Consider the following 576,716-nt stretch of genomic DNA (forward strand, 5'->3'; position numbering starts at 1 on the left):
CATTTTTGCATGTTCATCTGAACAGCTGTGTTCCAGCAAAATCACTCTCCTAGCACTAACACTGTCTCTAGTTGCACTTAAGCTGGTACCATTTTACATAGTTGGAAATGGTTAGGAAATTTAAAAAACAAATGATTGTAAATTAAAAGACCCTAATCATGATCAGGAGCAAAGCAATACAATCAGAACATCCCGACCTCCATCTATGATCTAACAGTGTTAAAATTCAAAATTCAAAATTCACATCTCAGTTCAACAACAACTAAATTATGCACCTACCTGCGATCAACAAATGATCAACACGGTTTAATTTTTAAACTTTTATTCACTTAAATTCTCAAGTGTTAAAGCAAGAACAAAACATTTATAATGTCCTTTGGTGGGATTTTATTACACTTTTATTAATACTGTATATGTAAACTGATATTCTTTGATGCCAGCACGTTGCCAATACAAAGGAAAATCAACTGCACAACTAAAAGTAATATTAACAAATAAAATAAGTGAATGAAAGAAAAATGAAAAAAAACAAAAGAAAAGAAAAACCCATGAACGATTGCTTCTGCATTTTGGATGTTTTAAATAGGTACATTAAAGGTTGCCTTTTTTCAATCACAGTTCGGCAAAGATACAAAAGGACTACATGACTCTTTTTTTTTGTTTGCTCTGTCGAGAAAAGAACTTGCAAATACACCGATGGTTTTCTATGCACTTCTCGTCTGCTTGGGTGAAAGCTATCCTCGGACCATGATCGGTTAGGGAGCGTGGTGGCTCTAAGATAGGAAAAAAAAAGAATCAGACAGCTTTATTGGAGTATCTTTTTGCAAGAGAGGAAAGGAGGGGGGAGGGGGAAGGGGCTTCTTACACATGTGCATCACTAACATCGGACAAAAGAATCTTTCAACCAACAAGGGTTTACAGAGTAACGTTCACGAAAGCACAGGTCTGTGGCAGCATGGCGAGGGAGGGAGGATAGGAGGCAGGAGAGGGAGGGAGGGGAGGATGAACAGGAGGGAGGATGAGCTCGAAGGAGAGACAGAAAGCTAGAGAGGGATCGACGTGGGCGAGGCTTTTGTGTCACAAAGTGGCAGTCCGGACAGATTTCCTTCTATCCACAATGCACTGACAGCAAAGAATGCTTCCTGTGTTTCCTCCTCCTGTTGTTTGTCGCTGTATTGAAGCATAACGGTTATGTTTCAGAGGCCAGTCACTCAGCCATTCAGCAGGGGACGGTGTCTTTGAGATTTCTTCAGCGTCAGTCCAGCCAACATTAACTCGCAAGAAGCGTCCCGGGGGGATCGGCGGCCACTGCCGGCTCGTTCGAGAGCTGATTGGTCGCAGCTGTTGTTGCCGTGGCAATAAGAGGGGAAGTGAACGAGTCTGTCATCTTCAGTTATCCCTTCTCAAACTGGAAGGAGCTCGAGTACCTGGTATGGCTTAGAAGGGGAGGGGGGGGGCTCTCATTGTTCTTTGCACATTTTACTCTTATTAGGCTCTTTTTTATTTCTTATAATATCTGGCATTTTTAGAAGTATATGTTTTTTTTTTTTTATTTAGATATATTCTTTGAAATTAAATGAAAAGTTTTTGCACTCTGGCACATTCCCTTTATCGCGAGTGTCCATTGAGTCTGGCGGCGGAGAAGCTCAGTACAGTACAGTCCAGAAAGCTCATGGTTGTTCTTGTTTTAATGGTTGTTGATTATTTGAAAGGAGGGTATGTGGGGGGGGGTTAAAGTGGAGGCGGCGGGGAGTTTGTCGCTCCCACCAGGTCACGGGTCTCTTTAGAGCACGGCGGGCCAGCAGGAGGCCTCTCTCAGCAGTGCCGAGCCCAGCAGCAGCAGCAGCAGCAGCCTGGAGGAAGATGGAGGCGTCAGCGAGGCCTGGCCCGAGTCGGGGCCCCCGCATCCCCCCAGCTCCGACTCGCAGCGGGAGTTCTCGCACAGCAGGCCCGAGTAGTCCGAGGGACAGCTGCAGCGGACGTTGTTGACGCACACCCCGCCATTTTGGCAGCGCAGGAGCTCGTTGTCGCACACCCGGGCTGCGGCGGGAGCAATGTAAAGACAGGAGAGAGGAGTGAGAAATCAAGCACGCAACAGAGTTTTGGATAACACTTTACTTGAAGTGTATAAAAGCATATCGTAATCAAATCAAATTAATTATATATCATTACATTATCTATTCAGATGCTCCATTAAAATGAAAATGATCCCTGCGGGGAAATTAGGAATTCTCTCATGCTCTAATTCTAACAAATCAAAAACTCACAAAATGTTTTCTTCAAGTAAAGTGTTACCACATTTCATTCCAGATTTGATTTAGCTGAACTTTTACAGGTATAGTTTGACATTTTAGGAAATAAGCTTATTTGTTTTCTTCCCGCAAGTTAGACGTGAAGAACGCCACCACTCTCACACCTGTACGGTAAACATGGAGACAGCAGCCGGTTAGTTCAGTTTAGTTTATAACTATTCTAGAGTTGCAACTAACGATTATTTTCAGTGTTGATTAATCTGTTGATTATTTTCTCGATTAATCGATTAGTTGTTCGGTCTAGAAAATGTCTAGAAAATAGTGAAAAATGTCGATCTGATTTCCCAAAGGCCAAGATGACGTCCTCAAAAGAAACCAGAAAATATTCCCATTTAACAAGCTGCATTTAGAGAATTTTTACTTTTTTCTAAAAATATGACTCATACCGATTATCAAAATCCATCCATCCATCTGCAACCGCTTATCCCGTTAGGGGTCGCGGGGGGGCTGGAGCCGATCCCAGCCGACATTGGGCGAAGGCAGGGTACACCCTGGACAGGTCGCCAGTCCATCGCAGGGCTGACACATAGAGACATACAACCATTCACGCTCACATTCACACCTACGGGCAATTTTAGAGTCCACAATTAACCTAACCTGCATGTCTTTGGACTGTGGGAGGAAACCGGAGTACCCGGAGAAAACCCACGCTAACACGGGGAGAACATGCAAACTCCACACAGAAGGGTCCCAAGCCGGATTCGAACCTGCAACCCTCTAGCTGTGAGGCGCCAGTGCTAACCACTGCACCACCGTGCAGCCGATTATCAAAATAATTTAATAGTTGACAACTAATCGATTAATCGTTGCAGCTCTAAACTCTTTTGTTTAATCCGTAATTCCGAACTGGAATCTCTGCTGGTTGCTTGGCAACTTCTCGTAGCCAAGAAACAGTCACAAATGGGCTCATAAACCTCTGTAAAACATCAAATCTGCATTTTATACACTAATCCTCTGCTGCCTCCAGCTTCATATTTACTGTACAGATGTAAGGGTGGAATCAATATTCTCATCTTACTCTCTGCAAGAAAGCAGATGAGCTGATTTCCAAAAATATACCACTATTGCTTCAATATTTCATTATGCAATACACTGGATTTTAAATAATAAATCCCTGATATGAAATAAATATTATTCTTAAAGGTTAACTCTGCAGAGCATTCATCCTAATTGCATCAGTAATTTGACTACATCAGGTTAGTAATGTTAGTATAAATCTGAGGGTAAAAGCAATCATGTTAAAGCCACCATGCGTACAATTTGAAAATGTCTACCTGTGGCGCCCCCTGTGGCAGTATAAATAAGAAAATATTTTTTTTGAAGAATTTATTCAAGGATTGTCTAATTTTTCTACAATGAAAAACTCACAATAATTTTAAAGATGGCGTACATACATCAAACATATACACATAGTGGGTTTAAAGGGCTCCTTTTTCACATTTAGTATTCTATTTTAATGTCTATATTTTAAACTTCCCTTCAAGAATTTAATACCAGCTTGCATATTTTCACATTTTTATAGTGCAGATTTTTCCTTGAAACAAAAAAGAAAACCTCTACACAATTCCACATCCTCCTATAAAAAGAGGACAATTGCACATTATGGCACCTTTAAAAGTTATAAAAAAAGAAGAATGATCATCATTTGTAATGTAAACGTCATCATTCTGTCTGCAGTGCGAGCAAATTCCCTTTTAATCATTTACATTTCTTTAATATCAAAGTTGATTAAAGCCCCGTCCCATCAGCCGTGTTACTGCACAGAAATCCTCAAAGGCTGACAGGCTTCCCCCCCGAACAGCACTGTCTTCAGACAAACTGAACGTCAGGTGAAAATTGGTGTATATTTAGAGCTGGGACGCCGAAGCCACTCTATTCCCAGCGGAGGCAAGCTGTCAAGCAAGCTGGAGGCAAACAAAGCAGCGCCGCACAAACTAATAAACCAACAGAGACAAATAAACAGTGATAAACACAGGGGCCACTTCTGCCCATTTCAGTCCTTTATGGGAGTAGAAAACAATGTGGTGAGCAATCTATGAACTCTATGGGACATAAATATCACAATAACAAATATCAGGCCTCTCTCCTAATACTCAGGATTGGATGCATGCTGTCTCCAAGGGAAAAGCCAAATAGGGCTTTGATGGGAGGCTTGTTAAGAAGCATTGACTCTGCGAGTCCTATTTGTGCCACGTCTGTTCTGTAGGAGTAAAGCGACCTGCTGTTTGGCTCTGTAAATTCTGCTTCAGGCCATCGCTCACCAATTACCATGCACAACTAGGTCCAAATAAGACATCTGAACTCTATCTTTCTCCTTTTTTTCTCTCCAGCTGACATATCAATTTCATGACCAATTCAGCCACTCAGCAGAAACTAGAGTAATGTGTCAATATATAAAACTACAATCACCGTTTCTCTCTTTGGAAAGCCATCGTTTCTTTCTCCTGATGATGAGGCAGCTAAACTTGGTAATAAAATGTCTCCTTCAAGATGACAAGGAAGAGCAATGTATTAAAGAATCCTGTTTTTCCCAAAGAGGCCTTGATATGATCAGCACACGGGAGAGACTCCTTTAATTAGACAATGACCTTTCATCTTGTCCATCTTATCTCTCCTTGCTTTCATGATGAAATGTTAACCTGCCGTGTATTTCTAAGGATGTTCAAAGTGGTTTGTATTCTTCCTGTGCTCCAAATGTATCATAAAAACAGTTGAAATGATGTGCAAGGCAGCATTGTCTGTGCTTTTCAAAGTAAAACCAGCCCAAGGTCAACCATGTGCAACAGGCTTGAGCATGAGGGACCTGGAAGCTGTGCAAAAGGTATGCTATATTTTGATAAGAGATGCAAAATGATGGCAGCGTTAAAATGTGCAACTTTCAAGCCGTTTCACACCAAGCACGGACTTTCATCAGAAACATTTGCACGGAAATTTATAAAAACTGATTTTGTGAGCTCTTATGAATGCTTGGGGAAAAGATATTTGGACGGACCTCGATTTCAGCGGATTTACGCCAACGGAAATATATGTTTGACCAATGAAATCCTTTGTTCCAACTGATTGTATTCATTCCGCATAGTAAGTAGCCATGCGCTTATGTTTGTAGCATGGAGAGTGTGTAATTTTGGAATAATGGGCGTTTGTTTTTGGGGTAACGGACTGTCGGACAAATGGGCTTTTAATGGGCTTTATTAACTTATGTATTGTGTAGTTAACGTCAGCCTCTCAGACACTCTCTGTCTGGATAGGTTTGTGTTGTTTGGACTGGACACGGCACTATTTAGGAGGAAAGTCATTGGACCTCATTAATGAAAATGGAACACGGCAGTGCGGATTATTCGCGCCGGATCCGGTATGCATAGTTGTCAAAGCGCAAAATTCGAATGCAGAATTTTCACATTCTTGGAAGACAATTCGACCCTGACTTGTTTATTAAAGTCTACAACAACTTGAAGAGTAGCTTTAAATAATGATACTAGTCCATATTGTTGGGTAATAAATAACAGAAATGTTTAAGTAACTTGGTGATTAGGCTATATTATAGTCATCTCCAAATCAAGTTGATTGTATTATTTAATTGTTTAATTGCAAACTGCTTTCAGCAACAGTCTTTTCACCTACAGTATTGCTATTTTGAGCTGGTAGCCAACAAACAATAGGAATCCAGGGTCAAACAAGCTTTAACTACTTTTAGCAGCAGTCTTACCTAGCTAAAACCAACGTATTGCTAACTAGGGTCGTGTCTAGAAGGTAACCCACAATTTGGGAAACTCTTGCTTGGTAAAGGTTAGGCATTGACCTTGAATAGTTGAGGTTAGGCATTGACCTTGAATGGTTAACGTTAGGATAGGTCGTTGGGCAGTGAGTTTTTGCAAGTTTTCGTGAATTGAGGGAAGGTAACCCACAATTTGGGAAACTTTCAATTCAGTGACAGTGAATTGAGTTAGTTTTTAAATAAATGTTGGCTAACAATAGCTATAATGGCTGACTGCTACTAGCTATCTTCAGCAGCATGGACACTCTCCTCAGGTTGCATTTAGCCTCAATTTAGAACTGGTTCACTGTCTTCCAGAAAGTAGGCTAAGCCCAAATACGGCAACATATGAAGTGGTGAAAATGGCTTATTTCTTTTAGAAGTAGGGAGGTAGTTTTAAAGGCATGGGTCATTCAGGAATGAAAATGTTGTCATTTTTTACTGACTTTCAGCAGTTTCCAGTAAGGGGAAGCAGTCCTTGCTAGCCTGATGTGTATACTGTATAGTGGAGGAATGAGTAGATGCCTGAAATAAGGTCTGTGGTTAACACAAGCTTGAAAGATTTTTAACGTTTTGTTCTACAATATAAAATAAGTCAGTAAATATCCCACTCGTGAATTTTGAAGCTTTTGCATGTCTTCAAAAAGGTGGTTGCTAACAAGTGGCTAAATGAGACTACTAAAGGTCCTCACGCCGACTCGTCCGCCTTCACAGCCTCGTTGCTTGTACTTGCAGTAATGTGACCGTGACCGTGACGCAGTTCGTTTATAGCCTAACATTTTACTTCTGGCGATTGCATCCACACTTCAATACTCATAAAAGCGGTGTTCATTTGTGAAGATTATCTTGATGAACACAACGTGTAAGTATCATAAATGTGTGTTTGACACAGTTTATTTTCTGCAATAATCCAAAACCCAATGGAACAATCCCATTGGCTTTTTGTGGAGTGAACCCAGGGCGATGCTAACTTCCTGGTTGGCCTACAAAAATACGTCATCCCTGTAGCACTCTATTATGTTTTACATATCGATATTGAGAGTGAATTTTCATTCTAAGGCAAACCCAACCACTACTTTAAATATGAATTGTGCATGATGCTCAACACTGCATAGCAAGTTCAGTTGACTTTAAAGCAAAGTTCAGGTAATGGCGGACCCCTGCAGGCAAAGCGCTTCATTTGCTGCCAATTAAGCGATGCTGAAGTCCAAAATGAAACAGAGGTATAGATTTTTAAAAACAACTGTAGCAAGTTTGTCAAAGATGTATAACAGGGTGAATGAGATTAAAGGTATAACACGGTGAGGGGGGAGAGCAGAACCTGAGGGCACAGACAGTACCAGCATTGGGTATTATGTTTTTAATACACTAAAGATGAGCGAAGAATTGATGTTAAGATGAATTCTTCTGAGAGCTCTGCACCTTTATCTCTCTTCAATCTCTCCCATTAACCGTTTCTCGGCATGTCAACAGAGCCGGCGCAGGCAGTAAATGACAAGATTTGTAGCGTTTGCTTTTGATATGAGTGATAATATTTAGAGAGGGGGCCGATGAACTAGGTGTGCCTGTCTGGGACTGCGATGTGTTTGACGAGAGATTTGAGTTTTAATTGCATTCTTCAGTCTGCATGCAGATCGAGTCATGTCCATGCACATAAATACTGCAGCGGCGGGGAAGCAATGGGAGGTCAAGACGGAAAAGTTTTCAAACTATTTCTGTCGAGGAATAACTAGAGCTCCTTGGGGCATTATTTCAGGGGTTTCCCATTTTGTGGAAAACATTTCGTGCAGCCAACGTATGAACAAATTCACCTTAAACACCTGTGTGTATTTACCACTCTGGTCCCAGTTCTTTTCCCTAATTCCCGTGGAAAACTGGCTTTTTAAGTTATTGCCAGAGCAGTGAGGGATTTATTTTAGCTACATCAACAACAATACATGGAAGAATCCATAGCTCGTGCAGAAATATTCATTTCTCCACCGTGGCCTCAGTAGACCAGAATGCAATGCAGTCAGGGCTTTCATCTTTGCAGGTTGTCAGTATAGTAGAGTGCAAAACCCAGAGTACTCTTCACTAGGGCCAAATATAACACTACAGTACGCAGCGATCTCCTTTTTCTCTTTCTGATATGGCGATCACTATCACACATGTGCAGCACAAAGAACACATTTCTTTCCCTGAAAGGCATTCTGGGAAATGTAGTAAAACATGCTAACTGAAATAAAAATAAATTGAGGAATCTCTACTCATGTAAATAAAACGTCCCCATGTTGCATTTCTATATTTTGCACATTATCAAGTTCTGCAGTATTTCTTAAACCTCTTCAGTCTCGTCGTAGGAAGAGTGGGAGTTTGAGGCTTAGAAGTTTTGAGAACATTCAAATACTTCACACAATAATGTTTGTTTGATTTTCTAATCACAGCTTCATAGCTAATCTGACAAATAAAACTACTGATCCACTATGTGCTCTGTGACTTCCCATCTGTTGGACTCGGCCCTGCATAAAAACAACATGTTTTCTTTGCACTTTTTCTTTTTTTCTTTTCTTGTTACCTTGATTATTGCTGTTGCACAGCTCAGCAGTCAGAACGCCACCGAGTAGTGAGTGTGTATATATGCATTTATCGGCAACGCTTTATAATAACCATCATTTATACATGGTAAATTAATAGTTAACTAAACTTAGTTATTAGTTATTTTACTGTTAACAAATAATGAAATTATTAAATTAATGTTTACTCATTTAAACAGTTTTATTGTTGTACACATTATAACATTCCATACTATATACATCAGTATTTGTTAATGCTCATTCAATTATTTGTAAACTTTTAAGAAATAGTTTGTAAAACATCAATAAACATTACATAGATAGATGGACCAGACGTTTGTAACATTTTGTTGATGATTAATAATTGGTTTGTAAACCGTCAATAAACATTATTTAGATTATAAAGTTGCAACTGATGATTATAATATCTTGTTAAATGGTTAATGAATACTCTGTATAGCGACTATAAACATTATTTAGATAAATAGTTAATACTTTGTCAATGGTTAATAATTGGTTTCTAGTCCATCTATCTATGTAATGTTTACTATTTCTTAAAGGTTTATAAAATACAAAAATACATTCGGTAATTATTAGGCAGGTCAGAGTTAACGCAAATTAGTTTTAACGCCACTAATTCCTTTAATGCAATTTGCAATTTTAAGGTTGTAGCCTGCTCAGTTTTAAAGCTACAGCGAAGATACTTCATATGAAACTAGAAAACTAAAACCTAAGGAATCCATTGGTGCCAACTAGCTTGTTGCAAAGGAGGCTAAATAACGCTCCAAACTTATACTACATTTTGGCGAGGAAAAACTGGCATGGCCATTTTCAAAGGGGTCCCTTGACCTCTGACCTCAAGATATGTGAATGTAAATGGGTTCTATGGGTACCCACGAGTCTCCCCTTTACAGACATGCCCACTTTATGATAATCACATGCAGTTTGGGGCAAGTCATAGTCAAGTCAGCACCCTGACACACTGAGAGCTGTTGAGTTTGCCATGTTATAATTTGAGCATATTTTTTATGCTAAATGCAGTACCTGTGAGGGTTTCTGGACAATATTTGTCATTGTTTTGTGTTGTTAATTGATTTCCGATAATAAATATATACATACATAAAGCAGGCATATTGGCCCACTCCCATGTTGATAAGAGTATTAAATATTTGACAAATCACCCTTTAAAGTACATTTAGAACACATAAACAATTTGATTAATCGTGATTAACTATGGGCAACCATGCAGTTAATTGCAATTAAATATTATAATTGATAAGTTATTAACAGATAATTATTAACAAAAACTTAATATAGTATATATATTATATGTGCAACAATAAACTGTTAATTGATAGTGTACTAATGTAATCAGAATGTAATTGTTATCAGCTATGATGCAATACATCATTTATAAAGTAATTATTTCATATTACATAAACTAATGATAAAATAAGAGAAATTATAGCAATACTAATAATTTTTAAATATTATTATCATTTCATTGTTAGTTAAACAGTAAAACAACTCTTAACTTAACATTCATAGGCTAAGTGATGGTTATTATAACGTGTTAGCCATTTATCATATGACAGCACGTGATGTGATGAGCCATACCAACCTATTGTATGCCATCACCTCCACCTTTTGTGTAGAAACAGATGTGTGTGCTGACAGTTCCTACTCACACTATACACAATGAATATATTAGTCAAAAACAGTGCATCTTAATGAATATCCATCTTTGTCAGGATGTGCTAAAATATGCACCTGACTTTAGAGCACTATTTACATGTGGCAGACTAACAAAGGCCAGATAGTTGAGGACTGGTATTATTTCTAAGTATGTTCCTGTCAGGCGGCATATACTGCTTCATATAGTGCATTAGATAAAGTCTTTGTGGTATTGTATTGTTAAAATGGAGAAATCTTCTAACTCAACTATGGAAGCCCTCCTTTTTTTCAATATTCATACAAAAAAAAACTATATTTATAATAATTTTTCCTCAATACCTATCTCTGTATGTTTGAATGATTCATCACAAAACGGATGAAGCCGTCGTTTATCTTTTCTAAGAGTTTATGTTGTGCATTTCTCATGCTGTGCCTGAGTTGGGTGTTTGGGGTGTACCTCTGATTGGATCACATAACATTTCAGGCTCCGTGATTGGATGTATACGTCACAAACTTTTCACCAATTGCTGACATTCTCTGTGATAATATAACACTGGCTATATCCCCTTACATCCATAGGAAGAAATAGAGGCCGCCACTAGAAATGAATCCCTCAAAATCATGTCACCTCACAATGTTGAGGCGCCGTATTTAGGACGCCTTTGTTAGCCCGGACAGAGATTAATGTTGAGCTACAGGAGGGAGGCAAATAGATGTCACCACCTCGTGGAGAAGGTCTATAAATCTGAAGTAACTTAATCACAGTTGACACAACGATGGGTGAGGTTGGTCAAATGCTAATTAGCGGCAATTATTAGCTGGTCTGATGTGAGTTTTGCAACCGGCACAAGACGAGTAAGATTGCTCCAAAGAGGCCAAATCATCTGTGCCCAAACTACACATGCATTAGTTAGAAAATATGCAGCATAAACAGTGTTTGTAATGGTGATTTTGCATCTCAAAGTTCTTTCTTTAACTGCCAAAGAGCTGAAATCCTTCCTCACGAGGTGTGTACTTTATTATGGCTACCTCCTGTAGGTTTGTCACAGAAGTTTGACTTGAAAAAACAATGACAAATTGGTGACATTTGAAAACAAATGACTACACAGGGCATGCATTGCCAAATGGCCGGGGGAAATATAAACGGTGGACAGTAATAAATGGGCAGGAACTCAAAATGACCTGCATTCTCCTTTGAAAAATGTTAGTGTTGGATGACATTGTCCTGCTGTGGACTGGTGAGGGGGCGATGGCTACTCAAACAGATCACAGGCAGCCTGTCAAGCAGTCAATATTTACTCAGCTGTTGTTTTTGTTGGTGGTGCGACATGGCTGGATAACCGAGTTACCGAGCAGCATGCGTTCCGCCATGCCGTTGCTTTTCTCTCTCTATTTGAGCCACACAGGGCACCTGCTGATATTACATCGTGTTAACGCAGCCGCAAGAAAGTGTGAAATGCAGGTGAATCAAACGGCTTGGGTGTATCGAGTTAGCTCGGGTTATGGGCTATAGGTCTGTATTTGTCAGCTGGGCCGTCCTGCGCATGTGCAGCACATTCTTCCAGGCAAAGCAGGAATCACACACAGAGAGAGAAGAAGAGGAAATCAGAGAGAGATAGCAGAGCTGAAGGTGGAGAATAGAGGTGTGCTGCGTGGGGAGGTTTGTGGTTCTACTTACATTTGCAGCCATCGTCCCACAAATAGCCGGGTAGACACTGCTGACACTTAGGCCCTGTAGTGCCCTCCTTACATATACAAAATCCTGTGCCATTACAGCGATCACTGACTGAGCCAGAGGGATTACAATTACACTCTGGAAAAACAAGACACACACACACACACAGAGGCTGGAAACAGGGTGGTGCTTTGACTTCCCGGCACACGGTCTAGGATTTTCACAGCGCGGACCACATTCCTCGAATAAGCTCACAAGAAGGTGCTTGATTATTTATAACTGGCAAAAAAAATTCAAATAGATTTAAAGACTCATACAGGATAAAATGCTACCATTTCAACAGTAATGGAAACAGAATGAGAAAAGAATGACTGACGGCATATTTGTAATATTACGTATATGTATGTCTTATAGAAACTACTTTACTGTTACATACTGTAGCTATACAACGTGCAATGAGCAAATATGCAAAGCATTATCAGTAGCTTTGATTTAAGATGAACAAAGTGGGCTAATCTGCACATGCTTTTTCCAAAATCTGAGTCATTCATATAGGTAGAGATAGAAAAAAGATGGAAAGAGGAGAGAGGAAATGTGATGAGAGGGTATCAGATGGATAATGGCAAGAAATAAAGACAGAGTGAATGTGACGGTTTTAGAGGAATGAGAGTACAGCACATTGAAATGGGCATTGTTGTAATATGTTCTTTAACTCTCTCTTAAACGGATGTGAATATAATCTAAGAATTTGGCATCTTCAAATGCCTCTATCATTAACAGAAGTAGTCACAATTCGATTTGGAATATCCTTAAAAACCTTCTCTTCTTTCTGAAAACAACCTGTCAAGTCTCTGGTGTCCTACGCTCAACTGACCTTCCAGCTCTCCACAGCGGGCCGGAGCACTCTGCAGTCAAAGTGACACCTATTTTGACAGTCCCTGACCATCACATTGCACCTTCTGTGGCTGCGCTGGCTGCACGTGGCTGCACCCGAGTGACATCCGGGGGTCAGGCAAGAGGAGGAGAGGTGACGGCAAGTGACAAACGGGGGGGTCAGTGAGAGAGAGGCAGGGTGACGGCGAGCTTGGCACAAGGTAACGCCTCGGTGACTCTTACCGCCTTGTGACGGCTTTCAGCTGCTACTCTTGAGGCCATTTCATGTATATGACATATGCACTTGCGTGGCACCTCTGACTGGCGGTGTGACTTCCCTGCGACATTTCTCTCAGAACTCTTGTCGCTTGTCAGATTCCCCCCACCCCCCATCAGGACTCACAAATGCACCTGGCACTGAGCACCGAGAACTCACACTCCACATGCTTGCTAAAGAATCCAATAGGGAACCAAACTATCGCCTTAGGAACTATGTGAAATGCAATTTTCACACATTCTTACACATAAGAAAAACAGATGATGCAGTGTATGAATGCCTGCTTAAAGGTCATGGACAAAATAACAGAAACACCAGATGAAAATGGCCTTTTTTAACTTTGACATCACAAAGGTGATCTGTCTTCACAGGTGAGTCATATTAATGAGGTTACAAGATAAATAGTAAAATTACATGTCCCTTGCTCACAAATGATATAGCTACTTAGGATGGCATTTTGGGAAATATTAGCATGAAGATGGGAAACAGAAGGAAACAGCTCTGCCCAATTTGATAAGAATTTGTCCAGGGTCCCCCATTTGAGATGTTTGATAACAGAAAATGTATGAAACCCATGACCAAAATAGTCATACATTTGGCCATTGTGTTACTTGATGGATGGAATTTTTGGTGGGGACCGCTGAAACCCCAGACACTACTTTGGGAACCACTGCCCAAGAGGGAACTGTTTTCTCTACTGGAAGGGAACCCCAGAGGGCAATTCATCATGTTTTCTCTACTGGAAGGGGATCCTAGAGGGCATTTCATCATCTTTTCTCTACTGGAAGGGACCCCTTGAGGGCATTTCATTATGTTTTCTCTACTGGAAGGGGATCCTAGAGGGCATTTCATCATCTTTTCTCTACTAGAAGGGGATCCTAGAGGGCATTTCATCATCTTTTCTCTACTGGAAGGGACCCCTTGAGGGCATTTCATTATGTTTTCTCTACTGGAAGGGAATCCTAGAGGGCACTTCATCATCTTTTCTCCACTAGAAGGCACCCAGAGGGCACTTCATCATGTTTTCTCTACTGAAAGGGCACCCTTGAGGGCATTACATTCTCTTGTCTCTACTGGAAGGGCGCCCTAGAGGGCACTTTATCATGTTTTATCTACCAAAGGGGCCTCCAAGAGGGAACTTTTGCTGCGGTTTGTTCGGACATTGGGGCACCAGTGTTTGGACAGACCCAGGCTAGCTGTTTACCCTTGTTTCCAGTCTTTTGCAAAGCTATCCTGACCTGCCGCTGGCTTTGGCTTCATGTTTAACCTACAAACATGAGACAGTTTTAGGTGTTTCCATTAGTTTGTGCACATGCTTTTATTTTTCTATATCTATCTGCAAATCAGATCATCCTAGCTTTTAATCAATGCTTGGCTCACTTTATGCCCCTTAAATACTAGCTGCTGGAACCATGCAACTGAAACATAATACATCAATAAATACAAGCTAGCAGCTAGAAACCACTTGCAGTGCACTACATCAATAAACACAAGCTAGCATCTAGCTAAACATAATACTGTATCAAGCCCAAATCAGTGTATAGTTATTTAAACCATGCCTGGAAGGAATGACTGAAAATCACTCGAGCATTATGATAGTGCGTGTCTGACTAAAGCTGAATGGCGAGCATCCTCCATAAAACACTCCACCATTGTGCGAAAGCAGAAGAAGACGCAAAACAGGAATATGTGGAGACCACTGAAAGACATGGAGGCAGGAGGGATGATGAAGATGAAGATGAAAGATGACACTTTCTCTGGTGACGAGTCAAAGACAGGAGGTGAGGCAGAAAAGTGTTTGTGTGAAAGCAGTGAAAGGGGCTCGGGAGGGGGACTAACCTATGCACACATTTTCATCGTCCAGTTCTGCCGAGGTATTGCGGTAGTAGCCCAGCTTGCATAGCTGGCAGTGCTGGCCCCTAGTGTTGTGCTTACAGCTCACGCAAATGACGGTGTTTAGCAGCTCGATGTAGCTGCATCGGTTGGAGTGGCCGAAGCATTCGCAGTCTTTCAAAGAGAGTGTGAAGGGAAGAGAGAAAGAAAGAAAGAGAGAGAGAGAGAGACGCGGTAGGGAGTGTTGGCATTGTTGCTGTTGCTGCGAGTGCGACGGCGGTTGGGGTTAGCAAGAATTTGAGCGAGACGCCATTGCATGCAAGGTTAAAAAAATGGACACTGCGTTGTGAGGGGAGGCGATGTCGGGGAAGTGATGGGAGGGAACTCATGATTAGTCTGACATGGGCACAGCCAGAGTTAGAAGACACCACACAAAGAAGCACGGCGTTAGGACTCGAAGAGGTCACATCACGTCAAGCACACCACAACACGAGGCTCCGGAAATGATGACACAGAGACACACGGTCACATCGGGAACACCACACAGCGAAAGGCAACGTCAAACCATGGATGAAATGGATCCTTCAACTCAGGGAATGGTGTTGGGGGAGTTTTTGAAACTGTCATCTGATTGATCTCTTGAATGGTCAATATGGTTTTGGGATGAACCTTTCAATGGCGCTACATATCGCAAACCCTCTGTGATGAAATGCATGATGAATTCCAAAATTTGTCATCCAACGAATATGTCCAAAACTGGCTGGATAGTTGTTTTTAAAGGCTTATTAGGACTTGTACTGAAAGCAGTCAATATGGCAAGTGAGCGTATGCTGAGTAGCGCTGGTAGAGAGTGTGTCATCGCCTGCTAGGCAGTGTTATGTCATGCTAAATTAGATATATCTGGAGTTGGCGCTGGACTGTAAAACCTCATGCTGCAGTCTGTGACTACTCCCTGGCAGCTCTGGCCTAAAGGGGGTGCAGGATGGGAGGGGTGCAGTCCCAGCTCTGCTCTCTCCGAGTGAGGATCAGTCTGCCACGCTGAGTGACCACTGACACCACGTGTCACAGCGCAGACAGATGTGACCCATAAGCCTCACTGGCAGCCGCTTGGACAGAAAGCCCACGGATCCAGAGTAGGGGGGTGGCGGACGGGGCTTTCGTCCAAGGGATTGTGGTTATTAAGGATCTGTATTGAGGTCAGGTCTCTCCGTCCGGCCGCTAACAACCCGACAAGGCTTGGAAATGAAGGAGCAGCGAGTCTACTCCACTCTACCTTTCACCTGAAGCAGAAAGTCTTGTCCGAGTGTAAGCTAAGATCTCCTACATTAGATGCCTCACTCTCGCAAACATACTCTCAGAAGACAAATAATCTCTCCTTTCCAGAAATAGGCTAAGGTCATAAATCATGCACGCACGGGGAATAAAAATTCTTGCGTCTCGGAAACATGTTTTCCCAAAAATAGTTGTTGTCTCAAGCACCCACTTTATTTGCACCGGAACAGGATTCCAAGGGACTTTTATAGTGTTTAGAAACGATTCCATAGACGAATGAATCCTCAATGTATGGTGAAACCCATCAGTCCAGATCTGGGCTGGAGATATGGATACACCGGGCCCTAGCGTTGGGGTTAGTGCTGCAAGGGGTTAGGGGGCTTACAGTTAAACAGAAACATACAGTGAGAAGGCTCGGGTGTCATCTGGGGTTGGGGGTTAGGGGTTGGGGTGGGCAATGTATGAATTCCAGCTCCTACCTCGCTTGCTGTTTGCAACGTGGACAGAAGGGGCAGTGGACAAAGCAACCTGAGGAGCTACTAGACAAATTAAAAGAAGAAACAAACAAAACAAAAAAAACATGATATTGCAATTAAATGTAAAGCATGTAATGTCAGAGAATTAAGAATACTGAGCATCATGCTTAATAATAATAAATGTAACTGTAAAAAAAGGGATGAATGATGGCTTTGGGAAATAAGGAGTGACATTGCCAAAGTGAAGTTGGCTGCGTGTAGCAGCATCTGTTACAAACGCCTAAGATGCCGAACAATTCAAATATTATGGTGCTTCTTTTATGCTTCATTTCATTAACAAGTGCTTTGTATAATTCAAAAGCCTCTGTGGATGTTTCCCCAGACAGAAACTATCCCCTGACAAACTACTCTCCACCTCGGTGGAGGCCAGCCAAGAATTCTCACCCTATAAATTTGTGCACAGGAGCGTGGGCAGGGAAACTGGCTAGCAGTGAACACATCAATCCCTTGATTCCTTTCCGGTCATAAAACAAACAGTAGGGAAAAAAAGAAATAATAGGGCCCAGCCTCTGCCATTGTACTGCGTGACATAAGCCCCTGACACATACACCGTGTGCGCTTGGCTGCAGTCATGGAAACACAGAGCCGAGCGGTTGTGTGCTAGTTGCTCGCGAGGTGGCTGCACATCACATCTGCACGTTGGATTAAGCTGAGATGAGTCTAACATCAATCTGCATAAAAAAAAAAAAAAACCTCACAGTGAAACCTGTCCTGCTTTTCTTCCCGATGCGCTAAGATGGGGACGAGAAACCCTGGAAGCTCCGCACCTAATTAAAATCGAGTGTGTGTATAAATGTACAGTGCACACATTGAGAGGATAATGTACGGCGCTGCAGCGTGTTGCAACATGAGTGCCCCGTGAATGCACAAGCCTCCGCTGAAGGAGCCAAAACCCTTTATCATGAACAAGACAAGCAGGCTGAGGACGTTTTTTTTTTTGTGGTTTGTTAGGAAAATAACCAAGATAGGAAACGGGGGAAGATACTACCCACAAATACTTATCTCTAAGAGTTTTTTTATTTTTTTTGCTTCTATGCAAACAAATGAATCTGTGAAAAAACATAATTGTTGCATATTCTTAGATGCCTACCTTCTTTTCGGTTAGCGACACCTAGGGATGACACATTCGGCCGAACTGCGTGCAATTGAGAGAAACCAGGAGTTATTCATGTGCACTTTGTGTGATGCACTTTACAGATATTCTAGAGGGGGGGTGGTGGGGGACTACGTGGTAGTGTACACACACAACTGGAGACATGGACATGTCCAGCATGACTTGAATCAGTAAAATCAGGGAAACAGCAAATACAATGGGGGCAGGGCTGACATGGACGAGCAAAATGCATCCAAAGACCCGCTAAAGAGACATTGGAGAGACGTTGTATGTAATTCGTGTGACTTCCATGGGCTTGGCTGTGTATGTATGTGTATGTTCATGGCGATGGCGATGATGAGTGAAAAACTGAAGAAGAGAAAAAAGATAAAAAACCCTCTTAAGCTTAGCGTTTAAGTCGTGATTTATGCAAGCGGGTCTAAACTATGTATAGCAAATGGAGAAGTTAGGGGGCATTTTGTTTAATTCATCACATTGACTATGCAATCAATATCTAATTACAGTGTATTTCTGGTGGAGGAATAACAATGAATAAATAATGGCAGGTGTTGGGACTTGGAATGACGGATTGCTGTGGGTAGCATAACCTCATAATTACATACAAGTCCGTATTTCCGTGTCAGGGAAATACTCTGCGGTTGGAAATGGAGAGGAGTCAAGCAAAGGGAGGAATACGGATAAGTTTCCTCGTCGTGCCCCCTTCATCTCTTCACTTGATCTTTCTGTCCTTTCCCTATTGACTCCATGAATCATGCAATCTTGGGTAATTAACATCCAGCGGTGTCTTGGCAAGACGCCTGTTAACCCAACTATGTGTGAGTCGAGTACACGGCTGCTGTTCGGGCCGAATCCTTTAAAACATTTTCGACGTTTTTTCTACTACTGCATTGGAATTAAATGATACATTAGCTTTGAGTTTGGCATGTCTACACACCGTGACAATCACTTTTAACATCATTGATTTCAAAACGCCACGAACAAAAGACTATCATGCACTATCTCCTGTCTCATCCTGTTCTTTCATTTTTTTTTATCTCCCCACAAAATGTTTCACAATGGATCCTGCTGGGGGATTCTGGCATCGGTGACGACTGCGACATCTCCGGCGGGTTAAAGTCACTCGAGTCGCTCCATGAGAGGCTCTTTGAAAATGACAGATTAGCAAATAAAGAGAAAAAGGGCACAAAACATCACCGCTCAAACTCAGGTCTTATCTCTTGTAAATTGTCAAGTCCCCTTGTTCTTTATCTGAATTTAGATCCTCTGTTAAGCGTTTAGCGGTGAAGCTGTTTGCTCAAAAACAAACCTGACTCGCGAGGACGCGAGCAATTAATCTAAGACGACGACACAAAGTATGCCTAATCTGGAGAAAAAAAATTAAAAACACGCATGAGCAAACTGCACTGTCCGGATCCATAACGTCTAATTGGTAAAGTAAGTTCATTTTTAATGATTCTGTGTCGGCTATTGATTGGATGTAACACACATCTGGGTTCCATTAATTATTTTGTTACGGGGAATATTCAGGTAAATGAGTGGTGACGGATTTTAATCAATGCCATACCCGTAATGGAATGCAATCTTGCAGAGCCAGAATTGTTTTTTAAAATATTAATTTCACTTTAATGGTGCGCATTAGGCAATTCTGCCCGGCTTAATCAACTTGAAATAGAATTGAGAAAAGTCAATAAGGAATTCAATTACCTTCAAACAACAACATGAAAAGTGCTGTGCTTTCGTTCTTTTTCCACAACGGCTTTGCTTCCAGTCCATTTAAGAACCTCAAGGACCTCCTAACCTTTTTTTTTTGTCCACTCTATCCTTACTTTATTAATAACGCAGACATCAAATTGGTTTGTGTTTGCACTGAAAATCCTCCTCTTAAGTGTATTAGGTTTTTAGTGTTGTGCCGGTTCTTTGGGAGGCTGCTGCTGTGACAAGACAGCCATTCGTGAGAACTCTAAATCCCTGTGGGCCAATCTGGATGAGAAGTGAAGACTTTGGTTTGTCAGAGTGTCCTCTCTACATCACCCCTCCCCCCTCCCCCAAAACACACGCTCACACACACACACACACACACACACACACACACACACACACACACACACACACACACACACACACGCACACGCACACTTATCGGCATGCACACTCCCCGTGAAGGATTTGAGGTCAGCCTTTGGATGTGGTCCGGCCTGGCGTTTGGATGGGACGGAGAGGACTGAGGTGAATATGTATGCATGTGTATACAGCATGTATGAGGAGCATGCACACACACACTGAGCTCTCGTCAGGCCATGCATGGAGGGGAAGCTCATTTCTGGAGGTGGTGAGGGAGGTAAGCAGTAGAAGATTGGGAGGGAGGGAGGGAGGGGGAGGTTTGGTCTTCTTGGCCATATGTCCATTTCTGACTCATGACATAGCATCAGATTTTACAACCAGTGTTCACTTCCGCTCTAAAGCCTGATTAAAAACCACCTGGGAATAATCTGTGTCTCACACAGCACGTTTTGGGAAACTTGCCCAGCGATCATCTTAGCCCTTAAATGATGAAAACAAGTGTGCATGTGTCGTCCATGTGTCCCTTGGTGCGTAGAACTTGACTTGGTAACACTTAAATGTATATTGAGTGAAAGTAAGCCACTAATATTATATTGAAAATCTGAAAATAAGCACTTATAACAAAGCTTAAAAATAGTTCAACATTTTGAGAATGTTGAACTGACTATTCCTTTAAGTTAAGTGGTAATTAAGTCGAACGTGTATCTTCTTTTTTTCATATATATCTAATCTGTCGGAAATTATGTTACCATCCAATTAACTGCATTCTCAATTTTGGTTTTGTTTGTAAGGAAATGGATTACGTTTGTCTTTGACGCATCACAAATAAGTTTATAACATAGACTGTATATAAGAAGTGGTCGTAGTCATTGTGACGTCACCCACTGGTTTGTGGACTGACGTTTTGAAGCCTTGAATTGGCATTTTGGCCGTTGCCATCTTTGTTTTTTGCAAACAGAAATGAAACGAGAGGGTGGAGCTAAGTACAACCGAATGCTGAATAGAACATTTTTAGTGGATCAAAATGTTATAATTGACTTTCATGAACTGAAAACACACTGTGAAAGGGTTAAAGTTCTACAACAAAAACGCGGACAACTCCCAGACTGGATAACGACGTGGTAGCTACCTGTCAATCACAAGGTAGTCCCGCTCTAAAGCATCCCCTGCTTTATGGTCTATTTGACTCTAAATGGGACCATAATTTACTAAATGAACATCATGCTGTATTGAAGAAGACTTGAAACTAGCGATTGAGACCATAAACTCATGTTTACAATGTTTACTGAGGTAATAAATCAAGAGAGAAGTAGGCTCATTTTCTCATAGACTTCTATACAATGACACTTCTTTTTGCAACCAGAGGAGTCGCCCCCTGCTGGCCGTTAGAAACAATGCAGGTTTAAGGCACTTTTTTATTGGCTTCACTTTTCAGACCCGGAGGTAGCCGCCTGGTTTGTAATGATAGTCCGCGGAACAACACCGTGGACGGCTGCAGCAAGTTATGTAGTAAAACGAACACCACGCAGAGCATGTGACGTAGTACATAGAGTGACCGTTATTGAAAGTTACGTGGAATTATAACGAGTGTAACAAGTGAGAAAGTCCAATACGGAGGCGACCGCTACGTTCACTTGAGTAGTCATTTAGCCAAACCATGATGTTTTTTTTAATAAACCTAATCCTGTAGTTTTGTTGCCGAAACCTAACTTAGTAGGGTTGTTGTGTTTTTTGTTTTGTTTACAACGTTAACCACGTGTTTAAAACTGTTTAAAACTGCAACCATAATGCAGGAGAAAATATGTTCGAGACGTAGTTGAGAACGCAGTTTAATTGTATGGGAATGTAATTTTGTAGGAGACAGGGCTGCTAAATCTACAGACAATTTCATGAAAGCCACTAACAACATCTCACTACTGAAGGTCAATACTTTTAATGAAGATAATAGACTTCATATCTCATTCCAGTGTATGCTAAAGTGTTAGCATGGAGCATCAGAGCCAACAATATTGCAGCTACAGTAGAGATGACTTGTGTCATTGTGTCTTCATCATCATTTAACAGGTAAATTGATCATTGGGGCCAATTTCTCAAAAAACTTGCATGTCTCTTTAACCCTTCAGTCTATGTGGGTCCAGGATCAGACGGGGAGGGGGCAGTTTGCTAATCAATCTGCTACCCCGGGAACAGAGGATACTCACTAAGAACAGAGCAATGAGGAAAAAGATAAAGAGAATTGAGCCAGGCTGTGAATGCACTTTGACTTGTTCAATACAATCCTATGGTTCCTGCATCACACAGCCTTCCAGGCAGCGGTAACTTGAGACATGGCACCTCTCGTCTTCCTCCCCCTCCTAAGGGGCTACTGGTTGACGAAGATAATACCAGCCGAGGCGCTTGCGGCTCATATTAAAATGACCTCCTGTGACATTATACTGCCAGAGAGGTCTTGGCACTTTAATAAAGTCTAGATGCCATTTATTTATAATGCATGGGAGAGAAGGAAAAAAAAAAAAAATGACATTCAGAGAATGCAGAGCCAGGCAAGTGTTATCTGGTTGAGTTGAGTCTGGATAAAGTAAATTAATATGCCCACATCATGACAGTATAGCCCCCAGCTATTGCTTTCCTGTCTTCCCAAAAAAAACAAGGCTAGTCAACAGTTGTTGGGTGATCCTTCGTGGGGAAGATTGGAATCAGAAATGAACACTTGGCACCAAGTTGAGGGTTGTGTGGTGGTTGTAAGGGTGGCACAATAGGCAAAGCAAAGCATCAAGCATTCATATAGTTCCTTTGTAACGTGTACTTACTAACTGGACCAATGTTATTAGGAATACCTGCAAGAGAGAAAGAGAAAACTGAAATTAGGGTATAAAATTGGCTTTTAGGCAACAACTGCAACATTTCTCCTTGAGACGGTATTGTTAGTCCTGCCATCCTCCCTCGCTGTTGATTGAGGTCTCAACCCAATACTCGCCGTTCATCTTGATGAGCTGTATACACTTGGAATGACACACAGTCTGGCATCTAAAGCAATGCTAGCCTTCGCCGTGACTAGAAAGTGTTGTCTGCTGCACATTTAGCTTCACGCTTCTTTGGTTTCTCCTGGTTTCCTCCATTATTTCTGCTTTGATGTCCCTGTTGTTGCCAGAAAAGGTCATTGCTGCCCTCTCCCACAGCAAAAGGTACACGCCTGAGAATGCCCCAACGTCACTGAAAAACCAATTTCAGCCAACACCACAGGCTCACAGACAAACTAATATTTGAGTTATTTTGAAGTTGCATACCGCTTTAAGACACTTCCCGGCACATCGGCCTTTAAAACATGTGTCGACGAAGACGCGAGACATGACCGCAGAAACACAATTACACACATAACATATCAAATTACATCATAGATGGCAAACTCTGCCTCTGATGCCATAGGAGGACATGTCTCATCCTGCTGCCTGCCTGTCCTTCCTTCCATCATGCAATCCCTTGTGCCAGACAGCCACTGAGCAGATAATATAGTCTGTCTCATCCCCATGGTGACCAGATCTCTCCCACACCAGGACGCTGGCTGGCTGCAGATCTGAGGAGATTGAGACGTCCATTGGCTTCTTGCGCCGATCATTACTCCATCTGATCCAACCACCGACGTCTTGGTTTGGGAATTAATTAGGACGGCGGCGGTGGCGGCGTCAGACGCCGTGAAGCGCAGGCGGGCGTCAGAAAGCCATTTCTCTCTGTTTGCATCTGTATGCTTCAAAGGAACGTGAGCACACCGGCGGTGTATTTTTGGTCGCCATTCGTTTTCAGACGAATTTGCTTTTAGGACGTCGACGCCAGCTCCACTTTTTCTAATCATCTGTTTGAACGGAGGCCCTCCCTCCTGTTCGCTCTACCCCTTGCCCTCAATAAGGCAGCCTGCCCACAAAAACAAACAACCCCCTCGCCACGGGAAGGGGAAGCATGCTGGGCAATAGGAGGAATGCGCCCACGTAAACCAGAGAGGAAGAAATTAAATGAAAAGGCTGCTTTCTTCCTCTCTCGCTCCCGTCTCTCTCCCCGTCATCCGCTCACCAGCGCACCTTCGGCTGAGGAAGCCGAGGAGGCAAGGAGGAATCTGTGCAGGGTTTTTTGGTGGGGCCTTTCATCTAATGGAGCCGTCACAAAATATCTCCAAGTACTCAGGGGGGAACATGAGGATTTCCTGAGTGTGTGTTTGCGTACGTGGACTTTGATCAAACTCCTGTCATTCAATCACTCCTCCTCTGATCTCTGCCTGCAAGCTGTATTTAGGAGCCAAATCTGTGACCTGTCTGAGAGCTGTGAAGTGCAGGAGGCTACGCTGACATATGGAGGAGGAGCGTAATGGATGTCAAACCTCAAGGGGGTGGGCAGATGCTAACCAGGAGACAGGAAGGACAAGGGCAAGGACAATCACAATCACCATATTCCCCAAGTACAGTTTGATTTGGCAGCATTGGAGTGTCACAATATTGATACAACAGAACAGAGAAAACTGGAAAGTAAATATCATTCTACCTCAATTTAACATGACATAGTGTTTGATTATTACAGGATGTGAAGGACAATACCAATTTATAATACCAATATTAGCTGGAATGAGTTAGCTGAACCACCTCTGAAAAAGTTGTTGAAAAAACAAGATAATATAAATATTAATATATGTATTTACAGCCCGGTCGCACAAAAAGGCGTGTGAATGACACGATAATAGGCAAAAGCGTGCAATAAGAACGGCGTTCTTGCTTTAGGCGTGTCATTTTCACGCCATGTAGTCTGTACTGACTGTTATGTAATGGGGTAGAATGTAAAGGGGAACACACACACAGGACTTTCAACCAGCAGACCAGTGTTCCAGACCGGTGTTTAAGTTATGTTGGTGACGTTTGTTACGTACGTATTATACCTTTATTATGTTACGTACTTATTTTAAGGCCATCATAACGTTTTGTTGCTCGTAATATTCATGTGAGGTAAAATGTGACACTATCACGCTATCCTCTGGTGGACAGGCGAGTCCATTACAAGCTTTATCTGGTTGGTATTTCTACTAATACTGCTAATTTGGAAGTAACCACATCCATGCCTGTTTCTGTAATCAAGTTAAATTTCTATTTTTAATTAATTTAGATCTAAGTAAGTGCCTTTTGTATGCTTTCCGTGGAAGTACGAGGAGGAAGGAGGTCGGGTGAGGGGGTGGGACAAACAAACACACCCAGGTGACCGCTGTTCATGTCCCGTGTGAAACCAAGTCAACGTTCACTTATTTTAATTTATGTCCGTAGCTGATAAAAAATTGTCATTTTAAGCCAAACCATGATGTTTTTTTTACTTTTGTTGTGTTTTTGTTTTGTTTGAATTCAGGTTAACCACGTGTTTAAAACTGTTTAAAACTGTTTAAAACTGTTTAAAACTGTTTAAAACTGCGACCGTAATCCAGGAGGAAAATACTTTTCTTAAATTAGTAATTGAGAGACAGGGTTGTCCAAGTGGTGAGCATGGAGCAACACAGAGAGAGTTGTGTCTTTCTTGAAGCATTTCTAAAATCAGAAACACAAAACCAAGTGTAATGAATAGATTTAACAGTTTGTTTACCAAATATATATAACGCATGGCTTAGAAGCTGCAAATGTTGGCAGTATCCCTAACCAAGCATTACTTCTCTCTCTTCATTCTAAAAGAGAGAGAGAGAGAGAGAGAGAGAGGTGACTTCCATTAGTGTGCATCACCAGACTGCAAATTCACCGTTTGAGCTGAGAAAATACTTCATAACGGTGTTTATTAAGAGAAAGTACACTGTGTTGCTCTGTACCGACTGTAAATAACTGCTGTTTGCTTTCAGCTAAATGTCAGAGACAGGAAGTGTTGAACCCATCTGTAAGAAAAGTGATGTTACGAAGTCTAATTGACTACTCATTTGACAAATAACCCCTCTGCCAATTGGTCTAGTTCAGGGCCAAATAACCTTTTCTTCCAGGTCATGATTTGGAACACCAGTGGCCTGTCGGTGCAATTATTCGCCGCTTTATGAACAACCTGTGGGGTTCGAGCAGATGTCCAGGATCCCATGTCGGGTCATTCGATTAATTTTCAATCACAGTCATTTCCAATCCCCTTCACCTGCCCGGCCCCCGCCATTATGGACCAATCTAATTTTGTCCTATCGCACAGGAAGAGCATTAGGAGCTGCTTATGTTGACGGTGTGCTCCATTGATTTTTATGAGTTGTGCAGGGATCCACGGTCGCGAGCCACTGGGCGGTGAACATGATCTCCGCGGGGTGTGCGATTCACTGAACACGATCTGCGCGCATGTGGGTTCGGCACATGCAACACACACACAAATGTGGGCATTAAAAAGACAGTAGAGAGTCTGAGTCATGTGGGGCTTCAACTGATTTACAATAAGCCTCACATCAGAGAGTCCCAGTGCTTGATGTTCATCCTTCACTGGTTCAGTTCCAGTTATGTTGTCACCCATCCAAGCCCATCACCGTAACCTTGCTAATGGATTATCAGAAACCAATAATAAAATGTTCTCCCATGGGTCTATGGGCTCTAAATCTTTGGCGTACATCCCATTTCTTTGGTGAACAAGCTAATCTGTCATTTATTCAACCTTGCATGTACAAGATTCTACTGTCAAGAGCACATTTATTTGTTGGCGTGTGTGTGTGTGTGTGTGAGTCATTACATTGTTTCTGTCAGTATCCATTCTGCTTTGACCTTCGATGTGCTTCACCTGTTTGCCTTGGCGCTACCTGGACTTCTCTGGAAAGGGGCTTATCTGCTGAATTTCCACCGCAGGCAAAGTTGGTAATTACTTTCCCTGGCTGCCATCATTTTATAGCAATCCATCATCATCTGTTTGGCTGTATAGAACCCAGTGATGGTGACAGGCATTGCTAACTGGTTAGCAGCGGAAAGCCTGCCAAAACACAAGCGCCGGGCATGCAACCTGATTGAATTCCTCAGGAGCAAAATTACGGCTTGCCTCGGCCGGATCGCCCGGCTCGCTCGCTCCCTCTCAATGTGTAGATCGGAATTGAAGGTGGCAAGTCTTAAAGTGCCCAGGAGCCAAGTTGGAAGAAGAACAGTTTAAGATTTCAGGGAAGGAATGAAGTGTACGTCGGAGGTGGTAGCTATGGGGGAAGGAATAAAAAAAAAAAAAAAAAAAAAAAAAAAAAAATCTGGAGATGGAAGAAACAAATATTTGAAAGAAAGATTACCGTCACAGCTGCACAGAGCCGAGATGTGGAAAAGACAGAGTAAACAAGCTCGGTCTCTGGGGTGGTTGGGGGTGTTGTGGGGGAGAGAGAGAGAGAAAACGCGAGCATGAAACAACACCAAGAGATGGAGCGAGAACAGGCGGAGGCAGAAGAAGAAGAAGAAGAAGGTGGTGGTGGGGAAGAAGGGCAAAAAGAACGAGGGGATGCAAAAACAACAGGCGATGAGTTTTACAGAGGAAAAAAGAAAGCGGACGGGGGTAAAATGGAAATTCAAATAGCTGTGGCAAAAGGAATAAAAGCATAAATGAGTGGGCGTTGCGTGTGCGAGAGAGGCAGAGGATGGAAGTGAAGCTGTGTGTGCGCAGCTAACGTGTTTATGTGTGTGGATGCGTACACGCGTGGCGCTAAATGAATACACAGTAGAGCTGTGAGCCTGATGAAAAAACACAGAGCAGTCGGTCTGCATTTAGATTTAAAGAGCAATGACACTCAAATTAAAAGGAATACTTACATTTTGTATTAAGAAAATAATAAAAAAGATAAAAATCAAACATTAATTTCGTTGAAATTCGACACTGTATTGGCACATGTGACTACATGAATGCTTCATTAGTAAAGTACTGTGATTACACTAATGCATTAGTTAGTAATGTGCAACCCAGGGCTCATTAAACCACTTTAATGCCTATAATAAATATTTAAAAAACTCATTCTTGAATGCAGTTTGCTATGCTTGTGCAAACCACATAATCTTCAGTCCCATATCACATCTGGGAGACCCATATACAGTCATGGTTGTTTGTCTTCACTCACAAAAGAATGAGATTTATTATCAGTCATTGTCATTGAAATATGTATAGAAAGCTACTTCCTATATGCACAAGAGGGAAGATTAATCAGGAAAGTCTAAATGTGTGTATATATGTCTGCGCAAATTAGTGTGTGTGTGTGTGTTTGTGTTTGGTCACATTTCCATGATCAGCACCTCCCAGTTGGACTAGAGGACTGATAATAAGGCTGTAGCATCTGGTAGCTTTAACTACACTAATTAGAGAACAACGGTAGAAAAATGTGTACAGTACGTCATAAAAACAATTGTTATTGTGACTGTCAACTCCAGATATTACGGCGTTTCTTTTCATTTTCATGCGGGACTTAGAGCTGCAGGGTTTTCAGTCAGACGGTGGAGGGCTAATGTGGATCTTCTCTCCAGGGCAGGGGGATGAATCATTACAGTGAAATCCACTGCATGTCCACGCCTTTCACTGCTTTGATCAAAGGAGATCCGTAAACTCCGAGGCTGGCTCCGGCTAAATCTGAACAAGTGTCTCCTAATCCTGTCCTGACAAGGATATCTATTCATGCTATCGAGCTGCAGACGGAACAAATGAAGACTTAATCTCTAAAAAGTTTCTGAAATAATGCATAAAAACACTCAATTTGTGTGTGATCATCAGAAAGGGTTAATAGCTGCGGGTGATTGGTGAGGATCTTTTAGTATAGTCGACATCCAACTCAACTCTTGAACATTTACAGGGCTGTCACCATGCAGCAAGGTCGCCCTCCTCTTACATAACTTAGAACTATAACAGCTTATGTCACCATGTAGAGACGAGTCACAACCTTCAGCAGCTTGTCCTTTCCAACAGTCTCAGCTTGTCTTTCACTGGTGACAATTTTTTTTCCACATATATAAAAACCTTTACCCTGGGTGAGGTCAGCATGCATCTTTAATAGGATGAATAAGTATAAAGTTGGTCATCTGCAGAGGGATTTGAAAATTCTTGATGAATAATGTATATGTTTCTGTGCATTTTTCAAATTAACATTTTCATTAGAAATCAGCAACGCTACGGTTTGGAACTATGAAGCCCCCCTGTTTCTGGATTAGCCTTCTGATGATTCCAGATGTGAAACAGCGCCTCACGTCTTTTGGGGGAATTTTTTACATTTTGGAAAATGTATTTGTTTTGTTGCCAAGCACACATTTCTTTAGGGCCAAAATCTTCAATCACGATATAGGCCATTTCATATCTCAATAATGATATATATCTTCATATAGCCTACTCCTGTGTGAATTAAAGTCTTAACAAATGGAAAGTATTTTCTCATTTTAAGAACTTGAGTACAAAATTAACACAAGTTTTAAGTGGAATTATAGAGAAAAAAACAATTAAATATAGGCCTAGCCTATATCACGATAGAAACAATATAGAAAAATAAATACGCTAGACATTCTTATATTGTTTTGACGATATATATCATCATATTGCCCAGCCCTATCTCTGTATGCTAGATATTAAGCAACATCCAGGAGACGGTCAGCGGTCGGCCAATTTCGGGCCACCGGTGAGCATCTGTCAGCCTAGTTTTTGCGGTGTATCCTGCCCCGTTGGCAATAGTCTGCCCGCGTCGGAGGCTTCTTGGCAGATTCAGCATGTTGAAGCACAACATTATATTACAAGGAGAGTTATTTCCTCTCATGCAGCCGCAGAACGTACGTGGTGGTTAGCTGTTGGCCGTAGTCTTTGCGGTGTGTTCGAGCTAAACTTTTTGGCCAAGACACAGGTGACGTGAGGCAGCGCAACATCTGGCCTTTCGTCGCCGCTAGTTCTCTGATGTGGGTTTGGTGTGTCTGGAACCTTTAGTCTCCAGATAGTCACAGCTCCCAGCCACGAAATAGAACAGCAAATAATCTCCCTTAAGATAACATAACTTGTCCTTTTAACACAAATGAGAAATAACATGTTAATTAGTGAACTTTAGAGGTGCTGGTAGGCATTTCTTTTTACCTTTGGACAGGTCCATGTTATCTGTTATCCCCTATTTCCAGTCTTTGTGATAAATGAACATAGCCGTCACCTTGTTGTAGCTTAATATTAAGCGTACAGACAGTGTGGTGGTATCGTTCTAATGCTATAGGCAAGAAAACAAATGTGTATTTTTCCAAAAATTTTAAGTATTCCAAAAGCAGTTTTATAATCTTCTGCTTTATTACCTCCACCAAGGACCTTCTTTTGAAAGTCCCATTTGTTATCTAATAACTACATAACATATTTCAATAAAATTAGTTAGAAAGAACTGATCAGTTTATGTGACCGTTAACACAACTTGTTTTTTATGCAAATCCAGATTTGCATTTCCTATCATTAACGTGTTTAAATGTAGAGGATTGCAGCATATTAGCCACGTGCCTGTCACTGCTTTCCAGTATCTGTTCTGTTCAGTGGCCATTAGTGTATGTACACATTCTGTATGTGAGTCTGTGTGTGTGCACATGGCTGTACTTGTTTGGATTGAAGCTACTTGAAACCTTAACTTTAAGCAGAGTTGCTGCTGATCCTACAGACATCCAACACTTAAGCTAAGCTAAACTAAGTTAATCTCTTCTTTCAACATACTACATACTGCATGCAGGGAAAAAAAGTACATTTCTCCAAATCCAGTTATCAGTTTAAAGTGCATTTAAGGATTTTCCCTTCAATGTAACATTCAGGATACATTTTTACTACTTGAAATCAACTTTTCAAAGGCCACCCGTTACTGCCCCCCTCCACCGCCGGCTTCTATCTCCCTCAGTATCCTCAGCCCTACAGTGAAATGAACTGCCATGGTTAATTCTCAAACTGATCCCTCTCCTTCTGTCTACACAGAGGGAGAAAGCGAGAAGTGAGAGACGGGTGGGGTGGGGGGTGGGCGAGAGACATAGATGGAGAGAGGGAAAGCGAGAGAGACAGAGCCACCCCAGAAGGCTGAGTTAGCTGTGACAGAGAGTGATGCCCACTTCCCCTCCTTCTATCTCCACCATCCTTTTCTCTCTTCATCACTTTTTAAATCCTGTTCTTCTTCTTCGTGCCATTGTAAGACGAAATATCAGCCCCCCACCCTCCCTGACTCCACACCCCCTCCGGATGATGATTCATCGATCTCCTTATCGCATCAGACGTCTTGATGGGCATAGTAAAAAGAAATTAAATCTTAATTAAATTTTCATCTTTGACAAATTTGTCTCCGAAGAGCTGCCATATGCTCACTGGGTTTGGGGGAAAACATTGAGAGGGAAGGAGACTTTTGGAATTGGAGTTGAATGGACTTGAAAATTACAAAACAGCACAAGGTGCATTTTTCTGTCAGCCTTGTGCATTTTTTTTTCTATTCAGGAGGGATAGCCTTGCATTCCTATAGATTTTTCACTGCGTTATTACATTATGGATTTTTTCCCCTCCAAGACAAAGTATAATAATGCACTTTATACTAAGACTGTTTTTCATCACTTGCAGGGCAAAGGGAATGTGTATGTCCTTGTGTAGTAGTTATGCATGTGTGTGTGAATGCTTTGAGGAGTGGAGGTCTGGATGAGCACCTGTGTGTGTGTGTGTCACCTTTTTTTAATAATGTGCTGTCAATCTGGGCTCTGGGAATGGCCATTTCACTAACCCTCCCTAAGTCTCATAACACAGATCCTCCGGGAGGGAGAATAAGTCATCAGCCTGTGGCCGACAGTCCTCGAGCACCGCAGAGGAAGGCAGAAATCACAGCGGATGCAATAAGGACACAGGGCGGGATAAAACTTGGGCTTTCACATGAATGCTGGCACATTCAAACTTATAGCACTGCTCCTCTTCTCCCTGCTGCTGCTGCTGCTGCAACCCTGTCTCATTACCAACTCGTCACATATGGACGCTTGGTCAGGACCCCTTGGCATCACTTAGGTTTAGGAAAAGATCATGGTTTGGGTGAAAAAAAGTTTGTTACTTAACTTAAGTTACGTACATAAGTTAAGTTTGTTACGTACGTTCCAGAAGTTAAATTAGGTATGTGACAGAAGTTAAGTGTGTTACGTACATGAAGGAAGTTAAAATAGGTACGTGACAGAATTTGAGTGTGTTACATATATCACGGAAGTTAAGTGTCTTACATATGTGATGGAAGTAAAGTGTGTTACATATGTCACGGAAGTTAAGTGTGTTAGGTATGTGACAGAAGTTAAGTGTGTTACGAATGTGACAGAGGTGAAGTGTGTTTCGTATGTGAAGGAAGTTAAGTGTGTTACGTATGTGAAGGAAGTTAAGTGTGTTACGTATGTGACAGAAGTTAAGTGTGTTACGAATGTGACAGAGGTGAAGTGTGTTTCGTATGTGAAGGAAGTTAAGTGTGTTACGTATGTGAAGGAAGTTAAGTGTGTTACGTATGTGACAGAAGTTAAGTGTCTTACATATGTTACAGAAGTTAAGTGTGTTACGTATGTTACAGAAGTTAAGTGTGTTACGTATGTAACAGAAGTTAAGTGTGTTACATATGTGACAGAAGTTAAGTGTGTTACGTATGTGGTGAAAGTTAAGTGTGTTTCGTATGTTACAGAAGTTAAGTGTGTTACATACGTGACAGAAGTTAAGTGTCTTACATATGTTACAGAAGTTAAGTGTGTTACGTATGTAACAGAAGTTAAGTGTGTTACATATGTGGCAAAAGTCAAGTGTGTTACATAAGTAACAGAAGTTAAGTGTGTTACATACGTGACAGAAGTTAAATGCATTACGTATATGACAGAAGTTAAGCATGTTACGTACGTAACTTAAAAATAAGGCAAAGTTGTCTTTTGGTTTCACACAGGACACAAACAACAGTCTCCTGAGTGAAAGTCCTGCGTTTGTTTGACCCATCCATCCAGACACAGAGGGGCGTGACACATCGTCGGTATTTGACGACCCAGGAATGAGATCAGAGTGTCTGTTTTAGCTGATGTATGGCAGGCAAACTGGAGAGGATAACAAGAATGGGATGATGTTGACTGCTATTATGCAAAATGTGAATACTATATCTACTCACAGGTCCATCATCCATTCATTCACTAACAGTTTATCTGCCCCCCCAGTGTCCATTACGTCATTGAAAACGTCTACACATGAGGACCTGGATTATAGCTCAGCTCCTCACTCCAGTGCCACTAAACTACTGTGTGTAGGGAGTACTGTGTGACACTGTGTCCTTGTTTTGTTCGTACACCCCAGGAAGAGCAGCTGTTGCTTTTTCTGTTGGGGATCCAAATAAATAATAAACAGCAAGAGTTTGGGTATGTATTGGAGAGAAAATCTTTAGAAAAAGGAGGAATGGAGATTATAATATATGCCAAAAGTTGCATGGCTTCCTCTAGTCAAGGCAAGTTTATCTGTATAGCTTAATATCACAAAGGAAGGGCCTCATGCAAGAACATTCTTAGATTTTTTTTATCTTAAATCTTCCTTTTTTTCCATGAAGTTTGCTCATACTCAGGATGAGTCAGATTTAGCACTCTCTCTTAACTGTATAAAAGTTAAATTGCTTGTTTCAACTTGACTAAAGCCAACTGTTCATGAGTGGGTGCTGAGATCATTAGCATAACTGCCCCTCTGATAACACATAAGAGTTTCATTCACAAAAAATGTAATAAAGAGTACAAAGAATGAATTCACACTGCAGAGCTTCAAATCAGAAATCAGAACATATTCAGCAGTGTCCAGTAATCATATTAGTGGACCCAAAACAATTACTAATACAGGTTTATGACCCGCATGTACCACTTAAGAACAAATCTGTTCATACGAGTGGTTCTTGCATGAAGCCCGCTGTCTCATTGGGTTTAATAGGCCTGCATGAACACAACCTAAGCTCAAGAAGAAGACAATAACAAATCATCATATGATGTGATGTCGCCACAAAACATTAGACACAAAGGCTAATGTAAAGACGGCCTACTTTCTTCAGCTCAAGCAGGAATAAATAACCGGTTCTATCCTACATTAGCACTGCAGCTGCAGCTGGAGAACATTATTTATTAACCCTAATACAGTTAGTGTATCAGTGTAAAGCAATGCTTGTGTCCCTACATCAACAAGCATTTCATCCTAATAATGATGCGGTCTGCTGAATGAATGGATCATACATTGAAGCATGGTAATCGGCCACTATAGCTGCACATTGATGTAGTGAAGTGTGTTTATTTTAGGTTTATTACGGACTAGAGTGTTCCCAATGATGACGATTGGAAACCTGCTGCACTGTTATTTATAACATCCTGTTTGTCGATGCCATTCTTCCATGAAAAGACCTTGGAGTCAAGAGTGGAAGCCAGAAATTGGGCAACATGGGGAAGCCTTCTGCTAATGTGTTTGTGTTTCTAAGTCATGACTCAGCCACTTTTATCTAAAAGTCATGCACTGGCTGAGTCATCCACCTACATTTCTGAAATACCAAGAAATTTGTCGATGAAAATATGAACAAAAAAACAGCACAACTAAGCACAGTATTTTCCTTAAAAGAAATGAAGACTTAAGATCATTTGAAAGATCTCTTCCTTTACTGTTCCACCTTATAGCTGGCATTCCAAAAAACAACAACGGAAAACAATAATTAAAAATTGGGACAAAAGTGCACCATATCGTTTGCACCACACTGTCCATCACAGTTTACATGCATGTTGGTTGTTCTTCAAACTAAATTTGAGTTAGTTCCACCACAAACGTTCAGGATTGTAATACAGAAGATTGCGTCAGGAGAATAGGGGGAAATCACTAAAACTACAAGTTATTCATATTCAAATGTATTCATATATAATCATTGCTTTGTTTATTATACCTCTTAAAACACTGTTCTCGGTTATTAAAGTTGAGCCAAAAGTCAAATCAATGCTTATTTCTTCTTTCCTTTAAATACAGATAAAAAAAACCTTGTAACTTAAAGTGAACTTAAACCCTGAGCCTTCACACTCAGTTTGTACATACCGAGGAGAGAGCGTGCATGGTCTTTTCAGTCACAGCGCTGACTTGATGTAGTGGGTGTTTTGTAAAGGATAGGAAGACGGTAACGAAGAGTGAAGTCAGACACAGGGCAGCTGCTGCTGCTGCTGCTGCTGCTGGGCAGCCTTTTCTTACATTTGTGTTGACGTGGAGGTCAGGTAGGAGGACTCTGTGTCTTACAGATGCAATACGTGTATTGCACCGACTGTACACTGCAAAATTCACTACTAATAAATTAGCAGTTTTTCTGCATATTAAGTAGCCGATGTGGAGCGGGGATTTCCCTTGTGTTTGACTGCTTCAGAGCACGTTTGAATGATTCTGTGTATAGTTTTGATATATTTAGTGACTCTGCTGTTGTTGTAAGTGAGTTGTTTCCCTATTAGTGACTTACAGTATGACCTGCCAACACTGCTCTCTTTGCCAATGCCCATATTTAGCATAATTTGACATGACATTGTATTTCAGCTACTCTTGAGACAATTTTCACATCAAAATATCCCTGTTTCACAAGGCTAAATCACGACATGGGGCTACAGAACAGAGAAGAACATATAGTATATACTGTATACACGACTAGACTGCATTTACATCTTAGACACATTTGTTTCCACGGGAGTCAAAAAAGTCTTCCCAGTGTCTTCGCTTCTCAACCTTTTATCTCATTAAAACATTGTTAATTGCTTCAGGTTGCTTTGAAACCTCACAATTCAATGTCTCACTATTAACGTGGTGATTGTCAGAAGTCTCGTAGATGACGTACAGGATGCTGCTAATTGGGATTCAACTTTTATCACTCGTCTGTGATGGATGCCTTTTGTTATTTTGATTAAAACATTTCATGAGAAATCTTCATTATTTTGTCTGACGCTTGTAAGACCTATACCAATACCGGCTGTGTCATGTGACCCATCGAACTATAAAGCGAGGAATCTATATGTCTGTCTATCTGTATGTCCTTAACATAATCTGAGTACCGCTCATCCGATCTACTTCACACTTGGCGGGGGTATTGCTGGGGACCCAAGGGAGTGCAGTGTCAAATGTGGTGCAATTTGGCCAGATGGTGGCGCTATAACAATGAATCTGTTGATGTTTTGGTCTTTAACTTATGAACTTTAACTCTCAGAAACTGCTAATTTTCCTGTATTCTGAGTCCAGACCATGGACGTATTAAGAGAAGCGGATAAAGCGTTAGAGGCGGACTCCCGTTCATTCCTATGAGAGTTGCTCAGTGGCGCATGAAGCAAAAATCGCTCGACTGTCGAGTGATTAGGGTACCCAGATCATCCGGCGATCTTCCGCATCCATTGGGCCCATAGAGCAGGCGTAGTAGCGTTTCATTTAACCCCGCCTCCCAGCCCTCGCTTCAGGTCTCATTCACATGAACGGAGGAAGGGAAATAACTCTGGATTCAGCTATTAGTGCATTTTACAACTTTTAGGACCTAATGATTTAAATAAGGGCTATTCAAGTGGTTGAACTGGGAAGTTGATGTACCTCAAAAAAAAAAAAATACCCGCTGATTTAGGGACGTGTGCTTCCCAATAAGTGTATGGGAAAAAGTTTTTTGGGCCCAATGGCATCACGTGACGGACATGGAAGTTGTAGTACTGCTGTTTGGCCAGTACGAAAAATGTGCTTCAAAGCCTGGAGCTCTTCCTGGGGGTTTTATCCAGACGAATCGATCGATATAAGCCACGCCCATTTGCTACTAGATGGGCTTTCCACCATTTTGAATTGTTTCCAAATCAGATTTTTTTTTTGCTACTCCTCCTACAAATTTTGAACAATCGTTACCAAATTTGGTAGAGAACATCTCTGGACCAAGCTGGAAAAAGTTACTCTTTTGGATTGTTGATGTTTCGTACAGTTTTGCTATAGCTGGCCCTCAAAGTTAACTCAAATGCTGTGGACGGGGCTTAAATTACAAAAAATGTCATATCTCCTGAACACTTTGTGCTATTGCGACCACATTTGGTAGACATGTGAAGATATGATGTTTTGAGTGACCATGCCAATTTGGTGCCATTTGGCCAATAGGTGGCACTGTAGCGGCATCATCTAACTATAAAAGAAGTATTATCTGGCAGGTAGAAGCAGATGTTCTTGACAACGCTGCAAGCAGAGGCCAAGAAATCGGCCCATTCCGGACAGGCACACACTCCGGACGGGCACTGCACTAGTCCTTTTAATTACTCAACATGTCTGTGGTGTGTGTGCATGTATGTGTGTGTGTGTGTACTCACAGATATTAGCTGTGCCCTTGGGGATGGGCAGGTAGGAGCCAGCACTCCACGCTCGCCCCTGGTAATTCTTCTTACAGCGGCCACAGTCAGGCCCAGTGGTGTTGTGTTCACACTCGCAGCTCAACTTCTCTTTGTCAAATACGCAGCTGTTGGCGTGAAGGTTGCACTTGCACCTGTCAGAGAGGGAGAAGGGTGGTCGGGAGGAGGGAGGGGGTGGTGGTGGGGTGGAGTTGAAAGAGGACAACCACGTCAACATGAGTGAATTTTCTGGCGCTGAATGAACAACAGACAGCTTTTATTTGATCGGACAATGCGGCTGAAGGGCAGCGCGTCCTTGACTGGCGGTGGCATTGGAACACAGTCAGAACGGCTAAAACAGTTGCTTCTTCAACTTCAAGAGGAGCTAGTTCAAGGGAGGCACGAACAAATCTGGCATCATTATTTCCTCCCTTTTCTTTCTTCCCCTCCACCCCCTCCACTCGGGGAAGGTAGCTCAGTTTTAATTGTCCCACTGGAGGATGCATAATTGTGGTAAGGTCACAGTCGACGGGCGAGGGAAGATCAGGAGGGAGAGGGGGACAAAGAGGTGCGAGGGGAGGCTGAGGAAAACAAGCCAAGTGAAATTGCGGAACAAGCCACCCGACGGCTTGTAGCTCCGTGAGGCAATGAATAGCTCAGAGTTAGCCAGAGGGCGGCATGGAGCAACAGCTATAAGTACGTTCGCTATGACAAATTAATATGAGATGAGACCTCAGAAGCATATTTTCAGTTTTGGAAGAGGGACTCCCTTAAGGTGCACTAAATCCTCACTCACATCCTGCTCACCAGAACCTTCATTTAACAATAAACTCAGCAAATTCATTTTCTGCTGTGGCTAGATGAGCATTGAGGGGCTATATCTGTTGAATTAATTTATGATCCTCATGCAGCATGAAGTACTCGGAGGAATATGGGGAATTGTGAGACCTATTTTTGAAGAACTTTGCAATAGTGAGCAACATGAGTGAGTGTTGTAAAATCTTCTACGTACAGTAAAGGCTGTGATGAAGCTTTGTGACAATGCATTTCAAGATCATCCAATGGGTTTTCAAATGGTTTATTTAACATTAGACATATGATAATATTCTCAGCACAAAAACAGGAGGATTAAATCTAAATTTCTACATCTTGTATGTTCAGTAGGTGTCTTCCTTTGTAACTGTGATTAAGTTACGTCAAAATGTTTCCCATGTAATGTCTACCCCTTGTCTATTTGCTGTTTTGTTGGTGTCCTACTATGAGAGAGTTTAGATAAGGATCGAGCTGGAATCACTGCCTGCTTGACATCTAATGCTGAAATGCGACACGATGCACTTCCAAAACATCAGCCCCATGCCAGGATGCTTGATTCTCAAAGATAACCTTACAGTTTCCAAAGCGCACCGTGAGTCACGGAACAGTGCCGGTGCCAACACTGGCTGTAACTTTAAATAAAAACTGGAAATCTGACTTCCAACACTCAATGACTCATCCTAAAATTATGGAACGGTAGCTGTGTTTGTTTATTTCAGGATAAAATGCTCAGAGGCAGACAAAATACTGTACACAAATACACTGTTGTTGTTACGTAAAAAACTGGCTGCTGTGGTTGCCAGAATTTAACCGTAATAAATAGGACAGAACTTTATTATGTTAGAATGATATTAAAACTGCTGATTTTGCCATATAAGTACAAATTGTTACCATAGAAAGAACCGCTGTTTTGCCATTTAATTAACATGAAATACAGCCTGTCTTCCTCCTTTGAAAGTGTCCTTTCATTCGACTATTTTCAAAAAATTTTTGTTAACTAGGAGTCAGGTGTAAGGCAGGATTCCATCCGTTCCTCAGGCATGAGAGAGAAAAAGAAAAGGTGTCGAGGAGATGACACAGATAGCCCCACTATGTTCGCCAACCTCACCCTGCCCATTCTGCTTCACCACAGCTCAGCTTGATCCTCACAGAAATATAACAATTTGGAGGAAAAGCACAGGCTTAAACCACTCACCACTCCTTCACCATGACCCTCAACATCTCTGTTATTCGCACCAAATTCAACAGTTCAACAGCTCACTCGGGTCTGATACCTGGTTACGTTTTAGATCTTGTTCCAGGTCGACGAAATGAAAAAGTCTTAATACTCTATGATCATGGATGCACCGTGTGCTTTTTGCAATTCAGCAGCACCAACAGAGTAACATCCATTTCAGCAGTCACGATCATTGTAACAGTCATTTCATGCATATCATTTTATTTTTATTAAGCTTATCAGTGCATTAGTTCTGATTTGGGGCATGCAGTATTGGGAGTAAGTAGCTCATGAAATATAAGGTGTGCAAAAGTAAGTAGGCTACACCTGTTATTAATGTCGGATACATTTTTAATCAGCATTTCATATCTCATGCTGCCCATGTCATTTCCAGGCTGTAGCGACAGGATGTGAACAGTAATAAGGCTGACACTCACAGCTGTAGTGTTTCTGTCTTCTCACATACCTCACTATAATCTTTGAGTTTTATTTTTAACTCTGGTTACAAATGTTGAAGGCCGACCCTGAATCAATCAGATGAGGGATTCTAAAGGATTTAGATTTGATAAAATGCAATCCAGACTGCCCTATTTATTTCAATTGTCCATATTTGTCTGGTTGCACTGACCCTCTATAATAAGTGATCATTGTTTGCTCATGTGATGGCATTTCTCTGGCAGCTTTCTGTTGCCTAAATTAGGTACTGAGCATCCCAGGTAAAAACTAGAATCGCTGCCTCGCGGTTGTATGCCTCCGCCAACCAGTCAAGTTTACGTCCATGTCTGTCCAAAATGTCATCACTTCATCATTTAATTGTATTATGCGCGGCACACACTACACAAGAATCAAGATTCCCCCCCCTTCCAATAATGGTCAGATTATCTTTCCAGATATTCCTCTGGTGTGAGTTATGTTAAGATTGTTTTTACATTCCCGATCTGTTAGTTTGTGGTGTTGTTGCTGTTTTGCCTAAATCATTGCTCACCACAAACATGTCGTTATGTGTGGCGTCTCTCACAGTTTCAAAATCTGTTAATATTTGAAAAATCTTTTAGTTCGGGCCAGCGTTTAGACATTCGTGTGAAATTGTCATAATTAGCATATGAACTCTTGAGTTATGGAGAAAAACAAGTGGATGCTTGTGCCAAATTTGAAGAATTTCGCTCCAGGCGTTCCTGAGATATCCCAAGAAGGGAACGGACACAATGACCTTGACCTTTGACCACCAAAATCTAAACAGTTAATTATTGAGTCTGATTGAATGTTTGTGCCAAATTTGAAGAAGTTCGCTTCAGGTGTTCCTGAGATATCGCATTCACAAGAATGGACCGTACATACGTACATACGTACATGACGGACGGACGGAAGGACAACCCGAAAACATAATGCCTCCGGCCATGGCTGTCGCCGGCGTGGCGGTAAAAAAAACCTATACATTTATAGTTATACCATTATAATTTGATTTATCTTTTATTTAACCAGAAAAGTCCCATTGAGATACAATATCTCTTCTGCCAGAGAGTCCTGGTCAAGATGGGCAGCAAGGAAAGAGTTTCATATACGAGTACAAACGGGGACAAATAACATCACAAAGAAAAACATACCAAAGCACAACAGCAGACACGAAGCACACAGGAATCCAAGGCTGAAATAATCAAAACAAAATAATGGCCTTCGTATATACTAGTAGTATTTTTGAAGAAATAAGAGCAGAAACTGTAAATCATTGGAGCCTCTCAAGGAGTCCGCTTTGAGGAGCTCAACTGTGACATCCTTTTATAACACTGGATTAAATGTTCAGCAGCTATCATAGTAATATACAGTGAGACGTACTGTAGTGAGATTGATTGAGAAAAAGTACTTTGAGTTGAGTCAGTGTCCATTAGTTGCTTAAATCAAGCCAAGATCAGAATCCCACACAGCCCTGCTCATTGCTCTTCTCTCCTTCTCTGTTCTAAAAGTCTGCCTAGTTAGTGTGCGTGTGTGTGAGAGGAGTGGGTAGAGGATGCGGCGTGAAACGACTTCACACGGAGCCCTTTGTGGTTTAACCTTCAGCTTCTTTTAACATCGCCAACATTTTAATCAGCGTCCAGGAATGATAGCGCCGTCGGCACAACGACGGAGAGCGCCAGAGAGGGACCTTAGGGTCTCGTACCCACCAGCGTTGTTGTGCTGCCAATCAACAGTGGCTCCTGAATGTGGCTACCAGGGGAGGCCGCGCAAGCGACAGCAGCTTCAAAGAAGGAGCCGAGTAAACGTGTATTTAACAGCATTTTAATAGCACATTTGCTCCAGGGTTCCCCGTGTGCGTACACTGTTGTGTCTTCATTTCCTATTGGGCCCGCTTCACTTTGAAAGCTCTGTGGGTTGTCTCTTCCTGACTTTTATCAGTCTTTGTATCCTCCTCTTCACATCTCTCTTCTCCATCCACCTATTAGTCTGTCATTGTTAACTCCAGCATCTCCTGTTAATAAATATTCATGGAGCTAAGGCATCTTTGTTTTTGTGTGGAGCTCTCAAAGTGATATTGCTTGAGGCATTATTGAGAGTGCCAGCCACCGCCTGTGAGCTAAAGGTCCTGATATGTATTCATAAAATTACCCATGAGGCTATGAGCTCAAATTGCTAGACGGGCGAAAAAAAAAAATAAAGAGGGAAAAAAACTTGACTGAAGTTTTGATTCCATTGTGTCTGAGGGAAAAACAGCAAACATATTCTCATATCTGACAAGAGTTTAAAGTTCTCCTTGAAAATGTGGGAGACAGAAGATATTGTTGTATTATTTTTCTTTATCCTGGTGGAAATGCGAGCCCGTTGAGACTTTAGCTCACCTGGAGCAGTGTGTCTATGACCTCTGCAGTAATGGGATTCTGATTGACACCGTGGGTGCGGACGACATATTGCTGCCGTCCCCACTGATGATGCCGGCAACGACAAACAAAAACAGAGCGACACAATGCCCTGTTTCCGAGGGAAAAATGGCCTTTCCTTTCTCTATCGCTTCAGCCATTATCTACATAATTACATTCAGCCAAGTTCATTCCCCGACACTGCTCCATTTTTTGCTCGTCGCGGCTTCAAAGCCAAAAGTATCAGCCACTAATTGATAGTAATTATCCATAATCCAGGCCTACAACATCCCCGACGCACAAAGCTGCTGATCCCAACAAATTGAGCAGACTCAACTCAACATGGTCCTTAAGTGGGTTAACTAAGTGAAGCAATTAAATTTCAATCTAACGCCCAGGTGTTTTCATACGCGAGCCAATTGGGTCAAACACTTTGTTAATAAACACTTTTTTTAAGCTGTCGGGGGGGGGACGGGCGGTTCAGAGAACACTCCGGCTTAATGATGAAAATGAAATAGAAACACAGGAGTGGCTGTTAAAAAGGCCTTGAGGTGTGTGTGTGTGTGTGTAGGCAATTTGTTGTCATTGGATGGATAATTGCACAACACACACACACACACACACACAAAAAAAAAATTGAATTTACTGTACTATATATTTGTCCCACCTGATCTCCCCAAACACACACACGCCTCTGTAGCGATATAGCAATTGACATATAGCTTGCAGGTGCACGTCTGTATTGGCTTAAAACAGATCAGCCTGTCTGCTAACGTGTTACCTGCTAATTGCCTCCTCTACCTCTTTCCCCCCCGGCCTGCAGTGCATTGTGGGAAGGGGAAGGAGTGAGATATCAGCAGCAGCTCTCCTGGGATGGACCTCAGACCCCAGCCTCCCCCTAATTATATCCTTCGCCAGCCCTCCTTCTCCTCTCACTAGAAAGTGGGCAGTTCGAGAAAAGTGGAGGCTGTGAGAAAAGAAATCATGGCACATTCTCTGCATTACTCCTCTCTTGAATGTTTTGTTCAATTTATTGGCTGGAGAAAAACACATTTACTGAGCCGCTGCCTGAAGAGACATTATAGGCCTGTTCGGTATATACATATGCAGTTTAACCTATCTAACATTACAGATATTGCTGCAGAATGTACACAGGGATGAATACATCTGCTTCATTTATCTGCAGACTAGTGAACAAAGGGGAGAAACTAGGCAACGTAGTCTCATACAACGGTTCATATGATATGTTACGAAAAGTTATTCCTCATTTTTCATGCGTTTTCCTATGAATGTCCCGCAACACGAGAACTCCAGTCTTCTCAAAATAAACTTCCGCCTTCACAGGAAACAACTCGGTTCGGTTAAGGCAACAAAACTACTCAGTTAGGTTTAGGAAAAGATCGACTTGGTTAGGTTTAGGCAACAAAACTAATTAGTTAGGTTTAGGAAAAGATCGACTTGGTTAGGTTTAGGCAACAAAACTAATTAGTTAGGTTTCGGCAACAAAACAACTTAGTTAGGTTTAGGCAACAAAACGACTTAGTTAGGGTTTGGAAAAGATTGACTTGGTGAGGTTTAGGAAACAAAACTACTTAGTTAGGATTAGGAATAGATCGACTTGGTTAAGTTTAGGCAACAAAACTACTTAGGTTTAGGAAAAGATTGACTTGGTAAGGTTTAGCAACAAATGTACTTAGTTAGGTTTAGGAAAAGACCATGGTTTGAGTTAAAATAACATCATAAATGGTGTAACTTAAGTACAGAAGTTACATGACAAAAACTACTTAGGTTTGGGAAAAGATCACCTTGGTTAGGTTTAGGCAATAAAACAACTTAGTTAGATTTAGGAAAAGATAGTTTGCAAACGTGGTTTGGGTTAAAATAACACCGTTGACAAATATCAACGTTGACTTCTGGTTTCACACGGGTTACGAACAGCAGTCTCCTGGGTGAAAGTCTGGTGCTTTCTGACCCACCTATCCACTCCGACCTCCTCCCTACGTAGCGTTTATACTTCCTGGTTCAAAACTACATGGACTACATGTGAATTGATTTTGTGGGATATATGAATTACAGTGCATTACTTTTCGTAGGTATAGCTATACAAACAATGTATGAGAACACTGACCTGGGGGTAATAACAGAAAGAGCTAGAGTTTCTGGTGAGTTCTGAGTTCAGTCAGAGGGTGACCTGAACAGTGAACACACAGACACAGTCAATGCATCTAGCTTACGACTAACGTACAGTTGGTTCGCAAGGCAGAACATTTGCGTTGCGTTCTGTCTGAACACAGTTCATTTTAAGTCCCCAGTACAGAATACACAGCTTTTACACAGAGAGACCATCTTGAGTATTTAGCAATCGTACGAGAACATCTCCATCATTTGTAACTTCCACATTTTGGACTGGTAAGGCTGCTTGTAACAGCTGGAACTGATGGCAGAAAAAAATACTTGAAGTCAAAGAAAAAGCAAGAATGATTATAAGCAGCCAGGCTCTTTTCGAATATAGTTTTAGTCAGGTGCACAGTTTTCATTAGAGTCTGTTTAAATGCAGCATACGTGAACAAATTACTTAACGCAGGGGAATTGAGTCTATACAGAAGCTACAGTCATAACTGCTTAGTTGCACTGTCTGGCCTGTGCTCATATTTACAACAATACATATTGGAAAAGTGATCCGATGCTTAAGTAGCCAATTAAGCGTAAGCCTTGGAGGGACACGCAGAATAGTGACCCAGCTGCTGAACTACGGCAGCTAGCTTCCAAATTGCAGCACTTTAACTTATTTTAATGATGGTTTTGGTGAGCTGATGAGCGGTTCTGTTGTACGTTTCACAAAATAATTCATTATAAATCAAAATATTGCCAAAATAAAATGTCATGAAAATATAAACTATTTATAAGCAGCCAAGATAACAGAACAATTTATTTTGTCATCCTTGCACTGTCAGTTCAGTCCATCTCCGGTTCCCTGCATTGGGGGTAAATGTGCCGTCTGCCTGCATCAATCCGTCCGGGCCATCCATCTATCGAATCCTCAGCATTACTAATGTATGCAGTTGGACATGCTATCCAAGCAGGAGTCAATCAGGAGGTCTTTACTGCCTGTGACATGCCAAGCCAGTTCAATAGAATCGACATGCTGGGCCTCACTGATACTGCTCTCAGCTAAAGACTATTGGCTGTGGACCCGGCGACAGAAGATGCACTGCGGAGGAGGGAGAGAGAGAGCTCCATCGGTGGGAGGACGGTGCCGTGCAGATTCGAGGCGAGGCCAGGTGGAGAAGAGATATTAAGCGATCTTGTCATTTCATAAGCGACATCGCTGACTGGAGCCCTTAAAGGAAGTAACTCCCCAAAGATCCTGCAGCATTGATCCGTTTGGGTCGGTAGCTAGTCCGCAGACTGCGAGAGGTTAGACTGCATTTGACCTCTGCGTGTGTGAGAGTGAGAGAGAAAGAAAGAAAGATGTGTAATGTAGCAGCATAAAACCTTTTCCTCATCCACAGCCACACATTTTCTCATTAATATTCTACCCTTTTTGTACAAATAAATATTAATATTTTTGACCCAGTATCACCAATTTATTCAAAAAAAAATTATTATGTTGTTTTTCAAATTTGTATGGAATAAAACTAGAGTAGAGTAGATTACTGGTGTCACTATTTGACTGACAAGCAATCTCAGGGAGGAGCAGTGAAATAACACCATTAAATTTACTCAATAGTAGGAAAATAATAAAAGTAATTTGTTCTTAATTGTCTTCTGTTATCTCGTTGCTGCTTGCTAATGTCACCAGCCATTAAACTTTGGCAACCTTCTTCCTTGTTACATAATACCGATGTCTGGGGCAGACATTTCCCCATTGCTGCGCCCACCAGGGGCCAGAATCTGAAACCAGGGTAGGACCCAAAGAGCAGGTGTAATTACAGAATATGTTGGCACTTTCCCAGCTAGCAGAGGGGCTAACACTTAGCATCTCTTTTCCCTCTTAAACCCCGGGCGAGGGGTCATTAGTACAGTAGCTGGGGGTGGTGACGGTGTTCACTGTTGTGTTGAAAATAAGAGCCTCTGATAGACCAGAGGGGGCAACGTTTTCCACTAAATTAAATGAGAAACTGCATGGCCTCTGGTGATTAATGAGAACGGCAACGGGATGTCAAGAATAGCTTGACGGAGTGACTGCAGGTGTGTGAGAGAAGACGGGAGAGATCGGGTTTGTGTGTGTTTTAAATCTGGGCCATAGGTTCTGTATTTGTGGCAGTTTTTAGGCTCTAATGAGTCAGTAAGAGTATATATTTAATATGGGGCCACCCAAAACTTTAGTGTAGCCAAAATGACAGAAAAGTGTCACCACTAAAAATTGCATGTTAGATTTAATGTAATCTGTACTGGAGGGTTTTCGTACCAACTGCAAAATATGAGGAAAAAAATTAAAATGTATACAAACGGTCACTAAAACTGATTTATTTTTGCAGATTGACCACTTCAGCAGGGGAAATGTGTTTATGATTTAAAATCCGTGAAAAGTAGGTGCAACATTTGCGGCATAGTTATGTTATTGAGCAACCAGAGAAGACACGAGATAGAGACTAGACTTAGAGGAAGAGAGGAAGAAAACGGACGCATACCAGCTATATTACATTGCAAATGAAATGACAGAAACAGCGAGTATTGTAGCAAAGTAAAAGGAACATACTAAGTGCACTTTACGGGAGCTGTCCGTTCAGCACCACCAAACTGCAACACAAGCCAACAGACCAACAATGCAATCTAATAAAATAGTGAAAAATGAGGATTTTATTTGAGGATAAACCCCCTTGAGATGCATCATCTTGTTTTCAAGAGGGTCCTCAGCCAAGGCTGTAATGAGCATATATATGATATTCAGTATGTGGTCACACTAAACCCTTTAGCTGGCAAAATGACAAAGAAGCAGCGCTGCTAAAAATTGCATGTTTGCATCGATGTAATCCAATATTAGAGGACGTTTTCAAGTATGATTGCAAAATATGAGAGGGGGAAATTTATACTAATGGTGATTGGAATTGTTTTATCATTGCAGATGTATTTGTGATTCAACATCTGGGAAACACAGGTGTAAAATTTGCGGCATATAGTGGTTTTATTGGGCAGAAAGAGAGAGAGAGAGATTAGAGAGTTTCTCATCATCGATGCTTCAGTTATATAAACCAGCTATATTGCAATGAAAACTATCTGAGAGACAGAATATTGCAGTAGAAGATGCAAAGATAAAGTGTAATTTACAGGAGCTGTCCGTTCAGCACCACAAGCCAAAAGACCAGCAAAGCAGTCGGATTTGCCTTTTTGCAGCAGAATTTCGTCAAACCAGCGACACAAACATGTAGTCTAAAAAAATCCAAAAAATGTAGCAATCACAAAAATGTATTTGTTTTGTAATTCAAGGAAGCCTTTTCAACTAAATCACTGACCTTTTTCCTGAGTGCTATTCAACAGTACAGTAGAAAAAGGCTTCCCAAAAACAGGTCAGTGATTTACACAAAGAAAAAAGAGGGGGAGCCGCTGAATATAGAAATGTGAGATGATTTTACATTATAAATATGTGCATAAATACAGGCACTTAATGGCATAAAGAATACAGAAAAAAGGCTTTCCTTCCCACAGCCTTCCTTCTTGCACTAAGCATGTATGATTGAAATTTCACAACATTGTTTTTTTAACCAACATTTCAATGTCCGCAGCAGAAAGCATTATTTTACTCAGCTTCCTCCCAAATATGGACAAAACATTTTAAAATTCAACATGTCCTCATACAACGGTTCGTATGATATCTTACGAAAAGTTATTCCTCATTTTTCGTGCATTTTCCTACGAATGTCCAGCAACACGTGACGCATGTGTCAATTTACGCTCCAGTCTTCTCAAAATAAGCGTCCGTCCTCACAGGAAACAACTTGGTTAGGTTTAGGCAACAAAATGACTTATTTAGGTTGAGGATAAGATCCTGGTTCGAGTTAAAATAATACCGGAAGTGGCGTAACTTAAGTACGGAAGTGACGTGGCAAATAAATCAACGTTGATTTCTGCTTTCACACGGGGTATGAACAGCGGTCTCCTGGGCAAAAGTCTGGTGTTTTTTGACCCACCCATCCACCCCGACCTCCTCCCTACGAGGCGTTTGTCGCTCTTCATACTTCCTTGTTCACAATTACATTGATTATTAACGAATTGATTCCGTTGGTTACAATCCTTAAAACTGTCATTTGATACTACTTATGGTTGGCATTTAATCTGCTATACAGCCATTACATGTAAAAGCATGTATGATCATTAGTAACCTCTGTTTATAGGAGGTTTCATTCATTTTCAGTGGCGGAGTCCGCCATTCACATGCTGGATTCAAATGGCGTGCACATGCACCAGGGATTCACAGAAAATGCAACATGCATTTACTGTATTCTTTGATTACAGTAAGTCACTGAGATTCAGAAGACAAGAGTGACATTGCACATAATTTGTGTGGATTCGTCCCATAATGACGAAACTCTGGGAGTCCTATTTTACCACCATTAACCACTGGTGCCAAATTAACCAAATCTTAAGTATAATAACTTGAAATAGCCCATAAGTTCTTATTTATTGTCTGTACATTCAAATGAACTCACCTGCTGTACAGCAGTGTCAGTTAATACTACAAAACCAGCAGTGACGTTAATATATGCGGCTCTTGTGATAGTTTGTTGACCACTTAGTGAGTCAAACCTATGATTTTTTGCTTAGACCTCCAATCACCATCATCTAGCATCATAATCACCATCATCTCAGTCATCACCACCCAACATCACCACGGAGCCATCGTGCTCCAGTAACTTACATTACTTTGCTAAGAGAGCAAAGGTCTGGAAAATTCAGTACAGCACTTTTTCTTTGTTTGATTGTTATTTTCCCGTCCTTTGTCAGGTGCAGCTCTATTGTATGCTGCTGTTCTGCTTGAAGGCTAAAGCACCGTCGGATGGCCATACATAATGAGCGTCTGCATTCATTGGCCTCCCCAAAAGATAACTCGCTCAGAATCGCTTTTCATGACTCAATGATCCCATTATCAAGCAGTTTTTATTCATCACTCCCCGTCGTCTTCAGATCAGAATCAAATATCTCGCTTGGGGAGGTTTGGGGATCTTAACACGTCGGCGCCGTCACCGTGTGTGTGCACACGAGGCAAATTAGACAAACAGGAACAGTATGATGACGCTGTCAACACTTCTCCCTCTGTTAGAAATATCTGCTTCAGTTTATGAGGGGGAAATACTGCCATATGGTGTTTTCTTCACTGACGTAGCTCTCTTCTAATGTCACCCATGCCGATATGGCTAGCTCAGTGGGATGTCTGACTCATGAGAGGGTGGCCAACTCCTTTTGGCATTTTTGATTATGTACTACTTTACAACTCATCACCACTTTCTTTCCCTTCGGTCAAGGTGAGCCTTTCAAGTACCCTTGACGTTTTGAGTTCATTAGCACATGAGTTATCAGGTCTTACATATGTTATTATCACATCGATAAGTCATTTTAGACACAAGTACCGTTATGTGATCATAGATAAGAACTCATGTCATCTTTTTATGGCCTTTTTAACCTACTCTATTACTTTATTGCAAGGAAAGAGATTGCTTTATGGCACAAAACAGACAACCCTAATGCCAGACAAGAATGCCAATATTATATGATTCGGCAAAATCCTAGATTATTTTCCACAACAACGATTTTCTTTCTCTCTTTCTTTCTTTCTTTTTTTTACATCCAATGCCAAGATGTTAAATTCTTGCTTTCTACAAGATCTAACTTGTAGATATCATAAAAATGATATGGTTAGGGAAAGATTGTGTTTATGGCAAATAAAATATGGTTATGTACATACTTGGTTAACCCCTTAAAACTCAGACGGCCTGCTGGCACGCCCATCCCCTATTCTTTCAGAGTTTGCAGTGGGCTCAATTTTCAAGCTGAAGTGAAGATACTGGTATCATATAAAACTATGGAAACCTAAGGAATCCATCGGTATCAACCACGCTAGCATGTCGGGAAGAACACTAAATAACACTACAGAGTTACGCTAAATTTTGGTGAGGTACGTGGGTCCCTTGACCTCTGACCTCAAGATATGTGAATGAAAATGGGTTCTATGGGTACCCACGAGTCTCCCCTTTACAGACATGCCCACTTTATGATGAGCACATGCAGTTTGGGGTAAAAAAAAATTGTGTTATGTGAATGCATTACAAATATGTTATTTTCTCCTATTCTAAAAATGATATGTTTGAATATGTCTGCATACTTGGGTCCCTAAACACTCTGAAAATTACATAAATGGGGTATGAAAGGAAATCTGAGACTCATGTGGATTTAATGAGTCCAATTGCATGTGTGATGATGTTACCCATAGTAGCCATTACATATAGTTTTTTAAATTTGACCTCAATGTATAAAATGACCTGTGGTGACCTCTAGGATAATCACAGCCTCATGAAACTTTACAGCCACAAACTAGAGACTTAGAGCATTCAGAGGATGGATGGCTTTCCCAGCTAGATTAACAATGAGCAGCTTACTCAACAGAAGTGCTCGCCATCCAATCACCGAAAAATGCAATTTAAAAGTTTTTCAAACCAAATCACAGCATGGCTTATTCTATGATGTTCCTCAAGGTCTTGGTGTCTTAATGTGGTATTTTCGAGGGATTTTTGACAATTTATATCAATTATTGAGTGGTTAAAAATGGTTAAATTGCTGCAACAACTTATAAGACATACTGTAAGTGAGCATGGGAATGGACATCATATACTTCTATCATCATGTTCTCAGCGGAAAAGAGGGCGGAATGGCAAGGGATTCTTTTTTTAGATCTTTTCTGGCCGCTTATTTGGGGGAACTTGTTAGCAGGCAGTTGTGTATTTACACATCCAGCAGTTACAGAGCAATATTAGCATTCATTTGGAGTCGTGTCTCTGGCCACCTGGGGGATGTAAGTCCAATGTTCACTCTCCTTTTAGCTCTGTTTTTCGACCTCAGATGTCTGAGGAAAATATTGGTCTCTTTAGCAACTAAACGCTCCACTATGTTCACCAGCTAGCTGCCAGCTTTGTCTGTGTGCTCTTTGGTGCTGGGCAGGAAGCCTACAGTGGAGTTTTAAGAGCTTTTTCACAGAAAACAACTGCCTGCTGCGGCTGAAAACAACACTATGAGAACAATAATGGTGAACCAAAACAGTGAATTTGCAGGCCTCAAAACCCAAACAATGAGCTGATGGCAGATGGTGGAAGGGTCAATGGAAAAATAACATTTAACAGTGTATAATTTGGAGAAACATTGGCACTGTGGAGGCTCCCACTCATCTCTGTATTTATCACACCTAAAATCATATCTCAATCTGAATTGGTAGATTGTTTTAAAAATGTACTGTAACTTTTCAGATGAAAATATTCCACTGATATAACCGTATTCACAAGCTCACAATACATAATGAGTTAAAAATAGAAGCATGTTTAAAGTGTTTCTGAGTGGAGTGTTTTATGTTTTTTCCAGATGGCATTGACTCTGCGAGTGTTGCCAACATCTCCCCCACTCTCTACCAGTTACCAAATCATCAGTGTGGTGGTGGTGGCTGCGAGTGAAGGAGAGGTCAATGAGGGGATTAGTCATGAAACCCTGACAGGAGGGCCCATTATGAGGGCGGCAGTAGCCGACAAAGATGGGGGGGAAGACACGTCGCAAAAAGGCCTCTCCATTAATGAAATGGGTCACCACATGAATGTTGAATGTGCTCTGTCGACAGCGAGGAAGAGGAAATGCCTCCGATATGGCTGCTTTCGGCGTCCGAGACCCCTTTCTTGCACAATAGAGGAGAATTGGCCACCCTAACTTGGAGATAAAAAGGCTTTATGAGAAATCAGATTGGAAAGTGGTTCATTGTATCCTCTGAGATTGTCATGATTTTAAAGCAACTCCATGGTAAACAGTTTGTAATTAATCATTTGGTTTGTATGGGGGTATTAATGTATGGATCATGACAGGAATCAAAGATGCTGCCTGCGTTATCTTTATATGTGTGTGTGGGGGGATTTTAGATTGAATTCTTGCTGAACTAGATTCGGATTTATGGAACAAATATGGGATGGATATTGCCTGGAGGATATGCACACACACACAGAGACAGCCCATTTACACACACACACTAGCCTTAGTTGTGGAAATACTGTATACAATGCCACCACAGCCCATATATACCAGTGAAGCGTGACTTGTCTCGTCATGCGAGACGCATCGGCAGTGCAGTCTTCCAGTCCACGACATAATTCCAATCTGTTGTCTGCACTGCCGCTAATAATGTTAAACCCATCGGGAGAGAAATCAATGCGCAAAATATAAGATGTGTATTATCAGCAATGCAGCACTCCATGAGAAAACAAGTGTATCAAGTCGAAGAGTAAACTCCGGCTTCTGAGGTGAGAAATGAATGTTGCTTCATCCCTGAGAACGGGGAGAGGGATTTGTCGAGGCGACGCGCCTCCTGTCCTCTGCTCCGCTGATAAAATCTTCATTCTCACTTGTAGCTTTGCTCCTCATATCTTTGGACTCGGTCGATTCCTCTGGCCTGTGATAAATAGCACGGGATTGGCTTGTACACCTTCTGCGGGGTTCAATGTCAGCGACATGGCGGCTCATCACTGGATTTCATTTGTACATAAAGCTCTCCGTGTACTTGATTTTATCTCACAACTGAGCTGTCCTGTGCCATTTACACTGTGGCAAGGATTTGTCTTTCATCTTGATCGTCACTGTGAAATACCGACATGAGCTGTTTCTAGTAAGAGACGGCACCATAAAATCCTCTTTTTGAGTGGACCCTGTGGTTTTTATGAGCGGGTTGCCATTAAGTGTGTTATGATAAACGGTGTCGCGCTATTCCGCCGAACAATAGTTGGTGGCGGTAATGGTCCGAAGAAGCATAGCAATGCGCTGACAAAGGCAATGACGAGAAACCACAGACTGTATATACGACATGACAGCTTCCAAAAAGTGAAGCCAAAACATCTGGATTGCCCCCTGGTGGATGGCTGCAGTATAGGTCATAAATCCCGTCCCCTCCATGTTAGTGGACGTGACATGGCCAAACTGAAAAGTCAAAGTACAGGTCATATATATATTTTCCAAAGATGGTTTCTGTCATTTTAGGTAGTTCTTATCAAGCTGATGTATGTTCAAGTGTTCATTTGTCTGATAAGTTTGGTTTTCATTAGTTATTTGATGCTATAAAAAGGGGCTGAGACGTCAAGATTGACAGCTGCTCTGAGTGAGATACAACTTTAACTTTCCATAACCGTCGCCAGTCTGTGTAATAGAGCATGAGTCCATTTGATCATAAATGTAGTTATAGGGATGTTATGGTTAATTGTTGTGTCTTTCTAGCCAAACAGCTACCGTGGTGCTAATGTAGCAGCTAGGTGGCTCACACTAGCAAGCTGCAGCTGTGCTCGGCTAGGGTGGGTTCGTGGGCGGGATCTCGACATTGCAGCTCCAGCCCTCCGATCACTACTGTGCAGACTCTGGCTCCAAATGACGTCAAAATCTAAAGATGGCAGCTCCGGGATATTTTGGCTTCACCTTTGTACAGTGGGAGGAAGTGGAGACGAGTCGTCCATCTATATACAAAGTCTACATGTGAAACACTATGAGCTTGCAAACATAGATATAAAAAATTGGCTTTGCAAATCTTTTGAGTAACAACATGTTTGTTAGACGTTTGGTAAGAATCACAGAATATAAAAATTGCTTTTATTCGTTTACAAGTAAAGGCTACAGGTTTTCCTTTACTAAGCTTTTAACAAAAATGCACATTTCTATATCATTTAGTGCAACCTTTTGTGATAATGTCATAGTGCTTTTTTCATGTCATATTTAATACTATAATTAATAATTTTACAGTAATGTTATTTGTATTACTTACAAATGACACTGAATGTTTCTTTTATCTGATTCTCCCCCTGAAAATATCAAACAAAAATTAAAAAAATGTAAAGACTTTATTACAAGCATTACCAGCTGTATTTGAATTTTTTTTTATAAAATTGTGATGGTTTAAATAGCTGTTAATTTTAGGCTTTGAGAAGTACTTAATACTGCTGTTATAAGAAATAAGGGTATTTTATAGCACTATATCAAAAGCAAAGCCTGCCAATGTCACCTGGTTGCCTTTCCTCACATAAACCACTGTACGCCTTCAGGGGTTTCTATAGGCGTCTCCTTTATCAATGCATACAGCAACTTCATTCAGACGGGGAAACAGCTCAAAGCAAATACTCCGCTTTTTGTATTATGAATATTAAAAAAATGAAATATCACGGGACTTATGAAAGTACAGTACAATAGGTTTAAGCTGGATTGTCTTTGGAAAAGGAGCAATTCAGCAAACAGAGACTAAGCAGTCAAAATCCATCCTTCTTTCATCCTGCCATTTGTATGTGAGAGTGGTAGTCAGCGTGGGGAAAGACAGAGGAGATTTTAAAAAAGGCAGCCAGAAGGATCTGCGCTTGGAAAAAAGGTAGTTTATACATGGGAATAGTCTGGGACTCAGAAGTCCACCTTAGCACTCGCACTCATATTCACCTTCTAAAGGCACGCAGGGTAAATACAATGTGCTGCTCAGACAGATGGCCTTGAACGATGAGAATAACGTTTTTATTTGCTGCAACAAAACACATTTTTTCTCATAACTGCAGCAACACCCAGAACACTTGTTTTCTTTCACAAAGACCAGGGAGGTATGGATATACGTTTTTCCCATTATTCCACGTTTCTGTCCACATTGTAGTTATCGATATGTGAGATATGAAATGAATCTCAATTGGTGCTCTATGGGACTTTTATCTCTTTAATGCATGTGCATCTTTTAATAATGAGTGGGAACCCCGTGTGAGTTTTCTCCAAATTAAAAGGATTGCAGTACTTAGAAATAGCATATTGATTTTCAACTAAATTCGACAAAAGTGCCTGATTTCATTGCTCCTCCGTGAGACGCGGTACTATCTCGGTGAAGAAAATGAAATGCCTACTTTAACTCGCCTGATTAATTTCGTTATCTGTGCTGTTTACGCCTTGGGTTAGACGAGATTCACTTCTTAAGCTCCATTTTTATTGTGTATGTTACAACAAAAAGTGCACAGATAATGGCATACCACTTTGAAAATCACATCTTAAACAGGCATTTCAATTCAAAGTATACGAACAGGTTGCAGAATACTGTGGCACATTTCAGATGAATTGCCATGTACCTGTCAGCTGCTTTGGCAGGTACATGGCAAACGTCTTTCATGAAATCATGTGCTGCTATTTATATGATATTAAATCACTGTAATTCAACAAGACATTTTTTATGCTAAATGCAGTACCTGTGAGGGTTTCTGGACAATATTTGTCATTGTTTTGTGTTGGTAATTGATTTACAATAATAAATATATATATATATATATACACATTTGTATAAAGCAGCATATTTGCCCACTCCCATGTTGATAAGAGTATTAAATACTTGACAAATCTGCCTTTAAGGTTCATTTTGAACAGATAAAAAATGTGCGATTAATTGCAAATAATCCTGGACAATCATGCGATTAATCCCGATTAAATATTTGAATCAATTGAAAGCCCTAATTATTCTACATATAAAGTTAGTGTAGATTTTGCTAAATGTTGTTCTTTGGTGCCAATTTGGTTCCCTAGGCAAAATAGCTGGTGTCTCTTGCATCGCAGCTAATTCCACCACCAATCCTTAGGAAAAAATAGGTCCTATTTAATAGGCTATGTAGTTATGTTGTTGTTGGGTTTTGGGGTAATATTTCAAAATAATAGTATTAAAATAGTATAAGTAAAACATAGTAAAAGTTGTGAATTTAGAAAAAAAATGTCTCCCCTCATTTGGGCCACCCCTAGCATTCGCCTATACCGCCTATGCCTAGGGCTGGCCCTGTTTTAATTGACTAATCCTGTCAAAGGATGGCTGCGTAAAGACCTTCATATTACCCTCACTATTCATATGGTGGTTGAACATGGTTGTAATAAGCCTGCACCACTGTAGTATCTACAGTCTACAGCCATGCTAGCAGATCTGGGCTGTACTTAGCATGTAGCGCAAAGCACTGCTGTACCTAACATTAGCATACTAACATGCTCACAATGACGATGCTAACATGCTGATGTTGAGCAGGTATAATGCTAACCGTGGCCACTTCAATTCAGCCTGTTAGCATGATAACATTTGGTAATTGGCCGCTGAAGGGAATGTCATTAGTTTTCCATGGATATCTGTACAAAATGTTATGATAATCCATTGAAAAGTGACCAAAGTGGTGGACCAACAGGCTGACAGGCCCCACATTGCCATCCACAGAGCAACGCTGCTGGCACTGCTAAAAATATGGCCCCTCTCCTTAATGAGAGCTAATTAAGCATCTGAACCAAGGCCTGATTGACAGGAAAAACATCATCACGCAGAATATTTTTGTCCCACCATCCAGGAATATGCCCCATTTTTGTCCACTGCCATAGAGGACACAGACGTGGCGGCGATGGCCCGATTATTGCCAGCAGCCTTATGCAGATGAGTGTGCACAGGCAGCTGTGGCCCCTAGATATGGCGCACTACTACGCTCTGCTGCCGCCAACGCCATGAAACTCATATTCTGCCTCCGCCTATCGCATTTTTCAAATCCGCCCTCTCCCCATAGTCTTTCTTTTTTACCTTCACGGTTCACATGTGTACCGCTTGGGGAGGTTTTTGCAGCTGGGAATATCCAATTAATTGGACAGGCGGACCAGCTTCTATATTAATACCGCCTCACACAGGAACACACCCACTACAGCTGCCTCTAGACGGGGGAAATGCTTGAGTAAATGATTGTGACTGGTAAACGCTCAACACAAGTAAACTGCTGGAAACAAATTCCACATTATTGTTCTCATTATCTACATTAAGAATTTCAAAAGGAGAGAGGTCACAGCAGGAGCTGCATGAGGACAAAAAGGGGACTGCAGGTGTTGAGACTGGTTAAAACTCTACAAGGACAAATGGAACTAATACATCATATTAGGATTTATGTTTGCCCCTGCTTCTCTGCAGCTGGAGGTTGGTCCCAAAACTGTCTAACGCTCTGTTGTCCAAACACCCAAGCATACTTCCAGAGGAACAGGGTGAGTAGAAAGTTTCTGCCCCAACTGATAAAAATTTCTTTTGAGCTCCTCAACCTGGCAGACTCAAGCAGGGAGGGCGCCGGCTAGAGACGATCCGAGGGAGGAGGATCAAAGGTGGAGAGGTGGAGAGATGGGCTGGACGGAAGTCAGGAGCGACAGGTGATGTAGGTGTTGATGGAAGAAGGAAGAAGCAGACAAAAGGGAATAGAGGCAGCTGGGACTGCTTGGCAGCCTCTGAGTCAGAGACTGACTGATTGAGCTCTGTCAGGAACAACTATCACAGATGCAAGAAGTGAATTGAAGGTTCATAACAGGTCAAAAAATTACAATAGTTCCAAGTAAATCCGAGTCCAAGTAAAATTCAGAGCTGAATGAAATCTTCAAAAACAAAGATACAAAATCTCGACAGGTAACCGCGAACCTCCAATGAGAGGAGTGATGGTATTTCAGTTGCAAACTAGAGGTCACCAGTTAATAAAACATCCTACGCTTCCTCTCCCGGCGGACTCACGCGTGTAGAAAGGCAGCTCACAGCTTCAAACCCAACCGACTCATACCGCAGCAGAAACAAATAAAAGAGAGAAACATTTCTGTGCACACTTTGAAGTGAGAAGGTGGATAAACAAGAGCATGGAGGGGAGAAGGCAAGCGCGGGTCAGAGGATTTAATTTATTTTTTACAATGTGTGTTTGTTATCTAATCACAAAGTAAATAAGTATCACTACAATACAGTATGAAGTGAAAATAAACGTGATAAAGAAACTATGTTTCATGATGGGGGTGCTAAAAAGCAGATGGAAACAAACGACGTGCACTTTTGAGGTACTTTACTTGAGGATTCCCATTTAATGCTATTCTATACTTCTACTCCACTACTTTTCTGATGGAAATATCTTACTTTACACTTCACTAAATTTATCTGACAGCTATGGCCTCTAGTTATTTTACTCACATCCTCCTATATTTATCTTGTGACACTTTAGACATCGAGGTCAGCCCGCTGCTCCTAAATGCTTAGGATGGGCTAAATGTGTAAAGTGATTGTATATAAAAAGTGGACGTAGTCACCTAGTCAATTTTGGCCGTCGCCATCTTGGATTGTGGTTATTTGCAACCAGAAGTAACACGAGAGGCTGGAGCTAAGTACAACCGAACACTGAATAAGACATTTTTAGGCAAGCAAAAAGGTTATAATTAACTTTCATGAACTGAAAAAACACAACACCTAGACCAGACAACGCCGTGGTAGCGAGCTGTCAATTCCAAGGTAGCCCCGCCCTAAAGCATCCCCTGCTTTATGGTCTATTTGACTCTAAATGGGACCATAATTTACTAAATGAACATCATGCTGTATTGAAGAAGACTTGAAACTAGTGATTGAGACCATAAACTCATGTTTACAATGTTTACTGAGGTAATAAATCAAGTGAGAAGTAGGCTCATTTTCTCATAGACTTCTATACAATCAGACTTCTTTTTGCAACCAGAGGAGTCGCCCCCTGCTGGCTGTTAGAAAGAATGCAAGTTTAAGGCAATTCCACATTGGCTTCACTTTTCAGACCCGGAGTTGACCACTGGTTAAACGAAGAGGTTGTATTTCATGTATGTGATGTAAGTGACGTTAAAAATAAAGTTTAATTTGTGTAAAAAGTTAAAACTAGCTCCACCTCGATCAGCTACGACAGTAAAATGCTATTTGATTATCACACATTCGTCCCATTCACATTCGTTAATGGACAATCTGCTGCAATGCTTTACTGCACAAAGTGACATTACTTTATGGCACAAAACTGTACGCAGAGTGGTCTGGTTCGTAATGGTCTAATAATGGCAATGTCATCTTTGCATGAGCCGGAAGAGTTTTTTGGAAAAAGTGTCAGTGTGGACAGCAAAGTGACAGATTGATGAATGGGGGCAGAATGAATCGGGTGTATGATTACAACCACTTTACATCTCTGGCCTTTGAGTGGCAACCATGAGTCATCCCTGGATGCTCCGCTTCCACTCCCATCATTCTACAGTAAATATGACAGAGACGCATTAGACACTTTTATAGCCTATCTGAAGTTTCTAATACCTGACTTAACTCATTTTTGCTTGTCTAACAAAAGGCTGTGGGGTCATTTGATTACTGCCATAAAGCCAACATGTGGCGTGGATGTTAACAGATGGTCCAAAGATATCCGGACGTCTCGGCTCGGCCCTGTCCAACAAACGCGGCATTCTCCCACACAATGACTAATGCAGACTGCTGATTAAAAAAAAAGGAAATGCAGAGCACAGCGGAAGGTAAATAGATGCTTAAGGTGGCACAGAGAGAGAGAGAGAGAGACTAAGGAGGGTAGACAAGTGAAATGACTTATTCAAGGGAGAAGTGGGCAGGGAGAAACATGAAATTAGCACAAATAGATTATCTGTCGACTACAGGCAGGCCGAAGAGCAAGCCAAGCACTGTGGAGGGAGAGGGAGAGGGAGAGGGGAAAAAAGCAGATTGACTTCTTGTTTGTTCCTCCCTTAGGGGAGATCCGATAGAGCCATCACTCACCAAATTGCTGATCTGTAGTTGAAACAGCTGTATCCAAAGCACACATGCACTGAACTGCACGCCAATTAGAATGCACAATAGTATGACCCATGCGCCGTGGGAGGGAGGAACTGTCTAATCTTTCACATCTGTTATATTTGTGTATTCCTCAGACGAAAGCTTTGCTTTATGGTACTTTTGGATATGATTGGAATAAGTCTACACTAATATAACAGAGCAGTGAGAGTGTTTAAGGAAATAGTTTTGGGGAAACATGCTTATTTGCTTTCTTGCCAAGGGTCGGATGAGGAGATCAATACCACTCTCAAACATGAGAGATGTATCAATCCTCCCATCTGACTCTCGGCAAGTAAGTGAATAAATACTCTCTATTGAACTATTCCTTTAAGTAATGATATCTAATTCCCAATGATGTATAATGTGCTGCATGAATGACTCTTTTGGCCAGAGAAAAAGTCCCAATTACATATCCGTCTGCTACTTCAGCACCACGGACAGCGCTGTGGATGCATCAATACACAGCACAGTCAGGCTGCCGACGTTTCAGAGCCGTGGTCCCGGCCATAGATTGTAACTTGCTCAAACCTCAGTCAGATACAGGATCAATGAGCCAGGCAGGCTAGACTAACATATTCAACTAAACAACCCCTCTGCCTCTGCTCTCTCTCGCTCTGCTACTAGGGGATAGAGAGAGGGGGATGGTAGGTTAACATATCACCTACTGCTAGTGGCAATGATGACTAAAGTGTGATGACATATTTACATTCTGTGGGCGGTGGCATAGCAATATGATTGCAACAGATGGATTCCATACCATTTATAGTACATATTTCTATACATTTTGAGATATTATTTAATACATTTTGAGAATGTTTCTCAAACCAGACAGTGTTTTAAAAATCCAAACAATTTCCTCGATGTAACATCCAAATGGTTTCACATAGTAGCAGATTAGCTTATATGTAGAAATGTCCACATTTGTTGCTTATTAAAAGTCAATGTAAACTTAGAAGAGTCTTTTTCATTCCATGCATTCTTCTTCCTCGTCAAAAACCTGTCACCTAAATTACACATAATGCAACTTGACCGCTAACAGCTCAGTCGTAGATTTAGGTGTGTTATAGTTTGGGCTGGGTATCGGTACTTGATACCTTTAAGGCGGTGGTTCTCAACCTTTGTCATGTCCGGTACCCCTAAATTGATACAGATTAGCTCACGGACCCCCATTTGATAAGATTTCGCTACAGGAGGGACCTCCATCTGAAACGATTTTGGTTGTTAGATATTATAATTCTGTAGTTGTCAACTGCAGTTGAGGAGATAACCATGGCAGAAGTGAAAACTATGATCAGACACTCTTATGACTCATACTCCCATTGGGCTCACTTCTCACGTAACCGTGGGTCGGGGGACGCCGCTATCAACCGCTGTATGAGTGCCGTGCAGTACGGCGGCAATTAGCAAGCCAATGGGTCACACACACAGCTTCCATTCACATGATGGGTATCGAATGAAGTACTGTATTGGTATCAATGTCACTTTTAAGGGTACTGGTATTGCTACTGGCATCGTCATTTTCTAAACGATGCCCAGCCCTAGTTGTAGTAGTGGCTAATGTAGCCTCGAGCGGCTAACCTCAAGCAGAGATGAGCAGTGGCAAACATCTGTTTACTGCAAACCCACTGAAAGAAATAATCTTCTTGACTGTAGAACTTATCTATACAGCCAATTACGTAGAATCAGAAGAATCTGTTCTCCTGATGATGAATTTGAGAATAAAGCCCAAGCGCTGTGCAACCGCTTTATGGAGAAAATATTAGTAATGAATCTGCATTAAAGGGTTGTTTTGACAGAGTGCAATGAAAAAAAAAACCTACAACCACAACTGTGACAGTCTCTACATATTCACCGATATCAGCTGAGTACAAATATGCTATTTCCTGCCATTGGCATTGTGTTGTCAAGTGATTTAAGTTTGAGAAATGTTGTGTGTGTAGTGGACTGTTGCCAATGATTTAATAAAAAGAAAAATGTTTGGGTAACTATTTTTGGTAGCACATTAAAGCATTTCAAGAGACTGAATCTAAATGCAATGAGTTGAGCCCACTCCTCACTTTGTTTAACATCCAAATGATCTTTCCAAGAGTTTTTAAATTGCAAAAGTTACAGTGCATGTGAGCTCAACCATAGCAGACCCGGGGAGAATTAAAACCAGACTGGGAGTTGTCCACGGCAATATCCTGAGATGTTGCGGGCTACACGGTCAGCGTGGGGATTCACAGTCACTGAGCAGGATTCTCTTCCCATGAGGCTGATGGGGAATCCAGACCAGAGAGAGGTTGGTGCATCTAATGACCAATTCGCCCCTTCAAGTGAATTTCCAGTCTACCCCTGCAGTCAAAGTGGCTGTGAACCCTTGAGGTTGTTTCTGACCTTCCCTGATAATGCCCCGCGCCACATATATGCTTTGGAAATGGAATCACAACTCCCACAGGCGCGAGAGTAAATTGGTGAAACAAACTTTCCTTTCCCCATCTTCTTTTTTGTTGTAAGCAAACACGGGTAGAAACAAGTTGGAAATTTAGTTCAAGATATGGGGCTTACATAATTCTTTATGCACTGACAGCGGAGAAACAGGTTTGGAACTAATAGAACAAGTCTGTTGCCAGATTGGAGAGTTATTTAAATCTTTGGCCTATAAAAAGGATTGCAAATTTTGGCAATTAAAAACCACGACGGTGACATTGCATAAAAGTAGCGCCACCTACAGCTCTTACTCTTAGGTGTATTCTTTGGTTTGTGTTTTCCGCAGGTATGTAGCTGCTGTTTATCCCACATTTATAGGAATAGAATGGGGATAGGTCTTCGTATATAATTCAAGGCAAGGACCCAGAGCCCCTTCAGAGACAAGTCTACTCTGCACAGGAGAAACAGAGCGAGACAGGGAGCGGGGGGACAGAGGCCGAACGAGAGAAACCGAGAGCCAGAAAGAGATCCTTTAGTAGCCTGAATCTTCTCCAGCTTTAATTACACCGTATTGATCACAGAAGAGGAGGGGGGGAGATCGAGCGGAGAGGGGGGAGACAGTTGACCAAATTGCAGGCTGTGGCTACTGTAAAGCACGTCAAAAAAACAGAGCAATTATGCCAAAGTCATACAGTAGATAATTAGAAAATCCTCCCAACTCGACCCACTGTCTCTCTCCACACACCCATTTAGCCCCGCTGATACAATACAACAGAGAGGGTGTCAAATTCATTTAAGTCACCGGGCAGTATGCATTGTTCACATCCATCTCACGGCTCCATGCTCCGTTTGATTTGAAATTCTTTACATCGATTTCTTTCCTCCCCAGTGCCTTTGGTGCGGCCCTCCCTCGTAATCAACCATAATCGAATGTCCATGCGTGACACCTCTGGCTTCCCTGGAACAACTTCAGCTGCATGTTACAGATGCAAAGAGGTCTACTTCTGCAGAAGTTGCCTTTCCGTTTCTATCTTTTTTCTAGGTTGACCTACTTTGGCAAAGAGCTTAGGCTCCTTTCTTTGTTTCTCACACTGTTGTGGCAAGGGCAGAAAATCTGCGAGCTCTCCTACTGTATTTCCCTCCGCTCCCCCTCTCGCTCCCGATCCGGGGGGAAGGCAGCCGAGTCCAGCTCAGTGAAATATGCCAGCTTCAACCTCACTGCCCCTGCAAAATCGCTCCCGCCGAGTCTCACAGAACTGTATTCCGGGGGTTAAGGAGCTTATGTCTCGCGTACGACGCATGGAGAAAGGGGCTGAGCAGTGATTCGCCATGGGAAGGGGGGTTGGTGGGGAAAAGAAGAGTGAAGCCTCTCCGTGTAGAGTGTATCTCATTATGGCTGAACTGTGCGTTACCTTTGGTAAACAGTGGGGGACATTTCTCAGGCGAGCGTCACTCTAAAAGCAGCAGGCTGGTAAACGACGGCGGCCCGGCGGTGGCGCTCAGCCATTGCTCAAATCTACAGCCCCACAGGGATGTATGAGTTTGGTCATGATTAGTCAGATAGAATAAATAATCTGCGCTCGTGACAGCCCCTTTCATTCCAGCGAGTGTTGAATGGATGCCCCGTCCAGCTCTTTTGTGTTAGTAAATTCCCTCCAGTTATTTTCGCTGAATGACCTTCTCAATCACGGGAAAAGTCAAAAATTCAATTTCTGAGCGAGGCATTCATTATCATAGTTATTGCGCTCAAGGGTACCTGCCCGGGTTACAGAGCTATGCGTGCTCTGGTGTGGCTCTACTCCATTTTAATGGCATATTAAGGAAATCAACAAATTAGAGATTCATTAAATAGCTTGAAGGCGTTTGACAATGTTAATGTAAATAATGTCACAGCAGCAAACATATTATTACAGCGCGACTATAACCGGCGTAGCATGAGAACTGTGCTCTCTAAAGACATTTAAATCCTCAGCTGAGAAAAACTTCTTTTTTTCACACAACCACATTGGGTAGAGCGACTGTGACTGAGCATGTCATCTCCCCCAACTTCAAATTGTTGCGACGTTCCGCCACTGTACTGCGAGCCTCCTCGTGTGTGAAAAGCAAAACAAGAGTAATTAAATCTTCATCCCTTCACCCCTACAGCCATATTCACATCTGTTAAATTGAAAAACCACACAGTGTAAAACAGATCCACTTAAGTCTTATGCCCCAGTGGCTCCTGTGGTAGCGCCAAGGAGGCTTTTGTTGGCCTTTTCCTCTAACGGCCTAATGGCGTCTTGTTTTCATGTTATATGACCCTCTTGTGGATTCCGTAAATCAAGCGCTAATTACGGCGTGCAGTGACCTGACGGCTGAAATGCTACCTCAGATGTCTTCCACGGGCGAATAGACAGCTGAGTGAATTTGGCGTCCAAAACGGAGTGCTTCAGCAAGCCGTGAGCAGCTCGCTTAATTAAGACATGCTGACAACCGGTGAACTCCGCACATCATTATGGATCCGCTGCCTTATTGGAAAGAATGGTAGCGGTGCACACATTTTTCTTCACTATTGGGTAGCTGTACTGTTGCTGCAATAAAACCACAGAAAAACCACTGAGGTAGTCCTAAACGTGTTCCTTCAGGGGAATCAGCTGGATTAACCTGGCAGGACAACCCAGAGCAAAAATGTCCCACTTTGTCCTACTTTAGTCGATTGATGCAAATTCACTTAACAATTTGGAATTCAAATTACCAAAACCAATTGACATGCACACCTGGGACTTTTGGGGTCCGAAGGTGTCTTTGCACATGACATGTTTGCAGAAGAATTCGGGTCTTACCTGCCCTGGACTTTGATGTCAGAGATGGCATAGAAGTATCTGGACAGGTTGTTCTCGTCCACCATCGTAGCTCCCGTTGCTGGTCGGAGCAGGCGGACTCTCAGGTCTGTGATGGTGAAGAAGTCCCGCAGGTTCTTGGTAGTGTCCAGCTGACCGTAAAGCGAAGCCATATTGTGGAGCCGGGGCCCGGCAAACAGCGCAAAGCGGTCCTTGATCTCAAAGCGCACCGTTTTATCATACTTCCACACGTAACCTCGCGAGTAGTCCTCAGTGCAGATGATGTCCAGCAGGGTGTGCTGAGTCAGGTCCTGCACCGTCTTGGGCTCCATGGTGAAGGCGTCCAAGCAGTCGGTGGCATAGAACTGGTAGGGCTGCCAGCTTCGGCCATAGTCCAGCGACTTTTCCAGCACCATCTGCTCAGGCCGGCCGGACTCAAAGGTGAGGACGATGTCGTCGGTCAGCTCGATGGTCTTGTTCCAAGATAGCGTGATGTTGACCAGGAGGGCCTTGGGGTACTTCTTCCAAGACGTGGACTGCCAGAAGGTCGTGGGGTTGCGGCCCTCGATGTCAAACATGAGCTCCGGAGGGTGGGCGAGTTCCTCTGTGGTGGCGTCACATTCATTATTACACATGTAGGGGTTCTCCTGCACAGAGAGGGGAAATAAACAGAGGAGGAGGAAGACAAAGTAATGGAAGGTTGTTAGTCTTGGCGAGAAATAACGAATCAGGTCATTTTCCAGAGTTGATTATGAAGAGAACTCAATGCAAGAATGGAAATAGGGATCTGTGAAGCTGTAAGATGAATCTCAAATGAGGGCATCGTGTGAATGCACATGCTCTGCTGGGCGTAGTGTGCAGTCGTATATATGAATATTTGAAGCCTGGTCGCTTTATGTTGCACATTTATCTTTTAAGAGTCTCCCAACACCTCTGTTGACTCTTGTCATCTCAGCGCATTTGCTTCCTCTCTGTTGCATTGTTACATCATGTCACTACAACTGTCACGTCATTCCCAGTCCTGGAATTAAGGAGTCTGTTTTTCTCCTGCTCTACAGTGTTGGAATCACAAGACTAGTGCGCTGTATGTATCAAGTGGCCCAGAGGAACACATTTGTAGACTGAGTGAGCTCATTGCTACCTTATTTATACTTCCCAACTTGACTCATTAACACTGAGCGCATTCAAAACACGCCGTGCATCCGACTTCACTCGAATCTTCTGGACCATTTAATCAGTTCGTAATAACTTCACTCGTAGAGATGCTTTATTTTTATCCCTCGTGTCTGAATTTGACTCGTGGTTTTTTAGAATTTCTTCGCAAGCTTTAAATTCATCACGTCCCCTTTGCTTGAAAGAGGTCTTTCCAAAAACATTTGTCCGATTTACCACAAATCATTACCAGGCGATGTTCTCTCCCTGCTCCCTGGGGGCTCCATCTAGCTGTCAGGGGGAGGAGGCACTCCTCCACGGGGACCTTTCAAGTGCTACAAGCTCCAATTTATCAGGACAAGATAATCCACTACTTGATTAGGTGGGAGATGTCACCCTGTGCGTGTAGCCTGTGTGTGTGCGTGTGTGTGTGTGGCGATGTGGTGAGGATACAGGGAGAGGAGCAGGCCTCTGATGTAAGGCAGTCTAATGAAGCGTTGAGGCAAAGATCGAGGGAGAAACAGCTCCATTCGGCTAATAAGCTTCGCAAGTTTTTCCTCGTCCTCCAAGGCAAGGTGACAATGAAACAGGGCTCTGATGTCAGGCCTTCCGTCTGTTGGAGGGCCCCATTAATATCCTGTCTGGGGGACTGTCCCCTACAGGCTTCTCCTAACGCTGGACAACGGCGGCCGTGGCTGAGGAAGACTGGCAGTGGAAAATTCCACTAAGGTTTTAGTGTACCATCTCATGGTGGGAGGTTAGGTGTGCCATTAACTGCAGCATCTGGTGCACCGTGTATCCCACAGACAGATGTGTGATAACTCATATGCGACAGTTATGCCTGCTTAGGGGGTGTGCACAGTCTCTAAAAAACACACTTGGCATGCAGGATGGCTGACTGTGTCGCTGTGGCTTGTTGGAAATGTGCATCCATCGAGGGAGACCTAAAACTGTTATTCAACGACGGTGGAGCGCTCCGCTCGGAGCACAGGTGTAGACCGGGGAGGAGAGAGGAGAACATGTTCCTTTTATTGACCCCATTAATTATTGTTAATTCTACTGTATTTCTGAACAGAAGAAGTACTCTTACTTGCATGCTTTTTTTGTGGTTAGCACTTCCCCACTGCCCTTCTCTGCTTGAAATCCTATTAAATATTGTGAGAGACATTTATATTTTAATTAAATCTCTGCTCAGTTACACACAATATTCTATTTTTATAACCCTCAGACGTTTCTAGTGTAAGTTTGCGTCATTCTTACTTATAAAAAGTGGAGTACTCAGATCCTTTATTTGAGTAAAAATAGGAATACCTCAATGTAAAAATACTCCACTACAAGTTAAAGTCATCGATACAAAATCTTACTTAAGGAGTAACTTAACAGCCCCTGAAAGTCTTGTCTTTGTTGACCTCCAGTGGTTTGACTTCGCACCTTTCCTTGCCAACTGAACCAATCACACCTTTCCAACCACAGAGGAGACGAAACACTGCTTTTCAGCCTGGTGTGAAGTTACTCTTTAGGGACAGTCAGTATTATCAGCAAAAATGACTTAAAGTATTGAAAGTAAAAATACTTAACAGCAGAATGATGCCTGTCAGTTTTATATTGTTGTATCAAATATAATTGAATTGTTCTTACTGATGCATAAATACATATGGAGCATTTTAAAATTGTTGCAAGTTCAGGTGGAGCTCATTTGAATTACTTTATATACTGATAGGGAAGTTAAAGTTTTATCAGTATTAATCATAGATTGTATATAAGAAGTAGACGTAGTCTCCGTGACATCACCCGTTGGTTGGTTGATTGCCGTTTTGAAGCCTCGAGTTCGGCATTTTGGCCGTCGCCATCTTGTTTTTTTGCAACCAGATGTTACACAAGAGGGTGGTGCTAAGTACAACCAAACGCTGATTAAGACATTTTTAGTTGACCAAAAAGGCTGAAAACACACTGTGAAAGGTTTAAAGTTCTAAGATGAAAACACGGACAACTCCCAGACCGGACAACACCGTGGTAGAGACCTGTCAAAGCATCCCCTGCTTTATGGTCTATATGACTCTATATGGGACCATAATTTACTAAATGAACATCATGCTGTATTGAAGAAGACTTGAAACTAGCGATTGAGACCATAAACTCATGTTTACAATGTTTACTGAGGTAATAAATCAAGAGAGAAGTAGACTCATTTTCTCATAGACTTCTATACAATCAGACGTCTTTTTGCAACCAGAGGAGTCGCCCCCTGCTGGCTATTAGAAAGAATGCAAGTTTAATGCACTTCAGCATTGGCTTCACTTTTCAGACCAAGAGGCTAACCACTGGATTAAATGTTCACAGGTTTTGTATGTAAAATATTATTCCATAACTGTAGCTGTCAGATAAATGTAGTAGAGTTGATGTATAAAGTAGCAAAAATGTAAATACTCAAGTAAAGTACAATAACCTCAAAATTTCTTAAGTACTTACTTAAGTAAATACTCTTGGTTACTCTCCACAACAGCTAAAAAATAGGTGATGCATTTACGCCACCATCGACCCATAATACGCCAAAACCTAGGCCACAAAAAGTCGAGCTGTAGCCTTTACCTTTGGCTTGAAGAGTAAAAGTAAGCAAACACTACATAGGGGGTCTTTACGAGGGCAGTTTTATCATATCTGAGATCAAGCTTTTTGTTCCATTATGTCTCAATCAGGCAGATCCAGTGATCAGCTATTAGTGTAACACCCACACACACACAATCTGCCATCCTCACAGCACACCTCTGTAATCAGACAAAGATGTATCCCTATCGATCCCTGTGTGGCCGAGCAGCTGAAAATGTGCTGCGTGTAGCACCTGGCAACCTCGGCCAGTCGTCCAGTGCTCCCCACCGAACACACAGGTTAAAAACCTTTCATTACTGTCTCCTCCGCTTCTCGCTTCATGACAAAATACTGCCTTTATGAAGATCAATAACCTCACCGGTCAGAAGAGAAAGGCGATAAAATGCTGAGTACGGCCTCGTGAAAATCAATGGCAGATATCTGTGTTTTACCGTAGGGCACCGCTGAGGGCTCTGTTAGCCGATTAATGGCTTGGCACACATTAAAATCGTTGACAGCGGCCGGCATGGCAACGCAGCATTTCTGTAATTACAGAAGATGTTTCTATTAATCCCAGCGTGATGATAAGTGGTCAGGATGGAGGGAGACAGCCATTGCAGATCACAAAGCCAGTGCCGAGGTTGGCGGAGCGGATAGGTCACGCTAAATTGGTGCTAATAGAGATGGCGTCGATCCACCCAAAACACAGCGGCTTAATCCGATTATTAGCATTGTGATGCAGTGAGATAGAGTGAGAGGGCTAGCGCGCGCGTGTGTGTGTGTGTGTGTGTGTGTGTGTGTGTGTGTGTGTGCAGGTGGGTGTTCACGTGTACCAACATGTGGGTGGATTTCACAAATCATCAGGAAGCTGCTCTAAATTCCTTTGGTGTTGTCCCCATTATTGTCAAACTGTTCAGGCTAATTTTACCAGCCGACTGGAGTAATAAAAATCAACAATGCAGCAACGCAGAGGATAATAAATTAGACTAATTCCATTCAGCTGCACTCCACAGACCAGCGCTATTTGTGTGGAAGTGGTTTTCCCTTGCTTTACCAACCAAGGCTTTTAGACATGTTGCAGATAGAACAATTTGCCTTCATATCACTTGTCTGAAGCAATCTAACACGTTCAGTGTTGAGATCTTTTATTGTGCCTCTGGACCTGCTACCGTTTAATGAACAATAATTCAATTTAAAGTTAGAAACAGGCTCCTCTGCTGCACCTTCTTTAGTTATCCATTAGAATGAAATAACATAAGGCACCTGGACTTTATCCAGTGAGAAATTCTTCCTACTTTTATGCAAATTCTCACATTTTTATGATTTATAACTAAACTTAAATATGTGAATAACTACTGTACATTCCTGGCAAACATACCATGCTGCATTGATTCTTTTTTTCCATTCATGTGTTTTCTCACAGTGGCTCTATATAGACTCTATGACAAGAGGTGTTTCATCTTATACGATTCAACCTTTACCTTAACAAAAAAAAGAAAACCCTGACAAAGGGGGTGGGGAGTATTTGTGTAATTTTCATCATTGTGTTTGCACCAACAATCAGATGCAGAGGTCAAAGATGTGATCCATGAAAAGCAGATATGAGTCTACATATACAAAGGAGGTGTAGAGCAGATGAGTTGCCGTGTCTAGTTTTAAAATAAGATATGAGCGCGGTGGCTGACAGTCTTGGCCCGGACACACCGTAACCGCTGATGGAGGATGGGACTTGGGGGAATATAAATTTACTAACTGCCGACAAGCCATCTAGATAGATGGGCTCCCACCAATCAAACCAGCCCGTTTGTTTGACAGATGTCTTGGACTTGTAACCCAGATAGCAAATTGAATCCACCCTCCATCTATTCCCCTTTTCTGTTTTTCCTTCTCTTTTCTTCCTCCTCTTTATTTCTTGCAAAAATAGATTTCATTTTAAAAGGGATCAGTGCGCCTAAAGAAGATAAATTAATCTATACATGTGATTCAATCTTGTTTTTGACTGGGGAAAAAAAAACCTACAACATAAAATATAAAAGGGTTGTGAAGTGTTGTTTAAAAAAATAAACTTTAGTTATTTTGTAGCTACTGTTTGCATCAGCTGTTTCTTTTCTGTTTTCTTTTGCATTGGCATCAAGATTCACATTGTAAAAGTACCTAAAATCAATACCGGCCCATTTTACAGTTTGACCACTTTAGAACTTTTAAATCTGTGAATGTAATACAAGAGGCAAACAGACTGAAAATTAATCAAACTTTTAAATTATTTTGAAAAGTGTCACAAAAATGAATGTGACTGCCACGAAAATTACACTTTAAGCTTCAATTAGCAACTCCGGATCTGAAAAGTGAAGTCAATGTTTAGGTGCCTTAAGCCTGCATTCTTTCTAATAGCCAGCAGGGGGCGACTCCTCTGGCTGCCAAAAGAAGTCTGATTGTATAGAAGTCTACAACAACATGAATTTATGGTCTCAATGCTAATTTCAAGTCTTCTTCAATACAGCATGATGTTCATTTAGTAAATTATGGTCCCATTTAGAGTCAAATAGACCATAAAGCAGGGGATGCTTTAGGGCGGGGCTACCTTGTGATTGACAGGTCAATACCACATTGTTGTCCGGTCTGGATGTTGTCTGTGTTTTTGTCTTAGAACTTTAACTCTTTCACAGTGTGTTTTCAGTTCAGGAAGGTTAATTATAACCTTTTTGGTCGACTGAATGTCTTATTCAGCATTCAAGTGTACTTAGCTTCACTCTCTCCTTCTGGTTGCAAAAAAACAAAGATGGCGACGGCCAAAATGCAAACTCAAGGCTTCAAAACGGCAGTCCACAAGCCAATTGGTGATGTCACGGTGAGTACGTACACTTCTTCTTCTTCTGTTCCCAAACTGCTGCCAAAAAGTTGGAAGCACACTATTGTCTAAGATATTATTGTACACTCTCATCATCCCTTATCATCAGATGGCGATGGACAAAAACCAACATGGCGACAGTCAAAATGCTGAACTCAAGGCTTCAAAACGGCAGTCCACAAACTAATGGGTGACATCATGGTGAGTATGTACACTTCTTATATACAGTCTGTGGCTTCAATGAGCTTCTTTGCCCATCTGATTTATAATAATTCTGCACGCACTGACATGTGAAGCAGTTCCCCTGGTGTTGATGAATATTACCAGACTGGGCTCAATAATGTGGATATTTTACAATATAGTTATTTGAAAAACTAATGTTTCCTGCCTTGTTTGCAACCGTGATCCCTTATCGTATACAAGTTATGATACTGACATCAATATTGTCATTTACAATATGAAGTAAATTGTCAATCATGTCAGCTTCAAGCACTGGCTATTGTTAGTAGAACGGCTGGTCTGCCACTAATATTGTTCCTTCTGATTCAAGATATTTCAAAGGGATATTATGTTTTGTTTATTCAAACGCCATCTGGACCCACACAATGCAGGCAGACAAACATCCATCCAGCCAACCAACAACACCCACACGCAACCAACGCACGCACGCAATCCTGTCTTTGCTGTTATTGTAGCACAGAGAGACAAAGACAGATGGAGAGTGATCGGAGGAGTTTATCTCTAAACACATATCAATACCAGAGCCCAGGAACGCCTAATGAGAGCAACAAATTGCTTCCTCACCACATCCTCCAGCCTTCACAGGTTTAGTAAGAAACACTCTCCACGCGACAGTTTATTAGAAATAAATTTCTAAATCACATTCCCACTCTTATTCTTTGCTTTGCATCTTCAACGGCTGTCTTTAAAGATTCAATTGTCTGTTAGGAGGAGTGTTTTTGAATTGTCACAGAGATTAAAAAAGAGATTAAAGATCATGTGCTGCAGTTGGATGATCCATAAATCATTACAACAATCATTTAAAGGAGACTCTCACAAAGGAATAATGCTTCGTGGCACAAAACAGGGAGAGTGTATAAAAGTTTTAAATTATTTTTAGCTTTCAGTTCCTTCCAGTAAAAGATGGAAATATCATTTTTCTGTTAGACTTATTCCTAAGAGAAACGGTCAATAATAATACTGGTATGAGATACTGTATTGTACCCAAATATTGAATGACACCAAAATCTCATTGGTTTACTGTAATTAAACTTCCATCCATCCATCCATCCAGCCATGCATCTTCTATTCTGTCCAAGGTCATAGAGGGCTGGAGTCTATCCCAGCATGCACTGGACAAGACGCACACTCCACCCTGGACAGGTCAGCGGCCTCTTGTAAGGCTACCCATCATTTACCAACATATCAAAATTGATAAATATCAATTCACCAATATAAACTTAGAGTATAGGTAAGTAAAAACTGCTAAAAAGGAATTCACAACACAAGCGAATGCATAAATACTAGGGCTGCCAATCGATTCAAATATTGAATTGCGATTAATCGCATGATTATTCGGGATTAATTACAAATAAATCACACATTTTGTTATCGTTATATCAAAATGTACCTTAAAGGGGGATTTGTAAAGTATTTAATACTCTTATCAACATGGGACTGGGCAAATATGCTGCTTTACGCAAATGTATGTATATATTTATTATTGGAAATCAATTAACAAAACAGAACAATGACAGATATTGTCCAGAAACCCTCACAGGTACTGCATTTAGCATAAAAACATATGCTGAAATCATAACATGGCAAACTGCAGCCCAACAGGCAACAACAGCTGTCAGTGTGTCAGTGTGCTGACTTGACTATGACTTGCCCCAAACTGCATGTGATTATCATAAAGTGGGCATGTCTGTAAAGGGGAGACTCGTTGGTACCCATAGAACCCATTTTCAGTCACATATCTTGATGTGAGAGGTCAAGTGACCCCTTTGAAAATGGCCTTGCCAGTTTTTCCTCGCCAAAATTTAGCGGAAGTTTGGGGCGTTATTTAGCCTCCTTCGCGATAACCTAGAATGACATGGTTGGTATCGACGGATTCCTGAGGTTTTTCTAGTATCTTCACTCTTTAAAAACAAAGCCTAAATTTCTTTTAACGCTTTATTATTGCGTAAACCTTGACAGCCTTATTTTACAGGTAATATTCTCCTAATGATGACAGCTTTCAACACAATTAAATGGAATATAAATATATGTTTTGGTCCATAGCTGCTATACCTGTGTTGTCTTGGTAACGTGCATATCAAGGGTGGGATGACTAATTGCCATGGCAGTTTTTCCTCGCCGAAATGCAGCACACGTTTTGAGTGTCATTTACCCTCCTTTGCGACAAGCTAGTACGCCATGGTTGGTACCAATGAATTCCTGAGGTTCTCTAGTTTCATATGATGCCAGCATCTTCATCTATCTATATATGTTCACGGCTTGAAACCTGAGCCCGCTACAACCTCCGAAAGATCGATTGCATTAATGCGTTAGATAAATTAGTGGCTTTAAAACTTTGACAGCCCTCATAAATACTGTAATTTTTATATTTCTAGCACATATGCTTCTATTAAAACTTTGTACCACGTGTGTGTCGTTGCATCAACAGTATAGATTTTCTCCCGCCTTTTCCCCAGACATTCATAATCTCTTTCCTTACATCTATCCATTTCTCTTCCATGTCTTTACCTCTCTTTCCTCAGCGAGGTGTGTGTGTGTGTGTGTGTGTGTGTGTGTGCATGTGAGTAAGATTGGGGGTGGGGGTTAAAGCTATCCCTGCTGCATTAATGAGACCTTGTGTTCCACAATAGATTTCTTCACCCCGACCCAGGGGCTTGATTGAAGCAGAGCTCTCTCAATTTCAAAACCTCTCTCTCTCTCTCTCTCTCTCTCTCTCTCTCTCTCTCTCCAGTCATGCCAACACCTTTACTGGATTCCCTCTCTCTCTCGCTCTCTCACACATGGTGATGGGTGGTGCAGACAGAAAGAGGGGCTTAACCTGGACGTGGAATGAATATTGGATGCCAGTGTGACAGATTACAGTGGTAATAGACACCCAGGCCAAATCCTCACAAGGATTACAATCATATTTTCAAATGGCTCAGGGTCGGCCGGAGGTCAACCGGCCTGGACCGTGGTCAACAAGGCGACGGGGGACCTGAAATCACACACACACACACGCACACACACAAACGCACACACATGCACACACTAACACACACCAGGCTGCCAACTGTGGCAAGGCATGGTTTTAGCACAGATAGATTAATAGATTTGAATACGCTTTTTGACAAAACTAGTTATTTTTACGGTAAGTTTTAGGTCAAAACAGTCAAAGCACAGAACATAAATTATTATATTATAATGAGCCAAAGAAATGTGTTGAAGATTAATATAAATTACAGCCTTTGAACACACACTCTCTTACCGTACATATTCATCTTTACATTAGGGTGAAACATTGATAATGGATCCTCATCTTTTACATTAATATTGAATTAATTTGGTCGACAATCAACAATTTTGATCATGAATTGTTAAAGTAATTTCCAATGTGAGGATTTGTTATTTTTCTCTTTTTTAAATGGAATAATTGGGCTGTTGGTTAGACTAAACAAAATATAATCAATGATGAAGTTAGAATGAAACCATTTGTTGCACACCTACTGTACTCAAACACACCTAAACAAAGAGTATTGGTGCTCCACCATCCTTTAACAGCTTGAAGTGGTCCGCAGGCCGACAGCTCAAAGGGTCCAGCAAATGAAATATGCTGTTTTGTGGCACCGGTGGGGGAAATCCAATAGTGATCTAAGGCAACACGCTGCACCGTTCAACCACCTTAAGCACCACAGAGCGGGCCGTCCAATCGGCTGAGGGCAGGTTATGAGGCCAGACGATGTGTAAATGTCCTCGCGTTGCGTTCATCACGATCAGTGCTGGCGATTTAGAAGATTCATGAGCCTTAAAACAATGGTGGGGAAAGCCTTCGGTACGCAGCCTCTGCACATTCAGAGGATATAAAAACAATTTTATATTCCATTATCTTTTATATGGCAGTGCAGGACCCACCGGGTGCCACTGCGATATGGTTTGGAGGACAGGACGGTATCCGCTGCTTAAGACATGGTATATTTGTGAGAGCAACGCAAGTACATCGAGATTTACAGCCGAGGGTTGTTTGATGGCTGCAAGTATACCTTTAACACAGGCGGTTAACTTGACCGGTTAATGGTACGGTACAGTACATGGGCACAGCACTTTGTGCTGCGTGAATACGTTTCCTTAACTTCGAGTTAAAGTGCCAACGTGTACGATTCACTGCATCCTTATTTATGCAATCTTACTGTTTTCTTTAGGGTAAAATAAGTTGTGTTGTGTGTGGAAAGACCTCATGATCTCAATGTAAAAAGTACCTCACCATTTCTAGCTAACTATTCCAACTGTTTATTCATTTTCTTTTTAGCTAACTATACTATTTCCACTCTTTATTCATTTTTTAGCTCACTATTTCAACTGTTTATCTATTTCTTTTTAGCTATTTCAACTGTTTATCCATTTATTTATTGACTATTTCAACTGTTTAGGCCTTACTTCTATTCTTCTGTATCTACTACAACCACATATCCATTACTTTTAGCTATTTATTTTGACCAATTATCCATTAGCTAATTTTGTAGACTTCTCTACTCGCTTGCTAAATACATTTCACACACTCTCAATCGCAACATGTACAGTAGTGTTCAGTTGTTACAGCTCAACTGAATCAATATGTGGATATATTCATTAAAAAATAAATAAAAAACTGAATTTAAATGTTTTCCCATTAGTCAAGCGATGCTCTAACTGTTCCACCCGCAGGCAATTTCAAGAGTACCCCCTTGGGGTAGTAGGCCTACCCTTGATTGGGAACCACTGATTTAGAAGATGGTGTCTTAATACAGAAGATCTATAAGAATAGTGAATTATCTGTGACAAGTACTTAAAGAATACCCACTGGTAGCGGCAGCGCATTAAAATAGAAAGAGAAAAAGTATGTACCGCTTCAAATCAAAGCCTAATCATTTATTCCAATCTACAAAAGAAAAACGGATCATTATTAATGTACGAGTGATTTAAACAAGAGAAGTTAGAAAGTACAGTAATAAGTTCTGGTTGAGTGCTGTCTGGAAATGGACATTTGGATTATGCATTATGCTTGTTATATAAAATTGTGACTCATGCGATGAAAACTGCTCAGCTTCCAGATATACAATAGATTTAGTTCTTTGTAGTTTCGGCTACATTGCTGCCCCCCCCCCATCGAATCAGGAATGGATCACTGTTATTTTCCAACATTTTCAAGACAAGTGTCATTCATCGTTTATTTAGATGACATATCTGCAGTGAGCCAATACACCGGGGCATAATCGATCTGCTGGCTGCTGCATTGCTACATCTCTCAATCAAACTGTCTGGTCAGATAACATGGAGAATTTTTCACTCTACATTACGACTTGAAAACAAGCCTGTAGCCATGAGCAGCCCTCATCTTTTAGCTGAGGAGCTGAAATCATGAGGCAGAAAGGCTATATCACACTCTCACTACCGCTCCATCCCCCCCATCGCCATTCCTCTCCCTCTCACACCATCCTTTAATTCACGGGTGTTTTTAGTGGTATAATAACGCTACATATCCTGTACAGAAGCCCTCCAGAGAGACATGGATCACTGTCACCTTGACCGAGCTAAGAGGCTAACCCCAGCGCAGGGAGCTGCCCCGGCTTCTTCCCCATGGATATAAACCCCGACCTGCCTGCAACAATATGGCTCCCTTACAAATTAGTGCTAGATCATTTGCTGTCCTGTTGTCAGTGGGGAAAGAAGTACACCACAAAGGGATATTTGAGCTATAATTGGTATGGCAAAGTGTGGGACTAACCATGCCTTACCCTTAATAAGTACAGTTTTTCTTTTGTCATAAGATATTAGAAACTGTAACATGCTGTGGCAAAAATACAAAACATTAGAATGTTAAAAATGAAGTTGATATGCATCTATCCTTTGATTGTGATGGGGAAATAGCTTTGTTGTAGCTGTAAATGTAGCAGGGTTGAATACTTCTAACTGAAATAAGCAATCATAAACAATAAAAATGTAGTGGAAAAAATAATGGGAGCAATAAAAAAGAAGATACACATGGTGCAATTACACCTCCTGTCCGGTTCCAATTTGTTGTTGCTCGTGTTCAGCGCCTCCTAGTAGCGTAAGGTTATAATTTCTCTAATCATTCTCATATGATCGTCTACTGGAAGTAGGTGTTCAGAGTCCCAGAGAAATTGTCTGTGTTCGAAATTGCATTCTAACATACTCTTCATAATAGGTATGATGTACAATTGAGTACGTAGTGCGTGCACACTGCATGTGTGCACTACATTAGCAATGATTTCTGAGTATGGAGTATGAAAATAGACTGTATATAAGAAGTGGACATTGTCACCTTGACATCACCCATCACTTTGTGAACTGCCGTTTTGAAGCCTAGAGTTTGGCTTCAGTTTATCCAAATAACGCCTGTTTTTAAATTTGCTGCGATGTTTTTGGACACAGGACAGAGCCGCTGGCAGGGAAGCCTTGAGACCGGCCCGGCCATCAAAGGTAATACGTTTTGCCTGAGCACACTTCAGAGTGAATGGTCTGCTGGTAAAATCATACTCAACTGTTCATTTAGTAGGCAGCATGCAGTACATACTGACTGAATATGTAGTATGTAGTATGCAGTACGTTAGTATGCAATTTGAAACAGAGCCATTCAGCCATGTAGATGTCTGTTTACAACCCACGTGCCCTGTGAAAACCTGTGGTGACTTTGTCTGTATATATTGGTTTATTTTCGTCACACCTATTTTTCCATAAGAGTATTTTAGCAAAGTGTGTTAATTTTGTGAATCTTTTATTAAAATTAGCTCATCTGTGTAATGTTATGTTGTTTTTTTTATATTAATATACATTCATTAGGTTACACTTTCTTTGAATTTTTGTTTTCAGTTTCACCCTACAAACTAACAAATATGTAGATCCAAGACCATCTGTCTGTGGAGCTAGTTAAATAATGGTGTAAATCTGACACAATCGGTTTCATATCCTTAGGTAAACATGTTAAGCATGGGGATAAATTGGATTACTAATGTTTGAAATAAACAATTATTGCTAATTATGTATTGTGTTGACCAAAAAAATAAGAATCAGTCAACAGTCATTGCTCTATATTTAACGTTCATTTAACCAGATACCTTTTAGTCACGATAGCAGCGTGGCTTTATTGATGTCAGTGTCGGTCAGTCCGTCCACTACTTTGCTCCGGACTGAAATATATGATGAATCCTAATGACTTTGGTGATTCCCTGACTTTTCTTCTTGTGCCAGGTGGAGGAATGAGGTTGTGGATTTTGTCTCAACAAGTACTGAATGGATTGTCGAGCATTTTGGTGCACACATTCATGTCTCCCTCGGGATAAATTTGAACAAATTCGTTAATCTCTTAATGTTTCATCTAGCGTCACCATCAGCTCAAAACTGTAATTCTCCAATACTTTGGTGTATGACCAACTACCTGCAAAACAAATAACATTCCCATCAGCCTCAGCGGTTCTTTGTGTTTAGTTCTAATTAGCAAGAGGCCTGATGCTGCTGCTGCTGCTCTGCTAAATGTGCTGCAACGCTTCCTGCGTAGACAGTGTTAGTCTTGTTTTCTTCCAGGAACACCCTGTTCACACTCCCAAGTTACAAACTTTCACACAAGTGTATATGAGCAGGTTTGGAACTTTATATAGAGAGGCTTAGCCAGACATTGAGGTTCCTGATGAGAAGAGAAGACTACAAGGATCATGTTTCTATGGGTGGGTTTAATGACTGTAAGGAAAATCAGGCCTATTGAGTGTTTTACTTTAACCATTATTTGATTCCCTCGCTGCTCCGACCTTCAGGCTAATAGAGAGATACAGTATTGTTTTTTGGAGGATTGCCACAGGTTCCGATTTGGAAGAAACAGATACACCTTTTACTGATGAAAATAAATCAGGAGAAATGACTTCTCATCTTGCCTGAAGAATAAGCAGGCTTTTGCGCAACTTTTGCTCCGAACGCTGTAACAGTCATACAGTATAAGTGCCCTCACATTTCACTCCCGGCGATGCTTTTTCAATCAAGCTCCCGTCATCGAACTTCACCCCTCATTAGTGGCTCTGCAGACCGTCGTGAGAACATGGAGAATCTATTCCCGTTAATGAGCGCTTCTGTGACTCGGTCAGCGGCGGCCAGAGCAGGGGGTAAATTTAGCACCTTATAATTATCTCAAAGGGGTCCGCGGGATGAGGTGGGGGAGGTGGGGGAGGTGGGGGAGGTGGGGGAGCTGAGGGTGCGGAGGATGTAAAAAAAAAAAAAAATCCAATCAGTCGTCATCTTCTGGATTCACAGGATTTGTATTTTCTTTACTCCGGTCTTTAGGGTCTCTTATTTATTTATTTATTTTTTTAAAGTCGGCGCTTTTAAGAGATGATTAAAATCAATAGTGTGGTAAAGCGCGGCATTCCCAGTGTGGATATTTAACTGTGCAGAGCGTAGTTGGGATTCAGCTCCAGGCCTCTCTGTCAGATCACTGAAGGTCTATTTAGTCATTCTACAGGGAGACTTTCTTCTTTTTCTCTTTCCCCTTTATTCTTCTTTCTCTGTCTCCTTCCCTCCCCTCCATTCCTTCTTACCGCTGAATCTGAGAGGAAATGATTGGCAGATGACTCCTGGGAAAAAGAGCTCGGGCCTTTTCCTCCCTGCGAGCTCCCAGGATCATGACACTCAAACACACTGACAGGCAAAGAGGGCGCGCACAGACACACACAAATTCATTTCAAAGGCAAGTCACACAGAAGCCTTAAGAAAAATAAGGACAAATACACACACACATACACACACACACACACACACACACACACACACACACACACACACACACACACACACACACACACAGACACACACATCGACTTGGCACTATTCCTACGATCCTTGACTGCTTGGTATATTTTAGGGTTGCCAAAGTTACCTCGATAATAATGCGTACGTCACTCATTTCCTTAACGCATTAAAGCAAGCGATCGGTACCAACCATCCCCCTTGACCTCTGACCTCAAGATATGAGAATGAAAATGGGTTCTATGGGTACCCACCAGTCTCCCCTTTACAGACATGCCCACTTTATGATAATTGCAAGTCATAGTCAAGTCAGCACACTGACACACTGACAGCTGTTGTTGCCTGTTGGGCTGCAGTTTGCCATGTTATGATTTGAGCATATTTGTCATGCTAAATGCAGTACCTGTGAGGGTTTCTGGACAATATTTGTCATTGTTTTGTGTTGTTAATTGTAATAAATATATACATATATTTGCATAAAGCAGCACATTTGCCCACTCCCATGTTGATAAGAGTATTAAATACTTGACAGATCTCCCTTTAAGGTACATTTTGAACATAAAAAATGTGTGATTCATTTGCGACTAATCACTTTTAGCTATGGACAATTAAATATTAAATATTTTAATCGATTGACAGCCCTAGTATATTTACAAAAATTAATGAAACCCCTAAATTTAGCCAAGAATTGATTTTTTAACTCTGCATTATCAGCAGTAACCGCGGTAAATATTTGAGTGCAGTCACCACATCTAACTATTGTCAAGGGATTAAAAAGAGAGAGAGTAGTATCATCATGATAACATGACAAATTTTCTCTTTAGTTTAAAAGCTATAATAGAAAACACTTGTGAACAGTCGCTACAACATTAAATACAAAGGCAGCCATCAAAAAGCCTGTGAATAATTCTGAAATGTGTAAATCTCCGTCATCACGCATCATTACACTCGTCAATACCGCCGGCAACAGAGCACCAAAGCAAAAGACACTTGAAACATTGATCGTCTGAAAGCCCGGCGCAGTCTTCCCCTTCATCATCGGGCTTAAAAAAGGCAGCAGTCCATAAAATAAAAACTAAAAAGGAAGACTCTTAATAGCTCAGCCGGCAACAAGGAAACACAAGTGGATCCACTTGATTCCACGACAATAACTTCAAGCATCTCCGCCGCCATCGTAATCAAAAATCCTCAAAAGGGAGTCAAGGGTGCTCCGCCAGCTGATTGTCTCTGAGCTCTTGATGAGCCGCCATTAGAAAAGATGAGAGAAAAGTGAAGGGTTGGTGTGTGTGGGGGGGGCAGGAAAAAAAATACAGAAAAGGAAATCAAAAACAGGCCAGAGGGAAATACTACACTAATCAACTCCACTCAGCTGAAATTATAGATGAATTAAGCACTCTGTTAGTGATTAATTAAACCAAGAGATTCAAACTAATGAGACCACACAGAGCAGTGTGTGTGTGTGTGTGTGTGTGTGTGTGTGTGTGTGTGTGTGTGTGTGTGTGTGTGTGTGACAGTGGAGTGGCCTGTAAAAACTTTAGTGTACATTTCTGGCTCCAAACACTGTAGAAAACACACCGGTTTCAGGCTGCAACCCACTTTAGAGAGGGATTAGATGCAGTGGTTGATCTTGTGATCGCTGCACGCAGGCTGTGCTCATTAAGCAGTCAACACATAAGCTTAAAATAACTGAAATAAAGGGATATGTGCAATTGGTGGAGGGAGGAGAACCTCTTTGTTTACACTCAGGACTATAACAATATGAAACCATTTTAAAGCAAGATTTCACATTAAATGTTCATATTTTGCCTATAATAAAGGAAGGCTCATTCAGGAAGTTAGTGGTGCAGTTAGCAGCAGCAGGTGCTCATGTGTTCAGTAGGAGGACGAGGAGGAGAAGAAGAAAAAGAAAAACGATGACTGTGTTTCATGAACTTTCATGATTTTATGTTCTATTTTTTTTTCAAGTAAATCTAAATCTAAATATGTATATTAGGGATGTTATGCAATCCTACCATATTTATTTTACAAAAAAGTATTTGTATCTGTATTCAGAGTTATACCAGTAGTGGGCGAAGCACACATCAGAAGTTGCCGATTATAACCTTGACAGCTCATTTTCTGTGTTACATTTTTTTTTTTTACTTCCATTTATATTACATATAACATGTGTTAAAGCTGATCTGACAAAATATACAAAATAACTAGGGCTGTCAATCGATTAAAAATATTTAATCACGATTAATCGCACACTTTTTATCTGTTCAAAATGTATCTTAAAGGGAGATTTAATACTCTTCTCAACATGGGAGTGGACAAATATGCTGCTTTATGCAAATGTATGTTTATATTTATTACTGGATATCAATTAACAACACAAAACAATGACAAATATTGGCCAGAAACCCTCACAGGTACTGCATTTAGCATAGAAAATATGCTGAAATCATAACATGGCAAACTGCAGCCCAACAGGCAACAACAGTTGTCAGTGTGTCAGTGTGCTGACTTGACTATGATTTGCCCCAAACTGCATGTGATTATCATAAAGTGGGCATGTCTGTAAAGGGGAGACTCGTGGGTACCCATAGAACCCATTTTCATTCACATATCTTGAGGTCAGAGGTCAAGGGACCCCTTTGAAAATGGCCATTTCAGTTTTTCCTCGCCAAAATCTAAGGTCATTTTGAGTGTTATTTAGCCTCGTCCGCGACAAGCTAGTAATACCAATGGATTCCTTAATTTTTTTTGTTTCATATGATACCAGTATCTTCACTCTAACTTTAAAACTGAGCCCGCAGCAACCAAAAAATTACAAGTTGCGTTTATGCGTTAAAGAAATGAGTGGCGTTTAAACAAATTTGTGTTAACGCGTTATTAACTTTGACAGCCCTAAAATGAACGTAACATTTAAAGCATGTAACTTAATTAATCAAATAAGAAAGCATAAACGCAACCTTAATAAAAGCTTTGTAACTGTTTATGGTCCAGGTGGTAACAAATAATGGAAATAGAACAGGACAATTTAGTTAGAGGTTAAAAAACTAAGTCAGGATTGCATTGGGCCAGTTAAAGTTATATGAAGAGTCTGAAAAAGACAAAACATATTGATACAAAAATAGCCATAATAGCGTATTGGGTCATATTGCATCATTTTAACAGAGCAGGTTGTACCAGCATGTAATCTCATTTCTCCTGTCAACACCTACACAGTGTCAGGCTCCAATATATGGGGTCATTAAGTAAAAATAACACCTGGGCAACATCATGACTTTTAATCCGTTTTCACCAGATTTGATGAGCGGTGCAGGATAAAGTTGAATGAAGGATGAACCTCGTTAAATGTCTGAATATAAATCTTAACACTAACAATCTACAACTGTGTGTTTTAGCTCCTATTTCTTTACCTTTGGGCAAATCCACATCATGAGAAGTCATGCTGCTTTGGAGTTCCTGTTCACACTTTTGATACATCTGCGTCTGATAAAAGGCTTTTTGCGTGTCTATCCTCGACAGATTATCAGAGATCCTTTCACCGCTGTAAAGAGTGAAGTGTCACTCACTGATTGTAGCGGCGCGCGTGTGTGATGTCTGTGTGTTTTGATTTATGAATCTGACACAATTTGCCTCAGATGTCAAACTGCTATTCCTCAGTCAGGTGACAAGGATGCTGTTTAGAGCACATTATCTCTTCATATCCAAATGTTGTATCTGTATTCATTTGCATATAGACATACTGTATCATTTTAACATGGCTGAATAAAAAGTACCTTTGGGGATCATGAAGTAAAAGTTGAAAGGTGTTTGTTTCATCTGCAGCACAAGTGAACAGTCCATTTTGTTGTTGCTGGGGAGCCACACAAGAGGACAGTCACACTAAGTTAGAGCTGATTGGTAGATTTCAGGCACGTCTAATGTCCTGACAGACACTAGAACAAAATCAGAACGGCTTATTCAAGTGTGTTTTTATAGTGGGTGACTGGGGAAACGACGTGACAAATATCATTTGGCTTTTTTACTATTTCACAGCTAAAAAAACAGGAACATTAAGACTTGCCGCATTCAAGGATATTCTCCCTTTTAAAGATGGATGTCCTGAGAATGTACCATCACCAGCCATTTTTCAGCTTTTATTACATATACAGTAGCTGCACGTTACAGTGTACAGTGTGATCTGGGACAGAGAGTAAAGTAATATCCCCTGGATCTACTTTTCCTTGTTTGTAGAGGTGTTAGAAGTCGAGTTTTTGTAAAATGAACAGTGCTGACTGCAGGTTCCCCGTGTCCTATTTTGGTACTTGACTATTTATGAACTCCTACAGAGATATGTGCAATCAAAACCGAATTTGTGCAAACACAGTGAGATTTCACCTTGCATTTCAAATTCCAAAGGAAGGTTTGCTTATAGAAGAAGATGCTGGGAAATCTTTGTGCAAAGAGGAGCATTTTCTTTAGAGTTTGCCACATTTGTTGGTCTTTAAGGCCCTGACAGACCGAGTCGACGGTCGGCTGCCGAACAGTTCGGGGCCGTCGGTGAGCGTCCGTCGGCCTAGTTTTTATGGTGTGTCCCGCACCGTCGGCTATAGTCTGCCTAATCTGAGTTTTTTCGGACGATTCAGCATGTTGAATCGGCGGCGGAGCCCGTCGGTGAGAGAAATCACTCCGATTGTCGGTTCAGCTTAGATGACTCAGCGCACGAGAACAGAAACAGAAGTGAGAAAAGCGAGCCAACGAGTAAAGTCAAGAGGAAAAACACAGAAGGATCTTCTCCTTTTTGATCTTCCTTCATCATCAGGAATCCATATTTGGAACGCCCTACCAACGGAAATAAAAACACAACCTGACCTGAAAACGTTTAATGAAAAGGTGAAACATTGGCTGAAACTAAACCAAACCTGTGATCACTGATTATTGATTAGGAACATACATTATGTAAATTGATTGTAATGTACGATGTTGTAATATGTGATTTTATGTATGATGTGGCATTATGCATTTTTTTATTTTTTTATTAAAAGCCTAACCAGGGACAAGGTCTGCGAATTAGCTACAGCTAGAAGTCCTATATACACTGCATCGGTTGCACTTAAATTAAGTGTAACAATGCCTACATGTATTGTCCCTGTTAAATATATTAATAAATACAAATAAAATCTTCATCTCATCTGATCGTTCCCACACACTGATATTTTCACATCGACATGGCCGTCTGGAATGAAGCCAAGTGGTGAGTGAGAGCGGTGTGAAAATGGTCGGCAAACGCCGCTTTGTTTCATGTACGTATCATAACAACAGCTTGCATATCCGCAGTCTTCCTGTTTCCCTTTTTGAATGACGAATAGAGATTACAAACACCTGCTGGTGTGGAGAGTTACATCTTGTGAAGGTGTACGTGCACATCTGTGATAAACCGAAACGCTCTTGTTCATACAGGCAGTTCACATTTACACCTTGTTTTACACATGCTTTGCTAAATGAGAGCCCTCTTCTCCAGTTGTTTTCACCATTCAGGATAGTCTGCTGGTCTTCATTCAGGACAGTATATATATATATATGAACACCAAGGTTGTTTAACTCCCAGGCGCTCCATCCAGGAACACAGTTTCACCATTCAATGTGCTATTTCCGTTCAATCTCACCCTTGGCTTCCTGTTCAGCTATTCTGTATCAGCCCCGTGTCCACGCACCACCAGGCGAGGCTTTCTTGCCTGTGACTGACAACAATAACAACGCGTAGTGAAACGAGGGTGCAGCGCCTCTGTTTCCAGCCCCAACAAAGTCTTAAAACCCCTTCTCGCCGAGCAGAAAAAGATCTCTCTCTTACTCCTGTACGTGCCTCTCCCCCGTCTCCCCTCTCTGCCTCCTCTTCCTTTACCTCCCCTCTCTGAAAGTTGATTTCATCTGACGTGACAGAGTTGTGGAAGCCACGGGCGGGAGGTGTTACAAATGCTCTGTCACCACGCTAAACATGGCAGGAAGGCGTACGCCTCGACAGCTCCTCGGATGCAACTCGGGAAATCGGCGACGGTGCTCTGCCTCACCGCCGCCTGTTTGACTTCAGCCTTTATCTCTCATTTCAACTACGCTGGCAAACTGTTGTGTGCCTACCCTGTTCAGCTGGCCTAGTTCTGATGCTGGGGAGGGAGAGCTCGCTGGCGGGGAAGTGGTGGCAAGGAAAAGGGGGAGGAAAGGCGAGCGCTGGATGCCGAAGGGAAACATTCCTGGATCAAATGATGCATAAACAAAGTCAACACGGTTCAGTATTTGGTTAAACAGGCCCCTTTTGTATGTTTGGAGTACAACACTAAAACACCATCTACAAACAAGACACATTGTCAGAACGGAGAGGAAATAAACAGCAGCTTTTTATGATGAACAGCCAGGATCAACAATGTCAATAGCACTCAAACTGCCGTTTCATTTTAATGTAAATACGGAGTCACTGAAGCGGTGGCGGAAAAAAATAAAGTTAGCCTAATGCATATCACTGCGGAGTATCAAACTTCAATCTTTCCTCTGACTCAACAGTATCAGCAGAAATGAGGGCTGGCTGTAATTCAGCCTTCCTAATAGATCTAATCTCTGAGGCATTATCACACCACTGACTGGATTTGTAAAATCACTGTGTGTGTATGCAGATCACGTGTAATTCAAATTTTGGTAAGGACAATGTTTTAGCTCCAGTTGAAGGATTAAATGATGCACTGATAAACAAAAAGAACGTTGATCTTGGATCGGGACAGTTGTGTCCATAAATATTTGCGTTCCTTTGGTTTGGGGCAGTTTTTCACGATTTGGGCTACTGTAGGCCCCTTAGCTTCAATTAAAGGAAATGTTAATGACAAGAGCGTACAATAATATTTTAGACAATAGTGCGCTTCCAACTTTTGGCAGCAGTTTGGGAAAAGAAGAAGAAGAAGAGGACGTAGTCACCGGGACGTCACCAATTGGTTTTGTGGACTGCCGTTTAGAAGCCTCGAGTTTGGCATTTTGGCCGTCACCATCTTGTTTTTTTACAACCAGAAGTGACACGAGACGGTGGAGCTATTTTTAGGCGACCAGAAAGGTTATAATTAACTTTCATGAACTGAAAACACACTGTGAAAGGGTTAAAGTTCTAGGACAAAAACATGGACAACTCCCAGACCAGAAAACGCTGTGGTAGTAACTTGTCAATCACAAGGTAGCCACACCCTAAAGCATCCCCTGCTTTATGGTCTATTTGACTCTAAATGGGAACATAATTTATTAAATGAACATCATGCTGTATTGAAGAAGACTTGAAACTAGTGATTAAGACCATAAACTCATGTTTACAATGTTTACTGAGGTAATAAATCAAGTGAGAAGTAGAGTCATTTTCTCATAGACTTCTATACAATCAGACTTATTTTTGCAACCAGAGGAGTCGCCCCCTGCTGGCTGTTAGAAAGAATGCAGGTGTAAGGCACTTCAGCATTGGCTTCACTTTTCAGGACAGGAGGTAGCCATCTGATTTGGTGCAGAGGAATTTGACTGACATGCACAGATTCAGGCCTAAAGATACGGTCATTTTACGGACGCAATGTCACAGTTCTGAAATAAATGCAGACAGTGAGAGCAATGCTACAGTTTGTAGTCTGACGATGTACAGTCTGCTGGAGCTGAAAGAAGAAATACATGCTTGAATTCATCTGTCGTGTGGGCTTCAGTAGACGTACTGTAAATGGGAAACGAGCAAATATTATAGTATTGTAACTTTATCGTCACTCATGCTCTTGTGACTGAAAGGGAACAAATCCCTGTAGCCAGGTTCCAAAATCTGGTGGAAAGCCCAGAAGAGTGGAGACTGGAATATCTTATTACAAACGATATTATGCTTCTGTATCAATCAAATATGGCTGGTTCCTTTCTGTTTTACTTTTGGCCATGTAATGTAGATTGGCATTTTGGGAATGGCTTTCAACGATTAGAAAGGCACAGACATTCATTCAGACAAATACAAAGCTATGTCAACATAGCTTTGTATTTGTCATTTTTTTTCTCACTTCTTGTGCGTCAACAAATGTTTCCCAGATATTAAAGTGGCAGTAGGCAGTTTATTTTTGGCATCATTGGGCAACAATTCCATAATTACCTTTCAGCATATTGTAATTTAAATGTTCTGAGAGATAACTAGACTTCTGCACCTCCTCATGGCTCTGTTTTCAGGCTTTAAAAAAAATCTATCTTCCTTCACCAGATTTTACAATGGCGGCCGCATCACAAACTTTCTCATTTTACAGCTAAACCGTGCACTACAAGATGATTCTGAAAACATTTGAGGAGAGAAATAGGCATTAACGTAACATAATATTGATTCATATTTGATCAGCGTTGCCTAGTTTGACCGTTTGGTTGGAGTTCGCGAGTGACTGACAGCCTGCTCTCATAGACAGCAGATGGACAGCGGACCTCGGATCAGCTCTTACTGCTTGTTTTCCTCCGGTCTGTGAAATCTTGCAGATGCCGTTAGGAGCACTGGAGGACACCGGAGAACACAGAGGAACATGATTTTTGTCAGGTTACCTGTTTCATGCACTACTGTCACGATATAACGACTGTTTTATAAAAATACCTTTTTTTTAATCATATTTGGTCCGGTCTCGCCTACTTCAGCTTTAAGACTAGAAAATATGGATTATTGAATCATTCGTCTTTTAGCAGTAAGTGATACAAAATAGCTAAATGGACATTCATTGACGATTCACTGACAATGTTGGGTTGTAATATTACTCCACTAATTCACAAAACAATGCCTGAGCACATGAGGCTACGTGCACAGACACACAGTGAAAGCAGTCTCGTTTCACTGACTCTACACCGTGGCACTGCAGGCACACACACACACACACACACACACACACACACACACACACACACACACTTAGACTGAAATCCTTGGAGGGAGTCTGTTGGCAGCGATATGGAACAGCATTGCCAAACCTCCTCCCAGTTTTAACTTCTTAATGGGCATATGACAGCCAATCTACCTGAATTAATAAACCTCCTAAATATCAATAAACCCCTGAAAACACGCCGTGGAAATGTGTGGAAATGTGACAGAATTGGAAGCTGTCAGTAGGTTCTACTGCCATACAGTAAGTGCCACAGTACAGTTCTAGTAGTACTGTCAATGTAAACAAGTCTGACCAAATGTGTTTAATGTGTAATTATTTTTTAGTTGTGTTCCAAGTACTGGCAAAATGCTCAGACCTCCAAGCTTTCCAAGTATGTCAGCATGCCATTTATCAAGTATTTCCTCTTACAATTAAACCATTAAGGCAGAGTAAACAAACAGTAAACAACCAATCCATTAGGTTGAAGCTTTGCAGGCTTAACAATTGTTAAGCTGAGTTTTGCACTCTGCGGTTCCAAGCGAGAGGGCATTTGGTAAGCTCCCATTGTGGAGTTTCTTCTGAAGCTTTCTTGAATAGAGGATGAGAAGTATGCTGTGCATTGACCTTGGGCCTGAGCTCTGTAGAAGAACTTGAATGGCTTCAAACGCAGCCGAGCACTTTCATGTGGAAGGAATACAGGCTACTATATACAGGTGGTGTATCGGCCATTTTCAATTTAGTGTCAAGGCCTTGAAGTCAAATAACAAATACTTGCTCATCATATATATATATATATATAGGCGACCATTGACTGACTGACTGAACAGTCAATTGAAATGCAACTGGGGAAGCTCAACAGTTAGACCACAATGAAGCAGTTCTTTCAGATGACAATTAAACTGGGCATTTAGCAGACGCCTTTTTAAGAGCGAATAAGTACATTTTTTAACTTAATAAGCAACCAATTGAACGAGTGCAAAAGACAAAAAACGGTATCATTGCAGCAGAGTATGATACAGTACAAAATAGTAGAAGAGAAAGAACAGCATCCACCTGCCCTTCCCAATACCAACAACAATCTAAAAAATAAAGTATTCTCCTTTTTGTACCCCCTAACACTGCAGTCCAGGGGAACGCAAATGAAATACGGTAGTTCACAATGAGCGCGTTGCTGGACCCGACAGGACATGTCACACAATATTAACAAGTATGTTTTATTTAGTGTATGAATGGATCCTCTTCATGGAGCCGGCCGCCATGTTTCTACAGTTTCCCAGAAGGGACCGACCAAACACTGTTAACATGTCCTGCTTGTGTCAGAGTCGATAATGTAATTCGCTCCTGACGCCGCCGCTCTCTCTCTCTCTTGCTTCACCACTCACTTCCCACGTACACACACACTCTAAGCACTGGCTCTGCTCCAGATGACCTATGCTACTCTTACAACAATTGGTTCTGGAGAGGGCCATTCGCCATACATGGGAGAGGCTTCAGATGGTTTCAATCTGCAACCTCACCACTAGATACCGCCAGATCCTTCACACTGCTCCTTTAAACCTATAACGAAAGGATGGGGAAAGTGAACGCTGAGCAGAGGCATGTTTTTGTAGAGTGGTATATCGTCAGCATAAAGCATTATATACCATTATAGCTGCTCTGGAACAAATGTGGTCAGCACAACTACAACTGTAAGGCTGCCTCCAATCACATTCTCCAAGCTGAACCAGGATTACAAATCCTGCTCTCTGACTATGAGCCTTTGTAGTACAATTATGTCCAATAAATACAGCCTATTTAAGTCTAAAAATATAAGGTTCATCCTTTACAAACATATACAATATGGTAGGATTTCTTCCAAATTACAAAAGATAATATAGTACACTCTTCTCTTTCAATTTGCCTTGTAGTGCTGAAACAGGTCGAAGAGACGACCTGATTGGATTCCGAGGGCTTAGCTCTCCAGCGAGAGGCGGTGTGTTGTTCAGCTTGGTAACAAAAGGTTGCGTGTTTGTGCTCTGGAGGAATTCAGATGTGGAGGAAAGAAAGACAGATAAAAGGTGGGAAAGAGCAAGGATAGACTGAGAGGGGAGCTTCAGAGCTGTGTACGCTTATTTAGAAATGCATGTGTGAGCCTGGATATACAAGTGGGGGTCGAAGCACTGCTACTTCCCTAAAATTCTGCTGAAATAGAAGCTCGATTGTGTAAAGGCTGAATAAAACTGAATAAAAATCAAAAGAAGTAATAGCTCTCTATGAGCAACAACAACAAAAGAGATGCAGAGAAAGAGAGAGTCGGACAGGAGCGCTACTGAGAAATCCTGGTGTGTTTACTTCTCGTCACAGCGGGATCTCTCAACCAGGGGAGGAGGAAGGGTGTGATCAGCAGCCAGGCTGGATCTAAATAATTCAGGCCGGTCTGCTCCTCACCTCCGCCTGCTTCACGCAAGCCAGAACACTTCCAAATGCCCAGCTTGGGCTCGTGTACTGCACCATCGCCAGGCGAGGTGACACACTGTACATCCAGTTAGCCTTTACACCGTGCACGGGAACAACCAACGACACAGGTCACGGCTGCTGTTGCAGCTCGAATACTGCAGGCCTGGTTGGGGGTAATCGGAGAGGTGAGTGATTGTGGGTTGGCACCGCCTCAGCCCTCCAGCTCTGTCAGCCGATTAAATATTATTGTTTGCTGCTTTCAGAACATTAGCTGATTACTCCACAGGCTCCACTCACGCAGTGTTTTATGGCCGACAATGAGCTTAAATCATTGCCATAATGCTGGCGTAATTCAACGTAATGATTGTTTTGCATTTTTACGTGCAGCTGAGGTATGATACTTCCCTGCGAGTATTGTGATGCTAAACAGATGCTGATATGACGACTCAACTTGGTTCCAAATACTGCAGGGGGATGCAAAACTACACCTGTCTTACTGACCTAAATCAAAGTAAGCCTTCTGATCAGACCTTGTAAAATTCACGCTTTTTGCCCAATTTCAGTTCTGGTATCAGAGGAGGACATTTTCATGAAGTTGTTTCGCAGAAACCCAGAAATAAAACTTTGTCTCTGAGAACTTTGTGCTCTCTGGACTTTCCCAGCACTATCTTGTCAACATCTCACTGGGTGGTGTTTCACAATGACTTTGGGAGCTTTATAGTTTCTATAATGAAATGGATGAATTCAGATATGGCAGCAGGCAGTTTGTACTGTACAGTGTACAACAAAAGCACACCAGACAAATCCAAACTGAAACGCTCAGAACTTCAATAATTGCAGCAGCAAACTGCAGCAAATGTCAAATCAAACCGCCCGTCAATTCTCAGCAACATGAACAAAACTCGCTCTATGCCTGGTTGCATTCCCTGAGGGTGTATTCTTCCTCTTTCAGAAGAGGAAAAACAAAGACCATTGTGAGAATATCCACTCGCTAATTTGAAAAGCAAACTAAACAGCGAACACGGCTGACTTGATGACAGCTGTCAGTGTGACAAGGAGGTATTATCAGGTGGGATTTAAATTGTTATGCTGGAGGCAGCCAGGCGGTGTCCAGAAGGGATTTGAAAAGACAAGGTTTGGGAGGAGGGAGGATGTTTAGTGGCTGTCACTCAAACATATATCGTATTTCTACCAGGCCTTTATGTAAAAGTGTCTGTGCTGAATATTCATGAGGTGGAACTTAAAACGGCCCCGAAAAAATGGTAAAAACAAGAAGTACGCCACGAGCAATTATATAACAAAGGTAAACACTGGTTCAGCGTACAGTAGCTGCAAACAGGGCAAGTTTTAATTTTCACAGTTACTATAATTGCTTCAGGGTGGCAGCTGCGGCGGTAAGAGAGGAAACACTGGGTCTGTTATGACTAAATACTTTAAGCTTAACACAAGGGCAAGGGTACCATAGATATCATGGCAGCATGAAGGACTGTTTAGAACAACATTCACATTACTCTTTCCAACAGAAAGTTGCAGTATGACAAAATCAAACGCCTAAAATATCCATCCTTCAAACACCACCAAGAGAACACTTTCCAAATCAACTGAAGAGGAAGTAATGAATTTGAAATGTGATAGCCTATAAGTAAGCTTTTAACCAGGACTGGAGCGAGGGAGTTAAAGCAATCGGATAATGAGCTTCGCCAATGAACCAAAGTGAGAAGCCTGTTTGTTTGTGGTCTCACAGTCTGCTCCTTCAACCACAGATACCAATCCACAGAGGTCAGACAGCTGTTGTGTCTGGAGGAAACACAAGGTCTAACAGAACTGTTAGATTTGCCAATTAGTCATCTCACCCTTGATATGCACGTTACCAAGACAACACAGGTAAAGCAGCAATGGACCAAAACAGATTGGACCTGCACCCTCCTACTTTAAATGTGGTAAACACTGCACATGCAAAGACACTTTGGGTTTCACACATTATCGTGAAATTAAACGTTATCGCAATAAATCGGAATATTGAATCGCAATACATATCGAATCGGCACCCAAGTACCGTGATAGTATCGAATCGTGAGATCGTGTATCGTCCCAGCCCTACCCAATAACCATCTGAGAGGTGACAATCGGGGCAAAAAAAAGTCCTTGCAAATGCTAATAGCTTTGAGCACACAGTAATAACTGAAGGCGACTCAGGTGAGTATCAGCATCTTTATCAACTTGAATCTTCTCTTGTCTGGAATTTGGCAGCAGGACAAGTAAGACATTAAGAGGACACTGTTCTGTGTCATGACACTGTGTGGTCACTGACCCCTTTTCTTCCAACAATATAAGACGCTGAAATACCACTAAGGGGATTGAAATCTCTCATTTCTGCACACTTGAAACAAGCTAAAAAGGCAGCCTAACAAGGGTAAACACTGATGAGGCAAAAGCCTGTGAGCACCGTCAGCCATATGCCAGCCTCCGCCTACACTTCCCAGCAGGCTCTGCCCTCTTCTTGCAGACCTGTTTGCTGACTGCTGCCAACGCTTCACTGGCAGGAATCTTCTGCAAGACGTGCATCCAGTCAGCACAACAGTCCGACACCTTTATTTCACTGTGCACTCATCTGCAATAGCACAGCGGATTAAACGGCATCTCTCACATAATCTTTGTGGCGCTATGATAATATAAAGTGCTTAAGATTAGAGTACTTACATAATCAAAACAATTAGACCAGCCTATTACATGGTAATATCCCCTAATCACCATGTGAAACCATCTCCGTGAACAAGGTTTCCAGCCCTTGCAGGATTTAACTCTTTTTTTTTTTTTATTCTCTCTCAAGTGCTTTGCCATTGATAATCTATTTCAAATAGGTTCTCACATTCAGCATGTACAGCATATAAAGTCAATATGGCGCTCTGCAAGAATTGTCACTTTAGAAATAGAGCAGCCCTACAACTTCCAACAAAGACGATTCAGAGGTGAAATCCAGTAGGCTGGCGCAGCGAGCGGCTTACCCTGTGTTCTTATCTCTTGGCAGAGCAAAGCCGAGTCGCTCGGTGCCACATGGCACCCGGATACACAGCGAGACACAGTCACACACACACACACACACACACACACACACACACACACACACACACACACACCAACACACATATAGACACACGTTGGCTCTTATGATCTGTTCCCCAAAAGCACTTCCGCAGGTTCAAAGGAGTCAGTAGCAATGAATCAGGGGCTGGAGCCAGGTTTCGCTCCGTTATATCATGGTACAAGATGCAAGTGTGGTTGTTTCCTCTCGCTTTTTGTTATCTGATCTAAATCTGGCTGTGTTGTCTCTTTGTAAACTCATAGATAATCTGCATCATTGTGAACAAAGATGTTTGTTTTTTTTATTATTCAAAAATGATGGGGGCAGCTGAGCAAGAAGCTCAGTGACAGGTAGAAGAACTGGTTGAAATGGGCAACTTTCACATCCTGCATGAAGACCAAATATCCAACTAGCATGACGTATGAAATGCTGATTACAAAACGTACAGAAGCGAAAGCAGAGAGGCAGTGTGGTAAAAATCATCTCTAGTGTTTGGATGGCTGCTCTGTTGACCTTCCATGGATGAAAAAACTAAACTAAAGCCTCCAACAGTAACGCCGGTTTCACCTTCCATAGTGGCGGCTGAGCGGTAGTGGCAGGGCTGAATGGGCTCCAACCTCACACCAGAGGGAGTATTTAGAGGAGGAGGGGGGAGTACATTAGCGGAGCTAATTAGGATTATTAGCAGGACGTATTTTATTCAGCTGGGACTAAAGCAAATTGCTGTAAATGAGTTCAGAATTACTGACAGCCAAAGTGCACTTGCACTTCTTTTTTAGAGCCAGTATGTAGATATGTATGTGAGAAGTTGCTACATGCCTGACCTCGGAGGGATTCAGCGACGCCAGTGATGTCATGTATCAGCCCGTTCTCATTACCAAGGTGTCAAATACTGAGGCTTTGCCACGGCCGTCGGCGTTAGATACCGACACTTAAGGCACCCTTTAGCGTGGGTATGAGATGCACCAAGCTTTCCATTAACTACATTGACTACTCATCCACACGAATATTAAACGCTCTGGGAAAGTGCAACGAGAGTGCTGTGACATAGTTTAAAGGGCAAAAGAGACACACAGGAAGCAATGGCCTCGAAGCGTACCCAGCCGGTGTGCGCGGTGCAGCGGCTCAGGGTGGAAACCTGCGGTCTCACAGCGAAAGCTGGACAGGAGAGACCAGACACACAGCCGTCGACGGCGCCCTACAGATATAGAGCGCCGTCTTTTCTTGTAAAATGTCCGGTGTAATCGGGACCATCGGTGTTGTCACAGGTTTATTAACCGGTGTGAAGATTTCCTCACAGTGACCCCCCTACACCTTACGCAGCATGAAGTTAGTGCTGGCATACAGTCACTATTAAAGTGCAAAGTCACATAAGAAAGATGGAAAAACTCTGATATGATGACATGACATTCTAAAAGGGCAGGTCAAAGAGAAATCTATCAACCATATAAAACCAGGTGTTCATATATATATAATCCTCAACTGATGTGTAATTGTCTGCTGCTCAGTGTTTCTCTCATATTCTCCAAAGCAGTAAGGGTGATGGCAAGAAAGCCAGCCAGCTAATAATACGTGTAGAAGAAAGCCCTTGATGAGATCCAAGGGAATTGAGGCGAGGAGAGGGGTAGCAGACTCATATCAAACGCCAACGCTCCCTGCCACACCGTGTCTGCAGCTTGGCGTATCTCCCCCGTGTTTACGGTGGGGGAATAGTCTGAAGCCGTGCTGAATGTCGTTGAAAGAGAGCCTTCAACGTGACAACAATGCGCGTCCCGCAGCAACAGCTAATGCCTGGCACCTCTAACTAAATCATTTCATTTAGAGCAGTGGTCTCAAACTCAATTTACCTGGGGGCCGCTGGAGGCAGAGTCTGGGTGAGGCTGGGCCGCATCAGGTATTCCACAAAAAAAGCTTTGTTAAAAAAAAAAACAATCTTCTCAAACGTCATTATTAACAGTTCTTTAACTTGAATGGGTTCTTCTGAACATGAACTGTCCTGAACATTAATGGAACATTGAAGAACATGAACGGTTCTTCTGAACATGGCCTCTATTGCGTCTCCCACTTTTCCTGAAATTGTCTGTGCTCGTCACCAACCTTTCTCTTCACTGCAGGCTTTGAAAAAGACATGATTGGGGCTGTGTGACAAGATATATATTCATTCCACTTGGTGTCACTCCGCAATAAAGTTGTGCCTGCTGTGTTTGTGTTGCTCTGCAATTACACCACCAAACCGCTAGTTGGCGGCGGCGTCTCTATGAGTTTCCTTCTTCTTCTTGTACTACAAACAGAAACTGAGGGAGTTGGAGCTAATAACTGTTGAACCACAGAACTTTTACTGACATTACTGCAACGCCGAAAAGAGAAAATATATCTGAGTGGATTTGTGTGAACAAACATTGAAAAGATGGAGGCAGAGAGAAGTAGAACTTGGTCCTGGCCGCTCAGCATCGCTGAGAGACTGGACCAATCACAGCTGTTGCGGTCTGCGTCGCCGCGACGTGTAGTTACATTTCTGGAGAGGTGCACGTCAGGCTACGGCGTCGATTCAACGCAGAAGTATAAATCAAGCTTTAATCGAGTTTATGCGATGTTACACGGGCGCCGCCACAGTTGTTGTGAAATGTTTCTCTGCTTGCATCAAGCCCGGCCGATTGCCCGTCCCCGGGAGCCATATACCCCACTGTGATTGGTAGGTTCGTTCAGCTCGGGCTCGCGCAACAAAGGGACCTTCCACGGCAAACTGCCATTCACATAAAACTCGCGGGCCGAGGGCGCCTGGTTAGCTCAGTTGGTAGAGCGGGCGCCCATGTAACAAGACTTGGTCCTGACCGCGGCGGCCCGGGTTCGAATCCGGCCTGTGGCCCTTTCCGCATCCACTCTCTCTCTCCCCCCTTTCCAAGACTCTATCCACTGTCCTGTCAATAAAAATGAAAAAATGCCCCCAAAAAAAACTTTATAAAAAACTTTATAAAAAAAAAAAAAATTTGCGGGCCGCACTAACATTAAACTTTCATATCAAGGTGGGGGCCACAAAATATCGTCTTGCGGGCCGCAATTGGCCCGCGGGCCGCGAGTTTGAGACCCCTGATTTAGAGCCTCTGATGTGCAGACAGAGGGGGGATGTAAAATGCATTTCCACGCCAAGCCTCTCAATCGCTCGCTGTCCTTGCGAACATAATGAACAGATTACCGTTTGCACCCTTGTCACATGATACGTCTCTGACAAGTGGCTGGCACCTTGCGAGAGATGCTTTCACTGCATGTCCTCTCGTTGCAGACTGACTGAAAGTAGTTTAGCAGCCACAGGAAATAAAACAACTTGGTAATTAGGGGAGCAATGGGCCGAGGCAGACAGTACTGCCTGAGTGGATGGCTCGGGAGATGGAGAGGTTGAAATGCCAAGTGTCTATATGCCAGCACCCTTAGGCCAACGTCCTGCAGACACCGCAAGTCTACACCCAATTTACCAATTACTCTCCCTGTCCTGACTGGGGTTAATAAAATGCTAACAATCTCAATATCCGTGACGGCACTTTGCTAACTACCTCCCCTCTAGTTAGATTCAGCTTCTCTTGTCCTTTTTCTCTCCCACAGAAAGAGACCGTAACTCCTGCCTAGGGTTAATCAGGAGGATTGCTTATTAAGGAGAAGCTCTCGGGTGCTTCCTAAATTGGGGGGAGAGGACAGTCTCGCCAGTGCGATAACTGCAGATTTATGTCAGAATTAGGTGTAAATAGCTGCACTCCCCTTCTTTAATTAAGCGAGCACATTTTCCAAGGCCTTCGTCTCGCTCGCTGACCGCTCCGGTTCCCTCGGCTGAGCAGATGTTAGCTTACAAAGCAACTCGGCCATGTGTGGGACGGCGCACGGAGGAGCCATTTCAGTGCTCTCCCAAATGTTCACACGGCTGAAAATCCCACTTCCTATATTTCTGTATGGGTTTGATAGGAGAGCAGAAATGTCACTTTACTCTACATGTTTTGTTCTCCACTGCCTTTTTTGAACTAGTAATTCAGCCTGTTTGCAACTGTCAATGAGTAGTCATCCAAAATGATACATGGCAGCAAATGTCAAATTACCTCTCAGTGTCAGATCAAGCCGAGCGCACAGGCAAATGGAACTGTTCTACGAGAGCGTAATATCACTTTAAAAGACTGCCGACTCTGTACTTTGAAGACAATTCCATCCGTGGCCTCTCATCTCCCCGCGTTCTATTTCTGATGCTCCAAAAAAAGGTGCACGTCCCAACAAACTTTACACTTTCTCTCAGCTGTGCGGCTGTACTCGTATCTGCCAGGGAGAGAGAGAAATACCTGAGACGAGCAATGGAAAAAAAAAAAAATGCTCTTATGCAGTTCATGAGCTGGTACTCAGCGTTCACATTCAGCATTCAATTTCCATCACTGATAGCGTTGCTATTGATTCAGAGTTTGCCCTATGCTCGGTGTGGGCCAGACACAACAGATCCTGAGGTTTGGGAGCTGTCAGTCAAGGTAATCCAGGAGTCTTCGTCGGAGCCTGTCAGGGTGAAGAGTACAGCTTCACATTTCCCTCAAACAAGCAGGACGACAGAACGGCCCTAAAAGCTGTCTGAGAGGAGAGGAACACTCCTCAGAGGAAACACAGCCAGACCAAACAGACAAGAAAAACAAACTCCTGTGAAAGTGGCTTCCACTTTATTTCCCTTTGCTTATCCGAGTTAAATGGGCACTAATTAATGCTTTGGGCCAACAACAACAAATATAGCATTTAATATGAGGTCATACCGCATTTTAAAACAGTCGATTATTTGCAGCCTGTTCAGAGAAAAATGCGTATGAATGACACGATAATGCGAGAGGCATTTAGCATGCAATAACAGCGCCTTTCTTGATTTTCACGTGTCTTGTGTACACCGTGTAGTCTGTACTGAATGCAATGTAAACGCATCCGCGTAAATATGCTACGCTCAGAGCTAGTGTCGAAGAATAAAAAGCGAGACAGACTGCTTAGGGCGGGTGGGAGACTAGTGGATGGGTCCAACAAACACAGGACTTTCAACCAGGAGACTGGTGTTTTGTAAGTTATGTTTAGTATTGTTTTTTAGTGACAAGTTTGTGACGTGCTTTCCGTACTTCTGTAACGTTGTTTCCATGCATATTTTACTTAGTTTACATCCTTATTTTAAGGCCAACAGTGACGTTTTCCCTAAACCTAACTAAGTTTTTTTTGTTGCCTAAACCTAACTGCGAACGTTACCGTAGTTTTGTTGCGTGGCTGTACAAATGACAAGCTTTTGAAAAGCCTAAAATGCGTTGTCATGACTCACAGAATGTCCTTCTAATGTCGTGCTATTTATACACCTTCCCATGAGGCTGAGTTGTTATTTGAGGTTTCCTCAGCAGGTTTTCTCTACCTCTGTTTGCAAATGGTCTAGTTTTGACTTGAAGAAATTATGCATTAAATCTCTTACCCTGCACTTTCAAAAGGTTGTGTTGATACTGCAGCTGAGGGTGTAACACTTCTTAATGTTTCCCTTTCTTCTGATACAGAACTGATGATGTCGATACGAAATACAAAAAAGCTGCAATTTTCAATCATACAAAACTGATCCCAGGGGCATGCGGCCAATATGTTGCTCACCTGAGACAACTATTAGAACATTGGTACAATGGCAGTTTGGCTGAACCCGATGGATTTAAAGAAACAAGATAGGTGAAAATAAGCAGGCAGAATTTGAAGGCACATTTTGTTATTGTGAACATCCTTGTTTTCTCCACATCATAGCGGTTCACGTTAGTACGGCGTATACAGTAGGTTACATCCTGAAATAGATGCGAACAGTCATCTGAAAGAGCACGGTGTGTGCTGCAGTTCAGAATTCATGAAAGCCTGTGGTGTGGCTGTAGATACAGACACAAATAGAAACAGACACGCATGCATGCCGCATACACCAGCCACTCCACAAAATAAAGGGCTTTATTGTGCTGATAAGGGACAGGATGGTCTGCCAGGGCTGTGAGAGCATTTAACTCCCACCACCACCACCACCATGGATATAAATGAGAGATGGGATCACTGGGATGGCTCCATTCACAACACTCCCACTTATCTGCTGCAATTAACATTAAAAGCCCCCCCAACACAAATAAATGAAAACATGAGTGCCTCTAAATATGAATGCCACCGTATGTCATGCTTTGGGCTCCGTAAGCTTGTCTGTGTTGGCCCGCGTGTGTGTGTGAGCTTGCCATTTGTTATCCGCGTCCCACAGAGAGAATGGGGGTGTTGTGAAAATCAGTGTTCTAGCAAGTGAGCTCAGAGGGGAAATCCACCCCAGAGGTTCAAAGAGCAATTAAAAGTCAACGGATCTCTCCGGCAGCCGAGTACTGAGTTTCTCCACCTATTCTCAGAGCCTCGTGCATCGCGGTGGAAGGAGTACGGGGGGGTGGATGACACAGGGGGTTCCACACCATAATTTTCCATGAGTGATGAACTGTGAAATGCAACAAAAGCCCCCATTACTGGAAGAGGGATTTGAAGCCCACAGAGCAATCGAAGAGAAAAGGCGGAGTAAAAATGCTTTCGTCAAATAAAATACACGAGAGAAAGAAAAAAAAAATGCCTGTGTCATATAATTCACACTGTGAAGTCCCGTATGCTCGGTTCATATTATGCACCGGTCTTCAAATCCAGTGAGCGCAGTGAGCGTTTAACAATGAGACAATGTGATATTTCTGGGTGACTAGTAGTCAATAGCGAGAGCCTTTAAGATATTCAGAGGCTAAATCTGAGCTATGAGAGATCATTCCTCCCTTGACTTATATTCAATACTGATTTTCTGGGAATTCATCATGTCAGTATCTGGAAACCGAAGCTGAATGACAGTGAAATACAATGTTTTTGTTTCCCAAAATGAAACGTTAGCCCTTCTCCTATTGACGTCATTCTCATACGTGCGAGAGAATATTTTTTCACTTTCACAGTCTAGAGTTTTACATCTAAATACAGGGGGGGAAAAACATCTATTCTTCAGCTTCTCCAAGCTCTCCTCTCCATACTTTATGGCAAAGGAGGAAATGTTTTGCTCCAAACTTTGAAAAAAAAGAGTCAACAGAAAACCCTGCGGGATGCTGGAGTCAAGGAGGCCCCCTGTTATCTTGTTATGGCAGTGTAAACGGTGAGGCAACACTGAACGCCTTGATGGAGCCCAGATAGACGAGTCACACACACACTCACACAACACCTGATGTTGTCTACTTTCCAACTTTACTTTTTGCAAACTTTTCTCCCTGGAAATAAACATTTCCTCCTGTTTGCACTTTAAAAAAAACAATACTTTCTCATTTCCATTCATACTTAAAGGTGCAGTGTGTAGGATTTGGTGGCATCTAGTGGTGAGGTGAGGAGATGGCAACCAACCAGCGAGCTACGGCGGCCGACACAAAAACGTGAATGGCCCTCTCTAGATCAATTTGGAGCAGAGCCAGTGCGTGTGTATGTGGGAAGTGAGTGATGAAGCAAGAGAGAGAGATAGCGGCGGCGAAGGGAGCGAGTAACGTTATCCACTCCGGCCCAAGCAGGAAAAGGTAACAGTGTTTGGTTTGTCCGTTCTGGGCTACTGTAGAAACATTGCGGTGTAATATGGCGTACTACGCGAAGACGACTCGCTCCCATTGTAGATATAAACGGCTCATTCTAAGGTAACGAAAACACAACGATTCATATTATCAGGTGATTATACACTAAAGAAAACATACTTATTAATAGTATAATCCATTTCCGACAATAGATGCCCCCTAATTGTTACACACTGTTCCTTTAAACCATGAACATCACAAAATATTCATGTGGTGGTTGTGTTAAAGGTGATAATGCTGCTGTCGATGATGGTGATAATAGCATAGAAAATAGAGAACAAGGCAGGTAAAAGCAATATGCACTACAGCAATGCTAAACCTCACCCGCCTTAGTTACTGTTGCTACACCATTAATGAAGTAGATGAAAACAAAACCCTCCTAGAATACGTTCAACCTCAAAAACAGATGAATGTGGTATGAGAATACTGTTTCCTCACTCAGTCTTACCCAAACTAGACTATGCAAGGCTGGGCCACAACATGCCCATAACAGGAAGTGTGGTTTTCTTTTGCCAACACCTGTTTAATGGACTTCTCTTGAGCTTCGCCTGGGCAGGCTGACAACTCTGTGTTAGCGCCTGAAGACCGGGAAGAACGAGCGGTTGGAGGAAATAAGAAAATGATAAAAATTCAGACAGCGCCCCGACGCTCATGCAAAGTTTATGGCACAGGATGGGTCGGGGAGAATGTGATGAGATCCTCCCGTGACCGGCGGTGTGTATAACCTTCACATTGGGCGGAGAGATACAGTCTGACAGTTCTCTGCTGTGTTAGACAATATCCGACCTATTCTCACTGTACTGGTCGTGTTTCAGCTGAACGTATCAAGCTACAAGATAAAAGCTTGTTATGGGTTCAGATTAGGGGAACCGCATGGAGGGGGGATAAAATTATATATTCATGTTTCAGTTACAAAGTTAGGAAAATCAGCATGAGGGCATCATTTAAAGCTGAAGTAGGTGAGATTGGAGCAAATATGATTTAAAAAGTTATTTTTATAAAACGGTCGTTATATCGTGACAGTAGTACATGAAACAGGTAACCTGAAAATCATGTGCCTCTGTGTTCTCCGGTGCTCCTAACGGCATCTGCAAGATTTCACAGACTGAAGGAAAACAAGCAGTAAGAGCTGATCTGAGGTCTGCTGTTCATCTGCTGTCTATGAGAGCCGGCTGTCAATCACTCGCAAACTCCGACCAAACGGTCAAACTAGGCAGCGCTGATCAAATATGAATCAATATTATGTTACGTTAATGCCTATTTCTCTCCTCAAATGTTTTCAGGATCATCTTGTAGTGCACGGTTTAGCTGTAAAATGAGAACGTTTGTGACCCGGCAGCCATGTTAAAATCTCTTGAAGGAACGCCAAGCACCGGTCACATGACCGGAGCACAGCCAATAGGAACGCTCTCTCTCTGAAATGACCTGTGATTGGCCAAAGTCTCCCTTCACGGGTTAGATTTGTTAAAGCCTGAAAATAAAGCCATGAGGAGGTGCAGAAGTCTAGTTATCTCTCAGAACATTTGAATAACAATATGCTGAAAGGTTATTATGGAATTTTTGCCCAAAAATATACTGCCTACTGCCACTTTAATATTACTGCATTGCATGATATTTTCCTTTGGACTACGATGAATGGCATTGGGGTGCAATGCCTGCCCGCAATGCATCCATCACACGCATTGAGGAACGTTTTCACTGACCAGTGTTGATTGATGCACCATCAATCACTTCTGTGTGGAATCCTGTGGAGAGTCCACGCAGACACATCGCCCTAATTATCACGAGCAGCGTGAGCTTTCCAGATGGTTTCCTAATAGTATTTTGTTTAGTGTCCTGTAGTAATTTGTCTGTATGCCCATTGATCTGTTGCAGCAGGAAGGTTTGGACCGGTTTCACACAGCCTCTCTAGCAAGAATAAATTAAAGTTCAAATGCAGCTTTCAACCAACAGCAGCAGTTCTGTCATGAGTGAAGACTCTCAGTGTAGTTATACTGAGGACTAAACCAGCCTACATTTCTTAACTAACGTAAAACTGCAATTAATAGCCCGGGCTTTTATTTGCTTCAATCACTTAACTCAACCGGTGTATATTTGGGAAAGCTGTCTATATGGGACAGGCCTTAGTTCCTTTCACACAAAACTCAGTCTCAGCAAATATGGGAAATACTATCACATTGTTTATTTAGCAGTATGAGAATCGCATCTATAATGAAATAGGCTTTCGAATCAAATATCAATTACGAATCATTCATTTGTAAAATTAACTCAACGATTGAATTGTGGAGAATCTAGGTCAAATAAACGCATCTAATTGAGACATGCAATTATTTGTCAAAATGTGTAGCCACACCCAGTGAGTAAAAGGTATGCTGTTTTCATACTGTCACATTATTTGCTGACCAAACATCAAATGTTGCTGGCAAGGTCTGATGTCGATGCTGGATTGAATCTAAATTGTATCGTTGTCCAAACAATATGTATAGTATCGTATTCAAACTTTTACACCCCTAGAGACAGGTGTTCAAGACTGGTGTTGTGTTTTGTAAGTTACATTAGTGACATTTGTCACGTGTTTTTTTGTGACGTTTGTGACATATGTTCGGTGCTTATGTTATGCTGTTTCTATACATATTTTATTTAGTTTAAGTACATATTTAAAGGCCAACCTTGACGTTTTTCCAAAACCTTACTAAGTGGTTTTGTTGCTTCAACCTAACTGCGGACATTACCATAGTTTTGTTGCGTGGTATACAAAAGGCTAAAATGCTTCCTCATGACACGTGTAATGTCAGTGAAATGTCATGCTTTCATACACCTTCCCGTGAGACCAGGTTGAAGAGGCTAACGTTAACTACACAATATATAAACTAATTGGACCCTAAATTTGATGCTAACCCAAGACCATAACATAACATTAGCAAGGGCATATCAGCTACATTACCAAGCCATACATTGTCCTTTATTTGGTTGCTGAGGTTCCGTGTGAATTTTTCGGACAAAAACCAGCTTTTGGTCTTGTTGAAATACTACAGTGTATTTTATGGCTCCCTCAGATGATGAAAAGTGCTCTATCCATAAAGGAGCTTGTTATCCGTCAAGTGCAATAATGAAACAGTGTAGTGTTTGCTACATCAACTTCAAATTGAAATTGTTTGTTGAGGGTTGATTAGACTAATTAAATCACATAAAAAGAGGCAGAATTCCCTTGAGCCCAGATTAAGATCATGTGTGAACAATTCAGTCAAGTCTCAAACGCTGCCTGTTGGTGAATTATGCAGAAACAAGAACTCCAGCCTTGTTTTGCACTCCAGATAGCCATCTCTAATCAAACAAAGAACAATGACTTATGCTGCAAGAATTAGTGAATTACACACATCTTTCCTTTCAGCTTGTTTTGGTCCTTATCCTGTGCCGCAAATTTCAATAAACCTTTGATTTGGTTTGGTCTGGTAAAGATGAAAGACGACACATAAAATGAATCGAGTTGACTCAATCCTCTAATGGTAAGCAGTTCTATTGAATGAATAATTCGTTTTTCACTGCTGGTTACTTTGCTACAACATTCCTGACTCTGACCTTTTTTTTTTAAAGTCAGCCAGAAGGTCTGAAAAGCCACCTTTGTGCTTGTGTTTGCAGTTTCGTCTTCTTAATAGCCAAACAGGTGTATGAGACAGAATGTCACAGACAACACTGTAGGACTGCAAAAAAGCCACCGTCTCTTTTCTCTCACTCTTGCACCTCCTCTAACCCTTGCACTGACTGTTACAATATGAAATGAGACATATTGCTGCTGACAGCGCACTCGTTTCTCAAGGAAATGTCAGCGCGGAGCCTATTGAGAGTGCGGGGCGGGCGGAGCACAGGGGGGAGTTCAGACGCTTTATCTGTCTGAATCCTCTAATCAGGATCAGCTTAGGAAAAGGTCCGATTTGTATATCGCAATGTAAATCCACGGGAGCCCACGGCACCCCACGTCTTGCATTTATTGGACAAAACCACTAGAAAATCCCCTGTATGGTGCTCGGATGGCTTCTCCGATATTATGCTGATCATGGAGACAGCATATTGAACATGTTGTGGCTCTAATTAATTACAATCAGGAGTGTTGCTTATCTATATTGAAGCATACAAGCCCTTGCGAGCTACAATCGTTTTCATTGGACTTTATCAACAGTTACATGCAACACCCCATATAAAGGTTTGGGGTTTCCTTTGGGCATCGGGAATCTTTGAAAGGGCTCATGAACAATGCAATATCTAATGACTTCTGCAAAAAAAGGGGGGAGTTTTATAATAAAAATGAAACTAGACAAAGGGCAAAAAATGAAACCCTGGCCAAGTTCAACACTTTAAAGCCGATAAAACAACAAACTAACAAACAAAACCTAGAGTTCTACATATAGCTGCAACCTTCCACCCTACTTCAGAGAAGCCAGTAGCACTGTTAGCATCTCAGCCTATACTCAGAATATACCATCTGCTCAGGTAAGCACGGGGGTGAGTTAAACAGGTAGTATTCAAAAACTGTAAAATAACTAATAACTAAATAAAGACTTAAGATATTTAAATAGTTCTGACATCTATCGTTAGCTATAAGCACACACAATGGGACACAAGAGTGTCATCTATTGTTTAACAGTTTTACCATTCCTACACTTGACAGAGCCCAGCCCCTGCTGAGGGACTAGAACGATACACACCTGTTTCCAACATCACTAGATGAGCAGATGACAAAAAACACACCTCACACCTGATCTTCATCACAGTATTTTTAACTTTTTTAGCACCTCACTGAAGAAACTACACCACTTGAACGACACTGTGTTCTTTTTTATCACTGATAAATTAACTGGTTTACCTGACAAAACACAATGCTAAAATTAATCATGTAACACTTAAAAAAAACCTGATAATGTTGGACCTAAAGAAATCATTACTGAGCCAGGGTGAGGGGGTAATATTCAGAAAAATTCTGAGAATATGAAGTCATAAATTTCCAAGAAAGAATGTTTAAAAATAGTGGAGTGCAAATCCGTGGTAACTCCAGCCACCATCTATGAGAAAATGACCCTAGTTGTCTTATTCAGCATTCAGTTGTACTTAGCTCCACCCTCTCGTGTCACTTGATGGCCAAAAGTATTGTAGAAATTACAGGAAAGTAGAGACAAACTTTTATTTCAGCACAGTTACAGTAAAAACCAACTGTTGATGGGACTCTGAACACACTTACCGCGGTAATGGAATTTTCCCGAATTCTTTTCTTGTAAATTTACGACTTAATAATCTTGTGAGTTTTTTCTTGTAAATGTGCCACGTTAATATCAGAGAATATCCAAGTTTTTCTCGTAAATTTACGACTTTAAACTAAAAAATTCCACGTCTTTTTCTCGGAATGTTAACCCCCTCCGTCGGCTCCGTAATTATAATTTTTTTACCTACAATGGACCTAATACTCCGTCGTACAAAACAGCCGTTTTAAAAAATCGGAATACATTTTTGAACTTTATCTTCTTGCAGTACTTGTGTGCTGTATTTTATTTAGCTCACAGGTATACTGCACCATCCATCAACCATATATACTACACTATAGCATTTTCTGCATCAGCAAATGGTATACAGATATGACCCAAAACATTCCCAACATCAGTAAATGGCAGTGTAAGTCAAACTCAGGGATTCAAACACGTACACACAGACACAATGTGCACAGTTACCATGCTCGCCACAAGCTCCAAAGCTTAAATCAGTGCATCATGTTACTGATCTCAATAGCTAAGCATAATAATTAAGACACTATATGTGAGCTACCTTCTCTTATCATGGCACAGATTTAATGACCTTTCATCGGGGCTGAAAAAGAAACACTACTGTGCTCCACCACCTTTTTAATAATCTCCTTGGTTTCCTCATTTAGATTTGATTGGCTATGAAATGCACCGGCCTGCCGGGACTCAGGTTTCAGCATTCATCAGCATTTCCTGGTTGTAAATTGATGGCACAAATAGAGACACACAGTGCTTTCACAGGAATGCATGAGGACATCCACACGCACACAAGCATAGTTAGTATAAATTATGGAGTTAAACCTAGAAAGGAGCTTCTTCTATGCTTAATGCCATGTGCATCAAAGAAGAACCAACACATGCAAGGTTATGCTGGTTGATAAATTGTGTGTTGGAGTGTTGGGATAACTGAGTGGATGTTACTTCAGTTCAAACCTCGGCAGTAGAATAAATGAACCACTGATAATTCCCTTGAGAGTCCTTCTATATATGGTACAGGAGCTAGACATGAAGAACGCACGGCTACTACTCGATTTAATCAACCTGTACTAGCCAGCAAAGACTAGTCTTAATGTACAGCACAGTCGCACAGCGGTGCGTGGAATAGTCACTCAATATGATGTATTGATTCGTGCACATAGACAAGAATTTCAAATTTTTTTGTGATGGTCAGCACAAAATCAATTTGTATGTAATCCACGTAATTGTGAACCAGGAAGTATAAAGAGCGGTGAATGCTGCGTAGGGAGGTCGGGATGGATGGGTGGGTCAAAAAATATTGGACTTTCGCCCAGGAGACCGGTGTTGGTGTCACTACGAAACCAGAAGTCAAAGTTGATTTATTTGTCAGGTAACATCCGTACTTAAGTTCTGGCACTTTAGGAGTTATTTCAAACCAAACCACGATCTTTTCCTAAAGCTGTCCAAGTAGTTTTTGTCACGTAACTTCCGTACTTAAGTTACGGCACTTCCAGTGTTATTTAAATCGAAACCGCAATCTTTTCCAAAGCTTAACTAAGTACTTTTATTTTGAAAAGACTTGAGCAGAAATTGCCGCAAGCGTCGCTGGACATTCGTAGGAAAAAGCCTGAAAAGGTTGTTGAAAGTCGTGCTGAGCGTCACCAAAAAAAAAAAAGGGAAATTCGTGTCTATCTACACGAATCAAATAGATTACATTTTGTTTCTATTTCACGAACTGCCGCGAGACTGTGTTGGAATGTAACACAAGTATTTTCATTTACTATTTTGTAACTTTTCAAGTATGGAGGTTTTGAGAACACAATAATCGGTCAATTTGTGTTTTTTTGGACGAGTTGGTTTCACGAGAATCATTCTGCAACAGGACATGATTTTTGTATGAAGTCAGATCTGCTCTCCTGAATCCGGCACAAAGTCAATCATCAACTGGTCGAGGCTCTGCGACCTGTCCAGGCTTTTAAAGGCCAGCCTGAGTCAAACTGGAGGGGACAGTGAAATCTCATATGATGGCAGATTTGTGTGCCAGAGTTCAGTGAATGCCAGCTTATTGCTATCGAAAAGGTCACCGGGCTAGAAGCAGAATAAAAAGCCTTTGCTGGGGAGCGTGGTGTGTGTATGAGTGAACGTACGTGTGTGTGTGTGTGTGTGTGTGTGTGTGTGTGTGTGTGGGGGGGGGGATGAAGGCCGCAACCTGAGGTAACCATGCTCATATAAGCACCACACCCTCGAGCTGCATCTCTCAATGTCTCCCTCTCCTCTCGTCAGGCTTCGGTGTCTGTTACCTTCAGCGCTCCAGGAAGCAGACGCGAGGCTTTAAAATACACCCGCCTCTACGAGCGCCGAATCAATTACCAGAGAGATGAAATTCTCCGATAACGCGGCCTAATGATAATTGCCCCGAATCTGCAATGATCTGACTTACGATACAAACCACTATTGGCATTGCAGCAGCGTATTGGCAGCCGGAGTAGCTGGAATATCAATGATAATTGTTCTGATGTTGATTCGGAGCCACGTTACTGCCCGGGGGTAAACATAAACCAATTGCAGAGAATTGGACTCTATGGCAAGCGGCAGGGGTCATATTTCACTGATGTCTGTGTGATTTGCGATGAGTACAGTACAACAGAGAGAGGAAATGGTTATGTGGGAGCTAACCACTGCCTGTTTAATTGAAGCCCTCCTATCACACTGACTGGCGGAGACACGAGGGCGACAGCGCGGCGAAAACTCCCCCACTAATTCAATAAGCGCTCATCAGACTGTTAAAAGGCTGGCAATAATAATAATAAACTCTGTTTCAACTGTGCGTCCAGAAATAGAACGGCTCCACTGGAGCGTCACACACGGATGACCGCTGTTCATCATCCAGTTTATCCACAACACGGCTGCCGAGCAGCAAATACCAGACACACTTCGGGTTCAATCGCGGATCAATCGGAGGTCACGGGGCCGCCCAGAGGGAGATCGGAGGGTGATCCCATTTTGACGATGACCTCCCAGATATGGCTTCCTACTCCCCCCTTCCAACCTCCTTCGCCTTCAACCAACCTTGGCCGATCACGGGGAGTCAGCATTTTTCAAAAGTGCCTGAGAGATGTCGGGCTGAATAATGTGTCCTATGAATAAAACACATTAGCTACAAAACATGTTGAATTATTCACATTTCAGAGCCTCCATCCCGCCCCACGCAGGAGATATTAGTTCTTCAGTCGCCGTATGCTTTGCACATAGTCCTCTGAGTCTCTGTCTCCCCCATGTTCGCTCCGTCTCGCTTCCCTCTTGATCATTCTCTCGCTGTCTCTGTCATCTGTATTTTGTTAATCCCTCTCTGTTCCTCTGTGTCTCCTCTCAGCTGACTTTGCGCTGATGGCGACTGTCTATTTATACTCCTCAAGTTACTACTTTTTCCTGGAACATCTTGCTATTTATCTAAAGAGCTCTTGAAGCTGTTGAGGAGTGCATTTGTTCTGAGAGAATCTTTGATGACTTGGTAACACACGACGGCCCAAAATGGATTCATCATTTAGCGTTAATCTGAGGCGACCAGCTGTGAGCTTCAAAGTGAAAAGGACCCGGAATAAGGAGGAGGGCGGTTTGCTAATTAAATACTTGACCTAATATGCATCTTTTGCTCATTTTATTTTCAGCTCCACTGGGGAATTTGTGATTTTCATGATTGCGATGTAATTTGCAGAATCAACAGCACCACATGAACTTCAAAGGGTAAAGCAATCAACCAATCACTGCTTTTTATAGTGCCGTTTCAATGCGAACTCTCTCTCGTCCTCCAAAACATCACTTTTGAGTCGTTACCATGAAACTAGTGTGCAGCAATGTGGAACCCCTTCATCAACAGGTCGATCATGGCAAATTTGTTCAGTGACTCAACAACCCCTTTGGGATGTGGACTAAGAGTCTATACAGCCACGCTACCGGCTCTGTGAGGCTCAACTCACTCACAGTTTGAGCTAAAAGATAACGTCAGCAAGCTAACATGCTCACAGTGACAATGCTAAACTGCACGTACAACCATGTTCACCATCTCAGTTTGACGTGTTAGGATGCTAACATTTTCTAATTAGCACTAAACACAAAGTAGATCTGAGTTGACAGCAGGGGCACTGACAACCACTGAGGCTGAAGAGATAATCCTCCTACTTTATGTCAAAGTACAACACCATACTAGAAAGTCTGACATAGACAGACATAGTCATTTCTCACATCAAGGCAAATATGCCGAAAGCAACAGTCAAAAGGTGGCACTGCATCCCCCAAATAAACATTTTAAAGGGATAGTTCAGGTGTTTTCAAGTGGGGTTGTATGAGGTACTTCTCCATAGTCGGTGTATTACCTACAGTAGATGACGGTCGGCACACCCCTAGCTTGGAGAAACAGAGAAGAGTTACTGAACAGAACCAAAGCAATGAACTGCTGTGGACGGGGGCAGCAGCAAAACGTATTTTAGCCACCTAAAAGAAAGGCCTACTTAAAAAAATCTATAGCAGTTTAAGTGCATGCTATATTTAGAATATTTTCACCGCTTTACCTTGCCATCAGACAGCCCTTTCCAACGAGGAACTGAATCCGTTGTATCCATCTATGCTCTCACCAAAGCTCCACCAGACTCCATTGAAAAAAACTGTAATTTTACCTCAAATAACACAGGGGTCGCTGGTCTACCGCTGCCTCGATCGGTTAGTTTGTTTGTGCTATTGTGTGACTTTGGTGAATCCGGACTAACCAATGTCACAAAATAACAAACAAACTAACCTATTGAGTCAGCGGTAGACCAGCAACCCCCGTGTTCTGCGAGGTAAAATTACTGTGTTTCGACGGAGTCTGGTTGATTTGGCGAGAGCATAGATAACGGCTTCGGTTCCCGGTCGGAAAGGGCTGTCTGACGGCAAGGTAAAGCGCTGAAAATATTCTAAACACTTAAACTGATATAAATATTTTTTAGGTGAGTCTTTCTTTTAGGTGTCCAAAATAGGTTTTGCTGCTGGCCCCTTCCACAGCACTACATTACTTTGCTCCCGTGCTGGTATTCCTGTTTCTCCAAACTGGAGGCGTGCTGACCGTCATCTACTGTAGGTAAGTACCTCATACAACCCCACTTCAAGACATCCGAACTATCCCTTTAAAGGTGAAAAATGACCATACCATGACCATACCATGACCAATAATGAATGCTGACGGTGAATGCTGGGCCGGTGGGTTTGAGTAAAATAAAAAACAATGGAATGAACACTTATAGCTCTGCATGTGCAAAGGTGCTGCTAAATGTAAGAAAAACAAAAAACATTGTGTACTGGAGCTTAAAATAGTGCTCCACTTAAGTTCTCATACATGCTGTTGTATTTTTAGTCCACCTGTGCACTATTTCACCCAGAGACTGTTTGAATTTTTAGGCCACCCACTCATCCAGCTCGGCGAAAACACACACGCACTGACGCTAACAGAGAAGCCGAAATCACGAAGAACTGAGGTGAACTGTGTTTTTATGTGACTCTGATGTGTGTGTTCATTGGTAGAGTCACATTATGCTGTGTTTTCGGCAAGTGAACAGCCCATGAGACAGTGTTTGCAGTGCACACTCGGAAGCAGCTTTCTAAACAGCAGAACATGACGTCAATGGGCACAAGCCTCTATTTCTACAGCCCCGGCAACGTATCTGAGTCACACAGGCTTTCAAAGTGTCTGTCACGGCTGTGGGGTCAGAACAAGCCGAGGAGATACACAGATAAGAGAGCTGCCTTGGGATTGCGTGTGTGTGTGTGTGTGTACAATTAAAGCGAACATTTGGGGGGTTTCTTCACTTTTGCATGTACTCACCAGGGCACAGTATGTCTCCGGAGGGTCTCCACAGGTGATGTTGGGAGGATCCAGAGTAACCTTCAGGTACTGGGTCATGTCTGCCGCTTCTGGCTGGCAGGCCATGTAGTCCCAGGTTAAGCCTTCGTCTGAGTAAATCTGGGACTTACACACGTCGTAGTGGCCCCACGCTGCGGGATAGTGCTGAATGCCCGCCTGGCAAATACTGGTCCACAGCGCCTGCAGCGCCAACGCCAAATGGAAATGCATGGCTGGTCCTCTCTCTGCTCCTTCTCAAGAAGGAGAAGGGGTGCTAACAAGGGATCCCTCTTCTACTTCTTCCGCTTACTGCAACTCAACTGGAGTGAGGAGGCATGCCAAACTCCCCTCAGTTGGAGCGAGAGTTTGTTTTTTTCGAAGTATTTTTTCTTTAGTATTTCTGTCTCTCTCAGGTTTCTGGAGTGGTGGATAACTACGAGGGATGGCGAGGTTACCAGCCCATTGAGAAGATAAGAGGAGAGGACTGAGGGAGGGAGGAGAAGGAAGGAGGAGGAAGAGGGGGGGGAAGGCGAGAAGGAGATAGCCCTCTGACACGCTGATAGGAAGATGAGTGGCAGGTCTTCTCAGCTAGCCCGGCTGTCAATCATGGTCCTCTTCCTGCGTGGCGATCTGGTGCTGCGGAGAAACAGAAGAAGAGAGGGGTGGGGGGTGAATATACCTCCCTTAAGGGAGCAGAATTTGACACTGAGAGAACATTAGCCGGCGCCGTGGCACCGGTGAGAGGTGTATGTGTGAACAGAAAGTTGGATGGGTGCAAGATAGGGGTGCCATGTTGGCGTTTGTTGTCCATCAAAACACAGGAAATCAGTCAGCGAGGCCATCAGGGTAAATTGGATCCTGCTGCTTTCACGCCGAACCCTCATCTCACTCAGCCGTATCAAGCCTACAGGGTTACATACAGCTGCCCCCCACCCCTACACACATCCCCCCCTCCACACCCCACACTGTATGAGCTGCAATGATAAAGAGTAGAGATCAAGATCACAAAAGATGAAGAAACTTTTTGTTTTATGCCATCCTGGTCATCTAAGATCTGACGGTGCCGTCTTGATCATGAGTAGTACTTTGAGGTGCTCCACTTAAAAGGGCAGTGTGTAGGATTTGGTGTTATCTAGCGGTGTGGTTGCAGATTGCAACCAACTGAAGTCAGACGGCAGCTGGCAGTACCACGGTTTTGCACTCACTCGCCGCTCACGTTACCGCAGTTTCGCAAGCGCGTCGGAGAACTACGGTGGCCTTCAGGTAACGTAGAAATGTTAAAGTGTTTAGGTTTGTCCGTTCTGGGCTACAGCAGAAACATGGCGGAGCAGCATGGCGGACTCCCTGATGAGGACCCGCTCCCTATGTAGCTATGAAGGGCTCCTTCTAAGCGAACGAAAACACAACAATTCTTATTTTGTAGGGATTATACACTAATGAAAACATAGTTATGAATAGTATATTCCATTTCTGCTAATAGTTTCCCGAAAAATTTTACACACTGTTCCTTTAATGTTGTAAATTGAATGCCAAATTGAATTTCAATCTACTAGTTCTATGACAAAACTTAAAGAATATTATTACTATTAAATATTATTGTTTATAACCAAAGGAGTTCTGTGGAAAGGGAGACTATATAGCAGTGAATGGAAATGAATGTGTCTGAAATGGTTCACAAAATAAAACTTGGCGACACCACCAGCAATAGCAGATCATGATCATTTAGTGGACTACCATCACTCAGATCAAGTGCTATAATGGAGCACTGGAGTCAGCGGTCCACCAGAGACTCCTGGATGACTTATAATTATGACTGTGTTGTCATCAATGGGTGTGGGATGTTAATGGCATTGAATTTTTATCTCAGTATAAAAACAACCTGTTGCTGTGGAGTAATTAGTACGTCATAAATAAAGTGTCAAAAAATGAAAATATCAGGTCATTGATATTTTTATATTTCAGCTCATGAACTTGACTAAATGTACTTCAACCTGCATTCTGTTTCCACTGAGCAAATTTGTCAGAGAGTTTGTCACTATGAGCAACACCTTTCACATTACACACAGTCAACTGATCAACACAGTCTCACATCAGTTTGTGAAATAGTCATGAAATTGAATCTATTTTATTTGTGTACATAGATGCACACAGCACGACTTTTAATAACGTATTTTTCGTGCCTTTTCCTACGAATGTCCAGCAACACGTGACGCACATGTCAATTTCCAGTCTTTACAAAATAAAAACTACTTAGTTAGGTTTAGGAAAAGACCGACTTGGTAAGGTTTAGGCAACAAAACTACTTAGTTAGGTTGAGAAAAAGATCACAGTTTGGGTTTAAATAACACCGGAAGTGGCGTAATGTAAGTACGGAAGTTACGTGACAAATAAATCAAAATTGATTTCTTCTGGTTTCACACGGGACACAAAGTGTGGAGCGGTCTCCTGGGCAAAAGTCCTGAGATTTTTGACCCTGACTCTTTATACTTCCCGGTTCGCAATTACATGGATTACGTAAAAAACTGATTTCATGCCGACCATCACAAAAAAAATGTGAAATTCATGTTTTTGTACATGAATCAATACATTCGATTTCGTGACTATTTCATGAACCGCTGTGCGACTGGGCTGATCTGATCCATAGTTCATGTACAAACATTGATTATAGCAGCTTTAATTTACTTTTTGACAAGAGTGAACAAATGAAAACACCATCATCAGACTTTCATTTAAACAGGATAAAGTGTCCACTCTTAGTCCCATTTTGCAGCCTAGGATAAAACGGTCATATGTTAACATCTTGTGACTATAGTGCTGCTTTCAAGTCTCTTCTCTTAAGTGGTGGAGCTGCCCGTAGCAGGAGCCACTGCACTCTATCACATACAGTGATTTACTGTACTTCCCAGGCTACATAGCACCCATTTATATCTGCCAACCGCTGTGAGCGGTGGCCTCACTTTTCCTTTTGTCTCAAGTTTTTGTAGCTGAGCATCAGGCTTGCAAACATATACCTCTGCTGTCTGTTTTTGTTTCCCTCCTACTGCTCCTTCCATTGACTACAGTGTGTGTAAATATAATCAGATATATGGCTATTTTTAGAAAACATTCTTCCTTTTCTTTATTCTGCTTTTGAATTGACCTTAAAAAGTCTTTTAAATGAGGCTGTCTGCAACCTGCGTGTACCTTGATGTCTCTCTAGCCAGAAACGCAGCAGTGAGCCAGTTGGCCGAGCCCGCGGATACGGGTATGTGGTATGTTTCCTGCCTTCAAACAGCAGGTGACTGATGGAGAGCAGAGTCGATGGACAGACCGGTAGACATTTTAGTGCTGCTTAATCAGTCGGCTGAGTCAGTGTGTGTGTGTGTGTGTGTGTGTGTGTGTGTGTGTGTGTGTGTGTGCTGACCAATACACCCTCCAGTCAGTCATCAGCGATCAATTAGAAGCTACAGAGGGTTTGTTTATTGAAAGATGCTGTTACACATTGCTAATTAATTCCAATTTTAATTTAACATTAGATTAGATTAGACACTAAGTCACAGCAGCATTAAATTAAAAAAAGAATAGTGTATTAGTAGAAAAAAGGGGGGGCAAATTGGATTATATTAGCATACTAAAAACAGATTACTGTTTATAGAGATGTATAAAATATCTGTATTTCAGCACGTACAAAATGTGCAAAAAGAAAAGCACTATCAGTCGAGTACAAGCTGTGACAGAATGGCGAGGAGGTGACCTGTGTAACGTGAGAGTGTGAGAAAGACAATAAGTGAAAAATAATATACTGTATGTACAGTACAGGAGTTGTGTTCACATTTAATGGTCTACCCGAAGCCTGAAGACACACCTTCCAGATGATTCACTTGATTCTGGAGACGGTGATAAGAGGGAAAGATGTGGGTATTTGACATGCAGAAGAAAAACAACAATATGAAGGATCATTTTGCAGTACTGCAGTTCCATGTGTGTAGCCTCTATATAGGGATGTGATGATAGTAATAATTGCATTTGCCTCTTCAAAGTGTACATTTGTGTTGTACCAAGTAGATCAAGAGCTGAGTCTGTGTCCGAAACTGTGTGCCATTCAGAGCCGTTTCAATCTGATGGGATGTGAATCATCATTTTAAGGAAGGGGCCGAGGCTCAGAAGCAGACGAACTAGGGCTGGCAAAGATAACGCCATAATAACGCGGTAATGCAAATTTGTTTTAACGCCACTAATTTCTTTAACATATTAATGAAAATTTCAGTTTTAAAGCTAAATAGAAGATATCATATGAAACTACAAAACCCAAGGAATCCATTGGTACCAACCATGTCATGCTAGCTTCTCCTGAAGGAGGCTAAATAATACTCCAAACTTATGCTACATTTTGGTGAGGAAAAACTGTCATGGCCATTTTCAAAGGGGTCCCTTGACCTTTGACCTCAATATATGTGAATGTAAATGGGTTCTATGGGTACCCACGAGTCTCCCCTTTACAGACATGCCCACTTTATGATAATCACATGCAGTTTGGGGCAAGTCATAGTCAAAGTCAGCACACTGACACACTGACAGCTGTTGTTGCCTGTTGGGCTGCAGTTTGCCATGTTATGATTTGAGCATATTTTGAATTAATAATTTGTCATTGTTTTGTGTTGTTAACTGATTTCCAATAATAAATATAAACAGACATTTTCATAAAGCAGCATATTTGCACACTCCCATGTTGATAAGAGTATTAAATACTTGACAAATCTCCCTTTACGGTACATTTTTAACAGATAAAAAATGTGCGATTAATTTGCAATTAATCGCGATTAACTATCGACAATGATGCTATTAAACGCGATTAAATATTTTAATCGATTGGCAGCCCTAATACAAATATGTCATATGCAAAGCAGCAAGTGCACACAAAGGGAAAACATCCTTTGATACTACTGGAAACAAGATGGTGTCGGCGGAAAAACTTGGTAAAGGTGAGGTATTCAAGACATGGCACGATAAGATGAAAAAGATTCTCTTAAAAAGAAATCTTGCAAATTCCCCCGTATTGCATTTGTTCTGTTTTTAAAAAAAAAAACATTCTAGTGAAAATAACGATCCGTCGCATCGATAGAAATAAGCATTATTTCTATCGATGTGGCAGATATGGCTGGAAACTGGGATTCAATTTGTCACAAGAGGATCGAGAAAGACTGTAAAATCAGTACAAAAAAAATAAAAAATACAAGAGCCGGTATTGCAAGTCAGAGGACGGAGGAAGGAGGAAGAAGAAGAAGTTAAGGGGGGAAAGAAATGAAGCACCTTAAATGTAAAATGCAAGAATGTCAATGGGGGAGATGTCAGCAGGTGAGGAAGCAGCCAATTATCCAGAGGAACTCTGGCACCGAGCTCCCTGTTCCCATTAAGAGACATAATATTACCGTGTTACGGAGGAGACTAAAGAGATGGACGCAAAGTGTCTGCGTGTGTGTAAAAGTGTGTGCGCCCTACGTGCAACCCCCGGATGAAGAGGGGTTCAAGTCCTGGGTAATGAGACAACAAGCGGTGGCGAAGCTTCGGTAACAAGCAACAGAGATCACAAAAGCAGGGGTCATTATCACTCCACGGCGTCCCGGACACCGCGGCGGCCCCTTCCTCTCATTACTCCCTGCTTATAACCCTCCGTCGCCCCGAGGAGAAGAGGTGAGGGAGAGGAAAGGAGAGCAGATGGAAGAAGTGCGGATGTGCATTTTAAGTGAGAAAAGGGTTTATTTTAGGGGCAGGTCGCTTCCCCCAACCATCGATCAAGGTCCGAGGACATCAGAGGAGGCACGCTCACAGGAAGTCTGAGATTCTTCCATGTACAGGAATATATACGCACCGTAGGCACGGAGCGGTAAACACTTACAGTAACAGTGGGAGGTCGCCCGGTGTGACCGCCACACAAAACTATTTTTGTAATAAATAAAATGATTATAATGTACATTAATGAAGCCGATCACAACTTATTTATCCAGCACATTTTATCGACGGCATTACCTGTCGTGTTTTAGGAACAACATAAAATATGTGAGAAAGGCCCATATGACAAATGGAGGTATAAAATATTTAAATATATAAAAATAAAAGCTGAAAATTTGTGTGTAGCAAAAAGGGAAATATGGGTTGAGTAAACCAAAATGTTATTCACATTCAAATGTAAAAATGTATGAGGGTGTTAAACCATGAGAACCACTAAAGATCCCCTCTAGACACGTTTTAAGACCAATAAAAACACTCTGCTTTAAATAATAATGTGTGTTGAAATGATTTTTCCATAATAACCTTGCATAAAAAATCTTAAAATTACAGCTACTCCTTCTCCCTTGTTGGAAATGCAGAATCTATGAATATGAAAATATTTTTTTTTCCATTTCAAAAGTTCGAATACTGGACACATGACTAATTTAACTCCTCTCAAGTTTCCACATCACATTTGTATAAGTTGCATACTGGACCATAACAGTAACATACATAACATGTACATACAGTACAGTACAGTACATGTTAAACTCTGAGAAACTTTAACAGCCTTCTCGTGTCAGACTGCACATACATCAGTCTGCACAGTGAAGCTCAAACATCACCGTGAAGGAACAATACGCATTTTTGAGTGGAGGGGGGACTTATGAATAAAATATGAAAAAGATATGAAAAATGTAAATATAAAAAAACATGAAATATAAAAAAGTTAAAGCAGGAATTTTAAGGTGTAACAAAGAGGGAAGTAAAAGTGGTTTCAACTAAAGATATTCACAAAAAGGAGGGTTTTAACACTATGAAGGGAAGTTAAAGTAGCCAAAATGTTATCCTCCTATGCAGGTCATAAACCATTAAAATATTCTAAATAATAAATTCAGTGGGGAGTTAAGTGTCTCATTCATCTAAATAATATGTATGGTGGAAAAACTGCATATTTGCATGTTTTTCTGCTTGAAAATGATCAAATTTAACATCCAAATAGGGTAAAAAAATGATTGTCAGCTTCAGGCCAAATATATCAACTTTAGCCTCCACTGTGCACGGTGCTAGTAAACCACATACGGTAGACCAGTTTGCAATCACAGCCTGCCGACACGACAGGGGGGACTGAAGGTACCAAACCGCCAGCGCTGCAAACAGCAAGCTCAATTTTATATCTAAATATATGAATCTTTCACAAGGGAGAGGATTTGTTCGGCCGTTGGGTTCATGCCACCCACCCATGCACCCAAACAGCCCCCCATCCCCCACCATGAACCCGACCACTCCCCCGTCTCTGGGGCTGAGAAACAGCCCTTTGGTGTCCGCTTCTATTCCATCCCCGGGGCCACTCGAGCATGACGGAGTGTTTCTCCAAATCACAGGGGAAAAGTTACACGCATGCACGTCCCCAGAGCCGCTCTTTACTACTGGTGGGAGTCACTATAGTAAATCATGCATATCATCAAATGAACAGCCGAAGGAGCACGTCCCTCATTCCTGCCCTTTTTCCAGCTCTTACTCGCTTTATCCCTAAAACGTCTGCAAGTGTCAACCAGGTAATTAACTTCTCACTCGGAGGATATTTGGAACCCTTTCGGTGGCAATTTGATCAAACTGCAAAATCAGACTTTTACATTTCAAATAGGCAAATAAGCACAGCAACAGTTTGTTGATTTGGACCAACAGCGTTTTCCTCCTCCTGTCCCCCGACCACTTCATCTCCCATCCCTCCACTTTTCAATTATTGATCATTTTATTCTTTATTGACCAGCGGTTTGTGTGGGTTCAGCATTTCCTCCTGCTGCTGGCTGTGCGGTGCCAACATTGTAAACTGCTCCAGACTGCATTCAAGAAGGCCCATTTTGTCCTCACCCCGGACACACTGGAATAAACTGTCAGGTCATAATCTCACAGGAATCACCTACGGTGGCCCACAGGGGGCAGTACTTACACACCTGCCTGTCTATTTAATAATTCGACAAATTACGTGATAATAAATGTTCCAAAATTGACAAAAACGTCCACTTTAGCTCTAAAGGGTGTGCTCGGCTCAGACTAAGGTGGAATAATTACAAGGTTACCACTGATATCCTCGCTATTCCCCCCCTTTCATTTTTAATTTCACGCATTTTATGCACTTTCAAGGGCAATTTCTGACCCTGCTTCTGTCCTGTCTCTACCTACTTTCATCTTTCCTGACTGTACCTGTTTCATATTCCCCACCAGTGCCTCTCTAAAAGGGAAACAAGAGTGCAGGAGAGAGAAGGGCAGGAAGACAGGAGGGCAGACAGTCAGAAACAGATGAAAGAAAGGTAGAAGCTGGCCCGGCTTCAGAAAAAAACCCTAAAAAAACCCAACCTCCTGCCTGCTCTCTGTGCTCCACTCACCAGATTTCTCTGCCTGCCTTTCCAGAATCCCTAATCTTGCCTGTTAACAACCTGCCAATAGGGCCGCTGCCCTCATGAATAAACATATGGAGAGTGGAGCATGGCCCCGCAAACATGACAGCCAGCCTTAGCGTGGAACAGCGAGCACGCCTATAATGCATCCCCGGGGCTCGCCTCCGAGTCAGCCCATCACTTAGCGCTTCTCTTCCACTTCTTAAAATGTCGCCGCCTTCAATCGGCAGGCTTATGATCTTTTAATAATGACGGCAGGTATAGCGAATGGCTGGAGTGCTGACAGCTGGTTAAGTGACTGCGCTTTGGGGATGGGTGGGCAGCAGCTTCAGGAGGAATCAAAGCTGTGTGGCTCTGCTCTGGGGGTTACACAAACAGCCAGCTTGTATTCAGGCTTGTTTTCTACCTCTGATATGATAAACTACGACCTGTCTGTGCAATACAAATAGGAGCCATAACAAGAGAAAGAATTTCATTAGTTTGGAGTTTTTATTTTGAGAGGCTTTTCCCTTCCCTCACAAGACAGATTTGGGAGAGTGACTGAAAGGGCTTTATTAGTGCTAGCGATCAAAAAGCCTTGCTTGAACCCTGCTGAGGTAATCATTCCTTTAACAGGATGTGGCTGCAGCTTCTGCTCAAATCCAGCGTCTGCTGGAGCCAGACAGGTCAGGCCTCTGAAGGCCAAGGCAAGTCCCTGACTGGCGAAGACGTGCTCCACTCGGCCTCCACCAGCTGCCTCCGCCTCCGTCACTCCCTCTGTCCCTTCTAACGCCATCCTCCACCACCACCACCACCACCACCACCGCCACCCCCTCCCCTGAGCTGCCTGCCACATGCACTCCGTGTGTGCGAGAGCAGCACTTCTGACAGGGTGACTGTGCCGATGCTGACCCAAGTGGAGCTTGAACACCCTCGGGCGTCAGTTACTCCAGCGCCACATATACAGCAGTGAGTGCACGGGGCGCCCAATGAGACAGTGAGACAAGATCACGCCTCCCTCATCTCCATCTCCATCTCCATCTCCATCTCCATCTCCATCTCCATCTCCATCTCCATCTCCATCTCCACCCCTCCTCTCTCTCCCTCTCCTCTCCTTGCCACCAAGCATGCCTCTCTTTGCGACACAGGAGCACCTTATGCATTATTAAAGACACTTTTCCTAAAAGGCTGCTAGCACATTATTCTGCAACCACAGTGACATGTCTGGATACTCAAAATGTCCACTTTAGCTCGAGAACAAATGTGCTCGCCCTCCCAGGTAGCTCTCCTCTCTCATGCTGGAAATATATATATATATATACAGCAGGGGGGACAGCCACGGCGTTTAAAGAGACAGCTGCTAACAGCCACGCAGAAGATGACTCATTATTACCTGTCATTATTTCACAGGATGAGTCAAATAATAATCAAACAAATGAGAGTTGCAACAGTTTTCTGAATGCTGAAACTTCAAAATGCACAGTGTTCACATCCAGTCAGTATGTGCCTCAAGACAGCATGTTTTATGATATGAGCAAGTAATAATTGGTGTTATCCAATACAAAACCAAGGTAAAGTCAAGTGCAGATTATAACTATTATGAATAATATCATAACTGAAGACTTTTGGGCATTAATATCAGCCTTAAGTCATACCAACATACCTACTTTATCCCAATAGTCTTTATATATTCTTGGATATATTTCTTTAGTGTTGACATGTACTGATCCTGTGCATTGCTTGGATAACCTGCTGCTGTAACACAATAATTTCCCAATTTGGGATCAATAAAGTACATCTATCTATCTATCTATCTATCTAAAGCACAAAAGAGCATTGGCACTAAATGAGAAGCTAAAGAGTGAAAGCATGTACCAGAGCAGATCTGTAACAGGCTGCTCATATAGTGACGTATTAGCAGGTAGGCCAACTGGCTGCAGCATGACACAATAATGTAATTACGCGTGATGGATAGATAGATAGATAGATAGGCAACGATCATGTAATAAGTTCCACAAGGGGGCGCCTCTAAAAAAAAAAAAAAAAATGACCTGCTGTTAAGTTTTGGATGCGTTCAAGGTCGCCTCGTTTGTAAATATGAATAAGTCTTCCTTTGTTTTTGTTTGTTTTAAAAAGTTGTTTATGCTGTTAAGAAAGGAAAACACCCACAACTCTATGCCCACTCCTTACCAACTTCCAACACCAATAAGCAGCTATACTTCAACAGCTCCAACGCACAACAAGTAAAGTTTACAAGCAAAAGGAATAAAGAACTTACTTATTTCTCGTACGAGGTAACTCCTTGTTCCCCCCTGCCCATTAAAACACCACTCAACAAGTTCAGAGCATCGGAATGAACATGAATGAAGAACAAGAAGCTCTTTAAGACGCGCTCCTTAACGGGAATGTGATGAGTGCGCACGTCAGTCTCTGAGGAATCGCTGTGCGCACCATCTCTCCATCTCTCACTCTGGTTTCTTGTTGTAAAGGGGGGGGAGGAGAGAGAGGGGGTGTGGGGGGGGGAAGAAAACGATCAAGAGGAGGATTTTCCTGCCACTTCAAAACAAATGAGTGATCGTCGTCCTGAGGGCTCGGTCAGCACCGCGCCGGCTGGAAACGGAGCTCCGGTGCCAAAGTGTCCATCATCATCATCATCCTCTCTCTCTCTCTCTCGCTCTCTCTCCAAGTGTCATTCCATCACAGCGTCAATCTGGTGATGTCCGCAGAAAAAAAGGAAGAAAAAAAACACACTTCTGCAAAAAGAAACTTTCACCCTCCTGTTTTTATAATTCCTTCATTTCCAAACAGTCCGGATCTCTCTCTGCGCGCATCTCTCTCCTCGCTGTGAAGAGGTTTCAGCCACTCAACGGGGACATGGATCACACCAATTAGACTCGGCGGCTGAGAGAATATCCGCTCGCATCTTTCTTCTGCTCCTCGGCACGGCACTGCACCGACCGCCCAGACAGACTGGAGCTGACGGTGGGATGATGATGATGATGCGCTCCGAGGCTCTATTAGAGGAGACGCACACTCAGCTGGTTTCACCCCCCACACACGCACACCTATGGTTTCTCTCCCTCCACCCTTCTAGCCCCGTCTCCTCCACCTCGCCTCCAGCTCCACCCACCCACACCCATCACACATCCACACACACGCGCACCATCCTCTGTGGGGACCCGTGTGAGACTCCGGAGGATCAGCTGGAGTTGAACCTCTCTCTGGTGGAGTTAAATTATCCAACAAATGCGCGCGTTATAATGGTCTCTACGGAATTATTGCATCCGGGTAAAATAAGAGGGAGGATAAAAATCTCTGACTCTCAGTATAGGCGATTATTATTATTATTGTTATTACTGGGCAGCCAACCAACAGCGTGCACAAAAATCTAAGATATTTATTAACAGCATTTGTGTTTCTGTCTCCTCAGATGCACAATCTGTTCTGCACGGCTCCAAATGGCACACCCTACTGCTTTATTACTAATCATTATATGTATATTATAAAGTAAATGTCATATTTGACGTGTAACACTTCAGAATGGTGCGTAATTGTCTCCAAAAAAGTGGTTTAACTCTATTATGTGAATAGAAAAAAGGAGCGTACCCAGCTGGGTTTATGTAGTTTTACTGTCCTCGCCTCATTCAATAAGTTGTTTAAACTCCAAATAAATGGTCTGAATGAAATAACTCTATAAAAAGGAGGTGTTACTCCAGCGCTGAGGTGCCATTCTAAAAAATAAATAAGCCGCAGATGATTGGGTAATAAATAAGTAAATCTTGCAATTATTATAATGTCACATCACAGACCTGCTGTTATGTGTTTTCTAACTGACTATAGAGGCGACATTTTTTTTTGCTTCACTCTACAATAAAATTGCTAAGGAGAATAACTTGATCAATCCTGGAGGAGTGCACCTTCTTCTTCTTCTCAAACCTTAACTGACTAGCACAAAGAGTGTGAGAGAGAGAGAGGAGTGTTATCAGGAGTCAGGTCATGACACTGGGTGCACAGGTTAACCTCCTACACAGCTCAATGTGTCTGCATGCAGCCTCTATAGGCCCGGAGAGGCCCTAATCACACATCACCATCACCATCACCTGTGCTGCTGCTGCTGCTTTTAACATTCATCAGAAAGAAAGCCACAGAAAACGTGCGTCAAAGTCTCCGTGTATAACCAGACACAGATTGTTCTTAAAAGATGAGATAACGATAAAAAAGGTGGTGATCCAGCGTGACAGAAAAACAGTCAATTGGATGACAGGAGCGCGTTGTCTCCGTGTTATCTCCAAATGACTGTGAATCATGTGAGTTATTATCTGCACAGAGCATGACTGATTCATCTCTAATGACTCGCTCACTGTGTCAATATAGCCTCACATATATATATACATACATACAGGTGAGGAGTTATAATAGTAAGAGTGCAGGAGTTTAGTCTGAGAAACAAAACCAGCTCGTTCCTTCACAGAGTGGAGACTATATTTAAGCTTCACCTGATTTCTTTTTTTTTGTTATCGCACCAAACGCTGATTAGTGGGGACATTCCCACGCACAGAAAAAAAAAAAAGGCAGAATACTGAATGAAAGCAGATAAAAGATAACCAGAAAAAAAATTAGCATCTGTTCCCAAAATAGTCGGCTTATACTTTCTCTCTCTAATCACGACGCACATTTTTTTTGGCCACCCACTCGGCGCGCGTCGCTGCTGGAGCTTCAAAAGTTTACGCGCTCCGGAGCTCCGGTTGGAGATGAATGAATTGGAGGAAAAGAAATGAGTCTCTCACCTTGCTGCTCTTCAGTGCTTCTTCATACCGCCGAGGACAGCCGCTCCGTGTCGCCTGTTGCAGCCCAATAAATCCGCTTTAAACCGGGACATGTTATCTTCTCTCCGTGGAGGAAGAAGCGACCAGCTCGTCTCCGCCGCTCCCGGTGAATGGAGGAGAGCTCCCGGTGTACCGGCAGCAACGTCACTTCTAGAGCCGGACAAACTGAGGAGGAGACGACGGGAGAAAAATCCTCCACGCTGATTGTAACGATTTAAAATAAGAAAAAAGAAAAAAAAGTGAAATGATATAAAATCAGACTCCTGGTGTGTCCTCAGAAAGAGCCTGAGAGGCAACAGTGAGCAGACTCTCTGCTCTCACACACAATGAGCCTCTGAGCCTCTGACAGCTGACTTTCACCTCAACTTTACTCCTTTTGCTGAAGCCTGATGATGTTGAGCCAGCCAGCTGAGTGTGTGAACAGAAACATCTGGATCTGGAGGAGCACCTATATTTTTTTATAAATCCTTCAGTTATATTTTTATATTTTTTTTTTTACCACTGAAACATATTTTTATTGTGACAACAAGTCACTGAGAGAGCACTGCAGGCAGATCTGATCATCAGCATTAGTGGGCAGGAATTTGTGGGATTGCTTTATGGCATAAAGGGGAAATTGCTTTATTGCACAAACCAGAGAAAGCTTTCAGGAAAACCTAATAACTTCCTAATGATGGACTGAAACCACATACACAGAGAGCAGAGGGGGTTATGATGGTAACATTTTGAGCAACCGCTGCCATATACTGTGGACTGCCACTCTCCTGGATTATAGGACTGCTGTTTAGAGTCACTATTCAGAGCTGTAACAGTTGATTTAACAGCAATATTTTAAAACTGCTACACATCATGCTGCAAACAGTCACATGAGGATATTTATGATCGACATCTAGATCAGCGATTCTCAATGTGGGGTGAGCGAAGTAATTAGCTACAAATAATAAAATTGTGCTGTACCAGTAAACAGTGCAGATGGGGACCATTTACTCCATTCATACAAGCACATTGTGTCCATTACTCCCACCCATGTTAGCTTTGGGCCAATAGAAACTCTGATATGATTGTGACACATGCACAGCAATAAGTTCATTAGTATAAAGTTGAAGCACTTATTGAAATTCAGCTTTAAACTGGTGAGGTATTAGGAATATGCCAGTCTTGGTATATACTGTTCATTTTCTTAAAGATTTTAAGATCAATTACTTGAAATGTAGCCTATAAATGCTATAAAAGTTGAGTCCAAATGCAATTTGAACAAAATCAGCCTTTGTTTAAATGTATAGAAGTGGTATTAATGTTGAACAATATTGCTAATTTCCCCACTGGGGACTAATAAAGGATGATCTCATCTTTATCTAATCATGATTCAAATTGATAGATGTTTCTGTTTCACTATGAAACAGGTCTGGAGTATTAAGGTTGGAAAGTTTTATAATACAAATAGTTCAATAGAGTTCAAATGGTAGTAAGCATATAATTACAATTAAAGTTTCAGTAGTCAGTATATTTCTGGCATCATTGGGCAAAAAATCCATAATAGCCTTTGAGCATATTGTAATTCAAGTGTTCTGAGAGATAACTAGACTTCTGCTCCTCCTCATGGCTCTGTTTTCAGGCTTTAAGAAATCTAGCCTGTGACGGGAGACTTTGACCAATCACAGGTCATTTCAGAGAGAGAGAGAGCGTTCCTATTGGCTGTGCTCCGGCTGGTGGGCGGTGCTTAGTATTTCCTTGACTGATCTCATTTTACAGCGAAACAGTACACTACTAAGATGTTTAATAAAGGATGATCTCATCTTATCTTATCATGAATCAAATTGAAATGTGTTTCTGTTTCACTATGAAACAGCTCTGAAGTATTTAGGTTGAAAAGTTTTATAATACAAATAGTTCCAATTACATCTAAGAGTACAAATGGTAGTGAGGATATAATCTGATTAAGAGGGGGTCCGTGGAAAATGTTCTCCCCTGTAAGGGGTCTGAAAAGTTGGCGAACCCCGGTCTAGATAATGAAACATTGGCAGATCTCTGGTAAAGTGTACAGCAGTCTGTAAAGGACAAAACATCACCACAATAGAGGGTTTAAAGCAGAAAATCAGACCTGTTGGAGAAATTCAATAGAAATATCAACAACAAGCCAAATTGAGTTGAGTCACTGGCATATTAATCCATAAAGCCAAGCAACCCCCCACAGATATAAAGTACAGGGACACGGTCCTCCTGGTCTATGGGGCTGTTCAGGTCTACCTAGACTTTGTTAGTGAAACAGGACAGGTTAAGGCTATATCAGCTGTGGAGGCAGCTCATCTTCACACAGCTGCCTCCCTCCTCCTCCTCCTCCTCCTCCTCCTCCTCCTCTCTCCTCTCTCTGAGAGCCCAAGGGCAACTTGCCTTTACATGAACTTCTTTTTCTAATTCACTCAGCGACCAGAAAGAGGAGAGCACAGTGGAAAGCTACCACATTTATTCCCTCTTATTGACTCAAGACAATGACACAGTATAATGTGTTCACTCACAATACATTTTTGAAGCTCATGTGCAGACTGTTAAGCAGTTCTTCTTCAAGGCCTAAAAACTCTGAGCTCAGGCACAGTGGCTCTCTTTGTAAATGAAGCCGGCACCAACAAAAGGTCAAGGTGCTCAAACACCAATAGATATCTTGTATATAATAACGCATTATGACAGATGTGCTAGAGGTTAGGATGAAAGGATGTTTGAATGTGGAGGATTATTCACAGACACACACACAAGAGCCATGTGTCTTCAAATCCATCAGTGGGTTCAATAGATGGCTCTTTACTTGAGGCCGATAATCACGTGGCCCCCGGGTTCCAGTGTCTCACCTCCACCCTTGTGTGTTGTTAACTTTCTTTTCTTTTTTTTTTTATTCTTGTCATATTTCACGATGGTTATTAGAAAATTGATGGGTAAAGCTGTTTTGTGCACATCCCTGTCTGGCGGACGCCAGGCACAGAGCTATTGGATTTTTACGCCTGTTCAATGAAGGGTAATGTTGCCTTCATCCGGAGGAGTGTGTTGGGGTGGAGGGAGGAGGAGGAGGGGAGGGCGGGTTATTCATAAAGGAATATTGTGTTTAAGCTTGTGCTCGATACACTTTTATGTGGTGAGATACAGCTGTGTCATCAACCTAAATCGGAGAGTGCAAGGGAGCAGACAAATGCAAGTTCAGGCAAATCTGCAGAACACACAGCGGTGACCTCCAGTAGTGAAAGAAGTATACAAGTATCAATACAACAATGGAAATACTCGATTACATGTCTTGCATTCAGAAATTAAATTTAATAAAGAGTGTGGGAAACGTACTGCAAGTATTATGGAGTATTTACTGATGTATATGTTTGAGCAATATGATGAAGATGCCAGACTGTCGCATTTATGCAATTATCTTTATTAAACCATTGCAAGCAATGTTGCAAATGATTCAGTGGGACTGGCGTTACTAGATTTATGGAGTTTTTGGCACCCATCCATTGAAGTCTCTTGATCATTCATGTTTAAAGGCAGGGTTGACGATGTTATCCTGTCTACACTATTTGTTATATTGGTTGAAAATGGTCTTTACACCCTTACAGCGATCCATTACTGATGAGCTCTGAAAAAAGGACTGGAAAGGAGCCGTCATCTGTAGCTGCTGTAATCCTGTAAAAACGTCTACCAATCACTACCTCGCAGTCCGCTTGGAAAGAACCAATCACATGCCTCCCTGCTTGTGCTCTTTAAAATGATGCTAGCTTTCCAACATCGTCGACCCTATTTTTAATTGACTGGATTAGCCAGTGAGATGGACACTCTGATCTGGCCATTGTATCTATATACGTTTTTTCAATGTAATCTCAATTAAAAGATTCACTACATTGTGATAGATAGTACATATATCATGATATACAATTAGTGAAAGAATATTTTATTCATATCGCTCCCCTACTGATGCATACATGTGTAAGAAGTAGGGCTGTCAAAGTTAACGCACTAACAACGCATTAACGCAAATTCATTTTAACGCCATTCATTTATTTAACGCATTAACGCAACTTGCAATTTTTAGGTTGTAGTGGGCTCAGTTTTAAAGCTAGAGTGAAGATACTGGCATCATATGAAACTATAAAACCGAAGGGATCCATTGGTACCAACCATGTCATAGCTTGTAATGAAGGAGGATAAATAACGCTCCAAACTTGTGCTAAATTTTGGTGAGGAAAATCTGCCATGGTAATTTTCAAAGGGGTTCCTTGACCTCTGACTTCAAGATATGTGAATGAAAATGGGTTCTATGGGTACCCACGAGTCTCCTCTTTACAGACATGCCCACTTTATGATAATCACATGCAGTTTGGGGCAAGTCATAGTCAAGTCAGCACACTGACACACTGACAGCTGTTGTTGCCTGTTGGGCTGCAGTTTGCCATGTTATGATTTGAGCATATTTTTAATACTAAATGCAGTACCTGTGAGGGTTTCTGGACAATATTTGTCATTGATTTGTGTTGTTAATTGATTTCCAATAATAAATATATACATACATTTGCATAAAGCAGCATATTTGACCACTCCCATGTTGATAAGAGAATAAAATACTTGACAAATTTCCCTTTAAGGTACATTTTGAACAGATAAAAAATGTGTGATTAATTTGCGATTAATCGCGATTCAATATATGAATCGATTGACAGCCCTAGTAAGAAGTTTAATGTTATAACTGGTCTAATTTTAGCTAGTTTAATCTACTAATACTGATTGTACAATCTGCATGTTAAATTAAGCTGTATTAACTGCTCACTGATGACTTCTGACCTGGACAAATATATCAGCTGGTACAAACTTCTCATATGCAATAATGGCGGTAATAACAAAATAGCTAAATTATAAAGTATATATACTGTATATATAGAATAAAGTTTGAGTCAAAAATATTGGATTGCATTTAAGAGTTTGAATCTCCACAGTTTAGAGAAGAGTTTTCAGTCTTGTGTAGATTTAGTGAGGCTATATTTTGTGGACAGAGTGAAACCTGTGGAGAGCTGAGGAGACAAATGGAAGGGATGTGTTTTCTTTGTAATCACCTCGATGCAACTTTGACTGTGTGAGCTTTTGAATTCCTGCTTATCTGATGTGGACACTAGGGATGCACCGATACCGATACCGGATCAAATATCGGGCCGATACTGACTCAAATAGCTGGATCAGGTATCGGTGACAAATGGGGCCGATCCATTCAACTCAATTATACACTATATATACATTATATACTGTCATTTTAATTCCTCTTTAAGTTTTGACCAATTAGCTGCTGCATTAAAAAGGTTTACACTTGAATTGTAATAACCAAGTTGCTGGTGTACGATTTATTATTTGAATAATAAATAACAATTCAGTAAATTTATATCTATGTATTTATTTGTTACATTTTGTTTTACAAAGTTAAGAAAGCGATGTCAAGCCTGATGTTGCCTTACACATAAAAGAGTGATCCCAGTCTTTTCCACACAGTGACGAATACAGCTTATTAATTAAGCAAGCCCAGGTATCGCTACTGGTATTAAAAAAGTGTGATCGATGCATCCCGACATGGACACGGTGAATTGAGATAATGGTTTCAGAGCTGATATTTGCTTCTTTCATAACCTGCCTGACTATGCAAAGCATCCTAACTTCTCTCGGGAGGTGAGACATTTAGTAAGAGTCGGGACAGATACAGGGTTCACGTTGCAATATGCCTCGGAAGGACTGAATGAGGTCAGTCTCAGCACCTTTGTGCACCTGCTCCATTTGGACATTGTGTCAAAGGTTTATCGCGCTTCTATCAGCCTCCAATCTGCTGCCTGCAGACCTCTGCTGCTTATCCAATCCTGCACAGTGTCCTAAACCCATAACCCAACTCACCAACATTGAAATATCATATTAAGTTATAAAACAATACCTGAGAAGAATTACATAGAGGCATAATCCAAAAAGTGCATGATTGAAAAAGGATTAGCGGGGAGGAGAGGGGGAGGGTTGGATGTGGGCACACGGTTTGGTGGATTTGTACTTTGCTCACAGGCTGAGAGCCGTCTGCCTCTGGCTGATTGTGAATCGGGGCCATCCCGTTCAGATTTACGTGCCCCTGCGAGTGATTTGGGATTTACTTTCTTAACAGGCGCCGTCCAGATCTGTCCTTGTTGTGCGGTGTGTGTCCGTCCATGAAGTCACGCCTCGGTGCCTTCAGCTGGATGCATTCATGATAGGCAGTGGTGTTTTTTTTTGTTTTTTTCTGGGCCGAGATTTGCAGCTCAGGGCTAGAATAAACATTGCTCCTCATTTAAATAAGTGTACTGTTTTATTACTGTTGAGCAGAAATATAGGAACATACAGTGCGACAGAGTTATTTTAGGGTTTAGCAGCAGGCACAAGGGTCAGCTCCTGTTGCTAACGATAATGATGACAAATGGTCTGGCCTGCTGGGGCCGCAGAAAAATGAGGTCCATCTCTCTGGGGGTTGGTCACCAAATTAGCTTTTGTCAATAGCACGTTCCCAAATTGTCCTCACAGGATATGCTGACAGAAATATTGGTTACTGTAACCGAGTGTGGGAATTGAATCCTATTGGCTTATTCACGGTGTCATTAGCATACAAGGATGAATGAGCGGCCGTGATTAGATACTGTGCACCACCGGAGTCCAGTCGGGTTTCAGCAGCGATCGAAAATGAGCTCTGTAGACACACGTTCAATGAGTTCCTACCAGCTTTTAATGTGAAGAGTGAAGCTTAGGAATCATACTGTATGAACTGTAGAGTTTTTATATGCATGGTAAAGGGGAAATTCGCCACATTTTATGTGGACGTCCAATCAGCGTTGATGGTAAATGTAGCAAATTGGAGCAATAAATTCCTCAGTGCGTGCTATATTGACCGAGAAAGCTGAGTTCTCCAGCTCGCCGAGCCGTGCCGACAGCGCCTACATGCACCAGGGTTCCCGCCGGTCATATCCTCTTCCACGGCTAATGCCGCCTCGGCCTCTCTCCGCCGCATTTCTTAGGCCGTATACTCTGGCCTGAATAAATGTGGCTTAATATCCGAGTCAGCCAAAATACTGTAAAATGTATCCTCATCCATAACGTCCTCTGCACTCATATTTAGGGATGCTATCTTTGCTGTCGGAAACGTAGCTAGTTTGAAATACAAGCAAAGAGAATAAGGAAGTTCTGAGTTTAGAGCATCTAGAGCTCACCCCTCGGCTACCCAGAGAATTCAGCTACGCATCCAACTACGTCACCGCCACGCAGTGCTCGAAGTGGTGTTTTGATTTATAGAATATGATTTTACAGGGAAAACATTTCCAGAAGAATTGAATGTTCAGAGGAAGGTTGTGATGAATAATAAAATAGACATTTAACTTGCAATAGTAATGGTCCAAAAAGATGTCAAATGCAGAGTTTTAAGTAAAAAAAAAATCTTTGGGAAGGATCCACAAACCCAATATCTCCTCGTACCTTTTATTCACTGTAGACATCGAGAATGCGTCTCTTTATCCTGCTGCATAATATGTAGGAACATCCTGACTGAGACTGAATAATACTCTACTATAGGCTACAAATAACAGGAATATATAAATAAACACACCACCACAACCCTATAATGTTCCAGTGTGAATATTATTGGAGTATTATAGGCCAACTATAGAAGTTACATAGCCCAAGTATAATAAAAAATATAGCAATAACATCACAGCTGATTATGACTGACACAGTTTAACATGCTTAAAGAAATAATGAATAAATAGGAATAAGTCACAAGAGATTGCTGATACCGGCCGATAAACACGCAGGGGAGTACTGGCACTTATTTTTTTCCACTTCAAGCACAATTTGTCACATGAAATGACGGCGCTGGATGCAGGAAGAACAACAGATTTCCAGCTTTCTCTGTCAATAAAAGGTTGTAAATTTCCCCTTTAATCTGGTCACTACAAAAAGCAAAAGGAAGAAATTACTGCAGGAATTTAATGGGCTTCCAACACTACTGACAATGGTCTCAAATCAAACCAAAAATACATTATGGAGATTTACATGTTTCCTATTTTAACTTTAGAATACATAATTCATAACTCTTGTCACAGAGGGCACTATTTGATTTGAGCAAGGAGACAGTGAGTTATTGAATGTGGAGGTGAAAGACTCTGAGATCCATCACCTTAAGGCACCAGTGATGTGTGAACTGGTTTACATATTTCCATTTTTGTAATATAGTAAAAAGCTCAATAATGTACTTTTTACTATAGTCAGGTTGTTGGTGTGTTACAGTGACGTCAGTGCTGTTATTATGTTTTCACCGGCGTTGTTTTTTTTGTTTATTTGTTTGTCTGTTATCAGAATTACTCCAAAAGTTTGCGATGGATTTTTAATTAATTTCTTTGGAGGGGTGAGGTGTGGCACAATGAACAATCCATTCGATTTTGGTGGCAATCCGGATCATGATCCCGATTCAGGAATTCTTTTACGGATTCTGATCAGCCACAACATTATGACCACAGGGTATAACACATGCGCAACCATAACTGATGACGCGTTGATGACGCGTTGATGACGCGTGACCCCGCCTCCTTCTTCGAGCAGAGAGATACGTGTGTGGACGTGTGTGCAGGAGCTGCTGGCCATCGACGGTGAGAAAGAAAAAAACAGTAGATGATGGGATGAGAGACAATGTAGTGTAACGTTATACAGACATAACAAGGCTGCTGAATGAGAGAGGCATCCGCCGATACGTTACACGGAAACACACCGTGTTAATAACAAGCCGACCACCTCACGGTACCGCCAGCTGTGAGCTGTGATCTGTTTTTAAAGGCAGGCACCTTAGCGGAGGTCTGTGCTCTCCGAGTGCCATTCTAGTTTGTGAATGTAGTGCTGTTAAGACAGACATTGAACAAAATATTCTAATTTCCAGGGCAATACGGTGGGATGCTTGTAAAACAAGCTGAACGGCTGTGGTCAACAAAACACAGATGTGAGGAGCTGTACTCTGTGTTCCCATCTTTCTAGAGGCTGACTATATCTCTTGGACTTGTGACTTGAGTATTACATTGTCACTTACGTCTTTAGTGAGTTACTTCATTCCTGGGCGGCTGTGGCTCAGTGGGTAGAGCGGGTCATCCTCTAACCGCTGTGGTGGTTTGATCCCCGGTTCCGACTGTCTGCATGTCGAGGTGTCCTTGAGCGAGACACTGAACCACAAGTTGCTCCCCGGGCGCTTTACAACAGCTCACTGTTCCTAAGGATGGGTTAAATGCAGAGGTTAAATTTCATGGATGTACCTGTATGTAAATGACGAAACCCTATTAGCAGCTCTCTTCTTCATTCCTGCTCTGCTCTATATGAATGTAGCTGCACAGTGTCTACACACGTTGGACACTGTGTACTACTGTGCTTCGCCTTTTGTTACTGCTATGGTTATATTGTACACTATTGTATTTGTATGCTTCAGCTGAGTGACTAACGCTGTGTGTGCTTAGATGCTCTCAGTGGTTGTTATAGATGAATCTCTCCTTGGGCTGGTTCCTCCTCAGCTGTGTACATAAAATATGAAATAAAAGCCAATGGCCTGCGTTCTCACAGTGTTCTGCAGACGTCACTTATGATGGAAACATTGGGCCTCACTCACAGTGTGTGCGCACAAATCTGTGCTTAAACTGTGTGTACGAACGCTTTATGCACAAATCTGGGATTCATCAATAGTTTCCTACCTGAATTTGTTCGTACTCCACGAACAAATTTAGAACTGCCTCGGACCATGTGCACGCACAAATGATGCCCGGCCCGGCTGTCTTAAAACGTAAACATACACCTTTCAACTAAATGCATAGCATAATAAATAAAAATAAAGTAGACAAATACTTAAAAAATAATAATAATAATAAGAGCCTTTAGAACGGTGCCGATTAAAAATATGGCTTTTCCTGAAAAAAATAAATATTATGATTGTGAATTAATCTTTTTAGAAATTTTGGCGGGTCCAAAATGAATGTTTTGTTAAGATATCTGATGTTTGGTTCTCACTTCTAACAAGGCTTGTGAGCCAATAGTAAAACGATGTTGGTATCGTGTAGTATCTCTGTGTCGTCAGTTAGCGTGGAGGAAAAAAAGGATAAATGAGTGAGATTGACGTTTAGTGCCTGGCAATGACTTGTTGTGAAGTAAATATACGATGGAACGGGAGAATGAGATATCTAATAGCTGAATGTTATCAATGTTATCAATAATACCTTTAAATAACTATGAAATTGACACCCTTTCATCCCCATCAATTATTGTCATCATTAAAATATCTAACTATAAAAAGTGAGTGTCCCAGACCTAGCTTACAACGGCATACACTGTATACAGTATGAAAAGCTAGTTTTTCATTGTTTTATTGAATTGGCCTATAATGATCAGCTACTCACACCAATTTCTAGTGCCATGAAATTGCGCATATTTACAGTAGCTAATGTTCAGTCGTGAAATTCTTTAGTTTTTTTTGCTTCAGGGGCCATGCTACAACTTCACCGCTTTCTCCATGATAAAACTCTAGGCAATTGTATTTCGTTATATAGAGATATGGGGGCGTGGCTGTATGCTGATTGAAAATGGAGGGCAAGCGCCTGCCAATTTAGAATGCACTTTGTATGTCAGGAAGTAGATCAGGAAGATTGTGATCATGGACCACTCAGACTGAACTTCCTTGGATATGAGAAGGAGATTTTGACAGAAGGGAAACAGTCTATTAAAAGACACACGTACGTAAATATGACGCTGTCGTCTCATTTTGTGGTCGGATGAAACCAAAACTGAACTTCAGGCATAATGCAAAGTGCTCAGCATCAAAGCAGCAGAGGAAACAATAAATAGAAGCTGCCGCAGAATGCCAAAGACCTCAGACTGGGTGTTCCAACGAGACCTCAGGCATAAAGGCTGGCCAAGTCAACAGTGGAAGAGCTGCAAAACGGATCAACGGGAAAAAAGGATGTGGAGGGTCTTTGAGCAAAAAGTGAAAATGTGTGTTCTAATTTAAAGTGGTTCAAAGATGTTTTCTGTCCAATTTAAATGAGTTTGAACAAATCTAAAAGGAAGAAAAGTGCTTGGCTGACACAATCTGTATCCAGTAAAGCTCCAAATAGAACCAGAACATGATAGAATAAATATGATTCTACGGTAAATTAAACACATCACTTTATTTCTACCCACTAATCATGACTTCCATAGTCCAAAAGTTGAAACACAGCCTCTAAAGACAGCTACACATATTGTGACTCCAGTCCACCGAGTCCAGGACTGTGCTGTCTCTCGGTCTCGTTCGCCAGTCCCGCATTGAACGATGAGTCTTGAAATCAGTTAGATTAAGCACATTGTCTATTGATTGGCTCCTAAATTGCTGCGCGATACAAGACAAATAATCCCATTTCAAGTTTCTACACTTGTTTCTAATGGTTTCCAAACCATTCCAGGCAGGAATGGATCACAATTAGTTTAGCATTTAGCAGCCGAGAGTGGCCACGCATGCATGAGCGTGATTCGGGGCTTAACAGTGGCCGCCTGCGTTGCATTTGACATTTCCATTCTCCGGACACCTTCCTTTGTGCTGTCTGCGGGTGTTTTTTTTTTTTTGCCGGCACCTGTAGAAGGAGACATTTCAGCCACTGTACGTGCACATTAAGCCAGCTGCAAGTGTAGAATTTCATTTATTTCTGCCTCTCTGACACCAAAGTGCTTCTTGGGCAACAATGAGACTGAAAGACCCACCTCATACTGTACAGCCCTTTCACAACAGAGCAATGACCCAGGAGAAAAATCCTGTTTGACATCTGACAACAAGGATCTGACCTTGGTCAGACGTGGTCACAACCAGGGCTTTAAGTCACTCTGACTGCTTGACTTTTGAAAGAAAGAGTCAGTACACATCTGTTACACACTTTAGAACAGCTGTGACTAAAACATCTCTCAGCTCTGGATATGAAACATGCTTCAACGTGATTTTAGAACACTTAGTTTCATTAAAATGTCCAAAAGAATTTTTTTAGATACTGCAAGTTTTACCAGCAATCACATCTATTGCAATGACACCGAAAGCAGCGGTGGAATATAACTAAGTACATTTACTCAAGTACTGTACTTGAGTACAATTTTGAGGTACTTTACAGAAGGAAATATTGTACTTTTTACTCCACTAGACTACATTTATCTGACAGCTTTAGTTACTTCAGATTAATATTACAATAAAAAAATCGACCAATAAATGATGATATATCACTATTGATTAAAGTATATTATACATACATATATATATATATTATTCTCGACCCAAATTCGTCCCAAAATTAATTTCCATCCTCTCCGATCATCTTATTTTCGGCCCTGGGACGACAGGACGTCCTTAGTGTTTTCCCTGCCTGCCAAAGTGGCGGGTGGCCTGATGATTTTATCTGCCACCACCAACAATTTACCGAATTTGGCAGGTGCTAATTTCAGACCCTGCTCGTGGGTACCCGCAGAACCCCTTTTCATTCACATACCTTGAGGTCAGAGGTCAAGGGACCCCTTTGAAAATGGCCATGCCAGTTTGTCCTCACCAAAATGTAACGTAAGTTTGGAGCGTTATTTAGCCTCCTTTACGAAGAGCTACTATGACATGGTTGGTACCGATGGATTCCTTAGGTTTCTTCTAGGTTCAAATGATGCCAATAAGCCCCCTACAACCTAAAAGTTGTAAGTTGCTTTAATGCATAAAAACAAATTTGCATTAACATTTTATTATCATGTTAACTTTGACAACCCTACATCTCGCACAAAGCGAAGATTTGAAATCTGGTATTCCGTAGACGTCCTAACACACAGTGCTTTTATTGACCATCAAAAGTACTTGATTTACACAAAATGTGCTCCGAAGGCTTGAGTGATGCCTGCTAGTTACATGAGAAGCAATATGTAACTAAATGTCTAGTCCGTTAGCTCCATACAGGGAGCTGAAGCTCACTACAGAAACACTCGTCTTCAGCGTGCTGTGACAGGAGAGACTTCACAGAGAACTGCTCTCCTCTTGACAACTTCCTACTTCTACTTTGTAGCTGTACTGTTTATCATGTGCCGTTGCAGCTGCTGTCACTTTATACTTATGTAACTGAGGATCTCCTGTCGAAAGTTAAACAGCTTCTTTTTTTTTTTTTCAATCAGTCATCAGCGTTGAGGCAGTGATGATTGATTTCCCCCATAAAACTTTTTGAGCATGTCTCCATGTTTTGAGTGTCTTTGCTTCACGTTTCAGTATGGAACTATAACGTCTCACACAAACATCACCATCGTATCAGATGGAGGATTAATGGAGTTAAAGTGTCGAATCGTCCACGTTAAGAAAAAGATAAGGGTCAAGAAAACCAGCTGAAGGCCAGGTTTGAACTTCAGATTGTTCCAAGAGGGTTTGATTTGGGGTTTGGATAAGTTTAGTTTCCTTTTCCCTCTTCTTTATGACCATAACTAATAGTTAATCAGCTTGTTTTATGTCATCCTGAAAAGGCAGATTTCTGCTGATTCACACACAATCTTTAGAGGTGTTTTTTTTTTTTTTTCCCTGAGCTTCAGATCTTGCAATATAGTTCATCCAAGTGGAAACCAGAGGCTAGATGTCTGCAGTTCAACATGTGATTCAGCCATTGTTCACTCTTTCCCAAACAGACAGACAATGCCCTTGATTTGTAGACACTACACTACTGTATAGCTTGTGATTAATTCCCAATGTGTTCATTACATAGTGGCTTCACAAGTACTGATGACACGGAAACAAATGAACACCATATTTCAAATGATGATGGGGTGTGAAAGATGTATTATCATCTAACGTTTTCAGGGATCTATGTGTATTTATTAACAGCTGTATAATTAAAATGCAGTAAATGTGCTTCAGGCTTTAAGACTCATTCACATCTTATGGCTTGAACTCAATGCACACTGAGGCAGACTTAATCAGCACAGTCCACAGTGTCTACTTTAGTTACATAAAGGTTTAATCAACACATTGTCCTTGGGTTGACCTGGGAGTAACACGATATTCAAAGAAATAAAATAATAATGCAGAAATAGCGATTGTTGGAAAAAGTAGCAAGCAATTTTAGTTAGAAATACTGCTAAAGAGCAGTAGAGTTTAGCAGGTCAATGCCAATACTGAAATGCTAATCATATTAATGTAAAAAATATATTAATTCGTATAAATATAACGAGTACTATTCATTCCTTTTAATGTAATGTCACTGTTTTTTTTACATAAATGTTTCTAACATTACAGTTATGACTTTTACTTAATAGGTAGAAATCTTATAATAGTTTATAATATTTATATTTTGTTGTTTGTTTAAATGTATTTATATTCATTTAGCAGTAAAGTTGTCATGGTGGCCCTTCACATTTCACACATTTTTATAATCACTATCAGTATTTATAATAATGCCACATAAAAATATATGTATTGGTATCTTGTTCCGAAATTAAAACACTATATCTCACAGATATAGATGCTAAAAACTGTGCTTTTTTTAAAGTAATAATTAACCTATATATAAAATATATAATAATTAAGTAATAATTAATGTGTTCTCCTGAAAGATGACTCTCAGTGCAGTCATTTAATATGGATGTTTAAACCTGCAGTGTCCAGTAGTTCTAGATGTATGAATGAAGCTGTACTAAATAGTGATGTTGACACATGCTCAGGCTTCTTTCTGTAGCTCGCTGCGATGTTTTCAGTCAGGACTCGTCACACATGAAACAGTCAAACTGTTTATTAAGAGTCTAGTTCCCATTTGTTCAATAATGAACTGGTAAACAATTCTCCTTGAAACACAGTTGTCAGTTCATCAAACTCCCTGCAATATCACCCGCCAAAATCCAAACCCACTTATTGTCCACCGACTCTTAAAGAGCATACAAAGTGAATCAATGACTGATCAGTGACCAGATAACATTTCTTTGATCAATAAAAGACGAGTGACAAATTAAAGTCAGTGGTTTCAGGCAACAGATGACAGTGTGTGTGTGTGTGTGTGTGTGTGTGTGTGTGTGTGTGTGTGCTAGCTTTAAACCAAAAATAATGAGCCAATTTAGTTTGTTATTAAAAACTGAAAGCCAGCCAATGTGAAACACCTCCTGCCTGACTGCAGCCAGTCCAAGTCAATATATCAGTCTAATCCTCATTTGAATGCAGCGTTTTGATCAGATTCCACACAACATGCATGATTAAATGTATTAGAGTATCAGATGTCTGCAGCGTGGTGTGGAATTTATTCAACAATTTGTAAAACCTCAGATGCCCCACAGAGACCCACCTAAAACTATTCATTAGTGAAGAGGAGAGTTTCTTTTGATGGTTGAATATTGTTTCATATGATTTTCCAATCTGATAATAATAAAACTGTCAAAACCTAAATAATAGAGCTGAAATGATTTGTCAATTAATTCAAATCAGAAAATCAATCAGCAACTAATTTGACTGTTTTAATCAGAACTATAGTTACAGCTTCTACTGTAAGGATTTGCTGTCTGTAATAGTAAAGTAGTAAGTACAGTATTAGTGATAGTAAATCAACAATCTTTGGGTTTTGGGCTGTTAGTTCGTTAAAACTTTTTTTTTCTATGTTATGACATTTTATAGACCAAATGAATGGTTAGTTACATCTGTACTCAGAACCACTGCAAAAAATCGGTCATAAAAGCTGTAAAGTGAATATACAGATATGCACTACAAAACATATCAGTGTTGGCTTTCACAAACACATATTGATTTGGTTGAGGGAGGTTAATAAAAAAAAATATTTAAAAAAAGGTGTTGAGGACATGCATTTTTTCTGTTCTAATTTAGGTGTCAAATTATTTATTAGGTGTAAAAACAAGCATGAGCACAACACAACTCCAAAATAAGAGCATGCACTGCAGTTGACACACTGATTAGTAGTAACCATTGTGTGTGCTCAAAAAAAGAAAAAGAAAAATCTGTCTGGAGCCACAAAACATTTGAGCATTGTGATGAAGGTAACACAGCCTATATATTTTAAGTATATAGTATAGAAGTCTAATGCTGTGAGGGCCCAAGAGCAAATGTACAACGGAGTATTAGGGCCACATTGAGGGATAAAACATCTGAGATTTCCAGAATAAAAGGCATAACTTTACGAGAAAAAAAGTCGTAATATAACGAGAATTAAGTCACAAATTTACGAGAAAAAAGAAAATAACACGTAAAATTACGATTTTATATTATGACTTTATTCTCATACTACTTTTTTTCTCTTAAACCTATGACTTTATTTTCATAATATGACTTTATTCTCATATGATGAATTTATTCTCATAATACTTTTTTTCTCTTAAACCTATGACTTTATTCTCATAATATTATGACTTTATTCTCAAAATATTATGACTTTATTCTCAAAATATTATGACTTTATTCTCAAAATATTATGACTTTATTCTCATAATATTATGACTTTATTCTCAAAATATGACTTTATTCTCATAATATTATGACTTTATTCTCAAAATATGACTTTATTCTCATAATATTATGACTTTATTCTCAAAATATGACTTTATTCTCATAATATTATGACTTTATTCTCAAAATCGCAGATTTATTTCCCCCCTCTATGTGGCCCTAATACTCCATCGTATCGCTGTACCATAGAGCTACAACAATGATAAATAAAAATGAAAATGTAAACAAAAAACATTTATTCATTTCCATTTTTAAAAATCCACAGGGAGCCACTGGAGAGGGAGTAAAAAGAGCCGCAAGTGGCTCCGGAGCTGCAGGTCTCTGACCTCTGACCTAGAGAGATGGGTCCAAACCTAACTTTGTATGAGCATGTATGTATGTTTAGATCTGGATTATTTACCACACTGGTCACAAATACAGTCATTGCTCCACTCCCTCCAGACCTCACAGTGAGCAGGTTTGGGATTCATTGTGACAGATCATAATAACACAAGGGGATTTTAGGCCTTTGAGTGTGTTTTCATGGTGATTAAGACTATGAGTGAGCTTCACTGCTCCAGTCAGGGATGGAGAAAGTCTTGGACTGTCTCTTGTGCTCTCCTATCGTGTAGTCCACATGAATACATATATGTCTGGCGCTCTGCTCCGAGGGGAACATGCTGATCTCTCCGGTAACCACCGTGTCTTGCACCACGTCCACCGGGGAGTCGAGGTACAGCACCGCCTGCTTCCAGTGCGTCTCCGGCTTGAACGGGGACGTGGACAGCACCACCGGGGACTGCGGCTGCGGCTGCGGCTTGTCCCCAGGAGGACACGGGAAGGTGACCGTGAAGTAGACACAAAACGCGTTCACGGCCGCACAGCCGAACGACTCGCACCGGAACTTCCCCTTCACGGACCGCAGCTCCTCCACGGTGACCGAGTAGAGGTCGAGCTCTGCGAAGCGGGCCGGGTGTGAGAGCACGTCCTCCACGGTCACCGAGTTCACCGTGATGTCCGAGTTCATGATGCACCTTCTGGCAAAATCGGACATGCAGGACATGTCCACACCGTACTGGTCTTTGACAGTGTACCAGAAGTTTAAGCGGTCCTCCACCACCGGGTCGCTGATGGGAGCGACGTACAGCTCGGCTTTGCTTGGCAGGATAACACCGCCGGGCTTCAGCCACTTGTCCCGGGCGTAGAGCACCGAGTTGAGCATGGACTCATGGAGCAGAGCGTAGCCCATCCACTCGCTCACTATCACCTCCACCATCTCCGGTAGGTCCACCGTCTCCACCGTGCCTCTAATCACCTCTATCCGGTCCTCCATGTCGTTGTGCTTCACTATGCTCACCGCCTGCTCCGCTATGGAACAAGCCTCCACGGCGTACACCTTCTTCGCTCCGGCTTGAACACAGAACATGCTCAGCACGCCGGTTCCGGCTCCGACGTCCAGCACCACTTTACCCCGTATGGACTCGCTGTTCCGGAGTATGGCCATCCGGTACGCGTTGGTGCGCACCTGGTCCGCTATCATCTCCTCATGGATGGTCACATCGGTGTAGCTGTCGAAGTACAGTCGCTCCTGTCGGGTTTTATCCAGTTTTCTTTTCTTAAGGACATGAGACATCTTCTCGGCTCTCTCTTGGTGCTGCTGCTGCAAGCCTCACTGTGTTTTTGTTGCGCTACTTCCTTCCGCATTGTGGGAATCTGGGACTTGTAGTTTCACACCGCACACAATACGAGAGATATCTGGTTAAATAGACTACAACTCCCACAATCAAACGACAATGACGCAGAGGTCGGAGTGCTGCATTCACTGTCAGGGGGGGATATGGTAAATATAGCTTCTCCTTGGCGAGCGCCTCTCTCTTCTTTCTCTAGCTTGCAATCTCAGTTTAAGAAAAGCCCAAACCAAGCGACTTTTAGCTTTTAACTTTACATTTTTTCTTGTCAACTAACAAGTTGAACATTTAGTTTAAAGGGACTGTTTGTAAGAATCAGCATTGCTTGTTAACAGCGACACCTGTGGCCGTTAAGTCAACGAAAGTCAGTGTCGGGCTTGGCTTGCTTGCTTTACATATTCATGAATGAGCATCGCTCAAAACAGTGAGGCGACACACGTCAGCTAAAACCACAATATCACTCTATATTTCAGCTGCTTGGCAGTAATGTTAGCTGACCAGATGAAGGTCTCTCCATGAATCACTGCTGATCCTAGTGTTGGCTTTTCCTGCTTCAACGATAACGTTTCTCGCTGTGGAGCCCCGTCGCTTCACAAGACCTCTGTTGGTCTGGAGGAGCTGCAGCATTTATTTCTGCACAATCGTCCACTGTATATTTACTAGATATTCTCAGAGCTACCAACTCTCCTGCAGTGTGTAGGAAAACGCTTGCGGTTTTGGTGCTTCTGTGTAGTTTGTGTTGGTGTCCGAGTCTGAACAGCGTAGCCACACGCAAGCGCGCATGGGACACCGACCCGGATTGATTTATACGTGTAAGAAGTTACAAACAGTCCCTTTAATTTTTTGCATTTCGTTTCATTTTTGTATTTTTGCAGAGACTGTGAAGCCAATGTCAGTAAGCCTCATTAAAGAGAATGGTGCTGTTTTTTTGGTGTGTTTTTCAGTTCTAACATGTTGAAACAGATCGGCCTGATGTGCTTGTATATCAATCTTACAATTTCGGCAAACTGCCTTCGAATCGTCAGAGAGAGACAGGAGGAGCGAACCCAAATAAGCAACTACACTTTAGAAACGACCAAAAAAACACAACCCGCGACTACCAATATTTATAATGTATTAAGCCCAAAGTCGCTTATAATAAGCGGACTTGGTAACTCTGGCCTGCTCCTAAACTGCATGAAACGCCTTGCTTGAAGTCCCGCCTTTTCTTCTGTAACGTGGCGATGTCACCAAGTAACAGATTTGTATAATACCTGCCTAGCGGCTAGTTTGGCACGCCCTCAAACAAACAAACAAACAAACACCTGAAAATAAGCATGATAGGTCATCTTTAATTAGGTTTTTCTGGGGGTGAATAAAGCCACCTGAAACATCCTCATAGTACAACAATTATTGGCACAAATAACTCCGGTAGTGTTGCTTTTTCTTAGAGAACAATAGGCCTATGTTGAAATTCCTCAACACTAATTGGACATTGAGAAAGTCCCTTTATGTATGTGTTTGTTTCATTATTATAAGCCTTTATTAATGTTATATTCATCATTGTCCCTCTGTGTTTACTTTCATGAGGCTACTGTTTATTATTGGACAGAATATGACAGTGATAGAAACAATATGCACTCCCTATAAAGAGCTGTGCTTGTCCCTCAGAGGAGGAGAGGGATGAAAGGAATGGCTTGAATTACCATCGCTACCTGAAGTTCAGGTGATATCCACCTGAAACTGAATTAAATAATATTCACCTGAGAATTAATATACCTCCACTTTTATGTATTTTTTAAAAATGAATAATTTAATACTTTATATTTAGTTTTTTAGAAATTATTCTTATTCAAGTGTTAATAAGTAATTTGCCTCAGTTAAGCATTCACTGCTGTTTGGAACGTGAGAGAGGGGGATGACAGAATAATATTTGGTTGTGCAGTATCAACTATTTTCAGAGATATGACTATTTTAAAACAGTATATAATTATCATACTTTCTGCTACAATTGGTCAAATTTAAGGCGGCTGTTTTTTGGTACTTTTAGCTCCAGTGTGTCTGATGATTTACGCTAAAAAGACCATTTTGAGGGTTTCCTGAGAAACTCTGAAAGGTTTTCTTTCTGACAAGTACCTGTTAAGAGTCAGGGTGGTTCAGGAGCTATAGCCATTTCAATGTGTACATACCATAATACATATAAGCAATTTTAGAGTCATAAAGCAGACCTGTGAATATGCAAAAACTGACTTTCACCATCTCATATCTTGTTGTTTATAATGACTGAGATGTTACTTACAAGCCTACAAGTAAGTGCTCCATCACCTGAACCTCTTCATCACCACATGCTAAAAAGAAGATATTTTAGTTTTGACTTCCATTTGGGCTTGCCAATATGCAAAATCATTTCATGTTAATAGCACTGTATAGTGCAACTTCAACATTAAGAAGCCAGATTTAATTTCCAGGCAATAATTTGCACAACAGAAGCACTGCATTCTCTTCAGCACTTCACTCTCTATAATGAATATAGGCTCCAATCATCTGTAGTACATCTATTGTGTGTCTATCTCCTAACAAGCTGCACAACACAGCATGGCCATTACCGGCTCTGAGCTCTCCCCAAAGTTCTGGCTAGGAGAACACAGCTGCTCATGGCTCAGCTCTCCTCTCTTCTAGACGGTCCTAAGGGACCCGCTGCACTCTGTTTCAGAGATCTTTGGCAAAAGATGCTGGACAAATGAGCGGGAGCTGTATCCCATTTCATAAAGATGAGAAAAAGCGAGAAGGAAGCAGCAGTTTGAGAGGAGAAATACAGCGGGACGCTAGGTATTTTTTGTTGTTTTCAAGACTTTTTTTAAAGCAAGAAGACAGATCAGTGTAGTGCAGGAAATGGGAAATAATAGCGTTACTAAATAAGAAGAAAACATTGCTGGGTAGGTGGGTGTATGTGTGTGCATTCACATTTGCATGATTCTTCTAAATTTGGATCCAATGCTGCCTTTCAAGCACAGACACTCCTGGGAAAATGTGTGCATTTAATAATTCAGTCTTTTCAAAAATTATATAGAGAATAAAGCAGGGGAATAATTCTCCATGAACTGATATGTTTTCAGCTTGAGTAATGGAAACAGCAACCATCAAGGGGAAATGAGCCATACCTTTGTAGTAAACACCGACTTGATATTCAAAGCTCTAGTTTTCCCTTTTGGATATATTTGATTTATGTTAAACCAGAAACACAATAACGCCAAACATTATCTAAAGATGCAGTGTAATCCTAAAGTGAGCTAAATATCAGAGCTGAACACTCACCGCCGACCGGTCAAAAGCAAAATTGGACCAAGTGCAAAGGAGGAAGGGCAATATACAATAGTGTAGATTACTGAACCGTGGAATGCAGACAGTGGAATTCAGATTGTGAGTCTATGCACTTGGCAAGAGGCGATGTAGCCGGTAGACATAACAGACAGACAAGCAGCTGTTGGCCATGTTGTCCTCTCCTCCTCTCAAGCTTCAGGTAGAAGTGCTGCCAGGCCCAGACACAGCCAACACCCAGCTCCCACTGAGATGCCTGGCACGCTTTACCTTCATCCTTAAAGTAAGTAATGCGTCTGTATTCATGCAGAGAAAAGTCTGCTATCCAACGAGCTGTTACAGCTGACCCTGGTTTAGGTCAGCACGTCGGGTCGGAATAACCCGGTGAGATCATACTCTGATTATGGGAAACCAGGTTAAGACGTCTTTCTCATATTAAACATTTCACAATGGCACAGCATCCCTCTCTGCACGAAAAGGCTGCAGTGAATCGGTGCACCTTGTATGCTGAGGTCAACTAGCTATCCTTGACCAATCGTACATTGATTTTTTTAGTACAGTTTTACTTATGAGACTACATTATTGGCGTTTTGCCCTCCTCCTTACAGTATATCCCTTTTTAATTTTCAACATGCAGCCTAGTTAGTTGCTTCAGTTTCTAGAACTCACAGACCTTGTGAAGGATGTTTTCATGTATGCTGCCACAAGAGCTTGAAATGAACTCCGGAAAATGTTGAAATTCCTATCTTTAATTCAGTGTGGTTTTTATTTGCACTTCATTGATAAGCTAGGGTTGGTAGTGTTCTTCAAAAACATTTTTGGTTACATTTGTTGAAATTCTCGTTACATCCCGACAGCAATTAATAAATCAAAGGCACAGACACAGATATTGGAATTGTTTTCTTTATTATTTGTCAGTTACAAAGTAATCTATGAGAAACGTACGCTTGCACGTATTTGATTGGCCAGCGTAGAGCTATGGCGGATTAGTTGCATTGCAGTATGGCAAAAGTTGAGCCAGGTTCAACAAAGTAAATCCTTAAAATTCTCAGTATCTATATTCTAATGTGTCTACAACATCTGCACATGGCAAATACGGTAAGGTGAAGGTTAGGGGAAGATCCTGGTTATGGCATATAGACTATGTTTACGGTATGGTAAAGGCTGTGTAAGTAAAACACTTGGTTAGGAAAACATAATGGTTATAGTTCATAAAAATGGGAATGTTAATCGCAAGTCTGTGAAGAGACGTGAACTCAAATCTTTTACATGGAAGTTAGACTTGCTACACCTCATCCACCACCTCAACCACCACACACTCACTTTCTGCCTCACTATATGAAGACCACACTACTTTCTGTATTGGTACGGCCCATTTGTATAACACGTAAATCGGTATAATCGGTATCAATAAGGTGTGGAATTGTCCAGCACAGTATATTGACTGTTTCTTGCAAAGTTCTGTTGGACAGTATGTCTTCCTTCATGTATATGAAAGGAAACAAAAATGGACACACATGCATTCACACATGTACACACACACCTCCTAACCTTATACTACCATCATGTCCCAAACACCGCCTGTAAAATCTGAATAGCTCCCCATTCTCAAATGAGTGGGAGATTTAAAAAAAGCCACATATTTGCACTGCTCATCCTCTTTAATTAAACTTGGGCCAATTCCTGTTTGCACATCCAAATCATAGTCCCACATACAACTGATGGGGATTACGATGAGGTCTAAGGAAGGGCAGAGGAGTGCTTGAGCGTGGATGTGTGTCGGTGCCCTATTTGTGCATGAAACACGTTGTGTACTGTATATCCAGAGATAAAGCTGAAGGCGGGGGAGATGACGGAGAAAGCGGCGCAGGAAAGGGTTGGTCAAGCATGGCGGGACGGGCGGAAGCCCAATCGCTTTGGTCAATGAGGGGTGTCGTGGAAAAATCGATAACCAGCTTTCATTTTTTTCCCATCTTCCTCCTCCCTCAAGCTCCAAAAGCTGTGTGAAGAATTCATGCCATGTGTGTGTGTATATCAGTACTAAAACAAAGAAACTGAAATAAACAATAAGTGAGTAGATGTCTAAAGAGAGGAGGGAGATAAAGAGAAGCGCAGTATGGGCTCTTTGTACTAGAAGCCCATCAGCAGCTGCTCTTCTTCTTGGCCAGCTGCTGTCAGCATGCACAGCCTCATGGGAACTGCCTGCGTCCTGTCAGTATTACTGGACCTGTCAGCTGCTGCAACAAACACACACCCACAATAACCCAACCTCGCATACTCAGATATGTATACACGCATGCATAGCAACCTGCACAAACAGCATGCAGAGGCCACCTAGACACGTCAACCCGCAGTGGCATGATTCTCGAATGCACATACTGTACATAATGTATACGTGCACACACAGCCACCAGTTTTTGGTGTCATGATCACCCGTTTCAGAGGAAGGCAGACTGCTGAGCAACAAATACAAAGGTGCAATGGCTTCATATTGATTGTTCCCGGGGATCGATACCGGGCTACTTTGATATCTCACTCCCAGAGAGAGAGAGAGCCCACATCTGTGAATGCTGGTGTGTCATAACACACTTCCCATCTCTTATGCGCCTCCTTATTCACCTGTTTCTTACTGCAAACATAATTCTTCTCACCCAAAAGACTGTTTCACGCATGGATCCATCTGGATGCCTTTTTCCAAGTGTGTGTTATCTAGTTTCATGCTTTGACATCTCCCTATATGGACACAGTGTGTGCCAGTACTTATCAGTGGGAAAGTTATAACAACGGCCAGAGCAAAGATTTCCTGCCCCAGGCGTTTTCATTCCCCTTGTTTGTACAGTCCACGAACCACCACCACCACACACACACGCACGCACACACACGCACAAACACCACTCCCAAGCCTACCTCCTTTCAATTGCCCCAACCAATCACTTTACAGGATCTTGGCCCGTCAATCCAGAGCCCCGGTAATCAATTCATTAATTACATCCCTTTCCCTGCAGACTCACTTCCCTCATGCCACCCCAGTATCAGTTACATTACACTGCAATTAGATTAAATTACTAAGAACAACCTGCATGTGACAGCCGTTATGGCAGCGTCAGGGGGGTATTATGCTGACTCCACGACAAACCCACTGCGCAATTTGTAAAATGGAAATATTGTCTGCTTGTTAATGGAGGTTATTTGATAAGTACAGACATGAGGAGATACTGTAATAGTCCCATCAGGATTCTGCAAATAACATTCCCAAAGTCTGCGGTAATTGTGCCGCTTGCTTACAGACATGAAACAAGGTTTATTATCACCAAATTACATGAAAATATACGTTAACTTATTTCCAGTAAAGGATGAAAAAGGTCTGTAAAACACTTTACGTCCTTAAAGGAATAGTTTGACACTTTGGGAATTATACTTATTTGCTTTCTTGCAGAGAGTTCAATCCCAGTCTCATGTCTGTATGCTAATATGAAGCTAATCAGCAGGGGATTATTTTAGTTTAGCATAAAGACAGGAAACAGGGGGAAACAGCTACCGTACCTTGGCTCTGTCCAAAAGTAAAAACAATCCATCCAGCATCGCCTCTAAATTTGGTTTAGCAGAGGTGCTGGTAGGTTGATTTTTTTAAACTTTGGAGACAGGTAGGGTAGCTATTTGCCCCTGTTTCCAATTTTCATGCTAAACTAATCAGCCAGCATCTAGCTCTCTGCAAGAAACGCAATAAACGTATTTCCCAAAATGTCAAACTATTTCTACCAAAACAATGTTGTAGCAAAATAAAACTCCATCAGGCTTCATTCATGTTGTATATTTGCTTTTATAAAAGTTTCTAAGCTGATTTATCATCATCATTACCAAGAGTCTACAGATCTTAGATAAGTCAAAGTATTGGAAAATCAAAGTATTGGAAATTCTGACCTGATGATGGTGCTATAGATGAAATTAACGGCATTACCTAAATCCCAGGACTTCTTCCTCAGGGCATCATAAATGTCTGTACAAAATTTCACTTTCAGCAATCCATCTAATAGTTGTTGAGATATTTCAGTCTGGTCCAAAGTGGTTGACCGTCTGACCACGCAACATTGCTATCCTCAGAGTCATGCCCCTAGCTTGGCTACAAGAGTCCAAAGGCTAGACCCTCACCTACACAGACAGTAATCCACTGAAATATATGAATTAAGTAGAATATGATTGTAATACCAAACAGCAATAAAGTTATCCTTGAAGTCGCAGTTTGTATTACAAAACCCGTTCACAAAACATTCCTGCTTGCTTTCTGCAAGTTCTCCACTTATCAGACAACCTGCTACATCAAAACCGCAACCAGTTGTATTGGTAAATTGGTCATAATTCCACAGCAGATCCAGCCCTCTACTGTAAATTTCTAATAATGGATAAGTGAAATCCTGGCACCCGCTTCAAATGTTATCAGTCGATTGAATGGCCATTATCAGTGGTTATCAGCATCATAGATATGGGTGAGAGAGGGGCCTGCTACAGCTACTAGTAGGTTCAGAAGGCCGTTATTATCTATTCACATGGTTGATACTATCGATACCGATACAATTACAAGAAGGCGAAGTTACGTGGCGACCCTTAGTGGCCGTAGTAATTATGACAGGGGCAAAGGTGGAAGTCAGGTGACGTAGTATAAAGAGGGGGGAGGTCTAGATGGATGGGTCAAACAAACAAAGAACTTTCACCCAGGAGACAGCTTATAACTTACATATCATACATAATGTAACCTAACTTACATACGTAACGAAACAAACGTAAATGATGCGTAAACATAACCAAATAGTTTTGTTTCAATACAAAACGTTAAACACATGTTTAAAACTGTGACAGTTTCACTTTCACAGCGTGCAGGTAAGTGCAGTTTGCCCCATCTGAAAACGGCCATTTAATGGTCTGGTAACATTCAAAATGGGTGAATCCTGGTGGGACTAATATACTGTATGCAGACACAAGTCTGTATTTTGGTATCTGGGACTTTCTGCTCTGGAACCAGTTGTCCTCTGTACAAAGCAGGATTACCTGATAATCCTGTTTCGTACGTGAGACTTTGACTCTTCTTCTACTTCTACAATAACATCAGGACGAGGACTATGGATCACCAGCGAGCCAAACCTACTGCAGACGACTAAGAAATCAATTCCGCATCCATTTTTTTTCTATGAGAAGCAAGTAATTCACCGGCGGTGCAAAGCAAGCACGCAACCTGAGGGAAAAGGCAAGAGATGAGTTGAACATTAAGTCAACTTCATGCAAATGCATGCTGTGTTTGCCATGAGAGGATCAATCCATTTGGCAAAAGAGGATGACATTTTGTGTAATGCTTCTTGCAGCTTTCACACACTTGCTCATGACGAGGAAGTTACAGCTATAAGAGCTCTTTCTCCCTCGCTGTGGGGATAGCGAAGGAAGGAGTCAAGTGTTGCCAACGGATTAACACGAGCTATTAGGACATATTTACCAGTAAACTCGATTAAAGGAATAGTTCAACACTTTGGGGAAAAAGGCTTATTCATATTCTTTCCAATAGTTCCATGATAAGATTGATATGCTAAATACGAAGCTACAGCCAGCAGCCGGTTAGCTTAGCTTAGCATAAAGACTGGAGATAGGGGGAAACAGCTAGCCTGGCTCTATCCAAATATAAAGAAATCCACCTGCCAGTACCTCTTTTATGTGATGTCATTACATCTGTTCCAATATATCAGATTTAGACAAAATTTTGAAAAATTATGCATTTCATTTCTATTTTTCTTTTTAGCAGGACAGGTGGTACAAATTATTTATTTTTTCACAAACTATTTAATTCCAGTTATCATTGGATTCAATACGGCTTTTTAAGGCTTGTGCTGATATATGTATTAGGGCTGTCAATCGATTCAAATATTTAATGGCGATTGATTAATCACATGATTGTCCATAGTTAATCGCGATCAATCGCAAATTAATAACACATGTTTTATCCGTTCAAAATGTACCTTAAAGGGAGATTTGTCAAGTATTTAATACCCTTATCAACATGGGAGTGGGACAATATGCTTGCTTAATGCAAATGTTTGTATATATTTATTATTGGAAATCAATTAACAACACAAAACAATGACAAGAAACCCTCACAGGTACTGCATTTAGCATAACAAATATGCTCAAATCATAACATGGCAAACTGCAGCCCAACAGGCAACAACAGCTGTCAGTGTGTCAGTGTGCTGACTTGTCTATGACTTGCGCCAATCTGCATGTGATTATCATAAAGTAGGCATGTCTGTAAAGAGGAGACTCGTGGGTACCTATAGAACCCATTTTCATTTACATATCTTGAGGTCAGAGGTCAAGGGACCCCTTTGAAAATGGCCAATTTTTCTTTTCCAAAATGTAGCTTAAGTTTGGAGCGTTATTTAGACTCCTTTGAGACAAGCTAGTATGACATGGTTGATATGAACCTGCTGCAACCTCCGAAAGATCAGCGGCCCGTGTTTTTTTAAGAGGTACATTAAAAATCGTGTTGCGTGAATGCGTTAAAACAAATTTGTGTTAACAGGTTATTATCGCGTTATCTTTTACAGCCCTAGATTTAAAACATGTAGCCTTAAAAGTTCTGTTTTTACAGCGATCAAATGTGATCATACGTTTATTAAATTATGAAAAATACTATATACAGTATGTATTCTATGCAACATTGACAATTGACTGTCAACTGTCAAATGACAAAATGCAAAGAATCATATTCATTGTGAGTGAAAAAAACAACGTGTAATAATTTGTGGAATCCATCGTGAGCATGTTATTCATGATTTTACTACAAAAAAGATTAAGTAAATCAGGTGGTTTTCAAAATGTGATCCATTACATAGTGGTACTGTATGTGTCAGGGGGATTTCCATAATAACAACAGCACAATCATGTAATGAGTAATGTTTGTGTTCGGAAAATTTGCACAGTCTTCATTCCCTCTTTGATGCAACGTTACCTCCTGTGTTCTGCTGTCAGTTTGAATTCTGCTCATGTACTTTGGGCCAAGTTAAAGTCATTCACTGGGAAAGAATTAATTTGGAAACGCTGTCACCTGCCATGATCAGTCCCATTACTTGTTTACTGCCTCCGAGGCAGTGTGTGTTGCCTTTTGTAGCCTAAGTATGATATCACAAACAGCCAAGGAAACGCTAAGTCTGAGGTTATGAGGTACATTTTTAACAGAGAAAGAGTAGATAAACAGCCAGAGAGAAATTTGAAAACATAGCTTACAGCAGAAGCCATAAAATGAAAAGATATGTAACACCATAACGCATTGTTCAATTTTCTATTAATTTGAAAAGCCTCACAGTTTAGCCGTTTGTCGCTTTTCCATTATGCAAGGTCACAATAAGTCAGCTGTGTTCTCAACTTCATTTGTGTTTATTTTCCCTTCAATAAATAGACTGAGAGAGAGGCCTGTAATTCTGAGGTGATAAGATCCTCCCGGCTTGTTCTTCGCGCTGACCTTGGGTGCTGCAAAGTAAAAATCAATGCTCTTTCAGGAGGACAGAAGGCAGTATTCACTTTCTGTTAAGGTACCGTGCATCTTCCACAGAAGGCAAGACAGGGGAAGAGAAAACCTGAGGTGTTAGTTAGTGCGTGTCAGCGGAGGGTTTATCTGAACAGATAGACACAGACACATACACACAGAGACACTGGCATAGACATTAAAGGATAGGGTTAGAGGATAGCTCACCAATAGTGGCATTCAGTTTAAAGTCAGGTATTAGGCAGTTAGCTTCATCTATCTCAAATAAAAGCTGCCTCCCTCTGCCTTATGGAGCTGCTAATGCACACAAAAGAACCGCAATAGCTGCCTTAAATGTCTTCAAAGCTGAAGGTTTAAATACTAAAAGAGACTTTTGGCATCCCATAATGCTGTGAATACAAAAAAATATTAGGGCTGTCAAAGTTAAAGCAATAATAGCGCGATAATAGTACGATAATAGCGCGATAACGGAAATTTGTTTTTACGCAACTAATTTCTTTAAGGTATTAACGCAACTTGCGATTTTTATTCAACCTCTTAAAAATCCGACGACAGATCCGGTCACTATTTTGTTTTTTGGAGGTTGTAGCGGGCTCAGTTTTAAAGCTAGAGTGAATTTGCATCATGTAAAACTAAAAAATCTAAGGAATCCATCGGAACCAACCATGTCATACTAGCTTATCGTGAATGAGGCTAAATAACGCTCCAAACTGGCCAGGAAAAACTGGCATGGCCATTTTCAAAAGGGTTCTATGATGTCTGACCTCATGATATGTGAATGAAAATGGGTTCTATGGGTACCCATGAGTCTCCTCTTTACAGACATGCCCACTTTATGATAATCACATGCAGTTTGGGGCAAGTCATAGTCAAGTCAGCACACTGACACACTGACAGCTGTTGTTGCCTGTTGCGCTGCAGTTTGCCATGTTATTATTTGAGCATATTGTTTTATGCTAAATGCAGTACCTGTGAGGGTTTCTGGACAATATTTGTCATTGTTTTGTGTTGTTAATTGATCTCCAATAATAAATATATACATATATTTGCATAAAGCAGCATATTTGCCCACTCCCATGTTGATAAGAGTAATAAATACTTGACAAATCTTCCTTTTAAGGTACATTTTGAACAGATAAAAAAATGTGTGATTAATTTGCGATTAATCACATTAACTATGGACAATCATGCAATTAATGGTGATTAAATATTTTAATTGATTAACAGCCCTAAAAATATATATCAGCACATGCCTTAAAAAGCCATAGTGAAAACACTGATAACAGGGATGCAGTACTAATTCAAAAGAATTGGGTGAAGAGGAGAAGAGGTGGGCTGTAAAAACAGGTTTCTCAAATGTGACATAAATATAAATACATGTTTGATATTGTTAGCCGTCTCCGTTCAAAAGCTGTTACGGCGTTAATTTAAGTGAACTACTGTATTGGCTCTAAATCATAATTTGGGGCATCCTGTGCACAGTAATTTGATCCCACTTATTGTCTCTATTAGCTCAAATTAAATTCTATTGACGGGTATCACCACTTCTCTGCCTGCAGGAAATAATGCGTCAAAACAAACTCCCTAACTCAGCAGTTTTTTTTCTCTCCCGTGCCTTTTGTGTGCTTTGGAAATCTTTTTTTTTTTAATTGAACATTTCATATTTTTAAGCTATCTAATTAATTTGCACTGAGCTAAAGACAGATTGGTAATACAGAAGAAACGTTGAGTTCAGCATTTCTCAAGCCTTCATTGCCAAAAAATGTTTCTCCAGTATATTTAGGCTACACTGTAAAAAACAACAACAAACAAGTGAGCTTTGAAAAACTGCAAAATGATTTACATGCCAGTTTAAATATACACTGCTGCTGTACCTCTGCAGGAACAATCAAACGTGCTTAAAGGTGTACTACTGTAGTGAGGCAAAGGTGCTCTGACTGTACTGTCATGGAGACGCTGACTGAGGACAGGTGGCGAGAGATTTAGCTCTACAGTATTGCTTTCCTCCAACCAAATCAGAAAATCCATTCAAGCACATTAGCACAACTGCTAATTGCTAGGCTCTGTGTGTCTTATTGCACACATTGATCTGTCCACAACCTCCTCCAGTTGAAATGGAATTGTGAAATTAAAGACCCTAAGTGGACAGATAAAGGATTTTGTGCCACGTTCAGCCACATGATTCAGATATGATGAACAGAAATAGTCGCAATAAAGCCTGAATGTAAAGGCCAGTAGTGGGTTTTATTCAGATTTTAAACTCAGCATAATGAAATCACTCCTGCACTATGCATGTGTAATTTAAAACCTTCCTGTTCTCTAACCTTATTAGAAAAAGTCAAATCCACCGTCCAACTGCAGCCAAAAACTTCTCTGGAACTAATTTGTTAATCCAGCCTCACTGATCTCATTTTCATTTTTAATTCAAAGGTTTGGAACTATGTGGTCCGACGCTGCTGTTCCACTGTACTGTCAACAGTATTGTGAAGTTTGAGCTGCTTGTGCTCACCTTAAACTGTAACTGCAACATTACATAACATCTGTGGAATCGCCCATCATGCATTTAAAGCTTGTGAAAATTTACCGTGAAACAAACGGTTCCATTGTTTGGAGCCAGAAAAATCCCAATGTCTGCATCGGGTTAACACCTGGAAGAGGCTGAGGTGTGACGACGGGAGTCAAACAAAAATACTTGAATTTGACAGGAAGAGAGCTGTCAATCAAGGCAGACAAACCCCAAACATCGTATCTTATGGTGTGGTCAGGCCACATTTCGCCTCCCATTCATTGCTATACAGAAAAGGTTGAGACCGTAGACTGTATATAAAGATGGACGACATGACAGCTCCCCAAAAGTGAAGCCAGAACATCTCAATCGCCCCCTGGTGGCTGGCTGCAGTATAGGTCATAAATCCCGCCCCCTCCATGTTAGTGGATGGGACAAATTAAAATGTCAAAAAACACGTCAAATACATTTTCTCAAAGATGGTTTCTGTCATTTTAGGTAGTTCTTATCACACAGATGTATGTTCAAGGGTTCATTTTTCTGATTAGTTTGGTTTTCATTAGTTATTTGAAAGGGATATAGACGTCATGATTGACAGCTGCTCTGAGTGAAGTAGTTGTGGAGCCGGAGGCTCGGAAATTGTACGTGAGATGAGATGTTAACTTTAACTTTCCATAACCGTCACGGGTCTGTGTCATAGAGCATGAGTCCATTTGATCATAAATGTAGTTATAGAGATATCATGGTTAATTGTTGTGTCTTTCTAGCCAAACAGCTACCGTGGTGCTAACGTAGCAGCTAGGTGGCTCACGTTTGCATGCTGCGGCCGTGCTCGGCTCATGATTGGCTCATGCGGGTGTGTGGGTGGGACATCAATTCCGCGGCTCCAGCCCCCCCGATCACTAATGCACAGACCCTGGCTCCAAATGACGTCAAAATCTCAAGATGGCAGCTCCCGTACCGTTGGGAAACTCTTGGTTAAGGTTAGTCATTTACCTTGAATAGTTAAGGTTAGGCATTTACCTTGAATAGTTAAGGTTAGGCATTTACCTTGAATAGTTAAGGTTAGGCATTTACCTTGAATAGTTAAGGTTAGGCATTGACCTTGAATAGTTAAGGTTAGGCATTTACCTTGAATAGTTAAGGTTAGGCATTGACCTTGAATAGTTAAGGTTAGGCATTTACCTTGAATAGTTAAGGTTAGGCATTGACCTTGAATAGTTAAGGTTAGGCATTTACCTTGAATAGTTAAGGTTAGGCATTTACCTTGAATAGTTAAGGTTAGGTATTGACCTTGAATAGTTAAGGTTAGGAAAGGCAGCAAGTCTCGTGAGACTTTTTGCACATTTTTGCAAGTTTTCACAATTTGCGGATGACCTTCTAGACACAGCCCTTTGGTACAGTCTATGGATGAGACATAGGGTGTTTTCACACTCGGCCCTTTCAGCCCTCCGAAAGAACTCAGAGCGATTAGTCAGCATTTTTTGCGTACATGTGAACACCCCCAAAAGAACTGAATCTGCATCAGTCCTGCTCCCAAATGCTTGTTATGATTGTAATAATTAATGACGAAACACATAAATAATTGCATTGATTTCACAAGCAGGACATCCTAAAACACCGCAAAACACCGGTGGCAGCAACTCGACCAAAGCGCTGCATTTTCCATATACACCACTCAGATGTTTATGGGCTTCATGAATTTATTTCATATGAGACTGCAAGTATAAGGTCCGAGCTCCAGAGGAACTATAGTATGAACAGAGAGAGGACTGAGGCCCCATTAGAGCTGAAGTGAACCAGAAAGTGAACTGAGTCGTCTTTCAAATGAACTGACAATGTGAACGCAAAAATAACTGAGCCCCTTTTCTGTCGGTCCCCTTTTTGGTCCACTTTAAGAGGACTGAGTTTGGTTCGTTTAAAGAGGACTACATGCGAAAACACCCATATTCACTTCCAGTTGCAAACTGACTTTAGTTAGGTGATGGCACAAAAAAGACGTGTTCAGATTTAGGGAAAGATCATGATGGAAAGTACTGAGAGTTAAGTGTTAATAAGATAAGAAGCTGAATAATTTACAACTTTGTGCAATGATATTGTAGCTGTTTATGATTACAACCCTACACACGCTATGTGTTGCCCCACCGATTCTTTGCAACACCACGCAAGTCCAGTGGCAGTCACACCACACTGCGTCTTTCCAGACTGCTGCAATGACACATAAAAGTCAAATTTCCAAATTAAATTTTGTAGCAAAAAAAAAATCAATTTGTGTTGATGGAGACAGGTATTGTGAAGTGGTTAAATTAAAATGACATCAAATTAGAAAGTGATTTCAAACCTTAAGTCAGGCAATTAACCTATACTGTGCTTTGAAATATTAACTGAACCACCTGGACCTTTTTTCCCTGTTTAATAATGAAAGAGGTCTATGAAAACATTCACACAGTGCTGTGACCCTTTAGTAATATTCTTAAAGAACTCTAATCGGAGTGCATCACTCAGTCTAATGAAATGTTAGCATTATCAGTGACAAGTCGTATTAATATAGAGCCTAAACCTTCCCTTTTCCTCTGCAGTGTGGTGTGTGTGCTGCAGTGAGGTTAACCCGGCATGTGGGCTTTTTGTTACACAAAAGCTGACCCAAAGTAAAATGTAGTCTTGCCTTGGGTGCTTTTGATGTCCTTATTTGAACCTGTCACGGTGACTATGTGGGCCCCGGGCAAATATAGCCAGTGTCCTCAGGCAGAGTAAACAACGCGCTACTGTCCACCCCCAAACACACTTGTTTTCACATATAAAGAAACCTCACGGCGTCTGTCTGTTTGGTTTAAAGCCACATATTAAATGTAATGTTTCTTATTTGTGTGGCATGTGAACACGGCGTGCGCTGTGTCCCAGCAGGGGAATCGCCTGGTTTCCTTCCTCAAAGTTCGACTTGTCTGTAGCTGCCTAATAACAACACTTTGGGTGTGATGTAGCGCTTCTAAAAGTGAACTGTTGGAAAAAAGCATTTGGCTTTACTTTGAGCTCTCTAAAAAAAGTTGCACTTGGGGATCCAGTGAGCCATGACTCTTCATTTTGCTTTGTGTTCATCCCCCCCCAAACAATGACATCGTCTATCTAAAGCGCTGCTCTGCACAAGTACCTCCATTCTGACCTCTAATTGGCGAGGCAGTATGCGCCAGAGGGGACATTACACTGCATTCCTAAATGACTACTCTGGGCCACTGCACAGGACATTTAGTTAAAGTTGGTCATTCTGCCGTTCCCTGGAGAGCCGGTAAAGAGTTTGCCACATTGCCGGGGAAGAAAGTGCAAAGACGTACAATGTGCTGTAGATGACAGGATTCCGCTGTGAGGTCCCTGGATGCAGTCAAGATGGCATGCCGCACAGCATGGAGCCAAGTAATGCCCCACTGCATCTGGCTAATAAGCTGTAAATAATCGTCTGCGCTTCGCCCTCTTCTCTTTTTCTCGCTATTCTTTCTGGCATAATAAGAAAATATTCAGTTGGATCAAGCTTTTTTTTTTAACAGCATGGGGAATGGGTCCCTCCTGGAGCATCCCTTGTTTTGCAGCATTACCTTAACATAACATGGTTGTAAATTACAGACAACAGGACTTCAGCACACTCTCAGTGAACCTTTGTTTTTGCAATAAATCAATATGAATTCATGCTGGCTCTTTCCTTTTCAAAAATATCGTAACAGGGACGAGGGAAGTCAGAATCGTCTGCCATACCTGTGATGTGGTATTTTGAAGGCTTTGAAGGTTATTTCTGTTAATGTTTGGTATTCTGTGGAAAACAATAGTTGTCGAATGTTTTTATTTTCGCTATTTTTCAAGTATCACAACTATAATCATAACCATTGCTTGGTAGATTCAGTAAAACCAAATTTACAATCAGTAAAAAGACGCATCAATAGCACTTTATAATAACCATCATTTATAATTGGTAAATGAAGGTATAGCTAATTAAACTTAGTTAATAATTATTTGACTGTTAAACAATTAAATGATAATTAATGATGTTTACTAATTAATGCTATAATAACCTTATCAGTATTTTGTGTAATATGAAATAATTAGTATATAAATTCTATATTGTATCATAGCTGATAGGAGACGATAACAATTACAATCTAATTACATTAGTAAATTATATATTATCAGTTTATTGTTGTACACATTACAACATTTTACATAATTTATTAAGTATTTGTTAGTGATTACCAAATGATTTGTAAACTTTTAAGAATTTGTTTGTAAAACATCTATAAACATTCCATAGACAGATGGACCAGAAACCAATTATTAACCACTGACAAATGATTAACTATCTATCTAGATAATGTTTATAGATGCTTTACAAACAATTTCTCAAAAGTTTACAAATACTTTCATAATCATAGACAAAATACTCAATATTATTAAACATTATTAATTATAATTTCATGGTTTGTTAACAGTAAAATAACTTAACTAAATTTGAATGAACTATCATTTTACCATTTATGAATTATGGTTATTAGAAAGTGTTACTGATGCATCTTGTCTTCAAATTTTGTCAGAGTGGCACAAATGGTTTCTCGGGTATAACGTTTGAGTTTGCAGTTTGGATATTTACATCTCCAATAATCCATTTTTGTATCAACAATGGATCAAATGATTATATGTAATGTGACAGGAGTTGCTTGAACACGAACCCACAGATAATTATCATCCGACTCTGCGCTTTCCCTCAGCGCTACGGAGCAATTTAGTGTCCTTCAGCTCACTGTTTTGGTTTTATGTGCTGCAACTTTATTGTTTTGGTTCACTCTCACCGCTCTCATTGGTGTCATTGTCAGCAGCAGTCTGATAAACGACTGTTCACTACCTGCCCAGCACCAAACGGCAAACACACAAAGTTCGCTACTAGCTGGTGAACATAGTGGAGCATTTAGCCAATACAGAGCTAAAAGGAGAGTGAATATTGGACTGTCAGGTGTCCAGGAACACAACTCCAAATGATTGCTAATGTTGTTCGGCATCTGCTGGACGTAAAAATACACAATTGTTTGCTAACACATTAACACGACAGCTTTATGACGTGATAATATATCAGCGTTGTGTTTACAGCTTGTTGCCCCCAAGCAGCCAAATAAAATCAATTAATACAGCTTCAATAATAGTTTCCTAATCTTATTAGGATCTAATTAATCTAATTAAAGGAAAGCTGGATGTGTGCTGTGTTTAACTACAGCACCCCAATCAGCAGTGTAGTCAAGACCACGTAAACCCAGACCAAGATCAGAGAGTATCAAGACCGAGTCAAGACAAAGACAAGGCCAGTGCGAGTCCCGCACTGCATGACACACTTGTGATAAAATTTGGAACATGCTAACCATAGCATTCCTCAGATTGATCTGAAAGATCCACATTCCCATGAAACACATAACAGAAAACAAATGAAGAGTCCTCTTCATTCGCCTCTTTTATTGTCATATATACTGTATACACCGATCAGCCATAACATTATGACCTCCTGCCTAATATTGAGTAGATCCCCCTTTTACCGCCAAAACAGCCATGACCCGTCGAGGCTTGGACTCCACTAGACCTCTGAAGGTATGCTGTGGTATCTGGCACCAAGCCGTCAGTAGCAGATCCTTTAAGTCCTGTATGTTGCGAGGTGGGGCCTCCGTGGATCGGACTTGTTTGTCCAGCACATCCCACAGATGCTCGATTGGATTGAGATCTGGAGAATATGGAGGCCGAGTCAACACCTCGAACTCGTTGCCATCCACATGATGTAAAAGAAAACGTGATTCATCAGACCGGGCCGCCTTCTTCCATTGCTCCGTGGTCCAGTTCTGATGCTCACGTGCCCATTGTAGGCGCTTTTGGCGGTGGACACGGGTCAACACGGGCACCCTGACCGGTCTGCGGCTACGCAGCCCCATACGCAACAAACTGCGATGCACTGTGTGTTCTGACACCTTTCTATCAGAACCAGCATTAACTTTTTCAGCAATTTGAGCTACAGTAGCTCTTCTATTGGATCGGACAACACGGGCCAGCCTTCGCTCCCCACGTGCATCAATGAGCCTGGGGTCTGACCCTGTCTCCGGTTCACTGGTTTTCCTTCCTTGGACCACTTTTGGTAGGTCCTGACCACTGCAGACTGAAACTGAAAACATGATGCAGCGTGCGTATGCGTCTTTGTGTAGCGTAACTGTCGGAAAGCATCAGTAAGAGGAATCGATAGTCACGGAGGCATGAGATGAAAGCGGACAACTACGGTTCACTATTCCCATCACTAGCGTTTTCCCTGCCTGCCAAAGTGGTAGATGTCCTGATGATTTCAGACCCTGAATACAACCTATTGCTTTATGGCACAAAACAGTTTCTGCTTTACTTTAGATAATAACCAACTTTATTGCAATTACACTATGTTAACTGCGTGGTTTCCACTTGAGATCAGTTTATCTGGTCAAATGCATCTTGTCTCTTATCTTACCCTTCCTCTGGCTCTTGAAATCAAACAGAGTGATGCTTCGGAGCAGGAGGCGGACGAGTAGCAACACCCTCCTTTAACAAGAGGCGACTGGAATGTGGTTTTAGTTTTTAAGAAACACAAAGTGCTGCACTTAGCACCTTTAAATGTTTAAATTGTTATGTAAAATTGGTTCAGACCAATTGAATTTAATTTCATACTCTGGGTCATATGCAGCTGTCAGCACCAGCATTCATAAAAACACCATCACATCCAGCATCACAACTGGCTTTTAATACATAGTGATGATTTAGCACTTGGGAATCATTTATTTTGAAATAAGAAAAGCTCATGTATTCTCTCCAATACAGCAGACTTGCTGAAATCCAAATGTAAAAGCGGACTCCCATGTGAAGTCATTAGATCCAATTTAATCCTGGGAAATAATGTAATCATATTGTCCTCTTGTGTTTGACCCACCTATAATAAACATCATATTCACAAACTGCATCATTTAAAACCAATTAACTAACATATGGGTTTTATCTATGGAGTGTTAAACTCTTAATAAATAAGAACAATGACTGTTTTGCATTCAGTGTGGAGTATTTGATATTATAGAAAAATAGCTGACCACATTTTCAATAAAGTTTAGTGTAAATTCTCCAGTGCTCCACTATGCATGTGAGTTATTTCATACCTCCTGTGGTGTACGACAAGTGCAAACATGCCTGATGACTCTATGAATACAGCCGCAGCCTTTGTGCATCTGACATAATGAGACGTCGCTAACAACCAAATTAATTGCTCGTCTAACGAACCCCCCTCTCTGAAAAGAGCCAGCAGCTCCTCTGTGTCTCCCACAATAGGAACAAATTTGACAGTCGCGACCTTTTCAACCTTTCCTCATATTTCCCTGCGATAGCATGAACAAGACCTTTCTGGAAGATGAGATTGCACACTGTTGTCGGTAAATTAAATGCATCTGCTATTAAAAGATATCGCCCATGCTAAGTCTTTGCAGCCTTCAGCTCCGAGCAGCTCATTTGGCATCACCTTCTCTTCGGAGCCGATGTGAAAAAAATTAGGGATGTCAAAGTTAACGCGATAATAATGCGTTAACGTAAGTCAACGCAATCGATCTTCGGAAGTTGTAGCGGGCTCAGTTTTAAAGCTCGAGTGAAGATACTGGCAACATATGAAATAAGAAAACCATATCATACTAGCTTGTTGCTCCAAATTTATGCTAAATCTTGGCAAGGTAAAAGGAGTCATAGTCAAGTCAGTACACTGACACACTTACAGCTGTTGGGCTTGAGTTTGCCATGTTATGATTTGAGCATATTTTTTATGCTAAATGAAGTGTTATGTGAGGGTTTCTGGACAATATTTTTCATTGTTTTGTGTTGTAAATTGATTTCCAATAATAAATATATACATACATTTGCATATAGCAATCATAATTGCCCACTCCAGTGTTAATTAGAGCATTAAATACTTGACAAAGCTCCCTTTAAGGTACATTTTGAATGGATAAAAGAATGTGCAATTAATTTGTCATTAATTAAACATTTTAATCAATTGACAGCCCTAAAAAATATGTATATAACGCTTTGCTAGAAAAGAGCATACTCAAAAAAAAGCTGTAGAAATTCCTGCAGTGCTTAATAGTGATGTGTGTAATGCAACAAAAGTGTAGATGGGTTGATTTGTCTTTTTTATCTACTTCCGAATGTAGGCTATCAACCGTATTTAATCATTTTAATCCCTTTTTAGTGTCATGTTAATTAACAAATGGGGATGGCCCAATTACACACCTTAATTAGCAAGTAAACACACACACACACACACACACTCAGCCACAAACAAATCCATTCCATCATGTAGAGTTTACCGCTCGTCGCCGCCTCCCTGTCCTATCCTCCACATCTGTTACAGGGTCTCTGCTTTTCTTCAAGGTGACTAATTTAATTTCCCTGATTTGACTGACCTTTGCCAGAGTTGTTTTGATGCCAATGATTTCCTGTCCCTTTGCCTCAGCAGTCGCAGCAAACAGAGCAAGTGTAGCGGTCTGGTTTATGTTCCCGACTCTCAGATGAAATGTGAAGTGAGCTGTAAAGAGATCCTCGTGTGACTGAGAGTCACTGTGCACAAACAGGTTCTGAGACAATACATTGAAGTGCTGTAAAATGCTTGTGCAGATGGGTTCGGTGCGACCCCTGGAATTTTAAAACCGATTTTAACAACATTATCCACTATATTCAATAGTAATTCGGATTTATTCAAGGTGCCTAGACCAGTATCAGTCCTGTTACAGTATGTGTGGCAGTTACGATAAGAACATGTGTGCATGTGACCAGAATGTGTCCATCAGAGCTCAAGAAATTACACGCTCAAATGAAAATGTAACACTGCAGTACTGCATGTACTGCACTGTGCTGTACATCTCATCTTATCTTCCCTACATGCATTACCGCACTTTCAGCATTCTCTGTTTGAAAAGAGACAAAATATGAGGTGGCAGTTAGTCAAATCCAAACTGAGGTCACGGAGAAGTGAACAGCTCAGAGTTTTCTGGTAAACAAAGTTTCTGTTTACGTTCACTTTTTCTCACCGAAGGCATTGTGTGTCTCGTTGATGCCGAACAAACACGTTGAGTGTATTTCCTTCTTCATAAAACATTTGCAAAGCTGATTTTATTTTGATGAATTTTAAATCCTGCATTGTTTATGTCCATGTTTCATTTGCCTCCTTGTGCATGTGCATCAGAACAAACTAAATGGGAGCCCACTCATAAAAACATTGCTCAATAGCACTACTAGTGGTCCAAAACTCCAAACGGTACCTTTAAGAGGTGTACACATACATCAAATTGGATGCGAGCAGCTTTAATAACTACTATTGTATTCATTTCAAGCTGCCATGTAGTGTAGAATGATGCAAAATATGTGTGATTAATATTCACCTTTGTTGTATGTCCAAGCGGCAAACTCTGGTACTGAGAAGGGAAGCCAATGCTGAAGTGCTTTAAACTTGCATTCTTTCTAACCTCGACTCCTCTGGTTGCAAAAGAAGTCAGGTTTTATAGAAGTCTATGAGAAAATGAGCCTACTTCTCACTTAATTTATTACCTCAGTAAACATGGTAAACATGAGTTTATGGTCTCAATCACTAGTTTCAAGTATTGTTCAATACAGCACGATGTTTGTTTAGTAAATTATGGACCCATATAGAGTCAAATAGACCATAAAGCAGGGGATGCTTTAGGACGGGGCTACCTTGTGATTGACAGGTCGCTACCACGGCGTTGGGAGTTGTCTGTGTTTGCGTCTTACAACTTTAACCCTTCCACAGTGTGTTTTCGGTTCGTGAAAGGTCCCCTAAAAGTGTCTTATTCAGCATTCAGTTGTACGTAGCTCCACCCTCTCCTGTCACTTCTGGTTGCAAAAAAACAAGATGGCGACGGCCAAAAACCAAGATGGCGGTGGCCAAAATGCCAAAATCGAGGCTTCAAAACAGTAGTCCACAAACCAATGGGTGACGTCACGGTGACTGTATATCATAAAAGCCAATTAATATTTTTTAAAATGACTAACCACCTATAATTCATTTTAAAGATGTTTCAAATGGTTAAAAAAACAACTTCAATAGTCACGACTGCAAATTTGTAATAGAACAAATGTAATATTAAATTCCCCAAAGCAGTTCATTTTTTGCTGCCGGGCCAATAAAGAGCCTTATTAACAAATGAAAATGCCAGCTTACAGTTCTTTGTCCCACTCTCCTCTGCATTCAGGGAGATTCCTGTGAGCCACGCATAGTGTGCTCCCCATGGGAAACAGAGGGTCCGTGGTCTGTGGTAATGACCTGCATGGCAAGCAAGCAAATCTTTTTTATCTTTGCATTTGAAAAGCACTGGGAGTTTCATGTCTGGCAGCTTTCATTCTTAGTGCTGAGCCACGTCCCAAATACATTTTAATCATTCTGTTTTACTGATGTCGATTCACTGATAAAATGAATGTTACAAGATACCGGCTGCACTGTAGATCATCGGTGTCAGTTAGCTTCAGTGCTACCTTTTCATTCATTCATGCTCATCCTTTCAAATGCCTTGTCTATGGTCTTGTATATAGGTTAAGTACATTGCAGGTAACATTTTGAAGGCTACAATTCTATGAGCGTTGAGCTAACAGATAATTGCTTATATTGAACTTTGAGATTGCATGGATTTGCCTCGCATGACCCTGTAGGAATAAGTATAAAGTTGTCGGAGTCGTGGATGTTTGAGATGATCTAAAATACTTTATATGCTACGGGGTGCCACTTGTTTCCTCTGCTGTATTAATAGACAATGATATTAAATGGCTAGGAAGCATTATTTCTGTATTTCATTATTCATGTCAACTTAACTCTCACAGTCAGCAAATCCTCTGCAAGGATGATTTGTTAGTTTTATGTCAAAAACTAAAATCCCATTTTGTGATAAGGTGGTGTATCATAGCTAATTGGACATTTGTTTTGACAGTGTATAGCTTATTTGGATAATTATTTGGACCCAGTGTTTCTGCATGATTTGTGCAAAGAGGAGAGGTAAAGTGCTCTCCGTATTAGATGCTCCAGTGGGGTGTTTAAATCGTTTCACTTACTGTATCAGCCAAATTGTGGCTACCGGTAATTACAGTTCTCCAGAACCAGCTTGGCTGAGCTGGCAAGCTACTTAATTGGGTGAATGCCATTGTTTACTGTCGGGGAATCTAACTTGAACTAAAACCAAGCAGGAAGACACTTATGTCTTAGTTTGAAACACATGATGTCTTCATTATTGTAATGTACTGTTCCCTAGGTTTTAGGCTTTCACAACACTCTTTCTCCAAAGTACTTTTTTGTCCTTCTAGTGTTCTTTTTAGTATCAGATAGTCTCCCCCTTGTAAGCTTTAAATGTAGCTGTAACAGTGATCCAGCTGACATGACTTCAAGCTGACCACAGCTGCTGTTCTCTAAGAAGAATGAAACTGCCAACTTTCTACAGCCACCTTCTTAAACCTTCAGGGCCGAGTATTTGATGTTAAAAGATTGATTTTGGGTGGCGTGGTACTTTAAAATTTGACAGAGAATGTTCCAGTTTCTCATACCTGACAAAAGCTCTGGGTGATGAAAAGATCTGAATGAGAATGCTAGCTACAGTAGCCTACTGTAGGTCGCCAGCCTTTGAACCACCAAACGCAGTCAAAAGTATTTTGTATTAAACATCCTGAGAAGTATCAGGTCATCTGAGTGAAATAACTACACATATTATACTATATATAGAGAGGAAAAGTTGGATTCTTAAGAAGCACCATTCGCTACATAAGCTATATTGAGGTAATGGTATCTCAGTTTTATAATTGGTATATCCACAGGCCATAATGCATAAGGAGCACTTGATAAGGATACTTAAAGGTCAGTCATCTTATGTAAAACAACTGCCTAGCATTATTCAACATAGTGTATGCAAAAGTGTGGAGAAAAAAAACCTCAAGCAAAGGTCGCTGAAATAAAATGAAGGGTACCTGCACACTGAAATTCCCTCAAAGAATTCAGGTTTTATAGACGATTTAAAGGGTGTTATCAGTGGTTATTATCACTACCATTCTAATGCTTCAGACGGGCCGAACTGCACCTACTGTACCACGTTGCAAGAGTGAAAGTTAACATTGTGAATTGAAACAAAACAACTTTTTTGTTAAGCAACAAAACCACATGTTTAGGTTTGAGAAAAGATCGTGGCTTGCGTTAAAATAACTTTTGTTACTTAACTTACGTAGCCTTTGTGGCGTTAGTTACGTAGCCCGTACGTTGTGTAACAAAAGCACGGTGAAATAAGTCAGTATAGACTTTTGGTTTCACGCGGGACACAAACAGCCGTCTCCTGGGTCGAAATCCTGTGTTTGTTTGATCCATCCATTCACCCTACCACCCACCCTTCGTGGACTTTTGTGACTCTTTATACTATGCCACTTGACTTCCTCCTTTGCTACCGTCATACTTATACTTAGTACACAGTACTTATACTATGGCCACTAGACGTCGCCGTTTTGTTCTTGTATTCATATCAGTGATCAACCAAAGGAATAAATGATAACAGCCTTCTGAACTTACTAGTAGGTGCACAGGCCCCTTCTAACCCATATCTATGAGGCTGATAACCACTGATAACGCCCAATCAATTGGCTGATAACATTCAAAGTAGGTGATATTTTGACCAAGGTTGATCTTCCTCTTCTTCCTCTTTGGCTTTGGTCAAAATGTCACTAATAGAGCTTGTCTTTAAGGGAGGTCTGATTTCAGTGTGGGTACTTTAATTTGAAATCCCTACACACCCATAGTCTGCTCACACCTCTCCTCAGGACTGTGTTGGTTGGCTACTCAGAGAATTCAGGTTATGCACGTAATCTGACGAGTTTGTCTGTTTACATGCCGTGTAACCTGGTTACTGTAAATCTGCGTATACATGTAGTAGTCAAATTTCTCCTCGACCTTATTTTGGAAGCATGGCTTACTCATTTTAAACCTGCAATAACCAATTTGTGTTTTCTTTTGTAGTGAAAATTTGTCAACACAACACTGACATATTACCTTTTAAGTTGATATGGCAAAGGAGTCGTGTGTTTCTGGCCACCTGATAAATTTAAGTCCAATATTTACTCTCTTTTAGCTGTTTTTGGTCTCTACCACTAATGTATTTTGTGATTTATATATAAATGACTCTCTCCACAAAAATATTTTTCAATGCACACAAAAATAGTTATGGTTGTATATAAATGTAAAAAAAAGTCCACGTATAAAAAAACAAGGTATTAAGTAATGTATATGGATAATGGAGAACGACTTGTCTCTTGTTATCCCTCAAAACTTCTGCAGTCCAGTTAGATCATGTTCAACGCTGGAGACATCCTTTACAAGGGACAGCTTTGCCACACATTTTCCAACACCTGCTACTGAAGGGGCCACACACCTGCAATATTACAGCTTGCTTATCTCTCTGCCTTAAAACTGCCAGTTCCATATTCTCTTAGCAGGATGTAGCCTGTGAGTGACAGCTCGGTATATTACATTTTATTACCCTGCAATGGAAACGCAGTGCGATAGGGCTCTAATCGGGGACAGGCGGTGGCATTCTTTTACATGGCGAGGAGCTCAGTCAATGCACGGATGGCTGATAGGATGAGGATAGGATGATAATCTTTAAACGGGGGTCATTTATTTCCGAGCTCCGCGGGCCAGTGCTGCAACAGTTGTTCATCTGGAGGGGATAAAGAGGCAGCAGCCGGGGGAAGCGAGTCAATTCGAGAGTGTCGCATATAGGCAACTTTTTAAACACGGAGGTGAGGAAGGGCGAGCTTGAAACAATATCTGTGCTCCAGTTACAGCTCTGCAGACCATTAGGTCACTGTGCACGGCAGGACAGGAAGTCTCAGGACACCGCTCGCCTGGAGACCCAACATATCAGACTGCTTACCAGCATATTTACAAATTTGATGCAGTAGCACTTGCATTTTTCATTGATGTACAGGAGATTCACTCCGGCGCCCTGAGGAAAGAGCCTCGGTAATAACAATCCAGAATGGAAATGGGCTGTAAAAGTCTGATGAATAAGAGCAGTTGTTGATAAACCTTGGATCATTGGAATACTCTCTCTCTTCAGGGAGAGGATATTAAATATGTCCTGCTCATGAGATGCATACAGCCAGGTAATTCCCTGGCAGGATTTACAGTCCTCGCAGCCTCTCCCGCTTGCAATTAGGAAAGCCTCGCCTTGATTTGTTCCATTTCTCTTCATGTTCGTCGCAGAGACTGTAATAGTTCTGCATTCTTATCGCCCCGACTCAAGTAATAAAGGGCTTCCTGATACTTGCAAGTGACTTGAATGTAGATCTACTATTTTATTTATCCCCCCATCATGGGATTAGTTTCGCTTGAGGCTATGATCACTGTGTATGACACACCATTGTAAAATGGGGAGGTAATACTGAAGTAAACTACTTTAAGATGTATCACAATGCTTGATCATTCACAATGTCAAACAATTGTTATTCAGAATTCTGCAATTATTGTGTGTAACTACACTATTACACGTCTGTTACTCTCAGACTCATCTGCATGACTCTTGACGTCTCATTTAAAATCTTATGATTTCACCTCGTCCAGCATGTTTCTGCAGCGCTTTTCATAACCACGCGACGAGGTGTCGTTCCCAGAGAGAGCGCTGGAGTTCCTCTGCCTCAGTCTAAAGTGTCAGCCCGCAGCTTATTAAAGCACCGTCAGGCTGGAGGTTTCAGCCAGAGAGCTCATGCCATTATGAGTTGCCCGTGGCCCTGTGAGCGGCTTCAAGCGCTGGCTACAGAACGCCAGGTGATTTAATATAGCCTGAAGAAAAGCGGGTCTATATGGATAATCCTCCACGGCCTCTCGGCACTCTTTATGCTCCTGTTCCCTATTCACTCAGCCGTGAGGGGATGGAGGCCTGTTGGAACCAGCGGTGTGGTGGGAACTGGGAATATTTCTCTATTAATGATGGGATGTTGGAGCAGATATTTCATCAGTGGTGTTTGAGGAAAAAGAAAATATACTCAATACCCTATGAATAGAATATTGTATACTGGCGTGTGAGGTGGTTTAGCATTGAGAGAGAAAATGTTTGCTGATGTTGACCTTTAAATACAAACTATACAGTAAATCAATGATCAGCCAATATGGTGAGGGGGAGATCACCGCATCACCAAATGGTGGGCCGCCGTCCAGACCCGGACGGAATGACGGTTCTATCCATACCTGTGACCAATTTCTGATTAATGGATGCAAATAAATAATAATCTTCACGGAGCGTTTTTTGTTTTTTTTCCAGACAGTCGTGGCTATAGACCGCGGGTGCAGCTAATCCAGTGAATACTTCAATAGCTTCACTCAGTTGAGCCCAATCAAATCAATTGTTTACCGTGCATATACAGTTCACTGGAGAGAACAACGGCGTAAGAGAGAGTTGACAGCATGAAGCAACTGACCTGCTACTCTCTGGCTACAGACTGTGTCTCTATTGCAGGGGTGCCCAAACCTTTTCCCTTGGAGGGCCCAAACTGGAACTTAATGGTGGGCCATGGGCTAAAGGCAAACACCTATTGTAATGTATTGTTAAGTGCAAAATGGTACTAGGATCCCAAGTTCCCCTAATTGAATATTCTTTTAGCTTTTACATATCTAACCCCTTAAATTAATTGGGTTCGGTTCCCAAGCTACAGCCTCAGAAAGACAGTAGAGTCGGCTGGCGATCCCGCAGGTCTTATAATTAAAAAAGAAAAACTCGGTAACATCTGGCGGGGCCAAATCGAACCATACTTTGGGAAGCCCTGCTCTATTGTATTCCATACAAGTTCAACATGTCTGCATGTTAAAGTATTCTACTTTTGTTGAAATGATATGGTAATGCACGTTGCTGATTTCATTAGATAGATGTAGGGTATAACTATAGGACGCAATTTAGACATTATGAGGTTCAAAACTTTTGCTGGAATGATTTTTTTGCAACTAGACCTCTTTGAATTTTAATTGAATACCCCTGTCCTAGTGTGTCCCCCTTGGACAGTGCTGTGATCACAGGGAAAAGGTTGGAGCCACAGCATGAACGGGGGCTTCCAGCTGAGTCGGGTCACATGGAGAGCCCGGATCGCTCAGATGCTACTCTGATGCTGTCCTTTACAGTACCAAAAAAAAATCAGTGAGTCAAGATCCCAGAAGTGATTTTATTTCTTTATCAAAAACGTACTTATGCCTCATGAAGACTGTAATTATTCTCTATTCAACAAGACTTTCAATGCCATGCCCCCTTCTCACCCTCAACAAGGTTATTTTCATATAATTTGACACTGGCACTCTAAACTTCCTCTGCCTTAGACTTGTGATGGAGGATTTTCTCTACCTGCTGTATTGTGGGCTGCAATAAATTTAAATGAAATACCTGCAAAACTAAAACATCTTCACACTTGAGATTTCATTTAGGCACAGTCCCAAAAAAAAGGTGCTCATTTTACTTTAAAATTGCCAGGTTTAAATCCTAGATGCCAACTGCCACCGACGGGGAACATGTCAAATTAGTGTCCAGCCAAAGCTGCTATTGTGATCTGATCCTGCTGGAGACGGCAATTCTGTCTCTGGGACTGAGTCAAACTTTTGGCCTATGATCACAGTTTCTCCCTGAAGGGGGAAGAGGAAGATTTTATTACTGAAAATGAACAGACCTGCCCCTTAAAGAGCATCCAAAGTCGAACTTAATTAGTTTCAATGGAGGGTTTGACTGTCTCGTGTCTTGGTCTCAGAGGCTTATTCACACTGACAAGAATACAGGTTTGGGAGAGAGCATCCTTGTCTGTTGTGTTTTTTTGTCTTTAAATGTATTATATTCAAATGCAACGAGCTTCAATCCAAAACCAGCTTCTGATATTCAAACCTGAACTTGCAGAATGCAATTGTTTTGGTTTTTGTGCACAAATCTGAAACTGCTCGTAGTTCCCTACATATGGGACTCTCCCTCTCTTAGCCCCAGTAATTACTGCTGCTCATGCTGTCAGATGTAAAGCAAGAAGAGATGGATGTGAGAAAACAAGCCACTGTAAGAAACTCCTTGTTAGAGCTCTGTGCACCCCGGACTCGCTGCGAGTCTCACGACGTTCCTGCCGTTGTTTTCTCATCAAATCTGCTAAAAAAACAAACTGGTACTTTACTGAACTAATCTGTTTGTCCTTGTTTAGGAACATTCAGAATATAGATCACTTTACTTATGCATGTGCATACTGTGACACATTTTGTGGTGATCCCAAAGGGATAGTCTCAAATACAGTATCTTACAGTAAATAGTCGAGACACCCTTGCTGTTGCAGAAACCTCTCGGCTACTTGACAGCCTCCCTAACCAAAGTTTCACACTGCCAACCCATATGACTGACATTGTAGAAAAGCTTTTAGGCCCTGAGTGTGACCGCGAATCTAAATCATGAACACGCTTACATGTAGTCAGTCTCACGCTGCTGAATAATAGCAGGCTGTTGGTGCGTGCCTTATTAGATTGACGTGGTGCGTGGACATGGGCAGGTGCTGCCAGCGGGACAGCGGTGTATAAATAAGGATGAGAAGCCATTTAGAAAGGCAAAAAGGTCTCAGGAACATGACTTTGCATCACATTAAATTCTCTTGCTAGGACTCTACATCTTAACAGAGAGTAGCAGCAGGGGATGCCAGGCACTGGCGTGAGTGTATAGGCATGACAACGCATAGGGATTCATACAAGTGCACACAGGAGTAGAACCTTGAAGTATAGACACATATGTCAGCTTCTTTTCATACAGTACGTTAGCATATATCATTGGTCGACAATTTTTTGTAATTTATTTCAATCTACTTTTAAAAGCCTGTCCCAATCATGCCCATGCATATATGACCTTGTTAAATAAACCCAATGGTAACACTACATACACCTGATTTTTAGAGGAGTCTATTCGCAGACTATATGTGGACACTCTACTGGAGGATGACACTCGCTGTCATATGATTACTTGAAATTGCTGGCTGTTGCATATTTTGTGATCCATACAGTTTATTTGCTCTCACCGCTGCGTAAGATTCAGAAACATGAATAATCAAATCAGGCTACTATTGTTCCATACAAACATTATATTCTTAAAATAATCAAAACCTGAATAAGACTCATAATCAGGATAATGTACGAACTGTACCGTACATGTTTGCAGGTGTGACCTCAACTCAAGTCATTAATCAGTTAACCAAAAAATACAAGGCAGAAGTGAGCATGGCTCACATACCCCCGCTCACTGCTTGACCCCTACTAAAGTAGGGTTAACGGTTTTGCCCTTGTGGAAAGGTTTCTGAAATTTGTGGGTACCCTGGACTTCTAACCCCCGAAAGGCAAAACTAGACCACACTGTCAACCATCATACCAAATTTGAAGTTCCTAAGTTAAATAGTTTTCGAGTTCTGATCCGGAAACTAAAGTGTGACACGTGAACGGACTGAAGGACTGAAGGACGGAAGGACCGACGGAAGGACGGACAGATGGACTCGCGGAGCACTATATACCCCCAACTACGTTGTCGCAGGGGTATAATTATGATGAAAGTTGTAATGATCTACACCCTAAAATTGAAACCTAAGTATTGGCTACAAAGCCAGATGTTTGCTCTGCAGGGAGTCTGCTGCATCTCGTCCAGATCGGACGTCCTCTAGGGATATTATGCAACATATTTTACATATCACATTATGCAAAATTATATAGGAAACCATAAAAAAAAAGATGTGGTGCAGGTTAAATTTTCTTCATGCAGAGCTTTGCAGCCCACATATATAAATTGCATTATTCATTTTAATGCAGGCCTATTGTAGGCTAAGTGTGTACTGTAAGTTGTGCAATGTAAAGAGAAAGATTCTAAAACAATGATGTCAGATAATGAGGAGCAGGTACCTCAGTACAGAAAGAAGTTAAAGAGGAAGTGTTGAGAAGTCACAGACGGTCAGTAACCTTGATAAGGAATATGAATAACAAGGTTTCTCATGTTCCATACCATATATGATTATACAATGCATTCTCATCCCAACTCGTCTTTTACTGATGCTTTGTCAGACCCCTCGGCATCACTATTTTTTGTCGCAGTGAACACATGCTTAATGTTGTGAAGTAAACAAAAACTTGCTTAGGTTCAGGCAATAAAACCATTATAGTTAGGTTTAGGAAAAAAACAACATAGTTGGGCTTAAAACGACTACGTTTGTACACTGAAAATGAAGATGAATATTGTAAACAGGGGACACAAACAGCGGTCTCCTGGGTGAAAGCCTTGTGTTTGTTGGACGTATCCACCTCAACTCCCACCCACGCAATGTGTGTCTTTTACTTTTAAAGCTACGTCACCATACTCCTGGTGCACTTTCCCTGAGCGTTTAATATTGACGCGGATGGGTTTACATTGTAGTTAATGGAAAGCTTGGTGCATCTCATACCGACCCTGAAGGGTGCATCGGTATCTAACGCCGACGGCCGTGACAAAGCATCGGTATTTGACGCCCTGGGAATGAGAATGGACTGGATTATAAACAGGGACATTATTGTTCATGTAAATGTACTATGGCTGTCATCGATTAAAGTATTTATATTTAATCGCATGACTGTCCATGATTAATCGCGATGAATCGCAAATTAATCATACATTTTATCTTCTCAAAATGTACCTTAAAGGGAGATTTGTCAAGAATGTAATACTCTTATCAACATTGGAGTGGGCAAATATGCTACTTTATGCAATTTTATGTATATATGTATTATTGGAAATCAACGACAACACAAAACACTGATAAATATTGTTCAGAAACCCTCACAGGTACTGCACTTAGCATAAAAAAAATATGCTCAAATCATAACATGGCAAACTGCAGCCCAACCGGCAACAACAGCTGTCTCATGAGTACCCATAGAACCCATTTTCAGGTCAAGGGACCATGCCCATTTTTCTTCGCCAAAATTTTGCGTAACTTTGGAGTCCAGCTTTAAAACTGAGCCCGCTACAACCTAAAAATCGCAAGTTGCGTTAATGCGTTACAGAAAATAGTGGCGTTAAAACAAATTTGTGTTAACGCGTTAATATGGCGTTAACTTTGACTGCCCTAAAACGTACCCATTGACAGACTAGTCTGTCATGTTTATGACATGACACAGACAAGAAGTTGAATGAAGTGGAATAAACTAAAATATGATTAAATTATTTGGAAATGAAAAGCTGAAAATTGTCCCGAAACGGCGCTGCCTAACATAAGTCCTCTTCCGAGACTAAGCCTTCGGAAAGGTAAGTCACACGCTGTCTCTGTACAGTATAGCGCTACTAACACCGACAGTTTCTCAGCAGGATAGGTAAATGAACACACACAGACACACATTTCACCCATAAATTAAGGATAAACATGTCACCTACTTCCTCCGCGGAGCAATCTCGTCTGAGGAAACATGCTGCCTGCGTTCTCATTCTGTTTGGGGTTTTACATGACCCATATTTGACAGCTGTGACAGAGCTGTCACATAAACAACTACATATGATACAGCGTATCCAATGTATTTCATAAGCAGCGGGTGATTGGTTCTGTGTGAATAAGAACAGGTAAATGGTTTCCTTTTCTCCTTAAACGTACAGTCAACAAGCATGAGGGCTTTAATCTGCACTAACAAGCTGTCATCCACATTCAAATGAAATTGCGGTTTTATGTATTTGTTCAGGGAAATTAAAGGAACATAATCTGACAACAGCAAAGTGAATTAACAGCTGATCTAAATGCAGTAAAAGGAGACGACTAAATTCTCTCACACATACATGCAAATAGGCCAAGTGAAAAGACATCTGGGACTACTTTATATGCCTGCTCAGACACAGCAGAGTAATCTAAAGCTTGTCAGGCGACAAGTTCGACATGCTTTGTAGTGGCCCGTGTGTCAGATTGAAAACACAAATCAATGCAAGGTCCCGTTTGCAATCATGACACTGTGAACTCACGTGTACAAGGTTTCAACCGCAACAATTGAATGCAACATTTCCCCCACACGATGCCGTGTTTTGACATGGGTTAAAAAGTCCTCACGGTCAAGCACACGATGATTGATTTCGGATTGAGTAGTCAAAGTGAAGCGAAGGGCAAAGGGAGCAACTGGCAACATGTTCATTTTGTAAAACCACACGCGAGCGCTGCAGGCATTAGCGGCCCCATTACAGGCTCACATGTAGTTTAATAGATGTGGTTAGGGGGTGTTCTGATGCAAGTATAGACATTTAATTACTCTTCGTTCTTTCAGCCATCCTCCACCAAACCACATAAAACACTTAGTGCATTATGATCAGGCATGGAATTTCATCATTTGAGGGGCAAGGCTACTTGGCCTTTGGTGTTGTCAGGTTTTTAAAAGCACAAAGGCCATCAGATAAAGCAACGATTTGAAGTCCACGGAAATAATGAATTTAACTTAAGGGCTGAGGATGATTTTATTTTAAAAACATAATATAACCAGTGAATATATAATATATCAGTGATATTATCAGTGAAATAAATAATTTTAAAAAGTGGTTTATTTGACAAAATAATAAAACGATAATCGTTTTGCCTGCCCGATTTTGTTGATTTGGTCAATATCAACAAATCTACAACAATCTACCATAGCCTAAGTAGGCTAAGTATATGTAGTTCAATAGATTTGTTTTGTGTCTGTTTTAACTGTATTTGTTGTTGTTTGTTGTGCTCTAGCTTACAGACAAAGTTAACACCGTTGAAAGTCCAGTTAGAAACGACATGGATCAAAAACTTGTGGTTGTGTTTTAGTTGCCGAAAATACAGTCACCCTCATAACAGTGGCTGTAAAAAGGAGGAGAATTGAAAGAGGGTGGGGTAGAAGGATAAGGAGACAGTTTTGGGTGCATCCCCTCAAGCAGCTAAGGAGACAGTGTGTGCATTGCGTCGCGGCTCCGTCAGAAATAGGTGCATATTTTTTGTGGAGCTTCTGAAACGCGCTGCAGCGTTTCTGGTGGGAACAGGCATCGTCTGGAGTGGCCGCAATCAACTCTGACTGCGCCCAGTGGTATCAAGGGGTAACATTTGTGTCATAAATAGACGGGGTTTCCAGGGGTTCATACCAGGCTTGAAATCAAACCCAACACTGGTTATGTGTGAAGAGTTTCACTTGATGCTGCTGGAATTGAGAATCACAACAAAAGACACCGTGATGACAGGAAAGAGGCGGGGGGGAGAAAACGTCAAAATCAGCTGGGGCAGTGCAGGCGGGGCATCAACGCCACTGTGGCCGCAGGGCATACCATTTTTTGAGGGGCAGAAGGCCAAACTGAAGGGGCACGGCGGCCATGGCCCTCATGGCCCTCATGAAATTCCTGCCCTGATATGTGATATTTAAAACTATGTTTTATTCTAAACATGTGGCTTTCACTACAATGTCTGCCTTTCTTGATGAGCTTTTTTTCTAGCTTTGATGTTTACTCTGAAAGGATGTTCTTGCTTCCCCGAAATGTAAAATGCCTCACGTCATTTACAGCAGAGGTTTAGTGGAGTAAAAGTAAAACCTTGAACTTGCTGTGAGCTGAATCACTATTGTGTCAGTCAACAACAAACAGCAGCAAAATGGAAATTTTTTTTAACATAAAGAAGTTGCAAACCTTTTCTTAAAGCAAAACCACTTCCAAGTCCAGACATAAAACCCAAGAGTGGAAGCTATAAAAGAGAAACCCTGATTGAATCTTTAAAGCAATACATCTCCCACCTTATATGTTGTAATGTGACATTTCTAATATCGTCATGCCTACAATGATCAAGTGCATTCTAACATGTATAGGGAGAGAGCTTTGGCTGCGACTGCAAGGAAGGTCGTCTCTATCTCCCCTTTCTGTGTGTAAGCCACATAAATCATGTATGCACACACCCAGTTGAGCCCCGGCTCGCCCGCTCTGCACCTTTACACCCACCCCCCGTGCCGCGGCCCAGATAAACACGGGCCCAGATGAACACTTCAGGTTATCCCCCTGATTCCCCCGGGTACACGTCAAGGAGATCGCAGCGCCGATGAATATGCAAAAAAGGGGGGCCAGGGAGAAGGGACAGGAATGTGGGACCGGGCAGATAGAGCCGGGCTCGGCTAATATTTCGGCGCATAATGATGTCGCCTCGATGCTTGATCACTGAACAATTGACTGACTGAGGCCGGTGATCTAGCTGCTGCTTATCTTGTCATTAAGGTCACACGGAGTGGAGCAGAACGGATCGCTGGGAGTGAGTGTGGAAGAAAACAGGATACAAGAAAACAGCTAAAAGGAGCAGCTAAAAGAGTGGTAGCATATCATTATCAGGAATCAGGGAGTCCATTAAACTACTACTACTATGCTCCTTTTCAAAGTCTCAGAAGTGTGATTGGACTGAAGGGGATTAGGTGGGCTGGAGGGTAGTCTACACAAACGAGTGCAGTGACGCCTAGGAACACCAGTCCCAGTCCATACAGAGCCAAAGCATTGATCAACTTCGCGTCTGAATGAACTGAGGGAAAGGCGACAGATGTATCGCCTTTCTCCTCCAGAGTTCTCCACAGACTCTAGACTCACTGCATGTCTGTAGGAGAGAGGTCCCAACAGCATGGAGGTTGGGCTGATGATGAAAAAGCTTCATCGAAAATTCATGAAGATGCAGAGAGTGCAAAGAAAGTTGACTTTTACAGCGAAATAAAGCTGAACAGCTGAATAAAATCCAAACCTAATACCCCATGTTTGCTTCATCAAAAAAAAAATTCTATTTCATATGTTGTCTCATTGGTTTGTGGACTGCCGTTTTGAAGCCTTGAGTTCCGCATTTTGGACTTCTCCATCTTGGTTTTTGGCCAAATGTAGTAACTGTAGTAAATGTAGTAACTTCATGAAAGTCTTAAGGATTATAACTTTTAAGATGTTATTCTAAGCTCATTGAAAATGTAGTTCAGCCACTAGTTTCAAGATGGTGAGACCAAAGGTCTCTTCGGTGCCCTTGACCAGTGTGTATGGGTGACATGGTGATATGAATGAGGACATATTATTGTCTCCCCCTACTCACTTCCGTTTGAGGTTTGATGAGTTGTTTCACGTACTTTGTGCAGCTAGAACACATGAAGTGTGTGTAGTCCACTAAATATGCACTCATCATGACATTTCATGATAAGAATCTATAGATAAAACAGAAGTGTTTAACTAAATTGTTCCATGTAAAGGATGGGCGATTATGATTATTAATATGCATGTCATTACTCCAACACCAAGTGTCAATTTTGATTCCCAAAGATTATTCATTTGAATGCTTTAGTTTGTGTCATTTTCAACAGGCTAAGGTGCCATTTACCCTCAGACACTGTGTTTCCTGTTTCATACCAGCACCCAACAAACACTTTAAAATGCTTTTGTTTACTCCACAACCATGAAAGCCCATTGGATGCATTTTAAAAATGCCTCGTCGTCTGCTAAAGCGATCACATCGGTAGCTTCTCTAACCTTGCGTATTAACACTGTGCCCCCTGCTAATGCCTATCAAACATACTTGACCTGTCGCTGAGATAGATTTCCTCCGTGATTAATCCATGCCTCTTGTCTTCTGGATTAAGAATTCAAAGGCCCCAGTGCGAACCATTATCCCCAGGCCATGTTCTAATATTGGAGACTGAAGCATTGTCTCTCTCACATATCCTGTCTCTCTCTCTCTCTCTCTAGATCTCTGTTAGGATATTGTGCCCTAATGATGTCTGTGGACTGATCCTGAATCCCTGTACAGGAGGTCTTTTTCACTGTGGTTATTATGCTGGAGACAAATCCTCCAGCTCAGGGACGTGGAAACACTGTCAGGCATCATCCCTCTGTATCCCAGGCACAACCACTACAAGAAATGACTGTTTAAATCTTAAATTGACATCCTTGAATAAAAAAATAAGATCTATGTCAGGCAAATAAATAGAGATTTGTACAGTAACCCAATAATAAGACATGCTGATGGAAGATAATGATGAAAAAAGTAAATATGCTCTTTAGTCACGGTGCACAGATATCATCTGTTAGAAGGAGTTTGCTCGGGGAGATTTAACCACATTTAGCCCAAAGATGCCTCAGATAAGACCTTGATAAATATTCATTTTGCTGTGTAATTGGCATCAGTTCAAGGATACGCGAAATGTGGCCGTGGTTTGCTTTTATTTGTTGGCAGTAGAAATGAAAGCTAAGCTAATAGGTTGCTCTGCTATTGAACTGCTGCCTTTTGGGGGCATTTATAACAAATTATGGCTTTGCACTTGGGGGTATTTTGATTATGTTTCAGGTTGCAGTGTTATGCTTTTGTTTGATGTAGTACAGTTATGCCGATCTCAAAGAGAATTCCTGGTCAAACAAGAGTCTAAAGCCACGATAGTGTCTCTGTGAGGCTATACACAGCAGTGCTTTGAGCTAAATGCTATCATGCTGATGAAAAGCAGGTATAATGTTTACCATGTCCACCATCTTACTTTAGCATATTAGCATGCTAACATTTGCTTATTAGCACTATGCACAGGGTACAGTTGAGGCTGATGGGAATGTCATTAGTTTTGCAGGTATTTAGTCATAAACCAATGTATTGAACACATTTCAATTTTGACCTGATGATGGCGCTAGAGGAAAAGTCAGGGGATCACGAAAGTCATAAAAATTCAATCTTAGGGAAACATGAATGTACCTCATTCCATGATAATCAATCCAATAGTTGCCGAGATCTTGCAATAAAAAAAAGTCAACCTCACGCTAGCCCTAGAGGAAATCCTGTGGGAAACATGGATATTTGTACCAAATCCCATGGCAATACATCCCATAGTTTTCCAGACATTTCACTCTGAACCTAAAATGTCAAGCTGCCAGTGACGGCAACAAGAATAATTAGGGGATCACCCGTTTTATTCAGATTCATCGTCTGGGAACCATGAATGCCTGTTCAAAATTTTGGGAGATATTTCACTCTGAACCACGAATATCAATCTCATGGTGGCACTAAAGGAAAAGTGAGCGGATCACCAAAGTCAATAGACTTCATTCTGTTGGGACCATGAATCTCTGTACTAAATTTCATGTCAATCCATACAACTGTTGTTGAGATATTTTGGTCAAAACCAAAGTGGACCGTCCGACTCCGACCGTCCGACCGCCCAACATTGCCATCAATAGAGCCGTGCTTCTAGCGTGGCTAAAACAGTGATATAAGTAGAATGTAGTATTGCAATCAACCTTTTTGTTATGCTTTTTGTGGATTTCATTCATCATACAAGTGACTTGTTGCATTTGCAGTTGATATTTATACTTTATTTGTAATAGATGTGGCTCTCACTTCAAATTCATCACCTCCAGTTAACGGCTTATTTACACAATTATCAACACTTCAGACACAACCTATAAAAAGGTTCTCAAAGGTATTATTTTTATTCACTTCCTCTCTTTATTAGCTTTCTCAACAACAGCTCTGCTGGCAGGGTCTGCTGTTTTTTTGTGACTGAACACGGATCCATTTCTCCTCTATATTTTCTATGATAATTACTGGTTGTGGCTGTTTGTTTAGCCTTTTGTCTTGACTGAAAAGGGTAGATGAGAGAGAATGAGACCCAGAGAGGGAGAGAAAGACAGAACAGGCTTCCGCCAGTCATTCCCCAGGGTCCTACACCACCCTGCATTGGCATTTTATTGAAATATTAAAGGTGAGGTAGATCCGCAGTGACATATTGTAAAGCCTGTCACTCCGATCACAAAGGCACTGAAGTGAGTGGAGGATGGAGAGGAAGAGCAAGAGGAAGCAGAGAATTGGGAGGGTGTGGATGGAGAGAGCGAGGGAGGCAAGGGACCTGAGGCTACAATAGAGGATGTAAACTGTGTGTGTAGGTGACTGAGAGGCAGTGGCTGGGAAAGTCACAGTACAATAAGCAATCATAATTTCTAAGCCACTGCTGAGAGAAGTTGGCAAGCAGGACAAGTGGAAGTGAATCGTATTGACATAGGGAAGAGGCGAAGGATGTTGGGAACCCACGTGTTGAGAGAGGCTGACAATCCAACAGGGGACGTTAAAACACTGGAACATTCTACTGAGGGCCAGCCATTGATTTTTAAATTTATTCATTTTATTTTTGTGGCAGTTTGACGGGCGTGTGTGCACAGTGGAACATGTTGGCTATCCTTGCGCCTATCATGTTGGGCCTGGTTTGTAGAGGAAGGAAAATGTGATTGGCACCCACTGGAGGTAATGTTGTCAGTGTTTTTTTACCCCAATTTAGAATGCACAATTCACTTTGCACTGCAAAGTCCTTGACACTGCTAACTCTACTGTTGAGGGTGTACACGGCAATGTGCTTCCTCCATCACACAAGGTATCGAGCTGCTCCTTATTACCTGCCAGTGAGGAGCGTCATTGGGCATGTGTGATACGTGAGAGGTTCACACTGTCCCCCCTGTTCTAACACCACAACCGACCTGCAGGGTCGGCTAGTGCAGTGACAAGGACAAGAACCCTCACTGGCTTCACACCCACTCAAATGGACAATTGTGTTAGTTGGAACCGGAGGTATCGCCATTATAGATCAAACTGCGGGTCTCTGGGGTGGTTGATGAGAATTCCTCTCCAACACCAGCCTTTTATGCACCCATAATGGTGTCATTTTATTGAGAGATCAATATATGCAAAGATACTTAAAAAACAAATGAGAGCTCAAGTACTGATGGACAACATCACATGACATTAGGGGTGTAAGAAAATATAGAAAATATCGAGTATCCTGATATTATGTTTTGTGATACTGTATCGATTCTCGAAAACAGTGTATTGATTTTTTTATTAATAGTTTAATGCAAAGATTGACTCAGTCAGTACCTGATTTCATAAAAAAGTAAAGTTTTTTACTTAGATTTTATGCATATGGTGGTGTGTTCTTTATAGTATGACATTTTTCCTCAAATTTGATTTTAAGAAATCACAATATATCACCTTGTTTACAGTATCGCAAGATATTGAATGGTAACCCCTGTATCGTGATACGTACAGTATCATATCGCCGAATTCTTGCCAATACACAGCCCTACGTGACATGTACTAAATCTATCGTCATGCTGGGATAATATAGCTGGGATTTGTCAAGAAATGTAACACCATACTTTAGTGTGATGATGGCTAGTTTATCAGACTTTACCACTATAATGTTTAAGAAATCCCACTACTTTGCTTAACTATATTAAACTTTACTGTGAGGCCAAGTAGTGAAGAAGTTGTAAGGGACTTGGACTTGACTTATCAAATCAACATTATGCAGTGTTGTGCATTAACATGCCACTGACAAGCTTAATCTGACCACAAAAACCCAGATCAATTTATTCAAAAAAATCAAATATAAGCTGGACATCCATCATCTCCAGCAGCTTATCAATGTCACTATGAAATGCTTTAGAGAATGGGGGAGTTTCTGACTGCATGGTGTCGAAACTATACAGTATAGTCCGATCAAACTTCAGATATCAAATTGATATATTGCTTAATAGGACACAATCCCAATAAAAATCCACTGTCAAATGTTTTGAAATAATTTTCCATGAATCATCATCTTCACAATCAAACAAAAAGTGCAAACAAGGCAGATGTAGATCTTACGTTGTCTTAAACAAATTGAACAGAAACACAATTTGCCTATACTCTTGTTTGACGAGAAACTACTGTAACCACACCTTGTTCTCTGTTCACTGGGATTCTTTATGCTATGGTTTGTATTTGTTGAACTTAGTCTAAAGAATAAGCATCACCTCCTTGTTTGTTGATTTAGTATCATTTAGGGCAGTCTTTCTTTGGCCAGATGGGGAACATGTACCAGTACATCGAGTATATAACCCACAGGTGATGCAACAAGCTCAAGGTCAGTTCTCCACGGGATGTCAAAAGGCATCCTGAACAATGCAGGAAATCACTAACTGAAAACAAATCTCCCAGAGACAAGTCTATGGGCTGGGCAGCGATTAGGTGTAGAAACCACAGTCGAACTAGCAGGTCAGGTGACACGGTCTGCTTGTACACAGCCATCCCAAAAGAAACTAAGGAGAAAAAAAGCAAAAACGTTATTGAGTTTCACACAAATGCAGAAATGAGTGTCTTTGAATGGAAGGCTAAACCTAACTAATTGTTAAGATGGCCTGATAAGTGATAATAATGAGGACAATCATAACATAGGGCAATGAGTTTTACAATATTGTGTGTAAGTGAATGGGCTCAGTCCCTCAGGCCTTGAAGGGCTGCTCTTGGACAGAATAATGAAACATACTGTGAATGGCTGTGAGGATTTCCTCAAAGGAAAGTGCCCAGAATTATAATGACCAATGAAACGGAACCTCTGGTAATTATAATTACAGTGACAATCACACCTGCACAGTACATTTCAGTAGAGAGAAAACAAAACGATCCCACAATATGTGAACATGGGTGTTGGCAGTAAGCATGTACACACACACAGTATGGAGAAAGCCAAGTGATAATGATGTACAGGCTCGGGTCTATCCAAAGTACACAGATTTGGATAGATTATCCAGTATGATGGTTGAATAAAAAGTAGTTTAAAATATGTAAGAAAGATATTTAGGAACATCTAAGCTTGGGTGTTGTAATAACGTGGCTGTTCCCAGCATCCTCATCATCATCTGCTTGTCTGGTTATCAGCATCAGCAGTGAGATATCCTTGTTTACTCTTGAAGACTTAACTGCCCTATACCATGAGGTCTCCATCAGAGACGTATTGCTCTTTAGAAGAAGAATATTATTGCTTGTAGTTGTGCTAACACTGCAGTGTTCTCGCATTCGAGCCCAACAATATGACCCCATGGCAGATATCCAGCTAGCATCCTGTTACATTAAAAGAATGAGGGATTTGAGATAAGACAGCTTTGAAGATATGGGAGTACAGTTTAAACTGCGGAGCAAATACTGATCTGATAACAGTTTCCAAAATAACAGACCCAAAGAGCCATCTAAGGGAAGTTTAACAGTCACCATAGTCTCTGCAGGGTCTCTTACTTGATAAAGGTTTGGTGTCTGGTGTCTTGAATCAAGACTTCAGTCCATTCTTCTGGTCACTGATGTAAAGTACCAGATATTCCCTCATTAAATTGATCTGATGAACAGTTCAATCAGCCAGAGGGGCACAGATTAGACAGAGGGAATGTAGAAAGCTGGTATTTGGTGAGGAGGCTCTGACCTCATCACTCCACCTGAGCATACACCTAAAGCTCAGTTCAGTAGGAGCCGTGATAAAGATCTGAGCTGTCTAGTCTGTCTAGACAAGTTGTTTGAGAACAGTAGCAAGCAGGCTTCACTGCATTCACGGCTACAATGGTGGAAAAAACGTAGTCACCGTGACGTCACCTATTGGTTTGTGGACTACGGTTTTGAAGCCTTGAGCTCGGCATTTCAGCCGTCGCCATCTTGGTTCTTTGCAACCAGAAGTGACACAAGAGGGTGGAGCTAAGTACAACCGAACACTGAATAAGACATTTTTTAGGCGACCAAAATGTTACAATTAACTTTCATGAACTGAAAACACACTGTGAAAGGGTTAAAGCTCTAAGACAAAAACGCAGACAACCCCCAGACCGGACAACGCCACGGTAGCAACCTGTCAATCACAAGGTAGCCACGCTCTAAAGCATCCCCTGCTCTATGGTCTATTTGACTCTGAATGGGACCATAATTTACTAAATGAACATCATGCTGTATTGAAGAAGACTTGAAACTAGCGATTGAGACCATAAACTCATGTTTACAATGTTTACTGAGGTAATAAATCAAGTGAGAAGTAGGCTCATTTTCTCATAGACTTCTATACAATCAGGTTTATTTTTGCAACCAGAGGAGTCGCCCCCTGCTGGTCGTTAGAAAGAATGCAAGTTTAAGGCTCTTCCACATTGGCTTCACTTTTCAGACTCGGAGGTTGCCCACTAGTTTTGTCAGGCTTCCCCTCCACTACATGGTCACTTATCAGCAGACTTATTGTAGCAAAGTGTATATGATTGAGAGTCCCTATGCATTAGCATTCAACGGGATTGAATATAAACATTTGGGCTTTGTCCAAAATCACTCCCTATTTACTATATAGGTACAGGAGAGTAATGTAGCACTGTGTGTGTATGTGTGTGTGTGTGTAGGTAATTGTAATTATACCATCTCACGGCACTGTGTTCATGTTAAATGTACAGTAGAATTGCTCAAATAGCCGTTCAGCCCTCTCAGCGACCTGGAGTTCCTATTTATGGTCTGTCCAGGAGGTTGTGTTGTGCTAACATGCAAACTGGGGCTGTTCAGCATAATGGAGCACATTTAGTGATGAGTCTGCACACTGGCTGAGGTGGATAATTAGTTTGATGGTTCACAAAGGATGTGTTCTGTGTGTGCAGGTAGAACTGAATAATACCGCTCTTCTTATGAACTTTATTTAATGCAAATTTTGCTATTTGATTCTTGTGCAATCCTCTAACGTATGAATGAGTCAAAAAGACATGACATGTCCTCTCGAGTCCTTCTACACATTTTTTCGGGGGGCATATTTTTTGTAATAAGGCAGATTGAACAGTTCAATTTAAGTAGTAGTAGTTTGATCTCATGAGATGTGTTCCATTATATGAGAATATTGTTGGCTATTCATTGTAGCCAACACAGATCATTCATAATTTAGCAAGTGCAAATTATCTTTTATTGATTGTGGTTGTATACATCTTAGACACATTAGTAAATCAATATTTTAATACTGTTGTGAATAGTAGTTTGGAGTGGGCCTAATTAGGTTCATTAAATGTGAGTAGCTAATTAGTGTTGTGTTTGAGAGAAATATCCGCTGCCTCTGGTTTCATTGTAATTGCTTTCTGGAAACTTGGTCTATTTAACCAAGGTAGTCACACAGTACGCACATGAAATATTGTCATTATTATTTAGTTGTTAAACCTATTTTTCCAGATCAAATAAGAGGATCTGGATACAAGAGAAAGGGATGTAAAACGATCAGCTTTGTACAGTATACAGTATATATACTGTATGTATAAGGGCTGTCAAACGCAAATTAATTTTATGCCACGAATTTCTTTAAGGCAACTTAAACTTAACTTATTTTTGAAAGGAATTTTAAGGGATCCATTGGTACCAACCATGTCACACTAGCTAGTCACAAAGGAGGCTTAATAACGCTCCAAGTTACGCTAAATTTTGGCAAGGAAAAACTGGCATGGCCATTTTCAAAGGGGTCCCTTGACCTCTGACCTCATGAAAATAGTTTCTCTGGGTACCCACGAGTCTCCCCTTTACAGACATGCACACTTTATGATAATCTCATGCAGTTTGGGGCAAGTCATAGTCAAGTCAGCACACTGTCACACTGATTGCACTGCACTGCAGCAGTTTGCCATGTTATGATTTGAGCATATTTGTTATGCTAAATGCAGTACCTGTGAGGGTTTCTGGGCAATATTTGTCATTGTTTTGTGTTGTTAATTGATTTCCAATAATAAATCTATACATACATTTGCATAACGCAATCATATCTGCCCACTCCCATGTTTATAAGAGTATTAAATACTTGACAAATCTCCCTTTAAGGTTCATTTTGAACATATAAATATTGTGTGATTAATTTGCGAGTAATCACGATAAACTATGGACAATCATGCGATTAATCGCGATTAAATATTTTAATCGGTTGACAGTCCTAATTTACAGTATATACACACAAGTGTGCAGATTCACACCAAAATTATTGTTAAAAAAAATGGCTAACTTTCAATTCAGTAGTACTACTGTATATAGTAGTTCAATTCTGTCCAATGGAAAAGACATGTACATGCTACACCCACTTTGCAGTGTTGCCTTGGCAGGATTTGGCTCTAGAAGACCATGACAATGTGGTAGAAACATGAGATTATCCCACCCTGGGTTCTTTGAGATGTAAGGCACACCGACTGCAATACATCTGCTTTTATGATTCAAGCTGCAATACTTCTTTGAATGCAGCTCTTTAATGCCCGGCGTTTTTGGTTTAATCATGTCATGGTAAACCAGCTATGGTGGCTCATGTGGGGACTACAAAAACCTCACACATGATACAAATATATTTTTTGACTTTTCCCCTCGTTTTTGCTGTGCCCCTTTGTTGGCACCGCACAACAGCAGTATTATCAACATGGCTGTACCTCTGCAGCTTAAATAACACAAGCCAGATCATCACGGCTCGGATGGATTGTAAATAGTCGCGGCGGCGATAAATTTGTCACCGCTTGGACAGAGATAGGGCACATTACCTTCAGAGGGAGCATATTTCACCCTTCCCTGGGGCTGATGAAATGCGGAGCGCAGGGGCAACACAGCATCTGTAAGTGAGGCCTTCTTTATGGCCTGATTAAGTCATCTGATGCTAGCTATAGAGCCAGCCGTGCAGCTTTATTTCACCTCCCACTGTGCTGCCGTTGTAATCATCCAGGAGGACTATGAAGGTAAAACAGCATCGGAATAGCCCTTGTAATATGATGGGCACAGTCATTCCCCCTCTCTCTTTTATGTCAGCCATTATAACTTCTTATAAACTAATACTGCTGAGTAAGAGCCTTCTTCTTAAACAGTCATAGCCTGATTATGTAGATCCCTTTTTTGTTGATCTGCAGTGCTGCTTAGAATGCAATTTCCTATAATCTTAGTTGTATTTGGGAAATGTGAATAATAATTAATTTAGTTTTACTGAGGAATCATATATTTGATTATATGTCTCTGTGGTTATTTACTTTTTATGGTGCTTTTAGTTTTTTCAGGAAATATATGGGAAATAAAGGCACCGATGGGACACTGTACAACAGTATTAACGGTGCTAAACACGGGATTGGGAGCATTTCTATTGCCTCTCAACGGCTCTCAACATGGCTAAGGCAAGCCGGTGGCTCGCAGCTGACCGTGTTAAGAGCGCTAACAGTGGAAACAACAGCGAAAGTGCTGACAGAGCAAACAGTGTTAACCTGAGAGGGAACCGGAGGGTGGGTCCTACGCTTCCGCAACAACGGCGTCAGTCGGGAGGGCGTTATCAGCTCTAACCTCCGTATGAGAGCAGTGCAGAGTGGCGGCTTTGAGCTAGCAAGTGGGGCACGCTAACATGCACGAGCACTAAAAGCATGCGCGGCCGACCCAGCTATGTCAACAAAGGCCAGAGAAGCTCTCAAACATGCGGAATGCATTTCTCTCCAAATAAAACCTTTGTAAAGTGAATTATTTCAATATTTTAAATGCTGCCTTGTTTACATCCATGTTTGATTACTAGCAGTTTTCTTCTTCACTGCCTATTCTGTCACCTTGGCGTGTTTCTCGGCGGTTATCGCCACCAACTGATCGGCAGAATAGCGTGAAACCGACAGTTCTGTTCCATCTGTTATCCATTTATTTCACAATAATATCTTTGTCCAATTGTATACCAGGAGTGGACAGGGATTGTTAACATTGTTCATACTGCTTAATTTTACGTGTTTTATTATTTTATACTGCAATTTTTTTAATTCTCATACATAGAGCTGCCCAAAAATTAAATTCATAACATTTTAACAATGTACATAAATTAATCATATAATAAAGTATGATTTGTCTTTGAAACCCACCTCCAAAAAAAAGTCAAACTAAACCGAGTCTAAATAAAAGCTGTGTTATTGTTAATGGTCTAATTTTGGACCAAAGAAAGTCATTAACAAAAATCCTAAAAGGTCTCTCAGCCACTTCGCTTGCACTTTTGAGACGGTCCCTAACGTCAAGGTGCCCAGTTTCAACATGGGGTGCAGCATTAGTCCGGCTTTATCCTACTTTACTACTGCAATAAGTCCGATGTTGTTTGTATCTGTGCCAGCGAATCTGAAACCCCTGTGCCATTTTCCTGTTTTGTGTTGTAAAGCTGTTGAGCAGATTTCCCTCCAAATCTGAATCTAGTGTCACACAATGAGTAATGAGCCTCATTCACGGTCCCTTGTTTCAAACTGATGGATCACAATGACCATGATAATAATTCATTTACGTTCAAATGCTACACGTAGAGCCTTAAATAAACACACCATTACCTCTGAGGCGGTGCACATTAAGAGTAAGCAAGAAGCTCAAATGCTTTCGGAGTTCTCCGCAGCCATTCATCATGTTGCAGAGATGAGCAGGCATCATATTACTATAATGCACCGTCCTCTTATGAAAAGTTAAAAAAAAAAGAAGAAAATCAATAGTTTTTAAATGATACTGTGAGTCAATATCGGGTTCTCCCCTTGTACTGTATACAGTATATGTGATCAAACCAAGTGCACTTTACATGCCAGGGGGTTTTGCGAAAGAGATGTCCCTCTTTTAGTGTTTATGCGTGTGTGTGTGCATGTGTGTGTGTGTGTGTGTGTGTGTCCATGCAGCATTAGCGAGCCAGAAGCACTTTGGCCCTTTAGTCTTTGTGTCCAGACTCACAGGCTCCGGACAGGAAGGGGCCAGAGGCTTCATGAAGCAAAAATACCAGATGAGTATTTACAGCCTGTACGCTGTTAACCCTTCATTCAACGGTGTATGATAACAGTTAGCTGTCAAGCTCTCAATACAGTTTACAGCCTTGTTTCCTGCATGGTGATGCTGTATACTGTTGATACTGTCATACAACGGTTCGTATGATATCTTCCGAAAAGTTATTCCCCATGTTTCGTGCATTTTCCTACAAATATCCAGCGTCAATTTATGTCCGGCATCAAGTGTCTTCACAGGAAACAACTTAGTTAGGTTTAGGCAACAAAACTACTTAGTTAGGTTTAGGAAAAAAATGTGCTTAAGTTACGCCACACCGGACGTGGCGTAACTTAAGAAGAAGAAGTTCTGTGACAAAAAGGTTTAGGAAAAGATCGTGGTTTGTGTTAAAATAACTCTTTAAGTGGCGTAACTTAAAGGGACTATTTGTAACTTTCAGAAATGCTTCTTAACAGCGACACCTGTGGCCGTGAAATCAACGAAAGTCAGCGTCGGGCTCGCGCTTGCTCGCTCTAAATATACCTGAACGAGCATCGCTCAAAACAGTGAGGCGACACAAGTCAGCTAAAAGCACAATATCACTCTATATTTCAGCTGCTTGGCAGTAATGTTAGCTGACCAGACGAAGGTCTCTCCATGAACATGATTTAGATCTGATCCTAGTGTTGGCTTTTCCTGCCTAAGTGCAGGCTGAGGCAGTGGGGCTCTGCAGCATGTCTCCTCTGCTCTCTCCGCCCGCAGCCGGAGAGAGCAGAGGAGACACCGGCACCCGGTCGGTAACGAGAAGACAACAAAAATCTCTGAAGAGCACCGTCACTTCACAAGACACGGGAAACCTCTGTTGGTCTGGAGGAACTGCAGAATTTATTTCTGCACAAACGTCCCCTGTGCATTCACTAGATATTCTCAGAGCTAAACTCTTCTGCAGTGTGTAGTGAGCGCGCGTTCACGTCTAGAGGTGGAGCGAGACAGCGAGGACGCGCGCGCATTCTGAGTGAAGGAGAGCATGCAGCGGAGACACGGCTCCAGCCACACGCGAGCGCGCATATGCGAACGCGCATGTGTGACGACCCGCTACATTTATGCGCGTACAAAGTTAAAAATAGTCCCTTTAAGTATGGAAGTTACGTGATAGATAAATCAACGTTGACTTCTGGTTTCACACGGGACACGAACACCAGTCTCCTGGGCAAAAGTCAGATGTTTTGGTTTAGGAAAAGATCGTGATTGGGGTTGAAATAACTCTGGGAGTGGCGTAACTTAAATACGGAAGTTACGTGACAAATAAATCAACATTGACTTCTGGTTTCAGACGGGACACAAACACCGATCTCCTGAGCGAAAGTCGGATGTTTTTTGACCCGGCCATCCACCCACCACCAACCTCCTCCTTACGCAGCGTTTGTCACCTTTTATACTTCCTGCTTCACAATTTCGTGGATTAAATATGAATTGATTTTATGGGATATAGACAAATTACATTGCATACCCATTGTGTAGGTATAGTTACGAATGGTTTATGAGAACAGCCTGAGCATAAATATACATATTTGATGTCATAAGGGAACAAGTCTTACATTTACCTTATATTTCAGTAGTTCTGGATCAGAGTGCTATTTAGGTTTAGAGTTTAAAACGGCGAAGCGTCACAAATCTTTCCCCGCTGTACATTTCGGCAGCAGAGGACAGACGGTGAGGCAGAGCCATCTGACAGACCTGTTTATGTTTTTCAAATCATGAAATTCTATATAGCATGGCCCTTAATCATTTTATAACCACCCCCTCTCTGTTTTCATCTGTTTTTGTCTTTCTCTCTCTCTCTCTCTCTCCATTTCCCTCTCGTTCCCCTCACTTTCCTGCATGGCTTATTATCGTCTCAGTGTGTGCCAGACTTTATCTAATCCTCATGCCTCTCTTCCCTCCTTGTTTTAGCCCTCAATGAGCTGCGCTGCTTTCCCAAGATACCTCAAATAAGGAGAATTTGGTTTCATATGCAATAATATATCAACCCTGAACCGCTCATAATGTTGACGACATGGCGAGGAGGTTCAACAAGCCGGATGGGAGCGGAACAAAAGGCTTGAGAAAAAGCTTGAAAATGGCACAAGCGCTTCAGCAAAAACACACCATGTAGTGTGTCTCAGCATGGTATCACACAATATCACCGCTCTGTGTTTGGACCCCGTTGTTCTGCGTTGTGTCGGTTTTCTTAGCGTACGGATACATTGCATGTTTTATATCTGTCAGTGGAGGAATTTCGTCAAAGCTCACAGTTCGCCCTCTCTAATTCTTCCCAGTGGTTTTGATAGCCACCCCACCTCCCTCACCCATTGGCTGCTTCTTGCGATTATTTTCCATTAAAACATTTTTAAAAATATAAGCAGATAAATAAAATTCTTTTCAATCACCTCTGCATACTGGCGGGTAAATTTCTTTTCAAGTTTCTTGACTAATTCAATCAATTTCTCTGCAGTTAACATATGAGATATTGCAATTAATATTGTCGTATCCTGAACTATTAAAACATATCAAATATTGCAACAGTACTATTAAAAAAAATTGTACAATTGAGCTATAAAAGACCCTACTGGGTGATATTTTTACCTCTCTGGGTCTTAGTACTTTGGTAATCATTTTTGGTTCAGCTTTCCTGTTGGTGAGTTTCATACAAACATCAGTTATTTTAAATTGGCAGTTTAACAGTAATGATTATTCTAAGGTGACTCAAGTAAAACTGCAGCAGATGGAAGAATGAAAACTTACACAATAAACGCAGGATAGATGCTTATGGAAAGAAACTCACAGCGACTGCAATCTGCAGAATAATATGTTGTCTTGGGGGTTAATGTTTCAAAAAGTATTCGTAAAATCTATCTGCAATCTGTAAAGAAATGAAAAAAGACACCCGTCTCCTCTCGTCTTCTGCAATGGATCATGCAGCCAACAGTACACTGATGTTAAAGTGTAAAGTTTCTGTAGGTGGTGCTCTTTTCTCCATCTGTTCAGTCATAGGAGCTACTGCTGCTGCAGCGCCTCTGTTTATTCCAAACAAATGAAAAATGAAGCACATCATCTCTTGTGAGCCAGAGGACTTAATCTGACATGAGGCGTGTAAAACACCAAATATTAGGGATTTTCGTGTATGTTAGGGAGCACATGTAAAACATCAGAACAAAACTCGATAACTGAATACAACAGTGTGCTTTGTTGGTAATGTGTACTATTCTACATCTAATGGTGCATTAAAGTAGCTGTGAAAGGGTTAAAGTTGTAAGACCAAAACAGGGACAACTTCCAGACCGAACAACGCCGTGGTAGCGACCTGTCAATCACAAGGTATCCACGCCCAAACATCCCCTGCTTTATGGTCTATTTGACTCTAAATGGGACCATAATTTACTAAATGAACATCACGCTGTATTGAAGAAGACTTGAAACTAGCGATTGAGACCATAAACTCATGTTTACGATGTTTACTGAGGTAATAAATCAAGTGAGAAGTAGGCTCATTTTCTCACAGACTTCTATACAATCAGACTTCTTTTAGCAACCAGAGGAGTCGCCCCCTGCTGGCTGTTAGAAAGAATGTAAGTTTAAGGCACTTCAGCATTGGCTTCACCTTTCAGAGCCGGAGGTTGCCGCCTAGCTGTGCCTGTGACTGCACCCCTTGTTCAGCACTTCACATTTGCTTTAAAGGATCAATTCATGCAAGATATGACAACATTTATCTTTAGCTTTTACAACTACTATCTGTCTATCCAGGTAGTTTCAGTTTGATTTGACAAGGGTTGGAGATGTCTGCTCTGCTGTAGTAGTGTCTGCCAACACACCAGCGTGAAACAGCTCACTGATTTGTGGTGTTTAAAGTGCCAACACATTGTATTAGAAGAACCCAAAAGCGATGTCTCTTTCTACAAAGTTCTCAGTAAAACTGTTCACATTAAGATGCTGCAGGAAAGACATCGCATTTTCTTGAGTTTTGATCCTTTGCACACAACAAACCAAATTGCATTGAGCCCCATTATACAGACAGAGACAATCAAGTCATAGCAACGATATCTGGATGGACAGACAAGGAAAAAGAAAAAGGGTTTTACTGTATTTTGGTGAACTGACGCTTTAATCGGAAAGCGACAGTAGGAGCACTAATGGCTCCAGATTTGTACGCTTAGCAGTGCTTATTTCTTGCAGATGCAAAGCCATATTAACGTCTGTGGCCTCTGTTGCCATATCATGGTGAGCAGGAAATCTTTCCCCATTGCGTCCCCCCCGGTGGCCTGGTTGGCGGTTTAATTTTGTTGAAGTGTTGGCAGATTACCGCTACCTCAGTGCCGCTGCCATGGAGAATGCGGCACAGGCATCCAGTGAGCGGGGAGCCGGCACATTGATAAGGACAGCTGCTCTCGGGAGATTTCCCTGGAGAGAACAGTGAGACAGGGTCGGCAAAGACACGTTGGACGTCAGGTAAAAAACACCAGGACCACCCTGATTGCAGAACACCGGCTGGTATTCAAGTCCCCCCTTATTATCTGATAGGCAGCTTACAAGCTGGGGGACCATCAACTTTTGTTGGTGGAATCAAAGAGCTTAGGGGGCTGCATTCTGATTGGATTCACTGGCCCACGCACAAAAAGATCAGCAAGCAGATTGATAAAAGAAAAATAAGTATTTTTCCCCCCCACTGGATTTATTACAGAAAAACATTAAAAAGATAGTTCCCACTTCACAGCAGAGTTTTTGAACTTCAAAAGGAAGACAACAGAGACAAAAGAACAAAAAGGTACTAAAAACAATGAGCCTTTATATTCATCAACGCCAACACGGGGGAAGTATTTAGTTCATCTTTACATGAAAAAAAATACATACTTTAATGGGCTCATCAGGGAACAGTTTGTTCTACAATAAAAGCTGTAAAAATGACATTTATTTCAATGGGTTCATGTTTGAAAACACTCCCCGAGGCATAGCGACGAGGCTCCACCATTTATCTTAAACTCCCATTTCCATCTAGTGTTTTTGTTTATCCAAAACAAAGAACTTGAAACACAATGGCATTTCCATAAGACAGCGAGGAAAGCTCAGGCCAGAAACTATGAACGCTTTCCTTTTCATTGTGAAAGCCAGGCAGCAGCATGGGCCCTCACTCGAGAGCACCGCCATTGCTCTTTCCCAGGATCCCACTGGGTTTCCTTGACAGATATGGAGAGACGAGTGACTTTGATGAGGAAATGTTTCCCCCACTGTGCGAGTGTTCAGAGGCACCTGAAACTCCACAGAATGTTTACGTGCATGCATGTACTGTACAGAACGTGAGCGTGAGGGTGCACATTTTTGAACAGGCTGTCTTTGAAAAATTGGTCCTGCCATGAATTATAACCATCTGTTTATCTGTATTTTCTGATGTTTGCGTGGCAGTGGGCAAGAATGCTGATAAAATCCTCTCCATTTACATCAGACGTTAGCCTCGACTTGTACATACAGTGATGATGAAAGATTTGTGTTGAGATAAGCGGCAGTAAAATGTACAATATCAGAAAGAATGAAAAAGAACTAAAAAGGTGCACTCAGTCAGCCGATTAGACTGCTGTCAGGCTATTAAATAGGTGTTATTGGTCGCTATAAGCCCTATAGATGTGGGTCAGTAGGGGCCTACTACATCTAGTATTAGGTTTTATCCTCTATTCACATGGTAGATCAACGAACAAAGGTATAGATGAACATGACAGCGTCTTTGTGTTCACAAGTGTTAAGTTTGACTTTCACTTAGTACACTACAGTGTAGTTATCTTAAGCCAAAACACAATGTCTTTCCTTAAACTTAACCAAGTGGTTTTATTGCCGAAACCTAAAGAAGTTGTAGTTATTTTTGTCTAAACCTAATAAGTTTTGAGTTCATGAAAATGAATTGTAACATTTTGGTCACATAAAAATTTGCAATTTTGCAAAAAATCAAGATGGCGATGGCCAAAAACCAAGATGGTGAAGGCCAAAATGCCAAACTCGAGGCTTCAAAGAGTCATCGAGTCTATGCTACCGACATAAGAAGACTCAGTTGTAGTCAGCACTCGGTTCAGTTTGACATTTGCTAAACGATAGTTTAGTGAAGCAACTGTTGATCCCTTGCGGCCCCTAGCGTCTGGTTAAGACCTCTAATAGCTACAGTAAAATACAGAGGTTAACTTCTAGTCTAAAAATAGAGCCAACAATCTGCTATCCTGAAATGAAAGGCTATACACTCAAGAGAACGCAGTGCAGCCCATAACACCACCTGAGAGCTGTCCATACCTCATGCTGATGACCGGACATTCACCAGCAGTACAGAAACTTGCAGGAATAATCTTCCCGCTGGTTTTATTACAGTGATGGATGACTGCTCATTAGTGTCAGCCACCCCTCGGAAAGGATGGACTTACATGATGAGCTTTCTTCATTTCAAAGAAAAAGTCTGATGAACGTTACGTTACAGAGGATTTTAGTTGATGCTCTTATCTACAGGCTTAAGGCCTATGGCCTCTAGCTACTGTTACATTTGTTGTGTTTATTTATGTCTTTGTTAAGCGTCCTTGGGTTTCATGAAAGGCGCTATATAAATCCAAGCTATTATTATTATTATTATTACAGCGGTCACGAACTAGCGAAACATGTTCCTTTTCATAAAACACAATACAGGAGGACACTGTATGTTTTACATACTCCATCACCTTTTCATGCTGGTACAGTACTTTAGCAATGCTTGCAGAGGTGGTATGCCAAGACTATCAAGTACGGAAGCGTACCGTGCATGCATGTAGATCAGGTTGTGCTGTATATGTCTCATTTTTATGTGTAGTAATCTCTGATCCTGTGGATTCTGAGGTTATTACAGCTCGCAGGTTGATATTTCCTCTCCCTGTGGTGTTTTTATCCCTGCACTAAGATCATTCAGGCTTGATTGGTATTCATGTAGGCCCGCTGTCCTAATGCATAGCGGCTTCTGTGGACAATATATTGAGTGAGCTGATTGTTTCACACTCTGTACTGTCGAGAGGAAATAATATACCTGCTGTGTTTAAAAGCTTTCCTTTTCCCAGTTATTTATGGTCCTTTAAGGTGTCTTTCACTTTCACGCTAGTCTCTCTTGGGCACGACATGAAAAAACTTTATCACAGTTTTATGTGACAGCATTTGCAAAAATCCGCTCAGCTGAGGACACACCCGTCTCCACCGTGGTCTGGATGGATCATAACCTCAGATTGTGTCTACTGGTGCAAGTTTGACATATTGCCAGCGGTGCCGAGTCCCTTTTTCTATCTCATGTGTAGTATTGGTGCGATGCATCACTATCACGGATTCCGGTTCCTTTTCTTCTGCCGGTGAGTCGTCGCCCACACATGACAACAGGATGATTACTCAGTTTTCTACCGTGGCGATATCGTGCACAAGCACCTCAGCATGTACTGTCATCTCTGGTAAACATCCTTTCATGTACACATTCTTTAAGCCGAGGCGTCTTTGAAGGTCAAAAAAATGAGGCATAATGAAAGAGACGACATCTTGCAACGGCAAAGAATAAAGACGCAAAAATGGCCCTTCAAATTCAAACTCGTTATTGTGATGATTTCTGAAATATAATGACGGATTAATAAAGCGTGTTCACTTGCATTGAGAAAATATCTAATCCCTCTGTCAGGTATTCTAACTGTCCTGCCCCCTGATTTCTGCTGAATAATATATTGAACCTTACAAAGTGGTTAAAGTGCAGCTAACCTTGTCCTGTGTGTAACTAAAGAAGACATTTGAAACATTACTAGTCTTCCAATCCGCTGCTTTCCAACATTTGTGAATAAATATTGAATCATCCTTCAAGGCCGGTGTATTACATGCGTGTCACAGGGAGACTATTTCAGTCCTCCGCCACCCCCCCCATTTGACACTGATCTGGGGCATTTTGTCGAGGGCAAGGGAGAGAATGGAGACATTAATGGGCGCTGTAATTGCATGGCAGGGCTAAAATAGAAAGATGAGTGAAAAAAGATAAAATCAGAAGAAAAATGGTAGAGTGCTGCTGTAAAAGATACCCGAGAAGAACGGAGAACATCTCAGCACAAATGTTTGACAAATTGTAGCCAGGAGCCAAGCCAACATTTTGGGAATACTAGAATACGGGTTGTGTGCAGACTGTTGTGTACACTTCTTTGATGTAAAGTCTTGTGTGTAGGTCAAAATGTTTTTTGTACATTATTTAATAGGTCTACCAAGAAGAATGTGATGTTGTGATGAATCTTAATTTGTTGGTGTGTGAGGATCTAGTGGCTTCAGAAATACATGTTTGTATCTCTGCTATAAGTACAATAAGGACAAAGAGTCGCACTTAAAGCCAAGATGAAAAGTCTTTCTAACCCTTTTAGATCACATCCCCGGTCATATTGTGCACCTATTTAACAATATATGCCTTTTTTATAAATAAAAAAAATAAATTACTTCGTAATTTTGCATAAAAATTGAATCATCTTTTCTTCCTGTGAAACAAAATATGACGTGTGCTTAGGTAAGCTAGTACCAACCAATTTCAACCAATATAATGACATCCTTCCATCAATCAATAGGGCAGTCCTCCGTAGCTCATATCACTCTACATTCTAAGCCCGTCCAATCAAATGCAAAGGATTTGACTGAAATCCCTCTTATAACTGTACATTGCTCAAATATTCTGTTTCACTGGGGAATACTCCCAGTACAGAAACTAAAGACGCTCTAACTTCCATTTCTGACTTTACATGTGACGCCAGATACTCACAACTTAGATATCATTTGGGCAGGTCCCGACACAAGGATTTAATGATCTTTATGTTATCATTTATTTATTTATGTTTATTTCAATCGTCCCAGCTGTGGGCTGCTGTAAAGCGCAACTCGGGGTTCAGTGTCTCGCTCAAGGACACTTTGACATGCAGACAGTAGGAACCAGGGATCAAACCGGCAACCTTGTGGTTAAAGGACGACCCGCTCTAACCAGTGAGCTACAGCCGCCAGCAAATGATATCGTCGGTCTGTCTGACCGTCGAACGGTGGAGGGTGGTTCGGTCCACCGCTTTGATCCAGATTGAAATATCTCAACAACGACTGTACTGCCATGTATTTTAATACAGACATTCACGGTCCACAGAGGATGAAGCTTAATGATCGTGGTGATCCCCTGACATTTCCTCTTTTATAAATGAAATGTCTTCTTGACACCTTTTGGATGGATTGGCAGGAAATGTGGTACAGAAATTCACATTTTCAAGAAGGATGGATTCTAGCTCATCTAGCGCCATCGGGTCAACATTTGTAACTGATTTCGTATTCTACTTACGGCTTCATCACCCCCTTAAATATGTGATGTTTTGATGGGGTCTAATCGCCAAAGGCTATTCACATTTCTCATCCTATGTGAACATGTCAATTAAATACTTTTCACTCAAAGAAATGAAGTCTCTCCTGATTGAAATGGCCAAATATCTGCAAAACTAATGTCATTCCCAGTGATGGAATGATGAATTTTTGTGTATCAACAATGATTTTCTGCTGACCAAAACTCGCTGAAACTACGGAATAAATGTGCAATCCTAATTTGAAAGCAAAAAGTATCCAGAAAAAGGATTCTGTGGCTTGTGACTTAACTGACAACTTTTTCAGTGTGATATTTGTGTTGGTTTTGGTGCCGGAATGTGACAGAATTTTCTGTTTTGTTCAATGCCACAGGTGGAGGCTGTTGAAAAGAGGTCTGATGGATGTTTTCCTGAGCCTGTAACTGAGGTGAGCGCCTCAGATATTTGGGACAAGGCGACAACTGACAGGAAATACCGTGTTCTCCGGCTTGCCTTGAAGAAGAAAAAAACGGAACAATCTTCAAGTGCAGGTCTTATGTGTCGCACACATAATAAATAATGTACACTGGATAATCCCAGATCGTCTCTGCTCCACAGAGGAGCATGATCTGCAGAGGACTGCTGATCTCCATTTCAGCTATGCCAGGCAGATGATGTCAACTTTATATGGCTGTAAAGTCACTCGAAGAAACAAAGTCATATGTTACAGATGGTAGGAAGAGAGAGGTTTGGATTCATTTTGGATAGGTTTTTGAAGACATACATATCTACCTCGATTTTCTATATGAAGTTAAAACTCCTTCTTTTTTGTGGTTAGTACTTGTACATATTTTTGTCATTAACTCCAAGAGATTATATGTTTGAAAAAATGTATTTCTGAAAATTTTGAAAAGCTGTTTTGGAGTGTTTTTGGATAGATTTTGCACAAAAAAGAACACCTACACTGCTTACTAATTGCCCTGTACCTCCAAACATATTGTCAATCATTAAACACAATGTCATGTGTTTTAGATACACTTTTTGATTTTAATAGTATCCAAAAAGTTCCATCCTGTTATGAAACTTATGAACGCTGTTGTGTTTTAAACGCGTTTCTAAACCGTAAACTGGGGAGCAAACTTTGGGATCTCGCGGTGCTATCGGGATACTGTATTTAGCATAATAATGAATATCATGTATAACAAAAGCAGCAATTCTAAAACCATGTCAAAACATGTATAAGAGCTGTAATGTTTCATTTATTCTGTTAAACAGAGATGACATCACATTGATAGACGCTAATATTTTTGAAGCACTGGCCGCACGGAGCATGGTACAGAGAACTCCCATCTTAACACAGCCTTCCTTAACTGTGACATTAGCAGAATGAAAATATGTAATCATTTATTTAGATTGAAAACTCAAGGTCTTTGCTGTCTCACGGCCTCTTAGTGCACACTTTACAAAAGATACGGTTTATCTTTGTTTGCATAACAACACACAATTCAAATTACGGAATAGGATAGGAAAAGATTATTGTACTATTATGTAAATATTTGCTTTGATTAAAAGAAAAAAATTGGCATTAGTAGTTTTAATTATGCATTACAAGCTACTTACAGCTGGTGTTAGGAAGTTAAACACGTCATAATTCACTCTCTATTATCTATTTTATATTGTAGTGAAAACATCTCCCTCAAACAACTGGATTTATTCAGGTTTCTCACCAAAAGCTTAATTTTACAAGATTACATTTGAACATATCATGATGCCCTTATAATTTACCTTCTGCGCAATACTAATTTTTTCGTAAAGAATCTCAATGGAACCTCTGTTAACGTTAGCTGTTAGCCAATCAGGGCTGTGCTGCCCACCAGCTGCTAACAGCTAACGGCGACCAGAAAGCATTAATGCCGATCTCCCGATCACATCCCTAAAGTTAAATCCTCAATTCAATTTAACAAATCAGCCGTTCCTTGTCGATTGCGACACTTTCAAAGCAAGGTATAAATAGAAATGGGGCGTCCGACAAAAGTTCAGTCGCACTGTAAAGCGCTGCGTCACTCGCAGCCAGTTAGAACACTCCGATAGAAAACAAGGCAATCAAACAGATTTTGTTGCTGACGTTCGCTCACGTCACATACAGAATACAGTCTTTGGTTAGGACACACACACACACACCGTAATCTCTTAAAAACTTGGGGCCACCGGGGGCCACCTACAGGGGATATTTGGAGGCCACAAGTAACTTTTTGTGGCCCACGGGTCCAGGTAATTGTCGAGCCCTGCATCATATCACTCCATAAAGGCAAATCAAGGCCATCTGCTCTTTGTTAACCTAATTAAACAAGCGTGCTTTTGACGTTCATGTATTTTGTTCCCATCAAAGAGCGCTGGCTTCAAAGCCGCCTCCCATCCAATGAGCTCAGCCTCTGTGAGGAAAGTTCTGACCCTGGTCATCTTCCGCTTATTATCTCTCAGATGTCTCTGATGTGCTCCAGTCAGCCTGTATGATGGGCTGTGACCAGGTGATTGTCATGACAAAAGCAGAGAGTATTAATGTATGATGTCTTCCCCCTTATAGGAACTGGATACCTCTGACTGTGATGTATGCTATGAATTCTGTGTCTATTGTTAAATCTCTATATAACAAATCAATAAGATAAGTGCATTGTGGTAAAGTGAGTTTACTCCCCACTACATCCCCGGCTATTGCCTGTGTTTATCTACGGCATTAAAAAAGAATAATACAGTTGTGGAACAAATATATACAAATACAGATCACCAGTTAGAGCCTACACCAGAGCGTGGTCTCTCGACCATGTCTCCAGTACAATAGTTCGGTCTGGTGGGTCTATAGAAGCACTCGATTGTTGCAATCAAGCTACTCTGTGAAAGGCATTGTACAACAACGTTGGGGTGGTATTGTACAAGAACATGATTGGCAATTCAAAGCCTGTAAATACTTTGTGGGGAGTGGATCAGAGGAAGCAAAGCCCGGTCGTCGGATCAAAGCCTCACTAATCCCACCTGCTGATTGGCCCCTTTAATGATAATGTTTTGATTGGTCCTCAGAGAGCCATGGTCTGCCACTACTGGAAGGGCTCCAAGGACGACTTCCTACATCACAACTTAAATATGCAATGCCTCTTTTAAAGCGGCAGTCGGCAGAATCTTTTTGGCATCATTTGGGCAAAAATTCCATAATAACCTTTCAGCATATTGTAATTCAAGCGTTCTGAGAGACTTCTGCCCTCCTCATGGCTTTATTTTCAGGCTTTTAAAAAATCTAGTCTGTGACGGGAGACTTTGGTGTATCACAGGTCATTTCTGAGAGAGAGCTTTCCTATTGGTTGACCGTTTCATCGGAGTTTGCCAGTGATTGACAGCTGCTCAGAGATGGCATTCTCCAGCTCGACTCTGATTGGTTGTTTTCCTCTGGTCTGTGAAATCTTGCAGATGCTGTTAGGAGCACGGGAGGACCCAGAGGCACATGATTTTTTTCAGATCACCTGTCTCATGCACTGCTGTCAGGATATAGTGACCGATATATAAAAATATATATATATATTTTTTAATCATATTTGCTCCAATCTCCAATCTACTGCTGCTTTAACCTTGTTGATGCAGGACACATTTATTTTTTTGCATTACTGCAGATAATAAATCATGTGAAAATAGGGGTTCCATCAATATAATGTTTGACCCACTTATATTAAATAAGTCCTAATTACTTGGAGTTCTGTGTCAATATTTAGTATCTTTAATTTGAATATTTCCTTCAGGACAGAAATGCATTTGGTGTTGACGATGTATTGTTAAATCACCACAATAGATGAAAACAAAATTGATCTCGTTATATCTAGTGAGTTCATCCATTGAGAAAACATCAGCTTGCAACTATTAACGTGCGACAAAGCTTACAAATGCATCGCACTCACACAGATGTAGTCAGGTGTAGAGCGTGACTTGGAGGCCTCCCTTTAACAATTCCCCTTGAATTAGATTTCACTCTCGACTTAATCTCTTTATTCGTGTGGAGAGGCTTTTTTTGTCAAGGAGGTTGTGCATGATGTGGCTTAATCCTTCCGCCTGCATGGGCACAGGCAGACCTTTGATCAGCTCCTGTTTGATGAGAGATATCGACAGACCTCATCTGACACAGCGGACAGCTCGCCGCAGAGCCCACCACCCCTCCTCCCCCTGCACTTGTTGAGGTTTGATGAGATTAAAAGAGGAGAGGATGGAAGCGTCAAATGTCGGGAAACACGGAGGAGAAAAAAAAAACGCAGTGGCGGCGGCAACTGGCTGGACCTTGACTTGATTTATGAGTACACTCCATTTCTTTTTATCCCTCCCCTCTCTCTCTCTCTCTGGGTGTCTCCCTCTCTCTCTTCCAGTCTCATTGTGCATACACATGAGCAACACAAAAAAAAGAAAATATGAACACCCACATGCACACAGAAACATGCAGACTCCACTTCCTGCCACCCTCTGCAGAAGGTTAATAAGGATCTCTTGTGTGACTTTCTGAGAGGTCAAAGCGGACTCCGACACAAAATAAGAGCTGGGCTTGTGTATGAAGGCTGTTTCCCAGTGGTTCGGTGTCCCCTCCGTGGCTGCGTGACATTTAGACACAGCGATAATGTGCTAATGATGCAGTATTTTCATAGAGCTGCCCCATGCCACCGATGACAGGTACTGCAGCTTTCTCTTGTTTGCCCTCTGTAAAGAGTCAAAGACGTAATTAATGTCCAAGTTAACCCAAGACAAAAGGCGGCAGAGAATGTGCTCATGTGATTTGACATACAGCCATTTTTTCCTGTCACTAAGGTGCCAACGGTCTGTCTACAGTAAAAGCCACTGGTGGTGACATGCATTTTTTATTCAGTTCAGTTCCATTGAAAGCTGGTGTCCATGTCATTGTGAAGGTTGTGCGTTTGATTTCTTAGGTAATTTTACTGCAACAATCTTATTCTAAAAATGTTATTAGTTCACACATAGCTGGAGAGACTAGAAATTAGAAAGTATAATTTTTTCAGCTAATTATTCCTAACATCTCCTTGTGGCAGCTGACATGTGTTAACAAAAATGACATGGTACAAAACTAACAAACTAATGAACTGAAAAGACAAAGAAAAGATCGCCACTTTTACTAAGTCTAACTTCATCAACAGAATACTTGCTTGCATGACCTAGAAGATTTGTTGCCCAGACAATTTAAATATAAACTTGTATTATACAAACATTTACATGCCTCCGTTGTGCTTCTAATCTAATCACACTTTTTGTCAAATTTTACTAATATCTCCTCACAGTCCGCTAGCGGTCCGTTCTGTGTGTGTGCTCTGAAAAAATAGTCGGTGTTCATACAGTACACAGCCCTGGCTGTGTGAATGGGAAACAAACAAAGTTGCTCGGAACAAGCCACTAAGTACCGAATGTCTTTTTTTTTTTGCAATCAAAGCTTCTGTGGAGGTTTTCACATGAAGCTTTGAATGTCTGTCGTCATATTTTATGTTACGTTTTTTTGACCGCAGTGAAAATGTTGTTTTCGAAAGGCTAAACGGCAAACTGGATTGAAGCACAATAATTTGTTAGATAAAATATATATATAATATAAAAAATATTTTATTTTTAAAAAATTTGGACTTTTGGACTTTGGACTGAGACAAATACAGCGCTCGCTGTGAGCGTGTTTGAGAGAGACAGAGAGAGGAGAAGAGAAGGTGAAATACTGTACGCAACGTTTCGGTAAGGTATTAATAATAACAATTTTAATTTGACAAACGCAGAATTCGGACCAACCATCCGATCATTTTATTTTTTAGACCGCTTCTTCATTTAACTCATTTTCAAGTTATGTCAATAAGGCTATTCCAAATAAATGACCAGTAATTAGTACATATGGATAGTATATGGCCAGAAGTCTGGAATATTAACGGTCATATTGAAAAGTCTGGCGTAAACCCTGATCACATGTATGACAAGATGCTGTGTTTGTGTGTGACCAAAAAAAGCAAGGCCACAGTTGACTTTAAATATTTGCAATGTCTAAATTAACTTGCAATGAGTAGTTCTTAGAAACACACACACACACACACACACACACACACACACACACACACACACACACTAGAGTGGCTAGAGGAAGAGAGGCTGATGTCTTGTCAGAGTAAAAACGCCCTCTACTGAGAAAATAACCCTGCCTAAACCTCTCCCCCACACACAGGAATGAAAGTGCATTTGAAAGCAATTTTTTTCCCAATTTACTTCTGTTCAAGCAGATTGTCAACTACTGAATACCAAAGCCTGGCTGCCCCCTGACATTATTCATGGCGCAGTGGACCAGGCTCATAGAGTGGAGGAATTAGAAATTACTGAAAGAAATTCAAAACAAAGAGCACTTGAGCCACGATCTGCAACGGCTGAAGGCCTGGGCTGTGTTTTTATTTTTTTTATTTTTTTTTTGCGTCCTCTTTTTCTCTTTAAGCCAGGAGTTATATTATGGGTGCAATTTAATATCTGAGAGGAGGGAGGGATCTGGATTTTCATAATCTTATGATAAGGAAAGGGATTAAGAATAAAGAAGGGATTAATTTGCTTGATCTGCCAATATGGTGGACCAACAATTTCCCCCCCAGGAAGTGAAATGTTCTCCTCCTTGTACAAACCCAAGTATAACCCAATTACTATTCTCTGAAGAAACTTAATTTGGCCACATCATGTTTTGATAGCTGGCCCTGACCTGGTACTATTCCACTCCGTCCGCCCACAATCTGTCACCTGTTGAAATGCCCCGGCCACACAATATGTAACCGTTCACAAAGCATATGAAGATCAAAGCGTATATGTACAGTACAGGAAGTGGAGATCACTTACTGATAGTCTGAATGAGCTAAATGACACATATCTAGGTAATTACTGTATCACACATGTAATTATGTAAAGTGAGGTCACACTAATTGAGCACGGAAGTGAGGCGGTACAAGTACAACCCGAGTGGTCCGTCAGAGCAGACCGTGGCTGGCATTCAGTCATCGCTGTAAGGCAGATGGAAATGACATAATGATGAATGACTCATGTCAAAAGTGGAAGTGAAAGCCTGAATACAAATGTTAATGTTAAACGCAGGAAAGTGGAAGAAAAGAAAAAAAAAAATTAAAGATGATAATTTCAAAAAGTAGTTCCTAAACTCAAAAATGGAGAACTAACTAAAATCCACTTTGCAGGCGAGAATGGTTTTATTAAAAGTACTATGTGTAGCATTTTATCGTCAGCAAATTATTATGACATCAGCTTTGAAAGATGTGTGCCATTACTGCGTGAAGAAACCCTCCAGAGAATATCAGACACCATGATGTTGTGCTACATCTTCTGTTGGGTTTATTTATGAGTGAAACAGCAATTTACTGCTCGAAGGAATGAGACAGCAGAGAACCATGGACGTAGCCACACCCACGAGCTTCTGAGGGAGCAATCTGAAGCCTGACGTTTGGGTTTATAGCAAAGCCACATTTCTAGATTTGGATATAGGAGGGTGAGGCAGAAAACACCCCAAACATGTGCCGCTTGACTCCTTGATATCTTCCTAATGGAACAATAGATCTTTGTCAAGGTGGGCATTTTTATTTGTCTAGACCTGTGTCACACATGTTGAACACAGTCATTATCAATCGTACTAGCTAATTGGTTTCTGGATCATTTCTAACTGGTTTCTATGGTTGTGAAAACAAGCCAATCAGAGTGTTGTAGGCCTGAATAAGACTGGGGACGTGATCTTCCTACGCCACAAATGGAATTAGTGCTTTGCGGTTGTATGCCTCCGCCAACCAGTCAAGTTGCAGTTTGCATCCATGCCTGTCCAAAATATCATCACTTCATCATTTTATCCTGTTAGACATTTGTGTGAAATTGTCATAATTGGGATATGAATTCTTGAGTTGTGGCCAAAAACATGCTTTGTGAGGTCACAGTGACCTTGACCAAAATCGAATCAGGTCATCCTTGAATACAAGTGGACGTTTGTGCCAAATTTTAAGAAGCTCAATCAAGCCTTTTCCTGAGATATCATGAGAATGGAAAATATGTGAAGTCACAGTGACCTTGATGTTTGCCCACCAAAAATCTAATCAGTTGATCTTTGAGTCCAAGTGTACGTTTGTGCCGAATTTGAAGACAGAATGCCTCCGGCCACGGCTGTTGCAGGCGCAAAGGCATAAAAATGATGAGATCGACGCAGCTATGCAGGTTGATGTAAACTAAAACTTGGACTAAATTCAATCAAATGGTTTGGAATAACCGAGCAAATAAACTCTAAACTATATAGTAAACTATAGGCTACGCACGGCTGTAATCTGCCAGTAAACACATGCCATGGCCATCTAACCTGTATCTAACCCATGTACAAGAGAGAAAATCTGGAATTTGTTTCAATTGGGTAAGTTTTGTTATTTCATGTGAACTAATATTGGCCATTTTTCATGTTGTCCAGAGACAACATAGCAACAACATAGCATTCGGGGAATTAGGGCTGCACCTAATGATAATTTTCACTGGAAATTAATCTGTTAATAATATCTGTAATCAATTATTGTTATATTATCTATAAAATGTCAGAAAATGGTGAAAAATTGTCGATCAGTGTTTCCCAAAGCCCAAGATGACGTCCTTAAATGTCTTGTTTTATCCACAACTCAAAGATATTCAGTTTGCTGTCATAGAGGAGTAAAGAAACCAGGAAATATTCACATTTAAGAAGCTGCAATCACAGAATTTTGACTTTTTTTCAAACCAATTAATCAATTGTAAAAATAGTTGCCGATTAATGTAACAACTTTAATCCATTAATCGTTGAAGCTGTGATGAGAATATCTGAGAAGACGCAGACAGCAGAAACAGCAGATCGGTCATGTGAGTTAAATGTCCACTACATCAGAATATATTCAGCGTTTCCACAACCCATTTAGCGCATCAACTCTTTTTCGCTAAAGGCAAAAACCACCTCAAGCGAGTGTAAAAATGTGTTTACGCAATTGAGTTTTATCAAATTTTGCCATTTCTATACAGCTTTTCTAACGCGATACTTCAAAATGTGCATAAAATATGTGAATGGTTTCATCAGCGGCACAAAACAGGAAGGGACTGTTGTTATTCAAGTGAAAATAAGTGCATGACTGAAAATGAAGCAGCAGCATCTTTGCCACAAGACAGATTTTAGAAGATGTTTTCATTTGCTTAGTATAATATATTACATTTCATTTGACAAACATATTTTAATGCTACATGTAGCAACATGTAAAAAATATTGTTTTCCCAAACTCATTACCATCACATCATGTCTCTGAAAACACATAGTGTGAAAAACAGTAATCAAACACACCGAGCTACAAAGCAGTGTTTCCTTCGGTATGTATAAGCCATTGAGTGCGGAGAGAGAAAGAGAGATTCATCTTAAAGCCTGGTGCTTTATGAGCTCTATAATGGGCCCTGATCTCTATCTGCAGTGGGGAGGGGAGATGGAGGTGATTAGAAGTTGATGCTCCTTCAGGCTTGGGATTATGGTAAATATATTGGTTCGTCTCTGGGGATCATTAAAAACAGCTTCCTCATCCCCTCCAAGTGACTGCTTATGTTACTGGACCCTTGGAGGCAAAGAAAAAACAGCCACCGCTGCTGTGGGTTTCTAGGGAAATAGAGTGTACCGTATATCATAGGACAGATTTTCATGTGGTGTTTTGAAGAATCCTTTCTGTGCAATGTTAAGTATGCTGTTTTGGAGGAGAGTCAAATATTCAATGAAAAGGACACGACGGAGGGTTGATGAAAATTTAAATTTAGATGTTTTGCAGCTTTATTGCAAATCTTATTTTCCAGAAAATATACAGAATTCTGCCATATTTATTTCTAAAAACCCACGAGAAATAGAAAATAAACTAAATTGTGATCATTTAAACTCATCCTACCAGTCCATCTACAGTTAAATATGAAACCTTTCCCAAATGAACCAGCTTTGTGTTCACACAGCCAGCCTGCAGGCAGCAGAGACTTTAAGCAACGCCATTCAAAACCAACATGTTAAAGCCCACTGAGATATACCGGATCAATAGGCGGAGTCCCACACTCGTTGTGAAGCCACGTCACCGGCACTGGCGTTTGCCCTCTGGGAGGTCCAAGCTGAGGCTGTGACAGCCTACAAGCTTTCACACACTTCTCACCTTCAACAGAGAAACTGTTGGAAAGGCTTTAACATGAGACAGAGAACTGTTCTTTCAGTCTAACATAACTCTGCTTAGCCGCTCACCGTACATACTATATTGTATCGCAATTGTACATTTTCACTTTAAAAGTTATAAGAGAAAGAATTGAAGAATGAAGACTAAACAATGAGTTTACCAAAGACAACAATGGTTGGGGTGTAAACTCTTCATAATCTGATAGAGAGCAGGACAGAGCAGCTAACATTAGCCCGAAGTCTGTTAGCATCCAGGGCTTCCAGACAGCGGGGAAATACGACACAGTGGATGTGCTACACATGAACTGGGCTTTTTTAACCCCACAAACTACTGTATGAAGTTAGCAGTGTTGGGGGTAACCTACTACCCTACTTACTTTGTAACGCAGCATTTTTTTTGTTGTAACAAGTAACATTTCAAGTAATCAGGTTTTTAGTTACATTTTCAAATAAGCAATTTGTTGCAAGAACATCACGGTGAAATGCAAATTTGTGCCTGGGGGACAGGTATCTGTCAGCTGCGAAGTACTGTACTTCAAATTTTGAAGAAGCACCTGCATGCATACAGCTATACACACTGCAGGGTTTCTGCCAGTGCATTGTAAGTCTGGCGGCCCGCCAGGCCTAAGCATCGAGGAGCTATGTATTTTTAAGAATATTTAAATCTAAAATGTGTTATACAAGTAGCAAACTCCTTTAAGGAAGAACTCAAGTGTGTAGGTTGTGTGTATATTGAGCGTTTTGATAGTTAACAGTATTTAAAAAGCACTTAAACCTGCTTTATAATATAAAAGACATGAAAATCGTCCTGTCTGTTCAAGATTATTGGAGAGAGATTCATGATGCCATACAAGATATTTTCAGATGTCATGTTCCCATGGAGTGCAAGACTATTTTTTTGGACTTATGCCTCAAGAATGATTGAAAAGAGACAAATATTTATTAAATATATTGCTGGTAGCTGGTAAAAATGCTCTTACGAGGAAGTGGTTATCACAGGAGAGCTCAACTCTGAATACATGGATGGACATTACAATGGACATTTATAAAATGGAGAGGATAACAGCATATGCTAACCATAAACTGGAATTATTTGTGTCACGCTGGGACAACTGGGTCAACTATGTAAGACCCAACAGGCCAGATTTTATTTTTACAAATCTATGATTGTATGATAATGAAAAGATCACTCCCTATCTGTTCATACTGTTGTTTTCAATGTTTGTTTTTTTGTGTATAAGAAAATCTTCAAATACGGCACTTTAGACAGACATGGTTAGGTGGTGTATGTATACATGATCTGTAAATTATGTTATGTATGTTTGTTGCAAAGTGTCAATAAAAATATAATAATAAAAAAAAAAGACATGAAAATCTGACTTTGTACATTATGGGACCTTTAAATGTTGAACATCAGTCATACTACAGCCCCATGCACTCCACTTTGGCATGTGAAAAAATCCAAAGCTTCACAGGCGTGCAATGCCTGGTTACGGTTGCTAAGGCTTAAATTGAATTGCTGTTTGGAGGGGGGCTTTAGCGGAGGGTCAATTAGGAGATGATTTCACAAAAACAATGGATATAGCCACACAGCCAGTACAGCCAGTCAGACACAGAGACAGATGTTGACTCTATTTTGGTTCACACTGGTTTTTTTCTATGCAAGTTCAAGCAAATGCATCAATATCTATTTAATGCGAAAATGTCTGCTGGCTTGGTTCTCTAGCTTTTATAGAGATATGTTAATGTAAAGGAAAAACCTTGCATGTCTTCAATGCCAGCTTTTCAGAAGCTTTAAAACCGACTTTCAGCTCGACCACCATATGAGTTTATGTAAATCCTGTTTCATAAGAGTTTCATAAGACCAAGGTTTACACAATTTTTTGCATCTGAATTTAACACATCCAATCGCTTATGGAATCAATGATAAAATTATATTTTCACATGACAGCAGCTCATGTGCACGAGCTATTCAGTTAAGAGTTTTCAGCACCTCATCAAACCTATTAAAGAAACAATAAATATAGGAAACATGTGGGAAGATTACGGGCAGATGTGGGTGTAAACAGGACAGATACACCCGACCACAAAGCTTACATAACGACAAAACAAACACTTGTGTATGTATGCCACGCACCGTATGTCCTTCTCACAAACACAGAGACAGAGTTGAGAGAGAACGATGAGGGATCCATCTATCTTTTAACAGATGTGATGAATATCGGTGTGTGACCCACGCTCACTTCCTTGATGCATCGCTGCAGTGTGCTTGTCATCTTTGTTTTCCGCTTATTATTCTCAGAGAGAATCCACAGATTTGTCTCAGGTGCATTTTTCATTCTCCGTTTCATTATTTGCTCAGATTAATACGAGCAATGGTATCAGCGGCAGCGTGGTCGGCTAAGCTGTGTCTAATAGGCTAGAGTCTAGACATACCCATACCAATTATCCACTGTAAATAGAATCCACGCTTTGGCTCAAGGCTTTGTTTATTCAATTCTATTCACTTCATATCCGCATGATTATAATTAAAGAAAATAAACACCTCCTGAGAAGGTGAAGGCTCAGGAATGTTAGGCATCAACATGTGTCATCCCTACAACATGGGAGGTGTGCGCCGGTATGTCAGCTGTGATAAACGTAATGCGACATTTATGGAAACATTACATTGGAGAGAATATAAAAGGAAAAGCTTCACTACAAAAGAGCGTGTCTTCATTTCTCACTGCATCCTCTGAAGAGTTCTAATTTAGTAAATACATGACTCAAGATAGTTTCTATTCACTAATGAATGCATTTTTCATGAAAGCAGCCATTCTGTCAGTAAGTGGCACATTTAGCAGATGGCAAATATCTTCTTTTGATAGTGAGCTTTCAACATGCTGTTAGCTGTGATTTTCCAACAGCCTTTATGATGATAATGATAATACCCCTATAAACAATTAGGGTTGAGATTCCATCCACTCATCATGATATGTCGTAAATGGACTTTCTAGTCTTCCGACCACTCAAAGCGCTTTACAGCAGGTTATGTCATCACACCGATGCTTCTGTCCGTCTGTCAGAATATTAGAAATGTTGTTAGTAGGGCTGTCAATCGATTCAAATATTTAATCGTGATTAATCGCATGATTGTCCATGATTGATCGCAAATCAATCACACATTTTTTATGTTCAAAATGTGCCTTAAAGGGAGATTGTATATGTATGAATGTATGTATGTATGTATGTATGTATGTATGTATGTATGTATGTATGTATGTATGTATGTATGTATGGAAATCAATTAACAACACAAAATTATGACAAATATTGTCATTATTTATTCACATATCTTGAGGCATATACCTCTTTGACCAGAAGACTCCTTTGAAAATGGCCATGACTTTTGTTGTTCGGAGCGTTATTTAACCTCCTTCATGACGTAATGGTTGGTACCAATGGATTCCTTAGGTTTCCTAGTTTCATGATAGCACTATCTTCACTTTAGCTTTAAAACTGAGCCCGCCACAACCTCCGAAAAATGTATTGTGTTAAAGAAATTAGTGGCGTTAAAATGAATTTGCGTTAAGCGAGTAAAGATTTATTTATATAGCACTTTTCACAGACATACATCACAAAGCGCTTAACAAGATCATTATGCAAACATACAAGAAAGAGCTTATATAAAAATGCGGTGACCACACGAGCCATGTGATTATGCGTTATTATTGTTATTATCGCGTTAACTTTGACAGCTCTAGTTGTTAGTAATTTTTTGGTTTAACGTGTAACGAACACAGGTGTGCAGAAGCTGCAGATGATTCAGCAAGTGTTGAACACGAACAAAGACAAACATCTAGTTGCTGCTAACATCAGCAAACCGCTGCCATGGGAAACGGCCATCTAGAGTCTTGAAGCTTGGATGCTGTTTCCACAAATATGTCAAAAAATTGTTTTATCTTTCTCATTTTAGAAATAGGCATTAACGTAACGTGATATTGATTCATATTTGATCAGCGCTGCCTAGTTTGACCGTTTGGTCGGAGTTCGCGAGTGATTGTCAGCCGGCTCTCATAGACAGCAGATGGACAGCAGACCTCAGATCAGCTCTTATTGCTTGTTTTCCTCCGGTCTGTGAAATCTTGCAGATGCTGTTAGGAACACCGGAGGACACAGAGGCACATGATATTTTTCAGGTTACCTGTTTCATGTACTACTTTATCATATTTGTTCCAATCTCGCCTACTTCAGCTTTAAGTATGAAGCATTTCATTTATGAAGTATTAAGTTTCTCTGATAAAACAGACCTAACCACGGGTTCAACCGACTACAAAAATGGATGACATTTGATATTTTTTCCAAAAATACAACTAATTCAAAACTTTTAGAAAGCAGTATACATTAACCTTCACTTGACTTGTCCTCCTATTAACTGGAAGCACTTCAATCACTATTTTTGATCTAAACCCCTGGCATTGCTCACTGTTTGATCCGAGGACTGTTTTTTTCCCCCAGCAGACTGATGTCAGTGCTTTATCATATCTGCATCAGTTACAATTGAATTCCCAAAAATGTCAAATAGGAGACAGTCCACTGGAAATCATGAATGAGCCATAGGCTTTGTGAGAGAAGGGCTTACTTTCACAGTGACGGTTCAGCTGCGAGTCAGAGACACACCTTCACCCCGTCAGCTTGTCCTGCTTGCCCACTGACGTACCACGACATTTGCTTACGGCGCAAAAAGAAAAAAGTCTGAGCTGCCCGGCCACCAAACCTGAAGTCATCACTGAGGCTACGGTACATTGCAAGTGACATAAAGTCAGAAACGAAAATCTCAGTATAGACAGGGCTAAATCTTTCATGAATTTATCATTTCTTATTCATAACAACTCTCTATCCACAATTTCTTTTTCTTTTTCTTTTTTTTACCCCAACAGCTCTGCGACTGACAAAAGAGGTCCTCGGTGTGTGACCTTGTGGGTGCAGTTAAAGTTAGAAAGTGCAGAGCTTATTGGAACCATCACTAGAGGAAACAGTTGTGACTGGGCTGTCCTGCAGTAAACCATGCTCTGTTTAATAGCAGTTAGCCATGCATGGAAAATATAGAATACAGATTAGATAAGTGACTATCAGTGAAATGATTTGACCGTGGGCTCCAGCATAGGGGGATTGGTGAGGCACATTACCTTTTCCTATTACCAATTCCATCATATCATGGCCTAACCATCTGTCAGTGATTGTATAACCTTTTAGATTCATTTATTTCCAGCTGGTTCAAGGGACACTAAGTTTAACAGTTTGTGTTAGGGCTTAGAATCACCAGAGGCCCCACGATACGATATTATTACGATACAATATCATTACGATACTTAAGTCATGATACGATCTTATTGCGATTTTAAACATTTCATGATTTAGTATTGCGAATTATTACTTTTTTTCAACGGCAAATTATGTTTGTCAACATCTTTTTTATCTAATAAGAGTTCATAGTTTTCATTCACATATCTTGAGGTCAGAGGTCAAGGGACCCCTTTGAAAATGGCCAAGCCATTTTTCCCTCGCCGAAAGTTTTGCGTAACTTTGGAGCGTTATTTAGCACTCGTTCCCACAAGCTAATAGGAGTGCAAGAAAATATCAATACACGAGTATCGCGATATAATTTATATGTATATTATCGATATCTGTATCGATTCTCCAAAATGCTGTATTGATTTTTAATTAACATCTAAAAAAATCCTCCGGCCCCTATTCTGTCTTTCGGAGGTTGTAGCGGGCTCAGTCTTAAAGCTAGAGTGAAGATACTGGTATCATATGAAAGGAACAAAGGAAGTTAAATAACGCTACAAAGTTATCCTAAATTTTGGTGTGGAAAAACTATCATGGCCATTTTCAAAGGGGTTCCTTGAATTCTCACCTCAATATTTGTGAATGAAAATTGGTTCAACCCCTTTACAGATATGCCCACTTTATGCTAATTCCACGCAGTTTTGGGCAAAGACCATGTCGTTTTTTGCATGCAGTACTAATGCGTTATTTTCACCTATTCTAAAATAGTGTGTTTTAATATTTCTTCATGGGGTCCCTAAACACTCTTAGAATTGCATAAATCGGATATAACTGGAAAGCTGAGACTCTTGTGGATCCAATTAGTCCAATTGTATTCATGTGTAACAATGTTACTCCCCATAGTAGCTATTATCACATAGTGACTTTTTTTACATTGATTTCATACATATGGTGGTGTGTCTTTATACTATGACAGTTTTCCTAAAATTGATTAAAAAAAATAAATCACAAAATATCGCCTTGCTTACAGTATCGCAATATATCGCAATATACTGAATCGTTACCCCTGCATCATGATACCATTCGTATCGCCAGATTCTTGCCAATACACAGCCCTACAAGCTAACATGACATGGTTGGTACCAATCGATGTCACTTAGGTTTTCTAGTTTTTCTAACTAGTGATATATAGAGCCCGCTAAAACCTCTGATAAACAGAATAGCGGATTGTTAAAAAGTTAATAGTATCTATAATAAAGGATTGATACTTGACGTCCGTGTATCGATACAATATTGGCCAGCAAAATATTGCGATACTATGCTGTATCGATTTTTCCCCCACCCCTAGTTTCTATATCATTTTAGTGCCAATTCTTTCCAAGTCTCTCTGTACTTTCAATCACTTTGTGGTCTTTTCTTTACATTTACATCCCGCTCTCCTCTTTTTATCTTCCTCTCTCACTCAGCATCAGCTAAATTGTTTCAGTGTTTATGTGTGATGCCTCTTGAGTTATGCCTGTAGCAAAAGACCGTAGGGGCCAAAGATCTCCACCATGACCACACATATCATTATCCTGTGCCTTCTACCTGCAGTATGATTACACACACTAAAAAACGTACTTCACCAAGCTTTTTCATGATGCAAAGAAATGCTATAAATTGCTGCTTTTCAGACGTTTGAATGCTGCTGCATTCACAGTGTCCTCTCTCAGGCGGTGTGGGCCTCTCACTTCTTCTATGTTTCTTGTAGTTCACTCTCTCTGTCAACATCTAAAAGAAACCTGCAGCTCTGCTGGAATTTAATGTGAGCATAAGTCAGTCTCAACATAAACATCAATGAAACACCACAAAAATGATGCTCAACACTGTATACGGCCGGTTGCATTGTGACCTCCACATTCGAAATGGGTAGATAAAATGAATGGTTTAATGGTATCCCTTTGGTCTAATGTTCCGCACAGATTAGGAGCCCACTTCAGCTGGTGGGCATTTGGGGCAAGCAGGGATGAAGCTGAGCTTTGGTACTGGATTGGAGAGAAGTTAGTTTGTGATTACAAAGAGCACCTGATTCCCCTTAATTCTCCTTAACAGAGGCTGAGAGACAGAAAGAGACAAGGACGGCTGAACAGAGGCTCCAGCAAAGTTTTCTAAACTTTGTCTTTAAACTGCTGATATACTGTCTTTTTTTTAATGTCAGTCGATCTGCCTTTACTAATAAGCGGCACAGTGGTTAAATTGTCCCCGTCCATTGAAGCTCCCGAGTGCGCACATCTCAACAAAACCACGACGATGTTGAATCACATTTTAGAGATTATTGACAAAATGACTGGAACACTCTTCTGTCTGTCGAGGCATTTTCACACAGTGTATTTCCAGACTATTAAAACTTTATGGCTTGTGTAAACCTCTCCTAACATCTGGTGGGAATGACTGCGGATTCAAGAGACAAATGTGCGTCGTGAACACGCCCGTATGGTGACAGCAGATTCACACGACACGTGTTGACAAATTTAAGATGACGTTAAAATTTTAATGCAGAGCAACAGCCTTTCAGTCAAGCACGGTTTGTTGCTGGAGCTTTGATATTTCATATTTCTTTTCTTTCAAACAAAAGCTGACAGAATTATTTTTACCAGTGCCAGGCGAGCAGGTCACTGATGATTACTGATTATGTTCACTTTTCCAATTCAACAAAAACATTTTTCATCAAAGAACTGAGGTGGCTAATAAGACATTTTCCACCTTAAACACTCTCTCCCCTTTTTACCCCATCACACAAGAACCCGGTCACTTTACCTCTGTTGGACATCGTCAGTAAAACAATGTGTGTCATAAATATTGTGGGAGATGTACAGTAGTCTCTAGACCCCAGCCTGGATGCCTGGTTAGAGAGAATAAATTGGTATATTTTCAACATCATTATCATGCTGTTCAGTTCACTGCACTTACGCCTTGTAGATAAAAGTGTTGTCATCCTGGAAGACATTGCAATTAGTGAAGAAATGTATCACGGGAAGAAAGTAGTAACTCAGAAACACCATGATAATGATAATTACAATTTACGAGCAAGCTAAAGAGGAAGTGCAACTACTGCACAGTCTCATGGCACATTTGTGGCAATGACACACATTATTTGCCTCCCTTTGCTCTTAGTTACAGTGAATGTTTGCAATTCTTTCATAAAGACAAAGTATTTAGAGCTTGTCCATGTCTTGCACTGTCTGAGTTTAGGGAATCTTACATTGGGCTTATTTTCAAAATGTAGAGCTCAAACTTGAATTTTTTGTTTGACTGACAATGTTTCTAAGAGACAGCTGACTCTAGATAGAACCCCCATCGTTTGGACTCAGCAGGTGTTGATTGCGATCCGCCAACGGCGGTAAAGTTGGTTTGCGGTTGCGATTCAGCCAACAAACACCAAGAAGAAGAGCCTTACTCTGATTGGTCGAGAAGATACAGGAGGAGACGTAGCTAACGTTTAGACGACAGCAGCTGCACAGGCTAGGAAGTAATAACACTATTACACCAGTTATCGTTTGCTAAATGTCCCTTTTGTTTATCTGTCACCATGGCTGGTAAGTCACCCGCCGTTGGCAATATTCACTCGTATTTGGCCAGTGGCGGCTGCTAATTTCCATCCCTGGTTGATATAACATGACTGAAAAGTACCATCTATTGGGAATCAGTTCCAACATTAGCAAGCAAGGCTTTGACTTTCCGAGGTAGCAGCTAATTAGCCTGGCTTGCTACAGTAGCTTCTACTTTCCGAGTGGCATACTAAGTCAACCGTATACAATGGGTTCTCCCAAATGATCAATGCTGTAAAGGGACGGCTTAAAGTGCAAAAGGTACATAAAGTAAAACAAGGGGAAATATATTTTCTTGAGACAAAACGATAATCGCACAAATTATTAGATTTTTTTATAATTTAATGACTTCAAAATTCTAAATTCTAAAATCATGACCCATCCCTAGTACAAAGCCAATGTTGTGTGGGCTTGTTGAACATAGGAAAATACACGCTACTGACTGAAAAATCAGTTTGACTTTAAGGATGTCCCCTGTGGAAACCTGATGACGTAATACCCTCATTTTACAGTGGCCTATCAAATCTGTACCTATGTATGTATGGATTAGTTGTAACACAGAATTCACATCTCTTTTCATCTTTAACCAACAAGTTTGTATCTAGAAAAAAAATGATTTTTCTTTTTGGTTTAAAGTCTCCCATGACGTTATTTGACATCTAGCCTCAGCATTGATTTTGGAACTGGTCTAATAATTGAACTGGACTGGTTAAAGTGATACGAACTACAGCACTGATCCTTCATAGCTGCATTGTGTTGAGCTGTAATGTATGTGGGTACCCTACGGCCTCCATGAATGACATTGCAGTGCATTTCACTAGACTAACATGTACCGCTGTATTTGCCAACACGTATATGACCTTCCATGTTTGGCCTGATGAATAAGTCCCCTCTGTGGATGCATGTTTCCTAAGGAGAAGGCTGCCCTCACAGTCTGAGGACAAAGCTCGCAGCGATGCCCTAACGGCAGCAATGTGACAGCGTTCACGCTAAATATTACATGGCCACAAGCAGCAATGGAATCAAATTAATATCAAAACACTGTACCATATATCATCCAACAAATACAAATTTGAGTCTCTGCTCCTGCAAAACTGTATTGTTTCGGAATCGGGGTAAAATTCACACTAATATTGCTGTAGCTATTAAATTACATTGAAATAAAACATTGCTCGAGTTATTCGTTTAGAAATGTTGAATCATTTGTTTCGGTGATAATATACAAAGGATTCCTGACATTATGATTGATTTTTTATATAGCATGTCAGATTAACTCCAGTGTGTCTGTAAGCTTCATCATATCAAACCTAGTGTTGATGAATGCCTGTTACTATGTATGCTCTGCTGTCACTGCACAGCCTTAAGCCTTCTGTCACACTGACTCACAATCCCAAGCCTGTTGGGATCTAGTGGACTAAATACATTACCCCACAAGAGAATGTGGCTCTGGCTCGTCTTGATCTTAAATGCATAGGCTAATTATTATGAGCTAGAAAAATACAAACAGGTAGTTTATATCAAAGGGCCTGTACTACGAAGCGAGTTCAACATACCCAGGGTATCTTCTCGTTATCTTGTTTAACTAACCCTGACAAACGAGATCCCGCTAAACCTATGAAGGTGAATCAACCCAGGTTTTCTCAATCTGGCTGTGAGCGTGTTCACATGAACGGGGCGGTGTTTGCAGCATCTGACCAATCACAAACATGGACAAGTCTACAGACTTGCAGACAGACAGGCAGAGCGGCACATCTTACAAAGGAAGAGCGAACTATATTAGACAAATACAAAGAAGTTAAACACATAATCCAGACTAAAATTAACACAGTTAAAGCTGCCAAATGCAGGAAGGACAGCTGCTTTAAGAAAAAACTCCCGATGTGTGAACGCGTAAATTAACAGACTTATTCATTTAACGGAACACTCAAATGTCAGATATAGTCGTCTAGCTTTTAGAAGTGTAATGGATGTGTAGATTACACTTCATTATGCCCTTTGACAAGGTTGAGGCGTGTGACTATTTCAACTCTCTGGGGGTGTGAAATAGACTCAAGAGCAAGTAAAATAAATAAATATAAAAACATAATTCAAAGCGGTAAACACCCACAGCATAAATCCAACTGTCCTTCCTACATTTGTCAGTTTAAACTGTGTTGTTTTTAGTCTGGATTATGACTTAAACTTCTTCATATGTGTGTAATATTACCATACAATCACTGCACCGAGCTCTGATTGGTCAGTAGGCGGTGCTTTTATACGATTTGATCTCTTATCTGGAACGTGACCTGCTCCGGAGCAGGTTAGCTGTTCAGCATAAGTTACCATGGTGATCTTCCCCCGTAAGAAGTGATCCACCTTCATAGGACGGAAAACCCAGAGTTTACCCTGAAGTTACCTCGCTAACCGCAAATCCTGCTTCGTAGTACAGGCCTCAGGTCACTCAGAGATCAGCCTTTGGCACATCAAAAACTTCAAAACAAAGGCCAAAGAACAAAAATGAGATGAGGAAAAAAAAACATCAATAAAGATCAACTTAACCACAGCTGGACATTTAGTTTTTTCTGACCTCAAGTGGTTTGACTTCTCACCTTTGTCCAGTGATATCTGTCCACACTCAGTCACACACATTAGTGATGCTGGGCTCAGCTTTTCAGCATGCTGTTAATTTACTCTGAAAAGTAAAATGACAACACTAGCAAGATACTTCAATCCTGCAAATGTTCAAGCCAAGGCAAAAGTAAATTGTGCTGCTCATCAAACTACAGTTTGGCCGTGTGGAATAAACAGACCTCACCACTGACCAGCAGCGAGCCCCGCCACAGAAAAGCATTCATGGCCCTCTTCGCCACCACCCACAGAGTCAACATAGTGCTGTTCCTCAGCCAAATCACAAAGAAACTAGAAATACCACCTTGCGGTTGTATGCCTCCGCCAACCAGTCAAGTGGCAGTTTACATCCATGTCTGTCCAAAATATCATCACTTCATCATCTCATCCTATTAAACGTTTGTGTAAAATTATCATAATTAGCATATGAAATCTTGAGTTATGGCCAAAAACGTGTTTTGTGAGGTCACAGTGACTTTTGACCATCAAATTCTAATCAGTTCATCCTTGACTCCAAGTGGACATTTGTACCAAATTTGAAGAAATTCCCACAAGGCGTTCCTGAGATATCGTGTTCACGAGAAGGTGAAGGACATGAAGTCACAGTGACCTTGACCTTTGACCACCAAAATCTAATTTAGCACTTCCCTGAGTCCAAGTGGATGTTTGTGCTAAATTCTAAGAAATTCCCTCAAGCCGTTCCTGAGATATTGCGTTCACAAGAATGGACAGGACGTAAGCACAGACAGACGTACGTACGTACGTACGTACGTACGGACGGACGGACGATGGACAACCCGAAAACAACAGTTGTAGCCGGTGCGGAGGTTGCAACGTAAACAATGACGGACAAATTCACAAAGATATAGATTGCGGCCGCTGATAGCACCGTGAACTATGCATCACTTGCAACCGCTATCTGCTCCATCTCAAGATCCGATTCACAAAAGATATTGCGCTAATGATATTACAGCACAAAAACGCCCATAAAGTTTTGCAGCTGAGTGCAATTTGCCCTGTTTTTGCATCTGATTGTAATTATCCATGTGACAAAGTATAAATGTTGCCTTTACGCCAAGAGCACAGAAGGCAGATCAATGGAGGAGAAAAAAAGAAAAATGAAATTTTCAGACCGCGAGCTTCAGGTCCTGACCGACGAGGTGCAGAGGCATTCCTCAAAACTTCAGGCAAGGAATTTAAATGTGACAGAGAGAAATCGTATTTCAGATTTAATATCCCAGTCTGTCAGTTCTGTTGATGTTTCCAAATGCACACCTTCAGACTATAAAAGAATATGGCAGGATTTGAGGCAGAGGACAGCAGAAAAAACATTATTCAATGCTGCCATGATCAAGTCTGGGCGTGACTTAGAAATGAACTTCAGTTACCATCAACTCTCTGAAGAAGCTAATAATTTCACTGTAACTGTATGTGGCTATTAAGACCGATCTTTGTGAATTGGACTGTCTGCAATGAGTCTCATTTGCATAGAAAGTAGGGCTGTGTATTGGCAAGAATCTGTCAATACGTATCACGATACAGGGGTTACGATTCAATATACTGCGATACAGTAAGCAAGGTGATATATTGCAATTTTTTAAATCTAATTTTAGGAGAACTGTCAAAGTATAAAGAACACAACACTATATGCATTAAAATCTGAGTTACATTTTTTTAACTTTTTTATGCAATCAGAACAGTATTTGCATTTATCACAGTCCCTGTAACATCCATCATAGCACTATTTTGAGAGGGTGCATACACTGAGAGGGCGCATCTCTTTGCAAATTAAATAAGTATTGACTGAGTTAATCTTTGCATGTAAAGTATTAATTAAATAATAGATCGATGCAGTGTTTTTGAGAATCAAATACAGTATCACAATACATAATATTGCGATATTTGATATTTTCTTACATCCCTTATAGAAAGGGGCCAACATTGCGTGCAAATAGCACAGGACCACCAAGATGCTTTTCGCTTGGCGGCACAGTAGGGGTGCATTTCACCCTTTGCGGGTGCTTTGAGAATGACACGGTTTCTTTTTGTCCTATTTGCGCAGGTTTAGCGGCCGCAAAAGCCGTGCAATCCTTTTGTGAATTTGCCCAAGTGGACTGTAGCTCAGGGGCACAGGGCCTCTGAAAGAAAATAATGTGTGGTGGCATATACAGGAGACAAGAGGCAAAAAATAACATTTCCTACAACACAACGAGGGATGCCAATTGTGAAAAATGTTCTTAACTGGTGCCCGGTGCACCGTCAGCACGGCGTAACTTTAATGAGTGTCCGACAGACCGTGTGTGTGGCGGTGAGTGTTAGGTTGTTGGTGGCGTTATAGCTGTGAACGTAAGTGTAGCAGTGTGTGTACAGTTTATTTGTTGTTGAATAAATGCTATAACTCCTCCGCTCCGCTCAAGCGAGCTCGAGAGACAAGAGCCAACTTCCTGTATCCTGCAACTCCGACTCCGCCTCTTAAGGTGGACTGTTAAATTGGACCAGCTTTTCTCTTTAAAGTGACGGGCCGCCGACAAACCGTTCTATGGATTTGGATCCAAAAGTTACCTTAGATAGCCATCATTTTAAATATGTCATCTTTGACCTAAAGGGGATTGCACTGTGAAAATGACATTTGAAACCATGGATATACAGTAGTTTGTCTTTATATGTACATAATCATTATAAACACATTGTTTCAGTAGTATAACAGTAGGTCTTCATTCTCAATAATTAATAAATTATTACAACTTCCTTACTGTCAAAATTATTAACATTTTCTGTAAATTGCTTCAGAAATGTAAGTGTTTCCCCGGCATATAAAACACTGTAGAGAGGCTGCCAGTGACAGTTTCATGAACCAGCCTTGAGGGAAATCTTATATTAGTCTGTGGAAACAGCCACTGCTATAAGCGACTTTTCGAATTGAGAAACTCATACTTCTGTGGAATATATGAGCGCCAGTGTAATGTCCTGTCCTCACAGATAGACCGAGATTGCACAGTACTCGAGGTAGAAAAACACTATAGTGTGCCGGTTCATCAACAAAGTAGGAAGTCCTCAAACTAAGTTTGCCACTCGTGGTTCAGCCGGTGTCATGGTAATCACATTTGTATTCTGGTGAGTGAAATATGATGTATGGGCATCTGCTTTCCAAATGAGTTTACATTTGAGTCAGGGCCCGATATCTCTGGGCAAAGGTAATCATTTCTTGTTCTGTCTTTTAAGCTGCGAGATGGAAGAAGATGCAGCTGAGGTGAGAGAGAGGCAGATGGATATTACGCTGACTTTTGAGGAATGGAAGGCAAACAAAAGGGTAACGGGGGAGGAAGGTAAACTCAATCTTCTATTTCAGAGGTTTTTTCTTTATATCCGTCATAGCTTTCATGTGCAGTGTCCTAATGACAGGAGGCTGGTAAACAGAGAGGTGAAGAACAGAGAGGTGAGGAACAGACTCTCCAATGACATCTTTCTTTATAAATGTAGGTGTAAAGAAAAATGTGGCATGTGCTGTGGCATCAGAGCACGTGCCAGTCACAAAGCAACCACGCGGAAGATAACAAAGAGAGGGAGAGGAGAGAAGGGAAGTTTGCGGCCCTTATCCTACGGAGTGAGGACATCTTTGTGAAGTACGTGCTTTTTCTCCAACGAGAAAATGGCCCAGTCCCGATATCCATCCTTATAGATTCCCCTACTTTTAATGGGCTATATTCAGACAGTGAGCAACAAACTGTAAATTCACACATTGCCTGAACATTTCCATGGCCAGTAAAGTGCAAATTCGCAAATTGACAAAGCTCTGTCCCATTCCTCATACAGCGTTTACAGCTCTTGCACCCTCTTAACTCAGGCACATAATGCGGGTGACGTCAGTTTAAGTCTACGAGGGACCGGTGATTAGAGTGGACACAAAATGGGCTGATGTTTGCTGTGAAAAAGGGCCCATGGTAACTAAGTATAATAGAGAATAATCCCAAGTGGAAGTATTTTGCATAATGTTCCGTTTGTGCCAATTCCAGTGGAGATAATGGCACGTCTACTTCTGCAGTGAATTTGTGATTTCTGAACGCCAGAGCAATTGGCAGCTCTTACGTGTCCCTTTCTCTTTGACTCAGAGATACTGACACCCAAACACAGAATTCCTCTTCTTTGTTCCACCTCTGCATTTGCACCGAGCGAGCAGAGAAGCTACACCCCCACTATAAGACTTAGGGGGAGGAAAACGTGTTTTTTTCACCACCACTTTTTGATCACATAACATTGCTATTTTTAAGCATTTGAACTGTTCTGGATCAAAAATAGTGCGTCAGGGGTCTGCCGCGATGCCGGCAACTCACCCGACCCGCCTTGAAACCCTGTCTTGTTTACCATGCTTTGTCAGTGTGACTTTTTGGCTGTGTCATCACCATTCATAACTATACAACCAATGCGTTTAGGATTCAATTGTTCACTAAAGAACAATGTTCTTCATAGATCTAGCCTCTTAAGTTGTCTCTCAACGTGCACCAGATTGATGCATTTAACTACTATATATAGTAAACAGAACAGCATAGAGGAAATAGAGACAAGTTCCATGGGCTGTTGTGAAGGACTGGCTACAAAGTTCACAGATAGCTGACCAGTTACAGCAGTTCCCCAACTAGCCCTGCGAGTAGTCGCTACGTTGACAAGCCCCAATGTCATTTAGACACAAAAACATGGGAAAATAGGGTCCAGGTTGAAAAATACTAAAGTTACCCTTTAATTTCACCTCCTCTGATCATGGCGATTCCATTGAATGAATTGATTCTGAATTGATTTACATTTGGCCCTTTAGAATCCTGGTGTGTCCAGGCCTTTGGGGCGGTACACACGTGTCCATGTAAAGTCATACAGCCCACAGAGCATGTCAGAGCAAAAGCAAAGACATCACATCCACGGACTTTACCATATACTGTACCTCCAAGTTAGAATTGTTGTGATATACTATAGATATGGGGAAGGGGAAGGATATATTGCTGACACATTTTATGTTTTCAGGGGTCCAGAAAGCCACATCTTTGTGAAACATTAGATGTTAAGAGTCAGTCTGGCCAAACTCAGTAACCAGGCAACGGGGGCCTTGGTCAGGGAGGTGACCAAGAACTGAGAGCCTCAGAGTTTCTCTGCAGACATGAGTAAACCTTCCACAAAGACAAGCATCACTGCAGCAATCCATCAATCTGGCCTTTATTCTGTTGTGGCTAGAGACAACTCCTGAACAAAAAAAACATAAATAAAAAAACTAGCATGTGACATTCTGTCTGGAGACTGCAAAATGGCAAATGAGTTCTCTGGTCTGAGGAGAGAGGAACTGAACTCTGTGGCCTGAATGCAAGTCTGGCAAATCATCGAGGTAATACCACCCTGCAGGCGAAGCAAGGTGGGGGTAGTATAATTTAGTGGGGGATGCTACTCAGCGATATGCAATTGGAAACGTCAGGAATGGGGAAATGACAAACAGTCAAATATAGAGAAGTCCTCAAATGTTCCAAAACATGCACAACCCTGATTCATAACCTGAAGCACACAGACAGGAAAATACTGCAGTGATTTAGACTAAACATCCTTCACCTAAACCTAGGGATCACCACTCTCAGACACTCTTCCACTTTGATAAAGCCTGAGAGGCTCTGCAGGGAAGAAAGGGAGACGCATCCCAAATCAAGAGATGCAAAGCTGGCAGCTAAAGCCAAGAAGACACAAAGCAAAAGGTCATTTGCTAATGGTGCTTCTCATGTTATTTCATTTAATAATAATTAGGGCTGTCAACGTTAACGTGATAACAACGCTTTAACACATTAACACAATCGATCTGAGACTATAAAAATCTCAAGAACCCATTGGTACCAACCATATCATACTGGCTTGTCGAGAAAGAGGTTAAATAACGCTCCAAACTTGCGCTACATTTTGGAGAGGAAAAACTGGCATGGCCATTTTCAAAGGGGTCCCTTGACCTCTGACCTCAAGATATGTGAATGAAAATGGGTTCTATGGGTACCCACGAGTCTCCCCTTTACAGACATGCCCACTTTATGATAATCACATGCAGTTTGGGGCCAGTCATAGACAAGTCAGCACACTGACACACTGACAGCTGTTGTTGTCTGTTGGGCTGCAGTTTGCCATGTTATGATTTGAGCATATTTTGTTATGCTAAATGCAGTACCTGTGAGGGTTTCTGGACAATATTTGTCATTGTTTTGTGTTGTTAATTGATTTCCAGTAATAAATATATACATTATCTATACATTAAATATGCTCATTAACTGACAGCCCTAATAATAAAAATACATAAAGCTAAGAAGGAAAAAGAGCATCCATTTTTTTGCAGATATTTGAGGGCCATGTAATTGCCAATACTGAACCTTCCTATGTTCCATTATTTGAATTGATTTAATATTTAGGGAATCATCTGACAATACTGTGGCAACCTCCAGAAGGAGTCTGCCACTGTCTCGTGCACAGCCCATATTTTATTGATGTTGTGGTGCTGCACTTTGCAGCGAATGCCCCGTGTGAGTTCTCTGGATACACAAAGGCCTCAGTCTTCAGCTGACTGTTAAATATTGCATTGTGATGAGCCGCCTCTCATCCACCACGGTCAAGGCACAAGCCACGATTGTGGTTAACTTGTGAATTAATCTATTCTGCTGCCTTCAGGCATGAATGGAGAGAATGGAGCAGAGTCTATATCTACTTTCTTACCGCTGTTGTGGGAGGTGCACATGCCACAACAGGAGTGAGGTCTGAAAGCGTTTTATTAAATTCAAATCCAGTATGGGATCCACTTATCAAATCTGAATCCTTTCACAATCCTTTATCGGATTGATTTAAGTGTTTGACAACTGAATACTTAAAGCAATAGTTCAACATTTTGGGGCAGACACTTGTCGCTTGCCGAGCGTTAGAAGTCTCCGTTGGTTGCCTGGTAACATCGCTGTCAAAAGACTTCAGGAAGTCCCCGCTCCTGGCCATGAAATAATCCAGCACATAGAGCCCTTTAAAACCACAACCTGACATTTTAACACTTTGTTTAAGATGTAATATAAGAAATAGTGAGCTTTAGAGGTGCTGCTTTTGTTTGGACTTTGTTATCTTTTGACAAAACAGGTCAGCAGGCTTGAAACTAAAATGTCAAACTTTTTCTTTTAGAACTTAAATTCAAAGATCAACATTTAAAAAACTAAAACTCTTGGTTAGACACTTCATATTTAGCTAAATGTTTAATATTATTAAATCCTGTTTTGTCATTTTTCATGGTCAGTGCTTCAGTACTTTGGATTTTATAGCAGCTAATGAAACTATTGTGGTCTATGGCACTATATAAATCGAAAAAGCGACAGAGTTTTTCTTTTCATCACAACCTTCCGTCCTAATTTATGCCCTAAAATCTGTGCAACCCTCTTCTGCTGAATAGCTCTCACTGTGCTGTGCTGGTGATTTTTTGCTAATTCGAGTCAGCAGTATTCTCATTCACAGTAGTCGAATGGTTGATGTTTATTTTATTGAGGTAAATACTAATCAAACGCAGCAATGTACTTTATTTAATGAAATGTAACAATAGTATTATACTTGTCCTGTCCTTCACTGATGGAATGGGGTTTGTCTGAGGTGAGTTATGGTCTGAATCTTCTCTGCCGAGTTAATCCCTCCCCATACATGGGGGATGAAAGGATAGTCGGGGCAGTAACATTTTAATTTGGAGATGGTACAGTAGCAACATTGTTTTAATGTTTGTCAGAGCTTTACAGGGAAATCTTCCTCTAAGCTTCGGGCCACGCGACAAAGCTATTCCTTTGATTTTGAATTACAGTAAAAGCCTGTATCCGACATTGAAGACGATTAAATTGTGTCACGCTGACCTGACATGTCGCCCACTCACTTTATTTAAGGAAGCTGGCACAGCCCTGGAGGTCTGTCAAGGCCACAGTTCAATTATTCTTTGTGTTGAAGCTTCTGGCATCAAACGCCAATTTCATTAATGTGTGTCATATTTTTTGACACGCCCACACATGATCTTGGAGAAGTCATGAATGATCCATTTTCTCATTGCCACTTCCCATATTTTTGGCACAATTATTGCTGCTTTCTCTGGTGGCTCTCTCCTCAACTGACCTTCTATATCTAGGTCAAGACCTGACTGTGAAGCATAGGTACGCTGAGGCCCACATGTTGCCCCTACCCATCGGCCCCAAACGTCCAATATAATCCCACCCACCTTTGATCATGATTTCCTCCTAATCCGTTTGAAAGTGTTCGGGGAAGACAGCCAGAGGCAATATGTCTGCTCAAGGTAGGATACCGGTTTCCTCTTGTGGAGAAACAGCCTTAATTACCTCTATTCGTACACTGAAACTAACCCGAGTGACCAAAGTGAAAGTTAAGTCTCTGATTGGATGAATCAGCAGCGCGGACGCGTTGAGTTCTTATTGATGTGAGCTGTGACACACAGCTGGAGAGGCGGTGGATGCTTGGGCTGCATCCTTTCTATTCACACTTCATTAGAACTGATTAAAGTGACTTTGCAACATCACATCATCTGGTCACATCAGATGAGTGGATTAACAGAAGGGAGGGATTTTTTTTTTTTTTTTTTTTAACTCCTCTGAGTTTTATATAGACTGTGCTTTTAATCCTCACATCATACATTTTGCCACACACACACACACATCCCATAACCACAATCACCTGCCACCACCCACGAAGATCTGACCTTTTGTTCTCTGCCGGTTAAGCTGATAAAAGACAATGGACATTAACAATGACATTAGAAGTCATTTGAAAAAACTTCATGAAATGGGTGCGAAGCGTCAAACCTGCATTAATAGATGTCATTGAAAAAATGTGAAAGGATAAGTGGACATAGATAACGGACAGATGGAAACACATGTCCTACAACCCTCAATTGCCTAAAAGTTGACATTCGAGTGTATTATATTTTAAAATGTTGGGATACTTCCTATTTGTCTTCAGCAGAGCTGATCATAAAGTTTAGTTTGAGATATCTACACATGCTGTTTTTCCTGCTGGTTCTAAACCTTTCCTGTGCAGGTCCCACATATTGTACATCTATCAAGTATGTGTGTGAGCGGCTGTAGACCCCACACAGACAACTTATCTTAACACTCATCTCAGAGTTACACGTGATTGGTAATCAGGAGAGAGATCAGAGATTTGGTCCAAAGTATTCTGGAGCACACGGATTTAAGGCAACAGATTTTAACAGAGGACTAAAGTTTCAACGCCGAGTCAAAAGGAATATTTTGATAATGCTTTTGGGTGTAAAGGACCAGTGTGTAACAATTAGGGGGATCTATTGGCAGAAATTGAATATAATATAAATAAGTATGTTTTCTTTAGTGTATAATCACCTGAAAATAAGAGTCATTGAGCTTTCGTTTCCTTAGAATGAGCCGGTTATATCAACGTAGGGAGCCGGTCCTCTCCACGGAACCCGCCATGTTTCTACAGTAGCCCAGAACGAACAAACCAAACTCTGTTAACTTTTCCTGTTTGGGCTGGAGTCGATACTCGCTCCTGTCGCCGCTGCTCTCTCTCTCTCTTGCTTCACCACTCACTTCCCACATACACACATGCTCTAAGCAACTCTACTCTTACCTGGCTCTAGAGAGGGCCATTTGCGTTTACTTGTCGGCCACCGTAGCAATCCTACACGCTTGGCACACGGGAGAAGTTGTAATCTGCAACCTTAGATACGGCCAGATCCTACACACTGTTCCTTTAAGACCAAAAACATTTTATCAATCTTATCAACCTTGAACATTCTACAAAACTTCCCAATTTCCTATCAAGCCTTCAACAACAGAGTCGTGTGGTCTCTGTAACTCTGATATTCCTTCCGTCTACCCTGCATTGTCTCCTATGATGCTCGTCATCTGTGATCTCACCCCCAGACAGCGGAACATCAGCTCTAACTCACAACTGTCTCCCAGATGTGACTTTTAGACACTTTAGAGCAGCTGCTGACTCCGTCTTAAACACCCATCTGTCCAAAAACATCATATAGCAGTCAGAACTGCTGACACTGCTTATATTTTTAGTCTTCTGAATTCTCTACAGAACTGTGGAAGGTGCATTTCCATCTCATAAACCCTCCCCTCCTTTGGTCCCGCTATTGGTCACTTTAACTCTCACTCTAACTTCTCCACGTTCATTATGGCAGCAAGTTCACCCATCTCACGACGTGGTTGCTATTGACAGGTTTAATTGCTTGCAGGACTGCTCAATCTAGCACTGGTGGCAATTATATCAGGGATAATGGTATTTGAACCAATCTGTCTGCACATGCCACAGATGCAAACCTTAAACTAGAAAGCAGGAGGCCAAAGTTTCAAAAATAGTGATCTTTACGTTAAAAATAGTAGAGTAGAGTACATTTTGCACCTCCATAAGCCAAAGTAATTTTATTTCACTGCAGTTCCTTTGACTCCCTTTTACTGTAAAGCAATGGTGCAGATACTAAGGAAAAGATTTAATAATGAAGCTCGGAAAATGTCACAGCTATCTGCATCAGTTACCATTAAACTGATTTTTAAAAATGTGCTTGACTCTTTGTGAAAAAATCTTGGCTGAAAATAATAGCCTTCTGGTCAAATCAATTGCACTTTTTATTTGTAAAAGTGGTCAAAGAGATTGACTATATTATAAAACGTAATTTCCATCGGTATGAATGAATACAGAGCCCCATTCAGGCAGCTAATGTCTAATTTCTTTCCACCTGCCTTCACTGCTTTTCAAAAGACCCATGAGTCATTGCCAGAAATCAACGTATTATTGTCAGCTGCTCTCAAAATTAATGACAAATGAACACTAATGATAGCAATCACACATGGCAGAATTCTGGCATTGAGATCTTTGTAATAATCAGTTGCCTTGAACTTATTATATATGCCATTTCCGCTGCAACGCGACACCAGTAATTTTACCTTAAGAGCCGTCTATACACTGTGACATCTGATTGATTGTTGAAGAGGCACTGTCCATTTTTCTGAGTTGCACTTTGACCTCTTATAGCACTGTGTTGTGACTAGCATTTAAGAGGATTTGTCTCTTGGTTGAAGCTGTGTGCAGCAGCCATTTGCTGAATGGGATTTATGCAGTGTTTTTATCTGACTGGGCTCTTTGCCCTCTGAAGCTGGCTAGCTGTCTTCTCCCATAGTATCACCACCTCAGGACAACAAGCCAAACAGATCAAAAAGAGTGCCATCAGAGAAAAAGTAGCCTTATATGGTCAGTCTATAAAAAATCTGGAACAACTGGAACATCCATATAGTGTAAACCAGTGGTTCTCAAATGTTTCTTCCATTCGCCCCTTTGGAGGAAGAAAAAATCCAAGCCCTCACTTCTACTTAAACTTGTTGTTATATAAATGTAATTTATGGTGCTGTTAGATTGCTGCTAGACCACCCCGTTCATACAGGTGAGTCGGGGAAGGTGAACAGTATTTGACCATAGTGAAAATGTTGTTTTTGAAAGGCTAAATGGCAACAAATATACTGAAGCAGAATAAAAACAACATAAAAACATTTTTAGATATGGAATTTTGGAAATGATTATTTCCATTTTTTTTTAAAACAATTTGACTTTTGGACTTTAGGTGGAAGGTTATGTTTCTGTAAGTTATTAATAATAATAATTTGAATGTCAACGTTATGAATGAACCTTTGAAATATTCAGCGCTGCCCTACTTGGTCATATTTTCTTTTAATTACCGTCAGCTGAGCGCGTTGTCTTCTTCGCCTGCGAAACATCATCTATTTTTCTTTTTTACCCTGTAAAATATATGTCCATTCTGTAAAACTACAGACTATCTGTCTGAATCATAGACTGTATATAAAGATGAAAAATGCATCTCTACTTCCTCCCACTGTACAGAAGTGAAGCCAAAATATCCCGGATACAGGAGTTGCCATCTTGAGATTTTAACGTCATTTGGAGCCTGCGGGTGGAGCCGCGATATCAAGGTCACCCGCCCGAACCAATCTCGAGCCGAGACTTACAGCTGTCAATCATGACATCTCACCCCATTTTATAGCTTCAAATAACTGATTAAAACCAAACTTATCAGAAAAATTAACACCTGAACATACATCAGCGTGATAAGAATTACCTAAAATGACAGAAACCATCGTTCGGCTCATTTAACTCATGAGTTTTAAAGTAAAGGAAAGATGGGCAGTGTGGCATTTAGTGCAAAAATATAGGAGTTCAATTAGGGTGTCGCAATAATATCTACATGTTATCTCAAACACAGTTTTCAAAATTGGATATCTGGCAAGTCTGTCTATAGGTGAAACTTTCAGCTGAAATGGCAGGTGCGGGCAATGCTTTTAATAATGCAAATATGACCTATGTCATTTAGTTATTGTTCAATATTGTCTGTTATTCTCTGCTTCTCACTGCAGCAACTACATGAAGATACTGAAGCACTCTCCACTGCTGCTTATTGCTCAATAGATCTGTTGACAACACATCAGTCCATAAACGATAGCAGAGGACTCACAAACTCCATCAAGCTTGATTCCATCTCTTTGTGTGGCAAAGGGCTTGTTTTCCTCCCCCTATGGTGTGACAGATTGCGTCAATTCACGCGATTGCATCAAAATAGTGACTAGTGCACCTGTCAAGTGACATGAGAGACGCAATAGACAGCCTTGTAAAATAAGAATTCATTTAAGTTTCCTGCGGCGTCTCCCTGGAGGTTCGTCTGTGTCCCGGCGCTACCGCATCTCATTTCAACCTCTGTCAGAATGCACGGGGCATCGTTTTATCATTCTCTCATCATTCGCCGTGGACCACTTTGAATTCTCATCTCCCCTCATTGTGTTTCACGAAGCACAATTAGAACAGAGAGAGTGATGCAATATTACTAGAATCCTTCTCAAGGACTTTTTCCCTGCCCTTACTTCCTCCTCATCCCACCCAGCCCCACACAAGCACCACCGACTTATGTTGGTCTCTCCTGCGTAATTCCTAAATGCAACTGTGAGCAAAAGAACAGAAATACAAAAGCCCCACTTGGCTACTTGAACAAAGTGTGAAACAATATTCAGAGCCCTCCCTATTGCTTTATTCTAGCTGCAGGTCCCCAGAACAGTTCCACTGGTGAGCCAGGTCAACCTCTTTACCCAACGAGCCGTCCTGTGACATTTCCCTGTGTTACTAATGAGACAGGCTTGGCGAGCCGGATGGCCTGTGCTGAGACCAGCAACCTGGCAGAGTTTGGCCCCAAGGGCCTCTCACTGGGACCTGTTTCCAATTTACCCCTGTGAAATATTCTGCTGCTGTTTCATTCCATAAAGCTAAAAATCTGCACCGCGCTCGCCGCAGGTTACCAGCACTGAAGTTAAAAATTAAAAACAAAAAAAGATTCTGTTGAAGTGTAATTGGTGTTATCAAAAGACTAAGTTGGCGCTATAGCTCTTTTCATGTTAACTTTCCTTTCAAAATGTAATGTTTGAAGTCACTGTCCTCCACAACAGACAGTGGCTGCTTATCTAGACCTATAAATTCCAGAATTTCTCCACATTTAAAGCATTTTTATCGACACTCTTTATTTAAAGACAACTATTTGAACATGTGAGACATCTGACTGGTGCAACTGCTCTCGGCTCTGGGAACTCTGTGAGAGCTGGCGGTTTGCATATTTCTGAATAAAGGGAGCGATAATAGTGGCTAAATCAATCTGTGGGAGAGAAAATAAGAGGAGCGGAGAGGGAAAGCTGCTGAACTGCGATGTATTCACTATCGTGATGGTACGAGGGCTCGGGTCACGGAGGTGTAGTTAATGCTTTAGCTAAACATGACCCTCACTGTGATCACTACAGAACAAGCAGACACACAATGCTGGAACATGAATGGTTTTTGAAGACTGTGTGGGCTCTCTAAGTGGTTACAAACCAGCAGTGTAGCTGTCACTACATGCTGCAATTTTCAATATCTATACTTACGCCTCAGAATGTTTTAAATTATATATGACCAAGGACTGAAATTAGCACATGCCAAATGCGGGCAAATTGTTGGCAGTAAAATCGTCAGGCCATCCACCACTTTGTTTGGGACCGGAGCCACGGCGGAGAGAAAAAAAAGCGCCCAACAGCGTGGTGCTACTAAACCTGAGGGGCGCACCCTATTTTTTCCAAGACAATGCTACACTGTGAACAACAAACCCGTGTTGAAATTAGCAGCGGGAGAGTTAGTAATGTTACCTGTTAGCAGCCGGCGGGCAGCACAGTCCTGATTGGTTAAATAATGGAGCAACTAATGTTAACGGAGGTGCCATTGAGTTATTATTATGAGGCGTTCAAACTCTGCTAAGGACAAATGATTATTGGGCAAAGGTAAATTACAACGTTATCATCAAATGTAATCTAGTTAAATTAAGTTTTTGGTGAGAAACCTGAATAAAACCAGTTGTTTGAAGGAGATGTTTTCACATCAATATAAAATAGATATTAGAGAGAGAATTATGACCTGTTTAACTTCCTAACACTAGCTCTAAGCAGCTTGCCAATATCTTTTAATCAAAGCAAATATTTAAATAATCATTTGAATTGTGTGTTTTTATGCAAACAACCAATATAGATGACAATAGCAAAGTACACTACATTACTGTGTGCAGTACCCTCCCTGCCCCAAAAAATAGGGCTTCACCGGAAGCCATGGTGTAATACGAACACTGTAATTTACCATGCATATAATGTTTTTTATGTAAAATATATTGAACATTGAATGACATCAGATCTAAAGTGTTATTCCTTCATTTAGCGCAGAGATTTCCAAAGTGGCAGATACCATTTCTGAGTGGCAGAAAAAGAAAAAAAAAACTTGCCTGCCACAGTGGCAGGAAGTGAAAAAAGTTTATTTCAGACCCTGTATGTGACGTATAATTAGAAACCTCTGTGTGCCTTTGCTTTTGACTTCCTGAATGTAGGCAGGCTCATCTGGATGGAAACATTTTCTGTCATAATTCAGACAACACAAAATCTCGAAATGTCGAATGCACACACCTACATAATGTAAGCATTTGGTTGCATCAGCCTGGTTTCCACCAATTGTGTGTTTTGTGTGAATATGTCTAAAAGATATAGCCCACATTGTCAATAGATGTTTTTTAACATGAATCCTATGATCTTGTGCATGATTTAGAATCATTTCTAGTGATACGAGTTATCATTACGGTGCCATCAGTGAAATAAAGACGTTGCCGTTACCAGTTTGCCGTAACCTGTCTGCTACTGATTCCTCTCAGTCTCCAGAACATTTAGTAAAGTATAAAAACATATCCGCACCCTGATGGTTCTCACATAGCCCGCTCAGTGCAACATATTTCCCCTGGACACAGTGCAGCCACAGGGAGCCATTCAGACGTTCCTGGTCCCTCTCTTTCACTTATATGTGCTGATAGCTCTCTGTGTGAGCAACAGGTTTTAATCCAGTGTTCTCTCAGACCAGTAAGAGTTGCCGGAGCTGTTGTGACTCTGATAGAAATACAGGTGGGTAGGTAGTGACCTCTACCATGCACTCAGTCTATTCTCCCACCTCGGAGGGGGCATGTTCACGGGAAGAAAGGAGAGAACAGCCCATGGCACTCAAGCAGCAGGATACTTTGGAGTTGAAGCTGTGGATATAAAGGCCATGATTGATTTTTCAGCACTCTTTCTGTAAGTTTATACGTCTCATCTCACTTCACGGTTTTGTTGTGGGTTTGTTTAAAGTGCAGTGGCCTGTGGCCCCTACAATTGTTCATATTTTCAGAAGCAAAGCGAATGAATGTGCGTGTGTATGTGTGTGGTAGGTGGTTGCGGGGGGTATCACAGGGGTGGCGGGTTGGTATTAGAAGCGCTTTACTCGAAACTAAGATGCTGCAGATTCAAGTAAATGCTCTGATTCTGGCAATGGTGAGCTGTCTGAGCAGAGTTTAATCAGCTTAGCATTCCTCCTCAGCAAATCTATTGGATTTGTCTGCATACTTGTTACTTTTTATACCATCTAATGAATTCTAACGGGATGTTTAAATTTAAAGACCTACGCCTCAAATCAGACAGACAAAGGTTTTCAGACAGAGTTCAGCAATATACATAACATTCACTTTGACAGTCTACAGTATGTCATGATTTGGTGGAAAAGGGAATATATATATTAGGGTTGGGCGATATGTTAAAATGTTCCTACCGACCATCGTTAGCCCAATAACAAATCTGTGTGTGAGTGTGTGCGTGCATTGATATTACTATTCTTTGAATCCTCTCATGGAACCATCACCTTAACGTGGTGGAGAGGTTTGTGTGTCCCTATGACCCTGAGGGCAGTGTTGTCTGAGCCTGGTGCTCATGGTAGGGTCTCCTATGGCAAATTGGTCTCAGGCAAGGGGCCAGATTAAGAATGGTTCATAAAACCCCTATGATACAATGAGGCAGAGGAGGCGTTACCCGGCCGGAGGAAGCCCGGCCCAGAGGGAGGGCCCGTCAGCGAGCGCCTGGTGGCCGGGCCGGCCACTGAGCCCCTCTGGGGACACCCCGAAGAAGCGACGTGGCACCCCCCTCCTCTCCATCCAGTGGGCTCACCACCTGCTGGAGGAACCGCTGGGGTCGGGTGGCAGTATTGTTCCTACTCTCACCTATGGTCTTGAGGGCTGGGTCATGACCGAAAGAACTAGATTTGCGGGTACAAGCGGCTGAAATGGGTTTTCTCAGGAGGGTGTCTGGCGTCTCCCTTAGAGATAGGGTGAGAAGCTCAGTCATCGGTGAGGGACTCGGAGTAGAGCCGCTACTCCTTTGCGTTGGAAGGAACCAGTTGAGGTGGTTCGGGCATCCCCCTTAGAAGGTGTTCCAGGCACGACCAGCTGGGAGGAGACCACGGGGAAGACTCAGGACTCGGTGGAGAGATTATATCTCCACACTGGCCTGGGAACACCTCGGGATCCCCCAGTCAGAGCTGGTTAATGTGGCCCGGGAAAGTGAAGCTTGGGGTCCCCTGCTGGAGCTGTTGCCCCCGCAACCCGAACCCGGATAAGCGGTTGAAGATGAGTGAGTGAGTGAGTGAGTAAACATGCAGATGATCTGCAACACCACCCCAACCAGAACAGACGTTCAATCATCATCACCACCACAGTCATTTTGGCCTTTCAACAGCTACACAGGTGTTACACAAAACTGCACAACTGAAAAAAAAAATGTTGAGGTTGACTGATAAATTAACTAATTAACTATCAAAACACTGTGCTATAATTAATCATTTAACACTAATGTTGGGGATCATTATCAGGTTGTCAGCGTTCTGCACATTTGCCTGCTCTGGGACCGGGTCTGGCATCTAGTCAATACTAACACAAATAATTTTACAACATGGGTATTTATCATCCCCCCCATGTTTTAAATCTCTCGCTTTTGTGATAGTGAGAATACTGCATGATTTCAATTAGTTCTGTGTTGTACACCTAAGAGCGTGTTTTAGCAGCAGCCAACAGAAAAGGATTCCTGTCCGCTGCATCTACATCAGGGTGTCCAAAGGAGGTGTTTGACTTAATAGCATCTTTCCAAAAAAAAACTCATTATTAAACGCTCACTCTGGTCTACCTGGTTTCTGCTTTTGTCTCTGGTTTCCATCAGCTATTAGGCCTCTTCAAGTGAAGATTCATAATGTGCGATAGTGTTCAGGTGTCACATGTTTACTGTGACGCATCCCCCCCTACAAAATCAAAGAATCTGTTAATGAACAGCTGTACCACAGGGTGGTAATGACACTCTCATTTATAATCATTTGGGAATAATGGTCATCTATTCCCCGTGAAGTACCGCTTTTAGAAAGAGTGCTGTTGTGTCGCATATCACGTGAGACTTTCAAAGATTCTTTTTTTCCATTTCCATGATTTGTCATTTTAAAAATGTGAAGTCTTATCCGTTACGTCAAGCTACTTCCACTCCTGGCTCACTTTTTCTTTCTTCCCGGTCTGCTTTCTTTAATCATCTTTAATCATCTACATGCATGCATGCATACGTCAGATATTCAATTATTTAATAGCTCATGGAAATAGATGACAATTTAGTCTATAAATTCGGTGTGATTAGTAAGGCTGCTGTGGTTACAAATGATGATCAACTGCAGGTTTCAATAAAGGAGCAGCTACAGTAAAAGAGTGTAAATGCTTTTTCACTAGGGCTGTGTATTGGCAAGAATGTGGCGATACAATACGAATCTTGATAAAGGGGTAACGATTCAGTATTATATTGCGATATTTTCAAATCTAATTTAGGAAAACTGTATATAAGACACACCAATTTATGCAATTCTAAGACTGTTTAGGGACCCCACTGTGCAGAAATGTTCAAATTAACCATTTTAGAAGAGGCAAAAATAACACATTTGTACGGCATGCAAAAAAACGACATGGTTTTTACCCTATTACTGCATTGAATTACACACATACAGTATTACATATACAGTATATATCACATGTACTGAGGTCAGAGGTCAAAGTACCCTTTTGAAAATGGCCATGCCAGTTTTTCCTCGCCAAAATGTAACGTAACTTTGGAGCATTATTTAGCCTCCTTCACACATATGACATTGTTGGTACCAATGGATAAGGTTTTTCTAGTTTCATATTATACTAATGCCTTCACTCTAGCTTTAAAATTGAGCCCGCTACAACCTCCAAAAGATAGAATAGCGGCCAGGTCTGCCAGTGGGCCGTTGGATTTTTCAGAGGATCATAAAAAATTTACACAGCATTTTCGAGAATTGATACAGTATCACAAAACATAATATCACAATACTCATGGGTATTGATATTTTCTTACACCAGTTTCTCACTACGCTTGCAATATTTGTATCAGTAAAAAAACTAAAATATGTGCTATATTCTGTCTTTCTTTGTATCATTTAAGTTAAAAAAACAATTTTCCAACATCGATTAATGCTTTTCTTCTTGTTGTACTACACGGTGAGACATCACAAACTGTACTTCCCCCTTTATTAAACTATAATCAGGCACACATCCACTCATCTCATAAAGTTGTTTGATCCTGTTCAAGATTCTTCCTCCTGAACAGAAGTTAAATAGACTGCATTATTTATCTTGGTAATACACTTCATTTCTAATAAATAAGGGTATTATTTTCTTTCTTTTAAAATATCTAAATTTACATTTATTCTCTGTATAGGTTTTACAAATGTTTTGTAACATTTTTTCATTTGTAACGGCACTGAATCCATGTTTTTGTTTTGCTTAAAGTGGCAGTAGTCAGTATATTTTTGGCATCATTGTGCAAAAATTCCATAATAACCTTTCAACATATTGTAATTCAAGTGTTCTGAGAGATAACTAGACTTCTGCACCTCCTCATGGCTCTGTTTTCAGGCTTTAGAAAATCTAACCCGTGACGGGAGACTTTGACCAATCACTGGTTATTTCATTGAGAGAGCGTTCCTATTGGCTGTGCTCCGGTCATGTGACCGGTCCTTGGCATTCTTTCACCATATTTCACAATGGCGGTGGCGTCAAAAACTTTCTCATTTTACAGCTAAACCGTGCACTACAAGATGATTCTGAAAACATTTGAGGAGAGAAATAGGCATTAATGTAACATAATATTGATTCATATTTGATCAGCGCTGCCTAGTTTGACCGTTTGGTTGGAGTTCGCGAGTGATTGACAGCCGGCTCTCATAGACAGCAGACCTCAGATCAGCTCTTACTGCTTGTTTTCCTCCGGTCTGTGAAATCTTGCAGATGCCGCTAGGAGCACCGGAAGACACCAGAGGACACAGAGGCACATGATTTTTTTCAGGTTACCTGTTTCATGTCCTACTGTCACGATAGAGCAACCGTTTTATAAAAAAAAACTTTTTTTAATCATATTTGCTCCAATCTCGCCTACTTCAGCTTTAATGTCCTCTTTTATTGCCGTCCTAGTTGTTTATTTGTAATCGAGTATGAATCTGTAGTCCAGTGTCTGATAAACCGTGGCCACCGGGGCACAAATGAATGCCACTGCTTTCATGTGTTTGTCATTCTGCAAGTGTCACATGAACACCAGAGGCAACACATCATCTAAACAACTTCAACTAAATGAAAAACAACTGATGAGTTGCAGAGTTATCATGAAAGCCAGTTTGGATTACACTGACCTCAAGGCCAAATAATTACCCACCATGAGGCCTGTGTTTTACTTGCATGATAAATACCTCATGCGGTAAATCGTGGGAACTCTTCTCACTTAGCCAGACAATGAGAGGAGGACCTTTTCCCAGCATAAAAGCTCCAGTCAGCGGCGCCATAATTGCTTTTCATACGGCAAATTTGCTTTTACTTTCCCCCAGTTAATGAAGATAAACTAGAACATTCTTCTCACAATCAGCAGTGCAGTAGACCTAAATGTCAGTGGCTCCTGGATTTCTTCATTCAATTTGAGCAAACACCCAGGAGAGAGAGGGTATATGGCATGAATTGATTGACAGAGTTCCATTACAAGGGCTTATCAGACCCCTGTCTGCAATTATCCAGGTTCAATATGGTGGTGGAGGGATTTGATTTGTGCCGGTATTATTATCACAAAGATGTGTGCAGAAAGGGGTACTGCTCCACATGGTGACCTCTCTATAATTTTCATTAGCATGTTCTCCCCTGCTAACACCCAGGCAGCACTCGCTGCCAGCTCATTGTTTTGCCAGTGTTTTCCTGGCTAGAAAGTATCAGTGGATGGGTTTTTTTCACAGGCCTTTTCAAGTGGATTTTGATATTTATATTTGACATTTGGTTCATGGTTTGTTGTCTTTATGCAACCTTTGGCTGTGAAAGTCAAAAGTTTACTGCCCGGGTGGTTGGCAAACAACAGCCCATGAGCAGGCTGCAGTCAACAGAGGCACAGAGGCCAACTAAAACAGCACAGATACAATTGTTAGGTGAGACACTGCAAACATAAAAGAACATCGGATTTTTGTTGTTCTGTTATTCTGGGTATTAAAAATGTTACCCTCTGCAGTGTTTGGGGATAGCAGTGAAAAAATAGTGCCACATTAAAGTGAAAAAAAATTTTTTCTAAAAAAGATATTTTGGAAAAGGTTTTTGGTCACTTGGGTTGACTGTGCCAAACACTTGCTGTTAATGTGGAGTGTTGTTCTTTCGTCTCCCATCAAACATGTCAGGGCTGTGCGATTTATCACATTTCAATTACAGTTATGATTTTGGCTTCCAACGATTATTATGAAACAGTTATTGTGCAGCATAAATCCAGCTCACACCTTTCCTTTTCAGCGGTGCACTTCTGCCCCGCTTGGTGGGTCAGGGACGGCCGTGTTGGCGGATCCCTTGGTGGGAACTCTCCCCGGCGCTGGTTGGCCCTCGGAGGGCGTATTTCCTCTGTAGTGGTGCCCACGCGACCGGCTCTAGGTTGGCCTGGAAAGGCCCAGGGTAAAGGTGGCGCTTTACAGCGCCCCTCGCCCAGGGCTTGTTGTTCGACTGTCAACCGGGGCGGACTGTCCTCAGTGTGGTGATGTTGGCAAGCCAATCCAACCCATCTTGAAACGCGGACCCCGTCTCGTTTACCATGCTTTCTGGGTGCAACTTTTTTTGGTGTCATCACCATTTATATCTATAAAACCAGTGTGTTTAGGATTCAATTGTTTACAAGAGCACAAAGTTCTTCAGAGATCTAGCGTCTGCTAAGTTAACGCTCCCAGACGGGTGAACTGGGGACTCAGTTGTCTGTTGTCCTCATACACTGCATCTTGTCGGTTAACAGTTAATAATCGGTTAATGAGGGTCGGTTATCGGTTAAGAACATTTTTCATAATTAGCATCCCTAGTTCCAAAGTCAATGAGTAATCGTGTTAAATAATAGTGATCTCAATATTGACTAAAATAATCATGATTATGATTTTTGCCATAATCGAGCAGCCCTAAAACAAGTCATTACCACCATATTATCTCTGGGTGTGGTGAAATTACACAAACTACATCTGCTCCCTACACACTCACTGTATGTGTTTGCTGTATATCAAATGCTGCCTGTTAAAAAAATAAAAACACAAAGCTAAGAGTCTATCCAGCCATGCTCTGTGGCAAGTAGGTCTATCTGCAGACACACAGTAGCTGAGGTTAAGGTTAGGAAAAGATCTCAGGGGGGTGTTGTGTAGTGAAGTGGGAAGTCTGAGAGACTGCAGCTACACTCGTCTCCTCTCTGCTGCTGTACTAAATGCTAAAATCAGCATTCTAACAGTGACTATGCTAACATGCTTGTGTATAATGCTTTCCATGTTAGTTTAGCATATTAGCATGATGACATTTGCTAATTAGCATTTGCTGAGGCTGATGGGAATGTCATTAGTTTTGCAGGTATTTATTTATTAATCAAAGGATTGGACAGATTGAAAATTTGATGAAGTTTAAGCATCACCAAAATTATTAAAATTCATATGCTAAATAATAGAATAATTTTCATGTATGAAAAAAAGCTAAAGGGCCTGATGGTCAGTCCAGCTTGCTCTCTGGATAAGTCATATTTTGTATGGTTATGCTATAATACTGGAATAATAATACTGTCTTTTGGTTTGAGTGTGAGCCAGAGAGTGAAAAAATCTCAGCATCTGGCCCCAAATGATTATCATTATTTTATGGCCAATTTGTGCTACAGACTAGTCAAAATGTACTCACTGCACCTTTTAATTATTATAGGGGTTTGCATTTTGACTTTCATGCAGAAGAAGCAAAATCCATGAAAGTGCCTTTTCTTTTTTGCCTCACAAGTCTCATAGTGGTTTCTGTAGATCTGAGCATCCTGCAACCGAGCCGTTCAGGAAGAGAAAAAAAAGATATTTGACTTCAGTGTCTTTTTTTTTTTTTTTTTTTTTTCTCCTCCTTGCAGCCGGTGCATTTTTTCAGCAACATGTCCTGTGGTCAGCACAATTACAGCAGGCTGAGGCCAGTAGTGGCTTGATAGGCTGGGGGAAATAAATGCTTCCAGTCGCAGACGCAACCAATTGTTGAAGGACAGCAGTGCCTCGCAAATCACTCAGCGGGAGCGGGCGGGGGTGTCCTGATGTGGTTGGGTCAGCAGACAGGGGACGACACTTGGGTAGCGCCAGACCACAGTGCAGCACTGACTGTTCCACTGCACCGCAACACAGTAAGTACTAGACAAAAGTACAAAGAGGAACACACACACAAGTACATGCACAAACACTAAGGGTGGGAAAAAAAATCGATTCACCAGTGTATTGCGATTTTGAAATAGATTTTTGCCAGAATCAATATATTCGCTTCATTTGGGTCTATACAGAGGTAGAAGGAAGTTACCACTTTTATCTTTGTGTGGGTAACGTGACGTCATATTTGTTCCGTTTCCGACAACCAAAACAAACCGACAACAAAGCAGAAAACGGCAGAGGGTCTGCATGGATACGACCTGCAACCTCACATTATAAATCCAACGTGATAAACATTACACATACAGGAAAAGCAGAGCTAGACATGATGGCTAAAGCTGCATGCTAACTCTGTCATGAATAGGTAATGTTATCGTATTGCAGTAACGTGCGGTCAAGCCAGCCGTCACTCTCATCTCCGTGGTCAAATCGGCGGACGCTACAACTGTAGAGCATCCATATACTGACATTTATGGTAAATGCATTCAAATAGCCCCGATGGAGCTGAACATGGATGGATAAAGAGAACGGAGCTGACGGGAGAGCTAGAGACGGACTTGGAGAAGTTAGAGGAAGTAGACACGTGTGACTACGTCCTGTTTTCAAAATAAGGTGTGAACAAAGGGAACTGTATATACAAAATATATATACGGAAAATAAGATTGATTGTATTATATTCACCAGATGTATCAAACATTACATGTCCCTTAGAAATTTTAAAAAATACCACTACATTTTGAGGGAAATGTCTTTTTTTCTTGGATTTTTGGGTTGCTGGAAAAGAAAGAATAATTCTGATATATAACTGACTGATATATTTGACTTTACGACATCTCTGACTACATACATGCTGAGAATCAAACATTTTCACTTTATCAATTTAAATATTTCCCAAAGTAAAAGTCCCTAGAAGCATATGATTCAACTTTTTTCCCATGGTCTAGTGTTAAAATGTTGTACAAAAATCGCAATAAATCGTAATATTGAATCGCAATGCTTGTAAAATCACAATACTTAAAAATCATAATACCTATCAAATCGGCACCCAAGAATCGTATCGAATCGGGAGATAGGTGAATCGTCCCAGCCCTAACAAACACCCTTCCAAGCATGCACACACGCACATCTGCAAATTCACACACTACTGCTATATTCAAGTGCAGGCCCTCCCTTACACTCCTTCATTCATGAACTCATACTGTGCAGGCAAAATCACATAGCCCGCATTAACACACACACACACACACTCAGTTAAACAAAACACACACAGCGGCGGCTGTGTATTTACACATGCAGTCACAACATGCCAGGGGGATGATCCAACACACAGCACAAAGACCATCTCTAGAGGCCTCTAAACAGGGAGGAATAGAGAGAATATAAAATGTAAATTTCTTTTTGTCTTGTTACATAAAAATGCAGCCGGCACAGACAAAATGTATTTCCATAATGACTCTGGCTCGGTGTGCATATGGAGCGTTAGCTTCCCCTCGGCAGGCGCTGCATGTGTAATGAGCTGCTGCTCCGGCTGCCTCTTTCATGAACTCTCGGGGGTTCGTCTGTCCACTGGCGCTCTCTGCCCTGACATTAAACGCGACACCTCCGAGCCAGACAGGTGGGCAACTTTATCCAACATTCATGATGTCTGTCCTTCCGAATTTCAAGACGACGGGCGAGGGTGTGCGTGTGTGCTACTTTTGGATGGTGCTGAGTAAAGGCAAAATATCGGTCGGATAAATGAGGGCACGTAGAAAAGAGATTATATACATCATCTAAAAATATTTTAGAGGTGAATTGCTGGTGTTTGAAACTTCATTAGTCTCCAATCTGTAAATATATATTGAATATTTTGTTTTCTGAGCACTTTTCCACACCCCACTTAGATGAAACTCGCTCACTTCTTCAGTTTTCAAATTGAGCCTCTGTTTGCATTCTCTAATCTAAACAGATTTTCTTGCGTTCCCAAGGCATCACAATGAATCTAGTTCCAGCCTAAGCAGCTGTCACTTACAAATGATAATGAATATATTATGAAAAACCAGGATTACGCCGTGTTGTCTTTCACTTCCTATCTCAGTAACTGCAAAAGTAGTTTGTCTATATATAGCCGGCTGGGTTCAAGGTTGTCTCGTTTAATTTGATGTTTAATTGCACAGGAATATTAAAACCGAAGGTAAAGTGACACCGGGGTGGATCTCGTGACTACTAGAGAAAAGCTGCTTTTTAATTCCTGCTTTACTGGAAAAGTCAATAGTGTTGCTGCGCTCATCGATAAAGTCACTTCCACCAGGCCTGCAGCTTTCGTTACACAGAATGGCGACTAATTATCTGAAGTTGATAATATTGACAAGCCGGTTGTGCTGCAGATGATACAGACACATGAGCAAAGTGAAATAAGATATCCCTCAATAATTGACAAAATTGATCAGGTGATCATTTTATTTTTAACATTTCTCCTGTTGCCCCACTACGTTATAGAGATGCAAATACAATAACATTACCACTATTTACATTGTAAATGTAATTTCACACCCCTCCTTTTCGCCGTTTGTTTCTTAATTGATTCTGTACGCTGGCCTTTAAATGTGCTTTATGGCCATTGCATCATCTTTTCCTATTCTCCGTTTCCCGTTACACACCCGGGAAATAAACAGCTCAGCAAAGATTCGCACGGAGGTGCAAAATTTGGCAGAGAAGCTGGGGAAAAAGAAGATGGGGAGAAAAAGTGTTCTTCAAATAAACCCCCGCTAATGAGCTGGCGAGAGATTTACATACCTTGATGACTAAGGATCCTGGGTAATTACCCGTGTGCACCTCAAGGTTTAATCTGTGATGAGTATAGGTCTGGTGACAATGCCAGCCAATCAATCTCTGTCTCGGGAGGTCAACGGGAACAGCAGCTCCCCTGGTTTAACACAGGCTATCTGTTGACTTATACGCTGCTTCTGGAGATCACCAATGGCTTTATGGATAATTTCATCATTAGCTCTGAGAGGACAGACAGCATTAATGGAAGAGTGCCTCATCTTTGTTGGTATGAATCATATTAATAAAAGGGAGATGCACAAACACCTGAACTAATCCAGCATTCCAATGCAAAATGTGTTTAAAGTCTCCAAGTGGGACACCTCTCTACCTCACATGGCGGTGCTTGTATTGTTCATGGATGCTATGACAACAAGCATGTCATCACATTCTGTGAAATGAATAGGTAATGGTGAAAAACGTCTACAATACACAATGTTTCCTCTCAGTTAGTGAGAGGGAATAATTCAGCAGCAATAAGTTAAAGCACTACACATGCTATTATGGACAATTTCTTTATCTGTGTCTTTAAAGCTAGGGTAGGCAGTTTTCTATAAAAGGCAAAAAAAAGCCATAATTTGATAATACAGCCTCCCTCCTGCGGCTCTCCCCTCTCTGTCCTGAGCCCCTCCCACCAGACAAGCATGGGCATATGCATGCGCTTCATACAGTAACAAGTACGAGTACGAGTCATTCGTTTCAAACATCAGCCACATCGTCATTGTGATCTTGATGTTGTTATATAGCGCCAATTCTATGAGAATTACCGTTCTGTTTTCTTTGCAGACTTGTGGCCTGTGAAACCCCTCGACATACCGTGAGAGATGTGGTTTGAGGCTCTAGCGAGCTACATAGCTGCAGCCGAAGCAGAAGTGAGCCCTTTAGCTTCAGTTAGCAGAAGGCTAAACCTTTTTTTTTTTAAAGATTATTTTTGGGCTTTTATGCCTTTATTGGATAGGACAGATTTATAGACAGGAAAGGGGGTGAGAGAGGGCAGGACATGGCCGCTGCGATAATGACACAGCCTTAGTACAATTTCCATCTCCATCTCTGAAACCCTTCACTGATAATGACACGTGTTTTATTGCATTTTTTCCTTTTTATTTCCTACTTTTCGACTCTCTTTTTGATAAGTTCGTCTTCCTGTTTTGGGTTGCTTTGCGGTGTAGTCAGTCTTTGCCAATGCTGGAATAGCAACTTTGCTTGCATGATATTCAACCATTAAATCAGGCTGTCACTGAAGAAACGTGCATGCGCATCTGCATTTGTAGAACAGCCAATAGGAACGTCCTCATTCTGAAATGACCTGTGATTGGACAAAGTCTCCCATAACCAGCACATTTTTTTAGAGCTAAGAGGAGGTGCAGAAGTCCAGTTTTCCCTCAGACTACCTGAATTACAATATGCTGAAAGATTATTATGGATTTTTGCCCAATATGACGTCCCAATTTTTTTAATTTTCTTTTTTTTAAATGCCCACCTCAGCTTTAACATTAATTCTGCAATGAAGGATGAAAAAATGAGCTGGAATCAACCAACTTGTGAAATCCCCAAACAGGGTAATGTTTCCTAAAAGCAGGATTTCACTCCAGAGGCTCAACACGCAGGCAACTTCCAAACCAGTGCATGTTTTCTATGACATTACTTAAGCCATTCAAGGACTTCACTTCATTTCAAGTGAAAGCATGTCAGATTTGATTGATTGGAATGATATAATGCCTGCCCTGGGTATTACACAACTGTCATGGAAATAGGTTGACAGTTGGGGCAGATACTTTATCAGACTTATACAAACGGATTTATCTGCGGTGCCTAGCCCATGATTGTATTAAAATATGTATCGAAGCTCTGAAAAGACCCGAGTGTTGGAGTGGAGGAATTTCATGTTGTCTTCAAGTGTGACAGTGGTGGCAGAGAAAATAAACTTTTGAAGAAGCTTGAGACACATACATTGCCTGGAGATGTGCATGCGTGGTGTGCAAGGATTTTCTTGTCGGAGTTCAACTTGAGGGCAAAACTTGGAAGTTCTAAGAAGTCCTCAGCACTGTGATCGTGTCTTGAAAGAAGAGGCAGATGATAACTAGTGTTCAAATTAATATTAATGCAATCTAGAAGGAAAGCTTAAAGTGTTTCCCCCTAATTACTCATGTATCAATAACTATAACAAGCTCTGCTGCTGAACTGTTTCTGAAAAGAAGAAGAAGGTTTTAAGCACATTAATCACGGATCAGCGTGGATTGCAAGGTTAACGAGCAAATGTTTCCTCTAAATAAAGATTTTTAACATGTCGCATCACTCAGCAGGTCGCTGCTTTTTAGTCCAAACAAACCTTTCTCTCAGCAATCTGTCTTGTTGTTCTGTGTTCTGTTCACCTGACTGATTACAGTATAGATTTCTCAAGGATACAAATTGTTGGGAGGCTCTTACATAAGATGCCCAGTAATCTTTATGCTTGGTTTGAAGTACACAACAAGCCCATATTTTCCACCATGCTTACTGACATTCACTGGAACATGACAAACAATTCCATCCACGCCGGCCAGTGGTCACTGAAATGTTCGACGAAAATATCCCCCTGCACCAAAGAAGGTTACAGTACACGCTAAGGCTGTCAATCGATTAAAGTACTTAATTGCAATTAATCACAAATTACGTTTTTTCTGTTCAAAATGTACCTTAAAGGGAGATTTATCAAGTATTTAATACCCTTATCAACATGGGAGTGGGACAATATGCTTGCTTTATACAAATGTATGTATATATTTATTACTGGAAATCAATTACCAACACAAAGCAATGACAGATATTGTCCAGAAACCCTCACAGGTACTACATTTAGCATAACAAATATGCTCAAATCATAACATGGCAAACTGCAGCCCAACAGGCAACAACAGCTGTCAGTGTGTCAGTGTGCTGACTTGACTATGACTTGCCCCAAACTGTATTTGATTATCATAAAGTGGGCATGTCTGTAAAGAGGAGACTTGTGGGTACCCATAGAACCCATTTTCATTCACATATCTTGAGGTCAGAGGTCAAGGGACCCCTTTGAAAACGGCCATAACAGTTTTTCCTCGCCAAAATTTAGCGTAAGTCTGGTGCGTTATTTAGCCTCCTTCTCGACAAACTAGTATGACATGGTTTGTACCGATGGATTCCTGCGATTTTTTTGTTTCATAGGTTACCAGTATCTTAACGCTAGCTTCAAAACTGAGCCCGCTACAACCTAAATTCTCAAGTTGCGTTAATGTGTTAAAGAAATTAGTGGAGTTAAAACAAATTTGTATTTATGCGTTATTATCGCGTTAACTTTGACAGCCCTAGTACACACACTGTACATTGAGTATTCCGACTATTCTTCGTGACAACAGTGCTCGCCATAGAGGTTTCAATTATTGTGGTTGTTCAGCAGTCAATCTCTGTATCAAATGAGTGCTCTACTTTCATTCTTCAAGAGGGGCTCCATGCTGTGCCTGTGAATCAGCCTTAAATTTGTAAATGATAACACTACCGAGGGCTGCCTCATTCAGAGTGCTTAATAAAAGAGACACCATATGCATTCACATGCTGAGGAGACGGCGCTCGGGATCGACAGCAAACATTGCATTCAGTGCACGCTGCTCCTCTTTCTTGGAAAAGAAAACATGAAAACAGGCCTGGCATCTCCTCCTCTGCTCTGTGTGTGACTGTTCTGTTTTGACTCTTGCCTTCCAGGGGCGATAAAAGACCCACATGCGATTACAATTTCACTGCTGAAAGCGTCAATAATTCATAGCTACGCATCCGTGTAAGTAGTGGTGATCTACAAGTCAGTTGGTCCTCCCCGCAATCCCAACATCGTCCTCCCTCCCGCCCATCCCCTAGCCCTGCATGTCTACTGTACATCCATCCGTCCTCTGACCTCTGCTGTAAATCTCCGTGCCCAATAGTGACACCAGGCGGTGTAGGCAGGTCACTGGGTGATGAGGGAGAAATAAAACAACAGCTTTTATGGCTCCGGAGGATGCAGCAGTCAGGCTTAGTAAGCCTTGCACTTGATTGGAGTAAGTCACATTTACTGACCACTGATCTCCCACTCCATTAGTTGCAGTACATAAAGGCCATTAATCCAATGCAGCTCCGAGCAGGCCATCCTGACGGTGCACGAGCCCAACACACTTACTCTAGCACACATGGGTGGAAGTACCAGCAGTTTAAAGCAAATAAAAAAAAAAAAAACTGCTCATTAGATTAACAATTGTAACCACGCGTCCACATCGAGGTAATTGTCTAAGGATTTTATTAAAACTTGGCTCTTATTTTCATCGTTTTGGCCGTCATTTTTTAACAGCTGTGATAACATTGTACTCACAAAGCAATAGCTAAGATCTTGAAACATGGAGACTTCTCTACAATAGGCAAAAACACAACCAGATAAGTTGTAAATAAAGCTACAGTCTAAATTAGAAATGAAACGGTTAAGTGATTACTCAGACAGAAAATGAACTATTTTTGATAGTGTATTAATTGTTTCAGTAATTTTTAAGAAAAAATTCTAAATATTCACTGCTCCCAGCTTCTCAAATATGCTGCTTTTAATCTGTCATATATTGAGTACAATAAATATCTTTGGCTTTTGTACAGATGGTTGGATAAAATAAGGGATTTGAAAATGCCACCTTGGGCTCTGGGAAATGAGTCATCAAGAAAATAGCAGCTCTAAACTAAACCACTGTATTTGAGGCAAAACTGAAAATGAGCTAACCTGAAATGTTAGTAGTAATTCAATTCAAATTCAAGCCCAATCTCAAAATTCACATCTCAATATTTATTTTCTCTTTATCGTTTATTTAATATTTTAGGATGCTGTGCAAACATTTAGAAACACCAACCCTCCGCAAAGCTCCAATGTGACCTGAGCTAAGGTGGCGCTACGGACGGCTGCCGTGTCTCAAGCTCCTCCTCGACTTTTGTTTTTATCTGTTACTTATTTTTTACTTTTTCACATCATGTGCACCGCCAAAGCGAGCCCTATTATGCAAAATGATAGGGGACAACTTTTGCACATGAGATCGTTGGTGGAAGAGCTATTAGCAGTACAATTTTTTGGTTTTCACTAGTGTGCTTGCCTTTTCATACACGTTTAATTAGCATTGTTGGAGAGAGCTCGAGACCCAAGATTTACATTGACAACAACTGCTTCTGTAATTGCTGTGCGTTTGATAATAAACAACTTGAAACTTGAAACTAGCGGCGTTAACCTCATCGTGATGGAGGGCCACTGTGAGGCTGAACACATGAGCTGAGCATGGAGCCTGCTGAAAATGAACGCTTTGCCGCAACCCAGACAAGCACCGACCTGCAGGGCCGGCGTGCGAGACTGGATGGAGTCGTGGATATATAGTGCGTGACAGTCAAAGACTCAGACAACCAAAAAGCCAGTAACTCATCTATCAAAGCGACAAGCAGCATCTTAAAGAATGGATGGCTGCAGCAACCTTGGAGCCCGTGTAAAAGCCTGACAAATACACATGATGAATCTACACGGCATAGCGCGAGGTAGGCCCCGCGCCTATGTCAGCCTCTAGGCAAAGATCTCCTCCAGTGAACACAGCAGGAGACAGGACCGGTGTCAGGACCAGATAAGCATAGTCTGGATGAAGCTCCTCAACCTATAGTCGATATACAGTATATAGTAGTAAAGGCCCTATAGTAGATCTATTAAATAAGAAGCTATAGCTTTAAATGGTCTGTGTTGTTACAGTAAGTCTTCATCTTGTGACTTTTACGTGACCTCGACAATCCAGTTTAAGTTAAAAGAGATCTACTACACTGATTTGACTTGGTGTAAAATATATTTAATATAAAGGGTAGTTTTTTAATTCTTGTGTTTCTATTAGTAGAAATGTAGATGGTATCAAGCTGCTTTATAACAAACATTTTGAATGTCTGAATACTTCTCCTGCAAGACTGATTCCATAGGGATGCACCGATTTGTCAGCCGAACATCGGTATAAAAGTGAAAGAAAAAGTCGGCCGTGTGGGAGTATTACACTAACTCAGAGAAAGATCAGTGACAAGAACGTTGTTATGTTCAACGAAAAATTAAGCAGTAAAACAACAGATTACAAGATTTCTTAAAAACACTCACTGCAGTCTGGATGGGAATGACACTCGTAATGTGTCACTAGAAGCCCGTCAGTCCAACGAGGGATGATATACCTGGCAACCGTTAATATCTGGGTGGCTGCCCAAGTGAAATCTATGCGTGGGAAATAGTGCTTATGTTTCTAATCATTGCTACATCTACATTTAATTTATGTTTCACAAAACTAATATTTTTGTTGGGCTATATATAAGCCCAAAGCACTGAAACATTGTCCTCATTGAGTAGGTGGATGTATAGCAGCTAACAATACTTTTGAAGCTGTTCTTTATATTGAATTAAAAAAAAAAAAAATTACATAATTTTGTATGATTGAATCTGTGCTCATTCAAAAGCAGCGTAATTAAATGCTGAAGGACTTTAAAAAAGCTCAAAATTGTAATATAATGAAGAGGTCTTTGTTTCCCTGGCACAAAAGGGAAATAAAATAACAGCAAAAACAAAATAAACCAAAACATCTGTATCAGCTATCGGCCCAGAATTTCACAATTGGTGCATTTGCACAAAAGATTCATGGACGTTCTTACAACCATTAATCATATTTCGAAAAATCCAACTTTACGCTATCACACACTAAAAAAAGACTGGGAGAGAAACATATTTCAAACTTCAAAGCATGTTTCCATGGAGCCACAGGGCGTTTCAGACCACATATGGTGATTGTGATTGTGAATTGGATTTGGTTGAGGTTATTTCATAGTTAACATGTTAGGCAACATTTCATTTAAGCAATAACATGTTGAATGAACCTTATATTGCCACTTTGAAATTATTTGCCCAACAAAATGGTTCCTTGGGATTCTACTTTTTGTTGGGATGGTACAAACCCTTAATTTGACAGAGCAAGATTTATCGACTTTATGATCAGTTGATTTCGGAGCATATTAACATTACAAAAGAGTTTAATTGCAAAATTGCTGTAGAGGTAACCCACTGAGTTGAGTTGTGTAGCAGCCTGCAGACAAACTATGAACATGTGACTGATGAATTTGATGTTATTTCTCGACATCAGACGTTGATGAAACATGCATGACGACCAATTCTGAAGCAGAATTCAAGATACCCCTCATGGTACGTGTCCACCGATGCGTTTTTTATCATGAGGGGACGCGCTGCTTCCCAGCATTGGACGCTTGGTGGGCTGCCACTATAGACACAACACAATAGGCACCTGATTGGACGAACGCTTTCCCTCCGTGGGCTGCTGCTCCCAGCTTTCAAACCGGAAACAATATGGAGGCTCGTTTGGAAACTTTCTTCTCTTATTTCACGAAAATAGTTCACCAAAATGTGTTTCTGAAAACATTTGAGGCGAGAAATAAGCCACGGAGTTGCTGAATCTGTCTTTATTTTGGATCGACAACGTTTATTTTAAAAGATTCTCGGAAGTTTCGAGAGCCGGCAAGTCACGTCGGATGCCCGTGATTTGCATAAAGCAGACTGGACCTCAACTTTATGCAAATGAAGACCGCCCGTCGTCACGCTTCGTCTCTCGAATCGCGCCGCCACGCTACCAGAATGCATTGCACGGCTGCTTACAAGGACAACGAATGGGAAGTGTGGAAAGGACGGATCCTGTGGACACGTACCATCACTGTGTCCAAACAGAATAGTAGAATTCCTGAGCATAAAATACACACACACACATACGAACACACACACACGCACACACACAATGCCATAAAGTGTCCATAATCCAGAGGCTGCTTTGAACAGGCAGTCCTGCAGGCGTCTTCCTTAACTGATTTTACAAAGCAGGAAGGTGCCGGGAGCTGGAAGGTGGAGTAGAAGCTAATTGAAACCTGAGTTAGCTCAAAGACGACTCTCTTCGGGGCCGAAAGACACGGAGTTATCCATCAGGGTGCTACAGGGTTATGATGGGATTTTCGGGAAGTGGACGATATTCTCGACTCAGCAGAGCTGAGACCCGTGTCCTTGACAAGTACACTTAATTAAACTCGCAATCAGCTGTTGACTGCTTCCCCTGCCTCATCAATAAAGCAATTGAACCTGCATGCTGGAGCGCCAGTCTCCTCATGTTAACTCCTCTCCTCTGAGCTGTATTGTCAGCTCATTTATCACTGAAAAACCTGAGCCATGTTACCATAAGACTACCCTAAAACAGTAGAAGCATTTCATCCAGCTGGCCTCATCCTGGTATTCCCCACATTATTCACAGTGATATAACAAAGTTATGGATAAATCTGACACAAAGAGCGATGACGTTCTAAACTGGCTGTACACAGCTAGCTGTCTCAACCAATAATTTGGCACAAACGGCGGGCGATCCATGTCTTATTGATGGCACAAATGCATTAGTGTCGTTACTTATAACAATCTTAATCCAACTTTATTGATTACACATCTTTTGTGCGATTTTCTACGACGCAAGAAAAAGTTATTTTTGCAAGTAGAAAAAATGTCTCATGCTGTCAGTCTTCCATTCTGCTGTTGATCTAGGTGTCATTCATCAAAACTCCACAAGAACATGTAATGGCGTAATTATATAAACAATGATTGGCAGCCTAAATAGCATCATATTTCTGGAGAACCTTTCAAAAGGGTGTACATTTGCATAAGCAACATGGATTAATGCGACAGCCGAGCAGCTGCTCTCAGCGGGAGGCCGGCACGATAACAACTTTCAGTGATTTGGCGTAATCAGGAAAACTTTCTGTTTTGAGGTTAAATTTGTGAGAACATGAGAAGAGGAAGGTGTTCGGAGAAGGGGAAGGTAAACTCAGACGAGAGTGACACTGATACCGATTCACACCCAGTTGATCAAATAAAACAAACTTCACCCCCCGAATGGCCATTTGTATATCAATTACTCACCCCATGTTGCCTTGAATTCTTGAAGAGAACTTTGTTTTTCTCTCGTGCCTCCACTGTGAACGAGAATCAAAACACAGAAAAATCTCGATGAATTGAAGTAAATGGTTTAACATCAGATAAACTATATCGAAACATCCGTTTACAAACTCTCACACAACGCGTGCAGAATAATCCAAGCGTCATTTACCCAGTCGTATGCTCAGTACTTTCCAAACATCTTCGCTTAAACCTTACTACTTAAAACACTTCCACATAAACAGTCTCTTGCTTGCGAACAAAAATATTAATGACACTCATGGTGACTATTCTCGTTCATCACACGTGTTTCTCACAATACACAATGATAATAATACTCAGGCTAATAAAAAACAACATTTTTAAACTGTCACTCCAATCTGTGGCCCAGTTGACTTCATGGATAATCTCCATCACAACATCTGGATGTTTTTGATGTTCACCACAAAACCCAACAGAAGCATACCATGACAAATAACTCTGCTTTGCTCTTTATAGCAAACAGTGATACTGTAAATCATGTGATATGGTCATCTCCTATATTTTATATAACATTAAAGCAGTTTTATCACTTAACTGACCTCCTAACAGACGCTCCCTGTATTGAACCGCTAAACGTTTATTGTGATTTATAGAAAACTGGTCGATTGGAGACTCAAATCTTTGGTAACAGACGACTAAAAAAGCAATAACACACATTCCAGCTGGACATTTTTCCAGCTCCCCAGAGAATGACACATAACAGAAAGGTGAACTTCAATAGATTTTTTAGCTCTGTGGTATTTTTCCACCAGAAACTCGACACGGCCGGGGAAAAACGTTTTTTGAGGCTAAAGAACAATTTCAACTACTATCAATAGTAATGAGCCAATAATGCCCAATCTGATCTGTTTTCAAAGTTTGGTAAAGGATGGATGGAATTCACACAAAGTTTAAACGTGCATCATATTTAGTGTGTGCCACCATGCCCACTTGACATCAGATGCATTTCAGTAATTTCACGGTTGAGAAATCTTATTTTACTTTCTTGGAATTCTGAATTAAAGAGCTGTTTTTTTTTTGCATTTACCCCTAGTAGGAAGTTTTTCTGACTTTCAGACATCTGAATGGCTGGTTGTGACAGGTGAGCATCCTGAAATGCCTCCCATCTGTTTGTGCGTGTGCTCAGGGCAGCTCACATCACACTTTTTGAAAGACCCTTCGACTGAAACCTCAATCCTCCAGCCTACAAGAGTATTAGACCTGTAAAATGTCTGACACATTTCTATTTGACAGTTTCTTCCTTTCTTTTGGCATTTCTAATTTGAACCAACTGAAGCAGGTGTCACTCTCCGCCAATCCTGACTCTCAGCCTGGCTTTTCATTACAGGGTCTCGGATTGCACCGAGGTGTGAGATAAATTGGTTATGTCTAAAGTCAAATTATATCCAGGTCTTTGCAATTCAATTCACTTATCGAAAAGAAGGGGGGGAAAACTGCTAAAAAGGAAGTTTTCCAAGTTGCTGCTTTTCGCTAAAAGACGGATTCACAAAGAGGGGAAACTCGCGCCAGATTGCCTGCCAATTTCTGGTCTCGACATGAGTGAAGAGTTCTTTCACTGCCATTCATGTATTGCTTGACGGGGAAAGGAATGGTTTCAAAATAGAAAAGTCAAGTCCCTCTCAGCAATTATTTGACAACTATAAAGCTGCTATTGAATGGCATGCAACCTGCAGGCCCAAGTGGAGTGGCATTGTAATTTCCTGGTTGTGCTATTTAAGCACTCTGGCACTTTGGCTAAGGACACGCATCCATCTGCACAGCCTGATTATATTATGTTGGATTTCTTGGAGTTCCATTATAGGTACAGTTGTCTTTTCATCCGGTGACCCAGATTAGATTTTAATAAGCCTGTTATTCTTTGTTCTATTTTAAGACATCAGAAGTGGTGCTGCGTTCTAATGATTCAACTGGTCATTGGGAATTCCATTATATAAAACATAAAGGAATATTCTGAGAGCCCAATATGGTGATGAGTCCGGTAAAAAAACTTAATTGAATCGAAGATGAAGTTGACTTTTATATGAACCGATGAGAGTTGTGGTGATTGAAAATTCCTTTTATACTCTTGCCAGAGGAGAATCCAGAAAATGTGTGTGGTAGATGTGTGTGGTGGCCAAATGAAATAACGAAAGGGAAGAAAGACAGTTCTCTGGTGTCACTTCCTTACTTACGTACGACAGTATTTCCCATTTGACTGAACAAATATATCTCATTAAAGCTTTTTTATGTATATATCGTTTACTAGGAATTGTGTTTAAAGACGACAAGTAGGTGTTTCAAATGTTTTAAACCTGTAAAATCTCTGTTGACTTTCACATTTGACTATTTTTTTGTAAACAGGACTTGTAGTCTACAGCCACACTAGCAGCTGGATTTAGGCACAGCTGAACTTTGAGCTACATGCTGCCGTTAGCACGCTAGCATCCTCACAATTATGATGTTAAACTGCTGATGCACATTACTTTTACCGTGTTCACCATCTGAACTTTGCGTGTTAGCATGCCAAATCTTGTTAATTAGCACTAAAATCCAAGTACAGCTGAGGCTGATGGGAATGCCATTCATTTAGCAGGTATTTAGTCACAAACCAAAGTATTGGAGAAATGTAAATTATGGCCTGCCGGTGGTGCGGGATGAAAAGTCGGCGGAGAGTGATTACACTTCATCCTGAGGAGATGATATGAATGTCTGTACCAAATTTCAATTGAGACATTCCAGTCAAAGCTACAAATGTCAACCTCATAGAGGTGCTGGAGGAAAAGTCAAGTGATCACCTATACGTGATAGAATTCATCCTCTGAGCACTACGGATATGTGTAACAATGCCATGACAACTATTGAATGGATTACCATGGCTTGGTAATCCATTCAATAGTTGTCATGGCATAAGAAACAAAAATTGTCAACCTCATGGTGGCACCGGAGAGGAAAAGTGAGAGGATTTCAGTTAGTGGGCTTCATCCTCTGGTGACAGTGAATGTCATGGGTACTATCCGTGGCTCCAACTCATTCATTACATCAGCAGAAAAATCTGCCCGGAAAAATATTGAGTCACATAATTTAGCAGAGTGAGATATTTGATTAATATGACAAGTTTCAGGATTAATGATGCACATTAAGATACTTTGGTCAGCACTGCAATTGTATTATTGGTGGAGTTAGTGCTGACCAGGGAGACAATGCAATGTTTGTTGTAGCAACAAATGAAATCAATGGTCAACAGTTACAGTAAACACAGGACAGAGAACAAGGAAACAGGTTACATAACTACAAAATCCTCGGACTTTAACCCTTTGAACTCTGCAATAGAAAGGTCCGCCAGGGCCTACATTGGTATTTTTGCTTACTGTTGTGATGTGATGTGATTTCTTGGAGTATCTTCAAATTATTCATATCCCTAATCTGTACAACCTAAGTTAAAAGGTTATATAAGTCAATAAACCATGATGATTGACAAATGTATTGAAATTGTGTCATAGATAAAAAAAAAAAAATTTAAAATGTTTTTCAAAATATGTTACTAAATAAAACCACAAAACCAAAAAATTTCTAAATGTAGAAACACAAACAAAATATTTCTTACCACTCTTAACACTTTTGATAGTTTTGTTACGGTCCTCATATAACGAAACTTCATGACGTCATCACAAGCATACCATGTGGGAATGGCAGCTGTGGCTCAGAGGTCAGGCGGTTCGATCCCGGGCTCCTCCGGTCACATGTCGAAGTGTCCTTGAGCAAGATTCTGAACCCCAAATTGCTCCCGAAGGCTGTGCCATCGGTGGGTGAATGAGTATTTAGATTAGATCCTGATGGACAGGTTGGCACCTAGCATGGCTGCCATCAGTGTGTGTGTGGATGGGTGAATGCTGACATGTAGTGCAAAGCGCTTTGAGTGGTCGGAAGACTAGAAAAGCTCTATATAAGTGCAAGTCCATTTACCATTTACCACATGGTGATGCAAAAGACAGAAGCCTTAGCTTAATGCTCTAAAAAGAATGAATACTCTAGCCATTATGGTTTTTATTTTAGATCGATTCATACAGGATCATTCAAAAAGTGCTCTCCCACGGGGAAATCTGGTGCCAACGCACGCTACGTAACATAATGACGTCATCACAAGTGTACATCGTGATGATGCGAAATACTGCCTTGACTTTCCACTGCAAAAGAATGAATGCTCTAGCTATTATGTTTTTTATTTCTCATCGATTTGAACAGGATCATGCAAACAGCAACCTCCCGCGGCTGCCCACGGGAGATCCGTTTTTAAAGGATTGAAATGTTGATGTGTTTTTTTTTACTAAAATGTGTTATACAAGTAGCAAACTTCTTTAAGGAATAACTCAGTGTGTAGGTTGTGTGAGTAACGTATGCAGTCGTGAGAGATAGAGAGAGAGAGAAAGGGAGCATGTGTGTATAGTTTACGCTATTTGTCAGTGAATAAATGCTACAACTCCTCAAGACCCAAGCCAAAATCTGATGTGAAGAGGGTTAACCCTGAAACTAGCAACAAGGCTCACTTAATGTGGACTGACCTTTAAGGTGGACCAGCTATTCTCAATTTAGTGACAAGCCGCTCCTCTGAGTTTTGTTCAGCACCCCATTATTTTAAAGTAGTAGTTCATTTAACATTCTATAGCGCTGCCAACATGTAAACTAACATGTTTTACATATACTGCCATTAAAAATGCTGTCAAGTTTCAATTATAATAAAGTGTTTTTTCAGCCAAAAAAAGACTCTTCTGTTTTCATTCCTTTAAGGGTCATTGTAATTGATAATAAAAAATAATAATTGTGTAATATTATATTTTATGAGAAAGTTATTGTACCGTGAAAATCTGTTACTGTTCCACGAGTGGATTCTAACTGCTGCAGGAAAATCCAGTGAACATCATGCTGCACTGTACTATACAGCTGATGTTTTACTTTAACAACTGCAAGGGGTGTTTCACTTATGTGTGCCTTTCAGTCATGGAGGCGACTGTCTCTAGGGCGCAAGTGGAGGAAAGCTGACACTGAACTTACTCATATCCCACCATGACTCATGACCCACTCACGCTCTCTGCCTTCAATGAGTTGTGGGGCTGAGCAGTCCCTAAAAGGATTTAGTAAATGATGAAGTCATGCCTGGGGGTGGAAGGAGAACAGGACAGAGCTTCAGCGGTGAGACGGGATGGACTTTCAGCAGTGGAACGCTTTCCGCTCAGCTAACCTTAAGCTCCACCTCTAGACTGTCATCTATTGTCAGGACCGGGCCAGCCTATTGACAGGGACATTGATTTCCTGATTAATGGACCTCTCCACCATTGGCATTTACCACTGCCGACATCATTTTAATGTGTGCATGATCAATATCTCCATCAACACTGAGAATATCCCGCCGTCAAGCTACGGGGGATTTGTCCGGGCATATGTTCCCATCAGACCGATCATGGTGAGGTTCAATAGGGCATACAGCATGGGTGCAACAGAGTGTGGGTTTGTTTTATTCCTTAAATGTGAGAGAGGCATGTACAGTATTTCTTAGGAATACGGGTGAGAGCGATAGCTAGAACTTGTGTCATCCTCGCATTGCCTGTAGAAGTCGATAATAAAGAGATAAAAAAAATAAAACACAGCAGTAGAACTATTTATGGTGTCTGCCATGTAAATAGTTCTACCGCAAGTTGCATGCTTTGTTACCACACTAGCCTGAATCAGAAACTGTTACGGAGTACAACTGTTAATGTGTGTAGGGGAGGTGATAAAAGGAAATGGGAATTTGCCCTCTATTCACATCTTAATTGTGCCTGTGGCTGCAATGAGCACTTTGCATTCAGTTGAATATGTTCGAACTTAATCAGACGTAGGGCTGGGCAATATGACCATATATATTGTCAAACGATGTAAAAATGTCTATCGTTTCTATTTTTTCTACATCGTTTCTATCCCAATGTCGTAAAACCAGCAGCCCTACTGCGTTATTGCAATACTTACAGCTTCAGTTGGACAACGCTTTACGTTCTGATCCTTGCATGTAAGAGGGAAGCTGGAGAGAACAGCTGTTTTGCTAACACGGTGAGGGCACAACATGCGGAAACGGTCTCAGACTCAGCCCAACCGAAACAAGAGGAGCTCGTAACAAAGTCAGACAGGAGCCAGAAAAACCATCTTCTGCAAAGTTTGCCACATGTCGGTCCCACACTACAGATATATTTAGAGTGCAGGCTATTCTTCTTCACCTTAAACGGACTACAGACTATGCTAGATTCTGTTGTTTGTGGCCGCATATGTAGGAACAGTATCTCTGTTGTACAACATACAGAAGTTAACAGATAAAGAAGCTGTGCTCACCCCCAGATGACGCTATCACACTACATGTCCATTACTTATTACATTGCAATGATACCAAATATAAACAAAGCAGGTCAAAAACCAGTACAAAACATCTGTCTACAGCTAACCTAAATTTTTTCTCTAGAATTTCACTCGAAACTTTTATGTTTATTTTGCATTGAAGTTTTTAATAAAATCAGAAAAAGTACTTTTTAATTAACACAGGCGTATACAAAACAAGCTTTATCATGTGGGCATTTCAGATAGACTATTTATTTACCGAATTACCAGAAAACAAGCTTTATTGTGATATATATCGTTATCGGGATATGAAATGATTAATATCGTGATGGAAGATTTTGGCCATATGGCCCAGCCCTAATCAGAAAATATAATGTTCCCATCTCAAGAGTAAAGGTAGATATAAGCCACCTGATTCCTTCTCCTACTGTAGCAACCCCATTCTCTCCTTTTCCTTGCAACGGTTGTCTTTCATTTTTTTTTTAATCATGCCTAAAGCGGAGAAAAGTGGATACAATACTACTATTTAAGGTGTGTTGTGTGCCAACTTTGAGTTTGGTTGTTTTGTGAAATTGATTTTCAATGAGCATGCGTGTGATTTGGGGCTTTACGGAGATCCCCTTCAAGAATTTCAAAGTTAAGTAAGCACAGAAAGAATGCCTGGGTGCATATTATTCATGACTCTTGGCCAAGTCATTGGTAATAACCTCATTAGTCATGAAGTGAACATTGTTCCTTAAATACTTAACACTCTAAACTTCAGCATACCGTATGTTAGCTAATTACAGACAACTTGGTTCATTCTAAACGTGTGAAAATGAGAATTTGCAGCAGCAGGCTGGATTGTTAGTAAATGTTAATGACATGTATAAACCTGCCAGGTTTGCTCAGCGATTGGCAAAAAGAGAAATTCAACAAAAAGAACGCCTTTTCAGTTGAAGAACTGCTCTCTTCCCATGAGACTCCCCACACAACTTGGATTGTTTACACAAGAATTAAACAAAGAATCCAGAAAGACAAAGTTCTTCCACTGTTGATTTGTACTAGCCACACTGACTACACAATTTGCAAGCAATAACATACTAAATTAAATCTGTCTATGGTCTGTCAGGTCAACAGGACAAGACATGAAGACAAGATCACAATATAGGCCTTTCAAAATCCTCATCTTTATAGAAATGGTTGTAAACAGACTTTAAAAAAGTGTTTCAAACTCTAGACAAGATAATTAGGTGAAAGGCAAAATTATATATATATATACAGTATATATATACTGTATATATCCAACTTTTTTTTACGATTCTGTTATTGATTTTTAATGCCAGAATCGATATGTTTGCTTCATTTAAGTCTATGCAGAGGTAGAAGGAAGTTCCCGCTTTTATTGTTGTAGTCTGAGTAATGAGACGTCATATCTGTTCCGTATCCGTCAACCAAAACAAACTGAGCCAAAATGAGCCAAAACAACAAAGCAGAAAACGATGGAGGGTCAGCATGGATACGATCTGCACCCTCACATTTTAAATCCAAAGTGGTAAAAGCTACACATCCAGTAAAGTATGGAAACACTTTGGGTTTCACACATTGCAGGAAAAGCAGAGCTAGACATCACGGCTAAAGTTGAATGCTAACAAATGTCAAATCAGCCGACGCTACAACTGTAGAGCACCCATATACTGACATGTATGTTAAATGCATTCAAACGGCCCCGATGGAGCTGACCATGGATGTATAATGATACAGTAGAGCTTGCGACGGACTGGGCGAAGTTAGAAGAAGTATACACGTGTGACCACATCTGGTTTTCAAAATAAGGTGTTAACAGAGGGAACTGTATATACAAAATACATATATGGAAATAAGATTGATTGGATTATATTCACCAGAAGTATAAAACATAACATGTCCCTTATAAATTGAAAAGAAAATACCACTAATTTGTGAGGGAAATTTCTTTATTCTTTTATTTTTGGGTTGCTGGAAAAAAACTAATAAATAATGCCTGACAATGACTGATATTTGACACCAGGACATGAAAATCATCATTTTTTATGTATTTATTTTGATATTTTCCAAATTAAAAGTCCCTAGAAGTGTATGATTCAACTTTTTCCCATAGTGTTGTGTTAAAAAAGTTCGCAAAAATCGCAATAAATTGCAATATCGAATCGCAATACTTGTAGAATCACAATACTTATAAATCGCAAAACATATCGAATCGGCTCCCCAGAATCGTGACAGTATCGAATCTGCTTACATATATATATATGTTAGGATTTTTTGTAAGACAAAAGGCAGAAAGGCAATTGGACTTGATCAACCCTTGCAGCACGCTGACAAGTGCAGAGGAAAGAGTAATAATAATAAAAAAAGATCAGTCAAAAACCTGTGGACTCATATTCAGACCTGAAGCCTTTCCATCAATATTTTATGGCCAGCAGGAGCAGATTGGGTCATATATTGAGAATTTCAACTAACTTGCGTTGAGAGAGGGTGAACCAGGGAAGCACATTCTACACTGGATAATAGCCTCCTTAAGGCAACGGTCAAACTGCCCTTTCCTCCAACACTTCCTCCTGAACTCCAGCTGCAGTAGTCAAGAAATCCTACTGTGTGTGATCACCACCAACATTCAGCCACCAGTGAAACAATGCAGTGAGAGAAAAGACAACTTTTGTGGTTAAGTTGTGACGTTTGTTTACTTCTTGTAGCTTGTTTTATGACTTCATACAAGTACAGCGTTATGACATTTTCATTGTGTTTATTGCTCTATCAGCCTCGGAAAACTCACTGCGCCATTTGAAATCTCCGTCATAAATATTCCAAATGTTTGTCGCTGGGTCTGTGCAAAAATAGAACAAGATATCACAAGATTACCGTACTGACCTTCACTGCTTGGTAAACTGCTTTTGGAACACTGTGAAGTTATGAGTTTTTCCCTGATGGGCTCAAAGAGCATGTTAATATTGTGTGGCATAAAATGCTAGCGTCAACATAATATGAATAAAAAAAGATGACCTTGCCAGCAAACCATGATGTGTGATGGCAATTTTAAATCACTTTTATTAGAGGAATTTCCTTATTTGGTGGCAGCAGCGATTTCTACTACTGCGAAGCATCGACTTGAATGGAACAAAGTTTTGGCATCAAAAATAATATCTTTAATTAAGAAACTGGTTCATTCAAATATGTTTGAAATGCCTCAGAAAAGTATGGCAATATTGCAGGGTGGACACATTAAACCCCCTGCCATGCATATATTTATTATAATACAACAACCTTCTATTAACAAGACTGAGTCTACAGCCATACTAGCAGCTCCATGAAGCTGTACTTAGGCACACCGGTGCTTTGAGATAAATGCTAACATGCTGATGTTATGCAGGTTTAACGTTCACACGTGTCCGTGTTATAGGTGGTAGAGGCTGTGAGTGACAATCATGACTTATCACATTCACTACTTTCTCCCCCTTTAATCACAGGACTATCCCCCTCATGACGCACTGACAGTTTGGGAGTCCTGTAGAGAGTTTCCCTCAGAGGAAACGTATTGTTGTCTGGGCCTACGTACATTATTTTTCAACTTGTTTCGTCTCAGGGTATTATAATTATAATTGTGGAGCTCAGACGACATTTTGGCCAGGATGGAGACACCGTCCGGGTGAAAGACGGAACGGGCGGTCCTGAGGGAGTTATAAGCGGAGCGAAATGCCTGTTAATGCGCAGAAGGAACTGTGTAGAATAATTAATCCATACGACACGTTTGATGTGCACATAAGCACGGAGGGTTCTGTGGATCAAAACTACACTTAGTGTAACCAGCGGATATCTGTTGCATCCGTGCGTAATGTTGGCTTGACCGCGATCAACATCACTCGCTATAGAGACTGCAGCGGTGCTGGCTTTTTGTATACTTATCTCATGCGCACAAATTTATTAATGAGTGATAAACGTCTATGTAAGTATAATATTATTATTTTGATTGTAGTGAAAACCTGGACAATTTGTTAGTGACTGCTGAAAACCGGGACATTTGAGTGTTTTACAGATATGTGTCGGGACTCGGGACACGTCAGCTTAAAACCGGGAATGTCCTGTACAAACCGGGACGTCTGGTCACCGTAAGTATATCACATGACTAACACAGAACAACAGAAAACCCTACTTGAAGTCACTGCAACTCAAATATATTCTCAACCCGAGCCACCCGTTTACCTCACACATCATGTGCTGTAAATCCAATAACATAAGCTCTATACATCAATTTTAGCATGAAAAAACAGATCCATATCTAGGCTTTCCTGGTCAGACGACCTGTTTGTTTGCATTTAAATCAAAGACTGGACATTTAAAATCACATCTTGAAGAGAGATCCATATTTTCTGCACAGAGATGCTTATCACAGCGCCATACATCACGGACAACGTGCTAGCTTGCAATAGCCCAGCTCGAGCCTCGACCCGGGCCGCTGGGTTGACAAATGAGAGCGTAAAGAGTTTGAATGTGCAGATGAATGATCCCGATGATTGCCCAGGACCGTAGTAAAACACTATGTCAACTCTAATGCTGTTACCATTCCGTTGGTCTGCCGAGTGAAATGCTCCTTGGCGTGTCTGAGTGCTCAGATTTCATTTAAAAAAGAAACAACTGGATGCTGGTTTAATTTGTTCGAGTCAACAAAAGTTGCGGGCGAGCGGAGACGCCACATGCAGTTCCTTTTAACAAAATTGTTGGAAGTTGAAAGGGAAAGATGTTGTCCTAATGCAGGTTAAAATACCATTTCCATGGAAACGACACTTAACCATTCAAAGATATACTTGAGAGCTGTATTTTAAGGCTTCTGTATGCGTGTGGCTTTTGTGCAGAAATATATAGCTGTGCCGCTGTAGGTGGGGAAGATATCACTTTGTTTATTTGTACTATTTTTACTCCTCACTTCAACTCCAATATTTGAATCCTTTGTAAATTATAATATTTTTTAACAGGTACAAATAAAGCACCTGTAATATATGTGTGCGGGTTGGTGTCTTCGTGTGTGCTGTAGTTGGTTCCGTAGTTATTGCCCTGTCATATATTTAAGCACCATCATCCATCAGGATAAAATTTCAAGACAGTTTCCCGGCTGATTCAGATTGTCCTATGATTTATATGCGATTAAAGTGACAAACCAAAGCTGACAGGGAGCACAGTAATACAACAAATTCATATTTAATTCCCTAATTGCCCCATGTTATTTGTTTTGTGGCATTTTTCTCTGGGTTGTGTTGACGCATGAAATCCCACACGCCACATGTTGCAATGCCCAATGCCACACACAGATCAGTATTGTTCTGTCAAACTGTTAGCTTTCTGTCAGGCTTTGATTTGAGGCATTATGGCTTCTTCTGCCTCCCGTGAGGTTTGATTTTATCCAAAATTTCATTGGACTTCGAATATCAGTTGTTAAAGGTATTGAGGAATTTCACTTTTTTTTGTAAGTTTAAATCCTACTTCGTTTCTGCACTTAATCCCAAGTGTGCTTGTGGTTCTAGCCTTTCATATGGATTTTAAGCTGAGCAACTGAAAAAGATCTGTATGGAGGGAGCCTATGGTGGGAAGCCAACTTGGTTCCCATTCGTAGAAAGCTTTTGAAGCTCAAAGAGAGGCTCCCTTGAAACAGCCGGGGTTGTTGAGTTGAGCGTTCGTAGAGGCCTGTGCCTGAGGCCATCCTCTGAATGGCTCTCATCTCTGGCTTCCAGAGAGAGGGGGGGCTGACGGAAAGCTTCCAGGTGACAACTGTAGGGGGGGACGGCACAGAGAGAGAGAGAGACAGAGAGACCTAGAGTCTCACCCTCCATACTTCCCTTTACTATTTACTTATTTTCTCCATCCTGTGGAAGTGGCTGACTTTAGCTTTTAGCATGTATTGCATATATATTGCTGCATTATATTCATAAATAATATGAATAGGGCAACTTATAGTAGAAGTATTGCAGGGTTTGGAAATTAGCACCAGCCACCAGCCACATACTGGAAAAATATGCAAGTGTCTGCTAGATTGGCTTCACTCACCAGACCAAAAAAACAGAGGTTATCTATTGAGTGGCTGGTAGATTTTGAGAAGTAGTCTTGAATTTATTACTAAATTCAATATTAGATGGCATTAGATTGAACAAATGTTTGTGTTGTTGACTCCACATATACTGCGTGCATTGAACATTACTGAGAAACTGGGCCACAGACATTGGCGATATTTTCTAAAATGTGTCTTAAAAGTTACTTCAAGGAGTTTTTAGTTGGTTATGAAACAGTCTGGATTTAATACTGATGCCTCTATATGTCCTACATAAGCAAACAAGACCATCAATAGGAAGATTGGCTATTTTTATATACAGTAACTAGTTATTCTTAATGCCTGTCACCGGGTCCTATTCCCCGCGGAATCAGACCAAACGATTTACAACGTGCAGACCGGAAGAGCCGATGTTTACATTTTCACAGGCAAAGTTTCACAGTGAGTAGTAACGTAAGCCAGTTAAAAGGAAGCAGGAGGAGATTTTTCTTTAGAGAATTTATATTTAGTGGTTATGGCTGATACTGGGGTAGGATCAGCAAAGAGAAAAAGAAAAGAATTGACAGAAAAAAAAGAAAAAAAAAAGCTCAAACGGGCAGTGATAGAGCACAGGCGAAAACAAGACTCAACCTTGGTTGGTCATTCAACCAATGGAGAGAATTGCAGGATTTGAGGGGATTTAAAACCAATCATGAATTGGGCCTCTTCCTCCAAGACTGGGATGTATTTTTACATCAATATATGAATTTACATTGGAGGCTAAAACAAAGCTAGCTAATGCCCTGGCTAAAGTTAGTTGAATGTAGCATTTGTTGAGCATACAATCAGCGCAAGGCTTTCTGTGATTATGAGCGTGATGACCAACGTGCACCAGGCAATCAACAGTAGTTTGTATAAAGTTAAAAGGTTTGACCACTGAAGTCAGTAAACTTATTTGTGACCAGGCTTTGCCCTTCTAGTATCCAGTAGTGTATAAATGTTATGATCTTGTTCACCAAAAGCGTGGACTCAATAGCAGAACACAAACACAAATCCTTTGAAGGTGTAATAAATCTATAATTTATTACAATCATAGACAAGTAACTGTGAACAGGGCAGGATCTCCTGGAGGTAACAATCCAGGTTGATTAGGAGCAGCGTGTAGGAGTGAGCAGGCAGGTTGAAGCAGGAAGCAGCCTCAGCTGAACCGACCTGAACAGAGGACAAAAACAGGGTGAATCCAAAATCCAAAAACACAAGCATGAGCAAGTCAAAAACCAAGATACTAGGGAGCCTGAATACGTAATGTACCACAGTGAATGACGGACGATCTGGCGATGAGTTGCAGGAAGACCAGGGTATATATACTGCTGTTGATTGTGAATGATTTATTTCAGCTGCTCCCAATGCTCGCCCAGAGGAGGAGGAGGAGGAGGAAGGCCACACCTCCCAACACACTGACATACTAGACAAACAGGGAAAAACACACAGGAGACAACAGGGCAGGGAAACAAAGGAAACACAAGGAAACACTAAGCCTACAGGCAGTGCCATCATGACAATAAACAGTTCAACATCTTCATATTACAGTTACCAATCTTACATAGCTAAAAATACATCCCCTCATCGCGATGCGTTATGCAAACAGCTGCGTTTAAAAATGAAAAAAATAATATTAAAAAGAAGTTGAGACAAAGATGAAAAACAAGGGAGAGTTGGAAACAGGGATAAAGATGTTTTCAAGGATTGTGTCTGACAGCTACAGCTGCGGATTCAAGCAGCCAATAAAGTCGAAGCTGTTTGCTACAGTATGTGTCAGGCAGTGAGTCTGCCCATGCAGCTCCAGAAATATTCAACCAGTACCTGTACTTTCTCCTCACTACAACACAACAGGTCTCGCTTGCTTCCCACCACTGCAACATCCTGAATCACACCATAACTGAAAGCACAAGCTGTAACAGTACATTCACAGTATGTGTACAATGTTCTCTTCTCTCAGACAGCTATGTCTCACCGTCTGACCTATTTCCTGTAGGCTTATTTAGGCACACCTTTGCATTTTGCAATTTCACGCTTCCATGTTCAGATTTGTGCAATGTGTCTGCTCCGTATTTAGATTACCACACCCCCTGTTTTATACTTAATTTGAGCTGCATAAAGAAATTTGTTAGCAGTACTAGTGATAATTTACCGTGTTTCTGATTAGATAAAAATGCTATTTTAGAACAGTGTGTCTATGTCAATCAAACACACAAACACAAGCAAATTAGTTTTGGGAAAAGTCCATAGTGGAACTACTCATAGAAAATTCATGTTTGCATCAAGGCAGACATGATGGATCCATACCTTTAGTCACTTTTTTAATCTTTACAGGCTTTTCTACTCTCTCCATCTTTTCCAAGGCAAACAAATCCCAATGCATCAGTGACTGGGACTCCATAATGGTGAACATCCATGTTCTTGAGGAGGTACCTCCTTCTCCCCTTATGCCTACTAACATATACGCACTTTCACTAGCCATTTAAGCACAACAGAGCTATTCATATTAGGGGTTTAACGATACGTTCTTACAACGATACGATTTCCATGGTTCAGATACGATTCAAGGACGATATTTGGCTCATCTAAAGCGATGAGATACGATGAGATTCAATGATTTGAAATCGATACAGTAACTTTTTTGGCAAAAACCTCAGTCAGTTTGACTGTGAAATAAATAGCTAATACTGGACAGTGCAGGTCAGGATTCCTCAAAGTTTGTCTTGTAAGGGAATCAGGGATACATTAATTATGGATATAAACAAGTAAACAACAATTAATGGCAAATACATACAGCTTTTATTTGAAAATAATAAAAAAGTGCAACTGCAGGACCTGCTGATTCAGTTCTCAAGATACAAGGCAGTGCAATATTTAACAAAACATATAATAAACCAACTTCTATTAAAGTTAAATGAACAGTGATTTAACCTGCTGCTTCTGTTCTCATTTTCAATATAAACGGTAGAGCAATAATAGTTCGATCAACCGCTTACAGTGATCAAACAGCTAACACTAATCATTCCTATACAAACGCTGTTTAAATAATCTGCTTATAGTAATCAAGTAGTCCACCTACAGTATTCATTTGGGCTCTTTTCATACATGGAAACATACAGAAAAACATTTTCAAACTATGTTAGACTAACGTTAGTTGAATTTCTGTTTTGTTTTTTACTTTACTCCCGTCGTGATAATTAGCCTCGCGGACCGCCTGCTTTCCAGCTGGATTCGTGAGGTGTGTACATTGATATCGTGACGGGGAAAGGAAAGTCATTTTCTCTGAATGAAAAAAAACGACAGCGCACGGGGGAAGCGCCTGTGGATTGATAGCGCCTGCTCACGTAATGTCCCCAAAATCAAACCCTCCACGCCACTACCGGGTGAGAGAGCAAGAAGTCCAGTGCGCCATTCGTCTGCGTGCACGCCATGGATGCATGCACACCATGGACGCGCGCTCGCGCTGCAGAGGGCAGAGCTGGCAAGCTGGCGCATGTCTTGAGAGTGAAACAGAGTAACGTTTAACATTTCTTTACTAATAAAAGTGCCAAAAAACACTTTCATATAACGTTTGTCGTCCTTAAATACAAGGTGCAAATGAATGCAGAAAGAATGAAGACATCATTACTTTAAAAGGTGAGACAACATGTTACATCATGTCCGGAGGTGACATACACCACCTCTGAAAGATTTAGCGTTGTAATGCTCCTCTCTTGAGGTACGACCATGCAAAGGTTTGTGTTTTTCATTAACAAAACAGGGTGCAATCGCTCACAGATTAATCAAAGGGGATATGACGCATCCCAAGGTTACCTGCCCCGTCACTGTCAGCAACCATAACAAGCAATCCTCTTCCAGCAGCCCTCACTTTACTCATGCGTGCATGTTTTTCTGTGAACACTTGTTGTAACTATGTGGCAGTCGCAGCTGCTCACAGCTGTCTCTTGTCTCCTGCTCATTAAACTGCTTTTCTTTCAGTTAGCTAATAGACAGGATGGATGTTTAAAACTAATCCTACATCCAGAAAACAGTCATTTACATAATGCAAAGGACGGCGTGGGTGGAAGGCAATCTGCTATCTACCTGGCTGCGGAAGATGTGTTGCTGTTGTTGTTTGAAATGCCATATAGCATTTTTATTCATGCGTCTTGTGTTTGCATCCTCTGGGTGCTTCAGTTTTCTCAGGTGAACTGGAAACTGTGAATTACTCCTATGTGTGGATGTGAGTGTGAATGCGAATGTTGGTGTTAGACCTGTGATTAAGTGCTGACCTGTCCAGGGTGTTTCCCGTCCTTCCCTCCTTCCAGTGCATGCTGGGGTAGGCTGACCCTGAAAAGAATAAGTGGGTGTTAAAAAATGGATGGATGTACTGAACACACAGTGTGGATGACGAGCATCCGGACAGATGTCTGTCTGTACTTCTGTCTGGTTGTCTACTACACTCTGCCTGACATGTCTTCAAACAGTGGGAGTACACATACATGTACATACAAACTCCACACAGAATGGGTAATTAAACCTTGAGTTAACATTCTCATGTGATGTATTTGTATTCTGCACAAAATCACACACTTTCTCAAACTAAATAGCTGCAACATGGATTTGCCTCCACTTGTGATTATTTTCCATTAATTATTTTAAATTATGTGAGCAGAAAATAAACCTCAGAATTGAAGATGATTTTCTTGGACTACCTGCAATTGACCAGCACCATTATGAATTATACTGCTGTGCAGAAAAACTCTGATTTGATTTTAAATATACCCGAACTTTTTACCCTAACGTCTTAAGTGAAAAATATATTTAGATCAAAGGAATTGGTCAACAACACATATACTGTATGGCATATTATTTGCAGATTTGCAAATTTGTTGTAATGTGTGTTATTGTCTGTTGTCAATTCAACCAGCAGAAAGAACATTATGAACAAAAGAACCAAAAAAGGAGCAAAGATGCACCACTTGTTACAGAGAATTTGGTCCAACTTTAGCGATTTGTGTTACTGTATATAACCAGTTTTTCTGCCTTCGTCAAATTTTGTCCCACCTGAAGGTGTCTTCATGGAAAACACTATTTTCTAACAAGCGTTGCACTTGGCGGATGTCTGTCATTTGTAACTGCAAAAGCCGTTGTGGTGGCGCTGTATCGTAATCAGCAAAGCGAACCGGAAAAGGCGCTGCCAAAACTCCCGGAGAGGAAGAAAAGAGCCGTCTGCTTTCGGCTGGACTGCGGCCAGCAAAGCTGGAGCGACGGTGTTTAAGCTGGTAACGTCTTTGCCACCACAGCAAAAAAAACAACTAAAGTCAACAGAACTCCTTTTCCCTGCCGTTCGATGTTTTACTATAGTTTTATATCGCCAACTGGCGTGTATAAATGCCGTTGCAAGCGGCAGTCTGCGTTTGAGAAAGCCGCTCCATGCACCTCTACATGTGTGCCTCAGCAGTTTCATAATAAACCGAAAATACTTTTACACTTCTCAACGAATGGGCTGGCTGACATTCACCGGGCACATTTCCAGAATGCGGAAAAAAACCCTTTCACTCCTCGGAAAGGCCGAGGGGTGAAAGTGGCTCGCGGCTCCCGCCGTGAGTTACACAAAGTGGAAATACTCAAGTAACAGTAAAAGTAGTATTCCGCCACTGCTAGAGCACAAAATTATTGACTCTTCACAGATATTGCCTCTTAATTTTGCTGTCAAAGTGTACTAGATTGATGTGTTTAATTTTAGAATGCACAAAATGTTCCTCCAGGGGAGCATGCCCCTGGACCTCCCTAGAGGGTCCGAGGTCAGGATGGTACCACCTCCGCCTCATTTTGAGCCAGGAAAAAAAAAACGTATATAACATGTACAGCCACACACAAAGCTCATCCTTTTAATGCTCACACAAGTCGTTTTCTGGCTACGTTCCAGCTCACTGTAAATTCTGCTGTTGTCAGTGACTGTCTATAGGAGCAGATCTTTAAGTTGTGAGCATGCGAAGAAGGAGGTTGGGAAGGATCCATAGTTTCCATTAAGAGTAATTTCTTGTCTGATCATTTGCTGAGTAAACATGCAATCCTTCCAAGTAGCCCATTATGAACAAAGACAATGCCAAACTGTGTAAAATCAATTCATCAAAATATGTGAATGTAAAGCCGGTTAGTTTTGCTGGCAACAAAGGTGCATAGTATGGCTTTTATTATTAAAATGCTTAGCAATATGTCTAGTAATACTATTCAATTTTGTTTTAGTGGACTACTGTAACATATTCAACCTGACAGAGGGACATAAAAGAAGCCAGTTCATTACTGTAATCTGGGTACATCAGGGTCATCAAGGTTATTCTCACGTGGGATAAAAACAACAATCTAAAAAACGTTAAAATGCATAGCTTCATCATACTACATCCCATAAGTACATCCATAGAGTAAAGTTCTCAGACTACGTAAAAGTACAGTACTGAAATATTATTATCAGCTGCCACTGAATGAACAAACTGGAAACGTTATGTATTTAAGCAGGTCTGCTGGTTGGGCTCAGACCAGGCAGGATAACTGTGGCCGGCGGCGACTCCAACACTTCAGCATCACCATTATCATCATAACCAGGGATAAGGCGGTGTCTGTTATATTGTTGTTCAGCGTTCTGGGGCATTTTATTGTCCTTGACTTGCTTTCTAACGTAGTGTTTATATTATATAATCCTTCTGCACGTGCATGTAGACACACAATGCACAAACAAACTGCACACTGCCAACTGCAATAAAATAGCAATTTGTTAAACACTTTTTAAAGCTTCTACAACTTTATTCTAAGTAAATATAGCTGCCCAGCGTTGTGTTTACTTTACTAGGCCTGAGTGTCAGGCAGGGTCTGAAATTTACTTTTTCACAGTGGCAGGCAGTGAAGAAAAACACAAAAAAAAGAAACAGAACAATGATCCGAAGGGGCCGAAGTTGATGCTCACTTCAGGGCTAACCCCCTTCACTTTACCCAGAAGTTGGAAAGCTACACACGGGAACTTTACTTTGGTCTTGCAGCATTTATTCATGGACACACTGAAACCTACACTGTACATTTGCCATCACTGGACAACTTTTAATTTCTCCTCTGCTCCAATCGCCAACACCTGTCTGCTCTGAGCGCATCCCCCACCACTCTCTCTCTCGTCCACACACTCACTACACAATGAGGTATTCCTTAAAGCTGCTTGGCTACTCTTTAATGCATCAACAACATCCTACAAATATAGCCAATCAATTAAGCTGTCAAAAACTGATACATGAAGTGAAGTTGATACGGTAACGAATGGCCGCGTTAGAATTTGGTGACCTTTGACTATCAATCAAAACGAATAAGGTTCTACGGCCAATAGCGTTGGCATATTGCAGTTGCGAGGGATTTTCAAATGTGTAGCTCTGCTCAATCACACGCTAACCTTACTAAATGTGTCTTTTTGTTGTGAATTTTCCCTGTGCGCCAAAGTGGCAGATGGCCACACGATTTTACCCGCCACTGCCAACATTTGGCGGATGGCGTGTGCTAATTTCAGACCCCTGGTGTCAGGGCATGAAAGCTGGTCACCTGACGCTCTCCCAGTTGGCACTCCAGTGACAGGGGCAGAGCAAATAAACTACACGGGGGAGCTCAGTGGGTAGAGCGGGTCGTCCTTTCACCGTAAGGTTGGCGGTTCGATCCTCGGCTCCTACTGTCTGCATGTCAAAGTGTCCCTGAGCAACCCCAAGTTGCTCCCTGAGCACTTTACAGCAGCCCACTGCTCCTTAGGATGGGCTAAATGCAGAGGTCAAAATTATGGTATGTATCTGTAAATGACAAATGTAATAAAGTATAAGTTTAATTAAGTTTTGCCAGCTCTTCGCTCTGATCATTTTGTTCAAAACACACCCCACAGTAAAATATTCGGGGCTTTGCTAATAACATAGGGGGCTTAAGCCTCTTAAGACCAGCCCTGGTACTGCCTATAGTTTTAGGTACATAAAGATCAATAAACTGCTGATTCAAATAGCAAATACTAATCAATTCCTTCTTATCATTAAAGGAACAGTGTATAGGATCTGGCAGCATCTAGCGGTGAGGTTGTAGTAACAATTTCTCCCGCGTGCCAACGGTGGCCAATGCAAAAACACAAATAGCCCTCTCTAGAGCCAGTTGTAAGAGCAGAGTGCTCAGAGTGTGTTTATGTGGGAAGTGAGTGGTGAAGCAAGAAAGACAGAGCGGTGGCGACGGGAGAGACTAACGTTATCGACTCCAGCCCAAACAGGAAACGTTAAGTTTGGTTAGTCCGTCCTGGGCTACTGTTGAAACATAACGGTACAACATGGCGGACTCCGTGAAAAGGACATACCCTCCAGTTCAGTGAACCACTATATACCGACACTGAGTGAACCATGAAGGTCCAAAAATAGAGTCTTGACGCACACCTTGCGTAATCATTAAACAATAATAAATAATGAATAAAAGAAGAGTACTTTAGTGTTTCAATAAGGTGTTGTTATACAAATGGACCTAATGAAACTATGAGTGAAATGTTCTTTAAATTAAAAATTCTTTTCCACCAGGTCCACAGGTGGTAGATTTGAGTGTGTGATGTTTCAACCACAAACAGCAGTATTTCTTGTTTCTTTTGATGTTGTTCTTGCCCTTTCCAGCACCTCTCAGCTGGCACACTGTGCACACAATCTTGATGCAACTTCATTCTTCAGAAAGAAACCATTTGATGTTTTGATTATGCTGGTTGTAAATGGTCTCCGGAGCTGCATTGAGAATCTCCCGTAACTGCTGAGCTCTGATTGGTATTGAACTGAATGGAAAACAAGCACTGTGTGTGGACCTACTTTGCCTTCTGCCACATGTACAGTATACTTGTCTGTTTGTTGGAAACGTGTGTTCTCTTTTATTCTATATTGATAGTCTTAGTATTACAAGTTTGAAAACTTCCATCCACAGATCTTCCAAGTTCTCCCTTAGGGATCTTCCTTAGTATGACGGGATACCAGTTCCTTATCTACCACGACTATGCAAGCACTACCTTCTTATGTTTTGATTCTTCAGTTAATCATGGGAGTCTTTTATTTTTGCAGTCCCTGAGAAGAACTCCAGTTGAGACCGGGTACACATGACCATTAATGATCATAAACAAGTTATTCTGACAAGCACGCATGACACAGGCTTAATAAGAAAACAGTAATACCCTTTTCCCACCAAAATTAGTGTGCTTATGCAGGTTTTTTTAAACAAGGGAAAACCTGCTAAAAATAGGCGATAGACTCCTTTCCCATTGCGAGTGTGTCGGTGCTGTTGCATGGTTAGTTAACAGTGAAAAAGTAGAAATGGTTATACATTTTTTTTTTTTATATCTGTTACTTATTCAGTCTCTCTTTCTAGCTCTCACCAGAGTTGGTGATTGTTGAATCAGCGGAAAGACTAACAAAAACGTTGATGAGTTTTTGTTTCTGTTGAGTTTCAATGAAGTGTGTTTTAAGACAATCAGCGAGGTAAAATTACTGTTGTCTGACTGGAGTCAGAAATGGATTTTCACTCCAATGAACTAGCGTATAACAAACATGACAAATGTAAGCATTTAAGAGAAAAAAGAAGATCCGTCTCATCTTTTATGGCAAGAGCGCCACCATGTTGCTGTGACGTTGGATGGCTCGGCTGAATTATACAGATACAGCGGTAGAGAGCGTGAAAGACGGAGACTGAGGAGACACAGGGCAGAAGAAAATAAAAGAGGGGACGCTATTGTAGTGTTACTGGATGTAAAGATGAGTTTTACAATGATAAAACCATGGACAAAACAGTCCATTTCATAAAGTGCTGCTGAAACGCAGATCAGTAACGTTTCTGCATCGCTGGCACGTGGCACTGAAAGAGCCCTCCGACAGGCAGCGAGTCCAGCTGCAGCTCTCCCCATCTCCTGTCCGTTCCCGTCTCTGATCACCTGTCTCTCCTCCTCTGTTGTCTCATTCAGACCGTTCAAAGACATGGTCGCTAAGAAAATAAACGTCGAAAGCACCACATTATTCTGAAGCCCACGTTATAGCGTTTGTTTACGTAACTTGCCGGTAGCTTCTGCTAGCTAGGTAGCTACCGGCTCAACATTAGCATAGCAAAACTACCATCGCAAAGTAAAACTAAGCAAACACCAGAGACATTATCGGCCTAATGTTACCTGCGTTCTGCTTCAACTAACGAACTAACTAACTCACTCACTCGGTTATACTTTCAAGCTGACGGACAGCACGGTGGGACCACTGGGGCTCCCCCGTCCACACCGCTTGGAGCTGCCGCTGACAGCAGCCCCAGCGAGTCGGCTTTAAGGAGAGCATGTTAATTGTATGTTTTGTATGTTAATAAATTGTAATAAATGTCCAAAACCCTGTCGATTTTATCTATTATACATTCACTTCAACTTCAAGGTTAAAAAATGAATCAACGGTTGGCCAAATCTCAACAGGATATATTGTGCTAAAGTACTGTACATGTGTTGAACTGTACATAATTGGCTAATTATCATAACCTTATTTATAATCCCAGATTTTAAACACTGATTATCTTGATGTCAATGCCAAAGGATTTCTCAGCCAATTACTGCATAACTGCGTATATGTGAGTGTGTGAACTCACAACATTGATTGTCACCTTCTGAAATGACGCCCTGATGTTATTTACATTTACATAAAAGTCAATTTGAGTCAATTTACTCAAAAAGAGTAATGCAGAAAACTGTAGAATTTGTAAAACAGATTTTCCTTCTTTACAGCGCAGCTGAATTATAAAGCTGTGGTTGGTTTCTACCATTAATGTCATAGCTGATTGGTTGCCAGCTATTTGGTCTAATGGCTGCATGACATGGTTTATACCCGTTAATTATAGTTAGATTATTGCCTGCCTCGGCTGTTCTGGAGAAAGCCAGGGGTGTGGACAAGCGCTGTCAGCTCTTTCTGCCCCAAGTCTCTGAATCGCTGCTTCATTGGTTGTTAAGTGTAACATATGGAATGCCTCTCCCCTTCCATGCACTTCTCCCAGTAGAATAATCAAGCTATTCTCAGTAGCTCAAGACTATGGCTGCCCATCATCATAAATTGTGCAGCCTGTTCGTTGTCTCTGATAAAAATAGGCAGGGTTTTCAGCGGCCTGCTAACACACACAGCAGCACGGGTGCTTATGATGGTGTGACGCAAAGTGAAACAATAACTCGGTCTGTTAAACAGTCAGTAGTAGAGATCATTATTAATTACAACAATATAATGTTCATGTACCAGAACCTTCTGATTACAAGCACTGCACACAGCATCCTTGGGTATTAGTACATAAAGTTGTTGTGTGTTTAATCAGTCAGAAAGTTCCTGTGAGACAATAAAAGCCAGATGCATTGACTGTATTTCCATTTCATAGACATTAGATTGCAATTGAACCTTGGCGGAGACACGGGGGGAAAGCAAGATGTGACACTCCCAGTGCCCGGCGCACCTGCAAAATGCCGGCAGAGGCCTTGTACGTATTCAAGGTTGATTCTCCTCCTTGGGGACCATTAGTAACAACCTTTCAGAAGTACTGATTGGAAGGAGAGGCGCTCTGCATATCAACAGGAAGTAGCATCCCCAGAGGTTGGCAGCCTGGACGAAAAGGTGTAAAGAGGAGCTGACAAAGGGAGGTGGTGCGAAATGAATGAGAGGTGAGGGAAGATGCAAAAAAGGGAAAAAAAGGCGGGGGGCAGCCGCAGAGGAGAGGTGATTAAGATGCATTTGAGCTAAAACAAGTTTAACAGGGGATGGGGGAGGGTGGTTGTGAAGGAGGAGGTGGATAAGAAAGGTAGGAATAAGAAGGAATCACTTCATTAAGGCTGACAAACAGGATCAAACTTGGGCAATCTCACAATTAACTAAATGTATTCTCATTGCCGTTTTCAATATAAAAATGTCTGAATTTGATGTAGGTAAACTAAGAACATCTATATCAACCAATGACATCTCCCAAATTGCAATCAACAAGTCAAGAATCTTCTGGACCAATCACACAGAGCGTGTTTTGCAGGTGGAAACCGTGAGACGCACCGCAATGCCTTTTTGTTGCCCGATCAGTCAAGAGCGTTTTTCTTGCCATTTACTGCATCTTTTTTATTTTATATGTTGCTAGGCAACCACCAAATGAGTGCTAACATTACCTTGTTACAAACCATGGACTGTACGTGACCCAAATATTTAAAGCTTCATTAGGCAGTTTTTGACATCATTGGGCAGAAAATCCATAATAACCTTTCAGCATATTGTAATTCAAGTGTTCTTTTTTTTTTAAGTTATTTTTTGGGGGCATTTTTTACCATTTTATATTGACAGTGGATAGAGTCTTGGAAAGGGGGGAGAGAGAGAGAGTGGATGCGGAAAGGGCCACAGGCCGGATTCGAACCCGGGCCACGGCGGCCTGTTACATGGGCGCCCGCTCTACCAAGTGTTCTGAGAGATAACTAGATAACTACTTCTGCACCTCCTCATGGCTCTGTTTTCAGGCTTTAAGGCTGCCGGGTCACAAACTTTGTCATTTTACAGCTAGACAGTACACTACAAGATGTTTCTGAAAACATTTGAGGAAACATAGTAACAGAATATTGATTAATATTTTATCAGCGCTGCCTAGTTTGACCGTTAAATCAGAGTTTGCGAGTGATTGACAGCTGGCTCTGATAGACGGCAGACTCCAGATCAGTTCTGACTGGTTGTTTTCCTCCAGTCTGTGAAATCTTGCAGATGCCATTAGGAGCACCAGAGGACACCGGAGGACACAAAGCACATGATTTTTTTTCAGATTACCGGTCTCATGCACTACTGTCAGGATATAGTGACCGATTTATAAAAATAATTCCTTTAAATCATATTTGCTCCAATTCTACCCACTGCAACTTTAATAGTATGGGTTAAATTAATGAAAACTACTTACCCGAAATCTCAAATACCGCACTAACTGGCCTCCTGCTGTTTTCTGTTCAGACCACGGTTACTACGGATAGTAAAGTCATAAAGCTCCAGGTGTCCATAAAAGTCTCCACAAGGAGAAAAAAACGCAAATGACATCGAGCGCCTTTCCACTCTGAGTTGAATTTTTTTTCAACTCAAGACATTCAGGGCGGTCCTGTAGCAACACGAGGCGCACAGTGCGGATAAACTCGAGGCACTCAAAACGCTTCAATCTCATTGAAAACAATTACAAAAAGCCACCCCTGCTAAAACGCACTCTGTCTGATCGGGGCCTCACTGGTCATACTGAAAATTAATCCTGTTGAACAAAAATCATTTTAGACAATCCTTTACACAAGTGTGTAAGGGTTGTGTAAACACCCTCTAAAAGATTAAACATGCTAAAATACATATTTAGGCGTATTCCAAGAACAGTGCTGAAAGGGTTAAAAGGTTCATGATATCTGCTGCTCCGTTCTCCATTTAGACATTTTCTTCCTCCGATAAACCTGTATGCATAATTTTAATGAAGCAGCTCTGATATTTCTTTATATCGCTCTGCCAACAGTAGGTATTTGATCACGCTGCTTCCTTCCTCTCTCCGCTGATTTAATGCAGCACCTCAAACACAAGGCTGTGCCATGTTTTTTATAGTTCAGATAACACACCATTAGATGTCATAAGATATTCTCCTCGGCTGAAGCTTCCTGTGGCACCGAAACAAGGGAGAGCAAAGAGCTGCGACGCAGCCTTTAGCTCAGCAGTCAAAAAATAAAAAAAAAATATAGAGATGTAACCTAATGAAGACATCCACAGCCAGAGACCGGCACTGCTGCGCCGTGTCACAGCAAACGGGTGAAATATCACCTCAGCAGGAGAAAAGTGAATCAAACAACACACACAGCAAACCTAAAGAAGAAAGAGTTTGGAGTGTATTGGTTCATCTATCAACACCATCTCTCTCTTCAAGGGAAAACCATCAGTCACATTTTTAAACAATAGTCTCTCCATCTTTGTCATCCGGTGCCGGCACAACGACTTTACTTCAAATGTCTAGAGAGGAATCTGTGGAGAGTGCTGGATTTTGGGGTCAATCTTGGAAAATGGCTGGACAGGCTGTCTTGGAGATTTTACTTCAAGAAGCCGGTCCCTCGGTCCCCCTGCTGTGTGATGTTAAATTCTGAGGAAACTGTAACAGCAGGCACAAAGAGAACGTCAACATATTGATGGTGCAGTGGCTCGCTAGAAGGCATTGATTGGAAGAGTGTGAAGACTTCTATGTGAAAAGAGCTTTCTATAAAAGTGCCATGAGTCATCCAGGTTATCGCTTTGCTTTCTGTCTGCGCAAACACGTCTGTCTGTCTGTCAGCGGCAGAGTGGAGGGCACACAGAGGTACACACGCTACAGCCAACTCCTTTATGGTGCATTTAGAGAATACCCAGCTATTCCCACACACAGCCCCCTAACTTAATTTCAATTGACCCAGAAAATATGTGGTAACAGTATCCTGTCTCCCTCAGGAGTACGGACGTCTTTTGCATTCACCCTCTCTTGGTAAACATTGGTGGAACACAGTAATGCATGCAGTAAAACCTATGATCGACTACAGCCTTTACATCATCCCTCTGAAATTTGTCAGGCTACATCAAATTATGCAAACACTGAATATTTTCCACAACAGTCAATACTGGATTTGCTGGAAAATAAAGTACAATATAACCATAAGCCAAACAAAAAAATGTCAAACTTGGAGAGGAAAATAACTACGTTCAGGACGGGGGAAAGTCTAATCTTGTGGCTTCAGGCCCTGATCTGACTGTAAAGCAAATCTTCCGTCTGAGTGGTACCGAGAGTGTCATCCAAACTTTTGCAAAAAGTTCTTGCAACAGACAAAAACAACTGGTTCCAATATTTGGTGTTTAATCCCAATATTTGAAAGCATATTATTGTAAAATGTCACCAGGGTTTTCTGTCCTTTTGGCTACATATACATACGATACAGCTACGATAAGATTAATACAATACACAGAACATCCAATCATCCGAATCAAATAGATGGTGAATATGAGTGTTGGGCTACTGTATGTGCAGTTTTGATATATTTTATATAAGTCAGTCTGCCACCAGTCCTTGCTATGCACTGCTTAGGCTTTGTGGATGAAACCTTGAAGCAGCTAAGGTCGCAAATCCTCCACAGGCACCAAGTTAAAAAGACACCCACTGCTCTCCCTCAGCCCCACTGGACAATGCGAGGGGGGCGGCTGACAGCCCAGAATTAATTGACATGCCTCCGAGAGGTTGTTCTCTAATAACATATTGATCCACCAGGCCTGATATGCAAAGCATCTGCCAGCGAGTGTTGCTGGCGAGGTGAGACAAATGCCCTCAGAATACCTTCGACCAAGCTGTGTTGATTAAAGGAGGTATTAGAGCCCATGATCACATAGAACCAGCGTGTCAGGTATTCCACATCGAGCCATGTCAGAACCTGTCCTCATTAGCAGATAACATATTCCACCAGCACTAAAAGCTGTGACACATTCACATTAAACTTTCATAAATTACATGAATTCAGTGACAGGTTCAAGATTCACTTTTTTGTTTGTTTTGACACTGTGTTGCTGAGTCTCAACAGGATAAAATGTTACTTTGAAAAAAAAATCTTTCAAACTATTCAAATCCGAAAGCTGCAGTAGTCAAGATTTTACTGTGAAAATACAGACATTTAATCAGCTTAAACCACAAGGTAAAAAAATACTTCTGTGTAAAAACGAATGTAGAAAGGTAAAGTACCACTGCAGTGTGGAAGTTATTATGTGCAAAGGACATGTTTTAAACACTTTTTGTGTTGGACTGAAGATTAGTCTGGCTCTCTGTGTGCGCTCTTTGCTGACAGAAGGTACAGTGAAGCTAGTGGCAGCAAATATTAACAAAATTAATTGAAATTAAATTAAAAATAAAAACAAAAATCATGTAAGAAGTACTCAGAATTTTCCTTTTAATGGGGTTGCTCTGACTTTACATTGATGTTACAGATTAAATCTGCATGTCCTTACAATTTAAATACATTTGCAGGACAAAAATAATTGTTCAAAAAGATCTGAATATGAACTACATTTGTTAGGTGTTCTTGTGCTTGCTGTCTTCTTTGTGCTGCAGCTCAATATTTCTTAAAAAAGACTGGCCAAAGGAAGAAAAACTGAAAAACTGGAAGTGGTCCATGAAAACCGGTATTGACAGGGACATTCCTTACAAGAGCAAGGTCCTCCAAAAAGGTCAAACATGACACTCTAGTTTAAATGAGACCAAGGTCGCTGTGGGTGAGGGATCACTTGGGAGGAGAGATTGTTTTGGTAAACTCGGTTGCCATGGAGTTCTCGACGTTAGCCTCTCCAAACAAAGGCAGAAAGTGGCAGCAAACTCAAACTGCAATCATGGGCAAATAAGCGAGCACTCGGCAAGGTGATTTATCATACATTTAATTCTTTACATGCATGAAAATGGTGTAAAACTAATTTGGTTTGCATGATGTTTGTTGGTAACAAGAGTTGATGATGTGATGTCATCTAGAGAGCTGCTTGAGTACAATAAAAGGTGCTTTCCATGCTTCAGCCACTCCGAGCAGAGAGAACAGGTGCTTCACAGACAAAGACAAGTCATGTGGGGAGAGTACTGGGAAGTATCTGAAGAGACAATGCTGGGTGCGTCAAAATGTCACACCACATTAGCCTACATTTAATGGCCAAAAATCTACATGGCTGTCCTGCTTTCTGAAGCAGCTGTTTTCTATGCTTGGAGAGACTGAAGCGTGTTGTTTACAGCTGCCTGAGTATAATTTGTATTTGTGGAGATGACAGCGTAGAGGGAAACTAGAATTGGTATTCTATTTTTTTTCCCTCCTATTCTAACTCTTTCAGTGAATAAAATAACACTACTAGAGACATTAATACATCTTTCTTTGCTTAGTCCCGGCTCTCATGCAGTGACAGACACAGTTCAGCTCAGTATGGGGGTGCTTTATATATTTGAAATGACATTTTATGAATTCATATCAAAGCAAAACATTTCACAAGAGTTCAGATATGTTTGTGTATCTCTCTATATAAAAGAATATATTTACGTATAGTCAAAGCAGAGTTTCAACACTGAGAAAGCCACTCAAATACGGAGTTAATTGAAAAGCAGGAATAAAATACTAAGTACTGGTCCCAGGCATGATTTGACGCTGTAACACCGCTGGTTTAAATAGAAATAGTAGGGGTGTGACAAAATATCGCGATATAAAAACGTGACGATATGCATCGTTGAGACAAAAAACTGAATCGCGATATCAGGGCATAATAGATACTACGAACAGCCAATCAGAGAGGCCGCGGTGGAGACGAGCTGACGCTACGCTCGTTGCTGTACGTAAGTGCAATAAAACTGTAAAGCCAAGATACGTTATTACAGTAGTTCAACAAGCATAAACATGAGGAAACGGTTAAACATGTAGGAAAGCAACGTTTCAATCTGCTCTGTCCGCAGTCTGTCATCCACCGCCGCTGTGTTTACACAAGCAGAGCGCGTTAGCTCAGCGGCTAACAGCTAACTGTAAACACGTGTAAGTTGTTATGTTGAGTTGTGACTGAAACTAAAACTGGCAGGAGGCTGTGTAGTCTAACTGTTTAAGTTAGTTTGTCATGTATCTTACTGGTAAACTGATCAGCTGGCTGAGACAAAGCCCCCCCACCAGCCCTAACGTTACCTGATGAGTGACATCAGCACAAGACAGGAGGAAGGACTGATACTGACTGATGGAGGACAGAGGACAGGAGGACAGAGGACAGGAGGAAGGACTGATATCATTAAAAATGTAACTATAAAGCAAACAACAGCATTGTTTTGCATTTTATGTCTTTTGAATAAAAGGCAATTTTTTTCAGTTATATATTTTCATCATTCAAGTTTTGTTAAAATTATTGTTATGATATCGTATCGTGTCGAGATCGTGAACCCAATATCGTGTATCGTATTGTATCGTGAGCTGAGTGAATCGTCACACCCCTAAGAAATAGCGAACGTAGAGAGCACCATAACACAAGCTCTACTACTTCACTGCTTGTAGTATTAGTCGTGATACAAAATATAAACGATACAAAGTATTCGGAATAGTCAAACGGACTACGGCTTGCGCACTTATTTAATGTGTATTTCACAAACCGCACTTGGGAGCCATGCCTCATATGCCAAATCGATACTGAATTTTACCACCAACAAAATTACAAAATAATATATTTACACAATTATTCATGATAATTGAACAGTAGATAACACAAGCAGTAAAATGTATTAACTGAAGAAAGATGTCTAAAACTGGAAAATTTAATTTTTTCACAGAACATCTCCGAGGAATATTAAGATGGAAATTAATGATGACAAATCAATGTAACTTATTGGCTTGTAACTCATTCTTTTATCATCAGCAAAGTATTTTATACACCAGGGATGGACTGGCAAGCACAAAATGATAAAAACATCTAATCTAACCAGTCAATAGTTTTTACAGATTTGTCCATCTTCTTGTAAAGTTTGGTTAGAAGTGATTCGTCCATGAAGCTTCTGCTAACTACACTAAATTACCCATAATTCAAATGGTCATGCTTCAAGTTCTTGGTTTCTATGGCTATGATGACAAGAAAGAGCAAGCAGCCAATCTGCTGTTCCTGGCTGCGATACAAAGCCCACTAATTAAAAGTCTGTCCAGTTTGTAGCCCTCCCTTTGCAGACAACTCTTATTGGATAGGAGAGCTCACAGCCCTCCGTTTTGCATTTTGATGTCTTCATCATTGTAATTGCTGGTTAAGTCACCCTGCATTATTGATGAGTCCATACGGTAAAAACAAACCAAACAATATGCATGCTAAACAAATGCCCTCCAGTGCACAATGCTCACATGGGCCTTCACAGTCTAATCACTTTTACTTGTAGTGTCTCAGAGTTATGCACACAAGCGGTTGCCTTTGGGTCTTTCATAGTTTCTGACTGGAGAAACGCCTGAAGGAGGGTACAGGGAGGCAATTATACGCTGTGTCTACTACGATTGTGTGCTCCCTTTTGTGGCACATCCAAAATGGCACATGTTGTACATAATGTCGTTATCTATGGAGTGAATACATCTGAATACAGTACATCGGCGTCCTCAGCGATCTCTCGTGGTGAGTCTTAAAGCCCAACTTTGGATTTTGTCGAAATAACTGACTCACTCTTGAGTGCAGCTAAAACAAAAACCCTCATTAAGTGTCCAAAAGCAAAGTTTTTGTCGGATAATTCACTTACTTTTCTCTCATTACTTGCACCCAACATGTGGACATTAAAAGTGGATGAGTAGCCAGAAAGTGGGCACACTAATAGCCGGTTTACTACCGGTGTGTGATTGAAATTAGAGAAGTACTGGTAATTGTCAGCAGCATTGTAATTAGGGGCTAATCGATAGGGATGGGTCGTGATTTTCGATTTTTCCAATAGTCATTAAATTAAAAAAAATAAACTATGGGCACCCCGGTAGCTCACCTGGTAAAGCGGGCGCACCATGTACAAAGGCTGAGCCCTTACCGCAGCTGCCCAGGGTTTGAATCCGACCTGGAGCCCTTTGCTGCATGTCATCCCCTCTCTCTCTCTCTCTCCCTTTCACAACTGTCACTCTCACTTTCTAATAAAAAGGTAAAATGGCCAAAAATATCATCTTTAAAATACAAAATGTTTAAATCGACTAGTTTATGCAACTATCGTCCTGGCTTAAAAAATATATACTTTCCCTTGTTTTAACCATCATGTGTGTGCGGCGCCGCGCCCCTCGTAGTTTCAGCAGGTAAATCAGCTGTTCCAGCAGCGGAACATATCATCATTCAAACCAGACAGAAGCAAAATGAGACTCACCAAAACCGTCTTGGTTTGTCCTTCCACTGGCCTCTTCCACTGATCCAACAATACGGTTGAAATAAATTCAACAGGGAGTCACACCACTCACCATAGTCCCACTTGGCCCAGGCAGCCAATCAATTCAAGCTAGCTGGCTTTACTACATTACCACTTCCGGTAGTAATGATGCCGGTAGATGTGGTAGGGCTAGCTAGCTGGTTAGCTGTTGGACGGTGAGAGAGCAACGGAGTATGTAAGAGGGAAGGGGCAATTCATATCTCATGTCGTGATAGTTTCGTGTAGGCTACTGTCTTTGAGAGAGAGAGAGGCCACATTTTTCCGTTAACCACACTTGATCGTGAACGCAGCCCAGTCCACAGGCGCACCATGCTGATTTGCCCGGCGCTCTTTGCCAAGGCGTTTTTGAAGCGCCCCCAGCCTGTAGCGGCGCATCTCGGTGTGATCAGCCCAGTGGTCAGCACCATGCAGGAAAAATCTCTTGTGCAGGAGTGAACAAATGAACAGGCTGATATCTCAGGACTATACCGATCTAGATATCAACCAGTCAATTCTGGGATGGTTATTCATGACCTACAGCTACAGCTCTTCTTTTTTTTTTATGTACCCAAAAGTCTTCCTTCCACTGAATAGTGTAGTAGGTGGGTCAACCAGCCTTAATGAGATGCTCACCCTAAAGTAATTCCATTAGTCTGGGTTTCAGAAGAGACTTTTAGTATCTGTGATGGTCTAAATGCTGTTTAGAGGCCTTCTCACCCTGACAAGAATAATATTCTGGGGGACAAACTTATTATATACTCAAACACTGATGTGGACCACGACTACTGCAGCAAACTGACACTATTTGTGTAAGCGTTGCAATGGATTTGAGACCCCGATGTAAGTTACTTGTCATGCATCATGTTGGGCTCTGTCTGCCAAGTCACATTTTATAAGTCGTAAAAAGTGACAGCACCCGGCATGAGAAACTCTTATTTATGCGGAACAGTGGATTAGAGCTGATTGATAATTGTTTATGCCCTCGGCAGTGGTGAATATGTGTATTTCAGGAAAATTCACCAAAGCCAGGGCTACAAAGAGAAGGAGGAGTGCTAGCTAGCGTGCAGAAGTGGGTGGTAAGTTTAGAGACGCATATGATACAGCCTGTTTGGTAAACACACTGTGCCACCTCCTCCCATTCTCTGCTGTGCAGAGACATCAAGCATGGGTGTGATAGCACTGACACATAGAAGTCTCAGTTATATGAAACGCAACATGCCACCAGTCTCTTCCATCAGAGAGAATATTGGTTACTAACAATCAAAAGTTTTTGTTTTGTCTTTTAGAGAAATTATGAATATTTTGGCTTAAACTAATTTCTCATTTGTAATTGTGCATGTCTTTGAAGTAAAACAACACGCTATAAGCTGCAATATCTGATGCTATTTACTTTTTTCTCAATTCAAATAATAGCATCATTATAGAGTGGTGGCAGGTTTGTAGAACAGCAGATATGGTTGTTTGCAGTTTACTATTCATTTACTCAGGGAGAAAAGCTTATTAGAAACATTGACATCAAAGAATGTTTTTGGATGCGTCGTGAAGCAAAGAATTAGCTTTGTAAAATGTGTTTCATATCAGAATCCATTCATCATTTGGGATTATGTTACGTTATTCTTGTGTTCTTCCTGTGTTTACTTAAGATCCTCACAGCTAACAACAAGAAAAGGTAAAATGTGTCTGTTAAAAAGTGAGTTCATGGGAGCTGTGTACAGTACATACCATTCAATATGCTCATTCACTATCATCCCTGGATTATATCATCTTGTAGTGTAGTTGGCATGCCATCAGAAATAAATAACTTCATTTTCATCCACATGTTGTATTAGTAGTTTTAACAAGAGGACAACCGAGGGTCAATGTAGCCCCTCCATAGCTATGGTCAAGGGTAAAGCATGTGATAACCAATTCTCTTCCTATTCCTGTTGTTCATCTACAGTGGTGAATACAGACTGTAACCTGGGGAATATTTTACAAATATAAAAGAACATAGAAAATGTCCATATCCATGTTATTCTGGTCTCATAGAAAAATTATACTGGGGCAAACTGGTGATTTTAATGTACTTGCTTTGTTGTATCGCGGTTATTGGTACGAGGATTTTTGTCTCTATTACCTTATCATTCCATGTCTCTCTATGGCTGCTCAAACTGAATACATTTCTTGTTGTTATTGTTTTGTTTTATATATATATATATATACACAGTATATATACCACATAATACAAACCACTTATTTGCAAGAATTGTGGCTTTACTGACATCTACTGTAGTTAAATAAAGATGCTAGCCCCTCAGGGGCATGTTCAAAATGCTAAGCCCCTGTAGGAAAATATTCTGAAATTTAGGAACTAATTTATCATCTATAAAACGGAGCCTCTCAACCATTTTGCACTTCATGGATGCTTCAGCACCAACACTATATCTTCTCTTTAAATTCTATATATTCCTACTGACAAAAGAGCAAACAGTGTTCTGCTGTTTGCACACAGAGAAACACATTGTTTTTCAGTGTATGGTGGATGATTCAATTTAATTTGTTTGCATAACAGTATATCCACATCACCCATTCTGGCTTATTCGTCGTCTCTCTGCTGTTTCAGCAACACAGTCTCACTATCAAATACCGCCGTTTGGTCAGTGCTCCTCGGCATCGGAGACCCACACACAGGGTACCCCTCTTGCGTGCGTCTCCTGGGTGTAAGTCCTGTGTTTTTTCAACCCATCCACCTCAACCCTCCTGCCCGCCCTGAGCGGATTCTCCCGTTCTAAGTACTATGTCACATGCTCTGACCGTCGAGTAACACTACGGGAGGGTTTATATTGGCGTTAGCTGAAAGCCCGGTTCGTCGTTTACAGTCGCTAAAGGGCGCCTCCGTGCATTGGTATCCGATGCCGAGGGGCACTTACCAAACGGCGGTATTTGACGAGTTGGGAGTGAGAACAGGTTGGTTTCAGAGATCAGGTTAAATGGTGGTAACAATGGATGTAGTACACATCGAATAAGAGGACAAAATGTTGATCAAAGTCAAGTCAAACTCTAGCTTTCACTACTGTAAAACTACATTCACACATTTAAAATGTACATGGAAAGCTAATAAACAAAAATACATTTGTTAATCTTTGTTTTCTGTTACAATGTAAGAGAAGTAATATAATGCAAGAAATTGTAATTGAAATATTTCCACAAATATACATCAATACATGGAATATATAAGCCTCTTTATAAATACTCTCATCCAGTGATGCTGCTATGTCTGCACTATGTTGTACACATTAGTTATTGAAAAATGACAACTTCCAGTGGTGAAGTAACCGTATCTGCTTTTCTATCAATAGCATGGTCTCAGACCAACCTCAAAGGTCGTGGGTTGACTCCAAACGTCTCAGTCCCGGTAGGCTTTAGTCGCAGCTTTGGGCTAGGCCTCCAGGAAACAGTATACGGAGCCCCACCACTGATCAATGCCTTTTCAATGTGCCCCCACCCAGCGCACAAACCACATGTGGGCATCCAACTGCTTGCCCCCAATCCATATCTCTCTGTTTATGTATTTACAGCAAATGAAACATTCAGACGGAAAGACGGCTGACATCGATTGGCTTGTGGGTACACTATTTTGAGTGACATTTCATAAATGGAGCCGCCTCGTGAAAAAGTAATGAGCCGATGGCGATTAGCATTCAACTTTAATATGGCATGATTGATTAGATATTCAAATTTCACTTGGCCAAGGTTAAATATTGAAGACAAGCATATGAAAATCCCACAAACAATACATAAACTATTGGAGGTTTTGCCTTTTATGCTGTTTATTGGTCAATATAAACTGACTCGAGCCTCCCTGCTGATGGATCATAAAAAGAGATGTGTAATAATGTAATAGAGTCCAGCTTTCTTTGCGAGCTGCTGTGTCTATTTGGTATTTGAGGTGGGAAACACAAAAAACCTTGTTGCTTAGTGGAGTTAGTCTTCCCTTCAGGGTACATTGCTTTAGTTTAAGAAATATCTGGACATGAATACATTTGAAGAATAAGAAACATTTCATTTTGTAAAGAAAGCAGGATTATGTGCATTGGCGTGTACTTTGGTCATATCATATCTGTGTTCATAATACCTCGCCTAGGGTGCACATGTTGCTTTAAAAAACCAAGGACACGGTGTAGGTAGTACACACTTAGTATTCCAGCCCTGCATGCAGAGAGAGATTGCACCTGTACAAGCTGTTAGGTGATGTCTGTGTCACTTGGATGACCAGTATCTGTAGCCAAGCATTTCCTTGAGGTATGGAATTGGTTGTCTCAGGAAAATCTGATTAGTCACCGCTGACAATGCAGAGACAAGGAAATTACTTTCTTGTGCATATCATTAAAGAAAAATCAATATGACGAATGTGGTGGGGGCCCAGGCTATTTATTGTCGCTGAACTAAGGGCAAGGCAGGCTCTCTTTGCATTGGCCTCCCGTTATTCCATTTAATTTGTTCTTCAGAGGGCTCGAGGTGCATCCTGCCGTTTCCTCCCCTTACCATATGACTGTTAACGTCACCATCTTATTCCAACCTATGATTTAATTGCCTCAAAATTAATTGGCTCATGAGGAAATGCGAGTGGTACTTCAAGGTGAGACCTCCTCACACTTGTCTCCTTAATGCTCTCATTATCTGCAAAGATTTGAATTCAAGGCCTGCACCACAATGTTACGAGAGAGACTAACAAGGAATTGAACTAACCACTCACCCCTGCTTTTGTGGTGCTTCAAAAATTCTACGCATCAAGTAATTGAGTACCTTTCTCTTGTGCAAGTGAAATGTTTTTGTGGATGAGCGCGCATCAAGACTGAGCCAGTCAAAGTATAATTGCAAGGACGTGTTGCTGATTTGATGTCGATAACTCTTTGAAGTAACTGAGTGTTTAAACTGCAGTACAATAAGGTCAATGTTAAGCACTCTGTTTAAGATCAAAAACTCCCTATCTTCATTATACTGCCATTTTCAGCCTGTCACGGATGCTGAACAGAGCTTACTACAGTAAAATAACAGAAAATAGCACATCATCTACTAGGGGTGGGAAAAAAAACAATTCACCAATGTATCCCGATTTTTTTTGTACGATTTTGAATTTTTTTTGATACCAGAATCAATATATTTGCTTCATTTGAGTCTATGTGGAGTTAGAAGGAAGTTACCGCTTTCGTTGTTGTAAAACACACATCCAGTAAAGTATGGAAACACTTTGGGTCTCACACATTGACAGGAAAAGCAGAGCTAGACGTCATGGGTAAAGCTGCATGGACAGGAAATCGTATTGCGGTAACGTGAGGTCAAGCCAGCCGTCACTCTCATCTCTGTGGTAAAATCAGCCGAAGCTACAACTGTAGAGCACCCATATACTGACATTTATGTTAAATGCATTCACACGGCCCCGATGGAGCTGACCATGGATGTATAAAGAGAACGGAGCTGATGGGCGAGCTAGTGACGGACTTAGCGTAGTTAGGGGAAGTATACACGTGTGACTACATCCGGTTTTCAAAATAAAGTGTTAACAAAGGGAACTGTATATACAAAATACATATATGGAAATAAGATTAGAATAAGCGGTTGCAGATGGATGGATGGATGGATGGAAATAAGATTGATTGGATTATATTCACCAGAAGTATAAAACATTAAATGTCCCTCAGAAATTAAAAAGAAAATACCACTAATTTATGAGGGAAATTTCTTTATTTTTGGGTTGCTGGAAAAATAATGCCTGACAACTACTGATATATTTAACTTTAGGACATCTCTGGCTACATACAAGCTGAAAATCAAAATATTTTTTACTGTATCAATTTAGATATTTTCCAAAGTAAAAGTCGCTAGAAGTGAATGATTCTACTTTTTCCCATGGTTAAAATTTTTTTTAAAAATCGCAATAAATCGTAATATCAAATCTCAATGCTTGTAGAATCGCAATACTTAAAAATCACAATGCATATCGTATCGTCACCCTAGTATCGCGATAGTATTGAATCGGGAGATAGGTGTATAGTCCCAGGCCTATCATCTACATTATCATTAACATTATTAAAAGTGATTTGGGAATGTTTTGGTGTAAACAGCATTTGCTGGTCATGTAAATGTACCATGAAAAAACCTGGGAGGGCACCGTAAGCCTATTGACAGATGATGATCTTAAAATAGAGCTGGTGAGTAGGATCCACATTGCTGAAATCTACATGATACGCCATACATCCTGCCACAACATTTTCCATCCAAGCCGTGTCTGTTCAGTATTAACCATTCTCCCAATAAGCGAGGACGGTCTTGAAATAGAGCTGGTGAGTGGGATTTAATATCCTGAAATCCACATTGTGAAATTCTCCATATGCCCTCCCACAACATCTTATGACTGCACTTCCTCTCTCCCTGTTTAAGGTGAAGTCAGGCTAGCTCCATCCCTGAGCACAAGATCACTGAAAATAAATAGTTTGATGCATATGGTGTGTGAAGCGAACACTCTGATCCCTTCAGTCAGTAGCATCCTTGCCATGCTGTAGTCCAGACATGCTTCCCAAACAGGCTGTTCTTTATTCCCTCTGCACCCAGTGGGCTACAGGCTGCAAAGCTACGTCATTCAGCTGACCTGCTGCTGTTTCCTCCTGTTTATCACCATGTTTATATCCACATTTATTTTTGACCTATCTATTTATCTGCATTATAATATGAGGTGGATTCGCAGCTTGCACTGACCACAATAACAGCAGCACTTATTTGTGATTTTTTTCGACACTGAAAGTACAACATGTCAAAGCTGACTGTGATAGGCTCCCAATAGCATGTTTTCACAGTGCTTTGCCTCAGTGGCAAAGCATGTGGCATCAGCGTGATATACTGTAGATTGATCCAGTATATGACGTATGGAATAGGTTGGTTGTATCGCCTATTAGTGACCACTATAAATGTTTGTAGTGGGATTTCTATTGGTGTGTACAGCTTTTATTTTCAGTGGGAATTCAAGCTATAAATAGGAAACAGCTGTATGATTTCCCATATTCTCTGTTAATCTCATTCTATGGAGAAGCTTGTATAAAATATAGGCGGAGGTACTATACATCATCGTGTAGGATTAAGATGATATCATAGACAAGGCAGGGAAACTGTCAGAAAGACGACTGACTATAATAGAGAGCTTGTTCTCGGGAAAGGGAAAGAGTTCATCCTAAAGATTAATTGGTTTGAGAGAAAGGCACCATGTTTCTGAGTTCAAGGTATGACATTTAGAGCCAACAAGGGAGTGAACTTCATTATTAAGATTTATGAAAATGATTCAGGTAGAAAATTCCATTCACCCCTTCCTATTATTAATTCCATCTTAAAAAGCAAATTGAATTAAGTGGTGCATTATTCTCTCTAATTATGATGTCCATATTAGTTCTTTTAAATAAAGTGACTGATGTTGAATAAAAGAGATGCAGAACATAAAGCACTCTAACGTGACCAAATGGAAAAGGAATCAGCTTTGTACTGGTAACTCTTTGTTGTTCGAGTAATACCACACAAGAGAAGAAGGAAGCTCAGACTATAGAGTTGTCTTCCTCAGCACAGCCTTGTTTGTTTCTGTAAAGCCAGCTCTGGCCATTAGTACACAGGGGAGATAAGGAGTTATTGAACCATTATTGATTGCACACTAGGAAAGTCTAGTGATTTATATATATTGTCCTTTTCCAAGGTTAAGCAACCAATAAGTATCAGAATGGCTGAATTTTATACTTTTTTGTTTGTAATTATGACAGTTTATCATTCCCTTACTTTAAGAGATGGCATTTCAGCAGCGGGCTGCAGAAAAGGATCATAAACAATGGAATCGAAAAGCTGCGATCATCCTATTTTGTCTTGTAGCTCATGCTCTATTAGCATGTTCACAAGCACACACATGTACAGCATACAAATGATGCAATGCACAGTCATATCAAATGCAGAAGTAGTAATGTGAATGTGTAGTCCGCTCAAGCTGTATAACGTTCCTCAGTTTAACGCTATACCATTAATCGACAGTTAGTGGTGGTGACTCGTCAAGCAATGTAGCAATGCGCCAGCAAAAGGAGAGAAAGAAGACTACCTGCCATTATAAACATGAACAAACACAATGTATTTGTCAGAATATTCCAAAAATTGCCTTTTCAAATGTTTAATGAGGAATGAAAAAACTGCAAGTAAGCATAACTGTGTTTACAAGAAACCTCCGCATGGTACCTTTAAGGGTTTGTTAGTAAATTGATGTTTTAGCTTGTTCCCCGTTACGTTATGTTCCAGTCCTCTGCTTATTAGTGTGAATGCAAACTCGTCTACAAACATTGTTGGTAGGTGTCACAGCATCAACGTGAAAGCTGGAGAAAAGAAATGTACACAGCCTGCAGCTACATGTCGCCATTGGTCCAGCATTCTTTTTTTTCTGTAACGTGTGACTGAAAAATGCCTGATTTTGAAGGCTGGGCATGATGGCATATTGGCCTTCATAGAAACAGAATTTTAATAATTAGCAGGGAAATTGCAGCCAATATGGCAGCTTCAAAGAATAAATACAAATGTTTTCGATAGATGTAATGTTTAAGATTGACCATAATATTAACATTAAGACAACACCATTAACATTCACTAACATACTCTTGTAAATGCTCATATATGACATACTGTAGCTTTGTAAACTGAACACACACACACACACTCATACACACTATAGGTCTGTTTGACCATAATCAGCCATTAGTATGGTACAACCAGCAACTGTCTCTCAAAATATTCTTGTTTTGATACAGTGTGAGTGATGGTGATGGCAATTAAAACCAGGTAAGATGATTTCCTGGAGATGGAGTGTGAATGATAATATTTCAGAATGTCAAAACCCCAAGCCAGCATTATTTTCTGTCAGACCCTATTCAGTGGAAGAAGCCAAAATTAACTTAGATTCATTTTGGGCCATATTTGCCTTAATTTGCCATCTGTGCTTGTTTAGAAGGGGGTATCTGGACTCAGATGAGAGCGTCCACAAATCTTCCTCAAAGTCCTGCTTTCAGAGTCCTGGAACGCCCAGAGAGGACTGACATGTGGGGGGTTTGATGTGCAAGCAATTTCCATTCACACAAAAGCCAGCAGACTTTCTCTCGTGGGTTGCTTTCCCTCTCTGACTCAACTGTTGTTTAATTTAACAGTTGATATCTATGTAATCACTAATCCTTTATCCGTTTTTCACCCACATTTTCAACAGCAACACTTGTACGCATCATTTAGCAATGACATATAATCAGCAGCTAAAAAGCAGACTTTTTTTAACATGAATCAAAGCAGAAAATCATCATTATCATATTTACCTCCAACACACACAAACACCAGCACACACAAAAAAAGCATTGACAAAAGGTCTGTGCTGAAAAATTGACTAGTTTCTATTTTGGAGTTTCAAGGTGAGCACTGTCGTGGAGACATCAGGTTTCTTATTACTTGGCTTAACAGGCTGCCTTATTAAGGATTCTGGTTGGACGCATATTCTCGGAGAATCCTAATTAGTGTGCCTTTAACAAAAGACAGAGGATTGTGCCATCTGCCTCACAAAACGAGGATTCCTCACTAATTAAAAACACCTAGGAGAGCAGTTAGGAAGTAATACCTGGTTAGGTTTGTAAGGTTAGGGAGTTCTAATGAACATGAAAATGAGTAATACTGCTATAAGTACCACCTTTAGAATGAAAGGCGTTGTCTCTTTAGGGAAATACATATGTGCATGACAAAAACATATTCCTCCTCTTGTTAGGTTGTTAGACGCCTGAAATACATGATAGAATTATATGTGAAGCCTGATAGTTACATTTAGTTTTTATATAGTTAAACGTTTAGGAGGACTGCACCAATGGTTTAGGTGGCCTATTGGTCACTTTGCCCAAAACGTGGGCAGAGGAATGACACATAAATCATATATTTGCAGGTTAATGGAAACAATCAAACAAAAAGGTTGGTATAGTTCTTAAATCCAAACATATTGTGGGGGGGGGGTCGATACAGCATAGTATATTTTGCATTGCAATATTGTATTGATACACAGACGTCAAGAATTGATCTTTAATAATATAATCTATTAATCTCTGAACAATCCGACGCCCGCCTGAACGGTATTCTGTCTTTCAGAGGTTGTAGTGGGCTCAGTCTTAAAGCTAGAGTGAAGATACTGGTATCACATGAAACTAGAAAACATAGTACCAACCATGTTATGTTAGATTGTCGGGAATAACGCTAAATAACGCTCCAAAGTTACGCTAAATTTTGGCGAGGAAAAACTGGCATGGCCAATTTCAAAGGGGTCCCTTGACCTCTGACCTCAAGATATGTGACTGAAAACTCTGAGATGAACAGAGTGAAAACTGTATCTTATTAGATAAAACAGATTTACATAATTTGCAGTTCAAAAAAGGAAATAAATCGCAATATATCTTATCGCAATACTCTGTATATATCGTAAAATGTTTAAAATTGCAATAAGATCATATCGTGACTTAGGTATCATGATAATATCATATAGTGGGGCCCACCTCTAAAACATACACTATATAGCGGTTTGGGATTCTGCAGGCAGTTTTACCTATTTAGAAAATGTGTTTGCGAAATCCAGATTACAATTTCTGGTTAAGTTTTACATTTACAAGAATATTCAATTATCGTTCAATGTGGTATAGCTGCATATTGCGTTAACTTCTATATAACTCGAAGGGAGCTGAAAAATCACTTATATAAGCATAACACTGGAGTACATTAACCACTTACATCTACAAGTGGTGAAACATCACCTTCCCGACTATTCGTAACTATTCAAATAATGACAGTTGTATGTATGAAGGTCTTATTACATAACGAACTAGCCCCAAAACGATTCTACTGAGTGAGGAGCAAAGCGAATTTCTGCAAGTCCTTAATTGATAGTTGAGGCTAAAAACCGTTCCACTTGAAAAGATAATTTGTTAGAAATGAATTTGTCACACAGTATTTAGTCGTCTGTGCATGTCAAGATAAGGGAAAAAAGAGGGTCAGTAACTGTCGGGCCACAACGGCGTCCAATTTCATGCCAATTCTACCTATGCCTAATAGGATGAAAGGGAGGGAAATAAATCTGACCATTACGTATTTTGTTGATAATTAAGGTACATGAGCGTGTGCTACACTGTGCTGTTGTAAGTGCACTGACTATAAACTAAACAGATTTACATATTGCCATAACTATTAAAATATTATAATAGCTGTCATGTTCAAAGGCACTTTTCTTTGAGTTATCTTTTATACTGGCTTAAAGCTACACGAATGGCTGTGTCCAGCACACACACACACACACATACAAACACGTACACGCACACACTCACACAGACAAATATATCATCTCTACCATACACTGCAAATGCCCTCCAGACACAGGTTTCATTTGAGCACATTCATTACCTTTTAATTGCCTCTAAATTGCAATGTGACCCATCACATCAATAACACTATCTTTGTAACAGGAGAAATGAACCTCAGCGGGGTTACACTGGGTATGTATGTGTGTCCGTGTGTCCATGTTTGTGTGTGAATGCATGCATGCTAGGGATGTTAATAATTTACGTTTAACTGTTAACCGGCATTACGAATGTTAACAGACTAACGCTATCGGTTAAGCGGTTAAAAGAAGTATGAATAATGAATTAAAAAGCTGAGCAAAACTCAAGTCGAGAGAGAGTTATATGGTGGACGAATGAGGAAAAAGTACCAAGCAATAATAGATTTTAACAGGTCAAAGATAAGCACAGTTCATAGTATATTTGTGTAGGTATATAGAGCCTATATTGGATACCCTTTTCCTGCCTTTTAGTAAGAGATGTTGTGAATGAGGAAATAGAGTGATTTAATATGACATTTCTTGTCAGTTTAAGGTGAAAAGCTGGTCCATCTTAACAGCCCACCTTAAGGGAGTCTGAGCTGGCGTTGCAAGATACAGGAAGTCGGCTCCGGTCTATAGCTCGCTTGAGCGGAGCAAGCCCCCAGGAAGAGCGCCGGTCGTTGAGCCCGACTTTTGTAGTGGCCAAACGGCGGTACTTCTGTGTCTGTCACGTGATGCCATTGGGCCCAAAAATACTTTTTCCCATAGACTTACACTGGGAAAGAGACGTCTGTAACTCAGCGGATCATTTTTTTTTAGGTAAATAAACTCCCCAATACGAAAACTCTAATAGCCCTTATTTAAATCATTAGGTTTTAGGAGTTGTAAATAGCACTAATAGCCAAATCCAGAGGTATTCCCTTCCTCCGTTCATGTGAATGAGACCCAGACCGAAGCTGTGACGACAGCGTGACGTCGGGACCCCGTGACCGAGCCATGTGACTTAGCGGACGCTACTGCGCATGTTCCATGTGCCTAAGATCTGGGTACTTTTCCAGGCGGAAGTCGGGCCATTTTGTCTTCATGCGCCACTGAGCAACTTTCATAGGAATGAACGGGGCCCCGTCTCCAACGCTGTATTCAGTTCTCTTAATAAATCCATGGAGCGAAGGAGTTGTAGCCTCGTAGCATTTATTCACCGACAAATACACACACTGCTACACCTACATTCACAGCTATAACGCCACCAACAACCCCGCACTGACCGCCGCCACACACACACGGTCTGTTGGACACTCGCTAAAGTTACGCCGAGCGACAGAGTACCATTACGCCAGGCTGACACACAGCTGACAACCTGCTAAACTAAAGGATGCGGTGGTGGTGGTGGTGGCGGACTTTTACTGGGAAAGTGGCTGCATTTCTACACGCAGCACCGTGGCTTCTACAGTAACGCTCCCGGACGGGTGAACTGGGGACTCAGTTGTCGGTTGTGCTCCTAGACTGCAGCTGGCGCACCGCCTCACAAGATGCACTAATCATGTCAGTTAACGGTTAATAATCGGTTAACGTGGGTCGGCTATCGGTTAAAAAATGTTTCCGAAATGATGATGTTTGTGTGTGGGATTGGTGTTTTCACGTGGAGCGGTTTAATTTGTGAAGAAAAGAGGACGAGGTGTGCGCAGGGTACAAACAGTAGCTGGTGCTTTGTGCCCTCAGCTGGAGTAGTCAGCTAGTTTTTAAAGGAGCGGATATTACCACGATGAAGGTGAATCAAAATGTGTTTCAATTTAATCCCTTCTGATTACACACTGTTATGCCCTACCTAAAGCTTGCCAGCAATGCTGATCTTAGACTTTCCCCCTGACCTTCAGTCTGCACAGAGGTGACATCCTGCTGGCTGAAACCCTTATACAAGGAAATTTGATTAAAACAGCATTACCAATCACCAGGAATCTAACAATATTATAGTCGGCATATTCTTACCAGAATGCCGGAGAATATAATACGTTGAACCGAGAGAACTTCTTTTCTCTGAGTTTGTACCTGAGTAGAGTCACACTCCTGAAAATAAACAAACAGCTCTCTCTGGGTGGTGGAGGGAGCTGTGCAGCAAGATGATAATTCCACATGAGCAGGTCTCTGATATACAAGTTAACCTGGATGTGAACTTTTTCGGTACAAAACAGCTAGGATTCTTCAAATTGCTGAGACTTTTAAAGAAGTTTAAGCCTGTTCATTTAGGACAGGGAATTATGGACTACTACTGTTTGTACACTACAAATAGTGCAGGTAGTACCATTGCTGCTACTGTTACAACTATGCTAATACTATACTATTACACTAGTATACTTATTTAGTTAGGCCGGTTGTATGACCATTAAAGGAATAGTTTGGGTGTTTTGAAGTGGGGTTGTATGAGGTACTTCTCCATAGTCGGTGTATTACCTATAGTAGATGACGGTCGGCACGCTCCCAGCTGGGAGAAACAGACAGGAGTTGCTGCATGGAAGCAAAGCAATGTACTGCTGTGGACGGGGTCGGCAGCAAAACGTATTTTAGCCACCTATAAGAAAGGCCCACCTAAAAAATAATCACGATCAGTGCTGTATTTATTTACTTTGTACGCTATATTTAGAATATTTTTGCCGGTTTACCTTGCCATGGAACAGTTATATAGCCTATGTTACCGACATGGAACTGAAGCCGTTATCTATGCTCTCACCAAAGCGACTAGACTCCATTGAAAAAAAAAAAAATTTTTAGGGCTGTCAAAGTTAACGCCATAACAACGCGTTAACTCAATTTAGTTTTAACGCCACTAATTTCTTTAACGCATTAACGCAACTTGCAATTTTTAGGTTGTAGCGGGCTCAGTTTTAAAGCTAGAGTGAAGCTACTGGCATCATATGAAACTAGAAAACGTGTCGTGAAGGAGGAAACTGTCATGGCCATTTTCAAAGGGGTCCCTTGACCTCTGACCTCAAGATATGTGACTGAAAATGGGTTCTATGGGTACCCACGAGTCTCCCCTTTACAGACATGCCCACTTTATGATAATCACATGCAGTTTGTGGCAAATCACAGTCAAGTCAGCACACTGACAGCTGTTGTTGCCTGTTGGGCTCGAGTTTGCCATGTTGTGATTTGAGCATATTTGTTTATGCTAAATGCAGTACCTGTGAGGGTTTCTGGACAATATTTGTCATTGTTTTGTGTTGGTAATTGATTTCCAATAATAAATATATACATACATTTGCATAAAGCAGTATATTTGCCCACTCCCATGTTGATAAGAGTATTAAATACTTGACAAATCTCTCTTTAAGGTACATTTTGAACAGATACAAATTGTGCGATTAATTTGTGATTAATCACGATGAACGATGGAAAATCATGAGATTAATCGCGATCAAATATTTGAATCGATTGACAGCCCTAGTAATTTTACACCACAGAAAACGGGAGTTGCTGGTCTACCGCTGCCTCGATCGGATAGTTTGTTTGTGTTATTGTGTGACTTTGGTTAGTTCTGATTCAAGTATTTATGAAAAAAGGGAACACATCATCAATATTCACGATCATTCCTCACTTAAAGTTTACAATAATGAATGTGCCCAATTAAACACTAAAAATCTATCAATCTTCAGTAGTTAGGAGTCATATGACAGGCTGATGAATGTGCTTACACTTCTTACACTAAAGAAGCTAAAGCAAATCTTTGTATAAGTTTTACTACTCAGTTGCTTTAATCCACTCAACCAAAACAGAAAATTCCACCATGGTCAACATTATCTCTACTGCACCAATCAGACTAAACACCAAAAAATATGTTGCTGCATTTAAAATTGCATGAAGCAACTTTGCATATTGCTGGCTATAAATGGTACAGTAGGGGGAAGTAGAAGAAGTTATCGTTTGATTTTTTATTTATTTACTTTATTTATTCAAAAGCCAGTAAGCCTGTAAGCTGACAGCAGTGAACCGCAACAGAACACACACTCATGTTTACCATCCTTGTTGATCTGTGACCAAAGAGGCAAAAACATGCAATGGTATTGAGCCCAGATTTGACTTTGCTGTTTCAGAGACACGTTGGATTTCCCTCAGAAGTTGTGATTCATCATTTCTTTTGGGAGGAGAAGTGCTCATACCCAACAGCAGAATGTAATTTGGGCAACAGAGTGAATTCTTAGTGTTTCAATTACTGGGAACGGGACAATCCTTTCTGAGGCAATGTATTATAAATCATTCCTATCATGAGAGTAATTCACTGTCATTAACAAAAAGCCTCATAGAATACAGTTGGTATTTATATCTGTAGATATGGCCAACAGTTGCCTAAACATACAAACATCCACTCTGCCAAACCCCATCTAGGTATTCAATTTAGAGAGACATAACAGAATTCTCTTCACTGAAGGAAGCATTGATAGTGATCCAAAAAGTCACGGGAAACAGAAAAAATATGTTCTAGCAGCATCCATTCAAATTCCAGTAACTTCTATTGCTACAGCCAAACGTGGCACTGAGTTTACAGCATTCCCTCAAATCAAGCTCCTGCAGCGTCCCACACCAGACATCCACTTTGAACTCTAGCCATGTTGTTCATTACAGCACTACAGACCTGTGCTGAGCTGCATACCTGCATCGCCATTACCTTTGAGCATTGCTAGCCACAGAATTAATTAAAGTCTAATATAGCCTCGTCTGGAGAATGTGGCGGTCTGCGGTGTTGTTAACAGCAAATCAAGGCCGGAGCACCTTCCTGGATCTGAGAAAATGACTCTTAACTGTAAGGTGCAATTAAGTGGGAGAGCAGTGTTACCTGCTATTGAGAGTCTGCAGGGAAATCTTCAGTTAAGCTACACTTTTCTTTTCCACTCAGTCTGTCAGCACTCATATCTCAGCGTTTGACACAGTGGTGACAGGCAGTTGTTCGGGGTTCGATTTTTCTAAAATGGAACACGCCACAAACTGTAACTACTGCAGCGCTCTGCGAGTTTGAGGTTTTCATTTCTGAAATTCTGTTTTGATTTTGCTACTCTGGTGTTAAGACCTTTTTGCTGTGATGCTCTCAACTTCCTAGATATCGCCTGTCAGTCACTGTGTCCAGTGATATGACATCCTTTTCCTTGGTCTTTTTTTTTTATTATTGAAGACTGATTTTCTGTGGCCCTGGTTCAGTATCAAAATCATCTTCTGTTCATTACAAACATACTGATTCCCATCTCTTCCTGGGAACAGGAGGATGTTTCCAGACACTCGGGGAGAGATTTATCGACGTGAAAGCGCAAGGCAAAATTTGCGCTTTACCTTTCCTGAGATATACGCCCCAATTCCATACAACATACTTTATACCAGGGCTGTGCAATTAATCAAATTTCAATTAAAATTTTGGCTTACCAACGATTATGAAAACAAGATAATCGACATAAAACGATTATTGTGCCGCATTCCATTTCGCAATGACGCTCTCATGTCTTGTGTTATGAATCCAGCTCACCCCTTTCCTTTACAGAGGTGCACTTTGGCCCCGCTCGGCGTGTCATAGACAGCCGCTCGGCGTGGGAGGATCCCCTTGTGGGTCCTTTCGCCTGCCAAATTTCCAACATAGTGGTGTGCCGCAAACCGCTCTAGGTCGGCTTGGAAAGGCCTGGGTGAAGGTGGCACGTTACAGCACAATGTCGCCCGGAACTCGCCGCTTAGGCGGGGCGGCAGTAGCTCAGTCCGTAGGGACTTGGGAGTCCCTCAAGTCCCCGCATGGACCAAGTACTGAGTGTGAACTAGTGGCTGGAGGGGTGCCAGTTTGCCTCTTGGGCACTGCCCGAGGTGCCCTTGAGCAAGGCACCAAACCCCCAACTGCTAGGGGCGCCTGTCAGGGGCAGCCCCCTCGCTCTGACATCTCCCCATTAATGCATGTATATAGGTCCTGTTTGTGCATGTATGTATTTCGGGCCTGTGTGTACCGTGTAAAAAATAACAGTGGAAAAATGTAATTTCAATCAATAAAGTCTGCCTTCTTCGTAGTGCTCGCTGTGCCCTCTCTTTTGGCGGCGGGAGGGACAGGGCTCCCTGCCTTCGACGCAACAACCTGGGCGGACGGACCTCAGTGCGGCGATGTTGACAAACCCACCCGACCCGTCTTGAAAAACAGACCCCGTTCCGTTTACTATGCTTTTGTTTGCCGTGTCATCGCCATTAATATTCATACAACCGATGTGTTTAGGATTAAATTGTTTACTAGGGCACAAAGTTCTTCATAGATCAAGCCTCTCAATTTTGCTCTTCAAGTGCACCAGATTGAAGCATTTAACTTTAAAATAGAGCCTACAAAATGTTCTTTCTAAATGCATGATGTTTCCAGAGTCATTGAGTAATCGTGTTAAATAATTGTCAACTCAATATTGACCAAAATAATCATGCTAATGATTTTTGCCATAATCGAGCAGCCCTAATTTATAGATCTTTATTCTAGGTTGTAATGGAGCTCTCTCACTATCTGCTCTTCCATTCCTTTGTGCCCCTATGGGACAAAAGTGTCCAACAACATCCCACTCAAAAATGCTATACTTAGTTCTGTCACTTTGAGTGTGAACACACTACATACTCAAAACATGCTTAGCATTAGTATGCAGTGCGGAATTGGCACACAGCCTTGACCCTACAGATAGAAATTTGTCATTTTCTAATAGTGCTTCTTCCATTGAGGCACCGTGTGCTCTTGCCAGAATCATCTACCACCACTGACTATGAATTAGCTGGTCTTAAATGATTAACCTCATGCTAATATGTAATTTCCCACAATTACATCCTAAGACCTCCAATATCCAGATGGCTCATAAGGATAAAAATAAATTGCAAAGGCATTTATTTAATGAAAGTTAATACCACTGTCTTAATTTCAGAGCGAGAGCCAATTACTTTGAAATCAAAGCATCAAAAGTCACACGCTGAAACCACATGTCATATGTAGTGATTTCATTTCTCGAGTCCAACTCCTTCACTTGGCTCAAGCTCTCCTCCAGGAGCTGATTACAAGTTCAAGGAAGGACTTTGTCTTCCTTGGAGCAAGTAAAGGCCACAGCCCTGTTGATCCACGAGGAAGAGGAAGTGGACTCATCAAAGCCTCACAAGCTCTTTGAAGGTACTTTCTTCGGCCCATCCCAATCCCTTGCAAGATACAGCGCTGAAGACAAGATCAAATTAAATAGTTTCAATAGCCTCCCTCTACTATGAAACAGTAAACTGGGTGCAGGCAATGTATCTAGGAATTGAAGTACTTGGATCAATACAGAGCTGAAAATGTATCAAGTCTTATACATGAGCAGAATAATCAGAACTTTAACTTCCGTCTTCAAAATGATGTGTGACTGTATGTGAATATGGTGCTAGTTGGCTTGATTGAAACTTTTGGGATTACTTCACAGAAAATGTTGAGAATTCCAGCTCAGAGACACTTAACGCCCCATGTGGAGGTGTTAATTACCTTAGCACTCAGCTCCTGTTAGTATGTAATTCATTTTTGTCAGGCCCTCAGGTATTAACTAGATTGTCTAATATCTCCATCTTTACTGCTTCAGCCTCTTGCACACTTAATCACTCCAGGCACAGCTCCCTTTCTATATTCATCCACACTTATACGTTACTCTGAAATCACAGGTTGACTGCCTTTGCCTGAACTATGTTTAGCTATATTTCACTGGTTATTTATGGTTACTCACAAGATAGCCCCCCCACACTCACACCGCCACTGTGACTAAAGCCCGGGCCACACAGCGCGCATCATGCTCGCGTGACGGCAACGTCGCGTGTTGTTTTTTATTTCGGCGTCCATGTTAACAGGTTAGAGTGGACACACTGCCCGCATGAGACGCACATCAGACGCGCGTCAGACGCATGTCAGACGTGCGTCTATTTTATAGAATAGAAGGCTCGCCTATTTTTCACGCTTGCCGCTTACCTCTCGGCTGCGTCTCCCAGCAGCAACAGACAGTGAAGGTGATCTATTGACAGTATATGAGCAAGATTACTACAGTTTCCATGTCTAGACATCTGTAGAATATGTCACTGACCATCAATATTTTACACTTCCTATCTAGATTTCAAAATAAAAGTCCTCTAGCGTTTTTAGTGCACAGAATCATTCATTCATTAACACAATGCTTTTATTCTGAAACACTCTAAATAAAGCAGTTGTCTGCTTGCAGGTTTCCATCAAGTTAAAATAGTACAGGCTTTTAATTATGTAAACACTGTAGTAGTCATAGCAGAAACCCTACATATGCTATACATATAATAGACTGGGTTAATAGGTTATAAGAACATCAGGTGATAGTTGGCAGTATTTTTCCGATGCTCGCTCGCTCGCTCGCTCTCTCTCTCTCTCTCTCTCTCTCTCTCTCTCTCTCTCTCTCTCTCTCTCAACAAACACCACGTAACTTTATTGTTCTTTCTTTTAGAGGTGTTATTTAATTTTTTTAAAGATATTTAATAATAATTTTCCTTTTCTAAAGGTTAACAAATAACGAAACTGTTTATTTTGCTTTGTTTTATAATAATAAAAAAAAAACACTTTACTTATATTTATCATTCTGAAATACTTCAGGTGTTTTTCTCCATCAAGGCGCAGTTCAGCAACAAGGTGGTGAAAAGCTCCAAGTTGCCTGAGATGTCGGAACTTCAGCATTTATAATGTAAATTGCTGTCCCGCCCCAGATGTAAATTAAGTCCTTTTCGATAAAAGCCGCAACCTGGAATACTGTAGAACAGGAACCCGAAACCCCCTGGAAATGTTGTTTAAAACTGTGCCAGTCAAAGTGAAGAGGGATTGCTGTAGGCTCTCTCTTACTACTAATGTATTTATTTATTTTTTTGTATTAATATATAGCCCACAGAAATCCCTCTTCACTGTCAATGAAGAGGGATTTATATATATATATATATATATATATAGCCCATATAAATCCCTCTTCACTGTAAATGAAGAGGGATTTATATATATATGTACATATATATATATGTATATATATATATATAGCCCATAGAAATCCCTCCTCACTGTCAGTGAAGAGGGATTTATATATATATAAATCCCTCTTCACTGACAGAAAAGAGGGATTTATATGGGCTATATATTAATATTTATGTATGAATTTATTTGCTTGTTTTTAATAATATTTACAAATTACCACACAGTTCTTACCCTTTTTTGTCTTAAATAAATATAAATCACATTTATTATGAAGTTACAGTTTTTCTCGATTGTTTACACACATTTTCTGAAAGCATGCCTCATACTCTCAGAACTCTACACACAAATCAAAAAAACACACACACAATGGGCAAAACCCAATTCTCCTGCAAAATTAAACTTTACATTCAAAACAATGTTATTTCTTCTCAAAATGGTATTTTGTTTTCAAATGACACACACAAACCATCATATGAATAGACATTTATAAGAACCAGTTGAACACTGATGTGCTCAATGTAAAACACTATGATGAATGGAAAACACTTCTTCTCCATTCATCATAATGACTTAGGCCCTTTTTTTCTTCAGTGTTACACTTACTACAGACAGTACATACATAAGTGTGTTGTAAAATATTTTAGAATATTGTTTTTATACTCAGAACACACAAATACATGGTAACAAATATATTTTATTTTCCCCACAAAAACAATGTACACAGTGTACATCCCAACCAACACAAAGTTGCACATACAGAGGTCTACATACAAAACAACAGAAGAATTTACTGTATACAGTTACAGTAAAAAAAACTATGCTGCATCCTCTCTTCTGTTTCGGTCTGGCCACAGCACCTCATCCACATCACAAGCAATGTTTTCCCTGGCCAAGCAGCGGGGGAAATATCGCTTAGCATGTCGAATCCAGCCATGAAAAGCATCAACTGATTGCTAATTGTAACACTGTGTGACAGGTGTTTGCCCATGTGATGAGTCAGTGTGCATAGTAGGGCAATTGACTTTAGAATTTTGAATGACAGTGTGTTCCTTGTGAAAACGAGATTTTCTTCATGAAAATTGTGCCAAATGCAGAGAATTGTGTGTAGTGTTCTGAAAAAAGTGTGTTTTAGAACTGCAATTTGAGTGTAAAGCAGGAATTGTGCTTGTAGTTTAGCAGAATTGGTTCAGGGGGTTGGTGCATGAGTTACATGTTGTGGTCATTGTGTGTCAAGTACCAGTATTTGTGTGTAAACAATTGAGAAAAACTGTAAAAGGCAAACTCTATGTAGAAAGAAAGGGCTGTCAGCAACAGCAAAAACACAGCTGACAGGTAGCTCCGGGACGCTCCCGAGACGTGGGTAACTCGCGTCTAGTGTGAACACCCTAGGTGGGCATGACGCGGCCACGACGTGACGCTGCCGTCACGCGAGCATGATGCGCGCTGTGTGGCCCCGGCGTAAGTCTGGGGAAAAAAAATGCATTGCCGGAATCAGGAATCATCCATGATCCAGGAAGAGTGATAAAAAGGACGCTATATATAGATGATGAATTACTATCCCAGGGAAAAACAGCTTTTTGAATATTTCATGGGACAGACTTTCACTTCTCTGGCGGAGAGAAAGAAGAATTCCCTTCCTTCGTCAAGAAAAGTTCCAATATAGATCAGTTAATTACTTTATCATCCTTGTAATGTGCCTTCTATAGATCCATTAACTCAACAGAGATGTAGTCTGAGTTCCTTCTTCTATTTTATTATTTTTTGAGTATCCCCCGCATGTCCCTCAAATAAAAGTAAAGTCTTCACTTGGTGGATTGAAATGGCAGCGAGTTTGTGGCAAAACATCAAAAGCAAACAGGTGTTTATAAATCTGCTGCCTCTTGGCTCAGTGCCTAATTTCCATAAAATGATGCATTAACATTTTCACTGAATATTCAGCGCTTTTTACAAGCACCCGCTTGGTCGGTCTTGTTAAGTCATTCAAATGAAATTATAAAAAATGCAGAATGGTGGTGCGTCCAAGACAGTGCAGTGTCCTACACGTAGGCAGCATATGGTATTGGGAATAGCGCTCATTCAAGTGGTTGATTGATTGGTGCGCCATTGCCATCCGGCTGTCAATCACACTTTTGCTCCATTGAATGAGACCACCAGACTCAAAACAATTGCAAATATTAATATTCATGACGGGCCCATGTTTTTTTCTTCAATGTCTTTCTCATGTTGTCTTTGTTCTCTACCGCGCTGACTGCTGGGATCCATGTGAATGTCAGGATAACTTACAGTTTGACTCTTTTGTAATGCAAGCTACTTCTATGAAAGTTGCTTGTTGTTATTCATGCTATTGTAATTAATCATTTTTACTGCACCACTGGAGCCAACAATTATATCATATATTTGTCAAAACATGTTATGTTACGTTTTTTTTTATGTTTTTCTAAATATATTCCAATATATTTCTGCCTGTTTGAATATCAGATAGAAGGGTGGAGGAGGGAATAGTTGCTTACACGATACCACACAGGAACACATGCCTGATGGAAATTCACCTGATCAGTCGAGTGTAGTTGCCTGCTAGTGCACACAGCATGATATGAGGCAACCTGTGACAGCAGAAAAAAGTCCTCTGTCAGCTCCCATGATTACACAGCACTGCAATTATGCAGCTCTCTGTCCTGTGTACTGCTTTCTCTGCAGCCTTGTTAAAGCCCAGCACAACTGCAAGTTACAATAAAGAACAGTTGACACACAAGAAGCCTTTTCTCCTTCATTCGTATGTTGTGTCAGTAGAAGACGCCTCGCAATTCACCAGGTGGGCAACAGCTGGAGGGGCTGTTTGATTAAAACAGCTTCCTGCTTCCACCCAACACCCCCCTCCCTCTGTGAATATCTACCCCCCCCGCCCGCACACATATGGGCCACACACTGCCTTTTATGATACAGCATCGAGTAACCTGTTAATGCCCACTTCCTCAGTCATTCTGGGGAAATAACGGCAACGTCATCTTGCTCTGCATTTTCTGCAAGTGTGAAATAAGGTGATGATAAAATATAATCTGCAATTTCATAAATAACATCAAGGCCCCCAAAAGGCTGCATTTCTTGCCAGTCAGTGATTAACTATCACTCAAGAGGCATTTACCATTATCCATAACAGGATTTGTTGCACTCCAAGCAGCATGAAAGACAAATGTGGCTCTATTCTGCTTCAGATTTAACTGAGCAGAAACAAAACTGGAAAATTATAATGTTTTCAAATTGTTAGTTTGCTCAAACATGTCAAAGGTAACACTATAAAATACTAATAAAGGCTATTTCAATAGATGCCCAGTGTATCATCCATTACTATAGCATTATGGGCATGAGATTAATCAATAAGTCTTGAAAAAGGGCCTTAATGTCAGCTGTGGGAGGTGTTGACAAAAAAAGGCGATGCTTTACATGTTCTAGGACACTTCAGCTTGTATTGAGGAGGAAGCTATAAATACGGTGACCAGAAGTCCTTGTTTGTCCGAGATTGTCCTGGTTTCGAGCTGGGTGTCCCGAGTCCGAACAAATATCCGTAAAACACTAAAATGCCTCAACATTGACGACCAAATTTCAATCAAAATAATAATAATAATAATATTATAATTGTTTTCAGTGCTTACATAGACGTTTATCATGTTCTGTCCCATTGATTATTACCTAACCCGATATAAAAACAAACAATGCACCACGCGTCTGAATTCAACACTGATTTGTGGTCAAATCTGGTGTGTCAATCAATCAATGTGTCGTTATCAACGTTGTTGCTACGACGCTTGCGGCTCTGTCAGTACGCTGACGGGTAGTGGTCATGCCGAAGAGTAAGTCAGTCTTTTCTAAAGAGCTCCAGGAGGCTTACTCCTTCCTTCGTAAAGTACCCGGCAACGAAAATGCTGCGTTCTGCACACACTGCAAGAGAACATTTTCAGTGGAAATGCAGATATAAAAGATCACATAGTAATACGGCCAGATAGCTATAAATCAACACTGTTCCCTTAATAAGAAGTATGTGAAGTTCTTCATTGTACAGTTGTGTCAAAACAGCAGCTTTTGAAACGTAGTAATAAGCAGAATATACACAAGAATAAACCAGAGATATATTTTCTGGTTCAGAAATGGTTCGTGATGGCAATGATTTTACTTTTTTCACTGCCTTTAGCTACTTTATCTTATCACTTGCCAGCAAAAAAAAGCCAACAGCATTTGGTAGGAAAAGAACTGTCGCCTCGAATGGTTGACATGGGAATTGCCGCAAGAGCTGTAAAGACAAATGTTATCCATCACATTGATTAAATTCCTCTTAGCTGGTGTCCTTGGCCAAGTAAGTTTGTGTGAATGGCTGTGGTGCTAACAGCAGTCCCATGGAGAGCTAGTGGATTAATTAGAATTGTACCAAATGGCCAGTCTTGTAGAAGTCAATCTGCTCCCAGTTACATTGTGACACCTTTCCCCCTGTGCCTCCGGTGTCCAGTGATTGTTTTAATGCCTTAATGTGATTCGGTTAACTGTCTATTTCTGTAGCACACTGAACCTGTCTATGTCTTGTGAGAGATTTTTAAAAATATTGGTATGATATGTATATTGATGTTTAGATAGTGAAAAAGGTTACTAGTGGAAAAAGCATATTGGAAGTAAGAACTGCCTATACACTTTGTTGACCTCTATTTGTAGACAGCAGTAAGTACTAAAACATCTATAGATCTTCCACTCTTATGCAAGTCTCTGAAAACCCCCCCGCCACATTCCCTCTGGCTTTTCATTTTCACAAAGATATTATTTAGCGAGCTTATTAACTAGAGCTACAGCAAAACCATCAAGTGCAATCATGAACCAATTCAAAATACCGTGGAGAGGGGCGTTATTGGGACCATGTTGAAATTTCAATTCAAACACAGTTTTTCTTCCACAGCGAAAAGATAGAAATCATACTATTTTTGAAAACAAGTCATTGCTGAGTCATTGTTGTTGTTGATCTACAATCCTAGGAAAATATTATGGTCATTTTGTACAATTGTGGACCAAAAAACGCATTTACTGCCCCTTTGAGCTATAATTTTCTTCCTTTTTTAAAATATCTATTTACGTTAGAGAGGTTTGCTGAGCATGCAGCCTCATTTCAGTATCACACACACACACACACACACACACACACACACACACACACACACACACACACACACACACACACACACACACACACACACACACACACACACACACACACACACACACACACACACACACACACACACACACACACACACACACACACACACACACACACACACACACACACACACACACACACACACACACACACACACACACACACACACTGCAAGATGCCCTGTACAACCACAGTCTTCTACTCTTAGCCAGTAACAAGCTCAGCAGAACTAATGGGAGTTTAGTCGCCTAGCTCTAATGCACTTCAACTTGAGTTGGGTTGATTTCCGGTTCTGCCGGTCCAGTTCGTTGTACGACTTTATGCCGGTTCATGACACGTTCTGGCAAATTAAAAAGTAGCCGACATCAGCAACAGGTGCCGACGCCGTCACGGCACTGAATCCAGCTTGTATTGCATTAGTAATAAGCAATATGACAATGTGATTAACATAATATTATGTTTGTTTATAAACGGACTAACGGAGCCACTAGGGTCTGACAGGCTGTGCAATTGTTATGTTATGACTTCAACATAATACCGGCAACAATGCCGAGATCAAAATACAGTACAGATTGGAGGGGGAAAGTGGTGCACGTTGTGTTTGTTTACTACAAAGTGCACGGGTTTTTTGGGGTGACGAGACAAGAGAGGCTTCCGTGTATTGCAAGCCCGACGTCCCGTAACGTTAGCAAGTGTGCGGTCACTGAAGATATAGTAACACTATAGCAATGAACATAGAAGTGCAGTGGGTGTACAGTTTAGGTTGTCTGTGAATACATGCTACAACTCCTCAAGAACCAAGCAAAGTTCCTGTGTCTTGCTTGCCACCTGCTGATTAAAGTAAAAAGGGTTAGCCCCAAAGATAGCGGCAACTCTGGCCCAGGCTTACTTCAGGTGGGCTGTTAAGGTGGACCATCCATCCATCCATCCATCCATCTTCAACCGCTTATCCGGGGTGTTAAGGTGGACTGGCTATTCTAATTTTGTGACAGGCGGCTGTAAAGTCAAGTACGACACCTAGTGGTAAAATTTGGTATACTGGTCCGGTTCGTTGTTGTGGCTTAAAATCAAACTGGTCTGAAAATGTTGACACTTGCCCAACTCTTACTTCAACAGTATGTAATGGTAGGGAAAGTGTTTCTCCCAGATACTCCCAGCTAGCTAAATCACATCTGAACTGACAAACTGTTATAATAATTATTACATTGTCATTTTCCAAAACAAAAGTGATACTAACTCAAAAATGTCGACTGACCTTTGATTTACGTAACAGGGAATTTCTATTATTCAAAGTTCTACTACAACACACAAGCAAGCTTTGGCACAAGTCCTGTGGTGGCATGCAATCAGCTGCTGCTAATTCATCTTATTCATATTCTCGGGAAGGGTTCAAAGAAAAGATTTCCTTTACACGATTAGTCTTCACTGGGTGTGCCAACTCTGCGCTAGTATTCCAAAGGCACATCTTATCGCAACCCCAATCTCCATCTTAAGTGCCCTCGGGTTACGTACATATTGAATTAGCTCACATCAAAGCGATTCCACACGACAAGCCTTTTAAGATTAAATGCTCTTTTAATTCTCTGATTACAAACAATTTACTCCATTGGGACACTGTTACCTAGATGAAAAATGATAAAGATCCTATTTATCACTGAAAGGATGTTATATGAAAACAACACGTCTGAGTAGAATGAAAAATGAAGATGAGAACTGGCAAGGTGCACTGTCACATGCCGGTGATTCAAAGAACTTAATCAAGAACGTTACAGTTAATATTTAAAGCAGGCAGCAAAGTTCCAGCAGATGACAGCACACAATGTGTCATAGATTTTAAGCACATTGCAAATGGTTTCAGAAAACTGCTTTGTGGCTGCACTACTGTTATGTTGGAAGTCTTAATGACAGTAGGAAGCATTTAAATATCTCGGTGGAGTCAAAGACAAACAAGGACACCAAGGAAGGGTCAGCATCAAAGAAGATACCAAAGGTAGAAACCACCCGGTCTTGATTTATGATTGTAAAAGGAATGGATTTATAGAAAATCATGGGCTAACCGCCCTTCTCAAAAGGCTAATGGTATTAACTGACTATGAGAAACAAATGCAGATGGATGCTAACATGACGGTCAGTATTGTCTTCAGAAGATGGATCACTTAGCTGTCTAATCAGTGGTTTAGTATGGGCCTTGAATATTTGTCAGAGTTGGTTATACCACGAGTCACTTGGACAGTCGGCATCAGTTGTTGCAGGCATTCAGTGAGATTGATTTATTTTAAAGGGAGAATTGGGCTCCACCAGTCACCTAATCTTGATAGATGTGACAGTTTTGGGGAAGCCGCAGAAAAGAGACCAGACAGATTATTATGGATGAATATTTTTATGATGCTGCCTTTATTGCAGACCAACAACTGAGGCACTTAACGCGCATACATTTTAAGAACAAAAACGTACTCTGGATTAGCTAAGTACCATAAAATGGCCTGTCTCCTTTAGCTATTCTCCTCCTCCCTTGTCATTAAGCTGCCAATCAGAGTTAGGGAGTGGCTTGGGATCCAATCAATCAAGCTGATTGGGAGTGTCAGGAAGTAGCTGCTATAAGCAGCCAGAGGTTGCGCCTGTTGCAAACACCATTTAACCGACACAGCATGTTTAGCCAGCTTGATAATTAGGGCAAAGTCCTTGTTCATCTCCTCTCTTAAGCTTCAGACTCAATGTAACTCAAACTGCAAATGGCACAGACTATGGTGCTGCTAATATGGGTTTCAAATGCCAACACTGACACAGTGCTTTGGTATTTTCAGTTCAGCTTATACTGAAAGAGATATATACTGCATACTAATTGCATTAATTTGTATTACAATACTAATGGTTTGTGCCAGTACTGAATAGGTTAATATCCTGCATCTTTCAAACACATACATACATACAACTGCATATGCACAAAATGTGTTATCTCTTCCTTGTCCCAATAGAACCCCTTCCATTAATCACATCTCTCCTGTCCTTCAGCATCTTCATTGGATCCCGGTTAAATACCGTACTGATTTCAAGATTCTGCTTCTCACCTTTAAGGCCATCCATAACCTCGCTCCCCAGTACCTCTCTGAACTCCTGCATATCAACACACCCATCCGAACTCTCAGGTCCTCTTCTTCCATCCACCTCACTGTGCCACCTGCCCGCCTGACCACCATGGGGTCTAGAGCCTTTAGCCACTCTGCACCCCGCCTCTGGAACTCCCTCCCACCATACATCTGTAACAATGACTCACTCTCCACTTTCAAATCTCTTCTCAAAACACATCTCTTTAAACTGTCATATTCACTTTAATCACTATCCATCTGGTCCCACGAATCCTCTGTACATAATGATTTTATAATGATTTTTATACACTGTTAATTTGTTTTGTTAATTTTATTATTTATTGTTACATTGTTATCTATTTTTTACTCTGCCTTGTAAGGTGACCTTGATTATTTACAATAATTCACAACATGTTTAGAACCAGATAGGCAAATTCATTAAAATATGCAATCCTTGTGGAAAGCTCTGTTCTAGTAGCCGATTGTTGAGAATGGTCTACCGGACACCAAATCCACACACAATAATTACGCATAGGCGTAAAAAACACCACATGAAAGCAAGCCATGAGCCATAATAAATAAAAAAACACCCAGGACCAGATCAATCATGTTATATGCATACTTGACCGAAGATAAAATCAGTCGCACTGAGCAGGGCAGTGTTGCGCGCACATTTAATTACAGATGACAGGGTATTAGACTTCAACTAGATATAATGTATTTCATATATTGTTCATTGCAGCATTAGAAATGCTAATGGTTATCAGTTTTTCAAGACCCCCCAAACTCAAAAATTGTGTTGCTTCTGGGGGAGCTCAGGCTAATTGGAGCACTGGTTCTAGCCAGCAGGCCCACCCATCTCATTGAAATAAGTAGTTATAGAGAGGAAATATGCCAGCAATAATGCTATAACTCATAACTAATGTGAAAGACTAAATAACCAAAAACATTTTAGCTTAAAAATTTAAGCTTTCGCTTCTCTGCTTTTTCTTTGAGCAAATAGTGTGATGGTGAGTAGGGCATACTCAATGTAAATATCAAATTTACATGGCAAACCTGGGTAGATCAGCTTACTTTTGTCAGGTTTGAGTATATAAACCACCAATACACAGAGGGGAAGGCTGCTCCAATGGGTACGAGGATTTGCACAAGAAAATTACGTCTCTATTGCAAGGAATACGCCTTTCATTGGCCTTGGTATTGCTACTGCATTACTTATGTGCAGTATATACTGTAGGTTAAATGGTCTTAGTTTCATAACAGTAGAGCAGGTACTTTCAACAATAATATAAAAGTTATGAGCAGAGCTTACAGCCGGAGAGAGAGAGCAGGTTTGCATTGATTACCAGAGTGGCCAGCTTGAGTAGAGAATATGACCCGAGCCCCTAAGCCATCTCTCCATCACTCCTCCCTCCCCTCTCAGCTCAGCCAGTGCTGTCTGTCTCCCTGAGCTGTCAATAGAGCCTGATGGGCCTTTTAGACACTTATCAATATTTAACCAGCCTCCCCCATTGACTCAGCAATTACTGCCTAATTGATTTGAGATTGATTATCATCAGCACCATAATGGCAGTCTCGGTCAGCTGCAAGTGCAGATAAAAATCCTTGGTGTAAATTAAATGATATTTTTATGCAACAAGTGTGTGAAGTGGAGCGGTGTGTGTGTGTGCGTAAAGAATGAAAAGTGTCTGTACCACGTCAAGGTAGATTTGTGTAGCCCTTCTCGGCTGCTCCCAGTAACAAATCCTCTTGCTTCAGTGAAAAGAAGGATGCAGCTTTCAGCTCAGATTGGTGTGTACACACTCTGGATGTGTTTTCCACGTTTTCCTTGGCAAGACTGAAACACAGACACAAATTTACATATGAAAATTTAGTAGGTACTGTGTGAGAGTGAAGTGAGACTGTCACTAAGTCACTTGTAAGACATACAAGGCTTTCAGATAATGTAAAACACACGTATGTGGTCATGAAGAAGTTCTTAGTATGAGCACTGTTAACCTACAGACAGTTCATTGCATTTTTTAAATCAAAACCTTGATATGGTTAATGCTTGAGCTGTTGGATTGACAATTGATAAAGTGATTTATCTGTCTAGCGAACCATTGTATCTGATCAGCTAAGCATCACTTTTGTCTTGTAAACACATTCTAGGTTACATAAGTATTGAATGCAATTGCATGTTTTTATAAACTGCTTTGCTAAATTAGCATGCCTGTAATTTACATAGCTAACAAACCCAGGAACAGTTTGTTTAGGCTAGTTTGAGCTATCTCTTCTCAAGCATTTTAAAAAAAAAGAGATAAGGGTTAAAAGTGTACTCCATTAATTAAGTACTGCACTGCCATACAGTAAGTGTGAGAGAAACATTTTTTGTTTTTGTTTTAATTGGTCAAATGCAGAAATTTCTAATACGGGTGAGGCTCCAAGAACCCTGGTCCTATAATGCAACTCAAAAGCATCTTTTGTAAGACCCTCACTGCCTGATAAACACATACGTCTTTCAAACTCTACGCTCCCAGTTTGTATCGTTTTCAATTAAAAGTGCAGTCTAAGCCTAAACTGAGATTAATTAAGTGATGCCACTTCAGTCATTTTCTCAGACTAGACAAAGCTCGCTCCAGAGGGAAATCTATTGAAAGGAATAAATTAAATAGTTTAAAACAAATAATAGAAAGGGTTGCATTTTTAAAACAAAATTGTGCATCAGAGAAAACGTTGAAAAACACTTCTGTGTATCAATAACTTAAGTGGACAATTCTTCTTTTGCTTGATATTGAGGCTGGGGTGGCCCACTGTGTGCTCCAAATATATGATAAAGATGTGAGCATTTTCTGCCCACATCATTACAGTGTTGAGTGATCCCACCATCAACCGAATTCAAATGATTGCACTATATCACATCCTTTGACAGAAATGCAAAGCGGCATCTTTTCACTTGTTCACTTGTAAGGGCTGTGAAAGAGCTCTTTCCTTTAGGCCAAAAGACTCTATAGTTGATGCCAGTAAAACTAATTAAAGCTTTCTCTGCTGTGTATGTGAGGGTGTGTATTATATACGTATGTTCAAACAGCAAGGGAAGGTGGGAGGAGGCTTTCCAGGAAGTGCAGCCATCAAATTCATTACACTCTGGCCAACGTTTTAGATGTGTCTCTGATGTTCCTTTTGTAATCTTTCTGGACATCATGACTGCTAACATTCGTCATTTCAGCATAAATGGCTTTCACGTCCCAAGTCCTTTGTGAAACACTGTGGACGCAAGTGTAGAATGATTGAATAGGTTGCGCAACAAATGGATTTCTCTCTCTGATTTTGGTGCAGAAGCCACTGATGGTGTGAAAACACTTTTAGTTCATTATCTTCGGTCCGATTCACACTAGAGAAAGATGCACTGATTGCACCTAGTCAGATTAGAGTTCACACTGCCTTATCACAAATGAAGCAAGAGATATAAACATTAGTTACATGGACTGACAACTCTTCCAGGTACACAACTGCATAGGCAGCAGTGGAAGAAGTACTTAGATCTTGTACTTCAGTAAGAGTAACAATACTACGGTGTAGAAATACTCTGGTGCAAGTAAAAGTCCTGCATTCAGAATCTTACTTCAGTAAAAGTACAAAAGTATTAGCATCAAAATATACTTCAGGTACCAAAAGTAAAAGTACTCATTATGCAAAATAATATATATTATATTATTGGATTACAATTATGGATGCATTAATGTGTCTATCACTTTAATGTTGCAGCTGGTTAAGGAGGAGCTAATTTTAACTACTTTATAATTCTGGGTAGTTTGAGAATTTAACACGGGGATCAAAAAAGTTTCCTCTTAATCTAATATTTCAACATAATTTATAAATTTATAATTTATATTCAAAGTAACTAGAGTTATCAAATAAATGCAGTGCAGTAAAAAGTACAATATTTCCCTCTGAGATGTAGTGGAGTAGAAGAATAAAGTAGCAGAAGATGGAAATACTCAAGTAAAGTACAAGTACCTAAAAACTGCTCCTAAGTACAGTACTTGAGTATATGTATTGTCCACCACCAGGCATAGGTGTTAAAATTAAAACACAGAACATTTAAAGAAACAAACCATAATATATTAAAGCTGTGTTCATCACTCAAAATTAGACAAATATTTCATTGCATTTCAAAAAATATATTTTTTTACTTTCCCTGACCAATTAAATAGTGCTGTAATAATTAGTTGAAGCAGTTATTCAGTAGCCAGAATTAATCAGTAACAAATTCATTCAGCATGAAAAATGCCAATAATGCTCTGGTTCCAGCTTCTCTATGTAAGAATTTTGCCGAACAAAACAAGACACCTGAAGTTGTTACCTTGGCCTCTGGGAATTTGTGAGCAACATTTTTCCCTATTTTCTTTCTTTCTATTTTTTTTTTACATTTTATGAACTATATAAGACTATAGACTACTTATTAGACCATATTAAACTATATTTATAGACTAGATAGTCAGATTGATAATAAAAATAATTAAACTGCAGCACTAAAATGAACAATCCCTTTTACTTTATGGGTATTATGGGTGTTATTTCTTAATATTGTGTTCTACCACTCTTCCAGAACTGTACTGTACCTGATACATCCTGATGTTGGCATGTTTAACAGGCTCTCATCCTCTCACTCCAGCAAACACATATCCTCACACATCTCTGGGCTTTAATGTACCTGGATGAAAAATTGAAGATGTATGTTTCAAATATTGAACATATTTCTTACTGTATCAACTTAATGGACAACACAGTCACATTGTTATGTTAAAAATTAAACTAATTCACAAAATGATACAAGCTATATTATACTATACTATTACTATTACTAAATATGACTCTTATATTACATTAAATAGCCTTACTTCCAACTTTAATAAAGAATACAGAGGAAAAAAACATTTAAAAAAGATCAAATAAATGTCTTACAACTGGTTGCTAGTCCAACAAAAAGGTTTCACCTGGTCAGCTAGCTGTTTTTTTGAAGACATCTTTGAAATTCTTCCTTTAGCTGCCTCCCTCAGCTGATTCCTGCTCTCCTTCTGACACCTTCATTCAGAGGAGACTGCCACTGTAAACAATGAGCAAAACCCGAAGTGAAGCTTTGTTTATATAGGTCGCGTCTAGTAGGTAAAACCGGACATATCCTAACCCTAACCCAGGGGTCTGCAACCTGCGGCTCCGGAGCCACATTCGGCTCTTTAGCTCCTCTCCAGTGGCTCCCTGTGGATTTTTAAATATGGAAATGAATAACTGTTTTTTGTTTATCATTGTTGTAGGTCTATGGTATGACGTTATGACGGAGTATTAGGGCCAAATTGAGGGGAAAAAAGTAAATCTGAGATTTCGAGAATAAAGTCATAATATTACAAGAATTTTTTTTTAATATTATGAGAATAAAGTCAGAAGTTTAAGAGAAAAAAAGTAATGTTATGAGAATAAAGTCAGAAGTTTAAGAGAAAAAAAGTAATATGAGAATAAAGTCAGAAGTTTACGAGAAAAAAAGTCGTAATATTATGATAATAAAGTCAGAAATTTACGTGAAAAAAAAGTCAGAAGTTGCGAGAAAAAAGTCGTAATATTATGATAATAAAGTCAGAAGTTTACGTGAAAAAAGTCAGAAGTTTACGAGAAAAAAGCTGTAATATTATGATAATACAGTCAAAGGTTTATGAGAAAAAAGTCGTAATATTATGAGAATAAAGTCAGTAATTGTACGTGTTATTTTCTTTTTTTCTCGTAAAATTATGACTTTGTTCTGGAAATCTCAGATTTTTTCCCCCTCAATGTGGCCCTAATACTCTGTAGTACATTTGCTCTTTGGCCCTCACTGCATTAGACTTATATACTATATACTTAGACTATAAACTGCTGCATCACAATGCTCAAATGTTTTGCGGCTCCAGACAGATTTTTTTATTTATTTTTTGGCCAAAAATGTCTCTTTTGATAGTAAAGGTTGCTGACCCCTGCCCTAACCATTCGAGGTCAATGCCTAGCTTAAACATCTCGCGAGAGTTTTCGGTGTTAACGTTACCTTCTAGACACACCCATATATGGGCATATAGGTAAATTAGCTAGCTTAACCTATGTCAACAATTAGCCGTGAACATAACGCAAGTTCCAAGATAACAACTTCAACTTGATAAAATAAGCAATTAACAATAATGTAGGCCTGAGCACTGTCACTGAAATGTCACTAAGAATGACATGTTATCAGGGCTAACGGAGTACAACACACTGACCCAATGTGTCGCCCTCTAAGCAGCTAATTAACGCTAATTAACGAGTAATACGCTCCAATTAGGAAGAAAATGGTCATAACTTTCTTTCAGGCGACAATATACAACCCAACTAAAACTGCTTATGAATTACTTACATGTTTATAGAGAACAACGTCGTGTAGATTCATGTTTATGTTGACAGAAAGTGGAAAAGAGTTTCTTCTCAACTCAGTCAAGGTAGTTACTCCGGCAACGATGACGTCATCACGTGATGATAGGACGCTGCGCGGACGACAGACGTTTTGACTTGACGTCACAGTAGGAAAAGGGTCGTGTCTAGAAGGTAACACGCAAATTGCGAAATCTGATCTGAGATCTGCAAAAAAAACTACTCTTAAGTACAGTACTTGGGTAAATGTACTTTCCACTACTGGGCATAGGTGTTCAAATTAACACTCTGACCATTTAAAGAAACGAACCATTATATGTTAAAGCTGTTTTCATCACTCAAAATTAGACAAATATTTCATTGCATTTTTAAAAAAAAATTATTTTTATTTTCCCTGACCAATTAAATAGTGCTGTAACAATTAATTGAAGGAGTTATTCAGCAGCCAGAATTAATCAGTAACAAATTCATTCAGCATGAAAAATGCCAATAATGCTCTGGTTCCAGCTTCTCGATGTAAGAATTTGACGAACAAAACAAGATAGCTGAAGTTGTAACCTCGGCCTCTGGGAATTTTGAGAGCAACATTTTTCATTATTTTCTTTCTTTCTATTTTTTATACATTTTATAAACTATATTAGACTATTTATAGACTACTTATTAGACAATATTAAACTATATTTATAGAGTAGATAGTCTGATTGATAATAAAAAATAATTAAACTGCAGCACTAAAATGAACTGTCCTTTTTACTTTATGGGTATTATGCTTGCAAAAACTCTCGCGAGACTCGCTGCCCGACGACCTATGATTCGGAATCAATGCATAACCTTTATAACCTTAACCATCTCACAAGAGTTTCCCCAACTTGCTGGTTCCCTTGTAGACACTACCCAGGAAAAGCACAGGTGGAATCAAGACAATTAATAATTATGGTACTATTATAATTAGCTGTGCAGTGGTTGGAAGTAACTAAGTAGCCTACATTCACTCGAGTACTTGACCTTAGTATTTCTATACTTCTACTCCACATTTCAGAGAGAAATATTGTACTTTTTTACTCCACTACAAATATTTGCTGTAGTTAGGCCTACACATTATTAAATACAGCAGGGCTATAATACAGTGTTACAAATTAAACAACCAGTATATAGAGTTATTGGATTTAATTCCGTCTCGACCAGCATCAGCATTAAAATGCTGCTTAGCCTACATGTTAATGCATTAATAATAATTCACCAATGTAACATAAATATTAGGCCTAAGTAACTCTCTAAAAGTATAATAATTATATTATAAATATTAAATTTGGTGTCAAAATAAATAAAAAATATGTAGTGAGAATTTTGTGGTTATAATATTATCAGCTGTTATCATTTGATGCTCAATGACTAAATGTATGAATATACCTATATCTAATGCAGTCTGAAGTCTAAAGAAAACAAAGTAATGGAAATTAAAATCATCAACAACAAAATTCAGAAATCAAAAAAATATGCCAATCCTAAATTAAGTAAAATTTGAGTTATTCCACCAAGAGAGCTCAAATGAAAAGCAATATTACTGCACAAATATTTGGCACTTCTAAAAAGCAAAATAGCAAGCATTACTCGCAAGCATCAAAAAAATTCCAAATAACACACAGCACATAAGGGCTTAGTTCTTTGGTGCATATGCAGATAAAGTATATGATATTTACCCACAGAGCCGCAGAGCAAGAGGTTAGGGGCAAAGTAAGTGCTATCCATTGCTCCTCTTTGAACATGACAGCTTAGTATAAGAGGCTGGCTGTGAGGACCAATGCAGGTCATTAGCCCGCTGAAATACCTTCAGCTTAATTTATTTCTGAAGTGATTATGACTGCACGATAGGCTAATTAGGAACTCTGCTTAACATTTTACAGAGACTGTTTGTAAAGCATTAACTTCCACTGATTAAATACAGAATCCTTGATGAGTGCTCGCCTGTGTGTTTGACAGAAGCCCTTGCCTTCGCTGCATGCAAATTCAAACGCTGCATTTATGTGTTTTATAGAACGACGAGCAGTCATGTGTGTACGTCTCAATTACTGTGAATAGAGTGTGTGTGTGTACAGTCAACAGCGAGAGCGTCTTCCAGACAAAAAAAATAGGCTGTCAAGTCAAAAATCTTCCATCCGACAGTGCCAGAAAGGAAAGGTTTTCTACGTCATGTTATTTTGTTGGTCTCATATTTTGTCTCTAACCTTTTCTGCTTAACCTATCTGCTTACGCTGATTTGATTTTGCCATCCCCCCTCGTCCTCCATCTCTTCCTTCCATCCTCCTACTGTCCTTCACTTATCCATTCTTTAAAAGTCATCTCAGGTTAGCTGGAATGTCACATCGCTCAAGTGTGCCCTCTGGGGCAGCTCCTGTTATTTTAAGGGGTCATGTACATTTATCCAAGCAATGAATAAAGAAGCACCCACAGGCTGGAATGAGAGGCCCGAGTCGAGCCGCGGCTTGAAAGGGCGAAAAAAACAACATTTACTTTGGAGAAGTGGGTTTCAACAAGGAGCCTTTTTAAAGGTCAGAGGTCAAAGACGGACGCCACCTGTCATTAGTTGACTTTTGGCCTGGCTCAAGGGACTTGGACTTTTAGCCGTCAACCCGAGAGACCGTAAGTGGTGACTTACAGAGATTTTTTTTTACGAGAGGAAATCAGTTGGAGTGCTTTCAGTAACAGCATGTATTTTATAAAATCCACTCTTAATGTGTGAGCAGAAACCAGAACACCAACACAGCACACTAAAGGTCCATACTAATAAAATTCTTTTAGGGTCAGCAGCTCCTTAAGGTGATGTGACACTTATATCCGATCGTAAAGGAAAATTCTGTCAGCTCTAAATCCACGTTTGAGTGTGCTCGTTTCTATCGGCGTTTGAACATGGTCAAATTATTCTGACAGAAAAACAATTACATCAAGTTGCATAATTTACAGTATGCAAACATTTTAATTAACTCAGATGTCTCAGATGTGTCGCGCACACACGGAAAAAAACGAGTGAAAAGAAAGTGTAGCTTTTCTGACCATTAGCTGCTGCCTGGAATGCTTGCAGTGGGTGTAGTGCTCATTAAGCAGTGATATAAAGCACAATCTCATAATGACTAAAGATCTGTTGTCTGGTAAGCACTAACAAAACGATTGATTCGTAAGCAGAGGAAAAGAGGGGGCCAAGAGGAAAGGGAGAAAATTATAATGAGAGCGCAAGAGAGAGAGGGAGGGAGGGAGGGAGGGAGGGAGACGCATTTAGTTGGCAGACAGTTTCCTGATTCAGCCAGGCTGGAGAGCAGGGGTAGCTGTCTTCCTCCATGTACCTCATCTATCACTGCCTATTTCTAGGAGACTCACCCGTTTCCCCCTCCACACACACAGATGGAAGGGAGTGAGAATTCAATCTTTCCTTGCCTCACAGTCATCTGCAGAAATGCATTCGTTCACCCTTCGCGGCAGGGCCCCAAAACCTGCCAATAATCGTCCACCAGGGCGGGAAAGAATCACTGCAGGTAGCCGAGCTTTCCTCATGTGATCTATTTCCAATCTGTAAAGTCCCACAGGTAGATTAGGGACAAGTGGAAACAGGCTTTAAGGAGTCGCGGTGGTCTTCAACAGCAGAGATCCTGTGGCACTTGTGGAAAACACACATACAGTATAGCATTCGGGAGCTTGGAGACATATTCAACAAGGGAATTCATTGTTTTTTACTTTTGAGGAAAATAATGATTTCTTAGTTTACCTCTTAACATATTCTTTTACTGAATGAAAAATTTTAAAAATATAGAGAATGAGAAACTCTTCCCTGTTGCAGCAAGACTGAAAAAGTGTATTTTCAGTGAGCAACCTCCAGTTCTGAAAAAGTGAAGCCAATGCGGAAGTGCCTAAAACTTGCATTCTTTCTAACAGCCAGCAGGGGGCGACTCCTCTGGTTGCAAAAATAAGTCTGAGTGTATAGAAGTCTATGAGAAAATGAGCCTACTTCTCACTTGATTTATTACCTCAGTAAACATTGTAAACATGAGTTTATGGTCTCAATCACTAGTTTCAATTCTTCTTCAATACAGCATGATGTTCATTTAGTAAATTATGGTCCCATTTAGAGTCAAATAGACCATAAAGCAGGGGATGCTTTAGGGCGTAGCTACCTTGTGATTGACAGGTCGCTACCGCAGCGTTGTCTGGTCTAGGTGTTGTCTGCATTTTCGTCTTACAACTTTAACCTTTTCACAGTGTGTTTTCAGTTTCTAGAAAGTTAACTGTAACATTTTGGTCGCCTAAAAATGTCTTATTCAGCATTCGGCTGTACTTAGCTCCACCCTCTTGTGTCAATTTTGGTTGCAAACAACAACAAGATGGCGACGGCCAAAATGCCGAACTCAAGGCTTCAAAATGCCAGTCCACAAACCAATGGGTGACGTCATGGTGACTATGTCCACTTCTTATATACAGTACAATCTAAATGTATTTTCATAAATTTTATATTTAGTACTGTCTTAAAGAGCGTTCTCATCCAAAACATCAACAATAACCGAGTTTTTTGCCTTAAATGGCAAACAAATAGTTACCTTTTTACACATCCAGCAGATATGGATATGTTTCTGTCGAGTTGCTAGCATAAATAGCTTGATGTGTCATCATGACCAATTCCGTAAAAGTGTTGTTATTTTGTCTTTCCCTAGGATATCCAAAGGATATTAAAAGATGATACCCACCGCAGCAACAGCGTGTTCACCCTGCTGCCGTCTGGCAAGCGATACAGATGTATCAGCTGCCGTACCACCAGACTACAGAGCAGTTTCTTTCCTCAGGCTGTGAGACTCATCAACTCATCCTCCACACTCCACCACAAAAAATAGTTTGTTTTTTCTTATGTAGCAAAATGGGACTACGGCTGTGTTTCGTTGCACAACCCTGTGCTGTACAACGACAATACAGTTACCTTAAACCTTCTAAATGGTTTGGTCGTTGGTCAGAAATATGGCCACTTGGAGGCAGAGCTCCACAACAAGCTGAAAATTGCTCACATTTGACATATTATGGCCATATATACAGTATGATATGACTAGTATTAGCAGAAACTTGCCTACAGTATATGAACACATCTGGCAGGCAGGGAGCAACATTCATTTGGAGCTGTTTTTCTGGCTACCTGATGAATTTGGTAGCCAGAAAATTGTCTCTGATTCGGGTTTCCACACACATCATTGCAGTTTGTATGAGAAAGTGCTGGTTTGTCCTCCTTAACCGAAGAATGGAACACTGGTGCATTTTTCTGTATAAGGCCATATTACATGAACTGCCTCCTTATCTTATCTACAGTATATTCTCTACTGACACCTAAAACTATCAGTGGCTGCAATGCATGCGGACAAGTTATATACGTTATTCATCGAATTCACACCGTCTTTGGTGAAAGTGCTTCTAAAGTTTTTGCATCTTGGTGTCAGCTACAGTCACTTTAAACCAGATTATTTTAAGTATTAAGGACTATTTGACCACTGAATGCACATTTGCTGTTACTGAACACTGCTAATTCATTGTTTGATGTAAATTGCAGTTTTAGGTCTGTTATTTGTTCTTTTATGTGAAACTTTGGCCAGGAGACTCTCTTGTAAAAGAGATTATCAAATGAGAATATTCCTGGTAAAATAAAGGCTAAATCAAATTTTAAAAATAAATCAAATATAGCTGGTTTTTACAGCTTTTTCACTAAAAACAGCACAATGAGAGCAGTGAGAGTGAACCAAAACTGTGACATTGCAGGTCTGAAAACCAAAACAATGAGCTGAAAGATGTTAAAGTGCTTCGTTAGGTGATAATTCTCTGTGGCTTCATTGCTACGTGTGTCCCCTATTACGAACAAGAAGTCACGTGAATGGGAAGACATTACAGCAAACTAGTACCAGCGTATTCATTAATGGACTCCATCCCAGCCAAGATTTGGGCAACGAACAGGTGTTAATAGGACAGCCTGTATCTGTGTTGACAACCAGTGAAGGCATAGTAGTGCTATAGGACCTAATATGTCACTGATATTAATTAACAAGTTTCCAGAGCTGTTTAATAATACTTCTACCATGCCACTATGACGTACTATAAAAAGTTTGGTTTGTTTACCTGCATGTCACCACCTATCCTAACACACAGCAGGTGGCAAGTGCAAATCTTTCCTCAAATGATATTGCACTGTAAAAAAAAAATCATATGAAAAAATCTTTTGATGACAGTAAACTATTTAGCCGACATCAAGATTTCATTTTATTATTTCTCTTTGTTTTTCTATTTGTGCTTTTATGTTTACACAGGTTTGTGATGTTGGTGCAAGCTGTCATGTCGACATCTGCTGCACGTCAAACATGTCGGCTGAGCTATTCAAAGGGGAAATCAGTATTAACGTGTAGCCCGACTTTCCCCATGTGAAACAACGGGCTCATCATTACTCTGACAGGCCTTCCACGCGTAACGTCTCTCGACATAAAGACGACCTTTTCACCAGGAGTGTCTGCGTCAGGTCAGAACGAGGGGGGGGACGATGATCACAGCCACGATCCGACCCTTCTCGAACAAAACCACCTCCCTCTGGTGAATGCCAACACAAGTTTGCTGAAATCCACTCTCCTCTTCTCCTTCCTCTCTGTCTCTAGCCGCTCTTTATTCATTTGCATAATCCCTGTGACACTCTGATTAATAACTCCAGTGTGATTTGCATATCTATGCCTGAAATTGAGGACAGACATTCGCACAGTAAACAGTCCGGCGAGAAACAAACTGTGGTGTTGGTGGGACGAGGGATCTCCAGGGAGGGGGGGATGAACGTGGAATATTCTGAGGTTAAATCACACACAAGTGACTACACGCACACACACACACCAACAACGCTTACTTTCTAACTCTCCATCTCCAATCCTTTTCTTAAGCCCTTGGCCCCAGCCAAACACAGAAGGGCTGGGAAAATGCAGACCTTACTACTCCAGCTGTCCCTGCTACAAACAGTAGTTTAAGAAGATGCAACCCCCCAAAAAAATGACCAAGGCAGAGCTCTGGTTAAACCGTTCCTTGGACAGTAAAGGCAGATTAGGTGTTAGAGGTTCGTATTTGCTTCAACAGTGCCCCCCAGTGGCAGAAAAGACGGGCTACTCGTGATTTTCTGTCTGATTTAGCATCAGATCACTGCACTCTGCTGTTAATATCAACAAGTTAAATGTCAATTAAGGGGCTACTTATTAGAGCTGTATAGAAATAACTGTGGAAATTACATTTTCTACAGACACAAATTAGGATGCATAAGGTTTTAACCAGATATTCTCCTGTTTCTGTGCATTTGTACTCACTAAAAAAGACTAACAATTGCATCCTCATATCAAATGATATGGAGCCAGTACCTATTAAAGAAAAAAATCGTATCCATGTCTGATTTTTCAGACTTCTTACATAAAATTCATTTTAATTACTGATCTAGTGGCTGTCTTTAAAAAGCCAGAACTTCAACCAATTTTAATATAACACAGAATTTCATGCAATTAAAAAGGATCACAGTTATTATAATAATGATGGTTTGAATAGAGAGCTTTAGTTAAAAAAAATATAGATGTTTCAGAGGATTCTCAGGACTTAGCTTTTTTGGGGATTCGGCGTAACAACAAGCAACTTTTGAGACTGAAACATAGAAGTTTTACCATCAAAACCCTCCCACCAAAGAGTGAATCTCCCCACCACCGTGTAGACCTTATGCATTTGTGTTGGGTGACTGAGTTACACACACACACACACCTTCACACGCATACAAATCCCCGCTGCCTCTGGGAGACCAAAGGCTGGAGATGACAAGCCTGCAATGAGGTAATGACATTTCCTCCTGCGTAATGTGGCCAAAGGCGTCTCTCTCTCTCAGACAACGACAAGACGGAGATATCTGGCCAGCTCCGGTGACAAGCCCCGCTCTAATCGGCAGGTACAGCTTTCACTGCAGCTCAGGACCCAACCACAGAGTAGCAGCTAAATAATTGAACAGGTGCAATATGTTGAGGCAGGGTGGGTGGGGGGGGAGGTTGGGTATAGTGGGTGGTGAGGGGGGGTAGACGAGGAAGAGGAGGAGGAGGAGGACTCGCCCAAAATGTCTGCAGTGTCCTCTGCTTGGGGTAAAAGTCATCAAATGTTGGTTTGGGGAAAATGTCAAAGTACTTGCCTCACATTTTGTGGTCCAGAAACATGCTTCCTTCCACTTGATTCCCCCAAAGGCACCAGCTGTCAGCAGCTGCTCTTTTCTTTTTTTAAATTTCATTTCCCAGATTCTCCACCACACGGTCCCTTCATGGCACATTTAGTAAAAACAGATGATTTATTATAAAGCTTTTTGTATGCTGGTGTGTTTTGCTTCCAGGTTTGTCATCAAGTCTCCAGGTTGCCATGGCAACAAATTGGGATGTCACGCTGGCATTTCCACCCTTGTCTTACCTCATGTGCACCACGACTTCACGGCCATACCAATTCCGGATTTCACGGGAGAGGCTGTCAGCGGTGGGAAGTGAGGGAGAATAGGTGTGTGTGTGTGTGTGTGTGTGTGTGTGTGTGTGTGTGTGTGTGTGTGTGTGTGGCGGGTTGACTGACCTTGGGAGACTGTCCCCGTGCAGGGTTTAGGGAGAGGGAGGGATGGATTCAGTGAGCAAGATGCTGTGAAGCAGGTACCCAGTCTCCCAGCCACACATGGCGAGTGCCACGGCTGCAGTCAGCTGAAACCGACGTGGCCTCTCTGTGAAGGCAAGGCGCTGCCCTCTGACACAAACAACAACACTCCGGTGTACAGCTACAGGTTTCTCTGTGGACAGGACATTAGTGAGAGGGCTCAAAGATGAAGGGCCCAGGAAACTTGAAAGAGAATCAACAAAAGCCCGGATCAAGAAAATAAGGAGAAAGTTTCCACAGAATAGCAGCGTAATGCACAGAATATAGGGAAGAACAAGAGAAAATGCATTTAGTGCTGCTGAGTTTAATCCAAATGAACCACACTGAAGGAATCTCTTTCAGCTGCAACTCTGATAATAATGATGTAACATACCTTGAAATGTTGGAACCTTCCAAAATGTGAAACAATGGGCCTCATGCAGGAAGCGATATACAAACAACTTTCGTCTTATTTTTGTTCGTATTCACGGTTTGTTCTTATTTTGTTAGTACCCATTTTCTATCTGTCTGTCTGTCTGTCTGTCTATCTATCTGTCTGTCTGTCTGTCTGTCTGTCTGTCTGTCTATCTGTCTGTCTGTCTGTCTGTCTGTCTGTCTATCTATCTATCTATCTATCTATCTATCTATCTATCTATCTATCTATCTGTCTATCTATCTGTCTGTCTGTCTGTCTGTCTGTCTGTCTGTCTATCTATCTATCTATCTATCTATCTATCTATCTATCTATCTGTCTATCTGTCTGTCTGTCTGTCTGTCTGTCCATCTATCTATCTATCTTCTTACAGCCTTTTTTCTGGTGGCATCTCTCCAATTATTGGGCATGTACCTGATTATTTGCAAAGTACCTGCCCTTATATAGTGTTTTGGGGGCGTTGCCTATGCTAATAATAAACAATCGGCCACACGCCACCAATTTATGATCAAGTGGGATTCAATATTCAGCATACTTGGGTAAGAGCAGAATATTTAATACATCTGGATTTGACTTCTATAATTTTTTCTCTTAAAGGTCCCATATTATAAAAAAGTGATATTTTCATGTTTTTTTTAATATAAAGCAGGCTTAAATCCTATATAAATACTGTAAAAGTATCGAAACACTCATTCCACAGGGAAACACACACAGCCCGCATTCAGAAACTCTGCATTTGAAACAAGCTGTCAGGATTTCTGCCCATTCGTGATGTCACGAATATACAATATTTAGACCCTTGACACAATTTTAAACATAAATATTCTAAATGTGTCCCAGTTTATTCCTGGTTGCAGTGTATGTGAATGTCATCAGCTGTCAGGAAGTACACATGGACCCAAACTGTTGCCTAGCAACGCAATTCTGTTGCAATTCCGTTGCAATTCCGTCAAAATGCGCTAAAACGGAGCATTTCAGACAGAGGGTAAATACAGGCATATTCAGGCTGACAGTATGAAGAAAATAAAGTTTTTTTGAACATTGCAGCATGTAATGTTCAAAAAATGTTCTAGTAGAAACACAAAATACAAGTATGAACCTGAAAATGAGCACGATATGGCACCTTTAACAAAATATAAAGGCTGCACTTATTGGTTAATAAAGGTGAAAAAAACAAAACACTTTTAAGCCAAGAATATTAGGGACCCATTGTTTATTTATATTATAAGAAATACAGTTATTTATGAAAATAAAAATCGGTTTAGGGTTGGGGGGTTGAACCATAACCCTAGCCCTAGAGCGGTGCTTGGGGCTCTGCTGGAAATTACATATAGAAAAGTGGGGGTTGAATTGTATATAATGGCAAATAAAAGTTTTTGCGAGAGTAGTGTTATTTGGGGTTAACGTCAAACTCAAGAATTACACATCCAGCATCCACAAAATGTTCACTGGGGCTCCTTGAAAAATAAATAAATCGGTGTCAAAGTCTTCTGTGCCATCTCTCACTCCAAAAAGTTTGACTGCGCCAATCAATCAAATAGGACGTTATGGCAGAATAATGTGTGTTTCCTCTCAAGGATGCCCGTCAAAGGAGGCATTGTGGTGGAAACCTCCTCTGGACCCACAAAGGTGTCACAGTAAGCAGGGGTTGTCAGAGGCTTGTCACTGCTGGGTGGTTTGAAAGCATGAAAAATACCCTCTCTGGGGACAGGAGGAGGACGAGTGGTGAGGAGAGAGGGATGAATGTGTGTGTATGGGAGTGTGTGAAGGCCTTAACTCACACTAGCCTGTTGCATCAACCCGTGTCAATCCTCCAGACAATAGGTCTCCATCCACGCAGCGGGCGGTTCTCACCTTCAGGGGTGACGGCTGTATTATTCAGCTTGACAAGCCGTGCCAAGGGGAGATCAAAATCTTTGCCTAATTGAATGCTGACAGTTTGGGTTCACTCACACTCCGAGCTATATGGAGACTGATTATTTGACTGAATAGGATTATTATGGGGTGGAGATTCCATCAAAAAGTAATTTTGGCAGAGTGAGGGTTCAGATTCAACGTCACTTATATCTGACAGGAAAGCACCTTTGACACAGCTGACAGCTACGTCTTAAAGGCAATATCCACCTCGCAGGAGATTTAGCATGGGCTGCTACTCCATTTCTTCTGGACTGCGTTAGGCAGATTCACCTTTTTTGGCAGCCCAAAGTGGCAGTGACTGATGACTGTTCCTGTTTTTAGAACATTTAAAAGACTTAATCGCACAGGAGTCATGCAACATTAAACTGCCCACTCCTCCTGATCCATGGAGCGAGACATCTTTTTGGGGTGGTTAGAGGTATTCTTTCAGATCGGGTTGTTGAGTTCAGCTTGACAACAATTTCAAATATTAATCTTTAAAGATAATTCTGGATATTTTCAGCCTATTTTCTGCCAATGTTACTATTATTTACAGTTTGACAGTACTCACACAAGTTGAACATATACTGTACATATATATATATATATATAAATATAATAATATTATCACAATACTTAAGTCACGATACAATCATATTGTTTTTCTAAACATTTTGCGATAAAATATATTGAAATAAATTGCAATTTATTACCTTTTTTCAACTTCAAATTATGCAATTTGTCAACATCTGTTTTATCTAAGATACAGTTTTCTCTGTTCATCTCAGTTTTCACTCACATATCTTGAGGTCAAAGGTCAAGGGAACCCTTTGAAAATGGCCATGCCAGTTTTTTTCCTGCAAAATTTTGCGTATATTTGCAGCGTTATTTAGCGTTCTTCCCGCCAAGCTAACATAACATTGTTGGTTTCTTCACTCTAGCTTTAAGACTGAACCCACTACAACCTCTGACAGACAAAATAGCGCCGGATTTTTAAAATCTATCTATCTATCTATCTATCTATTTAAATGTAAAATTGACAAGCAATCTGCAGCATATATCTTTTGTTTGTAGAAGTAGTTTGTGTCGATAAAACCAATTATGACTTCAGAGCTGACTTTGTTTGCCAGTGTGGTTGGTGGTGCCGCTGTGTATACTGCTTGGGTTTGTATACTTATGCAATACAATATCTCCCACCAGCAAAATCCCATATATCCAACTTGTAATTACAACGAGAGGCTGATGTCAACATGTTTTCCTATTGTGCAGTTCTCTGTTTACAGAACTGAATCCAGCATCATAGTCCCAGGCAGTCTAGAGGTAATAAAACAAGTTTAGGTGCATAGTCAGAATTTGGATGCAGGTTCTATTACAGTTATTGTGATGAAAGAGTGTGTTTTAATCACTGAGTGTGTATGACACCTCTAGCAGTAGAGCCTTACAGTGAACTGAAGCAAGTGATTACATTTAGGAAACAATTAACCATCACAATGGCAACAGCAAGCAAGGAAATTTAACCTTAAAAATAACTTGAAAATAACCTTAATTATATCGCTTTGTCTGTTTGACACAAACTAACTACTTCAGTTTTGGAGTACAGTGTTTCCCATACAGACACCGGAATTAATTTAGGTTAAGTAATCTGCATCTCACGTAGTCGGGGTATGATGCTATTCCCTTTTGCAATCCCACTTTGTGATTCATGATGATGTGTTTTGACTACAAATCTTTGCCTTTTGCAGCTTTAATCTGAATCAATTATTTGTCATCACAAACAGCCTCTTTAAAGCTGCTCCCCAAACAACAACTAGAGCACTGGATTTTTTTTTGTGTGTGTGTGTCCATATAATATGTTTAAACCTACTCTCAAATGATCCTCCTGCCACAGGTACACTACCACTTTGGAAGCATAAAATTGGCCTGTCACAGTATCCTCAAATTCAATTTATTACCAACAAACTAAGTGAGTCCTAATAGCGCAGTGTCATTGCCTTTCCTTCTGTGTCATCTTTATGCAATGCAAGCAAGATGTACACCATGTACAAACACACAATTTCATCTGGTTAGTGAGGCATCTTAAGAAACCCAGACTGAACAATACAAGCGCTGCCCCAGTTAATAATGCAAATGTAAATTCTGTTAAATTGTAAATTCCAACAGAGAAGAAATGATTTAAAAATGGCTTAAAACAATGGGAGGAGATTATAGAATGATGCAAGCAAAACAAACAATCAAGCAGGCATCATTATAATATATAAAGAATAATTATCTTGTACCAAACGACAGCACCGTCTGCGACAGAAATCATCCTCCTCGAGCCAAGCATGTGCTATTTTAGTGTGCTTCTTTCTTTTTTTTCTTGTCAGTTTTGATAAGAGACCAGTGGAATAGATTATGCTCTTCAGGGGTCTCAGGGGGTTGGCTTGGCTCCTGTTAGAATTCATTTAGTCAGATAGCCTCGGTGGATTATCCCTGTTTCAGAGGCCTGCATTTCTGACAGGTCATTATTGTACGCCACACTGGGACCTACTGCGGAGAGCATCACGTAGAGAGCCCCACCACGCATCTGCAGCCCCGCACAGCGGCGCCTATGTACACACACACACTATCAAACACGCCAGACAGGGGGTAAGAGATGCCCGCTCGTCTGATGTGCCGCTGGTTCAGTGGTGGACCTGATAGATCTCCTGCCCCGGCTCTCCGTGACCATTACTGCTGCTTCGTGGACCCAGAGCCAAGGAGAGGGCTCACTCACATGTACACGCTGCGAGCAATGAGCAGCATGCTGGATGGACGGACCCCAAGCCTGCATTTAACTAATAGGAAACCTGTGTCAATATCAAAGGAGGACGGAGGTGGGGGGGGAGGTTGACAAGGACTCTTCTTTCACACATACACTCGGTATATACACTCAGTACCCAGAGTTAGTGAAAGATAAGCAGTTAGATACTAACTATTTTTCCTTTAACAACAGGAAAACACTGTGTTTTTGGTAGGTTGCTGTGTTGGTCAGCGCTGTGCAGCAGGATATCTCACCTTGCTGCAGCTTTGAAGCTAGAACATGAGCTTACTATATATGAAACTCAGACGGACTTCAAGTATAATGTTTTCATTGGAAGTAAAGATTTAAGTTGTCAACTAAAATTTTAATAAACTACATTGATACTGCAGCAGATATTTCCATTTGTCAAAAGACGATAATTGACATATAATTATTGACGTATTTGTGGAAACAGCTTCTAAACTTCAACCCTCTGGGTGAGCATTTCCCTTGGCGGGAGTTAACGGACATTTGAAAGCAGGCGTTGCTGGGAGACGTGTCTAGAGGCACAGTCACACCTGCGCAAATGCAGGAGAGTAAGTCCATCGTCTGCCGAGGCGATATTCACTTGAAAGTTCTCCAAAGTTGAACTCTACTTTGAATGCAAAATGGGAATTTGGTTCACAACCAGAAGCAAATGTTTTTTCGCCCCTTCGCTCGCACAGAATGGGAGCAAACGGAAAGCGAATGTTAATTTTGTGCATGTGTGACCGTGCCTGTGGTGCGCTATTGACTGAAGAACGCCAAAGTGACCAGGCGAGTGACCATCGACTGCCGAAGCAATATTCGTGCTGAATGTGGGCAGTGCCAAGTGGGGTCAACCACACACACATCTTTGCTATCGGTTGAGGCTGTCAAAGTTCACCAAAGTTGAATTCCATGCGATGCAAATTTGCTTTGCCACCGGAAGCAAATGTTTTATTTGCCGCACATCTTCCTAACATACAGCGCCCAAGCGAACTCTGGCGAGTAGAGTGCGAGAAATTGTCCAGATATATTACGTGCAATGTCAATCTCTATTACATAGAAAGAGTGATATTGATTTATGTCAGTTACTGTCAGCATCGATTTTGACCAATGAAAATAGGTTGGAGGTAGAGCAGGTGCACGAAACTTTGCATAAATAGAGCCAGGGCAAGTGTGTCGCTTTGCCTATTCGCTGAAGCATCACTATGCATGCTACTACACTAAATGCAGCTCAGTTACAGCCAATATATTTATTTCCTCTCAGAAGTGGCCATGAAGAAACTGGTTAATGAGGCGAAAAAAGGTCCTCATCTTTCCAAACCATTCTTCAAAAAGTTGAAGTTTGTGACCGTGTATGAGGTAAAATATATCAACAACTTCCGCCATGTTGTTGTCAGTTCTTCACAAGTGGATTATTCCTTAATTAATCATTATGACAGAGATCAAAGGTCAAGCTAAAATCCTCCACAAATGTATTTAGAAGTATGAAATAAAATACTATAATCAGATAAATTAAAGTTTTAAGTTTTTAAGTTAATTCTGATATAATAATATCTTGCCAAATAATAATGTCTGATCAGTTATAAGTCGGGGATCCATTTGGTGCTTAGAAACATTTTTGCCGATAGATTACACACAGGAGCTTCAGTTTGTGATGAAACGGTGCCTCTGAGAAATGGTCGTGTTTACTTTTCAGCATTGCAAAATAAATCGCAATTACACTCGGAGAAGCAGACAAGGAGGGGGCTTACAATTCAGCCAAACACGACTCCGCTTGACCTCTCATGAGCCAAAATGATTGGGGCTTTGACAAAGACCCGACCTAGCTGTCTGACAGTTGACTGGCAGACAGACTTTAGCAGGAGAGGGTGCTTTATCTCCCCAAACCGAGACGGGCTCGAGAACAACAGCAGACGTCTCGTGGCATCCCTGAAGTACCGTGCTACTGGTCCTCCCAATAGAGTGTCTCTCTTTCTCTGTAGCTCCTAATTAATAAAACCGCAGAAGAACCGGGATTTATGCGAGAGCTCAATGGGAGTGCGTACACGTAAGGCCTTTCAATGCGCGCTAGTAGTATTAACAAATGACCTGACTCCCATTAAGGAGCATTAGTAGAGAATTTCCCGAGCTGCACACAGCTAATATTTACAGCTAATTAATGAGTGCTGGCCGACTGTCTATCAAAACCGTGACAATAGAGCAGAATTACAAAGCGCTGCCATGGGAATGAGTGGATATCTAGATAGGATTAATGTAAACAAGAGAGAAATTGTTGATGATGAGGTTCCTGGCTGCCGAGGGACCGTTCCCTGACAGCGTAGTGCAAAGAATTAAGCAGTTAGAAACTACATTGTCCCATTGCAAATTGTGTCACTGAGTACACATCCAGGAAGCGAGGCGCCTGTTGAATGCTGAAATGAGCCCAGACGGACGAGCAGAGAGGCTCACTCTGCAAGGTCACTGTTTCTGAACCTGCCTGGTAATTATTCTTGATACAAGGATTAATATCTAATTCAAGGCGTAGGCCTGGGTGACTCTTTTGTTATTAACTTTGCTACAGTGGGGGAAACCTTTCAGGATTATTTCAATTCGGTGATTACTTTTGGCCTAGCAGCTGATTGCAAACTGTGCTGGTAGGTTTACTCACCACATTGATTTCCTTACCAATATTGAGGGTAGAGCTCCCAAGACATATCACCCTGCTCTCTCTGCTATACTCTCTGTAAATCTTATTAGAGATGGAAGCTGATGGAAGCTTCCCCGCACGATACTGAGAAAGAGCACAAGGTTAAAAGAAGAGACAAGTTCGACGGAGGTTGAAAAGATGTGCTCTTCAACTTACTTATGCCGGAGAAGTATGAGGATCTTTTTCAGGTGATTAGACAGAGACTTTCAACTACCTGACTACAATACAGCAATAATAGATTTTGTGACAATATTATCTGAGCTATATGTTAATTGTTAATTGTTAATTGGCATTTGGTTCCCATCCGTGTGCATTATCCAAATACATAAAATAATACAGTCCTGAAGTCTATCATAATTCCATTATCGGAAAGTATCACTACACTGATAAAAACTCATTTATTATTATTATTTAATATATTATTATTATTTATTATTTATATATAACGTTTTTGTTGTGAAAAGTTCTTTAATTATACAAGTTATCTGTCAATTAACAAAGAAATCTATGTGAAATTACAGAAACAATACTTCTTTTACTGTTAATTGTCACTAATTTGATTACATTTTAGAAATGCATTTACAGTATTAAACTTGAATTTCATCTATTTAAAAGTTGAAGTTAAGATACATTTGCAATAAAATTGTGTACAATTTTTGTAATTTATTGGTATTTTCGTGTATTTTAGAAATACAGAAAAAAATTTCAAATATACAAGTACCATTCTGTAAAATTACTGATTATTTTGCAGTGTATCAACACCTATTTTAATTTAAAAACAAATCACAAAGTTGACTATACAGTTGCCTAAAGACACAAACAGGATACTGTTTGTTTTTTTGAGCAGTTATGTTAACTTTTTCCACATTGTCACTACATATGTCCATCCATACCCACTCTGAATCACATAGGTATGGTCAGTCTCGATCAGTCTAAATATTAATGAATGTACACAGAAGGATTCACAAATGTATTTTGTGAATTATATATAAATGACTCTCTCCACAGAAATATTTTTCTGCAACGTCAGGGGAGTCTCAAAAAAATCCAAACACAAATGCGGAAAGAAATGTTGCCAAAAGAGAGGAAACACTCTGCTTGGGGTGATGTGTGCCAAGGAAAACGGTGGCAAATTTGAACAAGATATACAACGTCTCCATTCAACGGCACTGCTCACCATTTGATTGGTTTAAAACCAATTGTTTGCTATAAAAACCAAACTGAGCAAAGCCTCTACTCTCCCCTATTTGCTTAGATACGTCAAGCTGTGGCCCACAAGAGGCCTGTGTTCCCCAACAGCTTCAGCCTCCAACAAAGAAACACAAAGACCTGGAGAAGATATGGAGCATCCCGCAGTTAAAGACCCAGATATTATTCTCAGGAGTTGGTGGAGAGCAGACAGAGCAGGAAATAGTGCTAAAGAAGAGTGAATATAGGACTTACATTCGTCTGGTGGCCAGAAACACGACTCCAAATGAATGCTTAATCAGAATCAGAATCAAAATTGTGTTTATTGCCAGGTGTAAGAGGTAAACACTAGGAATTTGCTTTGTTTTTTTTGGTGCAAGTAAACAGTATAATAACAAAAGAATAGATAAAAACGTTAGAATAAAGTAAGAATAAAAAAATTGAATTTCTACCAATAAGTTGTCGTGTCTACTCTAAGTAGGCAACTGTTTGCTAACAAATCAGCCATAAAAAAGAAAACTGATGAACTTTTCTGCCCCCTAGTGGCCATTAAATGACGAATGCAGCTTTAATAGTGAGTCCCAGTTACTGAAGAGCAACAGCACCTCTACAAAGGGAGATATGTTTGTGCTCTTTTTTTCATAATTGTAAGCTCCAGCTAGTACTTTAACTACAAACAAGCCAAGGACAGGATGCAAAATGTATATACACACACAATTGCTGAGTCAGGTCCCTGTTGGGTGTTAGCTAATGATACTGGCTCACGGTAGATGGATAGCCAGGCGGTGTCTCACTTAAGAGTCGAAGGCCAGCTTAGCCATATTGCAAGCACAAACAGTGTCGCCATAGCACTGTTTGGCATGCTGCTCGGCCTCTGCGCGTTAGTCACATAGAGTCACCTGGGGAATACTTTCTACCTCTACTGATCACCGGCCTGCACCTCCTGGCCCTGAGAAATCAACAGCTAGGATTTATAGATTTACCTTAGATTGGCTGTCCCGCATTTGTACCCCCATAAATACTTTTACAGCTTTGCTAATGCCACTGTTGGGAATAAACAAGGTTACGGCGGACAAGATGAGGCTGAGATTTAGTTGGCAACTCGGACAGCGCGGGGCAGAGCAATGAGAGAGGAGGTGTAATGTCAGAAAGGGAAGGAAGAAAGTGGCGTTGGGGATGAGCACTTTATAGCAAAGCAGGGTGTACTTTTACATACCGACACAGGCTTTACAAGCCTATGCAATAACTGACAAACATCTTGTGCTCTCACCGTTTCCACTGCATAACTTGTGAAGAGAGTTGCCTCCTCCTCTGTAAAAGCCAGACCATTAAGAGCTCAAGTGGGACGACTAGATCTGTATGTACCGAATAAATTCCATCCATAAGGCTCCTGATGTAAACAAGTCAAATGTGCAATTAAGATTAATAAATCAACCTTCCTGGCTTAAATAAAACTGATGACCTTGGTTGTAATTCTTATAAAAGACATTATGGATTAATTATTCAAGCACATTACTTCACTTCAGTTTTAAATGCTACTCATTCGGACAACTTCATGAAACTTGCAAGGTTTAAAAGCATAAAATATGCATGGTCGAGCCATCACTCTCTCCATAATGAATAAGCATACCTTGGAATTGACACATTTGCTCTCGGAAAGACTTGTAAGACTGACGACCGTACATACACTCTGGAGTTGACCAAGCACTGTGTGTCTTCCCACTATTTGCTCCTTCAAAGTCAGCAAGTTAAGTTGGTCCGGGCAGGAAGAAAATTCCTGTCTCAGCAGGCTGCCAACGCAGCTGCAAAGCACCATGGTACTTTTATGCTCTAATATTACAATTGAGGAACACAAAGGGATTTCTTGGGAAATGTTTAGGTCCGTCATTGATTCTGTGTCTGTCACCTCATTGATGTCTGCGTGTGGCTGGAAGGCCCAGAGGGTCAAGGGGATTTAAAGCATTTCAATAAAATGCACTTTAATTACTTCTCAGTCCACAGCGTACAGAATGTGACATAATGACATAATCTATCTGCCTAGGGGTGTATTTTTATTCTCACGTCATCTGACTGTGCTGATCCAGTCGGATTCTAAGTAATAATTTGAGTTCAAGTCATCCCTGCCATAACAAACTACAATTACCGCCTTGCGGTTGTATGCCTGAGCCAACCACAGCTGCAGTTCACATCCATCAATTTATCCAATTAGACATTTCTTTGAAGTTATAATAATATATAATTATAATATATAATAAGTCATAATTAGCATATGAATTCTTGAGTAAGCCAAAAAACATGTTTTGTGAGGTCACAGTGACCTTTGAAGACCAAATGACGACCAAATGACGACCAAATTCTAGTAGTTCATCCTTGATTCCAAGTTTATGCCATCCATCCATCAATTTTCTTCCGGGTCGCAGGGTCAGCAGGCTTAGCAGGGAATTCCAGACATCCCTCTCCCCAGCAACGTCTTCCAGCTCCCCCTGGGGGACCCGAGGCGTTCCCAGGCCAGACGAGATATATAATCTCTCCAGCGTTTTCTGGGTCTACCGCGGGGCCTCTTACCAGTTGGCCGTGCCCGGAAAAACATCCATAGGGAGGCGTCCAGGAGGCATCCTGATCAGATGCCCGAACCACCTCAGTTGGCCCCTTTCGACGTGAAGGAGCAGCGGCTCTACTCCGAGCTCCCTCCGGATGTCTGAGCTCCTCACCCCATCTCTAAGACTGAGCCCAGCCACCCTACGAAGGAAACTCATTTCGACCGCTTGTATCTGCGATCTCATTCGGTCATTCTACCCAATGCTCATGACCATAGGTGAGGGGCAGTGACTCACTCCCAACCTGGAGGGCGCAGTCCACCATTTTCTGGCAATACAATTCCCTCCAGGTGTTCTCGAGAAATCACGAGAATGGGACGGACATGAGGTCGCAGTGACCTTTGACCACTAAAATCGAATCAGTTCATCCTTTAATCCAAGTGGATGTTTGATGTTTTTTTCACATTCACAAAAATGGTCCGTACTTCCGGACAGTCGGACAACTCAGTAACGTAATGCCTCCAGCCGAGGCTGTCGCCAGCACGGAGGCTCAATAAAAAAGTAGGAGTTATTCTGAACAAGGAAGCAGCAGCAGTTATCTAAATTACCTGGAATCCTTAAACACAAACTCTTTCCAAACTGTGAATACTCACTGCAGGTTGGAAGTGTTCATTTATTTACTGTACACACCAGTGGGGGGGGGGGTACATGAAGAGAGCAGCGATGGGTGTCGGAGAAGAGGCAGATGGCAGATTGAGGGTTATCACATCCTGTGCTTAGAAAAGGAGGATGCAAAGAAGAGATGACATATGCACCATCAAACAAGGAGACAAGGTGGGAGGCTTAAAGCAATACGGAACTTTACACCTTGAATTTGTTACTTCCTGCTGCAGGTGATAGTTTTGTCTGTGCCTTACCATCAGCTCCAAGAAATGCCTTCAACAACTGCTCATCATCTGCATCCCCTGCTGTTCTTTTACCTTCTGTTTTTATTGTTGCAGACTTTATAACAAGGTAGCATGGAGATGTAAATTTCACTAGACTGTAGCAAAGTAAACCAAGTTGGGAAGTTGCACAGATACCTTTGTGAGTCACTACCTAAATATAGTGGAAAGTGGACACGGTGAGGTATTTTAGTGTAAATTTGTCAGTGCAAAAGAAAGCTTAATATTAGCCCAAAATGTACAAGCTGAATTAGATACTGATGAATTTGGGAGCAGTTGGAAGAGAAAGAAATGTTGCCAAAAGAGAGGAAACGCTCTGCTTGGGGTGATGAGTGCCAAGGAAAATGATGCCAAATTTGAACAAGATATACAACATCTCCATTCAACTGCACTGCTCACCATTTGATTGGTTAAAACCAATTGTTTGCTATGAAACAAAACTGAGCAAAGCCTCGACTCTCCCCTATTTGCTTAGATATGTATGCAAATCAAGCTGTGGCCCACAAGAGGCCTGTGCTCCCCAACAGCTCCAGCCTATCACTCCCTGCAAGTGAACTCTGCGCACTGCATTAATCACTAGCATTAATTCAGCCAGGGCAGCAGGTAACCCCTGTACTGGTAACATAGATTCAGTGTCAGTTTTACTGTCATCTGACAGCGAGGTTTCCAGTAACAATATGCTGACAGCCAGAGAGAAGGTGTGTATTATTTTTGTACCAAATGCTTTCAAAGATGTTTCCATTAAAGTGTCAGCACAGATTACGCAACCTCAGTGTTTTAGTTTTCCATCTTGCTGCGACTGTTATCAGGCCATTAAGTAGGCGTTATCGGTCGCTATAAGCACCATAGATGTGGGTCAATAGGGGCCTACTGGGCCTACTACGCCTGCTACGTTGTTAAAGTGAAAGCTAAACTTAAAAGCAACACATTCTAACACGTTGTAAAACTGAATGAAACGTTACATTTTGAACACAAACAAAAATGCTTCCTTAGGTTTAGGCAACAAAACTACAGCATCTTTAGGTTTAGGCAACAAACTTCAACTTCTTTAGGCTTAGGCAACAAACTTCAACTTCTTCAGGTTTAGGCAACAAAACTACAACTTCTTTAGGTTTAGGCAACAAAACTACAGCATCTTTAGGTTTAGGCAACAAACTTCAACTTCTTTAGGCTTAGGCAACAAACTTCAACTTCTTTAGGTGTAGGCAACAAACTTCAACTTCTTTAGGCTTAGGCAACAAAACACTTAGTTAGGTTTAGGTAACAAAACTACAACTTTAGATTTAGGAAACAAAACCACAACCCTTTAATGTTTAGGGAAAAAAGTTTTGGCTTAAAATAACTACATTTCAAAAGTGAAAGCGAAACTTAATGCTTGTGAACACAAAGACAACTACATGCATGGGATGCTAACTCCGGTCTCCTGAGTGAAAGCTCTGCATTTTGTGCCCCATCCATCGCCCCCGACCTTCACCAAATAGGTTTCACGCTGTCTACACTGCAGCGCCTGACTTCCTCTTCTGCTCCTGTCATAACTACTACGGTCACTAGAGGTCACTGATGTCTTCTTTTATGCACTGTTTTAGTAATCTACCGTTTGAATAGATGATAAAACCTAATATTGGGTGTAGTAGGCCTCTATTGATCCACATCTATGGTGCTAATAGCGACCGATAACGTCTATTTAGTAGCCTGACAACAGTCTAATCGGCTGCTTTAATAGAGGGTCAGAAGTAGGGGTTTAGGGTTATTATCGAGACTAACTCAATGTTTGTTTTGGTTTGTTTGTTATTTTAGGTATTTCATTCATAATGGTTCAATCCCAGTGGTGGCTACACCTTACTTGTTTGCTCATAACTTCTAATAATAATTTGTGGCCAAATATACAGTAATACAGTGCAGAATATAGCTCAGTGAGAAATAATCACCATTTGCTGTGTAACAGGTTAGTATGTGCTTGATGTTTCAGTAGTGGGAAATGCAGGATGCGTTCTACAATAGAAAACCTGTGATGTCAGTTTTAATGGCCTTCTTTAAATTCAAATTGATTAATATCTGACAAATAAAGCCCATTATGTTAAAACAGGGATTTAAAAAAAATCATATCCATTAGTGGCTTGTATGTGTTGTTGACTCAAACATCAAGTAACAGAAAATCACTCCTTTGCTTAATAAAATCCTCTAGCGGAGCCAAATTTATGAGCCAAATTACTAACTAATTTGTGCAGAAAGCATATTTGATGAACAATATAAATATTTCGGAGGTAAATTACACCTCGATGAGTCTTTAAAAACACAGAGTTCACATGTCATCTATTAAAAACAAACACAAGCACAAATGTTGATGAAGCTGAAATTTGATCATCCTTATAAATGCTGTAGAAAAAACAATTTCACACTAATTTAATTTCAGCTAGCAGAAACATTGTGGCATTTAAAAGCTTTGCGGGACACAATATTAGTAGAACAACATTTAATAAAATGCTAATATTATGCACGTAGACCTTTATCAAAGAAGCAGATGTTTTCTTATGCAGTTAATCTTTTGTACTGATGATTTTCATGTATGTGTCTGTTAAGGGGGGGGATTAGTTCTCCCAGCAGAATCCTTATTTGAGAGCTTCCTCAAAGAGCACAACCTTTTCCGCCAAATCTAACTGTATAATCAATTGCTATAAATGCTCAATTTCCTGATGTGAAGTGTCTGTGATTGAACCGTGGGTCCCTGATGTGACAAACCAATGCTTTGCCAACACGGCTAAACCCAAAGCAGCACAGCAAACATGCTCATAGACTAGCAACTGTGTGCAGTGGCATGGGGGAATGGACTGACTGACAGAGTGATGTATACTGGCTCATGAGCGCATTAGTATTCAGTTTCAGTAAAAACAGAAGCTGGCGTTATACGAGGCCCAACAAAACCGTTACAATAGAGCACAGAAGCCCACAGGTAGATTCAGACATCAATGTCGTCATCGGAGGTGTCTGGAGATTCCTTATGGCCTGGGGCATGTTTATGTTATCTGGAGTGTTCCTGGCATTTTCTTTACATGCGTAGAAAAGATTATGAGTAAACATTGCGCTCAATTTGTACAAATAATATGCAGTAAAAAAAAGTAGAAATGACCAGCGAAATAGGCCACATGTGCTTCATGTCCAACACATACCCACACTGTTAAGAACTGGCAGCAGGGTTGCCTTTGTTACTGTAAAATTAACATTATTATACTGTCGCTGAAATTTACAGCTTTGTACTGTTAATGAAAAATACATTTTGAACTGTTTTTTGTTTTTTTTATTAATTTCAAAGTATTTTACAGTTAATTTACTGTTTAAATATACATTATATAGCTGTTTTTCACCTTTCTTTTATCTTACTGATTTGTTTTAATGCACTATTTAGGTTGTATTTTTTACATACATTTTAATAAACATAATTTTTTGCCTAGATGAATAGACTTAGCAGGTTACAGACATAGGAATAGTCACACTAAATACAATTAAAGGCACTTGTTAGGAAAAAGCCTATAATACACTTGTTGACACTTTTCCCAAAATGTCTGTCTCTAGCTGGCTACAAGCACAGAATGCAAACCATAACAACATGTGAGTGAAGAACAATAAAGCTAATTCATTGATTTTACAATCATGTACAATGTACCAGCCTCACATGTGCAGATCAGGTCCCAGAAGTCAAGAAATACTGCATGAAACTGTTACTGATGATACTTTAGACAGTTGATCAGCAGTAAAGTGATGTTTTTTAAGAATGCATTATAGTTCAGTTAAATTTTATTTAACAGGTTTTCTTTTGTATTAACAGTAAAGCACTGTTTTTAGCAATAACAGGTTGATACTGTTGAAATCCTGCTGTAAATTAACAGCAATTGTTTACAGTGCAGCAATCCGTGGGCTCCGTCCAGCAAACAGACCGCACACCTGGTTGAACCCAGAATAAGAAACACATTATCATGATATTACTTCTGGGTATAGCTGCAGTATTAAACAGAGACGGGGCCTGTGCAGAGGGAAAGGCAGAGCATACATCTTTATCTGCGTCCACTTACAAAAGGTTATCTTTCATATTGCTCAAATGTTACCTGATAAATGTCCTGGTAACTCTCAATATTTCCACTGCGGGTGGCACATTTGTCATCGTTGAGATGGCGGGCAGAGTAGGGCACAGATGGGAACTCCTCCCTCGCGCTGGCGTTGACGTACGAGCCTCGGGTCGGACCAGACGAGCACATGTGATTGATAACTCTGCCTGGATCTTAACCAGAGAGAGGCTGGGACTTAATGAACTACAACAGAGTTTTACAGAAAAGTTACACAGACGTGAAATCAGGAGGAATGCAATGGGTTTGCCGTTTCACATTCAACACACTCTGGGAAAAGTCCGTAAAAATACAGGCCAATGTACCGTGTTAAGATGAAGGAATTTTCTGTATCGGTTTTTAACATTGATTTAACCTACTTAAAGCTGCAGTAGGCAGTATATTTTTGGCATCATTGGGCAAAAATTCCATAATAACCTTTCAGCATATTGTAATTCAAGTGTTCTGAGAGATAACTAGACTTCTGCACCTCCTCATGGCTCTGTTTTCAGGCTTTAAAAGATCTAGCCCGTGACGGAAGACTTTGACCAATCACAGGTCATTTCAGAGAGAGAGCGTTCCTATTGGCTGTGCTCCGGTCATGTGACCGGTACTTGGCGTCTCTTCAAGAGATCTCAACATGGCTGCCGGGTCACAAACTTTCTCATTTTACAGCTAAACCGTGCACTACAAGATGATTCTGAAAACATTTGAGGATAGAAATAGCCATTAACGTAACATAATATTGATTCATATTTGATCAGCGCTGCCTAGTTTGACCGTTTGGTCGGAGTTCGCGAGTGATTGACAGCCGGCTCTCATAGATGGCAGCTGGACAGCAGAACCTAAGATCAGCTCTGACTGCTTGTTTTCCTCCGGTCAGTGAAATCTTGCAGATGCCATTAGGAGCACCGGAGGACACAGAGGCACATGATTTTTTTCAGGTTACCTGTTTCATGTACTACTGTCACGATATATAGCAATATTTGCTCCAATCTCGCCTTCTTCAGCTTTAAAGGAAACAAAAAGCCATTGAATGCACTTTTATGAATTTCTGTTTTCAAGAGGCGGAAAAAAAATTACTGAAGGAGAAAAAATAAACATGTTCAATTGTATATATTGTGGTGGATTTATTTGATCATGTAGCTGTCGCCTAATAGCTGTTTAAATAGTTATTTTATCACATTAGAACATTACAATGGTCTGGTGATTATTGTATTTTAGAATTGTTTTAGAGTGGAAGAAAATAATGTATATTTACTAGAAAATGTAGGCTACTAGTGACTATAGAATTTTACATTTCAGCTTTGATGAAACTGTCCATAGAAATGCAGTACAAATTTAATTATTAGAATTTTCTGTGGAAATGCTACTGTACTGGGGATATGCTGTAATTTTACAGAAAATTTCTGATGTGGGATTGACGGAAGTGTCCGTGAATGGTACAGAGGACATCCTGTAAATCAACAGAAATTTCCGTTTTCGGGTTGAAGGAAATGTCTGTAAACTTAACAGAAAACGTACTGGTAATTTTCTGCCAGGATATTATCTGTTTTTCTACACATTTTTTTCTTAAAGTGCATGATCTGACATTTCTCACAAACAGACCGCCTGTTTCTGGAAACCATTACAGTAAATCAACGGATTCAAGTTGCATCTAAATGTTTTTTTTGTCTATTATAAGATACACACAATATGCTTTTGGCTCTTATATTGCAATTAAAAGAAGCACACATAATTGTTTAATTATGGTAATTACCCCTCTGGAGGATATCACAATCACACCCCATTACCCCGATTATAGTCCTGTTACATCAACTAGCAGCTACATAGTCACTGTGCCCTCACATAAAGGGTGAATGTGATGAAACATGGCTACAGTATGTGATAACTAACGCGGGGGGTATTCGTCGTCACAGATTACACTTTCTTGAATCACGATCGGTAGGTGATAGCAGTGTGTGCAAATGGACTGTTTTAACCAAGTACACAATTGGTGGTTAAATTAAATTGATTACATGGAGTTTTTTACAGTGCAATATGCCTTCTTCAAAAGGAGACCAACTTTCTTTTAAACAGTTCCCTCCCTACTGTCAGATCTGAACAGGGACATGTGTAACAACAAAGGCGACATGACAAGAGCTGTGATGATATTCCTGGTTAGCCACAGAGCTCTGCGTGCCTTCTGGCTTGTCAGTTAATTAAAATAGCCTTTGGTATCATAGCTGCGTTCTGAATTATGTTCAGGGCAGTAATATCATTCACATATTCTGAAGGGATTCAGCAGTTGGTGTGATTTTGGAGCCACGGGATCCCTGAGATGAAACATAACTAAAATCTGGATGGGGATTTGGTCAAACTGGGGAAAAAGATATGAGGTTCAGAGATTAATCACTTATTCATTAGGCATCACATTTGTGAAATTTGGAGCTTTATATTGTTTTTGAAAGTAAACTAAAGAGCGTTTGTTGTATCAAAGTCTTCTTCTTAAGTATACCACTAAGACCCTAAACCTGAGTACTCGCACTACTTTAAAGGTACAGTGTGTAGGAATTCGCGGCATCTAGTGGTGTGCAACCAACTGAGCACACCTCGCTCAGAGGCCATCCTTACCATAATAACTCTACGTTAGGAGCAACGGAAGTCAGACGGCGGCTGGCGGTACCACAGTTTTGCACTCTGCGGCTCACGTTACCGCAGTTTCACAAGCATGTCGGAGAACTAGTGACCTTCAGGTAACGTAAAAAACATGAAAGGCTCTCTCTAGAGCCAGTGTTTGGTTTGTCCGTTGTGGGCTGCTGTAGAAACATGGCGGACTCCATGAAGAGGACCCGCTCCCTATGTAGATATGAAGGACTCATTCTAAGATAGCAAAAACACAACGATTCTTAGTTTCAGGTGATTATACACTAATGAAAACATAGTTATGAATATTATATTCCATTCCTGCTGATAGATCCCCCGAAATATTACACACTGGCCCTTTAAATGCAACAATATTCCATTGTAAGTTTTTCATTTTCATTTTACTAATCAGTTTTAAATGTTTTTTTTCCTAATCTAGAACAGCATTAGCAACCAAGTGCCATGGTCGTACCCACACGACTGGACCAGCAAACAATAAAGTGAACCAGGAAAATAAAATCTGAGACATAAATGCCAATGTGACCCATCACATGAGCATTTAGAGTAGCTAAATTATATATAATAAATATATACATATATAGAGAGAGATCGATGCCATACTTTGATAAAACATTTATATTGTTTATTTTTGGAGTTTGAGAACATCCACAAGGTAAGAATGTTCTTGCACTGGCTGCCGTCTGTGTTCCTGTTTGGAAAAAGCATATACATCTCTATAAGGTGTACTAGCAAGCTCCATCCATCCTATTTTAGAAAAAAAACGCACACCTGCATAGAGTTTCTCTGATGCTCACATTTCTGTTACTTTGGACCTGACGCATGATAAAAATGCTGGGCTGCTTTTATGTCTGTCGTCAAACCACCAAAGCGGTGTAAAACTGAATCAAACCAGACCGCGCTTGGCCAGCCGCGGACCGCAGCAATTTAATGTTTTCCCTCTTTAGATGTCTTAAGATCACACATCACAAACTTTAATTTAGCTGTGATTGACATGCACCCAGTTCACTCCCAGTATTGCTTACACCAAAAGAGGCCCAAAAACCAATTTGATTTCCAAATCTTCAGTTATGATGGCTGTCGAGGGGAGAAGTTCACCCTCCCAAGGTTTACTCTCTATAATCACACAGATGGGGCCAGCCAGGGATTGTAAAGGTAAGCTAACCCGGTCTCTGCAATTTCCCACAGACTGCAGTCTGTTTGGTTTGTTTGCCGTCTCCTCAGGACTGTGGTTTTTCCACTGTGTTGACAGCCCACCATCTGCTGCAGAGCCAATCTAGATCTCATATACCTTCCCCAGTCTGTGTTTGCTCAGCGCTGTCAGGACTTTCAGTTCGGGACTAAAGATAAGCAGTTATGATAGTTTGACTGAAGTGTGCCCACAAATGGTGACATATGTTTGATGATTGGAAGAAAATATGACAAAAGTTATCTTAATAAAATAGTTTTTATTTAGTAATAAATGAAGAAGACGACATCTGACGACCATCACCTGAAATTCAGTCAAACAAGGTAGAGAGAAGTGTAAAGAGAGGTTTGAGGGACTTTAAAATAGCACAGGTTTACAGAGTCTATGTTAAACACGCATATTGTAAGAGACAATAAGCTACAGAAACAAAGCATGGTGCGCAGTCCTTTTAAATTTAGACTACAATACATGTTGTTTCAAGTTCCCATTGTGCCACAAAAACTATAAAATAAACTGCCCCCGTTTTCTTTTTTTTCCAAAGGATATGCCAGAATAAGGATACAAATGGTTCTGCTGGGCCACAATATCAAGCCTTGGCATCTTGAGTAAATAAGGTGTAAACACAAATGTAAAAAGAAAACACCATTAAAGGAATAATAAGGCTTGCTCTCTATATATATATATATATATATATACAGAACAGATGACATAAAGAGAAATCTGTTTTTATTTCAATATTTTCTCTTCTTTAGTGTCTCACTCACCTGCTGGGTTCATCGTTGCTTCGGTCCTCTCTTGGTAACCGTGTTGTCTTCTTTTGGTCTGGCAGATCTGGCAAATTGCTGTGAATGTATAGTTAAGGTCTGTAGGCAGCGAATGTTTTTATTAAAACGGCAAAAGGTTTACTCTCACTTGATTAAGCATCTTCTTTTTCAGGCAAGGACTTTGAGCGTCTTTTAAAGAAGCAGTAGGTAGAAATGGAGCAAATATGATTTAAAAAAAGTTATTTTTATAAAACAGTCACTATATCCTGACAGAAGTGCATGAGACAGGTAATGTGACAAAAAAATCATGTGCCTCTGTGTCCTCCGGTGCTCCTAATGGCATCTGCAAGATTTCGCAGACCGGAGGAAAACAACCAATCGGAGCCGAGCTGGAGCCTTGCCGTCTCTGAGCAGCTGTCAATCACTCGCAAACTCCGATCAAACGGTCAAACTAGGCAGCGCTGATCAAATATGAATCAATATTCTGCTACTGTAATGCCTATGCGAGAAATAGGCATTACAGTAACAGAATATTGATTCATATTTGATCAGCGCTGCCTAGTTTGACCGGAGTTCAAAACACAGCTGCCTCCGTTGAATGAACAGCCAATAGGAACGCTCTCTCTCAGAAATGACCTGTGATTTGTCAAAGTCTTCCGTCACGGACTAGATTTTCTAAAGCCTGAAAACAGAGCCATGAGGAGGTGCAGAAGTCTAGTTTTCTCTCAGAACACTTGAATTACAATATGCTGAAAGGTTATTATGGAATTTTCGCCCAATGATGCCAAAAACATTCTGCCTACTGCCGCTTTAAGTAGTACACAGGCAACAAATCTGGTCCCATTAGTAATCTCTACTACTACAAATGTATACCTATCTTCCTACAAATGTAATACAGTAATAGTACCACAGAAAATATACACCAAAACCACAACCTCACTGAAAAGCCAATTTCAGCTTAAGGCACAGGTTCACAGACGGATATTTGACGTCATACTCATATACGATGGTGTTGTACTCCCAGAGTTGTATGCAGCAGCTTTAAGCCACAGGGGCCATCTTCTTTGTGACACTTGCCAACTTATATGAATTTAATTTGGGAAAAGGTCGCAGCTGTTTGCTCATAAATGCCACAAGACCACTTGCTAAAAATGGACTTTTTAAGAGCTCGGGTCTGAGTTTGGCTCACATACTCAGTGACGGCTACTGTCATTCACACAGATTGATCCATTTCACCCATGTGACGGGTTGAGTAAAGGGGGAGGAGCCAGATGTGTGAAAGGCTGCCGCTGTAGTGCAGTCTCTTAATAAAGCTTACATTCCGTGCAGGTTTTTTCTTCCAGCTCACTAATTTTAGTAGCAGGCTGTTTGAGGATTCTCTGGCAAGTGTCATACTGCGGTCTCTAGCTAGCACTGAAAAAATCATTATAGGGACTCTAAACTGGGACCGGCTGTCCTCTGCCTATGACTGCTTAAAAAGACATCTGTACCAAAATGAACCTTACTCGACTTTTTGATGCTCCAAATAGAACCAACCCCTAGAAACAATCCGAGTCCACCGTATAACACATTTTGAGATCTGTTTGCTCTACCTTTTAAGCACACTTGCGGTGGTGTATTTTCAGACTTTTTTTTACTGCAACACCAGCAAACAAACACATAAAATATATATAAATCAAATTCAAAAGGGAAAAAAGGAGCTCATCCTGTCTAGCTGCTGCATGTCACCATCCATTTAAAGTTATAATCCTTAAGATCTTCATGAAATGCAACAGCCATTTAATGTATTTGCATTCAGTAATTACTTCTCTGGATAGTAGTTTTTTATTGGTAGTAGCAGTCTGCTAACCTGACCCGCGAAATGGTTCGTTACACAGACCCAACTGAGAAGCAGCCATTGGAAACTGTTTGGAAAAGGGCAGGCACTTTCAAAACAAACTTGGCAGGAGATTGGATTAACCATCCGTCAATCAAACTCTTGCCGGAGCCAGTCGGGAGAAGAGCGAACACATCTTTTCCATCGAGAAAAGCCTTCAGTGTCGTTCTTTGCTCTTCTTTCAATGAAGAACTACTCCAGTTGTGATATAACTGATGCTATTGCAGCTACGCTAACCTCTTCAGGAGCCGCCATTGTCGTTTAGAACGAACAGTCGCCTCTCCGTGTCGCCTCACACACACACCTAAGCAACGCCCGTAGCTACCAGTAGCTCCTCACAGGACGCTGATTAGTCCGCGCTCTGTCTTCCAACTCCTCCAAATAACCGAACCCTAGCAACTAAGCCTGGATTTCCACTCCTTATAAAATCTTGTCCTTGTTTCATCTTGTGAGAGAAGGAAAAAAAGGATACGACGACGAGGGGTTTGTCATAGAGAACGTAGCCGTTGGTCTCCCGCAGGGCTTTCTCTGCACTCTGCTCAGCGGGGAGGCCTACGAAGGCCTGGCCTTTCATCCGCCCCTCCTTCATTAACACAATGTCAAACCTGAGGGGGAAAAAAAAAACAAAGCACGGACACATCATTATCACTCCAGACTGGTGTTACAAGAGGAAAATGTTATGTGCTTCTGTAACCATATAAAACAGCGGTTGTCAATCATGTCTCACATGAGACCTTGCAGGTTTTATATTCCAACCAATTGATTTTACTGATGTGCAACTTAAGTCAAAGAGAATCACCAATGGTTCAGTGCAGAGCGTGCAGTCTGGTACAACCTCTGAACACTATATTAAAGCTAGGCTGGTAATGTATTTTAGAAACATTTTGTTATATTTGTTGAAAGTTTCTTTACATCCTGACAGCAATTAATAAATCAAATGCTCTGACAAAAAAATAAGAAATCTGGTATCTGGTGGCTGTCGCAGGACTGTAATCAATTTGTGCAATTCTTTAATTCGGCCCAAATAAAATGATTGGATTGGCTACCTACATACCTGCCTGCACTCTGCCCATGCACTCATTGCACGACACCGGAGTCTTCTACAAGCCGCTAGTTTGACAGCTGTGAGGACCAACAATAGCCATGTTTGTTGTTTACGTTCATTACGATAATTTTGGGGGATTATTTTTTGACAGAGGCCCGAAGGGACGGGCTGTCAGTGTATAGAGTTGTGCAGGGATGACGTATTTTTGTAGGCCAACCCGAAAGTTAGAATCACACGGGTTCCCTCGACAAAAAGGGTTTGGGATTATTGCAGAAAATAAGCTCTGTGGCAAACAAACATTTATGATACTTACATGTTTTGTTCCGTGAGATAATCTCCACAAATGAACACCCCTTTTATAATTTTTGAAGCGTATAGGCAATTTCCAGAAGTAAAAAGCTAACGTTAGGCTATAAATGAACTACACCACGGTCGTATGACTTCACGTCACCACCACTAGCCTAAAGACACACTAGTGTTCGGCATGATGATGTTTAGTAGTCTCACGTAGCCACTTAGCAACTGCCTTTTTGAAGACACGTAAAAGCTTCAAAATTCACGAGTGGGGTATTTATTGATGTATCTTATGTTGTAGAACAAAACATTAAAATCTCTTAAGCTTGTGTTAACCACAGACTTTATTTCAGGCGTCTAACTAAAAATCCATTAAAAAAAACAAAAACATTGACTTCCCGACGGGGAAACCAGAGGTGCTAAAATGCTAACTCATTTCTGGGATTAGGACTCATTCCTGTAGCACTCTACTGCCGAATTGGCAGATTTATACTACTTTCATTTTGAAATAGTTTGCAACACTGAGCTGGGTGTTTCAGTTGGATAATAATTTAAAACGCTGTTTTTGTGTGAAAACGATTTGGGTCCACATCTCTGCTCACAGTGAAACACCTGAACAATAGTACGTAGAGACGGGTTACCAGAGGACAAACTGTCTGTCTGGCTGAGTTGCATCTTCCCGTTTATCACCTACATCTGTGTTCAGAGTCTGGCCCTCTACTCAACATAAGCTCGGTCTGATGACTCAAGTGGAATATTCATTTGAAGTACTGCTGATGCGCAAACATAAAATGTCCCTCATGATCTCTATGTCAGGTTAGATACTTATTAATAACACATCACACCGTCAGCATGAATTACTAAAAACTCTCAAAGGAAAGTGACAAATTGCTGGAGTCAAAAATAGCTCATGAAGATGGGATGGGGGTGAAGTGACACGCAATGCCATGTCGATAAGAAATGAAGAAAAGAAATAAAGTCGAGATCATCGGGATCGCTGGTTACATACATGTTTCTCTCGGCTTCTGACGAAGGGTTGACGTATCTCCCATAGATGTACTTCAGGTCCTGGAAGACAGATGATGAATATCAGGAAAAGTAGTCAATATATGAATCTATTATCTGTTAACACCTCACTACAAAATGTAACTTTGACATTTAATAACACAGAACGACATATGACGGCATGTAATGGTCTTCAAGAATAAATGAAAACTCCAGAATAAGCATCATATCCACGAAACCAAAGTGGGTCAAGTGCTATAAATGTACCTACTTTCTCTTCCACTTGCTTTGCAATGTTCTTCACGTACAGTCTGCAGGTTGGCTCGCCCGGTTCATAGTTTTTAAACACAGACATCCTTTTTATCTCTGTTTTAAAAGACAGAAGAAAAGAAATATATACTTGATGCAAGGTGCATTTCAGAAACAGGTACAAAGAATTCATCACAGAGCTGCCCGTACATACATAAAAGGTAAATTCTAAGTCATTGCAACTCAATACCATCCACTCAATGATTTATTTACGGCAGAGTGGACTGGAGAAGTAGGCTAAGAGACGCGCCGAGACATTAAAGCAATGATTACGTGTTTGATCCCAGCACCTAGCAGCCAGTCCATTTTAGATAGGACTTGGACGTATCTCTGTATTTGAATGGAAAACGTGCCTGAACATAGTGAGTCAGTTGAAGGAAGAACAAGGAATTACACTTAAAAGTACTCTGGCTCAAAAAGTACACATAGTAAGAAGTAAAGATCAGGGATCCATATCATATTCAATCCCCCCTATGAGCATTTTTACATTTTAATATCGCAGCCGATTATATTCATTTAATTGTGGGAATCCAAAATCGTGATCACGATTAATATTCGACTAATTGTGCAGCCCTATGTTATTGTATAATATTATTTTGTTCTTAGATTTACATTACACAAATAAGTTAAAAAAAAAAATACAACTATCTTCAAATGCAGATTTTGTTTTCACAAAAATGGAGCTGCAAATGTCATTTTAGTTACCCATTAATACTTTTCTAACATAGTGGAAATACAAATGTTAATGGATGTATAAATATTGATATCAATTGTACTTCTTTTCACTCTCTGTTTGAAACGCTGTTTGATTGGTCAGCTGGCCCACTCTGTTGTGATTGGTCAACCGAACCAAACTCTTCAGACTCTGCTCCAGCTCCGCTTTAACTAGCTTTGTTTGAGGGCCAAACTAGCCGCTAGGCAGGTATTATGCAAATGTGTTACTTGGTGACATCACCACGTTACGGAAGAAAAGGCGGGACTTCTATCAAGGTGTTTCAGGCAGTTCAGGAGCAGTGTTCCTGTGGGGCAGAGTAACTCCTTTTGGAGTGGACTTTGTAACTTTGCAGACCTTTTACATGCACAAAAACTATATAACACACTAAAGGAAAGGGAAATAACACGAACGCATAACAGGTCCTCTTGAAGATGGTATTGCGAGCTTGTTAGCAAACAGTTTGGCCTATTTGGACATTCAGAAGATGTGAAACAACATTTACATTCATGTTGAGCCGTGTTTCTGGTCACCTTACGAAGGTCGGTCAGACCTTGTTTCGGTCTTCATTAACTGCTTAAGAATATATCCTATTTATTTCTAACTATAGCTATTTAGCTGCTAAATGTTCCACTATGTTTACCAGCTAGTCGGCAACTTTGCAAGCAACCCATTTAGCGCCAAACCACAAACAGTTTATTCAAGCCTTTTTGCTAAAAACATCTGCTTGAGTCTGGAAATGGCACTGATTATAGTGGTGAGACTGACTGGTGAAAACAGTAAAACCAAAACAATGAGCTGAAAAAGGCTAAAATGCTTTGTAAGGCTGAGGGGAACTAAAGAGTGGGACAATATTTCTCTGTGGTTTGTCACTACGAGCGACCCCTTCCATATTACACAGTAATTTGATCCATTGTTAATATAAAAATATTGATTAGAGCAGTTTAAACTGGTGAATTAAAGTGCAGCATGGTTTTATTCAGTTAAAGTGCCACTCTATTGGCACTCCTTTGCTTTAAGAACTGTAAGAAGAGAAAACTCTAAGAAAAAAATTGACTGACAATCTCAATTAAATATTGACCAACAATCTCAGTAATGTTGGTTGGAGGTTGACATTATTTGGCCTGGATATAAAGGTAACAGATTCAGATGACACTATATCAATAGAAATGATCAATGTTAGGATTACATTACGCCACTGGGCACGGTCCAAATATAACAAGACACTGAAGACAGGCAGCAGCTAATTACCTACAGCAGAATGTGCCATTCCAGAAAGCCAAACAGCTATTTTACATCTCTCCACGGTCCTTATCATCCTGGGGTGATTTTAATCTTAGAAAGGTAATGCTGATGTTTAACTTTTTTAGCACAAGCTCCTCTTCCTCTGAGGGATCTATCAGTTTCTTTTGTCAACTTGGATTCTCTGCAGTTGGCGCTTTTCTTTTTTGTTCAGCCGCGACGGCTCTCACTGCTCACACTAACTGCCAAATTTCTCTAACATGCATTTCAAACAAACCGCTGTTGCTGCTTCTATTCTCGTTACATCGCGTCTACACAGGACAGGATGTGTGAGAAAGACGAAGAATGTCATTAATGAAAAATGTGAAAGTCTTTTCTTTTTTTCTAGTTGGTATGGTCACCGTTCTACAGGATCAACCTGCAATACAAACATTATTATTAACACTTCTCCTACCTGAAACATTTAGTCCTTCCTGTTATTCAATGATTTGTTCTCCGTTTTGAAAACTAAAGTCTAAGGTCTGGTTTATTGATTTCACTGTCTGCGTATTTGTAATCCGTATGTTATGCACAGAAACCTTGCACATTGAGTCCAATGTGTTTTTATCATTTTATTCATTACCTTAAATTCGCAATACAAGACAAAACTAAATGAATCACATGGGTGCAATGGATAGCGCTAGTCCCAAACGGGGCTAATGAATGAACGACATTCGCAAGAAGTTATTGTTTAGCTTTCAAGAGCTCAATCACTACTGTCTACTCTTTCCTACATCCTTTGTTTTGCCCACGATTTCCGAGCTGTTCTGCAATCACCTGTCACAAACTATCTTTAAATTCCACATCTCTGTGTTCCTTTATTTCTTTATCGTAAGGTGCTTTGTGCTGGGAGATGAAGTAAATGTTTATCAGATGCCATTTTGGATGACGATGTTTGCACGTCCGATGTCTCTGAGTGGTCAAACAAGCCTCTTTTGCCTTTTGACGGATGCGGAAAAAAAAGCAGAAAATCAAATCTGTTCCGAAAACTTTAATGACGGACGAAAGTTTCGGAGTCGTCGTGTGAACGTGACTGACGCAACGTGAGGTTGAATTTATTTTTAAACATGCGAAATGTCGGACGAAAAATGAAGACTAGTTCTGTCTTAAGGCCGTTGTTTGGACCAAGAACCTTCGCTGCTGTAAGGGGACAGTGCAAACCACTGAGGTCATGCTTACCATCTCTTGACAGCCGTCCTTTCTCCAGCTCCTTCCTGGAGATGACGTCTGAGGGGAGATCATCCTCGTCGTCGCTGTGCTCCTCTTGCGGTTGGGATGCCTGGGCGCTGGGGTAAAGCTTCCCAAAACCCTCAACCTCCGCCGACTCCTGACTGCTTCTAGTGGTGAGCTCCCTTTCATCCACGTCTGAAAGGACACACAGGTAGCATATTAAAAAAAAAACTTGTTCTCAAGTTGTTACTACATTAATTTGGGCAGCAACACTGGCAGCAATTATTTCATATCATGTGCCACCAAGTTGGACGCACATGCGTTGCTGGGTAACTTTATGATAGAAAGCAGGAAGAGGACTCTCTCCCTCCAGCACAAATACAGATGGAAGTTTTTCAAAGTGTCTAACAACAGCAGATGGTGAAGTAATCACTTCCACAATGTTTACCCTCTTCAGTAAAACCAAACAAGCTCAGGATGGGAGAGTGGAAGCAAATCCTCTTGGTCACAATTAGTTTAACTTATTGATTGTTTAAAATTTCCAACCGTGGCATCATTAGAAACTGATTGAGTGGAAAATATTGATTTCTTTGCCGAGGTTTAGTACGATAAACGCCGTCTTTTTGGCAGAAATAATGTTTTAGTTACGTTGGTTGATAGAAGACGGTCTCGAGAGTGAGGCATAAGCACATTCATGTCAAATAAAGAACTGTAATCAAATCTAAATCCATTCCTGTTTTGCAAACAAGAGTTTGAAAGGCAGTGGGAAGGATAACTCTGGCAGACTTTTGAGGAGAGAATGTATGTGCACACACACACACACACACATTGTAGATGGAATTACTAAGAGCAGTGAGCCTGTACAAATCTGAGGAGAAGGGAAAAAGCTTGTCATCCACATAAGGTGTGTATGTGTGTGTGTGCGCACCGGAGCAAGAAGTGTTGGGGAGCTTTTCTGATACACTCTCGGCAGATCACTGCTTTCAAAATTATCCTCCTCCTTATCTGTCCCCCCCACCTCCCCTTTTCCATTTAAATAGCTTGTTTATCGGATCACACACCCCTCCTTCCCCAAAACAAGACTAATCCAAAAAGCCACCTGTCATAGTTTATCTCTCCCCTGCCTTTAGGAAATCTTTTGTGTTTGACTTTGAGATCTATTTTACTTCTCAGGGGCTTGCCAGGGAGTGAAGTTGTAGCTAGAGAGAAGGGAGATAAGGCAAACAGGGAACTGCACAGCTGACAAGTAACACAGGCTGTGCCCCCAATGACATTTTCTCATACAGATAATGGGAAAACCTTTTTGGTGCCAGTTTTCTGCTGTGATATACTGCTGTGCAACACTTGGCTCTGACTTCAGCCATGGTAAGGGCTTTAACTTATGTCAATAGGAGTATCAAACCACCCCCTGCTTCAATGTGATAATAAACATGATGTATAGTAATAATCAAATCCTTACGGTGCCTTTCTTGCTCAAAAGAGGGGAGGAAGTGCCCTTTTTTATACAGATCAGCCCCCTCTCCCCTCCAATGTATGTGCAGACTGTATTGGTCTGATTTATTTTTACTAGCCAATTGTGAAAAAAAAAGAAGCTTTTTGTGTTACTTAAAGGGAAAATTGTCTATGTGTTGATGGTGAATGTAGCCGATCGTAGCGATAAATTCCTCAGTGCGTGCTGTATTAACCGAGCCGAGTCCGCAGCTGCAAAATCTGTTGTTCTTCCTGCATCCAGTGGAGTCGTTTGGCGTGACTACAGATGCTAATTCAGAACTTATTTTCAAACCGATAGCCGGCCCTCGTTAACCGATCATTAACCGTTAAGATTAGTGTCTTGCATCCAGAGGTGCTGTGGTTGAAGTGCCTAACAAGCTGCCCAGCTGCAATGATAACCCCAAATTCACGAACAGGTTAAATCCATCATTCACCACCAGCTGCAGTGTGTGCGCAAAACAGGCAACTGAATCCCCAGTTCACCCGTCCCTGTGAGAGTTACTGGAGCAGCCACGATGATGCGTTGCATTATCGTGGACACATGCAGCCACTTTCCCAGTAAGTCTCCTAGTTTAGCTGAGAGGTTGTCAGCTGTGTGTCTGCCTGGAATTCTCTGTCAGGGAGTGTTTCTGTAAATGTATCGCAAGCCCGGCGGGCAGCCGTGTGTGTGACGGTGAGTATGAAGTTAGCAGTACTAAAGCTGCAACGATTAATCGATTCGTTGTCAACTATTAAATTATTCGCCAATTATTTTGATAATCGGTTTGAGGAATTTTTTTAAGAAAAAAAAAGTAAAAACTCTCTGATTGCAGTCTTAAATGTGAATATTTTCTGGTTTCTTTACTCCTCTATGACAGTAAATTTTCAGTAAATCAACAGTAAAATTTACAGTAAATCTTTGAGTTGTGGACAAACAAGACAATCGAGGACGTCATCTTGGGCGTGGGGAAACACTGATTGACATTTCCACCATTTTCTGACATTTTATAGACCAAACAACTAATCGATTAATCGAGAACAAAAACAAAACAACAATGAAAATAATCGTTATTGTCATCCCTAGACGTGACAGTGACGTAGTTGGATGCAAGGAAGAACAACAGACTTTTTCAGCTGGGATTTGTACAGTAGGCTTTGCATCACGGTGGCCAGGGGGTGTGCATGCTCTAGGTGTAGCACTGTAACAGTAGCATGCACTGAGGAGTTTATTGCTTCAATTGACTACATTTACCATCAACCCTGATTGGACATATACATAAAAGGTGCCGAATACAATTTAGCCTAATTTGCCTTATGTGCATCAGCACAAGGTTCCTTCCCAAGATGCAAATAATCAATAACTGATTAGTGATAGGACACAGTGGATATTAATTGAACGCAAAGCTGAACGATTAGTAGATTAATCCATTAGTCAGTCGACAAGAAAATAATTAAAACAATTAAATACTAAATATTTGCTGATTCCACCCACTATTTTCTGACATTAAGTAGAAAGAGATTAATGGATTAATTGAGATAATAATCCCACAGTCAGGGGAATAAAAATAATTGTTAGTTTGGGACCTAGGTTCAATATATCTTATGAGCTCAACACAAATACTACAGAGATCCCAGATCTCATTGATGGGGCAAGAGCAGACCTGATTTGACTATGGTTTATGTCAAGCAAGGTGATATCATAAAACCAAGAGGAAAACTTTATTTTAGTCATGATTAGTGCTAAAATGATCAGTAAATTGATTACTCAATAACTGGGGGATCGCTTTAATCGCTTTTCCAAGCACAAATGTCAAATATTCACTAATTCTAGCTTCTTTCAAGCGAGGAGTTGCTGCTTTTCTCTGTTTTATATCATTGTGAATTGTGTATTTTTGGGGTTTGGAACTGTTGTTCAGACAAAACAAGAACTTTAAAGACGTCACATTGCGCTCTGGGAAATAGTGAAGGACATTTTTCTCTGTCACCAAATGATTAAAGAAAAAAAAGATCAACAGGTTACGTAGTTATGAAATAATCATAAGTTGCAGGAAGTGGACATCTAAGGTCAAAACAGGGAAGCAGAGCCCTTACCTCTGCCTTCATCACCGCTTCCTTCCACTATGGCCGCCACCTCTGGAACCGAAATGAGGAATTCAATTTTCCTGTGCCCGGCGGGGTGGGGCTGCTCGAACACATCGGAGGGCTGCAGCACTGGAGCGCTGAGGACAGCAGAGACAATCAGCACTCCCCTCAACAGCAGCCTCTAAAAAGTCCCCACAATAAACCCGGCTCCTGAGCGGCTTAAGGGTTGGGATATTTTGTTCTGGTCAACCAGAGATATTTCCCAGTCCGCAAACGTGCAGCCTGGAGACACCGAGGTGTGTGTGTATTTATAGTATAGAAACAGAGTTTGTGGTCCGTCATTAAGGGAGCGTGTGAGTGTGTGGTGCTGAAACAATAAGTCTCGGAGCCACAAAAGGCTGTCTTTATGAGGAAGACATATTGTCTGGAGGTTTTTGTCCTCCTTTTTCAGCTGCCTATGAATACTGTGTATGCTTGAGGACTGTGACATGCATGAGTGCCTTTGGTGTACCTCTGAGAGTCTGGTTTGGGAGCATAGAGTAGATCCTTGATCTTGGGCTTCTTTCTCTTTGAAGCTGTTTTTGGTCTCAAGGGTCTCTTGCATGCTTGGTTGACCAGGCCCATCAGACGAACAATCCTGAAATAAAGCAAGCATAAGGAATAAGGGAAAAAATGTCTAACTTGGTTAAAACAAAATAATAAAATCGCCCACCTATTGGAATTTAAAGATATTTCCCTTTAAGCCTCTTGTGTTTCTAGAAACATTATTACATCTGAATGATACATTAACACACTGGATCGACTGGCAGCGGCAATACGATGCAAAATAAAATGAAAGTCCTTTGCTTGGTGAAAATGTTTATACAGAGATGAGCCCTCTCTAACTACTCCTCCTCACCTCTCCTTGTCTTCGTCGTCCCCACTCTCATACTCCGATTCTTCTCCACTGGACAGCTCCATCTCCTCCTCTGGTAAAGGAGGGTAGGCAGGAGGGAAGGGAGGAGGCATGGGGATGGGTGGAGCAGGAGGCAGGAGCTCAAACTGCAGGAAACAAAACGACATGGCTCAGCTAACAAATGCCTCTGGGCTCAACTGATGAAGTCTTCATTAACGTAGTCTTTGCTAACGTACCTCATTTAAAAAACAGTGCGTAGGATCCACACTAAATGTTTGCGTAATGCACGTACTCCAAAAAAAGAGTAGGATTTATAAAACCATGCGATCGCCTGCCAGTGCACAATTTTCTTTTATAAATCCCAAATCAACTTTTAAATGTGCGCACATGGATCAGCCTCATATCCCGCCCTTTACACGCCCACATTTAACCATAAATGGTCAATCTCATGAATGCTAATGCAGGAAGACCAAGAGAACAATTTTTCTGACACGGAAATAGAGGTGCTTGTTGGTGAGGTGGTCCCTGAACACTCGTTCCCTCCTAATTCTTCCATTCACGTTGTCTTCTAGCGGTGCCAGTGCATCCTTCATGCAGCAATACGCATCACGAGTGTCATCCTAATATTGATATGTTCACAGCAATCAGACCGATCGCTTCACAACTTGCCAAAATGATAGCAAAAATGATCATGCACTTACGATTACATTACGATTAGGACTGATAATAAGGATGTGGAGGGTAACTATTGTACGAGAGCTGTCACTGTCTAATTTACACAATCCATATGTGCAGGTGGTGAAGATGTGACCAGAGGACACATAGTGTGTGTGGCGTACTTGGTGATACAGTATAAGCACAGTATGAAAAGATATTATGAAAACTATTGACGCTCTGTTGTGCCCTTCTTTAATGCTATTCGATGTTATCTTGGATTTCTACAACCGATGATGGTGATTTCATCAGCTGCGGTGCGCTCCCCAGCTGACCACGATAAATAGAAGTAACATATCAATAAAAAATAAGTGGCATATCCAGCTACTATTGCACTTTGTAAAGATATTATTGCACATTTTCTTATTTAAAACTATTTCAGCTTTAGTCCTATGCAAGGAATACAAGCTTGTCCACTGTCTGCCTTCAGTACTCAGGGCTTTCTATGTACTTTCACATAACCTAATGCTCATACATGTGCTTCTGCGTATGCACTGAGGACAATTTATATTTTTACATTTAATATTTAGCTAAATATCTGCACTGATTTTAGTAAAGGAAAAGATGGTTAGTGGCACAGAAGTGGTCTTTGAGGCGATGAATTGCCGCAAGAGTGACCAAAACAAGCCAGAGTTATTAAATCAATAAGGTACTGATGGTTGAGGGTCCTCTAAAGCTGGTAAACCTCAATAGTTTAGTTCCTTCATTGGACACCTCTGCTCTGACACATTTGAATACTGGCCTCTTGTTTAACATATATTAAATCCATACCAAACTATCTACAGACTATTCGGCCATTAGCCTGTCCTCCGTTCTCCAACAATAATGTCTACAATCTTACCATGGGGGGTCTGGCAGTGATTGGGCCAAACGGACACGGTAGATTCATCTTGTTCATCAGATGTAGTACCTGTATAATTGGAGACATGACTATTAGAACAGTGATGGTTATATCTAAAGATTCATACCAAAAGCTGGGTGGGAGCTGGTAATATAAATATACTGCCGCTCTCAAACAGGCAGCCTGTAACTCGGGCTCCATATGTAAAACAGATGGCAAGGCTTTTGCATTTTCATTTAAAATACAAGGATCAAGGTGAGATTGAGGCTGAAGTGAGATACCAGCGGCGAGGCTGAGCATGAGGGCGGCTTCTCCGCAACACACCAGCACCACCAAGACGCCAACGCTGGAAGTAGCAGCGATGGAAATCCAGGCGGCACGGCTCCCAGGGAAATGTTAAACCCATAACTCATGCCTCCCACTTATGGTTTATTATTAATACTTGCTCCCCAAATTGAAATTTAAAAGGCAAATGTTTGCTGTTTGATCTTTAAGAGGTTGGATGCAGTTCAGAAACCAGTGGGATATTCGTATTTCCATTCTACAATAGGAATCTGAAGGCTCCAAATGTTGTCATATTTGCATTTTTTGTACAAATTCCCACTTTCCAAAAAAGGAAAAGTACAAATACACGGACAGAAATACAACACACAGATGACCAACATATGCATATCAAAGACGTGCAGGTATTGAAGAATCAGATGATATAAAAGAAGCGGTATTTACTCACTTGAACATAAAACTTTGGCACACTCATGAGGACATGTGTTATATTTGTCAGAATGCCATTAGAAGGTGGTGGGTATAAATATTTCAAAGTGGGATTCGATTGAAATTTCAACCTGTAGGAGAGGAGAGAGGAAAAGACAACATTACTTAAAAGGAAACTCTGCAACTCGCTGCCTTAAATACAAGCTCCCCCTCACTTAACAGCTCGCAGAATATGTCAAAATAATGGAGACACATGAATATGTGGTCCAGCCGGTGGGCTCTAGCTAGGTAGCTTATTCTTTAGATGACAAGCACTCAGCAAACAAAATGTGAAACCAAGCCATTAAGGGACGCTGGGGCCAGCATGCCATGTCAGCACCAAAGCTTGTCCTCGCGTAATAATAACTTTTATAAGCCAAGACTCTGAGGCCTAATAAACAAAGACTTAAAGTGGGGGTACACTCTGTGTTGTCTAATATGCCACTTGGCTAGATGACAAAGAAATCTGTTAGCAGTTCTGCTGGGACTGAGAAGAATAGTGAAAACTCAGTAGGTCAGATAGTTAAATAGAATACAGGGCTGCAACTAATGATTTATTTTAGATTAATCTGTCGATTATTTTCTTGATTAATCGATTAGTTGTTTGGTCTATAAAATGTCAGAAAATAGTGACAAATGTTCATCCCAGTTTCTCAGAGTCTAAGGTGATGTTTTTAAATGTCCTGTTTTGTCCAAAACCCAAAGATATTTAGTTTAATATGATATACAATAGAGAAAAGCAGGAAATATATTATTTGAGATGCCATTTCTGCATGAAAAATTACGTTAATTATCAAAATAGTTGCTGATTATTTTTCTGTTGTTGACTAAGTCAACCAACCATTGCAGCTCTAGATTAGGCTATTGTAAGCAATGTTACAAATCAATGAGCAGGACTTCTTTATACTATTGTATTTTCATATGATTTTTATATGAATTTGATGAAATACATTGATTTGTCAGGATTTTTTAATCACTGGATTAACTACATTACTGTCCGGTTATTGTATTCATTGACAAATCCAGCTTTATAGATTATATATCATATATCAACTTTGTAATAAATAATTACATAGCCAATGATAGAGGATTTTTTTTTTTTTTTCATTCATTGAATTACACAAAGACTATCAGATAAACCGTCTCTCCATAGCCAGTGTGTTCATCTTTCCGTTAACAGGAAACCAGTTCGCCGCTGGCTGTGTTAACCACAACATATAGCACACATAGAAATGAACACTTGAGGCAAACAGTTCAGGCAGTTTATGAGTGCAACAATTATCATATTCATTCCACATAAGGCAAGGTGTCGTATGTTTAAACCATAAAAGCATTCAAAAACATTTTAATTTTGGAGGTAATTCACGACAATGTTACTTTGCTTCTTTGTTTTATCCCAGAATATATTCTTGTCTGGATGAAAATGTCTATTAGCAGCACTTCAACTGTAGGACACCAGAATTATCTGCTGCTGTACACAATATGAAGAGAAAAAAAATTATTTGCGTAGACGTGTATGGAACCCAATCAAGATATCTCATTAGAATTCATTCACATTATAAAGGCTTCTGAAGAACAATCAGTGTAGTATTGATCCGTGCTACAAATACACACTCTGCATCATATCAGGAGGTGGTGAACACTACTGGCTGGTCCAAATTTTATTTTAGTACAAGGCGGGATAGACTGTCAGTATTGGAGCAAACGCTATAAGACCACCTGGTCCCACCAACTGTTAGGGAAGACGGCCTGTCAGGCGGCCTGACCATCTAATTGGACACAAGACCACTGACAGCTCTTGACTATTGCTCTCAGATTCTCATCCAGGTTTATTGTCAGCTGGCCTCCAGGCACATAAACTGACAACACCAGGTTTGGACAGCATGTGTCATACATGCATATTTGAATTGTATATAGTATCAATTGGGTGGCTAATGACTTTGTAATGGGAGATGGGTCCTGTTACCAATCTGCAGAATGTAATATAATCATTTTGTTTTAAACACACAAGACTGGGCGAGAACAAACACTAGCCTGCTGTGTATAACTGAGGCAACTCTTTACCAGCCAAAAACAAATCATGAAAACAGAATGCCTCATCTCATTCAGCAATTCAGATATCATCACAGAGTACATAAAGATTAGCTCATATCAGCTTATGGACATGCATTCAACACTTACCCAAGGCTTGTTGCTATGCCTGTCTCTATGAGGGGAATGTTTGGTTGCTTGGTTTCCTGTTTCTTCTGCTCTTTCCCAATACGTTTACCACTGTAGAAAAAAAAAGTAAACATGTTACAAATAGGATCCAACTGCAGCTTTCACCCTTGATTATGTATTGAATAATTGTTTTAATGCTAGTAATTCAGTTCAGCTGGGTGTTGAGAACATGCTCACACTGAGACTGAATCAGTTTTACTCTAGCACTAGGTAGAGATTTCAGTTCACAGCAGTTTTAAATGTCACTTTTTTTTCCAGTTGGGAGTCTGGTCAATCTGATTTGTGTTCAATTGCCAACTTATAAATAAAATCTGTGTGGAAAATGATTTCTTTACTGTGGGGCTTTCAACAGGATCTTAAGACCACACAACAGATGCCAACGTCTGGCTCTGTCTCACAGGGAGGTTAACAGTCCATACATTTGCAAATTGCAAAAGTAACGTTTCTGATAACTACAGTTTGTGCAGGTCAACAGTGTTTCTTAACTCATATGATGAAAGCAACTTACCTGTCTGACACTGGTGGGTCCTTCAATACTGTCACGTGATCTTGGCCTTTCGCAAACTCCGCAACAAGTGTTTGATCAAGAATCTCTAACTGATGGAGCCTGCTGAGAGCCTAAAATAGATGGAACGGGGATTGAACATCATACAGGACAGCTTAAGATACAATTAGATTTAGTCTAAATTACTTTTAGCAACAAGTGTGTGCACGCAAGTCTTTGTAAAATGTCATATAACTAGAAACACTGCATAAAGAACTCACTTTTGCTGCTGACTTCTCACTTCTAAAGGTTGCAAAGGCTGCATGTTTCTGTGGAGAGGGAAAAGCTTGTTCAGAATGAACAGTAACTCAAATGAATTCTCAAAAGACGTAAAGGCTTCAGTGAGGCACAACCTACCAAACGACCTGTGTTGGAGAAGACCCTGACCGACTCAGCTCCAAAATACTTAAAGAGATCCTTTTTCTCATCCTGGCTGAGTTCAGCTGGTAAGTGGCGGATAAGCAGAGTTTTACCGCCGTTTGTTTGGACCAGGTCCTCATTCTTGTCCATTTCCCTGTTAAGGACAGCAGGCAGAGAGGTGCCACAGTTACACAACACAGAAACAGTACGGAACAGTCATAAACATTCACAGAGTTGGATCATCTTCATTGTTACCAGTCGTATTGACTACTGGCATAATATCAGAAAGAGTGACCAGAACAATAGAAACATGAAGAACAAAATGGGAGTGCTGCAGGGGGTCAGGAACTCAGGGGTTCACTAATATATATGCTAATATATACAGTATTTTGATATGTCTATTGTAATTTGCACCACCAAATGAAAATCTGCTCAAAGATTGTAGGTCAACCCCTTGAGAAATTCTATGAATCAGCCCATCATAATAACATATTAAGGCTGGCTAACACCATCATCTCTGACCCCAACCATGTTTTGAACAGTGAATATCAATTGTTACCATCAAATTGATTTAATAAGGTTAGACTGAAGCACTCTTTTGTGCACCAGTCAATCCTAAAACTAAATATGGAGCCTAATCCCAGATCAAATGTGCGTTGAAGGGCCCAGAATATCTACTTCTGTGATCGTAATGTTTAAATGTACGTATCCCTGTTTCTGGTCTTTGTCCTTTTTGTGATGTTGCAAATGGAGCTGCTGTGATGCTAAACAAATTTCAGACCTGTCTCACAATAAAGTATTATCGTATCATATTTTATTGTTTCAAGTGGGTAGCATTTTCATGTCATGTGACTCAGGTCACATGACCCCTGATGAGTTTTTAAATGTGAACTCCTGTTCACACCAAACTACACACCCTGATGAAGGTTGGTGGGTGTTATCCATGTCTGAATAAAGGGTTTTTAATTCACAATCAGAGTGCCTCGGATGTTTTCCAGACTGCCATCCTATACCACGGACTTCCTTTCAAAGTAAGCTGGACAGTCACTGTTTTTTATTGTTATTTGCAGTGTACAGCAGCAAAGGGGATAGTGCAGAAAACAAGATGCATCAGCTAACACAGTAAAAAAAGAAAGAGCTAAACAAAGTGTAACAAAATATGAACCATTTAAATAGAAGGAAGTATAAAAATAGGAGCAGTATATACAGTATTGACAATAAACAGACTATTAACAAAATTGCACAAGTGGAAAATTATATTGCACAGTGAGAATGAATGAATGAATTAATGAATTAATGAAATTTCACCTGGAAATATCAGGTTATTGTCAGTTTTTGGTGTGTAATTGTATTAACGTTCATTTATCGTAAAACATTAGCCATTTTAAAAGGAATAGAGCCGAATTAAAGAATTAATTCTGACGATGTTGTTAATATCTATAGTCCTGCTCTATGAGATGTGCACGTGTTTCTATCAGCAAAACAAAGTTAAAACACCATTAATGTGAATGAAGCCCGTTACTATGACTACGCTGAGCTAGCTCCAGTTAGCTCAATGCTAACCTACATCTAAACGAAGCTTAAGAGCAGTAAATCCCCGGGCTGACTCTACCTCTTTACTTTTCCGTTGTCAAAGTAGATTGCCTTATTAAATGCTGCCACTATAGTATGAACAACTAACTGTTTAAGGATATAATCAGGAGATATCTTTGATAACGTACCTGCCTGCTGCGGCTGCAGCTAGTAAACATGACCACTTCCGGCCAACTCGTCTTCTTCGCTGGTTTCAGGGCGGATTACAAGTAGCACCGCCACCGCCCCCTACTGGACTGGAGTGTGACTCTGTCTCCAGTAACATTGGTTCAATCTACCACCAGTGATTGGTGAAACTAACGAAGCTTCCTCTAAACACTACACACACAGAGCTGTGCACCTGAAGGCTACTCCAATAAACAGCTCTACACATTACAAGTTATAGTTGTTGTCTTCCACCAGCAGGTGTCAGCCTCGCCATATGAAATAACAGCTGCTGCAGCAGGAATGGATCTGACATTTCAAACTACTGTATGTAGGTTAAAATTAGACTACTTAGTTTCTCTCTTCAACCACAATATAGTTTTAAATATATAATAATAATTATTAGTTATTTTTTTAAAAACATTTTGATTTTTTTTTAATATAATTTATTAATTAAAATATTGTATATGTACACTTAAAAAAAGAAAAAAATGGAAACACTCTTAAGTGCTTGCTGCTCATAACATCATGCCACAAACATGTACATTCCGTGATCATGTAAAGTGTCAATGTCTCCAAATAAAAATGAATTTAAAAAAAATACAAATAATTAATAATAATATAATTTGCCTTTCTCTAGTTCTACATGAAAATGGTTAGATTGTTTATTAATCATATAGAGATTTAAAGGGATCGCAAAGTGATAAATGTACCACCTCTAGCCCTGAGGTTTCTGTTGGGTCAATGCAAATCTATCAGTAGGCTATCACAAAGATTGGGTACCAGTTAGAGAAGGCCTGCCCTCCTGTCCAGGCTTATGAAGGCCTTCAGCTTCCCATCCCCACCCCCCGAGAAAGTCTCCCCTATACACTTCTCGAGATGCCTCCAAATTCCAGGCCAAATGAAGCCCTTTCTTTGAGGAGCGACGCAAGGGCATTCCTCATCAGGGGGACACAATACCCCCTTTCACCGTGGCCTGGCTCTGAAATTTCACAGGTGATGGGAGGAACGGTAGACACTCGATCCTCCTGCCTCCCTCCGACGTAACGCATTAGACTGAGGGAAAGGAAGAGAGAGATGGGGGGAAATGAAAAACGAGTTGTCTGACTCAGTTTCTATTGACTGGGCTGATATTTTGGAGGATAAAGCTGTAAAAAGCTGATATTTTGTACCAATAGAAGCATCAAATTTGACAACTTTCATGACAAACTTGATGTCTGCCATACCAGAGGAAGTTGACAATGACAGCACTAGATCTTATTCTTAATAAAATGCCAGTTCCAGCCTAAATGTCAGTCTAGTGAAAGAGTTGAAGGGAGAGCGCTCGCACTATCAAGTACAGGAGAAGTGTAGAAACTGAAAAAGTGCAGAGTTTCAGGTGGCAAAAAGACAGAGGAAGGGCTGTTACTGCCTCTGTAGGCGAGCCGAGGTAATGATTCTGTCAGCAAGACATTATAAGTGCAAAGCAGTCACCCGGATGCATACTGATGTTTGTATTTTTAGTCATTTAGCTGATGCTCTCATCTAGAGAGGCTTACCTCACATGTCAACAGAGTCAGTGTTCTTATTCCAGTCAGTGGGCTTTTATTATACAGATCAGAATGTTCTTAATATTTCATTAGAAACACAAACTGATTTATGTTTTTTGGAGAAAGGCAATAAGCACACAATGTAAAACAACAAGCTTCCCTCAGGTGGCAATCGGTGAGAATATGAGATCTACACTATTTCTTTTAATTTTGTCTCCATCTTTGGTGCACTGCACTTTCAGGAAAACTCTCCCATTCAAACACATGCGCACATATAAACTGGGGGAAAAAAGTTTGGAAACTTGTGTTTGGTTGATTATTTCTCTGTTTTTACAATGCTAATTGGCATTGTATTTTACATCGTTGGAAAGCCTGTTTATTTACCTTCGCAATGATGCCCAACTTGTAAGGATCATGCATTTGTGGGATGAGCAGCACGGCTGAATATGCGGGTAGCGCCCAAGAAGAATTTGCCAAAATGCTCTGCCAATGGTAAACAGTGTATTCTCCTGTTGGAATTGACTCTTGTTTTGAGTTGTTTGGTGGATCGGATGATTGAACTCTCTATCAGTAACAAGGAGCAAACAATACATATTGGCTAGTTTACACTTTATTCATTTAATACACCGTCAGGAGCCTCAGTAGCGGTGGAAGATCCATACGCAGCCACAACAGCCTGGCACCTCCTCCTCATGCTGGTCACCAACCTGGTCACACGTTGCTGTGGGATGGCGTTCCATTCCTCAACCAGGATATGTTGCAGGTCAGCCAGCATGTCTTTTTTTATGATAAAGCAGGTTTAAATGATGTATAAATACTGTGGAATTATTGAAACCCTCAATCCATGGAGAAATAACACAGCATTTTCAGGCAGACAGTATGGGGAAAATAAAGTTTTTTATTTAAATATTACTGCATGTAAACATGTTCTAGCAGAAACATAAAATACAAGTATGAACATGAAAATGAGCATAAAATGGGACCTTTAATGCTTAAACCTGATTAATTTTTAGCCCACTGGGGGTTGTAATCATAACATTGACATAACGTCACCCTATAAAGTTGATAAAGTGGCCATCCAGCAGACTATGAGCAACATTGCATTCATCTGAGATGCTGTGTAAGAAGGGCAAGCAACGTTTGTTCTGTCTGTTTTATGTTGACAAGACCCTCATGATCTTATTTTATGGATCCTATTTTGAGTCTGTTTTAATTTTTTCTTTAATCTGTTGGGACGAGAACCTCAGCATCAAGTTCAAGAATGCTCTATCCAGGATATTGAAAGTGAGCAGCAAGATCTTCAGAGCATGCTCTCTGACCTGTTTAACAGACACGTTTCAGCCATCGTATCCGACAGCGCCCAACCCCTATACTCAGAATTTCAGAATTTGCCTTCTGGCTCCAGGTTCAGATTCCCCCCTGTTAAGAGCAACAGGTAGAAACACTCCTTCATCCCCACAGCCATTTCACTTCTGAATACAGAAAATACAGCAAAACCCATGCTCAACGCAGGTAGGCACCGCACACACCTCTACTGCGACACCCTACTATGGGGGAGCCGATCAACCAATTGAGCAATGGTCTCCAATGAGAGTAAAATCTGTCGGAGGAACCTCGCAATGTGAATCTAATTTTTTCCAGTTTTAGGAGAGACAGAATATCGAGTAGCCAAGATAAAATCTTTTCCTACGAGCGATTAAGGAGATGAACGCAATTATGTTAGTTTGGATAGTCGTTGTAGTAATTCCGTCTGGAGGTCTACCAAAAATAGCTACATGGGGGCATGGGGGGATTTTGATCCCTATGATTTCTGAGACCACATCAAAAAACAATTGCCAGAATTGAGCCAATTTGGGGCACGACCAGAACATATGAGTCAGATCACAGGGGGCTTGTGAGCATCTATCACATCTATCATCTAATCTGTCTGGGTAAAACTTGGAGAATTTAGCCTTACTATAATGGAGTCTGTGTGTCACCTTAAACTGTATAAGGCTGAGCCTGGCACAGCTGGAGGATGAGTTGACAGCTCTAAGGGCTTTTTCCCAGAAATTGTCTGAAAAGGTCATTTGCAGTTCCTTCTCCCAATCGGTTTTGATCCTGTTGATGACAGACTCATCTGCTGGTGATAAGAGGTCGCAGAAGTAGGAGATGTGGCCCTTGGGTAAGGTTCTGGCTCTAAGCACAAAGTCTACGCCCGTGGGGGGCGGGATCTGGGGGAACTGGGGGGAGTGAGTTCTAGAAAAATTGCGTAGCTGAAAGTATCTAAAAAAGTCGCAACTACCCAAACTATAAGTAACACGCAATTGATCGAAGCTAGTGAACAGGTTGTCTATATACAAGTTTTCCAGGCAGTGGATGCCCTTCCTCTCCAGCGAGGTAAACCTAGGATCAATTCCAGCTGGTAAGAACAGATGATTATTGCAGATCGGGGTCGCCTGAGGAAGAGTAAGCCATCCAAAGCAGCGCCTAATCTGTGCCCAAATTTTTAGAGTGCCGATAACGATGGGGTTAGACGTGTATTGCGAAGGGGAGAGGGGTAGGGTGCTGCAAGCCAGGGCTTGAAGTGAGGAGGAAGTGCAAGAGTCAGCCTCAATCTGATACCAACTGCCACGGGATAGAGTGAACCAAAGCATGATCTTGTGCACGTCGGTGGCACAGTAGTAACCAAGGAGGTTAGGTAAACCGAGCCCACCCAGCGACCTGTTCCTCTGTAGCAGTGTTCTACCGATTCTCGCGTGCCTACCGGCCCAGATGAATGAAGATATAATACTGTCGACAGAGTTTAAAAACGATCTAGGTAGAAAGATAGGAAGACACTGAAATATATACAAGTACGGAGGTAAGATGTTCATTTTGATAGTTTGTACCCTTCCCGCTAAAGAAAGTGGTAGACGGCTCCACCTCTGTAAATCAGATTTGACTGCTGCCGTGAGTGCTGTATGTTTTTTTTCCTGTAGCGAACGGATAGATCTGGTGATAACGATGCCTAGATATTTAAATCCTGTCTTAGATAATTTAAAAGGTATTGACAGCGGTGGTAAATCAGCAGCCAGTTGGTTAATAGAAAAACATTCGTTTTTTTTAATATTTAATTTACAACCCGAGAGCACGCCAAAAGATTTAAGGAGTGGAAGGATATGAGGGATACTAGACAAGGGGTCACGCACATACAGAAGCAGGTCGTCGGCATACAGCGAGACCCTATGCTCTGTACCCCGTCTCTGCCTTTAAACTCACTGAAGCCGAACTGCCGCAGTGTGGAAAACAAAAAGTCCCACTCCACCCTGTCGAAGGCCTTCTCGGCGTCGAGAGATATGATCACCTCTGGTTCAGTAGGGGAAGGTGGAGTGTGAATGACGCCGAGAAGCCTTCGTACATTTGTAAAAGAGTGTCTCCCTCTTATGAATCCCATTTGGTCCTCTGATATGATTGAGGGCACGACAGACTCCAATCTACGAGCAAAGACCTTTGCGAGTATTTTCACGTCTACAAATAGAAGTGAGATTGGACGGTACGATGCACAGTGCAACAGATCCCTACCCTTCCTGAAGATTAAAGAGATGGAACCTTGCGTAAGGGTGGGCGGTAGCAAGCCCTGGTGATAAGACTGATTAAACATTTCAAGTAGCAATGGGGCTAATTGATCTGAAAACTTTTTATAAAACTCCATCGGGTACCCGTCAGGGCCCGGGGACTTGCCGCTACGCATAGACTTAATGGCGTCTTTGATTTCAGAGAGACTTAAGGGGGCGTCGAGCATTTGGCGATCACCAGTAGAAATCTTGGGCACGTCTAAATTCTCAAGAAAGGCAAGTAATTCAGCTTCGTCTTTGGGAGATTCTGATGTGTAAAGCTGGGAGTACAATGTTTTAAAGATGTTATTAATCACACCAGGGTCAGAAGTAAGGGAGCCTGAATCATCTTGTATCTGGGTGATTTGATTCAACGCTATCCTGGCCTTGAGTTGGTGGGCAAGGAGCCGACCCAACTTGTCTCCATGTTCATACACAGTGCCCCGAGAGCGCAGCATAAGACATTCTGCTTCTCTGGTTAGGAGAAGGTCAAGTTCCGTTTGGAGTCCCAGCCTTTCTTTATATAAATCAGATGGTTGGTTGCTCGAAATCAGGCTGTCTAGATTGGCGATAGACACCTCTAGCTCCTTCTGGCGCGCTCTACGAACTTTATTGGTATGACTCGCACGCAAGATAATTTTGCCTCTAATAAAAGCTTTGAGGGTTTCCCAGAGTAGTGTCGCAGGAGTCTCTACGTTTTTATTAGTCTCACAAAAGAATGTAATTGACTAAGAGACATGTTGGCAAAAGTTTGCCTCGGCCAGCAAAAGAAGGTCCAAATGCCAAAATCTAAATCCCTTGGGCTTAAGTTCAAAGTGAAGATCTAAAATCATGGTGGAGTGGTCAGATACAGTTATCGGTGAGTATTGGGTGCAGACAATTGATGGGATAAGTGTTTTATCGACAATGAAGTAATCTATTCGGGAGAATGAGCGGTGAGCATGGGAAAAAAAAGAGTATTTTCTAGCGGAGGGGTTTAGGAATCTCCATGGGCCAATATAACCATATTGGTTCATAAATGCAGAGAGAGTCTGAGACGCTCTTGAGGGTGCAACACGTCTCGAGCTCGATCTGTCTAGTGTTGAGTCTAAAACAAAGTTCATGTCTCCTCCCAGTATCAATAAGTGTGAATCTAAATTTCGGATCGTGGAAAGCAGCAGTTTCATAAAGCTATGGTCATCCCAATTGGGGGCGTAGACAGACGCCAAGACAACAGGTTGCTGGTAGAGTATACCGGAGGCAATGACGTAGCGCCCGTTTACATCGGTGATGATGGTATTAGGAGTGAAATGCACGTTTTTCCTTATCAGTATGGCCGTACCCCTTGTCTTCAGATTAAATTTGGAATGAAGAACCTGTCCAATCCAAGGCCTATTCAGTTTCAGATGATCGGAGTTACATAGATGTGTCTCTTGGATGAACATTATGTCCGCATTTAAACTTTTGATATGTGTGAAAATCTTTGCGTGTTTTACGGATGCATTCAACCCACCGGTGTTTAATGAAATGATCCTCACCGCCTGTCCGCCACCAGCCCCTACACCACCCACGTTAGCCATGACACAGCAGGTGTTTTCAGGTATGCCAGGTCGGTCCTAGAGTGCCAGCAACAAACAATAATAATAAAAAAAAGTGCAACATAAAAAAACACACAAGGAAATGTACATGAGTCCAACAAACAAGGACTCCCAGATGAAGAGTAGACAAGCAAAGAGGTCATCCCAACCACCCCAGTCTGGCTCACCTTCCCAGTGCTATCCCTCCCTGCCAGACAAACCCACCCCCATAGCTCTCAATTTCCCCTAATACAAACCTTTTCTGCCAAATAAATTGGCACCAACATACCTTTCTTTGTCATCTTTCCTTCTAAAGACGTCTCGGCACCCACATCTCTTCATTTAAACCCACACATTAACAAAGGTAAACCGTTATGAACAGTATATGAACAATAACTTTACCGATTCCGCGCTAAGAAAGTAATAGCAGTGAAGTAAAAAAAACAACAGTTAGAATGCCTCGAGAACACAACTTAGCCCTTGTGTCTTGTTCATGTTTTTGTTACTCAGCCAATGTCCGCCAGTCTGTTGGACCCACCCCATTATTGGGTTTTTAAATCAATACAGCCATAACAATTTATGTAAAAATACTTAACAGATGTTTACTTTATCCCAATTACAAGCAATATAGACAGCTTATGGTCAATATTTGCCATTTACTTCTGTAGGATATTATTTATGAACAAAAGTGCCATTTGTTTTTTGTGATAAAATGTAATAAAAAATAAAAATATATTATAATGAAGATTGGTGGAAAAAACATTTATCTTGAACAAATATAAATGAAACAATGTTTTTATTCATGTTTATTTCTTTGAACTTAATTAGAAATTCATGTCAGTCTACACAACACGAACCCCATTGAACACATAGCCTATTCATGCCAGCTTATACAACACATGAGGGGCAGAGTTTTACTGTGTGTGTGTTGCATTTTTTGACATCCATATTTCTCCACTTGCTGGCTGCTGAGGGGCTCGTTTTTGAGCTGCCTGATGGTCAGACTCATCCTCTTCTTCATACTCATTGTCAGACTCTGACTTGACAGAAATGTGATCCTAATATTCTGAAAACTCTTCCTCTTCATCTTCCAAAAGTTCTCTCTCTTCTAAAATCATTTCTAAAGCCCTCTGAGCAGAGAGTCTTTTAGCCATCTTGATCGATTGCGATAAAGAGCCACACTGCCAATTTGCAGCTGGGATATAGTGTGAGAAAGTATAGACTAGTTCCCGCAAGACAGAGGGTAAAATGTGCGGGAATGTGGGAGCAGACAGGTGTCGGTGCTTGAAATGTAACAACCTCATGCGGGAACAGCAGGAGCAGAAAGACAAAACCCACACACATATAGAAACACACACACACACACACACACACATACTTACAGCAGGCCCAGGTCAGAGGATGACAGAGTGTAGGTACTGTACACAGCACCTACAATTTCCACACATTTATCTCCCTCGGGAGTCCAGAGGACCCGAACATCACATATGTAATATAATTGTGTAGGGGGGTGTACAGTGTGCAGTCATTGAAAAACGTTCTTTTATATGTTCTTCATAGAAAATGAGCCAAGGCAAATGAGTCTGAGGTTGAAAAAATAATGAATCACATCATTTTTCTTTTAGTAAACATTGAAAACGGGTCCCACAGACCCCGAACACCACACAAGGGTTAGGTTTACCCATGGTATAACGCAATATAGAACGTTAGGGAACATTACCAATGGTGTAAACCAGGAGGCTCTATCAGTACTTGAGTAGCTATATTAGAAACCGAGCACAACAGGGTAAGACGAGAGAGAAGAGAAAAGAAGAAGAAAAAAAAAGGAATATGTAAGTTTAATTAAATTAAAATTAAAGTAAATAAATAGATGAATAGGTAAATACGGTAATAATAGAATGAAATGAAAATCAAGTAGGGGAACCGGAGCAGGTGCTGCGGTGATATAGCCAGTAGTGTCTTCATCACGGGAGTATAGCAAGAGGATATGTCAAGTATTAGTATTGTCTTTGTGCATCAACGGTATAAAAAAATAAATAAATAAGGCCGCACTGCAGCATATCTTAGTTATAAATTTTGTAGTAAAAATATAATAGTACAAGGAAAATAAAAGATAGAGATATAAAAATAAATAATAGTAGAAAAAAAGAAAAATATATATGTGTAATAAAAAAAATAAAAAAAATAATAATAATATATATATATATATATATATATATATATATAGACAGTATATATATATGAACAGATAGTCATAATAAAAGAGACATTGTGCAACGTTGGAGAACAATAACAGTGGAACAGTCAGTGCGTCTGCAGCTATGCACATCGATGTAAAGTTGGTCTCCCAGTTAATGGTGTCGTGATGGCTAGCGGAGCAGTAGCTCCAATGGAAGAACAAGGTTCACATTTGCAGAACATATGTCCTGTTGGTGGTGCAGTGGTTAGCACTGGCGCCTCACAGCTAGAGGGTTGCAGGTTCAAATCTGGCTTGGGGCCCTTCTGTGTGGAGTTTGCATGTTCTCCCCGTGTTAGCGTGGGTTTTCTCCGGGTACTCCGGTTTCCTCCCACAGTCCAAAGACATGCAGGTTAGGTTAATTGTTGACTCTAAATTGCCCGTAGGTGTGAATGTCAGTGTGAATGGTTGTCTGTCTCTATGTGTCAGCCCTGTGATGGACTGGCGACCTGTCCAGGGTGTACCCCGCCTTCGCCCAATGTCGGCTGGGATCGCCCCCCGCGACCCCTAACGGGATAAGCGGTTGCAGATAGATGGATGGATGGATGGATGGATGGATGGATGTCCTGTTGTGTCGGCCCCAGCCAAGTAGAACAGTCAGACGTGTACTCACAGTACGGTGGTTCATTGTGCTCTTATCAGATCCGTGAGTACTTCAGAGAGCATGTAAACAAGACAGTGCTGTTGGGGTGGCTAGCAGCTAGCCCAGCACAGCGGCTAAGCTAGCCGACCACTGGCTCCTGTTGGTAATTAGCCGCGAAGGCCGCAGCCTCCCCAGCCGAAGGAAACCTCTTCTTAGCTCCGCTTTCCAGCGTGATCTGCAGGCGAGCTGGAAACAGAAGCGCCGGTCTGAGGCCTAAGTTGTACAACTTAGCCATGACGTCTCGGTACTTTGAACGCTGCTCCAGAACCTCCGGGATGTAGTCTTCGAAAATCTGAACGGGCGTCCAACGGTACTGGAGGTGGCCTCGCCTCTTGCGTGCTTCGCGGACGATTAGGTCCTTGGTTTGGTAGCGGTGAAGCCGGATGATTACGGGCCGAGGCCGAGACCCCGGCTGAGGCTTGGCTACGAGCGACCTGTGTGCGCGGTCAAGTTCGGGGGGAGATTGAAGAACCTGGTCGCCAATCAACTCAACCAGGAGCTCTGAGAAGAAGTTCATAGGTCGGGGCCCCTCGATAGACTCCGGGAGACCGACAATGCGGATATTATTCCTCCGGCTCCGACCTTCCAGGTCCGAGGTCTTAGCAGTTAGCTTGGCGTTGCTATCGGCTAGCGCCGTGCATCGCTCCTCCAGCGCTTGAATTCGCCGATTTTGCAGATCAGCATTTGACTCCAGAGTCTATACGTTGGCCGTGCTCGGTTACTGCAGCCTGGGTGATGTTCAACTTCACCTCGATGGCCGTGAAGACTGTCTTAAAATCAGCGGAGATGCTAGCTCTGTGCTCCTCTAGCAGGCCTGCCATGTCGGCTAAGCATGAGATAACGCTACCACACACACTCGGAGTTTCGGCATCGCCCTTCCTAGACTTCGCTGAATTTGACATTATGCTGATATTGCAGGAGCTTAATATAGCGGGTACTGTTCAAAAATATGCTATTTAAATCTCAGGGGTTATGGAAAAGTACTGTTTTAGAGTGAATTCGCGGGAGAGCGAGGCCAACACGTCTGCTACATTCCAGCGTCACCGGAAGTCCCCCGTAAAAAATACTCTAGAATCTCAACACTGTAATGCACAATCAAACTGGACTATCAGAATGTGTAAGTTGCAGTGATGTCACATGAATGTATAAACGATTCAAATTACCATAAAGACAAGAGAAAAACTAAAATGGAAATTGAATCTCAAAGAAAAGTATTCAAACCACACAGAGAACCATAAGGAACAAGGTTTTGGGCTTTTGAAAAATATTCTCCCAGGTCTTGGGAGTCAGGAAAAAAAAAATCATTCTAACCAACACACATCAAAAGATATTAAAAATTTTTACAGAGAAGTCCTGGCGTTTTTATGTCTGTTTTCTATAAAAAGTTAGCTGTACGATCCCTTAAAGCAGTTCCTGTCAGCAGTGACCCAGAGCTCCTTGTCTGTTGCTTTGGAGGATGCTCTTCAGCAGCCTTTACAGTACAGAGATTGTGTATAACAAGTTCTTCCCTATTGCATTATGTGTTACTGTCCAAATCGCCATAAAAACCAGTCATGTTAGCATCAGTTAATCTAACTGTAGCTCAACTGTAACATGATACAAAGATTAGTTTGTGGTGGTCACATGACTAACTTAGAAAGAAAAAATAAATATTTGAAATGAAAATGTAAGTCCAAACATTTTATTCAATTTTCAATTTTTTTTTATTTATGCAATATTTTTTTTATTTAAAATGTACAGGAAGAAACATGGCCTTATGTTTCTTCCCGTACACCCGAAGTAAACCCTAACGTAAATATGAGACTTAAAGAGTAACCAGTCATAGTGTTAATTTCAGTAGACGACATTCACCTGTCCCCAGTGAAAATACACAAATTCTGTCCTCTACACAATTTTTTATTTTTTTTTAAATCTAAAGTGTGCAGGAAGAAACCGGAGCATCCGGAGTAAACCCTAATGTAAACATAAGGCCCAAAGAGTAACCAGTCATAGTGTTCATTTCAGCAGAGGACATTCACCTGTCCCCAATGAAAATACACTAATTCTGTCCTCTAGACTACATTTTTTTTTTTTAAATTTAAAGTGTGCAGGAAGAAACTGGAGCACCCAGAGTAAACCCTAACGTATACACAAGGCTTAAAGAGTAACCAGTCATAGTGTTCATTTCAGCAGACGACATTCACCTGTCCCCAGTGAAATACACTAATTCTGTCCTCTACACAATTTTTTTTTTTTTTAAATCTAAAGTGTGCAGGAAGAAACCGGAGCACCCGGAGTAAACTCTAATGTAAACATAAGGCCCAAAGAGTAACCAGTCATAGTGTTATTTCAGCAGAGGACATTCACATGTCCCCAATGAAAATACACTAATTCTGTCCTCTACACTATTTTTTTTTTTTTTTAAATTTAAAGTGTGCGGGATTAAACCGGAGCACCCTGAGGAAACCCTTTCGTAAAGATCTTGGCAGAACTTGAGCCCCTACCGCGCTCTAAAAGGTTTAGGAAGTTTCGAAAGTCTGCATTGTGGTTCCTTACCTGAAGAAATGTAATTGGACCCCTCTAGACTATGATTGAAAGCCAACCCTTTTCGGAGGGACAGTAGCTTGTGTTCAGGATGTTCCGTAAGTCTGCAATGTGGCTCGCCCTTACCTGAAGAGATGTAATTGGACTCCTCTAGACTATGATCTAAAGCCAACCATTTTCGGAGGGACAGTAGCTTGTGTTCAGGATGTTCCGGAAGTCTGCAATGTGGCTCCCCTTTACCTGCAGAGATGTAATTGGACCCCTCTAGACTATGAGTGAAAGCCAACCCTTTTCGGACGGGCAGTAGCTTCGGGGAGGGAGTGTTGAGCCCCGGGTTTTCACACTCTTTCTTTAAGGCCAGATTGTCAACAATCTTTTGTCGTGTCTGGAGCTCCCTGAACCTCTTTGCTTTTGCAGTCGGTTTTAGGAACGAACTGCCGTTTGCGGTCTTCTTTGCAGCATTCTCCTCCTGCAGTCTCAAATGTATTTCAGATGCAATGGAGATATCGAAGTTACGTTCAGAGATTCTGATTTCTCTGTTCTTCATAGCCTTCAATTGTTCTTCATGTTGGAGCAACCTGCAGTCCTCACCCCTAGTCAGATAACTGTCCAAATCACTTTGACGCTCTGCCTCTTCTTTCTCCGTGAACCTGTCTGCTTTTGCAGTCTTCATTGCAGCATTCTGCTCCTGCAGTCTGCCACGTTTTTCACTTTCGATGGCGATGTTGAAGTTCTGTACATCGATTTGTTTTTTTCTGGCCTTCATATCCTTCAATTGTTCTTTATGTTGGAACAACCTGCGGTCCTTATCCCGAGCCTGATTTAAGTCCAAATCTTTCTGCCGCTTTTCCTTTTCTCGCTGCCTTTTCTCTTGTATCGGCATCTGAATGCCGGCACGGTGTGTGTGACGCATTGCAGCACTGTTTGCCTGCTGTTCCTGCTTCTGCTTTGCCAGTTCAGCCACTCTCTTAGCTTCATACTCGGCTAAGCTCTTCTTCTCCCTCAGAGTTCTGGCGGTAGCCTGCTCCTTCTGCAAGGCCGCCGTGTTGTCAAAAGCCATCTGTTGACGTGTCCGGAGCTCCGTGAACCTCACTGCTTGTTTAGCTTGTTTAGCAAGTTTGGGTCTCTCCTCCAAATGTGTCTTTACGACTACTCTGGTTGAATTTGGGACAAGGCCTCTTTTTTTGTTTGCCTCCTGCATCAAGGTCCGGGCCTTGGGGAGTCTGTCCTCTGGTCTAGATGTCGGACTAAGTCTGAACATTTCAGCCTAGTAGTGTCGTGTTCGTTGTTCTGTAATATTAGTAGTAAATATCCTACTGACGTTCACTACACGCGTTCTGGTATGACGGTACTATCTATCTATCTATCTATCTATCTATCTATCTATCTATCTATCTATCTATCTATCTATCTATCTATCTATCTATCTATCTATCTATCTATCTATCTATCTATCTATCTATCTATCTATCTATCTATCTATCTATCTATCTATCTATCTATCTATCTATCTATCTATCTATCTATCTATCTATCTATCTATCTATCTATCTATCTATCTATCTATCTATCTATCTATCTATCATGGTGCTTTTGCTTCTAGAGCCTTTATTACATCACATTCTGTGGCTTTGCAGTCAAGACTTGAGTTCCGATGACATCATCAAATTCTGGTGCCTTCAATGGTTTATTTTATTATTATTTTTTTGTTTTTGTTTGCATTTTTTGTAACACTTTCTATGATGTTATTGGGACCTCAGATTACAGAAGGTTTTTAGAAAACGTTCTTGTAATGTGGTATAATAACAAAGATGTTTTGGGGAAGTTATTAAAGGTCCCATATTATAAAAAAAGTGCGATTTTTATGTTTTTTTTGTTATAAAGCAGGCTTAAGTCCTATATAAATACTGTGAAAGTATCGAAACACTCAATCCATAGGGAAATACACACAGCCCGTATCCAGAAACTCTGCTTTTGAAACAAGCTGTCAGGATTTCTGCGCATTCCCGATGTCACGAATATACAATATTTAGACCCTTAACACAATTTTAAACGTAAACATTCTAAATGTGTCCCAGTTAATTCCTGGTTGCAGTGTGTGTGTCAATGACATCAGCTGACAAGAAGTACACATGGATCCAAGCTGTTGCCTAGCAACGCAATTCTGTTACAATATACATACTTACATAATGCACTCATATACACAAACACACGTGTACATACATCTATGCATATAAGTATACAGAATCAATTCACGAATCGTTAGAGAGGAAAACAAGGGAGTAAAAGTGGGTCTAAAAACACCTTTTAAAGCAGGTTAAATGTTCATGAAACTCTCCCAAGAAACATAAATATATTATAGCAATTGTGTGAAACATTCAGGCCTTTTTTTTTTCTTTCAAAAAAAAGTAACAACCTAAAGCCAATTTAAATAATCTTTGAGCCCCTAAAAAGTATTGTGGCAATATTACTAGCAGATGAAGATTGTCTCATGTCGCTGCACTACTGTCTCCTACTGGTTGGTGGGGGAACCTGGGCAGGAGGTGGGATTTGTGAGTGATAATATGAAGCCTGCTTGTGTTACACCTTCCAGGTGAAAAAAACACTATTTCACTTCCCAGGCCAACAGAAGGTGGAATAAATAAAGAAAAATAAAGAAAAACAACCAAAAAGCTCTAAAAATCTCAACATTATAATTCTGTTATTAATTAATCTTGCTTTGTATGTGTTGAAGTAAGTTACTTTTATATTGATGATAAGATTCCAGACACAGTTTCCCACCTTGTTGTTCAAAATGGCTGCCTTAGAAATAAGGTCAACACTCAAAATTCTACTCATATCTCTCCGGTATTTCATGTCCTCTCTGAAGTTGTCCACAGAAATATTTTCCAGTTAGGTTCTAGCCTTGGATGAAAAACATTGGCAACTACACACATCAAGTCCTGTTTGTGAGTTTGAGGGATTTACTAATAAAAAACTGTTTGCAGCATTTGAACTGAAAATTCAAATAAACTACTATAAATACAAATACTTCATGAAGATCATTATTGTCCTGAGCCTGAGACTTATTTGGACACAAAATATAACACACTAAATAATACTGGGTGTATAGGGAGCAAATTATGTAGTCTTCCAGAGGTTTTTCTTCCAGGCTGTGCACCTTCAACAGGGTCCTACAGTCCTCATCATGTATTCCTTGACTGGGCACAGAGGGAAGGAAGGCTAATACACCCTAGACAGTAAACTCAGGTCACGTCCAGCCTCTGAGGCTTTAAATGGACTCTTTCATGGTTGGGGCAGCAGGGGCCTCTGTGGTGGGATAGTGTGTATTTTCAGCAGCCTGCATGGAAACTGCATTGAAAAACGTAGTTCCTGAGCATATCATGCCTCCATTGTGCCTCTAGAAATATATCACAGACAGGACTCGGTTTATTTCACTGGAAAACAGGTTGGGGCTTACTGGGATCTTTTAGTTTTAGTATTTGCACCTCAAGTATCCCGTGTTTTCTTAACCGCTGCATCTGAAACCAGCCCAAGAAATAGCCCCACACATAACCCCCACGTAAAACCAAAACATGTTGTGTTTACGCCTCAGTTTTTGTACCGTACATATATAGAGGATAATTAGTTGAGCTTTAGAGGTGCTGGTAGGAGGATTTTATTACCTTCGGACAGAGCCAGACCAGTGTTTTCGGTCTTAATGCTGAGGGAGGTATCAATCTTCTCATCTAACTCTGGGCAAGAAAAGAAATTAGCACATTTCCCAAAATGCCCAAAATTCCTCCTCCCGTCAGTCTGTGTATGTGCGTGTGTTTGACAAAGCCCATCTCTCAGATTGGTGTGGAATGCCAGTGACTGTAGTGACTGGTTTCCAGTCTGCACGACCTTCCCTTTAGAGCCTGTGATTCTTCAGACCAGGCATTCATGATTATAGAAGCATAAAGGCCAAGATAATGGTTAGAAAAGGGCATTTCTTTCTCAAAGTAAGCAAAGTTAATTCTGAGACCCTCCCATTTTATTTAGATTTTGTTTTTACAATTACTACAGTATTACTTACTACTACTATTGCTTACACTTATTATTGTGTTTAGTGGTCACAATCTCTAATAACCTGTCAGTCTTTATAGAATAAAACTGAAAGAGTACCTTCCAGACCTGCCACAAAGCCACACATTCAGTTCAATCAGGAGAGACTTCATTTGGAGTGAAAAAAAAAAAAGAATTGACACGTGCATAACAAGACGAGAAATGTGAATAGGCTTTGTGATTGGACCCCATCGAAACATGGTATTTTTAAGGGGGTGATGAAGCCGTAAGTGGAATAGGAATCCCCCCTCCATGGGGTCGAGACACTGGTGTGGTGGTAATGAGATGAGAATGCTGAAGATCTGGATGTGGTGAGGCGTGGATTTCTAATGAGCTCAGCCTGGGCACCGGATATGATGGTTGGATGTGGTTGATTTAAGATCGTATTAAGATCTGCTTGGTTTAACTAAAAGAGTGAACGCCCATAATCAGCTGATTAAGAAGAAACGGGAGGAGTGAGAAAGAGAGAATTGTGAATGAATGCAGCATAGGGATGGTCTTCCTGACTGAACTTACGCTGAGCTTCATTTACTAGTCACATCAATGGAAGCTTGGCAGTTACATCACAAGTCTTCCAGTAACCATCTTGTCTGACACCAGCATGGAGGTCCACTGGAGAATTAGCTGTACATATTGATGAACAAGGTTTTGTCAATGCGTTAGCGTCACAACTGTGCAAAATGCAGTCATGAAACTTTAGTAGTGAGTAGTTGAGATCAAAATAAAGGCAGAGTTTGAAGATGGGTGGCTTCCTAACAGAAGGATATGTGAGGCTAATAATACCATAAAAGCAACTAATATGTAACAATAAGCCACTAATAGTGCCAGCGTCTGCTTCAACTAAATGAAATGGCTCATGTCTGTTTACAACAAGACGACTTCAAAGTTGAGGTAAAAATGTCCCATATGCATACTGAATCAATTGTCAGTGTCCCAAGATGACTGCATATGAGTTATATTTCAACCCGCCACAACAGACACGACATACTGTTGACATAAGACCGAGAAGGTCTTGCAGACATGTATTGTGTTCTTGACAGAATGGATGACAAAAGCCATCCTGCTGACAGATGTACGGCATGACGCCATCTGAGTATTGAAGACTCATGTGGCCTACAGATGTGCCATGTTATTCCTATTAAGTTGATAATTTAATTTTCATTACAATTTATGCAATAGCTGTTATTGTCTGATTCTTTCTAAGGAAAAGAAAAGATTACTGGTTATGTTTTGCATGTCCTCTTTTACATTTGCACAGTCACGCTTTGTTAAATGAAATAACTCCTTAGGAGGAATAAAAGATAATTTCTGTTTTGCCCTTAAACCTAAACAATGCTTAGAAAAGGGAGGTGTGGAGCTTAAGGCTGCATATTCTGTATAGCATGGAGGTTTATAATCATGGCCCATAGTGGATATCAGGCATAGAGACATAGAGTCCAGGCAAAGACAGAAATAATATGAATTTTGGGCAGTCTCTGTTTAATCAGCACTTCCCAGCAAGCATTTGATGGATGGTGATGTAGAGGAAACGGCCAAGTTTAGCCCGTTGACGTGATATGTAGGTTCAGCATCAACTGAAACATGCACAAAATATACTCAACAATATGATGTAGTAAAGGTTTATTAAAACAACTTTTGAAATTGTGTGGACCTGATATCCCAAAATGCTGCAAACGGCAGCTACAGTCACAGCTGACATCGCCTCAAGCTTTATTTGGTTGCTAGAGGTAACTAGTGCTACTCCAGGCTATACCAGTCTCAGGCTGAATCATTAAGTAAAGCCGCAGCACTGACAGTCTTGTATCCTGTTTTCAATCACTGTCTGAAAATGAGTGAGAAGATAGCAATCTTCTGTAATTCTGCAGGTGAAACTGAACACCAAATACCTCCATTTTAGGATCCATGTATACAGACGTCCAACTGGAGAGATAATTTACGTCCGTCCAGAAGTGTGTGTGATTAATGATAATGAGGGCCCTCTGTTAATGCAACATGCACTCTCAGGCTTAAACCAGTTCACATGTTTACTCATCTACTCTTTTCCTGGCCACGTAGGAGAAAGCTTGGTGGCGAAAGGTAAGACGTGTGCAGGGATCAAACACGGTGTCACCCACTCTGGAAGGAGGGTGAAGGGAGGACAGGAATCCAGGGTTAAGGCAGAATACGAGGAATGTGGACAGCAGACCCGAACACTGAAAACCAGCGACCACAGAGAGATAGCATCTAAGGATTTGCAGAGTAATGGCTCAGGGTCAAAGACACAGGATGAGTGATATTGGGAGCGGTTGTGGCTCAGTGGGTAGAGTGAGTCGTTCTTTAACCTCAAGGTCGGCGGTTCAATCCCTTCTGTCCGCTTGTTGAAGTGTTTTTTGACCGAGACACTGAACCCCAAGTTGCTCCATGTGGTGCTTCACAGCAGCCCACTGCCTAAATGCTTAGGATGCGTTAAATGCAGAGGTCATATTTCATGTTGAAAATGATTAGACATGACATCTCATAACCAAGTAAATGTGAAGAGAAATCTACAGCCATGCTAGCTGCTCTGTGAGGCTGTAGTTCTTTGTTTTTTTGAGCTGAATCAGCATGGTGAAATGCTTACAGTTGCAATGTTAACATGCTGATGTTTAGCAGGTAACATTAGGTTTAACACACCACCATCTTAGGTCAGCACGTTAACATGCTGTTTTCTGCAAAAAACTGGTGGACATAGTGGAGCATTTAGCAGCTTAAGAGACAGATATTTCCTTCAGGAGTTGGTAGAGACCAAAAACCGAGCAAAAAGAGAGTGAATATTAGACTTACATTCACCAAGTGGACACAAACCTGACTCCAGATGAAGGATAATGTTGCTCTGTAACTGCTGGATGTGTAAATAATCATCTGTCTGCTAACAAGTTCCTCATATCAACCGCTGCCTTCAAGTGGCCAAAAATAATAATCCGTTTTTGCAGGTTTGAGTAGTATGAGAGGAACTGAAATGTCTTTTTATGGCAATCCATCCAATAGTTGACAAATGTCAACCTCAGGGTGGCGCTAAAGGAAAGGTCAGGGGATCACCGATGTCATTGGGATTCATCAACTGGGGACCATGAATGTCTGTATCAAATTTTATGGTTTTCCATATATTCCATTAAGCAGACAAGTAGAAGGTGGATATTTCACAGAAAAAGTAAAGACTTTGACCTGATGGTGCTAGATAAAAAGGATCACCAAAGTGATTAAGATTTAAGTCCTGGAGACCATGAAACTCTGTACCGAATTTCTGGCTATCTATCCAACAGTTGTTGATTTATTTCAGTCTGGATGAAATTGGTAGACAGACTGGCAGACCGACAGTGCTATCCCATAGAGCCACGTTGCTAGCGAAATTTTATAACCATTCTCTGAATAGAAGTAGTTCTACAACATACATGATTGCATGCTTCATGGATAGACAGTCAGCTGGTAGACTATCCAGTGTATTTTTGCCTCCTTGTCCTGAAAATGAGGACCAAATATACCCATCCTTGCAAATTCAGCGTCCAACTTTTGAATTTAGCAAGTGAGATCTCTACTTTCTTCAAAGAAACCAAACTATATGCTGGGACACAGCCGTTCTATTTCAGCTCAAAGATCCCATAATCACAATTTTACTAAAAAGAGTCTCTGTTTGCCATCCTGCTTGATGTTTAGTCTCTCCACGTCACCCCAATCCACCGATCCAGCCAGACTGCCCTCTCAAGACAGTTAATTATGTCTCTAATGCACTGGCACATCCCATAGCTCAACTGGACCACATGGAGAATGGAGACACACAGCTGCACTACAGCAGCAGTCTTCCACTTTTTCTTTAGGAGGCATGTATCTGGGGACATTATAGATCCTTTGAAGTTGGTTTCACTGAGAGATAGCTTAACAGCAGTCGCTGTATACATGTAACAGTTCTGATTATTGCCGATGAAGCTGCAGCTGTTGGACTCTGGCTGAGAACTTTCCATATAAGACAACAATTATTATAATCTTGTTTTATCTCCAGTGCCATTACCAAAAAACACCTCCCCTAAACACTCTTCAGAGTTGTCAACTCCTAAAAACAGTCAAAATTACAGCATTACGCAGAATTTCCCATCCCTTCAAATCATTGGGGACACTGACTGCTTCATGTTAATCTTCTATCAAACAAGAAAGATTTCTGTAATAAAATAAAGTTAAAGAAAAACTCCACATTGCTCTGACATAATCTGAGCAGGCCACATAATATACCCCGCTGAGAGTGCATTGGCTTTGGTAACAAAAGACGGCACATACGGAGACCATTCACATCTCTAAGTGATTCCAGCCGCAGCAGGTCAAACCATCAATTCACTGTCAATGGTGCTTCAGCAATCCTCTTTTCTCCTATACTGTATGTGATGATTTCTTGCTTTAGGCTTTCAGCCTTACTGTTAAGCCTCAAATAGTCTTATACCTTAGCTTTTCTTTTCATATACCTTTTTACTGCAGCGACTTAGTGTCAAACACAATCCACAAAGTTTAACGCGCTGTGGATTGTGGATGTTAAAGTAATATGGCGAAGTTCGCAGTGCAAAAGGTAAAAGCCTAAGGGCCATTTAGGCACAGTCCTATCATTTTAATGTGGGGAGGACGTAAGAATCTGACATTAAGAGTCCCACTAGTTCCCATGTCTCGACTGCTAGTCTCCACCTCCTCTCATGGCTGGCTGCAATTCTTTAATTATAGAAGGCCTGTCTCAAAGGGGGGGGCAAAGTGTCTTCAAGACCAGAGTGGTGAAACCATTCATTCAGCCACTAATATGTGTTATTAATTCAATAACATTTGTAAACGGTGGTGGTATGTAACTAAGGACATTTACTCAATTACTGTAATTAGGTACAAAAAACATACTTTCAGAGGGAAATATTGTAATTTTTTTTTCTCTACTTTATATAGTTTTCACTATTATTTAGTATCTCGGACCAGATTTGTTGTATACTGGACCAGTAATTCCCATGAAGATTATTTTAAACTGGCTTAACTTGTATCACTGGAATTGCTTTTGTGATAATTGAAAACTGACAGAATGGAGAGCAAACAGTTAAAGGGAATGTTTGTAAGAATCAGAAATGCTTGTTAACAGCGACACCTGTGGCCGTTAAGTCAACGAAAGTCGGCGTCAGGCTCGCGCTTGTCCTCACTCTACATAGACATGAACGAGCATCGCTCAAAACAGTGAGGCGACACACGTCAGCTAAAACCACAATATCACTCTATATTTCACCTGCTTGGCAGTAATGTTAGCTGACCAGACGAAGGTCTCTCCATGAATCAATGCTGATTCTAGTGTTGGCTTTTCCTGCTTCAGCCTCCCGACCGCGGTCGGAGGGAGACACCGGCACCTGGTCGGAGACGATAACGTTTCTCACTGCGGAGCCCCGTCACTTCACAAGACACGGGAAACCTCTGTTGGTCTGGAGGAGCTGCAGCAGTTATTTCTGCACAAACGTCCACTGTACATTCACTAGATATTCTCAGAGCTAAACTAACTCTTCTGCAGTGTGTAGTGTGCGCGCACGCACGTAAGAGTGGAGTGAAATAGCGAGAACGCGCGCGGTGTGTGACTGAAGGCAAGCAGAGGAGCAGAGACTCCGGCCCTGGAGACCAAAGCTCCCTCCTCGTACCATGACCGCGGCCAACACTGTTTAACAGACGGGCTTCACTAGATATAACTTTGCGGTTTTGGTGCTTCCGTGTAGTTTGTGTTGGAGTCTGAGTCTGAACAGCGTAGCCACACGCAAGCACGCGTATGCGAGCGCGCATGGGACACCGACCCGGTAGATTTATACGTGTAAAAAGTTACAAAGAGTCCCTTTAAATGCAGGTGTAATCAATAACATTGATGATGAATAACGATGCCTGTATTCCATGTATGTGTCCAAGGGCCAAGGCCTTGGCATTGTGCATGCTGGCACACAGCCATAATTAAAATGATTTGTTACACCTGTGTATTTTCTGCAATGACGAGTTAAAATGGCTGTTGTTGAAAATGGTCTTTACCAGAGTCCTGGAACAGGTATGTATGACTAAATGAAAAAGTCTAATTGAATCCTTAGTGCTATGTAATACACATCATTAAAGCCTGTTAAAGTTTGCCTGTACTAGCATTTCTTTACTTAAAGGGACTGTTTGTAACTTTTTACACGAATAAATCACCCGGGTCGGTTTCCCATGCGCGCTCGCATATGGGCGCTCGCGTGTGGCTATGCTGTTCAGACTCAGACTCCAACACAAACTACACGGAAGCACCAAAACCACAAAGTTCTATATAGTGAAGCCTGTCTGTTAAACAGTGTTGGCCGCGGTCACTACACACTACACACTGCAGAAGAGTTAGTTTAGCTCTGAGAATATCTAGTGAATGTAGAGTGGACGTTTGTGCAGAAATAAATGCTGCAGCTCCTCCAGACCAACAGAGGTTTCCTGTGTCTTGTGAAGTGACGGGGCTCCACAGCGAGAAACGTTATCGTCTCCGACCAGGTGCCGGTGTCTCCCCTGTTCCCTCCGACCGCGGTCGGGAGGCTGAAGCAGGAAAAGCCAACACTAGGATCAGCATTGATTCATGGAGAGACCTTCGTCTGGTCAGCTAACATTACTGCCAAGCAGGTGAAATATAGAGTGATATTGTGGTTTTAGCTGACGTGTGTCGCCTCACTGTTTTGAACGATGCTCGTTCATGTCTATTTAGAGCGAGCAAGCGCGAGCCCGACGCTGACTTTCGTTGACTTAACGGCCACAGATGTCGCTGTTAACAAGCATTTCTGATTCTTACAAACAGTCCCTTTAATGGAGCTTTTAAAGCACTAATGTGTTATGAGAAGTTTTGAGATGGTGAAATATTACAAAATATTGGATTTATAATGTTATAATCAAATTCTATTAGTACACCTGCTAGGCTAATGGGTAAAGTGAACACAGCTGAAATATTTTGTCTAATCAGCAAAAGGTTTGCACTGAACTCCCCCTCCCTCTCCATTCTTCCGACATGCTTTTTCGCCAGCATACCTGAACACCAAGGGTCGGCACTGGAAGCTCGCCCTGGGGGGCTCTGTTGGATAATCTGTTAGAGCCTGTCAGAGTAAAAGATGGCACAAGCAGCACAGAACAGGCAGCTCTGGCTGGAGGTGAGTGCTACATGACTCGTCTTGAGCTATGTTGTGACCTCTTCAACAAAACTCCCTCAGTGGTCAAAGGTCAAGCAGAGCAGCTGCTCACTCTATCCTTTTTCAATCAGTCCCCTGACAGCGAGTTAATGAATTTGCTGGCCAAAACCAGAACTGATTACACGATCAAGTATCAAATTTTCTTGCAGTTTGTGAACCAAGGTGGTCAAAACTGAGAAGATAATCGCAACTCACAACCATCAAATTAGCTTGTGAGTTTTCTTGTAAGTAAATACGGTCAGCTAGGCAAAGACGTCATTAAGTTCAATAGAGAATGCATTAAAGTATTTTTCTCTAAGTTGTCAACAATTGAAGTTACTTATATTTTTAGCCATGCTAACACAGCACCACCACTTAAGTCCAGAATAAAATATCTCAAAAACATCATGAGGCTGACATTTTGGGGATTTGAAGGAAATATCAACAACTATGGCATGGATTAGGTACACACATTCATGTCTCCGGATCAATTGTAATAACTTTGGTGATCCCTTGACTTCTCATCCAGCGCCAACATTTTAGTTTGTCCATTACTTTGGTTTATGACCAAATACCTGCAAAACTAATGACATTCCCACCAGCCTCAGCTGTACTTTGTGTTTAGTGTTATTTAGCAAATGTTAGTATGCTAACACACTAAACTAAAATGGTTAACATAGTAATACCTGCTCACCATCAGCATGCTGCTGATGTTGGCATGCAGCCGGCATGGCTGTAGGCTCTTAGTCTCATTAGTCTTATCATACATATGACATATGTCCATTATCATTAATATAATATTTTACAAAACATTAAAGATAACCAGAAAACCATGACATTTTACTGGTATTTATTTGTTATTACATTTTACCTACATATTGCTTAAATGTCGTATTCAGTAGAAGGACAGACACTGATCTGTTCCTTGTGTCACTTTTGGAAAATCCTGGGGAAATGTTGAGTTTTCTGGTGTGAGTTATAGATAAGTATGCCTCAGTGTTATGAGATTTCCTGAAATAAGCTTTAACTCTGAAACACAGATCATAATATCAACGCTCGTAATGTAGGAATACTGCATGTAAGAATAAGATAATAAGAGGTGAGTTAACTGTTTTGGTTTTAAGGTTAACAAAGTAGATGTGGAAATCAATTTAAACGCAAAACATTTTTCAATTGCTCAGATAGTTTGTTTTAAAATGAGATTCCTGCACACTGTTCATGCATTCAAGCACTATAGCATAGTCATCCACTAGCCTCTTTTTCCAAAGTATGTTGTAGGTGTTAATAGTGATTAATCTAAAAAAATAGTCAAACCAATGACTTTTTTTCCTATCTTCCAGGCATCCTCTGCTTACAAGTCATGACTGTGTGGTATAAGCACCAACTTGCAGAAGCATGTAACCTGCTTGACATACAGTAGGTGATCCATCACAGTAAATACTCTTGTCACTTTTACTCTTTGTCAGAAATCTGTCATCACTGCATGGTAACGTTTGGTGTGTTTAAGTGCTTCTGGAACATCTCAGACTCTAGAGTCAGCTGCGAAACAACAACTTTTTTAATTGAACATTACATTTTTACATTTGCCCACCTAAATGTAACAGGGCATAATACATGATATTGATTGCACCTGTGTTTACCCTGCAATGACATGTCAAAATGGCTGCTGTGAAAAGGGAATATTCTTCTCAGTTTTCTAACATCGTGCATATAATTGCATTTTGCAATGCCAGAAAATTATTTTAATATATAAAATTATTAATTATTATAATATCAGTCATGACACTTTATTACATTATTGGTCAAGTTATTACATTATTGGGTTTATTATTACATTTTCGATCAGGATAAGAGCAAATTTTATCACAATTTTAGGCATTATTTCATTTTCAGGAAATTATTACATGGGTGCTACAAGTCATAAAGAGCTGTGTGGTGAAAGTGACTCAGCGCAATGAATCAGCATGACCATATATGGGCTGAAAAAGCAAAAATGACTGGAGGGGTCATGTAAGGGTATAGGAACAAGTGAGATAATTAAAAAAAGCTTTGTATTGCTCATATGCTCCCTTTCAATCAAAAGATTTATGGCAGTAACAGACAGACAGACTTGCATCGAACACGCATCCAAACTCCACCACATCAAATGCCTACAGTAGCACACACACCCTGTCATTTTGTAATATGAATAGAGACGTACAGTATACCTCCTACTATGCATCACTCAGCGAACCCTGCCCTATAGGCTTCCATTTAGAGGCCACAGTACTTCAGTGCCGCCCCTGTGGGTGCACCCTGCATGCTGTTACAGGGCAGTTCTCAACAACTCAGCTACAGGGTGGGAGGGAGACACAGACATATGAAAAGGAGCTCTGTGACTGAGGCTTAACTTCCACTGCCCACAGAGCAACCCAGGAAATGTGAGAAAGAACATTTTAGTCAAGAAGAGCAAACCTCTGCTCTATATTGGTAACATATGTGCTGCTGAGGCACATTTTGAGTGTCTAATAACTGCATTATAACAACATTCAATGTATAGAAATATAGCAAATTATAGGTTACATGCTGTATTTGTCACTTGGCCTTGCATTGAATGTGGTAGGGTGGTTACATAAGTGTGGATTATAGGGGGTTAAAGTGAGAGTAACACTTATTTTTGATACATGCAAAGCTGTATACAGCTGGATGGTCATTTTAGAGGATGTAGTTTGTGGTGCTGTTGAACTATATTGCATTACACATAGAGGTGTTTCTAATATTCAGCCTACTCTCATTTATATAAATGGGGTGGATAAAAGAATAGAAACACCTGTCAGTATAACGCAACATGACCATACAGTTTAATCAACACCTCTCTTAATCAGTTTCAACAAAAACTGAACATTATAACCATCACGAAGGTAGGATTTATTAATGATTGCAGTGCGTGTCTGGGATTTACTTTTAATCCAAGTCTCAGTGTTCGTGTTGCAGCCATTATTGAATCTGAAAACTGACAGTTTGTAACTGCAGAGTTTACTGCTGTTTCTTGTTTTTCTCAAATGTGAGTGTATGTAGTTCCATAGCTATTCTCTGCTGCTGTTGTGAACACTTAAGGCCGGTTTCTGGTTGATTCATAAACCTGCCTGTGCAGGAGTCGTCATAGATGGCTTCCTCACTGATTTATCAAAAGGTTTGTTGCCTTGCAAATGTGCTGGACCACCAATACACATGTGCACACATATGCACGCAGACCTAGAGCTAGTTGAGGCCGCCCACCCACCCTCACTTCACAGTAGCCCCTCTATTTCTCCCCATTCAGCCAGGGTGATGCTCCCTGCTTTCTTCACCTCTGTAGCAGTCAACACCCACCATCTGGCCACCTAATCTCATTTAGCCATGACCTTACCTAAACTTCTCTTCTGCACCCAACTATACCACATCAGTTTCACAAAAGATTATATTCACAGTGTGGACCTCTAACTTTCACCTTGCCACCTGTAATAAGGATGGCGCAACAGAGGGTGTACAGTTTATATATATATGTATATACAAAATATATCTGCCGTCTGTTTTTTAACAGCCGCAGCCTCACATACCAAGGTCATGCAACTCTCCTGACTCTACATTTTCATCCCGAGGGCTCACTTGAGATCCGCCCCGGCCAGGTGGTGCGAACATACAGCTCTACCTTCAGCTTTTCGTGATTGGCTGATAGTAGAGCTACGCTGTAGGTGATAAATCGTTCCATTAAGGGAGGGAAATTGGTGTAGCACTCAAACCGTGGATGAAACTATCAAATAGTTATTGTGCTGTCCTCCGCAGCAATTTTGCGAACTTTCAAAAGCTCCATCAACTTCACATCAACTAAAATGTTATGTTACGGCTGAAAATTGCCATGTAAGAAATATTTTACTGGGGCGGACTGAAGTTTACGAGCACAAAGTGGAGAGTAGTTCTTCAAATGATGTTGAAGGCCAAAAAAATCTTAAAACAAATGGCACAATGTAGATTGATTTTTGTCCTGTTTTCTAAGACAAGCTTACCATAGATATGGATGCCAACTATTATTATTCGAACCTGTGGCATACTGTGCCTCATACGGCATAAATAAATAAAACACTAATTATCTAGTCATCTCACATAGGAACAGAACAGCAGCCTGGAAATTACACTTTTATCGGCTGAAGCCATCAGTTTAGATGCCTCTCAGCAACAATGTGCTCAGCCGGAGTGACATTCCTGACTTTCTTAGACATATAAAGGGTTTGTTGCATGTCTGGCTGCAAGATTGCTGCTTCCTTTCTCTCATGCGCTGTAGAATCAGGCTGCTTCCCATTACGAACATGTGTAGCCCAGGCCAGACTGACTTCAGCTCACAATATAGTTTTTTTCCCTCAGCCTGACTGAGACAGACCGGTGGGTTTTAATCAGTGTGAACAACGGAAACGTGCTTGGAGTAGCTTTAAATCCAAATTTTCTTTAGCACAGCCATCACAATTATACGAATAAATCACAAAAATACAATAAATCATACATTGATTTATCACACTTTTTTGATCGATGACTCCAAAATTTCTCCTTTTCTGGTGATTAAGGATACATGCAACCATAAAAATTTGGTGACAATTACTCAATAATACTAACTGATATGACGAATGTATTAGATAGTATCTAAATGTTTGTAACAGAATTATAAAATCAAAGAAAATAACATCTGAAACAAAACCCATAATATGATCTTAATCCACAAATTGCAGTACAATAAATGACTGTTGTATGACGCGTAACACACAAATGGAAATGGCTCTGTAAATTAGGAATGACATTGCAAATGAGTTAGATTTCCCCACTTTGTATCAGGTCTGCAGCTGATGCATAGGTCTGTTCATGTCATATTTCTGGATGTTTACCAAGAATCTCCATATAGCTGTATATCTTGGGCCTGCATGTGGCCTCCCAAAATGGAGGCAGCATTTAGCCAGATGTTAATTCTGGTGTGCTACATGGTAGACCACATTGAAAATACATGGTTGTCACTGTCAGAGTGCTGTGCATGACAACGAAGAGTCATTTAAATGGTAAAATATATCCCCAAAACACCAAAACCCATGGCATAGAAATCTTCAAACAAATGAAGCCCTGGCTTTCCACAGATTACCTCAAATTACCCAAATTCTGGTTAGGCTTCTAATAAAAGCGTTTCAGTCCCATGATGACTAAACTTACCAATTGATACAAGATTATAAAGTGTAGGCCTATTTATTCTTATGAAATACTGTGGTAGCCAAAAATAATGTTAGTGGAGTGAGGGAACTTTTTCTTGCTTGTGTTAGACAGAGGACTAGAGTGAGTGTGGAGAAAGAGCTCTTTATACTCTCCTCTGTGCAGTGTGTAAACAGTGACAGGCAGTGGCGGCTGGTTGGCTTGAGTGTGCCTGTGAAAAGTGCTTGTGTTTCGATACCATGTCAGGTAAAACTCATGGCAAGTAAAAGAACTACTCTCATTTTAATTATTAAACTCATTAAACGTGTCTAACAGGATATATTTATAAGTAAATATCAGATTTTTAATCCAGTTTTCCGGCACAAAATCCTATGCTTTTTCTAAACATGTCACTGGCATCCCTATCATGTGTTGTACTGGGGATTTGCCAGATGGCTACCTGAAATACTCTATCATCAACTAATTGCTGTAGGATCCTGACCCGTGATTTGCATTTTTGCCCCTAGTGAATTACTAAACAGCAACACTGGTGGCTTGCTAAGTTAAATTTTCCTGAGTGGTTGTTTCACTGGTTTTAAGTATGTATTGCAATATGCTAATGATATTGATTCCACCTCTTGAACACCAGCAACACAATATACTTTCCTGATATCACAATTGCACTTGTCTAGCTGTTAGATAGATATTATGTCATCCGACCCATTCATTTATTCAGCCTGTTATTAGGTCCATCTTGGTTGATTAATTAACAGTGGAGCATATTGTATGGCTGCTCCAAGGCACTTGGTTTTTATTTTTATACCTGACCTGGCCATATGACAGTATATATAGACAACATGGAACGCTGCACTGGTAACTGTCAAAACATTGAATAAATCTATCTTAATCCGTTTGAGGTTTAGCATACCTCTGTAAAAGTTTTTCTAACCCTAACCAAGATGGATTTGTGCCTAAATCTAACCAAACCTTAACTGGTTTTATTTTTGCAAGGACAATATGGTCTTGTTGATTGTGGCCTCAGATCAGAAAAGCTTATACGTATGTGCCATATTGGAGGGAATAGACCAACACCATATTTTGTTGTTTAATTTGAGGACTTGTGTGTGTCATTGTTTCTATACTAAATCTTACATTGTTTGCGTTTGCACCTACTCTTTTTTTTCTCATATGGATGTACAGCAAGAGTTAGGACAGAGCAGTCCCTTTCTTTGCTCCATCTCATCCTGGATGGTTCTCCAGCGGTCTGTATATGCCCTAAACTTTCCCTAACATCAGCCATGCCCAGAATACCTCCAAAGGGAGCTGACCATTGGGCATTAGCTGTCACATGAGTGTCTCAAACTAATCTCAACTAGCTCTAGATAGCACAATGCTTCCTTGAACAAAGGACAGTGCAGTTGCCATAGCAACAATTTGTAAGCACATGTAGCATTAGTTTAAAACATGAGTTACATATTCTCACATATCTGGGCTTAGAAACGTGCAATTTGGGAATTTTGAGGCTCAAGAAAGTGCAGCATGAAGGATAAGCACCCTTATCCCAAAACAATGTCAGCAGTACAATACCAAAACACTGCAGTTCAAAAGTTGATAGGCAGCAACTTACTTCTTACTGTTTTCTCACTAATTGTAACTGCTACAACAGTAAGTGAGTAGACTGCATTGTCAGAGAGATTATTCATCACTTGTCTGGTAGCAGTTAGTTGGCTTGGTTATCTGATGGTTGTAGGGCCATCTCATTAGTGGAGACAGTAACAATTTTGGACAAAGGCTGATTGTCATTATAGTCGCAGCTGATAACAATTAAATGCACATGCTGGCAGTAATCGTGGGAGAATATTTGAGACAGACTATATGTTTTAGACGTAGACATTGACATTTTTATAATAATATATTATTATTAATCAACTTTTCAAACCTGATTGATTGCAGCAAAGCTGAGGTTCTTAAACTGTTAAAATTTTACTTTTAAAATGAAAATAATTTTGTTTAATGAGTCAAAACGTCCACGGTGTAGTACATTATTGTGACACTTTGAATTGTCATCAAATTCATACAGCAATCCCTTGTCAAGATTATCTATATTATTTATCCATGTAACCCTATCATTGTGCATGCTACTACTGAGGCTGAGACAACTGTTGCTACAGCTACGAGTAGTAACGCTATAACTGATGCTACTGCTGATAAAAGTACAGCACCTACTTTATCTACTCAGCTAACTCAGCAGATTGGTCTTACACCAAACATATAACAAGCATGAAAGTTTCATAACATTGTGGTTGTCTACTGCTTGTCACAATGCACCTCTAACAGAGGAATTGTGGTTTATTTGGTGGCGAGTGTACTGGCAGCATTTCTTGAATGAAGGGTGGGATGTGACTTGCTTATCATTGTCCAGATTTTAAGCATCTGACAAGAAATCACACCAGCAAGTTACGTCAAATCCTATGGACACCTTGCTATCGCTGAGACTACCATTTGCTGCAGCATCTTTCAAGTGCATCACCCATTGCTGACTGCCTCACAATTACTATTACTGTATCCCTTTTGAAGTCAAAGCAATGCCAAGCACTTCTTAATTTTTTAATTGGAATGATTTTACTTGGGACTACTTGGACCTCCACAAGAGCCCGTGAAACACACTGGAGCCCACTTTGGGAACGACTGCCCCTGCTCTCTGAACCATGAGATGATGAGATGTAGCATGAAACCTTCTCTGCCAAGACACCAACTCTTCCCAGAGAAATGGCTCTGCTTTTTGCCACTGGCCATCCAGGAGGAGCATCTGATACTGTTTGGCAGGAAACAGGCTGAGTCTGGCTGGCTGGGGAGGACGAGCTGGCTGACAGACACAGCCTGGTCAGGATCCATGCCCTCACTGGAGTGAGCCAAGAGATACAAGGAGCTGACTGTCTTCTGGACTGACCCTCTGTTCCTGAAAAGCCATTATATGAGGAACCCTGGAATCCTTCATCCCCCTGCAATCACTTTTTAGGGTTGTCCTAAAGTGCGTTTGGGTCATCTTGCCTTATTGTGTCTTGTTTCAGGATATTCACACGGTCATTTGCACAGAACTCTTGAAACAGGGGAAACCACTGGGAACAAGTGGAGTTATCTCAGACCGTTGGCACATGATTGCATTGGTTCTCAGTGCAGGTAGTGACCCTGTGTACACCTATTCAATGAGAAGGAAACTCTCTTATATTTATTTAAATAAGAAATGAATTCACAACATAGTGGAAGTCAAAAAGGGAATAATAAAATTAGCAAATGAATAAAATGTCTGTATAAACATTTTTAATGTTTTATAAAAACTGCATTCAGGGAGGATCCACAATGTTACACGTTATTGATATTACCCCAGTTCATAATGCATAGATGGGTGACTAACTAAAGGAAAAACCAACATGAAGTGTCTAGAGTTTTCAGATCACCACGAGTCACCGGAACAGCTTCAATGCGCCATGCCATAGATTCTACAAGTCTCTGAATCTCAACTAGAGGGATGTGAACCATTCTTCCAAAATATAGTCCCTCAGTTGGTGTTTTGATGATAGTGGTGGAAAGTACTGTCTTATGTTGGTCCAAAATCCGCCATAGTTGTTCAACTACATTGAGATCTAGGGCCAGGTACATTAAACTACTTATCCACTAAAACTGTGTTCACACCAAGACAGAAATATGCAAACGCATTCTTTTCATCAGTTTTATGAAGCCACGCTGATTAAGTTTTATGGAAGTGGTCGCACATGCACGAGCCTCATTTCCACTCCCACAGTTTCCCATAAATGAATGTAGAAACGCCTTTTAACAACCGTTTGCATATCCATACTTGTGCCAGCTCCACCACTCATTATACCTGTTGTTAGACCTGTCAATGACAAGAACGGACAAGAAGAAGCGCAATTTCACCGATTGTGTTGCACCATTTGCGCATTATGTCCTTTTATAATCCAACAGCATCAGAACTGTTGTCATGTTGTGGCTATTTATAGCGCCCATATCACTCATTTTATCACATGTAGCCTAACTTTAAACCATCATGGCGGAATCGCGCAATATCTCAATCATCATTATAAAACGTCAGAAAGATTGTGGAGCTCATATTGAAACAGACTTTACAAAGTGCTCCAAAAGCAGGACAGAATTAAAAGATTAACAGATAAATAATGGCTCAAATGAAAAAAGAAATTCATCATTCATAGATCATTTAAAATCAAGACTGTAGCCTGCAAAAATAATAACATAATCAGTGAAACTGAACAAACAACCTAAACAAATAATCTTTTACCGTAAGGTTCTCTCACCTTATAGAAAACTGTGTATGCCTGTAGTCTGAAGTATGCTTGAGGGCGGATATTCTCACCGCACATTCTTCTTATAAATACCAGTTTATGTGTGGGCAGTATAATGTATATGCACGGTTTGTGTGCCTCCATATCCTTTATATATCCTTTATATATCCTTTATCCATCTGGCCCCTGGTGAAAGTGAAGGCCATATTGGCATCATGTTAACAACATTCAGTGATCCCTCATGCCCTGAATGGAAGCATCTGCATTGTTTCTGATTCATTCAGGTGTTTCCTTTGAATTTTTCACCCATGAGACACCCATGCATTATCAAAATTGTCCTTTCCCTGTTATTTCTTATTTCGGTACAGTTTATATCTATAACTAACATTTGCATTAGTGTTTGGAATAGTGACATACTGTATATCCACTAATTCCCAACCACCTGGATTATAGCTGATCCAGTGTTTGCACAGTGATACACCACTGAGCTGCACTGAATTCCTCACTCACACCACACTAATGCCAAGCTCATTAAGCTCAGCATTACGTTTTGGATTTTATATGATCATGGCATGTTTGTTCCTATATTTAGCCTTTAGTGTGGTTGTGATTTTCTATATTTGTGGTATATGGCTACTATTTAGAATTTCAAGGTTAAAATGTTTTTCATGAACTGATTCAAGTTTATGATACCGTCAAGAGTCATTTGTGGAAGAGTAGGCTAAAACAGTTTCTCATTTTACTCACTAAATATTTAGCCTATGTGTGGTTGTGATTTTCTATATTTGTGGTATATGGATACTATTTAGAATTTCAAGTTTAAAATGTTTTTTTATGAATGATTCAAGTTTATGATACTGTCAAGAGTGATTTGTGGAAGAGTAGGCTAAAACAGCTCCTCATTTTACTCACTAAATACTGTATTTCTGCTGCAAATAACAGCAGTTATCTTATCTTATCTGTGCCAGCTCAGATAGTGTAAGATCAGTGGACCTATTATCAGTATTATAGAAACACCTATGCATGCACAGTTCTGCCATTTCATCATTCCCAGGTCGTCGTTTTCCAACTTTGTCACGGTTTTTATTTTCCTTCTCTCTCCTCAGACCACTCAGGCAGAGACTTAGCTGATGGGTGGACCCGAAGGAGGATTTCCAGCCCCGTGATTTGCTAATCGGTTGCTGGCTCCCTTGTCATTTCCCTGTAATCGTGGCTCCGGTTTGTGCAGCTCGCCCAGCCCTCCTGTCCGCGGACGCACCAAGTGAAGCCTACCTACTCCGCTCTGTGTGCGCTCTGGTTAAAGCCCGACTACCTTCACTGTGAAGGCTGGGCTCTGGACAGGAGGATCACCGGGGGCCTCGGTGTGGCTAAGAGAGAAGAGGCAGAAAAAACTTCTCACTTATGGCTTTCTTCTAGGACATTTTTCCATCGTAATTTTGTGGATTGTGGAAGGGACGTCATTTTAAAAAATCACCTGAAAGTCGCTCAAAAGTTTTATCCAAATTTTGCGCCATGGAGATGCAAAGGTGGTCCACAAGGTGGAAAACGAAAAGGTGGTTTATGGATTCCACTGTAAGCGCATTCATCACTTTAACCCTGGTTCTACAGGCGACCCATGTCACAGCAGGTAAGATTATTATAGGATCAAACGTCTATAATGAACTTTATCTGGCTCTGGAGCTGCAGACCCGGCTGGGAAAACTCAGTAACTGATGATGGAGATTTGGGGATTATCAGATTTACCTGGACGTTTGCGTCGTAGTCACTTGTACATTTTGTTTTTTCACCATTCCACAACCACAGTAGTTACATTAAAGCCACATACACCTGTGTGATTGAGCCACCAAACTAAAAAAAAGCAGTTATACAGTAAAACCTTCTCACTACTGTAGTGAAGTTAAACCCTGACAGGCAGTTTATAAAGTACATGCTGTCAGGTGGGCAGCTGCTTGAAGTGCACATATTTTTGTTGGCCAAAACACCCATATTATTCATTATCACACATTTTTACCATGGGTTACTTTTACGCATGAATGGAAAGCGTCCGCTCAGAAGATGAAACACCTCGCCCAATTAAATTCATCCTAAGCCTCTGGTATGTGCTTCTAGAGAGATCAGGAAAAAACAGAGCAGCGTTCACTGCTTTTTTAAGATTCACTTGGGCTGAAAGAAAGAAAGAAAGCTCTTTGTTTGAACTGTGGTCCGCTGGGTGGATGTGGACATGGTTAGCAGGGTGGATTTCCTCAGCCAGAGGACACTGGACAGACCCTGGACTTTGACTACATGCTTCTTTCAATGCCTCGTATTGATTTGTAATCTTGCATTTCATTTCAGACTGGTGGGATATTGAGTTGTGTGATAGTTTGGAGTGCTTTTTGTTTTATGTTGATTGTACTCTTCTTGATTGAATTCAGGGGATGTAATCCCACCATGAGAAGAAGAGGATAGACGGATTGAAGGTTATGAGGAGGTTCAGCATTAGTGTGATGATGAATATGTAGTAGTGAAGTGCACTTTTACCAAGGCCTCAGTGGATCTCAGAGCTGTCAGTGTAGAGTGCAAAGCCCCTCTGGGTCTGCAGGGGGCCAAGTGGTCAGACAGGTTCACCCTATCTCCACACTGCCCTGGTCCACACTGAAGCCCAAAAGCTGGCTTGTGCGGCCCCCCCGCCCGGTGCCCAGCTCTTCCACTCAACTTTGCACTTAGATGTTTTGTCGGCTGCGGGACAAGGCTGTGTTGTTGTGTGAGCGGTGGGAATGCTTCCCCTCTAAGTACTGAGCAGTTATTTGATGATGGTCCTTGTTGCACTTCCCTATGATTTCAGAGCCTTCAAAGAGCAGGCCTGCATATGGGCCTATGCCTGCAGCCATTATGACCACAAGTCACAGGGTCCAGGATTTACACAGGCTGCACACCTTGGCCTATAGACAACTCTGTAGAGATTTATTTTTGACATAGGATACTTAGTTTATCTCCATAATGACAGTTTCCCAGAATGGAAATTCAGCCTTGTTTTTAAAATGAGCTGAATGAATAGCTTATGGGTTCTGAAAAGGTTTCATAAGCACATGGGTGGTCAGATGTCTCAACCGTTTAAGCAAATAATTAGTAAGTTAAAGCAAATGTAGTCAATGCAGTGTCATTGCTATTTTAATATATACTGCACAAATCAATGTTGCTTTTTATTAATTTATCAACTTCACATTTCCTCGTTTTACAGTGATTTGTTTCCTGCTAGGATTCCAACCTGCTAGTTCAGAATATACTGGACTTTAATACTGTTACTTCAGATTGAAAATCTCACATTTCCAAACACATCAACTCACATCAGCCTCTTTTTTTTTTTTTTTTTTTTCTTTTTTTTTTAATCTTAAGCATTCAGCTGCAGGCCCTGTGTTCCGGGGTCTCAGTCAGTCAAAGCTGTTTCTGCAGGGTGCCCTCTTCATCTAGCAGTGTACAGACACGTTTTCTCAGCCCCCGGGGCGCAGGCATGTGCATTCCAGCAGACAAAGCTAGCGTTTTCAGAGTCCTCTCCCTAATGTACTCAACCCAGGAACATCAGCTAACCTGCTCCTTGTCATGTGTAGCTGTCACATATTGATAGTCATTGCTGAATCATTTGGACACAAGCAAAGCCACTGCTTGAAATTGTGTTATAACTAAAAAAAATCAAGCTCAAATTTTGAAATGGGGATAATGACAAGAGATCTGTCTTTCTTTAACATAACCTATTTGGATTTAGAAAAACACTATATAATAACATGTTCTAATATTCATATGGAATCATGCTGCATTAACAAGGAGTTAATGAGAGGAAAAGCAAGGGGGGAAAAATGCTTTGAAATACTGGGTAGGTCCCAGTGAAGTTTCTTTGGTATGACAGCAGCATAAAGCTGTCTTGTTTTAGCCGGCAGCATGGTGGAAGTTAAAGGAAGGAGAGAGGGGAGGGAGAGTGGGAGAGAGAGAGAGAGGGGGGGGGGACATATAGAGAGACATTCTGACTGAAGATATTATTAGAGTCTCAGGGAGCTGCAGGTGAAAAGGTCCTCCTCCGTTTATTAGCCAATTTCACCTTTCTGTAAAGATCTGAAAATGACATAAAAGGAGATGGATTTATGATATCAGTTTGCTCAAGTGTTACATACTATATGTGATAAAGGATTCGCTGAGACAGACATTTTTGGCCTCTGTCCTAAAACAGGTGGTATTTTATCTCTCGGAACAGATTGTTTACATCGATGTACACTTGTGAACATGATGGAGATGATATCAAATTAGTTGATTTATGTATTATGGTAATGTATCACACTGCTCCTCCCTTACTTGCCTCTGCAATTTGCATAATGATGTTCAGATGATACTGAGCAATAGAGGCTGGTTATTCTGAATTTAGGATTGTCTAGATTTCTCTCTCTTCTCCAGACTAAGGAGGGTCCATCCCTCCATGCCACCTGAGTCCTGCTGGTAGCTATATGGCCTGTTTGCTCAGCCCCGAGGGCAACCTCACACCAGCTCATCAGATGCACTCTTTTAAAACCTGTGCACACTCATTTGGCCACCTTAATGGATTGGCCAGTATTGACGTTTTCTCAGCACCTCTGTGTGAGGGTCGTAGCCTGGCCAAATAGCCACATCTGGAACATATGAGTCCTGGGGTTTGAACTGAAAGCAACTCTGCAGGAACTCACAATGAGGTCCTCAGTTCACTCTCCAAAGTAAGTAGCTGGTTCATCCTCACAAGCTGCAAAAAGGCCAAGTTGTCCTTAGTGATGGCATTCCTACGGAGTAACAGTTTGCTGATTTTGCGCTCAACTTCACATTTTCTTTGATGTTTTTACACGATTTTGCTTGGTATTTGTTTCCTCTATGTCCTCTGTTGAAATAGGAGTGAGTTGGATTTTGGATTGACGCTGAGGAAACTCTTTTATTCTTACTGAGCTCAATCATCCCACACAAATTCCCCTTGGAGAGACAAGCAATTTCTGCCTTCACGTTCAGATTCAGATTGCTTTTGATAGTATACAAGTGGACGGTGTTTGTAAAAATGGCTTGCTGGTGGAGTTCTGCAGATTTAAGTTTTCATTCAGCGTTTGCTTTATTGGACTGCTTAGTTTTGTAGTATGGATTGAAATAGGCCGTCTCTTTTTGCTTTCATCGTGATTTGCATCTGGTCCATCACAGGCGTTGTATAAGGTGCTAGAAGATAAGGAGACCAGATGTAGGCCAGGCCCTTTATGTGAATACCTTCAGTATGATAAAGTGACAGAAAACTGATTAATTCAGTCAGTGTGTTCTGATGCATGCCTTCCATAAAAATAAAATCCTTGCGTGGGACAAACTCACAGCAATGGGAGGATTTCTGTCTATTGGGTCTGAATAGTGTGCTCAAATAGCAGTATAATCAGTAGTATCTGGTGATCTTGTACAAACCATCTGCACGAGCAGTATTCATTAGGAATAGGTTCATATTGAAACAACATGCTTTTCTGAAACAGCCTCTTAATTTGCTTTCCCCTTGTTGCCACGGATGGAATGTCGACCAGAAAGTGTTGTTGTATCAAGAAGTTAAAGAAACTTTCAGAGTGATCTGACCTCTACATGCCAACCAAAACAGTGGCTTTAGAGCCGTCAGAAAAGGTGCTTGCTGATGCCTTCAGACACCTTGGCATGCTTATTTACCCGACAAAAACAGATTAGTGTTATTCTATTTAACAGTCTGCCATTGTATTGCCTGCTTTAGTGGGATATTGCTATGCTCTGCGGGGTGAATTGAGTGCCTGTTTTTATTTTAATATATGGGTTTAACTAAGCTTTGGTATAGGGCTTTATTCATAATGCCCACTTACTATATGTCCATTGAACTCTCTCAAAATATAGTCTACAACAATAGAAAAACATTCACATTGTCAAGTATGGATTGTATTGTTAGACAGTGAGGCCTATAAATAATATGCATAGTAAAACATCTCCCAGCTACAAATGGCCCACGTAACAGAATATCCTGCAGCACTTTGGTTTCTTCCTTATCATGTTCACCAGGTTAATGTTAAATACTGAGAGGGTGTTTTGATGGGGAGGCACAATTATAATGCTTTCCCATGGGTCTCTATGGGCACCATCACCACACAGGCTCCTTTATATAAACTGCATCAGATTGAAGAGAATGGAAAACCCAGAGAGCCTCTGGTGGCCCTTATCAAGGTAAACCTATCCAGGTGTTATAGAACTAGATCTCTGTTGGCACATTGTTCATTATGCTCTTTGGTTGGCCTTGACAGAGACATTTCCTGTCAGATCAGATGAGCCTGCAGAGCCACAGGCAGCATATCCTAAATGAACTAATTAGACATGGGTTGTTCAGTGGGGGTATATTGTGTAAATTGTTATTTATGGATAAGTTAATCATAGATGGGGTATATTATGTCCATGATACTGTGACTAATGTGTCATAGTGATATTTTGATGACAGAGGGAAACAACTAGCGGTACTGGTATGGTATGGTCATGATGAGGGAATCTGTGAATTGTTCCACCGTCTAAATTTGGTTAATCTTCCCTGTCTTTTTTGACCTGAATCATGCAGTGGCTCTATCACTGCTCTGTATTTATTCACCTGAACCGGACCAGGACACATGTATCAAACATTTGAAAACCTGCCGTATCATATATTCAATATAATATATAATCAAATACTTTGATACATTATGCATTTAGGGTGGCTGTGGCTCAGAAGTACAGCGGGTCGCCCATCAATTGGAAGGTCGGCGGTTCGATCCCTGGCTCCTCCAGTCCACATGTCGAAGTGTCCTTGAACAAAATACTTAACCCCGAATTGCTTACGAAGGCATAGCCATCGGTGTGTGAATGAGTATTTAGATTAGATCCTGATGGGCAGGTTGGCACCTTGCATCAGTGTAGGAATGGGTATTTGAATGGGTGAATGCTGACATGTAGTGTAAAGCACTTTGAGTGGTTGAAAAACTAGAAAGGCGCTATATAAATGCATGTTCATTTACCATTTAGTGTTCACTGTTGTCATCCATCATCCATGTGCTAAACCAATGCTATGACCTAACTGATGTTTTATCTGCTCCCCTGACCTGCAGAGCCAGTGGACGTGCTAAAAGTATTAGAATTTCAAAATTACCCCGAAGGAGTGACGAAAACATCAGGACTATGCACACACCGAAGAGCATCAAAGCCGGACTCAGCTTACAGGGTTGCCAAGCAGATCCAGATCAGTGCCCCCACCACGCAGTTATTCCCTGGTAAGATAAACTTCTCATCCTTTAACCTCTTTCAACTACAATGTGTAAACTGGTTAGTGTGTTTCAAAGATGTCTTTTGACAGTGGATTCTTCTCTTGATCGTGTCCCCATTGGTATTGTTAAGTAAGAGGCAAGGCTGAGCAAAGCTTTGTTTTTCGGTCTCCCCAAAAGCCTTTAGAAAAATATCTATACAAACATGCAACGAACATACCATTTGAGGGCGATCAGGATGTAACTGATATCTGTCGCTTTAAATATTGAGATGGTGTATAATGCTTTTGTATTTTTGGAGGTGCAAAAAACACTGTTTAACATTATAGATATGCTTCACACAAAAAACAAAATTAAGTATGTCTTCAGATTTTATACACTGCACCTACGAAGGTTAAAATGAAGACATATAAAAGCTTCCATTAAATGGCTCACATCATTATAGTGTTATATATCCAGTATATACATCAATGATACAGTGTGATAAAACAAGTTTACTAAAAAAGAAGTTGATTATTGCTTTAGATGAGAAAACTGAAGTTGATGCCTTGTTGCATTGAAGTGAATGGTAGAACCCAAAATATTATATAATAGATGATAGTATAGTTTTTAACTAGTCAGTCATTTGTGTCCTCTTGTAACCTGTGTTTCTACCCCTCCTCTTTTGGCCATGCAGGAGGTGTTTTTCCTGAGGACTTCTCCATCCTGACCACAGTGCGTCCCAAGTCAGGCCTCCAGTCCTTCTTGCTGTCCATTTACAACCAGCAGGGAGTCCAGCAGCTGGGCGTGGAAGTGGGACGTTCACCTGTCTTCCTGTATGAAGATCAGACTGGCAAACCAGCGCCGGAGGACTACCCTCTGTTCAGTACTCTCAACCTCGCTGACGGAAAGTACGTCAAATCTCAAACATCCACCCACGTAATAACACACTCAAACACACCCTCAGACTCACGGTTGAAGCTGATTCAGGAAGAATGGGTGTTGCAGCATGCAGGGAGGGGTTGTTTTAGGTGACTGAGGGTCTGGGTTCAAAATGCTAGATGGCGCAAACGGAACATACCAAATGTAATCCAACTGGACTTCAAACTTGTCCTTACCATCCAGGCTGTACCATTTATAGAACAACAACTTGATACAGCATTTCTATTACTTGCAGTTGATACAATTTCACCAAGTAACTACAAGACAGATGCTCTAAAAACTGCCTTATCAGTGGCCCGCATATATTTTGTCATGTGATTGATCAATACATTGGTTGTCTATGGAACAGAGGAATGGACTGTTCTATATTTTGATTATGCATATACATGAACATGCATTCTTATTTTGAGGTGGAGTGATTTCAGTGGCATTTTGATCATCTCAAAACAAGTTAAATTACCAAATCAACTAAACTCTCAACTCGAAAATTGAAACGCTCGAACATTTATCTGATTTCCACTGACTTGTTCTTCTTGATAAAAGCAAGAAAACAACCCAGATCTTCCCATTTTTGCACCACAGGTGCTCATGACCTGATTATCCATCTCATCGGGGGTCCATGGGCACAGAGACAGGTCAGAGACAGGGAGACACTGGATTATTGGGGCACAGCAGGGACTGCTATGGGCAAGCTGACCTCATCCATGAACTCACTGCCTCTGTTATTTTAGAAAGGGGAAGGGGCAGTCCTAAACTTCCTTTTTACCCCCTTGGATTACCTCACCCAACCAGAAACAACAACGCTCCTAACCTTTTAGCATAAACCTGATTATCTGTTCCCAGGTTCAGAAATCCCAGAACTCTCACTCAGAGCTGCGGCTTAGCTGACATGAGTCCGTGTGCAGGGTCAAGGACGGATAAATAAACAGATAGGCTGCTGGGAAAATGAATCATTTGAAATCAGATTTTTTGGTGTCTTCCAGAGTTATTAAAGTTTTCACTTGCTGAACATGCTATGTGATGATAGTTTGTTTTTTGAGCTTTTGAATGAAGCCATAACCCGGTCACAAGAATTTTTGTGACCCAAATTGGCTTCAAATGAGCTCTAGTGTGTACACAGTTATCATGATAGAAGGAAGCCTGGTAAATTCTTCAAAAGTCTCATGTCAGCAGCAATAACTAATGTGCAGGTTACAACAAAGACCCCCAGCCAGCTTTGTGTTACTCTTGTTAAGCTGTTTTGTCCAGTGTGTAGTTTTTGTGACCCAGTGTCTAAGGAGCAGTGTTCTCTGTGGAGGATTTTTAACACTTCTTGGTCTGGATGGGTTCCAGCTCCAGGCCTTGTCTAAATCTTCATTGACTGCAGCTCAGGCTTTGTACAGACTGTACTGTACTGTAGATGTATTCATTGTTACTAAGAAGCATATGTCAAGCTTGAAAAGAGAGGCACAATGATGATATTGATGAGGTGAAAAAGAGTCTTTAAAGGCAAGGGGAGGTGAACAGTGAGCTGTACTCTCAGTTTGATCTTATTTAAGCTCTTTAAACATGCTTAAATAATGCAAATATGATGTTACTTTTCTTCTTTTGATCATAATGGACTTCAAAAGTTTGAGAAACCGTTTAAAGCTATCAAAGTCAACTTTGGCTTTCCTGCCATATAAGGTGACAAGTAATCCTTCCTGCTGTACTGCTAAGCCCGGCGAGTGTTGCACGTTTATTTCCCTTTAAGCACTATGGCCTTCCCTGGAATGTGTCTGTATGATCTTGATATGTTCAAATGAATTGGACATTTTTCCTCTTCTGATAACAAGATTCACCATACAGATGTATTAATTCGATATCAGATATATATATCTGTAGCTGTGATAAATGCTTCCTATATTGCTTATATCTTGAGCTACAGCGGTGCCAGGTCTCATCTTCCACCTCAGAACAATGTTTTGACTGTGTGTCTCCTGCTCTGCCAAGGCAGTTCTTCCTGGATCCTGACACACACTTTCCACAATGTTCACCATGTCTGTCATGCCGAGTAACCCAGAAGGAGGATTAAGTTTGGAGTTTAATGAGTGTAATCCCGTGTTAAACAGGGCCAGAGTGTGGGGGCAAGAATGTGGTCCACTGCCGCCTGGTATGCAATAGCCCTTAAGTGCAGTGGCAAACGGTCCAGAGGCGAGGGAGGTGTCAGACTCACGTGTGACCCCGGTTAACCCTTTGCATCTATGGGTGTTGTTGATCGAAATATATCATAACAGAACTCTAAGGTTCATCAGAGCATTTGCTTCTGTGATGAATCACATCCGGTATAAAAGGTGTAGTGATGTAACAGGATTATAATCCACTTTTTATACAAGTGCTGAAAAATTTCCTGAGAACGTAAACCACCACAAAATGATCTACAATCAAATTTAATGTAATTGACTTTCCCCACAAAAAAATGTATTGTTCTAAATTTTACATGTTGTTTATATTACATCATCCCCTGATTATCATACACGCACAATATGTACTTACAATGCCCTTACAAGACGCCCTACGTGAGCCACACTAATTTAAGTCATTCAGAGTGATTTAACAACAATCGGTGACTCTTATACTGATTCTCACCTTTCCTTGTTGTGTCCTTGACCAGGTGGCATCGTGTGGCCATCAGTGTGGAGAAGAAGACGGTCACCATCATTGTAGACTGTAAGAAGAGGATCACCAAGCCTCTCCTCAGGAGTGACCAAGGTTCCATCAACACCAATGGCATCACCGTGTTCGGCACCAGGCTCCTGGATGACGAGGTTTTCCAGGTAAAGTTTTCAGTGCCGTTGTTTCAGCTGCACGTTGCCGCCATTGCTAGGTCACTTATTGACATATTGATTCGAAATGATGTAGCAACTATCTCAGTGTTGGGCCATCAGCGGATGGGCCCTGGCTTTTTAGCTTAAGCCTATGGCATTTTACACTGCATAACTTAGCCTAGCAGCTAGCTCTTCTAGCTCTTCTACTCTTACTTGGTTTAAGTCACTGCATCTCCCAACAGAGCACCACAGTGGAATTTCAGCCCGCACGCACGCTTTTTCAGCCTAAGCATTGTTGAAACAGAGCAGCTAATATTGGTAGCGAGAGAAACAAGTTAGTGGACTGACGAGTCCGTCTTTCAGCTCCGCCGTCCACACACCCACATGGTGCAAAGCCCTGCCCTCGGTGAAACACAGAGATGTAAAGAGAGGAGAAAAAGTAGCGCAACAGTAGTGGTATGTAATGTGTGTCTAGATTTCAAACTTGCTTCAAGTGCTTTGCATAAGGAGGTTTTAGTCAATGTCCCATCGAGAAAGTAGAGATGATTGAAACCAGGGCGGATCTGGAGGTGTTCAATTCTTTTGATTTTATTAGGAACTTCACATCGATATCATACATAAATCTGAAATACCTTGGGCCTTTTATCTTGTCTGCTTGTGCTAGAGTGTACTTTGATGATTGAGCAGAAGAGTTCTAGCTCTACAGCTTTTCTTGTTTTTGACCACATGAATAACTTGGTCAGTGTGTTCTAACTATTTCGGAGCGTGAGAGGCTCAGGTTATGTGTAGTGGTCAAACACTACAGTAGTTTTGCTGCTTGGGCAGCTTTTCAAACTAAAGCACTAAAGAATCCAGTCAATAAGGGGACTTAAATGTTAGTTGTGGAAAGTAAGACACATGGAAATGGAGATAATGTGTTTAGGATGACTGATGCTCATCAGCTGTCCAAACTTCACAAAAAGTCCCAGCAGCTTCTATGCTAAGTTGGATGTTAATCATAGCGCTCTTTACCTGGTGACTGCATTTTGTGATATTTGGAGAGATTTGGACCTTAGCCAGGTCTAAGCGGTGGAGCTTGGGTACCTTTGTACATCATTATTGCTTGTTTGTTTGTGTTTTTCTGCAAATCACAAATGGGCTCTCGGTCAACTTCTCAGATCCTTTGTTAAAGCTTCTCTTTATCTTGTAATTAGAGACATTTCTAGTGCTATGAGAGTTTCACGTGTAGTAGGTTTACCAAAAAATAACTGGCCTTGTTGAAATGTTCTCTTGGGTTGACTTTTAATCTGATGGTTTGCATTGGCTTGAAGTGAAGGGGTGGAGAGACCCACCAACGAGTGTATTTCTAACTTGATTAGATTGATGACAGCCATGATAGTATTGTATTGATTGAGAGATGATAAGTGTACTAAACTGAGCTGGAGTTTGTCAATTCAAATCAAGTAAAATCTCTTACTACAAAGTGTTGAGTGCAATATCAGTTATGTTGTTATTATTTGTTGAAATGAGTAAAAGCTATTAGTTGGAATGATTGATGATATGATTCTGTCATGTAAATACATGTTACTTTGCTCTAGAGAAGAAAGACTGTTGCTTTTACAATAAGTCAGTTGTTTTGTTTGGGTTGCCAAGGATGTGTGCACTCAAAGAAACCTTGTTTGAAGAGGATACAACTAATTATCCTTTTCGCTCTTTCACCTACTATGTGATGAACACTGAAGTGAATCTTAACTCCTTTTAACTGAGCCATTGTTGTCAATTATTGCATGTTCGACACTTGTGAACAATGCTTTTTGGAAACATTGCTAAACTTAGACACTTGGCAGTCATTGACTTTTAGCAATTACTGTTATGCACAGTTCATGTGCTTCTGGGAAAGTCCGACATCTGGGGATTTAAATGTTTGAAATCAGTTTTTCGAGCTTCTCACTGTGCTATCTGTGTCGTCAAATACGGTAACACAGTATTGATTGCATACTGCCAGTTTGTGAAGGCTTTTACAATTGCTGTCCCACATACACCATGTCTGGGGAAAATATTGTAGTGTGCAAAAAGTAATGCATTTTGACACACAAGATTGTTGTAGAATAAGTAGAACTAGATTGTTAGCATGAGCACCATGGACTTATTGTCCAATATTGTGCCCAGACTGTTTCTCAATATCACATCATTGAGACAAAACAAATAAGAGAAATACAATTGAGATGTATATGGGCAACTTTCTGGGATTGGGTGTATGCTGCCTCCATAGTCAGCGATTTGAACGTTATGCTTTGAGGCACAGTTCTTCCAGAGGTGGATGCTGACATGGGGTCAGGCGGATGTAAATAATGACAGACAATGGTTGAATTGTCATGATACTCATGGTCTTCTCTGATGGGAGGTAAACGTCACCTAAAGGCTGTATGGGGCTGTGTTTGCTTGTGAGAGTGTTGGTTTGTTTGTGGGTAGCAGGAGTGACTAGTCATTATTCTGATGCTAAGTTTGAATGATTGATGCTGCTCTTGTTTTAAAGCCATATTTGTGTGCATCATTAAATTTAAAGCCATTTTGTGTGTGTCCACAAAGATTTTTTAACTCTCTGTGCAGCTCATTATATCGTACAGCGGATTTTTGTCTTGCATTATTTGCCCCGTCTGACTGAGTGCTACACTGAGGTCATTTGGATCTTACAGGTGTTCACTGATGAAGAGTTAAATAAAAAGATGAGTATTATCATCATATGTCAGACGACCAAATTAAATATCAATTTGTATTTAGTAGAAAAGTATTGAATTTGTATTCTTTTGAAAATATTGTTTGCTTTGAATTGACCTTCATTAGGAACAATATGTAATCAGTTTGCAGTACGATGTTGATGATATCTAATTGTAGACTGACTGAGATCACTGTGTCAGATTACTTAACAAAGAAGAGCTAGGGACAGTTTTTTTCCACAGTGCAGAGTTTTATAAGCAGATTTGCTTTCATATCTCCTGTCAGATTTGATTAGATTTATGAGAAGGCACTGAAACCGGCATTTGTATGAAACAGTGTGTCCAGTCAGAGGCTGGCCAGTGGAAGGGCTCAAAATAGGAGCCATAAGTCAGTTAACAGGGTCTTCTCTGTGTGGTTTTTGGAACAGGTCTCCTGTCTGTTCTCTGTCCCTGCTCTCCTCAGAGATCCACAGGGCCCGATGCATGCTGGGATATACAAGGGAAGGAAATACCTTGGCCTTATGCATTCAAGCCAGTGGTTATAATGAGAAACTGAATTAATTGGTAAAATCAGTTTTGCTTAAAGGTATGCCCAGGAAATGTTGCACCTTAGCAGATTCTCTGTCTGAACTCTTGTTGTTATTTGACCCAGTCACTATATTTTAATTACAATCTAACTTACATATAGGAAAATAGGAGGAATATAAGTAATACACGGCTTATAGCAGTGACTATTTATTCACAGTTTCTCCCAAAGCAAAGTTATTACTCCCCTTTACACCACAGTGGTAGCTTTTGATTCCCAGGGGTAGATCTGATAATAAATTCAGTAATAATAAACATTTGCTCCCTTATTCAAACTCTGACATTCACAAGCTGACCCACATTCTTCATAAACGTCTATTCATGCCATACCTGCCCCAGGTTGGAGGCGACCACCGTCGCAAAGGGATCTGGTTTAGATGAATGGGAGTCATTCATTGCTCCGTCAGGCCTTCCTCATTTCCTCACCCCCCCCACCCCTCACATATTCTCCCCTGCTCACCACCTCCTCCTCCCTCCCCACCTTGAGGCCTCCCTACCGTGCCAAAGCCATGAGACCGTCTATTCATGCCTCGCTGACATTACCTGTCTGAATCGAGCACTCTCATATGCATACCTTCCTACTCCCTCTATTTTTGGGTATCAAACACTCCTCCGTGCTCCACCTAGATGGGCCTGAGGTGGTCTATGTCTCGATGCCACACCACCAGTATTGCCAGAAAATGCATCTTGTCTAAAAATAATATATTGGTTTGTGTTGGGTATTTTTTTAGCGAGTCTGCTAGCCTGGATAGCTAATAGCAAAAGAAGCATCACTGAGGGCGTCATTCTGACTGTTTGGCTCATTTCAGTTTCAATATAAGAGTCAACGTTTTTTTTTTTATAACTGCCAAATGGATTATAATAACATGCAAATAACACATAACAGTCTAGCTACTTTATGGCTCTCTTAACTGTTAAATGAGCTATTTTATGTCTCTGTTCTCTGTCTCTATCTTTTAATATCATCTTTTGGAGAGTTGATTCTCCAACTGTCAGGTGTGGAAACATTTGCTTTTTTCAGTCTCTCAGTTCTCCTCTTTTCTAAGAGAAACTGTACTCTCTACACTGTATAGGCTTTAGGGAAGTGACTAATTGTTGTATGGGGTTGTCTAATTACAGTTAGCTATGGTTGGACTAAAGGGATGTTGCCCTGGGCAAAGGTATGTCAAAGGACCAATGGTGACAACTACTTTTGATTTGGCCAGTGATGCCCTGAACTCGCCCTGTAATTACAACATGCAGTTGGATTTTAGTAGAGAAAAGACAAAAGAGCTATAACTAAACACTGCTGTATATTGACCATTCAAAACATGGAGGTTGTCTTCATGCAGATCTTCTGTGGGAACACTGTTGCACTGCTGTAACCTTTGACCCCCTCCATGTGTATTTACTGTATATCCCATGGTGCCGTGTGGCCAGGATGAGGCCAAGGTAGATTGTGCTTTTTGCACTGCATCACAGAGCAGTTCAAAGAAAATGTTATTTGACCCTGATATGCTAAACTGAGTTAGAAATTCAGCGCTAATTAAATGCAGAGTGAAATAATTCAGTTCACACATTTCAGATCAACCCTGTCTCCCACAAGATTATGTTCCCATACAACTAAACTGCATAACCAAATTACATTTTGAGGGAAATGTATTTTCTCCCAGATTACGATCGCAGTTCTACACAGTTTTCAATGGAAACGTTAAAATGGAAACCATATAAAAACGAAAACGCAACAAAACTACTGGGTTAGGCTTAGTAAAAAAACATCATGGTTTGGCTTAAAATTACTTAAAGCGAAAACGAAAATGCAAGATACAGTATGACTATTGTTCACACAGGACACAAACACCGGTCTCCTGGGGGAATGCCTGGTGTTTGTTGGACCCCTCCACCTCCACTCCCATTCATCAGCAGTGGACTTTCTCGCTTGTTATACCCGTTATTATTCAATAGCGTTATTATTCAATAGCGTTTTTATTCAACGTGTTTTCATTCATGGTTGCTTGATATACTACATCACTTGTTGCAGCCGTCCTTACAAAGGTATTTGTGATGCGTAAAAGACAAACATAATCTGTGACAAAATACTTTTCCTTCCACACGTAACTGAAAATGAAATTTAGTTGTATGGGAATGTCATTTTCAGGAGACAGGGCTGTTCAGATTCAGTAGTGATTGTAGTTAACAACACATGTAGTGTGAACAGACACCACAGAGTCAGCTCCTTTGAGTAATCAACCAACTCTCCAGGCAATAACTGAGAGAATCAGAAATCTCAATAAAAATCACATAGTTTAATATAATGCATTTTATACACTATATAGTGTCTTTCTTTTATTTTGTTGGCTGCCCTATATTTTCTCACATTATCACTGTATATCCTCTGATAGAAAGAATTAACATGCACTTAAATGTCTTTTCAATGTTAATGATGCATTTAAATAGATCATAAGCTCCACTTGAGGTGAACAGTGCCAAGAATGCATAACAAAACAGAGGATATAACAGCTATGGAGTAGTAAATGGATTTCCACGAGGATTCACAAGTCTTCCCCTATTGATCTCGACCCCGCTCCTCTCTTTTAGCCTCTCTCTTTTCTCGTTGACCTCTGACACCGCAGTCATTAACACACAGCCTCGTGGGCCTGTTTCTGTTTCTCTGCTGTACTGTGCTGCGCTGTAGCCAGGAGGGGCATATTTTGCAGCTCTGGCTTCGCTCCAAGTTGCCAGGGGCTTTTATCTCAGCAGTCCACAATGGAAGACAGGCCCAGAGCCTCAGCATAACTCTCCCCAGGTGTTTCCCAGCACAAAACATCTTTTACCATCCCAGCTGCTCTCCCTAAATCCCTGCCTGTCTGTCTCTGGATCCCTCTAGGTGTTCCCTTCCTGAGTTGACATCAGTTTCTCACTTACCTTGTCTTGGCTTTGTGCGTTAGCGCTTGTTTGTTAGGTGACTCGGCTCTTATTTTTGACCGGAAAGGTCGTTAAAGGAAGAAACTTGTCCATAGGAGTGCCATTTCTACCAGAAAGTGATTATAACTAATACTATAAGTTAGCTTGGCAAGTATAAAGATGATTATCTGATTAATTTAGGTGTTCTTTAACGTTAGTCGTCTAAAAGCATCTTTTCGACCTTAGACGTGATTGTTTTTATGCTAACACCTACAGGTATATGATCTTTTTTCTTGTTTCCGTGTACATGTATTATTGAATGAAACAGTCAAAAGTCTCCTAGTTGCACTGCTCTGGTCCAGAGGTTGAACACAATGTCTCCACAGCCTATTTGTGTGCAGACGGGTGGCTCTCAGACATGGACTAATTAGAGCTGACTCTAGGCAGGGTTCAAGCATTCACTGTTGGTCTTACGGTGACACATGAGGTAATACATGTCAGCTTGACTCAGGGCAAGGCTTGATCTCTCTTTCTCTGTCGAGCCTTCCCAAACACTCATACACACTCAGCTGAGGCCTTTCCAGACTTGGCACCTCGGTTTCCTGCTGTCCTATGCCCACTTGGCAGGTCAGTTTTGTCTTTTCATGGTCAGTATAGTAAATGTTTTCAATGGCTAACAGACGTTAAGTCATATTATATCTTTCAGGAATGGTGCACTATTGTTCTTACTTGGACACCATCGATAAAATCACCTGTCTGCTCATTTTCATAGCCTGAAATGTTATTTTTGTTTTAGTCACCAACACTTAAAGGATTAAGATGTCACATAAAGGGTGGTGTTGATGAGAAGGTCGAAACCACTCTTACATCTGTCAATTGAATGTGATGCTGGAGCCATTAACTGTACAGATTAATCAAACCAGATTAGTGAACATTTGAGGTGCTAGTGGGTGAATTTTGTTGTGCCTTTGGACAGAGCCAGGCTAGCCGTTTCCAAGCGAACCAGCTGATGGTTGTAGCTTCATATTTACCATACAGACATGAGAGTGGTATTGATTTTGATTGATTTTTTATCATCTAACTCTCAGTAAGAAAGCGAATAAGCACATTTTCCAAAATGTCAAGCATTTGCTTTAAAGTGAAACAGTCCCTTTTTAGCTTTTCTGTAGTTCCTTTTAGTCTTAAAGGATAACTTCAGTATTTTTCAACCTGGACTCTATTTTCCCATGTTTTTGTGACTAATAGGGACAACTATTTTTAAAATCGGTCCAGTATTGAGGTGGAACGCTGTAACTGGCAGCCTCGAAACAAGCTGTGAGGGCATGTGAACAGCATCAGTGTAATGTTACGTCCACTAAAAGTTCTTGTTTTTGCCAATAACGGGCTCAGACTGTTATTATACATAAGTGTCTGATAACATTATGGAAAGGACCCTGCAGAGGAATAAAATGTTTTTCTTACCTTCCAATTGATCTGCTCTTTTGTTATTGCGTCCCGTTCAAGGAGAAGTCTCGTTGTGAAATCTGAATATCCGTATACTCTGGCTCAAATAAATACGGGCGGCCATTGAATTCAAAGACCTCATCCACATTGTGGGAATCATCTAAATATTCAGCCATGATATTGAAAATCTTTTAGATAACACTAAGCTACTCCAAGACAACAAACTCACTTCCACTATGGTTGTATTCCACTACACTGTTTTTTTCCGGCAACACGTCACCTCGACAGACTTCAGAACGAGACTCATTGAGCGAGACTCCTTCCATAATGTCAGACAATTCTAATAACAATCAGAGCCTGTCATGGCAAAAAGAAGCACTTTCAGTGCACGTAAATGACGGTGCCAGCTTGCCCCAATAGAATTACATTGTAGCCTGTGAGCAGCTGCCTTCTACAGTGCTCTCCCTCAATACTGGACCAATTTCAGAAATTGTTGTCCTTAGTAGTCAGTTAGACACAAAAATATGGGAAAATAGGGTCCAGGTTGATAAATACAGAAGTTACCTTCGTATAGGCTTTTCCTAAGTGCATAAATATTGTGCATTTCATATTCATGAAAACGTATCTCAGCTGATGTTTCAGACCGTAAAAGTGAGAGTCGTGTTACACTGCATTATCAAGGATTATATTAAAAATGTAAATACCTGCAGGGCAATAACTTGGTATGAACAGAAGTACTATGATTGGCCCATTAAATCAGACGGCAGGAATGAGGCATAACAGTAAGATAAGATCAGATATTTGGCAATCTGAGGAAGGGGCAAAAAACCCTTGAATGTAGTGGCTGTCTAAGCAAGGCAGAATGGGTTGCTTGTTATAGTTTTAAGTTTGGTGTGTCGATGCACTCTGTCATACTTGTAATTGACTGGCAATATATGCTTTAATTGTTAGTAATGCATTCAACCAGTGAGAGAAATCAAGTTAAAGTAGCACTCCACCCACCCAGAGGCACACAGGGAGGAATCTCTGCACTGTCAAACTGAAGCGGTGAAACGAGATGTTGATGGATGGTTACACGGAGAAAGTTTCAAGGAGCACTGCTTGTTTTCCCTTGGGACAAGCCTTAGCACATGGATGTTTATACTAAGGTCCATGTTAAGGATCCATAGATCTAGTTCTAACACAGGGGGGATACACACACACTCGCACATTCTCTCACAAGTTGCAGCCTGCTTCATTTTTCTCTCGTGCTTTTCTGCCAATCATCTATTCTGCTCTTCAACGTATGGTGTCCCTGCTCACACAAGCGCATCAGGATTTTACCTCTGGGCTCAGGCATCTCCGTGTGCTCGCCTGCCAAACATCCTAACCAAAGACATGCCCCTTCTCCCGCCTCCCAAGCACCCCCCTCAGCTGTCTTTGCAATGTGTATAAAGGCTCAGAAAACCAGCCTCCAGGAGCTCGGTTCAAGCAATTACAGACTCCAAAGAAAAATCCAGATGCTTTCGCCAATATGTTCGCTGTCTTGCAGCGAGCTGTGTGCTTTGGCAGTAGGAGTGATAACAAGGCGAGACAGTGCTGGAGTGGTGTGAAGCATTGTCCCAACCATAGAGAGAACATTGTGGTTTGAGCAACTTTCCCTAACCACGTCTGAGGTTTTACTCTTTCCTGTGTGCTATTTCAATGGGTTTCAGACAACGCCATTGTGTATTGTTGGTTTTTGCTCAATATAGTTATTTCAAGAGACATTTTTTGAGATGGCTTAATTTTAGCACAATCCTCTTTGACTCTGTCGCACCAGACACCGTCAGTAAGCATGCGGTCTCGCGAGCTAAGACTTTAAATTAAAAGCTGTTGACAACTGGGTTTGAGGGTTTTGAGCTTGACTGATTTTGTGGCCAGTAACGACAGTTAGTTGAGCGTGAAAGAAAAGAACATATATTTTTGTTTTTTAACATAACATTTTTGGCAAGGATTCGAAAAAGCAAAACAAACAAAAAACGTTTGTTAAAGAGTTAGAAAAAGTTATGTATTGTGGCAGAATATTTTACAGTTGAACTAAAACTGCAACAGTATATAGAGCAGTAAATGCTGAAGAGTAAACCTCACTGAAAAAGTCTTTTACTGTAGCGCACAGGGCCTGCCAGGTGGGTCTTAATGATACATGTTTATTTGATATCCCGAGGTAAACCCCGGCGCTGATAATAATAATAATCTTCGCACTGATAATAATAATAATCTTCCCAGTGACTGAACTTAGTTTCCTCCCCTGCACCATGTGAGTGTGGACTCTGTGGGGTGTGTGTCAAGCTGTTTAATCATACCAGGGGGGATTTACTCTGCCAGACTCTATAAGTGTATGGGACCCAAGAGATCTGCAATTTAAGATTTACATTTATGCCACTTCACCCAGCATGTGTGAGTGTGTGAGCAAGATGAGACATGATCTTCTTTTGTCTCTGTGTGTGTGTGTGGGCTGCATTGTCTTCTCTGTTGCTAGTGATCTGGTTTCATCAACCTTTGTAAATAGATCTAATTCAAAATAGTGATATGTAATATTACTGTCATGAAAGATTACATGTGTTCCTGTATGAAGATATGTGAAGTGACACAAGCTTCTTTTTCTCTTTTCTGTAGGGTGACATCCAGCAACTCCTGATTGTGGCTGACCCCAAAGCAGCAGATGACTACTGTGAACACTACAGCCCCGACTGTGAAACTCCCCACAGTGCTTCTCTGCAGGCCCAGCAGCCAGAGGAAGAGGTCAGCCAACCAGGGAGGGTGGGGGAGATTCAACAAAGAAACCAATCCGGGGCCCTGATTAATTTCTTTTTTCTATCAGGAGATATTGAAGAGCTTCAACCTATTAACCTATGTATTGCTTATTGTTCGTATCCATTGCCTGCTGACGTTTTTCGACGTGCAAAGACGTTACAGCTGTCAGGATTTATTCGCAAATGATAAATCTGTGTGTCCTCATTATGAGTCGCAATTTGGAGGCAGATGCCTCAGTGACCTACTTATTTACTTGTTCAAAAGGGGTTTATTGTTAGTTCTTAGTTAATTAGTGTAACTGATAGATGTTAAATAGATATCGCTGTACTATTTTTGATCAGTGATTTATTAGATCTGCTTGTGTGTCTGTGTCCACTTTGGTGTTTCACAGATCCACTTCAGTGCGTGGCTATGCAAGTTTTATATTTGTAGAAATATAATATATATAAGGAGAATTACCATACAAAAGATCATGTATTTTAAGTTCAGACTTAAATGACTAAAACAATATGAGTATTGATCAGTCAGGCTGCCTACACTAGTACTGGAAAGACTATGAACTTATTCATATGGTATATTGCACCATTGTATTGTACCCATAAAGTGTAAATACACACTAAATCAGCAGTTGAAACTGTGCATGGTGCACATCTGACCACATCGAAATCAGTGATGTCATAGCAGGTGTCTTCCATTAGCTGTGAAAGGTAAAATTGAAAATGTTAACCCATGGAAAGTGACGCAGCCGCTGTTGTCTGACCTGTGATATTTAGTGTATATATACCATTTAGAGTACCAACATCATTTAATTTAGTGATCATAATGCAAATGCTGAGTTCAGTCAGTACTGATCAACAATGTTAATTTTGAAGTTCTAATGAAAGCAGCTGATCGGGCTACCTATTCTGTTTCTCTGGTCTTTTTCTGCATTTCATAAAAGCCTATTAACCCCAACTGTTTACTTCTAACTCTTATTCCTGTTAGTAAGAGTTAGAAGCAAGACCCAGCAGAGGCCAAGGACACAGTGGATTATGTTATTGTTATTCAATAGATGTATTAGCCATTTTAACTACTCACACACTTAAAACTGCATCAGTCTTAAGTGCAACAAGTTAACCCCTCTTTTATATTTGCCCATTAATCATTAAGATGATTATAAGGGGCAGGGTGAAACAATCAGCGACATTGACCAGCTATAAAATAGCAATGTGGAGCCTGAACCTAAGTCAGTGCCAGCATAACCCCACAGATCCATCTGTGTTTCATTAATTTGATATTTGCTAAATACCATAACCCATCATTTTTAATCAGTTAAGCATGGTATCATGTTCGGACTTTGCTTCCAAGTTGCAGCCTGAAGTGATAAACCTTTTTGACTAGAAGCCGGGGTTTTCCCCTGCACTTCATCTGAGTAGTATTATATTGTATAGCTTCAGAAACTACAAGGGAACTACATAACTAAAAGAGAGTCCAACCACTTTAATCTGGCTGAACTTATAAAGTCCTCAAAAAAATTTACATTCGTGCAGTGAGAAAGTTCCATTACGATATCCCTGAAATGCAGCTGGTATTTTGTCTTTGAGGTTTCCCTGTTTTCCTGTTTTTTATGAGCTCTTAAACATCCCATCTGCTTACATGTTTGTAGGCTAAGACCCACATGGCTAGTTCCAGCATTTTTTTACTCGTTTGTTCACCACATCAAGACCATTATCTAATTTAATAACACTTACGGCTTTGATCATTTAAAGGTAATGATGTTTTTTTAATTATTAGTAGACCTGGATTGTAAGATGTTAATACATTGATAAATTATACATTATACTACATTATAGCATTACACTTTGGCTTTAATTGTTTCAACATGTAACATGCCCAGGATGATATGTACCATATGTATCATCTTCTTGCTGAAAGAGCACTAATACTAACACTAAGACCTCTCTTCGTTCCACTCTCTCTCCTCTCTCTCTCTCTCTCTCTCCCAACCTATCTAGTACACTACTGATGATTTAGATTACTCTCAGTTCTATGATTACGCTGAGGGAGCCACAGACACCATTCCAACCAATGAGTATTCTGAACCACAGGTAAATGAAAAAAGGAAAAGAAAAGAAGATGTGTTTCCTGTAATGTCTCTTTTTGTCAGTCATCCATCCCATCCCTCAGTTCGTCTTGTGTTGTCTGTGTGTCTCAATGTTATGTTTACGTGCACACCGATACTCCAGTAACTGGGAGTAATCAGCTTTATTATAATATTTTTATTAGAATGTTTTAGCCAAAGTGTTGATTAGCCCCACTCATAGACTGTATATATAGATGGACGACGTGTCTCCTCTTCCTCCCACTGTACAAAAGTGAAACCAAAATATACACATAACATACATCAGCGTGATAAGAACTGCCTAAAATGACAGAAACCGTCTTTGGGAAAAATGTATTTGACGTGTAGTTTGATTTTTAAGTTGTCCCATCCACTAACATGGAGGGGGCGGGATTTATGACCTATACTGCAGCCAGCCACCAGGGGGCGATCCAGATGTTTTGCCTTCACTTTTGGGGAGCTGCCATGTCATCCATCTATATATACAGTCTATGACCCCACTACATTGAAAGATTGAGCAATAACCTGGGTGTCCTGACCTGGTTATGTCTACACTGATTATGACCTTACAGTAAGGCAGCATGCAGTGTGCATGTAAACATACTCAGTGTGTCAATCCTCCTTGTGTCTGTTTTATGAGGCTGCTGCCTTCTCTCAATGGGAAAATGCCATCTGCTTTGATTGTTTTTTTGCATTCCAGCATGTCTTTAAAACTATTGTATATATTATCTATACTGTATATGGATATCGGCTACGTTTTACTTTACATTTTGGAAACTGAAGCTAAAGGACTCTGGGTATTACTGCAATAGCTCTAAAGAGTTGCTGAAAGGCAAATCCTGTGTGTTTTGTGTGTGCATCTGTCCCAGATAGATTTTTATATTAATGCCTGAAAATTCTCCTGTGTGTCACATGAAAGGCCCAGTCCTCGATTGTTGTGCAGCATCCTTTCTACCCAACTGTTACATAATATAAAGTTAACATGGCCAGCATTCCCATTGCAGCCCTTGTAGTTGATATACATGGTCAACGTTTTAAAGAACACCATGCAGGCCAACTACTGCACATGGGCTGCTGCTGGAAAGTGGAGCACATGGAGTCTGACAGTTGGGTTGGAAAAGACTCTGTACAACGGTCGCGGATTGTGCCTTTAAATCATTTCCACTTTTAAATGTTCCATGTTTGTCTTGGTGTTCTTTGTCGCCGCCACCTCTTCCAGAGAAAGAAACGTAGTGTCTCCATGAAAAAGAAGAGGACCAGAAAGTCCCTCAGTAAAACTAAGGCCAAGCCCTTAAACTTCTTTGCTGCCAAAAAATCAGCAGCTAAAAAGTTTGCCGCTAAGAAGAAGCGACAGATGCCTGGCTACCAGGCCACAGCGCCAGCACGACCCAGAGGCAATTTTAGGGTAAACGTCCACGTAAAGACAAAACCAAATCGCATCAAGATCTTCCTGCCTTGAAGGGAAAATCTCTGATGGCAGACTTAGAGCTCCCTAACCTCTTTTGTGTAGAAGTAGCAGAGTCTGTAGCCAGCTTGAAAGGACCCCTAGCAAATAACCTCTGGTTCGAGCCTTTGTGTTAACCCTCGCTTTATATTTCTTTCCTTTTTTCAACATGACTCAGCCAAACAATGTAGGAGATTACAATACAGACTATGACTACGGAACTGTAGATGGTACTCAAACTCAGTCCCCCTTTGCCACGAGCGGACCCAGTGAGGTAAATTTCATCTTCATTCTTATGCTTGTAAAAAACAGTGTTAGGTGTTTTGGGAAATGTGAGCCGGGAAGATTTTGCCCAAGGAAGTATCTGGTATGAAATGACAAAGACACAACCATTCTACTGAATCGATGTGTCTTTTGACTTACTAAGAATTTGGTGTGTGGCAGAACTGATGGACAGAGGGAGATTTTTTAATGTTTAAAAGCTACAACCCACTTGTTCCACTGCATGCAGATTCTAGGGAAGCATTGCATGCTTAGAAAATAATGCGGTGGACATTGTGGAGGTTATTTGTAGCTTTATCTCGTCATACATTTTTGGCAAAGGCTGCAAATTTTGTTAGTTCCCAGCAAGTTAACACATTAGATCTAGTCAGACACCGCAACATAGTTGTTTAAATGTGTCTGGCATATGGAAGTAATTGTGGCTTTGAACAAACATTTGCCATACTGATTTTACTGTGTGTTAATATTATGATTAGAAAAGGCTATTTGTTCTGGAAACGTGGCCCTCCAACATGAAACCACTCAGACTTTTAGTGAAGTAACATGTGCGCCTTTACCAAGAGCCATTAATATGTTCTGTGATATTTGGAGATAGTGCTGTTCGCTCAGTCACTCTGGCTTGTCTGCTTTTATTACCCACACAAAGAGTGGAGAGTTGACGAGATTTGCAGCCTTATCCAGGATTAAAAGAAGCTGATGATGGCAGAGCCTTTCTCAGCCAATGCCACTTATAGTAAATGATAGTGGAGATTATCTATTAAGTAATATACTATGCCCTGTCCATCACATCTTAAGCTTGGTTTTGATCACTAGTTCTGCTAATTACCTCTAAAAGAACTATGATCGCCAAGGTTAAAATCTCCTCACAGCCAGCTATGAATGTGCATCATCCACGGCAGTGTTTGACTAAAGTGGATGTGATTCTACAGGCAATTTCTAAATGTATCATTTGGCAAGATGGAGCGCTGCCAATAATAACTGTGTAATTGCATCCATTTTGTTGCTCTCCAAAGCTAAAGCTAAGCAGCGATCAGTTTGGATTGAAAGACAAAAATGTGCCAGGTGATTGTGGTTGTAGTACTTGTGCCGAATACAGAGTGTACCAGGGTAAACAATACAATGACTAAGAAATGTAAAATTGAGTTGTATGTATCTTGATGCACTCTGTATATCTGCACAGCTACTACAATCTGATGATTGAGTAGATGTCCATGCAAATTGCTGCTTGTGTCATTTACAGACATCTATTTCAGCCTTCCTTTACTGTCTGTATCAGCAGTATGATGAGAAAGAAAAGAAGGCTGAGATAACATCAAGTCTGTCTTGACATGTAGGGTTAACAAACTTTTGATCATCAGACTTTATAATGATTTTATTCAGTCGTCACGGTAACACTTTATTTATCCCTTTGTATGTAATTTACTATTTACTGAACTGAACTGCACTACTGTATTTCATGAATGTGTGATTTAACAGAGCATGCAGCGTTTGTAACATTTCCATCTTGGAAGAGTTTTACACCGGGATTGTTAATGCAGATACTTAATCAGTACATAATTAGTAACATGGTTCAGTACTCAACAGTGTATAGTTTACACAGCACACAGCACTGCCAAGTCAGTAACTGTCAGATATTTTCTCTATTCCTCCAAGATAACTCAAGATTGTTATTGTTGTTGGAATGAATAAGGTGTTACCGTTGCTATTTTGAATTTTATTTTCTGCATATCATGCTGAATTGATATTCAATTTGCTTTAATAACATCTAAAAGTAGACTATTTGCTTCAATTGCTTAACTAACATCCTTATTTCCTTGGTTGCTCACCATCACTTCCCCCCCCCCTCTTCGCCTGGGTAACACCTGGAAGGCTGTGGAGGAGGATGTTGTCGGTGCATTTGTCACCGAGGCCACTCCCGTTGCTCCGGAGCCCGTTGTCCCAGAAACGGTGGACAAATTGGAAACTGGTGCGGACGCATATGACTTTAAGGAATATGACTTGGGCGAGGTTGACAACAGGTTGTATGATTACGGGGCGTATGATGAGTATGGCACGGCCCCGCCCAGACCCACGGCAAACTACCACGAGGAGGTGGGGCCTGGGGTCGCAGCTGAAACTGACGTTTCTGAGAGCACCGTAAGTACCACCCCCCGGCCCGGTGACTGAGGGGTGTGAGCATGAACGGCACGCTACACGTTAGGGACTCTGTTTGTGTTTTGGACTCACTCTGTTTTCCAGTGCACGCCTTCCTAGTTGGTTGCTTGGCAATGTGTCATTGACATGTTGAGTGTGGAGTCTTGCTGCTGTCTCACTGGTGTATGATTGCTGATTTAATGATTTAATGATTGACAGCTACGATAGGGACAATGCATGCAACTGGGTTTTCTTCATTTAATAGATCTCATTCTGACATACTGATCAGTGTGTGCACAAGCACAGAGATTATTCATACTTCTCTTCTTTCTTCAAACTTCACCCCTCCCCACACACAGCATTCAGTCAGGGTATGTCGGCCCCACCTGTACACCACCCATACATACCGCCCCATGCACCCTCCCCACCCACTGATCCCTCTCTCTCCTCCTCTGCCATTTTAACAAGCAGCCTGTCTGTGACATATCCCTCCCTGTATGCACAGCAACTAGCCCATAACTCATAGGCAGCTTTCTGCACAGTGCACACACACAGTTGTAATCAAGATGTTATGGATTCCTTTCACTTCCCTCTCAAATGTTTAAACTCTGCCTTCACCAACCAACAGTCACAGTTTGTCATCTAGTTAGTATAAATATTTAACATGCATCCTTCTCTTTAATTAGCCATTTTCTGTCCGAACATCATCAAACACAATTTTGTGTCTGTAAGGGTATTTTTACCATGTGAGGGCAAGGAATTTAATAGTCTTGTACAACTTCTTAGTACCCCTCTACGCACACACCGCAAACCCTCCCACTCCTAATCCTCTCCATCTCACCCCACCTTCTCTCCCAAAACACACAAACACACAATAAAGCTGAACAAATTTACTACCACTAATGAAATACAGTTGTGTTCAGCTATTCATTTATATTTAGTCATTTGCAATGTTGTATACAGATTAGAATAGAAGATGCTTATCTTCACTTAAATGTGAAACTGTACATTGTAGGGCAGTGTCTCTTGTTCTCTCTCTCTGTCTCTATATATGCATCTATTTGTGGTATTTTGTGAGGTTTGCATGACAATAACCTGTTGGTGTTACGTTTTATTTGGTCACCATTAGCCACACTGCACAATGGCAATGCAATGACGGCATTGCTCCATTTCAAGCGCATAGAGGTCCATTCTTGCTCATTACAACTAACATTTTGCCTGATTGGTTCCGTAATGTCACCTCACTTTGTGTTGTTCTTCATTCACTCTCTGCCTCTGACATAGCTACAGTAGTTGCAACCGAGTACGTGATATCGACCGATTGTTCAAGCACTAACACACATTCTTTTCACTGGCTGAACGGCCTCCTCCCTCCTTGCTCATCACTGCTATTCATTCACCTGTGGACTATAGCGGCTGTGTGAAGAATGTCACCTCTGTGCTTGCTTTGTAACTGCAGGTTGCTGGGGCTGCAGGAGCCCTCGGCCAGAAGGGAGAGAAGGGCGAGCCGGCTGTCATCGAGCCTGTAAGTGATATAATCATTTATCATTACAATTGTGAGAAATGATTGTGTTTACTGAGTAAGCTGTCAAACTTTTCTATCACTTTTAGTACAAATTGCAAATGATCTAAAACCAAGTGCAATTGACGTCCACTCCTGAACAGCAGTTTTACTTATTTCAAGACCCACTGGTCAAACACCCAAAACTTGCAGCAGAGTTTCCCCCCAAATTCGTCGACTTATCCTGAACCTGCTGTTGCACAGGACAGTGTTTGTGGTGTGAAACAATGTGTTTGTTTTTAAAGGGCATGCTGATTGAAGGACCACCAGGACCCCACGGCCCAGCTGTGAGTATCTTGTTAAAAAAGTGTTTTGCACCTGAGCGTAATTATACAACATTGTTGTCAGAATTTAATGAGCTTGCGGTTGGCGGTGTACTGACTGAGCTCTGTCTTTTTAGGGTCTTCCAGGTCCCTCAGGCCTACAAGGACCCCCAGGCCCCGCTGGAGATTCTGGTGACAGGGTGAGTTGTCATTTATGTCCCCAAACCAGCCACATTTTTTTCATGTGTTTATTCTGTTGAAAAATAACCAAACCAAACCAAATTACAATTGGAAGATCATTGATTCGGCTACTTCACGCAAGGCCTCTTACTGTACCTAGGTCAAATTATATTTGTGTAAGTTATATGTAAAAGTGTTCCAATCTGCTGCACTAACTCCTTACTTAGCTGCATATTGATTTAAATTAATGACACTCTGTTAGCTAATAGGCATTAATGAATGCTTGAGTGTCTATATATTTGTCACTTTATTGGTAAGGTGACCTGTAAGACAGTCTGCAAAAAAAAATGTCACATTCAAATATGTTTTGCTGCTGTACAGAACTATTTTAGAAAGCTTTTTTTTAATCATTGCCACATAAGATATGTTCTGGATTGGCAGGTGATGAATAAAATTGTACAATGGGACTCCTCATGTATCGCTCGCTTGAGCTCCACCTTGTCCATTATTTTCACTATTTTACTGCTCATGCATCATGGCACACTTTGATCATTGTGACATCAAAGATGTGACATGTGAGTGAGTTTTAACCCATCACACATCAATTATTATGGCCTCTTAAAGATTAGAAGAAGTGGAATGATATTTGGCCTGAGTGTCCCTTGGTAAGAGGTATCCATATTTAACGCTTTGCTCTTTAGACTCTCTGTTCCACAGACATGCAACACACACTTACACACACAAACATGGGCACCAGAATTAATGGAAAAGGATGTTGCTTTTGGACCGTAGACAGTAGCGTGGTTTACAGATGGACAGGCCTAGTCTATGTGTGCTGAAGGAGGAGGAACACATGTTGATCAAACTAACAAACAACACACCTCAAGCATTTACTACTTCATCTGTGTGTCCTCTCATGTGGTGGGTGTGTGTGCATGTGAAAGTTTGTGGCTGTGTTTGTATTTCCTTCTATATGACTGCCACTGTTTACAGTGTATGTAATGGCACAATTTAAGAGTCAAAACCATCAGGATCAGGTACATTTGAGGCAATATCACTGCATATGTATGTATATGTTTGTGCAGTCTGTCTATACTTTGTTGTTGTACCGTCTTACACTGTTGTCAGTGATTGTCAGTGATCTACATCATAAATTCTTCAAAATTCAAACCAGATGTAAATGTTATTACCTGAAAACCACAAAAAGTGTATCATTATGCGGGGCATGTGACAAAGCCAACAGGATAGGCAGTGAAGCAGCTTTTTATTTAAATCACATTAGTTGCTAATGTATCTATTTAGATATAATCATATATACATTACAAACATACAGTACAAGCAGCTACGTGATTTATATTTTTTAATAATCACTGAGGAGCCACCGGAGAAATAGGAATTCCAAATCTCTATCATGTTGTCCTTTTTAAATGTTTTTCTTCCGCATGCTACAGTTAATCTTCTAAAGTTGATCATTTTATAAATCTGGTGGTGTCTCTTCTGTATTGCAGGGTCCTCCTGGTCGTGCTGGTCTGCCTGGTGCTGATGGTTTGGCAGGGCCCCCTGGTACCATGCTGATGCTGCCAGTAAGTTTTCAGAATATCGCAACATAAGTACATACCAACTACCTTTTACACATCATTCCATATTTAGACCGATTTCCAGGGTGTTGAGTAGTGCAGACAAACAGAATGAGCAACTTTTTTAATTGTTGTGTGTGTTCAACAGTTCCGTTTTGGCGGGGACGGTGAGAAGGGTCCAGTGGTGTCGGCCCAAGAAGCCCAAGCCCAGGCCATCCTGTCCCAGGCCAGAGTAAGTAGAAAAGGCCCACAGTCTGTGGACAAACCCCCACCCCCGCTCTGCTCTCCACACACAGCTGTAGGGGTAAAGGAGGGGAAGGATAAAGGAGACAGTATTTTGGTGGGGAGGGGAGGAGGGAAACTGCATTTTGTTGGCCTTGCAAGGCTAAAAGGAGACATGCCAAGCAGGCTGAAGACCAACAACATAAAAAGGCCACTTTGAACAGATGGACAGACAGGAGAGACTGTTAAAAATACTTTAGGGGCTCTCGACCTGCGGGTGGGCTAAACCAACAGGTGTAGAAAATATCCCTGTGTATATGTGGGAGAGGAGGTGGGCGGGTAGAGGAAAAGAAAAAATCTGGGCTTCTGCACAATATCCCACATTAATTACACAGTCAGAGAGCACAGTGAACAGAGAGATTAAGTGTGGAAATAAATCTCTGAGTTTGCTGGACCATAAGACAACACAATAAGAAAGCAATTAGAGAATGATCCAGAAAAGGACCCCAAGGCATCGTATACATTACAATGAAATGTGGGGAAATTATTACATTATTGTCTTGCATACTTTGCTGTAAAGGATTACTTCTTCTTTTTTATCAACAAAAACTTTAAACACAAAAGATAGGATTTTTTTTTATAGTATGTTAGCAGAATGAGCAAGATAGAAAATTAAGAATACAAACTAGATATAATGATTAGAGATATGCATTGGGTGCATTTTTCAGTATACTCAATTTAAAGCTCTAGTGTGGCAAAATAAGATATATTGTAAAAAATAGAAAAAAGTAATGTTTTTGTAAATAGAAAATCAAAATATGTAATTGAAATTATGTAATATGATTTGTCTACTACTTCATAAAATGTGCATTGTTTTAATTAAAACAATGACACATTTAATAATAGTCTGACATTTTATTGGTTTGATTATAATCTGTCATGAAACAACATAACAATAACACTTGTCTTAGTAGAAATGAAGAAATCACAGATTCAACTCAGTGTGAAACATGAACATGCAAGATGAACCATGCAATAATATAAAATAGATAATGAAGTAAATAACAAGATATATAGATATAGCATATAAGAGAAACAAGGTGTAATGTATAAAATTGAAGCATGACATAGGGAAAAAATATACAAACGTGTACAAACACATAATATATGCTCTATGTACAGAACGTAGATTTTCTTGGATGGATATCCATATTTGTGGAATTTGACCTTGTTCTTTTCTGTGTTTGTGCCCTGCAGCTGGCTATGAGGGGACCCTCAGGGCCAATGGGTCTGACAGGAAGATCAGGGCCAGTGGTGAGTCTGCTTTTTTGTTTGTGCTTTTGTGATTGTTTGTAGGAATTTGGCAATTTCCTTTTCTTTTTTTTTCAGCACCTACTATTCATCCTACTATATGTGCATATGATAATTAAAGTTGTCATATGAAGACACAATATCAATTTGGATTAATAATATCACACTTGAAATGACTCAAAGCTTGATGGTATATGCTTTTTACCAATATTTCAGAAACAGTTTTGGAATTCAACGCTGATGACAGTTCTGCATTGTCTAAGAAAAATCATCTTAGTGTTTTCAGGACAAATGTATTGGCAGAGACCAGAAACAAGGTTGCTTGTTGTTGCATCAGTGGTTGGTGACTCAGTGGCCACACTGCCTGACTGTTAGGTGCTGCCAGCTGCCAAGAAAATTTCATCCTGTTGTTGGTCCTCCCCCTCCTGGGCTTGTTGATACACGATCTACTATTTATCTGCAGGAAAAGGCCCTGCAAAAGACACAAAGAAATCCCCTCTGTTAAATCTGCTCTTCTCAGGCTAAAAGCCAAGCTTCATGATCTGAAATAGTATGGCAATAAGTAGATAGAAAGATCAATGGATGGAAGAATGTGTGGCTTTTATCTGTATCTGTACCTCTCCAAAATGTTTCCCTTCTTAATTGATTACATGTTTAAAACCCTGCTTTTCAGGCATTCAAGCTATTTTGTGATTCTAAAATGTCTGTCTGTAATTGCCAAATCACCAGCTTTAAATACCTGTCTGCAGACAGATTACAGTATGTGCCCCAAATCTCTGCATAGACCAACAATCTAGCATTGCATTTTTAGACCCACGTACAGTAAATGCCAAAAGACAGCCAGTTGTGTTAATGTGTCTGCATGTTTTTAAACATTTAACACTATCAGGATAATTTCACATACCTTTTTAAAGCAGATTCTAATCATTTATATGCTAAAAACAAAACAAAAATGAACAGCAATGTTTGTGTCAGTTGCATATAATCCATTATTAAGAACAACTGACATATAGCTTGATAGAACTTAAAGGATTTTATTGTCTTTGACTGTCTTCACTTGACGTCCCAGGTAGTTCATGCATCTGTAGTAGCAGGAATGCGTGGATTCATTTTCCTTCAGATTAACACACAAAAACAATGTACATGTTGAGCTAAACATCGCCATCTGCTGTTTACTTTACGCTATTTCTTACTCCTCTGTCCTGCAGCAAACTGCATGTGTCACAGTTTGAATGAATAGTATTTAAGAGTGGTTTGTGTTCTCTCTCTTCAGGGTCTACCTGGTAATCTTGGACTCAAAGGTGAAGGCGGAGACCACGGTCCTCAGGTGAGTAGGGAGCGATGATCTGAATAATTCAGATAAAATATCCCTCACCAGTGACTGAAGGCCACTTCCCAGGCTATTAGTCCTTTGTCACTAAGTGGTCCTCATGTGTCTGTACAGGGTCCTCGTGGCATCCAGGGGCCGCAAGGACAACCTGGCAAAAGTGGCAAGAGGGTGAGTGAACTCAATGACCTGTCCACTCTCACTGTGCTGCGTGTGTGTGTGTGTGTGTGTGTGTGTGTGCTCACATGCCTGTGTTTGTTGTTGTCTGGCCGTTTGTACTGTGTGGTCACTGCTCAAACACTGAGAGGCTTATTCCAGACCAACAAACAATTGCTTGATATGTGCTTAAAGGCCTGCGCTGCCTCCAATCCTCGGATCAATGGCCAGGCAGTAAATCTGTCTGAAAATGCCCAAAAGGGAAAACTGGCTATGGTGTGGGACGCAATTAGTGTCACGGTGCAGTCCCTCTGCAGGGCCAAACGTCTTGATTACTAATAAACATAAACCAGTCATAAGCAAATTAGTAATGTAAGCTTGATTCATGGGTCAATTGTGAGCCATTAGTTGATTTTAATGTCACAAAATGTGATAAAAGAATAAGAAACTTCTGTGAGTGTAAATATGTAACCTCATCTATTGCTGTATTGGACTCATTTTTCTTGCATCCCCTTTTTCTGTCACTTCAAACGGGTAAAAAAAACAACAACTAATCAAGCAATTGAGGCGAGGAGGCAATAGTTTCAAAGGATTGTATAAACATCACTGCAACAGAAAATCTGAGTGGAATGAGAATAAGAAATATATTTCCTTTATTATTTTCACCAGTTATCATTTTGGAACTTCTACAATGTATTATACTGGCAGCAGACTTTATAGATGATTCACAGTCCTCCTTAGTTCAACCTCTTGATTGCTTAATTGATTTTTTTGTATATTGCTGTTGTGATATTTTGTCAACCAGTGATTTGTGTTAGTCAGCTCTACTGCCTGCCCTCCGGTGCCAACACTGTCTACTGCCTCAGGCATACTTAGTACAACACAAAAAAGATAACACAGTAAAACCACAAAACAACTTCTAATTATCTTAAACAGGATTTTCTAGAATTTCACAGGTGTTTTTGCCTAAACTCATCTTACTAACTGACTACTACAATACGTAAGTCTTTATGTATGTGTGTCATTTTTATGCTAATGTTTCTCAGGGCCGCTCCGGAGCTGACGGATCCCGTGGAATGCCTGGAGAGCCAGGCTCCAAGGTACCATATGCCGTCACACAACTTTTCATGTTTATGTAACTAACTACAAATGAAAAAATGATTTCCACAAAGCTTTGCTGTGAGCATGCTGCAGCTCATGATGACTTTGATGTGTGGTGATATTGTGTGGTCTGGTGACATCCTCTGTTGTGTTTCTCTACAGGGTGACAGAGGCTTTGATGGTCTGCCCGGACTGCCTGGTGAAAAAGGACACAGGGTGAGTACAGTATGGTAGCTGTCACCAGTTCAGTTTGTCAAAATCCTGTGGTAAAATATACAATTTTTGATGTTCTCAAAAACAGATGTTTAGTCCTTTACTGTTGCAGAGTCCACTGAAGTTTAATACCTGTGAGATTTGTCCATTGAGTGTAAGAATGAGGCAGATTTTGAAGGAATCCTCACGAACAACAGAGTAGTGTTTTGCCTGAGAAACAAACTCCTGTAGATGTTTTTAAGCTTATGAACAAAATACCATTTCTTCATTTGATAAGTCACAAAACTGGCATTAAAAGAAAATCTTTTAGTTATTGGGGATTTGTCTTCTTAGATTACTCTGATTTACTGAAGGGTCGGGTATCTTTTAGATGGCAAACGTTTCGGATGTAATGAAATATATTTGGCTACAGGCACCAGTCAGAGATCACGTTGAGTGACCTGAGGGGGGGGGGTGGTATATGTTTGTTTCATTTCACTAATGTACCTGCATTAGTAAGACTGACATAGAAAAATGTAATGACAGCATTGCACTGAAACCAGATAGCCATATTTTATGTATTCCAAGTTTGTAGAATGAGCCACAGTTCATAAAGCAGAGATCACTTCATTGTGGAGGGCAAGTATTTTTCTTTACTTTAGGGAGATAAACTCGCAAAAAAACATCATAATATATCAAATACAACAAACGATATATGACAAAACAAAAAAGGTTTCAAGTAACTAACAAAATCCACATCTGTAGAGCTGTATGATTGAAATGTATGAAGCATGGAATACAGCATAATATGAGTTTTCAAAATAAAAACAGCATAGCAGTCAGAATGATGCAGAATAGGTCCAGTATGAAAATATATTTGAGAAAAGCTGAAAGAAAAACAGTCTCACACATGTAACAAGAGCTGATTGGTTCCAGACACATTAAGGCGTGGTTGGTTCATAAAATGAATGAATTAACCCAAATCTGTCTCTTATTTTCTTTCTCTCTCTCTCTATCTCAGGGGGAGCTCGGGCCAATGGGACCCACAGGTGCCTCAGGAGAGGATGGACAGAGAGTAAGTACTTCCTCTTTTAACTAAAACCCTAAAGGATTTTTAGGAAACTTGCACTGAACTGAGGTGAAGCACTAACATATGCAGTTACATCAGCGGTGGTCATAGAGCTCAGCCCCTCAGGCAGCAGCAGCTGGGCGGAGATCAGCTGTGAAGGAGGAGGGTTTGTGTTTAACCTTTCCTCCCCCTGAAACTAACTACCCCACTCAACCCTCCACCCCCACCCCCCACCCCCAGGCGGTTACTACATTCAACAATGTTTGGTTAGGTTGAGATTAAGCCCTGGCTAATACAGGCTTTCGAGAGCTTACGATTATAGGTGGTGATAGATATTTAATGTTTCAATGCAAGATGCCAGTGTTTACCTCAGATTGTTGAAATTACAGAGCTTGAAACACTGAACTTCTCCAATGAAGACTGACTTATGTCTTTTTCTTCCCTTAGGGCGAGGACGGAGAGATCGGGCCCCGAGGATTAGCTGGCGAGAGTGTAAGGCTTGTCTGCTGTCGGTTTTGTTTCATCAGGCTATTCCAAAACATATGGGATTCCTACATGTTGCAACAAGATCCTCTTAAAGCTGATCTCTGATGTCTTTGACAAAAGTATTCCCCAGGAGGACACGATTGCTCTACTGGAAATCATTCAGCAGTGTTTTGAGAGTTGAATATAAGTCATTGCTTCTCATTGTTCATAGGGTCCTAGAGGTTTGCTTGGACCTCGTGGTTCTCCAGGACCCCCTGGATCTCCTGTACGTACCATCTACTTTACCATCCTTATCTCTGATATCATTTTCTGTATGATAAATCTGATATGAGGTATACATGGGGCTTTTCTGACTTGTCCTTCGCAGGGTGTTGCTGGAGTTGACGGGCCTTCGGGTTCCAAAGGAAACATGGTATGAACACAACTTACTCTTACTAAACTAACAAAAGATGTTGCTCTATCAGTTCCTAAGCCTGCAGAGTTTCAGACATTGTCTGAGCTGTACATGACTGTTTCTATGAGTTTGCACTGTCTAGGTTAGGCTGTTAAAATCCCTTTAGGATGCACAGCTGGAGGTCAAAGGTCATGCCTCAGAGGACCTGAGAAGGAGAGTAGTCTCTTCAAATGGATCAACAGATCAAATGATAAATTATGGTGCTGCCTTTTCTGGATATTACCAAATAAATACTGTATAATGACAGGCAAGGTTTGAAATGTACCACAGCTAATGAATAAAATGCTGGTTTAGGGTCAAACAGCTACCCTCAAGCCCTTGAATACATTTACAAAGCCGCCTACACATGATCGGCAGCTTTCCTATAGGGAGAGCGGTGCCGCCCGGCTAGGCGGAAGCACTACTGTTGGCTCGGTGCAATGCTTGAAATTGCCGGCGTGCGCTCAAAGTTAAAATTATTTCAACATTGACCTTAGTTGCCGCTGATCTTTCAGACAATGAGACAAAAGCTGAAACGGTTGTTGCCTAGAAACAGTGAAAGGCGTTCCTTGTGCACTTTTTGATGACACATTATGCCTTTGCTGCGCTTTGCCTTTGCGAGGCTCTGCACCCTAACATGGGGGTGAGCAAAGAGCAAATTTCTTATCATGTGAAGGCAGCTTCAATGAGCTGGATTGTATCTTAAAGTTTCATTGTGGCTGGTACAGTACCATGTACAATATTAAACATACATTTTGCCATTTGATTTATTATTTTTAGTTCAATTAGTTATTCAGAACAGTCTGTGTTTTTTATCTTATCTTATCTGGGACTGGGAGCAGCTAAAATGAAGCATGTTTACTTGCCATAGTGATTTATGCAGTAGGCAGAAGGTTGGATGGAACCCACCTGACTGTTGGCAATGACAATAATCTTTGTAATTCAGGTAGCAGTGTTTGGGACAGAGGATTACTCTGGAACTAGTGTTTGGTTTTGACAGCCTCCATCTTTTTTCAGGGACCACAAGGAGAACCAGGCCCACCCGGGCAGCAGGGAATCCCCGGAACACAGGTGAGTGAATCAATCATACACCCGAGACTCCTATGACAAAGGCACAGACAGAGTGTCAGTGTTGATGCATGCAGCATGATGTGTACATACAGAGAAGTGGCCACAGACACACTTGTTTTAGGCCTCACTGCTGTCTGTATCTTCCACCACAAACCCCACACGCAGAGAAAAGCAGATTTACTTCACACACACACGTGCACTCCCCACACACATTTCTCTCAAATATTTTTCCGGGGTTTATCTTGGGAAGGGGAATGTTTCGGGGTTGATCCAGTTGAAAGCATCTTATTCATGTTGGTGGAATTCCTGCAAAGCTGCCACACCTGTTGGAGCAAGCTTCAGTGCCTCAAATTACCCCTGCGACACACACACACACACACACACACACACACTGGTACACATCAGGTAGCCACCTAGAAACGTATACATGTGAACACATGCACAAATATTAAAGTTTAAGCAGTACCACAGGCATGCTAGATGCTAATATGCCTACACACACCCTCATTATGCAAACAACCACACCCACACACACACACACAAACGCACACACACACACACACACACACACAAAGCTGTACTTCTATACTTGTGGGGACACTCATTGACATAGTGCATTCCCTAGCTCCTTACCCTAACCCATCACCAGTAAATACAGCACGTAACCCCAACCCGTATCTTAACCTAAACCTAATTCTAACTTCAACCTTAAAACCAAGTCTGAACCCTCAAACAGGCCTTTGAAGGGACTGTTCGAAGGTGAGGACCGGACAACATTTTAATTTTCCAAAATGTCCTCACTCTCAAAGTCTAACTCACTTTCAAGGTCTAAAGCTCAAATTGGTTCTCACGAAGATAGCTGTAAAAGTACACACACACACACACACACACACACACACACACACACACACACACACACACACGCACACACACACACACACACACACACACACACACACGCACACAAAGGAACAAGCTTAACAATCCTACATTAGCTCAAATATTTACAACTCCAACAAACTCTTCAGTTTGTCCAGCGTGTGTGTGTGTGTGTGTGTGTGTGTGTGTGTTTGAGCATGCTTGTTGTTGCCGTAGCAACGGACTCTCATTTCTATGTGTCTCTGTCTCACAGGGTCTTCCTGGTCCTCAAGGTCCTATCGGACCACCTGGTGAAAAAGTATGTAACCTTTTTTTTTATTTTTCTGTGTAAAATGTACATACAAAATTGAAGCACAATAAGTATAACATAAAATAAAAAACGGACTCATGGTTTCAGGACCAAAAGATCATAGTGAATAGTAAGAAATTATTGATTAGCCAAACGATAATCAGCAATCTATATTTATTTGAAAACTGTTTTTTTTGTTTCAGGTTTAGGATGGAAAATATACTCCATATAATGTAGCTTTTTGATTAGGCTAAATTTAGCCTTTTCTTATTTGGTATCAACAATCCAACTATATAATTAGAATGGTTTAAACAAAATGTAGATGTTTTAGTTAAGTCAAGTCAATGTTATTTATAAAGCCCAAAATCAATAATCACTCATTTGAATTCTATCTATTCTACCAAACACAGCGGGTCATTGTGTCTTTTAACATTAAATATCGTTTAATCTGTTGATGCTTTTAAGCTTAATCTGAACATGTGTATTTAAACAAATGTGACTAGCCATGTTTAATCAGGGACAGTCTGCAAAAAGAAAGGTCTTAAAATGTTTTATGTTTTTTTGGAACCTGCAGACTCTCTGAATGAACTCTGCACTGTCACCTTTAGAGAATTCTGAAACTGGTTTATAACCTCTGATCTTTGACCTTTTTCTTTTCCCCTTACAGGGACCTCATGGCAGGTCGGGGTTGCCTGGATTACCTGGAGCTGATGGGCCTCCTGTGCGTGCTCTTATCACCTATATACGTACAAACAGTATATCAGTATTACACACACATAAACAGAAATACGACAACCCTTTACTCCACCAAATCCTCAGACACTGAGGTTGATACAGTACATACATATGGACATTCCTACAACTGTACATGATATAAAACCAGTTTAGAGTGAGCACAAGTTTTTTTTCTCAACACCAAGTTCAACCCACGATTCCCAACACAGAGTTGACCTGTGTATGACCCTTTTAAACCAGATCTGATGACCTCATCAAGCTGTTACATAATATATGGGTATGGGATGCAGGTCAGGTAGATGGTGACATTGTCTACTCTACAGCTGCCCTGCACTTTCAAACCATTTCCAGTATATGACTCACTGGACACCCCAGCTTATAGATGTAGAGCTTTGTGTAAATGTTATCAGTGGCCATCTTAAAGAGAACAGCCATGTTTATAAACAAACATTACATTAATTATATTAATTAATAGTTTTTATTTACTTTAAAGATCTCTCCATAACTCCAAATCCCCATCTAAAAACTTAACCAGAAGTATAAAAATGCATTTTAGACTGTAGAAGCAAAAAGTGTATAGACTGTGGATACACTGTTTTGATGGGTTTACCCTTTTGGCGTATGACACACACAGAGCCCTCTTGTGAAATACTGCAGAACTGTGCCTCGGAAACCTCTCAAGGCAAAAAAAAATATAAGAAATGTGCCTTTGAGTTTTGCTATTCTAAACCTGTAGAAGCTCTTGTCATTCCTCCTTTTCTGCCCTCGCTAGCAGAGGTGTGTAAATTCAAGAGGCAGGCAGCCCTTAGTTGCCCTCAGGCCCCAGAGCATCGTGATTTACAGCCTTCTGCCTCAAACTCACACCTCAAATTGGAGGTGCCAGGTGTTCACAGCTAAAGGTTTCCATATATATATATGTGTGTGTGTGTGTGTGTGTGAAGGTGTGTATCGAGCCATTTGTATGGGCTTGTCCACCTGCCCCATCACTCTGACACTACCAGTGTCCACCACACTATACTGGCTATAACCGTAACACACAGAACAAGCTCACTGACATGTCTTTCACATAGAGGACTGTGTTGTTGGTGTGTAGTTGTTGACCACGTTTTATCAGGATTCAACACTGCTTTGGTTTGATAAAGCATATACAGGTTACTCTGTGTGAAGGTCATCCCTTCGCTCTCATTCTCAGATATGTATATTTATTGCTTTGCCATGCCATCTAGAACAGCCTTTTAGGACAACACAAAGGTCTCCCCTCCCTGTAGATAATGATGGTAACGCAAATCCACATGCACTACACTTCTTGTTTGTTAAGATGCTTCAACTAGCTGAATAACATACATATATGTTCACACCATTCACTGTGTTGAGTGTTTCGTTTAAAAACAACATTGTATCAAACACTTTTAACCCCTTTTTGAATGCTTATTTTACAGGGTCATCCTGGTAAAGAGGGTCCACCTGGAGAGAAAGGAGCCCTGGTAGGTGTTTTTAAGAAGGAATTGAGTCATTTGGGTAATATGTTTATTTGCATGTGTGTGTGCGCTGCAGTGGAAAGAAAATGTCTTAGTGTTTTAAAAATGTTAATATAAAATGTACGGTAATTCATTTTCAATGTACTAAGAGAAAAGCCTGAGGCATGTAATCAAAAAAAGGACTACAGGATAACTTGACATGTTTGTCTAATCAAATTATTTTATTGTTTATTTATATTACTCACATTCAGAAGCATTGCATCGTTTCTTTTAGTTCTACTTAACCAATGAGGTTGTAAATTTTAACTAGCTAGTACAACAACAATACAAATGATAATAATGTGCTTAGCTATCAAAGGAAAATGGCATATATTTTTTTGACAATGCAAATAGTATGTTTTCATACTAGATAAAGTTTAAATTATAGAAGAAAAATATGCATTTTAGTGTCAGCTGATTGTAATTTAAACAAACCTTTCATAGTGACAGAAAACATTGCAATTTAAAGTTAGTTATTAGCATTGTTGTTTGCATTTGGATCAAGAAATACGTCTTCAGACTTCTGCCATGGATGAACAATAATGTTTAATAGTTAGTTTTATAAGCATTTTCTTTACATATGTTGATGAAATGTTTATCATTGGCCAGTTTCTGATACATTTCGTATTTCGATGTATTAGAAACCTAATTAATGACCTCAGAACAATGGATAACCTTTAGTTATATCATACAAAATCTTCTAAGTTACAGTAACTAGAGTAAATACCACCTGTATTTATAAGATAATGATGACATGCAGTGGCACATCCCATCTCTGAACACCTACAGTACATCTTCCACACTGTAAAGCATTTACTATGGTAACCATGCACTGTTTTCTACTCTCCAGGGTCCCTCAGGTCCACAGGGTCCTATTGGTTATCCTGGCCCTCGTGGTGTCAAGGTACGCTTTCAGTTTGATCATGCTGGCATTTGATTGACCAGTCTTATTCACTATTCCTCACCAGATAAGAAAGTCTTCCCTTTTATTATATTGTACATACTTATATTGTATTGTTTCCTGTTATATTTGTCATGCTTATGAATGTCTCTTTCCTGTCCAACAGGGTGCCGATGGTGTCCGTGGTCTCAAGGGGGGAAAGGGAGAGAAGGTATAAACTTCTTAAAATGCTAAATTATGTCCACATCATTTCTCAATATACCACCCAGGTTGTAGCCACTGAGCAGCCCAAACAGGTTATGAATCATACGGTGTATGTTAATATAATTACAAAATAAAATGTTGAGAGAGATTTCTGCAGTTCTGTCAACAAAGATAAAGTAAATATTCTCACCGATGATGACACTGGAAGCTATTTATTTCAGAAGCTGTGCTAAAAGGTGCTCTTCCAAATCCACAATATCACGGTGATCCCATTAAGATCTCAGTTGGAAGTGCTGTTTAAAAAGTTGAATCAACAGATTAAAGTTTAAACATGCTGTCCAAATTGACATGCAGTATGTCACAGTGTTTGTCTAAACTTCACTCACTTTGTGATGAAGGTGAAGAGAGGAAAATAAAGTTTGGGAACAGCCTGTGAATATATTCATGTCACAGATATTCTGTCTGTAACTGTGGCTGTCTACCTGCCCTCCCAACTTTGTTTTGGCTCTTTTGAGCTGGAGTGGACGGCTGCTGCAGCCTGAAAGTACCAGGCAGAGGTCAGCCGATAGCCATCTTCAGTGGAGACAGAGCCTTTCTCTGAGTGACCCTCAATCAGCTGTTGAATGTAAAGCTGTCGCGCTCGAGGCTTTTGCTTTCAAAGAACGCTGCAATCCATCTCAAGCACTTCTGAAGAGTGTGACTGTGTGCGTGGAGAATTTAAACCAAGCTGCCTTTTTAATATGCACAACATTTATTTAAGATCAATGCAGTTATGCTGCTGTATAAAATCCATTATCTATCTGAGGGGTGTTGTTCTCACTACAATGACAGGTATTCATATCACTTGGTTTTATTTATTTTTTGAATCATTGCATTATTTATACTGTAGCAAGAGATTCAAAAGCCAAACCTTGAGGAGAAAAGGTTTGTTATGAATAAAGGATGTGCTTTACCCCAGGTGTGTGTGTGTGTGTGTGTAAGTGTGAGCGTTTGTGCGTGTGCGTGTGTGTGTGTGTGAGTGTGAGCGTGTGTGTGTGTGTGTGTGTGGTCTTTGTGATGCGAGTTCCTGGCAACAGACATGCTCAGTGCTGAATTATGCATCAGATGGGGTTGAAAACATGGACAGGTGACAGACTAGAAAGAGGAAGTGTCAAAGAAAAGAGACAGAGGTCCACCTGAAGTGAATAGTGTCCTTCAGCGTCCATTTGATTATCTGAGACAATTTTGGTTCAATTGCAAAAATCACAAAATTGCTATTTGGTTTCAATGCACAAAATCTCTGAATGCTGAAAAGTGTTTCAAAATTCTTGTATCTGAGCATTAAACATATATTAATTTATTACATCGATATATCCCATAATGCCTAAAATCGGTTGGTGTAGGTTGTGCAGCTCAACAACTGAACAGTTCCTTGCATATGCTGTTCCACTATCTGGCCAACAGAGAGCAGCATCCATCCTGTGATCCACACAGTGAATATGAGCAGGCTGAATATTTAACAGAAAATATCAGGAGACTTAATAAGTTCCCCAGTGAAATGAAGAAAATAGTCCATTTCAAAGACTCTTAGTGGGAAATAAACAAATTCCTTGAATAACAATATAATGAAATAACCCAACAATTGCTGACAAATGGAATAACTTCTTTTTGTCTCATTTCAGGGTGAGGACGGTTTCCCAGGTTTCAAGGGAGACATGGGAATCAAAGGAGACCGGGTGAGAAGCATCATCCGTCATACAGATAACTTCTGACATGTCCAGTCAGATCTTTATTCTTCACATGGAGGTTCATCATTGTGACATTCTCTGTATGTGTTGGGTTGTAGGGTGAGTTTGGCATGCTTGGATCCCGAGGAGAGGATGGTCCCGAGGGTCCCAAAGGCCGATCTGGCCCTAACGGAGAGTCAGGTCCCCTCGGTCCTGCTGGAGAAAAGGTATGAGAAATCAATGACCAAGGATGTTGGAAAGCCAATACAAGAATCATGTGTTTTCAGCTCAGTTGTTTTCATTTTGTTGCTCTCATTGTGCGAAATTTGTGTCGCTGGGCTGACATCTTGCGCTGTTACTGTCTCTCAGGGTAAACTGGGCGTTCCAGGATTGCCAGGTTATCCAGGAAGACAAGGACCTAAGGTAACTTCACTCTCACCACAATAAGGGATGTTTTACTGTCTGCTCTGTTATCAGAACTGTGAAGGAATCAGAGCTATCAGAATACACCGGCATACCACAGCAGACCAAAACGTCCACACTGCACAGCCTGATGATTTCACATAAAATGGATTTACCATAAAAATAATTATTAGAAACTGTTCATAGTGAGAACACGTCGATTTTTAAGATGAACCCTTTTAGTGCAGAACCAGTAGGGCGTGACAGCCAAAGGAGATACGTGTTACCTGCATTCCTGGGGAGCAGGAGGACTTTAGTGCCGATCATTTATGCAATACACCCTACTTTGATAAAGCAATATTTTAAAAGTGACAGTTCTGGTAATGAAGCATACCTAATATTATTTTTAAAGATGGCACCTGTTGAAATGTTGGTACCACTTTGTTTGTTTCAACATCCTTATAAGTAGTAACTAATGGTTTTCTTAATTGGCAATGCATCATTCAATTATTTATAGATCACTTATGTGCCATTACTCAGAACAACTTTTGAGTTGTCAGGTTGTAAGAAAAAAAATCCTTTGGCTCGTTTTTATCCTCCTCCAGCGTGACACTTTAGCTCATCAATTAATGAGAAAGACTCCTCCAATGGACTGTTACACCACTTACCTTCTGGGATGGTGCTGCACAGCATTTTGATCAAAATACATTTATTAACAGCATGTTAACATTTTAACTACAGACTTAATGTCTTATTAGAAAGCGAGAAACTAACAAGCATTACCAATATTTATTATTATCAACAGATAAAGGAATATTTCACAACCGGGGCACTCAAAAACGTCATCTGAGTAATTCATTATAACTGATCTGTGAATCATTGTTAAATCATTTATTAACCATTCTTAAAGTAAGTGTAAACTAATGAGACTCTCAATGCAGCAGTTTGCTCTAGTGTTTCTTGAAATTAAGACATAAACACGGTTTCTCTCTGCCCTCCCCCGCCCCAAAAAACTGTGATTGTGCTGGAAGAACAGTGCCCTCTTCTGCTCTTTGCTGTAAAGCAATGCTGCAGATTTCCTGCCAACATGTCTGACACGGTAGCACACACTGTAAAAATGTGGTTTAGTGTAGACAGTTTGATAAATGATGGTCTCATTCTTGTCTCATTGGAATCGTACCAGTGCCTTGCAGTTTATGCTGAAATAATTCAGTGATGTTAAAAACTACCATTTTGGTACATTACTTTTAAAAGTTTTTAAAAACAATCTTTCCTTCTATGAAATTGTTAATCAGAATCGACCAGAACATAGTATAAACTATTGATAATTTAGATCATTGTAACAGCTGATGGCATTTATTACAGGCGCAGTATCATAAAAGATTATTTTAACCGCATTCACCTTACACTTGCTTATTCCTCACATCATATCATCACACCTGCTGCACACCATCCTCTCCACACATGGATTCAATGGTTACCTACAGTATTGTATATGTCTGATGATCCTATAGAAGCAGTAAGTGTCCGTCTAAGTGAGCATGAGTGGATGTTGAGTGGCGCTACCAGCTGTGATTCATGTCTAAGGACTGTCCATGGGACTCACAGCCATGGTGTACTGTTTATTGTAGCAGGTGTTTGTACTTCATCAGAATAATAAAAATAAAAAAAAAGAAGTATTCTAGCCCCTTGGGTGTTTTTATACTGATGGTTACACTCTAAAGTCAGAGGTTGTTAGACCTGCAACACGCTCCAGAATGAGTATTTTAATAATGAGCAAAAGCAAAAAATATTTGATTTTGAATTTACAAACTTTAGATGTTTCTGTGTGGTTCAGACTGCCAGAGGGTGTCTGACACATGATGAACTAAATTAATTAGTAAATCAAAGTTTGACAAGATTTTATAGAGACAATAGCTCATTAGATATGAGTTATTAGACATAACCGAGCAGCAGTTTGGAGGAAGTCATGTTTTGTTATTGACTGAATTTGTATTGAATGTCCCCAATGCAACGTGTGGCGAGAGAATGGGTAAGCTGCTCTTTAATCCCCCGTTCACAGAGTCTGACTAAAGAAAAAAAATCACGTCACCTTGTCTTGTGTTATTTACAGAGGTCTTGTGCTAAGCCTTTTGTTTTAAAGTCCTCCTCTCTTTGTGTATGTATGTATGTGTGCGTGTGTGTTCCCCACATAATCTTATAAGTTTAGAGAATTCGCCTGAGAAACTTTGTCTACTCTGCCAGCTTGATAAACACTATAGAGATACCGGAGTGGGGAGAGTTTGTGAATTTGATATGCTCTCTTGGGAAGGCAGCAAATGTTATTTTTATGTAAAACTTTCACTTCACAGGAATATTGAGAATGTGTTTTACAATTTAAAAATGTTCATTGCATTAAATAGTGTTGTTCAACCCAACTGAAGTTTAGTTTTTTAACAAATCTGGAAGAAACAAAGTGTTCAGGTCATGGAAGTGATCAGTTTTACATTTCAAAAGTCATGGAATTTGAAATGAGGGCCATGGTGTTACCCGTATGAAACTACAGCGTGTCAGTGAAGATGATATCTAACAACAGTGCAGATAAATACAGGGTGAGCCCTCATTATCATGCATGCCCTGACCCATCCAGCATCTCTCTTGTTTCCCCTCCGTGATACCTCCCTCTCCTGTTGACAGGGCTCGAGCGGTTTCCCCGGGTTCCCTGGAGCTAACGGCGAGAAAGGAGCCAGGGTAAGGAAACACACTCACTCACTGAGTACACACACTTTGTCTGTTTGTGTATGAAAATCACCACGCCATCATATCCCAGCACAAAAGAAAATTGATTCCTATTATAAAGGCATCTGTATGGTGACTTGGCAGAAAAAAATAACAGCAGCAAAATCAATGTTGGGGAGAGAACAAAAGACGTGAAGACAATCGTGCTTTCATTGAGCCCCTCTCCCCCGTCTCTAGGCTGGAAAAAAACAAGTTGCTCTTACACAATTTTGAGAATTGCTGAGAAAGAGTGCATGGTGCAGGTTTTACTTTCAACAGTTAACTATGAAAATGAAGCCAAAATGTTCCTGGCTTATATTAATGCACCTTAATAAAAACTGTTGATTCATGGAGGGAGTGATAGAAAACGTATCCATATCAAATGAATGTATATAAAGTGGTGGTCAAAGATGAGCTATTTTCTTTGTTGAGTACATCAGAATCATTTAATGGACACTTTGAAGTACATTATCTCACTTATACCGAGGCTACCTGCCAAAATCAAACACTCAATGCTCTTTCCACTCAAATGTAATTTTGTCAACTTAAAGCCAGAGAGACATTTCAAGCTATTGTAGAAATACTGCTGCATTTGTTGGCAGGCTGTTTCTGCTGCTTTAGTCAGCCAAACGGTGGAGTTAATATTACTTAGCCAATTCTTTGTTGTCATTCAAGAAGTGCATATTGTAGCTATAATCACACAACTCTCTGTACTCCTTTTACCTAATATCTAACAAAGACATTAGTGGTCAAGCTCACTTTTTTTTCAAGATTTCATTGATAGATTCGTGCATGTAAGATGCATCTCAATGCACTGAAACATCAGGCAAATGTCATTTAACTCAGCAACTGTTTAATTTATCTCTTAAAATGAAGGAATCTGAGGCTACTCATGTAGAATAGGAAACAAATTGTCTGTTTGGCATTGCAGAAGTGATTTGAGCCCTTTTCTGTAGGACAGATGTCAGAAGGGGGTTAAGTAAGGGATAATGTGCAGTGGGCTGGTCATTGTTGTGAAATAAACCCCTTCAGGGTGATGCCCTGTCGAGCTCGCTGTACATTATCCCGCTTATTACACGGCTACTTACTTAAGAAAATGATAATTTGCCACAAAAATGGTCCGCCAGAGTCCGACATCAGAACTGCGCCCATAGCAACGGTCTGCTATAAAAATAGTAACAGATCGTAGAACGATTAACTAATCCGAATCGAGTACTCAACAAAGCTGTGTAATAATGTTGAATAACAGGAAGTATGTGGAAGTGCCTAAAATGTTTTGCCTTTGGTTATCTAACAGGGCATCGCCGGCAAATCTGGTCCAAGAGGACAGAGAGGTCCAACGGTATGTCTTTTTCACAAACTACTGTATTTAAATGCTGTAAAATCATCTTGTATCTATTCTAACAGGTTTAGCATTTGACATCTTTAACTTAAACTACTGTAGCTTGTACACAGTATTACCAGGCGTTCTGTTTGACTCTTGAGTTTTTCCTCTCTCCCTGTAGGGTCCTCGTGGGGGTCGAGGAGCCAGAGGTCCAACAGGAAAACCCGGTGCCAAGGTACACCAGCTATACCAATCACCATTTTAGTCTTTTTTTACTGGGTACTCTACAGTATCAAGCAGGGATGAAACTTGACCAATAAAAACAATGGTAGATTTGTGCTACTGCTCCCATCATAAAAAACATATAGCTAAATATTAACTGATGATGATTTGTTGTTGTGTGTTGCAGGGCACAGCAGGACACGACGGCCCACCAGGCGGTCCCGGTGAGAGAGTAAGTCTATGATATTGTCTCAAGACATTCAGTGTCATCCACCTCCAGTATGAGTTATTGTAAAGTTTAAGGCCTTCATATCAATTGATTCTATTTGTTTAATCTAAGAGGTAGTCAGGATTGACCTTCAAATCTTGTCAAACTGCTCAAACCCAGTTATTCACAATCGATGACTCTTTGCTGGTAAAGCTTTTATGAATATGTGTTTGTGTCTTCCATTTCATCAACATAACCTGTTCCTTTGTTCAATGAAGTCTTCCTTGCCCCAAAAGAAATGAACAAGTTTACTGGTTAGGGCAACCTAGACGACGCACTGGACACATACTGCCATTTAATACCATGTTCCTGTTCCTACCTTCATCTAACAGACAGCAGCATTTCAGTTTATACAAATCCCTTTTCTTTCCCATTGGTTCTCAGAGTAGCAATAAAGTACATTTCTCATTTACAGTGTTTTAAACTGATGCTCCATTAAAAAAAATAAAAGAACATTGTCCAGATCTAGATTTATAGGATTTTTTATTGAGTAATGAGTTGGTTGTAGGTGGCAAATTAAGCAGCAAAGTTAACAATCTCTGCATTTGCTTCACAATAAAAGCCTCCCAGCAGTGCCACCGTATTTAATACCTTTCATTAGATTTTGTTAGATTACCAGTGGTGTTTTAGTTGCTGTGTAACAAAGAAAATGTGAAACATTGATTGGAATCTAGTGAAGTCTAAAGAAGGCATGAAAAAAGAAAGGCAGCTGCAGCATTGACATTTTCCTACAACACTACAGGGGGAGAAATGGACTTTATTACAACTCTGACAGAGCACGATGAAAACAGAGCCTCCACTCTGTTAGATCAAGGTCTTGCTTTCCACTTGAACTACACAGCTAGTACACAACTTACTCATTCTGCCTCATTAAATAGTCACATTATATTTTCAATGTCACACTGGAGTGTGAATCATGAGCATCATTTAATAAAGTTTAAGCATCCACTAAGGCCACTAGTTTTACTACAGTAATACTCAACTGTGAAGCTGCAGTTTAGTGCTTGGGTTGGTAAGAATTGCCTTCAGGACTTCCCAACAAAATAGCTTTCACTGTTTCAGAACACTGTTGAAGTAGATGTTGATTGGCAGCTTTTGACTTTAGAAATACATTATTCTACAGTATGTGGGTGGAGTGCGGATTCAAAGTGGTGAAATTCCAGCTGGACAAACTATAATGTTGTGAACTGTATAGTGTTTATGTGTATAGTGTATAGAGTGCTCCAGGGAAGACGTATTTTTGTAGGCCAACCAAGAAGTTAGCATCACCTTGGTCCCCTCGAAAAAAAGCCAGTGAGATTTTTCCATTAGGTTTTGGATTAATGCAGAAAATAAGCTCTGTGGCAAAGAAACATTATGATACTTACATGTTTTGTTCAGCAAGATAATCTCCATAAATTAACTTTTATGATTTTTGAAGTGTAAATGCAATCGCCAGAAGTAAAAAGTTAACATTAGGCTATAATCAAACTATACCAGGCATGATGACGTAATGTCTCATTTAGCCACTTGTTGTTTTTTAAGACACCTAAGGGCTTCACAACTCAGGAGCGGGGTATTTATTGATGTATTTTATGTTGTAGAACAAAACGTTAAAATCTCTTAAGCTTGTGTTAACCACAAACCTTATTTCAGGCATCTAACTAAAAACCAATTAAAAAAACTCATTAACATCCAGACGTAAACTGATGGATAAATATGATTTAAAGATAAACTTATATTACCAAGTCAGCTTTGAGGCATGTTTATATTAGAATGCAAAAAGATTAACTCAATTTGCACTGGATATTTTATATGTCAATTATATTTAATATCCCTACATCCCCAACCTTTATGTTACTTCAACAATAAACTGTAAAGTAACTTTCCAAAAACACATTTTCACTTCATCAACACATTTTTTCGACACACAACTTGTGAATATGTGACATCTCTGTCAGCCTCATTGTGTAAGTGACCTCCTTTTCCTCACATTGCAGACTCTCACCGTTTGTGTGCTGACGTGGGTCCCACTTTCCTCTCTTCATTTGTCTCTTTTTTCACTAGTGTGCTATATTTCCGCTCCTCTCATCCATGATTACATGATTAAATATACCAATCAAATAAATGTGCTCTTCAATTTTGGGGGGTACATACAGTGAATAAACTATATAATTAAATATGAATCAAACATCCAATTGGCTGTCACAACACTTATGTCACAACCAGTTTTGTGAGCTGATCAATATACCTAACTTTGTATAGTGAGGGAAATGATATGTTAGGATATAATATGATAATTATCTATATATATATGGCTTCAGCTAAAGCCTTCAGTGGAATATAAACTTAATTTTAAAAAACCTCCCTATTCTCTGGCTCATACAGTATAATATTATTACCTTTTCCCTGCAATATGACTGTTTGGCATTTGACAGGACCTTATTTTACTAAGCAGTTTATTCACTCAGAATCTGTTTCTTTAAATATTCCACCCCAGAAATGCTCCTTTTTATCACACAGTATATCACCACTCAAACATTACATTACATTCTAAGATTAAGCCGAGTTGGACCACTAAATTATCACAAGTGTGACCAAAAGCTTTCTGAAGCATTTTGCCACTCCATTGTGCTCCCTACAGTGATCTGGTGAACAATGACTCACCTGACAGCAATCATTTTAGATAACTTTTTACACTGAATAGCTTTAATTTGCTTTCTCCAGCTGCTCTGGAAACAGTCATATGTCCACATGATATCCTTCCAACTTTTAATCCTGTTACGTTTTCTTTTTGCATAATGCAGTAAGCCTCTGCATTTCTCATTAATCTGACTGTTTGTTTGTCTACTGCAGGGGCCTCAAGGACCTCAGGGACCAGTGGGCTTCTCTGGACCAAAGGGCCCCCCTGTAAGTATTTCTCCTTCCTGCACACTATGCATCTCAATGTCCTGTAAAACAAACAGTACGGCTGTGTGGTTCGCCGCTTGTTCCTGATGTTCAGTGTCTACTTTCCTCTTCCTACTGTCTCGGTGGCAAATTAGCCTAGTTTGCAAACATTATAAATCCGAATTGATTCAATTTGAGGAGTTCATGGAGTGCGGTAACACATAGCAATATCCCTAATTCTGTGCAGGGATCATTAGTCTAACTGTTACTGAAGCAGAACCCATTCTCTCACTCCCCAGTCCAGGCAGGAGACAAGTGGTAATTTCCACCTATCGATTCAGGTTAGATTCATAGCTGGCTCTTCGCCCTCAACCAGTCATTTTGTTCCTTTCAACAGAACCTGTTATTTTTTCATCAGTGTTCCAGTAGTCTAACTACAACTTTGCCAGTCTGAAAATGATGTTTATAATTATATATTGTGCCTACAAAGCATTTACACAATACTGCAATAATAACATAATTGCTTGGAAAATTTTACTTTTATTCCGATGATAGGGCCAATTTCATAGAGCCATTATTCACTTCAGATGTGAATGTGATTATGATGAATGTTCTCGGTTACCTATTAAGTGTGTATCTTGATTTCTACCTAACAGGGACCACCTGGAAAGGACGGGCTGCCCGGACACCCTGGTCAGCGTGGAGAGACGGTGAGTCCTAAAGACGCAATATCCTGTTTGAGCTTTCAGCTGTGTGGCCCCGGTAAGCCTATAACTTCCTGCTGATTGTAGAAACGGAAGACCTCACATCAAGCTCAATATAACATAATATCTCACACTTGGATGGATTTGGCATATATCCACTGCAAGAGCTAACACAAGACTGTGACACCTGATAACTTTTCAGTTTTTCAGACGTGTTTAATCAAGAATCTCCTCTCAGTCTAATCTTGTTTTAATCCAGCAAAAATTACTTTTGTTGTGTTAATGGATGGTACTCAGTTACCAACGAGAGCTGTTTAGCTCCCATTCTTTTAAATTGCCTTTCGATTGAAGGACAGATCTGATCCTCCCAATCAGTGAGCTGCACTTCAATTGTATCCCCCCACTCTTCCTCCTCCACATCTTATCTCTGTTGCTCTTGTATGCAGCGGATTACAATCAGCGATACAACATCTCAGTGGGATGCCAAAGGGGCGGACATGTCTCTTAAAACGAAACTCTCAAGACAAAGCCCTTGTGAACATTGTCTGAGTCCGCTTGTCTCGTCTCTATTTACACTCACCGCATTCTGTCTGAGTAAATCCACGTGGCTCAGACTCCTCTCTCATAGCGATGGACACCAGGGAGCTGGGGACCATCCTTTTCTGATGCACCTTCTTACTTGTTACTCAAGTTTACAAATATGCAATGGAAGGATGCTGAACTTAGATCGTCCATTGGCAACAACGTGTCCTGCTTTAAAATAACTGAGCAGTAATACTGTAACTGAGGTATAACAAAACCAGCAGACATAAAATGTGTTGCAGCAGAATGGAACAGTGGTTCATGAGCTTAATGAGAAATGGCTGTACTAAATCTGCACTGAAGATGTATTGATGCATAGATGGCGTACCCCATGGGACATAAGATTTATCTACCAATAAACAAAAACAAAGCAAAGTTTGACTTGATCACATCTAGTTGCAATCCCCTGCTCTCTACTTTGATTCCTCCGTACTTGGTATGCATCAGTGCACCTTGGTTTGACGAGACTCAGAGGCCAATAAATTCTACTAAAAGCTTGACAGATCATCGCCTCCATCATTAAAGCTTCCCTTTCCGCCTGCCTCTTTCCTATAGATAACGTAATACACCACACATGAGTGCTTCCCTGCCTTTGCTGCGATCCAAGCTACACCGATAGAGTCTTCATTAAGGTGTTTATGGCTGTAGATTTATGCGCTGATGAACATGCTCCACAAGCATCTAATATGAGAATAGATCACGGCGATAAGGATGCTCATAGGCGCCCATTCCCGGCAACACAAGTTGCATTTTGAGGAAGTACAAATAAAGATTTGAGTCGGTGTCTCTGAATCAGGGCCGATGCTGTAACAGCTTGGCCTGAGGGTTTCCGTTGAATAATACATCACCATAAATCACAACGCAGTGATCAATAGGCCTGGAGTCATAAGTCAGCCAGGATCGCCCTTCTAAGAGCTCGGGTTTGAAAACTTTGTTTGGTTGTAGGGTAATAAGTTGCAATTGAAAGGATTTATAACTGCAATACCTCAGTGATGTTATGTATGGAGTGTGATGACTGAGGGTTTCAAGATCAAATGGAAATAAGTGGAAAAGTCAAAGTCAGTGTGCACCCGCCACTCTGCCCTTGGAGTTTGTTGCGTTGGCTTTATACTAATCACTCCCTGGCATTAATAGAGTTTTACTGGTTCACTCATGCCATTCAGTCTTAAAACATTACATGTTTACATCTGGGAATACACCAGCATTCACAAGTCAGATATAGATGGCAGATATGTCTCTATTAGATTATTAAATATATGTGAAAGATACCAGCTATTCTTTATCTTCCCACTCCAGCTGTATTAATTCCCTTGATAGCTGGCTTCTCTGCATCACACTGGGTTAATATTTGGGGAATATTGAGTACTTGGAAACTCGAGCCAATGCAGATCGGATTGTTACTCTCCCGGCAGACAGAAGTTCATCTGATTTGTGCTGCACTGTTGGAGTCGATGCTTGAGATGTAGAACTTCTATCTCTTTCTGCCTTGTCCTGTTCTGCTGTTTGAATCTGCTTAAGCATATCCATAGGGAATACTGCAATGCAAATCCACCACGTACTGTGAATGTAACCTTCTGCAACAAACAAAATGCATGGCATAGTTGTTTGGATGTTGTGCAAGGAACAGCAAAATTGAGCAACTGCAAATTTAAATAGCTTTATCAGGAAAAGTTTTTTTTGTTTTTTTTACATATAGATTGACATAAATCAGTATGCAATTGTTGACAACTATGGAGCAGTAAAAACTCCAAAACACACTGTCGGAATGATAACACAATCAGCTTATGAAGTTGTGGCTGATTTGAAAGTTAGCAGATGCCTAATTACATATTCAGCAGATTTATAGCAACATTATCATCCCATTGGGAGTCAGGTGTGTTGCTACCAGACTAAAATAAGCTCAATATTCACTGGTCTTTGACTCATAAACTTTCAGAGAAACTTACCATCATGCGGTTTTAGTAGCCTTTCAATCATTATATTTCGGTGTTCATGTTGTTCTCCATCTTCAGTGTCATTGCCATACAGACCTCACAACAGTGCTGCTGCTATTTTTGGCAGTTATTATTAATTTAGGACGGGGTCTATGTCATCAAAACTAAGGATTCCTAACTTGTAAAATCCCAAAGTTAGGATGGTTCTCTAGTAGCTAAATTCCTATCCTAAGATATGAAAAGCATTTTTTTCCTAAGTGCAGTTAGGAAACATGTTTCTGTGACACCAAAAATCCTAAATGTCATCCTAAATATAAGAAGTTTCTGTCATGAGGCCCCAGCTACTTATTTGCTTTGGCTCTTTATTTGTTGGTGCTGTGCAGGCAACATAGACTCAGTTTGACAGACCTTGTTTGATGGAAACAACTGCCTGCAATTGATTGTGAGTTGTTTGAAACTCAACCACCACATTCGCTATTTGCAAACCAGAAAGTGAACCAATGACTCTAAAGTAGAATCTGAAATTAGATTAGAGCTGCAGAGTTTGGGTCAAAATTTGTTTGGCACTATGAATGGCCATTACATAAAATAAATCATATCAAAAACGAAAATTCAGAGCCTATGATAACTATAAAAAACTACTACTTTTCTTCTCGGCAGCTGTGTGGATATGGTTTGATCAGATTTGATTGAGAGTGACCTGGCATCAAACAACCCCATAATCGTCATCACATTTTGAATCCATACAGAAATCTCTCATGTTAAAATAACCATAACGGTGTTCATGCAGGACTCATTGTTAGCATTTAAATATCCATGTGGCTCTGGTATAAAGAGTTATCTGCTTCTTGTCATTGTCAATGACATGTCAAGTGCCCTTCGTCTGCTTTGCATCCCTCTGTTGTCCGTCTGCTTTGTGAATCTTAATAGCAACGGCCAAACTCTGAGGTCATGCGATACTTCATCTAGTGGTAAGGTGATATGAAAGATTGAAGGGATAGATACCGCATAAATGGATCTAGCATTTCTGGCATGATATTGGTATTACAAATATAAAATCAAAGGTGCATTATAGTACGTCTGTGTAAGGTACATCACTAAAGTAAGATATCCTATACTAGGGATAAGAGAAATGCACTTTTCAAAAACAGATGCAGCAAATCCATCACGGACCTGAACAACTTATCAGATGGAAAACGTGTCGTGGTTTACATCCTGCCCATGTAAACAAGTTATTGCTCCTGTCAGTTTTGCTAGGCATATGTTTATAGTAATGGACCAGAATGCTAATGGTCCATTAGAGTAAAATATTGCACTATTGTCTCTAGTTGGGTTCTTTTACTTCATGAATGGGCATCTTGACAGCCTGGTTTGATTCCAGCCAGAGACCTTTGTTGCACGTCATCTCCCTCTCTCTGTTTTTAGCCTCTAGTGTCAGTAGAGGCTAAAAGCTTTAAAATCTTATCATGTAATCTTAATATCTACTTAATGAAGAGATCAATATTTACAGTGTATCAAAAGACTACATTTCCCTTAAGTTATTTACTGGCCAGCGTTGTAATCTATCCTTGATTGTGAATATAACCTGGAAGCCCATTGTTCCTACATCAAGGTAATACCAAGCGAAAACCTAAATCCCTGCTTATCAGCTGAAACAAATTCAAGTGGAATCCCTGTGGTTTCTTTACTTGGGTTTTATTAGATAAGCTGTGTGTTTTCATTGTTATTATAAACCGTAAAAATAAGACTTTGTAATGTGTTTTTTTTCAGGGTTTCCAAGGAAAAACTGGTCCACCAGGCCCAGGGGGTGTTGTCGGGCCCCAGGTAAGAGACATGTATTATTACCATCCTCAATGATTAGTATCTCATTAGAAAAATGAATACTGTAGACAACTACAAGATAATTGTGCGTGTGGATATTTTTGAACCCTTAAATGTTGTAGATCGATCTTAGATCAGTTCATAACAGCTCTCATTTTGGAAATATATAATTAATTTATTTATATTTTGGACACCCACTGACTCATGAGATCTGAGCTTTGGTGTAAATTATCAATGAAGTAGGACTTTAATAACCCTATCACATGCCATATTGTATCATAGTTATGTTGAACTGAAAATAACAGCCAACTGTGTGATGGCATCTTAGGGACCAACTGGAGAGACTGGTCCCGTTGGTGAGAGAGGCCACCCTGGACCCCCCGGTCCACCCGGAGAGCAGGGTCTTCCAGGTGCTGCTGGCAAGGAGGGAGCGAAGGTATGTGTCCACTATACTGTACTGAAGGGATGAGAAGTATTCTATTGTAGCATAACATGCTAGAAATGGCCTCATTGCTCCTCTGAAAAGACCTGGCTCACATTTTCTTCCTGGCTGTGTCAGATCTGTGTTACTTATACTGAAGAGAGGAAGCCAGGGAGGTTGATAGAGAGATCAACAGTATAGAGGTGGGCTGCAAATTGAACTTATGCAGTTGCAATTATCGTACATGATTTGATTTTGCAGATTGAGCTGGATTCACAATCAGTTAGGTTTTCTGGAGGGCATGCGAAGCTCAATAAACTACTGGCTTAAATAGAATTGGGAAAAAGCAGAAATAAATCTATAGCAATAATAAATTCACCCAGAAACACCAACGTCTCACCATTTCTCTCTGTGCTATACGAGACTCTGGAAAGTGACTGCTGAAGGTACAGTAGCTGTGATTTGGGACTGCATTCCCTCCCTGACCAGCAATTGAGTGCCCATTAGGAGCAGACAGTAGCCATTTCGTAGAAGTATGTGCAGCTCCAAACCAAAGCCCTGACTCCCAGGACCACTCAGCATCCCCTGCTCCCCATCCCCTCCCTCAAACAACCCCATGTCTTCTGCTTTCATTCTCTTCCTGCCTTCAGCAAGCAGACAGTTTAATCAAGTCCGTGGGCTAACTCCAAGCCTTCCGCCACTCACAGCCCCTCTTTCCTCCCCGCTCCGCTCAGGCCTGTGCATCACTATGCCAGGGACACTTTGTGGAGGTCCTGGCAGCAGAGCCCAAATCCTCTTATACCTCTCAAGCCCACTCTTCTGTGCCTCCCTGTTTGCAGATAAAGTCAGCCTGGCAAAACAAAAGGAAAGCAAACAAAGACAGAAAATAACTTTCTTTGGAGTGAAATGTCCTTCTTTAAGAGATGTGGTTTAAAAAGAAATCAACAAGTAAGTAGACGAGATTGCCTTGTAATTATTGGCACTAACTCTAAAAGTTAGTTGAGTGTCTGAGGTGAGGGTGAGGGAACAGTTACAAACAGTTCAGAAGCTGAACCCACTTTTGCTTGCATATTTGTATTGTCCTTCCTCTTAGTAAGCACTCTGTCAAAAAAGATCTCTGTCCACATGTATTTGGTGTTTGGAGTCACACCTTTGAACTTTTGATTTGAGCTTTGTCTCTAAATTACAGTTTAGAAGACTGAAATCTTTTGTGTTTCATGTTGTGGCTGATTATGTGAAAGCATTACCGCATTGGGTGAGAATTATTCATGACTGTGTGGTGACACTTAATGAATCCACAGAAAACATACATACTTGAAACTAAATGGCTAATGGGCCATTAAGATGGATGTCAGCTACAAAACAAGTAGCTGGTGAGATATACAAAGCCATTAGTATATACTATGTTTGCTTGTCATATACTTCTCTCTCTCTCGCTCAGCTGCAAGATGTGTACTAGTTTAGCACTTTATTTTAAAACATATATGCAGAAACAAACCTGCATGTGCACATTTCACCAGAGGGCTGAGGAGGAGGAGGAGGATGTTCCTTTAAGTAGGAGGCCCATGTCTTAAGTTCTGATTTACAAGTTTGTGTCTGAGTGCAGAGCAGTTCTCAAATACAAGATTTAGCTGCATGTGCTTTGCATCTCCAAACCGATGCGACACCATGAAAACACCAATTCAACACTTCACAAGCAATGGAGTTACATAAAACGTTGAGCATTTGGATAACTCAAGTTTAAATAAAAAAATTAAGGTCATCTAATGTCATCTAAAACACAAACGTTCCAAGCTCTCAATTTGCGGTTACAAAGACTGAATTTGAGAGTGTTTTGTTTCACTACAAGGTCTCACTGCTGCTACAGCAATGACTGAAGACTCAAGGCCCTTTTCAGACTGACGCTATATGAGGAGAGAGGCTCAACTGAAACGTACATTTATTTTGTACATTTTTATGTAAAGTAATTCTGTGTATTTTAATTATTCTGTAAATGGTGACCAGTGATTCATCTGTCACAGCAGTCTCATATAAAAGGGTCAAACGTTGTTCAGTAAACCTCATACTACACCAGTTTCCTGTATAAAACAGGTATAGAGCTGATTGTCATGTGGACCAACCTACCTGATGAACCAGGCTAGCATTTTGATCTTAAAATCTTTATTTTACCTTGATAGTCTGGCATTGCCTACAATTTTGGCTCATTGTCTGGCAAGGCCCAGTTGGCTTCATGTCAGATAGGCAGCACAATAGATGACAGTTTTACTCAGACACCCTTCTCACACCTGATTGGATGAATCCACCACTTGTTGGGCTGTTATTCATCTTTGCATCTCTGCTTGTCTAACTGGAAAAGCACAACAGCTGTCCTAGAAAAACGCTGTCAGATTCCTCGCAGAGCATAACCAAAATCAGTTTCTCAATAAATTGGAGGTGAGCACTAGGACATGCAGCATCATGCTTCATTTTTTACATCATTCCAAACCCTAGTTTGACACCCCAAAGCAAAACATTGTTTTTCATCAACTGATCAATTTTGAGATTCTGGGCTATTTTGCTTCCATTACATGTCTTCTTTCAGACTAGTGGAAAGAAAACATCTAAAATACACATTTAGGTGTTTATTTCAATACACTTTGTTTATTTGCGTCTGTAGATTTCTCCTAAATTCATCAAAATGTAGCATTAGATAAAGCCTCATTTGCATATTTAAACATAATATTTCAGAAAACATGTAATACAATACATAATTGTGTTGTAGTCGTTTACCCTATTCACCTGTAGTGTCTTGCAATAGGAATTTTACAATCCATATCTCCAAAGGCCGTTTTCTCAAAATTAGGTTTTTCTCAGACTCTGAGGCAGAAATCTCCTTTTCACTTACATACACCAAACTTTCCACTTTCATTCCTGTCTATATTCAGAAGGTTTTTACAGAGGGGTTTGGTCATATACCAGTCATAGCCTGTTTATAGAACATCTCATTCCTAAAAACATGGCAAATGATTTTTTTTTATGGCTGTTGACAGTATTTTCTGATTTATAGAGAAATAAAAAGAGATTTCCCAAATTCCCTCAGTAAAAACATTTGAATCTGATATGTCCAAAAAAAAAATGAAACAAGAATTTTGAACCTGGCTTTATCCATGCAAATTAGCACATATTTAATAGGATAATAGAAGATAATGCCTCATGTGCATTTTAAAACAGAAAATTTCAGAAAATTTGTAATACAAAAAATGATTGTCTTAATATAAGTAATCAACTGGGGAAGTTGCATGGTGATATTCACCTGGGGTGTCTTCCATTAAGAGACAAGTCTCTCATCATCTGCACACTTCCTGTAGTTTGGTCATATCTGGTCAGACTTAGTTGGTCCTTGAAAGATGTTTTCAAGATCTTGTGGTGAAAACTGTCTATGTGAGATGTAGTCTGGCTTTGTGGGTCTGGTATTTTTGGTCCTCCTGCAGAAAAGAAATGTTCTCTGTTGCTCAGCAGTCAACAGTTTTTCTTTTGCTTTAATTAGAATGAATATTGAATAAAGCAAGAACATTGATGTATACTAATTCTAACACAAACATGTGTGATTGTGTGTATAGGGAGACTATGGACCACAGGGATCCTCTGGTAAAGACGGTCCCCCCGGCCTTCGAGGCTTCCCTGGAGAAAGAGGTCTACCTGGCGCCACGGTAAGAGCTGCTCTCCACCTGCACCCATTCATCATAGCTTCTCTTTACATGTGTTTGCTAGTAGAAAGTGACAGAACATTGCTACATAACAAATGAACCAGCATCCATCTAGAGCCATTCACTTCATTAGAGACACCAGCCCTGGAATTCACTCCTTGCAATCAATCCGGTGCAGAGGAAATCCAAGGCGACGTCTTACAAATGAACAGGCGTGCCTCTGCATCGCTCCACCGCCACTGACACCACTGTTTTATCCACCGCAATGCATCATGGGCCTCTATTATAGAAGTAGGGAATTGTTGGTTATCAAAATCTTTCCCTGGTGTAACTCAAGGACCTGAATTGTTTTGTTTTTTTCATATTTCAGTGCCAAAATTTTTTGGAGGGCAGCAAAGTTATTTGTTTGTCTCTGTATGCATTATTTACTTAATAAATTATTAAGTGGGAAATGTTAGCAATTAGACCGTGGTAGCCAGGAGTGGATATACTGTGGGGAGAGGAAGTGTTGTGCTGCCTGCATCCTCAAGGTCAGTCAGACTCTGCAGGCCAGCAGCACCGCTGATTGTTTTCTGCCATTGTAATTTACTCCAGCACCCAGCCAGAGCCAACAGAGACTCATTACCCAGGCTGCCATGTGCTCTTTTGTGGCCCACTAGGGAGCTACACACACATTTTGGGCATTGACAAACCCATGCATACAACATATATATACACACGCCTGCATGTGCAAAACAAAACTCCCAATCTTGCATCTGCAGAATGAGATAAAGAAATGATATACACACAAATGCACACATGAAGTCATGACTTATGTATCCATATACATGCAAAAAATCCCACCACTCTCTAGCTACAATATCCATAAGGGAGTGATATCTTTTTTAGACGTGCCATAAAGTACTGATTTACGTGTTATGGATGTTGGATTTTTTTTAACACATACTGTATTTTTGCTCTTGGATTCATGCTGATGGTCTGTCAGGAGGAAAATGTTAATAGAAATGATATTTCTTGGAGTCGTGCTCTGAGGGTTAAATGTACTCAACGCACATTTCTAGTGGTGTCTGGCTGAAGTGACAATCCAGTGATTTGTGATTTCTCTGCTTTTCCTCAGGGCCCATCAGGTCTGAAGGGAGGAGAGGGGCCCCAAGGTCCATCTGGTCCTGTTGTAAGTATACTGTGCTACCTTTCTTTCCTCTCTGTGTTGGATATGTTCTATTTGATTTGTGTTATTGCTTAGCGTGAAGGCTTGTACAGTATATTTCATGTTTTAGTGAAGCCTGCATATGCCAAGCTCCAGAGGGCAGTTTACATCATTTGGACAGGAAAAGCTTTAAAAGTGGCTTCATATCCCTTGTCTAACTGCTAGGCCATCTTGCTTTCCTTTTTGACATCACCACCATGGAGGCAGGACATTTTAGGCAAACTTATGAGAGACAGTTGCATCTCTTTATTTATTTGTTTTAACTTGTATCGCCCCCGATAACATTTGATGAGCAGTGTGCTGTTTTTCAGCTGGGCAGTGATGCACATTCATGAATTTATAGACACACACACGTTCCAGTGATGTCCTATGTAAATCCACTGCAGCAACTACAAGTACATCAAAGACATCACGACTGTAGCTACAGATAATGGACAGCCTATTGTAGGTTTTCTCAAATACAGCAGGTATTAGAAGTGCTGAAGGTGAATAAGAACTGCAGCCACAGTGACATGAAAGGCAGACATGAGAGAAAAATCAAACATAGTAAATTAATTCAGTTGCACCGAGTGAACTAAGTACATGTATAATACATATATACTCATTAAGCCATCGTGGTCACGTAATCAGAGTTTTATTTATTTATTTTTCCAATGAAAGCGTCACCAAATTTCATCCCGTCCCACTGCACACAGCGATTTGTCGTAGGAGCGATCATGCGCTAGAGAAGCCGGGGTATCAAGACTGTTTGCTCCATTGCCTCCTGGCACACAGAAACAGACACAAACAAACAAACAAACAAACAAACACACACACACACAACAAGGAGAGCATCCATATGGTGAGTCACAGTGTCTAGTCATTGCAGGCATCGCTCCTACACATGCCTCATCAGTCCCAAAGGTTGCATCCTGGCACTTTACGACTGCTGTGTTCATTCTTCTCAGATTGTCACAGAGACTTTAGAGTTTCTTCACAAAACTCGGTGCTACTCTAAAGTTTGCACGACGTGATGTGCTGCTGCTGTCACAATTTGCATTCACTTATGTATTTACATTAAATCAATACAATCACAAATACCAGCTGCTAAAAAAACGAGACATTTTGAGGAGGAAAAACAGATTAAATCATCTAACGTACCCTTGTCATTATCTCTAGACATTTAACATACATTGTGGAAATTGCAAATGTTATGTTATTGATTCCAGTATAAAGTCAGGTTTCCACATAATGGGATTATGCTCATGGCAAACATTGTGGGTTTTGTGCCACTTCTTTTTCTCTTGAATGAAATGTTCTGCTCAGGAGATACTTGACTGTCAAGTGTTCAGCGCTTGCGTAAGAATAAACATGTTGATTGAACATGTTTATCTAGCAGCAATGTGACTCCGCCACACTAATTACAGCCCTGTGAAATGAATACATTCGTAACTTCCTACTCAAGGCCACACATTAAAGTAACCTCTTTGTGCATTAATATACATACATTAATATGTACAAACACTTAACCATAGAAACCTTTTAGATTGCATCTGAATATGTCAGTGTTCTACATGTGGGATTATTGAGACATCCTGTTCCTTTCCTCCCTAACTTTCCTCCATGAGTGAGCACAGACAATGTTTACCAGCAACAATTGTTTTCATCGTTTTTTCACAGATGATAATGAAGGTTATAAAAAACAAATGTCAGACAGACATAAGTGATAGATAGATTGAAGTGTTACTTACTTCACAATGTCGAGTAGAAAACATATGGTTCCACTAGTATTGAATTTTGAGGGTTGTTTTTTATGTTGAACATTAACATGTGTTGTTCAGAATGTCATCTCCCATTCTCTTTAAAAGCCAGATGCATCTGGTGTATTGCTATTTCAATTTGGGATTCGGCAAAATTGGAGAAACGAGCGTTTTTCTGCAGTGAAAATGACGTTTTTGAAATGCGAAACGGCAACAAATATGTATATATTTCGTTAGATAAAAACATGTTGTGAATTTTGGAAATTATTACATCTATCTTTTTTCAGTAAATATTGACTTTGGACTTTACAGCGCTCTGGAGTTATTGGAAATGCTTGGATCACTCGAGTTGGAAACAATCCTACGCAGCCACCACTGGAATCTAATTCTACAAATAGTATAATACTGATAATATTAGTGTAGCCTGATCTTTATCTGCAACTGTGCAGAAATACCGGCTTTAAACAGAATGAATAGACAGATGTTGATTTAGAAGTCAACATTATGAATGAAGCTTCCAACTAGTTTCATATTCTGTTTACTGATTAGGATGGCACTCCCTTTACTATTTGTCGCTGTCCATTGACGGGGGTTGCTGAATTCAGGAGCTGCATTTCGCACAGGCTTGCAGCCGAGCACTGTTTTTTGAAAAAAAACGTGTGGAGAAAGCCTCTGAGTGTGTGACGGAGGATTTTGTGTTCAACATAAATTAAAACATTTCCACCACAAATTGATGTATTGATCACAGATCATGCAAAGATCCATCTTGACAGGCTTCAAGTAACGCGTTTGTATCCGGCAAGCCGGACCACAGACCAATCAGCATCCTGCGAGGAGCTATGGGTTTGGTTTATTTGTGTGTATGACGCAACGACACAGAGAGGCGACTGTTTGTTCAAAACAATGGCGGCTCCTGAAGAGTTTAGCGTAGGTGCTGCAATAGCATCAGTTATATCACAACTGGAGAGTATTTCATCATTAAAGGAAGAGCAAAGAACGGCACTGAAGGCTATTCTCGATGGAAAAGATGTTTTTGCTCTCCTAACTGGCTTCAGCACGAGTTTGATCGACAGATGGCTCATCCAATCACCTGCCAAGTATTTTTTGAAAATGCCTGCCCTTTTCCAAACAGTTTCCAATGAAGGCTTCTCAGATGATTCTGCGTAACAAACCATTAGGAAATGAAGTGTTTGACGCTCAAAATTTCAGTTATGAGCCCGCCTATGTAGGCGCATCTTAGTATCTGAATAATGTGCCCTTTAAATAGCAGGAAAATACTGCACTCCACTTCAGACCAGGTTTTTGTTGGTCAATAATGCAATTGCTTTTTGAAACTAGCTTTGCAGCTTTGCAACTGTTTTAGAGAACGCAGTGTGATTCACCCTGCTATAAATGACAGACATCACATCACATTACAGCATGAGGAAAATCAATTTATTAGGATAATTGATTAAATAAACTCGAGCAATTTTGAATATTTGCAAAGAAAATTTAAAATTATATATTATTCTATTATTTTTATATAAATGTAAAAATGTGTACATGTATAATTACACATTGCGTTAATTCAGTGCAGCAGAGATGAAAAAAAATAATGTGGAGTGTCTTTCACCGTCATGTTTTATGAATTTAGGTGAGTTCCTGTTTCTGAGTACTGATACACAGCAGCAGCCTCTTTCATTCAGAAAAGCATTTCGGCAGCAGGAGTGAGCTGCTCAAAGCTTAGAGAGCCACCAAGACGTCAGCTCCCCGACAGCAGATAATGCTGGCTGCTTTCAAGGAGCAGCACTGCTTTATTAGAACTTAAAAGCCACCTGTTACTGCGTGTTGCTCCTGCTGTTTTCTCAGTTTTCCTCTTAAGGGGTTTGTGTGTGTAGGTGTGTATATGTGTGTTGATCCATTAGCAGTGGCACTCCGTTGGGTTTTGCTTCTTGCTTTATAGAAGTCTTAATGGCAATGGTTATTGTTCAACCTACTCAGGTTATATTTAGGTTCAGGCTAACAAAGCTATGAAATACGTGTCCTTCTCTTCTGCGTTTTATTTTTCACCCATCATCATCTCTCTCTCCTTCTCACACTCACAGGGTTCTCCTGGTGAAAGAGGTCATGCTGGTTCAGCTGGTCCAATTGGCCTGTCTGGTAGACCTGGCCCTCAAGGTCCCCCAGGTCCTGCTGGAGAGAAGGGAGCCCCCGTAAGTATTTATTTCTTGGCTACACAACATCTTTCTGTTACCTAAATACCGTAGTTTCTTTTCTTCCTTTGACCTTCAGTTGTGCTGTTTTTAGTTTTCTAAATAGAATTAAAACAAATGTCTTTGCTCCTCCAGGGTGAGAAAGGGCCTCAAGGTCCTGCTGGTCGTGATGGTGTCCAGGGTCCTGTTGGTCTGCCCGGGCCTGCTGGACCTCAGGGTCCACCTGGAGAGGATGGTGACAAGGTCAGCCAACCGCACTCACCCATCCCATCCTGTTGGCCCAGTTACAACTCCTTTTCCATTCCCAAACTGGGATGGATGGTTTGGGACTGAACCAGATTGCGAATCAATCTTCATCCCCATGTTCACACTCAGACCATCTGCATCTCCCTTTCCCTCATTGTTGCCTATCCATCTTCATAACCAAAAGCGCCAGCAAGCGCAATGAGAGGAGATGTAAAAGTGAAATACTGTTGCTCGTTTTATCTCCCGCAATCATTATGCCCCTTAGGGTTACCATCTTCTATTCTATTGAGCTGCCAATCAGATGTTCCTACAGAGGTTTACAATGCAACATGCAACAATCCATATTTGTGCATCATATACAGTTAGAGTATAAGTGCAGATAATGATGTTTGTGTTAAGCTAATTGTTTTCAATGATCTTTTCATAAGCTGTTGATATTGAGAGACGAAGTGAAGCTGAGCTGAGATGGTTGACTGTAATGTGTGTGTGTGTGTGTTTCTCTTTCCCAGGGAGAGGTTGGAGAGCCCGGTCAGAAAGGAAGCAAAGCCGACAAGGGAGAACAGGTGCGTTATGGGAGTCAAAGTCCATTCAATCCTTACTTGCACACACATTTATATCCATTTTCACAGTAATTAAGGAGTTGGTGATGCTACATATTTCCTTCAGGGATTCCTACTCACAGAACCACACACTAACATCATTATCACAATAACCATGAATGTTATTTTATTTACAAATCACAATGCGTATATATTTGTGTAAATTTGTTCTTGTTTGTGTTCAGGGTCCTCCTGGCCCAGCTGGTCTCCAAGGTCCCATAGGTGCCCCAGGTCCTGCTGTAAGTACAACTGTCCTAAAAAACTGATGATACTGTGTGAATGTGGGATGTCAACAGCATCGCAAACCAAACAGAAAGACCCCTAAAACACTTCATTTTCAATGACCTAGAGGATTTTTCCCGATAAAGACTCAGTACCAGACACTATGTGTTTAAAATCATCAAGTCAAAAAGCTTCCTGCCTTTAATTGGAGTCTCTTCTGTGTCACTTCATTAAACGATACACACATATTTTAATAGTATTTGAATGAGCATCACATTGTATGCACCACCATCTTTGCCAACAATGCTTGTTGTAGGAATAAACATATTCTTAAACAACACATGAACATGTATTAAATGTTAAACCTGAGAGGAAAGATCACAGTGAAAATGTGTGTGTATGTGTGTTTTCTCAGGGAGCTGATGGAGAGCCTGGTCCCAGAGGTCAACAGGGTATGTTTGGACAGAAGGGAGATGAAGGTTCCAGAGGTTTCCCTGGACCTCCTGGTCCCATCGGTCTGCAGGTTAGTATCACTCACACATGTACACATCAATCGTTTGCAGTAATCCTACACAATGAGCCATATGGTGCTGTCATTTTACAGTAATCCAGTTTGTGCCATACAGACAGCTGTCTAGGATAACTCTCAGTATTGCAAGTCTGCATTTTACACAGCAAGCTTAATTACAAATGTTGCATTTATTTTGCAGTAGCAGTGATAGTTGCATTTGTTTTTGTAATGGTGCGGGTACATTAAGACCTGAATATAATGACTTTACTGTAGCAGTTTTAACAGTCTGAGATAAGCATTACAGGGTTAAGACATACGTAAAGTGAGGCAGCGCTGTATATGTGCAAACATGAAAGACAAATGGAAGCCAGAACAAAGGCCAATCCTGCCTTCACAACCTCGTCCCTCCAGGCTCAGCTCTGTGCTGCTCCGCACACTGCAAAAAAATTTTCACAAAACTTTTCGTGCCATGGTCAGGTGTTTTGTTACTTTAGTTACTCTACACAACATAGTTAAAGTTCTAAAGCCAACGAGGTTTGGTAATGCCATTTGTTTCTGATGAAACATGAAACAAGACAAAATGAGACAATCAGATTAGATATTTAATCTGTATTTCATATTTACACACATATCAGTGATCTATGACATGCATGAAAACAGCCACCACAATTATTTTCTATATAAAGACACACAAAAGTGGTGGTGGGGAACACAATGGAGGACGTCCTACCCCTCTAACTCAGACCTGCTTCCATTGTACTGCCACCGTACCTTGACTGTTTGGTGATAGCATTTCTTCTTCTGTGGTCTTGTAGCTGTCATATCGGATGGGTTTAAACTCATCATTGTGGTATAAAAATATCCAGTCCTCTATGAGCCACAGCCCTGGCTTCATAAGGATAATATTAAAAAAGCCATATCTTGTGTAGCCATGTATGGCTGGAGAGATTGGCTCCTCAGGTGAGGAGTCACCTGAAATGGCACACAGTAGAATCCTGAATGAATGGCATCACATCATGTTCATTTCATAGGCTTTATATTGTGGGTTGTATTCAGTTTGGTCCAGTTGACATGCTGTGCCATGCATTTGGTTTGTGCCATAGGTCAGTGTTTCCCAAACCTTTTTTCTGGGGACTCACTTTTTAAACATGACCCACCATCATGACCCAATTCACAACAGGCCTCATCTATAAATTGTGAGAAGAGTGAATTAGTGTGTAAAATGAATGTTTCCAACCATTTTTACTACCATTTCCACATCACCTTATATTATCTTGAATAGGTAAACCATCGAAGAGATACGCTTGATAAATAAGATAAATGCAGTTAGGCTGAGTTAAAGTGGCAGTAGGCAGCATAGTTTTGCATCATTGGGCAAAAATTCCATAACAACCTTTCAGCATATTGTAATTCAAGTGTTCTGAGAGATTACTAGACTTCTGCACCTCCCATTGGCTCTGATTTCAGGCTTTAAAAAATCTTTGACCAATCACAGATCATTTCATTGAGAGAGCGTTCCTATTGGCTGTGCTCCGGTCACGTAACCAGAACTTGGTGTTCCTTCACCAGATTTCACAATGGCGGCAGCGTCACAAACTTTCTCATTTTACAGCTAAACCGTGCACTACAAGATGATTCTGAAAACATTTGAGGCAAGAAATAGGCATTAACGTAACATAATATTGATTCATATTTGATCAGCGCTGCCTAGTTTGACCCTCAAGTGGCTCAAAAGTGTACTGCAGATATAAATGTTAAATAAAAGACTGGAAGAAATTCAGCAAATTTGTTTGGCGACCCTAATAAATTCTCCTGCGACCCACCTGTGGGTGGCGACCCAGTGTTTGGGAATGACTGTAATAATCGACACATGACATGTGAAATAGGACATGCCACTGCATTGCTGTGGCAGTGTATTTTCGACTCTTAAGTAACATTTTCTGAAGGCATAAGAGAGTTTTTAGAGCCTTATATTTTATTACTTCGAAGAAGTCTGCAATAAATCAAATTGAAATATATTTTCAATTACTCACTCACTCACTCACTCACTCACTCACTCACTCACTCACTCACTCACTCACTCACTCACTCTACCTGTAGTAGCAGTAGCAGTGTCTAGTGATGACATCCCTAAGAATCCGGATCACTCAATTACCTGTCTAAACTGTGTGGGGCTCCGACACCGGATGACATCCATCCCACACCTTGCTACAGTACAAACAAAGACAGACACACAAACTCACTCACCCACATAGATGCCTCTGCACTATACCATAATTGGATTTGAGGTGTGTATTGTGTGGTGACCGAGCTTTGACCTGCAATGATTACACCTCTCACCTTCATTCGCTGGCAACATCCTTCCTCCATCACCACTTTAGCAAAAGGCATTATCATCTGTGCTACATTTTGCTTTTTAATAATGCAACATTTTATGTTATTCATAGTTTTGAGGTAAAGTAGACTCTCTATCATTCAAGGACATAGTTGAAGCCAGACTGAAAATATTCATATTTGAGTAAAAAAGATATAAAAAACAAACCAATCTACACTACAATTGGGCTTAATGATGTTTTGTATCAGCGTGATAATAATCTAACGAGATAGGTCCTTCCCCTCCGTATTAACCTATTTGTTAGTAATTATCTGTTTTATTAGTAATCAACTCCTTAAGCTAAACACGTTAAGAGTTTACTGCAGAGATTGGGGTCGTTGTCTTGATGAAATTACATAGACTACTGCTCATCGTTCCAAGGTACTATCCTATCTCTGCAGGATTGCATTCAATGGACTTTTAATTGGGAGTAATTCACTTCCCATCGCGATTCCATTAATTGCGTGGACTGACCTGCTCCGATAGTCAGCTCCTCACCGAGCACATTTACCATGCTGCATAATTAGTAGCACCGCTAATGATCTCAGACTAGAGGAGACCTTTACACAGATGAGGTTTCTCAGCACGGCAGGAATCAGCATGCAGCCACACACACACTTTTTAGCACCCACGGAAAATACACGCAAGTAGGCTGCATGAACACACACAAGCTTAGATGTAGGGCAATGCACACATACACAAACAATCAGCAGAGAGTCAGCTTATGGTATAAGCACATGTAGAGGAATGCATTGTTTGATCTCCTCCCTCGCAACCTCGCACTGATGACAAACTGCCTCTGAATCAAGAAGAGACACACAGAGAAGGCGAAGCAATTTAATCACGGCAATTACTGCTAGAAATGTCAGGGATCAAACGCACATATGAGGTCTTGACCACGCTGCTCATTTACCATGCATGAGGGAGCGGGATCTATGTCCGCACCTTTGAAACTGTCACTGACTACAAAAGGGAAAGCAAATAGGAGAGGAGACATGTCTTCCATGTTAGCGGAGTCGGGGACAGAACTGTAGCATAAAATCATCTCCCCTTGGCCTGAGTATTTATAAGGAAGCTTAAACCCCCGTTGTGTTGAGATATGTGATACATCGCTAGGTTCTTCACTACCAACAGCTATTTCAGAAAGCTAAATTAGACAAGGTAGGGCACACTTGTCCTCTCGTACCTCATTCAAAGAGCTGTTTGAAAAAAATAGCTATATTAGCTATAGATAAGAATTGAAATGACTCATTCTGTCACCACTGAATTGCACTGCTTCTGATTCTATTAGCTCTCTATACAAGATTGACTGCTTTTTTTAAGGTATCTGGTTCCAATGTTAGGAGCTTTGTTCTTGACCTTGCTCAGCATATTCATTGCATATATCATTGAACAGAGAGGAGGACCAGTCTGCAGTTTAAAACATGGATTCGAATGATTCATTTATGCATGTTCTGGCCCACAGATACTTTTAATATTTCAGTGCTCCACTACAATGTATTCCAGCAGTCGAATCAAATTCAAAAATTAAATATCAAGCCAGAACAGCTGTTGTGAATGCATTTAACAGCACAAACAAATTTAAATAATTAAGAACAGCATTGCTTATTCATGCGACAGCACCTTGAGCTTGTAACATAATTATTTCTCTTTTTTTGATAATAAAATTGTTTATTCATTTTTGTTTTCCTCAGGGGCTTCCTGGACCTCCTGGTGAGAAGGGAGAGAACGGTGATGTTGGCCCCATGGTAAGAGACACATCTGTTTCTTGTAAGCACTCTTTGAATAGTTTAATGCACCTTAACAACACCGTGTTTCTTCTCTGCAGGGCCCTCCCGGTCCCCCTGGCCCCAGAGGTCCTCAGGGTCCTAGCGGAGCTGATGTACGTATGACTAATAGATAACAATGTGTTTATGCATTATGATATAACCTGCATATTTTAAAAAGGACCTGTTCACTGTTAACTACATCATTAGTGGCTTTTCCTCACCTGTGTTACATTGCAATGCCTGGATATCATCAAGTGTCCTTTCCTGAGGTGATGGACGATGACTCATCTCTTTCTGTCTTTCCTCCTGCAGGGTCCACAAGGCCCCCCAGGTGGTGTGGGCCCCATGGGATCCGTCGGTGAGAAGGTAAGAGTCACAACTTGGCACCCCAGGGTGTTCTGCCTGCCTAACGTGATGCGGGCATTAGGACTGAAATACTGCCGGCCCACTCCAGACCATTCAGCTGCCCCCTTTGTTACCACCTGCAGCCTATTCATCTTACATGCCCAGGCTTTTTGTCTGAGTTAGTGCCTTGACACTATTAATGTCTATTTTACAACGCTTCCAACAAGATTCGTCCATTTTACTGCCATTTGGCAGACGGCTGCACTATAAATGCTTAATGCTGTACCACGGCAGTTAAATGACTCTGGACTATGAAAAATGAAGGGCTACCAAACTCTTTAAGGGGGCACAGTAACTTTTAACCCCCTTTATATCAACGAGAGTTATAGACCTAGTTAAGGTACATGTCTGTCTTTTGTTGATATTGAGAACATCATTAAGCGTAAGAACAATTTTGGTTTGATTTTTTTTCAAATGCTGCATCTGAATTTGCAAGCTCTCCATGTGTGAGGGTGAAGGTTTATCTGACCAGACACTGACATTTGTCTAACCACAGGGTGAACAAGGTGAGGCCGGAAACCCAGGACAACCCGGAGAGGCTGGAACTGGGGTAAGTGAGCTCTGTTTCCAGCTCTGTTTCTGGTAGTTTGTGCTACCATGTGTGCGTTTTGTGTGTACAGTACATCTTGCTTATCAACACGCATTACATATACTAGATTCTAAATCTTTAACATGCCACCCATCCTTAGCATGAATATTTGTAGGGCTCTACTTGAAAACATTTAAAAAAAAGTAGCTTCACTTAACTTTACTTTAATGTACACATCACTGTGGTTGGTAAAATGTATTTTTTGTTACAACAAGGTAGGTAACAGTATCAGCAACGTGTATTCGTAGGTTATTGCCAGGAAAACAGTTGCTTAATGGATAGCTTTAGGCAAATATAGAGCAAAATCCAATCTAATGAGACGTTTTTTTTTCTTCAGTGTGACACTGTGTATTCATCACGCTGAAAGTAATTGCTCCTCACATCGAGGCTGCTAGTTCATCTCAGCATGGCTCTTCTGCTTTGCACCCCATGTCCTCGTGGCCTGCCAAATTGAGTCTCTTCCCAGACTCTTAAGACATAATTACCAGGAGGATACACCATGGTGCTTCTGTCCTTAAGAGCAATGATTGCAGCCACCATGAAGCAAGTTGGCATCAAAACACCAGACACACACTTTACTGAGTGCAGCTTTTAGCTGTGATTTGACCTGTTTTGATGGCTACAAAGGCGCAGAAGGGAAGGACTTTAAAAACTTGTTCTAATTATATTATAGTGTTTGTTATGGTGAATGCCAAATCAAATTTTAAAGGATCCTGAACGATTGCGTGCTAATTTACCATATCCATATGCTTGCCTGTGTTATTGCCAGACAGAGATTTATGAGAATTTGATTAGCTTTTTTAACTTTTACCAAACACCCATCATTGATGGCTCTATTAGCTCTGCTGCCTCATCTATCATTATTGAGGTGCAACAGCAGATTGAAAAGATGGCCCGTCTCCAGTGGGAGTGGCAGAGGAGCGTGATTACAAGCATTCATAATGTCCCCTGCTAGTTCCTCATCAAACTGCTGGTGTCATTGACATTTCCAAAGTCAGTGTGCAGCTTAAGTCCCCATCAGCCCAACCCAATGCCTTTCACTTATTCTTTTGTCTTTTTACATTCAAGTGTTACACTTAGTACCGATGGCATTGGGACAATAATAACTTAAAAATAACTAATAACTACAATATATTGTAGACATCATTATGTATTAGTTACTTCTAACAAAATAAATGGTATTGAGAAAAGTTGAATATTCTTTAATTTAACTTTATTTTGAAAGGTACCATGTACAATATTTAACACAATTATTGCAATTTGGTTTTCTATATTTTAATATGGCTAAAAGCTAATTTTCATTGTCATCCATTGTCAATATGAAGACGACACACAATACTGATATATATATATATTAAACAAACAGACATTAAACATGCACTGCATTTAGCCACATACACAATACATATATAATAAATGATAAACCTTATTAAGATGTAGATGTTACCAAACTGAAAAAGAGATTGAGTGTTTGTGTTGCAGAAACATGAAATGAAATGCTTAAACAGGGATTAAAATGTTGCTTTTAGCCAGATGTTTAATGTGGCTTTAAAGCTATACAGTGAAAAAGCTACAGCTCGTTTTTGTCATCTGGTAAAGAGTTTCCACAGAGTGGAACAGAACAAGCTGACGGCCTAAATGCAGGGCAGAAAATGTGGACATACAGGTCAATCTATTATTCAACTTATCTGCCGATCTGCCACCAAATCACAATTCAGAAAATCTATTAAATTCCTTCGTGCCACACAGCAAAAGTGCTTTATCATACAAAACAGGACTATAGAGGCACAATAACATCATATCTCAGAGCTCATTGTGTGCTGAAAAACACATCAGCACTGTTGACCATCCAGAGTTGTTGTCCTCTGTTACACACACTGAGATCAGCCTTGGATCCAATTTCTCTGAGCAGCCTGTATGTACTGTATGTCCACACGTCACTTTTTATCCCCCATTCAGTTCAGTGTCGACTCTTATTGCTGCCCCCTGCGGCGCTATACTGATGTAATGGATGTCCTCCCCCACCACTATAGGGTCCTAAAGGCGAGAGAGGAGAGAAAGGAGAGTCTGGCCCCCCTGGAGCTGCTGGACCTGCTGGTGCTAAAGGACCCCCCGGAGATGACGGTCCAAAGGGCAACCCTGTAAGTCCGCCAAATACTCAAAATGTGCAAAGAGTGTTTTCCCCCACTCAGTCTAACAGGCTCAAATGTACTGCTTTAAAGGAAATGTCCCCCACTGGCCTTGAGGCAGGCAATTTTATCCCAGAACATATTCAAGAACTTAAAAGCCTTTTTATTGAAGGGGATTATATTTTATGCCGGCATGGTAATGGAATGCAGCGAGGCCTTTTCTCATGGATTTGCAACATCATCATTAAGTCCATCAAATTGCCTTTAACGGTTCTTACCAGGTACACCCGGACTAAATCACTGTCTAAATTACTAACCATGCCCTTAATACCTGTATCCTGTACTGATGCATCTCATTTCTCTCTCTTAAAGGGTCCTGTTGGATTCCCCGGAGACCCTGGTCCTCCTGGAGAGCCAGGTGTTGCTGTAAGTATGAAATCTTTAAGAAATATTTACTCCATATAGGCCTATATACAGTAAATCAAATGATAGTTAAAGTATAGGATAGATATTTTCAGCGGCAGATATTATCTAACCAGCACGGCTCTCTTTTACAGGGCACTGACGGAGAATCAGGAGAGAAGGGAGAGGATGGTGAATCCGGTCAGGCGGTAAGTTGTTGTCATTTCACAGTATTTGGACAGAACAAATACTGCATAAGTATATATATATATATATCATGTACTGTATAAGGTTCACTTGAGGGACACTTTACAAGCACATGATATAATGTAATTATCTTAACAACGGGCTACTTCGTCACTGTGTAATGAGTATGATTATGCTTTGTTATATTATAGTAGTCCATCACTGTAGTAAAAGCTGTAATTATATCTAGTGAGTAAATAATTTATACTGCATTTTAATTCATTATATTTACTCCATACTCTTGGGTGTAGGGTAAATGGACTTAACTGCTTTGCAGATTCATTAAGTATGATTAGAAATAAAAGCCACTACTACGTAGCCCAGTGTAAAACACAACAAATCACAACTGGACAGTAATGAGCCTTTATCACTGCCAAAGAAAAACACAGAACATATTTTTACTCCATGAATCTATGAATTTTGAATGAATGAATCTTTATGATTGTATGCTGAAACACCACAGTGGATAATAATGTTTAGAAGGTATATTAAAATATGATAAACTGTGTATAATGGCTGTGTTCTTTGAGAGGAAAACATATGCGTCCTTCTAATATTCATATTTTCATGTAACTGTGTACTCAACCTATAAAACAGCTCAATAACACTTTTCAGTACTGCCAAATATTTTCCAAATGATAAAAAATTGGTTTGATTGCTTGCAATTAACTGAGAGATAATTGGATGAGAGTGTGTCAGGAAGCACAGTGTGTATCATTTCAGGCAGTGCAGCGCCTCATCCAACTTTGGGTTTTGGCTTAACTCTGCTGGACTGTCCTGGGGTTGAACGCTCCCTAAATGTCAATATGCTCTCTGTGTTATTGTCCTTTTGGCAGACATAACGAGAGATTTAGTGAAGCATGCTGCACTCTCATCAAAATTCACATCCGCACCGACTCATTTGTTAATACATCTTGTTTTATTGACTGTAATAGCATCCTGCATCTCCTTGTCTTTGCTTGTTTTCAGGGACCTCCAGGTCCATCAGGAGAAGCTGGCCCACCTGGACCACCTGGCAAGAGAGTAAGTCTGTGGCCATTAAAACTATTATTACTGCAGTATTTTATTTGTGCATCCCGAGATAGACCAGTCTGAGGTCCCCGTTGTTTGTATTTTATCATTGCACGAGTGAGTTGTTTTGACTTGAAATCTCTTGCTGACCAAAGCTTTTGTCAGTGTTCAAACCATGACTCAACGAGCCCATGTGAAATGTCTATTTTAGAATAGATGAAGGGAGCGTGCAGCTGTTGGCATTGTACTCTGGCTCCATAGCCAACAGACCGGTATCCCGCCTTGCCTCGCTTCGCAACAACTCCTCCTCAACAACTCAATCTTGGCAGTAAAGCATGAGAGATTCATTTTCATTAAAAGCGGAGTGGGGAAAACAAATTGGGAGATTTAAGGGGTCAAGTCGTTGCGCTGTCTGCGAAGAAATCCGCCTCAAAGCCTATTGAGAAATGAATGGCAGGATGTGAAAATCATGAATCTTTTTTCTTTTTCTTCGCAAGAAATTGAAAAGGCTTACCAAAAAAATAGCAGCAAAAGGGAGCCGTAGGTTCAAAACTCATTGAAGGCAGTGGGAAGAAAGCGAGAGAGATATAGCGAGTCTGACACATTATTGATCCATGGCTGCTTGACTGACAGTCAGAGCAAAACAAAGGCATAACATGGACGTGGTCAAGTTGTTCAGAGGTTATGAGAGGATAAGGGTTGGCTTTAGGAGTGCCCACCAAAAAAAATATTCTTTTAATCCTTTAATGTGTTGATTGTGATGTGGTTATCATCACCGAGATTTGTCAGCCTTTACTAGAGGAACTGGGTTTCTACTTAAAAGTACAGTGTGTAGGATTTGGCAGCATCTAGTGGTGTGGTTGCAGATTGCAACCAACTGAGTATTCTTCAGCTCACTCTTCCCTTTCCAAGACTGCGGTATCGTGAGCCGCCGAGTGCAAAACCGTGGCCGTTCGACTCGCTCAGAGGCCATCCTTACCATAATAACACTACTTTAGGAGAAACGTAAGTCAGACGGCGGTACCACGGTTTTGCACTCTGCGGCTCACGTTACCGCAGTTTCACAAGCGTGTCGGAGAACTACGGTGACCTTCAGGTAATGTAAAAATGTGAGAGTTTCTCTCTAGAGCCAGTGTTTGGTTTGTCCGTTTTGGGCTACTTTAGAAACGTGACAGAGCAACATGGCGGACTCCGTGAAGAGGACCTGCTCCCTATGTAGATATGAAGGGCTCATTCTAAGCTAACAAAACATGATTCTTAGTTTCAGGTGATTATACACTCATGAAAACCGAGTTATGAATATTATATGTTGCTAATAGATCCCCTGAAATGCTACTCACTATTACTTTAGAGGAAACTCGTCAAGGTTACAAATCCGAGTTAATATAAAATACAAAGATTCCACCACATTAAAAGTTTCTGTTTCACTGATGTCCATTCTCAGTCTATCCAGTATCCTACAGTATGAGGTTGAGATAACTGAGTGAAATATCAAAGCCAGTAAGCTGCTTTTTGAATGCACACATCTGAGGTGGAACATTAACATATTTCCAATATGATGTGAAGCTCAAAGTCCACATGAAAATGAGCCGCTATTCTCCTGAATTTGAAAGAAAAGTCACAATCTCAAGTGACTGGCTGCATTTCAAAGAAAGACTCCAAGGCTCCGTCCAATGGGAAAAAGAAATGTCATGCATTTTTAAACCAGGGTTGATTGCTTTTCTAATGTGCCCAATGAAATTTACATTCGGAGTATTTAGCATGGTATCAGCATACGCTGCACCTAAAGGGCCCAGGGATTATAGTAAGGAAAAGGGCTATTTTATCACTCACAGGTCTTTAATCTCTGAGAGAAAAAAGGGACCTAAGATGATCCCGGCTGCTCCCCGACAGGTCGCTCCTTTGAATACATAATTCCACAGAAAGAGTTGTTTAGGATCTTGGCCCTCTTTGTGTCCTCTCAGCATTTTGCCTGTAGAAAATGGCAACAATCCTTAAATCTCTCCAGCACAGCCTCTGATTCTGAATAAGTCAATTTAGCAAAGCAGCACATTTAGTTTAATCTGACTTGCTAATGCCTTAATACTGGAAATGTATTCAACTTTGCTTCTTGAACAAAAGAAATATGTAAAAGTTATTAACCTCATCTAGCTTTAATTCTCTTTTTGGGGGGGGGTTCAGGTCACTACTTAATGTGTTACCCTTTTGTCTGTTCTCAGTTAACTGGTAGCAATTTTATGCAATTAAGAAAAATGATAAACTGTGTGTCATTCACCTGATGCTGCCATGGCAACCTGGACGAGAAGAATACACCCACACATTGACTCTAGCTGCTTTGTATCACGCTCCAATTGAAATATCTCTTTGTGCTGATCAAGAGCCTGCCTCTTCCACACCAGTAAGAGGTAGACATCAGGAGAAGATGAAAGCTCCAAGCAAGGGGGCGAGCTCACATCATAGCCTCTCAGTCAATGGCACTCAGGCTTCAGTCGGCCAAGATGAGAGTGGAATTTGGATGGAGAGCGGTTTTGAAGAGGGACGACTGGAGGTGGAGTTGAAAGAAATCATTGTGGGCCTGAGAGCTCCTGACCAGTCAGAACAGACGACCTGCCAACCCTTGGCATGACTGAAGAAGGCTGTATGTGTGTTTGCTGTGTGTATTCACACATGGCTGCACAATTTTATGCTTTTGTGAGCAGACAAGTCCAAGTCACTCAGATAGATCTTGACATAACTGAAGTAGTGCAGATGCAAGGGCATTAGATTATCATCCCTGTTGGAAGATAAGTATTTATCAGGTAAAACGATTGTTCAATATCGAATCTAATCAAGAGGTGGGGGAGATGGTCTGACTAAATATCTGCTGGTGATGATCATTCCTCATTAAGACCTAAACATTTATGCAACATGATCATCATCATCATGATCATTCCTCATTAAGACCTAAACATTTATGCAACATACATGATGCAACATAGTCCATCGTTTAAAAAAAAATATACCAGCATACAAACAGATACATAACCAAGTTATTTTTGGGCATTTTTGCCTTTATTTGACAGTCGACAGTGTAGAAATGGCAACAAGTTCTCATCCCCACTTTTCGGTCACAGTAATCACTTGCTTAACGTTGCGAATTAAACAAAAATACAACACAGGTTTAAAAAAACAAAACCACTTAGTTAGGTTAGGATAAAACAACATGGTTGGGCTTAAAATGACTACGTTTGATGATGGATGAAAGCCATGTGTTTGTGGGACCCATCCACCAGCCCTCCCGCCAGTCCACTGTGTGTCTTTTCGCTTTTTAAACTACGTCACCACACTCCCAGAGCACTTTCTCTCAGTGTTTACTGTTGCCACGGATGGGTTTACATTATGGTTAATTGAAAGCCCGGTGCGTTTCGTACAGGTGCTAAAGGGTGCCTTGTGCGTTGCTATCACACACCGATGGGCGTGAAAAGCGCCGGAAACTGACACCCTGGGAGAGAAAGAGAGAGAGAGGGGTATGATACACAACAAGGATCCCAAAGCTGGAATCGAACCCGGGACGTTGCAGTTACATGACATGCACTGTAACCACTCGGCTACCAACGCTCTCAGCTACTGAGTTATTTTTGCCTACTGATGTTAGCCTCTGAAATTCTGTGAAAGGTCAACAATGAACATGCACTTGTTTGTACAGTGTTGTTGTACAGTTGGTGTGTGTTGAAATACTAAAGCAGTGTCCTGTCATCCTCCTCAGGGACCTCCGGGGACTGCCGGTGCAGAGGGCAGGCAAGGAGAGAAGGGCGCTAAGGTAACAAAATCAACTCATCCTTCACACAGTAGAGTCGTCTCAGCAAGGACATTGTACCCCCTCTTGAATTAAAGGCACAATAACGCACAAGTAATTTAATCTCCACCCTAGATTAGATGGAAATTTATGGATGCAGTCTATTTAAGTTAAACCAAGATTCACTTGTTCCTTGCATTGTGCTGTGGCTTAAATTCAAGACCGACTAAAGCAGTCAAGCCCTCAGGCATTCACTTATCATGCTTTTCTCTTTTTAGTCTGAATCCGAGCCCAAATTATTTTTTTTCTGAGTTTGCACTTGTTTTACACCAACCTCCTGGCTTCATCAGGGTCTACATCTATACATGTGATCTGTTGCTTTGTGCATAGGCAGAATCAATTACCTCCAGCTGGTGTATGCTGAATAGAAATCAAATTTACTACAAAAACATACCTCTCTTCTCAGCTAATGAGTTCACATCAGCATGGATGTAGAACTTAGTACTACACTATACTACTATACTGTGTTAGCTTTTTATATTTGTATTAAAATAGGACCTTTAATGAAACACATTATATATTTCATCTTGTTGTCAAAAGTGGAAAATAGGCCTTGAACGTGTGCTTGAAAATCTGAAAAGCTGAATCTTGAAATTCCAAAAGAAAGAATTACAGCAGTTGTAATAAAACTCAGTAAAGTAGCTCTGACCACTTTGCAATAAGCCTGTAATCTGTAAACACCTTGCAGCTCAAACTTGAGATCTTATTTCCAGCTCTGTCTAGTCCCTGTGCATATTGATGTGTTTCAGATTACAGTCAGCCGTGGCGCACTCTACTCTCGAGGCCACACTCATTTTCTCATGAACTTAGAGTGAAAACATAGCAGGATGTAGCACCATATATTGTGTCTGTTTGGAGGAACAGGAGCACTTTAAGGAGCTCATTTGATAACTCACACTCTTGTTTACTTGTCCCCATTCACCTGATCTACACACTGCATACTGTCTCAGCAGAATTTATACCAAAAGCAGCTGAATTCTGATAAAAAAACAAACTCTGCGATACCGCGATAGGCCCCAAAGAAAACATAACAAGTGTTCTTTATGGGCCGCAGATATTAGAAGTTTTTGCACATGTGGATTTTTTTTATTCTATACCATTACCAAACAGTACAAGTTATTTTATCTAGATCTAGATTTTTGCAAAGAACCAGATATACCTCTGTATGTGCTATTTACGTGTAGAGTGTCCTCCCTGGCTACAGTTACACTTTGTATTCAAGATTCAAGAACTTTATCGTCATTATGCAAGCATAACAAAAATTGCGTTTGCCCTGAAATGGTGCATTGTATTAAAAAAAAGACTACTCACATACAGTATATACAAGGAGTAAATAAGGCATGAATGAGATAAAAAAAATGGTAATTAATATCAGTGATGAAAAGTGCCGAATCATGGGCAGTATAGACGTTGATTTTTTTTTTTAAAGCTCACTTTGTTTATTTGACTGCTATTTTTGTTCTTAATTTCAAGGTAGTAATTTCTCACACAGTTTCCTCAATCACTTGATATGTAATTAAATGCTTTTAATTAAATTATCAGCTGCTTTGAGCCAAATATATTACAACACTACTACTTTCAGACAGGTTCAGTAGGTTTAAATTCCTAAATTATGATATTTTTCAGCCTGAGTCACAACGTCTTTTATATCCACATACAGGGTGAGGCAGGTGCCGAGGGTCCGGCAGGTAAAACAGGACCAGTTGGACCCCAGGGACCATCAGGAAAGGCCGGTCCAGAGGGTCTGCGTGGCATCCCCGGCCCCGTCGTAAGTCTGAGCTACAACAATGATCTTTCCCTGTGATACACTGCATATCATGCATCCAGATCCACTCTCAAGCACACATGCATGCTCAAACACACCCCCAGTGCGCACACATAAAAAGGTACCGCTAAGGCATGATGATAGACTTCATGGAATAATCAATACACCTATTTGGTTTATACTTTAGTTTCGCTTGTTTATTCCAGCACTCTTTTTTCCCTGTTGTGGCTATTAATCATCGTGCTGAGCACAGCAAATCAATGGAAGGCCAGAGAAAATACAGCAGGCTATAATGCTCACTTACAATTGAATGGCTTTTCACAGGGTGAACAAGGACTGCCCGGCTCCTCAGGACAAGACGGTCCACCTGGTCCCATGGTTAGTATTCATAATGTCTCTCCCTCTTCCTCACTATTTATCCAACTAGCTAGAGTTGGAGTAGTCCAGTCAGGTTAAACAAAAAAAGCTAGACTGTCCTTATAGGTCATATCTGTAATGGATGGTTTTCATGCCTCTTGTTTTGTTCCCTTTCATGTTTCTTTGTCTTTATTGTCTCATTTTCTGCTTCAAGTGTTCTGTTTTCCTCACCCTGCCCTGTCTATCTTTCTTCTCTTTTCTCTGCACAATCGATTTTTAACTTCTGCTTTTGTTGTTTAGGGTCCCCCTGGTCTTCCTGGTCTGAAAGGTGACCCTGGCTCTAAAGGTGAAAAGGTGAGTGTAGCCCTTTTTGTTGTGTCTTCACTGCAAGCTGATTTCATTTCCCAGGTTCCAAATAGGCTGGAAGATAAACATGAAAACAGTGAAAGGAGCCTTCAGTCAAGGCTGCCCACCACTTGCACAGAGCTTCCACAACTTGGCAATTGATCAAAAGCAAGAGATCCTTGCAAGTCAGCGTTGATAATAGCACTTATGTTAACATTTAGGAAACAATATTAGTTTTGGCCTTAGCTGCTGTAAGAGAAAAACTCAAACCTAAATGTGATGTATCACTCTAATCTGTCTCATCTTGCTCTTTTCGTCGCTGCCACTGTCAAATTTGCTGGTGAAATATAACTGCAAAGGATATTCAGACAGCACACATTACTCTATCTAAATTGCCTTCCACACACTGACATGATGGCTTGAGAGAGAGCAGTTTAAAAGCACACAGTAGAGGCACCGTGTTTTTAATGCTGTCAAATCATTGGCCCTGGTTAGAGCTTGCCTATTTCAAAGTCATCATCTTTGTATTGTTGTTTGCTTGTGTGTTTTTTTTTGCAAGAGAGACATTTCAATTATAATGCCCGAGGATTTGTATTGTAATGAAACTTCATCCTCCACAGCCTCCCATGTGCATTCCAGTTTTGTGGAAGAAAGCCTTTAGAGTTTTTGCCCATTTGCAGTAGCTTTAAACTTGGTGTACACAAAGGGACTTTGCTGTTATCTGACTGTTCTTTGCACATTTTCTTTCATCCTACAGGGTCATCCAGGTCTGATTGGTCTGATCGGACCCCCTGGCGAGCAAGGAGAGAAGGGAGACCGAGGTTTGCCCGGGCCCCAAGGTTCTCCCGGTGGCAAGGGCGACGGTGTAAGTAATTGATGACTCCATTCTCCCGTTGGTCCTCGGGCTATATGCCCTCCACCTCTTGCCCTTCTACTGTGGAGGCAGGTCTTGCAGCCGAGCCCTCGCTGCAATGCCTTTTTCAATGGGCACAATACTCACTCACAATATCCACAATGAACAAACATTCTGCTGGTTCTAGCTTTTGACAGATTGGATTACTTATTCATATCGCTCAAAGGATGTTAAAAAAATTGCATTGACGTGGTTTTGAGGCATCTTGTTGAAACTTTTGGTTTCCCCGTCACTGTTTCTGGAGAGGAGAAGTTATTTTTAGTTTTCCACTACATTAGCAGGTATCCAACCATTTCCCTTGTTTTCCAATGAGCCTCCTGAAGTCTGTAAACAGATTTTCTGTTTACCACTTGCTTCCATTGTGATCAGTTTCTATGTATCTGATGCCCACTGTGATAATATAACTGCATAGTGTGATATTTCTCTCACTATTTCACTGACTCCTCCATTAAAACGCGTACAAGTACCAACAGAAGGTTGAAGCTCGGTCTCGACAGCCTTCATCCATTTTTAAACAAACATTGCAGAATGACTGAATGGGCTGTTCTGTCCTGCTGTGGCCCTTGGACCGCCCTGGTGTAGTGATTTAAGATGATGGCTTGGATTAAGTATCTGGAGATTAAGCCTGATGAAATCGTAATGTCCCCTTTTGTCAGAGCACAAGGGCTTCAAAAAAGTTTTCACTCAGTTTACCATTTCTATTTTAGGGGCTGAACATAGGCCTCATATTGTTTGGCTTCATTTCCTGACAAAATTGAGCTATAAGATTGTGAATTGCTGAGTGCAAAGAAACAGCATCTCACAAGTGCAATGTTTGGCCTTCGCTAAAATAAAGACTTCTCGTCTCAGGGAAGGAAAAAAAACACAAAAATCAATATGAAGGCTCATTATGCATTTCTTCAGCTCATAAACTAAAGTATCCTTTCCATCCTGTGCGATTATATTCTAGTTGTTTCATTTCACTCATTATTCAAGCCTCACAATTTTGTCTCCAATGTTTCTTTAATATCTATCTGACTTGTGCTTTCATTTCATCTCATCTCAGGGTATCGGTGGATCTTCCGGTCCTCTCGGTCCCCCAGGTCCCCCCGGTCTGCCCGTAAGTCTTTTACTGATTCAGTCATTCGTTTAGATTCTTCACTGATGATAGAATGACTTTGCCAAATTGCTGTGCTTATGTCCCATCTCATACAGGGTCCTCAAGGTCCCAAAGGATCCAAGGGTACAAGTGTGAGTACTATCAGGGTTTTTAAAGGCATATATTTTCACTGTGTGAATGTTAGAGTCATCTTTGCTGACATGTTTCTATTCATGTTTCTCCCAGGGTCCTGCTGGTGCTAAAGGAGACACTGGTACAATTGGTCCTCCTGGTCCTCCTGTGAGTATCTAAGACCACTACTGTTGCCTATTTTCAAAACTAAGTTAAAGTAGCATAGTACATCATCTAAGGTCAGTCTCATTTCATGAAATCTAAAACTGTTTTCCCCACCATAACCTCCAGGGCCCACCAGGTGAAGTTATCCAGCCCCTGCCCATCCAGTCACCCAAGAGGACCAAGCGCTCCAGCGACATGCAGGCAGACGCAGCCATCATGGACTACGGCGAGGGCATGGAGGACATCTTCGGCTCGCTCAACAACCTCAAGCAGGACATCGAACGCATGAAGTACCCCATGGGCACGCAGAACAACCCCGCCAGGACATGCAAAGATCTGCAGCTCTGCCACCCAGAGTTCTCCGATGGTAAGCTGAATCAAAACAATAGTGTTTGACGTAAAAGTAAAGGCAAGCTGAAAGAGAGTTCTGTATAAAAACAAACCTCTCAGTGTAAATCACACAGCTAGGCTGCAGTGGAGAAGAGCGTCATAACCCTCTGTAATTGAGACACTAGAGATTCGCTCCATTTTCTCAAATTTTGTTCTCGGTCGAGACACCTGTTTTTCTGACAAATTTATACTCAAGTGAACAAAACAAACAGTGATTGAGATCCCTGCCCAGAGAAGATTGGACTCATCAGGTTTACAACTTTTCCTCTTTTTCCTTTGGTATCTTTTGGTTTGCCTATTTTGGTAAATATGTGCCTGCTGTTTGCAGTTTAATTTAAGGCATAGTGTGCAACCATTAGGGGGATCTAGTGGCAAAAATGGAAAATAATATTAATAACTATGTTTTCTTTAGTGTATAATCACCTGGAAATAAGATTCATTGTGTTTTCGTTAGCTTAGAATGAGCCTCTTCACGGAGTCATGTTGCGCCGCCATGTTTCTACAATAGCCCAGAAGGGTTTGAGCCGTAGTCAATAACGTTACTCGCTCCCGTCGCCGCCGCTCTCTCTCTCTCTTGCTTCACCATTCCCTCCCCTCGTACACACACACACACACTAAGCACTGGCTCTGCTCCATATAACATATGCTTCTCTTACAACAACTGACTCTGGAGGGCCATTCGCGTTTTTCGCGTCACACACCGTAGCTCTCCAACACGCTTCGCACACGGGAGAGGCTTCAGTTGGTTGCAATCTCAACCTCACCGCTAGATACTGCCAGATTCTACACACTGGACCTTTTAAGTAATTTATTTACATGACCTCTGGGCCCTCAGTCTCCTCAGCACCATTAAGGGCGATCGACATGCAAAGTGGAGCAATGAGAGTGATAGAAAGTGGTCATTTACAGCAGTATGGATGACAGGATGTCTTTCCTCATTTTACTCCTGTTGAGGAAAATGTTTTGTCAAAATAGTTGCACATAAATTCTCCCCTGCTCCAGGCACAACAATAACATTTTATCTAGCAGTGTATAAGCCATGACGATGAGCAGTAAATTACTTTAAAGCAGAATTTCACACAGGATCAAGGAAATTCTCGCACACTTCTTTTTTGAAAAGGAGCCATTTTCTGTGGCCGTTAGTAGAACATGATGTTTGAGTGTGCTTGGTTCTCCTCAGGCGAATACTGGATTGATCCAAACCAAGGCTGCTCCGGGGATTCCTTCAAAGTCTACTGTAACTTCACCGCCGGGGGCGAATCCTGCATCTATCCCGATAAGAAGTCTAATGGAGTAAGTGACTTTGGATTTGTGCCCTCAAGATTCATAACTGCCTGTTTCTAATCATCATTTCTCATCAAATATTAAGCCATCACGTTAAACCAACACATCAACACGCAGCGCAGCACGACGCTGAAGCTGTCAAAGGAAGCCATTTGATTTGCTTCAGGGCTAAGCTTGTACGGATTTCAGATTCACTTTTGTGCAAACAACAAAAAAAAAAAACACCAAAAGGCAAATGCTATAGAATGATTTGACTTTATGATTTGTAAAAAACGATATTTCAAAGATATTAAAATAACATACAGGTTTATCTTCTGCTCCCAGATGATAAACTTTGATGCGACCCTCGAGGCTTTGCTTTGTCCAACAAACTTTTGTTTGTGTTCACAGTGTAATTCATAACTAAATATATAATGCCCATGATAATGTCTAGTATTAATGCTTTTGTTTTCCACAGGTCAGAATATCTTCTTGGCCCAAAGAAGTCCCTGGGACATGGTTCAGTGAATTCAAGCGTGGTAAAATAGTAAGTCTTTTTTCCTCTTCTTTCATCCACAAAAACAGAAACTCCTTCGCTCAGTAGCTAAGCCAAATGGATCGCTCCATCTCTCCTACATACCTGTGCAGGGACACTGCAAAAATGGCAAGCAGCTGCTAATAGACTCAAATAGCAGCACCACCCATGAAATTGTGAGGCATTGACCCAAAGTTGCTCCCCATAAAGAAATCCCAAACTACCTAATGGTTAGAGTGTGTTCATATTTTAGGCAGAGCCAGAGCAGACAGAATTCAAAGTGCTAAGGGATATATGCTTTTTTATCACGAACAAGATTAGCTTAAAATAATCTACATTCTTTTGAAACAGTTGCTCATTTTCAGATATTGTCATTACAATTCTTAGGCTGTTCTATATAAAGTAGAGAGCATCAATAAAACATTTCAGAGGTTTCAAGCAGAATACCTTAGTATTTTAGCATTCCAGCAGTCCTCTCTCTGCCCTTGAACGGTTAAGATCCGTCTCAGTAAACATCAGCTACTATTTCTTGTAGTCAGAAATGAAAGAAACAAGTTTGTCCTGCTCCATCAAACCGGTGTCATGCTGATGTATTTCCACAGAGAAAAGACTTTAAAAGACTTCAAATGACTGTGACAGAAGGTTACACAGTACAGTACATCTCCCGGTAGCTCTTTTAATGCAAATAATTCACACAAGATTCACACAAAGTTCATGTTCCAGTCAGGGTCAGGCGTGTTTCTCTACATTCAAGCGACTAATAGGCTCATGAAGTAGACATTTATTAAACTGAGAATAAGAAAATACTGTTGGCAAACACACATATGCTGTTAAACTACCATAGAGTATTGTAAGTTAGTATTGTACAGACTTTTGGAAACCCCTGTTTCCCTACTATGTTACATGGAGACCAAATATCTTAACACGCAGTGGTATACTCATGTTTTCTATACTGCAAGTCAACCTAATGAGGAAGACATATTTAATACAGTAATTAGCTGATGTAGAAATCCTCTGGTTGCAACTAGGGTTAATGTTACCATGTAACTTTTAAGCACTGGCCTTGTCAAACCTGTTTAGGGATTTAGATGGGTTAAGAGGCAGCAATGGTTTCTGTATATCAATGAGGAAATCCTCTGTGTAATTGTTGCAGGTATTTTTACATCAGCCAGTTTGTCAATTTGAATTTTTCCTTTCCTAAATTACTTTAATATTATTTGGGCCTGTACATTCTCTTCATATCTTAGCAAACTGTACATGGTACAAAGGAAAATTGTGAATCAGCTGCCTGTTGTCATAGAAATACAAATTGAATCTTGTAATTGCCTTCAGCATTCATAAACTACAGACTTCATCTTATTTACAGAATTATATTTCAATTCTCCCTGGCACCCAAAACACTCCAGAATTTATTTTACACTAATTCAGTTATTCCCATATGCTCTACCAGGCGGTCTAAATATCTTCATCTTGCTTTATGTTTCAGTAATGAGGCCAAACATTCACGTAGATACAAAGCTGGCTGCTGGAGATCTAACATATGCATCGTCTATCATTTATAAAAAACCTCTCTGGTTATTTCAGTTTCTATTATTGCTGTGTGACAACTGAATAAATCCATCTGTTAAGTGAAAATGAAGACTCATATTTGCTTCTTACCTTTGACCTCTCTCTCTCTCTGTCAACAGCTTTCCTATGTTGACGCCGATGGAAACTCAATAAACATGGTACAGATGACCTTCCTCAGACTACTGACAGCCTCTGCCAGGCAAAACTTCACCTACAGCTGCCACCAGTCCGTGGCGTGGCACGACGCCACCAGCGACAGCTACGACAAAGCGATGCGCTTCCTGGGCGCCAACGACGAGGAGATGTCCTACGACAACAACCCTTACATCAAGGCCCTCTCAGACGGATGCGCGGTAAGCGATGTCCACAGATACTGTTTGTCTAAATGAGCGGGGAGTGGATGAGGTCACTCTGTTACAGGCATCACAAATGACCTCGGTTGAATACGAGTCAAGTGAGCAAAGCATGTACTTTCTGCTGCTCTCAAATTTGTATCTCAAGTGTGTTATTTTGGATGAGTTAGTTTGACCTGGCTAGCTAGGTCAAAATCAAGCATGATTTCTCACACATTTAATCCTGTTGGTGTTTCTAATAGAACTGTCAAGCTTTGAATGGTTGAAAGCAGTTCCTCATCCATTTGGCACTTACTGAACAGAACTATTATTCTTGAAATGAAATCACATTAGCGGTGAAATAAGGAAGAGTGGGAAGCCATGATGACAGCTAATGCCGGTGAAGCCCTGCTCTTCTCAGACACGCATTAGCAAAGTTTTCCCAGTAGCTCAGGTCTAAAGGAAATGAATGGACTGACCTAATGATGAGCATGAACACACAGTAAAAAGTTTTGTTCAGTTAGAAACATTTTTCTGCTCGTCTAATTGGTTCCTCTGTGTCTCTGTGTTTGTGTGTCTCTTGTTGCAGACGAGGAAGGGCTACGGAAAGACTGTGATGGAGATTAACACTCCCAAAATCGATCAGGTTCCAATCATCGATGTCATGTTGACTGACTTTGGGGACCCCAACCAGAAGTTTGGGTTCGAAGTTGGGCCCGTCTGCTTCCTTGGCTAAATAAAAAACGAAAACGAAAAAAAAAAAAAGGACTTGATGGGGCCAGCAAAGAAAGTCAAGTTGAGACGTTTTGGGTACCACCAAACCCCATTTCTAGCCCCCCACCCTTTTCTATGCCACATGCAAGTTTTGAATAAGAGATGGTGTAGCAAACATGTCTTTCCATGTATGTACGTGTAACCCAGGAAAATACTTGTTGCCCTTGTAGGGCTCGAACCACATGACTTAACCACGTTACGGAGCAAAGGTGAAGGACATTTGAACGCGTGGCAGAGGAGGGTGAATCGGAGGTAACCATGGAGAGGGGGTCAGGCGACATGAGGAGACACAGACCTCCTCTCTGGACTCTCCAGGTGCTGTATGAAAACGACTACAATGGTGCTTGTTCAAAAACACACAAAAAATATATAAAGAGGTGCTAAGAAAGAAGGTGTATTTTGATAATTATAAAAAAAAGAAACTGTAATTATTATTTTGTACAATACTGTTATTTCTGAATCCACTTTCAAAACTTGCATGTGTATCAGATTCTGCTTCCGGCTCTTTAATTTCAATGTTGGTTTCAAAGATATACAGTGTAAGTTAAAGACATCATTCAATCAAATAAATTTATAATTCTGATATTTTTTTTGTTCAACACATACTGTGTATTTGTCATGAAGCAAATAAAGTGAGCATTCAAACAATTCTCTATTGCTAAATTAGACTGTATTCCCTTTGTATATATTGACAGTCCAAAGCTTGAGGTTATTTGCTGTTTTGCCCTTGTGACCGTAGGCGAAACAACTGGAAGTATCACACCAGCACGTACACGGCAACATCTCCCACTAATGTTGTGATCCTGTGCTAGTAGGAAGCAATCATGGCATTCATTTTTTCCTTTATTTAATTCTATTTGTTGTTTTTTTTCTGTTTTGTTTTTCTGACAGGCTTTTTATTTTGGTTGTATACCTCAAACTTTCTTGATAACCTGTAAGATGCAAGGATGTTATGCCCTGTATATACCTTGGTTAAGCAATTAAGTTTATATATTTGGGTGGGGATTTTTTTTTTTAAAGAGAGAAATACGTTAACTGTTAGACATCCACTGTTCAAATCCTTCTGTGAATGCAATGAGAAGCCCTTTAGGTGACCCATTTTTGTAACTAAAATGAGAAGATGTTTTAATGTGCTTTTTATAGTTCATTTAAATATTAAAAACTGGATTCTAAACAACAGTGAACTGAATGTCTCAATGGTTTGTGTAAGGTGACTTTGGAGTAGATCTACCTACTGTACATGTCAAATGCTTTAAATCAAGGATATGTTCATTCAACTCTGGGCTGGTGCAATTCCATCTCTCTTGAAACCAATAAAGTACCATCTTACAAGAATTTCCTTTCATTCTGAGTACATGAATGGAAACGTGAATAAAATGTCTCCTTTTTTTTTGTCATAGGCAGAATGAAAAGAAAACCTCCTCATTTAAATGTTCCTATATTTGCTGCTTATTTCAATGTGCTTCTGAGAAGGATTATGGACTTGAGGTATATTTCACTATGTATCTTGCCTATTCAAGAGGCACACACACGCACAAAGCCATTTAACTCCACTGAATAAGTGTTTTTTTCATTCAGATAAAGAGGAAATATCGAGGCTTCTTATACACAAAGGATGTAAAGGCTCCAATATAGTGAGGAAGGTTTTTTAGCTCAGTTATCTTAGTGTATGTGTGACAAATATGAATTATTTTCAACGACAGAAACCTTTTATACCAAATCTGAATTTCAATTTGGGCTACGGCACTATGTGGGATTTTTCTTTATCACCTTGGAATTACCTGTGAGTGTTTTGATAGTTTCTACAGAGAAGAGCTGTGTGTGAGACTTCTGAGTGAGAAAATTGTGTCTGACAATTTTATATGGCTTGGTGGGAGAAAGAAGTTGTTGTCTGCAGCAAAGCACAGGACGGGAGACTTGCTCTCACACATGCAATCCGTATCGTGGTTGATTATATACAGATGTGACACCACTCACATCTTTACAGTAAATATGTAGCTGGACGGATAGCTTAGTTAAGCATAAAATACTGAAAACGGGAAAAAAAAAAACTAGCCTGGCTCTGCCCAAAGGTAACACAATCCTCCTACCAGCACCTCTAAAGCTCAATAATTAACATCTTATATCGGCAACACTTTCAGGATTAATTCAATTACATTTGAAGGGTAAAGGGGCAGAAATTAAAACTGAAAGCGGTAGTTTGACATTTTGGGAAAGTAGTGAAGTGTAAAAACAACAATTCACCATTTTACAGGGGGTTATACACCTTGGTGTAGAGCTTTCCTGGCTTTCAGGGACCAGTAAGTTCCTGGAATCTCCGCTGGTTGTCAAACACCAAATTGTTTTTACTCTCTAGTTTTCTTATGAATTAAACCAGTAGGTGATCCCTTATCATTGAGTAAAGTGACTAAGTGACAATTTATGGATATTTCATATTATATTCAATGTATAACAATAAGAAAACAGAACAAGTGATAAGCTGCACAATTAACCCAAATAGTGAACGCAATAACTGCAGGAAGTCTGTATGAAACGAGCGATTGGGATGAATTTTAAGCATTATTTCTTGTGAATATTGCATCAGAGATGAGTTTCTCTGTTATTTTTTAGGACATTTTAATACAGTTATCTATCTTTTTAAATTTTAATAATCATGCACACTTAATAGGCTTCTTCAGTGTTTTCTTCTCCCTGATGTTTGGCCATTGTTCTGTTAGCTCTTGTTGTTTTAATTGTGTTCTTTTCTAATGCAGGACGAGGCTGTTTCACAGAGAGGGAGGGCTCTGTGAATATAGTTTGTGTTCAGGTCTTCACCGTGCCCTTATACTGTTTATATCTTAAATAACAATCCAAACTTTAAAAAATTACAATTTCATTTAGTTGTATTCGCAGAAATTAATGACATGCTGATAGGCCAACTCTCTCTATATATATATTTTTAAAACTTACACCTTAAACTCAAGAAGGCCTCGCGACCCCCTGTGAAGCTTTAGTAACCCTTATGGTACATGTCCACAGGATCCGTCCTTTCCACTCTTCCCATTCATTGTCTATGTGAGCAGCTGTGCAATGCATTCTGGTAGCGTGATGACGCGATTTGAGAGGCGGACCTTCACGACACCCGCTCCTCATTTGCATAAAGTTGAGGTCCAGGCTATTTTATGCAAATCAGGGCGTCTGGCACAACTCGCCGTCTCTGGAAACTTCCTAGAAACTTTTAAACTAAACATTGTCGATCTAAAATAAAGACAGATTCAGCAACATTTCGATGAACTATTTTCATATTATAAGAGAAGAAAGTTTCTAAATGAGCCGCCACATTGGTTCCGGTTTGAAAGCTGGGAGCAGCAGTCCACGGAGGGAAATTCATCCAATCAGGTGCCGAGTGCGTTGTGTCTAGAGGAAGCCCATCAAGCATCCAATGCTGGGAAGCGAGGCGATCCCTCGCGATAAAAAACGTCCCTGTGGAAACGTACCATCAGCGGGGGTCAGGACCCCCAGGTTGGGAACCAAAGAAATAAACAACCATGACATAAAGTGATTCTTATTGAGCTTTGGAGGTGCTGGCAGGCAGATTTTGATACCTACCAAGCTACGTTTCCCTCTGTTTCCAGGCGTTATGCTAAACTAAGTTACCGAGCTGCTGGCTTCATGGCTTCGAAATTGAATACCCCGAAATGTGAAAGGAATGCTTCGACTTTTTATCTCTGCTCCTTTATCTTAAAGATTTCATTGAATTTATCCTGAGAGAATTTCTTATTATGATTTTATTACAATTGAGTTACAGTCAGATCACTGCAATCCTGCAACTCCTCTTCTCTCCTTGAAATTATGAGGGGGGAAAAAAACAGGCCTAATTAGTATTCAGTCCTCCTGAGCCTCATTGAAACAAATGTAAGCGATGGGCTGTGTCACTTCAAAGGATTGACCACCGCTAAACCTTTTGTTCTCTCCTCCAAGAGTGCAAAAGAAATCCACATAATAGCAACTGACAAGTCTGTGCTGAGCAGCAAAAGAAATAGACTTTGTATTTTCTTTTTATCTTCCTTTCTTTGGAGTGGGGGTCTTTGTAGAGAAGCAACCAAAGAGAATACTCATGTAGCAGCGCACACACAAGGAAAACAATCAAGAAATCCTCCCCATGGCTTCAGAGCACAATTCAGCTCCGCACTCATGTTACTTTACAACTTGCTTTCGAGTAAATACGGTGTTTGTCTCTGGAGATTACATTACTTGCATCCTTAATAGGTCTTTTTACATATTCAGGACGTACAATTTATTTAAATGAAGCAATCAAACTTCTTTGAGTTGTTGTGGAAGATCACAGTAATAATCTCCTGCATTATCATATAAATAAGTGACAGCTCGCAGGAAGTGATGTCTTTTTTTTTTTACCATTCTGGAGAAGAAGAAGAGGAAGAAGAAGCCAACAGGGCTGAACAATCTTTATTAACAGGAAATCAGTGGTAAAAAGCATCATGCTACCACTGTTTGATGGACAGAGGATTGAAGTGTGGTGCATAAACACCACAACAATAGTCTGTTAGAAACAAATTCAAGAAAAGCCACATTAAACCCATGTTCACATTTCAGTTGGCCTTTAACTCTCTCTAGTGTCTCCAGTAGCTCTCTTTCTTATGTACATATCCAACACGTTCTCATCCCAACTCGTCACATACTGCTGCTTTATCACGCCCCCTGGCGTCCCTTTATTTTAGACATCAAAACCACTATAGTTGTATCGGCGTCACTTAAGGTTTAGGAACGAAACCACTTATTTAGGTTTAGGAAAAAATTACGTGATTGGACTTAAAATACATTTGTAAAGTGAAAATGAAGTTGAACGTTGTGAACACGGGACATGAACAGCGGCCTCCTGGATGAACGCCTTGGCTTCGTCCCAAATTGCATACTATGCACTACATACTCAATATGTGTACTATCGTTCAACATACTTTTGTGTGAATAAACAATAGTATGTATCTTTTTGGACGTACTGAACTGTAATTTACGTCATCACTTCTTGAGAGCCTTCTTGCCGGTTGGAGACGTGTAACCATGGTAACCTGTGTCAACCTCATGTGACCAACATGACGGTTTGTGAGAATCAAAGTCTGAAATAATTTTAAATATATTATGCATAGCAAAGTGAAATCTCATACTTACACTTAAATTGAAGTGTTATTGACATTACAGAGCTGTCCGTCAACGTCTGTAATGAACGTTGTCGTCATACCACATTGCATTGTGGGATATTTATACAACCCAGTGTTGCATACTGTAATATTTCACTGGGAATTGTATGCAATTCAGGTACTATTGGTTTCATATTAAGGTTTCGGACATACTAAGAAATCTCACATACTGTTTTAACGTACTAAAAAGCATGTTAGCATGTTTGTTGGACCCAATTGCCCGCCGTTAGTGTGTCTTTTCGCTCTTTAAACTATGTCACCACAGTCACTCCCAGTTGCACTTTCCCTGAGCGTTTACTGTTGCCGCGGATGAGTTTTTCATTGTAGTTAATGGAAGCCCGGTGCCTCTCATACTGGTGCTTAAGGGTGCTTAAGGGTGCCTTAAGCATCGGTATCAAACACAAAGCCTCGGCATTTGACGCCCTGGGAATGACATATCATATCCCTTCTTAAATCTCAGTTTATGTCCCTTAATGGCCACCATCCATTAGTCAACACTTAAAAACTACTCAACTTTTTTATTCACTTTATACACTTTCAAACTCTCGCACTGACCTTATCGGGCTCTTTTGTATTGACTGTAACCAGTGGCTGTTTGTTTTAGTTGAGTGTTCAATACGTACATAATTACCAGGACATCACTCCCGGGGACCATTTAGTCTTCAGCAGCACTCCCAGTTGCCCCATCATAGACGGGAGAAAAAACATTTGCGGCTGTCCAAATTGCACCATCCTCTGGATCAGAGGATTTGAAAAGATATGCAGCACCCGAGGGATCCCACATGAGCCCTGATAGTCACAGTGGGGTTTAACTGTAGCTGAGATACTCATCTGAGACAAGAGAGCGGCAGCAGCAATCCTCCACTCGGACCCACCAAGGAGACCTATGGAGACGTAGTGGGAGGCCTTTTTACAGACAGCGTGTCAGGTCAAAGGTGATTTTACAAATGCACATAGGTCAAAATGTGTCTGACATTGAGTTTTAACTTTAGTTTAAGTCAGTGTTTTATAAGGTTTTCAGGTGTGGGCCCTTTAACTCTGTCTATGCTGCTTACTTTTGGGTAGAGTTCGACAGACAGTGAGAGAGAACTACTTCAGAGCTCTTTGTTGAGCATGTGTGGGTGCCTTTAGTGGTAAAAACAGGTTAATAATTCACATTCTGCAGCAAGAAGTTTTTTTTTCAGGAATAATATTTGTAGCCACTGTGTTTTATTATGCACATTAGGCAGTGGTGAGATCACTATCTGATTGCTTAAAAATCACCTTTCTACCATATCCTACCAACTGAAACTGTATTTTTCAATGATGTTATTGCCGTTTCAGTATTCTAATGTCACATTTTAAAGAGGTAATTTTGGCAATTTGCAATTAGTGATAAAAAGGGGCTAACAAAAAAAAGCCTAAATGTCAGCAGCGACTACACACAGCCTGGAGCGCTTTTATGTCGGGAGCTGATGGCTTCACACCAGGAAAGTATATTGGAAAATTAATTAAATGTTTTGTATTACGCAATTATCATAATTTTGTTTTCAAGTAGAACAAGAATATGTAAATGTCCTTTATGATGTCCCACAAATAAATGCAATTTAGTTAAAAGGGCTTTAATTGAATATATTTCGATTGTCAGAACAGTCACAGTAGAGAGTTGGCTGTGATCGGCCAACTGCAGCAGAGGCTCCTCTGGTTCACATGAGGTGAACCAGCAGAGTGGAGGCTTTCCAGCTTTACCGCCAACTAAATTCTCTGGTGGCAATCAGGGCCAATGCTAAACCGTAATGCTGCTGACCGGAGCGAAAATGCCTTGGAAAGGCCGGATTTTTGATACAAAACAATGTCTTTCTCCAACATAGGAGTATTTGAACTCCTCTAATACCTCTTTCACACCAATGACCCGGGTTGGACCTTTTGTCAATTCAAACCAAGCCAGTCAACCCAGGTTAATCCCTGGTCAGGACAATTCAGATACGACCTGAGTCACGACAAGGGAGCGATGCATACCAATGACCTCAGGTGTTAGAAATGGGCGGGTTACAGAGGAGGACCACAGAAAGAGGGGATGATAGTGAGATCATCAATGTGTGCAGAAATGTCAAATGTCACAGAAAGATGCATGTTTTTGGAATACAATAAAGTACATACAGTATTTTTACCTTTTTAAAATGTTAAACTCTGTCATATTGTGTTTCATGGAGCTGTAATGTAGCCTGTGCAAAAACATACAGACCACATACAAATTTACAGTATCTATTTTTCAACACTTTTTTTCCTCTGTCTATCTACAGTACCCATTTATCATATTAGACTACAATATGATAATATACATTTACAAAAGGATTACAGAAACTTATGAAGGCTGAAGTGTATATTTCACTCACTATCATCCCAGCAAAAATTTGCTTCATATAGTAGACCTACTAAAGTTTTTCAGCTGGACGTGTGGCAACTGTTGGATAATGTAAGAGTTTGTCCAAATGTAATCAAATGAATTGCTGGATAATGTAATGAACTATGACTGGGTTTGTTATTTATAATTATGATGCACCGATACTGATACTGGATCGGATATATCGGGCCGATACTGACTCATATAGCTGGATCGGATATCGGTGACAATGGGACTGATCTATTCAATTCAATTCTATGTTTATATGCTATATATACATTATATACTGGAGTTTTAATTGCTGCTTACGTTTTAACTAATTTATTGCTGCATTAAAAAGATTTACACTTGAATAGTAATTCCTGTTAATTTTGAAGATTTTTTACCAAGTTTTTGGTGTGTGATTTATTATTTTAATAATAAATAGCAATTCAGTAAATGTATATCTGTGTATTTATTTGTTACATTTTGTTTTACAAAGTTAGGAAAGCAATGTCTATGTCAAGCCTGATGTTGCATTACACATAAAAGAATGATCCCAGTCACTTCCACACAATGAAGCATACAGCTGATTAATTAAACACTGGTATCAGATCGGTACTCGGTATCGGCCGATACCCAGAGCCCAGGTATCAGATCGGTATGGGGACTGAAAAAGTCGTATCGGTGCATCTCTACTTTATAACACATGGACACAAATGTATTTTTTGCAGGCTTATTTGGAAAATTTAAAAAGTCTAAAAAGGTAACGTTACAAATGGAACATGCAAACATGCTTTAAAACCAGATGTGCTCACAGCTGGCTGTACCTTGAGGTGTTCGGCACAATGTATTTGTGTTTCTGTGTGCGGCGGATGCCCCTCTCATTCAGCAGCCTTGTTATGTTCATACACACACGTTGCCCCTCACCGTCCCAGTCAATAATAATAGACCCCTAAATGTTACCTAAAACACCCCCAACCCCTTTTCCCCATCCTCAAAATACTAAAAACTAAAAATAATACAATCCCCGATGTACAGTAAGCCGCTCCCTGTACCAAATTTAAATTCATCCATATATACTTGATCCCTCTTCACATTTTCTGCATCTCTACATGACAGATTGGTTATCGCCACCGCATGTACACTTAATTTTCACTATTCCGATAAGACCCAGCAACCCAGAGCAGTGCATTAAACATGCAGGCAGAGTGCTCGGTCAGCACAGATAGAGGGATTGAGTGGCAATCATTTTAAAGCGCGATGCTGGCTCTCAGCTCCACGCAGCCCTCAGACAGGAACCTGGGAAATGTGCTCAACACACTGACTGCTGGGAAACACCAGGGAATGATCTTACAGTTTGACTCCAACCACTCTGTTACCATCACATCAGTTCTTAGCTAACAGTGAGTATGCATGTAACACGCTCCAAGCTATTTTTGTGATTCGGTTAATTAGCAACCCCAGCGGGCTGACACTACTGTATTCTCTACAGATGAGATGAAGGGGCCCATCAACTACTGTAGGGAACCACAGAGCTGGAATCACTCTCATAACAATTGACAATTACATCTGTATATGTCAGTGCCACATATCTGCTCTGGGGCTGGACAGGATCTCTGCTGTCAGGCTCTGTTAAGGCCCTCAGTTCACAGTCATGTAGGAGCGTCGGGCAACTGAAAAGCAAGTTATTCACGCACCTTTCTCTCAAAAACATCCTTTAAAAAGATTCCAAACAAGTTCTGAACTCCTGCCAAGAGGAAACAGAAATGTGAGGTAGCATTGTTGTCACCTTAACATTCTCATCGCATTCTCATCAGCAAAACGGCGGATAAAAGCCTGTCAAACACAAAGGTATTTGGGATTTTCTAGGATTTAAGTGGATACGCAATTTTGCAAAAACAATTTCCGTCTCGGTAAATCAGCCACCTGAGCTTTTGTTTTAAATGGAGGAAAAAATCTTTAACTTTAAACACCATGAAGCCTCAGGTAAACAGAAATAAACCCGTTATCCATGAGGAAGTGAAGAGATAAATTCTGTTTAACTTAATATCACAGTGATATTCTCAATGTATATCAAGAATCAGTCTTCATTCAACATTTCTAAAACTCTGTCTGAAGACGTCTGAAGAATTGTAACATATGCACGTCTATGAAGTGTGCTGCCTTCTGTCTGTCATTATAGAAGAATTAGACCTTAGTTAGTTCATGGATAACTTTATTTTGTACTAAACTGAATGTCAATATGCCTTTTATACAATTTGTGTGATTATCAGTGTGTGTACTTACATGTGCATCAAATGCTCTTAATGCTGTTGACTCTGATCTGTGTGATATCCATCACCAGCAGCAGCGCCTGGCTGTAAAAACTGAGGCCGCCTTGATTTCGTGAGGTTATCGTTGCCCACGTGTGCATGAGTAAGGTAAGAAAAAGGTTTTATTTCTCTGTAGGGTCCTTTCCATAATGTTGTCAGGCACTTATAATAACAATCAGAGCCTGTCCAGATTGAAAAATGTGAGTGTAATAAATGTTTACAGGCATTATATTTGTTATTGGCTTATTTTGTTTACTCTATGTCTGGTTGTTTGTGACTTTTATTCTGGACTCCCTGCTTCTTAAATGGACTGTAGGGACAGAAGGTCAGCCATTAAAGGAACAGCTTGACATGTTGGGAAAGTCCCTTATGTGCTTTTTTGTTATGAGAAGATCACGATTATCTTATTTTAGCAAAACAGTCGTGCTGAGGGACACAGCCTGGCTCCGTCCGGAATTAAAGTTCACTTATCAACATATATCTTATTTGTTTGATCCGTACTGAAACTGAAGTGTAAATATGTCAGGGTACTTGTTTTACAGTGTTTGGGTTTCCCTCTGCTTCTAGTCTTGATGCTAAGCTAAGCTAACAACCTCCTCACTGTGGCTTCATATTTAATGTTAACAGTGGTGTCAATCTCCTCATCTAAATATTTCCCTAAACAATTCCCTAAATTTTGAACTATTTCTTTTAGAAGAAAGCCATATGCATACTTATCATATACAATAATGGTGTGTTAATGTTAGTCATTGGTATCATCTCTTCCTACAGTACATCGTCAAGTAACTAGAGCTGTCAATTGATTAAAATACTCAATCGCGATTAATCGCATGATTGTCAATTAATCGCACATTTTTTATCTGTTCAAAATGTACCTTAAAGGGAGATTTGTCGAGTATTTAATACTCTTATCAACATAGGAGTGGGCACATATCCTTGTTTTATGCAAATGTATATACATATTTATTATTGGAAATCAATTAACAACACATGACAATGACAAATATTGTCCAGAAACCCTCACAGGTACTGCATTTAGCATAAAAAATATGCCCATACAAAATCAAGCCCAACAGGCAACAACAGCTGTCAGTGTGTCAGTGTGCTGACTTGACTATGACTTGCCCCAAACTGCATGTGATTATCATAAAGTGGGCATGTATGTAAAGGGGAGACTCGTGGGTACCCATAGAACCCATTTACATTCACAAATCTTGAGGTCAGAGGTCAAGGGACCCCTTTGAAAATGGACATGATAGTTTTTCCTCACCAAAATTTAGCTAAAGTTTGCTAAAGTATTTAGCCTCCTTCACAACAAGCTCTTATGATATCAATGGATATCATAGGTTTTTTAGTTTCATATGATGACAGTACGCAAGTTGAGTTAAAGAAATGAGTGCCGTTAAAACAAATCGGCGTTATTATGGCATTAACTTTGACAGCCCTAGTAGTAGTAATATTTCCCAGACCCTGCAGTGGTAATCATGTGATAGATAGTGTCTGTCAGAGAGGCATGTAGGAGTTTTCTGAATCCATTGTTTGAGTCACAGTGGACTCCAGGCATCGGTCACTCCTGAACATCCTTGTAGAAAAACCTCGGACTGCCATTAGTGATTCACTGGACCAAATGTCACTCCTGTGGTAGCGCTGATCCGGCGCCTAGTGTGAACGCTCTTGTTCTGCGTTTGCCTTTCAAAACCCTCGAGTGGACTCCTAGGCCACATTAAAAGTGGAGTGATCAGAGAGGCACAGCAAGTGATTGTGAACAAGCCCTGAGGCACATGCCAAGGCTCCCCTCGTTAGAAAACCTGAGAGACTGTCAACGGCAGATCCACCGGGATCCGTAACAAAGCTCACCCCATGAAACGCTTCAAAGACACGCTCTCATTTGAATAAGTTCAGATGAGCCCCGTTGCGCACTCTCCCCATCCTGCACACGAGGCATTGTATCCGTGCATGGCATTGAATCCCAAACAGTACAACAGGCTCTCTGACCTCTCTGCCAATAAATCCCAGTGCGTCTTCCGGGAGGTAGCGAGCCGGTGAGCTCTTAAATAGCAGGTAAGGGACAAGCGTGAAGATTGTGTTTACCAGCCAAGGACAAGGGAGGCAAATCTCACCGGGCGGGGAAGACAGCGCACAATAGATCTTGGCAGCACCTGTTAAAACATTTAACAGGTAGACTTTTCAAAAGCCGCTTCTTTACTCGAAAGGGTAAGAGTAGAAAATGAAAGTAAAGGAGAATGAAGCAACACAAGGAGGGGTAAGGTCTCTATGTCCATATTTCATGCACAATGTTGGGATAGAGACTAAGCAAGACAAATCGGACTATATGGATAATAGCTACATCATACTAAAACAACACAGCAGAGACTGTGGCGAGAGACCCGTGGGTACCCATAGAACCCATTTTCATTCACATATCTTGAGGTCAGAGGTCAAGGGACCCCTTTGAAAATGGCCATGCCAGTTTTTCCTCGCCAAAATTTAGCCTAACTTAATAGCGTTATTTAGCGTTCTTCTCAACAAGCGAACGTGACATAGTTGGTACCAATGGATTCCTTAAACTTTTTTAGTTTCATATGATACCAGGATGTTCTAGCTTGAAAACTCGGCAACAACCTCTGAAAGACAGAATAGCGGCCGGTCTGCCGGCGGGCCATCAGAGTTTTAAGGGGTTAAAAGAAAGGAAAAGGAAAAAAAAAATACACATGAACAGATACATGTAAATGTACTTCAACATTTAAGTAAAAAAAGTAGTAAAACAACAGCAAAAACAGACAGGAAACACATGCATATTAATATGCACATATAGAGTGAACGCAGCAGACATAAACAGCAGTAAGTAGAGCACATTTAGCACCTTTAAAGTCATTCTCTTAATAATAATTTAATAATCCTGCTGTGGTTATACTGGCACCCGGCTTGTGTGGGTGTATTATGAAAGAAAATATATTGAGTTAAGGCTGTTTTGGACTTTGAAGCAGACCTTGCCTGTCTCTGTGTGAGTGGCTGCATAATGCCTTTGACAATGCTGCTGCTAATAGTCGGTTGGACAATTACCACCATACAGTATGTGTGTGTGATGTCTGTATGCGTGTAAATTCCATTTCTTCTTTTGATGCGCTCTCAGTTTTTTTTGTTTCACAGTATTAGGCGAGATGCATTTATATTAGTTAGCTTCATGAGCAGTCTAACTCATTCTGGTTGGTTTGGTAACAACACAGTCTTCCAGCTTTAGGTACTCATTCAATCTGTTCTGCTCTGTACTTTATCACATTTTTACATCACTACTACATTTTCATACTGTACTACCGACATTACCTGTTTCTACTTCAAATGTCATCTCTTTTCAGCCTGAAGGATTCTTATATTTATCAAGTGCTTATGGCTAAATCAATCCATCTACTCTCTCTGGTGGTTGAGCGTGTTGTGTCGTGTTGGGTATATAATGCACAATAAGTGTGTTTTCACCCACCTGTTTTCATGAGCATTTTTCAATTTGCATATAAGAAACCTGAGGGATGATGCCGGAATTGAAAACATCTTTACGTTGGTGTCTTCATATTTACACAACGCAATTTAATTTGCATTTTTCTTTGCTGATTTTCTGAGGAATCCTGTTAAATATTGCTCAACATGTGGATGAAAATTAAAAATCCTGACCAAAAATAAAATAGACATGAATATGGTACTTTATTTGACCATTTGTAGTTTATGTAACGTCTACTTCACTGAAATTCAGAGGGGAATGTTGTACTTTTTAACTCCACTACATTTATTTGTAGTTATTAGTTATTTTTCAGTTTACAATCTCACCTAAATAACATTCTATAAGATGCATATGATAAACTGCTATCCAAGATTAAACCAGTGGTTCCCATATTCATGTGGCTTGTTACAACTTAATGTACATAAAAGCTGTGTTTTGGGGCTTCTTGCTACAATTCAGATGTCTATGAGATTTTAGCAGTTCCCCTTAAAGGAGCAGTGTGTAGGATTTAGCGACATCTAGCGGTGAGGTTGCAGATTGCAACCGATTGAAACCTCTCCCGTGAACCAAGCATGTAGGAGAACTACGGTGGTCAATGTGAAAACGTGAATGGCCCCATCTAGAGCCTAGAGTTGTTGTAAGTAGCAGAGCCAGTGCGTAGAGTGTGTGTATGTGGGAAGAGTGGTGAAGCAAGAGAGCGAGAAGTTGCAGTTTGTGCAAAAATAAATACTGCAGCTCCTCAAGACCGACAGAGGTTTCCCGTGTCTTGTTTCCCGGCGGCTGAGTGGAGTGACGGAAGTTAACACCGGAGCGTTATCCATTCCGGCCCAAACAGGAAAAGTTAACAGTGTTTGGTTTGTCCGTTCTGGGCTCCTGTAGAAACATGACGGAGTTCGTGAAGAGGGGACCCGCTCCCTATGTAGATATAAACGGCTCATTCTAACGAAAACACAATTCTTATTTACAGGTGATTATACATTAAAGAAAACATTGTATAAATATTGTGTTCCATTTCTCCCATAGATCCCCCTAAATGTTACACACTGTTCCTTTTAAGAGAGATTTTCTATTTCCCAGATGTAGGGAACCACTGTACTATAAGCTAATTAAAACCTAAACCAGCTGCAGCACAGAAGTAAAATGCTATTTGTGCTTTGATGAATCAGTATTAACAATCTACTAATAATAAATCCATCTGAGGGACCATTTTACTTTAAGTACATTTTGCTGATAATACTGCAGTACTTCTACTTGAGTAAGGTTTTGAATGCATGACGTTTACTTGTAATGGAGTATTTATACGGTGTAGTATTGGTACCGTTCCTCAAGTAATAGATCTGAACACCACTGCATAGCTGGCAAGAATAACGGTAAAGCCATACAAATGTAAGAGGCATATTTTCCTCCTGAAACGATGCTGCTCTGTTGTCACAGTGGTGAGAAATGTGTTCCCTCCGAGACAAGTTAGAAAGAATGTTCTATACAAGGTCACACCTATCGACCTGCCTCTGATGGATTTGATATTTAGCCCACATCTCCTCTACGGCCTTACTCACATCACGGCCATTTGAAGTCCTGTCACACTCCGCGAGGGAGAATATTCTACCTGGGAGATTGGCATTTTCATTTGGAAAGAAACTATATGGCGGCAAAGTGCCGTCGTCATGTTGGAGCTCTCGCATTATGTCCAGACCCTCTTTATTTTCCACCGCTGTCGAAAACGATTAGCATTTCTGCTTCTCTTCCCTAGTTTTTTTTTTATTCATTGAAATTGTGTTTGGTGACCTTAGCATCAAATTCTGAAATAATAACATACTCAATACTGCATTATTATATTGCAGCTTCACTCTGCAGCTTCAAAACTGGCTCACGTTCATGACTCACATTAAGAATCTATATTAAATTCATAAATTTACACAAAACGGTCAGCACCGGCATCAAACATAGTTAGAGGCGATTGCCGTTCACTTCTATTTGACCAGGCGTTGAATACTTATGTGAGCTAAATCCCTTATTTAGGCTGAAAATTGATGATGTCACACATCAGTGGTCTAATCCTCTGAGTTAGTCACAGTGTGGTTTGTATGCCATGCTGCCGGACTGTATACATTATGCACTAATGTATAGTGGCCTGATATGTATAGTCTACAGTCTGCTGTTGTCCGCTATGAGTTAGTGTACTGTGTAAGCAAACAGTTCCTCTGAGACTAAGAGGTTGTTTTTCTGATTTGAAATGCTTACAATGCATAATTAAATGAAATGGTAATTCAAGCTATTATGCTCATTCAGCCTCACTCCCTCACATAACTTAAAGGGACTCTATGTAAGAATCAGAAATTGCTTGACTTTGATACTGAAATATCTTGTTCCTATTTGTATTAGACCAGAACAGGTCAGATCGGGGACTTACAGGAAAATCCTGTCAGAAGGGGATCAATCATGACCTTAATTAAGGGAGGGTGTGTGTTATTTTGTTTTGATATACTGATGTACTCGAAAATATAATTCAGTTTTTGTGTTGACTGCAGAGACGCAAGGCTCAGATCTTTTATGCAAATAAAGGGTCTTTTGCCTCTCCACTAACCTTCCTTTCCTGAGTCTGATTTTGTACCTACAACAGCGACACCTGTGGCCGTTAAGTCAACGGAAGTCAGCGTCCTGTTGCTCGCGCTTGTGCTCGCTCTACAGAGACATGAACGAGCATCGGTCAAAACAGTGAGGCGACACACGTCAGCTAAAACCACAATATCACTCTATATTTCAGCTGCTTGGCAGTAATGTTAGCTGACCAGATGAAGGTCTCTCCATGAATCAATGCTGATCCTAGTGTTAACTTTTTGTGCTTCGGCCGGCCTCCCGACTGTAGTCAGAAGGAACAGGGGAGACACCGGAGTTTCGGTCGGAGACGATAACGTTACTCACTCCGGAGCCCCGTCACTTCAGGAAACAAGATACAGGAAATCTCTGTTGGTCTGGAGGAGCTGCAGCACTTATTTCTGCACAAATTATCCACTTTATTATCCACTGTACATTCACTAAATATTCAATTGGGACACCGACCGAATGATTTATACGTGTAAGAAGTTACAAACAGTACCTTTAATGTATCCAGGACATACAACACAGTACTTCTGTATATGTGAGGAGAAAAAGTGGAGTTTAGAGGACATTAATGTTCAGGAATAAGGAAACATTTGTGTTTATGCCTTCAAGTGTTCAGAGAATCTCTTCACATTTCATCACCAGCCAAAGTTCAAAAGTGAAGACATCAACTTCTTCACACATTGTGAATTTCATTTAACGGCTTATGACTTCAGCCCATGTTGATTAAAGATGGTTGTAAAGAAAGGCAGAGCCCTCTACCTCTGACTGTAACTGTATTTATTGACAATAAATTCCAGTAAATGAAGACTGCAGACAGGAGCAGGGGATAATTCTGCTTTTAAATATGAAAAAAAGGAGACATTGAGACTGGAAATTAAGCCGTTCAGGGACGGTGGTACACTGAAAGCTTCAGTTGCAGAGAGGTAAATTGACTGATATTGAGCATTTGACCATGAGCCAGCAGGGCTGCGTTTTAATGGCATGTTTCAGGGGTCATTTTACATCTGTGGGGCTCGGTCGAAGGAGGAGTCGCAGCACTCATCTCCTCAAGGCTTTGGAGAGGATGAACTGACAATCACCTTGATGACGCAGACTCTTTTTTTAAGGATTGTGTGTGCTTAAAGCCTTGAGATAATGAAGAGATGACAGGTACTGCACGCTTTATCCTCCAGAACCAAGTGTGCATTGTTTGCATGGCAGGGCAGGCTGAAAGGGAGGAGAGGCATGGGGGTAAACAGGGACTATGATGAGTCAGTGTATTAAGCTGCAGTGAAGGGCATGAGATCGGTGAGTGGACGGGCCACCGGACCCCGACTACACAAACAAAACTTTGAATTTTCCCTTGAAAAATTGCTAAGCCTCTAAAGCTTTCCATTCTACTACATTTGTGTTTAACCACTCAAATTCGTAGCAATTTTCTAAACAATGTGTGGTTGATTTCAGACAGAGGTAGAAAAAAACAGTCTTAACATTTCTTTCCAGCTGTTACGTGCCTGCAGGGCCAGACAGGCCCCCCAAATGTTGATTTTAGTTTGCTGAGGTGACAACTCATCAGCTTTAGCTAGATAGCTAATTAACTAACGTTAGTGTCATGAGTTGGTCAAAATTGCTATCTCTAGCTATTGTTTGAATTAGGGCTGTCAAAGTTAACGCGATAATGATGCATTAACGCAAATTTGTTTTTACGCCACTAATTTCTTTAACACATTAATGCAACTTGCGATTTTAAGCGATTTTAGACCTAGTGTGAAGATACTGGCTTAATAACGCTCCAAACTTACTATACATTTTGGCGGGAAAAAACTTAAATGGCCATTTTCAAAGGGGTCCCTTGACCTTTGACCTCAAGATATGTGAATGTAAATGGGTTCTATGGGTACCTACGAGTCTCCCCTGTACAGATATGCCCACTTTATGATAATCACATGCAGTTTGGGGCAAGTCATAGTCAAGTCAGCACACTGACACACTGACAGCTGTTGTTGCCTGTTGGGCTGCAGTTTGCCTTGTTATGATTTGAGCATATTTTTCAATGCTAAATGCAGTACCTGTGAGGGTTTCTGGACAATATTTGTCATTGTTTTGTGTTGTTAATTGATTTCCAATAATAAATATATACATACATTTGCATAAAGCAAGCACATTTGCCCACTCACATATTGATAAGAGTAATAAATACTTGACAAATCTCCCTTTAAGGTACATTTTGAACAGATCAAAAATGTGCAATTAATTTGCGATTAATCGCGGTTAACTATGGACAATCATGCGATTAAAGCAATTCAATATTTTAATTGATTGACAGCCCTAGTTTGAATGTTTCCAGCTACCTAATAAAACAAGAATTCAGAGGTTTTAAATGCTTGATGGCTACATAGCTGATATTTTTCCAAAAGACTGAGGCTAGGTGTCCGGGCAGAAGGTCAGCATCCTCACCAGTTGATGATTCATGCAGAAGTCTAATAAGGAATGTAAGATCAGCCTCTAACATTAGTCTCCACTCTGCAACCATGTCTCCTTCAAAATTACATTCCCAAACAAATAAACTGCATTCTCAATTACGTTTTGAGGAAAACGTAATTTCTCCCGTATTACGGTTGTAGTTTTAAACAGTTTTAAAATGGTGGTTAATGTTGTAAGCTAAACAAAAGGACCGGCTTCTGCACAGTGGGAGGGATATCGTTACACAGTGGATTTACAATTCGTGATTGGGTCTGCATGAATAGTACATGGACTCATGAATACTTTTTTTCTGTTTCACTTGAGTTCATTGTTTAAAGTTTCATTGCCTTGTTGTCTCAGAGGCTTTTCCTCCTTGACAAGAATATGAAAACTGAGAAACAGGTATAGGCTCAAATACTTATTGAGTGCCAACTCAGAATAACACAAAGTTAGAAAGTTGCTGCTGTTGTTGTGCGAATTAAAACTAGGGTTGGTAATCTTCTTCAAAAACATTTATTGTTATATTTGTTGAAATATAACAACTTTACATCCTGACAGCAATCAATAAATCAAATGCCCTGACAAAAAAAAAGAAAAAATCCAGCATCTGTGGCTGTTGCAGGACTGTAATAAACCCGTCCAATGATGATTTTGACAATGTGGATGCGACGCGAGATTTCAGAGCGGGACTTCTCCGAGTGAGAGACACAATAACAAACAGACCGGATCAAAAGACATTTTATTTCTCTGTAGGGTCCTATCTCTAATGTTGTCAGACACCTAACAATCTGAGCCTTTCAGTGGCAAAACCAGTAGTGGACGTAAATTGACGGTTACCTTGAGCAATTAGGCTACATTTCAGCCTGTTTAGCAGCTGCTGTCTGCAGCATACTCCCTCAATACTGGACCAATTTAAAACAATTTTGTCCCCATTAGTCACTTAGACACAAAAACACGGGAAAATACAGGTTGAAAAATACCAAAGTTACCCTTCAAGGTTTTTCTTTCAATCCACGGTACAAATATTCAGCAAATCAGCTTTAGAATATTCAACAGAGATGAGAGTTTTGATTAACATGAAGAGTAGGTATTAATAACAATTTAATGTTCACCTTGTTCACACTATTATCCTCTACAGTTATGACCTTAATCTCAATATGAAGATAAAGGCTCTTAATAATAAATTCACAAATATCAGCTCTAAAAAAAATAGCTCTAGTCTTAATGGAAACCTCTAGCCTTGAATAACCTTTGAGATTGTATCAGCCTGTGATGATCAATATATGTCAGGAGTCGTTTTAGAGTGAAATGTGTCTGCTGTTACAGCCTCTTTCTATCTGCTTCTCCTCCCGTTAATGATTTCCTCTGGTCTCCCAGAAGGACTTTCAACAATCCCCACTAGAATAGGCCTCAACTTGTTGCACGCAGCTTTTGATTAAAAAGTGTAGGTGGAGAGAGCGGCAGCGCTGCTGGTGATAGTACAAACAAGTAAATGACCATTTTTTGTGGGTGGGAAGCAGTTATCCTCCTCACTGCCTTTAAGGTTTGCATATGAAGTGAGAATTGGATGCTCAATATACATCAGTGTTAGACTGATATATGGGGCTAATATTGGACCATTAACTGCAGCCTGTGAGTCACTTATTCAGAGTCACCACTGAGTGTCATTGAAGGCTAAAAGTAGATCAATACTAAAATGTTGTAATTTAAAAAATGTGAACTTTCGCTGAACCCCACGAGCAATATGATTCAGCCGTGGTTCAGCATGGGCAAGCTGACATTTCCCCAAGTCTTCTCAGTCATGCAGGAAAGTAAGATTGTTTGTCCACACACTTCTGCAGCGTGGCAGAGTTTTACATGTGAACAGAGGAGTAAAAACAGTATCATGGAGAGATACGTGACCTGAGGAGAGGACATAACAATAACTTTTATTTATATAGCACCTTTAAAAAGTGTTTAGAAAGTGCTTTGACAGCAAAGTGAAAGCAAAAGCAGGATACCCAGAAGGCAATATAACAAAAGCCAAACAGTGAGGCGCAAAAACATAGCAGAGAGAAGACAAATGATGACGAGAGATAAGAACGGTAGAAGAGATGAAAACAATACAAACAATAAAAAACGTGTCAATAAAATAAATACAAATAAAAAGAATAAAAGCAATAAAAAGACGGCATCACATAAAAGCAAGTCTATAAAAATGGGTTGATTTAAAAGAGGTCACGGATTCTCCAAGCTCTATCTCCTCGGGCAGGTCGTTCTAAAGCGGAGTGGCCCTGACGACATAAAGCACGGTCACCTTTAGATTTAAACCTGCGGTAGGCAGAAATCTTTTGGCATCATTGGGCAAAAATTCCATAATAATTTTTCAGCATATTGTAAATCAAGTGTTCTGAGAGAAAACTAGACTTCTGCACCTCCTCATGGCTCTGTTTTCAGGCTTTACAAAATCTAGCCTTTGACGGGAGACTTTAGCCAATCACAGGTCATTTCAGAGAGAGAGAGCGTTCCTATTGGCTGTTCATTCAACGGAGGCAGCTGTAAATCACTTGCGAACTTCCATTAAATGGTCAAACTAGGCAACGCTGATCAAATATGAATCAATATTATGTTACTGTAATGCCTATTTCTCTCGTCAAATGTTTTCAGAAACATCTTGCAGTGTACTGTTTAGCTGTAAAATGAGAAAGTGTTCTCCGGCTGGTGGGCGGGGCTTGGTATTTCCTCAACTGATCTCACTATGGCTGCCGGGGGACAAACTTTCTCCCAGGGACATAAATAGCGGTCTCCTAGGTGAAAGTCCTGTGTTAGTTTGACCCACCCATCCACCCTGACCTCTTCCCTACGCAGACTTCTGCGGACTATGATTAGAAACGTATTTGTGGTCAAAAACAAACGGGAGAAAAATACATTTCTCTCGAAACTTAATTGACAATGCAGTTCCATTGTATGGGAACGTGACCAGGCTGTACATTCTGGAGATGGTTCTTATTTGACATGCCAGAAAAGAGTGAGGACTGAAGAAAGACAAGTATCTTATTTTGCTGCAAGCATTCAGTCTTTTATGACTCATGCAGCACCACTGTAGAGCCAGTCAGTGGAAAATGATCACCAGTAGTCAAAGGTGTTCTTTTGTACCGCATGGTGTTAGGGCTAAGTGGTTGACATGAAAGATTGGACAGCTGATTCTCAGGCCCAGGTACAAGTCTCCAATATTTCGTAAAGTGTTATATCGTTTTTTTTTGTTTTTCAACAATACTCCTTGTTCTTTTTTCCCACACTGAAACCTGCAGTGCTAGGGTGGTGATTCAACTCTGGTATTTTGGAGGCTGTAGTTGGTGGTGCTATTAACACACACAGCGTGTCTTGAAGCCATGCTGCAAGTGCCTCTCATACCCGTCTATGGCAGACCCTCCTCCACCCACACCCCATGGGGTGCACATTAAAATTAATTCTTAATGAGGCTGAACCCACAGAGCACAGCTAGAAGACCCCACTTGTGTTCATTTAATTATAAGAAATATTGGTGACTTTTTACCTCAAGTACCCCTATTCAGCATTTATAAGCAGTATACAAAAAAAATTGTTCATAACACACTACTATGTAGTTGTAAGCCGATAGAAGGACATTTTAAAGTGTTCGTTAATGTACAGTATTTGTCTACAATTATAACTTCTCCTATGAAGACATATTTTATATGATTACATCTGTGTTTTACTATATTGTCATCAATTATATGTTTATAGTGCACCTTATGGAGGAGGAGTTTTAGTGGTTAACAAATATATTAATGAACACTTATATCTGCTTACATGTCTGTTGTCAATCATTTATTACATATTTATTTACTGCTTATACATGATAAATAGCGTGACTAAAAGTAAAGTGTTTCAAGTCTGTCTATTATATATTTCTATAAACTATATATTTATGGTGATCATGTAGCTAAGATCCAATAGGACTGAGATTTTTCCACAGCGACAAAACTAAATAATTAAGTGATTGATAATGATTAAAGCATCTCTCCAAGCTCTATCTCCTCAGGCAGTTCGTTCTAAAGCCGAGGGGCCCTGACGGCATAAAGCACGGTCACCTTTAGATTTAAACCTGCAGTAGGCAGAATATTTTTGGCATCATTGGGCAAAAATTCCATAATAACCTTTCAGCATATTGTAATTCAAGTGTTCTGAGAGAAAATTAGACTTCTGCACCTCCTCATGGCTCTGTTTTCAGGTTTTAAAAAATTTAGTCTGTGACGGGAGACTTTGACCAATCACAGGTCATTTCAGAGAGAGAGCGTTCCTATTGGCTGTTCATTCAACGGAGGCAGCTGTCAATCACTCGCAAACTTTGATTAAACGGTCAAACTAGGCAGCGCTGATCAAATATGAATCAATATTCTGTTACTGTAATGCCTATTTCTCACCTCAAATGTTTTCAGAAACAGCTTGTAGTGTACTGTTTAGCTGTAAAATGAGAAAGTTTGCTCCGGCTGGTGCTTGGTATTTCCTCAACTGATCTCAACATGGCTGCCGGGTCACAAACTTTCTCATTATACAATGTATATCTTTTCACATGCACAGCTCCTCTTATGTGATTGCAGTTTATGTGCATTGTATTGCGCTACAGATCTTTATTTTTAGGAAATCCTCGGGGAGAATCCTGCGTTTCCTCCCAGATACATTCATTACAGTAGATTGACGTAGAAAGGCTTGTTTGGTAATCAGTTAATAGCTCTAACCCTTTGGCAAAATTAGCATAATCTTGTAAGTGCCAGATGCAAAGGCAGGATGCATTGCAATCCCAAGTCAGATCCCAACTTGGCCAGTACTTTCAAATATGATATCAAATGATGACTAATAAACAAAGGCATATTTTATCGCGGAGGATAATAAAGAGATCTATATTTGGTTCCCACAAAGGAGGAGTCGTACTCCAGAGGCCACTCAACTTCCTGCATTCAAGAGGCAATTATATGAGAGCTAATTGGTGCACTGTACGTTGTAATTAGCCGTGCACATTGTGATCAATGTGTTGTTGTTGAAAGTTCCTGAGCTTCATTTGGAGATGCAACACCATGTCAAGGAGACTATTTCATACCCTAAAGTGATCATAAATGATAACCAGTCTTACTTCTCTAAAGTATAATGAGCTGATTAGAGTAGAGATCCAGTGAAGAGGTAGCATACTATACCAGGAAAAATGGGAAGTTCATTACTTTTAATTACAGGTATCCTGTGAGTTTTCATTGTAAACCAACACGCTTACCAAAACACTCTGAGCCCCTTTTTCCTGAAATAGGCCTTTTTTACAAGTAGGCATGTCACAATAAGTAAAGCACAGATTTAAATTATAAAATGAACGACTGTTATCAGCATGCACAATACCAAGACCCTGAGACTGATGCAGGTAAATACACCTGTGGTTTTCAGCCGTCCGTGAAAGAGGCATATTGTGTTTATCCTTATAGGCCATTTAGGTGATGAGCTGATTTAGACCTCTTTTCAGAAGTGTGTGTTGCATCTGTTAGGGAGGGACAAATTACACGGTTATCATCGCCTCCATTTGGCCATGCACGGCTAGGGCATGGAAACATGGAGTGAAGTGCAAGCGGCATATGAGGAAGCAGGTTAGATATTGAATCTGCATGTGGTAGAGATGTTGAGTTATCTTTTAAGTGTTGACAGAGACGGCACAGTACCGTTTGGGCTCAGCCGCCCTAACAAGCCATGTCAAATATGTATTTATTAGTCAATGATCCTGGGAGACGTGGTATTTGGTTTACGTGCTGCACGGGGCCAACGATTAAAAGTAGCCATGTACTGCTGAAAACCACGCTTCGGAGCGCGCCCATTCTTATCAGTACATGGAGTCTGACAACATCACATAATTGCTCCATGTCTCCTCTCACCTTTGACCTGAGCAGGTCTGATTATCCACAAGTAAAGCCATGTAGGTGCAGGTGGGCAGGACCTCCGAGACCTTACAGACATGCCTGCCTCATAAAACATTTTGCAAAACCTTTTTTGAATGCTTTAGTGACACCAGCTAGAAGTTTTCTTCTTCCTTTTCTCTTTAATGATGCTTTACGACCTTTTACAGATTCCAGCGTGCATGTGAGTCCTTACACAATAGAATACAAATAATGAAGGGAAGCGCCCATTATAAAAACAGCAGTACACCACCGCACATTACGGCTGCACGATAACGGCCAAAATGATAATCACGATTATTATTACGATTATTCATTGATTTTAGGGACAAAATATTTTTATTGCACTGCTTTCATTTTCATGTTGTGTTACATTCCTGCTAACGTACAAGTCTTTGAATAAAAATAAGACTTATAATCAGGTTCTTCTTCACCTGAATTCAGTGCATTTTCATTTTCCCCGTCTGCTCTCTGTTGAATATTACTCTTCTGCTCTGGACTGCGTGCTAGTGATGCGCAGGTCGACCCACAACCTGCGAGTCCCACGGGTTGGGCGGGATCGTGTAAGCTGACTAGAAAATATCATGGGTTTGGGCGGGCGGGTAAAGTGACAAAACAACGTTCCAAGTAAGTTACGCTGTTCCTTTACTTTATGAAGATAATAAATGAATAACGAGGAGCCTCCGTAGTCTGCTGCCCATCACCGCTTCACGTCTTCCGTTCCTCCCTTCACAATAAACTCCCCGGACACATACACTGAAACACGGCTTACTAGAGGGAACTTAAGTCATTCACAACTCAACTAAATAATTTACACATGTTTACAGTTAGCTATTAGCCGCCGAGCTAACGCGCTCTGCTTGTGTAAACAGTGGCGGAGGATGAGAGACAGCAGACAGAGCAGATTGAAATGTTGCTTTCCTACATGTTTAACCGTTACATCGTGTTTATGCTTGTTGAGCAGGTGTAATAACGTATCTTGGCTTTACACTTGCAAAGTTTTATTGCAATATATATTTCGTGGCACGATATTTCGTCCCACCCCTATTAATCGGTGAATGACATTCTCAGTAGAGGTCCACTCAAAGATCCTAGTGCTTTCCAGACCCACCAGCTACTGCAGAGTGACAAAAGACCCCTCACATTCAATGTGCTGTTTCTTCCCCTCTATTTTTTCTGTACCACCAAATACCACTTGATGTTGCTGAGCAACTAATGCCAGAAAAGAGCAAGGGGGAGAATGGAAAAGGAATAATGCAGCAGAGAAAATGACAGAGGAAGGACGATACAGCAATAGCACATAAGGAGAGGAAAAGGGCAGGAAGGCAAATTGGATATTGGTCTGACATGGAAATCAGGAAACATGTCCTATTTTAGGTAGAGGGGCTCAAGAAACTGGAGTGTATGCGCAAACAAGACAACAACATTTGTAATGACCGATGCATTTCTTACTAAAACAATTGCATATGGTATAACAGGACATACACTGTCACATACTGCATATTACAGACATATCTTACATGGATGTGTTCGGTGTTTGTTTTAGTTTAGTGCCATTGTAGGGAACATTCTGTGTGTTTGTGTGTGTGTGTGTGTGTGTGTGTGTGTGCGTGTGTGTGTGTGTGTGTACTTCTACAGCTATCTTTGTGAGAACCAAGTTGTAGGCCTTCAAAGTGAGGACATTTTGGGCAGTCTTAAACTTCGGACGACCTTCAAAGGCCTGTTTGAGGATTCAGATTTGCTTTTAAGGTTCAGCTTAGAATTAGGTTTAGGTTAGGGTAAGGGTTGGGGTCAGGCATTTAGTTGTGATGGTTAAAGTTATGGTAAGGGGCTAGGGAATGCATTATGTCAATGAGTGTCCTCACAAAGATAGGAGTACACGGCTGTGTGTAAGTGTGTGTAGCGTGCCGGGTGTCAGTGGTCAATTGTGCTTCTTCCACGGTATTCTTCAGAGATGATTGTTCCTTATTTGATGCCTTTCAGTGCTATAGTGCTCGATGTTGTTGTCTCTTGACCCGAGTGCCATTATGACGCGTATGTAATGACTGCTGATGTATTATGCTTTTTTTCTGTATTATCTGTAGGTGCCAGCGATGGTGTTCGAAGAGTGCCTCATGCAGAACAGGTAGAGTTTCATCCGTGCTTTTTGTTCCATGATTATATTCTGTAGAATATTACTTTTGAATGTTACTCAGAGGAACATTACCTCTTGCCCTTTTTGCTCTAAGTGCGGAAATGCCCCTTTTAAAAGAATTCATTTAACCAGGGTATGTTCCCCATTGGAATATTGCCATGCTCCATGTCACAGCAGAGGTGCACTTTCAAGTGCAATTCTCAAATTAAACCACCTCAAAGTCCAAGTGCCCCCCAGGTGCTTCTTTGGTTGCCTCAAATACCCCTCTGGTTTGCACAAGTGCTGCTCTGGTGTGACCTTTTGCCAAAAGCTTATAACACACAAGACCCTTACTCAAGGAGCATCCTGAAGGGACTCTTAATTATTTTTTCCCCCATATTTGTTTGTGTATAGTTCTCTGTATGTGAGTGTGTACAATACTAAAAAGAAATTATACTAATTTCATTCCGCATGCACACCTTCCAACACAATTTGGGCCCCTTTTCCATTTCTGTCCATGCCCCTTATAGACTGTGCATGCCACGGTTAGCATCTAAGTCTTTAGTGTTATACTTTATTGAACACTTTGTCAAAACATATTGTCATAGATATGAGGATGTGAAGATATTTTTTTCAAATATTTGCCCGTGTGACTATGTGATTTATTTATTTATTAGCATTTTGGGGCGGGTATTAAGGCAGGATGTGTAAGGTGATGTCACTACACTGAGACTGACTGATCTGCTGTATGGCGTGGATGAATGATATTGAGTTGTATATTGTTCAGATATCTATGGCTTTGTCACCGAGGATTGTGTCTTCACGTGGTTGATAGTCAAGTTTTCTGTAGAATTTGTTCCGTGTTTCCTGTCGGTGACGGCGAGCCGTATCGCAATAATGCTCGGATAAGAAGTGATTTGATTGTGACTGGGCTTTAGTGGAATACTGGAGTTATTGTTCCTCCTCCTTCCCTGGCTTTGTTGAGGATTTGGCACAGTACAGTCAGGCTGTTCATTCAAGCTCTCAGATGTTTCGTAGTCCTGTGTGTGTTGCTTGAGATTTGCCAGAAGAAGAACAGGATGAAAACAGGAAATTTAGAAAGTGAACATTACATCTTGGACAGATATTTTACATGCAAACAAAATAAAACTCTCAATACCCTAAAGAAGGCGGTTTGTGCCGCTACACGTGGGTTGTAACCCAGCTCTATCTCAAGATGTACAAGCATTATCTATGTTTTTAGATTTTCATCTGATTAAAGGCTTTTTAACTTTTTACCAGAAGAGTGCCTTGGACCTTTCTTCTTTTTTGAACTTTAGTGTTCCCTACCAAAGGGCACCTTCGTTACACTTGCTTGAACATCTGAGCACTCAAGACGTTTTCTCTTTTTTCGGAATATTTGATCTTCTATGTGACTTGTTGGACAATCTTACGTTTTCCACCTACTGTAATTGGTCATTAAGGTGTTAATTGGCACTGCTGTTAATTGTGGTTTTGCAGATGATGCTGCAGTATAACACACAAACCGACCACTGTTTGTGTCCAATGCATTAAGTTTCATTTTCACATTGCTATCAGCTGCTTGTTTATGTCCCCTGTTCACAACGTTCAGTTTCATTTCCACTGTGCAAATTAAGTCGTTTTTAGCCCAACCATGTATTTTTTTCCTAAACCTAACTATAGTGGTTTTGTTGCTCAAACCTAAAGTGACACCAAGGGGTGTGACGAAGTGGCAGTATGTGACGAGTTTAGATGAGAGTTGGTTTATATGCACATTTTAAATTAAAAAAACCTGAGTTGAAACACCAACATTTGATAACAATCTTGAAATATCGCAAAAAAGTTTTTCCGCTTGGCGGAGGATGAAAAGTTGGTGTATCGATGAAGAGGAGAAAAATAGCGGCAGATTAAAACAGTCTCTTCATCGCTCCACACAGATCTGATGCAACCTTCCTCACATTAAAACATGAAACAAACAGAAATGTCACATTTCCATCCAGTTTTCTACATTGTTTTTCACCATTTGAGGTTCGACTGGCGCTCTTTTAATTACGTCATCTTTTTGCGCCCTCTACTTCTGCTGTGATACAATAGTTTTCTGACTGGAGAATTGGCGCCACCGACCGCTTATCTCGATGAACCAACTCCTAATAATCGCATAACAGTAGAGGATGGAAACAAGCAATCATTCACATTTTCTTTAGCAGATTTTCTCAAAATTTGTGATACATTTGGATGGAAACCTAGCTGCAGTGATTTATTATTGTAATTTCAGGTAGTAGACCAGAAAAAATGAGCAGCTAACCCATCGAGGACGTTGCTTTTAGTTGGAATTTGACAGAGTCACAGGAGCGTCTGATGCTTCTGCTGCTTTGCCATAAAATAAAAACAGCTACACAGAATTTATTATAGATTGTCATCCTGTTTTTGTTGGCGAACCATTATGCCAGAGCCCCACATCATAGCACTTAAGTAGCTTTTCAGTTAGCGTGGCATGCTTTGGAGTGTCTGCCATGTGAAGGTGAGGTCAGCAGCCTTACCTTGAATATACTAAATATGAATGAAACCCATTCGAAAACACAATAACAACAGCTACAGGGAATGTATTAGAGATCGTTGGTCTGTTTTTGCTTGTGAACCATTATGTCAGTGCCCCAGATCATAGCACTTAAGTAGCTTTTCAGTAAGCGTGGCATGCTTTGGAGTGTCTGCCATGTGAGGGTGAGGTCAGCAGCCTTACCTTGAACATGCAAAGTGCGGATGAAACCATTTCAAAAGCAAAGTGAGCAGAAGCATCTCTTTATTGGCCGCGCTCACCGATACTGGCTATACCTCAGGGGATATGTAAAGATTCTTTAAAGTGTCACACATCTCATTAACATAAGTGACAAGCGTTGGAGTGTGAACTTGTCCAAATGTAGGGGAGGTAAAGGTTATGGTGACAACAAGAGTAATTGGACTGCTGCTCATGCTGTGTGTTCTTGCCAGTTATGAACTTAAGTGATGATAAATCACAACAAAGAGTCCTTCATGCTTAACTAATGCTACAGGGAGTTCTACAATTTGGACCATTGCCATCGGAAGACAACACCGTGGTTAGTATCGGTAAATCTTGTTTACCAAGAAGATCACCTCATGACACATCCCGACTCCCCAGACTGCTCATTAGATGACCTCTGGGCAAATGAATGCAGATGGACATGCCACAACACACATACACACACATACTCATCGCTCAGTGACGCATGATTAACCTTTAACCACCAGCTCGCGTCTAATAAGCTGATAAAAAAACACAGACACACGTGCAGACATTTCAGCATGTGTGCACAGGATTTGGCATTGTGTTTAAATAATTGATGCATCACTCAGTTCTTTCATACTTTACAGACAGCAGAAAAGAGTTCAATGAGAAGGAAAGAGAGAGCGAGAGTGTGACCTGTTTCGAGGTATATACGTGCAGAGATGAGATGAAGGCTTTACATTAGCAAAACAAAAAGGACCTTCCAATAAATGGCCTCTAATGGGGTGGTGAATAATGCAGAGGCATTATATATGTACTGTCTGTATGTTAACACATGACAAACAGCAGAACCTGCAGTTCACAAACACGATCATCCAAAAGAATATAGAAATAAGCCTATCGGTCTCCTCCAGTAGAAGGTCTGTTTAATTTTAATTACACCAACTTAACTGTCTGAACTAGCTCTATAAAAGCCAGCTCCATTAAGACTACATTAGACTGGTGTGAATAGGCATCACATCTCTCCTGGATTGCTTTTTTTCCCCTTGTCAACTTAATAGATGGATTTAATTCCTTTTATCATTTCACCCAAAAAACTGGAGTATGCCACCTAAAACAGCAGACTGCTCAGATAAACTGTACGGATGGATGAGAACATGTAGAAAATAATCCGGCTAATTAAAGTATATAGAACTTTGACTGTATATAAGAAGTGGACTTAGTCACCGCGACGTCACACATTGGTTGGTGGACTGCTGTTTTGAAGCCTCGAGTTCGGCATTTTGGCCGTCGCCATCTTGTTTTTTTGCAACCAGAGGTGACACAAGAGGTTGGAGCACAACCGAATGCTGAATAAGACATTTTTAGGCGACCAAAAAAGTTATAATTCCCTTTCATGAACTCTGAACACGATGTGAAAAGGTTAAAGTTCTAAGACAAAAACAAGGACAACTTCCAGACTGGAAAACGCCATGATAGTGACCTGTCAAACACAAGGTAGCCACGCCCTAAAGCATCCCCTGCTTTATGGTCTATTTGACTCTAAATGGGACCATAATTTACTGAATGAACATCATGCTGTGTTGAAGAAGACTTGAAACTAGCGATTGAGACCATAAACTCATGTTTACAATGTTTACTGAGGTAATAAATCAAGTGAGGATGTAAATGACCTTGGCATGGTCCAGTATCATGTTTGTTCATTTTGTATGTGTTTCTACATGCTAATTTTATCCTATTACGTTAAAAAGGTGCTTTTATTTTGAAAGGGTAACACCTGTAATAGTTAGTTACATTAGTTAGTTACATTATTAAGGCGAGTGCTTTTATTTTGAAAGGGGTATTCCGGTAAGAAGTAAAAAGATAAACATGTCTGCCGTATCTTCCCAAAGAAGGAGAGTGTCTTACAGTTTTATTGTTTAGCACTTGGCTGATTAGGACAGAGGTTTGTTTTATGTTTCGTTTCTTACTTTAATTGATAAGAAGTGAGTGAGAAAGAATGTAGTTTCATAGTTTTTGTTGATATAAAAAGTGTGAAAGATGTGTAACTAGCAAAGACTCCATGTTGGCTCTACCTGCCTGGAGTGAATTGTGCGATACAGTTGCATGTGTGATTAATGGTTTAAAGATGGACTAATAATTTCATTTAAAGTTAAATATTCTTATCTGTAGCACTGTATCAGAGCTTGTCATTTGTGTAAAGATAAAAATGGTAATATTTAGTTTTTGGTTGTTTTCTTCGTAGCTCTTACTGTGTGGTTGCAGTGTGGTTGCATATTGTTTTTGGAGCAAATCAAGGTTGTGATCCATCAGTTGGAGAGTTAGACCATCATTTGGCCAGGGATGCTACTGAGAAGTAGGCTCATTTTCTCATAGACTTCTATACAATCAGACTTTTTTTGCAACCAGAAGCTGGCTGGCTGTTAGAAAGAATGCAAGTTTAAGGCACTTCCGCATTGGCTTCATTTTTCAGACCCCTTAGGTTGCCCACTGATTTAGGTAAAATATTTCCCCCACCTATTAGACGTAAAGGTTGAGTGGATCTTACAGTTACCCATGAAGGAGAAGGTTTCCCTCAGTTATGAAGGTTTCAAGTTTAACATACTCGCCGGGTACAGTAAGAGAAAGCTTGGTGGCTTCAGTCGCGAATCCCAACACCGTCTTTGGGTGTTTGTGAGTGCAACCAGACACAAGTTGAGTGTTCCCGGTGAAACCACAGTATTTCTACAGAACAGTTAGTCCTCCAGTAGAGCCCTCACATGTTTTATTACTCACCTTTTCTTTTCATTCCTCTGCTCCTCTACATGATTGCATCCTGTTTGGCACAAAAACTGAACCTTTATCTATTTTTAAAAAACTGTTTACTTGGGTGACAAGTTGTATTGAAAGAAAGAAGTCTGATTTTTTACTCTTGAAAACATTTTTGGCATTCTTAAAAAAAAATCTGTCTTGCAGATTCAACAAGACTAAGAGCCTACAGCCACACCTGCAGCTCTGTGAGGCTGCACTTCCACAGCAATCCATTCAGTACTTTTTGAGACATTTTACTAAAACCCAAAAATATGAACCTGCTGGTGGCGCTAGAGGATAGGTAAGTAGGGTTCATCCTCTGGGGATTATTTTTTACATTTACTGAATTGTTTTCTTATCAATCTTCTGCATACAATACATACAGCTGCATGTATTTAAAATGTACTTGGATTATTTAGTTAGTTAGATATAAAACAATAGCTGTCTATTCTCACTCCACACCAACAGTCTATGCTGAAGTGTTATCAGAGAGTATCCAAGCTAACCGTAACATATGGATGATCCCGGTGACCAATAGAACAATCTTCCAGTGGTGCATCTGTATATATTTCTCTTTATGTACTGTATGTATGAGGATCTACCAGACAGAAAAAAAGCACACATAAAGCTATGTCAAGAGTCAAAGACGTGTCACTGAAGTGAGAAATACATTGCTGCTGTGGTGAGAGATGTGTGGAGAAATTCTTCTTCTTCTTCTTCATGTAACTGTAGAGATACCCCGGAGCAAAGTGTCACACAGCTGATGACCAGATTATCAAGACTTCGACTGACTGCCACCGCCAGCAGCACTGCATCTCACGGCATTGTGCCGCTGCTTTTCTAGAGGCGTGCATCTTCACGCTAGCCTGCACTGGCATCTCATCTCCCCACCGCTGCTCCACTGATGAATAGTTCCATGAATATCTCAGGCATGATATTCATGAAACTATACAGTACGGAGGTAACCACAGATGTGTGCAGAACCCACCCGCCGGTCTTGTAAATAAAACCTCTCCGCTCCGGCTCTGAATGACAGTCATAAAGAACCCTCGATTGCTTCCCTCTCCTTTTGAAGCAAATGTGAGGAACCATTGTCTTATCAGTGATTGTTGTTACTACGCCTGTTTCACATATGCTTTTTTCCTTAAAGGTTAGTATAGTGTAGACTATAGCATAAAGTGTGAAAATCACCTCTTAGATTGTGTGATGTAAAGCGAGTTCATATCCACGAAGCACACCTGCTCTGAGTCTCTGCCAGCAAAATTACCACTGTAACGTGATTATCAGTTCTTATGACAGCATCAATAGCAGATCATTTCTGCAAATATGAACTGTTTGTTCATGGATACACATTCAAAAAGGGACCAATATTCTCTGTATTTGATGGAATTTAGCCCATTAGTTCCTTACAAGCTGTTGTTCGTTTGCTGTTTTGTTACTATCATTATCATCTATGCGTAGCAATTTGAGTGGAAACTAAATGTCAAACTGCCACAAGAGAGTCAGATCACACACACACACACACACACACACACACACACACACACACACACACACACACACACACACACTACTGTAGTTTTTGGCATAATCTTGAGTGCATAGTGATAGTAAGGGGTATGCATTTTTTCTTTCTTCTTTTTCCCTTATAAGAAAATGGACAGAATCTGAAGGTGAATATGAAGGTCAACAAAGTCCTGATAGCCTACAGTGTCATGGTAATAGATAGATAGACAGACAGACAGGCAGATAGATAGATAGATAGACAGACAGACAGATAGATAGAAAGATAGATAGATAGATAGATAGATAGATAGACAGATAGATAGATAGATAGATAGATAGATAGACAGATAGATAGATAGATAGATAGATAGATAGATAGATAGATGGATACATAGATAGATAGATAGATAAATAGATAAATGGATGGATAGATAGACCTACAATAGTTGCAATAGATGGATAGATAGACACAATAGATAGATAGATAAGAGAGATAAATAGATAGATAGATAGATAGATAGATAGACAGATAGATAGATAGATAGATAGATAGATAGATAGATAGATAGACCTACAATAGTTGCAATAGATGGATAGATAGATAGATAGATAGATGGATAGACGGATAAATAGATAGATAGATAGATAGATAGATAGATAGATAGATAGATAAATAGATAGATAGATAGATAGATAGATAGATAGACCTACAATAGTTGCAATAGATAGATAGATAGATAGATAGATAGATAGATAGATAGATAGATAGATAGATAGATAGATAGATAGATAGATAGATAGATAGATAGATAGATGATAGATAGATAGACCTACAATAGTTGCAATAGATAGATAGATAGATAGATAGATAGATAGATAGATAGATAGATAGATAAATAGATAGATAGATAGATAGATAGATAGATAGATAGACCTACAATAGTTGCAATAGATAGATAGATAGATAGATAGATAGATAGATAGATAGATAGATGGATACATAGATAGATAGATAGATAGATAGATAAATAGATAAATGGATGGATAGATAGACCTACAATAGTTGCAATAGATGGATAGATAGACACAATAGATAGATAGATAAGAGAGATAAATAGATAGATAGATAGATAGATAGATAGACCTACAATAGTTGCAATAGATGGATAGATAGATAGATAGATAGATGGATAGACGGATAAATAGATAGATAGATAGATAGATAGATAGATAGATAGATGGATAGACGGATAAATAGATAGATAGATAGATAGATAGACCTACAATAGTTGCAATAGATAGATAGATAGATAGATAGATAGATAGATAGATAGATAAATAGATAGATAAGCCCCTAAACCCATCAAGTGATGTCACATGCCCTCCGCACCTCCCCTGCAGTCTGCTCAACTGAGATATTTGAATATGTTCTCCCTCTCTCAAAACTTTTTTTCCCGTCTCCGTGCCTTCAGTGTGATCACCGTGGAGCGGTGGTGTGATGCCGGTGAACGTGAGGTCTCTGCTCCGCCGTCGGAGCGCTCTGTCTCTGTCTCTGTCTGAGGTTGGACACCAGTAAGAGACGCGGAGAGGTGAACAGGAGGACAGGAGCTCTCTATGTTAGCGGACTGCACCTCGGAGGAGAGCCCGTCACCATGCGGGTCCTGTTGAGCGTCCTGTACCCGGTCCTCTCTCTCACCATCTTCGGATTATACCCCTCTATGGTGAGTTCCTTGTTGCATATTATTTTATTATAAGCGCTTGCTGTTTCATATCAGAGTGTTGCTCTAATTAACAGCTATAGGCTATATTATTCAGGTTTTTTGGACAGCTCCAGCCTGTAGCCTGGTTTACATGTCCGTTTCTTTATGGAGGCTGTCATGCCAAACTTCACCCAAAAGTCCTACTATTTAATGTTGCCTTATTTACCAGCCCTAATATTAACCTGGTTAGACACGATTTAAAGAGCTTCACAAATCTACAGCATGCACTACACTTCGGTTTAGGTTTAATGCACCCAGCTGCACTTATTCCCATAATAATCATCATAATAATAATGATTTACAGCTATGAATAGGCTGAAGGTGGGCTGGAGCAAGTCATATGAATTAATATTAAAACTTCTTGAAAATGCAATGCTTGTTAGTAGATAATGTGTATGACGAGTTTACAAATAAACCTTATTAATTCGTGTATTTAAGTGTTGTTTTATAGGAAATATGTGTTCAGCAAGATCAGCAAGAAAACATTAAACTGGCACATTTTCAATGCAGTTTTGTGCACCATGTTAGAGGGGAAAAAAAAGTGTAGTGATGATCAGTCATGCAATAAGCCAAACATCGAAACGGCATCTTATATTTATTTATTATGGTATATTATATTATATAATATTAATTCTATGTACCAAAATGGGGGTTTATGCTGGAACACAATTCCACTGTGACTAATCACCTTTTATACTCATCCAGCTCGCCCACTTGTGGATCTTCTTTTGTTTGTAAGACAAATGGGTTATGATGCAACAGTGAGAGCAAGTGCATTAGACTAGCATAGACTAATGATTGTTTTTAATACATGACTATATATGCTTCCATTTGTGCTGTGTATGACTAATAGTTGAGCCCAGCAGGAGCACGGTTATGTCCCAGTGGCATAACCTTTTTATCCCCCACCAAGGACTGCCTCTCTTCTGTCTTAATTTAACACTGTGTTCCTGTTTCTGACAGTATTTGGTTTATCGTTGTGCAAAGAACATTAAGTAAATCTGAGGGAAATGGAATCACATGAGCAGTGATTTGCAGTTTTGTACTAAAGGAAAGATGAAATAACCGTGACTAAAGGAGTCCCTTATGATGAATGGAGAAATCAATATGTTACTCAGGGTCTTGTGTTGGTTGAGGCTGTGGATCTGTCCATGGTGCTGAAACTTCACCACACAAACTGTGCAGCAACCCACAGAAGAGGAGAAAACGTTATCCATCAGTTCATTTGTTGTCTAAACCTTTTGGAGCAGAGCGCAATGATGCTGAGGAGAGTGCACCCAATGCTGCGTTATACATAGGGTTGAGATCCTTGATCCTCTCCAATAGTCCTGAAACAATTAGAAGATTGATCAATTACTTATATACAGCTCCTCTAATGTGAGGACTTGCTGCTTTTTCTGTTCCAATGCCTTTGTTTTTTTACTGCTGCTCTTACAGAAAAGCATTTTGATGCCTTCAGTTTAGTTATTTCTATCACCTTTTAGCAATTCAGTGAAAAGGGAATCGATTCTTGTTATTGCATTAACAGAGACCTCTGGATATGTCATTCTCTCTATATTTTAGAAATGTATTTCTGCAGTGTTACCCCTGGTTACCTCTGATGACTATCATTCAGTTCAGTTTCTATCTTTCATCTGTTTTGATTAAATCAATGAATACACCGCTGCCATTGAGGAATATGAGTTATTGCTGGAGCAAGAGCTGCATGCAAATTGGTAGCACGGCCCTTTCTGCTCCAGTGTTTAAAGAAGATCTGGAAAGGCAAACCTTTTATAGTATTACACTAAGCTGGAAATTATTAAGCTGTCACTCACGGGCTGTCAGACGTTGTACACAAGGCTTTGTTCATTACAATAAGGGGTGGCAGCCTCTACCTCCTGACATTTATGTGTCCTTTTTCCCCCCACATGTTCACTTTAGCAACATTAAAATAACCTCTTAAAACCCAGATCTATTCTGGATAAAGTGGCTGAAGCTGGGGCTAACAGTATGGATCCCCCTTTGTCTTGGTGTGGCAGGATCCTGGCAGATACCTCAGCACTGACTGTACACAACGGATCCCCAAGGAGCCTTTGTGAGAAAATGAAATATTTGCATAGTTGAGTTTTCCCTTATGGTCCGTGCCAGCCGGCTAATTACACAGCGACTGCTAACAGCACTGTGTTACTCTCATCATGATCAAAATGATGACTGGAATTTGAGTTTTATGATTACACATCATATCCTGCACCTGGAGGACATATCGATTGGAGGAGAGAGAGAGACTTAATAGACTCCAGGAGTCTGACGTCAGACCGCTGCCAAAAATTCAGTTGCCAACTTAAAATGCACCAGACATATCTATAGTTTCATTGCTTAGTCATCACTGCTAATGGCTAAAATCTATTTAGAGATTTTAGCTTGAATCGCATTAATTTAATGTTTAGATTTAAAATTTAAATGTAAAGTTATTTTTCAACATTGTATTTCATTATTACTCTTTTTTTATGATCTGATAATTCCAGCATTAAATAAGCTTCAATTCTTTTGCAGCACAGTACCTCCAGTATCACAGTACCTCCAGTATCACAGTACCTCCAGTATCACAGTACCTCCAGTATCACAGTACCTCCAGTATCACAGTACCTCCAGTATGACAGTAATCTACCTACAGTATCTCCAGTAAGCTCATTCCAGCTACATTTGGTAGCAGTGACTCAGGGACATAACTTTGGAACCGGAGGGTCGTTGGTTCAAAACCACGCACGGACCAGGTAGGGAGTGAGAACTGGAAGCTGGAGAGTTGCCAGTTCGCCTCCTGGACACTGCCAATGTGCTCTTGAGCAAGGCACCGGACCCCCAAACTGCTTCCCGGGTGCTGCATAGTAGCTGCCCACTGATAATACTAATACTTATACTAGGATGGGTTAAATGCAGAGACTAAATTCCACTGTGTGCTGTGCTGTGAACAATACAATATGTGACAATAAAAGCTGGTTAACATTCAGTCCGAGTAGTATTGACCAATCACATTCGAGCAGGCTTCGGTTGAATGCAGGTAAACAGAGCAAAAGAGGCAGAACACATTGGCCGAAATGCAATCTGGGAACCCGCTGGCTATCCTCTGATGAGGATTTAGCTTTTTATTGGTTTAAAATGAGCTTGTAAACTGGCTACTTCTGAAACAATCTGGTCATAGACGTCGTCTCTCAACTCCAACTCCAGTCTTGTAACTCAAGTTACTAATCGGACTGTACACGTTAACTGACACATGGAAGAGGAAAGCTTGGCCCAGATATCCGCTTGCTACACCGGAACCCCCTGAGGCATCCGTCGTCAGAACGGAAACCAATTGGTTCTGAGATTGTGATACAACTACCAATGTATTTGCGTTTGTGCTCAACAGTGCCATGTTGTTCTCTGGGATATGAAGTAACCTGGTTAGCAACAGCAAACCTGTTTGCACCTCAGTGGATAGACAACAAACGATGTGCATGGCTGCTGTGAATAATGTGGATGTTTGGGAGCTGTTCCTCTCGGGAATTTTGTTACAACACCAGTGGGATGGAGTTTTGTGTATGCACTTGCCCTTTGTGTTAGCCACTGTGAGTAGGTGGCAGGCAGGCATACACACACCCACATGCAGTCACACTCACACACAGAGTCTAATCCACCTGTAATGTAAATGCCAAATTTGCAGATTTACAGAGAAGCAGTTTTCAGCCTTAGCTTCTGTTGAAAGGTTTCATGTTTTGATCAAAACATGAGCTGAAATGTGATCACAGCTGCAAAGGTTGGGGGGGAGAAATGTTAGGTCTTCTCATTGATACGACGTCCCGTTGATCATTAATCATATGAAACATCTTTGAAGTTATTGTGTATGGTAGAGCTGGAGGTGTCGTCTGCCAGGAGCTGATGCTGTTTCTGCTTGTTTGAAATCCTTTTTCAGCTTGCATTAGCATTTATGTGGAGGATACACTCAGGCTGGCTAGGAGAACTTGTCTGGCACAGATGCCATATTAAAAGATGAGAGATGCTGTGGGCACACACACCTACACAACCATTTTATATTTCACATCACCGTTTCCCACCGGGGGCCAAATTAAAGACGACAACCTCTAAATATACATATGTGTCAACACAAACAAAGCAAACAGCCAAGAAGACTCGCCAGCAAAGTCATTAGTTGTGACGCCGCGTGTTTCACATTTGAAGCAGGGAGGTGGGTCGTCAGAGCTGATGGACTGGATATAAAGAAAGTCCATTGATGATGGATGTGGATTGTTTATACCAGCAGCAGGGTAAATACACGGAGCTTTCTGCTCGGACTTAGAGAGATGGTAGACTGTCTGAGTCCGTGTGAGGTTGTAATGAGTTTCCTGTCACTTTCTTTGAATATGTGCTTTAGGATGTGTCAGATGTTAGGTGTGTGGGGCAGGGACTTTTTGCGAATAATTCAATTGAGCTTATGCTTGTCAGGCAAGTGAATTAATCCTGTTGATTAGTAATAAGATGTCTCGGTACTGACAGTGACAAATAAGCCTCTGAACAATTTCCTGTTCTTGCCTCGTGCTGCTATGCCCGAGGCTTCCAGTCCATACTGTTCTATCTAAAAAGAGACGAGGTAATATTAATATGTATAATGCTGAAAGTCGCTCTCTTTTTATAGATGATGATTATGAGTCTTTATAGTGACTTTCCCTTGTTTTGAGCTTTTTTTCACTCCTCTGGGTGAATGCATCTCAGTTAATAACCGTCTAAGCCATAATTACAGGAGCTGATACATGATGTTGAATCTACCAGGGGCATAGTTACGACCCTCTCCCTCTGTTGCCCTTATGATTACTATAATTACCTCCCGAGCGGAGCCCATATCACATGCATATCACAGCACGAGAGCTGAAAGGCTGGACTTGAGAGGAATGGAAGACGCTTGTGGTCTCAGTGAATTTATACTGTACTCAATCAACCGAAGAGATGATTACGGGCTGCGCTTATTAATTTCTTACAAGTGAAATGTAAGAAAACTTATTAAGTAGTTTTAAACTAGAAGTACTACAGAAGAGTTTAGTTTGATATAGGTTACCTAAAACTTAAAAGATACCATAAGACTACTGGTGATATGTCTGTTTTGAATTTTGGTGTATTTTTTTCAACTTCACGTTCTCTAAAAACCCCACCCCCCTTAGTTACAGTTGCTAAGCTTTTCATTATCACACAGTTCATATGCGATTTAGATTTACCACCCAAAATGAATAAAATATAAATTTTTGAAACAATTGTTACTTGATTTGGCATTATATAGCCTGCAACCGTCAAATGGTAAATGGACTTGCATTTATATAGTGCCTTTCTAATCTTCCGACCACTCAAAGCGCTTTACACTACATGTCAGCATTTACCCATTCACACATTCATACACAGATGGCAGAGGCTGCCATGCAAGGTGCCAACCTACCCATCAGGATCTAATCTAAATATTCACACACTGATGGCACAGCCTTCGGGAGCAATTTGGGATGTGACATGTGGACATGTGGAGCCGGGGATCAAACCCACTCTATCTCTGAGCCACCGCTGCCCAACTAGGCAGATTTGATTAGCTTGAGCTAACTCGTTTAAACAAGAATCTTATAAAAGGGGTCTTTATAATGCACTTGATCGCTACATACATGATATTGTGTTAATAGACTATAGCTGCAACAATTAATTGATTAGTTGTCAACTATTAAATTAATCGCCAACTATTTTGATAATCAATTAATCGGTTTGAGTAATTTTTCAAGAAACCGATTTTTTGTTTTTGTATTGCATTGTAGTTAACCCTGTTTGACTGCTTAGCTGACATGATGTTCTTTAGAAGTTACCAGTTACGTATTTATTGAGAGAGTAAACCAGGCATTCTAACAATTGCAGCCTCTGTTAGAGCATCTTATCCATTCCTTCCACTTTCACTCTTGTATCTTCGGTTGTTTGAAAAGATAGAAAAAAAAGACACCACACTCTTAAAATGTCAAGTATCACTTTTGCTACAGCCACATGCACACCGCTTCAACATGTGGAGAAATCCGATGAAAGATCTGCTGTGCCTAGTTACGGTTGCTAAGCTATGATTGGACGATCACTGTTTGGGGGAGGGGTTTAGTGAATGAACGGTCAGCTGTAGATTTCCAGTGCAGCTGCTGTACAATAGAGATCAATACAAGTGTAAAAGTCAGTTGGTGTCAGTTCTTTAAAATCGTTCTTATATTAGCGACAACTCCAATGTTTAAGAGGAGATATGATTGATTTCTTCATCAGCAGTCAGCTAACTACTGTGAATTTACATATTCACATGTCCATATATCCTGCTTTTACTTGAAGCAACAACTTTAGGCACATTACCTCAAAGTTGCTGAAAGGCATTCTAAGAAACAGAAAATCACTCACTGAAGTAAAAGTAAAGGAAATAAGTTTAAGGAAAGTAGTTACACCTAATAAATTGCAATATGACTTCAAAGCACCTCTGGGAACGCACTGAACATATTAATGCAATGCTATCTAAGAGTTTAAAGCAGGGTTCTGATGGTTTTAACCTAGTAGAGCCTATAATTGCAATTATTGCCTATTGAGCTGCTGATACCAAACCAGTGTGAACGCCTACATCCTTAAGTTATGCATAATCTTATATCCGGCACACTCTTCTGCTTCTACATCAGAATGGAGGCTGAAGTGAAGAAGTTTTTTGGCGCGGCTTCAACATCCTAACATACCGACACCACTGCGGAGCATAATTAGAAGGGGAAAATTCAAAGGTTAGAAGAAATAATCAGGTGAACTAACTTTCCAGCAATTTTTTTTAAAAGTCTGCAGCTTCTCTGACATTAATATGGCAGGAATGTCCTTTTCCAAGATGCGAAAAGAAAAGAAAATGTTAGAGAGTTTCATGTGCAATACTAATGAGCACACACTCACTTTACAAACACTTACCCCGAGAATCTTCCAAGACGTGTGCATGTTGATGACGCAGATTTGATTTGGGCTTCAATTAAAGAAGGGTTCTTATCCCGGCAGACTGCTCCACTAGATTTACCAACATAATAAGTGAAAATTCCAATTACAGGGCCTCCTCGGGTAAGACGTAGCCCAAAAGTGTAGTGCTTAAGATGAGGGTGCTTAAAATTTGATCAAATACACCAGTCTTATCTCACCAATCTTATGTTTTAATTTTTTTTCACCCTATCTACAACCCATCGTAATTTGAGACATCTTCAACCTTTATTTCAGCATATTGAGGAATAACTTCAGCACTGTCACAGCTGCTTAGTATTCTGCTGGTGTATGCATGTGCCATTCAGTGTGGCCTGGGATGTCCACTGGCTTTACCCCACCAATAATGTTTGATGACTGTTTCATTATCATCCTCCGTGGTGCTTTTGACTGGCATGCTGTCCTGTTCAGCCAGAAGATTCGCCAAAGCACACCCTAGAGAAGAAGCACGAGGGTGTGAACGAGATAATGCCGGAGCTCATTCAGAGACCGTCTAGGGCAGAATGTGCCGAGCTGCTGCAGAATTATCTATTCAATCTTCTCTTCGCTGGGGTCAAAATGGCCGAGAAGGTGGAATGCCTCTAAGAAATTAATCTCCCTGCACGCCTTTCATCACAGTCACATTTGAGAGAAAAAATGGCATTTTCCCTCTCCCTCTTATGTGTCGTGTCTTTGTCAGTATCTTACTGGAAACCTTTTTGGTCTCAGGATTGCCAGGATTTCTGCTTCTGCTGCTGCTGTTGCTGCTGTGTTTAGGGGTGTTACCATTTGTCATAGCTGTCTTAGATGTCTGCATCAGTCTGGTTACAGAGCTGGCTGCACATGCAAGTTCATTTTCCCCTGCCATTAGAGCTAAAATGTTAACTCATTTAAGCAGTATGATCATCAGTTACAGTCCTGACATGCGCATTCCACTTCACTTGGCTCCAATACCCTGGTGGCTTTTTGTTTGGACAGGTTGATAGATGACTGGATAGATAGCATCTGTTTAGGTCTCTGTCTTGTGGCAGGGAGGACGGCAGCCTTACTGCGATACCAGATTTAGCTTTATTGGCATCACGGGCACCTGGATTTGTCTATAAATTAATGGAGGCTTTTTTTTATTATTTTAATATCACAAAATGTTAATTTTAACCTGTGACTCCAGGTTTAAAAACAGGTTGATTGCAAAGCAAAGTAGATACAGGATGAATTCCTAACACATTTGTTTAACCTGTCTGGTAACTGCTTTAAATAGCTAAAAAGATGATCTAAGCGAGACATCGGTGCAGTGACAACTCTGTTGTTCTGCAATGTAATGCACACAGATATCCAGTAGATCCGAAGAGTCAAATTGTGAAGGCATGTGCGACTTATGAGAGATATTTCCAGTCTATTATCTTATAGCTCCATCCTCCTGTTGTGTCTGAGAACTGTGGGGAGGAATGTTCCAGCTCGGAGTAAGCTTCATATAGTCCCACTTCCATATGTTACACTCCAGTGACAAAACAATGATAATGGCTACTTAGAATTAAATTATTTGTGTCCATTTATTGCCTCTCTGCAGCTCCAGCTGATGCTGTTGCGGGAGTCGGATATACCTCTCATTCCGCTATTTATCTAGACTGTATTAATAACAGATGGATTTCCGCCACTGCCACCGACAATCTTTTAATTTTTTCAGCGCCGGCTTCTCACCTGTGGTATCCCTCTGGGGAGTTCCTCCTCACATTGCCGGACTCATACAGCAAATGGAATCAGACATCATGAGACTGGCAAAAAGGAATTTGATCAAGAGACCAAGGCTTTACTCTGCAGGGTGGAGATTCGTTTACGGTGCAGACAGTCAGCTACAGTACAGTATATGGACTCACTGTGAATCTTGGCAGTGGCTAAAACAGATCCACTTAGCACTAAACAGAATCGCTCCTCTGCTGGAGTCCAACTAGTTTTGCATACAGGGGTGCAAAGAGCAGCAATTTATTCTATCAAGCAAGTATTGTGATTTTACAGAAATGTTACTCAAGTGTACGAAAGATTACTGGCGTATAAATACTCTAAAGTATATAAAGCAGGTATTTTGGAATATCCTCACAATAAAACCTAAAAATGTAACCAAAATTGGTAAAAAAAAACAGCAAACATTGATAGAAAAAGATTGTCGGCCAAAAGGACAAGAAAACAGAGAACAAACAAAGATCTTTTACTTGGAACTGAATAATGTGCATGAAAAAGTAAAACAGGAAGCAATATTCCTCCTCAATATTCCTCCTCTTTCACCCGTGTTTTCAAAACTGTAATCGTAAATTGCTCACAGTCACGGATGAGGGTGAAGGAAGTGATTCGGATCTGATGACAACGGCGCCCTGACATCATTCACTAGCTCACTCTTAACCATATTACCCACATTAACTTATCCATACACTTTCACTCCCTCATCAACTCCCTACGTCTTTCCCTCAATCACACAAAAGGTTGATGAGGACAAAGATAATGTTAAGCGTGAAGTAGCCAAAGTAAAGTACATGTTGATGACAGAATAACAAACAGAAAAGGGATTCAATTAGGCGTGTAATTGGCAGGATACCTGTCTGCTGTGAAGAGCATGAATCATATCTTCCACAGGGAGGAATTCATTAAAATGATTGTTTACGCGCTGTAGGTGCTGTTGACTTTGCATGTTTCTACCGAGTGATCCAAGATTTGGAAAATCAAATCCACCTTTGGAACTTTGGAATGACAATAGACTTTCAAACAGCAAATACTCGCCGACAATCTTTGAAAGAAATAGTTATCCTGCTTAATCTCCGGATCCTGGTAATGCGCCACAAATAAATTCACTTTTATAACAAAAAATCCTTGGTTTCTTCGAATACTACTATAAAATGTAACCCGAATAATCTCCATCTCATCATGTTGCATATTCTGTATGACGTGGAATAAAGTGGAAAGACGAGCAAAACATGAATCAACGGGTTTGTGTGATTTTAGAGAGGTTTGTGTGGGTGTACCCACACCTAATGACGTGACCAAAATATGGAAAATGAGTGGCGGGCGGCGTACCATGTGATATGATCTCATTCTTGGTGCCAAAATTGCAGTGTGTCACCTCTACGGCACCCATGCTAGCTGTACTGTTACGGCGTGGAAACACATACAACGTCAGGAGCGTGTGGCGGCTGCGTTACCTGTTGTTTTGTTTATTTCGGCTTCCCTGTTAACGGGTTAGAGCAGCCACACAGACGCGCATCTCACGTGTCTTCATTTGTTAACACAACGCTTTTATTCTGCAACATGTGCCGGACAGTGTTCTAGAACATGCAGTGACTTGCAGAGCTCCATGAATGAATATAGTACGGAGTTTTAATTGTGGATTATTACTATTATTTACAAATGACCACATGTTTCTTTACCTTTCTCTGTCTAAAATAAATATAAATCACATTTATAATGAAGTTAAATGGCCATTAAAAGGCAAACTCTATGTAGAAAGAAAGGGCTGACAGCAGCAGCAGAAACGCAGCAGAAACGCAGCAGAAACGCAGCCGAAACGCAGCTGGCGTGAACACACGACGCGTGTATCACGCAGCCACCACGCCACGCAGCCGCCATGCGCTCCTGACGTTGTATGTGTGCCCCGAGCTTAGGCGCAGCACTGCTTGGTGTTTAGCAGGTATAACGTTACCATGTTCATCATCTGAGTTTAGAATGTCAGCATGCTAACTTTTTCTTTTTACCATGGACAGCTGAGGCTGAAAGGAATGCCATTCATTTCGCAGGTATTTGGTCATAAACCAAAGTACTCGACACATTAACGTTTCGACCTGATCATGGCACTAAAGGACAGGTTAAGTTATTACAATTCATCCTGAGGGGGACATAAATGTCTGTACGAAATGTCATTGCAATCCATCCAATAGTTGTTGAGACATTTTGTAAAAAAACAACACAAATGTCAACCTCATAGTGATGCCAGAGGAAGTCAGGGGGTCCCCAAAGTCATTAAGATACATCGTCTGGGAACCATGACTGTGTGCAAATTGTGCCAATCCCTCAAATATAGAGATGTGAAAACTTCGACCTAGTGTTACTGTTACATGCCAAGATATTGGGATTCATCGTCTGGGGACCATGAATATCAGTACAAAGGTTGTTGAGAGATTTTATTCTGGACCAGAGTGGTGAAACGACAGACGGACTGACATCCATGGAGCCACACTACTAGCGACTGGCTTCCAGTGTGACTATAACTAGCCACAGCAGAGGCAGTTTTACAGGAGAACGCTGGCCAATAAACGTGACTAATACTTTAAAAGCACCTAATAAAACTTGCAGCCTTTTAGCATTATTAGGCTAAGTCAAGCACTTTCAGTAAACTAGTCCTGCAATAAACACAAGATATATAACACAAAACAATAAACATAAAAATAAAATTGAGCATTTCACATCAGATTATGTTAAAAAAATACCTCCATTCTTGATGTGGAAAAACGTAAGCTTCAGGTCAATCTTCACTTAATGAATAAAAGAATAACTCAATGAGCCCCAGTTGTCCTCTAACTCTAATCTATAAAGCTCTAAACTATAAAAAATACTCTTAAACTATAAGATATCTGCAGCAGATTAGCATGGGTTGATCTTTTTTAGCTCTGTGTAACTTTGGGTTGTTGAACAGGAGGCTGCAACTCTTGTGATGTCGTGCTTTTGTGCTATCCCACTACCTTTGTCAAGTCTTGCCGGGTCTAGCTTGATTGTTAGTGTGTATATATATATATATATATGTATATATATATATATATAATATTCCTCTGTTTCATGGAGTGACTGAAATAGAGGAATATTCCTCGCCAAGTTCACATACCCGTCATCTTCTCTTTTGGCAGGATTGGCCTGAGGAGACTTTAGATCTTCCTGCTGACATGGGCAACACTTGGTCCAGTTGGTGTTCCTTGATTTACTAGTAGGGCTCGCATTTATGGCCAGTTTGACATGGGTCGAGGGTTGATCCTTTTATCAGCCTTTAAATATAGGGATGTCACCAACTAAGAATTTAGTCAAGTCAGGAATTAGTCTTGCCTATCGTTGACTGATCATTGAATCGTATTTGTTTTGTTTTTTGCTCATTGATACCCCTCTCTTTAAGCTTTTATCTTTAGAAAAATAGCAAATCCAACAAAATGATTGGCCAAGATAAATGTGACTATTGCTCAGGGGCGACTGGCTAAGAGGTAGTGCGGGTCGCCCACCAATCAGAAGGTCAGAAGTTCGATCTCCTGCTCCTCCAGACCACACGTTGAAGCATGTGAGCAAGATACTTAACCCCAAATTGCTTCCAAAGGCTGTGCCATGTGTGAATGAGTATTTCGATTAGACGGGCAGATTATGGGCAGGTTGGCACCTTGTATGGCAGCCTCTGCCATCAGTGTGTGAATGTGTGTGTGAATGGGTGCATGCTGACATGTAGTGTAAAGCGCTTTGAGTCGGAAGTCGGAAAACTAGAAAGGCGCTATATAAATGCAAGTCCATTTAGCTGATGTTTCAGAATAATGGACAACGCTGTTTGTTGTTTGGATGTGCCGCTGTCTATAGTACTGAAACAGAGCAGATGAGATCGATAGAGAGACAGATACACATGGTTTCTTTGCCTGCTTGCTTTTTGTGGTTGTAAATAGAACTTTCGGCCGTAATTCCATTTCCCCCTCATTGAAGAAATCCACAGACAGAGGGGAAATGACTTCAGTCAGAGAGAGAGAGAGAGAGAGAGAGAGAGAGAGAGGATTTGACAGAGAATTGTTCATAAATTCAAAATAAATGTAGTGCTCTGACGGTTCTATGTTCTATGTGAGTGCTCTGATTAATAAATGCATTCTTTCTATATCATGATGTACTGGGAGAAACCAAGCAATTGTATGTAAAATTAGATATTCAGCACCCCATATAGGCCAAATGATCCTTTGTTTCATAATCACATTTTTCCGCCACTGCAACAATCCGACTGTGAAATTGGCAATTGAATCAGGCTCCTAGAATGAATAGTCAACTATTTGGGGTCTCCCCTTTGTAAATGAGAAAAAGTGTAAGTTAGAGGGGTACAAGATCAGCAAAATCCCCTCCAGTAGACTTGAAAACATAGGAATCCACACCAAGTTCATTCAAATAGACCAACTACGCACATTTTTAGAGAGGATTCAGAGTGGCGATTCCAGGGACTTCGGTTCTCGCAGAAACTCTCATGATCAAACATGACTATAAAGAATAAACAATGATGGAGACAGACCGTCATTCTCAGATGGTTGTACTTGTTTGTGATATGTATTTGCACCGAATTAAGTCATGGCTGGGAAGACGTAATGGGAAGACCCTTATGCATTTTACAGTGCAAGTGTTTCTTTTCCACACAAGTATGCAACATCCGGTTGGTGGCGCTTCCTGGTCAGCTCCTTCTCATTGGCTATTGCGGGTTTCTGCTCAATATTCCATCGCTGTTCCTTTCACACTACAGAATTTCAAATAAATTGGAAATATCAAAGATATAAAAAATTGGGGAGACTCCGATCTAGTCTGTAAAATTAAAATGATGTCTGTAAACCTCTCACACTACAGGTTCATTTGGGCAGATAATCTGTTCAGACCAGATTCAAATTGGGAACACCCCTGTGATTGTCGGGAGGGGCGAATCGGACCTAAAATCTACCCAATTATCCTCTAATATTGAGCCAGCACAAGCAGATGTTCCAGGAGGCAAAGCATACATCTCCACGACATCTCTTTCAGTGGTTACAGCTTAACCTGAAAGATATTGGGTGTCCGAGAGTGTGATTACTAAACCATCACAAAAGAAAATCAAATCAGAATTTGGAATAGGGGTTTGCATCAACTGTGGCCTGGGTGATGTAACTGTACCTACCAATGTTTCACGGTCGTGTGCTATTAGCTCATCGTCCATATCAATCAATGGGAGCAATGTAGTTGAGTTCAACGATGAGGCTCTAGGAGCCGAATTGTTAGAGCTAGATTGAATGGTTGCATTGTAGCCGGATCTATGTGCAGCTGATATGTGATGGGTAGCAGACCATTAAGAGCAAAAGACTGAGAATTGGTGCCCAAAACAATGGGGGCTGATTTCTCAATTAGGATAGCCATTGCTGCAACAGCTCTAAAGCATGCTGTCATCCCCTGGTAGGAGGCAGGAGGCAGTTTAGAAGAATAGAAAGCCACCGGGCGGTAATGAGAGCCATGTCTGTGAACCAAGACACCCAAGATGAAGTTGTCTGTGTCTTGCACATATAGATGAAAAGGCAGTTTGTGGTGCTGATGTGAGAGCATCTTTCGAGAGAGCACTGTATCTGAATGAGTTCAGGTGCAGAGTCCATTGCTGTTTTACCTTGAATCCAATGGCTGCAATAATAGGTCATGCCTAAAGGAGCGCATCTCTGCTTTTGATTGTGGAGGAGGCACTGCAGACAGCAGCTTAAGGCCCTGATCACACAGAGGCGCACCCCACTGCCTTATTTGTTTCCGATCAGACGGAGAGTTTTTTGCAGTTTGTCGCATTTTTTTTATTTTATATTGTTGCTAAGCAACCACCAAATGAGTGCTAACATTACCTTAATACAAACCATGAACTCTACATTACCTAAATAGTTATCAGTAAAGTTTAAATGAATGAAAACAGGTTACCCAAAATCTCAAGAACCGCACTAATTTGCCTTCTGCTGTTTTCTGTTCAGATCACGGTAACTACTGTTAAAGTCATAAAGCTCCAGGTATCCAACAAAAGTGACCACAATGAGAAAAAATGCTAATGACGTCTGGCATTTTTTTACTTGAGGCACACAGAGCGCTAAACACCAGGCACTCAGCAACGCAACAGCAGCGCGCAAAGTGCTGAAAACAATTGAAAACAATTACAACGAGCCACCCTAGCATACTAAAACATACCCTGTCTGATCGGGGCCTAAAGGCCCAGACACCAAGCCAACATCAAAGAACTAGCGGCGATGATGGCCGACTGTTCCGTCGCCTCACATTGCCTTTATCTCGGCCGACAAGTTGCATTTGAACACACCGCAAAGACTACAGCCAACGTTCAGGTAGCACGTACGTTGTGTGCCTGCGTGAAAGGAAATAACTCTCCACACCACCAGGTGGCGGTAGTCGTTATTCGTCTTTCAAAAAGGGAAACTGGAATACCGAGGACTGCGGATATACAAGCCGTTGTTATATTCACTCACCACTTAGCTGCATTCCAGATGACCATGTGGTTGTGAAAATATCTGTGTATTGGAATAATCAGATGAAATGAAGATGAAAAATGAGAAGAGCCTTCTCTGTCCTCTTGACTTTAATCGTTTGCTTGCTTTCCTCACTTCAGTTTCTCTTCTTGTACACTGATTCGTTTAAGCTGAACGGCGAATCAGAGGGATTTCTCTCACCGACGATCTCCCCATCTGATTTAACATGCTGAATCAGTCGAAAAGCCTCCGACACGGGCAGACTAGAGCCGACGGTGCGGGACACACCGCAAAAACTAGTCCGACGGACGCTCACTGATGGGCCCAAACTGTCCGACGGCCGACCTTCGGCGTGGTGTGTCAGGGCCTTAACTGTCTTGTGAGCGGAGGCGGTGACCATTTTCCAAAATATTCCCCACATAGTTCACTCTTGGCTGACAAAACAGCACTTCAGCAAACGATGCTCTGTGACCTCTTTCAGTTAAACATTTCAGAAGGAGAATAGTCTGTTTTCCTTGCTTCCATCAGGTCAACGAGGTCTCTCTTTACCTCTCTTTACCTCTGGCATATATTAACAATACTGACTATCAGGATGCAATGGAATGAAAAAGAAAAAGAATGCTGAACACAAATCCACCACTGTGTTACATTTTGAATCATGAGGTCAAATTTTAATTAGCATCAGCCAAAACTGGACAGTTTTCAATTCTTGAACGAAGCACCATTCTCTGGATCTGTTAGCTGTAGACATAGGGAGAATAGGGACGTGTAGTGCTCCTCTGTGTGTGTGTTTTCATCAGCCAACCAATATTTCACTCAAGTGTAAAAAAGGGTAAAATTACCAGTGTAAAATTGCACTCAGATAAAGGCAACTGTGCTACATTTAAAAAGGGCAGCGCAAATTGACTGAATAATGTTACATGATACATTAAAGAACACATTCAGGCAACGAAATAAAATCCATCAACATATCAGCGTATACACTGGTGAAACAACATCCCTCCTGGGTCAAAAAAACTCGGTGTTGGTAATGTTGGAGTAAAAAATCAATTGCTCTTCAAGGATGAGGCCCGTAGTTTAATAAAAATAGAAGAACAGTGCCTGTTCAGCTTTGAAAGGAAGTCCTTGGTATTGGGTGGCAGTCCAAGATATATATAGTCCATATACAGTAAATATATACTGTATACACCGATCAGCCATAACATTATGACCACCTGCCTAATATTGAGTAGATCCCCCTTTTGTCGCCAAAACAGCCCTGACCCGTGGAGGCATGGACTCCACTAGACCTCTGAAGGTCTGCTGTGGTATCTGGCACCAAGCCATCAGTAGCAGATCCTTTAAGTCCTGTAAGGTGGGGCCTCCGTGGATCGGACTTGTTTGTCCAGCACATCCCACAGATGCTCGATTGGATTGAGATCTGGAGAATTTGGAGGCCAAGTCAACACCTCGAACTCGTTGCCATCAGCATGATGTAAAAGAAAACGTGATTCATGCACTGTGTTGTAAGGACAGGTATTTTGATGACTTTCAAATTTTGAAAGTCATCAAATGGTCATGTGACCTGAGTCTGTATAATTCACACACATTAACATTGTAGGGTCCCATAAGGTTGTTACGGTATCTCATCATGTGATGTAGTATGTTATGAGCTTACAAAATCAAAGTTGACAAGGAACACTATGCTGCCATTCTATATTAGGATGTTGCCATTATACAGTTTTGAACTGCATATTTACCAGCCAGTGCAGCCTCATCCTGTTTCTGTAAACCATCATTATACATTCCTCCAAACATTTTTATCGGTGCCACTAATACTTTGGACAAGTACTATTTATTCATACTGTAGAGTCCCATAAGGTTGTTGTCTGTTTATGTTATTGTTTTTTCATTATATTTATCCTTAATTTATTTATTTGCTTCATATTTTATCTATTTTTTGCCTTTATTTGTGTGAGTATTGTAGTTTACATTAGCACATTATGGTTTTTATTCCGTTATTTTCACAGTTGGTGATCTTAATTTGTTATTTATATTTTTTTTGTCTTTAAGCCAGTATATGTGTGAGTTAGTTTTACTACATATTTACATACATTTTGTATGTCCACTGACTCATGTCACATTTGAACACCTGTCATCACTGAACTTCACACAACCTGATGAAGACTTGCTGAATCGAAACATGTTGGTGGTCATCCATGATTTCATAAAGTATTTTTTATTCAAAATCAGAGTGCCTCGGATGTTTTCCAGACTACCATCAAATACCAAGGACTTTCTTTAAAAGTGAGCTAGACGGTCATTGCTCATGTATTTTTATTGAACATTGCTTTTGCTCAGCCTTATACAGTGTATCCAATGTCATACAGAGTAACGTATAATCACACCACCTTGGAGGAGGCAAAAAAATGTTGTGTAACCCTTGGTCCAGACTCTTTACTATGGGATTCGGGAACATCTGCAAGGTCTCATCGTAACCTCCAGACAACCAGAGCCTTCTCACATATTGCATGCTGAGAGTGAATGACTCTGAGGTCTTTCAAAACACCAAAACATTCTTTCATGTCTAATACATTTTTTCCACGACAGTTCCTTTCCTGTCACCTGGTTAATCCTGGGTGGCCAGATGACAGATATAGTCATAATATACTGTACTGTAAATGTCGCTCTTGGCTTCACTGAGGCATGAAAAGTTTGAGGGCTGATTCACAGTTCAATCAGGTCACCTCATAAACGTCCAACATTAATTAATAGGGATTAGAAGTGAGACTGACCTTGTGTGCAGTAATAAAAGTAATAAAGTCATGATCACTCATTATTAGTGGCTATTGGACTGTCCTATAATCTTTGACTCAGTAAGTTATATTAGATCATTGAAAAATAGTGGCCTGTTCAAATAACAGGTCAATATTAGATTACCCTGTGGATGCCATAACATAAACAATTGTACAATATGATGGTTTCTAATGAAGTGACAAATATGACCTGTCATATATTTGGTGAGACTGTCACAGAGATGAAGAGGCAATTTTATATGGTCATTTTGCAGGCTATTATTTGTGATATTGACGTATCATACTGTTGTATTGTAAGGTGTTTCTATTGTTGTGTTATATTTCTGGTTCTACAATGTAGAGCACAGCATATTGTCATCCAAAAAGCCATTTTTCACCAGTGTGATGCGAAAATGCAGTGCGGGAATGCAGAAAATCTGCACTTGAATTTCCCTCATTGACAACTATGCACACCGGGTCCGGTGCAGATTATCCGCGTTGCCCTGTTACATTTTTGTCAATAAGGCCCAATGACTTTCCTAATAAAAGTGCCGTGTCCACTCCACACAACAAAAACCTATCCAGACAGAGAATGTCTATATTGCCACATTCTGTGTGAAAGGCCCATAAGGGGTTAAAGTTAACTACACAATGCATAAACTAATCAGACCCCAAATGTGATGCTAACGCTAGCTGTTGTGGTTAGCCCTGTTCCCTGACCAACAAATAACGTTAACAAGTGCATGTCAGCTAAATTACCATCTTCATCGTTTCCCAGCTGCTGGGCGATCTCAAACCATATATTGTCCTTTAGTTGGTCGATGAGGTAGTAGTGTTTGTTGTACATTATTGGGTGTTGAGAACGGGACGGTCCATTGTTATTCCAAAACACCAATAGTCCGAAAAATGTCCCATTGGACCGAAAAAGCCCATTTGTCCAACAGTCCGTTACCCAAAAACAAACGCCCATTGTTCCAAGGCCCCGAAAATACACACTTTCCGTGCAACAAAGAGAAGCACACGGCTAGTTATTATGCAGAATGACATCAGTTGGAACAAAGGACTTCAATGGTCAAACATGTATTACCACAGGCCGAAATCCACTGAATTTCGACGTCGGTCCGAATATTTTTTTCCCCTGCACAAATGTTCCGCAGGGGTGTGCAAGCATTCATAAGAACCCACAAAATCATTTTTTATAAATTTCCATGGAAATTTTTAGTATGAAAATCCGTGCTTGGTGTGAAACCAAGAAAGGTACAGAAAGTTATTCGTGGTCAATGAATCCATGAGTTCAAAAGATACAAATGAAGAAATAGATAACAGACAGGTTAAGATGTAAAAATAGCTTTCAATTAATTATAAGTTTAAGTGCAGAAATGAACTAAGTATGTTCTTGTTATAAAGATCATTAATGTTTAAAAATGTAGAAAGAAATATAATAAATATAGAGAGACGTGTTGTCTAGGAGACAGAAAGAGGTCTGAGTAGATCAGGTAAATGTGGAGAAACCAATTTCAGAGGCAATATAAGAAATGACACATCAAATCTGTCTTAGGTTGATACAGTATAAGCTTGCTGCATAGAAAATACTTATTTGGTGCATTGCTTTAAAGAAGAAACTTGTAAATGTAAACTCTTGATTGACATAATAACTGGTATGAGTTTGAGAAAGTGTTATTGCATCTTAGCGTTGATTGGGCAAGAGGCCTCCGCACCACAGGATCCATTTTTCTTGATTAAACATGGAGGAGTTATACACGTTGCTGTCGTTTTTATGGTTTTGACTGTAAACATATTGAATACTGGCACAAAATATTGTCTGTTGGCAACTTCACTCAAAAAGTATTGATGACTATACTGCATATCAGCCTCAAAAAGGCCATTAGTCTAACCCTGGCCAAGAAAGACTGGGAGATCAAGAAGAGAACTACAGAGGAAACATCTTGGCAACTGGTTTGTGTGTGCAGTACATACTATACGTAACCATTCATGCATGAGTGTGTGTGTGTGTGTGTGTGTGTGTGTGTGGGGGGGGGGGGGGGGGGGGGGGGAAGGATGTGCAGGGAGCAAAACTCTGCTGTGCGGCTGGGGAGAGCTTTGAGCTGCTGGATGCTGTTTTCTGAGGATGATTAATGACTAGACTTCGGCGCTCAGCTCTGTGAAACCATTGTAGCCTTGGAGTCTGAGCTTCTTCTATCTAACGTGCAGTGAGAGATGGAAAATATAGAAAAATTAGTCTTCGCCTCATCAACAACACAATTTCATAAATAAAATACTATGTTATTAAACCGCACAAGGTAAAACATGTTGTTCTTCATGCATCATCCAGTTCTAGTTTGGCTTAATTGAATAAGTAATGCCAGTCAGTGCTTGTATAGAACCACTCTTTATTTTTAATCCGTATGTAAGCATTGGTGAGATGGACTGTTCTGCCAATGTCATCTATCTGCCTGTTTGTTTTACTTCTCTGTCTGTTTTCCTTCATTTTCTCCTCCGTACACGTTGGTGCCCTCCTCGTTTATCCCTCACCTCATCTCATTATCTTATGCTGGCTGTCTTTGTACTTCTCTGTAGTGATATATGTGCCGTCGTACCTACTCTCCTACCTCTATCTCTTTCCCCCTAATTGACAGTCAAGTCCTCTTTCTTGTTCTTTGTCAGCACTGTCCTCTTTTCATTGTCTTTTTTTTCCAGCTACTGTTTTCCTACATAACCACCTCTTCAACTATTCTGTTTGTTCATAAACCCCCCTTCCTCCAAATGTACCTCCTTTTCTTCAGATATGTCACTCGGATTATAGTGGATGACAAGGTTTACCATCAGAGTCCTTGCTGGCAAAGTACATAAATATTTATATGAATACAAAAGCATCTTCAGGCTTGTTTGTCTGTTTTTGCTTGATTGAAGCGTCAGCTAAATCTCTCCACTGCGAGAGAGTGCATGGCCACAGGTCCTATGAATAATTGAGAAAAAGTACTTGAAGTTACTCAAAGTTTATATCTTCAGTTTTCAAAGTTGAATGGCAAGATGTTGTGCATAACCCCACAGTTCTAACGTAGTGGCGGTGTAGTGACATATAGTAGCAGGAAAAAAACTTAACTTAACTTAAGCAAAAGTTTGAGAAAGACACTGTAGGGTCAATAGAACCTTTCAATTCAAAGAACATCATGAATGAACAAAACTTAGATTTTGATTGTTGACAAATGTGCATGTTATGAATATTCTACTCCGACCCATGTGGTTATGGAAAATGATGCACTGTTGTCCACATTGTCCAATCATAGCTTAGCAACCGTAACTAGGCACAGCAGGCCTGTCAAGCTGTGGATTTCTCCACATGTTGAACTTGTGTGCACAGGCTGTATTAAGAGTGATACTGTCTTTTTTTGGCCTTTCCAAAACCAGAAACACGAGGCAAAAGTGTAAGGAATGGATTCAAATTTGTCTGGTCTAATGTGTTCTGTAAATGTTAGCATGATCGGCCCACTGGCTTATTACCTACAGTGGTAATCCACCATTAATTCCAAAGCCAAGGAGCATGTCGTTCTCTGTCGGGTTACAGTGCCATGCCATCGTTCCGAAGGGCCCATTATTCTGAAACCCCAATACTCTGAAAACATCCTGTTGTCCCGAACAGAAGCACACGGATAATTGTTATGCAAAATCTGACCTTCCCGGTCGTGATATTTTTTTCCTACCTATGACCCGCCTCTGGTTGGCTTACCCTGATATTCTTACCCTAAACCTAACTAACCTCACTCTTCATGCCTAAACCTAACCAAACGATTCAACCAACAAAGACATTCAAGGCAACGAGACGGGAAGGTCCGATGATGTCATTCTGCATAATAATTACCCATAATTAGAGAGTGTGTATTTGTGGAGAGTGTATTTTCTCACACAGCTGTGACTACAACCAATTAAGCATAAAGAATCTGTGTTTTGCTTGACCAAGTACTGTAGGCTATAAATGGATAATAGGTTGGAATGAAGTAAGAGTCTAATCTAAGCTTACATTTTCTGTAGGATGTTCAAGCTCTACACTGCATTACAAGAACAATGCTGTATCTTTATTTCCATGTCTTCCTAATGGATCACCAACTGGTCAGGATGCAGACTTTCTCGGACATACAGCTTTAGCCTCAGTCTTTTAGCATGATATCATGTAAATAGCTATCAAGTGCATATTTAAGACAGGGTTTACAGGGTTCTCGTAACACTTTAACACTAGTCAACATTAAAAAGTCATTGAGCCTAAATCTTTAACCAGCTAATGTTAGCTTAATTAGCTAACTACAGCTGATGAAATCTGCCAGGCAGAGTTTTACGAATTAATGAATGAATAAATGAATGGGAGTCAGATGCCATCTGGATCCATGAGGTGTTTCATATCTAAAATGACATGTAGCCTATGAGCCAATCCTTAAATCATAATCTTATGCTCTCTAGTTAGTAAAGGGGAATTTACAGTATAGAACTTTGTTAAGAAACACATATACACTTGTCAATCCCCACAATACGAAGTACAATAGCTTTCACCTGTTATAAATCTTCAAGCTAAAGGGCAGAAAGGCTCCAGGCGTTTTAGTGTGGAGGCAGTCACATGTCTATAAATTATGTCCATAATCCAGACCCGAGAGAAGGCTCGACTCCTCTACCCTCTCCCTAAAAAAGTATTTTTTCTGTATAAGTTAAGTTTCCCCCTCAACTTTTTTTTTGTTAAATGTATTTATATGTGCTTGAGGTTTTGTCAGCAATCCAGATGCCCAAATGTTTCTAATTAGGAGATTATCTCAGTAATACCTGATGTTCTAGTCTGGGGATGGGACTAATTAATGTGTTTAGTCATAGTGAAAATCAGGGTGTTTGTCAGTGTTCAGCTTGAAAGAATTTAGCATAGTTTTAACAGCTGCTTCAGAATATGCATCACAGATGAATTTACAGTGTATTACATTGCTGAAACATTACAATTATAAACATTAAAATAAAGTGGACCCAACATTCAATCTTGGGGTACACCTTAGTTTATGCTTAGAAATCATGCACTGTTTACACACTGACCCCATGAGACATCCAATTTATTGTTATAAGGGCTGTCAATCAATTAAAATATTTAATTGCAATTAATCGCATGATTGTCCGCGATTAATTGCAAGTTTCTGTTTAATTGCACAGTTTTTATCTGTGTTTTTATCTGTTATCAAAGTACACCTTAAAGGGAGATTTATTAAGTATTTAATACTCTTATCAACATGGGAGTGGACATTTAGTGCAAGTTTGGAGCATTATTTATCCTCCTTCTTAACAAGCTAGTATGAGTTGGTACCAATGGATTCCTTAGGTTTTTCTAGTTTCATATGATGCCAGTATATTCACTCTAGCTTTAAACCTGAGCCCGCTCACAACCTCTGAAATCATGCTGACAACCTCCGAAAGGGCTATTGCGAAATAAGTGTCATTAAAACAATTTTGCGTTATTATTCCGTTAACTTTGACAGCCCTAATTATTGTTATTATTATATTTTTAAAGTTGACATTGTTCATGCTTATTGTTTGACGCAAGGTATGTATCTCCACTCTTAGCACTACCATTGTCTTGCCCAGGTTTTTTTCAAATTGGGTGCATCTGCAGCAACATATCTTTTTTGCTACGCTTAGAATTACTTGAGGTTACCAGCTTTCCCAAGAGAACCAATGTCACATAAATATGAACTCAATGATACAATACATAATCTAAAATATTGATCTAACCTCAGTGCGTATGTGTCTGTGCTTGCAGACTATCGGCCCAAAGGAGGGCTGGCAGGTGTACAGCTCGGCCCAGGATGCTGATGGCCGCTGTATCTGCACAGTGGTGGCACCAGAACAGAGCTTGTGCTCCAGAGATGCCAAGAGCAGACAGCTCCGCCAGCTACTAGAGAAGGTAAGCACATGTAAAAGGGAATATTTACCACCCCAGTGCAGCATGCATGCACACGAGCAAACACGCTCTCCTGTTAAAGATTGGAATTATCAAGGAACAAATCCCTGCAAGCTTTATTGTTCTTTTGAAGAGTGTAGTAGTCGTCCTAATACACAATGTTTTATCATGTACATTTACCTCAGGTACGTGGCTGCTAGGCTTTATCATATTTGTTCTTTTTCAAAATTAGCCTGTCACACATTCAGGCACACACGCAGGCTCACCAGGGAAAACCCCTCAAAGTGCCTTTCAATTAGTTGTAGTGAAAAGAAAGAAGGAGCGAAGGGAAGGCATCCTCAATTCACTTGCTGACTATACCATACTATACTATACTATCCTGCCAAATGTCCAATTTGTGATTGATAACCCTGTTTGGGTATTTATCATTGTTTTTCTCTAGGTGCAGAACATGTCTCAGTCCATTGAGGTGCTGAACCTGCGAACTCAGAGGGATTTCCAATATGTCATGAAGATGGAGAACCAGATGAAGGGCCTGAGGACCAAGTTCAGACAGATTGAGGATGACAGGAAATCCATCATCGCCAGAAACTTCCAGGTATTCTTCAACCTCGTTTAATCACAGCCTGGTTTAATCAAACGTTCAATGGATCTTTTCTATTTTGTTTTTCTATATTTACCTGGAAGTTTTTATGCAACATTCATTTCACAAATGCCATTACACTTGTTTTTGAGAGGGTCGATACCACTCTTATGTCTTTATGGTAAATATAAGACTGCAGCTAGCAGCTGGTACAGTCAGGATGTTAATAACCCCCCCACCCCCCCAAAAAAAGAAGAGGAAAAGAAGGAGAAAGACAAAGAAAATAATAATAATACAACACTGTTATAGGAGAAGCTAGTTCTGCACCTTAACAATTTCCATAATATGAGCTACATACAGAATAATAAGTCAAAGGAGCAATGGTAACACACCCAGTCCTCCTCCAGCAGAAGAGAGAAAAGTCATGTCTGCTACTCAGAAACCACAGTAGTAGACCTGTGAAAATAGGTGAGAAAGGTACCTCAAACCTTATAAAACTTTTCGCCCGATCCACGTATGGCGTCCGAATCTTCTCAAGATTGTGGCATGACATCAGGTCACTAAGCCATTTGGAATGTAGGCTCCTTCCATTTCAGTAAACTAGCACGACGTGCAAGGAGAGAGACGTAGGCAAGGGCGTTACGTTTAGCGACAGGTCCCTGTAACTCTTCAGATGGAACACCAAAAATTGCCACCAGGGGTCATGTTCAATTATCCATAGTAAGACTTGGGACAAGTATCAAACACGTTTCCAAAATTGTTCCGCTGGTTTGTTTAGCTCAGCATCAGTCTCCTCATCCTTTATATCGGCACAATTATCCGTTGGCTGATAACTACCCAACACAGTCTTCTTTGACTTTCACACAGCTGCTAATAATCGTCCCCTTTATTTACAACAAGTTGTTGAGAAAAGCCAGGATGAGAGCCGAGGAGCCTATATAATGTCTTTGTCAGCATGATAATCTTTTGTGTGTACATGAAAATAAAGAATACATACACTACAAAAGAAGCTCTCTGAATCAGAAAGCGCTTACAATGTATGGTTGTTTCAGAAGCTGTTGTGCTGCTACGGTTGCCCTGTGTGGATTGCACAGGACAGCTGGTATGGGAGTAGGAACATCTCTCGTGTGGCAGGTTGCAAGACACTCAATGAGTTTGAGAAATAACTGTGTGGAAAAACCATCAGCCTGGCAAGAACGTCAGGAATATAGCCATGGTTTAAATCAAGAAAGCTGGCCACCAAGAAATATGAATATTATAAGGAAATTGTAGTTAAAGGTGCTATTGATAACATTGATAACATTCAGCCACTAAACATCGCATTCTCCCTCCCTGTTCCATTGCATTTACTTCACAACAAGTCGTTGCCAGGCACTTACTGTCAATCTCAGACATTTATCAGTTTTTTTAACACTAACCGGTGACCCAGAGATACCACGTGATACCAACGTTGTTTTACTATTGGCTCACAAGCCTTGTTAGAAGTGGGAACCAAATGTCAGACGTCTTCCACAGAGATAAACAAAACATTCATTTTGGACCCGACAACTTTTTTAAAGGCTTAAAGGGACTATTTGTAACTTTCAGAAATGCTTGTTAACAGCGACACCTGTAGCCGTTAAGTCAACGTAAGTCAGCGTCGGGCTCGCGCTTGTGCTCGCTCTACATAGACATGAACAAGCATCGCTCAAAACAGTGAGGCGACACACGTCAGCTAAAACCACAATATCACTCCTATATTTCACCTGCTTGGTAGTAATGTTAGCTGACCAGACGAAGGTCTCTCCACAAATCAATGCTGATCCTAGTGTTGGCTTTTCCTCCTTCAGCGTCGGTGCCGGAGCTCCGCAGCGAGACACGTTATCGCCTCCCGACCGGGTGCTTCAGCCTCCTGACTGCGCCCACAGGGGAAACACCGGCACCCGGTAGGAGGCGATAACGTGTCCCGCTGCTGAGCTCCGTCACTTCACAAGACACGGGAAACCTCTGATTGTCTGGAGGAGCTGCAGCAGTTATTTCTGCACAAACGTCCACTATACATTCACTAGATATTCTCAGAGCTACTAACTGTTCTGCAGTGTGGAGTGAGCGCGCATTAGGTGCTTCATACAGCACATACTGTACAAGCTCAGTCTATTATCTCATGATGAATAATACTAGTCACTTACTGTCTCTTGAGACTGCAAATGCTAACATGTTATGGAGCACTAAGGCAACAAGGGACACGTGTATAATTCCTCATCAGTTACCAGTGGTCCAGTCTCCCCTGTAGCTACGTGGGTGGACTCTTTTGCTAACAAATACTTAACATGTACTGAAGCAGGGTGTGCTCCTCTGTAACTGTAGTTTTGTTTGTCCCTGACTATCACACCTATCCACATTGTGCCACCTCTCTCTGTTTTCCATTTCTGCCGCTGTCACTGTCACCTCTGCAGGAGCTTAAGGACAAGATGGACGAGCTGAAGCCGCTGATCCCTGTGCTGGAGCAGTACAAGATGGATGCTGCGCTCATTTCCACGTTCAAGGAGGAGATCAGGAACCTCTCAGCAGCGCTGACAAGCATCCAGGAGGAGCTCGGGGCCTTTGACTACGATGAGCTCTATCAGCGAGTCCTGCGACTGGACAGCCGGCTCCGCAGCTGTATGGGCAAACTAAGTAAGTGCTGAACACTGCATGTGCATGTAGTGTGCAGTGTTTTCTACTGTATTATTAGAGCAGTGCTGGCAATGGTACTGGTGAATACATAGTACTAGCACAAGTGGCATTGCATGATTTCATAATATGTAACAGCCACATCACCGTCATAGCAAGAGTATTTTTGTGCCCTTTGTATACTGTTGTTTTTCTGCTGCTGAAGAAAATAACCAAAGGAGAAATGTAGATCTAAAACGAAAAACTCTGTGGCCTGACTTCCTTGTGGTTTTGACCACAAACAAGTTTGGCCTGTGTTCATTAAACTGCTCCCTATACAGCAGGTTACTTTTAGAAGCCCACTTTCAGTTGCTGTAATGCTGTTCTTTGTTGTGTTGCCCTTACATCCCACACAAAAAAATGTTCCTTTAAAAAAATATGTTTAATGGCAATGTGCTTTCACCTCGATCTCAGTGCCAGCGAAGAAACGAAGCAATTAGTTTTTGTTCTTGTGGACTGGTTAGTGTATTGACAGCCTTTGGCTCCAAACATTAAGATGTTCCAAAATCTTTTTAAAGAAGGCTTCTGAAAGTAACATACGGTACTTAATTGCCTCATAATGGACAGAAGAGGGGGGCTGGTTGTGGACTTGATATCCACTAATTCTACAGGGAGGTCGTCAGGCTACTCATTAGCCAGCTGAACATTTATTAAATGTGTTTCTCACATTTCCTTTACAGTGATTAAATAAAACCATATATTGAAAACAAAATTAAGAAAAAACACGATATATATATTATGGCTGTCAAAGTTCAATTTGTTTTAACGCCACTAATTTCTTTAACGCATTAACTCAGTTAACTCAGGCTCAGTTTTAAAGCTAGAGTGAAGATAGTGGTGGCATATGTAACTAGAAAACCTAAAGCATCCATTGTTACAAACCATGTCATACTACCTTGTCGCAAAGGAGCTCAAATAACGCTCCAAACTTACACTAAATTTTGGTCAGAAAAAACTTGGCCCTTTTCAAAGGGGTTCCTTGACCTCTGACCTCAAGATATGTGAATGAAAATGGGTTCTATGGGTACCCACGAGTCTCCCCTTTACAGACATGCCCACTTTATAATTGATAATCACATGCAGTTTGGAGCAAGTCATAGTCGAGTCAGCACACTGACACACTGACAGCTGTTGTTGCCTGTTGGGCTGCAGTTTGCCATGTTATGATTTTAGCATATTTTTTATGCTAAATGCAGTACCTGTGAGGGTTTCTGGACAATATTTGTCAGTTTTGTGTTGTTTGTTGATTTCCAATGATAAATATATACACACATTTGCATAAAGAAAGCACATTTGTCCACTCACATGTTGATAAGAGTATTAAATACTTGACAAATCTCCTTTTAAGGTACATTTTGAACAGATAAAAATGTTTTTATGAATTTGCGATTAATCACGATTAACTATGAACAATCATTAATCACAATTAAATATTTTAATCAATTGACAGCCCTAATAAATATGTTGACTCATACTGTATGTGTTTTATATTTTATACATTTTGAATGTGAGTGAGTGGCACTGGTAGAGTTTGTGTGGAAGGTGCTTCTTAGGCTAGACACTGCTGCTGCACTACATTTTAATCTTATTGTAATTAAAATATTTAAATTTATTTAAAAAAAAAAAACCTGCCCTTTGTTAATTGTGCTCAAACCAAATGTGTTGTAGTTTAACAAAATAAGCAGCCCGTAACTAAAGATTTTGATGATACGTTATGTGAGGTCTGTATATCCATATTCTTTAGCTGCATTAAAGTAAATACTACGGGCTGGGCAGGAGAAAGCTGTGTTGCCTGTAACTACAAACAGCAGTTGCACCATTACGCTGCAAGTTAAATAAAGCAGCTCGCTGCCAGTGCTATCTTATTATGCACAGAGGGCACACTCTCTGGTGGCACAGGCATGAAATTGGCTTGAGAAATCTACTTAGAGACAAAAACCACCACAGCACATCTTATCGCTGCATTTCTTTATTAACAGCGTGTGGGAAATTAATGAAAATCACTGGACCTGTTACAATAAAGACATCTGGAACCCGGTTTGGGGCATGGATGACTGATCCTCTTGCATCAACCAGAAACAACAGGGTGAGTTATGAAAGCAGGCGAGCAGGGGAGTGCTTTCTGGGGGCTGTGCAGTGTGTACGGTACTATATCTGTTTTTAGAAAAGATAGAATATCGCCACAGCTGAAGATAGAGTGGGTTTTGATTTGAGCTAATCTATAGTAGAGTAGTGATATTTCTGATTTGATAACTTTTGAACTGCATTTTTTATAGAATCACATCAATTATTTACTTAAAAAAGAGGTTAGAAATAGTTTATATTTGATGGCTGTCTGGCTGTTTCTCATTACTCATTCTCTTCATCCTCTCTGATGTAGGTTTGGTATATGGACAGTTACACTAACAGCAAGATTGTGCGTGAGTTCAAGACAATGGACGACTTTGTCGCAGGGGTGGTTTCCCGAACGTACAGCCTCCCGTTTAAATGGGAGGGAACCAATCACATGGTCTACAACGGATCGCTTTACTACAACAAGTACCAGAGCAACATTATCGTCAAGTACAGCTTCGACTCGGGCAGCGTGCTGGCTCAGCGAGCTCTGGAGTTCGCCGGCTTCCACAACATGTACCCGTACACGTGGGGAGGGTACTCCGACATCGACGTCATGGCTGACGAGCTGGGAATGTGGGTCGTGTACGCGACCAATCAAAACGCCGGGAATGTCGTCGTCTCCCAGATGGACCCCGACACCCTGCAGGTGCTGAAGACTTGGAACACCGAATACTCCAAAAGGAACGCGGGTGAGTCATTCATGATCTGTGGGACGCTCTATATCACTAACTCTCACCTGTCGGGAGCGAAGGTTTACTACTCTTACTCTACGAAGACTTCGAGTTACGAATACATAGACATCCCTTTCCACAACCAGTATTTTCACATCTCCATGCTCGACTACAACGCCAGAGAGAGAGCACTGTACGCCTGGAATAACGGACACCAGGTAGTATTTAACGTCACCCTCTTTCACGTCATAAAAACTGATGATGACTCTTAAACATGATACTTTTCCAACCACAACTAAAGCACTATTATTTGTGATACAAGGACCTCCTAATTAACCATGTTTTCTTTGTCTAAAATGAACCATGGTGTCTTTACTTGCCACTACTTGAACTTTTCTAACCTGTGGCTCTTGGCTGAATTGAGCATGGACACCAATGACTGGTTACCTTACTGGAAAACAAGTTATACATTTTTTTTTTTTACTTTCCCATCGCTGCTGATCAAACAGGAATGCCTTATTTGCTGTGTCGGGTCCTCCAGCCGAAGACTCTCGAAAGCTTTTGCATGAATGTCCACATTTTGTCTGCAGTGATTTCCTCTGATGGAGCTGTGTTTTTGTTGCAAATCTGTTTTGCTTACAGTGTTTGCATTTTAGTCTATTTAAAAGTCTATTTAAAACTATTTAAAGGCAACCTCTCCTGCATATTTGCTACCATGTTAAGCTAGCTTATTATAAAATATAGTAGCCATTCTTTTAAAGATAGGCCTGTAAAATATTGCTGTTATGTATGTATCTGTGGAAGAACATTTGTATTTTTTATAAAAAGAAAACCATAAGAGAATATCGGTGCATTTTCATTAAGATTAAAATATTGTACATTTCATTCAAATGGTTTTGGCTGGTAAAATGTATATTTGCCATGATCTGATGGAGAAACAATCAGCTCTCTGAGGGCCATTTTATGATTTCAGCCTGTTTCAATCAGGAAACTATGATTCCAACTCTGTCTTTTATGGTTTGTTTGTGTTTTTGCTAGACTGGAACCAACCTGTTTGGGAAGGTAGGTCCATTGAGAGGAATAACCATTAGTCACACCCATAATTCAAGCAAGCTATCATGGGGATCCTTCTTTATATTTCTCAAAAATAAGGACAAATATGAAAAGCTACTGGTAACTGATGATGGCGATGGCGATGGTGATGACAGTATCACTCACGAAGGAAGGGATATTCTTGCTATCAACATGGGGCCTTGAGAGTCATCCTTTGGCATTTCAATCAGCATGAAGTGGCAATGAACCGCTGAGATGATTCACAGCGCTCACTATAATTTCCTTCTCCTCGCCGTCGTGTCTCTACAGTATCTTCAATAACAAGGAGACGTTTGCTTTATGATACCTGATGGTGGGTTTTGATGTGTCACAGTGCGACCTATCTTTTTTATGGGTAAACACACAGTCACGTTTTCATGCACATATAATGAAACACGCCTGAGGCAAAGTACATTTGCATGCGTGCTCATAAACAAACAGAGACACGGTTGGCGGTGTGCTGTAACCTGTTAATTTCCCCAACCCCCATCAGCAACATCAATGACTGGCCTCTGACACTGCCTACAAAGGCCTTTAATTCAAATGAAGAAAGTTTTCGCTAATAAAAGCAGCAAGTTAGCTAATTAGAGAAGAGATTCACACAAGATGTCTAGAGACTAGAGGTAATGTATCACCATTGTAGTACCTGCAATTAAAATACAGCTTTGTAATTATCTTTTTTGGTTTGAGAATGAAGATTTTTTTAGCCTCTGCCCGACCTCTCTGAGTCTATGGGTTTACACTATCACCTGAGTATGTGATTGGGTTTTTAACGGCTCTTATTGCTGTTCTCCCTCATTTATTGATTCCCCCATCTCGCCATTGAGGCTACAAGTGTCACTCAGTAAAATCACATTATATCTCAAACTGCACCGCTAACAACAACAATGACAAAAAAGGACCAGAATCTTCCCATCAGCGGATCTTCATTAAATCAAAAAATGTCTCATACAGAGAGCTCGATTAGCATTGATGTTCCCACTTCCCTCCTGTACACAGCATGTGGCGGATGCTTATTCATAGAGATGGGAGCATCAGATCAAAGTCTGCATGTTTGACCACGCACGTCTTTATCTGTGCTCAGCGGCTGTCACAGGATACACAGCACAGGCTGGATACGCTCCAGAGGTTGCTATATCAGACTGTATCAGAACAGGCCTGCTTTGGCTTCAGGCTATTGGCCTCACCTGTGATGTGTTTGGTATTGGGCTGATTTGGATTCTTTTAGAGTCAAAAGCTGAAAAATGCACAGACTAGCTGTGCCAAGTGGGAAACCGACAAACACAGAAACCACAATGATCTCTTTTCTAAATACAACAAACGCTAATTTGGATTTCTGTCGAACAAGTGATCCAATTTAGGAATGAAAATGTTAAGGTCATAGATAATGGGATGTAATGCAAGCATGGGTGTGGCCAGGGCTGATTATTGGAACCAAGAACAACCCCAAACTATAGTGTTAGAAGTGGAACCGTTAAATTAGCACATATTAGTGAGTAAAAGATGCTCTTTGGTAGGGGAGAGCGGGGTCAGTCGGGACACTTTTGTATCAACACCAAATAACCTTCCATTACTCACTTGAACTGTAATGAAACGATTTGATCCCTGAACAGATTTCTAACATTTATCAAGTTTTTTAGAGCTCAACCCAAATATGAAAGGTACAATTTTGTTAAATGTAGCCTACAAGGAGAGAATTTTTCCAAAATTCTGCCTCGCCGGGGCTGTTGGGAGACCTTGTTCTGGGCTAAAATAATATATAATTTACATTGAAAAAAGTCTAAATTTCAACACCTTATAATTACAAGGTCACTTGTTCACACATTTGAATACATTGGTAGCTATCTTAAGTTCGTGTTTGGCAATAGGCGTACCAAAGCATTTTCCGCTTGACATATAGGGGGCGCCACAAATATCAGAAAATTGTATCGCAAGATCCGGTGGACAGAATTTTATCAAATTTGGGGGCAAGTATTAACCAAGATCTGAAGTGTCATATTGATCGGTGCATGTGGGCGTGGCCTATTTAGCATTATATGCTAAATTATGCCTTTGCTCAATTTGCTGTGAGTTGGAATGAGCTAGAGACATAAAACTTGGTACCATAACTGTACATGATGTCATAATGCTTCACCTAAAATATGAAAACAATTGGCCACATGGTGGCGCTACAACATTTTAAAAGGCCACCCCTCTCACACCATAAGTCCCATCGATTTGAAATTTGACAGACATATGCTGCTGAATGGGATCTACAAAAAAGCCTTTTGGACCACGAATGCCACTTGAATAAACATTCACTCAGTGACTTCACACTGGTTCTTAATCAATTAGGAAAAGCCTTTGCCTTGTTTTTGTCTGCCTTTTGTTGATTTGTAATAAGGTATGAACTATAAACAATACTGTCCCAACCGTCCCAGGGAGAGCAGACACGCTTTGGACTCCTGTGCTAGCTACCAACAAAAATTCAGACAGCTAGCACTAGCATCAGCTGATAGGCCTGAAAATATGCTTTCCAACAATATATTTTTGTATGTGGCATAACTAAAAACAGTATGGTAGAAGAAAAAAAAGGCAAAATTTCATTACACGCTGTATATTTCAAAACTGTGAATAAAATGTGAGGAATAGTCAGAAAGTCTCCACTTTCAAGTTGAAAGTGAAGAGGGCGTGGCTGAGTATGAGCCTGGTGAATGGCTCTGAAAAGGCTCTGTCCTTACTGTCCCCGTCACAACCGACCCCGCTCTCCCCTACTGTATGACCGAAGCAAAATGCACCGGTACCAGGCACCACAAGATAAAAACTATGGATGATGTTTAATATGAATACTGTATGATAGTCAGTGATAACATGATCCTTGAAGGATGAAGGATCCAAAGTCCTTCTTCCAAAGTCCTTCTTCTGAACTGGTAAGCAGTGCCATCATTTGGGTAATATCACAGATATTCAATTTATTGCATTTTGATCTGCATGTTTGCTAATGGAGGGCTACTCTGAAATACAATGTTCGATGGCAACCCTTTGTCACCCCTTTTAAAATGGCCAAACATGACGCTGGATGTCAGCATCTACAAAAGGCATTCTCGTCACAAATTCCATGTATTCACACACAACAAACCTTCAACACACATAAAAACAATGTCCTTCAACATACTATATTCACAAAGCAAATGACATTTTCCAGGAATGCCAGTAGTGCATTAACGTTCATCAAATGTGCTTTCTGTTGCTCCCTCATAGTTGTGTGAAGGATTTGTGAAATCCAATCGAACATGTTGTGTACCATAACAGTGGTGTATTTCAGCAGAGGGGATCAATGAGGATTGTTCTGTGGTTCCTTTTCATTGATCCAGACGTGGCTTTGCAGGGCTGCTGCACACTGTTCCATTTCAGCTAAATTAATGGAAGTTCCCCAAGAAAAGTCATTTTGTTCACATGCTGTAATGACTAGGAGGTATCTGTCAATAATCCTACTGAGCTCATAATTGATTTCAAATTCACCTCATCGTGGATTACGACTACAAACCAGGGTGCCTTGAGAACTTCTACCTTGAATTCCCAGTAAAACTTTTACCTTGAAGGGCTTCTGCTCAGACTCACTTTTCTGCATTGCTTTGTTTTCTGTGTCATCTGCCCAGATTTGATTGCTCAGGGCTTTAAGATGTATGCCAATTCCCTCAGAAGATGGGAAGCTAAAGTGAGTGTGTGCTGTGAGACAGTAATTTCCTTGAAGTCAAGGAAAGGAAGCAGGAAACACCTGCCAGACTAGTTTACATTCACACAACGAAACACAACTTCTACCTTGGCTGACACATCAACAAAAGAGACTAAAGTTTCTTTGATAAATTCTAATCGTATTGTGAAATCCCACCTGTCATCTCCCCAAAGCCCTAATGTAATATATGTTTTATGAAAGACATCCACAGCCACTTCAGCAAAGTGAGAGTTTAGGCGCCAAGGTACGGTTCAAATCAAATGCTAATTTTCATCTTGTGGAATGCTCTCGCTCTTTCTCTTGATATCTCTCTCTCTCTCTCTTTCTGGCTCCACATTGTGAGAGTTTCACAGGCATGTAAAAGGCTGGGAAATGACCCGCTATGGGAGTAATGACCTCAAAGCATTGTCGGTCGCTGTAGTAGATAATTATCATGTCAGCCCGAGTAAAAGCTGTGTCTCTTAACATGACTGCCTTGACATGCCTCGTGATGGAGAATATTATGTGTCGCTAAAAGAGGTCTGAGAGGTTGAATGGAAAAACAAATTAGCGTACTACATAGCTTACATCCCCCTATTAATAAATTGATTGCCTGAAAGTGTTCTCTACATTAGCATACTGTGTTATGCTAGAAAGGCCAAAAAGTAGTAAATTAAAGGCTGGTTTAGATTTTTCCAGCTATCAGAGTCTCTCTGTCACTTGTGGTTGTGAAAATGAACCAAGGATTTGTACATTGCCATAACCAGTTATAACTACATTAACACACCTAATATCTTCATATGGCTTTTTTGGCCTCCATCAGATACTGGGCGATTTCATGTTAGGTACGATTGATTTGTACTATGCCCGAGTACGATTGCCCCCCCCCCCCCATTCCCTCGCTGCTCAGCTTTCACATTAGTAAAGTTGTTCTGTACCCGGGTATACTTGCGTTATCATCCATGTGTATTTTTTGATGTTGAGATCAGCTGTTCTAGTGGCGGAGCATTGTGAAACACTTCATTCAAACTTCACGGAAACAAAATAAAACTCACCAAAACCGTCGTCGTTAGTCTTTCCAACAATCGCCAACTCTGGTTTGGTCTAAATAAATCCTAAAGTAATCGAGTTAGATGTGAAAATATGCCGGCTTTACACACTCCAAACATCGGCCAACACCAATGCCTACTATTGTTTATATTTTAAGGAAGCTCTCGCCTGCCTTCCTGCTTTATCATCCACGGCCGTGCAGTTCAGAGGATGAGATCGCCGCATGCTGCGAGAAGATACAGATGATCGGAGGATACCGGCGTTATTGAAAACAGCCTGCCGTTTCAAAACTACTTGCTGACTGCTAACGTTACTCGCGTTAAATAGTTGTCCACTTCCATGTTTTGATACAGTTAGCTTCACCTGATGCGGACCGTACCCGAGTACACAGGAACCGTACTAGAGCACCTTTTCAAGTGGACTCGAGTACGGATCAACGCACCGTGTCCGAGTACGGTACGGAGCGTTCACACTAAACAAACAAACTGGACTTTGGGGTCCAGTGTATTCGGACCCGGGCCTGGGTCCCTGATGTGAAAGCACCCACTGAAACATTAGTTACAGTTGCTAGGGGTTTAACAAATAGTCAATTCTTCTAAAATATATGCCTGAGACTCGTCATGTTTAATGTTGGTGTTTGGTGATTCCTTGTTCCGTGGTAATGTTTGCATGTTTATTCCGAGACTCTGCAGCGATATATGTGAATAAGACATGAGGACGTATATAACCCGACCTTGGCTGTGTCACAAGCTTTTATTCTGAATCCTACGGTCATGTAAATATCCTCACAGAAAGCATTTGTCAAAATCCCTTACCGATCTAATGAGTCAAGTCCTTCGGGAATGATGCATTATGTCTCAAAGGGCACATCAAAGTTTAAGTTGGCCTTGAAGGTACAGCCACAAGGTTGCAGGAGATGATTCGCTTGAATCTTATTTCATTATCATTACTTTTGCTCTGAAGATTAAATGAGCGAGCTTGTTTTGAACCAACAATAGCCAAGTTTAGCTGAATGCCATCTTTCAGGAACATTTGGTTCTGGATGTCAAATGCCATTTAAAAAGCTCATTCAATGCAGTTTTTATTTTTTGAAAGTGCAGCCTTTGGAAGTAAAAATGAATGAAAGCAGCAAGTCTATTAGGCTGAAGAATAAAGCAACAAGGTGGGACATGTTTTTCCCTTTCATCGTCGTCTTTCCCCTGCTCCTAGAAGAGAGAAGGTATCCATGTGTGATTCATTGTCAAGTAACCAAAACAAAAGTAATTGAAACCTCATATCAGCAAAGAGGCTCCATTTTCATTTCATGTTGCAAAGTCCAGGTCTTGTGCTGATTTCCATATAAATCATATACAAGATTTGTTATTTAGCTTTTCTTTGGTTGGCCTATACAGCCGTTGCTATCTGTATTTTTCTGTGACACATTCCAAGTACTTATAGAGTTAAACTTATACACGTGAAGTTATGTTTGCTTGCAAAAAACTTTTGGCAAGAAAGCTCTAAGACTTAAAATGACCTGTGTAAATAGCTTTAATTATTTCTTTCTCCTGGGATGAGCTTGATCACGGACACTGATTTTAAAAAGATGCTAAAAACTAAAGCTGTCTTACATTTTTGTTAAAGTTACCAAAGTGGTGTAAACAGTTATTGAGTAGCTGCCAGATGAATGGCAAGTAAGGAGGCAGGGGGAAGAAAATCTGAAAAAACATAAAAAACAACTGTCACTTTACATGGAAATACATGTCAGATAACACAGCAGCACTCTCCCTTGTGAATGCAAATGAGTAAAGTGGACCGTTCTGAAAGCCATTTCAGTGTCATGATTGTCACTATGCTGATGTCCAGTGAGTGCTGGTGGTCTGTGTGATTCATTAAAGTTGAAACTTCGGAGCCGTCCACCTGCTCTGAGAGCCTGTCCCTCAGCCCACATCAATAAACCCTCAGTCCAGCCTCGCATGGGGGATCAGTGTGTTGACCTGGCTCTTTATCACTACTGCCCACACAAAACAAGAGTTTCTGCTTGCCTGACATGTGCAAACACAACAGGTTATTACATGTAGGCTACAATTACATCACACAACAGCAAACTGTTTTTGTGCTGATTGGAGGGGGCAGATGACAGAAACAAGCTCATATTAGTGATTACAGGCTAGCAGCTACAGTAAATGTGGGCATTAAGGTGGTACATACAGAGTATGTTTGACATGACAGTTTGCACAATGCATAATCAACTTTCATGTTTGTCAAAGGTTAAGGAATAACGAAATAATGTTTCATAGAGCACTCATTACCTAGAGTCACTCAACATTTACGGCTTAAGCTCCAAACAAGAACAAACTAAACATTGGGATGACAGGAAAAGTGGCACCATATATTTAGTATTTATGAAAATACTTGTGTTTATAGATTTTCCACACAAAAACATTACCTCATTGAAAAATCTATAATGTATGAATATGCAAATGTTCATTTCAGAAGTTTAACCACACAAGATGTCTCTATACTTCACTGAAGAATCCATTCGCAGTGTACATTCACTGGAGGCTTCAAGGTTCCACATCATACGTGCATACTGGATCATGATTGGCTTCCAGTTGTGATGTCACAAAACAGGCTGTTTTTAAACACTGTTTGTAGCTATACCTACGAAAAGTAATGCACTGTAATTTGTATATATCCCACGAAATCGATTCATCTGTAATCCACATAATCGTGAACCAGGAAGTATAAAGAGCGACAAATGTCACGTGGGAAGGAGGTCGGGGTGGACGGGTGCGGCAAAAAACACCAGATATTCGCTCAGGAGGCCGCTGTTCGTACCCTGTGTGAAACCAGAAGTCAACGTTGATTTATTTGTCTAACTTCCGTACTTTAGTTAGTCAGTTCTGGAGTGATTTTAACCCAAACCACAATTTTTTACCTAAACCTAACCAAGTTGTTTCCTGTGAAGACGGAAGTTTATTTTGAAAAGACGATGTATGTATTCTGCACATACATGATTCTGCAGAAGCTCAAACATCCAAGTGAAGTAACAATAAGCAAAACATATATAAAAAAAACACCCATGTAATAAGCCCAAATAACATCACAAAGTGAGTAAATGAGAACACATAGATTTTTTTAGTGGCCTGAATTAAACTCAGATAAAGGGATATGGATAATTCTTCACCAGGAGGCAATACATCAAAACGTATGATTGAAATCCAAAGTGCCTCCGAGACAGCAACAAGCAGCTTTTCCTAATGCCAGAGAACTACTGTAAAACTTTTACCTATTGTGAGCAAGATATTGAACTACTACTGAACAGGGCTCTATCATAATAAAATGATTAATCTTTTAGGGTTGTTGTTGTTATCAATTATGAAGCTCAGTTTGTCTTTATTGTCAGAAAATGACTGCATGCTCTTTCATAATTAATTCCTCAGGGCAACTCCAGATATTTCACCTCCATTGCATCACTTGTTCAATCTCTATTCTTTGCTGTTTCCCTCTGGAATACAGATTGACAAATATTAATGTGACTGTCCGGAGTAATAACATGAATTCATAATTCCTCTGTTGCCGTGCTCAAACCGCATTGCTGATGTTTAATTAGTTGTTGTGACCTCACCTAGCTTGTTGTTGCCCCGATCAAGTGATGAATGGCTTTCATATCAGGTTAGTGGCACAGCAAGATATACTGCAGGTACATGCAGATCACAGCACAGCCAAAGGAGGGAAATTAATTAACAAAAACAACCATGGACACAAATCACAGCAACTATATGCAGTATCACGCTCGCTCACTACATCAGAGAGATTTATTGAAGCTTTTTTCATCTGCTTTTATAGAAGAATGTCTTTCATGTATGTCGAACATGTTTCACTTGAAAAGCAGCAGAGCTAGCAGCTTCACAGTTTTCACTGATTGCCTGCTTCATCCGTTCTTTCTCTGTTTAAGCATGATATTGTTAGTTCAACAGTTTGAATCAAAGTAATTGGTATAGACTGAAGAGAGAATCACTGAGTACACAAAGCCATCTGAGTGCCTCTGTGTAAAAACAGAAGAACGGGAAGGTTTGCTGAATCATTTAGGATCCCGCTTAAAGAATTTTGAAAGAAGACAGCGCTTAATGAGGTGTATCTCGGGATTCAACTGTCATGGTATTATTTTCCTACAATTCAATCCCGTAAAAAATGAGCGCCTGTCATTGATTTATTCCCACAGGTGTGCATTAGTTTCAGAGCCAGTGCTCTTTCATGGCAAGCTGCCAGAGATTAACTACAGCACATCAATATGCTTCGTATAGAGACATCCTCATCGGATTTCTCCTTACTTTGCTGTCTCAGCTATGGCTCTGCCTTTGTTACGTTCATTTCTATTGGATTTATGGAAGGGTAAGCCTGCAGTCAATGTCACTGTCACTTACTGTAGCTTAACTTTGTCTGTCACAGAGTTGAAACTTCATCTGTAGAGCCGCTTCCAGACGGAATTACAGGGGAACACGGGGTGATAAAGTATTTGAAGATTTCAGTCTTTTTCTATTATTTAGCAGTGGGGATTTTCTGTGTCTGAGTGTTCTGTGAGCACCATAGTTATACAAGCTAGACACAGTTTAATCAATTGGACAATCAAAGATTAAAGGTGCTAAATTTGGTATCCAAAGCATTAATATAACAGCAAACATCTATTAGCTATGTAAAAATATAGAGGAGTAATGATTATTTGAGCAGAGAATGAAGTCTCTCTCCCTCTGTGTGTGTTGCAATCCGAGTTTCTCTGTGCTTTGTTAACATAGCCGGTTGGCCGCGCGTGCTTTTGTTGTGCCCTGAATAGGGAAATATTTGTATTGAGACTCTTGACACGATGCCTACTCTCTGGCAGTCTCATGAGAATCTCTTTAATTTCCACAAACAATATCAACAGGGACATAAATTCTTATAACAGATTAAATATTACTGTAAACAGGCCTATAAATCAACAAACATTAATTATCTCAGCAAAAGGAATTAAACAAAAATATCCTAAATGACACAAATTACTCTAAGTTCCCTCTGTCCTAAACAATCACTTTATAATTAACACAAATGCATCATCTTTACCCCCAAACACACACATACACTTCACCGGCCCATACTGTCTTCACACACACACACACACACACACGACGAGTCGCGCCGCACCGCCATCCTGTGGCGCTATCAAAGCGGCAGGATCAAACACAGCTAACTAGCTTGAACCAGTGCTCGAACAATGCCAACAAAACACACAAAACACTCTAAACTAGGTCATCATATCAATAAAACAGAACTCAACAACTTAATAAACACATCTGACAGCTTTGAAAATGAATTACTTATTTCTGTACCTGAATAGGGGAATATTTGTAGTGAGGCTCGTGACACGATGCCTACTCTCTTGCAGTCTCATGAGAATGAGGCACCGTAGTCGCGAGCTTCCCCTTCAGGCCTCGGCAGGTACTACTAATCAATCTCCGAACAGACTTAACAGGTAGATCACAGATGGACAGGAAGATAGGACATATTCTGACATTTA

At 40.7% G+C, this 576,716-nt stretch overlaps 6 protein-coding genes across 20 annotated transcripts; 2 read left to right on the top strand and 4 right to left on the bottom strand.

Moving 5' to 3' along the window:
- Positions 1–305: 305 nt before the first annotated feature.
- ntng1a (netrin g1a) lies at positions 306–327,677 on the bottom strand. 5 transcript variants are annotated; one of them, XM_074621565.1, is made up of 16 exons: positions 327,557–327,677; positions 326,107–326,248; positions 325,764–325,855; positions 322,854–322,996; positions 276,883–276,940; positions 260,146–260,198; positions 136,122–136,298; positions 113,839–114,492; positions 65,155–65,798; positions 37,198–37,370; positions 22,744–22,770; positions 17,849–17,893; positions 16,702–16,761; positions 14,957–15,124; positions 11,971–12,105; positions 306–2,040 (listed from the first exon to the last, which is right to left on the bottom strand). In XM_074621565.1, the coding sequence occupies exons 8-16, from the start codon at positions 114,085–114,087 to the stop codon at positions 1,784–1,786; spliced, it is 1,758 nt and encodes a 585-aa protein (XP_074477666.1). In that variant the 5' UTR covers positions 114,088–114,492; positions 136,122–136,298; positions 260,146–260,198; positions 276,883–276,940; positions 322,854–322,996; positions 325,764–325,855; positions 326,107–326,248; positions 327,557–327,677; the 3' UTR covers positions 306–1,783. The 5 variants fall into 5 exon arrangements, with proteins under 5 accessions (XP_074477666.1, XP_074477669.1, XP_074477670.1 ...); XM_074621568.1 differs by lacking the exons at positions 11,971–12,105; positions 14,957–15,124 and having other exon boundaries at positions 326,139–326,248; XM_074621569.1 differs by lacking the exons at positions 11,971–12,105; positions 14,957–15,124; positions 16,702–16,761 and having other exon boundaries at positions 326,139–326,248.
- On the bottom strand, positions 143,689–145,308 carry prmt6 (protein arginine methyltransferase 6). Its single transcript, XM_074621780.1, has one exon. The coding sequence runs from the start codon at positions 145,153–145,155 to the stop codon at positions 144,079–144,081; it is 1,077 nt and encodes a 358-aa protein (XP_074477881.1). The 5' UTR covers positions 145,156–145,308; the 3' UTR covers positions 143,689–144,078.
- A 29,215-nt stretch (positions 327,678–356,892) lies between the features above and the next one.
- On the bottom strand, positions 356,893–376,756 carry rnpc3 (RNA-binding region (RNP1, RRM) containing 3). 5 transcript variants are annotated; one of them, XM_074621842.1, is made up of 16 exons: positions 376,704–376,756; positions 374,980–375,136; positions 374,844–374,891; positions 374,587–374,696; positions 374,040–374,129; positions 371,839–371,950; positions 371,109–371,177; positions 369,557–369,699; positions 369,170–369,295; positions 368,668–368,795; positions 365,116–365,301; positions 361,906–362,000; positions 361,639–361,697; positions 359,763–359,895; positions 357,415–357,492; positions 356,893–356,953 (listed from the first exon to the last, which is right to left on the bottom strand). In XM_074621842.1, the coding sequence occupies exons 2-15, from the start codon at positions 375,130–375,132 to the stop codon at positions 357,424–357,426; spliced, it is 1,521 nt and encodes a 506-aa protein (XP_074477943.1). In that variant the 5' UTR covers positions 375,133–375,136; positions 376,704–376,756; the 3' UTR covers positions 356,893–356,953; positions 357,415–357,423. The 5 variants fall into 5 exon arrangements, with proteins under 5 accessions (XP_074477943.1, XP_074477941.1, XP_074477939.1 ...); XM_074621840.1 differs by having other exon boundaries at positions 376,595–376,721; XM_074621838.1 differs by lacking the exon at positions 356,893–356,953 and adding an exon at positions 357,112–357,250.
- An 11,306-nt stretch (positions 376,757–388,062) lies between these two features.
- LOC141759817 (uncharacterized) lies at positions 388,063–390,122 on the bottom strand. 2 transcript variants are annotated; one of them, XM_074622217.1, is made up of 2 exons: positions 388,605–390,122; positions 388,063–388,276 (listed from the first exon to the last, which is right to left on the bottom strand). In XM_074622217.1, exon 1 carries the CDS (start codon positions 390,040–390,042, stop codon positions 388,738–388,740), a length of 1,305 nt encoding a protein of 434 aa, XP_074478318.1. In that variant the 5' UTR covers positions 390,043–390,122; the 3' UTR covers positions 388,063–388,276; positions 388,605–388,737. The 2 variants fall into 2 exon arrangements, with proteins under 2 accessions (XP_074478318.1, XP_074478317.1); XM_074622216.1 differs by having other exon boundaries at positions 388,063–388,441.
- A 20,744-nt stretch (positions 390,123–410,866) lies between these two features.
- col11a1a (collagen, type XI, alpha 1a) lies at positions 410,867–501,291 on the top strand. Of its 6 annotated transcripts, none has more exons than XM_074621771.1 (67): positions 410,867–411,172; positions 416,652–416,813; positions 417,481–417,694; positions 420,358–420,520; positions 430,756–430,899; positions 432,888–432,980; positions 434,617–434,712; positions 436,590–436,856; positions 438,313–438,378; positions 438,660–438,701; positions 438,815–438,877; positions 440,366–440,440; positions 440,583–440,666; positions 441,914–441,970; positions 443,241–443,294; positions 443,412–443,465; positions 444,497–444,550; positions 444,714–444,767; positions 445,765–445,818; positions 446,260–446,304; positions 446,510–446,563; positions 446,666–446,710; positions 447,749–447,802; positions 448,935–448,979; positions 449,638–449,691; positions 451,145–451,189; positions 452,073–452,126; positions 452,290–452,334; positions 453,989–454,042; positions 454,153–454,260; positions 454,403–454,456; positions 457,112–457,165; positions 458,490–458,534; positions 458,698–458,751; positions 458,926–458,970; positions 461,842–461,895; positions 462,531–462,584; positions 466,865–466,918; positions 467,244–467,351; positions 470,936–471,025; positions 472,140–472,193; positions 476,053–476,160; positions 476,296–476,403; positions 476,916–476,969; positions 477,191–477,244; positions 477,643–477,750; positions 481,807–481,860; positions 481,941–481,994; positions 482,194–482,247; positions 482,783–482,836; positions 484,909–485,016; positions 485,377–485,430; positions 485,562–485,615; positions 486,622–486,675; positions 490,409–490,462; positions 492,159–492,266; positions 492,588–492,641; positions 492,921–492,974; positions 493,723–493,830; positions 494,924–494,977; positions 495,073–495,108; positions 495,203–495,256; positions 495,380–495,620; positions 496,824–496,936; positions 497,385–497,453; positions 499,130–499,363; positions 499,932–501,291. In XM_074621771.1, exons 1-67 carry the CDS (start codon positions 411,058–411,060, stop codon positions 500,076–500,078), a joined length of 5,424 nt encoding a protein of 1,807 aa, XP_074477872.1. In that variant the 5' UTR covers positions 410,867–411,057; the 3' UTR covers positions 500,079–501,291. The 6 variants fall into 6 exon arrangements, with proteins under 6 accessions (XP_074477872.1, XP_074477873.1, XP_074477874.1 ...); XM_074621772.1 differs by having other exon boundaries at positions 410,919–411,172; positions 430,756–430,881; XM_074621773.1 differs by lacking the exons at positions 434,617–434,712; positions 436,590–436,856 and adding an exon at positions 434,214–434,399 and having other exon boundaries at positions 410,919–411,172.
- A 33,694-nt stretch (positions 501,292–534,985) lies between these two features.
- Positions 534,986–566,388, top strand: olfm3a (olfactomedin 3a). The gene is made up of 6 exons (XM_074622210.1): positions 534,986–535,330; positions 559,147–559,290; positions 559,730–559,885; positions 562,306–562,525; positions 564,541–564,647; positions 564,942–566,388. The coding sequence occupies exons 1-6, from the start codon at positions 535,262–535,264 to the stop codon at positions 565,617–565,619; spliced, it is 1,374 nt and encodes a 457-aa protein (XP_074478311.1). The 5' UTR covers positions 534,986–535,261; the 3' UTR covers positions 565,620–566,388.
- Positions 566,389–576,716: the final 10,328 nt, after the last annotated feature.

Source organism: Sebastes fasciatus, chromosome 21 (assembly GCF_043250625.1).
Source record: "Sebastes fasciatus isolate fSebFas1 chromosome 21, fSebFas1.pri, whole genome shotgun sequence".
In the NCBI taxonomy this organism is placed as follows: Eukaryota; Metazoa; Chordata; class Actinopteri; order Perciformes; family Sebastidae; genus Sebastes; species Sebastes fasciatus.

Excerpts from the sequence above, each read along its gene's own strand:
- ntng1a (XM_074621565.1), bottom strand. The coding sequence starts at position 114,087 with ATGCATTTCCATTTGGCGTTGGCGCTGCAGGCGCTGTGGACCAGTATT. Across the intron at positions 22,771-37,197 it reads CAAGGGCACAGCTAATATCT|GTATTCCTAATAACATTGGT; the intron begins GTGAGTACACAC and ends TCTCTCTTGCAG. Across the intron at positions 16,762-17,848 it reads TGTCGCTAACCGAAAAGAAG|TAGCTCCTCAGGTTGCTTTG; the intron begins GTAGGCATCTAA and ends TAATTTGTCTAG.
- rnpc3 (XM_074621842.1), bottom strand. The coding sequence starts at position 375,132 with ATGGACAAGAATGAGGACCTGGTCCAAACAAACGGCGGTAAAACTCTG. Across the intron at positions 369,296-369,556 it reads GACGACGAAGACAAGGAGAG|GATTGTTCGTCTGATGGGCC; the intron begins GTGAGGAGGAGT and ends GCTTTATTTCAG. Across the intron at positions 365,302-368,667 it reads AAGCGGTGATGAAGGCAGAG|ACGTGGATGAAAGGGAGCTC; the intron begins GTAAGGGCTCTG and ends GTGTCCTTTCAG.
- LOC141759817 (XM_074622217.1), bottom strand. The coding sequence starts at position 390,042 with ATGTTCAGACTTAGTCCGACATCTAGACCAGAGGACAGACTCCCCAAG.
- olfm3a (XM_074622210.1), top strand. The coding sequence starts at position 535,262 with ATGCGGGTCCTGTTGAGCGTCCTGTACCCGGTCCTCTCTCTCACCATC. Across the intron at positions 562,526-564,540 it reads CAGCTGTATGGGCAAACTAA|CGTGTGGGAAATTAATGAAA; the intron begins GTAAGTGCTGAA and ends CTTTATTAACAG. Across the intron at positions 564,648-564,941 it reads CATCAACCAGAAACAACAGG|GTTTGGTATATGGACAGTTA; the intron begins GTGAGTTATGAA and ends TCTCTGATGTAG.
- col11a1a (XM_074621771.1), top strand. The coding sequence starts at position 411,058 with ATGGAGATGCAAAGGTGGTCCACAAGGTGGAAAACGAAAAGGTGGTTT. Across the intron at positions 476,404-476,915 it reads CTGGAGAGGATGGTGACAAG|GGAGAGGTTGGAGAGCCCGG; the intron begins GTCAGCCAACCG and ends TCTCTTTCCCAG. Across the intron at positions 499,364-499,931 it reads CCCTCTCAGACGGATGCGCG|ACGAGGAAGGGCTACGGAAA; the intron begins GTAAGCGATGTC and ends CTCTTGTTGCAG.
- prmt6 (XM_074621780.1), bottom strand. The coding sequence starts at position 145,155 with ATGTCTCATGTCCTTAAGAAAAGAAAACTGGATAAAACCCGACAGGAG.